At 38.4% G+C, this 576,353-nt stretch overlaps 7 protein-coding genes, 1 long non-coding RNA gene and 1 other non-coding gene across 10 annotated transcripts; 1 reads left to right on the plus strand and 8 right to left on the minus strand.

Annotated features, from left to right (window-relative positions):
* Positions 1-12,833: 12,833 nt before the first annotated feature.
* Positions 12,834-70,661, minus strand: Tmprss11c (transmembrane protease, serine 11c). Its single transcript, NM_001030297.2, has 10 exons — positions 70,558-70,661; positions 63,386-63,501; positions 52,761-52,879; positions 41,258-41,325; positions 37,648-37,808; positions 24,318-24,356; positions 20,680-20,851; positions 18,974-19,233; positions 16,785-16,927; positions 12,834-13,266 (listed from the first exon to the last, which is right to left on the minus strand). Exons 1-10 carry the CDS (start codon positions 70,611-70,613, stop codon positions 13,105-13,107), a joined length of 1,296 nt encoding a protein of 431 aa, NP_001025468.1. The 5' UTR covers positions 70,614-70,661; the 3' UTR covers positions 12,834-13,104.
* On the minus strand, positions 18,208-18,314 carry Gm25473. The gene has a single exon (XR_003956135.1). It is a non-coding gene; the product is annotated as a U6 spliceosomal RNA (small nuclear RNA).
* A 13,545-nt stretch (positions 70,662-84,206) lies between the features above and the next one.
* Tmprss11d (transmembrane protease, serine 11d) lies at positions 84,207-154,740 on the minus strand. The gene is made up of 10 exons (NM_145561.2): positions 154,698-154,740; positions 120,833-120,954; positions 120,134-120,252; positions 118,580-118,647; positions 112,424-112,578; positions 108,971-109,009; positions 107,761-107,938; positions 90,617-90,876; positions 87,620-87,762; positions 84,207-85,125 (listed from the first exon to the last, which is right to left on the minus strand). Exons 1-10 carry the CDS (start codon positions 154,703-154,705, stop codon positions 84,964-84,966), a joined length of 1,254 nt encoding a protein of 417 aa, NP_663536.1. The 5' UTR covers positions 154,706-154,740; the 3' UTR covers positions 84,207-84,963.
* Gm35367 lies at positions 125,396-178,158 on the plus strand. The gene is made up of 3 exons (XR_389319.1): positions 125,396-125,445; positions 152,793-152,944; positions 178,087-178,158. It is a non-coding gene; the product is annotated as a predicted gene, 35367 (long non-coding RNA).
* Positions 178,159-191,762: 13,604 nt separating this feature from the next.
* Tmprss11a (transmembrane protease, serine 11a) lies at positions 191,763-250,528 on the minus strand. Of its 2 annotated transcripts, none has more exons than XM_006534840.2 (9): positions 250,360-250,528; positions 227,116-227,237; positions 225,462-225,538; positions 213,196-213,263; positions 209,911-210,071; positions 203,847-204,018; positions 201,355-201,614; positions 195,830-195,972; positions 191,763-193,276 (listed from the first exon to the last, which is right to left on the minus strand). In XM_006534840.2, the coding sequence occupies exons 1-9, from the start codon at positions 250,371-250,373 to the stop codon at positions 193,115-193,117; spliced, it is 1,179 nt and encodes a 392-aa protein (XP_006534903.1). In that variant the 5' UTR covers positions 250,374-250,528; the 3' UTR covers positions 191,763-193,114. The 2 variants fall into 2 exon arrangements, with proteins under 2 accessions (XP_006534903.1, NP_001028405.1); NM_001033233.2 differs by lacking the exon at positions 250,360-250,528 and adding an exon at positions 250,204-250,343.
* A 16,701-nt stretch (positions 250,529-267,229) lies between these two features.
* Positions 267,230-299,953, minus strand: Tmprss11g (transmembrane protease, serine 11g). The gene is made up of 10 exons (NM_177162.4): positions 299,850-299,953; positions 280,901-281,022; positions 279,811-279,929; positions 278,607-278,674; positions 277,859-278,019; positions 274,161-274,199; positions 273,472-273,643; positions 272,071-272,330; positions 270,536-270,678; positions 267,230-268,913 (listed from the first exon to the last, which is right to left on the minus strand). The coding sequence occupies exons 1-10, from the start codon at positions 299,855-299,857 to the stop codon at positions 268,752-268,754; spliced, it is 1,254 nt and encodes a 417-aa protein (NP_796136.2). The 5' UTR covers positions 299,858-299,953; the 3' UTR covers positions 267,230-268,751.
* A 2,625-nt stretch (positions 299,954-302,578) lies between these two features.
* On the minus strand, positions 302,579-413,777 carry Tmprss11f (transmembrane protease, serine 11f). The gene is made up of 11 exons (NM_178730.3): positions 413,677-413,777; positions 372,763-372,843; positions 338,245-338,399; positions 326,132-326,250; positions 321,048-321,115; positions 319,343-319,506; positions 316,554-316,592; positions 314,988-315,189; positions 311,244-311,503; positions 309,513-309,655; positions 302,579-305,523 (listed from the first exon to the last, which is right to left on the minus strand). Exons 2-11 carry the CDS (start codon positions 372,771-372,773, stop codon positions 305,365-305,367), a joined length of 1,320 nt encoding a protein of 439 aa, NP_848845.1. The 5' UTR covers positions 372,774-372,843; positions 413,677-413,777; the 3' UTR covers positions 302,579-305,364.
* Positions 413,778-440,874: 27,097 nt separating this feature from the next.
* Tmprss11b (transmembrane protease, serine 11B) lies at positions 440,875-457,651 on the minus strand. The gene is made up of 10 exons (NM_177024.4): positions 457,622-457,651; positions 453,148-453,263; positions 448,838-448,956; positions 448,677-448,744; positions 446,317-446,477; positions 445,629-445,667; positions 444,741-444,915; positions 443,527-443,786; positions 442,896-443,038; positions 440,875-441,979 (listed from the first exon to the last, which is right to left on the minus strand). The coding sequence occupies exons 1-10, from the start codon at positions 457,627-457,629 to the stop codon at positions 441,818-441,820; spliced, it is 1,251 nt and encodes a 416-aa protein (NP_795998.2). The 5' UTR covers positions 457,630-457,651; the 3' UTR covers positions 440,875-441,817.
* A 28,887-nt stretch (positions 457,652-486,538) lies between these two features.
* Tmprss11e (transmembrane protease, serine 11e) lies at positions 486,539-527,160 on the minus strand. Its single transcript, NM_172880.2, has 10 exons — positions 527,104-527,160; positions 508,626-508,750; positions 505,454-505,575; positions 502,723-502,790; positions 501,076-501,239; positions 498,588-498,626; positions 496,851-497,031; positions 495,072-495,331; positions 490,696-490,838; positions 486,539-488,787 (listed from the first exon to the last, which is right to left on the minus strand). Exons 1-10 carry the CDS (start codon positions 527,109-527,111, stop codon positions 488,626-488,628), a joined length of 1,272 nt encoding a protein of 423 aa, NP_766468.1. The 5' UTR covers positions 527,112-527,160; the 3' UTR covers positions 486,539-488,625.
* Between the last annotated feature and the right edge of the window lie 49,193 nt (positions 527,161-576,353).

Raw genomic sequence — 576,353 nt, forward strand, 5'->3', positions numbered from 1 at the left:
TTGACCTAGAGAAGGAATTTGCTATGAAAAAGGGACTTTTCATTCAGGACATTAGAATGCATCCCTTTCACAAGTGGATGCTTTGTGGAGTCAATGGCAGTTGTACAGAACTCAATCCTTTGATCTTTATCCAGGGAGGAGCAGTTGGAAAGGCTTCTTTTACTGGCATCTCAAGAACTGCTCAGTATTGGGGAATGCATGCTGGCTCCCTGGACTCTTATGGATATACTAATACCAGTGTAGAGATCACTGGGTTCAATAAAACTTTGGTAAACCAGATTAATTATCCACCTACCCCAGTCTGTGTTTACCCCCCTTTCTTGTTTATCCTTTCAAATGATTCATTTGAAGGCTGTTCTAATGATTCTTGTTGGATTTCTCAATGTTGGAATGTAACAAAGGACACGCGCGCCATGGTGGCCCGGATCCCACGTTGGATCCCTGTTCTGGTGGAAACACCCTCCACCTTATTCCTGTTTAGACAAAAAAGAGATTTTGGCATTACTGCCGTCGTGATCATAGCGATTTTAGCCAGTGCTGCTGCTGCTACAGCTGCAGGGTACGCTATGGCTAATACGGTTCAAGCAGGCACAAAATTAAATCAGCTTTCAGTCGATCTGGCTGATGCCATCAATGTTCAAACTTCTGCTAGCATGCAGTTGAAGGGAGGGCTGATGATTTTGAATCAGCGCCTCGATCTGGTTGAGGAACAAATAAGTGCTCTATACCAGTTGGCCCAGTTGGGCTGTGAAAGAAAATTGGGTGCTCTGTGCATTACCAGTGTCCAATATGAAAATTTTACTCATGCAGCTAATCTGTCTAGACAGCTCTCCTTGTATCTTGCAGGAAATTGGTCCGAGGGGTTCGATGAGACTCTTGAGGCCCTGAGGGCGGCAGTTTTAAGGATCAACTCGACGAGAGTGGACCTGTCATTGACATAGGGCCTCTCCTCCTGGATTTCATCTGCATTTTCTTATTTTAAGGAATGGGTGGGGGTAGTTTTATTTGCTGCTGCCATCTGCTGTGGACTTGTGTTCATGCTCTGGTTGGTTTGTAAGCTCAGAACCCAACAAAACCGTGATAAGGTCGTTATTACTCAGGCACTTGCAGCCATTGAACAAGGGGCTTCCCCTGAAATTTGGCTATCCATACTTAAGACTTAAATGGCACTTGAGTTCTCTGCTATTGCGTCCCATGGATTTGTGGATCCATTGCACTGGGATGAGAGATACTCAACGCTCATTGATCAGCACTTGCACTTCGCTGAGTTTTACTAATTCATTTTTTGGCTGGCTGCCGCAGGCTCTCTGGTCCCCTGTGCCTGCATAGGAAAGAGTCTCTAGAGTAGATGGGCAGAGATTAGGATGTAGTGACATACAGCCAAACACACAAGAAAGGTGTTTAATCTGAATGTAATGTTCCAGTCGAGCATCAGACTTTTATAATACAGAATAAATTGCAGAACAAGGCACATTGAATTTTTCCAGGTGCAAAGGGAGTGACTTCAAAAGGAACCAGATAAATGTATAACACTAGAGATTAGCACAGATGCAAGGGGAGTGACTACAAAGGGAATTTGTAGGGACCAGATAAATGTTTACATTAGAGATTAGCACTTTCTGCCAGGCAAGAGTTTTACACTTAGAGTTAATTGTCTCAGGGTAGTTAACTCTTGACATGCCTCAAGAATAATGTAGTGTCACTGACCCCAAAATTCTCTAGGCCTCGTTAATTCTTATCTATATCTGAAGACTATCCATTTTCAGTATAGTATACAAATTTGCTCTTGGCATGGAATGTAGTCTGTAATATGAATTTCTATCTCAGTGAGAATATTAGACTCTATTTTCAGACACTGAATTAATGGCTAGTGCTTTATTAGCTACTGAATGGGTTAAGCTCCTTGCTGCTATCTGGAATCTAAGAACACTGGGAAAAGGCTTTAGCTATGTTAGAATACAATCTTAAAAGGCATTTACTATAAGGTGATGCTTAATAGAGTGCACGTGAATCTATACACTAGACTAATGTGGGAATGGAAAAATTAATTTTATGGTTTATATAGATTAGGGAGAAAATGCCAGGCCCCCGGGAAGGGAGTTTCCTTGAAACTCTTTGCTTCATGAACCAGCTTCCCCGCTTTCGCTTTGTCAAGCTGACTCCACCGGAGTGCCTTGACAGCTGGCCTCTTTTATAGAGTTCGCCCTAGGTCATTTGGCAGTTACTGTCACACAGTACTGCGGTATCCAGAGACGAGCAACTTTCCTCATGTACAGACCAACCTAAGACATGAGACCCTGTGGCGATAGAGTTACCCTCTGACAGGAAAGGCTGTGACATTGGAGGAATGACCTAAGACAGGAGCCACAGCAGATGGACATGACTGCAGAGGCCTAGTCCAGCCTCAAATTTTAATAAAATAAAAGGGGGGAGATGTGGAGAGCCGTGCCGTGAGCAATCACCATTATAAGATGGCCCTGGCTTCCACTGCGCCTAACTAGTAAACAAGCCTTATTCGCAAGTGCAAGAGTGAATTCAAGCCCATCTTGGGGTGTAGTAATGGGGTGATGGGCGAGCAACTAATCAGGTGCTGTCACGCCACATCAGGTGCTGAAATGTCACGCTGTGGGCTATATAAGCAGCGCCATTTTCTGGGTTTGGGGTCTTCCTTATGTTGAAGCAATAAAAGCTTTGCCGTAGAAGGATCCAGTTGTCCGAGTGAATTCTTGCCGGCGAGATACTAGCTCAGGCGAGAGACTGTCACTTTTGTTTTGATCTTAGCCATTCTGACAGGTGTAGGATGGAATCTTAGAGTAGTTTTGATTTGCATTTCCCTGATGGCTAAGGATGTTGAACATTTCTTTAACTGTTTTTCAGTCATTTGGGATTTCTATATTGAGAATTCTCTATTTAGATCTATTTTAAAATTGTATTATTTTGTTTGTTGATGTCTAGGTCCTTGAATCCTTTGTATATTTTGTTTACTAGCCTTATCAGAGGTGAACTTGGTGAACATTTTTTCCCATTCTGTAGGTTGCCATTTTGTCCTATTGCCTTTGTCCCAGTGTCCTTTGCCTTACAGAAGCTGTTCAGTTTCATGAGGTTCCATTTATTAATTATTGATAAAGAAGCCAGAAATACACAATGGAAAAAGAAAGTGTCTATAACAAATGTTGCTGGTCTAATTGGATGCCTGTATGTAGAAAAATGGAAATAGATCCATATATATATTTTTTACCCTGAACAAATATCAAATTCAAGTGGATCAAAGACCTCAATATAAAACTAGACACAGTCAACCTGATAGAAAAGAAAGCAGGTAACAGTCTTTTATGCATCGGCACAGGATATAACTTCTTAAAAGTAGAGACTCTCTTAAAGAGTGAAAATCTTTTTCATCAGACACTACCCCCAGAATGCCAGCAGAAATCTAGGCAGCTGTAGCAATAAACACTCTCTTCTAATGGCAGATCTGTCTTGGTCCTTTATCTTCCTTTTTGTATGACCTTGCTGAACTCAATTGGCTGATTTTTCTTTTAATTTAAATGGGACTTCTAAAGGAAGGATTGGTGATGGCTTGGAAATGATCCAGGGTAGCAAGCCATAGACTTTATATACTTCCTCAAAGGAGAAAGAAAGAAGAGAAGAAATCAGGTCTTTCAAAGGATAGATGAAAAGTATTTGGTTGAAACAATTTCCATAGATGCAACATAACACTAGATAAAAGGAATGGTGTTATGACAATTATGAAATAAGAAAAAGAAAAAAAAATCTATTCAACTTTAATTAGAAAAATGTGGAGAATGAATGCTGCCCATTAAAAGGAAGCACTTACACAAAAATACATGAAGAAAAGAAATCTCTTGTATTCTGTTGGTGATGCTTGCATCTATAATTTCTGATCTCTCTCCTAGGTTTTCTATTTCCAGGGTTATCTCCCTTTGTGATGCTTTTATTGTTCTGTTTCCACTTTTGGATGGTTTTGTTCAATTCCTTCATCTTTTTGCTTGTGTTTTCCTGCAATACTTTAAGGGATTTTTGTGTTTCCTCTTTAAGGGCCTTTTAGCTGTTTACCTGTGACTCCTGTATTTCTTTAAGAGAGTTATTTATGTCCTTCTTAAAGTCCTCTATCATCATCATGAGAAGTGATTTTAGATCTGAATCTTGGTTTTCTGGTGTGTTGTGGTATCCAGGGCTTGCTGTGGTGGGAGAACTGGGTTCCGATGATGCCAAGTAGCCTTGGTTTCTGTTGCTTATGTTATTGCCCTTGCCTCTCACCATTTGTTTTTCTCTAGTGTTAGCTGGTCTTTCTGTCTCTGACTGTGGCTTGTCCCTCCTGCAAGTTTGTGTGTCAGTACTCAGAGACCAGTTCTTTCTTGGAGGAATTTAGATTTGGAGAGCTATGCCATAGGGTCAGCTCCGGGTGCAGGCAGAAACTGGAAGGATCCTGTCTCTGGCTCTACCTTGGTTCCGGTGTCCAGATGGCTCTGGGCAGGTCCATCTTAGGCCAGGAATTTGATTAGAAGTGTTGGTTTTACCTGTGCTCACAGGTGTGTCAGCACTCCTGAGAGACCAGCTCTCTCCAGGTGGTATTTGTGTATTGAGCACTATGGCACAGGATCTGCCTATAATTTAAATTTTAGTCTTGTACTGATAAACACATGTTGACACATTTAAGAGTTTCTATCTTACAGAAAGGACTGAAGGAGCTGAAGGGGTTTGCAACCCTTAGGAAGAACAACAATATCAACCAGCCAGACCCTTCAGAGCTCTCAGGGACTAAACCATCAACCAAAGAGTACACATGGAGGGACCCATGGCTCCAACTGCATATGTAGCAGAGGATGGCCTTATCTGGCATCAATGGGAGGAGAGACTCTTAGTTCTCTGAAGGCTCAATGCTCCAGTGTAGGGAAATGCCAGGGGGTTGTGGTAGGTGTGGGTGGGTAAGAACCCTCATAGGAATAGGAAGAGGGGGATGAGATGGGTGTTTCTGGGGGGAGGGATCAGGAAAGGGGATAACATTTGAAATGAAAATAAATAACTATCCAATAAAAAAGAAATATATCTTTATTGTAAAATCTTTAGAATTAGAAGTTTCAAAGCTAGATGTCTGAGAACTGTATTATTTAACAATTTATGATAAATAACATATAAATGAGAATTTGGAAAATAAGTGGGGTTATTGGGCACACATAAATTGATATGCTATTATAACATCCTCTATAATAAACTCTAGCTTCATTCTCATTCCATTGTCTTATTTTAGTTTTTGAAGTATCTCTATAAAATACATTTATAAGAGTGGTTCATTTTGTCCTAAAATTCCATGTTACTCCTTTCATAAGTATTTATGAAAAAAATCCACTATTTCCTGCTTTAAATCCTGCTCTATGTCTTATAATTATGGGTTTTTAAGATTTAATTTTTTCCTTCATAAACTTTCTAAGGATTTATAAGTTTTTATTGAAATACAGTGTTATGACCATTCTTTTAGTGGGTCAAACTCTTGTAAATAAATATTCTATTTAACAAATACCAATATCAGAATTATAGTCAGGGACTGTTCTAAGGGCTTCATTACTTGCATTGAATACAAGTGGATAACTTTGGAGGTAGATATTATTATTACCCCAATTCTGCAGTGGGGAAATGGAATCACACACAGAGTTGTAAGGTGACTTGCCCTAAATCACACAGATATCTGGTGGCAGAAATGGTTTGGATTTAGACAGAAAGCCCATGAATGGACCTGACTTTTTTCCTCATAAAGCATAAAAATTTATTTCAGAATCAATGACAACTGACATTCCTTGATGGTATATTTTTATTTGGCAGGAGTTAAGTAATATTTAGAACATAAAAAAAAAAACCCCATAGTTCAGCAAGAAGGACATTTTAGCTGGGCTTTGGCTATTTTGTGGATTCTTTCTTCTTCCATCCTTTTCACCACTATTCTTCCACCTTTCTTACCCCCTAACACTAGATAGAGGAAAAAGGATAGAAAGGAAATGAGGCAACATTAGACTACTTCTTGATGATTAGGGGCATTGAGTTCCTTGGGGCAAGTTTGATTTTTGCCTTCAGGATATTTCTTCTTTGGTATGACTGCTTAATAAATCCCACCTGACAGCAATCAAGAACAACCAACCAACTATCAACAACCTACACTGCCCCTTGGGGCCCTAGGATTTATATACCCTCTGAGAAGTCCCCAACATTCCAAATGTTATACAAATGCAGAAACTATTTGTGGATAGCAAAATCACACCCCTGCTGAGATTGAGACAAATTATAGTCAGATGCTGTGGAGAATCTTAAAGCAGTCCTATATCCCACCCCTGGGATTCAAACAAAAACATATTCTTATGTTATTTCTGTTTTTTTTTTAAAGAAACAAACATGCCAGAATTGTCACTATAGGGAATACTGGTAAACACCTTTAATCCCAGTATTCTGGAGGCAGAGGCAGGTGGATCTCAATGAATTTGTGATCATCCTAACCTACATATTAAGTTCTAGGACAGCCACAGCTACATAGTGAGAGCTTATCTCAAAAAACATTAAAATAAGTAAACGAAATAAAAAACTCCAGAGTTGAACCCCAGAGACATTACCATTATTTAGCAAGGTATTTGAAGTCAATGACCTATAGAATTTTTAAATTATTTTTATTCTATTTGAATGTGTAATGTGAAATCATGAGGAGGATGGCTCAGTAGGTAAAGGTACTTGTCACCAGAAATGATGATCTTAGACCACTGTGATCCCTATAACCCACGTGATAGAAGAAAAGAACTGACTCTTGTGGAGTTGTTCTCTATAGCATGCCATGACTTACCTACAAAACCCACAAATTAATAAGTAGATGTAAACCATATTTCAGGGTGTCCAGACAGACCTTTAACTTTTACCAGCTAAAAGGCTAAGAATGTCATTAAATAGCATCTAAGACCTATAGTAGATCTATCTATACTTCCCCCACTTGGTTGTAATCTGCCTACCTCATGGATACACTGGAAACTTCACAAAACAAATACCATTTGGAAGATAGTATTTTGAGAAACCTAAGTTTTTGTTCCAAAGTTATCATTTTTTACATCCACCTAAGAAAGGGCTGAGGAAGAAACTGGACAAGGCTGGCTGAACATGAAGCAGAGTTTACCCTCATCCCATGTGGAGACTTGCAGAATAAAGGAACTACAGCTGCCCTAGACCATTAGGAAAGGAGGCTATGTGGTGGAGAAAGGTATACTTTCTTGGGTTTATCTGAGTGGTGGCTTACATAAACTCTGAATTTCTGCAGAGAAGGTAGATGTGTGCACATGGCAACTGACACTCAGCAGATGATGGAGCAGTAGTGTAATGACCATGATCAGTGTAATTGTTCAAAGATCATTCTTGGAAATCGATGTTTGACAGTACCAACATTCTTCTAATGGAATTTAAGTGTCATTTTCATAATCAAAGGGAGTTTAGATCAGGCAGTTTGGTTTTCCAGGGCAAGTCCTGAGCCTTCCTGAATCTCATTGATTTCTGTAAAAATTCAGGACATATTCTTTAATTTCTCTTTCAACTTCATAGTAATTTTTTAATTGTTCCCTTTTATTTCGCATGTTTTAGACACAATAAAATGGTATTTTTATTCAATAAAGTCCTAAGACCTATAACTTGCAAATTTTATTCATTAATTTATGCTTTTATTTATTTAAATATTTTAAAAAATATTTAGATTACAAGAATACAGAATAATACAAACGACCCAAAATTTCAAATTTTTTAAAGGGAAAGTAATAAAGCTGTGCTCTATAAACCATAGTTCCTAGCAGATGTGAAAAACATTCTACAAGGCTGAAGAGAGCTGGGAGCCAAATGTATCTTGAGTTATCTTCTGGTCTTCTAAAGAGCCCACGATTGCCCACCTCTATGCTTTCCTTAGCTAAATTCTTTTGGAATGCACAAATACCCCCTTAGCTTCCACCGACCCAAAGGCTAAGTAAGAGTATCAGGCAGCATCTGAACCCTATAGTTGGGACTCCTTCCCTTCCCCCTCTATCTTGCTGCAACCAACTAACTGCTCTATATGCTAATATAAATTTCAAATATGCCTTCATTTGTGGCCTTCTTTGTTGTATTTGTATAAAAACTCAGTGAAACTGTTACTGTATTGAACATAGTATCTGGGATAACTTCAGCCTTCATTCACTAACAGCACAAGAATTAGCTGTGACTAATTTTTTATTTTTGAATTAACAGTTGTGTTTATTTCACTGACACTATTCCTCTAACATTTCAAATTGAAAAGTTAAGGTAGCCTGATTGTTTCTTAAACAAAGAGAATTCATTAAATAGCAAGTAAGTACAAAGGCTTGAGAGAAATGGGTTTTTAAAAATAATCTTGTGCTGTTTACTTAATGAAACATTTTCTGTTTGGGAAGCCTTTTCTACTTAAACTATGGTGTGTTCTGAGGGACGGTAAACTTATTATACCCGAATGATTCTGAGTGGGTCTAAGCATACTTTCCAGTATAAATAAAGGGTAAACAACCTGAAAAACAGCAAGATAGGGGGAGAGAAATGAGAGCAATCAGAGATCAAAGTAGAGTTGTTAGTGAAGACAGCTGGTTGTGACAAAACTGTTCTCATTAGACATTGGCGGATCTGAGGAGGGCATCTGTAAGCCATAGCTTGCCACAATTAATCACCAAGGCAGTGACATAGAATGGCATTCACACAGTGAGTGTACCCAAGAGGTGGCAGCCATAAATGCATCAGGCTTTAAAAGGGAATGGAGAATCAAGCAGAAAAGTGACCCTTCAGCTCATTCAAAGTTTGCTTATTACCTCACTAGCCAAGAGGGATTGGTGTAGTGTACTTCAACATGCAGAACTTGTAGTGCCGTCTGTGAGGTAGTGAGGTCTAGGAGAGCTCGCACAAGTGCTGCCAACTCAGCATGCCAAGGGAAGCAGTGGACAAGATCTGAACAGCAAGGCTCTCGATGGAGACTTGAAATCATTATAGAGTCTCTCCAGAGTATGAAGGTGACTCATAGCTAAACTATGTATGCCTTGAGGAGACTTAAGATATTCATGTAATGTGGTGCAATAAATTGTTTGTAGAACTGCATGTAGCAGATAGAGCAGCACCAGAAAGCACACACTGGAAAATAGCCTGGAGAAGAGACTGTTGTATGTGCCATAAAATCGGAGCTCTTGTTTCTAGCTGCATATGTATCAAAAGATGGCCTAGTCGGCCATCACTGCAAAGAGAGGCCCATTGGACTTGCAAACTTTATATGCCCCAGTACAGGGGAACACCAGGGCCAAAAAGGGGGAGTGGGTGGGTAGGGGAGTGGGGGTGGGTGGATATGGGGGACTTTTGGTATAGCATTAGAAATGTAAATGAGCTAAATACCTATTAAAAATGGAAAAAAAAATCCCGACTTTGTACAGTGGTACTATTTTAACTGTAACGCTATTGTCTTTGCTCAGCCCACTTTCTCCCTTGGAACTACATACTTTTCTAATTAACTTCCCTTACTTCTACTACTACTGTCTACATGTTTAGGTCCAATTCCTTGTCCTAGTAAAAGAACATGGAATCTTTCCAGTGGGCACCACCAAACCCCCATACCTCCTGACAGCACTCATTTATGTAATAAATGTAGTAATTACTTATATTCAGGGTAGCGAGGTTCCTGTTGTTTAAAAAATTCTTTTAACTATTTAATCAATAATGATTGTGTATATTCAAAATGTAAAAATGAGTTGATGTATGTATGTTTGTCAATCTTCAGCCCACAGCAACCGCCCTTCTATTTTTAGGCAATGAAAAACGTTCTACGTGTAATAGATGATTCAGTATTTGTTTTACTGGTTTATTTCCTGTAGCATAATGTGCTATAGATTAATTCTCTTTTGTTTTCATATTTTAAAAATTATTTCACGAGTATGGTTGTTTTACCTGTCTATACCTGTGCACCATGAGTATGCCTAGTACTATTGTTGGACCCATGATTGTTTTATTTGTGATTTCTTTGGAAACTTGCATACTATTTTTCATAGTGGCTTTATAAGTTTAAATTATTTTTTAAAAAGATTTTTATTTTTATTTTATATACGTGAGTACACTGTAACTGTCTTCAGACACACGAGAAGAGAGCATCAGATCCCATTACAGATGGTTGCGAGCCACTATATTGTTGCTGGGAATTGAACTCAGGACCTTGGGAAGAGCAGTCAGTGCTCTTAACCGCTCAGCCATCTCTTCAGCTCCAAGTTTAGATTCTTATTAACAGTCCTCTTCCTTTCACTTGTCCTAACAAGCATGAGGTGATAGTGCTGCAGTTTAATGAACCTTTCTCTGATGATGATTGAAGTTGAGACCCTGTTTGTAGACGTGTTGGCCATTTCTATATCTTCTCTGGGGGAAAAATGTTTAAGACATTCACGCATTTTTAAAATCAGTTTGTTGGTTCTTGTTTCTTCTGGTGTGGAGCAGCTTGTTTTCTTGTGTATTTGGGGTGTTTGTCAGATATAAGGTTTACAGCATGCTTTCTCTCAACTTCTAGGATGCGTTTTCGTTTTGTTGACTGATGTGCAGAAACTTTTTAGTTTATGTAGTTTTAATGTTTATTTTATTATTCCATGTTGTATGAGATTTTGGTCTCATACTCATAAAAATCATTGCCAAACTTGTGTCAAGGAGTTTTTGTCTTATCCCTGTATGGAAATTCAGAGGTTTTACAGTTTCAGATAGCATGTATAATTCTTTACAGTAGAGCTAGCTTTTGTGAAAATTCCACCTTAATTTCTTTACATGTGTTCAAATCATGGGACCTTGAGAGATATTTTTTTTTATAGGAGAAATACCTATATCTGATGGAAAACCCAGTAATTATGACCTTGGTGCCCAGATGGAGAGAAACCATTATTACTGTTTTTACTTAAATTGAAGAAAGGGATTTTATTATTATACAGTGTATCAACCTGTAGATGGGGTCATTTAATCATCTTTATTTGAATGTATCTGACAATATATGTCTTCACATGAAAGCATTTTCTGAATCAAAATAAAAGTATTTTATACTTTTCTAATGGAGGCAGTCCATATTCAGCATATATAAAGAAATTAAGTGAAGGAGAGTATTGGTGGTTTAAGTCATTAGTGTGTATTAATTTTTTTCTAATAGAACAAAATACATATGGCACATAGAATCTGTAATTTAAAAGTTAATATCAATAAACACAATACAGTCTTTATTATATTATACGACTGAATACTATTCTAACTATTCAGAACATAGCAGATTTTACATGAGGTAATAAATAACTCTTTAATTTTTTGAATCTACCCCTATTTAATTTGAGGGGTTGTCAACCAAAGCCCCACTTCTTCCATGGCCAGAGTCATGTCTGGCCCATGTTAGGTCAGTCTTAACCAATGTGCACGTACTTTTATTTTGTTTATATCTATTTTCTAAAATACAAATAATAAAAATATTAATTCTTAGGGATATATAACAAGATGAGTTGAATGTTATAAAAGCATCCATATAATGCACCTAACAATTAATCCATAATGTTTCTGATAAATTCTACATTTTAGAACATGATGCGAGAGGCCTAGTCTGGTTAAACTACCAGAAAATAATATTTTCTTTACCTAGTTATGTTTGTTAATTTATTTTAGGCCCATTGGTCTTGCAAACTTTATATGCCTCAGTACAGGGGAACGCCAGGGCCAAGAAGTGGGAGTGGGTGGGGGGAGGGCATGGGGGGACTTTTGGGATAGCATTGGAAATGTAAATGAAGAAAATACCTAATTAAAAAAAGAAATATTTAGGCCCTAACAATATCCTGTATCATAACAATCTGTTAAAATTGTAAGCTCTGAAATAGAGCTGTATGATTTGGATCTCAGTCAATTAGAGGCTCTTTGATCTTCAGAAGACTGCTGGCCTTCTCTATACTTTAGTAAGCTCATCTACAAAATTGAAATACCAGGGAGACCATTTTCTTGGAGTTGTCCATTGATTTTAATTATGTATATTGCCTACCATGAATAAGAACCTGTAAATATTAGCGAATGTTATTAATGTTTGTCATGATGGTTATGGAGGTAGCTGTATATTGTTAGTGATGAAGCAGAGAAATATGAAGTCCTATAGAGACAGTGATGAACTTTAGTCTGAGAAAGCAGTTGGATTAGATAAGGTTTTGGAGCAATGTCAACTGAGCAGCAGAATTGACATCACTGTGCAGTTTCAGACACCTGTACCCTCCACTAGAATGTTTTTGTATGGGCGAAGTCAGAGTGACATGAGAACAATTTTTCATATTGTTTATCTAGTTGCTAATTTGTAATATTGAGACATTTTAAGAGTTGGAATACAAACAATGTGGCTTTATTTGCATTATGAATTAAAGCTACCTATTAAAAAAAAAAACCTAATACGCCCATGGATAATGCTACTGTTGCAAGAGAACCACCTTCTGACTTCAGTTTCACAGTCAAGAGAGAAAGGAAAGTCAGTAAACACTGTGGTCTATTAATACATCTGTGGATTATTATTTTGATTTCTATCACTTAAGACGAGGAAAAATTGGAAGAATTAGGTTTGACACAGAGACCAGAAAGAAAATAGATAAATATTTCTCCAGTAACTCTTATGGGCAGTGTTACTATAATGTTCTGGACTCTGTCCTCAAACACATTGATTCTGGAGAATCCATGAACTGGTCGGTAGAAGAGGGCTTATACAATTTGAATCATGTATAACTAATGCTCATGTGATATATTACCCAAATATCTGCCTCACCAAGGTAGCAGAGAGTATTTTATTAATAAACCAAACCATATTCACTTTAATAATTATACTTATCCTCAAAATGGTAAAGGAGAAAATTATATATTTTGGTTCATAATCTCACTAAAGATATGCCAAACTTTAATAAACATCTTAAATCTAAAGTTTCATGCTGTTAAATTTTATATTTAAATGTGTAGAAGAGGAGAAATATCTAAGAAAATGTGGTTTTGGGATTACAAACATATTTAACAGATATGCAACCACTGAGCTTGAATCTACAAAGAACAACCACACTAGAGACCAGTTTTGGATGTGATCCAGTCTCGATAGTATGTCACCCGAGTGTAGACACCAGGCTTGTTTGGAAGTGCACATTCATCGCCCCAGCTTACAATACCAGCGAGGAACCAGATGCCCTTAGAATCTTCACTAACCAATGGTCCACCAGAATCACCCTGGAGACAAAAAAATATATAGTTAATAATATATGTTAACAACAAAAATTATATCTGTTTTTCTTTTGTTGAAATGGCAGGGGAGACCAACAAAACAAAACAAAACAAAACAAACTAAAACAAAACAAAACACTGGATATTTCAGTACTTGAAATGATGCTAGCCTAACGTATTTTATCTGTCCCATTATTATATGCTAAAATCCAGTATGTCAGTATACTTCTCTGACTAATGCAATGTAATAATGGAAAATTAGTTTGAAAAGTTTCAACTTATTTATTAACTAGTTATTGAAGGTATTTCTTCTTATGCAAACACCACCATATTGAGGAACAGTCTTTCCTATATTACTGTTATGCTGAGGGAAAAATGAAGGTGTCTATTTACCCTCCACTAAATTGGACATAGTTCTCCATTTTTGAGCAAATGTTATTCCCTATATTAAGGAAAGTAACTTTTTATGTCACATTTTTGCTTTCTTCTATGAGAATACTAAGATTCGACTTTCATCACATTTCAAGTAGATGATACGTTGTTAAGTAATTGCGCTATACATTAGATCCCCCAAATTAGAATCTTCTTAAAGCAAAAATTTACAACCTGTTCTGAATAGTATCCATCCCTTTCTTCCCAACTTCGCCCTTTAATAAGTGTTATTATTACTACTGTTGTTTTAAAGACATATTCTTACTTCTATATATGTTTATGTATGCCAGAGACTCTGGAGGCCAGAAGGGAGCTTGGATCCCCCAACACTGTAGTTAGAGGCAGGTGTGAGCCACCTTATGCTGGTGCTGGGAATGAAACTTAGTTAGGTCTTCTGCAAGAGCAGTGTATGCTCTTAAATGCTCAGCCATCTCTCCAGCCTCAGCAGACATCATTCTATTCTGTATTAGTGAGCCGATCTTTAAAGTCTCCATGAGATCATGCAGTATTTGACTTTGACTTTCTGTGTAGGCCTTTTCATTTTCTGTTTGTTTTTAGAAGCACTATACTATTTTTCCATCATGATTGCACCATTTTCTGTCCCTATCACTAGCATATAATTTCCTTTATATCTTTGTAGACAATTTTTAAATTTTTATTATAATCATCTTAATTAAAGTCTTAAAGTGATATCTCATTGTATTTTCAATTTTCCTCTCCTGTGATCATTGATTTTGAACAATTGCATATGCCAGCAAGATTTTGCTGAAAGGACCCTGATATAGCTGTCTCCTGTGAGGCTATGCCAGTGCCTGGCAAATACAGAAGTGGATGCTCACAGTCATCTATTGGATGGAACACAGGGCCCCCAATGGAGGAGCTAGAGAAAGTACTAAAGGAGCTGAAGGGAACTGCAACCCTATAGGTGGAACAACAATATGAACTAACCAGTACCCCCAGAGCTCGTGTCTCTAGCTGCATATGTAGCAGAAGATGGCCTAATTGGCCATCAGTGGGAAGAGAGGCCCCTTGGTATTGCAAACTTTATATGCCCCAGTACAGGGGAATTCCAGGGCCAAGAAGTGGGAGTGGGTGGGGAGGGGAGCAGGGTGGGGGGAGCGTACAGGGAACTTTCGGGATAGCATTTGAAATGTATATAAAGAAAATATTTAATAAAAACACTTTTCATGTAAAAATGTATTTCTGGATTTTTATGTACATGCATGTGTGTGTGCACATTTGTATGCATGTGATGATCACAAATTCATGTCATGTGTCTTCCTTCATCACTCTTCAACTTATTTTGTGTGTGTGTGTGTGTGTGTGTGTGTGTGTGTGTGTGTGTGACAGGTTTTCTCATTGAACCTGGAGGTCACTAATCCAATTAACTGTCTAACTATAGATCCTCCTTCCTCTGTCTCCCAAATGCTATGATTATTTATATAGATTACTATGTTCCCAATGGAAGAAGGAGAATACAATCTCAGGTCTTCATGCTTGCATGGCAAGCATAATGCTACTGAACTATTTCTTTAGACCTCATTTGTATTTTTTCTTTTGAAAAAAAAAAAAGTCTATTTAGGCAATTTTCCCATTTAAAAATCAGAACATGGTGCTTTTGGTATTAATTTACATTTTACAATTGCTTTTTGTATGAATTACAGAAAATTCCTAAGAGTTGGCTTGAATGAGAGACTTGTTTTGATATTTACAGAATGTACAGAATGGATCAACAGAACAAGGAAATTTAAAAATATGAATGTTAACATTAATAGGTAGTACAAATTGTTGTGAAGATGGGAGGAGACAGTGAAGAATACAGGAAAAAGATTAGTTTTAAATAGTAGAAGAAACTTGCTGAAACCAAGTGAACATGGGTACAAATAGAAATGGAGTAAGAAGAAAGGAAATTAAAGAGTTTTTCATTCAATTTCTTCAATTTTCTAGTTATTAAAAAAACTATAATTTTCTAAGGAAGACTAAGACATAGTGCAATATGTAATAAAAGCATGTGGCGAAGATTTGACATAGCACAGTAAAAGATACACTCAACTATTATTAAATTCCTTAGGTTTACAAGAAGGAAGTATTTCATCTAGTGCTTAGTAGCTGGGAGAATTGATAGATGACTCTGTGATTAAAGATTATTAAAACAGGTGTGAAGAAGTAAAAGATGAAGTCACTGGGGTGCAGTAAACACAGTTGCTGAAGTGCAGATCTTAGGCAGTGGCAGGTTAGGAGACACAGGTCTAGTTAATCAATTAAGTACAGTGGGGCGTTTAAACTCTTAATGATGTTCAAGAATAAGTTTAATTTAGTATGAAAAATAGAATGATGAAAGCCTACATTTCATAGAGGACAATTGTGTGTTATAAATATTTATTTGCATGCTTTCTTGTTCTTAGAGTACAGGAATTCATTTACTAATCTCAATATTGCTATATATCTTCCTGGGTTTAGCATTGGTTGTGCCTGCCTAGACTATTACTAGACAATCCAAGATGATTGCTCATTAATAGCATAGGAATATTAGCAACACATTGATAAGGAAAAGTCTCTGGGTTTAGAGTTCAATGAATGGGCACAAGATCAAAATTCCCCGATTTGTCATTTAAGGTAAATGAGTTACCTTGACTCTTTGCCTAAACTACTCATCAGAGGTGTGTTTCAAACTAAATATGCCACAAAGGTTACCATAACTAAAGTAAATGAATATTGCAATGACCTTGAAATCATGCCTCTTATGTGGGATTTCACATAGACGTTAAATAAATAAAATAATTAGGATGGTGGAGCCAGGTTGTGAAATCTCTATGATGGATTTAGTGTTAATGTAAGTAGAAGGTTTCTTGGAGACAGACAAGTCAAACTGAAGCCACCAGCGATGTGGTTCATCTATTCAGTGCTCATTGAGTCTCTCCCTAGTTCCACACATGGTTTCATTAACAGGACTGCTGATATTGAATCAGCACTTTATTGATATCAATATATATTTTAATTAGATGAATTTAATATTGAGAAAAATCGTATTGCCATTAGAAATCTAAAGCCACCAAGAAAAAAAAATCATGTAAGTGACTGTGGAGAATTACCTGGCAGGCATCAACACGTCCCTTCAGGAACCCAGCACACATCATTCCAGGTGTGATCATGCCACCATATGCCTTTCCACTATTACAGGTCTTATTGTCTATAATCTTCACTTTTCCTTTCTGGAGAATATTAGGACTGTCTCCTGAAGAAAGAAAGAATATTATTTAATTTAAAAAGAGAACTTAAAAATCATACACACACACACACACACACACACACACATATACTGTGTGAGAAAGTGTGTGTGTGCACATGCATGCATATGCATGGATGTGAAGGTCAGAGGTCACTACTTGAGTGTCAGTGTTTTGTTTCTAGTATGTGTGTGGGTTCTACGTATCAAACACAGGTCCTGAGGCTTGGAGGCAAGCATCTTGACCTGCTCAGCCATCTTGCAAGCCCTCCAGATTGTGTTAATTCTTTTGAAACTCAATATTATTGTCTCTGAAACTCGATAAAGTTTCTGTTTAAAATTGTTTTTTAATTTTAAAACTGTTTTTTTTCAGGCAATAGAAAACATTTTAGATAACGTGAGAACTATTTACAAACAAACGATTTCTAGAAACAATCATGCCCAGAATTAGTTTGCATGTCGTATGTGATAGGATAATTTTTAAAAAATTTTTTTTATTAGGTATTTTCCTCATTTACATTTCCAATGCTATCCCAAAGGTCCTCCATACCCACCCCCCAATCCCCTACCCACCCACTCCCCCTTTTTGGCCCTGGCGTTCCCCTGTACTGGGGCATTTAAAGTTGGCAAGTCCAATGGGCCTCTCTTTGCAGTGATGGCCGACTAGGCCATCTTTTGATGTATATGCAGCTAGAGACAAGAGCTCCGGGGTACTGATTAGTTCATATTGTTGTTCCACCTATAGGGTTGCAGTTCCCTTTAGCTCCTTGGGTAATATCTCTAGCTCCTGCATTGGGGGCCCTGTGATCCATCCAATAGCTGACTGTGAGCATCCACTTCTGTATTTGCTAGGCCCCGGCATAGTTTCACAAGAGAGAGCTATATCTGGGTCCTTTCAGCAAAATTTTGCTAGTGTGTGCAATGGTGTCAGCGTTTAGAAGCTGATTATGGGATGGATCCCTGCATATGGCAATCACTAGATGGTCCATCTTTTTGTCACAGCTCCAAATTTTGTCTCTGTAACTCCTTCCATCGGTGTTTTGTTCCCATTTCTAGGAAGGGGTAAAGTGTCCGCACTTTGGTCTTCCTTCTTCTTGAATTTCATGCGTTTAGCAAGTTGTATCTTATATCTTGGGTATCCTAAGTTTCTGGGCTAATATCCACTTATCAGTGAGTACATATTGTGCGAGTTCCTTTGTGATTGGGTTACCTCACTCAGGATGATGCCCTCCAGGTCCATCCATTTGCCTAGGAATTTCATAAATTCATTTTTTAAATAGCTGAGTAGTAAAAATATGGAACACTTCACGAATTTGCGTGTCATCCTTGTGCAGGGGCCATGCTAATCTTCTCTGTATCGTTCCAATTTTAGTATATATGCTGCCGAAGCAAGCACGGATAATTTTTTAAAAACTGTTTTAGAGTTTTACATTTGCTATGCATGTTTTAGAAAATAAAATAAAAATTTCACATGTCAGAAGCATACATTTCATAGTCATTTATAAAGTTTTATAGCTAAGCTTACAATTGTGATTATAGATCTTAAAATCCTTTAGCTTCATTTTACTGCTTTCAAAATGTGTTTTGGACGTATTTAGATCCAAACTCTCTCCAGGATTGAGGTCACGGACTGTGTTTGATAAGTGGGCTTTGCTCAAATATTGCCTCTTTGATGAAAGATAAGTATTTATTGAGTGAATGAATGACACAGAGAAAATTATGAATCCAAATGAAAAAAAAAACAAAAACATAACAAAAACCAAACCAAACCAAACCAAACCAAACCAAACCAAACCAAACCAAACCAAACCAAACCAAAACCTAAAAACCCTCCGAGAGACACCATTACCAGGGCAATTGGCCAACACCTCTATGAAATTATAGTTTCTAAATAAATGATACTCAGCACAATAGTCAGTTCATTGCACACACATTACACCAATTTAAATGAACTAGAGGAAGTATCTTTTTTTCAGATTTAGTTGTAATTCTTAATGTGTTTCTTTTTAATTCCTAAAGCTGGAGTCCTGTAATGAAAAGATGTCAGGAACTTACCATCCGATTTTAACGTTCCCCACCCAGTGACCACTACATCTGAGTTGGGTGGGAACTTCTGAGTAGCTTCTGGTAGACAAGCCCTTCGGATGTTGCTTTCATACAATACTGGCGAAGACAGACGCACAACAGCTATGTCATTATCATGTGCAGGGTAACTGTAGTTCTCGTGGATTATAATATTCTTGACAGCTCGTGGTGCTTGTGGTTTACTTAGAAGAAACCCAAAGCTAACTTTCCAGTCTTTGGGGTTTGCAGCCCTAAAGGAAATAGATTTATTATTTAAACTCCTGTATGTTAGAGCTAAAGAAACTAGTCTTAACCTTTTAAAAACTAATTATGTAATTTGAATTTCTATAGTACTGTTATTTTGTTTTGTTTTGTTTTGTGTTTTGAGAAGGTATCATGGTACATTTCTGGCTGGTTTGAACCTATGTAGACTAGGCTGTCCTGAAACTGAAAGAGATCCATCTGCCCCTGCCTCTTGACTTTATGTTGTGATTAAGGGTGTATACCACTATGGAAAGCTTTTTCCCCTCTCATAAAAGTTATATATAAATGAAGAAATAAAAACAATGTTTGTACACATTTTGAGTAACTCTATAAAATATGCCTAAAAGGATAATCAATAGCTAGGCATGTGAGTGTAATGCCTGAGGAATGGAGGCATGAGAATGGTGATTTTTGAGGCTACTCTGGGCTACATAGTAAATCTAAGGAGCTATGTGTAGTGAGACTTCCACTTAAAGACAATTAAAAAGAAAAGACAATTCATAGAAAGTTCATTTTATTTATTGGCTCAAATAGAAAATACTGAGGGAGATTTAAAAGATAAAGAACAACGATGATATGACTTAATAAAAACTAAGCAGAGATGTGAACCCAAAGAATTTATGGAAATTATATCATTTAAATCTCATCTTTTAGCCATTGTAAACAACAAATAAAGTACTAGTGTCTTTCAGTTTTGTTATTCAGTATTTTGTATACTATGTTCTGAGAAGTAGTCTGAGAAATTGTTGGAACATTTCCAAGCTTTCTACTGAATGCTTGTAATATGCAAGGACGGTTTTCAGTAGAGCTGACCAAGTTAGAGATGAAATTTTGTCTGGCACAGTGGAAGAGTGCTGGCCTGGCATGCACTAGACCCCGGATTCAATCCCTAGTACTGAGAACAGAGAAGAGGATGGTAAGGTTGGACAATTACTCTTTTAAACAGCCATCATTTCATATGGGTGTGGTAGATGACACCTGTCATTACAACATTTAGTAAGCAGAGGCAGGAGGATTGCAAGTTTGTGGGCAGTTCAAGCTACATGGAAAGCTTGAGGCCACTCTGTCACTGAAACCATTTTGCCAACTCACCTTTACCAATGTTTTGTAGATACTGTAGTTGTTAACATTGAGATATTATTGGTGGCTAAGGGTGGAGGCTCTTCCTTGTGTTCTACAGTGCACAGGCCAGCTTTCCATAACAAACAATTATGCCTAGTTCAAAATGTCAATATTTCAACTTTTGACAAAGTTTTGTTGAATGACTACTATACTTACTATTTTAGTGATAAATGAGAGAGCAGTTCTGAGGTTATACCTCACCTGAGTAATGAACAGTTGGGGACATAGCTACGTGAACACACTAAATAGGGAGGGGTTATTAGATGTTTAGTACTTGAGTGCCCTTGAGACCTTCCCAGGTCTTAGCTCACCGTATGAAACAGTGAGCAGCAGTGATAAGCCAGTAGTTACTGATCAGAGTAGCTCCACATCGGTGGACACTGTTCTGTTGAAGGCTGGCTTGCCAGGGCCATTCTCCTTCCTCAGCATCCTGGCCTCCTGCTACTTTGTGACCTCTATGAATAATTGTGCGTCGTCCACAACCTGTTCAAAGAAGAATCCATTAGTGTTGAATTTGCTTATTCATGTGTGTTGCCATACTAAATAAATGACCCCAAACATATGTCCTTATTAACTAGTAGCTGAGAAAAACCTCACTGTCAGGGAGAACTTAGAATAGATTTACTGCTGACATGATTTCCTGAAGATATACTCCAAATACGTTGCCATCTTAGTCTCCTGTGCCTAACAGTCATGACATGAACTCTGTGTCCGTCTTGCCTTACCTGATGTGTGAGATAGGTAGAATTATAGGTTTGCTTTTAGAAGGGAACAACCTTACTAAATTGTACAAGGAAGTATGTGGCTTGTAAGTTCAGTGGTGGCTAGATAGCAATGAATGCTATGAAAACATTCGTATTAAAATATGGATGAATATGAGGGTATGGCACAGGGTGAATAAACATCCCGATACACAGTGCCCTGACAGAGGAAATGACTGGAAGTGGCCAGAACTTCCAAAGTCACATACTTCTGGGAAGTAGACCTGTGCATTGTCTTCGGTTTAGAAACCGAGAAGCAGCCGGACTCTGATGCCTTCAAAGCGAATTTGTAGTAATAAGACATGTTTGTTATTCATCAGACTGATTCTGGTTCCTTTGACTATCTTAAATTTATACCAACCGAAGAGATGGATTTGCCTTAAGGTTTGCCATCTTTTCTATGGATTACCATTTCATTGGTAAATACCTTTAAAGATTAGAAATTACATTTTTTTCCTAAAAATATTTAGAACTCACCATAGAAAACATATTACATAAAAGGAACTCAATAAATATCTGTACAAGTGAAGCCTGAAAAAGTGAAATAAAAATACTTATTTTACTATTTCATCTGGAGAATGAAAAATGTGTAAAAATTCAAGACAGTAGATTAAGACAGCAGCTAGTATTTGGCAATGGTAGAAACACTTTTGATTATCATATATGGAGAATGGCTTGGGGGAATGCTTATGGATATCCAGTGTATAAAGGCCAGGATATTTCTAATTACCCTTTATGAACTCAAGAGCCACTGCAACAAAGGCTTTGCTGGCCTCTGTGTCAACAGAGTTAAGGGTAAAACACCTTAGACAACAGAGTTGACTTGTATCAAGAATAAGAATATTTGAACTAATTAGAGATGCTAGCTGGCCAATTGCTTCACACTTGGTATGTGATTATAGTGGCTGTACATACTTTGAGATCTCCCTTCCTGAAGGCAGCAAGGTATGAGGAACAGAGGGGAATCATGCATACTTTTAAAGCTCCTTACTGAGCTTCCAAAGCCTTTTGGTTTGCACACTGCTTTTAACACTTCTTACTTTAGAGTCGCATCTCTAACCTCAGGTTAAGGTATCTTCCTTGAGTCACTCCTGGCTGCTCTGTCTAATGAGTACTCTCGCGATGACTCATGGGATGTCACTCCCTTCTCTTTTTTCATTCTACTCCCTCATTGTTGACTCTACAGAGGATCAAGCAGTTAATCCAAAACCAAGGGGGATAATGGTTCCGCCCTATCTTCCTTTCTTTTTGGGCGACTCCTAAAGGAAGCTGGCTTTTACTCAATTTCCTTGTGAGGAATATAAAAACGAAGATCCTTCTCTGTGGGATAGGTGTCTCCGGGAGGAGCCGGTGATTTCACTGTTTCTGACCTTACTCATAGTGTCTCTCTATCCATCACCTTCCATCTGAAGCTCCCATTTACTCGTGGCTGCTGTGCGTGAAGCTATCGCTCTACAGCCTTACCTTGTTATTATTACCTCTGCTCAAGTTCTCCATGGCACCTTGTAGCTTTATGGTATCAGAAGAGAGCAGATGGAAAATTTCAAGGATTTAAAGAGCACAATGAAAGTTGCTGGCTGATGTTTTGAGATATAACGGAACCCACAGAGCCTTTACTGCCCTCCCACCGTTCCACTTCTACTGTATTGTAATACACTTCAATGAGTCACACCCTGATTATCTATTCTTTAAATTTATTTGTTTATTTTTTCTGCACGCCCTTTGCTTTTTATTAGAAATGTAAGCGGAACCTTAGATAGGGCGAGTCAAATCCTGATACGAAAGGGTTTTAGTGTTTCACTTGGGGAGTAGTTATCTTTATTAGCACTGCTCATATGCCTCTCCTGACGTCTATGAGCTTGATAACCTTCCCAAATTGTGTAATTTTCAATTTACAGATACTGAAGGCTTCATTGGAATAGTTTCTTTGAATGCTTTATTAAGTTGCTTGTGAGTTGTTTAATCAAAAATCTATGAGAGAGAATACCTGAGTAGCGGTGTGTTTAAATGTATCCCAGTTCCTCCTAAATGACTGAGCAGGGACTCCGGGATGGTGAGAGCACTCTGGGTCAGTGTTGTCTATGGGATGACCGCTCTAATCCAGCGACCCCAGTTCTAAATCCAGACAAATATAATGCTTTCCTTGACATTTTGCTCAGAGTTCCAGATACCTCAGGGGTTGTATTTCCTAAGACCCGTAATGGGATGAAGGAGGGTGAAAAAAATGCCATGCTTAGCAAGGAAGTCATGGTTCACAAATAAAGCATATAGCTTTCTGCACATGAAGTTAGTTGCTAGGGTCAGAGAGCTCCAGAGAGAGTTCCTGGGCCTGGGATCTTTTTTTTTTTTTTTTTTTTTTTTTTTGAGACAGGGTTTCTCTGTATAGCCCTAGCTTTCCTGGAACTCACTCCGTAGACCAGGCTGGCCTCGAACTCAGAAATCCACCTGCCTCTGCCTCCCGAGTGCTGGGATTAAAGGCATGCACCGCCATGCCGGGTGGGCCTGGGATTCTTACGTGTAGACAGAAAATACAAATGACATACATTGAGTGCTTTCAGGACATACACTCTGGATTACTTATCTATTTCTATCACCTTATTCTATCTTCACACTAATTTGGAAGTAAGGCTTTGGAAAGTTAAGGAACTTATGCTAATTCTTCCCTTTAGAATTTGGCAGATCCGAAATTCAAAATGCACATGTGCTGATTCTAAGTTCTTAATTACCACTGTTTGTCCCCAGGTCCCCTCTGCCACCATGGCATGTGATAACGCTCTGCATTTTAAATCTACGATATCAGTCAGTTTAAGGATAACTACCAACCAGGTAGCATACGCCAGCTGATATGAGGCCCCCAACACATATACTGAGTCTGGGTTCATGCACCTAACCCTCAAGAGACTGGAGGCCCCAGGGAGTTTAGAGGCCTGGTGGGGTGAGAGGTGTGGGGGTTGTCACATCCTGGTGGAGACAGGGGGCGGGGAGGAGGTATGGGATATGGAACAGTTAGAAGGTGGACTGGGAGGGGGTGGACTGGAAAAAATGGCTAAAGAATTAAAAAAAAAAGAGATAACTATGGTAACACACACATTTCTAAAATAAGACTTCTTATTACAACACAACTGCAAGTTTTCTTGGCATTCTAAGACTGAAGAATTGAAAGAAAATAACGTTATTGATAAACTTACATGTATTGAGAAGATCTTCTGCTATTGGCATTGCAATGTCTAAAAGTCAAGAAAATAAAATTATTTACATTTATAAACACATTTTATTTTTAAAATGAATTGTACTTATGTTGTTTTGGCAATAACTTGTAAACATTTTATCTATTTTGATTGCCAGTTTTGTTTGTGAACTAATATATAAAAAAATAAAATATTTATACTTACTTCTAAAACACTAAAGTTCCTCATAATTTGCAAAACAATTTTACTTTTGAAATGCTCTAAAATATAGGAGAAGTGGTAATCTTCCATCAGATCCTAGAAGACACCCTAACAATAATCCTATGAACTAAGATGTTACCTTTACTGCACTTTTAAAATTGAAATGAATGTTTTGGTTAACATATGAAGACATTGGTTTCCTTGTGATATTTTCAGATACATATAACACGTACAGTTAAACTTTGTTCTTGTTCTCTCTCAATGTTCTATTCTGCCTCTCCTCATCTGGCTTTCCCTTTTTCTTCCCAACATAGGCCACGTTTCTGCTTTCTTGACATGTACTCCATTATTCTCCTTTGTTCCTATTCCCTCAACCCTTTAGAGCTCCTCCTTTTTTATAAATTTGCCACACAACACACACACACACACACACACACACACACACACACACACACACACACACACACACACACACTTTCCATCAAGGCTCCACAAATGAGAGAAGATGTATTTGTGTCTTTGCGTTTGGCTTGTTTCTCTTAACTTAATACTCGATATTGTGGCTATTTTCCTGCCGCTGTTACAATGTCATTCTTCTTCACAGAGGAACAAAATCCCCCTTTATGTAGGCATCACATTTTCTTTAGTCATCTGTTGATGAATATTTAGGCTGGTCAATATCTTGGCTTTTGTGGGCAACACTGTAATACATATGGATGTGCCAACTTAGGGCCATTTAGATGTGTGTCCATGTGTGGAACATCTGGGTCAGGTAGTAGTTTTGGTTTAGTATTAGCATTTTGTGTGTGTGTGTGAGTGTATGTGTGTGTGTGTATGTTAAGTGAATTTTTACTATACTATAAAATTTACATTCTTTGTGTGCTATGGCTCAATTGTTTGTTGTCCCATTGCCCATTTAGTTTGGATCAAAAGGGTTTAACTTGGCAATAAGACATAGTTTAAAATTTTCTTCTCATTCCTGGATAGATTTGGAAAAGAATCATTTATAACAGATAGTTTTGCTATGCAGCCCATTTGTGAACAGAATCTCAAATTTTCTCAATTGATGTGGGAAAAGAGGAGAGGGAGAAAATAAATGAGTCACATGTCAAATCTCATATGTAGAAAACTGTCACTTCATTAGCCAGTTTTACTTAAAGAGTTCAAAAAGGCATTATCAACTGTACGATAAGGTAAACACTATAAATGTCTATGCTGATTCATTTGATGTTCTTGATTTCTACAAATCCAGGAAGAAGTGTCCAAACTCCATGTCCATTACACTTGCCATTTTACAGTTGGTTGCACAATAAATCAGAAAGACAAAAGAATCCTTTACCAGATGCTGACCTGTCTAAATGAAAGGCAAAGGCACTTAGCAGTCAGCTGGGCTAGAGAAGAAAGGGGCCACGCCTACGTGAGGAGATGTCTTACTGCTATTTTCCAGAGGTTGTTTTGTGTTTGACATGGTATATATAGTTTAGTTTTGAATTTTTGATGCTTGGCAACTTATAAAATCATATTGAAATTTTTAGAAAGAAACTTAAATGGACTGGACAATTATTGTCATAATCTTAATTGATAGTTCTAAAACTCCATGGTATTTGTGTGTTTTCTTTTCTTGAGGTTTTCTTTATTATTGTGTTCCTTGCCAAAGAAAACAAATGTATTAGATATGTAGTTTGCTTTTTAAAGGTGGTGCTGTTCCATAGCTTAACAGAGAATAGTTACTATAACTTCCATGTGTGGATGGCCAGCTACAATGAATTGAGAAACGACTTAAGCCAGTTTCTTTTCAGACTGAGTCACAGTGGTGGCTGTCTGCATTTCCTACCTTTTAAGTCTTCTGACTCACACTCAGAGGTTGGAAGTTTTGTGGCTTGACCTCCCAACCACAACTTCAGCATGGTAACCTAAGAGACTCTGTTTACTGTGGACTGCATTGAGGAAGTCATAAAAAACAATAGTTCTGTCTCTGCCAAGGAAGATGTGGATCAAAGGATGGTAAGAGTCCTGGGAGTGGTGGCTCACAGCTGTAATTCCAGTACTCCATGGCTAAGGGATGAGTGAAGCTGAGGCCAGACCAGTTTATAGGACAGGAAAACTAAAAACTCAGACAGCCCAGCAAACAGGCATTGGTCTTCTCCAAGGGCTTAAGTTATCAAAGTACAGACATGGATTTATCCTCAGTGAATCAAACATTCATAATTAACTTAAAATTAATGTCTAGCTCTGTCCAGTTTCCTGTGTTTGGCTTTATGGCTGACCTGTAGATGATTGAATGCACCACCAAACGTTAAGCAAAAGGGGAGGATTTGAATGGCTGACAAAATATTCTTTTGGGAAGGAGTTGAGGAATTTATTTTAAGGCCAGAGATATATAGGTATGATATGGTTGGAGGTTGAATATTAGATTTGAAACATATTCTCTAATTAATATTGTAGAACATCCTTCTCTAGTGTTCATGGTTGGAAAGCATGAGAAGCAAGTTTGGATGGACTGGAGGATTCCTGTCCTGGGCTTGGTGGTGCCTCCTTTTTAAAATCTAACACTGAGTTGACAGAGGGGCTGGATTTCTGTGAGTTTGAGGTTAGCCTGGTACATGAAGCAAGTTCCAGGCCAGCCAAGATTACAGTGTCCTGGATGGTGGTGGCACACACCTTTAATCCCAGCACTTGGGAGGCAGAGGGAGGCAGATTTCTGAGTTCGAGGCCAGCCTGGTCTACAAAGTGAGTTCCAGGACAGCCAGGGCTATACAAAGAAACCCTGTCTCGAAAAAACAAAAACAAACAAAAATTACATAGTGAGATTATGTCTCAAGGAAGAACAAGGAGGAGGGGGACAGAGAGGGAAAGGGAGGAGGAGGGGAGAGGAGGAAGAGGAGGAAGATGAGGAGGAGGAGGAGGAGGAGGAGGAGGAGGAGGAGGAGGAAGAGCTCTCACTTTATACCCTTATACTCTTTAACCCTAGCTTGTGCATTAGTGAATGAGTTCCAAGCCAAGAGAACGACATAGAAAGATCTATCTCAATAAAGCAAGCAAGCAAGCAAGCAAGCAAGCAAGCAAGCAAGCAAGCAAGCAAGCAAACAAACAATAGCTAGATAAAGATTTATAAAAGGAAGACTCCTCTACAATCTGATTTCTAGCAAACTTCTTTCCTTGGGAGAAAAAAATCTGAAGCAAATTGTAAAATTCTAAGAACAAGGAATAACTTTACTTTTTTACAGTAGTAGCAGGCTCATTCATAACATTAATTATATAGATTTATAATTATAGAATAATATATATTAATTATATATATTAATTATATAGACTTTAATGATATTTATGTAAATTTGTTACTCTACATGAATCCACATTCTAAATAAGCTGAGTAATTCTAACTTTTAGATTCATTTCTTGGGTTTTCTACGTAGAAGCATTCAGCCATACTCTCTTAGGGACATTTAAAAATGTCCAACTGTCCAATTTCTGAAAACTGTGAAACTGTAAGTGAATATGGACGTGTTAAGCCAGATTGTATTTTGAGATGCAAAAGTTATGTCCTTATCCATACTATTTTAGTGCACACACAGTTGTAATGTGAGCGGGCGGCACTAAAAGGAGCAGAGTATGGCGCTGGGTGGCGCTTGAGCAGAAACAGAACGCGCGGCTCACCCCACACTTGGGTCAGCTGACCGTATACCTAGCCTCGATAATTGCTTTCCTTTGTTTCCAGTTTGACTGAAAATTGCCCTGTAGTTACTCATGATGTGTCATTTGCCATTCCTCAGACTGATGTAGGTTAGTTTTTTAGAGTACATACCTTGCCTGCTGACAGTTGATGATGAGGATATAAAAGTCAATATTAGGTAAATCACGAGTTGTTTTCACAGATGATAGGTTTCATGTATGGGTGTCGCATGTAAGGTCAGAGGATAACTTGTATATTATTTTATTACTATATCATATCATTATGCAATATTCTATAAATATTTCCATAATAATTTTGTGCACATTTTAGTGTAGTTTATCTTATGTACCCTACTGATCACAACCACCTTTAAATAGTGACTATCTGATTAATATTTACAATGGGCAGTATTTAGGACATAATTATTTAGTTTTAAGTATCTCAAACTCTAAACTGAAAACTACATTAAAAAGTATACAAAGAAATATCGTTTCTAAATAATTTTTTTATGGCTGGAAGCCACATGTTAACAAACATAGTTAGCTACATCTTTTGGGAAATTTTATTACATTTTCTATGTTGTGAACTCAGAAATTTGGGAAAAAGAATGTCTGTAGGAGTTAAAAAACTATTATGCTGAAGTTTCTATAATTAGTGAATAGTCTGACATACTTTCATTTACAGGTTGGTTGCTTTTCTAATTTTTGTATATAAGCCACTGTAAAATATTGAAAAGAAATGGAGTGAACATAAAAAGAACTTAGGGAAGAACATAAAGAAAACAGATATTACAGTAAGAACTCTTGTCGACACTGAAGGATGAAAACAGAAATAACAAAGAAAATGCAAGGACTCAGAACTCCAAATACTTGAGGAATTTAGTGACAATGCTAATGCCACATTTCCCCAAGGCCTTGAGACCACCACATACCCACCCTATGTTATTGGTTATTTCTAGGGATGTAAGGAAGTCTTTGGTAAATTTGAGAGTTTTACAAAAAAAAAATTTTAAGAAGTAATGTATTTTATTTAAAACATAAATTATTAACTACCCTGAGAATTGTCTAACAATTCTTACCATCCACAAAATGCATATGGTTAAGGTGTTATACTTGACATGTTTTAAGATTTGATAAAAATGGATTTGTTAAAGCTGAAAACTGGTTCTTAGCTAAAAAAAAACCACATTTTGATAATCACATTTTCTTTCAAATGTCTTTAAAGATTTATCAAAAAGAAGAAGAAGGAGGAGGAGGAGGAGGAGGAGGAGGAGGAGGAGGAGGAGGAGGAGGAGAAGGAGAAGGAGAAGAAGAAGAAGAAGAAGAAGAAGAAGAAGAAGAAGAAGAAGAAGAAGAAGAAGAAGAAGAAGAAGAAGAAGAAGAAGAAGAAGAAAAGATGGAGTTTGTTCAGTCATTCACACAATGACTCAGTGAAGCAATTCCTTGTCTCAGGATCGAGGCTCATGAGAATATGTGTTCTCCTAAGTCAATCTATGCTCCACTTTTAGCCAGATGCTCATGGGTGCTAGGGCACGCCTTGGGCTTGTCTGTAAAAGCCTTGGCCATGAATCACAGTCGGCATCTATGTCTGTGGAGTTTATTGCTTCCATTTTTTTTTCTTTTTCTTCCACATGATTTGAAACTTTGCTTTAAGCAATTATAATTTAGGGTAAGTACTTAGCATGTTTCATCCCTAAACAATTCAGTGGTTTTTTTTGTGTGGGAACTGATTGTTATTATTTAAAAGCAAATAAGAATCATAGCCTTAAATGGCCCATTAAAGTTGTGAACATTATAAAGTACTTCAATTTTATAAGGCATCTCATTTAAAGTGCTTGCTTTAGTATATGAAGCTTGAAGCTTTTAGCTTTTTTTCTTTTACACAGTATCTTTAGGTTCCCCCCCCCCCAGCTTGAAGAGACTGCCATTGCCTTTGTCTCTGAAGTTTTGCAAATGGATCTAGTCTATTATTGGACTGTTGTCTTGCTCAGGGATTACCTTGCAAATGAACTGTCATCTTATACAGTGCTTCAGAGCTTACATCTGTGACAGGCAAACTCATTTTCTAGTGAGACAACTTGTTTAGTATATGAAATATCACTTGCATTTCTCTTTGATGTTAAAAATTTGAATTACAAAAATATTAAATATTAAGTGCATGTTCTGTTTATCTAATGATATCAGGTAAACAGCCATAAAATACTAAAGAGAAAATTGTAGCAAGATGTGCTGATGGAAAGCTGTATCCTTAGCAAGTCCCAAGCCACCTTGAACTTTTTTTTTGGAGCTGTCTCAAAAGCTATAGAATGAGGTAAGAAGATGTATAGGTAGTCTTAACTATTGGCTTAATCATACTTAATTGAACATGGTATTAAACATTATTGAGCTAATATTTGGGGTTTGGGAATGAATATCAGCTTTCATTTCATTAAAATAAATATAATTAGATTAAGAATTTGCCAGAAGTTATTATTATTGTTGTTATTATCATTAATTTATTTATTTGAGACAGGGTTTCTATATGTAGCCCTGGCTATTTTGGAACTCACTTTATTGAGACCAGGCTGTTTGCAAACGTAGAGATCTGCCTGCCTCTGTCTCCTGAGTGCTGGGGTTAAAGGGATGTACCACAAAACCCTCCTAAAAAATAATTTTTAAGGGAATAAATATTTATTGAGTAGGGGAGAAATATATAATTTTTCATATTTATCTTAAATAGTCAATGTCAGGTGATTTAATGATTTTTACCTTGCAACGACATAGTAATATAATAATAAAAGGGTTATATGAAATATGTTTTTCCTGCAGTAAGTATATTTATTAAGCACAGACATATTTCTGGACACGTTGTTTGATTTGGTATTTATATTTTTACATGAGATATGATCTTTATGCATGAGTTACTTCATCCCTAAGGCTTGTAAAATCACTTTAAAAGGGCTTACTGCCATGCTTTGAATCCATCCATCCATGAAACACACCACACACACACACACACACACACACACACACACACACACACACGACAGAGTAACATTTTTATGAAGTAATTATCTAGCATGTTTTGTTAAGTGAGAATGCAGCAAGAACCACCAATGGACCCGACCTCAACCAGACACCAAAAATGACTGCACTTTGACCCTAGATTCTATCCTCTAGAACATTGCATCCTACACCGATAGCCCTGAAACGTTTGATACAGAAAAGGACTGATCATCTGCTGATGATTTGCCTTCTCCTGATTGTCGAATGACATAAAAATGAAACTCCTATAGACAATTATTAGAAGTGATAAGAAAAGGTAGTAGTTATTTATAGTGTCAATCCACTCCAAGGTGACCCCAGGTGCCAGCTGTGGCAAGTGATGGATGTATTTGCTGCTGCTTACTAGATTTCTTGGGAGAGATGTCCCTTTCCTACTCTTTCTCCATTCATGTGGTTAAGCGGCCATGTGACCTGAGCTGTACAGTGTTCTCCACTACCCTCTTCACATATTTTTGGTGATCAAGCAGGGGAAATAAGTGCTTCTCATTGTATTTGTTTTCTGGCTTATTAAATAGCACCTAGTTCTTCTTTCATTATAATTATCTTCTGGAGAAGTTTGTGAGTCAAGAGGAGCTGAACAGTTTCCTGAGAATGGAGCTAAGAAATGAAAAGATCCTGGGCATATATCTAGAAGATGCTCCAACTGGTAAGAAAGACACATGCTCCACTATGTTCATAGCAGCCTTATTTATAATAGCCAGAAGCTGGAAAGAACCCAGATGCCCCTCAACAGAAGAATGGATACAGAAAATGTGGTACATTTACACAATAGAGTACTACTCAGCTATTAAAAAGAATGAAATTATGAAATTCCTAGGCAAATGTATGGACCTGGAGGGCATCATCCTGAGTGAGGTAACCCAATCACAAAAGAACTCACATGATATGTACTCACTGATAAGTGGATATTAGCCCAGAAACTTAGAATACCCAAGATATAAGATACAATTTGTGAAACACATGAGGCTCAAGAAGAATGAAGACCAAAGTGTGGACACTTTGCCCCTTCTTGGAATTGGGAACAAAACACCCATGGAGGGAGTTACAGAGACAAAGTTTGGAGCTGAGACGAAAGGATGGACCATCTAGAGACTGCCATATCCGGGGATCCATCCCATAATCAGCCTCCAAACACTGACACCATTGCATACACAAGCAAGATTTTGCTGAAAGGACCCTGATATAGCTGTCTCTTGTGAGACTATGCCAGGGTCTAGCAAACACCGAAGTGGATGCTCACAGTCAGCTATTGGATGGATCACAGGACCCCCAATGGAGGAGCTAGAGAAAGTACCCAAGGAGCTAAAGGGATCTGCAACCCTATAGGTGGAACAACAATATGAACTAACCAGTACCCCCTGGAGCTCATGTCTCTAGCTGTATATGTATCAGTGGAAAGAGAGGCTCATTGGTCATGCAAACTTTATATGCCTCAGTACAGGGGAACGCCAGGGCCCAAGAAGTGGGAATGGGTGGGTAGGGGAGTGGTGGGGGAGGGTATGGGGGACTTTTGGGATAGCATTGGAAATGTAAATGAGGAAAATACCTAATAAAAAAAATGAAAAAAAAAATGAAAAGATAGTTCTCTGTAACCTGCTTAGAGCTCCTGACTACCTCTTCCAGAGGCAATCTGCATGCCAGTCCTTATAGCTGTGTGAGCCAATGACATAAATTCGTGTTAAATTTATCATCTTCTTATTCATGCCAAGCACTGGGCTGTGATAGATTCTCATTGTAATTTGAGGCAAATAACTTTCTTTACATGTAGTACACTGGAGTTCCAGAGTCAATGGAGCGGAGAAATTATGATTGACCTAACTCTGGATATTTAGCAAATCCTGAAATGTCAAAGATGTTTCTTTTATTAGTATTATCAATTTATTCTGATTAACCAACAAAGAACATGATGTCCACAGTGGGGATTCCCCATTAGGGTGTCACACTGTATTTGAGGAAATCTTAGGTAAGCACCACTTTGGATGTGGTGGTTCCCACTGTTGTCTCTGTTTTCTTGACCTGTTATAATAAATTATCTCAGATGGTATGACAATATAATTTACTCTCTCTCAATTATGAAGCCTACAGTCTGAAGTCAAGATGGCATCAGAATTATTATGTTCTTGAATGCTCTTTGAGGAATGCCTCCTTATTTCTTTCAGGCTCCTGGTGGCTCTAAGGACTCCTTGTTGTTCCTCAGTGTGAGTGGTTGCAAACCCAGTCTTTCCCCACATGGTTGATATGCATTTGTGCTTTCAGATTGACCTATTAGGACACTGTTCACAGAAGTGGAGCCACCCTAATCCAGTGTGATATCAGTTTTAATTTAGCTAGTTTAATCTGCAAAGACCCTGTTGTTACCTGAGGTCTTCAATGGATGCCTAAAACTTTGTTTTGTTTTGTTTTGTTTTGTTTTACTAAGTCTTAGAATCAAAAAATGGTAGGTAAAGAGAGAGTATGAAGAGATAAACAAATGAACAGGAAAAAGAATGAAGATCTATTCCAGGTGAGAGGCTGCTCCGTCATCAGGGAGTTGTGACAAGGTGATGTTCTTCCCCCAGTGCAGACTCCATGTCCAGGACTGTACTGGGCACAGAGTCCTTGTGCTCACAGATAAGCACTGAGGGAACCAGGAGTGTTAAACACCCATTGCTGTTTCTTGAAAAGAGAGATGTTTAACCTGCTTTTTACCCAGAAGACTGGATGTGGATATGGTTAATAGTCTGGTGAACTTGGCGTTATCTGTATGGCCACAGGGTCCCCCAGACTCTTACAGACAGAACCAAAGGTAGTTAATAGCCTAGTGACCCTTGAACTATCTGTATATTGGAGACCACACCAGATACTCCTTCAAGCCCTTAAGATGACACATGTACTCTATCTATAGATCCCACCTTCAATGAAAGAAGTGACATGTACTTTAAAAAGGGTTTTGATATAATATCTTTTGATATTTTGATAAAATAGATTTATCACACAGAATTGTGTTATACCAGGAAACTCCCCCCCCCCCCAATTATTCTGTAGTTAAATGTACCTAAAATATACTACCTTGTGTCAGGCTATTGAAGTGTGAACCAACATGAACTACTGTGCCCTGTTGAGCCAGATTTCCTCCTGGCCTGCTGTGGCTCATTACTCTGACAGCCCTGGTGTTTGCAGATCTGAGGGTGATCTGAAGAATGTATCATCATAAACAGAAGCCTTTGAGCCACATGTTTCTGTCAAAAGTAACATATTGTGTGCTTTAGAAGGAACTTATGAGAGGAAACAGATATCTGAGAATGGAGAAGGAAAAATACCATTTCTGTTTCTGTCAGAAGCAGCCATCCTCTTTATTCTGGAGTAATTAGTTGAACTTTGACATCCAGAGTTGTGATTCAAGGACCCAAACCCAAAAGTACCAAATTAAAAAGAATAATAATCTGTCTGTCTGTCTGTCTATCTATCTTCTAATCTTTTGACTTCAGTTTTTATTATATTTATTGATTGTATATGTATGCTACATTGGGCATCTGGTGTTAAAAGACAACTTGTGAGAATCACTTCTTCCTTCCATTATGATTCCAGGGAGTAATCCCAGATTATCAGACTTGTTATCAAATGCCTCTACTTGCCGAGCCATCTCACCAATCCCTGATTGATATTTTTTCCTGTTTTTTGTTTTCCTTCCTTCCTTCCTTCCTTCCTTCCTTCTTTCTTTCTTTCTTTCTTTCTTTCTTTCTTTCTTTCTTTCTTTCTTTCTTTCTTTCTTTCTTTCTTTCTTTCTTTCATGACAAGTTCACAAAAGGGATCTCAGTTGAGAAGATTTTCTATCAGATTGTTTGTCGGAAAGTCGGTTGGGCATTTTCTTGAGTAACTATTGATGTGGGAGAACCCAGTTTACTATGGACAGTGCCATCCCTGGTCTGGTGGTCCTGGGTTGCATAAAAAGCACACTGAACAAACCATGGGAAGCAAGCCAGTAAGCAAAATTTCTTCATGGCTTTTGCTTCAGATTTCTGTCTTGAGTTCTTGCCTTGAACTTATGATGGAGTGATAGAGTAGGACCTGAGAGTTAGTTGTAAGAGGAAAAACAAATTGCTTGGTTCCCAAGTCTCTTTTGGTAACAGTATTTTATTACAACAATAAAAACAATAGAAAATAGTTAAACAACTTAGTTGTCTAAGACAACTTTCAAATCTATAAAACATATGTATCAAGTGTTTTGTTTTCTCTGGGTAAAACCTCAGAAATTAATAATTTGTGTTAAATATCAGTAACTAATAATAATTGTGTTAAACATTTAAGTTATTTATAATGTATAAATGTATCAGTTTTCCGAAATCTTCACAACTCTAAAAAGTAATCTTTAAAATTCGTATCCTCATTTCTATTATGACTTGGTCAGACTGAGGCACTGAAATGTTAAGTAAATGTTCCAGAGTCATACAGCTAATATACAGAGAACTGAAAATCCAAATACTAAGCTATCTAGTAGCAGAATCTGTGATCTCAAGCACTGTTTTTTTTAAGTTAGGTATTTTCTTCATTTACATTTCCAATGCTATCCCAAAAGTCCCCCATGCCCTACCCCCCACTCCCCTACCACCCACTCCCACTTCTTGGCCCTGGCCCTGTACCGTGGCATATAAGGTTTGCAAGACCAATGGGCCTCTCTTTCCACTGATGGCCAACTAGGCCATCTTCTGATACATATGCAGCTAGAGTCAAGAGCTCCAGGGTACTGGTTAGTTCATAGTGCATATCCCTTTAGCTCCTTGGATATTTTCTCTGGTTAGTTCCACTGGTTAGTTCATATTGCAGATCCCTTTAGCTCCTTGGATATTTTCTTAGCTCCTCCATTGGGGGCCCTGTGATCCATCCAATAGCTGACTGTGAGCATCCACTTCTGTGTTTGTCAAGTACTGTTTTATGTTGCTTCTTTTTCTAGTCACATCATAGGATACTGATGCTATAACCAGCCATTCATTTAATTAACAGCTCTGGCCAGTGGCACTCTAAGCCTGTCTTAAAAACATTGGCATTTTTCTGTATGTAAAGCAGCATGTATGAAAATGTATTTTATAGCCTTGACATATTTGTTGTAAGTTACTGAGCTAACTAGGTATCATCAGAATGCCATGGTATTTAAGAAAGTGCTTAAACAGCAACTTGGCTGCCAAATACATTTCACTGATCCCTATGGCACAGACCTACTTACGTGTTGACAAAAAAAAAAAAAAAAGTTCATCTTGGCGAGAGCTGTCATGAATATAAGCCCGGTATTAGCTTGTTCCATTGTGGTTTTGGGGAATGGCTTTGTCAGCTGCTAGGTTTGGTACTACATGGGTGAATACTCACTCAGTTTTATGAGATACCTAACTTCTGATGAAGGACAAAGAGGGCGGGGCAGTGAGTTGCCAAAACTTAAAACAATACCAGAGTGTAGTCTGAAATTAATTTCCTTCATTTAACTGCCCCTGACGAGAGTGTAGCTTAACATTACAACACAAGTACTGGAAAAATCAGTTGTCTGGAAGAGAACACCAGGATGTATATTTATTTCTCTGAGATCATATGTAATATTTTAAAATTTGGAAGGATGCTAGGAATGTAATATTTATTTTATACTTGAGTTTATGTAGTTAGAGATGAGTTTCTAAAAATATACCTTTGAATGGTATTTCCTCTCCCAGTTGGAAGGCTGCTTTCTTCCTGCTGTTTTGAGGTCACTTTGTATAGAATGAGCTAAGTGAGGAGGAAATGTATGAGAAGGGAAATCTCACGATTTCAGAGAAGTCTCAATTCAGCAGGGACGGCGTCTTATCCAGAAGAAACTTTTTTGATGTTTTGTTATTCAGTGAAAATGAATGCTTGTCCTAGGACTCCTAACCCCAACCACTTCCTCTAGAAGTGACTACACTTTCTCACCTTTTTTTTGATACAATATGGTTTCGATTCTGTCCCCAAATTTTTCTACATTATTCTTATAATAGGAATCATAGTAGGGACTGACAGCCTGAGGGATGACTGTACTTTTATTACACTCCACGTTATTTGTGAGAATAACGTGGAGTGTATTAGGGAGCAAGAATCAGATTATATGCAACCATGTGAGACAAGTTCTATTAAATGTATGATAAGAAAGGAGTTTGGTTTTTTTAAATGTTCCAGGATTTAAAAAAAAAATCCCGCCAGTCTAGATTGTTGAGACTACCACAACAGAAAGGCTCATGACCACAGAGTAAACTATGTTTTAGGTGGCTATGTTTTGAAAAAAAAAAAGTTATTTGAGATTCTGATTACTATCATGGGACACAAAACTAGCTTTCTGTTTATGTGGTACAATATTTAAAGGAAGAAGTTCTGCTTCACATGAATAACAAAATGGCATGAAATGATGAAAGTCATCGCATACCATATATATTCTTACCTGAAAATTTAAATGAGGAAGAGTCTATAAGTAATCCAGTTTGGCCTTTGAGTTTCTGATACAAAGTGGTTTCAACGCTTTCCCAGTATTTTTCTACATTATTTCTATAACAGGCTTTAAACTTCAGCACAGCATGTATCACCACCTTCCCTTTGGCTTTGCTGTAAAACACAAGTAGACAAGTAGATGTTCATTTCATGACTGAACCTGGATCACACTTAATGACTGGAGTGGGGAGTTTGTAGAGAGACAGAGTGTGGGACAAGACAGTCGAACCGTTCTATGGTTTGCTCATCATCTGGTCCCTCCAAAGGGAAGGGAAATAACATTATATAGATGTAATGAAACAATTCATTTTCAGTTTTAGATCCAGGGAAATTGAGTTTGGATTTTATACCTAATATTGGCCACTGTGATTATATAGCAAGTTGCTTTCATGCTCTGTTCCTGGTTTTCATCCCCCAAACTGAATGCTAATCTTATTTATTGTTTTCTTTAACCATTACAGATTGGGAGCTTCTTACTAATGGATATAGAAGAATTTTAAACACCACAGTGGCAAATGAAAATTATTCATTAGTATAAATGTATTTATGATTATGGATCTAGTACGGCTTCTGCAGGGAGACTAATAAAAAATTAAAACAGAAAAACAAGTGAATATGAATCGTTTTTTGTTTTATGTTTGTTTTTGCTTTAAATGGAATTGCAGTTTGCAATGGTGAGTCGTTGTCTATTCACTTGTTGGCTATCAGGACTGAGGTTACAGAGCATGAACTCATTTATCTGTCATTCCGACTTGAAGATGCACATGGATAAGCTAAACATTTTACAAGGGAGCAACTATAACTGACTATAGTGAAAGTCCATTGCTACTGCTCTCTACTTCTGTGTCTATCTGTATTTATAAATCTGAAAATTAACAACCGAGAGCTCTATGCAATGTAGGAAGATCCTAATAACCTCCTCTTTAAAACCTCCAAAACATGTGCAAACAAGGATGGAAACCATGCTTAAGATCCAGGATTCCCTCAGTGACTATAAAACTTATTTCCATTATTTTTTCTATGATATCTTAAGTAAATACGATTTCTGTTACTCTTTATTGGAGAGTCAATTTTAATTTGTCATAGGCATGATTAATTCTAATCTAAACTTAAATCTTAAATATATCCAGGGTGACTGCCAATTGTACTTATTTTGAATATATTCAGAGAGATAAAAGGAAAATTTAAGTTTATGGACATTTATATAGTTACATGCAGAGAAACAGGTAACAATGAATCTTTTTCTGTTTTCTGTTTGTTGTTGCTTTAAATGGAATTGCATAAACACACAGAGCTACATATAATATAGCTTTAAAATGCTAGTTAATTTGTCAGGCATTAAGGTTTAGGGACTTTTTGCTGGAATGGTGTGATTGTTCTCACGGGTGTATGGAATTACATTTCAAGAATCGTTTCTCCCTCCATGAATGATTAACTAATTCACTTTGAGTTCTGTGGATATTTTCCTGAGACCCTCTTGTCTTTAAGAACTCATCAGATCTAATTAATACTAAAGAACCTTTTGAAACAAGAAGTTTGGTTTTATGCCTCTATATTTATCTAACGTTGAGTTAGGATTTTCACAGGACAGCAAAGGTACACTCTTGTGCCTTCATGGGTGTGAATTTATTTTACTTCCCACATAACATCTTTGTATTTTAATAGTTAGTGATATGATATTTAAGTAGCATGGGACACAATGACACATATAACCTACAAAAGGAGAGATAGTCTATTTGGTAAACTTACTAAGAAAATAATTTACTCAATAATGTTATTTCTAAGACACAGCTAGGTAAAAGGCCTCTCACTTTTGCTCAAGTTCGTTTCTAACCCATCAAAGCTTTGCTCCCATCTGGGGTCCATCACTATATAAAATTTGTGTTTGTTTTTTGTCTACATGAGAGTATTATGTTAGGATTTAGAAACTAAGTCTCTCCTGTATCTAGATTATCAATTGGATATACTTATACCATCAGAGACACTAACTGATGATTAAATTGTCCAATTGGTTTCTCGGCTAGTAATGAGAGCCTGACTTGTATTTTATTCTTACTGAAACTCCTTAATGCCCAGTGGAGCTCGCAACGTTTCCTTGAAATGATAAATAATCAATTCACATTTAAAACTAAACTCTATTAGCTCCATTCTAAGCTTATCGATAGAATACTCTGGACGTTGTTTCTGAAGTTTAAAAGTCTTGTCAGGTAGAGACAAATGGATTTTGTGCAGATAGGTGGCAAATAGTTTTTGAAGAGTTGATGTTAATTTGGATCTGTTTCTTGGTGGTGAAAATTTTATTTAAGCAGAGTGGGTAACACTCTTCTTTCTGTGAACCTTGTCTCAGAGGTGGGACTCCTAGAGACACAACTCCCACAGTTTCAAATATGTGGACTTGTGTTTGAGTTTCCTTCCGTTCATACCGATTTCCTCCCGATTCTTTATAAATACATGTGTCTTTATCTTGTCAGTGGATAAAGTTGTGCATCCACTCCTGTAGGCTTCCTAATTATGAGAGAGGGAATCGATATACACTGTACATATAGTGAGTGAATGTTAGGGGTGGTTGCAAATGCCTAACGAGTCAGTTCCTAGTCTCTGCATTTATTACTTATCCATTTATTTATCTATATGGCTTTAATGAGAGAAGGTTTCAATATGAGACAGCCGTCTCTAGCTTGGAATTGTGACCCCTCCTTTCCTCAGTGTATTAGTCATGAAGTTACATGCTTTGCCACAACAGCTTTTGTCTATTGTCAACCCAGGGTGGACCCAGGGTGGTATGTGAATGTGATTTTTAAACAACATCCCTAAATCGATTGTTACATGAAATAGCCCTCTTTTGATATTGAATCAAGTTTTTAACTCTGTTTAGAATCCTCCAAAACAATTTTCCCAAATTAATCTAGACATTTTGCTCATGATGTCTTATTCATTTAAAAATGAAAATTATTTATTGTGTGTGTGTTGGCATGCATGTTATTCAGAGTGTATTAGAATGGAACTCGAGTCATCAGGCTGTGCCCAGTGCTTCTATGTTACATGTTATCTCAGTGACCCTCTTTTATTCATGTTAAAAGTTTTAAGCATACTCTAAACTTTAATTTACTTTGTAATTTTCTATAAGTTGGAATTCATCATTATGGTTTAGTCAATTTATAATTTTTACTGTTTTTAGATTTATTTTATTTTACACGTTAAGTGTTTTGCTTGCATGTATGTGTGTCTACTACATGCATGCAGTACCCACTGAGGTCAGAAGGGGTGATAGATCCCATGGAACTGGAGTTTTTGATGGTAGTGAGCCATCATGTGAGTGCTGGGAACTGAACTTGAGTCCTCTGCAGGAGCAATTCTCCAGCCATCTCCAGCCCTGTAATCATTTTCTAACAAACAATAAAACATTTCCTTTACATATATGGAGCACGGGGGTGGGGCGGAGTGAGGGTCTCTCTACACTAAATTCAATTTTATTTCAAACATAAAGTTTCACAACTCAGAAATACAATTTTCTGAACAACAATAGAGAGGTGAAAGTCAGTTTCTAATGCCTTTGTGCATACCTTACTTGCACAGTGTGAGCTTTGACGTACTGTTTTCTCAGTTTTGATTCATGAAATGTTTCATTCATCTATTAAAAAGAAAATGGGTTAATGACATGATTTCAGCTTTTAAAAGAAAGATTCTATCACTTAAAAAAACTTGAAATACATCTAAAAATAAACAACAGTACAATAAACTGTTTATAATCCAGTTTGGTCTCATATGCCCAAATACGTTTAGTTGTACTTATTTATAAAAGCTGAAATTAAATTATTCCTAAATTTCATATAATATGCAATGTCCATGTCTTCCCTAATCATTGAAGATCAGCAGGGTAAACTTTAAAATTCATTTTGAAGTGGTAAATTCAGATGACCAGTAGATATTACTTTTCTTTCAATTGCAAATTTTATTAAAAAATAAATGCAATAAAAGTAAATAATAATGTGCATGGAAATGTTTCTAAGTGTGTGTACCTGTATGTGTGTGTGTGTGTGTGTGTGTGTGTGTGTGTGTGTGTGTGTGTGTGAATGCATGTGTATATGTGTGCTATGGCAGATCTGTAATGCCTACATGGTGATCTATTTTTTTCCTTTGCAAGTATATATTGTTGATAGGCTTAAAGGGAGATAGCAGGGCGTAGATATTATGAAAAGGGAACGTGGAAATGGGTGGTACACTTGAACTGGGGAAAGGAGATGGAGGGTAATATCGAAAGAGAGGGAGGAGAATAAATAACAGCAACAATGCTTGAAAAAGCTACAGGGAAACAGTAGTTACTAAGCCTACCTAAGTTTTATATATATTTATATTGAAGTTACATTCAAATGGGATGCTAATTAAGCCCCACCTCCCAAAAGCTCTAGACCATCTAATACATGTGCAGTCCTATGCATGTGAAACCTTTTTTTTGAGTTGTTAGTAAGGAGGTTCCAAGAGACTTTCTAAACAATATACCCTATTGTTACTGCCATTGGATGCCTCTCAGAATTTGAGGGTAAGAGCCTATGGCTAGTCATTTTGGACACAGGACTTGGAAGAATCAAATTAGAACTGAGTGCCTGGCAAATACAGAAGTGGATGCTCACAGCCATCTATTGGATGGAACACAGGGCCCCCCAATGGATGAGGTAGAGAAAGTACCCAAGGAGCTGAAGGGGTCTGCAACCCTATAGGTAGAACAACAATATGAACTAACCAGTACTCCCAGAGCTTGTGTCTCTAGCTGCATATGTAGCAGAAGATGACCTAGTCGGCCATCATTGGGAAGGGAGGCCCCTTGATCTTGCAAACTTTATATGCCCTAGTACAGGGGAACACCAGGGCCAAGAAGTGGAGTGGGTGGAGGGCTGGGGGAGGGTATAGGGGAATTTCAGGATACTATTTGAAATGTAAATGAAGAACATATCAATTAAAAATTGAAGAAAAAAAAAAGAACTGACCTGGGAGCCTGCAATTTAGCTCTCATAGTATCTGAAGCTGCTATACAGGCTGCTAAGGGAGAAAAGCAATCTCTCTCTGCCTAGCTATAAAGCCCAGGTATAAAGACCAGTGATACAACGTGCGGCAGTTATAACTTGGGAGTGGGTAGCCAACAGTTGTCCAGCTAGACTGTTCAGTATGAAAAAATTCATGCCTGCTACTGTAAACCTAGCTAACTACAAGTGACTAGAGATATCATAGACTCTAGAGGAGAAACTACTATTCCCATATTCCTGAAGTAATATAATTTCTGGCTGTATTCTAAAGACTTATCAGTATATCAACAGGTAAGTGCAGCTCCTACCCTTCATAAAAGAAGCTTCCTTTTGCAGCAGATGGAGACTATTCTAGAGATCTCAACTGGCCAACTTGCAGAGAATGAATAACAGTGGGTGTGTGAATGTGTGTGCCCAAACCGCAGTTGAAACATCTACCCTGGAAATCCTAGTGTTAGGGGAAAAATCACAGGAGAGGGCATGGAAAAGTTTAAGAGCCAGAGGACCAGGATGACTCTTACAAGATAGTATCTTTTAGAATTAATAGGGAAGCTGTACTTGAGAAATCTCAACAATATGGTTGCCTAAAGAAGATCTGCATAATGACCATGCACTTCAACATCCAATCTTGGATAGGGAGATATTTTTATGAAGTCCCTCTCTTAGATGAAAACCTATAGCCAATCAATGACTTCTGAGAGAGGGAAAACCAATTTTCTCCATGGATAAAACACTTGGTAGGTTATGTGACCCCAAGTGGTCAGTTCTAAACATATGAGCAAATGCAGAACACTAAATAGACTTAGTAGTGTGTGTGTGTGTACATGTGTGTACATGTGTGTATATGTGTATGTGTGTGTATGCATATGTGTGTGATTATGTAAAACAAAGCTAAAGAAGAGGTCTTGAATTTGTCAGAGTGTGGAAGAGCACAGGAAGTTAGGAGAGGGAGTGGAGGGGGTCAAAATTATATAAGTACAGTTTTCCTATATGGAATTCTCAAAAAATAAAATTTAAAAGAACTCAAGGCTATACAAAAAAGCATCAAAAGAAATTTTATGAAAGAATCACTTTCTCAATCACTTCTCTTTCTGTATTTCCAATGTAATGGGTGACTTCCTTCAATCACACTTCAACATCACTCGGCAAGATTTACATCCATGATAGCTTGCATGTTGGCAGATAGAGTTCTTCTAAACATCATAACGTTGACATTGACAGGAGGTGTAATTTATGTTTTATTCTCCTGCTACCAACCAATTGATATATGACAATGGGGTTGTCAATCAGTGTATTATCTTATGAAGTAAACGGTAAACAAAACAGTCATTTTTTTAAGTGAGTCAATGGAGGAGACAGATGATTATTAGCATGCCAAGAAATAAATATTTAAGTATGGTGGTTTGGAGTAGTTTGATATGAAAAATGCAAAATAATGAAATGGAATGATTGAAGCCTCAGCTAAGGACTTTTTGAAGAAGGAATATATGAATGAGACCTGGAAGATAGGGAGTCAAAAATAAAGAGAACTGTATAGTTTTTTTTTTTTTATGTAAAAGGAATAACAATTACCAGGTAAGAACAGACTGGTGTATTTGAGGGATTTGTGACTCAGGAGAAATCATATAAGTTGTATTTGCCCAAACACGTGGGGATACAATTTCAGAGGGCCTTATAGACCCAGTTAGTTCAGCCAGGTGTGGGTGGCACATGTCTTTAATCTAAGCATTTTGGGAGGCAGGGGCAGCTGTGTTGAGTTGGACTGTGGGCATATGATGGCTTTGATCAAGTTGGTTCATCAGAGAAGACCTAGTCCACAGTGGGAGGCATTATTCTCTAGGAACAGAAATCCTGAGATGTGTAGGAGTGGGGACATAAAGTTAGCAAGGCCAACAAGTGGCATGCAAGCAGTCATTTCTTTATGCTCTTGAGTGCATATGCCAGGTTAATGGCTGCTTCCAGTTTCTGTCACTGTGACTTTCCACAATGATAGATTGAAACCTGGGACTGCAAATGAAAATGAACCCTTTCTTCCTCAAATTGCTCTTGCTTATGGCTAATTGTCACAGGAAAACTTAAACCCCATGAAATATAAATAATATTAATGCCATGTGTGTTGTGTTCTTGATAAATTTGGAATGATCCCAGTTCCATTATGGCTAGAATCTTAATTCAGAATGGCTTACATTTAGTGTACCAGATAAATATTGTGTTTTAAGATAGACCTAGTTAAAAAAAAGATAGACCTAGTAATATCTGAGTTTAAAATTCTTGGAGTTTAAACCTTATTCTGCTACATTTTGAAGGATGGGAACTGAATGAATGCTAATGGAATTTTTACTTAATTTGTAACAATTGTTAACTTATATTAAATGGAACAGATCTATTATCATTTATTTTATTATTAGTGTTTAAAAATGACATGACTTAAATTTTATGAATCTATACAGAATCTGTTACTAGGTAGGCTGTGTCAAAAAGAGGCATATCTCTAAAGGGGCATTATGCTCCTGGTGTGATCTGGATAGCTTCAGAAAATGTTATTTGATGAGTGTCCTGGTTGTATAACTATCTAATATGTGGATATTGCATTAAATGGTTTAATGTATAAGGTTGGCTGATTGCTTTATATGAATGTTTTGACCACCTATAAATCCTTAGCATTTATGTGGAATAATATTGTATTTTATTAAACACATTGGATTATTTACCTAGTCATATTAACTTATTTTTTTTTAGATATTTTCTTTATTTACATCTCAAATGTAATCTCCTCTCCTGGTTTCCTCTCTGAAAATCCCCTATCCCCTCCCCCCTCGCCTTACTCCCCAATGCACCACCTCCTGCTTCCTGGTCCTGGCACTCCCGTATACTGGGGCATAGAAGCTTCACAGGACCAAGGTCCTCTCCTCCCATTGATGACTGACTAAGCAACCTCTGCTACATATGCAGCTAGAGACACGAGTCCCACCATGTATTTTCTTTGATTGGTGGTTTAGTCCCAGGGAGCTCTGGGGATACTGGTTAGTTCATATTGCTGTTCCTCCTGTCAGGCTGCAAACCTCTTCAGCTCCTTGGGTACTTTCTCTAGCTCCTCCATTGGGGAACCTGTGCTCTGTCTAATGGATGACTGTGAGCTTCCACTTCTGTATTTGCCAGGCACTGGCAGAGACTCTCAGGAGAGAGCTATATCAGGCTCTTGCCAGCAAAACCTTGTTGGCATCTGCAATAGTGTCTGGGTTTGGTGGTTGTTTATGGGATGGATTACTAGGTGGGACAGTCTCTGGCTGGTCATTCCTTCAGTCTCTGCTCTGAACTTTGTCTCTGTAACTCCTTCCATGGATATTTTGTTTCCCCTTCTAAGAAGGATCAAAGTATCCACACTTTGTTCTTCCTTCTTCTTGAGTTTCATGTATTTTGCAAATTGTATCTTGGATATTCTGACCTTCTGGGCTAATATCCACTTGTCAGTGAGTGCATATCATGTGTGTTCTTTTGTGATTGTATTGCCTCACTCAAGATGATATTCTCCACATCCATCCATTTGTCTAAGAATATCATAAATTCATTGTTTTTAATAGGTACATAGAACTCCATTGTGTAAATGTACCACATTTTCTGTATCAATTCCTCTGTTGAGGGACATCTGGGTTCTTTCTAGCTTCTGGCTATTATAAATAAGGCTGCTATGAACATAGTGGAGCATGTGTCCTTATTACAAGTTGGAGCATTTTCTGGGTATATGCCCTGGAGTGGTATTGCTGGGTCTTCTGGTAGTACTATGTCCAATTTTCTGAGGAATCGCCAAACTGATTTCCAGAGTGGTTGTACCAGCTTGCAATCCCACCAGCAATGGAAGAGTGTTCTTTCTCCACATCCTCACCAACATGTGCTGTTTTTGATCTTAGCCATTCTGACTGGAGTGGGTTGAATCTCAGGGTTCTTTTGCTTTGTTTCCCTGATGATTAAGGATGTTGAACATTTTTTTAGATGCTTCTCAGCCATTTGGTATTGCTCAGTTGAGAATTCTTTGTCTAGCTCTGCACCCTATTTTTAATAGGGGTATTTGTTTTTTTGGAGTCCAACTTCTTGAGTTTTTTTTTTTTTATATATTGGATATTAGTCCCCTATCAGATTTAGGATTGGTAAAGATCTTTCCCCAATCTATTGGCTGCCATTTTTGTCTTATTGACATTGTCCTTTGCCTTATAGAAGCTTTGGAATTTTATGAGGTCCCATTTGTTGATTCTTGATCTTACAGCATAAGCCATTGGCATTCTGTTCAGGAATATTTCCTCTGTGTCCATATCTTTGAGGCTTTCCCCCATTTTCTCCTCTATATGTTTCAGTGTCTCTTGATTCACTTAGGCTTGAGATTTGTACAAGGAGATAAGAGTAGATCAATTTGCATTGTTCTGCATGCTAACTGCCAGCTGAGTCAGCACCATTTGTTGAAAAATGCTGTCTTCTTTTCACTGGATGGTTTTAGCTCCTTTGTCAAAAATCAAGTGACTATAGCTGTGTGGGTTCATTTCTGGGTCTTCAATTCCATTTCATTGATCTACCTGTCTGTCGTTGTACCAGTACCATGCAGTTTTTATCATAATTTCTCTGCAGTATAGCTTGAGGTCGGGGATGGTGATTCCACCAGACGTTCTTTTATTGTTGAGAATAGTTTTTGCTATCCTAGGTTTTTTGTTATTCCAGATGAATTTGCAAATTGTTTTTTCTAACTCTGTGAAGAATTGAGTTGGAATTTTGATGGGGACTGCATTGAATCTGTAGACTGCTTTCAGCAAGATGGTCATTTTTACTATATTAATCCTGCCAATCCATGAGCATGGGAGATCTTTCCATCTTCTGAGATCTTCTTCTAATTGCTTTCTTCAGAGACTTGACGTTCTCATCATATAGATCTTTCACTTGCTTAGTTAGAGTTACACCAAGGTATTTTATATTATTTGTAACTATTGTGAAGGGTGTTGTTTCCCTAATTTCTTTCTCAGCCTGTTTATCCTTTGTGTAGAGAAAGGCCACTGATTTGTTTGAGTTAATTTTATATCCAGATACTTCACTGAAGTTGTTTATCAGATTTAGGAGTTCTCTGGTGGAATTTTTGGGGTCTCTTATGTATACTACCATATCATCTGCAAATAGTGATATTTTGACTTCTTCCTTTCCAATTTATATCCCTTTAAGCTCCTTTTGTTGTCTAATTGCTCTGGCTAGGACTTCAAGTACTATATGGATTAGTTAAGGAGAAAGTGGGTAACCTTGTCCAGTCCCTGATTTTAGTGAGATTGCTTCAAGTTTCTCTCCATTTAGTTTGATGTTGGCTACTGGTTTGCTGTATATTGCTTTTATTATGTTTGGGTCTGGGCCTTGAATTCCTGATCTTTCCAAGACTTTTATCATGAATGGGTGTTGGATTTTGTCAAATGTTTTCTCAGCATCTAACGAGATGATCATGTGGTTTTTGTCTTTGAGTTTGTTTATATAGTGGATTACGTTGATGGATTTCCGTATATTAAACCATACCTGCATCCCTGGAATGAAGCCTACTCGATCATGATGGATGATAATTTTGATGTGTTTTTGGATTCGGTTAGTGAGATTTTATTGAGTATTTTTGCATCGATATTCATAAGAGAAATTTGTCTGAAGTTCTCTTTCTTTGTTGGGTCTTTTTGTGGTTTAGGTATCAGAGTAATTGTGCCTTCATAGATCGAATTGGGTAGAGTACCTTCTGTTTCTATTTTGGGGAATAGTTTAAGGATAATTGGAATTAGGTCTTCTTTGCAGGTCTGATAGAATTCTACACTAAACCCATCTGGTCCTGGGCTTATTTTTAGTTGTGAGACTATTAATGACTGTCTCTATTTCCTTAGGATATACTGTTTAGATCGTTAATCTGATCCTGATTAAACTTTGGTAAGGGATGTCTGTCTAGAAAATTGTCCATTTCTTCCATGTATCCATTTTTGTTGAGTAGAGGCTTTTGTAGAAGGATCTGATGATTTTTTGGATTTCCTCAGATTCTGTTGTTATGTCTCCCTTTTCATTTCTGATTTTGTTAATTAGGACACTGTGCCCTCTAGTTCGTCTGGCTAATGGTTTATCTATCTTGTTGATTTCCTCAAGGAACCAGCTCCTGGTTTGGTTGATTCTTTGTATAGTTCTTTTTGTTTCCACTTGGTTGATTTCAGCCCTGAGTTTGATTATTTCCTGCTGTCTACTCCTTTTGGGTGAATTTGCTTCCTTTTATTCTAGAGCTTTTAGGTGTGTTGTCAAGTTGCTAGTGTATGCTCTCTTCAGTTTCTTTTTGGAGGCACTCAGAACTATGAGTCTTCCTCTTAGGATTGGTTTTATTGTGCCCCGTAAGTTTGTGTATGTTGTGGCTTCATTTTCATTAAACTCTAAAAAGTCTTTAATTCCTTTCTTTATTTCTTCCTTGACCAAGTTATCATTGAGTGGTAGAGTGTTGTTCAGCTTCCAAGTGTATGTTAGCATTCTATTATTTATGTTGTTATTGAAGATCAGCCTTAATCCGTAGTGATCTGATAGGATGCATGGGACAATTTCAATATTTTTGTATGTATTGAGGCCTGTTTTTTGACCAATTATATAGTCAATTTTGGAGAAGGTATCATGAGGTGCTGAGAAGAAGGTATATCCTTTTGTTTTAGGATTAAATGTTCTATAGATATTTGTTAAGTCCATTTGTTTCATAACTTCTGTCAGTTTCACTGTGTCTCTGTTTAGCTTCTGTTTCCAGGATCTGTCCATTGATGAGAGTGGGGTGTTGAAGTCTCCCACTATTATTATGTGCAGTGCAATGTGTGCTTTGAACTTTACTAGTTTATTTAATGAATGTGGCTGCCCTTACATTTGGAGCATAGATGTTCAGTATTAAGAGTTCATCTTGGTAAATTTTACCTTTGATGAGTATGCACCTCTGTCGTGTATGTGGCCTCAGCTCTCCTGAGCAGACCCACTTTAGAGAGATACTGGAGAGAAAATGGCATTCTCACCTGAGTTCTGGAGTCAGAGCACTCTCATATTTATGTCTTACAATTTGGAGTGTACTCAAAATTTTTTAGTATTTTGGTGGTCTCTAAATAGAGGACTCCCCCGCCCCCCAATCACAAAGCTTGAATTTGGACAATTTAATCTCATATTGTCTCATTTTCTTTATATAATATAGGAGCATTCTGAGGATTAAATATTGATAAATATGTACTTATACTGAAAACTAATAAACCTAATTATATTACTAAGATATTGTACCATTGTTAGTTGTTCTTAGAACTTTTTTTCACTTAGATATCAAACTTGGATATCATACCTGCTGAAGAGCTTAAAATAGCAGGAAGGCTCAGAGACTTCTGGAACTATCATTTAGAAAATTATATAAAATATGAACTGTGAGAATGTTTTGTATCAAGACCTTCCCTCCATAGTTTATACCATAGCAACATATTCTCTTGAATATATATATATGCATATGTACATATATAAAAACTTACATAATACACACATATATACACATACATATGTTATGTGTTACATGTTAGTTGTCATATGCCATACATGTATACATACATCATATGTCATATAATATATATTATAGCATACATTATATATTATATATAAACTTGTATATTATATATCTTTATAATGAATCATTGAAAGGATTACATTGTGGCAATCAGAATAAGAGATTCTATAGGAATTATTGTAGTGAGTGCCAGATCTTTCTAATGAGTACTCCATATAGTACATGTTATTATCAGAGTGTTGTGGTTATGAATTTTGTTTACATGGTATTTACTGTAATGTGTGAAACATTATTATATTCAGTGAAAACAGAAAGAAAGGCAATTATAAAGGCGTTGTACAACATATATTTTTCATAGGTTGTTTTCAAACAGATGTGGTGAAAGCCAGGAATGGAGTTCTTGAAGCCTGAAGGAAGAGGTCATGATTGCTGCTTAATAGGCAAGGGTGATAAGAGCAAGTTCTTTCAATTGTTCTGGAACACTGGTTCTCAACCTTTAGGCCATGACCCCTTGGAGGCATCAAATAATCCTTTCACAAAGGTTGCATATCAGATATCCTGCATATCGGATATTTACATTGGGATTCATAACAATAGTAAAATTACAGTTATGAAGTAGCAACAAAAATAGTTTTATGATTAGGGGTCTCTACAACATGAAGAACTCTATTAAAGACCCATAGCATTAGGAAGCTTGAGAGCTACGGTTCTGGAGTGCAGGGGCTAATTGATTTGAAGGAATTGGTCTGAATTTAGAGCTTGTCTTAGGATAAATTTTTAGAAACTCTATATTGGCATGGATGCTGTAATAGTAAGCATGACTTAAGGCCCACTCAACAAGATGAAACATATACCTTGCTCCATGGTTAGACCAAGAACCTCTGACTATACAGACCATAAATCCCAGGAGAGGACCTTCTACCATTGTATTACTAAGTGGATATAATATTAAACCAAGTCTCAATGACTCGTCATTGTACCCATAGATTAAGACTATCTGTTTTAAAAGACTAGCAAAATAATAGGGCTTTGGGTTATATCACAGTTATCTTTTGTAATGTCTGCATTACCTTATTATGTTGGCATTTGTGATCTAATGCCAATGTAAAGAAGCCGAGGTGAAGAGAAATTACAGAGCTAGAGTCATAGAGCTAGTAAAAAAGTAATTTTGGTATTGGCTAAGGGATTTGAGTTGATTTCTCCTTTTTGTGTTATTTTTATTAGTAGTATCCAGTGTATAAAATGATTATCTTTATTATATTTTCATATAGACATTTATATATATTTTCTTATTTTGCTCTATTCTCCATTCTTCTTTTTATTTATTTTTTGATTTTTTTGAGACAAGGTTTCTCTGTGTAGCCGTGGCTGTCCTGGAACTCACTCTGTAAACCAGGCTGGCCTCCAACTCAGAAATCTGCCTGCCTCTGCCTCTCAAATGCTGGGATTAAAGGTGTGAGCCACCACTGTCTGGCTTTTCATTCTTTTTCTTTTCCTCTTCCTACCCATCCACCGGTACCCTGCCTTTTTCCAAACAGATTCATTGTTTTTTAATGTCCTATGGTATATACTTAAACTGTAGGTTCCGCATGCGAATGAAAAGGAGCAGTATTTGTCTCTCTGAGCGTAGAATATTTCATTGAAGACTTTTCCTCATCCACTGTACTATATTGCTTTGTTTCCATTTTGTCACAAAACTAAAGGCTCAGTCTTTTGCCTCCATTTTCCAATTTTTTTCCATGATAATCAAAACACACCAGGACTTTCAGAGACTCTAACTTATTAAAACCTTGTATGCCATGGGATGCTTTGGAAGGACTATAAGTTTTCATCAGAGGAGTGAGCCCTCCAATGTCCTAGCAGGAGATTCTAGGAGAAATGGCAGATGAATGATGCTATCCGGCAGAGGAATGACATCATCGCTGCCCCTGACACTATCATTATAGCTAATTGAATTACTTGAGTTAGTTATAGTAGTTTTTGTGGTAACAGAAGTTTCTGGCTAGGCGCACTTGGTCTCTTTGTTGAACCTTTAACCCGGTGACTATGACAATGAAGCTGATTCTTAAGCTAGTGTTTTATAGCCTTTCCTCAACAATGAGGGCTTGCAAAGTGAACTTTATTTTGGTCACACACTCTTTCAGACTGGCAAGGTTTCTTCCTCAAGAGACTAGTTAATTTTCACATGAGAGGAAGCATGGGCTTTAGTTGTGTATCTTAGTGATCAAATATATGGTATTCATGTAATTGATGAATTCATTAGAAATATCAATGCTTTTACATGTCATTTTTTAAGCATTTCTTAAAATGTGTCCCTTTGCATATTTCCCTGTTCACACTTTTAGAAGACTGTCTGAGATGGCTGAGATGTATAATCTAGGGCTAAGGTACTGGTTAGGAACTGTTTTGAACTTGGAAGGTGATTACTAGAGTCTTAACACTTTTAGAAATGCACAGAAAAAAAACCCCATTCTACTTTCTACTTACCAAAGACACTATCCTTTTATTTAGGTCCATGTATTCCTGAGAATATGGCTTTGCAAATTTGCTGTCATAGTCAATGTTGTTAACCTTAAAGCTGACATGGTAGTAGAAAGAGTCTTTTCCTGAGGAGAGAAAAGGAACATAGTTTTCCCATTGTACACACCCACTTCATTGAGAAGTCACATGCTCATAAAATGTTGGGTTTCGTAATATCTACAAGTCTTGATGTCCAGCGATTGTGGAAAATGCTCAGGTAGAGGAATGTTAAATTATAACCTTTCACCAAAAATATATTCAAGGTTTTTTAATGTAAAATTTTAATGTGCCACTTTTCAAGTTTGGGCAAAATGTTATGAAACAAAATTACATTAAAATATAGTAATTATCTTGGTCTTTATGATTGTTATACATTACATTTTGAAAAAAGTCAGCCAAATCATAGGATTTCTTACTCACAGAATATGTAAGTAATTAAAATGCACAATGGAGAAAATGAGGGGAGACATGTCTTGAAAACCCTGCACACTAAGTAAACTGAACAAAGAAATGAAGTGTGTGATGTTAGACAAGCAATGGAATGAGATAGGCTGGGAGCAAGGCTGGCCAGAACCACTCATAGTCTTCTAACAGAAAAATGAAAACCCCCTCTTCTTAAATATCGAGTTTTATTTGTGTGCCTCCAGTCTGTGTATTAAAGGGAAGAGACTAGAAGGGGTGGGGGGAGAGGGAGAAAGGGAGCTAGAAATAGTGGTAAAATAAACAGTGAAAGAAGTAAAAATATTTGGTAGTGTTTTGAGAATTTTTTTCATGTCAGTGTTTGCAATTAATCATTTGGTATAGCCTGCCATGCCTTTCACAGTAACTGGAGAGATAAAAAGTAAAATAAAATCATACTTTGTATGTGGTGCGTGTGTGTGTGTGTGTGTGTGTGTGTGTGTGTGTGTGTGTGTACATGTGTGGAGGCCATGGGCTGATGTTGGATCTGCCTGTTTCTGCTCTCTAGCATGAGGAATAGCTTTTTATGTGGGTCTTCGTGGGGATTGTGACTCAAGTCTCCATGCTTATACAGCTAGCATTTTATCCACTAAGCCCTCTCCATAACTCACTGTTTTGGTTTTAGATTAAGCTAATAAAGATGACAAATTAATCAATCAATTAGTCAGTCAGTCAGTCAGTCAGTCAGTCAGTCAGTCAACCCAGATGTTTTTGTAGCCTGTCTTGGGAATGAAAGTCAGACCACAGTTTGGGAGGATAATTTGATAATGTTGCCAAAACCTTGCAATCTATTTTCAGAACTCATTCTGATCCCTCCTTTCAGTTCTATTCTCCATATAATGAGTTCCACAGAAATATCCACATAAAAATACTATTTGAAACAACGTTAAAAAAGTAGACAATCCTAAGAGCAAAAAAAAATTAACAAAATAAGCTGCTTATACATAAATAAGTAAAATTTGTAATAGAATATTATGTCATCACTACAATCATGCTTGAGAAAATATTTGATTAATAAAGTTTTCATGAAAATAAATGAAAAGAGTTAAAAAGGAAGTGGGCTAGGATATTACATTATTTGTTTGTGTGAGTGTTTTGCCTGCATGGTCTGTGCACCAAGTGTATTTCTATTGCCCATAGAGATCAAAGAGGACATTGGATCTGCTGGAACTGGAGTTATGGAGGGTTGGTAGATACCATATGGGTGCTGGGAATTTAGCCCAGGTCTTCTGTAAGAATAAGAGCTTTCTACCACTGAATTATCTCTCCACCACAGTTTCTATTTTTTTAAATGTTTGTCCTTAGAGTTTATTTATGTCAACAAATCTTACATAACTAGAAAAATAATTTGAAGAAAATTTTAGTACTTTCTTTTATTTTACACATATGAGTACACTGTTACTGTCTTCAGACATATCAGAAGAGGGCATTGGATCCCATTACAGATGGTTGTGAGACACCATGTGGTTGCTGGGAATTGAACTCAGGACCTCTGGAAGAGCACTCAGTGTTTTTAACCGCTGAGCCATCTCTCCAGTCCCCCCCCCCCGACCCCCATGTGTGTCTGTGTGCGTGTGCGTGTGCGTGTGCGTGTGTGTGTGTGTGTGTGTGACTGTGGCAGTGCATGCATGGAACACATGTGAAGATCAGAGGCAACCTGAGGGAGGCACTCATCTCTGTCTACCATGTAAGTTTTGGGAATTGAACTTAGCAACTCAGCTTGGCTGCAAGTGTTCTCACCCACGGATCATCTTGCTGGTTCAGAAAATTAATATTAAGGGAACAACTTTCTCTGTAATTACTTATCTTAGGTACTGATTTTCTAATATTTTTGACAGTTGTGTTTAAATTTTATATATACTATTTCCTTGACATAGGCCTTTTTTTCCAGAATAATTCTAAAGAATTGTATTTTGCCATTTTATATTGGTTTGCACAAATACCACATTACTTATCTTTAGAAATATCAAGTATTTTTTATCCTTGTGAAGCTAGGCACTACAGAATAAAGCCTTTTGTAGCTCCTTATTTTATTAGATCACTGAGTACTGACTCAAAAAGAATAGAAGTAAATTGAATGTTTTCATTTGCCTTTATAGGTACAAGCAGAGTGTCATAGTAAAAGGTTAGCCACAGTCTCTCACATATAATACAGACAATGTGAAGAAAAAGTCAGGGCATTAGATCTGTTTTAGGTGTTATTTTTACTCATAAAAGAAGAATTAATACAATTAATCAAGGTCATATGATTATTGAGGATCAAAGCTTAAGGAAAACTAAAAACCTCAACAATTCTCTTCTTTACATTGAAAAATTATATGAGATGACCTATAATTATTTTTAAAGAAGTAGATATTTAGTCTGATTTCTTAGATAAGTGTCATAAAGAAAATACTGTTTTCATTTTTAATTTGCATTGATCCTTTTATTTTGTCTTTGGACTTTTGTCCCAGCCCATTTATATTTGGGCTTATAATTAATCCACAAACAATATACATGCCCAGTTTTATGCATAGTTTAACAGTGAATGTCATGCATGTGACCTATTCTGGCTGATTTAGTCTTAGAAGTAGAGCTATCTTGAATGTCCTAAGCTTGGGCCTCAGCTTCTGCTGTCTCCTTTCATAGTTGCTGCTTCCAACTGTGTTCTCTTAAACGGGCTCTTGGAGAGCTTACAGTGCCCTTTACAGAATGTATTGTGACACTTGACTTTGAAGAGATTCTCTGTGAAGAAAAACGCACCTATTTCTAGTTTTGGCTCTTGGAGGCAGAACAAACTGATGACGCAAATGAAAGGGCAGTTGAGAAGGCCCCACTTGTCTGTGCTCTTACATTTTTACATTTATTTATTATTCCTCGGAACTAAAGTAGCTATTTGTAGAGGGGTGTAAAGGGTTAAGAGCTTCTACTTATGATTAGTATAAAACTTTGGGAATATCTTGAAATAGAAGTGATGAAAAGATTAGCAAGGAAGTTTAACTTTCTCTAAGAATCAACTATGTGCCATTTGTTGACATTCTTCTCTTCCTCAGGGTAATACAATCTTATTTGTGCCTGAGCAGATGCTAATCTAGAAAATGTTTATACCCATGTTAAATCTAAGAATGATCCTGTTGCCTTTGCATTCTGAAAAATACTTCTGGAACATTTGAGCTGTTCTCTTATTGAGTACAGCTACTTTCCTGGTCTTCCTACTGGATGGCTGGAATTTGTACATGATGACCACAACTAGTCCAGGTGCCTTAGACATTGAGATGACATTGTCAAATCAGGGCACATACGGCCAAGCAACATGACTAAAGGAACTTGGGTTTCTGGTACCTTGAAATGATATGGTGAAATTGGTCACCATCTATGAACCTTTAAATGTCTTAATCTTATGCCTGTCTGTTTTCCTCAAGGTGAGCTATTCTCAATCTTGGCTGCCCACCAGAGCCACATGGAGAAATTTGGACAGTACAGATTCTACTACCAATAACATCTTTGAGTGTAGGCTTTGTGTACAAACTTTTTTTTTTGTATTTAAAAAGCTACAGAAATAGAACTTAATTTAATTTTAATTGACATAATTGTAAATACTTTTAGGCTATCAGGCACATCTATTTTGCATAGTATTCAAATCAGAGTAACACTAATTTCCTCAGACATCATTTTTATGATAAGAATATTCACAGTCCCTTTAGTATAGTTTTTAAAAATGGACCTTATAATGGATTTTTTTGTGATGTGTACAGCAGTCAATTTAGAAATTCACAATTGGTGAAATTATAGAGAATATGTGTCTGTGTAATGCTCAGATACAAATGGTGTGTATATAATTATACCCTCTACCACAAAGTCTCAGAAACCATTGTGGAAGGGGGGCTGGAAAGATTGTAAGTGCCAGAGCTTAGCGAGGCCTGGAATGAAGCAGTGATTTCTGTGTATGAGAAACACCAGTACTTATGAACTCATGGCAGCTGTGGGTGCTGGAATAAAATCAAACCAGCCAACACTCCAGCATGGAAGAGTTCATGAGCCCCCACTCCAACCTCATGCAGGGGGAAGAGTCAATTTTCTTTAAGAGAATGTCTTCTGATAGGTCGACTATGCTTTAGTACAGCTGTTCTCAATCTGTGGATTGGGACCCCTTTGGGTGGGTCACATATAGATATTTACATTAAGATTCATAACAGTATCAAATTACAGTTATGAAGCAGGAACAAATAAATTTATGGTTGAAGGTCACCAGAACTTGAGGAGCCATGTTACAGGATTCCAGCATTAGGAAGGTGGAGAACCACCGATCTAGTGGATAGCTCCATACCCATGAGTATATGGGTAGCACACATTGGAAACAGTGGGCTATTAAGAAAAATAAGGGCATAAAGTTAGGAAGGGTTTGGGGATGGGTGGCGGATTTAGGAGGAGTTAGGAGGAAGCTTAGAGGTAAATATGATCAAAATATATTGTACACATGAGAGAAAGTCTAAGAAAAGTAATACAACGTTATATTTAAAAAATGCACTGCGTTATCAAAAATTTGTGGTCATCCTACTGTGCAATAAAACTTTGGATTTATTTCTCCTCTAGAACTATAATTTAGGACTTGATGCAATAATATTTTTTCCTCTTTTCATTTTTGTTTCTTTCTTCTATCTTTCTTCCTCCTTTCCCCCCACAAGTCACTGGGAATTGAAGACTCATGTACCCTAAGCTCGTGTTCTGATACTGAACTGCATCCCCAGCCCATTTAATAATACTCAAAAATAACCTAAGTGATTCTGGGTTGGTTAAACTTTATGGGTTTGAAATAGGAATTTTTAAAGACAATTTTCAGGACCAAATCTGGCTTGGTTTTGGATATTCGATAAACATATAATAGCTTTTGCATTTAGGTTGGAAAAAATAATAATGGTATTTGGTGATATGTGAAAGTTACATGAAATTCAAAGTTTAGATCACCAAATACTATTTGAAAACATCACAGTGGTTCACTTACTATGTAAAGCACCTAGATTAGTAGATTCTTTTTTTTTTTTTAATTTTTTTTTTGGTTTTTCGAGACAGGGTTTCTCTGTGTAGCCCTGGCTGTCCTGGAACTCACTTTGTAGACCAGGCTGGCCTCGAACTCAGAAATCCGCTTGCATCTGCCTCCCAAGTGCTGGGATTAAAGGCATACGCCACCATGCCTGGCTAGTAGATTCTTTTTGTTCATAAGTAGTCACTCAGTGAATGAATGCTAAATAAGTTTGTGGATGCTTTTTTTCATATACCCTTATTTTTGTTGCATTCTTTTATTAAGATAACTATTTACCTTCCTGAGACAGTTAACTAAAATTTGGGTTGGAGATATGTCTCAGTAGGTGAGAGGTTCCAGTTTCAGTTACTATTACCCACATGGTGACTCCAGGTCCCTCTACTCACTCTAGTAGGCACTGAAGATATGTGGCACCCATATACACATGTAGGCAAAACACTCATTCATATATATATATATATATATATATATATATATATATATATCAGAAGGTGAACTAACTAGAAAGCATCTGATTACCATTTAGAGTACCATAAAGTGGAGAGAAGAAGGTATCCATGAGGGAGAGCTGCTCTGTGCTTTGGTTTGCTTAGCTATTTTTTGGCTAATTACTGACTCCAATGAAGAAATAATTGTTGCAAAATATGGCTCACTATTTCTGGGTCTGGAGTCTACGATAGTGAACTACAAAATACTACAGAGACATTCAAAAAGAAATAGGTTAGAATCTTTGATTTGTGCTTTCTGGCATTGCTGGAATAGTCTTGATGATAATCACTTTTCATTGACAAATTTACCTCTATTCTGCTTGTATTTATTCCTTCTCCAGCATCTAGGCTTGAGACTCATCTTGAACCATAGATCTAAGTGCTCTGCAGATGGCCTCTTGATTAGTTCTTGAAATGATGGAAATTATTTTCTGGGAAGGCTCTATTTGCTCCCTAGAAAACACATTGTTTATCCCCATTGACTCTGGATGTTTATGGGGATTTCCTCTTTTGTAATGCTGCTGAAACATCATAAACCCATTATTTGTGTGTGTGTGTTCTGCCTTTTATTTTTTATTTTTTCCATTATTTGTTTTAGATTTATTTTACTTCTTTGTATTTGCCTGTGTGTCTGTGTGATTGCATGGCACCTGTAAGTGGGTGCTTCAAAAAGACAGAAGAGGAAGCGGGAACCCCTGGAGCTGGAGTTACAGGAATTTGTGAGTTGCCTGATAAATGGTTGTTCTGAGAAATGGACTGGGTCCTCTGGAAGATCCGCAGCTTCTCTTAACCACTGAACCATGTCACCAGCTTAGGTACTCATTACTTCTATTTTAGAAACTCCATGGGGGAGTTAGACTTCAGTCCACTATGTTCCTTAATCTATGAGGGTCTTTTCAGGGCAATGTTGATCTGTTTTATGAGGTCTGTTTCTCGGCTTGATGAGAAGGAGAAATATCAATTCATCAAGCATTAAGTTGGTGATAATAATGTGAGAAATAAATGTATATGCATTTCCAAATATAATCTCCTTAAATATTCTCCTCTTACCTTCAGTTTCTGGCACCTACTCTTGATGGATGACTAAGTTTAGAATCTTTAAAGTGAATACTTATTTATAGATATTTTTGTCATATGTTATGACAATAATTCATGATTTAGCAGTGGTAAAACTGCCATTGCAATCTGTCTAATAAGTATAAATGGAAAATAAATTTAAAGTGGTTGCAAAGCCTCTACTTCCTGTCAAGTGCCTCATTAGATCATGCTGCACAGCTCTCTCTGTTTCTGTCTGTGATGGTGGTGTTTTCCTTTCATAAACTGAAATGGATATTGGATGAGTTAGCCAGACTCTTATAATTGTAATCTCTTTTCTGGAAATTACTATCATGTTTTCAAATAGTAGTTCCCAATCTGTGAGTCATGAATTATGTAAAAATAGAAGCCTAGTGGCCTCATGAGATGATTCCAGGGGATAATATTTATATGCATGGCAGCTATTGTTCTTATAGATTTATGTAACTATGATTCTTACCCATGTATGGATTCTTTATTTGCAAGTGCAAGAATTTAAAAATATTCCTGACTGTTGAAACCCTTGGTCAATTCTGGTCTTCAAATGTAATTGACAAAGCTGATCAGGTCTAGATTAGGCTTCTGCTTTCAGGAAAGGGGTTTCTGTGAGCCTTGATTCTGACTTCAGATTTTGTGGCTTCTAGGAGAGCAATAATCATAGTTACCAATACACAGGGGAGCATTTGTATTACATTTTTTATAAAAGTAAAATAGAAACCAGAAAGTTGGGATCTTTTGCCACTGTTCTAAAAATAATTTGTTCTGACAAATGGCGAGATCCATGAGGGAGCAGGCACAGCAATAGAAAGCACATTGCATCCTAGTCTATGAAAGCATATACCTTCTCACAAACATCTCACCCCCTGTACTTTAGCTTTGGTGAAACAAAAGATTTATCATGAAAACCACCAGGGCATAATATTTTTACTTGAGTACAAAACAAATATTACTATATTTGCCATTACTTTTGGTTTTTCTACATTTTAACTAACTATCTTATATATTGCCTATACGAATATAGAAAAATATTTTTTATAAAAATATCCTCATGTACAAAGATAGATAGTGTACGTTCTCCCTTATATGTGGGTGCTATAAGATTGATTATATAAAATGAGAGACTAGAACAGTGGTCACTAGGAAGTGCTGAGAAAGGAAGAATGAAGAGGTCAGATGACAAGAGCCTTAGTACAGTAGATGGAAGAATAAGTTTAGTGTAAGATGGCTGTATTTTATGATTATATATTTTACAAGTTAAGAAAGAATTTAGATGAATTTAAAAGAAAAAATTTCAAGGTTAAACTCAAAGTAATGACATAATTTAAGGGCTGAGCATGGTAATCCCCTTGATCATTAAATATTATGTACATATATCCAATTATCACCCCGTACTCATTATATATATATATATATATATATATATATATATATATGTGTGTGTGTGTGTGTGTGTGTGTGTGTGTGTGTGTGTGTGTTTGTGTGTGTGTGTGTGTGTGTGTGTGTATAGACAATACAATGTTCTTAATGATGAAAAGAATGTTACTGTGCTTAAAATGATCAGAAAAAAAAAACACAGAAAACTTGACAAGGTGCTCTACTTTAAAGAAAAAATAAATTCAATGACTTCATTTATTTTATTTTATGGATGAGCTATATAGAATATTTGTAGACATATTTTCCACCATTGTTCAATATTGGAGGAAAATCTAGATTTAAGGAGAAATTTTATGGGTGGAAAATATTGTTTTAAAGAAACACAGGGCATATACCCAGAAGATGCTCCAACATGTACTAAGGACACATGCTCCACTATGTTCATAGCAGCCTTATTTATAATATCCAGAAGCTGGAAAGAACCCAGCTGTCCCTCAACAGAAGAATGCATACAGAAAATGTGGTACATTTACACAACGGAGTACTACTCAGCTATTAAAAACAACGAATTTAGGAAATTCTTAGGCAAATGGATGTAACTAGAAAGAATCATCCTGAGTGAAGGTAACCTAATCACAAAAGAACACACATGCTATGCACTCATTGACAAGTGGATATTCGTCCAGAACCTCGGAATACCCAAGATACAATTCACAGAACACATGAAGCTCAAGAAGAAGGAAGACCAAAGTGTGGATACTTCTGTCCTCCTTAGAAGGGGGAAAGCTACCCATGGGAGAAGTTACAGAGACAAAGTACGGAGCAGAGACTGAAGGAAAGACCATCCAGAGACTGCCCCACCTGAGATCCATCCCATATACAGTCACCAAATGCAGACACTATTATGGATGCCTACAAGTGCTTGCCGACAGGAGTTTGATATAGCTGTCTCCTGAGGGGCTCTACCAGTGCCTGACAAATACAGAGGTGGATGCTCTCAGGCAACCACTGGACTGAGCACAGGGTCCCCAATGGAGGAACTAGAGAAAGGACCCAAGGAGCTGAAGGGGTTTGTAGCACCACAGGAGGAACAACAATATGAACTAAACAGTATTCCTGGAGCTCCCAGGGACTAAACCGCCAACCAAAGTGTACACATGGAGGGACCCATGGCTCCAGCTGCATATGTAGCAGAGGATGGCCTTGTTAGTCATCAATGGGAGGAGAAGCCCTCGATCCTGTGAAGGCTTTATGCCCCAGTATAGCAGAATGTCAGGGCCAGGAAGCAGGAGTGGGTGGGTTTGTGAACAGTGGGTGGAGGGAGGAGATAGGGGATTTTAGGAGGGGAAAACAGGAAAGGGTCTAACATTTGAAATGTTTAAATAAAGAAAATATCTAATAAAACAAACAAAGAAGAAGATGGAGGAGGAAGAAGAGGAGGAGAAGAAGATGAGAAAGAAGAAGAAGAAGAAGAAGAAGAAGAAGAAGAAGAAGAAGAAGAAGAAGAAGAAGAGAAGAAAAGAAGAAGAAGAAGAAGAAGAAGAAGAAGAAGAAGAAGAAGAAGAAGAAGAAGAAAAGAAGAAGAAAAGAAGGAGGAGGAGGAGGAGGAGGAGGAGGAGGAGGACACAGTCTTTGCAGTAAGAAATATTATTTCTGTAGTAAGAAATCTTAAGTCCTTAGCCTTTATATTTATTTGCTAATTCGTTCTTTATCTCCTTATAGACCCACTAAGTTGCAACAAATAGGGACTATGTCTACTTTCTTCATCAATATTTCTTCAATCTGAAAATCTTTCCAAAGACAAAACAAAACAAAACAGAACAAAACAAAAGAAAACAAAGAACACCAGTTCTCTAGTTTTAAATGCACTGGGCTAAAAGTCACGTGAGGTCAAAGTCTGAGGACAAACTTTTGCGATGAACATTTACTATTTTAATTGTAATAGTATTTCCATTAAAAGTGCTATGATAACATGTAAAAACTCACAAAAATATGTAAGAAGTGCAATTTTTATGTATTAGTTATCTTTCAATAAAGTTTTAAATGTTAGTGTAGTAAATGTTAACGATCATAGGGTATAAAAGCATAACAAACAAATAAAAAGACACCTGTCTCCCTTCCTTCCTCAGATTTCTCAATGCGGCGTCAGCAAACTCATGTTTCTGAAGGAAACTTACCACAGGCGGCAAAATAGGCAATGAGTCCAATCAGTACTGCCGCAAGCACCGCCGTTAAGATGCCCAGGGTAATCTTGCCACACCTTGTGAGTTTTATCTTTGTTTTGCACTCTGTTCTGAGGAAACGGACAGGAAGGGAATCAGTAAGAGCTCAATTCAGGCCTGTTGGAAACACATACGAATTTAATATTAAGTGCAAAAGTGTGCTATTTACATTAATAATGCATTCAGTAGACTGAAGAGTTTCGAAACAGTGGAGTTTGTGCATACATTATTGGGGCTGCTTACTTCTCAGCACCTATGATTGATAACGGTAATACTAAATCAATATTCATTATTTCTTCAAAAAATATTTGTAATTTTTTTGTTTTTACTGTGCCAGGCACTGCTGTAGGAACAGTCATGCCTGTTCCTATGATGCTTACAAACTATGGAGTAGAGATAGACTGGAATAAATAAATAGATAAATAAAAATTTAAAAATGTAATCTGTAATTGTCTACAGGTGCTATAGAAAAAGAAAGATCAGAAATAAGGGTGCTGGTATTAGCTGCAGGTGTGAAAAACTGCTATTAAGTCAGCCGTCAGGGGCAAGACCCAGGAAGGTAAAATGTGAGAACAGCGAGCAGAGCTAAGGGAAATTCCAGACAAAGAGAATGTCTCAAGGAAGGCCCGGGGTAAGCATAGTGTGGCAAAAAGGACAGCGTGTCTGGAGCTGCAGTGAGGGGAGAAGTGTGAATGTAACCCCGAGAGGCGGAAAGGCCGGGATTTTCAGAGCCTCGTGATGATGATTTTGGTTTTCCTCTGAGCAAAATGGCAGCACTGAGCAGGCTTTTGTGATGACTTGGCTCAATGTCTTAATGGAATGCTTTTGCATGTTGTGAAGAATAAACTGTAGAGGACAAGGAGAAAGAGAGGGTCAAGACAGAAAATATTACTGCGACTGAAACAGAAGATGGCGTTGGCTGAGACCAGAGTATTAAAGGTGCAAGAAAGAGTCTCAACTTTGTATAGGTTTTAGGGATAAAGCTGACAGAGATATCCTGATGAAAAGATAGATTCTAAGAGATGTTGAGGATGATTTCTAGGTGTTTAGCCGGAACACTTAAAATCCGGCGTTGCCATCACATGAGATTAAAAGGCTTCTCTGCAGCAGTATGGTTGTTAGGGATGTTGAGCAGGTATTCACGAGGCAATGTGGGTTAGATATACAAGCGTAGAATGTGGAATAGAAATATGGGTGCGTCTTATTATCTTGTCATTTGTGAGAATGTACAGTAGTGAATCAGTGGATGACAATACCAAGGAAGTAGAGAAACACACCAAGGTAGGATCACCGGTGCAGATGTTTGCCAGAATGTTAGCGAGAAAGAGGACTTGGCAGAAAATAGATACCAGAGGAAATAACAAGGATAGGAGAGGCAGTTAGAGTAGGTCTTAGAGGCCAATGGAGGCTAATCAAGGATGAGGAACAAGGAAAGCTGTGCCAGAAGATAACTCCGATGATATCAAGAATAAGGATGGTAGTCACGGATGGGTGTCCTAAAGCTGATCTCGACAGAAAGCTCTAGGAATAGTAGGGTTAGAGAGTTAAAAGGAGAGCAGAGTTAGTGTGAATAGAAGCAGAACCACTGGCTTTTCATTCCAAAAGTTTGCTGAAAAGAGGCACAAAGAAAAGGCCCTGTACCCTGGGAAGGAAGTAGAAAATGACTTAAAAAAAAAAACCAACCAAACTTGAATACATATTAAAAAAACACTAGTTGAATAGATGGCCACATTCCTATTTCATAACCGTAAGAACTTTTAACATTTTACAATAATACTTACTTCATGTTTTAATGTAGCTTTTCAATGGTTACCATGAAATCATGATGTCACCCTAGGTGATTTACAGGCTATATAAAAATTTAGAGTACTCTTTTTTAAATCTGTGATCATTCCTATACCTAGTGAAGCTATTAATTTTTTAAATATCCATTTATATCAAGTTCACATTTAAGCTTGTCTTTAAAGTGTCTTTTACATATTCGGTTTGAGCTGAGCTGTCTTGTATGAGGCTATGCCAGTGCCTGGCAGACACAGAAGTGGATGCTCACAGTCATTTATAGGAACGGACACAGGGCCCCCAATGGAGGAGCTAGAGAAAGCACCCAAGGAGCTGAAGGGGTCTGCAACCCTATAGGTGAAACAACAATATGAACTAACCAGTACCCCCCAGAGCTCGTGTCTCTAGCTGCATATGTAGCAGAAGATGGCCTAGTCAGCCATCACTGGGAAGAGAGGCCCCTTGGTATTGCAAACTTTATATGCCTCAGTATAGGGGAACACCAGGGCCAAGAAGTGGGAGTGGGTGGGTAGGGGAGCAGGGCTGGGGGAGGGTATAGGGAACTTTTGGGATAGCATTTGAAATGCATATAAAGAAAATATCTAGTAAAAAATAAATTAGAAAAAAGAAACTAAAATTCCTATGTTGCATTTGGTTGTTGTATGTCTCGACGTTGTGAACCTGGAATAGTTTTCAAATTCTGCTTTTTTTTTTTCCTTTATGACATTTCTCTGCTGTAGTTTCTGACCAAGTTATTTTTTACACAGTATACTCTTTCTAGATTATGTTTCTGTTATTTTTAAAATGTTTCACATTAATGTTTCATTTTGAAGCAATTACAGACTTTAATGCAACTAAAAGAAATAATATTATTTCTTTGAACCCTTTAAACCATTTTCCTTGATGGTAATTTATACTGTAATATCACAACCTGGACATTGACAGGCATAGAGTCATGATGTTGAGCATTTCTATTATCAGAGGCCCTGCATGCTTAACTACTTAATCTACTTTTCTCCTCTTCCCCACCTTTAACCCCTGACAATCACCGATTTGATTTCCCTTCTTGTGTGTTTGTATTGCAAGGACATTATAGAATAAAATCAAACAATATATAATGTTTGGAGGTCTCCTTTTCACTCAACTATTGAATTTGTTATTATTCACAAATCATGGGCATTAAGTACATCTTGGAAACAATACAGGGGCAGCATAGGAGAGTATACAAATTTTTAATCAATTTGTTTCAAAATCTGTGTGAATGTGTGTGTATGGTGGCGTGCAAATACCTATGGGTGTGTACAGAGGTCAGAGTTCTATGCCATGTGCTTTTCTCTCTCTCCCCACCTTTGTAATAAGCAAATCTAGAATTATTTTGAATGACATGCAAGTTAAAAAATTTCCTAACTTAGTGAGAGCCCTTGTTCCCTGTGGTAGGATCCCACAGTTATGCACATGTGTAATGTTTCTCTGCAAAACTCAGCAAGCCATTCAGTTCAAAATCACAGCCTCAGAAAACAACTGTCTCTGCAGTCAGTTCCACATTAGTTTTTGAGTCGTTCGCCCAACCTGGAGCTTCTGATCCAGTCAAATACTCATGATCTGCCTGTCTTTACCTCTTCCACAGTGATTATTGGCACTGTGACCCCAAGAATGGCTTTTAAGTGTACTGGGGCTCTCAACTCAAGTCCACATGTTTGCCCAGCAAAAACTTCACTTATTGAACCCTCTTTAAAAACTTTTATATTTCAAAAGTTTTTTTTAACTTTCAAAACTTTTATAAACTTTAAAGCTATTATAAAAACCTGTCTCATTATTTATAAACTGGGAAGCTATTTTATTTTAGTATATTTATATTTTAGCACTGGGAAATGCTATTTCATTTCGATATACACAAATGTGGAATGTCTAAAGACAAAAGTGTCTTTAGAAATAATTAAATGAAGAACTTATTGTCACCCATATTTGTTAACCACTTTATCTTTTTCCCCAGAAATGTAATGTGGAAAAACTGTACAAAATTAACACGTTCTGTGTGCTCTGTGTCGCTACCAACTTGCAGGACCGCCACAACAAGTTCCATAGACTAGACAGAGTCAGGGCAGAATGTTGTGTTCTTGTTTATGGAGGTTGGAAACCTGAAAATAAGATTCTGGCAGGTTCACATCTGCCAAGACCATGCTCCCTGACATGTAGGTGATGGGTCTTCTCCTGTGACGTCACACTATTCTTTTGTTCTCCTATCTTGACTCTTTCCTCTGTAAGCACTTACATACTGTGGTAGAGTCTATCCAATAACCTTGGTAAAATCACACCGTTTTAATTTTCCCTATATGCATTCATGTTCTGAGATATCAGGGGTTGCAATATTAATATATGGATGGGAGGGCACTGTTCAATCCATTACATATATTTTTACATTTTATATATGTACTTGCTTTATGAGTTACTATTAGTACATGTATAAATATCAGCATTTTATTTTATTATATTAATGGAAACTCATATTTTGTTTTATATGCCATATTATATACTTTATATTCTATACTTTACTTAGTTTATATATTCTACCCATATACATGTTACATAATTACATGCTTAATTGGATATTTCTAACATTAAGTAAGAACCATTAATATATCTTTGAGTAACTGTACTAAATACTGGTCACTTTGAATCACCTATATTAGTGCCTGTATTATTTTGATTTTTGTTAAGAAAATCAGATATCTGTTAGGAAGTTGACTTTTTAGTTACTTGGCATCAAGTCCCTGAGATGATAGGGTTTTTGCCCTAAATAAGCAGTGTCAGCTGAGGTTCTAATGTGGATGATATTTCTATGTCTTCTCAGAAATTTCATTTTACTTCGTATAAAATTATCATTATTAAAAAGTACATTGTCCAAGTTGTTTGCACATAGAAATTGGTGTCTCTCATTGTTTCCATTTGGTGCCTATGAGCTTTTTTTTTTTTTTTCCATTTTTTATTTGGTATTTAACTCATTTACATTTCCAATGCTATACCAAAAGTCCCCCATATCCACCCACCCCCACTCCCCTACCCACCCACTCCCCCTTTTTGGCCCTGGTGTTCCCCTGTACTGGGGCATATAAAGTTTGCAAGTCCAATGGGGCCTATGAGCTTTTGAGGTTGGGATAAAAAAAAGGAATTACTCCAGATGTGTCCAGTCCCCTTTCTCTCCGGGTTAGCCTTGAAATCCAGGTTCAAGAGATTTCTTTTGATTTAGATAGAAAATATATTTTCCCCAGTCTTATCAGCTCATATACTTACTTTAGAGTGGTATTTCTGATTTGGGGGGAATTGTCTGAATGATATGGTTAGTCCTGGGAATGTAATCCTAAACATGAATTTGTACCCTCAGACATGTCCCCCCACGTTTTAGCAGTAAAAGCACGGATATTTAACTTGTCCTCATGCAGCTTGCCACAGAGTAAGTCTCAATGAAATTGTTCTAAATGAAAAAATTGATGTGGCAAACAGTTGGTGTCTATTTTTCAACTGTTCTTAACTGCATTCTTTATAATAGAGCCATATCAAATTCTGCTTCTATAAATAAAAAGCCAGACACTTAACAGTTTCATAATAATTTCATAGTTTATAGATATTTAGAAAGCATTTGCTGTTTTAAGAATTCTGATTTCCTACAAAGCTATGTAAAAGCGATTCTTGGGTACAAACGTTTGTCTGGTTGGGAATCATCGTTGACTTCAAGCTTCCCTAATGGAACTTCCTGGAGGCTGGAAGAGGGGCTCCCTCTGGCTAGCTTCATATACATAGGTGAGACTGAGGACTAGGGCTTTGCTCACATCCCAGAAATCCTTCCCACTCCCAAAGGCCTTACTGGTTTCACTATGGAGCAGCACATTTTAAATTCAAGTGGAAAGTCCCACATTGTTACTATTTCTCTCTAGAACATTCTTATAAACAACATCAGGCTTATTACTAGATTATTACTAGATGGAATGTTGTTTGTAAAACAAACTGCATAACTTTAAACAGAAGCCATGTCTTGGTAAGCAGTTGAGATAAAGAACAAAATAACCTTGGTTTGATTTTAGCATCAATGCTACTTTCCCACGTGTTTTTACTAACAGTGCATATTAGTGTATCATTCATGTGTAATAATGATAAGATTAGTGAGGCAAAGGATTATTGACAAAGGCTGTGCAATGATTTCCAACTGTGGCCTGGTTCTAAAATTATTAATTCCTTGATATAAACTAAAGTCTGTCTTCATATTATTGCTCAGATAATATTTATGGAGTATAAGAAGGTGATCCACTTAATCTGAAGGAGGCAGAACACACTACTTAGGACCTGAGATTTTATAAGTTTTGTTAAGCAAACGAAATGATGAACAGTAACTTAATTTTATGGAAAATATTTTAGTATTTCTTTTCTAGCAGTAAAAAAAAGCTAAATACTAATGCGAATAGAAAGCGTGACATTATTAAGTTATAACATCCCCACATACTGGTTATCCAGAATCTATATCTTATCTAGACTTGTGTCAATTTAAAAAAATAGTTCCCAATTATTTTATCAATATTTGCATTTTGTGATAGTGCTGGAAAAACTATTGTGTGTAAACACTTGTTTTAGTGTTAAATTGATTAGCTTAAAAATTAAAATGTAATGTAAAATTTCTGGTCCACCTGCCTTCTGAATCAGAGGTCAGTACATTTTTGACTTCCAAGGCTAATTACTAGCCAATGCGTCATTGCTAATGTCAGGAATTTAAATGTTCTTGTTGGTTTTGTCTTTGCTTCCCAACTGATTGTTCAATTATGTCGCTGGAAATATCAAGTCGTGAAGCACTGTAGTGTTCCAATAATTCAAACAAACAAATGAACAAACAAGACTTTAGCTTTGCCTTACCACTTCTGAGAGGGAGAAAAGCACAGTAAATAAAAACAGCAAACACAGCTACGTCTCCAGCGTGCCACACCATTAGAAACACAGGCATATACACCTATTTAGTGTCCTTTCTGTATTCATGGTGGAATCATCTTTTAAAGATACCTGAGTTCCAAATCTTCAAGCTTCAACAACTACGCAAGAACACCTTGTTGTTTGTAACTGAAAAGTTTCCCAGGGAATTTAGAGTGAACTCCAATGGCGAAAACGCTTCCATTGTAACCATTTCCCCTCTTGTTTTAAATTTGTATTGGTCCTATTTCCATAGGAGATGAAAGAAACTGCTCATTTTTAAGAACCTTAAAAATCCTGTTAAGACGATAACTATGCTAGTCCTTTGAGCAGGACCCTTGCTGAGACATGGCAAAACCTCCTGCCCCCTCCCCTCCTGCTCCCTCCCTTTCACACACCTGTTCTGCAAGGCTGTCCATTGCTCTTCGCTCCTCCGAGGCTGTCCCCTTGCCATCTTGCCCTTGAGTGCTGGGTGGCACAGTCATCCTCCACCTATTTAGCTTACAAGAATCTATGGCTTTTATGTGTTTTATGATAATGGCCTAATGATAATACTTAGCACTTACACAACTTTTCATCTTCAAAGTGCTTTCCAAACATTTATTAATTAATTTTTAAAACATTAGTAAACTGGGAGCTGTGTGTATGCCAATCCATAAATAATAAATAGTCATATCAGCCCATTTGGGGGGGCGTGCAAAATTTAAAATTAAGTTGTAAGGAGCGTGGGTTTGCATGTCCTGAACTGAAGACAGTTGTCTCTTTCCACTTCTTGTCTTGCTTAGACTTCACTTCTTAAAACATGTGGCGCTTTCTCTTTGGTTCCCCTGTGAACAGCCAGTGGCTCTTGAAGCCCTAACCTTCCATTAGTATCTGAATGTTTTCCAACCCATAACTCTCTTGCAACCATGTATCATCCTTCCATGAAGTCCCTCCTGAAATTTTTACTGCCGCTTTAATTCTAGTGCTCTTTAAAGAATGTTTGATACTCTGAAATCTACAGGGTGTTGAGTTTTAATTAAAAGATATATGACTTTAGCTAGCAATTTTCCACATTTTGGACAGCTTTCTGGCTTTTCGTGGCCAATTTTGATATTGGTGTTGAGGCAAGATAGGACACATCTTAATGTTCAACTATGTTTAAAAAACTGAATTTGCTAGAGACCAGGGACCCAGTAAGGGTGTAAGGAAGGTTCTAGTTTATATGCTGCAGGAGAAAGGGTTTACTTGTTTAATAGTCTTTTCTGTTTCTTTCTTTGTTACTATTTCATATAGTGAGGCAGAGTTTCACTACATAGCCCAGGCAAGCTCTGAACTTGCAATCCTTCCAAATGCAGGGATTACAGGTGTGTTCCACTCACAGCAGGCAATGGTTGTTTTAAAAGAGGCTCTGCCTCATGATGCATGTGCTCCTCTCCTCCTCAAAACATGTTTAGGTAATGATAATCAGAGATATCATGATAAAACTATGGAAATAATAATTATACATTAATAATAATGATGATGGTGGTGATGATGAAGTATGTGTTCCATTTGCTGATAGGACCTTGATCAGAGATCTATCAACATCATCAAAACATTTATACCTTAATTGTGCTTAATTCATCATCACAAACACTACATCTGTGTATATGCTTAAAAGAATCAGTGAATTCTTGCCATTTTCAATTGTCTCTCCAAATCATATATTTATCTCTTGAGGTTTCTTATCATTTGAAGCTCTTGAACTCTATTAATCTCCTAGAACTTTACTGTACAACAAATGTATGAATTGGGGTACATTAGATAGAGCTCGGGGTACAGTAGGTAGGGATTGGGATACATTAGGTAGCGACTGGTGCACATTAGACCAGGCGCAATGGAGATCAAAGATGTTCATCATGTGGGCACTACTGAGAGCAATGCTATTGATTACATTTACTAATTCACGCGTTTGTTTGTATGTGTATATGTATGGGTGAGAGTGCATGTGTCCCATGAACATTTGGAGGTTAAAGGAAAGCTTGCAATTTTCTTCTTCCACCATTTAGGTACTACGAATAGGTCAAGTCATCAAGCTTGGTGGCAAATGTTTTTGCCTGCCGGGCCATCTAGCTGGCCTAAGAGCATGACAATTATTGTATAAAGAAAATTGGATTTAGTGATTATTAGATTGGAAACGCAGCTTAGGAAATAAGAATTGGATTTATATGTGAACCCTTCAGTTAACACCAACAATTAACTTTATGAGAGGTGAGTGCACAAGGCTGGAGTCTCAAAACCTGACTTCAGACCCTACCTTCTTCACTCTGTGATCTTAGACGTGTTATTTGGCTTTTCTGAACCTCAGGTGATTCCTCTTCAAGATATAGTATTAATAACAACACTTGTCTCAGATTTATTACATGGGAGGTCTGTTTCATAAGTATCTTTTATAATTATCATTGTTATTATTTTTATTAGGTCGGCTGATACTTTCAATGATTAGATTTTTATCCACCAGGAAACATAATTATTTGTGAAAGAAATTTACTTACTCATTCCAAGGGATTTTTTCCCCTCACATGGTTTATGCTTTATTCCATGACATAGGGCATATTACATATTAATTCCTGGTTTCTCTGGGGAGAAGTAGTGGATAATTGCTGGTGACCTCATAAAGTCATTCAAAGAGTTAGAGTGTCAGAAATAGGAATATAGTATGTATGTATGTGAATATAATTGAAAAGATACGAGTCCACAATTGACTATGCAAAGACAAATATTTATTCTCTTGAACCATAGATGTTGAAATATTTTACCATAAGTTTACTGGAAGCTTTTATTTATCCTTTTGAGAACTATCTGTTACAAATATTTTCCTTTTCTTTCTCTTCATTTCTTTCCTATTCAAGACAGGGTTTCTCTGTAAGGACCTGGCTGCTTTAGAACTTACTTTTAGAACAGGATGAAGTCAATCTCAGAGATCCTCCTGCCTCTGCCTCTGCCTCCTAAGTGCTGGGATTAAAGGCAAATGCCACCATGCATGCCTCATGTAAATATTTTTTTTTCTTTTTTTAATTGGGTATTTATTTTATTTACATTTCCAATGCTATCCCAAAAGTCCCCCACCCGATCCCCCACTGACTCCCCCACCCACCCAGTCCCACTTCTTGGCCCTGGCATTCCCCTGTACTGAGGCATATAAAGTTTGCATGACCAATGGGCCTCTCTTTCCACTGATGGCTGACTAGGCCATCTTCTGATTCATATGCAGCTAGAGACACGAGCTCCGGGGGGGTACTGGTTAGTTCATATTGTTGTTCCACCTATAGGATTGCAGATCCCTTCAGCTCCTTGGGTACTTTCTCTAGCTCCTCCATTGGGGGCCCTGTGATCCATCCAATAGCTGACTGTGAGCATCCACTTCTGTGTTTGCCCCGGCATAGTCTCACAAGATGCAGCCATATCTGGGTCCTTTTAGCAAAATCTTGCTAGTGTATGCAATGGTGTCAGCATTTGGAAGCTGATTATGGGATGGATCCCGGATATGGCAGTCTCTAGAAGGTCCATCCTTTCATTTCAGCTCCAAACTTTGTCTCTGTAACTCCTTCCATGGATGTTTTGTTCCCAATTCTAAGAAGGGGCAAAGTGTCCATACTTTGGTCTTCGTTCTTCTTGAGTTTTATGCATTTAGCAAATTGTATCTTATATCTTGGGTATTCTAAGTTTCTGGGCTAATATCCACTTATCAGTCAGTACATATTGTGTGAGTTCTTTTGTGATTGAGTTACCTCACTGAGGATGATGCCCTTCAGGTCCATCCATTTGCCTAGGAATTTCATAAATTCATTCTTTATAAGAGCTGCGTAGTACTCCATTGTGTAAATGCACCATATTTTCTGTATCCATTCCTCTGTTGAGGGGCATCTGGGTTCTTTCCAGCTTCTGGCTATTATAAATAAGGCTGCTATGAACATAGTGGAGCATGTGTCCTTCTTACCGGTTGGAACATCTTCTGGATATATGCCCAGGAGAGGTATTGCGGGATCTTCCTGTAGTACTATGTCCAATTTTCTGAGGAACTGCCAGACTGATTTCCAGAGTGGTTGTACAAGTTTGCAATCCCACCAACAATGGAGGAGTGTTCCTTTTTCCCCACATCCTCACCAGTATCTGCTGTCACCTGAATTTTTTATCTTAGCCATTCTGACTGGTGTGAGATGGAATCTCAGGGTTGTTTTGATTTGCATTTCCCTGATGACTAAGGATGTTGAACATTTTTTCAGGTGCTTCTCAGCCATTCAGTATTCCTCAGGTGAGAATTCTTTGTTTAGCTCTGAGCCCCATTTTTTAATGGGATTATTTGATTTTCTGGAGTCCAGCTTCTTGAGTTATTTATATATATATTGGATATTAGTCCCCTATTTGATTTAGGATAGGTAAAGATCCTTTCCCAATCTGTTGGTGGCCTTTTTGTCTTATTGACAGTGTCTTTTGCCTTGCCGAAGCTTTGCAATTTTATGAGGTCCCATTTGTCGATTCTCGATTTTGCAGCACAAGCCATTGCTGTTCTATTCAGGAATTTTCCCCCTGTACCCATATCTCAAGGGTTTTCCTTACTTTCTCCTCTATGTTTCAGTGTCTCTGGTTTTATGTGGAATTCCTTAATCTACTTAGATTTGACCTTAGTACAAGGAGATAGGAATGGATCAATTCATATTCTTCTACATAATAACCGCCAGTTGTGCCAGCACCATTTGTTGAAAATGCTGTCTTTTTTCCACTGGATGGTTTTTGACAAGGGAGCAAATTTTTTTTCTTAATTTTTGAAGCAATTGTGAATAGAACCTTTCCTTTGATGTCTGTCTTGACATATCCATTGACACACTGATTTTTATATGTTGATTATATATCTTTCTGCTTTACTTGAACTGTTTAATTAAGTGTAAGTGCTTTCTGACACAGTATTTTAAGTATAGTGTTATGCAATTAGTGTTCTTCTCCCTTTTCTGTTTGTATCTCATTTATTTCTTCTGCTTGTATTGCCTGTATTTGTAGGAAGCCACATATGCCATTACAAGGTGGCGCTGGCTACTGCTGGCCACCACACATAAGTTTGGGTAAACAACCAATGTGTACATATGCAGTGAAGTGTTTCACCAAGTCACTGCCTGTCCCGGGCATGATAATGAGGCTTTGCAAGGTACTGAGAGAGAATAACCAATCAGATGAGAGACATGCAAATGAGGTATGATGATGAGGCTCAGTGAGGTACTGAGAGAGAATAACCAATCAGATGAGGAACATGCAAATGAGGTAGAATGCATAACCAATCCGGGTGTGAGACACGCCTCTCCTAGGCCTATATAAGCAGCACCAGTTTTGGGCTCGGGGTCTACACAGTAAATGCTCTGCAGAAGGATCCTGTTGTGGTGTCTGCTTTGCTGGCGAGTCAGGTGCTCACATGTATTATATCAGGATAATCTTTCTTTTAATTTTTTTCTTTTTTTATTGCATACTTTATTTATTTACATTTCAAATTTTATCCCTTTTCCTGGTTTCCATTCCACAAATCTATATTCCATCTCCCTTTCTCCTGATTCTATGAGGGTGTTCCCCACCCACCCACACCCTCCTCCTTCACCACCCTGGCATTCCCCTACACTAGGGCACCGAGCCTTCACAGGGCCAAGGGCCTCCCCTCCCATTGATGCCACATAAGGCCATCCTTAGCTACATATGCATCTGGAGCTATTGGTCCCTCCATGTGTGCTCTTTGGTTGGTGGTTTAGTCTCTCAGAGCTCTGGGGGGGGGGGTTGTCTGGTTGACTGATATTGTTGTTCTTCCTGTGAGGCTGCAAACCCCTTCAGCTTATCAGAATAATCTTAACTTCATAGAATGAGCTTAATATCCTTCTCTTTCTCTCCCCCGTATCTCTCATTATTAATAGTTGAGAAGCATTGGTGTTATTTTTCCTTTAATTATCTGGTAATATTTACAATTAATTCATCTCTGGTAGTGGGCTTTTTCTTTGTTGGAAGCCATGACAAAATTCTGTCCATGCTGTATCTATGAAAGTGGTTTATATTTGTAGATTTAAGTTTGGTAGGTCCCCTGTGTGTAAGAGTGTAACTATTTCTTCTAGTCTTCCCAGCATCCTCGAGTATGTTTTCTTTAATGACCTCATATCTTTGGCAGTTGTATTAATATTTCCTTTTTAATTTTATTCATTTATTAGTTTGCTTGTTTATTTGTCATCTCACTATGTAGCTCTTGCTGTCCCACACTCTGTAGGCCCGACTGGCCTTGAACTTGTAGAGACCCCCACTGCCTCTGCCTCCTGAGTACTGGAATTAAAATTGTGCACCACCTCACCCAACCACGTTTGACTTTTATTAATTAGGTTTGTTTTCCTTTTTAATAATTTGACTGAGGATTTAATCAATCTTTGTTACTTTTTTCAAAGAATTGGCTCTTTTCTTCATTTATCCTATTGGATTCTTTTTAGTTTGTATTTCATTATTTCACCCCATTTTACAGTATTTCTTTGTATCCATTTTTACCCATTGTTCTTCTTTTTCTGAGATGACAAAGACCGTCATTGAGTTTATTCAATTTCTTTGTGATTTTAGCATATAAAGTCATGAAATTTTCTTTTAAAACTGCCTTTATGTATATAATAGGCCCTGATAAATTATATATTTTAATCTAGAAAAAATACCACCCCAGATTTATTCAGTGACATACTAACCATTCAAGAAAGCACTGTTCAAGGATAAGGAAATAGCACAGTGGATAAAGTGCTTGTCCAGCAAGAGTTCAGATTGCCAACACCTACCTAAAACATGGCAGAAATGGCAGCTGCCTGTAATTCCAGTACTAGTAAGGCAGAGTTAAGGACCCCTCCCCCCCCAAGAGAGTTATACCAGCTAGATTGGCAAGCTCCAAGTTCAGCAAGAGACTCTGTCTCAATAAATAATGTGAAGAGTGATTGGAAACAACTCCCACTGTTAATTCTGGACACTCACACAAACAAGTGTGAACATGCACACCTTCACACACATATGTCCCCACACGTGCAAATAAACTCCCATGCAACACTATACAAACACACACACACACACACACACACACACACACACACACTTTAATAATAGCTTATTGTTCAAGCTCTACATAATTGTATAGCTTCTGAGTTTTCTCTCACAACTGATTTATTTTTTCTCTTTTTTTAATTAATCGTTTATTTTATTTTTTTACATTTCCAATGTTGCCTCCTCCTGGTTCCCCCCTACCAGAGTTTTACCCCTCTCCTTCACGTCCGAGATGGTGCTCCCCACTGGGCCTCCTCCCCTCCATGGGGCATCAAATCTCTACAGAATTAGGCACATCCTCCCCCACTGAGGCCAGACAAGGCAGTCCTCTGCTGCATATGTGTCAGAGGCCTTGGACCAGCCTGTGAATGCTAGTTGGTTGATGGCTTAAGCCTTGGGGAATCCCAGAGGTCCATATTAGTTGACACTGTTAGTCTTCCTATGGGTTTGCCAGCCCCTTCTGCTCCTTCAGTCCTTCCCCTAACTCTTCCATAGGGGTTGATGACCTCAGTCCAGGGCTTGATTGTAGGTATCTGCATCTGTCTCAGTCAGCTGCTGGTAGAGCCTCTCAGAGGACAGTCATGCGACCTGAAAATCCAGATGTACTGCTCCTGGACATTTACACAAAGCACTCTTCACAATATCACAAGGACACATGCTCTACTATGTCCATAGCAGCCCTAATTGTGATAGATAGAAACCAGAAACAACACAGATGCCCCTCAACCGAAGAATGGAACCACAGGAAATGTGATTCATATACACGATGGAACAGTATTCAGCTATTAAAAAACAAGGACATCATGCTTTTTTGCAGGCAATTGGATGGAACTCAAAAATGTCATCCTGAGTGAGGTAACCCACACCCAAAATGATATGCATGTTATATACTCACTGATAAATGGATATTAACCTAAAAGTACAGAACACCCATGATACACCCCACAGACCCTACGTAGTTGAACAAGAAGGAAGGTCATGATTGGTTTCTATTTTTCTACTATCATTCGATAAGTTACAGCAAATTATTTTGGTAAAACCTTATGCCCTAAATGTAATATATTTTAGAAAAAATTCCAGAAGTAGATAAGAAGAATGTGTATTCTACAACTGTTGTATGGAATATGCTATAGATTCCTCAAAATATATTTGAATATGATACAATGTAACTCTGCAGTTTCTTCTTGGACATTTTGTCTAGTTGATTGGTAAATGAATGTCAGTGGGCACTGAAGTTACTTGCACATATTTATCCTTTGTGTTTCTTTTATGACATTAGGTCCCAACATTCAGTGCATAAGGTGTTCCAATTGCTGTGTGCTATTGATGGACTCTTACTTTTTATTAATATATAGTGACCTTTTTTAATATCTTCTAATTTTGACTTGATAACTATCTTGTCAGATATTATGTCTGCTCCTACCTTTCCATGTTTAGTCTCTGTGTGTCTTTGCTAGTGAGATTGATTCCTTTTTTTGTTTTTCAATTAGGTATTTTCTTCATTTATGTTTCCAATGCTATCCCAAAAGTCCCCCATACCCCCCCCCCCCACTCCCATACCCACCCACTCCCACTTCTTGGCCCTGGGGTTCCCCTGTACTGAGGCATATAAAGTTTGCAAGACCAATGGGCCTGTCTTTCCACTGATGGCCGACTAGACCATCTTCTGATACATATGCAGCTAGAGACACGAGCTCCGGGGTACTGGTTAGTTCATATTGTTGTTCCACCTATAGGGTTGCAGATCCCTTTAGCTCCTTGGGTTCTTTCTCTAGCTCCTCCATTGGGAGCCCTGTGATCCATCCATTAGCTGACTGTGAGCATCCACTTTTGTGTTTGCTAGGCCCCGGCATAGTCTCACAAGAGACAGCTACATCTGGGTCCTTTCGATAAAATCTTGCTATTGTATGCAATGGTGTCATCGTTTGGATGCTGATTATGGGGTGGATCCCTGGATATGGCAGTCTCTACATGGTCCATCCTTTCATCTAAGCTCCAAACTTTGTCTCTGTAACTCCTTCCATGGATGTTTTGTTCCCAATTCTAAGAAGGGGCAAAGTGTCCACACTTTGGTCTTCGTTCTTCTTGAGTTTCATGTGTTTTGCAAATTGTATCTTATATCTTGGGTATTCTAAGTCTCTGGGCCAATATCCTCTTATCAGTGAGTACATATCATGTGAGTTCTTTTGTGATTGGGTTACCTCACTCAGGATGATGCCCTCCAGGTCCATACATTTGCCTAGGAATTTCATAATTTCATTCTTTTTAATAGCTGAGTAGTACTCCATTGTGTAAATGTGCCACATTTTCTGTATCCATTCCTCTGTTGAGGGGCATCTGGGTTCTTTCCAGTTTCTGGCTATTATTAATTTCTTAAAGGTCACAAGCTTTTCGGTCTTGAGTTTTAATCCAGACAAACAGTTAATATTTTGTAATTGGAACTCTAGACCATTTGTATTTAGTTAAGCCATTTATACATAGAGAAATTTGGTGATTGCTATAATTTTGTTAATATTTTCCTATTTGGTTTAGATAGTGTTTGTTATTTTATTTCTCTCTATTCATACTGTGGTTTTGCTGGTTGGCTAAGTTGTATGTGATTGAATCTTTCCTATCCTTCTTAATTATTATTTTCATGAAATCCACTCTTTCCTGTCTTCTCATGACTGACTCTTTCTTTATCCTCTGTAGGTTCCTTTAAGAAACTTCCAGCAAGGCTGAGTAAGACCACAAATTGCTCTAGTTTGTCCTTATCTATAAACATCTTTATCTTTCCATTTATTTTAAATATTAGCTTTATTGGATACAATAACTTTGATTGTTTAGTTCTTTCAAGTCATCAAACTTCAAATATGTCATATTAAAGTTGTTCTGTTTTTAAACATTTCAAGTATAAATTATATGATTGGAAGAAGAGAAGTTTATAGTTATAGAAGGTAAACTGTAAAAGTTTCCTTTAATTTTTTTAATTACTTCTTCAATTTTCCTCATATTTTGTATTATCACTTAATCCAATTATTTTTAACTTTACTTTTATTAAAAATATGTTTTTCATAAATATATTCTAAATGATTTTACCTCCCCTACTCCTCCCAGATCCTCCCTACCTCCTGTTCCAATCTGGATCCATGTACTTTCTGTCTCTTATTAGAATGCAAACAGGAATCTAAGGAATAATAATAAAATAAAATAAAATGAAGTGCAATAAGATAAAACCAAAGCAAACCAATTGGAATAGGACTAAAATACCAAACACGAAAAAGGGTCAAAGAAAAAGCATAAGAAATGCACAGAAACACATAAACACACACACTGAACACACAGGAATCACATAAAAGTACAAAACCAGAAGCCATAATATTGTGTGTGTGTGTGTCTGTGTGTGTGTGTGTGTGTGTGTGTGTGTGTGTGTGTGTGTGTGTGTGGTCTGTCTGTCTGTCTGTCTGCCTGCCTGCCTGCCTGTCTGTCTGTCTGTCTGTCTGTCTGTCTGTCTGTCTATGGACCTGTAAGGTTAAAAAAGAAAAAAGAAACATCACATTTTAACATTATGAGACAGAGAACCTACAAAGATGCCATTGGGTTCCTTTTATGGTGTCTGTCTACTGTTGGGCGTGGGGCCTACCTACCCTTAAGAGTGTTTTGCTTCCCAAGTAGACCCTAGAAGAGACTGACGTTTTCATTTGCAAATGGCTATCAATTGGACATAGCTTTCAGATCTAGAACCCTCCCTGGTGCAGACCGTTGCAGGCCCTGTGCCTGCTGCCATAGTCTCTCTGAGTTCATGTGTTTGCCATACTTTATTGTGTGTATAAAGGCCTTGACTCCCTTGTTTCTTCTGTTTACTCTGGCTCTTCCATTCTTCCTGCTTCCTGCTCTACAGAATCCTCTGAGCCCTGCAGGTAAGGATTTGATGGAGACATTCCTTTTAGGGCCGAAGGTCTCCCACTCTGCATAATTGTGTGAGCGTGGGTCTCTGTCTTTGTTCCTATCTGCTGCAGGAGGAAGCTTCTCTGATGATGACCGAGTAAGGAGTATAACAGAATGTCACTAGGAGTCATTTTATTGCTATGTTCCCTTAGTAGAACAATAGCATTTGATCCCCCCACCCTCGAATCACTATCTGTGCTTCTATTGTCAGTTTCTTAGCTATCCAAGCAGTGTCGGGAATGTGTTCCATCCTAGTCAGACACTGGTTAGTTACTCCCACAGCTTTGTACCACTTAATTATAATTCAGATTGGTTTGATTCCATAGAATGTTTGTTTTTGTTAAACATATAATTGTATAAATGCTCCCAGTACTTAGCAATCTTTTTTTTTTCTTGCAGAGATATTCCTAAAACTATTTTCTTATTTTTTGTAGCCTTTTAGATTGGGATAAATTCTTGGAAATGACCTGATTTTAAATCTAACTCTTTCCAGAAATAGTTTTCTCCATATTTCTTGATGTGATCATCCAGCTTTCGCTGTGTAATCTTTCGTGAAAATGGACTTCATCCATAAGAGGGCTGCTTTCGCTGAAGTGAATCCCCAGAAGTAAGATAGGTTTTTTTTCTTTAGAAGATTAGTCAAAATAATTGTCTAGCAATGGAACAGATTTAGTGTGTGCTGTGTGCATGCCTGTGTATCTCTGTGTGTGTGTGTGTGTGTGTGTGTGTGTGTGTGTGCGCGCGCGCGTGCCTGTGTGTCTGTGTGTAATGACCCTGTGTATGTGTGAGTATACATGCAAATATGTTTGCATCCATGTGGAGGCTTGAGTGCCGTTTCTTCAGAGGTGACCATATTGGTGGCTTGGGGACAGGATCTCTCACTGGGACCCAGGGCTCATCAATTCAGTTAGGCTGCTTGACAAGTGAGAGGCAGGGAGCCACCTGCGCTTGCCTCTTCAGTGCTAGCATTACAGGCACATACACAGTATTCAGTTTGTTGTTGTTGTTTTTTTTTAAATATGGGTTCTTAGGATTGAACTCAGGACTCCATACAGATAGAGCAAACACTTTATCCATTGGTCTGTCTCTCCAGCTCAGAATTTATTTTTTATTTTTTTATTAAATGTAAATGTAAAACTGTAGAAATAAAAATCTATTCAGGGTTCTGAATCATTTTATCTTTAGAAAACGAGGAAAATAGAAGTGAATAGTGAAGGTTAGATCTGGTTCAAGATGTTACCCCATTCCCCCTCCCTAGAGCAGGGGATGATTGTCATGGTTTGTGGCATATTGATGCTCTTGACAATTTATTTTTCATTTTATTATAGAATAGTTATATTTTCTGCTGGTTCTGAGGTATTCCCAATTATTTTGTTATTTTTTTAAAGTAAATGTGCTATTTTTTGTTTTACTAATTATATTACATCGCACAACACGTACATCATCACTGTTGCCTGAACACGTACATCACTGTTGCCTGACTGCCTTAAGAGCAACACTTATTTGCCTTTATTTCATTCATGCCTCAGAGAGACCACAGAAGACAGAGGTAGGACTCAATCCACTTATTAAATGAACAAACTAAACTATGAAATGGAAGTTTAAACTAAGTTTAATTTATAGACAATTGTTAACTCTAAGCTTTCTTAGATTATTTATCTTTTCGTTACTCCTATTGCCTATTTTAACCCTAGTTTGAATATAAAAAACTTACTTCTCCATTGTTAAAATTGGCTAATGTGTATGACTGTATATGGTGCATTTGATTTTTCTTAGCATTAATAATTTTGTGACTCAGTTATGATCCTAAGAAATTTCTTTATGAACTCAGCATGAATTTTTAAGATCTGCAAGAATTTATGCATTACCATGTCTCTGTAAAGTTCAGACTTAGTTTCATGAAGTCACTTAAGTCTCTGTAAGGTGTAATATATCGGTAACTAAAAGATAGAAAAAGGGAGGGAGGAAGGGGGGGAGGAGAGCATGTTCCTTTGGTTTAAAAAAAAAATCTCTTTATAAGATGAATATATTTTGCAACGCAACATCTTAATATTTTAAGGATTTTGCTTTGTTCTCTGTAAAGTAAGTCTTACCTTTGAAGTAGGTTCTAACATAGGAATAAACACAAGCATGTCTGTTATGTGACAGCTTATGTGCACTCACATACAGGTAACATGTACACTCATGCACAAACACCCTCCCCTTGAGGCTTTTCTCTGAATAACCAGTTTAATGCTGTCTTCACAGGATGTACCAAGGGCGTGACAAGCTGGACGCTACCTCAGTTACAGAGCTTGATTATAGGTGGCGGGACGTACCCAGCCTTTAGAGTGAGTCTGGCTACACGTTCTCTTATTAGACAACCAATTAAAATGTTTCAGATCATCCTTCAGCAATCACAACTTCCATAAATAATTAGGCAGGAAAGATTATAAAAGAGTTTATTTGAAAGAAAATGTGCCCAAGATAGATTTGTGTATATTTCTTTCCAAGAGTGAGTTACATTTTCAAACCTTTCTCTGTCAAAGGAATTTGATTTTAATTTTGCTTCATGAAGAGCAAAAGGATTTCATTGTGATGTCTTTAACTTCCCTTATCTCTAAGTATAAGGCGATAACTTTTAGAGAGAAGCTGTGACACACAGGTGCCCATGCACATCCAAGCTTTAGCTACAGTGGGTGCCAATAAAAACTTGGACCATTTGTGATCAAGTCATATACATTGTTGTCACATTAGATTGTTTTTTCTTTTTTCTTTTGGTTTTAGGAGACAGGGTTTCTCTGTATAGCTCTGGCTGTCCTGGAACTCACTCTGTAGACCAGGTTGGCCTCAAACTCAGAAATCCGCCTGCCTCTGCCTCCTGAGTGCTGGGGTTAAAGGTGTGTGCCACCATGCCTGGCTTCACATTAGATTTTAGTTGATTCTATCTAATTTGTATTTTTTTGGTGATTGTTTATGTGTGTGTCAGAGAAAGACAGAGAGATAGAGAGACACAAAGATACACAGAGAGAATGTGTGTGTATGTGTATGTGAGAGAGACACACAGAGACACACAAGGAGATACAGAGAGAATATGAATCTGAGACCCTTCTGTCTCCAGATTTATTGATATTAATCTGTTTAATTTTTGTCTTTGCAAACAAACTCTTTACTTCTTCTTCATCATTAACTTTTAATTTGTTACTTAAATTTTGCTATTGTGCGTCGTGTTACTCTAAAAAATAATGCCAACAGTAGGAAGTTGGTAGTAGGGATTTCTTTCCCACAAATCTTGTGGTTGCAAACATAGCTGAAGAGGCTGTGTTGATTCATCACCTCAGCTTCTTCATGAAGGAGATATGTCTTTTCTATGTAGATAAAATATTTAAAATGAAAATTCACCATTAAAACTATATGTAAGTCTGTTTCTTAGTTTCACTTGAAAACAAATGTTAAATACTTGGGATGGCTTCAGTTCTAACACTATTTGTTCTGTGGCCTCACATATTTAACGTTAGGACTACCTGACATTATTTTCTGTAAATTATTGACTTAACTTACCTGACTTCTCACTACTACACCTGACCACCCATGTAATAAATGTCTTCCTGTTACTAGCCTAACATAATTCTTACTTAGCCATGTTCATGTTTTTTTTTTCCTCAAGAAAGTAAAAATCTGTACCGACAAAGAAATACTAAACAGTTAAACCATATTTATGTAATGGGACGTTCAGAAGGGGCATTTCCAGTCTCCTTTGCAGTTGAAATGTGAAGCCATGGCATCCGAGTCAGTCACACTTGGATACAGAGACCTCATGGCACGTTTTTTCCTCGGTTGCACTAGATTCCCGTCTGCTGTCTGATCCAGTTGCGGTAGGCTGTCACTCGAGTATACACGCCTGGCTTATTTGGGAGGCCACACTGATATCCCCAGCTCACAATGCCCACAACAAACCAAAGCCGCCTTGAGTCTTCTTGTACTAGCGGGCCACCTGAATCACCCTGAAGAGAACAAAACAAATGATGTACTTAAATGCAAAAGCAACCTTAAAATCGTGCATTTCTATGGCAGTCGAGGAAGTCCAAGCTAATGCAAAAAAAAAACCAAAACCAAAAACAAAAACAAAAAACAAAAAACTGAAATCCTTCAAGTATACAAGTAAGGTTGAGACTAAAATGCTCGTGAGTGAGTCTTCCTTCAGTTAGTTCCTTGTTGCTTCTTAGTCTTCTCAGGCCTCCTCTCTCGGAAGGCTTCTGTGACTTCTTTCCTTTGAGCATCTGGCTTCGGGCCCAATTGATCTCCTCCTGTGATCGCATGTGCTGTGGCATCTATATCGCTGCTTCTAAAAAGTCGTGCTTATTCCCCTTGGACAGATCTCCTTGTGTTAGCACTCCCTGTACTAATTTTGATACTTGGCCAGTGTCTGTGTTAGCAGCCCTGTAGTAAATTCCATGAGGGATGGAAACATCCTTGTTCCAAACACTGCCCGAAACCTCGGTTTCTAGCATCTAGAAGAGGCTAAGGAAATTGCTTTTGAATGAAGGAATCTCTAGATATGTCACTTACCAACCTTTCTTTACCACCTGGTATGAGACCTGATGCACAGTAAACCACCCACCTCTATTCTTTTTGTGAATAACTGAAAAGAAATTTTTACGACAGTAAGCAGAGCCTTTCTTATGAGTTATTTACCAGCCAATAGCAATAACTAACTGCCTAGAAACATTTATACATGTAATCGTTCAATTAAGGAGGTACCTTTAGAGTATACTGTACTATGTGTTAATTCTGTGAATTCCGGAGCTAGATAGCCTGAGTGCGAGTCCTCTACCTATCAGGTATGTGAACTCCAGGAAACTCTCTAACAAATCTGTGCTGAAATACTTTTATTAATAAATGGCATTTAAAAATGTGTTTAAGTGAACTTAACACACAAAGCACTTTGGACAGAGTTTGGTGTATAGTCAGTACTAATAAAAGCCAGCTATTATTACCAAATGTGTGTATAGAAAAGTTAGCCATTCATCTGATGGCTCATAGTAGTTAGGTTTTCCATACCTATTTAATTAATGGTGTAGATGGAGAGAGGTCAGCACAAGAATCACCAACTCGCTTGGCAACTGCTGCATGGGGCGGCTGGTGCCTCATTCCTTTGGATGAGACATGCACAGTGCATAAAATCCTCACTGTGTCATTGTTATGTTTTATGCTATTTTTTTTTTTTTTACTATAGTGGCAAAGCTTTCTGTATTGTATCTTATCCAATATGGACCAGCAAATGGTAATTCTGAGGGCCACAACGTAGGGTTAGTTTCTCTGCCTAGTGTCTGATCTTTGAACCTGCAATCTATTTTTTTCTCAACCTGATGAGTCAGGGAATATCTGGTTGTATTGTCACACAGAATGTTACCCAGACGTGAGAGTAGATACATCTTCGAAAGAATGTATGAAATTGATCTTGTAAACATTTATGTAAAATATTATTCACTTATTATATCTTTTTTTGAGGCATAAGTTCTCCTTAAGTTCCTCCTTCCCACTTCTTCCCCCCTCCCTTGACCCTCCTCCATCTCTTTTCTCTCTTTTTCTTTTCTACTTATTATATAATTTAGGATATCTTGGAATTCAATTAATTAAGATATTGTATACATATTTTTTGTTGTTTTTTGTTTTTTCAAGACAGGGTTTCTCTGTGTAGTCCTAGCTGTCCTGGAACTCACTCTGTAGACCAGGCTGGCCTCGAACTCAAAAATTCACCTGCCTCTGCCTCCCAAGTGCTGGGATTAAAGGAGTGTGCTACCACACTTGGCAGTATTTTCTATCTTTAAAGTACTTTAAAAAATGGATTTTTTTTTTTTTAGTGGTTGTATGCTATATATTTTTTAACTGGGCTAAGGATGAGTATTTACAAATAAAACAATATAAATTAAAACATAATTATGTTTTGAACTTTAAATGACTGTTTTCATTGTGAGTTTATTATTATACATGTATAAGATAGGAAATGATTTTATAATTTATGGGTATGATATTGAATATTAAAATCAAGCTAGCTAAGGCTTCTACTGCTTTAAACACTTAATTTTGTTCCTTGTGAAAAGAACATCAAAATTTACTCTCTAGAAATTTTTTTTCCTTTTTTTTTTTTGGTTTTTTTCAAGACAGGGTTTCTCTGTACAGTCCTGGCTGTCCTGGAACTCACTCTGTAGACCAGGCTGGCCTAGAAATTTTGAAACATACAATACTTTATTATTAATTGTACCTACCATGTTACATTATATTGGTTTGACTATCCTATAGCAATTAACAATTGGTATTTTTGTGCTAAATAAAACTTAAAACAGAATTTTATCTCTTAAATTAAGGGCATACATTTTTTCTTTTTGAGGAGCAGAGTTGTATGTTGTAAATGTTGTTATCTTTTCTTCTGTCACAGGGTGATGTGTTTAACAATGCTTATAAACTTCTCAATGGTGACATAGATAATGTTGTTACCTGGCATGCATCCACGGCCCCTGAACGCATTCCAGCACACAGCATTCCTGGCAAGACACTTCCACTGTAACCAGCTGGCGTATTGCATTCCTCTGAACTTATTATTCTGACCTCTCCTTGCCGTAGATTTGTGACTGCGTTGCCTATTTAGTATAAAAAAACAGAAAGAAACCAGACCTCAGAAATTATGAGTCAATGACTCTATGCCAAATTTGAGAATGAACATGAATATCCTAAACATTATCTATTTTGAAAAATGTCACCAGAAGATGCATGTAAGAATAAGTCTGAGCATGACGTTGTAGGAGAGAAGGGATAGCTCCTTTAGGGAGATGAGATTTTCTTTTCTTTTTGAGTTTGTGATATATTTTCCTTTATTCTCTTAGAGTTAATAAATTATTGGATGTGGTGACACATGACTGTAATCCCAATATGTAGGAGGTAAATATAGAATCATGAGGAGGTCAAGGTCAGCCTAAGTTATATAGTAAATTTGAGGCCAACCTGGGCTACCAATGAGAATCTGTCTCAAAAAAAAAAAAAAAAAAAAACACCGGGGCCTAGCAAACACAGAAGTGGATGCTCACAGTCAGCTATTGGATGGATCACAGGGCCCCCAATGGAGGAGCTAGAGAAAGTAACCAAGGAGCTGGGGGTGGGGGTGGGGATCTGCAATCCTATAGGTGGAACAACAATATGAACTAACCAGTACCCCCTGGAGCTCGTGTCTCTAGCTGCATATGTATCAGAAGATGGCCTAGTCGGCCATCAGTGGAAAGAAGACCCATTGGTCTTGCAAACTTGATATGCCTCAGTACAGGGGAACGCCAGGGCCAAGAAGTGGGAGTGGGTGGGTGGGGGAGCGGGTGGGGGACTTTTGGGATAGCATTGGAAATGTAAATGAAATAAATACCTAATAAAAAAATGAAAGTTGAAAAACAAACAAACAAACAAAAAACCCAAATAAACAAACAAAAAAATCTAACCCAACAACAACAATTTTAACTTATGTTAAAATCGACTTACCCTATTTAAATTGTTCATATATGGATTTTGGATTAGAAAACTACATAGCAGTGAACGTTTTGGAACAAAAGAGAAATCAGTCTGAGTTTTTTTAATTGTTGTTCCACCTATAGGGTTGCAGATCCCTTTAGCTCCTTGAGTACTTTCTCTAGTTCCTCCATTGGAGGTCCTGTGTTCCATCCAATAGCTGACTGTGAGCATCCACTTCTGTGTTTGCTAGGCCCCGGCATAATCTCTCAAGAGACAGCTATATCAGGGTCCTTTCAGCAAAATCTTGCTAGTGTGTGTAATGGTGTCAGCGTTTTGAAGCTGATTATGGGATGGATCCCCGCATTTGGCAGTCTCTAGATGGTCTATCCTTTCATCTCAGCTCCAAACTGTGTCTCTGTAACTCTTTCGATGGGTGTTTTGTTCCCAATTCTAAGAAGGGGCAAAGTGTCCACACTTTGGTCTTCGTTCTTCTTCAGTTTCATGTGTTTAGCAAATTGTATCTTATATTTTGGGCATTCTAAGTTTCTGGGCTAATATCCACTTATCAGTGAGTACATATTGTGTGAGTTCTTTTGTGATTGGGTTACCTCACTCAGGATGATTCTTCTCAGTCTGATTTTAAAGTTAAAGAATGAATCTATGCTATCAGTGCTCCCCGAGAACAGCACTGTCACACTTTTCCATGATTGGTATGAGCTTGACCTATTATTTCAAGTTACTTGGTTCAAAGGAACAGAATGAAATATTTTCGGAGACAATTAAGACTTTTTTTTTAATGTCTTACCATGGTTGCAATAGTCCAAGGGGACTGCTAATGTTTCTTTTCCATTTTCCACTTAATAGAGTGATTTTTTTTTCTTGACCATAATTCTTCCTTTAAATTGTGTTTATTTTAATTCCAATTTTATTTATCCAATGAATGAACATGATCAACTTATATCTATACATGGAGTACTTGCTGTGACTGCAGGATTCATTTTATACCAGAATAACTTAAAGGCCATACCTTAAGGGTTATTAAAACTCCAGGTCATAATCTTAAGTCTCCTTTTCTTCACAGAAAGTATAGACTTTCTGTATTAATAAGGGACTGATTGAAGGGGTTCTAGCCAGCCTAAGTGCCAACACACATGGCTCTGGCAGGCTTTGCCCTCTCTACAGTCTCTCCCCCACCCCCTGCCCTTGCTAAAAACCATTAGATTATATTCCTAAACCACCAAGGTACATTTTCTTATTCAGAAACTTCCTCTGAGTTGACCAAGCAACTTCACCTGAGGGTGACCAAGGTTCGCTATCAAAGTATTGGAGCCCAACAATCAAAGACTCCCTTTTGCCCAATCAAAATTAACCAACGAATCCCAAGATGTGGTTTTCTCCTTTTACCTTTATGAACTGCCATTTGCCTACAGGACACTTCTGTCTCCTCTCTATCTAGAGGCAGTTCTTTGTCCCTCTGCTCCCTTTACCTTGTACTTTTCCCCCCTCACGTGTTCCCTCCCCCTTCTTTCTTTTCCTTTATCTCCTCCTCTTTGTTCCTCTGGGACAGATAAATCTCCTTTGTGCTTGAGCTTGAGTTCCAGGTCTCAACACTTTCTTCATTCCTTCCTTCCACATTTCCCTGTTATGATATTAGAATTCTCTATGGTTTCTAAGGGTTGCTGGTTGTACATTGCTGAGGCAGCGGTTGTAGCTAGAGCAGGTCTGACTAGGACGTAGATGGTTCTGTACAAGAGGCTATCCTCAGGCTGTTTCCTCATCTGAGAACTGACAAGGCTGGACTTAGTGGTATAAGCCTGTATCCTCATTATTTAAAATGGATTATTAATCTGAGGCCATTCTGGTCTACACAGTGGATTCCAAGCTAGTCGGGATTAAAATGAGATCCTATGTTAACAAAACAAAACAAAATAAATACATTTACGTAGAAACAAATAACAGAGGATCTGTTGTTAAACTGTTTCATTTCCCAGAACTACTTACCTCCATATGTGAGAGATCCCCATCCTGTAACATATGCGACAGAACCAGGGATGATATTTTGGGTTGCTGCTGGGAGACATACCCTATGGATATTTCTGGAAAAGGCGACAGATCTGTCAAGTTGTACAACTGCGATGTCATTGTCACGAGTTACGGAGCTGTACCCGTCGTGGGCTAAAATAGCCCTTACTCTCACTCTCAGCCTAGGGCTCATTGTAGAAACCCCAAAGGTGGCTGTCCAATATTGAGGATTAGGATAGCTAGAAGCAACATAAAATAAAGCAAAAGGATGAAAACATGCTATTAAATAGGGAATTCAACATCACTTCACATGGGTTATATTTGAATAATATCAATTCTTTGAGAATTTAATATACTTTAATATACTGTGTTTTGTATTTACCACCAACATCCCATGAATGTTTGCCTGAACTGTAATCATACAATTGTATTGAATTCTTTACTAGCAGTCTAGCAATTTTATTCTAAATATACAGGAAAAAAGATTTAAAAAAACACATCTTCAAATAATAACTTGCTTGACCTTTTTTTCTTTCCCAGTGAGTGTATTCTAACATGTTAATGATAACTAGTAAAGGGGAATGTTATTGTTTCTTCTCCTTCCTTGATATTCCTGTCCATGTAACAAAGGATTCTGAAATAATTATCTTTTCTATTTTAACTTGTTTGCTTTGATTGTTGTTGTTTTGAGAAGAAAGATCTATTCAAATAGTAGTGAGGTTGAAGGCTATCTTTCTTGTTAATACATGAATATGTACTAAATTTGATGTATGTTTATATATGTAAATGCATATTTTATATAGTGTGTATGTGCATGCAAATATAGACATATTTATAGAGAGATAATTTTCTAACATAAAAATGTAGGAAATTAGTATTGTAACTTGGGACTATAGAGTGTTTTAGGAACACCCTAAACAGACACATGCAAGGTAAAAAGTAGATAAGTTTTAGTAAATCAAAATTAAGTATACAATCTGGGTCCTTTCAATAAAATCTTGCTAGGGATCCACCCCATAATCAGCATCCAAACGCTGACACCATTGCATACCCTAGCAAGATTTTATCGAAAGGACCCAGATGTAGCTGTCTCTTGTGAGATTATGCCGGGGCCTAGCAAACACAGAAGTGGATGCTCACAGTCAGCTAATGGATGGATCACAGGGCTCCCAATGGAGGAGCTAGAGAAAGAACCTAAGGAGCTAAAGGGATCTGCAACCCTATAGGTGGAACAACATTATGAACTAACCAGTACCCCGGAGCTCTTGACTCTAGTCGGCCATCACTGGAAAGAGAGGCCCATTGGACATGCAAACTTTGTATGCCCCAGTACAGGGTAACACCAGGGCCAAAAAGGGGGAGTGGGTGGGTAGGGGAGTGGGGGTGTGTGGGTATGGGGGACTTTTGGTATAGCATTGGAAATGTAAATGAGCTAAATACCTAATAAAAAATGGGAAAAAAATTAAAAAAAATTAAGTATAATACATACAAGTTTATCTGGTAAATTTGAAACCACAAGAAAGTATTGATAATGCTTAATATTTGAATTTTGAGATAGTCTCACATAGCCCAGTTTTGCTTAGAACTTGTTAGACAGCTGAGGGTTATCTTGAACTCCAGATCCTTTTGTCTCTGCATTCCAACTGCATACCGCCTTGATTCCCAGGTAATGCCTACAAGCTTTGAAGCCTTACTGTAATGTCTACACAAATAGTAATCAGAGTGGGAAGCCATTGTAGAATGGCATGGAATATTAATAGAAAATTCATGGAAAGTGAGGCCTACACACTTCCTAAATATAAGAGATGTTCAAACACACTGGCTAACAAGTAATAGAAATTATAGCAATGAACACCTCATATATATTAATAAGAATGACAAAAATTAAGCATAAGCCCATTACCAAATGACAGTTAGGAGGAAGTTGGCTCTCTTGCATTACTAATCCAACTAAACATTTAGAAAACTTTATACTATATTTATCAAGTTGCATATCTACTTCTGAGTACATATCAAAAAAAGTCTAAAGATTTATGGAAAAATAGTATTCCTTTGCATGTATGTGCTTGTGTATGTTGGGGCATGTGTTCTTTTTGACAGTGGGAAATTACTGCAACCTAGTAAAATGAAATAAATATGATGGCTGTGTATAATGGACTCCTGTGCAGAAGCAGTTTAAACAGATGGGAATTCCCATGATTAGGTGAAAACCATAAAGAACAATACAAAACATATACTTACTGCTGTCATCATAAATTAAAAGCATTTATACCTAAAATAACTCTATAGTTTTAATAGGTATGTGAATATTTAGAACTATATTTCAAATATATTATGACCAGTAGGGCTATTTAGTAGAACTGTGGCAGTTGGAAGTAGGATCCAAGACAGGGAGAGGCCCGAGCAGCCTTCTATCCCAGGGGAACTTTCATTCTCCCACCACCTCTCCACCCATCAGACCTGTGGATCCTAAGCCATATAGGTTAGCTTCCCTTCCTGCACCTACCTTTCCCACTCACTGAGTCCTGTGTGACACCTCAAGCTGTCCTGAGCAATCTGCTATCCCAGGGGAACTTTAATTCTCCCCTCACCTCTCTGCTTGCCTTCATCAGTCATGGGGATCCTGAACCATACAGAGATGCTGCTCCAAACCACACAAAGCATACCCATCATGGGCCTACTGCGCCAGGACTATGGAGGGTAACCTTCCACCAATACCTAGTATAATAGAAACATCCAGGGACCAAAGCCACCCAGATAGCTAATGGCCTTTTAAAAAACACAATCAACAAAAGTCAGGGCAAAATGACACCTTCAGAACACAGCTGCCCTACTAGAGCAAGCTCTAGATATCCTAACATAACTGAAGCACAAGATGACCCTAAGAGTCCAATCTTATAAAAATGATAGAGGCATTTTAAAAGGAAATGATAGAAGCAATTAAAACACACACACACACACACACACAGAGAGAGAGAGAGAGAGAGAGAGAGAGAGAGAGAGAGAGAGAGAGACAGGGAGAGACAGGGAGAGAGACAGGGAGAGAGAGAGAGAGAGAGAGAGAGAGAGAGAGAGAGAGAGAGAGAGAGAGAGAACGAGAAGAACCCTGGAGATGGAAAATCAAGGGAGGAGAACAGGAACAACAGATGCAAGCATCACCAACAGAATACAGGAGATGGAGGAGAGAATTCTAAGCATATAAGTTACAAAAGAAGAAATTAATTAATTAATTAATTAATTAATCTATTTATTTTGGAGACAGGGTTTCTCTGTGTAGCCCTGGCTGTCCTGGAACTCAGTCTGTAGACCAGGCTGGCCTCGAACTCAGAAATCTGCCTGCCTCTGCCTCCCAAGTGCTGGGATTAAAGGCGTGCGCCACCACCGCCCGGCTCAGAAGAAATTTATACATCAGGCAAAGAAAATGTTAAATCTAAAATTTACCTCACAAAAAAACACTCAGGGAATCTGAAGAACCATGAAAAGACCTAATCTCAGAATAATAGGAATAGAAAAAGGTAGAGATTCCCAGCTCTAAAAACCAGAAAATATTTTCAACATAATCATAGAAGAAAACGTCCCTAATCTAAAGAAAGAGATGCCAGCCATCTTGGGTCCCAGGTCCCTCAGAGACCAGCCTGCACAGGTCAGCTCAAGGACTGCGAAGGGTGAGTGAGCAGACTGCAGAAGCGACACAGCTTCTGGGACAGGCCCTGTTTCCAGCTCCAGACATCTGGGCACCTTCCCAACCAGAGGAGAGGTGTCCTCCAGGGAGGGCTCTGCTGGAGCAGGTAAGGGGCCATCTTGGGTCCCGGATCTCTCAGAGTCTAATCTGCCCAGGTGAGAGTGTGGACAACAGAAGCAACACAGCTTCTGGGACAGGCAGAAACAACCCAGCTACTGGGACAGACCTGTTTTGGGCTCCAGACATCCGGGCACCTTCAGCGCCAGAGGACAGGTGTCTGCCCAGGAGGGCTCTGACCTCCAGAGCAGGTGAGAGAGCCATCTTGTGTCCCATGTCTCTTGGAGACCAGTCTGTGCAGGTGCGCGTGCAGACTGCAGAGGCAACACATCTTTTGGGACAGGCCCTTTCATCTTCAGCAAAGAGGCAGGTCTGAATGCCATATATTTGTGCACCTTCCATGCAAGAGGAGAGCATGCTTGCAGAGAGTACTCTGACAACTGAGACTCAGGAGAGAGCTAGACGCCCAGGTCTGCTGACAGAGGCTAACAGAATCAGAGGAGGAACAAGCTCCAACCAGAGACAAGTATAACAACTAACTCCAGAGATTACCAGATGGCGAAAGGCAAACATAAGAATCTTACTAACAGAAACCAAGACCACTCACCATCATCAGAACACAGCATTCCCACCTCAGCCAGCCCTGGATACCCCAACACACCCGAAAAGCAAGACACGGATTTAAAATCATATCTCATGATGCTGGTAGAGGACATCAAGAAGGGCTTTAATAACTCACTTAAAGAAATATAGGCGAACATTGCTAAAGAGGTAGAAGTCCTTAAAGAATTACAGGAAAACACAACCAAACAGGTGATGGAATTGAAGAAACCATCCAAGACCTAAAGAGGGAAGTAGAAACAATAAAGAAAACCCAAAGTGAGACAATGCTGGAGATAGAAAACCTAGGAGAGAAATCTGGAACCATAGATGTGAGCATCAGCAACGGAATACAAGAGATGGAAGAGAGAATCTCAGGTGCAGAAGATTCCATAGAGAACATGGGCACAACAATCAAAGAAAATGCAAAATGCGAAAAGATCCTAACTCAAAACATCCAGGAAATCCAGGACACAATGAGAAGACCAAATCTATGGATAATAGGAGTAGATGAGAATAAAGATTTTCAACTTAAAGGGCCAGCAAATATCTTCAACAAAATTATAGAAGAAAACTTCCCAAACCTAAAGAAAGATGCCCATGAACATACAAGAAGCCTACAGAACTCCAAATATACTGGACCAGAAAAGAAATTCCTCCTGACACATAATAATCAGAACAACAAATGCACTAAATATAGAATATTAAAAGCAGTAAGGGAAAAGGGTCAAGTAACATATAGAGGCAGGCCTATTAGAATTATAGCAGATTTCTCACCAGAGACTATGAAAGCCAGAAGATTCTGGAAAGATGTTATGCAGACCCTAAGAGAACACAAATGCCAGCCCAGGCTACTGTTCCTGGCAAAACTCTCAATTATCATAGATGGAGAAACAAAAGTATTCCATGACAAAACCAAATTCACACGAAAAATATCTTTCCACGAATCCAGCCCTTCAAAGGATAATAAAGGGAAAACACCAACACAAGGACAGAAACTACACCCTAGAAAAAGCAAGAAAGTAATCCTTCAAAAAAAAATCTAAAAGAAGACAGCTGCAAGAACAGAATCCCAATTTTAACAACAAAAATAACAGGAAGCAAAAATTAGTTTTCTTTAATATCTCAACATCAATGGACTCAATTCTCCAATAAAAAGACATAGACTAATAGACTGGCTACAAAAACAGGACCCAACATTTTGTTGCTTACAGGAAACCCACCTCAGGGAAAAGGACAGACACTACCTCAGAGTGAAAGGCTGGAAAACAATTTTCCAAGCAAATGGTCTGAAGAAAAAGCTGGAGTAGCCATTCTAATATCGAATAAAATTGACTTCCTACCCAACGTTATCAAAAAGACAAGGAGGAGCACTTCATACTCATCAAAGGTAAAAACCTACCAAGATGAACTCTCAATTCTGAATATCTGTGCTCCAAATACAAGGGCAGCCATATTCATTAAAGACACTTTAGTAAAGCTCAAAGCACACATTGCACCTCACACAATAATAGTGGGAGACTTCAATACCCCACTCTCACCAATGGACAGATCTTGGAAATTGAAACTAAACAGAGATACATGGACACTAACACAAGTTATGAAACAAATGTATTTAATAGATATCTACAGAAATTTTATCCTAAAAGAAAAGGATATACCTTCTTCTGAGCGCCACATGGTACCTCCTCCAAAATTGACCATATAATTGGTCAAAAAACAGGCCTCAACAGATACAAAAATATTGAAATTATCCCATACATCCTATCTGATCACCACGGACTAAGGCTGATCTTCAATAATAACATAAATAATAGAAAGCCAACATTCATGTGGAAACTGAACAACACTCTACTCAATGATTCCTTGGTCAAGGAAGGAATAAAGAAAGAAATTAAAGACTTTTTAGAGTTTAATGAAAATGAAGCCACAACGTACCCAAACCTTTGGGACACAATGAAAGCATTTCTAAGAGGGAAACTCATAGCTCTGAGTGCCTCCAAGAAGAAACGGGAGAGAGCACATACTAGCAGCTTGACAACACATCTAAAAGCTCTAGAAAAAAAGGAAGCAAATTCACCCAAGAGGAGTAGACGGCAGGAAATAATCAAACTCAGGGGTGAAATCAACTAAGTGGAAACAAGAAGAACTATTCAAAGAATTAACCAAACGAGGAGTTGGTTCTTTGAGAAAATCAACAAGATAGATAAACCCTTAGCTAGACTCACTAGAGGGCACAGAGACAAAATCCTAATTAACAAAATCAGAACTGAAAAGGGAGACATAACAACAGATCCTGAAGAAATCCAAAACACCATCAGATCCTTCTACAAAAGGCTATACTCAACAAAACTAGAAAACCTGGATGAAATGGACAACTTCCTAGACAGATACCAGGTACCAAAGTTAAATCACGATCAGATTAATGATCTAAACAGTCCCATTTCCCCTAAAGAAATAGAAGCAGTCATCAATAGTCTCCCAACCAAAAAAAGCTCAGGACCAGATGGGTTTAGTGCAGAGTTCTATTATACCTTTAAAGAAGACCTAATTCCAACTCTTCTCAAACTATTCCACAAAACAGAAACAGAAGGTACTCTACCCAACTCATTCTATGAAGACACAATTACTCTGATTCCTAAACCACAAAGATCCAACAAAGAAAAGATACTTCAGACCAATTTCCCTTATGAATATCGATGCAAAAATACTCAGTAAAATCCTCACAAACTGAATCCAAGAACACATCAAAATGATCATCCATCATGACCAAGTAGACTTCATCCCACGAATGCAGGGATGGTTTAATATATGGAAATCCATCAATGTAATCCACTATAGAAACAAACTCAAAGACAAAAACCACATGATCATCTCCTTAGACTCGGAGAAAGCATTTGACAAAATCCAACACCCCTTCATGATAAAAGTTTTGGAAAGATCAGGAATTCAAGGCCCATACCCAAACATAATAAAAGCAATATACAGCGAAAATAAAACTAAATGGAGAGAAACTCGAAGCAATCCCACTAAAATCAGGGACTAGACAAGGCTTCCCACTTTCTCCCTACCTATTCAATATAGTATTTGAAATTCTAGCCAGAGCAATTAGACAACAAAAGGAGATCAAGGGGATACAAATTGAAAAGGATGAAGTCAAAATGTCACTATTTGCAGACAATATGATAGTGTATATAAGTGACCCCAAAAATTCCACTAGAGAACTCCTAAACTTGATAAACATCTTCAGTGCAGTAGCTAGATATAAAATTAACTTAAACAAACCAATGGCCTTTCTCTACACAAAGGATAAATGGACCGAGAAAGAAATTAGGGAACCAACACCCTTCACAATAGTCACAATTAATATAAAATACCTTGGTGTGACTCTATCTAAGGAAGTGAAAGATCTGTATGATAAGAACTTAAAGTCTCTGAAGAAAGAAATTGAAGAAGATCTCAGAAGATGGATAGATCTCCCATGCTCATGGATTGGCAGGATTAACATAGTAAAAATGGCTATTCTGCAATCTACAGATTCAATGCAATCCCCATCAAAATTCCAACTAATTCTTCACTGAGATAGAAAGGGCAATTTGCAAATTCATCTGGAATAATAAAAAACCTAGGATAGCAAAACTATTCTCAACAATAAAAGAACCTCTGGTGAAATCACCATGCCTGACATTAAGCTGTACTACAGAGCAATTGTGATAAAAACTGCATGGTACTGGTACAGTGACAGACAGGTAGATTAATGGAATAGAATTGAAGACCCAGAAATGAATCCACACACCTATGATCACTTGATCTTTGACAAGGGAGCTAAAATCATCCAGTGGAAAAGACAGCATTTTCAACAAATGGTGCTGGCACAACTGGCGGTTATCATGTAGAAGAATTCAAATTGATCCATTCTTATGTCCTTGTACAAAGCTCAAGTCTAAGTGGATCAAAGACCTCCACATAAAACCAGAGACAGTGAAATTAATAGAGGAGAAAGTGGGGAGAAGCCTTGAAGATATGGGCACAGGGGAAAAATTCCTAAACAGAACAGCAATTGCTTGTGCTGTACGATCAAGAATTGACAAATGGGACCTCATAAAATTGCAAAGCTTCTGTAAAGGCAAAAGACATTGTCAATAAGACAAAAAAGCCACCAACAGATTGGGAAAGGATTTTTAACAATCCTAAATCTGATAAAGGACTAATATCCAATATATACACAGAGCTTAAGGAGCTGGAATCCACAAATTCAAATAACCCCATTTAAAAATGGGGTACAAGCCAGGCATGGTGATGCATGCCTTTAATCCCAGAACTCAGGAGGAAGAGGCAGGTGGATTTCTGAGTTCGAGGCCAGCCTAGTCTACAAAAAGAGTTCCATGACAGCCTGAGCTATACAGAGAAACCCTGTCTCGAAAAAAAAAAAAAAAAACAAAAACAAAAAAATAAAATAAAAATAAAAATGGGGTACAGAGCTAAACAAAATATTCTCAACTGAGGAATACTGAATGGCTGAGAAGCACCTGAAAAAAATGTTAATCATTAATTATCAGGGAAATGCAAATCAAAACAACCTTGGGATTCTATGTCACACCAGTCAGAATGGCTAAGATCAAAAATTCAGGTGACAGCAGATGCTGGTGTCTTAATAGCGTTCTCACGCCCGGCCAGGAAGAACACAACAGACCAGAATCTTCTGCGGCAAAACTTTATTGCTTACATCTTCAGGAGCTAGGAGCGCAAACCCCAAACCCCAAAAACGAAAGCCCCTTCAATTTACATCTTTAGGAGCCAGAGCTCCGGCGCGCCAAAGCGCAGAGCGCACTCTATTGTTTACATCTTTAGGCAGCGAGAGAGCGCAGGGCGCGCAGACCCAGAGAGATGCCAGCGAGAGAGAATGGCGGAAACCCCGTCCCCTTTAAGGAGGAGTTATTCTTCGCTTAGGACGCATCACTCCCTGATTGGCTGCAGCCCATGGCCGAGCTGACGTTCACGGGAAAGGCAGAGTACAAGTAGTCGTAAAATACCCTTGGCACATGCGCAGATTATTTGTTTACCACTTAGAACACAGGATGTCAGCGCCATCTTGTGACGGCGAATGTGGGGGCGGCTCCCAACACTGGTGAATATGTGGAGAAGAGGAATACTCCTCCATTGCTGGTGGGATTACAAGCTTGTACAACCACTCTGGAAGTCAGTCTGGAGGTTCCTCAGAAAATTGGACATAATACTACTAGAAGATCCAGCAATACCTCTCCTGGGCATATACCCAGAAGATGTTCCAAATGGTAATAAGAACACATGTTGCACTATGTTCATAGGAGTCTTATTTATAATAGCCAGAAGCTGAAAAGATCCCAGATGTCCCTCAACAGAAGAATGGATATAGAAAATGTGGTACATTTACACAATGGAGTACTACTCAGCTATTAAAAACAATGAATTTATGAAATTCTTGGACAAATGGATGTATCTGGAGGATATCATCCTTAGTGAGGTAACCCAATCACAAAAGAAGTAATTAGATATGCACTTACTGGTAACTGGATATTAGCCCAGAAACATAGAATACCCAAGATACAATTTGGAAAATAGAAGAAAATCAAGAAGAGGGAAGAACAATGGGTGGATACTTCATTCCTCCTTAGAATCGGGAACAAAATACCCATGAAAGGAGTTACAGAGACAAAGTTTGGAGCTAAGATGAAAGGATGGACTATCCAGAGATTACCCCACCTGGGGATCCATCCCATAATCAGCCACCAAACCCAGACACTATTGCATATGCCAGCAAGATTTTGCTGAAGGGACCCTGGTATAGCTGTCTCATATGAGGTTATGCCAGTGCCTGGCAAATACATGAGTGGATGCTCACAGTCATCTATAGGATGGAACACAGGGCCCCCAATGGAGAACCTAGAGAAAGCACCCAAGGAGCTGAAGGTGTTTGCAATCCTATAGGTGGAACAACAATATGAACTAACCAGTACCCCCAGAGCTCATGTCTCAACTGCATATGTAGCAGAAGATGGCCCAGTCAGCCATCACTGGGAAGAGAGGCCCCTTGGTATTGCAAACTTTATATGCCCCAGTACAGGGGAATGCCAAGAAGTGGGAGTGGGTGGGTAGGGGAGCAGGGCAGGAGGAGGGTATAGGGAATTTGGGATAGCATTTGAAATGTATATAAAGAAAATATCTAATAAAAAATAAAAAAAAGAAAGAGATGCCTACATACAAGACGCCTATAGAACACCAATAAGATTGGATCAGAAAAGAAAATCTTCCTGTCACATAATAATCAAAACACAAAATCTACAGAGCAAAGAAAGAATGTTGAAAGTGGCAAGGGAAAAAGGCCAGGTAACATACAAAGGCAGACCTATCAGAATTACCTTCAACCTTTCAACAGACCTCTAAAAGATAGAAGGGCCTGGGCAGATATCTTCCCACCTCTAAAAAAACCCACAGATGCCAACCTAGACTACTATACCCAGCAAAACTCTCAAACACTATTGATGGAGAAAACAAAATATTTCAAGATAAATCCAAATAATAGCTATTCACAAATCCAGCCATACAGAAAATAATAGAAGGAAAATGTCAACCAAAGGAAGATAAGCACACCCAAGAAAACCCTGAAAATAATTAAGTCCATACAAACAAAAACAAGGGAAACACACGGGTGTGTGCATGCACATGTACACACACACACACACACACACACACACACACACACATCACCAACATCAAAATAATAGGAATTAATGATCACTGTCATTAATATCTCTCAATATTACTGGACTCAGTTCCCCAATAAGAAGACACAGGCTAACATAATGAACGCAAAACCAGGATCTATCATTCTGCTACACACTAGAAACACTGCATCTATGGTGATTGAGAGTTTTTATGGGTATAGTAGTCTAGATTGGCATCTGTGGGTTTCCTTTTCCTTTTCCCTTTCCCTTCCCCTTCCTCTTCCTCCCTCTCTCCTCTCCCCCCCCTCTCCCTTGTTTTCTCTCTCTCTCTCCCTCTCTCTCTTTCTCTTCTTTTTTTTCTTTTTTAGCAGTTGCAAGATAATCTGCCCAGGCCATTCTAGCTTTTAGAATCTCTGTTGAGGAGTTGGGTGTAATTCTGATAGGCCTGATTTTGTTATGTTACCTGGTAATAAAGGTAAACATTAACTCAGAGAAAAGTGTTGAAAAAAAGTTTTTTTTTCAAGAAAATTTACCCAAGAAGCAAGCTGGAGTAGCCATTCTAGTATTTAATAAAATAGGTATTCAACCAAAATTAATAAAAAAAAAAAGAGAGAGGGAGACAGGGAATGACACTTCATACTCATCTAATGAAAAAAACTTCCAAGATGAATTCTCAATTCTGAGAATCTATGCCTTAAACACAAGGGCACTCACACTTGTAAAATAAGCATTGCTAAAGTTTAAATTGCACATCGAACCACATACATTATTAATGGGAGACTTCAATAGCCCACTGTCACCAACTGACAGATCATCCAGGAAAAAACTAAGCAGAGAAATAACAAAACTAACAGACATTATGAGGCAATTTCCTAAACAGAACACTAATGTCTCAGGATCTAAGATCAATGATTGATAAATGGGACCTCATGAAACTGAAATTTTCTATGAGGCAAAGAGTACTATCAAGTGGACAAAACAGAAACCTACAAATTAGAAAAGAATCTTCACTAATCCTACCTTTGACAGAGGGGTAATAATCCAAAATTTATAAAGTACTCAAGAAGTTAGGCATCAACAATCCAAATAACCCAATTAAAAAAGGGTACAGAGCTAAACAGGGAATTCTCAACAGAGGAATCTCTAATGGAGAAGAAGCACTTTAAAAAATGTTCAAAGTCCTTAGTCATCAGGGAAATGCAAATCAAAACAACTCTGAGGTTCTAACTTGCATTGGTCAGAATTGTTATGATCAAAAACTCAAGCGCTAGCACACGCTGGCAAGGATGTGGAGCAAGGGCAACACTCCTCCATTGCTGGTGGAAGTGTAAACTTGTACAACCACTTTGGAAATCCATTTGCGATTTTCTCAGAAACTTCAGAAGAGTTCTACCTCAAGACCCAGTTATACCACTCCTGGGCATATATCTAAAAGGTGCTCCTCTGTCCTACAAAGATACTTGCTCAACTATGTTCATAGCAACTTTATTTCTTATAGCCAGAGATTAGAAACAACCTAGATACCCTTCAGCTGAAGAATGGATAAAGAAAATGTGGTGCATCTACACAATAACATACTGTTAATCTATTAAAAACAAAGACATCATGAATTTGCAGGCAAATGGATCAAATTTGAGAACATCATTCTGAGTGAGGTAATCCAGTCCCCAAAGGACGTGCATCATATGTATTCACTTATAAGTGGATATTAGCCACAAAATCGGGATATTCACTCCACAAACCCAAAGAAGCTCAACAAGAAGAAAGGCACAATCTAGGATGTTTAAAAATCACTTAGAAGGGGAATAGAAAGGTCATGGGAGGCAGATGGAGGGAGGGAGCTGGGTGGAGGAGGGGATGGGGAACAGAATGGTGGTGGTTCTAGATCATGTATGAAAATGATGTGACAGGGAGATGGCCAGATGACCATCAGAAAGAATAGAAATCTGCAACTGAAGGGGATGGAAAGGTTGGGACATCTCCAGGACATGACAAAGACTTGGGATAGGAGAAGAACCCAAGAATCAATGGGGGTGATCTTATCTGTGACTCACAGTATTGGAGATATGGAACCTGGAGGGGCTATCTCCTGTAGTCAGACAGGAACCCCAGTCAAGCAATGGGAACACCAACCTACCCACAAAAATATTGACCCAAAATTTATCCTGACTAAAAGAAATGAAGGGATGGGTGATGGAACAGAGACTGAGGAAATGCCCAACCAGTAACAAGTCCAACTTGAGACCCATCCCATGGGCAAGCACCAACCTCTAACACTATTAATGATACTCTGTTATGCTTGCAGACAGGAGTCTAGCATGGTTGTCCTCTAAGAGGATCCATCCACAGCTGACTCACACAGATGTAGACACTCATAGCCACACAGTGGATGGAGCTTGGAGACTCTTATGGAAGAAGAGTCTTGGAGATTCTTATATAAGAACATGGGGAAGGATTATGAACCTTGAAGGTTTGGAGCTCCACAGGAAAATCAACTAACCTGGATGCTTGGGACTCTCAGATTCTAAGCCACCATCCTCAGAACATACGTGGACTGGACCTGAGACTTTCAGCACATATGTAGTAGAAGTGTAGCTTGGTCTTCATGTGGGTCTGTAGGTGGGATATACTCTTCTAGCTTGATGTGCCAGGGTGGGAGAATACCCAGGGGCAGGGGGAGGGTTGAATCACCTTCTTATAGGAGAAGGGTAAAGGATGAGGGGAAGATTGTGGGAGGAAGTAAACGTTCGGGGGCAGTGAGTAGGATGTAAAATGAATAAGTAGAAATTAATTAATTAATTAAAAAAGTTTTCTGACAGTGGAATTATTACAAAAAAATAAAAATGTCATGTATAAGAAGTTCCTCATTACATGTGAATGAACCCAGTTATAAACTGTAGATCAAAGCTAAAATGAATACAAGCAATTAGATGTAAATCTTATCTCTGCCATACATTAGCATCATTATAATTATTCCAAGCCCTATAGGGATGTGTACAAACATGCTATCCCTCCTTTATGTATACAATGTGATTGACTACAAAGGACTAATGAAACAGAGGCATGTCAAGCATGATGTTTGGAACCAAGTAGGCTGTCACTATAATTGTAACTCTCTCCATAGCTCAACAAGCAGAGGCTGTCTAATTCATATAAGGAACACCTTTGGCATTAAAGCCTAAATAATTATGATCTCTATACTTTTGGCATTCAATCCACCACTCAGAGACAAGTGAACTATCAGCAAAACACAAAGATTACTGGGAAAAGTAAGAAATTAGCATAAAGGCTCCATCGTGATGACAATAGAATACTCTTCAGTAGAGCTTCATTGCTTCGGTGTACCTGGATGTAAGGTTGGCTAGTCCCCTACAAGTTTCTGCTCATGGTTGTCAGTGATGATCAGGCCATTACTGAGGGTATCAGTACATGGTTCAAAATGTTCTCAGCTCTAGTAGTGAGTAGTCTTGTGGTGGCAAAATTAAAAGATGTTTCCTGCATTTCTTTGGTGATCGTTGGTGATACTTGGGACTGTATCTTTTAAGATAGTGTTTTCCTGTCCTCAGCTTTGATAACTAGGTTCTACTACCATGCATATCTAATCTTGTTTCTAGTGCATCCTTAATTATGTTCAATGCCTGCTTAGTCCAGGTATTTACACATTTGGTTTCCAGTAGTGCCAGTCTTAATGTTTGGCATTTCAAATGACACTGATGATTGAAATGATCTTATGAATTTTGCTCCCTGTGTTACTTGAAATGCAGCAGCAACCATGCCTGATTAAACCAGAATCTCATGATTTTAGGAGGATGCCTCAATAAATTCAAATAAATCTCAAATTTGTTCAGCAACATTGAATTATAAAACAGCAGCAGAAAATTATAGAGAACAATGTATGGTTTCCTAGAACCTTTGTTCAGAGACTGCAGACCAGTTGTTTTCATGCTTAGTCTGCCTTTGGATAGTAAAAGGTTTAGTGACAGCTTTCTCAGAGCTTGATAGCATTTCTTCAGAACTGTGAATGTCTCAAAGAAACCCAGTATGAACAAATGGGGAATTGGAAAAGATGCCATTTCAGGGAAAAAAAACAAACAAACCAGCAGTTAGAGAAGTTTTATAGACAGGAAAATGTACAAAGACCCAGATGAGAAAAAATGCCATGGGTGTGAGGCGCAGGCTTCACACTTCGGGAAATGAATTTGGGTTTATTTGACTGAGGATCTATTTCAATATATACTAATGATGCTGTTTTCTACTAGTTGAAAAAGATTGAGGAGAAAGTAGGTATGGTTAGGGGCCCACTGGAATTTACTTTTTTGAGTAATTTTTTTGATTACTGTTTCCTTCCAAATTTTAAAAATTTATTTATTTAATCACTTTACATCCCAATAGCATCACTCCCTCTCCACCCAGTCCCCTCTCACACAAATCCTTGCTCTATTTTCCCCTCCCTTCTCCTCTGAGAAGGGGATGCACCCCGAGGATATCACCCCACCCTGGCATATCAAGTAACTGTAGGACTAGGCACATTCTCTCCCACTGAGGCCAGACTAGGCGGGCCCGTTAAGGGAATTGCAACCCTATAGGTGGAACAACAATATGAACTAACCAGTACCCGGGAGCTCTTGTCTTTAGCTGCATATGTATCAAAAGATGGCCTAGTCGGTCATCACTGCAAAGAGAGGCCCATTGGACTTGCAAACTTTATATGCCCCAGTACAGGGGAACACCAGGGCCAAAAAGGGGCAGTGGGTGGGTAGGGGATTGGGGGTGGGTGGGTATGGGGGATCTTTGGGATAGCATTGAAAATGTAAACGAGGAAAATACCTAATTAAAAAAATGGGAAGATAGATATGCAAAGGCAATAATATCAAGATGGATTATATAAATAAATAAATCAACCAGGAAAAAAAAAGACTAGAATAATTGGGATAAACCTTTTATCATTATCAATTGGCTCTGAAATTATTGTATCGAAATCTTGTTAATTGTGATTTTTATTGATACATAAATCTGATTGGTTAAAAAAAAAAGAGTAGTTGTCCCAAAATTTTTAAGCATTGGACATCCAGTGCCAACATATGCCTGAGTCTAGAAGGATTTCATCATGTTGAACTAAAAAATCCTTCTCTTAGGAGCAGTGTGACTTTCACCGAGTACCAACAAAGTAAGTTTGCACAGGTTCCCTCTACCAGTCCCTTAATCCTAGTGGAAGTAGTAGCCTGTAGTCACCCTTAGTGCCTAATTGTAAATGATCTAATATAAGCATTCTGAAGGTGTTTGTATTTGGTACTTCTATGATATATAATATTGTGTTCAATATAGGTGTTAAATCAATTTTGGAAAATTAAATGAGTAGGATTTTGTAGTCTCTAAGCTATCAGTCTACTAATTAGCGTCTGTGATATAATGTAAAAAACTTTATTAATAAAAAATTAAAGTAAAAATTTATTCTGTTTATTTAATTTGGCATGTATGAGTGTTTTGCCTGAATGTATGTATGTACGTATGTACACTGCCTACATGTCTGATGCCTGCAAGAGGTCAGAAAAGGTTATTGGATGCTCTGGAAATGAGAGCCAGCATATGGATGCTGAAAACTGAACCTGAATTCTCTGAACAAGCAACTAGTACTCTTAACAATTAATCATCTCTCCAGCCTAGATAACAACATTTTAAACATTTTTTTTTGCATTACTGTAATCTGTCCTGCCTGTAACACTACCACTTATATAATAGTGTTGCTCCTAATTTGGGAACAGAAGTTGTGTAAATTCCACAGACTTTTATAACAAGTGTTTAAATTAAGTACTCTAGTGTATGATCCTTTATTTTTTCCTTTGGTATGATGGAGAACTGTGATTTGAAACAGAGAAATACCAGCAAACCATTAAGCTAAAGGAGAAAAGACAATTAATTATGTTTCCATGAATAAAAACAGAAAAGACTCAGAAACATGTCCCATTGAATTGTTCTGGTGTCAATATCCAATTATATTTAGTCATAAGTGTTGTGGGTGGAGTCATCAAGTATCTTTCCTTCTTAATTATTCCCAGATGAAAGAGTACCTGTTGCCTCACCTTTTGAAGCAATGAGCTGCTGTCAGGACCCACATGTTACTGATCAGGGCACCTCCACAGTGGTGGACATTATTGAGCTGTAGACTGACTTGCCAGGGCCAGTCACCGGGCTCAGCTTGCATGCCTCCAATGATTCTCTCTTCTGACAGTGTTATAAGGTCTGGACGTGCTCCACATTCTAGCAACAACAACATCATCATCATCAACAACAACATAAAGGTATTAACATGCTGGCAAGCTGGTGCCAGTTTCCATTTAGAAAATCCCTGTGGAGATTCTCTATCATAAAACTGTATTTAAATATCTTAAGAAACCTACAAACGTTTTCATGTCAGAGGTGAAATTGGTTAAGGTGGGTTCGTTTGCTCAGTTCTTCTCAACCCAAAATCTTATAATAGTTTTTCTAATGCTTAGTTTAATATTTATCAGTAATACTGGAGGTATATATCACAAATAGTAATTTCTATTGCTATTGGCAATAGGCTGCTAACCCTAAGCACTAGCGTTCTTACAAATTTCCCAATATAAGATGTTTAACTAGACTACCATTAAAAACACGCATGGCTGTGGGTTCCTTTCTTGCCTTCTTCAAATAAGTTCCTTAGTAATTATTTTATTACAATTTTATTCAAAATAATTATAGATTAAACACAGAACTGAATTGAAAAATATCGTGGAGTGGAGTCTCACTAAAAAACCTCTTAAGCATCTAAAATAAATCAGAAATCCAAGTACCTGGAACTAACTTCTAAGTACATCCGGCTGGTCTGAGAAGTAAAGTTCACATCTCTAGCGATTCTATGCCTGCCCTCCTAGCCTGATAATATATCTGGGGTGACCTTGGCACAGAATGACTTTCCCTTCAGGTTATAGGCCTCCAACTGACAAGACATATCTATAATTTATTACCTTATGATTAACCCAAACCCACAACAAAGCAAGCCATTTTGGTGGTTTTCAAAAGCTACATGAATTTTGTCATCAAATGTAATTTACACGTTTTCAGAAACATTGCTTTAGAACCCCAGGAGCAAAGCTTCCCACAACAGCCAAGAAAACTGGCAGGAGCTTGATGTTGAGTGCCAAGTGGACTGCCCTTCACTACACTTCCATTCTTTTTTTTTTCTAGAAGGAGGAAGAACTGCTTAAACATTGATCCATCAACTAGTGAATAATTTAATAAATATTTACAAAAATTTTAAAAACTTACCTTGAGTCAAAACATTTTCTGTATCCTGGTCAGTGAGTGCTATCATTAAGAAAGAAAAGGTGAGAACAAAATCAACAAAACAGAAGCTGAAAATCATTTCACCTGGCTCTCAGGAAGCTCAGCGCTGAGACGACCAGAGGTGTGGTCACTGGGAGGGTTTCCTGAAATTCAGATTCCCAGGCTCCACCTCAAGATTTTAGAAATAACCTCTGAGTCACGTGCCCTAGAAATCTCTCTTTACAACTTCATCCCAGTGTGGTGTTGTACTCAAACTGATGGAGGCTTGTGCTTACATGCTTCATGAAATACTTAGCACACTTCTCTGCTCCAAAAGTCACTTATTTCTCTTGGCAAAAGAAGGTTTAAGCAGTCATTAGGGTACAGTGTGATATGTGATAGAAAAAGCTAATTGTTCATTTTTCAAATTCATCTGTGAGTAGACATTGGTATATGTGTTTATTACTTTAGTATTGCTATATATTGCATTGTTTCTTCAATAAGGAACAAAAACAAAGGGTCTTTTAACACATCATTTACAGATGGATGTTAACCAAAATATTCAAATGAAAAGTTACATGGAGAAAAGGCTAACAATACCAAGAGGGTGATTCATGCCATCATGAAGGATATGCACTATTTAAAACTCTAAGGAATGGTTCTTGAAGACAAAAAGGGAAAGGACACTCTAGGTTGAAAGTAAAATAACATTTGTGTTCCCGGATGTCAGATGTGTGTTATGAAATAGTCAGTAGCAGGACTATTGGGAGTGCCTGAAAAGCCAACATCAGCACCACTTAGTGACAGTCTATGTAATCCTACATCCCGATCTGCATTCACAACAGCGTTCTAAGGCAGGTCTAATAGTCCCCTCAACCTTCGAATGAACATACTTTATCAAAAACATGATACTTATATTTCCTCCTTAGTGAGAATACCATATCTATAGGCAATTAGGAATGGGTGAAAAATCTTCCTTCTCTCATTCTCATTCCTTCGAATGACTTCATCCACTTTGCTGCTCCCTACTCTGGTCGTTTGACATTTGTACAGTTATAATACCTTCAAACTAACTTCCACATTGTTATTTTATAGGACCAATACTTTTAAAAACCATGTCAGATTACATTCTGTTAGACTTAAAATTTTTATTGGGCACTCTTCCGATTTTCAATAAAATGCAACCAAACTTCCTAAGACAGGTTTTCACGGTCTCTAAAACTGGTTATGCAAAATCATTTCCAGCTAGAGTTTCGTAAGGTTTGTGCGCTTCATTTGCTTTTGTCAGCATCAGTAGGGCCAAGTTACCCTGTTGGAAGCAGGAAAAATAAATAAGCAAAACCAACCGATCGCTTTTCTTCCTTCTTTGAACAAGAAACACTTGAGTTGATTCTGGACCCTAATGGAAGCAGCAAAGTTACCTATAAGATATCCATCAGCTTCTTGTTCCATAGTTCTTTCAAAGCATTGTGATTATTGGAGAACTTGCTTTTTCCACATTTCTCTCTTTCTCAGGCCAAGTTCCGTCTATCCATGTCTTAGGATGTGCAGATCTTTTTCATGTCTCCCAGTCCATCTGTTTTCCAGTCTCTTTCATTCTGGATCCCTATAGCAGTCACTATCTTTACACTGGGTAGGCTTGATCTAATGAATCCTTTCTCTTGACTCCCTTTTTTTTTCTTTCATGTTTTGAAGAATAACCCAGGGCCTTATACATGCTAAAGAAGTGCACTCAACTGGCTCTGTATATCTACTCCTGATTGTCAAGTCCATTATCTTACACTTAGAATTTTTCCTTCTTTCCTTCTTTCCTTCCTTCTTTCCTTCCTTCCTTCCTTCTTTCTTTCTTTCTTTCTTTCTTTCTTTCTTTCTTTCTTTCTTTCTTTCTTTCTTTCTTTCTTTCTTTCTTTCTTTCTTCCCTTCCTTCCTTCCTTCCTTCCTTCCTTCCTTCCTTCCTTCCTTCCTTCCTTCCTTCCTTCCTTCCTTCCTCCCTTCCTTCTTGGAGGTAGAAACTGCTGTTGATTTTCAAAATTTCTCTGCACACTGCCAAATAAATAGCCAATACCCAAGAAGTTCTTTGGAAGCAACCCTTAAAGTGTAGGAGAAGAGGTGACGTTTTGTTACTTATACCTGGTTTATGGGTGATTAAAGTCAGAAACAGGGAAACCGTTGAAGCAGTGTTTAGGGCAGTAGTTCTCAACCGTCCTAATGCTGTGACCCTTTTTCTACTTTTTTGAGTCATAACGTAATTATCTGTGTTCTCTGATGATCTTAGGCGACTCCTGTGAAAGGAGCATTGGCATTCTACAGGGATCTCTGCCCACAGGCTGAGACGTCTGGTCTAGGAGTAGTTTACTGAGTTAAACATTAACTCTTTAGTTGGAAGGGGAGAAGAGAGTTCAAGAAAGGAAATAGAGGCATTCAGAGAACTTTGAAAATGGATCTTTGTTGGTCTAATGCAGTGATTATTTATCATTAAGTAAGCCTCTAACACTTTAACAAGTAGTACTGTTGTAATCGGTATATACTAGACCAGGGATGGAGCTATGAAAACCCTTCTGATCTTGAGCTCAATGTAAAGTCATGACTTCTGAAAGTAAGCACTGCAAGCAGAACCAAAGAGGTGTCTGTTATTACATAGTTCCTTTATTTCAGGCATGTAACAATTATTTATTGATTATCACATATCAGATTCCGGGTGATAGGAAAATCGTGTCAACAAAACTGATCTGTTAATTACCATTGCTGTTATGGAAAACAGTCTGGAGATTTTTAAGAAAGAAAGACTAAAATTATGGCTACCATATGATCCAGCTATCTTCTGCCAAGTAAATATCTAAAGGAATCAAAATCAGTTGTCAAAGTGATACCTGCACGTTTTTCATAATAAGTTTTATAGAATTAAAATACTAAAGAGGCTTTTTCACATTTTCCTTAAGCAGATTGGAGACATCAGTGAGGAATTATGATTCTCACTTTTGTGAAGATCAAGTGAAGCCTTAAATTCTTTTTGATTCCAACCTCTGAAGGAGGTTGTTCACAGCTACTGGAACAGCCTTAAAGAACTACCTAATCAATTTCAGAAAGAAAATAATCGAGCTTTCTTTGTCGTGTCCTCTCATTCTATACAAGACTCAAAACAGAATAGAAAAGACATGTTAGAACAGGTTAAAATATATTTCCCTGGTGTGCACACTAAGAAGCAGATCTCTTCCCACATTGAAATTACTACATCTAAGAAGAAAGTCATATCTTTAAAACAATTATAACTAGCAAAAAGTAAAAAAGAGTTCTTGCATGTTCTATATTAGAGAGCTATCTATTATATTTAGAAGTGTAATGCACTTTTGAAAGTTCAATTACAAAGAATGAGGTATCATTTTATTAATATGTGAATTTGAATGAGTGAAGTTGAAAGATGTATTAAAATAAAAAGGCATAAAGCATGGTACTTACATGTTATCTCATTCGAAGGGGCTATTTCCAAGTTTCCAGAGCTGCTGAGTCTTCGTAGCACAGATTGAATTCTGGTTTTCATTACCTTTCTGTTGTTACGTTTACTAGATCGAAATTTCATGACAACATCCGCAACCACACCAGTCCCTTCTTTTCTGAGGTCGTAAGAAACAGATCCTTTGGGTAATTTTGTACTGTTTATATACTCTTCTTGATTAAACTATTTTAAAGGAATCCATCAGAGAACATATTTGCATAATAGTGCACACACAATGGTATATCACAATGCTATCTTTCAAATTTGCTTTTAATGAAACTCACTGCAATCACCATACAGTACATATAGCTGGGTTTGAAGTCAGAAAGCTGCCACCAGGTGACTTTTTGTAAACTGTTTAAGTTTCTTAATACAGTGTGTCCAAAATTTTTAGTGTTTTAAATGTTTTTTCATGAAGATTATATGCATAAATTAATGTAGGACTTTTGGAAAGAATGCACAGAAAAACACTAAAGTACACTATAACTAATATTAGCCTCAAACTGAGAAAATACTTACTGTCTTAAACAAACTTAAAAACTGATGAAGCTCCAAATTTGTGTGAGTTAGAGCATCAAGTTAATTTTTTATTACATAGACCCATTCATCCGACCATGAAAAGAACTTCGTAGTCACATATTAATTATTTATTTATTTCTTGTTTGACCACTGAAACACATTCCTCACAAAGAACTTGATATCAAAATCTAGATAAATTCTACTTTATTTCATGTCGATAATTTTAGTTATGTAATGGACGCCCAAAATGCATGGAAAACACTAAAGTGCACTATGACTAATACTAGCCTACTTTTTTTGATGCTGACACTGTACTAAACAGAAGTACCCTGTTCTTGGATAAACAGAAGCCTAAATCCAACCTTCCTCAGGAATTTTGTAAGGTAGGTTTGTGCTTACCAGGAAAACCACTACCTCCTTTATCTACCCCAAAGGTCAACTATCTTGGGCCATCTACTTCTCAGTTAATCCAAACAACTTATATTAGCTCAAAGATTCCCATTCCACTGACTACCAAATAAAATTGGATTGCTTTCCTGACAAGTTCCTGTACTTTGTCTCCCAGACACATTTGACAGTTTGATCTTATCCCCCCATACCTTTCCTTCTAACCACAGAGTGGTCCAGTTTGGTGGTTTCATTGTGTCCTTGGTTACAAATAATTAACATTATGAGCCAACTCCTCCATTTGGTGTAGGCTTGTGTGCTGTCTGGCATGATATCAACTTGACCCAAGCTATAGTCACCTAAGAGGAGGGAATCTTGATTAAGAAAATACCTCCATAAGATGAGGCTTTAGGCAAACCTGTAGAATATTTTCTTAATGAGTGATTAATGGTAGAGGGCCCAACCTATTGTAGGTCATGCCATCTTGGCTGGGGGTCTGGGACTCTATAAGAAGGCAGATGGAGCAAGCAATGAAAGACAAGTCAGTATGCAGTATCTTTCCATGTCCTCTGTATCAGCTCCTGTTTCCAGGTTCCTGCCTGTTTGAGTTCCTGTCCTGTTCAATGTTGAGCAGTGATGTGGAAGCACAAGCCAGATCAACTCTTTCCTTCCCAGGCAGCTTTTGACTATTGTGTTTCTAGGACAGTTTCTCTTCTCTTCTCTTCTCTTCTCTTCTCTTCTCTTCTCTTCTCTTCTCTTCTCTTCTCTTCTCTTCTCTTCTCTTCTCTTCTCTTCTCTTCTCTTCTCTCCTCTCCTCTCCTCTCCTCTCCTCTCCTCTCCTCTCCTCTCCTCTCCTCTCCTCTCCTCTCCTCTCCTTTTCTTTTCTTTTCTTTTTGCTTTGCTCCTTCCTTCCTTCCTTCCTTCCTTCCTTCCTTCCTTCCTTCCTTCCTTCCTTCCTTTTGAAAAAGTCCAATAGGACTTTTGTCTTGATGTTTCTCATACGCTTCTTGGTTTCCTCCTTCCAACTCAACTGCCAGTTCAAATGGTAGACGTACAATCTGTCCCAGGAACTAATTTAGTACTTTTACGAACATCTACAAAACATTTTATGGTGCCTGGTACTACTCTAAGTTTAATTAATTAGCAATGGTGAAATTTCACTGTGGTCACTCTCACAGTTAGGCAATTTAAATGGCGCATCAGACACTGAACAATTAAAACTTACATGATGTTAAATCTAAGCAATTTTGAAATATTGTACAAATATTAGATAAATGGTACAAATTCTATTTCAGATTCAAAACTGAGCTTGCATGATAGTGAGGAAAAATTCTAGTGGTAAAAAAACAATCTATTAAGTTATATATGCTAGCATGTTCAGTAGACTTCCACTTAACAAATATATAACAACCGGAGGTGAGGTCTTTGATGGGTACAAAATAGGAGTTAGCATTGATATTTCAAACAAGTGAACACCAGTGTAAACATGAATTAAGGAGGAAAAAACCCTACTCATAATAAAGAAAAGTTTATCTCTTTCCAAGGCTCAATTATGAATGGGATAAAAAGATTTTTTCCATATAATTTGAGCCTGGCTTTATGATATTTGCATTTGTGTTGATACTAGCAATTTATTCTCAGAATCTTTAAGGTATTCTCAAGATAAAACAAAAAGGAAAAAGAAAGAACCCCTTGAAAGGCTCTGCATAGTATATTGGAAGTGATTAATATACAAGAAGAAATTGTAAATATAAGAAAGTATAAAATTTGATTCCCATTAAAAAAAAAAAAACAGAAAAGCAGGGTGTTGTGGTTCATGCCTGTAATCACAATACTCTGAAGGGTGAGGCAGGAGAATTGAATTAGCTTGAGGCCATCCTGGGCTTTAATGTAAGACCTTATCTCAACAAAGCAAAGAAAGAACAAACAGACTAACAAAAGACTAGGTAAAGCTTTGTGAATAGAAAACATTCTCACTGAAGTAATAACTTTACTACTCATTTACGAAGTATATCGAAGTATATATATATCTATCTCCGGTGAAAGGTTTGTTATTTTCAAAGTTCATCTTTTTTTTTTTTTTTTTTTTTTTTTGGTTTTTTGAGACAGGGTTTCTCTGTATAGCCCTGGCTGTCCTGGAACTCACTTTGTAGACCAGGCTGGCCTCGAACTCAGAAATCCGCCTGCCTCTGCCTCCTGAGTGCTGGGATTAAAGTCGTGTGCCACCACGCCCGGCTCAAAGTTCATCTTTATTGTTTCCTCATTTCTGCTCAAATATCATTTCATCATAGAAGGCTTCTTAATCTCATACGATCTTCAGCCCCGTATTGGTTCTTTACCTCTGTGAAACATTTCATCTGACCCACGACTGTGGTTTTTGTTGTTCCTTATCATCTAACCTCCCTCCTGGGAATACATTCCCCACCAAAACTGAAACCCAGTTTTGTCCTTTGTGTCTATACTTAGAATGGAATTGAGTGTCTGACACATGGTGAGCATGTCTGAAACAGTCATTTAATTGATGAGAACTGTGAGTAAAAGAAGCAATAGTGTTGGCGGTGAGTGGGGTACAATTGAGATTTAAACCACAATGCTAGGTTTTGATTTCTTGAAAAAAAGGCAATAAAATGTTGAATTTGATGAATAGGAATGGTTGATGTAGGCATTGAATGACTATTTTATGTACTTTACTAAAATATTGTAGGGGAAGTAGCAGTGAAGGTCCATCTGAGATTTTAAACACAAGTAAGAAATGGCTAAGTGAGGTGCATTCGGCATTTGCTTATTACCTATGTTCCGATGGCTTAACATTTTGGGACATTTCATTCTTGGAGAACACCACTCTTAAGGGTAGCAAAATTTGTGATGGTAAAAAACCATTTAGCATGGTTTTCAAATAAAAACACACCATCCAGAGTCCTTACCTCCAAGTAACTTCTGTCTTTGGCACTTAAACTTGAAACTGCTATTTACCACCTTAATAATCCTGCACTAGGTACAAGGCAACTGGGGTAGAGTCCTTTACCTTTAGCCTTAAATGCTCTGGAATTCTTAAAATTAGGAAGAAAAATTTAATTACATTTTGATATACATGTTCTTAATAAATATGTCTGTATAAGATATACATCTACTATGTTTGTGTGTATAACTTGTGTATGTTTGTATCAGGACCCATTTATAGATATGTACCTATAAATCTATTGCATTTTAACAGTCTCTTATTTAAAATGCAAATATTTCTATTTATGTGCTTATTTATATAATAAACTACTAAACATGAATATTTATAAGTAAATAAATGTAAACATAATACATTAAACTTCTCATATATAATAATGTTAAATTATTGACACTAGAATTGTTTTAATTAAGAGAATAGTATGTTTGGATTTTTCCTTCAAACAATGTTTGTGTTTGAGATATTCAGTGAAGAAGGATGCATTTGGAGACTGTTACAGTCTAATATTGAAAAGGATGGTTGCATTACATTAAAAGTTATAGAGTTGCCGGGCAGTGGTGGCGCACACCTTTAATCCTAGCACTCTGAAGGCAGAGGCAGGTGGATTTCTGAGTCTGAGGCCAGCCTTGTCAACAGAGTAAGTTCCAGGACAGCCGGGGCTACACAGAGAAACCCTGTCTCAGAAAAAAAAAAGTTATGGAGTTGAGAGATATTTCAGTAGTCAAAGTTGAAGACTAGGCAACTGGGTATGTGGACCTGAGAGAGAGTCAAGATTTGAAGAAGACTCCCAGATTTCTTTCATAAGCAACTGGTTGATGGTGATGTCAACACTGAGACAGACAGTGCTCTTTGGATGAATGCACTTGGTTGAGATGATAAGACAGGTACAGCTCTATGTATATTAATGCTGTCTAAAAATATCATTACATGTGTTCATATCTGTGGATGAAAAAATACAGTTGTATCATGTCTGAGATACAAGTTCATGACTAATCAACAGATAATCAACAGAGGACCCGAAGTCAGTGAAAGGAGTGACTGAACTGTGATACGTGGCTCACAGTGTACACTCATGTTTAACATGTGAGGAACACACTAGAGATATCAAAGGAAAAAGAGAAGATATCTATGTAGATAGCAGGAAAGTCATGCCTATCTAAGAGCCAGAGGATGATATTTCAGCAACAATCCAACAGTGCTAAATGGTGCTCAGAGGTCCAAGAGTAGAAGTAAAATGTTTTCCCTGGATTTCATGATTTGGAAGCTGTTGATGAAATTGGCAAGAACACCTCATAATTTGGAGTGTGGCCAGATGTTAGACAACAGTGGATTAGTGGCAAGTGAGAAGTTAACGAAAGGAAAAGAAAGGCTTTTTCCATCTATTCCTCCAATGTTGGCTTAAAACTCTGAGGGTTAACAGCTAGTATAAACACAAGGCACCCAAAGGAATGCACATTGAGCAGGTAGAAATGTATCCTGTACTCTTCCCATAGTTTCTTCCCATCCTCTAATTCCTCAATAAAACTCAATTTAATCATCTATTTGCCTCTTTTTTGTGACGTTAACAATGCTTGAGAATAAATTCATAATATCTTTGCATATTAATAAAATTCACATTGTCATTTGAAGAATTGAGCAACATGAGCACTGAAGACAATTCTGGAACTACTGCTCAGTGTGACTGTTCTCATTGGAAAAGCCTGTTTTATCACACCACATGGATAACACATAGTAACCAAGGCATGAGTAGCAGATTCCCACAAAGCCTGCATCCAGCCACTCCTGTTATTAGTCCATGACAGACTTGTCATGGAGTTTGCTACATTATCTTCCTTTTATTATGACATTCTTGGAAGCCAAAAACTTACTTTTAGTGTTGGCACGTTGTACTGATCTTGGATGAATACATCCCAAGTATTGTGCAATTTAAGGAGACACTGTTTATACAGATTGCACTATGATATCTAGTGGATTTACACAGTAATATGGCTCCATTACTGTCCCCTCCATTATCAGCTTTTCCCATACCCTGTCTTCTTTCTCCCATTAAGAATGAAGTGATATGGTTATTTATATCAATATCAGAATAAATACAGCATCTTACTTTGTCTTTTAAGCTGCTTCATTTTCCCATTATTTTCATAGTATTAGAACAATTACATGAACATGTCACTTAACAGCCACAGTGCAAACAGAAATCAAATATTCTAAATTGCATCTTTGTACATATAGTTTTTGGTAAGGTATCACTTACCTTAGTTTGACAACATGTGTCCTGATAAACTCACTTTTTAGACTTGATCCTCGAAATTCATCAGTAATCTGTAGAAAGAGAATGGGAAAATAATCCCATGGTAATTGTAGGCTCTTCTTTCCATTTTAATGTCTGCGACATGGCGGCTTATATGATGAAAAGTAGAAATCTATCAGGTGAGGTCAGCTTCGTTTTGCCACAGATAGCATAGGACCAATATAGGCAGATGGTGTAAACTTCGGATGCAGTTTCTATTTTGTATGTATTAAGCACAGATGATCTGGAGAGGGCATGCCTTTAGTATTCACGATATATGATCTAGTAGCTATGAGTTAGGTAGTTGGGAATCACACTCAAGTCACCAGGGAAATTCTATCGTACAACTTCTGATATGTGTATGGTACACAGTGACTGTGTTTTAAATGAATGAAATCAAAATCAGGGTAAAGTTAATTAGAATGATTAGTGATGAAATATCTGAAGGGGTGGAAGAAGCAATATACTTCATTAGAGTTCCCCTGCAGTGCAGGGTCAGGTACACTGTGTTTTTAAATAGAGAATAGATTGCTTTCACTTATAACATGAGGCTGTGCCCTTGTGTATGTCAACACGAGAATATAGCAATGAGGAATTAGGCACATGTTGAAAATTATATTATTCTAGGATTTGAAGCCAGTTTTTTTCAGAACTATGTTTATTAGATGCTTCGGTTATAACTGCTCAAGTTATCAGACTATTCAAATGAATTCATTTTTATATTCATTTGCTTTTACAACCTGTTTTATTGATATTTTTATCAATTGGGAAATATCAAGTAAACAATGAAGAAGAAAGGATTTTGTGTTTTCCTCATGATTGACAGTTCTAACAATCTTTTCATATCATAGAATACTCTAGAATCCTCACCAGTCATATTCATGATTTTAAAGAACTAATATGAATTATATGTCATTTAAGTAAATTCCAACAAATTAAAATATAAGTGGTCATCATTATACATAACATTTTAGTAGGTCATTTAAAAGCACTACAGATAGAATTAAAGTATAATTCTCACATTTTTGCATTTTAAACAAAAACATTAGTTGACATTAGTTGACAGCTGCACTGCTTTCTGTTATCTGTGAGGTTAGTAATAGAGATGCTGTTTTGCAGTCTTCTTTACTGTCTATTATCATATTGTCCTACATTCTTAAAATTCAAAGATTCAGAAACCTCAATGTTCAAGGAAGAAAGGAAATGAGGCATGTGGGCACAGATCTATCTTCTCTAACACTGGTCTGCATGTGCACTGCACATGTGTGCATGCATGAATGCGTGTATGTGTGTGCATGCATGAATGTGTGTATGTGTGTGCATGCACATATCATTTCTCTTTTCTGAAGAGGAAACATAGAGGAGATGTAGTTGGGCAAGAGGAGAGGTGAGGTCGAGGTTGGGAGGGGTAGAAGGAGGGAAATTGTTATCCAGATGTATAAGAGAAGAATCTCATTTGTTTTCAACAAAAGGACAAAAAATCCAATAAAAACATTAAAGAGACAAGTATTAACATACCATAGCCTCAATTCTTTCACTCAAGGTTCTGTATTCGTGTGTAGCTGGTGAGTTTAAAGCCTCAGTGTATTCAACGTTTAGGATTTGAAAGCTGCTATGATAAAAGTAAGCTTTCTTGTCTGGAGAGGAAAGGAAAACATGATTACTCTAATGTTACAACAGAGATTAATTTTTATTTTGTACAGTATCATGAGAAGTTATACAATTAAAATAGTATTCCTTAAAAGAAAGAGAAATATACATATAATGCAGTTATTTTCTTTTGGGTTCTCAAAAGATTGACAAAGCTAAGATTGTTAAGATGAAAGAAATCAAACTAGTATATTGGTACCTCCAAAGTTGTACAGAAATATTATAATTTTTATTAGCAGTACATCTAAATAATCTTGATTTATTCATTCAGTAATCATTAATAGATATTTATAATAGATTATTGTTCATAAATTAGTAAGAAAGAATTTATTAATAAATTAAATAGTTTTTGTATATTAAAACGTCAAAGCACCACCCTCCCTCCAAAACAACCAAGCAAAACCTTAAAATGGTCATTGAAAAGATATATATGTATATATGACCATCTATTTAGAGAAGAATTCTAAATAATATTAACTCATGTTCAGAAACAGATATAGACAGAAGAGGAAGACTAGATTTTTAACCTGAGAGCATATTTAACTATTTAACCTGAAAAGTACTTACCAAAAGCTAAAAAGTGAATAAGTAGACCTGCCATCATGGCCAGGAGCCCTACCGTTATTATGACAACGAAAGCTACTGCAAAGGGAGTGAAGAATCTTGACGGTGATAGCATTGGTCTTGGCCTGAAACAAGAATAAAACAAAGGAGCATCACTCAGTTCACTTGGAAATGAATACTTTCCATGCCTGTGACTGTGTTTGAATCTCATAGCTTGTCCGTGGATTTGATTACAGAAGCATATTCCTAGAAATTAACCTGAACCAACCCCCACCAGGATGTTCTTCCTATTTTTTTTTTTTTTGTTTCAGACTTTTTCCATAGAACTTATGGCTTTTAAAATTAGTTTGGTAGAATTATAAGATCATAAGAATTACTTTATATTTTCCTACCAGTTTGTGTAATTTTGGGTTTTTGTCTGAGCTTTTGAGAAAGGGTTTTACTATATACCTCTGGCTGGCCTGGAATTGTCTGTGTAGACAAAACTGGCCTGAACTCATGGGAATCCACCTGTTACTGTTTCCTCAAAACTCGTATTAAGCATATGCAGCACAATACCCATTCCAGGATGGGATACTCTTAAGAGTGACCACAAAAGCTTCTGCCATACCGCAAGGCCTTCCAAGACCCCAAATTTGGCTCTCTCACAGCAACCCATCTTAACTAGGGGCCATTACCAAGGGTATGGTGAGGAGAGACCACCCTGAATGTATGAAAGAAGAGAAAGAAGCTAGAAGAGGATTATAACAATAACTTCCCTCAAGATGTTATTTTGTATTGATACAGATGATAGTATTGGGTCACAAAAGTACCAAGAGCTGCAGTGGTTTTAAACTTTCCTAATGTATGACATGTTTCTCATGTGTGGTGACCCAACCATTATTTTCATTGCTACTCCATACCTGCTATTTTGCTATTCTTATGAAAAGTAATTTAAACATCAGATATGCAAGATATCTGAAATGCAACCCATGTGTAAAGGTTCAGCCTATATAGGGGTTGGACCCCACAGGTTGGGAGAACCCCTGGATTAGAGCTTTTCCAATAACAGATGATGCATGTGACTTATTTTTTTATGACTTCATTAAGTGCAGTGTAGGCCAAACAATTTGTATTAATATACAATATTATATTACAGTGGGCATAGCATTTAGAACAATCTAATTCACTGTGTCCTTTCCACCAGGACAGACACAGCAGTGGCCATTCCCATGGGGAGGTTACCAGGGCAGCTCCTTGTTTGGGTCATCATATTACCATTTACCTGAAGAAATGGGCATAGCAGTGCCTACCTCACAAGGCTCTTGGAAGGTGAAATGGGGTTGTGTGAATGAGGTTAAAGTGACAAAATTGTTTCTAGTTAAGCAGGCTGATCTGTTAATTCTTTTAGAATAGATACCGTTCATGCTGGTGTTTTTGACAACACTCTAGAAGGTCAGGCATACTTAGGGGTTTTGTAAATATTTATGGTATTTATAAATATCTTTTGCACATGCAAACTCCTGGCTATGTTCCATATTTTGAAACCTAACAGAACTAGGAGTCAGATACATTTAGCAAGATTTTAATCTGACTTTCATTATTTTCTATTTGCTTTTGGACATTCTGAGGGGAGAAAGGACTAAGGTGATCATTGGTTCCTTAACTTTAAGTTTCATTACAGGGTTGCTTGAATTATGTCCTGCTAACAGATTCATAAATGGAGCCCTTCCACCTGTTGCAATAGATTCTTTATACATTACGTGCTGTGGATGGGACCAGCGACGATTTAGATGAAAGTTGGAGATTTGCTACCTTGCGTTTTTACTGGCTAGGTACACTATACATTAAAAATATGGTGCTGATCAAACATATCTTTTAATAAAAGTGCATTTAAATATGTGTACTAGGAAGGGCATTACCCAAGAATAAATTTAAAAAAAAGATAAAAGACATAACCTTACCTTTCTAATCTCTTGTATTTTATCTGTTTGTTTTTGAGTTTTGTTTTTTCTTTTTTTTCTTTTTTCTTTTTTGTTTTTACTGTACTGGTGAAAACTGGTGCTCTTAGTCCAACTATGAAAGAAAACTGGAATTTTGATATTCCCTATCTCTTTGAGTATCAGTGAATTCATTTGTCATCTCCAGGATTGTTGTGCCAGGTATATCCTACCACAGGCCACAGTATCTAAGCTTTGTGAGCGCAGGAAATATTAGTTCCTACTGGTAGGAAGATATAGAGTTGGGAACCAGGGTAAAACCCGGTTTCCAGTGCACCAGTCTTTTGCAGAATAACTATGGACAGACTGTATTTCTATAACAAAATTTAGTGTGGAATAACAGGGAGCAAGTTAAAGGCCAACAAAGCCTGAATGTTAAAAACCAAAGGTTACGTATAGCAGAGAACCATTAGGAACCATTCATTGATATGTGTGTGTGTGTGTGTGTGTGTGTGTGTGTGTGTGTGTGTGTGTGTGTGAATAGTGTTAGGTTTACTTTAGACCTCTGGGCTATCTAATCTAGTCTCTGGTTCATGGTTACATGAGCAGTATTTAAAGTCGGTCCCTTATCATGTAGTGGACCTTAGATAAAATCATTTGTTGGCTTCTCCCACACTTTTTGTTCCACTATCGCCTTAGCATATTTTGCATGAAGGACAGACTGTAGGTCAAATCTTTGTGACTAGGTTGGTACCCATACCAACATGTATGTGTGTGTGTGTGTGTGTGTGTAAAGCAGCTGTCCATTTAGTATTTTGATGGGATTTCTGAATGTGAGAACAAGTGAGTCTCTTTCCCTTGTCCCTGCACTCGTGCTCTTTTCATCCCATTGCATTGCTGTATCCAACTTTCACATGATGGTTTTTGCTTCATCTTATTATTATTATTTTTTTGATGTTGTTGTCATGTTTGGTTGTTCTTTTCTAATGAGAGTTAGAAAGGGAGTGGATCCTGAGGAGAGGGGAGGTGAGGAGGTCCTGAGAGTGGAGTAGAGGTAGAGAAAACTATAAACAGGATATATTGTATGAGAAGAAAATAGAAGCTGAAAATGACCCAGATGTCCCCCATCAGAAGAATGGATACAGAAAATGTATACACAATGGAATACTACTCAGCTACTAAGAATGAGGACATCATGAATTTTTCAGGTAAATGGATGGAACTAGAAAATATCATCCTGAGTGAGGCAACTCAGACCCAAAAAGGACTTGCATGGTATGTACTCACTAATAAGTGGATATTAGCCAAAAAAGCACAGAATATCTAGGATAAATTTCACAGAACTCAAAAAGGTTAACAAACTGAAGATCCCAAGTGAGGATGTCTCAGTCCCACTTGGGAAGGAGGAGAAAGCAATCACAGAAGATGGGAGGGAGGGAGGGACCTGGGTGGGAAAGGGGACAGGGAGCAGAAGAGGGGAACATGATCAGGTATTGGGTGGAGGGAACAGGACTCAAGTCCTGAGGGCCAGCAGAAAGAATGGAAACAGGCAACTTCGGGAGGTAGGAGATGGGGGAACCCTCTAGGTACCAGAGACCTGGGAGGTGAGAGACTCTCAGGACTCAAAAGGACTTTAGATGAAATGCCCTACAGTGGGGAGAGGGAACTTGTAGAGCCCATCTCCAGTAGAAAGACAGGGCATCAAGTGAGGGATGGGGTTGCCATCCCACAGTCAAAACTCTGACCCATAATTTTTCCTGTCTGAAAGAACTGCAGGGATGCAAATGTAGAGGAACCTGAGGAAAAGAAGGACCAGTGACAGGCCCAAAATGGGATCCAGCTCAAGGGTAGGCTCTGAGGCCTGACACTATTACTGAGGCTATGGAGTGCTCACCAAAAGGGGCCTATCATGACTGCCCTCCAAAAGATCCAACAAGCAGCTGAAAGAGTCAGATGCAGATATTTGCACCCAACCAATGGACAGAAGCAGCTAATTTCTGTGGTTGAATTAGATAAAAGCTGGAAGAAGCTGAGGAGGAGGGTGACCCTGTAGGAGGACCAGCAGTCTCAGTTAACCTGGATCCCCGAGATCTCTCAGACACTGGACCACCGACCAGGCAGCATACACCAGCTGATATGAGGCCCCCAACACATGCACAACAGAGGACTGCTGGGTTTGGATTCAGTCAGAGAAGATGCACCTAACCCTCACAAGACTGGAGGGCCCAGTGAGTGGGGAGGTCTGGTGGTATGTGGGGTGGTGTGTGGGGGTGGGGACATCCTTTTGTAGATGCGGGGAGGAGATATGGGATGTGGAACAGGCAGAGGGTAGACCTGGAGGGGGATAAAATCTGGACTGTAAAAAAAGATTTAATAAAAAATTTTTAAAAAAAGAAGAAAAAAGAATAAAGTAAAATTACAAAAAAGGAAAATAAAATAAAACAAAAAACAAGTCGGACTCAGCTTTGGTTTGGATGAGTCTTGTCTCCCATGAGAATGACTTTGAGCCAACTTTGCCTTTAGTTTCCTGAAAACATCTTAAAACTGGGAGACTGGGAAGCACCATGAGACGTATGACTCAAGAAACAAAGGGTGTGGAGCCTAAATGACCTTAATCTCTCAAGCGATGATTACATAAGAATTGATTGTTCCACCCAGTAGAAAGAGCTGAGGAAGTCTCTGCCCTGTAACTCACAGGTAAATCTCTGCACGCTGCTGATTATAAAGCTCATTGTAATTCTAGTTGAATTGTAAACCTTGTAAATATATAGAAAGTTTGTTTGCAAACATTTGTTTGATTTTTTACATGTGATGTAGTTGAAGTCTGTAAGAAAAATAGTTTACTATTTTCAGATTCAGATTCTTGACCAGCAAGACTTTCAGTACTTTCATTAAAACAAAAACAAGTTATTTGTTGTAAATATGGTTACCTAGCCTCTCTCTTCACTCTCCAGCAGCCTTTTTTTTACAGCCTTATTGTTAAAGCCTCCATCAGACACAACACATGTGGGCTGCTGACTCTCAGCAACTGTCTCATGAACTCTCTAACAGAGTCCATTCTGATTAAAGTGAAAGTGAAGCTGGAAAGTAAATCCGTTTTGATCAGGAATGACAGAGCTGGAAATGGAAAGCAGGGCGGTTTCAGTGAAAGAACACACACTTCTTCAGGTGTATGTCCTAAATTACAACACATTTCAGAGGGCAGAAGAGTACTGGGTTCATTGTCTCTCTTGATCTTGCTTTGGGAAAAATGAGATTAATCAAATCTATTGATTGTCTTCTCAAATGTCTAAACTTTTGTCTTATGTGTAGTATGTATGCATGTTATTACACAGGAAGTATATGATACAGGAATTGATTTAATTTGAATTTGAAAATATCTTAGTATATTTAGATGGGAATATTAACTTCTGACATTGGTACATAGACATGCCTGATATTTAGCTATAGATGAATAGAAATTTGATAATAAATTTATATTATCTACAGTAGCTGAAGACCTTAGTGGCAGGGTACTTATTAGCTCAGATACACATAATGTTGTGAATACTGAACTTTTTGAGAATTTTCTGTCCATTTTAAAAGTCAGTTATGATATTAACAATGGTTTGAGTCATAGTTCGTTTCTGACATGTTCTAGTCTTTTCACATGATCTCATTCATGTTATAGTTTTAGCAAGCAACCAGTAGAACATTCATTACATATCGCCTTGGCCTATAGCTCTCTGAGTATTCTGAACCGTTGCTTACAGTTGTTCACTGAATAGCTTATAGATGTTCCACAAACACCTAAACCAACAGCTTATAGTCCCTGTCCCCAGCACATACAATTTCTCATGTTGATGAACATTACATACATTAGGCACTGAGGAGTTAGCTTCCCTCAAGGATATGTCTCAAATACAAGACAAATATAAGAGATAGCCAGTCAACTACTCTTCTACTACATAAGTTGTTTTTTTATTTGTATATCTCTATCTTAATTCTGATTTGACAATTGCTTCATTAATGATACTTTAAATACCTTTTAGCTGGTCTTCTTGATTTTATAACTAATCAGCTTAATTCAACTTGAATAACTCAATTCAAATGATTTGGTGAAAGTTTGTAATGTTCTAGTGATTGTGTTAACTGCTAGGGGCCCAGTAAATAAAGCCAAATGAATGCTATTGTTTTCTTAAAATTCTTATATCGAAATCTTAACCTCCAAGCTGATGTGGCATCATGTGATAATTGATGGCGGTGAGTAGGTTATGAGGAGAGTAAACTCATTGATGTCCTGATACAGGAGACTACATGGATTTCTCATGTGTATCTTAAGGCTATGGTGAAAAAGTGGGTATCCATAACTAAGAATGCAGGCCAACAGACACAAATACTGCAATCTGTGCAGACCTCCCAGCCTCCAGACGGTGAGAAATAAAATTCCGTCATTTCTAAGTTTCCTATTATATGTCTCACTTTTAAATCAGCCTTCGTGGAAGATGATCCAGCCTTGGTGATGGGGCCAAGAGTGGCAGATATGATGAAGATAAATAGGCAAAAACAAAGGATAAAGTAAAGAGGTGGGAAATGGATCTGTATGAGGCACTGAAAAGTTAGAGAAGCCAGAAAAGGCCTAACAAAAGTGGCATTTGAATAAACATGAAAAAAGTTGTAAAGTAGACATAAAGGCAAGAGAATAGTGATCTAGGCAGAGAGAATGGGAGGCCATGAACCAGGGTACCCCTTGGTGTATTTGAGAAACAGCCTGGAGGGAGGATTAGTGAGTCTAATGACCATGTGGGTTGGGAGGCTGAAGGAAGGGGGAAGACAGTGTAAGGAAATAGATTCAAGGACACTGGCAGGGAAAGTCATGGCAGAGACAGTAATTTGGGGCAGGGCATGCAAAGGTCCTCATTTGAGCGAGGCAAGTATTTGAGGTTTGGGGCACAGGAAGAGCATCAGATTCTTTGTTTTAGTAGGCTCTTCTTGTTGCTGTTATAGGAGTGGTAGGTCTGAGATGGAGTGGGAGAGAATGTAGGAGGTTATCCAGCATTCAAGGTAAAAGACAATGGTGTCTTAGATAAGATGGTGAGTGGCCAGGGACTGATCATTCTGGGCATCTCTTAAATTTTGAGTGTAGAGAATTTGGGGATGACTTCTTTTGAAAGGTCAAGTTTAAGTTGCATATAGAATTTTTATTAATTTCCAATCAACTCCTGAAAATACTTCTTTTTTTCCCCAATTTTTTATTAGATATTTTCTTCATTTACATTTCAAATGCTATCCTGAAAGTCCCCTATACCCTCCCCCTATCCTGCTCCCCTACCCACCCATTCCCACTTCTTGGCCCTGGTGTTTCCCTGTACTGGGGCATATAAAGTTTGCAAGACCAAGGGGCCTCTCTTCCCAATGATGGCCAACTAGGCCATCTTCTGCTACATATGTAGCTAGAGACACGAGCTCTGGGGATACTGGTTAGTTCATATTGTTGTTCCACCTATAGGGTTGCAGACCCCTTCAGCTCCTTAGGTACTTTCTCTAGCTCCTCCATTGGGGGCTCTGTGTTCCATCCAATATATGACTGTGAGTATCCACTTCTGTATTTGCCTGACACCGGCATAGTCTCACAAGAGACAGCTATATCAGGATGCTTTCAGCAAAATCTTGCTGGCATATGCACAGAAAATACTTCTAGGGATTTTTTTTTAAACAGAAAAATCTCTCTTTCCCTTCCCTTGTATAGAATCTACTTTTCTTTTGCATTTGAACTTTTCCTGTGACATTTATGATACATGGTGATCACCCTGTCCATTTCATCTTCTGTGCTGTCCTGACTTGCCCGAGTCGCTTTAGCCAGGCTCAGTATCTGTGCATGACCTTGAAAAATGTTTGTGGTTTAGTTGCTTGGCTAAGTTATCTTATCCTTAAGATATTTCATGCATCACTCTTCCTCAGTGGGTAGTTTTTTTCTCCTCCACTGCTCCCTGATTTCATAAGGCTTGCTACATGTTTTGTTTTTGTTTTCCCCCTACTCTTTTTTACAAGTTCATATGTTAAACAAGGGGATTGCTACACACTTCCACTTACAGGTTACTCTCTTGGGAAAGGCATCACTGAATCTTCTTTCTTACTCTTTGTATTTTTACCAGTAGAAGACTATGGAATTTACACTGGCATTATTAATGGGAGAAAAATCAACAAATGACTCTACAAAGAAAATTTTCAATGTAATTTTACAATAGTTTGTAGTAGTTTGGAGGCACTTTAAAAAATTAAAGTACACATTGTGCATCCTAGTTTTGAATGCCAATGTATACAAATATAAATCAGAGGACAATCTCTACCAGCTAGTAAATGCTTGCCATGTGCATGTGCTGTCCCAGGCTTTCCTACCTCATCTCGCTTAATCCTCATAAAAATACGTGCTGTATGGACGAGGAAACAGCAGCTGAGGGATTAAGTGGCTGAGCCAGTAAGTGACAGAGCTGTCATCTGAATCCAGGTTTGGCAAGTTCAGTCTGCCAAGATCTACATCAGATGGGAGGAGAATGTCTGCTAATTATATGTTTGGTTAACACTCATCAAACTTGTTACCTCTATTGTTGACATTAAAAAAAATGGAAAATCCAAACATAACTCACAGGTCTTCTCTTATAGAATATGCAGATAATGTATGTTTCTATTATATGTTGGAGTTTTGAAGAACTATGTTCAAATGAAGGCATTTTAGTTCAGTCTTTACTCCAGGCAGATTGTAGCCACAAGGCAGGCATGGGAACTATTTATTTATTGTATGTTAAGGAATGCTTTGTTTAATCAAAGTCTCATTTGGAAGCCCCATACTTTAAAACAGATCAAAATGGAAAATCATTTTTTTTTGTCTTTTGTGAAAATTGGGGTCTCCCAATTGCTGCTTGAATAGTTGAACTCTTTCATTTGTTTTTTTGTTCATTTTGTTGTTGTTGTTTTGTTTCCCTTGATAAACTTAAGTACACATGGAATACCTCATAAAAAGAAAGAAGACAGCATTCCTTGGCATTGTGTAACCTGATGGCAGCCAGCCCTGGAGTCATGGCTTGTGGAATGTCTTTGCTTCATAGAGAGTTCTCAGTTCATATGGAAGACAAGACTTCTATACTTGAATGAAAAATCTGTATCACTCTGCTAAAAATCTCTTATTTTCTTTGAAAGGTTTGGATTCTCATTTCTTCTGATCTTGAATTGCATTTACATACATTTCTTTTTCTTAGTGATGTCAACCACTCTATACAACTTAAAAATATAAAGAAGTGGGAGATCCTACGTGTTTTCACGAGAACCAGAAAAATACAACTCTTTTAAAGGGGTGCCCTTTAGGTTTTACGTGGCTCCTCTCAGAGGCAGACAGCTTAGCAGAGAGTGCTGGCTTTACTTTAGACCCAAGTCTTCTGCTGGAATGCTACACAACTTGCACACTGTTCTGCACAGCTACAGATAGCAAAGCAGAAACAAAGCGTCCTTCAGACTGCTGCTTGGAGGATTAACATTCTCATACAGATGCAATGCAAGCAGAAGACTACCATGTAGTGTTTGTGTGCATGCCCACTTGTGTGTGTGTGTGTGTGTGTGTGTGTGTGTGTGTGTGTGAAGAAATGCAGGAGAGTGTTAAGACAGGGGAGCAGAGCAAATGATAGTTCATGAATACCTGTTGCCAGTGAGCCTTGCCGTGCAAGTTCTATTGCTTCCTGGGCTGGTTATTTTGGCTTTGTGGAGTTCAGTTTGTGATCACAATAGACAAGTTGCTTTATTTCTGGGAGGGAAAATGGGTGTCTTTCATTTGATATACAGGCTATATTTTCTAGGTGGTTCTGTTTTTTAAATTAATTATTCTCATATTTTGGAAGTCCTTTGACATGCTTCTTCATACTATAATGTCACTACTATTTTCATTATATAATTGAAATGTGTTCCAAGGTGCTTCACAACATTAAGAAAATATTTTCACTATATCTATTTTAAAAAGTGTGTGTGTGTATAACTGATGTATATATATGTAGGTGCATGGACCTATGAACATACACATGGATGCTAGAGGAGTTCTTCAGGTGTTTCCCTCTATCAATTGAGTCTATCATTGAACTTGAAGCTCACCATTTTTACTAGGCTTGCCAGTAAACTCCTGGGATCCACTTGTCTCTGCTCCCTCCAGCATTGAGGCTACAGGCCCTTGCATTTATGCTTGACTTTAAATGGGTATTAGCAATTTGAACCCAGGTTCTCTTGTTTTCACAGCAAGCTCTTTCCTACAGAGCTTTCTCCTTAGCTCTGCATTCTATATTTCAAAGGATATACCTTTGTCTTGTAGAATAATTATTAAATATGACAATATTGTAGACTATGTTCATCACAGAGAGTCTAGGCTGAGAAGTTCTTGGGACAGGAAGTATTTTTTATGCCTTCTTGTCTTAGAGGTAGGGCTTAAGCTTTGAAAAATAGTTTGAGTAGCCAAATTCAGCTACAATAAAATATAGACGCTGGTATATACATTTCTAGATGAAAGTAGTCAGTAATATGCACAAACACTTCTCAGTTCTAGTAGTATGTATGTAAAAAACTTAAGCAGTCATGAATTGACATTTAAAAACACAACAACATGATCTTATTTTATACACAGGACTAGAAATTTAGTGATGCATGATCCAGAGTAAGTGAAACTTTACTGTGTCTTACAAATAGAAATGAAGAAGCTATGAATTTTGGTCTCAACTTTTTACTAGCAAATGCTAACTCTCAATATAATAACTTATAGCAATGAATGAAAATAAACTAAATGTTCATGCTCAGTGCTCAGGTATGTGGCTATTTAAACAGTGGATTGAAGAACCACACCTACTTTATTAAGCCATCAGTCAGTAAGGGATTAATTAGCTCATGCACGTAGGGCAAGGTATAATGAGCCTGCAATCAAAGGTTTAATTTTTGGATAGATTTTTTTCCCCTACTAGTTCTTAGCTATAGGCTGGACAGTTATTCTTATTTGCTTTTTCAAATAGGTGTTAACTTTTGTAGTAACTCCTTTTCTCTGCTACAAAAAGAGAGGGAAAGAAAAAGAAAAAGAAAAGGAAAGGAATGTGGAATTGAATGAGATGGGCTGGGAACAAAGCTACATCACCTATGGTCCACAGTGATCTCTCCACTGATGATGTCATGCCGGACACATATTTTCTTGCTTTATTTTGCATATTTTAATACATTCTATTTTTTTAAAAAATGAAATTGCTGATGCAATTCTGTTTATCAGACATGTAGGAAAACTCTAGGTATTGGTTTGAAAATCTTTTTCCTTCTTAATTCTTAGTTTCCTAGACAGTCACTATCCAAAACTATGGCACAACCCTATCCACTGGAAATGGTGGAAGTCACAAAGCCAGCACAGCTGCATTGGAGTTTCAGCAAAGCTGAGCTGAATGCCACTATCGCTGTTATTCTGTGTCTCACTTTTAGATTTTGGTCTCTGTGTGTTGCATTCTTGGGGGCTTTCTGAATTATGATTCATTTTATGTGTATTCCTAAGAAAATTATGCCTGAGTCTTTTTAGGAAAGTCATAAATTAGTATTCCTTCTGCATTCAGGGAAATAATTTTATCTAACCCTATTTGGAAGACTTTTTTTTTTTATATCTTGAAGATTGTGATGAGACTAGAAATTACTAGATGAGCCATGACTCCAAAAATCTTCTCGAGGTATCCTCTACCCCTAAGCAAACAGTATAATTGGTACCTGACAGAGAAAATTGACAAACTCTGACTGGTCAGGAGTATTTGTAACAGATTCAAGACTTATTTTTACAATATGCTTAGAGATTTCTGAAAATGTAGTTTAAAGATAGGGGATTGTACAGGGTATACTTCTGGAGGAGTAGAACTCAGTAAATAAGATAGATGGACTGAAATAAGCTTTTCCTACTTTGTAATGTAGATGCTGAAAGGCTAGAAAAAGGAGTTAGGTATTAGTGCTTGCTGTTCTTAAGACTAGTTCAGATATTTGCTGCTTGTCTGGAGTGCTTTAAAACATTAAATAGTGCCCGTCTAAAAGCAGGCTGTCATACAATAAATGTGTTTGCTATGGTGGAGACATTCTTTAGACTCTTTGAATTGGAGTTAGAGGGCTAAAAATAAAAATAAAATCTGTTTTGTTTTGTTTTTTGTGTTTTCAAGACAGGGTTTCTCTGTGTAGCCCTGGCTGTCCTGGAACTCACTCTGTAGACTAAACTGGCTTCGAACTCAGAAATTTGCCTGCCTCTGTCTCCCGAGTGCTGGGATTAAAGGTGTGCGCCACCATGCCTGGCCTTTTTTTTTTTTTTTTTTTTTTTTTTGTATTTTCTTATTGTAGCTGAACTTGTAATACCAGGCATGTGATGAAAAATCAAACACATGTCCAGAGACAAACTTATGTAACCTATACTTCTTGGATGATCATCAATCTGTCGTTGTTCATGAAACCTGTTTAAATAAAGAAGCAACCTGATGGCTAGTCAGTCAGAGCTTCAACATTCTCCTGACTACCATACCTGAATATCTGATCAGTCCTCCGTCACTGACTCCTTATCTCCTTCCAGGGACACATTATCTGTCTGTCTGTCTGTCTGTCTATATCTATCTATCTATCTATCTATCTATCTATCTATCTACCTATCATCTATCTATCTATCATCTATCTATCTATCTATCTATCTAACATCTATCTATCTATCTATCTATCTATCTATCTATCTATCTATCTATCTGTCTATCTATCATCTATCTACCTATCACCTACCTATCTATCATCTATCTATCTATCTATCTATCTATCTATCTATCTATCTATCTATCTATCTGACTATAAATGCTGTGGCTTTTGCCTCACATAGCAAATGGTTCAGCTGGGAGGATGTTGTGAACGACTGAAGAATAATGATGGATGCAGCTTCATGAGAATGGCCCACTTGCCTCCAGTCCACGTGCGGCATCATATTTTATGGCAGAGCTGCTCTTATATTTATTCATATTGAAGGCATCTAAAGACTACTTGACATTTCTGTGAGGAGTCTGTTAATGACTTTAGGTTATGTTTTTCTTACAGCTATGTTGCAAAATATATTTGTTTTTCTAAGAAGGCTATCTTTGATGGTACTATAGAGCTGCACAAATGGTAGGTCCTGTGTCCATAAGTAAGACGGTGAAGCCTATTCTGCATGCATATGGACACTGTCAACAGGAACACTCCTGGAACTTTATGATGTTGGTATCTCATGTACATTAAGTAGAAGTCATATTTTTGCATGCGTATATGAGTGTGATATGTGTACATGTGTGTTTGTGTCCACATGTGTTTGAGTGAGAATGAGTTGGGGTATGTCCATGTGCATATGTTTGGGAAGTCAAATGACTTTGTGTGAGTTTCTGCATCATTGTATATCTGACATACAGAATCAGGGTCTTTCAAGGAATCTGACACTTTGACATCCCTGCTAGTCTGGCTAGTCATATTGTCTTGAGTATCCTCTGTCTCTGACTCCTATGGAGAAATTACAGTCAGTTCCTGTGCCAGTCAGGCTTTTACTTGGGCACTGGGAATCAGATGTCTGAAGGCGACAGTGGCAAATATTAAGCACTGAGCTACCTCACAGCTCCTGTTATTATAAGTTCTTAAGGGGATGGGAGCAATGACCTCATTGTCTCTATTGCTAAAGAACTTGTTCTCCTGTTCTGAAAGTGCTGACTCGGGCTGTCTAGTAGTGTAACTGATTAGTTAGCTGGATCGAGCAAAGCATATGCTCTAGAGGGCGCTATTGTACAATGTTAGAATTCTGTTCCTGAATTCTAAACCATTTAGGCATTGAAAAACACATAAAGCTCACGGAGTTTAAAAGCAAGAAATAACGACGTGGTTGAAGATTTGTTCCTTGCCTCTTTCCAAAGATAGCCCAAATTATATGTATATATTATATATATATAATATACATATATATTATATATATAATATACATATATATATGTATACACATATATACATATATATAATAAAATATAATAAACAATATACAATAGTAAATAATATATATTTTTCTATCTGGATTTAGTGGTAAGCTTGTTATTTGCTTCTTTTTATTTTCAAAGAGAAGTTCTTTCACCTTTATTTTCCAGGTATTTGAAAATTATGATATTCATGATTGTATTGCTATTTAGTTATCAAAATGCCACTTTTAAAATGAACATTTTTGTTGAGTATAACCGTTTGTATTAGGATCTGATGAAGGTTTTGATTTCTTCATGTTCTGTTATGTCTCCATTTTCACACGGGAAAAATTCCTGAACAGAACAGTAATGGCTTGTGCTGTAAGATCGAGAATTGACAAATGGGACCTTATAAAATTGCAAAGCTTCTGTAAAGCATAAGACACTGTCAATAAGACAAAAAAGCCACCAACAGATTAGGGAAAGATATTTACCAATCCTAAATCAGATAGAGGACTAATATACAATATATATAAGGAACTCAAGAAGATGGACTCCAGAAAATCAAATAACCATATTGAAAAATGGAGTAGGAAGCTAAACAAAGAATTCTCACCTGAGGAATACTGAAGGGCTGAAAAGCACCAGAAAAAAATGTTCAACATCCTTAATCACCAGGGAAATGCAAATCAAAACAACCTTGAGATTCCACCTCACACCAGTCAGAATGGCTAAGATCAAAAATTAAGGTGACAGCAGATGCTGGCAAGGATGTGGAGAGAGAGGGACACTCCTCCATTGTTGGTGAAATTGCAAGCTGGTACAACCACTCTGGAAATAAGTCTGGCAGTTCCTCAGAAAATTGGACATAGTACTACCGGAGGATCCAGCAATACCTCTCCTGGGCATATATCCAGAAGATGTTCCAACTTGTAATAAGGACACATACTCCATTATGTTCATAGCAGCCTTACTTATAATAGCCAGAAGCTGGAAAGAACCCAGATGTCCCTCAACAGAGGAATGGATACAGAAAATGTGGTACATTTACACAATGGAGTACTACTCAGCAATTAAAAACAATGAATTCATGAAATTCCTAGGCAAATGGATGGATCTGGAGGATATCATCCTGAGTGAGGTAACCCAATCACAAAAGAACTCACATGATATGCACTCACTGATAAGCAGATATTAGCCCAGAAACCTAGACTATCCAAGATACAATTTATAAAACATATGAAACTCAAGAAGAAGGAAGACCAAAATGTGGATACTTTGTTCCTTCTTAAAATGGGGAACAAAATACAGGTGGAAGGAGTTACATAGACAAAGTTTGGAGCGGAGACAGAAGAAAGGACCATCCAGAGACTGCCCCACCCGGGGATTCATCTCATATACAACCACCAAACACAGACACTATTGTATATGCCAGCAAGATTTTGCTGACAGGAACTTGATATAGCTATCTCTTGTGAGGCTATGCCAGTGCCTGTCAAATACAGAAGTAGATGCTCACAATCATCTATTGGATGGAACATAGGGCCCCTAAAGAAGGAGCTAGAGAAAGTTACCAAGGAGCTAAAGGGGTCAGCAACCCTATAGGAGGGTCAACAATATGAACTAACCAGTACCCCACAGTACTGTGTCTCTGTCTCTAGTTGCATATGTAGCAGAGGATGGCCTAGTTGGCCATCAATGGGAGGAGAGGCCCTTGGTCTTGTGAAGATTATATGCCACACTACAGGGGAATGCCAGGGCCAGGAAGAGGGAGTGGGTGGGTTGGGGAGCAAGGCAGGGGGAGGCTATGGGGGACTTTCAGCATAACATTTGAAAAGTAAATGAAGAAAATATCTAATTAAAAAAAAAAAAGAAAGTGAACATATTGAGTACTTTGATGTTTTTTGGGACAAAATTGCTCTAATCTGATTTTGATGGGAGTTGCATATAACAAATTGCACTAAAAACTATTGAATCCCACACTTTAAATTTTAATAATTGTTGACATTTTAATCTTAAAATTGTCAAGGTTTCTGCAAGCAATGGACAATGTAGGTGGGCTTAAATTTCAGGAATGGAAAAATGACTTGGAATCTCATTCAGTTCAGCACTCAATGCAGTTGGCAGGCAACAGATCTAAGAGAGAATATTAAATGGGGTGGGGGTATTGTTGATGGTAAGCAATTTGTTACACATAATAACAAAAGCATCCGAGATTTGGAACGATTATTATGTGTTTACAAAATAAAAAGCTCTTAGCTCTAGAATAATGTTCCTCTCACGCACTTGCATTTTCTTTTACTGGGTGGAAAACAGTTCATTAGAGATTGCTCTTAACCCAGTGAGCCCTCCAAAGGTGTAATGTGCATTTGCATCACCTGGCACACGTCAGAGCCGAGAAAAGCTGAGTGATTGAAAGCCTCACACTTACATTCAGGCTGCTGAAACCAAGAAAGCTACTGTCTTGTGAATGCTTCTCAGCTCTATTTCTTCTTTCCCGTGCCTGAACTTGTGAGACATGATTGTTTTTCCAACTTACCTGAGCACAGAAACATTTATATCTCAAGTGTTTAGCATTTTAAAAATGCACAGTGTTCTTGGAGCTCAGGAAACTGCTACTTTGAATACTTATTGACTTGTCCAAAGCAGGAGAGAAAACACCGCTTAAAGGATATGTTTATTCATATTTAAATACACAAGAAAACTTTTGGAGATGTGCCTGTTTCCATATTGAAAACTTTAGAAACTATGTTAAAGCTTTTTGTTTGTTTGTTTGTTTTGTTTTGGAGACAGGGTTTCTCTGTATAGCCTTGACTGTCCTGGAACTCACTCTGTAGACCAGACTGGCCTTGAACTCAGAAATCTGCCCCCCAAGTGCTGGGATTAAAGGCATGTGCCACCACTGCCCAGAGTTAAAGCTTTATAAAACAGTCATTTCCTAAGACTCTTCTTAAAATTTAATGTGCATGTGAATTTCCTGCTAAAATGCATATTTTAAATTGGTGATTCTGGGTACAAGACTTCATTTCCAAAGATCTAAATTATGTATAACTATTATACTATCTTACAGCAGGAGCTTTAGAAACAATTAGACTACAGAAGTTCAAAGATAAAATGAAAAGCTCTTATTGACACATGCTAGGTCTCTGTTTCTTAAAGTCATCTATTAGGCAAGTTTCTTCACTAACTGTTGAAACCCTTAGCTTATTGTACCATTAAAATATACTAACCCTAGTATGAAGCTAAGTATAATTCGATTTTTATAGAAAAAGAATGGAAGAAGAACTATGGGTGTCTATGTTCAGGACATAGTGATGAGATATGTATTGTTTTCCTTGTTACTGCCTCTACAAAATTTGTTCCAAAGTGATGAGGAATTGGTACTCTCCAAATATTCTCTTGAATACAGGGGGTGGTAATATTGATGGAAATGTATGCATTCTCCAATGATTAATTGCATTGTTAAATATAGACCTAAATATGAAAACGTTCTTGACAATTATCAAGAGGATAACCTTGTTAAATTTGAAAAGAAGGATATATGCAAGGCACATGAAATTCACTTAAAACGTTTGGGGTCGGGAACGGGGTGATTGGAAATGAAATGCTAAGGGTGATGGAGAGGAGGAATGCAGAAGAATACATCATGAAACATACAAATTATAGTTATGAAAAAATCATGGATAAGGAATTTGAAGGACAAAGATACTTCAAAATATATTGAGTAAAACGAGTCAAGATAGATGGTACAAACATTCTTTCAGAAGAGCTGACAAATGGTTACAACATATGACTTACTGAGGAGAACTGGGATTGTGCCCTGTTTGTATTCCTCACGGTTAGTTTTGTTTAATTACTCTATCTAGTAAATGACAATTGTTCTCATGGACAAAGTGAAAAGGAAGCTTTTAGCGAATCATGGGCCCCGCCTAAGATTAGTTATTTCAAATGCTTTTAAGTAGTATTTACTTTCATCGATGTGTTTTTCAAACATCAATCTTGTATGGTTTTCAGAATCAGAACAAAGAACTGGGCTGCTCTGCATCATTTTCCTGGGATGCTTCAGCTTATAACAAAGTGAGCAGAAGTGCGTGGTCTATGAAACAAAAGTTCTGCAGCCCTTTTAAAAGGTGTCATTTCTCAGAGCTTTGGAGATACACAGCATATTATGTTCTTATGACCTGGGAGCAGTTTTCATGGAGGGCTTGGGGGAGTGCTATGATCAGTACCTTATTCTAGACTCCATTTTTCTTCTTTGTCATTGAAACAAAGAATCGATGAGGTTTCTGGTGACTGCCACACTTCTTTCTCCAGTCGTCCTTGACATTGAAAGACCTCCTCAGTTCCATGACCTTTCCATCAAGGAGATGCTCCACCCTCTCCTAAGGCTCCCCAACTTTGTCAGCACTGGATTCATGACAGTAGTATATAGTAGGAGTCGGGAAGAAGAATCTGCTACATCATACTCTATTCAAAAATGCCACAATGATGACGTTGCATTGTGGTTAACTGAGGAGAACAGGTGTGTCTGCTCACATGTCAGTTACTTGTCTGTCCATCTCATCAATTGTCTTGCATTGGACTGTAAGCTCAGTGAGGGACAGAGAGAGGAAGATGCCACAGTATACTCAAGCATCTAGACTGAACCTATCCCAGCTGATTTCTCATCCAGTGTTTATCTATTCTGTGAACCTGGGAAGTCATTTAACTCTTAATTCCCTCATCTGCCAATTAGAGGCAACAGGGCTTAACTTCCAGTTGTATTAGGATAAATGAGTTTAAATTTTGTTAAAACAACTACGATAGATGATGTTTGGTTCTTGGTAGGCCCTGTACTAGGGCTTGGTATATTAAAACAAAAACAACAAAAACAAAATGAATGCAGGCACTGATTGATTTGTTTCATACCATCCTACCCAAGTCTGTACAGGCTGTGATGGAGGTAAAGCCTTGTCTAGTCTGAGTTTTGCCACACTTTCTAACACTGAGTAGAAAGCCAGACATCAAAGGGATTCTTTTTTTTCTTGAACAATGTATCATGTAGTCACTTGTTTCAGGTTTTATATAAAACTGCATATGAAACACTATACAAAGCCTCATATCTTTAAATTATTACACAAGTAATATAGAAGATACAGTTGTGACAACTGTTGGTTTGAAATCACACAGTCCTATTTGACTACTAGAAAGTGGCAAAACCTCTCTGAACTTTAGTTTCTATGTGCAAAAAAAATGAGAATACATACTTAGAAGTTGTGAAGATTAAATGAAGTACTGTTATTAAATTATATTTTTTCTTCTATATAAATCCTATTTTTAGTTGGAAATATACTTTTAACATGCAATAAAACTGATAAATCATTTAAAATATTTAACTGACAAAAAGTTAAAATTCATGTGAGTAGCAGAGTAGTAATTTTAGATTTATTTATTTATTATATGTACAGCATTCTGCCTGTATGTATCTCTGCAGGCCAGAAGAGGGCACCAATCTCATTACAGATGGTTGTTAGCCACCATGCGGTTGCTGGGAATTGAACTCAGGACCTCTATAAGAGCAGGCGGTGCTCTTAACTTCTGAACCATCTCTCCAGCCCTGAAGGGTACTTTTTTATAACAACATGCTGGAAGATTGGTAGCAGTTTGTAGAATAGCAGAATATTAGCAACTGCAAGCAATTTCAAAAGCCTCTCCTTCCCTTTTCTCATGCAGATGAATAAAATGATATGTAGACAGACAGACACAGTACTACAAAGGCCAACATTTAGGCTTCTTGATGTTTTGCCCAAGAATTTTCTTGGAAGCTTTACTTTCTTGTAATCCACTGTGTGATGGGTGCTACATATATGTAGTGTTTATTAATGGACACTGGAAGCATCCATAACTACTGAATGCATACATTGTTCTGCTAGCCATTGGAGGCATGATAGCAGGTGGCTGAAGTGTTGCCCTTGTTTTTAAACCCTCATTTCTATCTGAGATAAGGTCTAGGTGTCACCTCTTCTAGGTATTTCATAGTCATAGAAACATTCACTTTCATTAAAGCATTGCCTTTTGTTGGTAGTAAATAGAGCAAATGTGCAGCATAATACATATGTAGTATTCAGTACAAACAATAAAAGTTTAATTCCAGAGTTGTGATTCTGGCTGATGGACGTCTGTATTGTTGTATTATATGGCTCGTTTGGACAGCCTTAATAACTGGACACTGAGAGGCCCATTCTGTGGTTGACTTCTCCATTAGAGTCAGTAAGAAATGTGATTGGTACTCTGCTGCCTGGCCTAGACTGAGAGCCAAACGCTCCCAAAGCTGTCCTTTTCTAAAACAGCCTTGTCTTTCTCTTTCCGTCCCTTTTTCAAACTCCTAAATGCCTTTTGCTAGTTGCTTTGTCTTTAATTGCTTAGTGTTGTTTCATGCTCTGTTTATTTTCTCTCCATTTCCTCTAGCTGACCTAATTCAGACAGTTTTCATTACCATTCCTGCCAATCATGTGCATAAGAAGAGAAGGAGCTTGGGAACTGCAAATTTTCATATTTACCATCCACACAATTTCCAACAATCTGGCTGTGCTGTTCAAAAATCTACATTTAGGAATCTTATAGCCAAGAATAACCAAAGTTCATATTTTAAGTAACATTGATCTATGCATAATTTTTTTGGTTGTAATATCCAACTGCAACCTTCATGTATCTCTACTTGACATTTAGCATTCATGTTTCTGAAATGAAGTGTTAATTTTATATTTTCTAACTCTCACAACCTTCTCTTGTTCCCCTCCAATGAATAGATATTTCCTCAAATTTTCTGTCTTATTGAATGATTCCAATATCAAGCAAGTTTCTCATGTTACTCTAGCAGAAAATGCTCCTGTTCATGGTCTTTAGTTGCTTTACAGTTCTTTTTAGGATATCATGTAAACTCTCTAATTGCCTTTAAAAGAGTGTGCAATCTGTTCTGTATGTTCCTAAGATTCTGCTTATAAATAGGTCTTCAAGGAAGCTTCCCAGGAACAGGTAGATTGGTATGTTTTTCACGACAATGGACATTTCAGTGTCTTCTTACTAGCAAAAGTGAAATGGAAAATTCTTAGTCACTAAATATGGTTGGCTTTTTAGCCAGTAAAGTTTGGATTTTCAGTTAATATTGCCTGATATTGCTGAAATTTCCACAAAGAAAATGCTTCACAGTTGCTTGCATCCATCCTAATTAACCAAAGCCCCTCAAGTTTTTGCTTGTGGCATTACTATAATTAGAATTGGACAGTCATTTACTTATTTAGTTTTTTAGTGGGTGTTCTTCCAATAAATAAGAAAATAACAGGTCTCTGCTCTTTTCATTCTAATTCTGTACACCTTGTATCTAACAGTTTCTAATAAGAAAAGCAGACTTGTGCTCAACTGATGAGTATATAACATGTAAGATAAGCAATAATAAGACAAATACTACAAAGGCAATATTAAACAATACAGTTTTGCCATAGGATCTTAAAGCTCATTTTCAACGAAGAGAACATTTTTGCTTCTCACAGAATGATTATGGTCTCCATGGACTACTGACTGCCTTCTGGGCCACCAGCTTACACAGTATTACACAGTGACCTCCAGAATAGACAGTGTCGAGCCGGGTGTGGTGGCACACGCCTTTAATCCCAGCACTCGGGAGGCAGAGGCAGTCGGATTTCTGAGTTTGAGGCCATCCTGGTCTACAAAGTGAGTTCCAGGACAGCCAGGGCTATTCAGAGAAACCCTGTCTCGAAAAACCAAAACCAAAACCAAAACCAAAACCAAAACCAAAACCAAAACCAAAACCAAAACCAAAACCAAAACCAAAACCAAACAAACAAATAAAAAGAATAAACAGTGTCACACAGAAAATAGAGCTAGAGAGAACTAATCCTCCACTCGAAACTTAGGGGAAAGGAAAACGAGAACCATCTTTTTTAACAAGCTGGGAAATAAAAGAGGATGAGTGTGGTCAGGGAGAAACCAAGAATGTAGAGAATTGAAAGCATACTGGAGACCATATATGGTAGAGAGAATGAACAACCACGGAGTGCTTATAAGTAAGACAAGCAAGGAGACCTACATAAGATTTTGCAGTGTGGATGATCACTAAGAGCTAAACAAGAATTGTTTCAGAGGTGTTTTAATGAGAAACCATTTCCACTTAGATAAAATTATTGGCAAACATAAGCATGCACACCATGTGTCATAGAAAACTAACATATGTAGGAATATACCCTAAAGGGACTCTGTGTATTTGTAACACTGAATCTGCTTTGGAGCACTCTGTGTTTGTATGTCAGCTGTAGGACACCCTTAGAATGTAATCCTGATAACTAGGATCATAGATACACTAGTACATACTTCACAGTGCAATTTTGATCACATCTTATGCATTTGTGGATATAGAAGTTATGTTTTAAATGATATGCCCCAAAGGTAAAAAGCTATGAAGACAATGAAGGGCATTAAGATATCACCCATAGACAATGGTTGCACTAGAGAAGGTGAAGAGAGGGAAGATGGAGCACATGATATGTTTGTGCAGGTGCCTACAAGGGCATGGATATTAGTGATATCATTTCTTTTAAGAAATTATTAATTATCCATAAATTCATTTTTAAATGTCCACAGCTTTGAGAAGCCATCACTTCGCTTACTAAAATTATTATTTTGAATCTTTTTACTTTTAAAAGCATTCAATATAGGCAATTTATTTGTAAATCTAACAGCAGACATTGCAGAAGCTACATCTTTTCAAGATTCCATGCCACTCTTCTTGGTTTGTTTGTAAGCAGTGCCTGGTATAGTTGCTATTATATAGCATTTTCTGAGTTATTATTTGATTTGTTTCTGAATTATTCATGTAAGCTGCTATATAGTAAGCCTGTGTTATAAATATTATGTTGTATTTATCTTTGAATGAATGCTAAAGACTTTCAAATAAAGACTTTGAAAATAGCTTGTTTTGACTTTGGAGTACTCAGCCCTAAATGTCTTTATTCATCCCCTCTCTTGAGGCTCAGGGATCTATGCAGAAGAGGAAGCCAAAAGATTGTCAGAGGCAGAGATGATGGAGGACTCCAAAAGACAGTGTCTTCCAGACACAACTGCGCTGATGCCCATGACCTCACAGAGACTGTGAGAGCATGCACAGGGCCTTTACAATTCATATCTGACAAACCTGAGCACTGAGAAAGGGAGTGGATAAAAACATCGGACTCTTAACCAAGAAGCTATTTGCAATTGATGCACCCTGGGAAAATAAACATCAGTTTCTTCCAATGAAATGTCTCTCATTCTATCAACCACATTTCAAAGAAGGCCCCATGTGCAGGAGCAGCTGGCCAACACAAAATAGACTCCATGATACTTTTGTGTGTGTGCTCTTTGCTTTGTATCTATATTTTTGTCTGTCTTGTTTTTGACATTTGTTATTTGTTTTGTAGGGGCTTTTAAGAGAGAGGAAGAGAGAGAGGGAGAGAGAGCTAAAAAACAAGAAGTCGAGTGGGTAACAGGGTGAAAGAATATGATCAAAATTTATGTTAAAGACTTTTATTTTTTTTTTTTCCCATTTTTTATTAGGTATTTAGCTCATTTACATTTCCAATGCTATACCAAAAGTCCCCCTTACCCACCCACCCCCACTCCCCTACCCACCCACTCCCCCCCTTTGGCCCTGGCGTTCCCCTGTACCGGGGCACACAAAGTCTGCGTGTCCAATGGGCCTCTCTTTCCAGTGATGGCCGACTAGGCCATCTTTTGATACATATGCAGCTAGAGTCAAGAGCTCAGGGGTACTGGTTAGTTCATAATGTTGTTCCACCTATAGGGTTGAAGATCCCTTTAGCTCCTTGGGTACTTTCTCTAGCTCCTCCATTGGGAGCCCTGTGATCCATCCATTAGCTGACTGTGAGCATCCACTTCTGTGTTTGCTAGGCCCCAGCATAGTCAAACAAGAGACAGCTACATCTGGGTCCTTTCGATAAAATCTTGCTAGTATATGCAATGGTGTCAGCGTTTGGATGCTGATTATGGGGTGGATCCCTGGATATGGCAGTCTCTACATGGTCCATCCTTTCATCTCAGCTCCAAACTTTGTTTCTGTAACTCCTTCCATGGGTGTTTTGTTCCCACTTCTAAGGAGGGGCATAGTGTCCACACTTCAGTCTTCATTTTTCTTAAGTTTCATGTGTTTAGGAAATTGTATCTTATATCGTGGGTATCCTAGGTTTTGGGCTAGTATCCACTTATCAGTGAGTACATATTGTGTGAGTTTCTTTGTGATTGTGTTACCTCACTCAGGATGATGCTCTCCAGGTCCATCCATTTGGCTAGGAATTTCATAAATTCATTCTTTTTAATAGCTGAGTAGTACTCCATTGTGTAGATGTACCACATTTTCTGTATCCATTCCTCTGTTGAGGGGCATCTGGGTTCTTTCCAGTTTCTGGCTATTATAAATAAGGCTGCTATGAACATAGTGGAGCATGTGTCCTTCTTACCAGTTGGGGCTTCTTCTGGATATATGCCCAGGAGAGGTATTGCTGGATCCTCCGGTAGTACTATGTCCAATTTTCTGAGGAACCGCCAGACTGATTTCCAGAGTGGTTGTACAAGCCTGCAATCCCACCAACAATGGAGGAGTGTTCCTCTTTCTCCACATCCTCGCCAGCATCTGCTGTCACCTGAATTTTTGATCTTAGCCATTCTCACTGGTGTGAGGTGGAATCTCAGGGTTGTTTTGATTTGCATTTCCCTGATGATTAAGGATGTTGAACATTTTTTCAGGTGCTTCTCTGCCATTCGGTATTCCTCAGGTGAGAATTCTTTGTTCAGTTCTGAGCCCCATTTTTTAAGGGGGTTATTTGATTTTCTGAGGTCCACCTTCTTGAGTTCTTTATATATGTTGGATATTAGTCCCCTATCTGATTTAGGATAGGTAAAGATCCTTTCCCAGTCTGTTGGTGGTCTTTTTGTCTTATAGACAGTGTCTTTTGCCTTGCAGAAACTTTGGAGTTTCATTAGGTCCCATTTGTCAATTCTCGATCTTACAGCACAAGCCATTGCTGTTCTGTTCAGGAATTTTTCCCCTGTGCCCATATCTTCAAGGCTTTTCCCCACTTTCTCCTCTATAAGTTTCAGTGTCTCTGGTTTTATGTGAAGTTCCTTGATCCACTTAGATTTGACCTTAGTACAAGGAGATAAGTATGGATCGATTCGCATTCTTCTACATGATAACAACCAGTTGTGCCAGCACCAATTGTTGAAAATGCTGTCTTTCTTCCACTGGATGGTTTTGGCTCCCTTGTCGAAGATCAAGTGACCATAGGTGTGTGGGTTCATTTCTGGGTCTTCAATTCTATTCCATTGGTCCACTTGTCTGTCTCTATACCAGTACCATGCAGTTTTTATCACAATTGCTCTGTAGTAAAGCTTTAGGTCAGGCATGGTGATTCCACCAGAGGTTCTTTTATCCTTGAGAAGAGTTTTTGCTATCCTCGGTTTTTTGTTATTCCAGATGAATTTGCAAATTGCTCCTTCTAATTCGTTGAAGAATTGAGTTGGAATTTTAATGGGGATTGCATTGAATCTGTAGATTGCTTTTGGCAAGATAGCCATTTTTACAATGTTGGTCCTGCCAATCCATGAGCATGGGAGATCTTTCCATCTTCTGAGATCTTCTTTAATTTCTTTCTTCAGAGACTTGAAGCTTTTATCATACAGATCTTTCACTTCCTTAGTTAGAGTCACGCCGAGATATTTTATATTATTTGTGGCTATTGAGAAGGGTGTTGTTTCCCTAATTTCTTTCTCAGCCTGTTTATTCTTTGTGTAGAGAAAGGCCATTGACTTGTTTGAGTTAATTTTATATCCAGCTACTTCACCGAAGCTGTTTATCAGGTTTAGGAGTTCTCTGTTGGAATTTTTAGGGTCACTTATATATACTATCATATCATCTGCAAAAAGTGATATTTTGACTTCCTCTTTTCCAATTTGTATCCCCTTGATCTCCTTTTGTTGTCGAATTGCTCTGGCTAATACTTCAAGTACTATGTTGAAAAGGTAGGGAGAAAGTGGGCAGCCTTGTCTAGTCCCTGATTTTAGTGGGATTGCTTCCAGCTTCTCTCCATTTACTTTGATGTTGGCTACTGGTTTGCTGTAGATTGCTTTTATCATGTTTAGGTATTGGCCTTGAATTCCTGATCTTTCCAGAACTTTTATCATGAATGGGTGTTGGATCTTGTCAAATGCTTTTTCTGCATCTAACGAGATGATCATGTGGTTTTTGTCTTTGAGTTTGTTTATATAATGGATTACATTGATGGATTTTCGTATATTAAACCATCCCTGCATCCCTGGAATAAAACCTACTTGGTCAGGATGGATGATTGCTTTAATGTGTTCTTGGATTCGGTTAGCGAGAATTTTATTAAGGATTTTTGCATCGATGTTCATAAGAGAAATTGGTCTGAAGTTCTCTATCTTTGTTGGATCTTTCTGTGGTTTAGGTATCAGAGTAATAGTGGCTTCATAAAATGAGTTGGGTAGAATACCTTCTACTTCTATCTTGTGAAAAAGTTTGTGCAGAACTGGAGTTAGATCTTCTTTGAAGGTCTGATAGAACTCTGCACTAAACCCGTCTGGTCCTGGGCTTTTTTTGGCTGGGAGAGTATTAATAACTGCTTCTATTTCTTTAGGGGATATGGGACTGTTTAGAAGGTCAACTTGATCCTGATTCAACTTTGGTACCTGGTATCTGTCCAGAAATTTGTCCATTTCGTCCAGGTTTTCCAGTTTTGTTGAGTATAGCCTTTTGTAGAAGGATCTGATGGTGTTTTGGATTTCTTCAGGATCTGTTGTTATGTCTCCCTTTTCAGTTCTGATTTTGTTAATTAGGATTTTGTCCCTGTGCCCTTTAGTGAGTGTAGCTAAGGGTTTATCTATCTTGTTGATTTTCTCAAAGAACCAACTCCTCGTTTGGTTAATTCTTTGAATAGTTCTTCTTGTTTCCACTTGGTTGATTTCACCCCTGAGTTTGATTATTTCCTGCCGTCTACTCCTCTTGGGTGAATTTGCTTCCTTTTTTTCTAGAGCTTTTAGATGTGTTGTCAAGCTGCTAGTATGTGCTCTCTCCCGTTTTTTCTTGAAGGCACTCATAGCTATGAGTTTCCCTCTTAGAAATGCTTTCATTGTGTCCCAAAGGTTTGGGTACGTTGTGGCTTCATTTTCATTAAACTCTAAAAAGTCTTTAATTTCTTTCTTTATTCCTTCCTTGACCAAGGTATCATTGAGAAGAGTGTTGTTCAGTTTCCATGTGAATGTTGGCTTTCTGTTATTTATTTTGTTATTGAAGATCAGCCTTAGTGCATGGTGATCTGATAGGATACATGGGACAATTTCAATATTTTTGAATCTGTTGAGGCCTGATTTGTGACCTATTATGTGGTCAATTTTGGAGAAGGTACCATGAGGTGCTGAGAAGAAGGTATATCCTTTTGTTTTAGGATAAAATGTTCTGTAGATATCTGTCAGATCCATTTGTTTCATCACTTCTGTTAGTTTCAGTGTGTCCCTGTTTAGTTTCTGTTTCCATGATCTGTCCATTGGTGAAAGTGGTGTGTTGAAGTCTCCCACTATTATTGTGTGAGGCGCAATGTGTGCTTTGAGCTTTACTAAAGTTTCTTTAGTGAATGTGGCTGCTCTTGTATTTGGAGCATAGATATTCAGAATTGAGAGTTCCTCTTGGAGGATTTTACCTTTGATGAGAATGAAGTGTCCCTCCTTGTCTTTTTTGATGACTTTGGGTTGGAAGTCAATCTTATCAGATATTAGGATGGCTACTCCTGCTTGTTTCTTCATACCATTTGCTTGGAAAATTGTTTTCCAGCCTTTCATTCTGAGGTAGTGTCTATCTTTTTCTCTGAGATGAGTTTCCTGTAAGCAGCAAAATGTTGGGTCTTGTTTGTGTAGCCAGTTTGTTAGTCTATGTCTTTTTATTGGCGAGTTGAGACCATTGATGTTAAGAGATATTAAGGAAAAGTAATTGTTGCTTCCTGTTATTTTAGTTGTTAAAGGTGGCATTCTGTTCTTGTGGCTGTCTTCTTTTAGGTTTGTTGAGGGATTACCTTCTTGTTTTTTCTAGGGCGTTGTTCCCGTTCTTGTATTGGTTTTTTTCTGTTATTATCCTTTGAAGGGCTGGATTCGTGGAGAGATAATGCGTGAATTTGGTTTTGTCGTGGAATACTTTGGTTTCTCCCTCTATGATAATTGAGAGTTTGGCTGGGTATAGTAGCCTGGGCTGCAGTTTGTGTTCTCTTAGTGTCTGTATAACATCTGTCCAGGCTCTTCTGGCTTTCATAGTCTCTGGTGAAAAATCTGGTGTAATTCTGATAGGCTTTCCTTTATATGTTACTTGACCTTTTTCCCTTACTGCTTTTAGTATTCTATCTTTATTTAGTGCATTTGATGTTCTGATTATTATGTGTCGGGAGGAATTTCTTTTCTGGTCCAGTCTATTTGGAGTTCTGTAGGCTTCTTGTATGTTCATATGCATCTCATTCTTTAGATTTGGGAAGTTTTCTTCAATAATTTTGTTGAAGATGTTTGCTGGACCTTTGAGTTGAAAATCTTCATTCTCATCCACTCCTATTATCCGTACGTTTGGTCTTCTTATTGTGTCCTGGATTTCCTGGATATTTTGAGTTAGGATCTTTTTGCATTTTCCATTTTCTTTGATTGTTGTGCCGATGTTCTCTATGGAATCTTCTGCACCTGAGATTCTCTCTTCCATCTCTTGTATTCTGTTGCTGATGCTCAAATCTATGGTTCCAGATTTCTTTCCTAGGGTTTCTATCTCTAGTGTTGCCTCGCTTTGAGTTTTCTTTATTGTGTCTACTTCCCTTTTTAGGTCTAGTATGGTTTTGTTCATTTCCATCACCTGTTTGTATGTTTTTTCCTCTTTTTCTGTAAGGACTTCTACCTGTTTGATTGTGTTTTCCTGTTTTTCTTTAAGGACTTGTAACTCTTTAGCAGTGTTCTCCTGTATTTCTTTAAGTGATTTATTAAAGTCCTTCTTGATGTCCTCTACCATCATCATGAGATATGCTTTTAAATCTAGGTCTAGGTTCTCAGGTGTGTTGGGGTTCCCTGGACTGGGCGAAGTGGGTGTGCTGGGTTCTGGTGATGGTGAGTGGTCTTGGTTCCTGTTAGTAAGATTCCTCAGTTTACCTTTCGCCATCTGGTAATCTCTGGAGTTAGTAGTTATAGTTGACTCTGTTTAGAGATTGTTCTTCTGGTGATTCTGTTACCGTCTATCAGCAGACCTGGGAGACAGATTCTCTCCTCTGAGTTTCAGTGCTCAGAGCACTCTCTGCTGGCAAGCTCTCTTACAGGGAAGGTGCGCAGATATCTTGTATTTGGACCTCCTCCTGGCCGAAGAAGAAGGCCCAAAACAGGACCTTTCTCAGACAGTGTGTTGCTTTGGCAGTTCCCAGGTGGTACAGACTCTCACCTAAGCAGACTAAATTCCTAAGTTCCTTGGAGTCCCGGGACCAAGATGGCGACCGCTGCTGCTGTGGCTTAGGTCGCCTCCCCAGCCGGGCGGGCACCTGTCCTCCGGTCCGGAAGGTGGCCGGCTGTCCCCGGCCCACACAGGGTGCTGCCTCAGCGCCTCTGTGCTTCTGCCTGTTCCAGAAGCTGTCAGGTTCTCTGGCGCACCCTCTCACCTGTTCAGACTAAATTCCTAAGTTCCTTGGAGTCCCGGGACCAAGATGGCGACCGCTGCTGCTGTGGCTTAGGTCGCCTCCCCAGCCGGGCGGGCACCTGTCCTCCGGTCCGGACGGTGGCTGGCTGTCCCTGGCCCACACAGGGTGCTGCCTCAGCGCCTCTGTGCTTCCGCCTGTTCCAGAAGCTGTCAGGTTCTCTGGCGCACCCTCTCACCTGTTCAGACTAATTTCCTAAGTTCGGCGGGTCCCGGACCAAGATGGCGACCGCTGCTGCTGTGGCTTAGGTCGCCTCCCCAGCCGGGCGGGCACCTGTCCTCTGGTCCGGAAGGTGGCCGGCTGTCCCCGGCCCACACAGGGTGCTGCCTCAGCCCCTCTGTGCTTCTGCCTGTTCCAGAAGCTGTCAGGTTCTCTGGCGCACCCTCTCACCTGTTCAGACTAATTTCCTAAGTTCGGCGGGTCCCGGACCAAGATCTGTTAAAGACTTTTAAATGAGGAATTTCAAAAGAAGAGTAGCTCATTTGTGCTTGATTATCATTCACTTATTTTTAATAGATATATAAAGAAAAGAAAAAATTGTTTATAGGGTGATGCATGGTATTTTGATACTTGTATGTATTATGTAATGTTTAAATCAGCATATGTGTGTCTATGTGTCCTAAAATATTTATCATTTTCTTATGATTAAAAAGTTCAAGTGTTTTTTATACATATGGTATACTATTAGTAAATTATCATCTGTGATCATCTTTGATTGGAATTTATGTATGTTATATTTCATCATAATGCCTATCATAATAAAAATTGAAAATGAAAAGGATGGGAGATAGATGCAGCTATAAAGATTTTAGAAAAATCCTGTTACTATGGAGGAGAGATATTAAAACAGGAACTGGGACGGATCCCCGGGTATGGCAGTCTCTAGATGGTCCATCCTTTCGTCTCCGCTCCAAACTTTGTCTCTGTAACTCCTTCCATGGGTGTTTTGTTCCCAGTTCTAAGAAGGGGCACAGTGTCGACACTTTGGTCTTCATTCTTCTTGAGTTTCATGTGTTTTGAAAATTGTATCTTATATCTTGGATATTCTAAGTTTCTGGGCTAATATCCACTTATCAGTGAGTACATATCATGTGAGTTCTTTTGTGATTGGGTTACCTCACTCAGGATGATGCCCTCCAGGTCCATCCATTTGACTAGGAATTTCATAAATTCATTCTTTTTAATAGCTGAGTAGTACTCCATTGTGTAAATGCACCACATTTTCTGTATCCATTCCTCTGTTGAGGGGCATCTGGGTTCTTTCCAGCTTCTGGCTATTATAAATAAGGCTGCTATGAAAATAATCAGCCTCCAAACACTGACACCATTGCACACACTAGCAAGATTTTGCTGAAAGGACCCTGATATAGCTGTCTCTTGTGAGGCTATGCCGGGGCCTAGCAAACACAGAAGTGGATGCTCACAGTCAGCTATTGGATGGATCACAGGGCCCCCAATGGAGGAGCTAGAGAAAGTATCCAAGGAGCTGGGGGGGATCTGCAACTCTATAGGTGGAACAACAATATGAACTAACCAGTACCCCTCAGAGCTCGTGTCTCTAGCTGCATATGTATCAGAAAATGGCCTAGTCGGCCATCAGTGGAAAGAGAGGCCCATTGGTCTTGCAAACTTTATATTCCTCAGTACAGTGGAACGCCAGGGCCAAGAAGTGGGAGTGGGTGGGTGGGGGAGTGGGGGGGCATGGGGGACCTTTGGGATAGCATTGGAAATGTAAATGAAGAAAAAACCTAATTAAAAGAAAAACAGGAACTGTTGGAGGAAGGGTTTTTTTAAGTGAAGATAATTCTACATGTCCTAATATAGATGATAATGTTTCAGCAAGAGGAAGCATGTGTTATGTTAATGTTAAGGTTGGGCAGACTTACTTTAGAGGCATCAACAGGAGACTTCATAGTTTACAGAAAAGTTTAAGTTTCCGGAAAAAAATGAAATTTTAAAGAAATCCTTTTTGAGTGATTTCTAGTGGTCAAATTGAAAATAGATATGAACTGATTTGCTATAAAATATCTAACCTTGGATGACAAACAGGAGCTGACCTTTCTTTGTTTCATCATGACATCATCACTTCTCCATCCCATCCCAACATTAGATGGTCTCCATGACCACAGAGACATATTGGTGCTTACCTATCTAGTTTTCATAAAGAAATATACCCGCTGCCCAATGATTCACAAATTTAAACATGGATTTTTGCAAGCTGAAACAATTCAGAGACCAAAATGCAGTCAAGAAGGTGTAAAACACATTTGGATACAGACAAACTCATTTTTCAACTTAGCTCATGTTCTTTCAGGCTTGTATTACAGGCCCTTATTCTGATCGACTTTGGCATGTCTCCGTATTCAGCTAATTGCATCATGAACAGTGACAAAAGAGAAGAGAAAGGAAACGTGGTTTGTTATGAAGGGAGGAGCTCTGCCAGGACCTGTCTGTTCCTGGATTGAGGTATGCTCGTGCACCTTAAGTCTTTCTTTAAACTGTTCTGAATCCTGACTTGAAAATCATCAACCTGCTTTCTAAATCTCAGCTTCACCTTGCAATTTTTATGAAATCTGATGGATAGGAATACTCTAGATGGGACCTAAGAAATTCTAGAATATCACAGAACTTAAATGAATAACAATTATTTCCCAACATAAGAGCCTAAGTTCTAGGGCCTGATTTGGGATTTCTGTCCTGAAAGACAGGAACACAGATAAAGAAAGGATCACAGCATGTATGCAACCTTCAGGAAAGAGCAACTTGAATGAAATACGAGAGTGCAAAGCATATAGAAGAGCAATCAAATACCCCAAGAAAGCTCACTGTCAAACATAAAGGCTTCAGAGATATTGAAAGATGCATCTAAAATTATGTTAAAAACTGCCTAGAATTACCTTTAAAAAGTATATTATAGAAATGTTTTCCCTTTTTCCTACCCGACCTGATGCCTGACCTCTCAAAACATGTGGAAGAACTGGGAAACTGGCATTTAATAAAAGAACTCCCTGTGTCATTTGAATACTTTCCCCAATTCCACATGCTGAAGGGTTTAAGATTTATTCCGATTGATGGAGTGCACTGTCTCCCATTCAAGCTTCTGCAAATTTCAGAACTGCATCAAATTTGCATAATTATGGATTATAGATAGTTCATGCTAATGAACAAAGAGAAAACAATTACAGTAGAAACAGCTTCTTTAAGAGGTAAAATGTGGGCAAATGTAGAGACTGTGGAACCAAGTTTCCAAGAGAAATGTGAAATAATTTATTTTTATGTTATTGTTGGAAATGTAAACTGTCATCTATTTTCCACTATTTCATTAACTTATAAGCATACTCATAGATATAATCTTGCATGGGTTTTTATTATTCAATATGGTTTAATTTTTGTTTCTTCTGATTTTAATGAGATTAAAGAAAAACTCAACTGTACTTAAACCTACACAGTGTTGCTTTTATTGATCCTTCTTTTAGCACAGCCTGCCAGTTATGGTGATATATTTTTTTCTATGCTAATTGAAACTCAATATGTACAATATATATGCATCTGTAATGATTTTCATTATGTTAGCTAAGCTTGTACTGCCTGAAGGCAGGTTAGGAGACAACTTGTTTTTTTATGTAAATATTTATGAAAAATAATTGACCATCAGTCAAACTGAAAATTGGAGAGATGGCAGTTTTCTTAAATATTGGTGATACTAAGTAAAAATAGAAATATCATTATTGCATAAAGTATAGACAAATACTGCCTTTAACTTCTTAGGAAGGGCTTTAGGATTTATGTCATATTTAGTAGCCAGTGCTGATACTGTTAGGAGTCAAAATATCTAAATTTCAAAATGTTCTAAAGCAACAGAGGAAGTGTTTTACTGATTATATATTTTAAAAGTTCACACTTGAGTTTCTGTAAACTGAGATATAACAAATAAAAACCCTTCCTTTTTTTAAAGATGAGTTCATAACACTAAATCATCTCCTCAGCTTTGATTTAAACAAATTCCCCTCCCCCCTGCCCCAAAGGCAGAGAATCAGCTAACCATGCTATCTAAACACCAGGCACATTACTTAAACAATCTCCAAAAGCTTCACTCAAGTTTTCAAAGAAGTGAATGTAATTGTTTCATACAGCCCAAATTTCTTAGACATCTTTGCATCTCACAAGCTTTAAGACACAGTAAAACTTATAAAGCTACAGAGGCAAAAGCAGGTCTTACCTATACATTTTACTCTTGAATAATGAAGAGGTCCTTGTTTCTGTGTGTCCAGCTGCTTTGAGATTCCCTCTCAACTGAATCACTCTTTCGTGCTCTGTGTACCTGAAGCCAAAGGAGGAAATCCCATGTAATTAGAACCCAACTTGTAAAACAAGTCTGAAAGAATCAACTTGAGCCAATAGTGTGACTTGTGGTCCAGAATAAAAGATGGGGAAACCTTACAAACCTTACAAACCAGAAACAATCCCATTTATTCTGGTAAGTAGTGAATAAACATGACTCTAGGTGGCAGGTGTTTTTTTTTCCTCACAACCCCGTGACCACATATCTCAGTGTCGTTTTTATTCAGAAGGATGTGGCACTTCTGCTTATTATCATAAACTTCATTCTTCACTACAGAAAACCAAGAACTAAAAGAAAATACTTCCCATGCACTGACAGACACTCTCTCTGAATATGATTTTTCTCTGTCATAAAAGGAGAGAGAGAGAGAGAGAGAGAGAGAGAGAGAGAGAGAGAGAGAGAGAGAGAGAGAGAGAGAGAGAGAACTTGAGTAGGCAGGACACATTGTTATGGGACAAGCAAGCATGAAATTCGAAATTAAAACACACCTACTCTTATTCCAAATATTGTCTCCTGAAAAAGCATCTTAACTCAGGTATCCAGAAGATAAGCAAAGAAAAGGAGAGTATGGATGTGTGGAGCATTGGGGCAAAGATGAAAGATTAGGAGGAGTGTTTCTAGGCAAGAGCAGAATCTGAGAAGATACACAGGCAAGAGTAGTATGGCAATGAGAAAGGGCATTCCTGTCTCATGTGTTGGCAAGGAGGATAGGTGACGTTGGATGGCTGTGCTGGGAATGCTCCCTAGGAAATAATGAAAGCTGAAGAATTGAAATGGAATACAATCAGATTGGGTACTAAAACTTGAATTCCACTACTTGAATTTTCACTAACTGATTGTGTACCTTGAGGTGGGGAGCTAGTTGGGGTGTATTAGTCAGTGGTAGGGCACTTACTTCACATGTATGAGGTCCTGGGTTCAGTACAGAAAAGAAAAGAAAAGAAAAGAAAAGAAAAGAAAAGAAAAGAAGAAAAAAAGAAAAGAAAAGAAAAGAAAAGAGAAGAGGAAAGGAAAGAAAACAAAGCAACAAAACAAAACTTATTCCTTCATGAGTTTCTGTGTGCCCCAGAGAAGTAAAAAGCTGAAGAGGTTCTTAGAGAAGGCTTTTGACTTGATCTAATGCATCATTGATAGGCAATGGCTAATGAATTTACCATAGGAATTCAATTAAAACAAGTGATCAGTCACTCACACATTTTAAAATAGAACGGCAATCTAGACAACATTGATAGAACTAAGTGGTAATCCCCCTTTACACATTATAAACGCATCTTTAGACATTCTCTCTCATGCCTGATTCTATATTTAGTATTTTCAATGAGAGGAGTGAAATACATTTTCAAAATTACACATTTTACCTGAATTTTTGTTTTTTAGTTTTTTTATTTACTAACTTCAAGTTATTCATTTATAGATCACTCTCTTCAGTGCATTTGAATAGTATCCTGGTACAAAAATTTATATTGTATTATAATACTCAATGTTATTCCATGAAAATGTTCTGATTTCTAAGTCTTATACCTAGTAGCTTATATTTCTCAATATAATTTCAAACTCAAAAAATTAAAGAACCTACATTTAACATTTATTAACAATTTAATGTTTATATCATAGAAGACAAATCACATTATCATGAATAGATTCATCATTAAGTACAGAAACTGCTTTTTTAATGTGGAATGTTTTAAATCATTTAGATTTTTTTCTATTTCAGCTGATTTTTTGTTAACTCCATAAACATAGTATTTCTATTTCATGCTCTTACTGAATTGGGACTTAAAATACATCGAGAAGTCATATTGGATCAAATAAGTGCAAAAGCTGTCCTTGAACTAACAATTATCCTCTCACCTCCACTTCTCAAGTACCAAGATTATAGGTGTATATTAAGATACACAGGAAGTCTTAATATTTAATGACTTTACCTTTTAAACTTATTTTAATATTTTTCTATATTTGAAATGCTGCCTTCTGTTTCATTTACAACAATTTCTCTTAAAAGGTAGCCCTTTCTCCTACATCTTATGATTCCTGTATACTCATTTCTATGGATTCATCAAGACTATTTTTACCGAACAGGTGCTTAATTGAGACAGACTGTTTAAATGTTCAACATCTTACTCTCCTTCCATACATCTACTGCTAACCGGTTACACAATGTCACAACAGAACTTGAAAATGAGTCAAGGGAGTGTCATGGGGAAAACTGTACTCAGTCTGAAAGCGACTTCCTGGATGCTTACAATGGGCTCAACACAGAAAGGGAGGTGGGGCTGAAATTACGTCTGGCTGGTGAGACCAAGTAATTGTTCATAATAGGAGCTAGTTTTAAAGGTGTTGACTCTTAATCTTCAGATCCACAGGGAGTGGCAGGAAAAACCTTGACTGATTCTATTCTTAATCAAAAAGAACTGGGAATGTAGAATTGTATTATACACAAAACATAAGAATTAACTCTCCATTAGGCTTGGTTTTTCGTTCTGCTGTTGTATGATTTTCAAGGCAACCTGCCAGGGTGACTGACACAGCCTTCAAGGAGATAGCAGAGATCAGTTAGCTTGCAGAAGATGGACTCATGTAAGAGATATTGACATTGGGGGTTTTTGTCTTTTGAGGGTGAGAGAGATTATGACTAAAATAGTATCTTTAAGTTGGTCACTCTTAAGCGCTGGAATATTTATTGTTTAATACCTATTGTGTCTTGGCTTAGATGGAAAGATGATTCACTCGGTGGTGCTCATCAAAACATTGTGAGTAAAAATCAAAAGAGAACCGGGCAACAACCTGAAGCCGATGATCTAAAGGGTGTGACCAGTAGTGTTTTCTTTGTTTTTGGAGTTTGTTTATTCATCTGGTTCAGGGAAACACAGTCATATGGGTGTTCATGAATTTGTCATAACCTCCTTTACAAAGTTTACTATAATGATGGAAAATAATTATAAAGGAAAAGCAAACAAACAGACAAAGGGGGGGGGAAACAGAAAATAAAGGTAATACAACTTCCACACCCAAGGCTCAACAATCGTTGCAAAAGGGGCAGAAAGACGTAAAGGCTAGGGGATCAGAAAGTTGGCTGTGAGACTGTTTCTCCTAGAAATGTCAGTTATTCTTATAAATTCTCACCAACAAGGCTGCCTATATATGAGCTAAGCAATGATGGTGTTTTGTGTGTGTGTGTGTGTGTGAAAAACAACAATGAATGAAAAAAAGGACATAAATTTGAAAGTGAGCAAAGAAGTATACATGGAAAGGTTTGGAGGGACAAAAAGAAAGGAAAAAATGATGTAATTATTATATCAAAAATTGGAAACAATTAAAAAATAAAAGTAGTGTATGTGCCAACCTAAAAAAGCTATAAAATTACATTTAATTACAAACGTGTATTCATTTTTCATATTAGGTTAAAATTGGGTAATAATTATATTTTAAAATGTAAACAAATTTAATTTTATGGATTGTAATTGTAACTCGTAAGCAGTTAGAAATAAGATGGGTAATAAAACCTCATTTCAGGGTTTTGTCAATTGAGAAGAGGAAATATCTTTTTTTGGAAAGAGTCTCTTAAATAAAAGCTTTGATCTTTTATTTACTATCCAACAAGGCTTTGAAAAATTATTTCCCCCTCTAGAGATTATTATTTTACTTTTCTTACATGTAAAAATGGAGTTACATACTATTCTCAAGGAGTTATGAAAATTAAATTCAATCAAATCAAATAAACTAACAAGCATAAGGCACCAGGCACTTGAATCTGTTGTAGTGTAGCCATTCTTTCAATAGGAATACTCAAGGCAGTGTGTGTTATTTAGGGGCCATGGGAACTGGAGAGCAGAAGACTCTTACAGCTTGCAAATGGCCTTCTTTACACTTGTACATTATTTTGATTGAAACCATTCTTTTCCTTAAAGCATCCATACAAGATTGGCTAAAAAATAAATCACATTCATTATAGCCTGGGGTAGCTTTCATGCTGGCACTCAACTGTTTTCTTGCATGTCCTCATGATACTTTTAATTAGGTCTTTACAATAAGTTCTGAAAGAAGCATTTTTTTTTTCTGATTGACATTTTTTTCTTTCTTAAAATTCATGTTATTTTTCTCCTATAAAATTAGTGATGGTTAATTCTGAGTGAACTTGATGAAACTTAAAATAACCTAGTAGACAAATCTCTGGGTGTGTCTATGATGGTGTTTAACTGAAGTGGGAAGACTTACCAGGAGTACCATTCCATGCACTGGGATCCCTGAGCAAATAAAGACGTGTGTAAGTGGAGAACCAGCGTTTACCTCTCTCTGCTTCCTGCCTCCTGATGAAGCTTACCTTCTAACAGACTATTGACAACACAGTGAGAGCCACTCTCACTACCATGCCCCCCAATACAATGATGGACCATATCCTTAAACTGTGAACTAAAATAACCCCTTCTTTAAATTCACTTTGTCTAGAATCTGACTGCAGCAGTGAAAAAAAAAAGTAAGTGTGGTAGTCTTGATCATAATCCTGATCATATATCTTTAGGCCTTTGAAACAGGTTTGTAGTGGGATGATAGAAGTTAGAGCTGTGCACTAGAGAAGCTCTAGACTGTCCTGAGAACAAAAATAATTGGACCATTCTAAGGGAGCTTGGAAGACCAGAATGCCAAGACAAATATGGAAAATGGGGACCCAACTCATGACTTTCCAGAAGAGATTGAGAATTCTATCAAGAACTGGGCTGGGTATCATTTATGTTATATTCTAGCAAAGAGTCTAAGAGGGCAGCAAATAGGGCAGCAAGTTAAGAAAAATGTACAGTTTGGTGAGGAAAGGTCCATTAACAAATTAAAAGGTGCAGACAAGGGAGGCACTGAGAAGAGCACTGCAGTTGTAAAAATAGATCAGCACGATTAAAGAGCATCCTCCTACTCTGTGCTGAGACAACAGGGGAGGTTCCCAAACGTAAGAGTCCACATAAAGGCTCCAACCTATGGAAACACAAACTTATTTAGAAGAAAGATCCATTCCATAATCAGCCTCCAAACGCTGACACCATTGCACACACTAGCAAGATTTTCCTGAAAGGACCCTGATATAGCTGTCTCTTGTGAGGCTATGCTGGGGTCTAGCAAACACAGAAGTGATGCTCACAGTCAGCTATTGGATGGATCACAGGGCCCCCAATGGAGGAGCTAGAGAAAGTACCCAAGGAGCTAAAGGGATCTGCAACCCTATAGGTGGAACAACAATATGAACTAACCAGTACCCCTCAGAGCTCGAGTCTCTAGGTGCATATGTATCAGAAGATGGACTAGTCAGCCATCAGTTGAAAGAGAGGCCCATTGATCTTGCAAACTTTATATGCTTCAGTACAGGGGAACGCCAAGGCCAAGAAGTGGGAGTGGGTGGGTAGGGGAGTGGTGGGGGGAGGGCATGGGGGAACTTTTGGAATAGCATTGGAAATGTAAATGAAGAAAATACCTAATTAAAATATATTAAAAAAAGAAAGAAAGTCAAGGAAAACAAAAAAAAAACTCTGAAGAAGAAGAAGAAGAAGAAGAAGAAGAAGAAGAAGAAGAAGAAGAAGAAGAAGAAGAAGAAGAAGAAGAAGAAGAAGAAGAAGGGTGTCTGAACTGAAAATCCTACTGACGATAGAGAAATTTCCTGCTTAAAAACAACCATCCCAGACCTGTTTTCTAAATTTCAGCTGCTAAGGTACACCAATGTCATTATGGCTGCAACAGATGAAGGGTAGACTACATCTTGAATAGGCAGAGGAACTTGGTAACATTATTCATATAGTTCTAGCTTCGTTGCCATTCAGAGTGGAAGAGTTCTGGGGTCGGGCAGGTTTACACGAAGGTTATAGGCAATGAATAGTCGGGTCAGGTTCCCTGCAAGAAGGTCCAGAAAGAAGACTGCAAAGCTCTGAGATTAAAGGCAGACCTGCACTGAAGACTTTAGATGCTGGGGATGCCAGTCTCTGTGACATCAACCTAGGAAAGTCACAAACATAGACTTGAACTGGCCCAAGAGAGAGGCCTCATATAATACAAGTAGAAGAACTGGAAGGTTCGTTACCCAAGACTGTTGGAGATCAATGATGCAATTAATAGCCCCAGATGTGGGGCAGAGAACCACAAAACATGTTGGTTTTCCTGCTGGTTTCTGGACTTCATTTGGTCTGATCTTTCCGAGCTACTCGTCCACTCCTTTCTTTTTGAAATTGGGATGTTTATCCAGTGCCATTGGACATTAGAAGTATATAACATACCTTTTATTTGATAGAGGCTTACAATTAAGAGATTATCTGAGACTCTGCACTTAACATGGTTCAACTATTTGTCACTGTTAAAAAAGAGTTTGTAGAAGCCCAGCCCACCATGCCGACTGCCTATAAAGCTCTACGCGGCCCACAATGGCCAACTAATGGCTTTCCCAAGCTCACCCCACCTTGCTTCCTGTCCAGAAGGCTTTAGCCAGATTTTGGGGGCTCTGGTAAGAGATTTCTCTGCCTCAGGGATCTCCCGTGGCAACCCCATTTTGCAGAACATTAGAGAAACTCAAACTAGCCCAAGAAAACCTTGTAAGAGTTCCCCCTGAAACCCTGAGGAATTCCCCAAGCCCACCTACACTGACTACCGCAAAATCTCCAGTTGACCTAAGAGACCTTAGCCAGAGTCCCCATCCACAGGCCCACTTGGAAATACCCTAAGCCACATATCAAAGCTACACATAAAATATACAAACATCAATCTAATCTGACAGGCTCAGGTCACATCACAAAAACATCACAAATACAATATCAATATAGAACATGCTGTCTCCCCAACACCAACAACAATAAATAATAAAAATAATAAATAAATAAATAAATAAAAATAAAAAATAAATAAAATAAATAAATAAAGAACAACTTACAATAAACGCAAAACACGAAATTCAAAACAACATTTACAAACTTGCTCAAAGAGTTTAAGAGTTGAAAGAGGACATAAATAATCACCTGAGCAAACTTAAGGAAAACAGAAAAAATCTGATAGAAGCCCAAGAAAACACAGAGAAATGAAGTAAGGGGACAATTCAGAATATGAAAGTATAATCTAATAATGCAATAGAAATACTGGAGAAAGAAACAACTGAAATGAAACTAGAAATGAATATTTCAACAAGCCAGATAAAACTCTTGGATACCCTCTCTAACAGAATGAATCATGTTGAAGACAGAATATTAAGATTTTAAGACAAAGCAGAAAAATTGGACTATTCAATCAAAGAAAATGATTAATTTTAAAAGTCCACATGAAAGCCGGGCGTGGTGGCGCACGCCTTTAATCTCAGCACTCAGGAGGCAGAGGCAGGCAAATTTCTGAGTTTGAGGCCAGCCTGGTCTACAAAGTGAGTTCCAGGACAGCCAGTGCTATACAGAGAAACCCTGTCTCAAAAAAAAAAAAAAAAACCAAACAAACGAACAAAAAAGTCCACATGAACAAAAGATGTAAGATTTTGGGGCAACCATGATAAGACCTCAGCTATGAGTCATGAGCATAAAAAATGGAAAAAATTCCAGATAAAAGGCATAATCTAATTAATAGAATAAAAAAACAGATAAAGACATAACAAGAACAATAAAACTATATGGCAATATCTTTGATGAATGTAAATGTAAGAATTCTCTACAAAATGCTTGCAAAATCTCATCTCTGAACACAGCATGCCACAATAACAACCTACTAAGGAAACTGTGTCCAATGGCCCAACAATAGTAGGTCCATAATGGGGGTAACTAATTGATTCCTGGTTAGATTTGAGGCCTATTCCACAGAAGAAAAATTAAGGCTTGGTAATATAAACATAGTCCAAAGCTCATAGGTGGGAAGTCAGTGGTTGATCTAGTGAGGAATCTACTGTTTTGCTTAATGCTAATGCTGTCGAATCTTCTAAATATGCTTGTGACTACAGCCATAGATCAGTGTTGCTTTCAACTCCATGGTTAGAGAAACTATATATTATCCTGTTTCTAGTGAGCATGTAAACATTTATAACTAGTGTACATGCTGAGAATGCATGTTTTTGAGAGCTCAACCATAAGTACTTTTTCAGTATCATTCCTTACACCAAATATTCGGATAACATTACAGAAGAAGTAGAAAGACTATAAGAGCCAGAGGATGTAGGGTAGCACTGTGAAGTGCTGTCTTCCAGTTATGATGTAAACACTGGACTCATGAACTTACAGTAGATATAATTTCTTCTTCTTCTTCTTCTTCTTCTTCTTCTTCTTCTTCTTCTTCTTCTTCTTCTTCTTCTTCTTCTTCTTCTTCTTCTTCTTCTTCTTCTTCCTCTTCTTCATTTAGGTATTTTCTTTATTTACATTTCAAAATTTCAAATGATATCCCCTTTCCTGGTTTCCCCCCTGAAGACCCCCTGTTCTCCCCCCCTCACCCTGCTCACCAACCTACCCACTCTGCTTCCTGGCCCTGGCATTCCCCTGAACTGGGGCATAGAACCTTCACAGGACCAAGGACCTCTCCTCCCATTGATGACTGAATAGGCCATCCTCTGCTACATATGCAGCGATAGCCATGTGTCCAACCATGTGTTTTCTTTGGTTGATGGTTTAGCCCCAGGAAGATCTTGAGGTACTGGTTAGTTCATATTGTTGTTCCTTCTATGGGACTGCAAACCCCTTCAGGTCCATGGGTCCTTTCTCTAGCTTCTTCATTTGAAACCCTGTACTCTGTCCAATGGATGGCTGTGAGCATCCACTTCTGTATTGTCCAGGAACTGGCAGAGCTTCTCAGAAGACAGCTATATCAGTCTCCTGTCAGCACGCTCTTGTTGGCATCCACAATAGTGTCTGAGTTTGGTGGTTGTATATGGGATGGATCCCCAGGTGGGGCAGTCTCTGGATAGTCATTCCTTCAGTCTCTGCTTCAAACTTTGTCTCTGTAACTCTTTCCATGGATATTTTATTCCCCCTTTTAATGTATCCACATTTTGGTCTTCCTTCTTCTTGAGTTTCATGTGTTTTGCAAATTGTATCTTGGGTATTCTAAGTTTTGGGGCTAATATCCACATATCACTCAGTGCATATCATGTGTGTTCTTTTGTGATTGGGTTACCTCACTCAGGATGATATTCTCCAGATCCATCCATTTGTCTAGGAATTTCATGAATTCATTGTTTTTAATAGCTGCATAGTACTCCATTGTGTAAATGTACCACATTTTCTGTATCCATGCCTCTGTTGAGGGACATCTGGGTTCTTTCCAGCTTCTGGCTATTATAAATAAGGCTGCTATGAACATAGTGGAGCATGTGTCCTTATTACAATTTGGAGCATCTTCTGAGTATATGCCCAGGAGTGGTACTACTGGATCTTCCAGTAGTACTATGTCCAATTTTCTGAGGAACTGCCAGACTGATTTCCAGAGTTGTTGTACCTGCTTACATTCCCACCAGCAATGGAGAATTGTTCCTCTTTCCACATCCTCTCCACCATTTGCTGTCACCTGAATTTTTGAGCTTTGCCATTCTGACTAGAATCTCAGGGTTGTTTTAATTTGCATTTCCCTGATGATTAAGGACATTGAACATTTTTTAGGTGCTTCTCAGCCATTCGGTATTTCTCAGTTGAGAATTCTTTATTTGACTCTGTACCCCATTTTTAAATAGGGTTATTTGGTTTTCTGGAGTCCAACTTCTTGAGTTCTTTGTATATATTGGATATTATCCCCTATATGATTTAGAATTGGTAAAGATCTTTTTTTCAATCTGTTGGTTGCCTTTTTGTCTTACTGACAGTGTATTCTTCTTTTAGAAGCTTTGCAATTTTATGAGGTCCCATTTGTCAATTTTTGATCTTCCAGCACAAGCCATTGCTGTTCTGTTCAGGAATTTCCCCCCTGTGCCCATATCTTCGAGGCTCTTCCCCACTTTCTCCTCTATAAGTTTCAGTGTCTCTGGTTTTATGTGGAGAGGGAAGTTTCTTTTTATAATTTTGTTAAAGATTTTTACTGGCCCTTTAAGTTAGGAATCTTCCTTCTCATCTATACCTATTATCCTTAGGTTTGGTCTTCTCATTGTGTTCTGGATTTCCTGGATATTTTGAGTTAGGATCTTTTTACATTTTGCATTTTCTTTGGTTGTTGTGTCTATGTTTTCTATGGAATCTTCTGCATCTCAGATTCTCTCTTCTATCAGTTGTATTCTGTTGGTGATGCTTGCATCTATGGCTCCTGATTTTTTTCCTGGGTTTTCTATCTCCTGAATTGTTCCCCGTTGTGATTTCTTTTTTGTTTCTACTTCCTTTTTAGATCTTGGATAGTTTTGTTCTATTCCTTCTTCTGTTTGGTTGTGTTTTCCTGTAATTTTTTAAGGCATTTTGTGTGTGTGTGTGTGTGTGTGTGTGTGTGTTTCCTCTTTAAGAGCTTCTACCTGTTTACCTGTGTTTCTCCTGTGTTTCTTTAAGGGAGTTATGTATGTTTTTTAAAATCCTGTACCAGCATCACGAGATATGATTTTAAATCCGAATATTACTTTTCTGGTGTTTTGGAGTATCCTGGACTTTCTGTGGTGGGAGTACTGGGTTCTGATGATGCCAAGTAGTTTTGGTTTCTGTTGGTAAGTTTCTTGCATTTGCCTTTCACCATCTGGTAATCTCTGGTGTTAGATGTTAGCCTGTGTCAGCACTCCTGGGAGACTAGCTCTCTCCTGGCAAGACCAGTGCACAGAGGGCTGCAGAACAGCCCCACCTCCTGGATACAGACGTAGGCCCATAGGACCCTCTCCCAACTGCTCTGCTGCTTCTGAGGCCTGTGAGCTCCTGAGTGGCCCCACCTTAGAGAGTCACAGGAGGGATGTAATTGTCTTCAAGACCCACATGATCAAACCAAATGGAATTTCAGCATAGATTGGGGGCGAATGACTCTTGCTGCTCCATGTATATCTGTGGAGCTATTAGCATTTTATTGATGCTGCTGGAAATGGGAGAGCCATATTTTTTTTTTTCTGTAAGCATGAACACTGGTAGGTAGCTTTAGTGGATGGTCCATAAAAAAGATGACATGAAGTTTGGAGACACATATGTTAGGGGCTTAAAAACATTTGGAGGATAGTAGGAGTAGATACAATGTAAATATATTGTACAAATATATGCCATATTCAAACAATAAATTAAAATATTGTTAAAAATACTTGAAAATATGAAAATATCAAAAACTATCATTCACTATGATCAAATTGACTTTATCTCATGACATGACTGGTTCAGTATACTCAAATTCATATATGAAACACATCATATGAATGAATTTAAAGACAGAAACATGATTATCTCAATAGATACAGAAAACACCTTTGACAAAATCCAATATTCTTTCATGATAAAGTCCTGAAGACAATAGGTTTGGAAGGAACACATTTTTTAATGTAATAAAAGAAATATATAACAAATGTAGTCTATGTCATCTCCTATGAAGAAAAACATGAGAAAATATTGTAAAAATTACCAACAAGACAGGGCTCCTCATTTGTCTCCACACCTACTCAACAAATTGCTTGAAATTTTTGCTAAAGTAATAAAAATAGAAAAAAATTAAAAGATTTACAATTAGGAAATGTAAAAGCTGTGTTGGTACTTCTTCTCAGTCCCATGCTCCCAGAAATAAAACATAGACTCAAATATATTTACAATACAAATATAGGTAGAATTTTCTCTGACTAGGTTATATCTTCTTATAACCTATTTATTCTAACTTATATTCTGTGACATGTCCAATTACTTGTTCTTAGATACCATGTGTTTGACTTGTTACATCTTTCTAGGCAAATCTCCTGTGCTTGACTATATCCCAGAATATTCTTTCTGCCTCCCGGGTGTCCCACCTTCTATTCTACCATTTCCTATAGCCCATTGTTGATTGTTATTATTATTATTTTTATTTTATGAATTTACATTTCAAATGTTGTTCCTTGTCCTGGTCCCCATCCCAGGGTTCTTTCCTCATCCCCTCACCTCTTTGCTTCTGAGAGGGGCCCCTCTCCCTCATAATTCCCCCTTTCAGCAAGCATCAAGTTTTTACAGGGCTAGGCACAACCTCTCCCACCGAGACCAGACAAGACAGTCTTCTGCTACATATGTGTCAGGGGCCCCAGACCAGCCCATGAATGCTCTTTGGTTGGTGGCTTAGTTTCTGGGAGCTCCCAGGAGTCCACATTAGTTGACATTGTTGGTCTTTTATGCTGTTGCCATTCCCTTCAGTTCCTTCAATCCTTCCCCTAACACTTCCATAGGGGTCCATGACCTCAGTCCAATGCTTGGCTGTATCTGCAACTGTCTCAGTCATCTGTTGGTAGCCACTCAGAGGACAGCCATGTTAGGCTTCTGTCTGCAAACATGACATAGCATCAGCAATAGTTTCAAGGTTTGGTGTCCATCCATTGGATGGATCTTAAGCTGGGCTGGTTACTTGACAGTCTTTCCTTCAGTTTTTGCTCCATTTTTATCCTTGCATTTCTTTTAGACAGGAACAATTTGGGGTCAAAAAATTTGAAGGTGGGTTAGTGTCCCCATCCCTTCACTGGGGACTACTGGAGAAGCAGTCATAGTTTTTTTTTTAATTGACAGGTGATAAACTTATACAACGCACAAGATATGACACCCCCTAGAAAACACTAAGATCTGATTAGTTATTTTAGCAATGTGGCAGGATACAAAATCAAGACTCGGAAATCAATAGCCTTTTATATAGCAATGACAGCCACATTGAAAAAGAAGTCCAGGAAATAATCCCATTGACACTAGTAAAATGTGTTAAACATCTACAAATCTCTTAAATTGGTTGAATTAATACTGTGATAAGTGACTGTCAGGTCAAACACAATGTACAGATTAAACACAATCTCTGATAAAATTCCCAGGAAACTATTTCCAGACATTGAAGAAATAATCTTTAAAATTCATATAGAGGTATAATAACCTTGGATAGCCTATACAATCCTGAGCAGAAAGAATAATTCTAGAAGCATTATCATACCCAATCTCAAGTTGAGCATATATCTAACAGACTCTATATCCTGCTTCAGAGTCACCTTTCATGTTTATTGCTACCCTATCACAATAGCTAGAAAATGAAATCAGCCTAACTGTTCATCAACTAATAACCATAAGATAATATACATATACACAGTGTAACCTTATTCAGTTGTAAAGTAGAATGAAATTATGACACTTGTAGATGAAAGGATGCACCTGGGAGAAAACAAGAAGCAGTCACATTTTTCTTCATATATGGATCCTAGTTTTGATTCTATAATTTTGTATGTTTCTCTAATTTTGTATATTCAACCAGGAGTATATGTTAAAGCCCATTGGGAGTTCTTTGTATATATTGGATATTAGCCCTCTATAGGATGTAGGGTTGGCAAAGATCTTTTCCCAGTCTGTTGGTTGCCATTTTGTCCTATTGACAGTGTCCTTTGCCTTACAGAAGCTTTGCAATTTGATGAGGTTCCATTTGTCAATTCTTGGTCTTCCAGCACGAGCTATTGCTATTCTGTTCAGGAAAATTTCCCCTGTGCCCATATCTTTGAGGTTCTTCACTTACTTTCTTCTCTATAAGTTTCAGTGTCTCTGGTTTTATGTGGAGTTCCTTGACCCACTTAGACTTGAGCTTTGTCTAAGAAGATAAGAATGGATGGATTCACATTCTTCCATATGCTGACCTCCAGTTGCAGCAGCACCATTTTTTGAAAATGCTGTCTTTTTTCACTGGATGGTTTTAGCTCTTTTGTCAAAGATCAAATGACCATAGGTGTATGGGTTCATTTCTGGGTCTTCAATTCTATTCCATTGATCTACCTGTCTGTCACTGTACCAGCACCATGCAATTTTTAATCACAATTGCTGTGTAGTACAACTTGAGGTTAGGGATGGTGATTTTACCAGAAGCTTTTTTATTGTTGAGAATAGTTTCGTTATCCTGGGTTTTTGTTATTTCAGATGAATTTGCAAATTGCCCTTTCTAATTCGTTGAAGAATTGAATTGCAATTTTTATGGGGATTGCATTGAATAAATATGCAGATTGCTTTTGGCAAGATGGTCATTTTTACTATATTAATTCTGCCAATCCATGAGTATGGGAGATCTTTCCATTTTCTGAGGTCTTCTTTGATTTCTTTCTTCAGAGACTTGAAGTTCTTGTTATATAGATCTTTCACTTGCTTGGTTAAAATCACACCAAGATATGTAATGTTATTTGTAACTATTGTGAAGGGTGTCATTTCCCTACTTTCTTTTTCAGCTTGTTTATCCTTTGAGTATAAGAAGGCTAATCATTTGTTTGAGTTAATTTTATATCCAGATACTTTGCAGAAGTAAGTTGTTTATCAGGTTTAGGAGTTCTCTGGCGGAATTTTTGGAGTCACTTAAGTATACTATCGTATCATCTGCAAATAGTGATATTTTAACTTCTTCTTTTCCAATTTGCATCCCTTTGACCTCCTTTTGTTTTCTAATTGCTCTGGCTAGAACTTCAAGTACTATATTGAATAGGTAGGGAGAGAGTGGACAGCCTTTTTCTAGTCCTTGATTTTAGTGGTATTGCTTTACGTTTCTCTTCATTTAGTTTGATGTTGCCTACTGGTTTGCTGTTTATTGCTTTTGCTGTGTTTAGGTATGGGGAGGAGTTATAGAAAGAACTGAAGGAGCTGAAGGGGTTTGCAACCCCATTGGAGGAACAACAATATCAACCAACCAGATTCCCAAGAGATCCCAGGGACTAAACCACCAATCAAAGAATAGACATGGAGGGACCCATGTCTCCAGCTGCATATATAGCAGAGGATGGCCTTGACAGGCATCAATGGGCAGAGAGGACCTTGGTCCTATAAAGGCTGGATGCCTCAGTGTAAGGGAATGCCAGGATAGAGATGCAGGAGTGGGTGGGTGGTTGAGGAAATACCCTCATAGAAGCAGGGGGAAGGGGTATGTGATAGAGGGTTTTTGGAGAGGAAACCAAGAAAGGGGATAACATTTGAAATGCAAATAAATAAAATACCTAATTAAAAAAATTTTAAAAGCCCATTGGGAGGTTACTTTAGGTAGGGGAGAACAGTAGAATGTAGGGACTGTGAAAATATATGCAAGGAGAATCCTAGAAATGAAAAGTTTAAGTAAGATTGATTGACTTGGAAGGGTGGCAAGATCAAAGGGGGTGAGGGGAGTAGTCAACTAAATCAAAAGTCATAGGAAAGCCTAATAACTTATAACCCAATTAAAAGTATATAATTTAATAAAAATTCAAAAGATACTCTAACTCTGCAAATCTATGTAATAACATGCCTAGAAATGATTCAAACGAGAACCCCAATACCACGTATGGAATATCTTCTTATGAGTTGTTGACTAATGAAATAATAAAGGTTCCTACCATGCATCTTGATTGATGTTGTTATATTTCTATAGACTTAATAAAACAACTGATGGAACAACATATAGAAGGACTTATTTGGACTTATTATTGTGGAACCAATAACGGTTCCAGAGAGATAAGAGTTAGTCACCATCACAGTGAGGGAAGCATGACATCAGGAGGCCATGGCAGCTGGAGAAGTAACCTAAGAACTCCTTGAACCACAGACATGAAGCAGAGAGAGCAACTGAAATTGGTTGGAGCCTTTAAACTCTCAAAGCTCACCTTCAGTGGCCGGCTTCTCCAAACAAGTATACACTTACTAAACTTCCCCAAAGACCTCTACCAACTGGGAATCACATAGTGCCAGATGGTATTATTTAGCCTGATGTGTGAAAAAAGGACATCATGAATCTTACCCAGCTGTGGACCATATGAGCTATAAATACCAACTTGGTAAGGGAGGTCTGCACAGTTATGCAATGGTAGCATGATTGTTTTCAGAGTAATCAACTATTCTTTGATTTTTTTTTTCAGGACTCCTCCACAGGAGGGAATCTATTTGTAATTCTGTAAATCCAGTAAAATAAAAAAAAAGCAAAAGGCACAAAAAAGAAAAAAAAAAGCATGGCAGGGGTTATCACCAGTCTACACAGGAAACCTAATACTGTTTTTAAACAAAGAGATATAACATAGAAAGCATAAAATATATATATTTATACTCAAGGGCAAATGCTACTCTCCGCTTTAATCAGAGAAGCTCCTCTTTCCAATGAATGTAGAAACTTAAGACTACTTAAGGTGTTGATAAGTAACAGTTGCCTGCTCAGCTGTAAACAACATGTTTATATAATACCTTGTAAGGCTCAGGGACATTGCAGAAGAGGGACTAAAAGAATGTACAATTCAAAATATGGGGAAATGGGATGCATTTTCAATGCAAGATGAAAAAAAAATAGCCCAACAGCAACAACAACAACAACAGCAAACTACAATCGCAAGATTACTAGCTGTGGTTGTCTGTACAGGGTCTACCCAAGAATGGAGCTGACAATAGGCAGGGATTGATAGGGAAGGAACACTGAAAGTCACATACCTCAATGATTAACAAGCGATGTTGTATGTTGTCTGGGATTTGGAGTGTTCTTGTTTTTAGTTGATGACACCGCCAGACTCCAATGACTAACTCCACATGAAGGCTATACAGGCAGCCTTGGTTGAATTCAGGACCCAGAACAAAACAAAACAACGGCAACAACAAAAACCCCATGAGTTATGGAAAGTGATTTTTGTGTATGATAGGGATGAGAGGAAGATAAAAGAGGGTGAGAGATGAGAGCCTCTAGAATGTATTATATATATGTATGGGATTGTTAAAGAATAATTTTAATTAATTTTTGTCTGATTACACAAACATGAAGAGTTGTGGACCTTGAATGCAATATTATGATTTCAAAGTGAAGAGTTTGGACATCAAGTTGACATGAGCTAATAGTAAGCTGGGGACAACTACCACATTATAATGAAAAATTGAATGCAGGAAATAGATTATTCCTTGGTTAGACTGTTGGGAAGCCTTCATTGCATGTGTTGGGTGATCAGGAAAAGCTGAATGCTGGCACAAAGCTGGACAGAGAGTCTAAATGCAATGACTTTAATGACCAACTGGGATAGTTCTGTCTCCCAAGGTTAGGACACTGGTTGGAAGACCAAGAACTCAACATTTGGAATGGGCTCATTTGACTCAGTGTCTTTGGAGGTCTATAGCCTGCAGACTTGTTCTGAGTCTTCTGGCCTTGGACTCTTCACTGAGTGAGGACTCCAAAAAGACACTGCAGAGTCATTTCTTTTTTTCTACAAATGACAATAAGTAACTTTTCCAGGAGTTATGTGCATCTCTTCTGGCTGTCAAGTCTATTATCAAAGTTCAGTCACAGCATAAGCAGCTTGTTATGTTGTGGGAGTGTCTACTAGGATCCCAGAAATAATGATGGCCCATACTGAACATCGTTGGAATGTCAGCATTACTATTGGACTTAGTGGAGGCAAGGGATTAAGAGGCTCAAAATAATGAACATGGAGGAATGAGTTTTTTATGTGAAGCCAAAAGACTCATCAGAAAATTATGTTTCATGAGAAGTTACAGAGAAGTAACTCCTCCAGTCAACTAGAAAGATGCTGAAGAGAGGGACATTAGGGAGGAGTCAGCTGACACTACTTTTCTTGGGACTGTCTAAATTACAGAAGGGAAAGTGTAGCATCCAGAATCCCCTTCAACACTGGGAAAACTGTGGTAATCTGTTACCTTAGGCCAGAATCCCTAAGTGTTACCATGATGGGTAGACAAATAAATGACAAAACCCTTGTGGGAAAGACAGAGGCTCACTTACAAACATTAATCTATTACTGCTTCCTCCAAAATGACCAATGCACCATCTAGAGAGGAAAATACTAGGCAGCTCTATTTCTAAGGAGACCAACTGGTCAGTAAGCTGCAACTTGACTACACTGAGGACTTTTCACACTGAAAGGAGGGGTGAGATTTTACTTTCACATATAGACATGTATTCCAGGTATAGGTTTGCCTTAGAATGCCCAGAAGGCCCTTAATAACATGGCTACATGGGGGTTGGGGTGGAGAGTAATTGTAAACACTCTAATTTGGTAAATCACTTATATCCAACTGTAGCCTCCTTTACCCTGATGCTTTCTAAGTATTCATTGAGATAGTTATCAAATAATTTGTATTATACTGCTCTTTTGGAAAGTGTTTGCCAATATCATCAGCCGCTTCTTAGTACTCTTTTCTTTTTTAAAAAAAAAATTTATTAGATATTTTCTTCATTTACATTTCAAATGCTATCCCAAAAGTCCTTTATACCCTCCCCCCACCCTGCTCCCCTACCCACCCACTTCCACTTCTTGGCCCTGGCGTTCCCCTGTACTGCAGCATATAAAGTTTGCAAGACCTAGGGGCCTCTCTTCCCAGTGATGGCTGACTAGGCCATCTTCTGCTACATATGCAACTAGAGACATGAGCTCTGGGGGTACTGATTAGTTCATAATGTTGTTCCACATATAGGGTTGCAGACCCCTTCAGCTCCATGGGTACTTTCTCTAGCTCCTCCATTGGGGGCCCTGTGTTCCATCCAATAGATGACTGTGAGCATCCACTTCTGTATTTTCCAGGCACTGGCATAGCCTCACAAGACACAGCTATATCAGGGTCTTTTCAGTATAATCTTGCTGGCATATGCAATAGTGTCTGTGTTTGGTGGCTAATTATGGGATGGATCCCCCAGTGGGGCAGTCTCTGGATGGTCCATCCTTTCGTCTTAGCTCCAAACTTTGTCTCTGTAACTCCTTCTGTGCGTATTTTGTTCCCTATTCTAAGGAGGAATGAAGTATCCACGCGTTGGTCTTCCTTCTTCTTGATTTTCTTGTGTTTTGCAAATTGTATCTTGGGTATTCTAGGTTTCTGGGCTAATAATCACTTATCAGTGGAAATTCATAAACTCTTGGACATAATTATTAAACAGTTTTAAGGAAGTTTTAGGGTGGGACCTGGTTGATCATACACATATAATGTCAGTACTCATGAGTTGGTTGAGAGTTTGAAGTCAGTCTGGACTACATGATAAGACCTTGTCTCAAAGAAACAGCAACACAAACACACAACAAACAAACAAACAAACAAACAAAACTCCCATAAAACCAAAAAAGAGAAATAATTAGATAAAAGATTCTGACATTATCAATGACATGTTCTAGAGTACAGATTATATAAAAATTAAAGAAATTGAATTATAATATTAAAGTCAATACCTTATCATATACTGACTCAAATTTATGGTAATATCTTTAATGTAATTTGTTTTGAAAAACAATTATCACCGTGTATATACCATATGTCTTTAATGTGTGTGTGATGTGCATGCAGGCACACATGTGAAAGTCAGAAAAAAAATCTGTGGATGTCAGTCCTTACTGTCCACTTTGTTTGATACAAGGGCTCTTGTTTCCCACTATGTCTATCAGATAGCTACCCTGAGGGCTTCCAGGGACTCTCCTGCCTTTGCTGCCCATCTTACTGTCAGAGCATTAGCATTATAGAAACATGCTCTAGTGTCTTGTTTAATGTGGGTTCTGGAGCTCTAGCTCAGGTCCTCATGCTTGCCTTAAGAATGCTTTACAAGAGAGCCATCTCTTCAGCTCTCAGTGTTATATTTTAAGGGCCAGAGAACTCATGCAATTAATTCCCAGGGTAAGTAATACTCTTAACACCTTATGAGGGATGGCCATGTCCTATTTAGAAAAACACAACCAGGTCTCAGTCAAAGAAAGAGGAATTAGAGAAGTATTAGTGGTGCAAGAAACTAGGACAGAATGCTATTTTTTGAATAGTTTAAAGGCAACAAACTATGAATTTTAAAAATAAGACTGATAAATTATTGTAAATAGGATGTAGCAGACTTCCAGCCAAGGGAATGAACTCTCTCTAAAAAACTTGTTGAGGTCTATTAGCTCTGGGGATGGATATGCACTTAAAAATTACATATATATATATAATCTAGCCTACAAACTAGTGGGTGTCTATAACTCTTCTTTATAAATCCTTAGATTTGCCTAACCAACAACCTATCCTTTCTTCTGATCTCATTGCCCTTTTTCTTGTTTAAACCTTTAACTTTCAGAAATTTCCAAACCCTAAAAATGATTAAAAGATGGTAGATATTAATATTTTAAAATCTATTTTAGAGTTGGTGAAATTAGCACTAATCCCATTGACTTGAATTATATCCTTAGGGCCATATACTGGAATGAGAGAACCAACTCTCACAAGTTGTTCTTTGAATTTCATGTGTTTGCTATGGTACATTTATGTATTTGTTCACACAATAGATAAATATATAAACCTTTGAAAAAGTAATAAGGGATGGAGAGATGGCTTAGAACATGAGACCAGTGGCTATTCTTCCAAAGGACTTGGGCTCAGTTCCCAGAATCCATATATACAACTCTATAACTCTACTTCCAGGACATGCAATGCTCTCTTCTGGCCATCATGGGCACTAGGCATGCCAAACATGCAGGCCAAACACCTATATGCATAAAACATAAAAATTAAGAGCGTGTTTGCATAAATTTTGTTATGACAGATCTTCAATTTAGGGCTTTATTTGCAAATGCCACTTTCATTTCTATTATGGCATGGTATGTTCAACTTGATCCATAGTTGCATAAACCTTTCATTGAGTTGGAGTTTCCCTGCTTTGACCCTGGGGAATTTCAAAGCTAATTTCATGTATTTGAGGTGCCCTGCATGCTAAAACAAATCATCTCAACAAGATCTCTCAAATCTGATGAAAAAAAATCTAGGTCTTCATATTGTCTTTCAGATCAATTCAGAAAATTCAAGATTATTTAAATTATATATAAATACTTAATGACCTTAATTATATCTGCAAATACCTCTTCACATATGCAACATGCGTATAAGCATGATGCCAGTGATGGAATGACAGTGAGGATGTAAACGGATGTCTGACTACCACACTAATTTTTTAAAAGGAAAACAAAGCCACAGTTGGTAGACAGATGTATAATTTCAGATTTGGTCATAATGGAAGTATTTGAGAAAGTGGATGTTGACTAAATATCTGAAGGATCTGAAAGAAAAGCAGTGGATACCTAGAAAGATTGTTATAGTTGTAAGGAGCAAAGAGCCTAAACTCACACAAGCACTAATGCACTCAAAGATCAGCAAGCAGTCAGACATACTAGAACGTAATGTACATAGGGGTAGGGAGAAAGTATGAGGAAGAGAGACGACAGAAACCAGATAACTTGGATTTATGATGAACAAGACATCACCCGGGCTTCTCGGAAGAATAATGACACATCAGTATTGCACTGAGCACAGTAGTTCCAAAGCAGGTGAGGGCAGAAACAAGACAAACAAGGAGAATAATAATAATCCTCATCTCCCACATCCTCATCCGGCTCAGGAGTAGATCCTTTTAGCTCTATCTATAGAAAGGAACCACAGTCTCACAAACATAAAAATCACTGCTGCTGCTCTGCCTCAAGCCAGGGAGCAGTACTTGACATAGTAGGACAGAAAATAATGAAGAAAGGTACAAATTTTTGGTAGAAACTTAAAATGTATCTATTAATTTTAAATAACTTTCACATTTTTCTAGATTTTTTGAACAGTTTGCATTATATTACAACAGATTGTACCAATCATCTACCTGAAATAAGGTTTTAATGAAAAATTAAAATTCATAGAGACTGTATAAGTTTGTGCTCTCCAGAGTAACAGAAGTAATTTAATGTATACACAGACACAGACACAGACACATACAGATACACACAGACACACACATATGCACAGACACACAGACACACACACACACACACATACACACACACACACACACACAGAGAGAGAGAGAGAGAGAGAGAGAGAGAGAGAGAGAGAGAGAGAGAGAGAGATTATAAGGATTTTACTATTGTAGTTATGGAGAATGATAAACTCCAGGCTGGAGACAAAGGAAGAACCAACATTATATTCATCCAAGGACTATTGTTTGGCAGAATTTCTTCTTTCTTGAGTTGGGGTCACATCTGCCTTTGGTTCTGACTGGCTGGCCCTTCAACTGGTTGGATGAGGGCTCCATCATGTTATGAAAGAGTCCACAGATTTCAACGTGTCTATGGTTTTGGTGTGTCCCCAGAACCTACATGTTGGCCAATTAATTAATTCATAGGTTAATGGTATTTAGGGATAGGGCCTATAGGAGACAATAAAGATAAGATGATGTCATCAAGGTAGAGCCCTCTCAATGGCATTAATAGCTGTGTTAACAAAGGAAGACCTGAACTAGCATCCTTGTCTTCCCATCTCATGTGCTTTGACATGTTACAAAGATTCATGAGACCTTCAGTAGATATATGTGCCATGGTTTAATTTCTACACCTCCACCATTTTAAGTAAAATTTAAAGAGACATCCTTAATAAATGACCCAGTATAATGTATTCTGTTTTATCAATCCAAAACAGTTAAAGACAGATGGGAATCTTATTCAAACATACCCACAGAGAAACATGTGGGATAATGTTTGAACCTAGTATCTGAGCATTTTGAGCCAGACAAGCTGACACTGAAAGTTAATCAGCACAAACTGGTTATGGTATGACACTCCTGTAATCCCATCACTATATTGGAGATTACTCTGGGCTACAGAGTCAGATCCTAATTTAAAAAGAGGAAAGAAAGAAAATTAGTGATCATAAAGTTCAAACAGACCCACACCACAAACCTAGCATATTGTAGAGCTAGGCTGCAAGCCATTCTGCATATCTTCACATCATTTACCTAGACATGATACTATCTGAGTCCAGGAGATGTGTGCTTTGGTTAGTATATCTTGTACATATGTTTTAAAAAAATACTATTTGAGCACATACTAGATAATCAAATTGGTTTCATATGAGCATCTGTGATCATGGTTTGCACTAGTGCCTTACTGTTTTACGAAACTGAGAAATGTGTTCGCTAGAGACACTTAAGCAGCAATTGAAGTCAAGGAAAAACCATAAAATTATGGCAACTCACTCACATAAAATTAGCAACTCCCTACTTGCTGTTGGAGGGTTTGTACTTGAGTTGTTCTTTACTAATGGACTCATCTCTATTTTTCCAAGAATTTTTAATTGATAGCTGTCTGGGATGAAGGAACAGTTTATGCTCTTCGAACACAAAGAAACTATTCACCTTACTCTGAAATCCAGTTAACAGGGTTTTTTTTTTCATTGTTTTGAAATAGAATTTTAATGTCTGTTTTTTGTTTCTTTTTTTTTTTCAGAGGCACTTAAATGAGAAATGAATAAAGAACATCAGATGGGTGGTATAATCTGAAGTTGATTAAAGCTCTAAGGTAACCAATAGAATGCAATGTAGGGCCAGCCTGTTCTCTAAGCAAGGGTGACTACAAGACAAAATTCCCCGTTTACCCATAGTGCAACATACCTTTCAAGTTTGTGAGTATTACTCTGAGGATACCATGCCATGAGTCATGGTCTAGACTTCCACCTGGAATACATCCTGTTCCTTCACTGTCTTTACTCAGAGCTGATGGTCAAAATAGTCAGAGAACTCCATAATCCTAGAAGCCAAGAGCATTGAGACTGGCTAGGAGCTTCCTTAAACTTCTTTCAAGACAATTTTGAAGTTATGCAGCCCCAGTCTTCAATTAATACATATGATTACTCTTAAGGATAGATAGAGAGTTCCTAGTGGAGTCAGGGACTGACAGAGTCTGTAGAGATGATTCTGGAAGGCCTTGAATTTAGAGGTGGTCTACTTTATGAAGAGAGTGACTATATAACTCAGCGGGTGACAACGTTCTTTATTTCTTATCCTATGATGTTACTTTTTCAGTTCCTGGAAATAATGCAAAGTATTTGGCCAATTGTGAGGATAAATCTAATGACTTTGCATGGCATATTATGTCATCTATTCTAATACTTGAAGACAAAAGGCAAATTAGATGATCTGAGGAACTGCTCTATCCCATCCCCAAATTCCTGAAGTCTAGTTTCTTCTCTGAATATATTGATTAATATAACACTAGTCTGCTTTTATGAAATTCAGTCTCTGTATTGGTCCATTATCCATACCCACCACAGAATTTAAGCTGTTTAATACATATTATTCAATTATTTGAGAATAATATGCTTTTGGTTTCTGCTGTCTGCATGTTAATTAATTTTTTTCTGACTTTCACATTTACGATTATAGCCAAAAAGCCCTTTAGATTATAGATGAACTAATTTTGTTATACTTACTTCCAATACTTTTCATTTAAAACTCTATGATCTTCCTCTCTTTATTTTCATAGGACCCAAGGACCTCTGATGCATGACAAGGCCATCCTTTGCTACATATGCATCTGGAGCCATGTGTACTCTTTTGTTGATGGCTTAGATCCTGAGAGTTCTGGGGGTGTGTGGTCCTGGTTGGTTGATATTGTTTTTCTTCCTATGGGGCTGCAAACCCTTTTAACTCCTTCAGTCATTTCTCTAACTCCTCTATTTGGGACCCCGCGCTCAGTCCAATAGTTGGCTGAAAGCATCCACCTCTGTAATTGTAAGGCTCTGGCAGGGCCTCTCAGGAGACAGCCATATCGGGCTTCTTTCAGCATGTGCTTCTTGGCACCCATAGGTCCACTTTATTTTCTGTCATAACTCTAAGCCATTCCTAAAAATAATAGACATTAAAAGATAAACATTTCAAGGGGAAATATATATATATATATTCAGCTGAAAGCCAACAGGTTCAAGAAGAGTGTGACATTTGAAACTGAGTTATCCAAGTTTATGGCAAATCAGGCAGCTTTTAGTGGAGTAACACTACTGGCCACAGTTAGCATAACTAACAAAACTATCTCAATTTTATTAACTAAAAGACTCAGGTATGTTATGTTTGGTACATTTCTTCACCATGGAGCATTATGACACTGACATCTGCCCCAACATCTCCCTTCAGCCTGTACACTACTAAGTAGACAAAAATAGTAGCTGGGAAATTCTTCATAGTTCAGATTTCTGTCTCTACTAAGCATTGCTTAGATTTGGAGATAGAAGTAAGAGTCTTAGTGAGTTATGCACAAACATCAGCTTAGAAAGAAAAGATCAATGTTGATGATGAGTAGTGAAGAACACATTAATAATTACTAGCACATCAAAGGAATTCATCCAACAGACCACTGGAATCTAACACTGGCCAGAGATTATCAGATATTGTATCCTACACAGTAGACTACCCAAAGGTTAACATACCACGTAGCCTGAACCTGTTGACTCTATAGAGCCTACATCTTCCTCAAATTGTGCACACATGGAAGCATATAGAGGTAATCCCAGGACATGGGGATATAAGGCCAGATGATGGTGAGTTTGAGAACAGCCTGGGATATATAGCAAGATAATGCCTCACAAGATATGGATGAAAAATAATTTTCAAGAGCTACAAAGTTACTAGTAGACTATAAAAACAGTTTTGATGTTTTAGAAAGCTTGGTATTTTTTCTAACACATAACTCATCAACCATTGTCTTTAACATTCACCCACATGACCCCCAAATTATATTCATACAAAAATTTGCACACAGACATTGACAGCAGTGATTAATTTTCAAAACATAGAAGCAGTAAAGACATCCTTCAGAAAGTAGATAAACTGGCACATCCAGACAAGCCTTTGAGAACAAAAGAGCATTGCTAAATAAGAGACACTTATGAAAAGCTATGTAATATTTGAGCTTAACTCCATCACTTTATGGAGATGTAAATTAGGAAGACATTAAAAAGTTGATGGTTCCAAGGGGTCAGGCATAGAAGGTGAATGAATAAAGAGTTGGACCAAGGAAATTTTAGGGAAGTGAAGTATGTTCTGTGGAAATGCCGAATATATATATATATAAAGTTCTTATAGAACCCAAGACTACCAGCCCAAGGATGGCATCACCCACAGTGGGCCTTTCCACCTTTGATCACTAAGTGAGAAAATGCCTCACAGCTTGATCTCATGGAGGCATTTCCTGAAGGGAGGCTTCTTTCTCTGTGATAACTCCAGCTTGTGTCAAGTTGACACTCAAGACCAGCCAGTACACTACTTCAGTGAATAGGGTGAAGAGCAGTCAAGGAAGATGCCCTATAACAACCTTGGGCCTCTCCATGTACATGCACATATGAGCACATGCACACACATGCACTCACACACATAAGAACAATCATATACACATTCACGAATACAATGAACACACTAAAAAGCAAGCTTAATACTAATTCTTAATCACTCATATAAATAAAAAGGCAGTCTTAAATGGATAACTAAAATTTATGAATATAACCCAGACACTTTGCATATGCCAGCAAGATTTTGCTGAAAGGATATAGCTGTCTCAAGTGAGGCTATGCCGGGGCCTAGCAAATACAGAAGTGGATGCTCACAGTCATCTATAGGATGGAATACAGGGCCCCCAGTGGAGGAGCTAGAGAAAGTACCCAAAGAGCTGAAGGGGTCTGCAACCCTAATATGAACTAACCAGTACCTCCCAGAGCTCGTGTCTCTAGCTGCATATGTAGCAGAAGATGGCCTAGTTGGCTATCATTGGGAAGAGAGGCCCCTTGGACTTGCAAATTTTATATGCCCCAGTACAGGGGAATGCCAGGGCCAAGAAGTGGGAGTGGGTGGGCAGGGGAGCAGGGCCGGGGGGATAACATTTGAAATGTAAATAAAGAAAATATCTAATAAAAATAAATAAATATATAGATAGATAGATAGATAGATAGATAGATAGATAAAGTGAATTGTAAAATAACAACAACAACAAAAAATCCCTGTTATATGTAATTTATATCCCCTTGCTTTGATGAGCTCTAAAGACATAGATATTGCATAGAATTATCAGTTTTATTTCTATGGTTGCTATTAGGAAATGCCAACAGGAAAAGGCTTCAGAGGAAATCATGTATATTGAACATGGCTTCCTGCAAGTGCCAAACTGTGAAACATTTGAGACACAGAGCAAGAAGAGAGAATACTGATAGATTCAGAAAAGAGATAAAAGGGATTGTAAAGATCTGCAGAATGAACATGTGCTTGCTGACCTAATTTCTAGATCTATGTATCTAGAAATCTCACATATGTTCCTGTATGGAGCTATGGATAAAGATTTTGAAATAACAAGTGCTCAGAAATGGTGTTGTCCTACATGAGGGGATGCCTGTATTTCCTGCTCTTGGCATAGGTTAAGAGCAGGGGGTGTTTAAGGAACATTCAAAATATGTAAAATAGGACCATTTCAGTTCAAAAATTTAGTAAAAGAAATAATAGAGAGAGGAGCTAGGTAACACAAGAAATAGGTTTCTTGACTTACTTAGCCTTTCTTTAAATTTTTCTTTCACTAAACAATTATCTAAAACATATTGAGTATAGATTAAGTACTGTGTGAGACAAAAATAAATAAATAAAGCAATTCCTAAGACTTAAGGAATATGAAATACTTTAAGAGCTAATACACTATCAAAAGATGGCCTAGTCAGCCATCACTGGAAAGAGAGGCCCATTAGACCTGCAAACTTTATATGCCCCAGTACAGGGGAACGCCAGGGCCAAAAAGGGGGAGTGGGTGGGTAGGGGAGTGGGGGTGGGTGGGTATGGGGGACTTTTGGTATAGCATTGGAAATGTAAATGAGCTAAATACCTAATTAAAAATGGAAAAAAAAAGAAATATAAGACAAGGCAAAAAAAAAAAAGAGCTAATACACTTACATAAAAACTACAATGGAGAGCTAAGGGTTAGAAATAATTTGGAGAAAGAGAAAAATTACTACAAGAAATTTGTATAGTGATCAATTTTGCCTGAGACAGTAAGAGGAACATTATATGCAAAGATAAAATTTAATCTTAGATTGGTGTGCTTGCTCCTCCCCAACATCCCACATTCTCCCTATCTCCCAGGAGATCTGCTGTAACCAGGGACATAGATGAGGCCCTCACCTGAATAACCACTCCAACTGGGGCCCCAACAGAGCCCAGTATATATGAGACCTGTACCCCACCATGTGACCTCAATCTCCTTTCTAGTCTGTACCACTGCCTGGTCAGATCAGTGTGTCTGCTCCCCTCTCATATACCAAAGCCTGCCTATCTCCTAGGAAGTCTCCATAACCAGGTCACAGGAGGACTGCCCTAACCAGGGACACAGGAGGATAGCTTTAACCAAGAACAGAGGAGACCTCCTCTAATAAGGGACATAGCAGGCCCCCCTAACCATAATCAACACGGCCTGCCTCCCATGAGGCCTGCTCTAAACCAGGTCACAGAGCTCTATTTGCCTCCAAGGAGGCAGGCTCCAGACAAAGATACCCAGGCCAATTAGCAGAGACAACCAGTTGATGAGAAGCAAGTGCAGGATCATAAGCAATAGAAGTCAAAGTATTTTGGCATAGTCAGAACCATCACACACCTGAAAAGCATAATGTTGACCTAATATCTCATCTCATGAAGATAATATAGGCCTTTAAGGAGGATATAAATATCTCACTTAAAGAAATACACGAAAATACAAACAAATAGGTAGAAGTCCTTACAGAGGAAACAAATCCCTTAAAGTGATACATGAAAACACAATCAAACAGATGAACGAATTGAACAAAGCAGTCCAAGACCTACAAGTGGTAGTAGAAACAATAAATAAATAGAGACAACCCTGAAGATGGAAAACCAAGGAAAGAGATCAGGAACTACAGATGCAAGTATCAGCAATAGAATAAAGAAATAAAAGAGAGAATCTCAGGTGTAGAAGATACCACAGAAGATATTTAAACAATGATAAAAGAAAAAACAAAGTGTAAAACTATCCTAACCCCAAACATTCAGGAAATTCAGAATGATATGAAAAGACCAAACATAAGAGTAATAGGAATAGAAGAGAGCAAAGGTTCCCAGCCCAAAGGGCCAGAAAACATCTTCAACAGAATCATAGAAAGAAACTTCCCTAACCTGAAGAAATATATGGCCATAAATGTACTAAAAGTCTACAGAACACCAAATAGATTGGACCAGAAAAGGAAAATTTTCCATCACATAATAATCAAAACACAAAATTCACAGAACAAAAAAAATATTAAAAGCAGTAAGGGGAAAAGGCCAAGTAACATATAAAGGCAGACCTATCAGAATTACACCAGACTTTTCACCAGAGACTATGAAAGCAAGAAGATCCTGTAAAGATGTCCAGGATGTCTGTTAAAGAACACAAATGCCAGCCCAGGATATTATTCCCAACAAAACTCTCAATAATCATAGATGGAGAAACCAAGATATTCTGTGACAAAACCAAATTTAAACAATATCTATCTACCAATCCAGCCCTACAGAGGATACTAGAAGGAAAACTAGAATATGAAGAGGGTATCTACACCCAAGAAAACAGAAGAAATTAATCATCTCACAACAAAACCAAATGAAGAGAAACATACACACACACACACACACACACACACACACACACACACACACACCACCTCCAACAACAAAAATAACTGTAACAAACAGTCACTAGTCCTTAATGTCTCTCAACGTCAATGGACCCAATTCTCTAGTAAAAAGACATAGGCCAACACACTGGATACATAAACAGGACCCAGCATTTTGATGCATACAAGAAGCACACCTCAATGACAACGAAAGACACTACCTCAGAGTAAAAGGCTAGAAAAAGTTTTCCAAGCAAATGGTTTGAGAAACAAGCTGGTGTAGCCATTCTAATATCCAATAAAATGGACTTTCAACCAAGAGTTGTTAAAAAAGATGGGGAAGGACACTTCAAACTCATCAAAGGAAAAATACACCAAGATGAACACTCAATTCAGAACATCTATGCCCCAAATGTAAGGGCACCCACAGTTGTGAAAGTAATGTTGCTAAGGCTCAAAACAAATATTGATCCTCACACAATAATAGTGGGAGACTTCAAGGCACCACTTTTATCAACTGACAGGAACAGAAACTAAATAGAGACATGGTAAAACTAATAGAAGTTATGTACCAAATGGGTTTAGCAGATGTATACAGAACATTTCACCCTAAAACAAAAGAATATACCTTCTTCTCACCACCTCATTTTGCCTTCTCCAAAACTGACTATATAATCTCACACAAAACTAGCCTCAACAATCCAATACATCCTCTCAGATCACCATGGATTAAGGCTAGACATTAATAACAACAGAACCACAGAAAGCCCACATACTCATGGAAATTGAACAACTCTCTACTCCATGATAACTTGGTCAGGGAACAAATAAAGAAAAAAATTAAAGGCTTTCTAGAATTCAATGAAAATGAATACCCAAACTTATTGGTCACAATGAAAGCTGTGCTAAAAGGAAAATTCATAGCACTAAGTGCCCTCCCAAGGAAATTGGAGAGATCCTACACTAGCAACTTAACTAGCACATCTGAAAGCTCTAGAACAGAAAGAAGCAAACACACACTAGAGTAGTAGAGGGTAGGAAATAATCAAACTCAGGGCTGAAAGCAACCAGTTAGAAACAAAGAGAATGATACAAAGAATGCACAAAAAAATGCTGTTTTTTTTTAAATCAACAAGATAAGTAAACCCTTAGCAAGATAACTAAAGGACACAGAGACAGTGTACAAATTAACAAAATCAGAAATGAAAACAGAGATATAACAACAGAAACTGAGGATATTCAAAAGATCATCAGATCCTACAACAAAAGGCTACACTCAACAAAACTGGAAAATCTAGATGAAAGGGAAGTTTTTCTAGACAAATTTCAGGTTCCAAAGTTAACAAACATAGGGAAAACTATCTAAACAGTCCCATAAGCTATAAAAAATAGAATTCATTAAAAACCTCTCAACTGCAGGGCATGGTGGTGCACGCCTTTAATCTGAGCACTCGGGAGGCAAAGGCAGGCAGATTTCTGAGTTCGAGGCCAGCCTGGTCTACAAAGTGAGTTCCAGGACAGCCAGGGCTATACAGAGAAACCCTGTCTTGAAAAACCAAAAACAAACAAACAAACAAACAAACAAACAAAAAACAAACAAAAAACTCTCTACCAAAATAAAATGCCCAGATGCCCAGGGCCAGACTCTTTTAGTGCAAAAGTGTACCAGACCTTCAAAGAATAGCTAACACCCATACTTCTCAAACTATTCCACAAAATAGAAACAGAAGGAACACTACCTAATTCATTATATGAAACTACAGTTACTATGATTCCTATCCCACACAAAGACCCAACAAAGAAAGAGAACTTCAGATTAATTTCAATTATGAATATCGACGCAAAATACACAGTAAAATTCTTGCAAACCAACTTCAAGAGGACATCAAAACCATCATTCACCATGATCAAATAGGTTTCATCCCAAGGATGCAAGGTTGGTTTAATATACTAAACTCCAACAACATAATACACTATATAAACAAACTCAAAAAGAAAATCACATGGTCATCTTATCAGATGCTGAAGAAGCATTTGACAATATCCAAAACCCTGTCATGTTAAAAGTCTTGGAGAGATCAGGAATTCAAGGCTCATAACTAAACATAATTAAAAAAAATACAGCAAATAAACAGCCAATATCAAACTAAATGAAGAGAAACTTGAGGCAATCCCACTAAAATCAGGGACTAGACAAGTCTGCCCACTCTCTCCCTATCTATTCAATATAGTACTCGAAGTCCTAGCTAGAGCAATTAGACAACAAAAGGATGTCAAAGGACGCAAATTGGAAAGGAAGAAGTCAAAATATCACTATTTGCAGATGATATAATAGTATATTTAAGTGACCCCCACATTTCCACCAGAGAACTCCTAAACCTGATAAACAACTTCAGCAAAGTGGCTAGATATAAAATTAACTAAAACAAATGAGAAGCATTCCTTTATACAAACTATAAGCAAGTCTGAGAAAGAAAGTAGGGAAACAACACCCTTCATAACAGTCACAAATTCAAATTAATATAAAATATCTTAGTGTAACTCTAATCAAACACGTGAAAGATCTGTATGACAAGAACTTCAAGTTTCTGAAGAAAAATCGAAGAAAAGTTCAGAAGATGGAAAGATCTCCCAAGGCCATGGGTCAGAAGGATTATCACAGTATAAATGGCCATCCAACCAAAAGCAATCTACAGATTCAGTGAACTCCCCATCAAAATTCCAACACAATGCTTCACAGACATGGAAAGAACAATTCTCAAGTTCATAAGGGAAAAGAAAAAAACCCAGGATAGAAAAAACAATTCTTAACAATAAAAGAACTTCTGGGGAATCACCATCCCTGACCTCAAGCTGTACCACAGAGCAGTAGTGATAAAACAACAACAACAACAAAACTCCACGATATTTGTTTTTACCAAACGAATAGATCAATAGAATAGAATTGAAGACTTAAACCCACACACTTATGGACCCATGATCTTTGACAAAGAAACCAAAAGCATATAGTGAAAAACGGAAGCATCTTCCACAAATGTTGCTGGTCTAACTGTCGATCTGGATGTAGAGGAATGCAAATTGATCCATATTTATCTTGTACAAAGCTCAAGTCCAAGTGGAGCAAGAACCTCCACATAAAGCCAGATAAACTGGATCTAATAGAAGAGAAAGTGGGAAATAGCCTCGTATGCATGGAAACCTGGGAAAATTTCCTGAACAAAACACCAATGGCTCAGGTTCTAAGATCAACAATTGACAAATGAGACCTCATAAAAATGAAAAGCTTCTATAAGGCAAAGAACACTGTCAATCGGACAAAATGGCAACCTACAGATTTGGAAAGATCTTCACTAACTCTATATGTGTTTGAAGGCTAATATACAAAATATAAAAAGAACTCAAGTAGTTAAATTCCAAAAAATTAAATAATCCAATTTAAGATTGGGGTACAGAGCTAAACACAGAATTCTCAACAGAGGAATCTCAAATGGCTGAGAAGCACTTAAAGAAATGTTAATCATCAGGGAAATGCAAATCAAAACGACCCTGAAATTCTACATTACACAATCAGAATGGCTAAGATTAAAAAAACAAAACAAAACAAAAAAAAACCCTCAAGGGCCACTACATGCTGGTAAGGATGTGGAGAAAGAGGAACACTCCTCCATTGCTGGTGGGATTGCAAGCTGGTACAACTACTCTGGAAATCAGTCTAGCAGTTCCTCAGAATTTTGGAAATAGATCTACCTGAAGACCTAGCTATACCACTCCTGGGAATAAACCCAAAAGATGCTCCACTGATACCACAAAGACTCATAGCAGTCTTATAGGTGATAGTCAGAAGCTGGAAACAACCCAAATATTCCTCAACTGAAGAATGACTACAGAAAATGTGGTTCATTTACACAATGGAATACTTTTCAGCTACCAAGAACAAAGACATTATGAATTTTGCAGGTAAATGGATGGAAGTAGAAAATATCATCTAGAGTGAGTTAACCCAGACCCAGAATGACATACACGGTATAAGTGGATATTAACCAAAAACCCATGATACAACTCACAGATTGTAGGACGGTTAACCAGAGAAGGAATTCCTAAGCATGGATATCTGAAACTCACTTAAAAGGGGAACAAAACAATTATGGGAGGCAGAGGGAGGAAGGAACCTGGTGGGAGATGGGAGGGGAAAAGGAGGGACAGGATTAGGTATGTCGAGAGAAAGGAGGGATACACAGAGGGCCAGAAGTGTTGTATACCAGCCCGCGGCCTACTTGAACTGGGTACACCTGGGAGGCAGGCTGGGGCTGAAAGAGACTAGACTGCGAGAGAAATTAATGGAGACCAAGACACGATTCTGTTCAAGGCCCGCCAGTTTACTGAGTGTGCTTATAAGGGGGAAGGCCCATCCCCCACCAATCCTTTCTTGGAGCCAGTCAGTAGGAGAGGATGTTCCTCTGGAATATCTCCTTGGCCTCTCAGCAGGTAGCAGTGTCTTGGAGGTGCAGTGGCCTCTGGTGGAACAATAGAGCCATCTAGGCAGGAAGGCTCCACCCTAGGTAATCTCTTCAGTGGCAGCAAGGTCAAGGTCTGGATCAGCCTGTTTCAGGCTGGGAGAGGTTACACAGAAGAATGACTAATGTGAATCTTTGAGTAGTAGGGAGCAGGAGAAACCTCTAGAAAGTCCCAGAGTCCTGGGATGTGAGAGGCTACCTGGACTCAATGGGTAAGACATTAGCCCAACAATGAGGAGATTTAACAGGAAGAGATCACCTCCAGTAGACAGGCACTATCCCTAGTTAAGGCAGGGGCCTGTTCACCCATCTTCAAAAATTTTAACCCAGAACTGTTCCTATCTAAAATAAATGGAGAGGCAAAAATGGAGTAGAGACTGAAGGAAAGGCCATCCAGATTGGCCCAACTTGGGATCCATCCCGTGCACACATACCAATTCCTGACACTATTACTGAGACCATATTGTATATGCAGACAGGAGTCCTCTGAGAGGCTCTATCAACAACTGACTGGGACAAAGGCAGATACTTACAGCCAACCGTTAGATCGAGATTGGGGACCAATATGGAAGAGATATGGGGAAGGACTGAAGGAGCTGAAGGGGACTGCAGCAGTGTCAACTAACCTGGACCCCTCAGAGCTCCCAGAGACTAAGCCAAAAACCTAGGAGCATACATGAGCTGGTTCATGGCCCTGGGCACATGTATAGCAGAGAACTGCATTGGATGGCCCCAGTGGGAGGGGATGAGTTTAATCCTATGGAAACTTGATACCCCAGAGAAGAGGTAGGGGTGGGTGGGCAGGAGGGTGAACACCCTCTCAGAGGTGGAGTGAAGGAAGCAGGAGGATGGGGTAAAGAATTTGGGGAGGGGGACCAGGAAGGGAGGCAACTTTTGGAATGTAAATAAAATAATTTAATTAAAAAATATATGCTTTTGAAAAAAATCTTAGTTTTCTATAGTAAACAAAGCAGTGTGATCAAAAAGGAAGCTGATCTCAGAAAGGAAGAACGGTGGGACAAAAGAGGATGTGTTCATGAGGGTCAGAGTCCCAGAGCAGTAGCAAAAGACAAACTCTGCTGATTGGCACGGGGCTGATTTTCAGGCAAAAGTCATATCAATGCTATTTTGATGGAAGGGAACCAAATTATGGAATCACACAACTTGGTGAAAACTCACTAAGTGAGTATCACAAGGAGATCTGAAGGCTGGGAGGCCAGCAGTGTGAAAGTGGGTGGACATGGGTAATAGCAGTGACTAGTTGAATCATCTTCTGAAGGACATTACTTACTAGATTACAGTCAACTTGGTACTAGATGTTTCATAAAATCAATAAAACGACTCCATTACAGCTAGCAGGGGTGAGTGTTGCTTTATGAACCTTCAGTCTAAGTTATTACTTAGGTATTTCACTGTATGTATGTATGTATGTATGTATGTATGTATGTATGTATGTATGTATGTGATTATGACAATAAAATATTGTTTCTTCCTGTGTATTATAATCAAGCTAAATGAATTGGCAGAAATCCTGCCCTCATGATCTCTCTCCACACAGTGAGCTCAGAGTATACCTTTCTGCCTGAAATGTGCTGTATGGCACCAAGGGAGGATTTTAATGATATTTTTATTCTTTGCAAGTTTTGCACATTTCTATAATGTGTAGTTATCATACCCACCCACAACTATCTTCCTTCACCTCCCCCTACCTGCTTTTCTCCTCAGCTTCACATCCTCTGGGGATTTAACTTAAAGTCTCCCACTTGAAAGAGATAGAAACTCTCCAAGCTAACTTGGATGAGCCTGAATCAGAAGCAGCTACTGACAAGTATTGTTCGTTCATCCATCCATTGCTGCTTGACAACTGTACTGTACATTTTGAATACTCAATGTCACTTCTTTGAGTTTCTGATATTTCTAAAAGTGATCAACTGCCTTCAAAATAGCAATTCTTCTGGGACACAATTTCATCCCTTGGAGGATATTTGCTAATGTGTAGAGCTACTTTTGGTTATCAAAATTTGTGGGAAAGGGGTGCTACAGACATGTAAGAAGACTTGCTGAATCCTCTGAACTGGTTAGCTCCTTACAATCAAGACTAGTTCCAGACAAAGCTTCAATAACACCAGGGCTAAGAAACCTTGTTTTCTAAAGAATTACCCTAACTAGTTATCTAAAGAGTGTGATTATTTTGTTGGATTTTTTTATTTTCTGAGATAAAGTCTCCCACAACCCAGTCTGGCTTCCAGTTTCCTGAGTAGCTGAGAATGACCTAGAATTTTTTTATGAGAATTTTTAAAAAATCTTTTTTATTGGGTATTTTCTTTATTTACATCTCAAATGTTATCCCCTTTCCTGGTCCCCCCCTCCCGAAACCCCCTATTCCATACCCCTCACCTGCTTCTATGAAGCGTTCTTGCACGCACCCACCCACTCCTGCCTCCCCACCCTAGAAATCCCCTACATCAAGCCTTCACAGGACCAAGGGCCTCTCCTCCCATTGATGCCCGACAAGGCCATCCCCTGCTACATATCCAGGTGGAGCCATGGGTCCCCTCATGTGTACTCTTTGGGTGGTGGTTTAGTCCATGGGAGCTTTGGTTGTTTGATATTTTGTTCTTTCTATGAGGTTGCAAACCCCTTCAGCTCCTTCAGTCCTTGCCCCAACTTCTCCATTGGGGTCCCTGTGCTTAGTCTGATGGTTGACTGCAGGCATCTGCATCTGTATTTGTCAGGCTCTGGCAGAGCCTCCCAGGAGACAGCTATATAAGGCTCCTGTCAGCAAGCACTTGTCGGCATCCACAATAGTGTCTGGGTTTGGTGTCTGTATATAGGATGGATCCCCAGGTGGGGCAGTCTCTGAATGGCCTTTCCTTTAGTCTCTGCTCTACACATTGTCTCCATATTTGCTCCCGTGAGTATTTTGTTCCACTTCATCAGTTGAAAGACTTTCTGAACACAGACTCAGAGAGACTGTATATGCTCTGATCACCAACTTTATTAGATTTAAAACATTATTTGTTCCCATACAACCATGAATGAAATGCTGCAGCAGACAGTTTGGAGCGCATTATTTACAACTCTAAGACCACTTTCTGAATCTTAGCATTAGAAACACAATCATAGTTAACCACTGTAATGCAGAAAATTTATGTGAGAATTTATTACATATATGAAGAAAGAACCTTGCTTTGAAGTGAGTAGTGGTAGTAAGAGTTTCCTAGTTTGAAAACTGATCCAATAGCACTTAGTGAGAAATGTCCTAGGTACACCGATTCAATAAATACAGCAGCCATAAACAAACTTTGCAAGGAAAGAGGGCATGTGAATTTGACAACTAAGGATGCAAATTGCATATAACTTTGTTAAGCTGTTTTATATACCTTAACTTGAAAATTTAGACATCTCACAGGCAAGAAATTATCCAATAAAGCCTTCTTTAGGTCTATTGTGGGCAACAATGTTTCACTTTCCTGATGCCTTCATGAGTCTGTTTGTTTTTACTTCCTGGACATAAATTCCCTGTAGTTTTCCATTATTTGACCTTAAGATAATGCTGGACAAAAATCTCCCCCTGGCGACCAAAATATGTAAGTGCGCATTCAAAATATCTTGTACACCTATCCTGGAACAGCTCAGTCATCATCCCTGTCAATTTTTCAGGATAAAAATTATATATTGATCAAGTACCATTAATCAGTATTTCTCTTATGTATCTCTATGCCATCGGGATGGTGATATGAGTGTTGTATACATGGTAGTGTTTCTAAAAATCATAAAAAAAAAAACAGAAAAAATTCCCAGCAAAGTTTAAACTAACTTCACTTTATTTTGCCACCAAATTTTGATATAATCGTCCCTTCTAAATTCCCTGATATGCATTTAGAAGTAACAAACTTATTTCCTGTGGTGGAAAAAACTGGAAAATCTAGAAGAAATGTAAAGAAGACAAAAAGATGTGTATGAACTCTAGATAAATCAAAGGGACTTGTATGAGCACCTTGACGTCTCTGAAGATTCAAAGCGTTTTTTACTTGAAGGGTACCCAGAAAAAACACATTCTAAAACTCTCCCAGGCCATCTGTAAAACCACATAATGCATCCCATGCACCCTTGCTTTAAAGAGATGAAGGATCTTTACTGCATTTTTCAATGATAAATCAGCCTACACCTTCACAAATATGCGATTCTGAAATAAATCATGTGTTTCACATTGCTAGGTCCAGCCATTTAATCTCATTTCATTGTGCCAATGCCACCAAATGGATGTCTGAATTCTTACATGCATATAACCGACACGCTACGGTTTTCTTTAACATCTATCTGTAGCGAGTTAGAGACCCGTTTTCGAAGCAATCCAGTGTCGGTAATAAGTCACTTGTGTGTACACCCCAGGCTTGTTCTTTTGACCACAGTTGTCTCCCCAGCTCACAATTCCAATGAGATACCAGGTATCTTTGTTGTCTCTTATAACCAATGGTCCCCCAGAATCACCCTGAAAATAAACGAGAAAAACAACTGGCTAAACAGTTTATCATTTACAAAAGTTTGATGAATCACTTATTTATTCTAAGCATGTGTATAGATTACCAACACTAAATAAGAAAGTAATGCCCAATACATACAAGCATTAGACCAGTACAGTAGAAAATGCTCAAACATAGCAATATGAGACAAAAAAAAATCTCCAAATTACAATTGAGGTCATTTTGTGTTGTCCATCTACTGCTGGACATGAGATGAGATCTGACCTGAAGTGTGGTTTGTATACCAATGAAACTCTGTTGAGGCAAGTAGTTTTTCCTTTGGGATCTGTTGTCAAATGGAGATAGCTTCTCTCACCTAGTATGTTATGTAGTGATCTGAATATCACCTTAAGAACCACGTCCAACCCTGCCCTCCCCAGTGTGCCTGGTAGTGATTACAACTGGAATCTTTATTAGATCAAACTCTTAGCTGAGCTCCAACCAGAAACAAAATTGCAAATCTGCACTAAGTTGTGAGCATTTACTTTTTGGCAGGCGGGATTTCTCATCAACAGTTCTGATGCTTTTTGGTTTGTGCTTGGATCTTGTTTACTGAGATGTTTGGTGGAGAAATCCTCACTTTTACTCGTTCTCTTTCTCCTTCTTCTTCCCCTCCTCTATGTTAGGGGACATTTATTGAATTCTAGATAAGCATTTGGTGATATAAGGAAACCAAGTTGATGTTTGTGTGTTGTGGATTGTCCTTGTGCTGTTTGTATTTCGGTGCTAATTCTGCTTCCTTAAAAGGGGCTGCCACGACTAAGAGTGGTTCACATAGTCAGGTGATTCCATGTGAACCTTCCCCATTTTAACTCGGAAATAAGGACAGCAAGAAGCCAATCCTTAGGCAGAGAATAAGGCTGGATTTCTGGGTCCCAGGAGGAAGAGGAAAAGGAAGAGGAAGAGAAAGAGAGAGAGAGAGAGAGAGAGAGAGAGAGAGAGAGAGAGAGAGAGAGAGAGAGAGAGAGAGAGAGAGAAGGCTGTGGAGCAAATAGGAAATAACAGACTTGTAATTCCCAGGGACTGATAGTTTGTAGCTGTCTGGTGTTTTCCATCCCCTGTGACTAAGGTGAGCAGGAGAAAGGGCATAGCTGCAGAACAGCCATTAGAGGTTTATCGAAGCTAGCGGGGGTGGGGGGTGGGGGTGGGGGGCTGAGTGAGACAGCTGGCACTGGGCAGGGAACAAACTGAGACCAGATTGGCTTGGGAAATCTAGCCATCGGTGCTGGGTGAGACTGCCGTTGCCTTCACTGGGCAAAGAGAAAGTGTGCATTTTAAAATTATATGCTACATGGATGCTTGTAATTGTGTATTATCAGATGCTCTGAAGCCCTGATCATGTACCCGGGTTACCATGCCTGTTCTCCAGCACTTGAGCCACTTTTTTTCAGCGACTTTTTCTATGAGTAGGGGCTTTCTTATACTTCGTTGAGTCCAATTCCAGTGAGTCCTCTGGTCCACAAATCTTTCCACGGGTCTCTGAATTATCATCCCCCGTCTGCTCCAAGCCTTCTGGTGAGCTTCCGCTCACTTCTTCCCATCTCTTCCTTAAATTATAGCGGTCTCCTTCCACACTCTTGGCAACAGAGGTTAGCTATGGATTAGATCCCACTCTGGCCTGACCTGTGTGTTACAAACTTTTGTTCTTTTTCTTTCCTCCCCCACCCTAACACTTGTTCATTCTGTGTCATTTGTGGATTTGTGGGCAGGGCCTTTTGTCACCCCATGCTACCAAAAGTCTCATCATTTCACCGAGTAGATTTACCTCTTTGATATTTACAAGGGTTTCATCTCAAAAGAATTCTTGCATGTGGAAAGAAACAGACTCAGATCTTCATCAGAAAACACACACAACACACAGATTCTGGAAGACTGGGAGAGATGTCATGAAGAACAACAGTAGGATACTGACGGGTATACCTAATCAAGCTTTGCACCCCATTAAATAGCCCTCTCACCTGCCATTCTGCTTCTGCTTTTTTGGGGTTACCGACTACAAATTACAGTAACTGGTCATGTTATAAATGTAGACGTCTTCACAGTTGTAAGTATTCTCTCTTTCTTTTTCTGTAACTGCATAATAAGTGCTACTTATTTTTTAGGTCTCATTAAAGTATCATTTCTCTGATGTTTGTTCCAAAAAAAAAAAAAAACAAACATTTTCTTGAAGGGGAGACTACTTCTTTTCTATTATATTCTAGAGCTTCCGCAGTTCACTGTACATGATTGCTGCCTTTGTAATTTGTGAGCCTGTTGTGTAAGGCAACATTACAAGACTTATCCTAAGAGCTTCTGGACTAAGACATTTACATTTTGTGTTTGATAAGGTCAAAGAAGCCTTTGCTTGTTTCAGGTTGTTCAATAAGAAAACACTTAAGAGTCCTTAGGTGCTATGATACTAACACATTTGGAAATGTCAGCGTGTCTGTTTCCCACGTGACTGTAAAGAACATAGAGTATTTCCTGGGGTAGGCAGAAAGATTTTGACTTAGTGACTTTGAATTATTTTCTCTCCAACCTACCCTGCAGGCATCGTAATTTCCTTCCAGAAATCCAGCACAGAACATCCCACGTTTTATTTCATTGCCATACACGTGTCGCTTCTTGCAGATGTCATTGCTTATGATTTGTACTCTGGCTTCACGGAGCTCATTTTGGGATTCCCCTTAATGGGAAAAAAAAGAGACAAAAACAAAGCATTCTCAGACTTTTCAATAAGTCTTAGATGGATTGAGGAGAGGAGATTCTTTGCTAATCTTCTTCATTCAAAAGTTGTTTACATAGAGTAAGGCTAGCATGAGCAGTCCTAGAAAAAAAAATCAACTAAAATATAGCACGTGCCATTAATACCCATAAAAACAGAGTCGTGTATCTCTAAAAGTTTGATACCAGTTTGTTCTACAGACAGGATTACACAGTGAGACCCTGTTTCAGCAAACAAACAAAAAAACAAACAAACAAACAAATGGATTGTACCATTCATTTTAATAAATAACTAGGATTGCCAATTGTTTTCTGGAAAACCTTTGAATCTTTACTTTAAGAAATAACTTATTTTTTTATTAATTTTGATTTATGTGTATTGAAGTTTTGCATTCCTGTATGCTTGTACACCATATCCTTGCAGTGTCTGTGGAGGTTAAAGGACTGGATTCCTTGGAACTGGAGTTACATATGATTGGGAGCTGCCGTGTGAGTACTGGGAACAGAACCTAGGTCCTTTGGAAGGACCTGGGTGCTATTAGCGGTGCTACTTATCAGTGCTATTAACTGCTGAGCCCTTCAAACTAGTCTTTATTTTTAAAGACAGCATTCTGTTTTTTTTTTTTTAATGAGTGTTGTGTTTATTGATTTCAGATTGTTTCTAAAAATTTACATGCTTAGTTGGTATTGTTTCTTGGCTTGATAAAATACCTCTTAAATAATGTTCACTCAGTCCTGTACATTTACAAAGATCTTATCTGTATATGATTCTGTTGTGTGAAAAATGGCTTTGTCTCAGAAAAATGTAGGGATCTAGCCTAAGCTAGGTCCTTATGACAGGCAGAAGCAGAGGAAACTAAGAACACCACAAACGTTCTGGAATTCTTTTTCTCAGCTATGGACTAGATAGGAAATCATGATACTCTGATTGGCAGAACTCCAGCAGGGCCTCAAGATTCGTGTGTTATCTCTTTTTCTCCAAGCATGGATGGGATGGACTAGGTGAAAGTGATGAAAATAATTTTTATAATTAAATTTAAATTATAGGTGTCAAAGTGTTGAGATTTTTTTTTCTTTTTTTGGTTTTTAGAGACAGGGTTTCTCAGTATAGCCCTGGCTGTCCTGGAACTCACTTTGTAGACCTGTCTGGCCTTGAATTCAGAAATCTGCCTGCTTCTGCCTCCTGAGTGCTGAGATTAAAGGTGTGCGCCATTATATAAAATAATATCTTCAAACAGATTGACTTTGGCATAATCAAACTGGAGATTTTCCAAGGCAGACCTGGTCCAATCAGGTGAGGTTTATAATTTCTCCATGTTTGCTCGCACATGTTTGCTGAGGAGGCAAGCTCTATAGCTGCAAGAAACAGAATGTAAGCACCCAGTCTGGAAGGAAATCTTGAGCTACACATGAGGCTAGGCTCAAACTACTGTTCTGAGAGACTCAGAAAAGAAGATCCAATAACCTGAACTTCTGACCTGTTGTAGAAATTATTAAATCCCAAACTGGGGTTTATACTTTAAATACTTTGGGTATTTAAGTTACTGGATGAGAACACACACACACACACACACACACACACATAAAACCTTTATATTTATAATAAAGATCTTTATATTTATAATAAGCCTTAAACAGCACAATGGTTAGGTGAATACCTACCTTCCATGTTATTAGAATCTACTTTTCTATTGATAACCCTAAGCTGATCATCCCTGATCTCAAGCCCAGGAAAATTAAACCCTGCCTATGTCTTTTCTGCCCAGCTATTGGCTGTCAACATCTTTATTTACCAATCAGAAATAACTTGGGGACAGGGTCTCAAGGGCTAGTGCAGACTCCAGGTCCTGCATTTGCATTACAATAAACAGTAAAAAGCAAAACCTCAACAATTTCTCCTTTTACTCCAATGAAAGGCTCTTTTCTCTCAGATATAAAATCTGTAAATTATAAGGTATGACATATTTTTATTATAACTAGTCTATTATATTTGGCAATTTAGATAGAATATCTTATTATCTATTTTAACTTACTGAGTTTACAATTCTATATCTAAATCATGTTTGATTTTAACTTGTATTATCATCTGAAAACCATCCTTCTAAATTTAGAACATCTTCAATGCTAAACAACTTAAGTGTAATTGTGAGACTATAACTATTTAGTCTTCAACTCTGTCAGAGATTTGAGAAGGGATTAAATATTATTTGAGTATTCAGGAAGCACAAAGACATAACTTCCAAAACTATACAAATGACAGAGATAGGCAACTGCCTGAACAGTCCCCAACATTTCTTATGATGTTGGAACATCTCTCTTTGGCCTTCTGGCCCAGAATATCTGATAGACTGTAAGTGAAGTAGTAATTATGAAGGACTAGTTACTCTGTCTTGACAGAACTTAGTAGTGGACTATCCTGTATCCGTTTGTCCTTTTGGATCGCATTCTGCAAAAAAAAAAAAAAAATTAGGGCATTTCTCTCACAGTGCCTAGCTTGCTATACTTAAATCAAGTCTATATGGAGGTATGGATGCTCAATATTGTCTTTGAAGTAGAATGGGGTTACTTTCAGGAGCAGACATGTCTTTTAATCAAAAGATTTTTTAAATAATAAAATAATATTAAATGCCATATTCTGTGGACCTCTGATGGGTTTGAAGACTTTATCTATACACAGCATAACTGAACTGTCAGATTTTGATTATTTTTAGCTATTTACCATTTGAATAACCTTGAGAATATTTTTTATTGGATATTTTAATGTGTAGCCCAGGCTGGCCTCAAACTCATGATCCTCCTGCCTCTGCCTCCTTCAGTAAATCTTACTAGTGTGCACCACCATAACCGGTGAAAATATTTTATTATAAGTAACTACATTAGAATCTAATATGACCATAAGTCTAGCTATGTGACTATTAACTTGTATTTTTTAACTATTTTAAATAGTTTGTAATAGCAGCTATTAAAAGACTGGGCCAAAGCCTTGTATTCCTAAATGAGTTGCATAGGAACAAGCCTATCTAAGTGTAAACAAAAATTAAATTTAAAATTTGTATCAATATACAAAGATTTCTACCAAAACCTTAAACTTGTATCAATATACAAATTCTGTACCAATGTAAGCAAATATAACTTCAATTCTACATCAAAACATAAAGATTTCCACCAATATAAAATTGTGGCAATAAACTGCTTTGTCTATATATAATTATAGATAGTCTGACTATTATCAATTTTAAAAATTCCAATTCTACTTCTGGGAAGGGTTAGTGAATATGACAATTGATATTTTCTAGGTGATTGATAAACTAATTACTTTTATAGCAAACTTCTTGGCAAAATATAATAAAATTAAAACAACATAGCTCCAAAATTTATACCTCCAAGTCCTAAATAGCTCCCATCTACTTTGCGGTCACTTATTGGCATTTCTTTTTTATTTTTTCCAAGCTTTTAGAATGTTATTGAAGTATTATCAATTTTCATTTCCTAGTAATAGAGATAAATAATAAGAGGTGGCTATATTTATATAATTATATAGATTTTGAAAAGTGCAGTAAAATACTCCCTGTGCTTTTAAAAGTAAACAGCCCTGGGTAAGAACAATCTGTCTACTCTTTTTTTTTTTAATTTATTTTTTTAATTAGGTATTTTCTTCATTTACATTTCCAACGCTATCCCAAAAGTCCCCCAGGCGCTTCCCCCACTCCCCTACCCACTCACTCCCTCTTCTTGACCCTGGCATTCCCCCATACTGAGGCATATAAAGTTTGCAAGACCAAGGGGCCTCTCTTCCCAATGACAGCGGACATTTCTTTAAAGAGTATTAATTTATATAGAACTTCGTGTCTATCTGCCCATTTCCTCTACTTTATCATCTTTATTATTTCTTTCCTTCTGCTTGTTTTAGATTATCTTTCTCATCTTTATTAGTTTATTAAAGTTGACAGTTAGTTTATATATTTGAGATCTTTTTAATGTAAAGAAATACAGTTTGCATATAGTATTTTTAATTTGATTCTAGGTGCTTTCAGAGATTTTTTTTTCCCCTAAAACTTTCATTTATGGATGTGTTCTTTAAGTTCTAATCATTTGGACATTTTCCTGTTATATTTTGCTATTGTTTTCAAATTTGAGTTCATATTGTCTTAGAACATACAGGGTATGCTCTCAATTATTTCCTATTTACTGATGGTGACTTGACATACATGGGTATGGACTTTCTCGGAGAGTAAGCCATAAGTTCTTGTAGTAAGGTTTGGCCTCCTATTTCAAGGGAGACTGTTTTGTAAATGTCTAATCTTATTCCTACCCACAATGTACTCTGTCAGGTATGTGTCTGCTCCAACCTCAAACTATTGCCAGAAGAGGATGCTCTTATACTAAGAAGTATTTATGATGTTCCTTTCATAATTGTGTTGCAGAAAGAACCCATTAAAGTGCAGACATGGTATGAAATCAGCCTTGCTATCCTGCTGGAACCAAGAAACAATGGATAATATTTTCTGCAATCAGGGCTATGACCATGAAGAAAGCAATGCATGTTCAGCATGCCTAAGATGGAACTGAGCTGCAGAGAATGTCTGAAGTGAATCTAGAGTTTACGAAGCCTGTTCCTGGTGATAATTGTCTAAGTGTTTTCCTAGTTCCTTGGTGGAGCTTGAGATGAGAGTCTTCTTTCTTGAAGTTCCTTGGGTATACATAAGGCAGGCTGCTTTGATTGGATTTTTCCATTTTCAGAAGCCCATTTTGCATTTTATCAAGATGATAGCTAAACTCTCTAGCAGTTTTTATTTATATATCCAAGGCAAATTGTAGAATCCAGAGTGTGTCTGAGAATGGCTGAAAGCAACAGTCCTTATAGGTTAGTAATAAAGTCGGATTGTTTTTTAGAGGGGAAGAAGGTTTTGATGATTTATCTCTACATTGGTTTTATTCTTAGCCACCATTAAACTAGCTGCATAGGCATAAACATATTTAGTGGTCAGTTAATCCTGTACTCCTGTATGGCAGTGAGCTACTTCTACCACGGAGTGGAGCTAGAGTTCCAGCCTGTGAAGCTAACCTGGGGAGGTGGGGGTGAGGGACTTGGAGGTACAAAGACAGTTTTCCAGGGTTCAGCAACATCATTTAAACTCTTCATTTTACTTATATTTAAATTTCTCACGGAGACTCCTGAATTACAAGGGCTAAATCTGCACTGTTTCTTTTTTTGTGTCGGATTTCTGTCACTTGTAAAACAAGAGCACTAACTAACCAAAAACTGCGGAGAAAGGGAGGGCAAGAAAATACATGTGATCTGTTAAAGAGCTAAGAGGTCTGCTTGCTGCTCTGAGGTACCCACCGCCATAGTAAAGTGCTCCGAATCCTGTGATGTAGACAGTTGAATTTGGTGGGAAAGATGCAGAGGGTTCTGGCAAACAAATTCGGCGCACTTCATCCGAAAAGGTGACTCTGGGAGAAAACTGCACTAGAGCAATGTCATGGTCTCTTGCTGGGGGACGATACCTTTCATGCATAATAATTCTTCTGACGTCTCTTTTCATTAAGGGAGGATTTATTGTTGTTCCAAAACTAAGAGTCCATTGGCGAGGGTTTGAATTGCTAGGAAAGATTAGTAGCATACATGAGATGTACAGTATCCATTAACTACACCATTTAGATGATTTAACAACATGCATTTAGGTTAATACAGTAGAACATACCACCCTGACAATAGCTGGTTGCAATTATAGTCTCATTAGCTATTTAAATATGCCTGTTGCTCGTGACTTAAATATAAGAACATATACCGATAGCCAATTGCCGTTAAATTTAATATTTAATTATTGAGTTTTAGAACTGTACATATAATTTTATTTGCTTGTTCCCTCTGCAAATACTTATTAATCATGCATATGAAGGAAGTGAACAAAATGTAAATTTTCAGTTCAATGAGTATTTTAGGTGAAAAGAAAAATTATAGACATATGTTAAAATGTTGACAAATAATATGAGTTCTAAAGATTATAAATAAAATAAGATAGGACAATGGGTAAGGTACTAGTGGTGTAAGAATATGGAAGGCATTTTTTAAATTTTATTTTAGAACAGCAGATTTAGGGTAAGACATGGCTGATGGGGAATCTTGAGCTATGAGATGATGAGGGAGGCAAGTCTCCAGGTGGGCTTTGGGCCAGTTTACAACACCAATGGAATAACAGTGGAAGATGATGCTGGAAAGGAGGTAGGTGGGGACCAGAGTGTCTTATGGGGAGAGAGAAAATGGTTAGGCTATATTTAAGGGATAGTGGAATACTTTGATGTTTTAAAAGTGGAAGTTACATAGTCTCACTTAGGTATGATAACTTTTGATGCTAGAACATCCCTCTGAGATATTAATCTTTAATGTAGTCAGTTCTCATGTTTATTCAATACTAGATTGAAGCAATATGGTAGTTTTTATTTTTAATGATATGTCGTTAAATAATACATCGAATAAATGATAACATGGTATTTTCTGTTTTTTTGTTTTACATGTCTGTACTTTGAGTTTATTCAATACTAGATTGAAGCAATATGGTAGTTTTTTATTTTTAATGATATGTCATTAAATAATACATTGAATAAATAATAACGTGGTATTTTCTGTTGTTTGTTTTACACATCTGTACTTTTGAGTACTTCTAGATTCACGTCTCAGTGAAAGAACTTCCCCATCAGGCCTTACATGGAGGGAGGGGTCTAAGAATTATATAAAATAAATTTTAGAGTGTTTAATCAAGTGCCTGTAGCACCACAGAGCTTAATAATTGTGCTGGTTGCTGCTATAAAGCCACTGTTAACTCTCCATTGCCTCTGCTTGATCCCTCTGCAGATGGAGGCTTGCTCCACCCAGGAATCCCTTTGTTCATCTTGGCATCCCTTTCATCTATGAGTGGCTCTGCCTGCTGGCAAGTTCTTTCTTGACTCTGAGTCTCCTCCAGAAATCCGACAGGACTTCAGATCAGTTAATACAATTCTATTATCTGTTTTACAGATTTCTCAGAATAAGATTGCATCACATAGGACAATGTTTCTCCAGTATTAATGTACACACAAATGATTTGGGGGCTCTTATTAAAATGCAGCTCCTGAGTCTGTAGCTCTGGGACAGGGTTTAACCATTTTCATATCTCATCTATTCCTTAGTGATGTGAGAGCTGCTGCTCTGTGAACTGCTCTTTGAGTGGCAAGGCAGATGGTGGTGCCTGCCCCTTTGTCATCTGAGACTTTGTAACAATATTCCATCTTGTTAAGCTCTCTTTAAGTACTCCACCCAATTCAGAATTTACTCTCCCATGTAAGATCTGGCCAGCTTAGGTCTCACACGCTGTATATTCCAGCTTTGATTTCTAAAGATGTAATGCAAATCACAATCAAACTTCGGCCACCAATGTGTTTAAATTTGACCTGAGCAGTTCTGCATCAATGATCACCCAGTCCCTGCCCTCCTTGAAGACTTTATCTTCAGTTTATTACTTACCACATGAGACTGACCAAGTGCTTAATAAAACAGGCACTAATGTTAAGTGGAGAGCATTACTTAACAAAGGGCTAGATTTATCAGTATATTGTGTTAGAATGACTTCTGCTATTGTTGCAATTTCTTTAGTTAAACTCTGAAGACTTAATTAATGGATTCTGGGATGATGTTCAGTACTCCTTTATTCCCACTAAACTTTCCAAATAAGAATGCAAGTACAACATGGCTTTAGAAAGCATCAGGAATATTTTCTTATTTTACTTGATTGTTACTAGAATGTGGAAATACAGTTTTAAGGAAAACTGGGGGCTGACTTAAGTTCAATAACTTACGTTCTAAAACAGTGTGCTGCAGTGACGACCCACATGTTACCAATCAACGTGCCCCCACACTGATGGATGTTGCTTCGCTGAAGGGAAACTTGCCACGGCCAGGCACCCTTAGCTGCAGGGTTTCCAGACACTATTCTGTTGGCAATTAATGGGATAGCTCGCTTGCCACAATCTGAAAGAGATGAAACCATTTATAAGAAACAGCTTTCTAGCTTTTGATACAGAGGATCCCACAGAATGCTACAATGCAGACCTGGCACCTCTCATTTTTTAGGCCTGACTGTTCTTCATTCTTTGTGTTTCCTTATGCATTGATACTTTGTCTAGTCCAACCTTTGTCTGTGTGGATATATGTTGTTTGTGAAGCTTTAATGCACTATAATGCACTAACAGTATTAGCCCCATGGACTCACAGTTGGTAGTTATACAGTCATCATAATGACCAGGAATTTCCAGAGGCCACTAACTATGGATCTAGACAGTTCAGCAAACAGACAAGCTAGGACACTGGGTTTCTAAAATACATTGTATATAAGAGGCAACATCTAATTAGCTGGGTAATTTCTTACTCATTGTGTTTGATGAAAATAGTGGATGAATAAAACCCACAAAATAGTTTCCGTTAATGCAGAACTGTGGTTTTCCAAGAGTGCAGAGTAAATCCTCTTGGATTCCATTGCCGGTTGAGAAGAGAAAATAATTACACGGGCCCCTGGGCCTCACAATTTGTCTCAACTAAAACATGCCTGCTTTTGTCTCTTTTGTTTACTTAAGATTACATATAAGCTTGTTTTTCTCAAAGAGTTTTGGATGAAAAAACTTTAAGAAGCTCCAACATAGATTGTGTTTAAAGTACTTCTCAGATGTGCTCCTAACTAATTAGATGATGTGGATTAAGAAAATATTTTAGGTGGACACAGTCAGTGGTACATGCCTGTGTCTCAGGAAAATCACAAGGTAGACCATTTCTCAAAAGATAAGCAAAAATGTCAAAGGTAACTATCATGTATCAATATTGTAAGAGATCATCTTAAGGTTAAATTCTGCTCATTTCCAACACAGTCAGAAATCTGACAAAGGAAATGAACTTTAGGTATATATGAAATAACATGTTGGAAACAACGAATATTTACAGTTTGTACTTATAAGTGAGTAACACTTGGGAAATATGATGGTGGGAAGTTGCATAAAAACTGGTGATATTTTAGTTAAAGGGACTCACAGAACAAAATAGTGACAAACTAGAGGGCCATGTTCCTCAGAAATAGTCTCTGCCACTATTTCTCTTTGAGGAAAGCAATAATTTGTCATTCTGCTAACTTTTTTATAAATCCTATATGAGTTATAGGAGTTGCTGGTGACAATGATCTCTATGAAGCAGAAACTTAAGAAAATAATGAGTGCCATATCATCTTTGAAGGCACCCACTAGTCAGAGTGAAGATGCAATTGCTCAAGTTTTCCGTGTTTAGCCTATGGAAGAAACACAATTTTCTAGCTCAAGTAGTTTGTAAGGTTCTTGAATAAACCACAGAGGGGGAGAGAGAGAGAGAGAGAGAGAGAGAGAGAGAGAGAGAGAGAGAGAGAGAGAGAGAGATTGAGACTGAAGACACTAAAAGACTGCTCTCCACTGAGTGCTTCCTCCCTTGTCCTCTGGAAGAAAGTTGCTTGTCTTTATCCCCCTTAGGTTTCGGAGGGAAAGTGACTATTTGTCAACTACCCCTTTTATTCTGAGAAAAGATGCTCTTTTTGTCTTCATAATAATGGCAGAATTAATGATTCATTGGAAAGGGTACGAAGGAAATGTTAATTCCAAAACTTTCTTATCTGTGACTTTTCTTTACCTTTACAGAACCTAGACCATGCAGCAACGCAGTATATCAGCAGTCTGTTCAACAGAAGGGTGGCATATCCTGAATTTGTAACTCCCCTGGTGCCCACCGATCTGATATGCTTCTGTAACAACTTCCTCAATAAGTTGGGTGCTTGCTCCCACCAAAAAGATGATATCTGTTGGAAAGAGCCTGTGGTGGTTTGAATGAGAATGGCACCCTGTGGTCTTGTGTATTTAAATGACTGGTCTTCATTGGTGGAACTGTTTGGGAAGAATTAAGAGGTTGTGGCCTTGGTGGAAGAGGTATACCGCTGAGGACAGGCTTTGAGGGTTCAAAACATGCACCATTCCCAGCTCTCTCTCTCTCTCTCTCTCTCTCTCTCTCTCTCTCTCTCTCTCTCTCTCTCTCTCTCTCTGACTCATAGTTGCCATTTCAGGATGTGAGCTGTTAGCCACTGCTTCTGTATCATGGCTGCCTGCCTGCTGCTATGCTCTCTACCATGAAGGTTATGGATTCATCTTCTGAAACCACAAGCTCTGATCAGCTCTCTTCTTCTAAGAGTTGCCATGACTACAATGCTTTGTAACAACAATTGGCAAGTAACTAAGACAGAGGCTCTGATTCTTTTGCTTTGGTTAAATTTCTGAACACCTCTTTTTTTTTTCCCTTCCACTAACAGCTTATCATTAAATCATTGGTGTTTTTGAGTAGCGATCAAGATACAAGGCTCATGGCCATGCATTAGAATTTTTTTGATTAGATCTTCATTGATTTAGTACCAGGGAAATACAAATTGCCCATTTCCAGGAATGACTTTGGGACAAGCACTACAGCAGCATCATTGGAAATAGTATTTCTGCCTTTCCTGTTTTTACTGTTGACAGACTCTTGCTTCATTGCCCTGGCTGACCTGAAACTCACTATTTATACTGGGTTGGCTTTAAAATTAGGGAAATTCTCCTGCCTCTGCCTCTTGAGTGTTGGAATTAAAGGCATCAACCTCCATGCTTGGCTTTGTAATTGGATTTTTAAGAACAAAATTGTTAGGGAGAATGTTGCATTAAAAGGTTGTCTGTCAGTTCCTAGATGATTAATTCCAATTTTTATAAAATAATTTTTTCTTTCCAAGTATAGGCATGAAAAATATTTTACATATAGTGACCATCTCTGACACATTTTTGGAGGCAAGAAAATTTAGCAGCATTAGTGGTTTTACAAACTACAGCCCTTGTGATGGGAAATGGGGCACATTGTCTCTGACACACACGGTGAGCTGTTTCGTAACAGTGGTGACCTAAGAAGTTGATTGTACATTTGATTTCCCAACATTGTATCTAGTTACAGATCCACTCTACACACTTAGGTATTGAAATAAAATAGATTATGGTGAAAGTATGGAAGAACTAAAGTTATGTCTAAATTTAACTTAGGTTCTGTCATTTTCTAATTTTTTTGAATAGCTCTTAAATAAAATGTTTTCTGAGAACATAGTTTTATTTGTTTTATTTTTTGAGAATTTTGTACAATGTGTTTTGATCATATTTACCTCTCCCCTTCCTCCCTCCCAGATTCACATCCCCTTCTTATCCATCAAACTTTATCTCTTATTTACTTCTGTCCTTCACCTTCACATTCATCCATTTTTGTTGCTGATATATTGTTGGATGTGTGGCCTTCTACAGTAATGTGGCCAACTTACCAGGAGCAATACTCTGAAAGAAAAGTGACTCTCTTTCCCAGCAGTTACCAGTTTGCTCTTACCTGTCAAAGCAGCCTTAACAGAGAAAGGGAGAGTGCTCAGTCAGAAAACTGTTTAGCATCCACACAAGAAAACCCTAGTTTGGAGCTCTAACAATCATGTAAAAATCTGGATATGGAAATTTTAGCACTGAGGAGGTGAAAACAGTAGGGTCCATTTAATTCACTACCAAGCCAGTTTAGGCAAAACCACTGTACTTTAAATTTAGCAGGAGACTCTGTCTCAAACAAAACAAAGCAAAAACAAGGTGGAAAGAGATAGAAAGACATCTCACCGACACAGACACAGACACAGACACAGACACAGACACAGACACAGACACAGACACAGACACAGACACAGACACAGACACAGACACACACACAGACACAGACACAGACACAGACACAGACACAGACACAGACACAGACACAGACACAGACACAGACACACACACAGACACAGACACAGACACAGACACAGACACAGACACAGACACAGACACAGACACAGACACAGACACAGACACACACACAGACACAGACACAGACACAGACACAGACACAGACACAGACACACACACAGACACACACACACAGACACAGACACAGACACAGACACACACAGACACACAGACACACAGTCACACACACAGACACAGACACACATACAGATACACACACAAACACACACACACACACACACACACACACACACACACACACACACACACACACATTTGCTCCCTAAGGACTGTCCATATGAGCTCTGTAGTCTATGGTCCTTTTCTAACTGCTCTTAAACACTGTCCATTTGGAAATTCTGAAGCCTTTATAGTTCTTGCTCTTTCTTCTACTAGTCAATTTCCAATGGGCATGCAATTTACCAGTCTGAAGCAATAGTTTTCTGGTGCTCTATTGTGTTTTCTGATTTTCTATATATTTTCCTCATACTTTTGTGTTGTCAAGAAGAACAAACATTGTCATTGCACTTTTATAGGTTTTTGTTTTAAAAGACACACACACAGGGGTGGACGATTACTCATACACTGCAGTAATGAAGAGACTTTAGAACTAGGTAGCTCAAATCAGGTTCTCTACAGGAACTTCCTCTTCTTACATATAGTGCAATCATTAAAGTACATGAATCATACAAGCTGAGCCCATATGGAACGTGAAGGCCTGGTAGCCAAGGCCCAGGTCAAGCTTTATCTCTGGATAGTGCAGGCCTTAGAGTTCCTGAAAATTTAACTCATTATTGGAAATTACAGACAGCCTGTCATGTAGCTCATCAGAATAGACATTATTTCACAACTGCAACACTTCAGATGGATCATAATTTTGGCAGGCTCCTTCCTTCCAGTTGGGAGGGGTCTGTAGATGTCTGCTCGTAGTAACTGGTTTCATGTCATATGAGCAAGCACCTGGTGATCCATTTACCTTGGTTGCTAATTTCCTAATGAGGTTTCCTCTTCAAAAGTCAGCTTGACCCTTACAAGGGCAGGGCATCGTGTTTGATTTCTAATACAAAGCACTTGCTCTTACTGTCATAGATCTGGTGTCCAGTGAGTTTATGAGATAATCTGTACCTGTCTGCTGGAGGTAGATGTTGTGATTGCACACAGTCTGCAGGGCAATTAGAGGTCTGGCTACATGGGCTCCTCAGATCTCAAATATGCTGATACAAGGATGAATTTCCAGGAGACAAAGGTTGTAGTGGTCCAACATTTGTTTTAGCTCGAAATCCCCTTTTCATTATGCCCATCAATAAATTAGATGCCTAGATTTGAATCTTGGCTCCTTTTAATTATTATTTTTCTTAAAAATGTTATAGCAATGCAATAGAATGTCCACACTTCATTAAGATATATAAATTAAATTCATTACTGTATGTAAAATGTACAAATGGACCTTGATAGAGATGGACTTTGTACGATTAGAGAGGTGATATTAGAAGATAAACAGAGAAGAGAAAAATGGAATAATATAAATATATAATTACAGTGACTTGTTTCCCACTGGTTCACAAGGCATTATTTTTCAGATGGCTCCAGCAGCTCTAAATGCAGGTTACCTCTTTTTTTAAATACTATAGGAAGAAGAATAGAAACTTTCCAATACATCAAGTACAGAAACTACTTAGGTTTTTAAAGGCTACAGATGATTTTGTGTCTTTAGAAGGTCCAACCCAGAAATCAAGATTGCTTAATTTCACTTGCTTAATCATGGAGGAAGCGGCTGGGTTGGGTTAACCCTGTTTGCAGTAAAGATGCTTTTATTAAGAGATGAGCACCAATCAGTTACTTCCAGGAAAACCAACTTGATGACTAATGTCAGACATGCTTTCGTCAGAAAATAATCAAAATTTCAAATGCCTCATCTTTAGGTTGATTTTTTTTCCATGCGGTTTCTTACTGTTCTTTGGAATGGGAATGACAAGTGAGTTTACGAGTACATGAAGAATTTCTATCATGTGGGAATCAGCCTACTTACCTTTAACTTGAACCAGTGAGACATCAGCTGGCAAAGCTCTTGCGTTCCTTGTCTTCTGATCTAAGATGCTATGGTGCGTCTTTTTCCCTACGGTTCTTCGCCCTGTAGCGGGAGGCTGGAACACCATGACAATGTCTGCTTTTGTATCATCCTCTTCTGGTCTGGGAAACACAAGAGCAGGGTTCACATTCTAAGGGTGCGTGGGTATTGTCTCGTGGTCTTCCCTGTGATTTCCAGATCTGCCTCAGGTGCTGAGCAAGTCAAGCGCCAGGCAATATGCTCACATCCTTACTTCCTTGCTCCTCCACGTGCTACTCTCTGACTTAAGTACATTTCCCAGGTTTCCTCCTCAAGCCTTTTTTTAAAAAATATTTATTTATTTATTTATTTATTTATTTATTTATTTATTTATTTATTTTAATATTTTGAGTGCACCTACTAACTTGAAGACAGGTTACTGTATTTTTTTTTTAAATTTCATAAAAAGGTTTAGTCCTCTCACGATTTTGCAATCAGTGTAGTTCTCATCCCTCAGATGTTGAAAATGCAGAGAATAATTAGCCAGCTGCGAGGTGCCAGTTCTAAAATGGGAAACAAGCCTTATACCCAAATCTCTGGGAATATCAAGGAAGGGGGTATGGAAGATTGTAAGGGCCAGAGAACCAGAAGGTCAGCTGCAAAACACTCATCTGGTCATGACAGATGTTATACTCAAGAACTCCCATCAGCTATGGCTACTGCATAAGATCTGTACACGACCATACCAGCCAACAGTAGGGAAAGGGTCCTTCCATAAGACCTGTGTTACAATTGTGGAGCTCCAGGCAGCCAACAGCTGCTGAGGGGGGAAGAGTCATTTTTCCTTGGGGATGAGTTTCTTTGTAGGTTGCCTACATGCCAGAGGTCAGCCCTACGTGTATGTATGGGTAATGCTATATGGGTGATGTTAACTGAACTTAGTACTTAGTAGGGTGTGTGTGTGTGTGTGTGTGTGTGTGTGTGTGTGTGTGTTGTATCCATATATACACATACATGTAATAGTAGGAACAGCGAACACAAATGTGAAGGGAAAATGTTGAGGGCACACAGGAGGAATTTGTAGGATATGATAAAATGCAGAGTACTCAGAGTAGCCTCTGAGGGCTGAAAGAATCTCATGTTCTCTTGGGGAATGAATCAGGTACCCGGTATATGAATCACCTCTACAGCATCGGTGAGAAATGGTTCTCTGATCCCAGGGAAATCATTAAGGTGTGGAAATTTTGCTTTCCTATTGAGACTGTTCCTTGTTTGGCTCTATTTTAAAAATTATGTAGAACTTCAAGTGTCCACCCTTTAATTTTCTGTTAGACAAAGCTTATAGCAATCAACTTCAATTCATTTTAGCAGTGATTTCTTCTTCCATAGACTATTTGAAGGCAGCAGTGTGTGGCCTCTGGCGCCCCCATATGATTACACCTGCTTCCTTCAAGCCCCATCACCTGTGCAAGTGAACTTTCACAGGGACTCACAGTATGGATAGGAAACCATGAAAGATATTCTTTTTTGGAGATGGGGAGGAGAGGGGGAAAACTAAGGTTTTGTTTGGAACTCTCAGGGTGTGTATCTTTATGTGCAACTAACCTGACTTAGATGTTCAAACACAAATGCTAGAAATTTTCTTTTGAGTACTATCTTGTCTTTATATTTATAATACAGCAAAATATACCTATGTGGTTCATTAAAGGTGTTTATAAAGTTGAAAATGATACCTAATGATCTTTCATTCTCCCTATTTCTATACCACAAAACAACTGTTCTAAAAAAATTATAAGTCTAGACTATTTTAATCTTTTGGCTAAAAATTAAGGAAATGATATCGATTCTGAGATGTGATGTGTTACATTCTATTTTGGCTCTAGAATAGGGAAGTATAACTAACTAAAATTTAATGTTAAATTGGGAAATGGGGACCCAAATATATTCCCATCTTAAATAAGAGAAGTTAAGACACTTTACTGAGTTTAAGGTCCACAACAATCGCGTAATCAAAACTGGCTACCAATAAGGAGTTTCTTAGACCCTGGAGATATATCACTACAATGCTACAAAACTTAGAATTCAAAGGCAAAGGGTATACAATGAAGAAGGCTCCAGCATTTATATGCTTTTTACATCCTAAGTTATCCGACCATACTATAACTACATGCAGGAACTGGAGAGATGGCTCAGTCGTTAAGAGCACTTCCTGCTCTTGCAGAAGACCAGAGTTCAGTTTCCCGCACCCACATGGCAGTTCACAGATTCTCGTTGCTCTCTTCTGGCCTCCAAGGGCATAGGACAGGAGTGATGAACATATAGACATGCAGACAAAACACTAATTAGCATAAAATAAAAATAAATTTTTAAATATTCCTCATGGAAGTCATGACTTACCACATGTACAAAAACTCTAATGAACCTTCCACAGTGCGATCTACTGGTAAGAAAAATGGTTGCCACCCTTCCCTTCCAATAAATCCAGCTAAGTGTTCTAGTTGTTTTCATCAAGCTTTTTTTTTTTTTTTTTTAGTGTATGTTTGTTGTACAAAGTTGTGAGTTTCATAATTACATCTTTGTTTGAGTATCTTTTTTCTCTTTGAAATGATTCATTACAAACACTTGGGTTTGTGCCTGTCTGTTCTGCTGTGTGATTGTCTTTCTTTTTCTTTTTCTTTTTTTAAAATAACAAAGTTGAAACCTCTGAGTAATTTCAGCGACTGATATGAGTCTTTCCTCCCCTCCCCACCCAAGCAAAAGGGAGCATCTATTACAACACGATCATCTTTTGGTTGGGGCACGTTGCCTGCCACTAGGGCTTGGTTACGGGTAAAACTTATGATTCCATTTTGTAGTAAACTTTGCCTTCTTGGTGTTTTTGTAACGCCATATCTGTCAGAAGTATAGGAGTTGGTGCATGCAGAGACATGGCCTGGATTTACCCAGGGCTGTGGATTAAGGTGGATTCAGGGCGGCACAGCCAGTGGGTAGGGCTTGAGTGCTCACTCTCTATCAGTTGTAACTGTCTCTTGGGATAACATCGGCATATCGCTACTCTCATCTCCACATCTTAGCTTCTTAATTTTCATATCTTTGAAGTATGAACATGGGTTCAGCCCTGTACCTTGGCTATTGTAGATATATATATGTATATTTTCTGAAGAGTCCTGGTAAAAGGTCTAGAGACACAAGCTATGTGAGGGGGCCTGTGTCCTTTCCCTTTGTTTCTGGAGGCTCACAACCACACCCTTGCCCAAATATACATACGTTAGTCCGACTACGTGGTTTTTGATGTAGCGATTGTTCAAGGCTGAATCTATAAATATTTCATCTACCTGTCATTATTTAAAAAAAGAAAGGCAATGTGTTAGTAGGATATTTTATAATAAAGCTATTAAGGGTAAACAAATAGAATTTTCACAGTAACAATATGATTAAAGTTAGTGATATTTTGCACTAATTCAATTATTTACTCCTCTAAAAAAAAGCCTAGAAAACAATATAGCTCTTACCCACAAGGTATATGTGAATGGCACTTAAAAATGGGTGTTTTTTTAATTGAGTCTTTTAGTGTACTTTACCAGAGCTGTATTTTATTTTTAAATTAACATCAGATAAATTCGTATTATTTCCAACTATTTGCTATATATTAAAGAATCTCATTGCAAAATATCCGAAGGAAAAGGGAGAAAAATGAATTTGGAGTTTCCCATAAGTGTACAGCTTTTACATTTTTACATTTTTTTAAAAAATGGTTCTGAAATATACACAAAAACAATTTGAATGATTTCACCCTGATTCCACACTCTTTCTCATTTTGATCTATGAAAAGAGTTTTTTTTCTTCTGAATTTCTAAATTTAAAAAACAAAATAACTTCTCAGTTTGTAGTAACCTAGGGGTTGTAAATTTCAGAATAATTCTGTAAAAAAAAAACACATAAGCAAAATAATTCATGTTTAAGGGAAATGGTATACAGACTTTTTCACACAGAAGTACATAATAAAAATATAAAACTGCATTGCCATTCATTTATAGTGTATTTAGTATATAATCACTTGCTCTGTAGATCTTTAGATATGACATATACAGGGGGTTGGGTATTAGGGAGAAACAGATTTTTAAATTCATTGCAGACTCTAAGGCTAACCAGAAATGTGTAAGACAATGTTGAAATATCAAGTAAAAGTTATGGAGCTCATTATATACCACCAAGAAAGAAGAAGCATATAAGTTTTGACAGATAAGTATGCAGTTTCAAACTTGCTACATCAAGATGCTGTAGTCTGTCCCAGGTGTGTTTGACCTCAGTACGCTCTAACAACCACTTGGTGGCGATAGTGTCATCTGAATGTAGGTACCCTTGATCTTGAGGAGAAACCAGATGAACTAAATGTGGAAGGGGCAGGGGAGAGGGAGAGAGAGAGAGAGAGAGAGAGAGAGAGAAAGAAAAGGAGGAGGAGGGGGAAGAGGAGGAGGAAGAGGAAGAGGAGATGGGGAGAAAACCAAAGCCCTAAATCCTAAAGGCAAGGGCAGGAAATGCAAGTTTTATTTTTAAAAGAGCAAGATATATAAATGGAGGAAAAATGTTTTATGACTAGTGGATCAAATTATGACTTCTTTACTGTTCTGAAAATTTTATAGATGCTTCATTAGGAGCCAGGACTTTCATTAGTTTAACCCTTACAGTTACTCCATGAAATAAGAGTCATTTGATTCATCGTACATACTCTATCAGTACTATGACATCCCAAATTCTGGGATACCTTTTCTTTTCCAGCAAAGATATGAATGAGTTTGCTAAAAATTCATTGTCATTAAACACCATCTAGTAGAGTCAATGACTTAAAATCCTACCTGTCACTTTAGGGCATTTGTAGCTTTGTAATTAGGAGCTGAGTGTCCTGATATTGAACAAAAGACCCTTTAGGTACTTAGTTTCTGCTTAGTGACTTTGGAATGTGGCAAATTGAATTGAGATTAAGTATTAAGAGGGCAACTGGAGGTTAGTTAGTTGGGTGTTTGATGAAAAAGGTAGGGAGAGGTTGACAATTCAAACAGATACGCCCAGCCATTCAGCTCATTTCCAATCATTCCTGAAGTCACTGTTAGCACATGTCAAGGGCATTTTCTGTAAGATCCTTCCTAATTGACTTATTCTTTGACAGTAATCTATGTTTTCACAGGAGGGTATTTCTAGGTCGAGATTGCAAAACTCACATAGCTCTTCTACTGAGGATTTCATAAAAGCTCCTATTTCCAACATGACCTTAGTTGACCTCCTGTGAACTAAAGGAACTAAAATTGTGCCATTAAAAAAAAATAGATTCTGTTGTTTTATCCTAAGTATGAGAATGTACCATGGAAAACATGATGGAATATACAGTCTTAAAAATAATCACTCATTTCAATTGTAGAGATATGTCCATGTGCCTGCCCACCCATATATGCTCTGCCTGTGTGGAGTGCCAGGGTACCAAATATCCTAGAGATAGAATCTCAGACAGTTGGGAGCCATCAGATGTGGGTGCTGGGAACTGAACACACATTGTCTGGAAGAGCAGTTAATTTTCCTAACCTCTCAGCCAATTCTCCAGCATGACATAATTTAAAAAAAATACCTTGAGTTTTTAGTAAAGCTTACTTGAAGTTACTGTTGCTTCAGGAATGGAGTCAGTAAAATAGGGCATTGGATGTCATTGCATTTAATCCTTGTCAACATCAGCAGACAGTAAATGGCTTCCCAGTCTCTTGCCAGCCTGTCTGTTCAGCCCTCTTTATACCAACACCAGAAGTGGCCTCCATTGTCCTGTGTACTTGACCTTGGACCTATTGGGTCCTTCTACTTTCTGTTAGTCTCTCTTCTCTGAATCCCAGTTATCCTTAGAGATCTCTCCTTAAATCCTCTGGGGTTTAGTTGATCCTTCCTTCTCACTTGGATCTCACTTTCTACTGTCTTGATTTTTCTTATCCAATTTACATGTTTGTATATTTATTAATATAAGCATATTATTCCTTTTATCGATGGTAAATAATTATGTGCAAACATGGTGATTTTGTTTTCCTAGTCTGTAATATTTGTAATGGTAGATATATTGCTTCTTGTTGTAGAATAAATAAATAAAAGAGAGAAATTTTATATCAGAAAGCCTCATGTTTTATATCAGAGAGCCTCATGTTCGATGGTAGCTTTAAATATATCCTTTACATAGACTGAGATCAATGCTTCTATACAAAAAAGCAAAACCGCATGTGGACTCGCTGAAGGAATTCTTTTCATCTTCTCATGGTGTTTCCCAGTAGTTTGTCTCCTTGTGGCAAGTTGCTCTATCCCAAGTCTCCATGTGGTAAATGTTGGACTTAGTATCGCTACTGTCTGCTAACTGTGCTCTAAGTCCAAACTCTTTTGCATGCAAGCACATTTGCTTGTCCCGTCAACAGTCAGAGGTGAATACTATTATCACCTACCTTACTTGGATGAGGAAGTGACTTGCCCTAATTGACACAGCATTGAGTCACAGAATCAGGATCAGGCCTAGGCTGGCAAGCCTCTTGGGTTGATGATGTCTTTACAGTGCTGAACTAAGGCTGAGCACCCAGGGTCCCTCATCACAATGGCCAATGACCTGTGCCTACACGAGCCAGAAACTGCAAAACTCTGACAAAAATAGATAGCAGATCCTAGTACCTTGTACTCTGATACAGTTATAATATTATTTTATTGATTGGAAATTCTAGACACTGCATGTAATGTGCATCTGAAGGCCAGAAGTCAATGTTAGGCATCTTCCTCCAACATCCTTCACCTTTTTATTTTTATTTTTATTTTTTGGCATGGATCCTCACTGAGCCTGGAGCTCACTGATTGGCTAGACTGCCTAGGCAGTGAGATCCAGGGAATCTCCTGTATCTGTCACTCTTGTGCTGCAGGGATAAAAGCTTTGTAAGTGGGTGGTAGGGATCTGAACACAGATTCTCATGCTTACATGGCAAACACTTTAGTGACTGAGCCATGTCCCCCAAATGTGTGTGTGCGGGGGATTAAAAATTGAGCTCTAAATCTTTCCTTCAGGGTTGGGTGGAGTTGGCCTGTCTGAGCATCAGGCAGTGTTTATAGCATTTCCGGGCTCAATGAAGTGAGATAAGTTCTACCTCTCCTGGCTTTGAACACAGAGCTACGTCTACTGGAGAGGGGAGTTGGATCCAGGGTCATCTGAGGTCTGAATATGTGGGTGGAGTGACATGGAAGTGTGGCTTTCTGATTACGTTAAATCAAAAGGGAATGAGATCACTAAACAGGGTGTGATATTTCATAACGTTGTCAGTTTCTTGCACTATTCTTTTTCAATGTCTCTTTGTACAATGCCTGAAGGAAATGCACATCTGTGACTAATCACACATTGCTGGATTTACTGTGCTAGGTAATCATATCCCAACTTGATTAATATCCCTGAGATGGGAGAGGCAAAATACATATGTCTATATTAAAAGGTTACAATAAACTATTATCAAAGATAAAGTGCTAACTTTCAGTGCGCCTCAAAAATTATGATCTACAAGTTATAGCAAATGGGCATCCATTTAAAAATAGTACTAAAGATATTTAAAAGGAGGGATTCCAAAGCAAGGGAGAGAACATCACCATGTAGAAAGCTCATGTCCTTTCCAGGCTTATCTCTTAAATCTCTAATTTGGGGAGATACAGAAAGACAGACAGACACACAGACACAGATTTTATTCAGCCTCTTTTTCACATCTAATATGTCACTGTATTTCCAATAATGGATTAATAATCATATATTATAAGTTATCCAGGGGAGTGAAGACTGTGCCATGCATCTATATTTATCATGATCAAGATGTCTTGTATCGCTGCCCTTCTCAGAAACTTTTCCTCAAAGGGCACACTCATACACAACTTTTGTACAACTATAGATCATTTACACTAAGCATGCATTATGGCCATCAACATTCTTTCTTCATTATACTTGCTTCTATTACTGTTTTCCTCACCAAACACTGATGCCAGGAAAAGATGAGAATACCTTTACATATAAATGATACCAGTATATTAGTTAAGAAAATATATTTCTTATATAAATTAAAAAAAACTAAATGAAAGAATTGTAGGTTTTAATCATTCCATCTTTGACTTTAGCTGAGCCTCTCCATACCAGGAGAACAATTCACTAGAAAAGGACCACCTTTGGAGTTTCCTACATGGCTTTAGGTTTTTCCTCCATCAGTTAGTAGCTGCAGACTTTAAATTCTAAGGCTTAGTTTTCTCACTTGGGGAAGATAATGACATCACTATTATGCAGGTAGATATTAGAGATGAAATATACAATTCTTATTCTTTGGCAGGGTTCACATGAAACAGGTCTATAGTGATCCACACCATTCCTAGTCAGCTATGCCTACCTCAGCTCCAGAAGGAATGCAAGCCTGAGTCCTCAGCAGGGCTCACACACTTTCCATTCCCACATGCTCAGCCCCGGAGCACGAAATGTCTTCTGTTTTCTGCTGGTTTTCAATTATCATTATTGAGACAGGCGCTCACTATGCAGCTCAGGCTTGCCTCAGGCTTGTGATTTCTGAATTGGACTACTATTTTGTTCTGTCTTTGATCTTTCCTCTCATTTACATTTTCTTCACGCTTCCGAATTCAATGTCTTCTTTCAAGACATATATCTACAGCTCAAATCCAAGCAATGGACATCTCTTGTGTCTCTGTCCTCGTATGAATTCAAACATCGGATTTTCTTGAAAAAGTGTTGCTAGGTTGATGTTCTTCACCGTCTTGTCCCAGCTGCTGTTTTTGCTCAGTTACACTTCTGCTGTGGTGTTCATCAAAGGTAAATCCTAAACTCTGACTTCTAATTGGAGTTGTTCCTAAAATAACTCTTTAAAAAATTACTACCTGCAAAATTTATGATGTCTTTGTTTTTAATAGCTGAGTAGGATGAAGACAGATGCAGAGATCCACAGGCAAACGTCAGGCAGAGCTCGCGTGGGCTTGTGGAAGAGTTAGGAATAGAAATGAACAAGGCAGAAGGATTAAGAACACCACAAGAAGACCTAGAGTCAACAAACCTGGGCCACCAACCAGAGATCATGTTGGAGCTGGATCCAGATCTCCTACACATTTGTGGCAAATGTACAACGTGGTTTTCAATGTGGGTACCCTACCAAGTGGAGGGCGGGGGTAGGGGATGGCTTGGTCTCTGATCACCTTCCCCCTACCTAGACTGCCTATTTGGGCTTCAGTGAGAAATGACGTGCCTAGTCCTGCTGTGACCAGATGTCTCAGGATGGGATGAATCCTAAGGGGAGAGGGCACTAGGTAGAATAATTTATAAGTATGAGACTGGGAGGAGAGGAGGGAGTGGGGACTGTGACCAGGATGTAAACTGAATTAAAAAACAAAACAAAACAAAATCTGCAACTCTAGACACACACACACACAAAAAAAACCAAGGATATTTTGAGGGTAGTTGTGGGCCCCGTTTCTGGTGTTTCTGAGCATAAACAAGGCAAAATGAAGAACTTCTTTGGCATGGGAGTAGGCTCGCAGGAAACAGGGAAAGTGAAGTAAACTCAAACTGTTGCCATGGTTTGCAATCTCATGGGAACAGAATAACTGACAGAGAATAATGTGTTGGAAACAAAATGGTCCTGGAAATTTGAGCAATGACACATAGGAAAAACAATTGCATAGATGAATCTTCCAGACGACCCCTGTCCTGGGGACAGATGTTCATTAAGGATGGGAGTCTCAAATCCATAATGCCTGCTCTCATAGCCTCATTGTGTCATCTACCCAGATAATCAAAATGTGTGTTCTTGAGCACATTAGGGTTTTTGTACCTTTGTGTTCCCACCTGTAAGAATCAGATTGTAATTTATCTCCACAAAGGGGTTGTCACTGAGGATTAAGTAGAGTAAATGTATAAAATGCTCAAGATGTTATTTCATTATACACACACACACACACACACACACACACACACACACACAATATCCAGATAGAAATTCATTATCCTATCCATTGTGTGATTTTTATTTTTCTTTACAGTAGTGTAAAAACTGGAGAGTCAGTAGAAACTGTCCTTTGAACACTGAATTTTAATCTTTTCTTGGATTAGCAGTGTGGGGACATGCTCTCCCACTGCTGGCAACAATACTCAGCAACAGATGGGTTTTAGTAATTGTTTTTGCATATGAATACCTAGAATATAACTTGAGCCATCTATCAGTTTATTATAAAACAGGCTTTGTGTGAGATTATTTTATCCAACTCTAGGCTAATGTATTTGTCCTGGGTGTCTTTAGGGTAGCCCAGGCTAAGCTATAACATTTGGTAAGATAGTGCACCACATGACGTTTTGCCTTTTTATATTTTTACCTTCTTTGGGGCTCATTGCAGTAACAAGATAATAACTTAAAGCATATCTTTCCTAGTGCCAGGAAACCAGTCTTCTCTAAAGGATATAAAGGCATGTCTACATCCCTCACAATATTTCTTAGAACTGGGAGTTTTAGCAATATTGGGTCATGAACTCAATTTACGTTTACATCTCCATTGAAATGGATAAAGCTAAAACTATGAGGCAGAACAGGATCTGCAGCCGTCTCTCTTGGCCATCCAATTAGTAGCCACATAGGAAAGAGAAGAAGCTGGTTTTACTCATTAGGATTTAGCAACTATTAAGAGGAGTGGCTCAGGATGAGGCTTGAACCCATCCAGGAAGTCCTCTAAAGGGAGCTCTGTAGGGGAAGGGGAAAGCACCCAGTGATTTAAGCTAGTGAGAGACTACAAAGCTTCTCCTGACCACAGGGATCCTCCTTCATCTGCTTTACCTTTGAGATTCTCCTACATGTTCTGCAGTCTATACACAGTTTAATCCTTAATTATATCCTACCCGGCCTCCCTACTCCATGTGCGTTACTCACATCTCCCCCAAGAGATTGCAGCAACTTGAAAAGACAGATCATATTTCCTTTTCTGAAAGATCTATGTGCCAAGAAAAACAATACACTTAATGCTCATATTAAGAAAAGCTTAGACTGATGCCTGTATGTGGGATATGTTTTTCTAGCTGGACTGCTGTATCTGGCCTCACTGGGAGAGGACATGCCTAGTGGTCCCCACCCACTAAGAAGAGAGGGGAAAGGAAGGATGGTGAGAGGGGTGACTGGGAAGGGGGCAGTGAGCTGGATGTAAAGTGAATAAGTAAAAAAGCAAAATAAAGTTTAAAAAACTTAAAAAACAAACAAGAAAAGCCTAGATTGCTTAATTAGCTGTTTTTGAAAACTAGTTTATTAGATGGTGCTAAAAACTGGTTCTTTGTTAATGGCACAGTTTAGAGTATTCACTAGATGAATTTAGGAGCTAATATAAAACATAAAATCCTAAAATTAGTAGAAGAAACTATGGTAAAGCGTTTTTGACTGACCAGGAGGAAAGGACTATCAAAGAACTTTCAAAATCAGTTACAATGCTCAGAAAATTGGTATGATTGCACAGATTTCCATTTCATAATCAATACAAATAGAAGGTGGAGGTTAAGTGTGGTGTCTACAACAAATGCAAGTTTGGTATCTAGAAATTATATGTAATGCCTGAAAAATGTAAGCAAACAAAAATAAAAAACATAGGCAAAGAATATATACAAAGAATTTGTAGAAGGAAACGCCCCCAAAGCAATGAGGTACTCAGTAATAATTTTAAAAGTACACTTTAAAATAAGGTAATACTTCTACTTTATGCCTAATAGGTTGGCAAATAATACCAAGTAAAGAAAAATAACCCAAAATTATATGATTTGAGCTAGATACTTGTGTATTCCTGTTGTAGGTTGAATGCCAAATGTATTCAACATGTTCGTGTTTTGAAAGCTTCTGTCTAGTTGAGTTGTAGCAAACTTTATCAAAGCACTCAACATTATCAAAATGTAAAGGTATCATTATTTATTATTTTTTCCATAAATGAGACCAAATACCTGACAGACACAACTTGAGGGATGAAATATTATTTTATCTCTGCCCATAGTTTGATAAAGTTCTTTAACAGGGGAAGGATATGGACTCTTTAGCAAGTGAGGCCTAGCTAGCCAAAGTAGGCCACTAGTGACAGGCAGCTGAAGGCTATACAGGATCCCTGGTTTCTAGGGAATTTGTTTTCTCCTTTCTGATTGGCTGTGCCACAGCTATATGCTCACTGCTTTTTCCCAGCTGTGGTGCTGTTTGAGAAGGCTGTGGAACCTTTAGAAAATGAGGCCTGGCAAAGGGACTCAGGCAACCTCAAGCTTACTCCCAGGCCCTGGTTGTACTGCTGTCTGTTTCCTTCCCTACCAAGATTCGAATGTGATCTGTGTCACACATTGCCCCAGCATGGTGTTCTGCCAAGTGCATGGGGCCAATCGACTATGAACCTAGATAAAATAAATATTTCTTCCCTCAAGCTATGTCTGTCAGGTTTTTGGTCTCATCTATGGAATACTTACAAATAATTATCCCTTTCCATTTTGAAGATAGCTCTCTATGACCAAGAAGAAGGTCTTCACCAGATACCAACTCTGCTAAGAACTTGGTATGAAACTTCTGAACTTCCAGAGCTATTTGAAATAAAAGTGTATTGTTTAAGTTACCCTGTCTATGGTATTTTTGGTTATAAAAACAAGGATAGAATAAGACACCCCATTTTGGGAAAGCTGTGCAGGCACACAAATCAATATGTACTGCAGACCAGAGAACGCACTGATTCAGCCACTCTCAAGAACTGTCGTTAACCAGCCAGTGAAAGTATGCAAAGTGAACCAGCAGTTCTGCTTCCATAAATACTAGGATGTATCAATAACAGGAAAAGGAGGGGTGTGATTAGGGCATTTCTTACAATGACTAGCAGAAACAAGGGTAAGAAACGGCAGATCCAAACTATTTTGAGGAAGTTACAATGAATTCCATACACGATCAGTGGAATGGATAGGTCTTTCAAAAGGATTTGCATAAAAACAGAATGGAGCAGATATGGTCTGTAACACAAGAGGAAAGTCTGAAGTATGCTCACATAAAACAAAATGTCGTTTTTCAAGAAAGATTTCAACAAAACAAACAAAAATTCTCATAAAACAGAATGGTGATCTGAAGGGGAAGGGATATGTATGTGTTTTATGATGATAAAGGACATTCACTATGGAGCAGATCATGTAGTTCCATACCTTGGTTGGTTAAAGTACCTGTCACATAAATATGTAGTGCCACCCAGTGAAGGCCTGGAATATGCCCCTGAGAATATTATGTCTGTTTATTTAAGTCAATTATTTAAGTCAATGTCTGTCCCTGGGGCACTTACATGCCTAGAAACTCACACATAACTGACTCTTGAAAATCTACTTCAAACTCAGTTTCTGTTACACATGTATGTCCAAATTTTGTTTATTTCTTTTATTTTTTTAAATAATAAAAGATAATAAGAATGAGATACAACAAAAAGCTAACACATCAACATTGGACAAAACAACCAAATAGAAGAAAAAGAACCTAAGAGAAGTTGTAAGAATCAGAGACCCAATCATTTTCATGCTCAATAATCCCATAAAAATACTAAGCTGGAAGTGGTGCTATAGAAGCAGAAGACTTGCTGCAGACTCGTGCAGGCCCTGGGTATGATGCTCGGCCTTTGTGAGTTCTTACGTTGCTTATTTATTTTCATACCTATTGCAATCCTACCTATATAGCTCAGTAAAGCTAAGGTTTATTAATTTTTATGTATTCAAAAAATAACAACAAAATTGGATGTAGACTAAGTAAAAGAAGTTCAATATTCTCAATAACTGATAATACTTTTATCTCTGAAAGAATTAATTTTTCAAGCAATACACACACATATATAATATATGTGATATATAATATATTATATATATGATATAATGTGTGTGTGTGTGAAAGTATTTCTTCTTCTTCTTCTGTGTAGCCTTAACTCTGTAGACCAGGCTGGCGTCAAACTCACAGATTCACCTGCCTCTGCCTCTAGAGTGATGAGACTAAAGTTGTGCACCACTACCATCCAGTTATGTATCAGAAAGTCACTTGAGGTAAAACTAATTGGGTGATACACACACACACACACACACACACACACACACACACACACACACACAAACACATATACACACACACAGACACACAGACACACACACACCTCATTCTGGGAATTCTCAAGAATATACTGCAAATGCCATTGCCCAGTATACTCTGGATGCAAAAGCATAGGAGGACACAAATCAATCTATAAACACAAACTTTATGTTGGGACATGAAAATGCAAGATAAAAAAACTGTAAAACTTAATGACAATTGAGACTATGCATTAGAAACATGATTTATAACATTCCTGCAAGCATGTTGTAGTTGCACATGTTACATGTAGGAATATGGTGACATGGAAAACATGACAATGGATTTGATAATGGAAATATTTTAAGGAGAAAAGTCTTGATTAAAATATGAAGTATTGGGCCTGGAGAGATGGCTCAGTGGTTCAGAGCACTGGTTGTTTTTCAGGAGGTCCTGAGTTTATTCCCCAGCATCTACATGGTGGCTCACAGTCATCTATAATGATATCTGGTACCCTCTTCTGACATGCAGGTGTACATTCAGATAGAACATTCATATATGAAATAAATGAATCTTTAACATATGAAGAATAATCATTATTTACTTCCTTTTAAATGACTTAACCTTTTGTGCTTCCTTTAGACAAGTTAAACTGAGCAGTTCTTGAGTGAGGATTCATGGACATTCAGAACATTACTCTATAAAACCAAGAAGACGTTTTTCTTTTGGAAGGGGCTCTGGACTTTTTAGCTTTAACAAGTTTGTTAACACTAACTATAAATATCATGAAGTAAATCTTGGCTTCTTCTCTTTACTAACACATTACAAGGCAAAACTGATATCTTTGTTGTCTTTTCATAGCTATTTTAAAAAAGATTTTATTTATTTATTTTATATATGTGATGAGTACATTGTAACTGTCTTCAGACACTCCAGAAGAGGGCATCAGATCTCATTACAGATGGTTGTGAGCCACCATATGGTTGCTGGGAATTGAACTCAGGACCTCTGGAAGAGCAGTCAGGGATCTTATCCTCTGAGCCATCTCTCCAGCCCCTTTCATAGCTATTTTTAAAACTGTGAAAGGTGGTTTTATAAGAAACATGTTGCAACCATCAAAGAGTTCTAATGAAACTAGAGTTTTCTGTTAGGAAAACCTCTTAGAGAAATTAGAGATAATCTTTCATCATTTAAGGAGAGATTCAAGTCAAAGCCCCAATTTATTAGACAGTCACATTCCCTCATTCCAACTCTACCTATACCATGAAATAGAAGATAAACTGATCTAAGGTGAGGGGCTAGAGAGCTACAAGTGGATGCTAATGTGGGTGGTATGAAAATTATGGTTTTGAAAATAAAATAAATGAACCACAAAATTCTGGTAGTATTCTGTAAGATAAATTGTGTCTGACTTACCAAATTTTCATTCGTCTCTTGTAAGTCCTTCAGTTGATTTGAGCTCTTTTGTCCTGAGTTGCTATTGACTTGAATATCTGAAATTGTAAAGGTTCCCTTATAATATTCCATTTTCTGGCCTATGATGATAATGAACAGTAGAAAATGCATAAGCTATGCAAAGACTTCTGGATACAAGACATAACTATAATGAGCCAGAAGTGAAGCTGTAAATTTATCATCAAATCTCTTTCTAGTTGAACTTAATAAAAATATAGTAGCATATTAACATAGTTTTATGTTAATAATAGTAGCTGATATTTGTTGAATCTTTACTATGTGCAGAGCCTCACATGCATCTTTTCATCACAACTCCAGATTCTTGAGGTTGGCATGAGTTCCATTTTATAAAGGAGAGAAGTAAGACACAATAAAATCAACTACCTTGACGCGTGTTATACAACCAACAGGCGGTTTTTACAGAAGTTTCAATTTTACAGTGAGGCTCCAGAGTTTGGGTATTCATTGCTATGTTTCCTTGTGTGTGTTGAGGTATAGACAAACCAGGAGTAGAGGTAAGTGAGTATTCTTGCATACTCTTACTTGTGGAGAAAGACCCAAGTACAATGAAGGAAATCATCAAGAAAAAGGCTGTCAGTGACTGCAAGTGAAAACAGTTTGTAACTGTGGTATCAGTGAGCTGTCTGGCTATCAGCGATGAAAAGAAAAGCAAGCAGAGCCTGTTGCCAACAGTTAAAGGTCCTTTTGTATAACTAATGTGGATCTTTTGTCATTGGTATAAGCTGCTGTTGGGGTTTCAGTATGAGTCTCAGAATGTGCTAGAAAGTCATTTCATTTTCATCTCATAAAACAAGCTTTTCCCAGTTGCTAAGTCTTTATAGATGATCTAGGTGTGTGTTTAGGGCTACCGACCTCTGGATCTGAATGAGTACATGGGCCACGTGTTGCATATTCTTGAGAAGATTAAGGCCTTCTCTCTTGATTTTTGTATTCTTTGTGTGCATGTTGTTTATATTAAAGAAGGCACATTTTGTTAAAACACTATTTCCTTTATTACCTTGGAAACTGACTCAGCCTCTTGTTGCTCCCAATTCGGGTTTAAGGCTCTTGTAAGTTGCAGGTAAAAGAATTTATTCTAACAATAGAAGGAGGTGATCCACCTTTTGGATTGTAAACATACAGAAGTGTCTAAAGGTCTTTATCTGCTTTCTGCCAGCATTTATATTAAATGATCAATTAATGAGAAAAGTGACATAATATGAAACAATACACGTGACTACCTTGAGCTTCTCATTTATATAGCACACATACATCACTTGAGTGTTACATTTTAGAGATTTGTCAAAAAACGTAAATGGTTTATACTTAGCAAAGAATGATATCGTGCAGAGAGAGCATCATTTGTGTTAATGTAAATATATTAGATAATAAAAACAAAACCTTTAAATACTGTTTTAGGAGAACATTTTTCTAAGAGTACGAGATAATATTAAGTCATAACTTATATGTAATTTTAAATTTCTTTATTTTATTAGATATGTGTTTCTGTCAGGGGAGACACATAAAATATTCTGAGTGGGGACAGTCCCAGGTAAAAGTGTGACTCATTTACACTGTGCTATGTGCAAAGGTGAGAGTCATAACTGTCCCTTACCGAACACGAGGAAGAGAGCCAGAAGTCCAATGGTCACTACCACCATCATCAGGGAGAGAGCAGAGAGAAGGGTAACCATCCATTGCTTCAGATCTCTGTTGTGGGTGCCATATCCTGCCACTCTGCATAAAGGAACACCATGGTTATGCTTTCATGGGTGTAGTTACAGGTTTGCTAGTTGTGCTTGGATAAATCCACATTGCTATATGCATCCTTTAATACCAGGAGGACATTATTTTGATTTTGATTAAAGTCATTTTGGTCCTGTGAGGAGATACTGAAAAGAGTAGACCTGGGAATTGCATTCTTGCCCATGGTTTCTGCTTCCAGAGACATTCCAGGGATGCAGGGATGGTGTAATATATGGAAATCCATCAATGTAATCCATTATATAAACAAACTCAAAGACAAAAACCACATGATCATCTCCTTAGACGCGGAGAAAGCATTTGACAAAATCCAACACTCATTTATGCTAAAAGTCTTGGAAAGATCAGGAATTCAAGGCCCATACATAAACATGATAAAAACAATCTACAGCAAATGAGTAGCCAACATCAAAGTAAATGGTGAGAAGCTGGAAGCAATCCTGCCAAAATCAAGGACTAGACAAGGCTGCCCACTTTCTCCCTACTTATTCAACATTGTACTTGAAGTCCTAGCCAGAGCAATTCGACAACAAAAGGAGATCAAGGGGATACAAATTGGAAAGGAAGAAGTCAAAATATCAATTTTTGCAGATGATATGATAGCATATATAAGTGACCCTAAAAATTCCACCAGAGAACTCCTAAACCTGATAAACAGCTTCAATGAATTAGCTGGATATAAAATTAACTCAAACAAGTCAATGGCCTTTCTCTACACAAAGAATAAACAGGCTGAGAAAGAAATTAGGGAAATAACACCCTTCTCAATAGTCACAAATAATATAAAATACCTTGGCATGACTCTAACTAAGGAATTGAAAGATCTGTATGATAAGAACTTCAAGTCTCTGAAGAAAGAAATTAAAGAAGATCTCAGAAGACAGAAAGATCTCCCATGCTCATGGATTGGCAGGATCAATATTATAAAGATAGCTATCTTGCCAAAAGCTATCTACAGATTCAATGCAATCCCCATCAAAATGCCAACTCAAATTTTCAATGAATTAGAAATGGCAATCTGCAAATTCATCTGGAATAACAAAAAACTTAAGATAGCAAAAACTCTTCTCAAGGATAAAAGAACCTCTGGTGGAATCACCATGCCTGACCTAAAGCTGTACTACAGAGCAATTGTGATAAAAACTGCATGTTACTGGTATAGTGACAGACAAGTAGACCAATGGAATAGAATTGAAGACCCAGAAATGAACCCACACACCTATGGTCACTTGATCTTTGACAAGGGTGCTAAAACCATCCATTGGAAAAAAGACAGCATTTTCAACAAATGGTGCTGGCACAACTGGCGGTTATCATGTAGAAGAATGAGAATTGATCCATTCCTATCTCCTTGAACTAAGGTCAAATCTAAGTGGATCAAGGAACTCCACATAAAACCAGAGACACTGAAACTTATAGAGGAGAAAGTAGGGAAAAGCCTCGAAGATATGGGTACAGGGGAAAAATTCCTGAATAGAACAGCAATGGCTTGTGCTGTAAGAACGAGAATCGATAAATGGGACCTCATAAAATTGAAAAGCTTCTGTAAGGCAAAAGTGCCATCAATAAGACAAAAAGGCCACCAACAGATTGGCAAAGGATCTTTACCTATCCTAAATCAGATAGGGGACTAATATCCAATATATATAAAGAACTCAAGAAGATGGACTCCAGAAAATCAAATAACCCCATTAAAAATGGGGCTCAGAGCTAAACAAAGAATTCTCACCTGAGGAATACCGAATGGCTGAGAAGCACCTGAAAAAATGTTCAGCATCCTTAATCATTAGAGAAATGCAAATCAAAACAACCCTGAGATTCCACCTCACACCAGTTAGAATGGCTAAGATTAAAAATTCAGGTGACAGCAGATGCTGGCAAGGATGTAGAGAAAGAGGAACACTCTTCCATTGTTGGTGGGATTGCAAACTTGTACAACCACTCTGGAAATCAGTCTGGCAGTTTCTCAGAAAATTGGACGTAGTAGTACCGGAGGATCCCGCAATACCTCTCCTGGGCATATATCCAGAAGATGTTCCAACTGGTAAGAAAGACACATGCTTCACTATGTTCATAGAAGTCTTGTTTATAATAGCCAGAAGCTGGAAAGAACCCAGATGCCCCTCAACAGAGGAATGGATACAAAAAATTTGTTACATTTACACAATGGAGTACTACTCAGCTATTAAAAAGAATGAATTTATGAAATTCCTAGGGAAATGGATGGACCTGGAGGGCATCATCCTGAGTGAGGTAACCCAATCACAAAAGAACTTACATGGTATGTACTCCCTGATAAGTGGATATTAGCCCAGTAAGTTAGAATACCCAAGATATAATACACAATTTGTAAAACACATGAAACTGAAGAAGAAGGAAGACCAAAGTGTGGACACTTTGCCCCTTAGAATTGGGAACAAAAAAACCATGGAAGGAGTTACAGAGAGAAAGTTTGGAGCTGAGATGAAAGGATCAACTATCTAGAGACTGCCATATCCAGGCATCCATCCCATAATCAGCCTCCAAATGCTGACACCATTGCATACACTAATAAGATTTTGCTGAAAGGACCCTGATATAGCTCTCTCTTGTGAGGCTATTCTTGGGCCTATCGAACACAGAAGTGGATGCTCACAGTCAGCTATTGGATGGAACACAGGGCCCCCAATGGAGGAGCACGAGAAAGTACTCAAAGAGCTAAAGGGATCTGCAACCCTATAGGTGGAACCTCAATATGACATGGAGCTTGTGTCTCTAGCTGCAATGTATCAGAAGATGACCTAGTCGGCCCTCAGTGGAAAGAGAGGCCCATTGGTCTTGCAAACTTTATATGACTAAGTACAGGGGAATGTCAGGGCCCAGAAGTGGGAGTGTGTATGTGTGGGAGAGTATGGGGGAGGGCATGGGTGACTTTTGGGATAGCATTGGAAATGTAAATGAAGAAAATACCTAATAAAAAAAGGAAAAAAAATGTACCTTAATTTATAACATATGTTCTTTCATGAAATCATTGCTATGAATGGGTTATTTTCAATATCACAAGCTCATCATTCTCTCTCCTAAAATTAAGAATGCTCATTCTTCTAATGGCCCGTCTACCTTCAAATTGCTTTTTGACTTCATAGAATTTATAGTTGTTTTACACCAGCCAGGATACAATCTCATTTTATACAGGTCAATGCAGAGTACTTGGTAATTATGGCTTATAAGTCTCTTTTTCTAAAAAACAACCACACTTTCTTTGAAGTTTGAATGTCATTGAGATGTTGAGAAAATCAAACTAACAGTTTTTAGATAGTTTCACCCTCTGTTCTTGTCTTATGCTTCTTTGTGGTACCAACCAACTTGCTTTTCTAATTTCCTTTTAACTGGAATTTACATCTAAAACCTTAATTAGGTTTTGGTTCAATTCATTAACAGAAATACTTTATATGTGCTAATGTGTGCTTCATATTTCATTAAACTGTGGGTGGAGAAAATTGTCACAGTTTTGGATTAAAAAACAAACAAACAAACCTGCTTTTCTTCTACTAACTTTTTGTGAACAATTGTGTTCACTGTGTTGTATCAAGTGGTTGTATGAGAGCTCACCACACAGAATCGACTGGAAGTCCTCGTGGGGTGCTGTGGTTTAGGGCATCTTTTCCCACTAAAAGCTGATGGTACAGAATAAATTTATAAACGTATAAGCTACAAGTATGCTAAATCAATATTGCATACAAATTACAAGATATCTCCAGAGAGGTCGCCAGCCCCTGTAACTTTAATGGTCCACTTCAAAAATTTCCCTATTTCACTATTATGTGACTTATTTACTTGTTTTTTTAGTTTGTCATTTCATCTTTATATATTGATAACAATATTTCCTCAGGAGCAAGAGTCATTCTTCATATTTCCTCCACAGCATTTATTGAAATGTTTTGTTCTAAGTCAACATTCAGTGTATAGTGGTTATTTAATTTTGGGGGATATAAAGCCATTTTGATAAGTTAATGGCAAGGTTAAAAAAACATACAATAGTTTGAGCCTAGATAGTAAATTAAAGGACAGATTTCAGATGGGCATGCCACAGTACATGTGGAAAAGCCCATAAAACTTCAAGACTACACAACAAATTTCAGGCAACTGAGGAAATCTGGAGACACAGAGATGGATCTTCCTAGGGAAGAACTTGTCAATGGCTGTCCAGTGCCAAATGATCAGCTCCAAAACATATGTACAAGTAACAGTACACGGTCTGAGCAGGTTATAGTTAGGAATAGGCATGAATACACATATACATATACTCATGCATCCTTGCATGCAATAACCACAAATGAAATAAGAGGTCATAGATTTGATGGAGTGGAAGACTTAGGAGGGAGAAAATGGAAGGGAGTAATGTTGTAATTATACAAATTTTAAAAGAATACATTTGGCAGCAGTGGTCGCCATCTTGGTTCCGGGACTCAGCAGAACTTAGGAAATTAGTCTGAACAGGTTAGAGGGTGCGCCAGAGAACCGGACAGCTTCTGGGACGGGCAGAAGCACAGAGCCGCTGAGGCAGCACCCTTGGCGGGCCGCAGACAGCCAGCCACCGTCCAGACCAGAGGACAGGTGTCCGCCTGGCTCGGGAGGCGGCCTCAGCCTCAGGAGCAGCAGTCACCATCTTGGTTCCAAGACTCCCTGGAACTTAGGAATTTAGTCTGCACAGGTGAGAGTCTGCACCACAGAAGCTGACAGCTTCTGGGAACTGCCAAAGCAACACAGCTTCTGAGAGAGGCCCTGTTTTGGGCCTTCTTCTTCGACCAGGAGGAGGTCCAAAAACAAGATATCTGCGCACCTTCCCTGTAAGAGAGCTTGCCAGCAGAGAGTGCTCTGAGCACTGAAACTCAGAGGAGAGAATCTGTCTCCCAGGTCTGCTGAGAGACGGTAACAGAATCACCAGAAGAACAATCTCTAAACAGAGTCAACTATAACTACTAACTCCAGAGATTACCAGATGGCGAAAGGTAAACATAGGAATCCTACTAACAGGAACCAAGACCACTCACCATCATCAGAACCCAGCACTCCCACTTCGCCCAGTCCAGGGCACCCCAACACACCCGAAAACTTAGACCTAGATTTAAAAGCATATCTCATAATGATGGTAGAGGACATCAAGAAGGACTTTAATAAATCACTTAAAGAAATACAGGAGAACACTGCTAAAGAGTTACAAGTCCTTAAAGAAAAACAGGAAAACACAATCAAACAGGTAGAAGTCCTTACAGAAAAAGAGGAAAAAACATACAAACAGGTGATGGAAATGAACAAAACCATACTAGACCTAAAAAGGGAAGTAGACACAATAAAGAAAACTCAAAGTGAGGCAACACTGGAGATAGAAACCCTAGGAAAGAAATCTGGAACCATAGATTTGAGCATCAGCAACAGAATACAAGAGATGGAAGAGAGAATCTCAGGTGCAGAAGACTCCATAGAGAACATCGGCACAACAATCAAAGAAAATGGAAAATGCAAAAAGATCCTAACTCAAAATATCCAGGAAATCCAGGACACAATGAGAAGACCAAACCTACGGATAATAGGAGTGGATGAGAATGAAGATTTTCAACTCAAAGGACCAGCAAACAAAATTATTCAACAAAATTATTGAAGAAAACTTCCCAAATATAAAGAAAGAGATACCTATGAACATACAAGAAGCCTACAGAACTCCAAATAGACTGGACCAGAAAAGAAATTCCTCCCGACACATAATAATCAGAACAACAAATGCACTAAATAAAGATAGAATACTAAAAGCGGTAAGGGAAAAAGGTCAAGTAACATACAAAGGCAAGCCTATCAGAATTACACCAGATTTTTCACCAGAGACTATGAAAGCCAGAAGAGCCTGGACAGATGTTATACAGACACTAAGAGAACACAAATTCCAGCCCAGGCTACTATACCCAGCCAAACTCTCAATTACCATAGATGGAGAAACCAAAGTATTCCACGACAAAACCAAATTCACACATTATCTCTCCACGAATCCAGCCCTTCAAAGGTTAATAACAGAAAAAAACCAATACAAGAACGGGAACAATGCCCTAGAAAAAACAAGAAGGTAATCCCTCAACAAACCTAAAAGAAGACAGCCACAAGAGCAGAATGCCAACTTTAACAACGAAAATAACAGGAAGCAACAATTACTTTTCCTTAATATCTCTTAACATCAATGGTCTCAACTCCCCAATAAAAAGACATAGACTAACAAACTGGCTACACAAACATGACCCATCATTTTGCTGTTTACAGGAGACACATCTCAGAGAAAAAGATAGACACTACCTCAGAATAAAAGGCTGGAAAACAATTTTCCAAGCAAATGGTATGAAGAAACAAGCTGGAGTAGCCATCCTAATATCTGATAAGATTGACTTCCAACCCAAAGTCATCAAAAAAGACAAGGAGGGGCACTTTGTTCTCATCAAAGGTAAAATCCTCCAAGAGGAACTCTCAATTCTGAATATCTATGCTCCAAATACAAGGGCAGCCACATTCATTAAAGAAACTTTAGTAAAGCTCAAAGCACACATTGCACCTCACACAATAATAGTGGGAGACTTCAACACACCACTTTCACCAATGGACAGATCATGGAAACAGAAACTAAACAGGGACACACTGAAACTAACAGAAGTGATGAAACAAATGGATCTGACAGATATCTACAGAACATTTTATCCTAAAACAAAAGGATATACCTTCTTCTCAGCACCTCATGGTACCTCCTCCAAAATTGACCACATAATAGGTCACAAAAGAGGCCTCAACAGATTCAAAAATATTGAAATTGTCCCATGTATCCTATCAGATCACCATGCACTAAGGCTGATCTTCAATAACAAAAAAAATAACAGAAAGCCAACACTCACGTGGAAACTGAAGAACACTCTTCTCAATGATACCTTGGTCAAGGAAGGAATAAAGAAAGAAATTAAAGACTTTTTAGAGTTTAATGAAAATGAAGCCACAACGTACCCAAACCTTTGGGACACAATGAAAGCATTTCTAAGATGGAAACTCATAGCTCTGAGTGCCTCCAAGAAGAAACGGGAGAGAGCACATACTAGCAGCTTGACAACACATCTAAAAGCTCTAGAAAAAAAGGAAGCAAATTCACCCAAGAGGAGTAGACGGCAGGAAATAATCAAACTCAGGGGTGAAATCAACCAAGTGGAAACAAGAAGAACTATTCAAAGAATTAACCAAACGAGGAGTTGGTTCTTTGAGAAAATCAACAAGATAGATAAACCCTTAGCTAGACTCACTAGAGGGCACAAGGACAAAATCCTAATTAACAAAATCAGAACTGAAAAGGGAGACATAACAACAGATCCTGAAGAAATCCAAAACACCATCAGATCCTTCTACAAAAGGCTATACTCAACAAAACTGGAAAACCTGGACGAAATGAACAAATTTCTGGACAGATACCAGGTACCAAAGTTGAATCAGGATCAAGTTGACCTTCTAAACAGTCCCATATCCCCTAAAGAAATAGAAGCAGTTATAAATATTCTCCCAGCCAAAAAAAGCCCAGGACCAGACGGGTTTAGTGCAGAGTTCTATCAGACCTTCAAAGAAGATCTAATTCCAGTTCTGCACAAACTTTTTCACAAGATAGAAGAAGAAAGTACTCTACCCAACTCATTTTATGAAGCCACTATTACTCTGATACCTAAACCACAGAAAGATCCAACAAAGATAGAGAACTTCAGACCAATTTCTCTTATGAATATCGATGCAAAAATCCTCAATAAAATTCTCGCTAACCGAATCCAAGAACACATTAAAGCAATCATCCATCCTGACCAAGTAGGTTTTATTCCAGGGATGCAGGGATGGTTTAATATACAAAAATCCATCAATGTAATCCACTATATAAACCAACTCAAAGACAAAAACCACATGATCATCTCGTTAGATGCAGAAAAAGCATTTGACAAGATCCAACACCCATTCATGATAAAAGTTCTGGAAAGATCAGGAATTCAAGGCCCATACCTAAACATGATAAAAGCAATCTACAGCAAACCAGTAGCCAACATCAAAGTAAATGGAGAGAAGCTGGAAGCAATCCCACTAAAATCAGGGACTAGACAAGGCTGCCCACTTTCTCCCTACCTTTTCAAAATAGTACTTGAAGTATTAGCCAGAGCAATTCGACAACAAAAGGAGATCAAGGGGATACAAATTGGAAAGGAGGAAGTCAAAATATCACTTTTTGCAGATGATATGATAGTATATATAAGTGACCCTAAAAATTCCACCAGAGAATTCCTAAACCTGATAAACAGCTTCGGTGAAGTAGCTGGATATAAAATTAACTCAAACAAGTCAATGGCCTTTCTCTACACAAAGAATAAACAGGCTGAGAAAGAAATTAGGGAAACAACACCCTTCTCAATAGTCACAAATAATATAAAATATCTCGGAGTGACTCTAACTAAGGAAGTGAAAGATCTGTATGATAAAAGCTTCAAGTCTCTGAAGAAAGAAATTAAAGAAGATCTCAGAAGATGGAAAGATCTCCCATGCTCATGGATTGGTAGGATCAACATTGTAAAAATGGCTATCTTGCCAAAAGCAATCTACAGATTCAATGCAATCCCCATCAAAATTCCAACTCAATTCTTCAACGAATTAGAAGGAGCAATTTGCAAATTCATCTGGAATAACAAAAAACCTAGGATAGCAAAAACTCTTCTCAAGGATAAAAGAACCTCTGGTGGAATCACCATGCCTGACCTAAAGCTTTACTACAGAGCAATTGTGGTAAAAACTGCATGTTACTGGTATAGAGACAGACAAGTAGACCAATGGAATAGAATTGAAGACCCAGAAATGAACCCACACACCTATGGTCACTTGATCTTCGACAAGGGAGCTAAAACCATCCAGTGGAAGAAAGACAGCATTTTCAACAATTGGTGCTGGCACATCTGGTTGTTATCATGTAGAAGAATGCGAATTGATCCATACTTATCTCCTTGTACTAAGGTCAAATCTAAATGGATCAAAGAACTTCACATAAAACCAGAGACACTGAAACTTATAGAGGAGAAAGTGGGGAAAAGCCTTGAAGATATGGGCACAGGGGAAAAATTCCTGAACAGAACAGCAATGGCTTGTGCTGTAAGATCGAGAATTGACAAATGGGACCTAATGAAACTCCAAAGTTTCTGCAAGGCAAAAGACACCGTCAATAAGACAAAAAGACCACCAACAGATTGGGAAAGGATCTTTACCTATCCTAAATCAGATAGGGGACTAATATCCAACATATATAAAGAACTCAAGAAGGTGGACTTCAGAAAATCAAATAACCCCATTAAAAAATGGGGCTCAGAACTGAACAAAGAATTCTCACCTGAGGAATACCGAATGGCAGAGAAGCACCTGAAAAAATGTTCAACATCCTTAATCATCAGGGAAATGCAAATCAAAACAACCCTGAGATTCCACCTCATACCAGTCAGAATGTCTAAGATAAAAAATTCAGGTGACAGCAGATGCTGGCAAGGATGTGGAGAAAGAGGAACACTCCTCCATTGTTGGTGGGATTGCAGGCTTGTATAACCACTCTGGAAATCCGTCTGGCGGTTCCTCAGAAAATTGGACATAGTACTTCCGGAGGATCCAGCAATACCTTTCCTGGGCATATATCCAGAAGATGCCCCAACTGGTAAGAAGGACACATGCTCCACTATGTTCATAGCAGCCTTATTTATAATAGCCAGAATCTGGAAAGAACCCAGATGCCCCTCAACAGAGGAATGGATACAGAAAATGTGGTACATCTACACAATGGAGTACTACTCAGCTATTAAAAGAATGAATTTATGAAATTCCTAGGGAAATGGATTGACCTGGAGGGCATCATCCTGAGTGAGGTAACACATTCACAAAGGAACTCACACAATATGTACTCACTGATAAGTGGATATTAGCCCAAAACCTAGGACACCCAAGATATAAGATACAATTTCCTAAACACATGAAACTCAAGAAAAATGAAGACTGAAGTGTGGACACTATACCTCTCCTTAGAAGTGGGAACAAAACACCCTTGGAAGGAGTTACAGAGACAAAGTTTGGAGCTGAGATGAAAGGATGGACCATGTAGAGACTGCCTTATCCAGGGATCCACCCCATAATCAGCATCCAAACGCTGAAAACATTGCATACACTAGCAAGATTTTATCAAAAGGACCCAGATGTAGCTGTCTCTTGTGAGACTATGCCGGGGCCTAGCAAACACAGAAGTGGATGCTCACAGTCAGCTAATGGATGGATCACAGGGCTCCCAATGGAGGAGCTAGAGAAAGTACCCAAGGAGCTAAAGGGATCTGCAACCCTATAGGTGGATCAACATTATGAACTAACCAGTACCCCGGAGCTCTTGACTCTAGCTGCATATGTATCAAAGGATGGCCTAGTCGGCCATCACCGGAATGAGAGGCCCATTGGACACACAAACTTTATGTGCCCCAGAACAGGGGAACGCCAGGGCCAAAAAGGGGGAGTGGGCGGGTAGGGGAGTGGGGGTGGGTGGGTATGGGGGACTTTTGGTATAGCATTGGAAATGTAAATGAGCTAAATACCTAATAAAAATGGAAAGAAAAAAAAAGAATACATTTATCCAATAAACCTGAGAGAAATGAATTTTTATGTGTAGAGAATATAGACTTCATGGGCAATGGTTCATTTAAAAAAACAAAAACACAAAAACAAGAGTTGGCAGAAGTGCTGCATGTTCTCTGACTGATGCAACCTAACAATCCAGTTATACCAAACTGATGCTCTGAAGAAAACAAACAGAGGAAGACAACTGTGGAAAAATCACGCGCCTGCTGCACAGGTGTTTACAGATGGCAGCACAGCCTCACAAATGGAAAAAGACTGGTTCAGCTTCAGTGTATGCTGCTAAAGTGCCCTATGGGTTGCATCTTCAAATCCCACAGAGAAGCTGTGAGCTTCTGGGGAAAGTGGACAATGACAACCTAGAGTTTAAAGTGTTGCATTTTAGGGGAGGATGGAGACAGCTGTGTGGTTAACTAAGAACTCACAACAGAGGAATCTTGAATGGCTGAGAAGCACCTAAAGAAATGTTCAAAGCCCTTAGTGATCAGAGAAATACAAATCAAAAAGACCTTAATTATCAACCTTACACCAGTCAGAATGGCTAAGATCAAAACCTCAGGTGACAACACATGTTGATGAGGAAGTGGAGAAAGAGGAACACTCCTCCATTGCTGGTGGGATTGCAAACTGGTACAACTACTCTGAAAATCAATATGGAGGTTCTTCAGAAAATTAGAAATAGATCTACCTGAAGACCCAGCTATACCACTCTTGGGAATATACCCAAAAGATGCCCCACCATGCCGAAGGGGCATGTGTTCCACTATGTTTATAGCAGCCTTATTTGTGATAGCCAGAAGCTGGAAACAACCTAGATGTCCCATGACAGAAGAATAGATATAGAAAATGTGGTTCATTTACACAATGAAATATGACTCAGCTATTAAGAAGGAGGACATACTGAGCTTTGCAGGCAAATGGATGGAACTAGAAAATATCATCCTGAGCGAGGTAACACAGACCCAAAAGGACATGCATGGTATGTACTCACTAATAAGTGGATATTAGCAAAAATAAAAGTACATAGTACCCAAGATACAGTCTACAGAACTCAAAAAGGTCATCAAGCTGACGTGCCCAAGTGAGGATGTCTCAGTCCCACCTGAGGGGGAGAAGAAAGCAACCACAAGAGGGGAAGGAGGGACCTGGGAGGGAAAAAGGATAGGGAGGAGGGGAACCTGTTCTGGTATTGGGTGAGGGAAAAAGGACTGAGGCCCCGAGAGTCAGCAGAAAGAAGGTTAAACAGGCAACCTCAGGAAATAGGAGGTTGGGGGCCCTCTAGAATGTACAGAGACTTGGGAGGTGAGAGACTCTCAGGACTCAAAGGGAGGGACTTTAGATGAAATGCTCTACAGTGGGGAGAGGGAACTTGTAGAGCCCACCTCCAGCAGCAAGACAGGACATCAAATGAGAAAGAGGGGGTGGAGGAGAAGAGGAGGTATGGAATGTGGAACAGTCGAAGGTTGTACTGGGAGGGGAATAAAATCTGGAGTGAAGAAAAGAAAAGAAAAGGAAAGGAAAGGAAAGGAAAGGAAAGGAAAGGAAAGGAAAGGAAAGGAAAGGAAAGGAAAGGAAAGGAAAGGAAAGGAAAGGAAAGGAAAATAACAAGGAAATAAATAATAATAATAATAATAATAATAATAATAATAATAATAATAATAATAATAATGAGTGATTCTGCTCTTGCGAAAGACCAAAGTTTAGCACCCAACAGCCATGTGGGCCACATCACAACTGCCTGTAACTTCAGCTGTATAGTGATCCAATACCTCTGGGCTCCTCACCTTCAACCATCCACCCACAGACCCATAAAACAAAAACAAAATGTGTATGTTTTAGAGAACCTTTGGGGACTACACTCCCCATACAGCTTTGAGTAACACAAGCTGCAAAGCCTTAAGTAGCTTCTGCTACTTAATTCTACATGAATAAACACTTCATTTAAGACCAACTTTTCTTTGTTTCTTTTTAAATCAATTTTGTCTCTCATTGCATCCTGGCCACAGTTCCCTTCCCTCCTCTTCTCCCAGTCCCTTCCTCTGATACACATCTCATCACTTCCTATTCGTTTTTCTGTTTCCCTTTAGAAAAGAGCAGACATCCAAGGGATGTCAAACAAACATGGCATATCAAGTGGCAATAATATTGGGCACCTCCCAATATATTATATCATATATATAATTATGATATATGATGTGTTGTTTAAGGCTGGATGAGACCTGGTTTTATGGATATAATCATGCAATGTAAAAAGGAGAAAAACCCCACTCCATTACCTTCCTATTCTGCTTAAGATCACTTAGATTAGAAAAACAAATAAGCAAACAAACAAATAAAACCAAAATAAAAAAAGGCCCATGCAGTACAGCTGTTTGGAATATAGCCTGTTTGTAAAATGAAGCATCATTTTGTTAGACATTGTTTCCCTCACCAGCTTTGCGACTGCTGGCAAAGAAAACACAGGTGCATCCACCTGCTGTCTCCGAGTAACTAATTACTACAAAATTTCAGGTCAAAGCAATATCCAGTGCTATATATGACTATATGACTCTGCTGGCTTCTTTCTCTCTCTCTCTCTCTCTGTATATACACACACACATATATATAGACTCTGTGTGTGTGTGTATATATATATATATATGTATGTATATATATATACATATACATATAGTGTGTGTGTGTGTGTGTGTGTGTGTGTGTGTGTGTGTGTGTGTACTATGATGTGTTTTGGGTTGTCATTTTTATTCTTATTTTTGAAATTCCCTATCCTCCCTCCAAACCCTCCTGTATACCATTTCCCACTTTCCTTTAAATTTCTTCTTTCAATAATTATTATTGCAAGCATATATGTGAAAGTATATAGATATATTCCTAAACATAAGAAGTTCAGTCAGTATAGTGTTATACTATGTATGTTTTCAGGGCTGACTACCTAGTGATCGATCATAATCTCATGACCGAGATTGATATTCTTTTTTTTTTTGAGTGATAAGGATGTTTATTCTTTTCCATGATATTTTTTTATTTTTAAATATTTTTTATTATTACGTATTTTCCTCAGTTACATTTAGAATGCTATCCCAAAAGTCCCTCATACCCTCCCCCCCACTTCCCTACCCACCCATTCCCATTTTTTGGCCCTGGCATTACCCTGTACTGGGGCATATAAAGTTTGCAAGTCCAATGGGCCTCTCTTTCCAGTGATGGCCGACTAGGCCATGAGATGGAGATTCTGGTTGGGACTGCTTTCATAATCTGTGGTTTGTGACCCACTTCCAAGTTCACTAGAGTATTAAAGATCAAGTTTTTGAGGCCGAACTGAGATCAATATAAAGCTTAGTCTTTTCTTACTATATTTATACCATCTGGTTAGAACTCCAAGGATAACAACCCATTTTTTAAAAATGAATTTTCTGGGGACTTTATTATATCTGTAAAACCCCCTCACAGCATCTAGATAGGCATTTGATTCAGTAATTAAAGAAGCACTATGTAGAGTAGAGGGTAGGGATGTTGGGGATCATTTAGGGATTTGACCCCACTACAACTAAAAATATTATGACTTTAGTGAGAAGGAATACGTGCACCCAGAGAAAGCATGTGAGCACTAAACTTTAAGACTGATAGTAGAGTACTTACCATTCTGTGAGAAGAGAGTTCTACGATGGGCTTGGAACAAAGCGAAAAGCAGGGTATGTTTTATTCCAGCAGTGTTTTTGAACACACAAAGTGAACGCTTAGAAATTAAAACAAGAGCTGAAGCTAATCCCTGCTCATGTCATAATTGGCACTTTGCATTCTTTGGGGGAACAAGCTAGTACAAATGATCCTTATTCTGAAACTCCCAGCCTATAATCTCCATGAAGCCCAGTTTATCACATCCATTACCTTCATTAGTCATTTTTGAGAAGGGTGTGTTTGTGGCTTGTGCTCTTTTTTGAGATGCTGTCAAAGAAAAATGGTATTAACTCAACAATGAGACTTTGCCTCTAAATCTTGCAGGTTGAAAAAACACACAGCAAGTTAGAGGATGCAGTTCCTGAGTATCTTCATATGTGTGTCAGAGATGACTAAGGCAAAAAAAAGTGCCAAGCCTCCTGTCCCATGGGGATCTTCTTTCTGAAGGAAGACCTTCCCTACCCTGACAGGCAGCCTGCAGCCTGTCTAGTTGCCCCACCTTCAACTTTATGTCCTTTTTCATTTTGTCTATAGACTCTAGAGCTTTCTTTCTTTTGGGTTATTTTTCTGCTCTCCCTAAAACTGTGCATGCTATTGGTGTAAGAATGTGTTTTATGGTTATTTTTGCTATGATGAAACACCATGACCAAAAGCAAGTTGGGGAAAAAGAGGTTTATTCGGTGTATACTTTCACAGCATAGTCATCAGTGAAGGAAGCCAGGTCAGGAACTCAAACAAGGCAGAACCTGGAGACAAGAGCTAATACAGAGGCTCTGGAGTGGTGTTGCTTACTGGCTTGCTCCTCATGGCTTGCTCAGCCTGCTTATTTATAGAATGTCCTTGTAGATAACCAGCCCAGGAGCAGAGCTGCCCAAGTGGACTAAGTCTTCCCCCATAAATCCCTAATTAAGAAAATACCCCTCAAGCAGTCTGATCTTATGAAGTCATTTTCTGATTGAGGCTCCCTCCTCTCAGCTTATTCTAACTTGTGTCAAGTTGACATGAAGCTATACGGAACAATTGACTCCTTGTCAAGTTGACACAAAGACATCACTGTTAAGCCACAGTCTTTCCTTTCTTGGTCATTCTCAAGATCACCAACTATTAAAAGCCTCACAACATAAAACATTTTACAAGCTTAAAAAGCCCCACAGCCTTACAAATTCAAAAACAAAACAAAACAAAACAAAAACAAAAACAAAAAAAAACCAAATTCAGTCCCCACTGCTGCCCCTCTTTTTAACATTTGGAAGCTCTTTGTAATGCAAAAGTTGTAGCTGTGGATAGGCTGAGGGTTTGAGTGCATGTGCAATAATGACCTGTCTCAGAAACAGCATCTTTTTGATTTTAGAGGGTAGACCAGTTGGGAAGAGGTTTTTTATGTAATTTGAGACAGTTTACAGAAAGAGACACACTGTTTCTTTATACATAGATGCTTGCTTGGGATGGGATGGAGTAAAGGTCTGACATTATACAGTTTGGCTACTACTGATGATTTAGTCATTCTTTTAGAACACCACGCACAAACCAATTATTTACTGAAACTATATGATGTTCCATTAAGTTCTGAGTATTAAAAAAATCACACACATATATATATACACACATATACATCATATATATCTCTATATATCTCTATCTCTATATCTCTATCTCTATCTCTATCTCTATCTCTATCTCTATCTCTATCTCTATCTCTATATCTATATCTATATCTATATCTATATCTATATCTATATCTATATCTATATCTATTACTTCAAGAAAGAAGCACCTGGGCAGAGTCACTGTTTGAACAATGCAAAACCAAACTCCAATAGTGTAAATAAGTCAATGTTCAATATTTGAGATTCATTTATAATCTTTTGGTTTCTCCAGGCAGCTGGGGTCCTGTCTCTAGCTCCACCTTCCGCAACACACACAGCTTGCCTTCTAAGCTCAGAAAGTTTCCACCCTATTACTGCTGCTGTTTTTCATGATTATCCCATGGTAATGTCATCTACAAAATAACAGTTTCTTCACTGCAACTAGGCTGCACTTTCACCAATAGCTTTTCCTAGGCTCTCTTCATGCCTCAACTTCTCTGTACGATTCCTTCAATCCTGGATCTTCAACAGCTACAGAGGCTAAACATTTATCAATGACTTCTTAGCTTCTTGCCAAAATTCAGCTGCTTCCCATGATCCCATCATGCCTTCAAAACCAATTCCATGTGGGTAACTCTAACACTACCAACTTTGGCTTCAAACTTGAGGTACAACCTCAAACAACTCTGAGACACAGCTTCTTTGTGCTGACTCTCAAGAAATACTTCCCAGAAGATTTTTACCTCAGTGATGCTGCTTCCTTCCTAATGAGCTGATTCTTCAGTCCCATCTAACCAGTATCCATTTTACCAGCAAAGCAAAGGTTTTACTTTAGTGGTTCTGGTCTATTGTTAATCACAGCCAACTCTTCAGCTCTAGATGACCAGAAGCATAGATTCTTCACACAAAAGGGGCAGTGAGTCTTGACTTCCTTCTGAAACTTCACAAGTCCAGCCTTCATTGTCTGCACTGCCTTCAACAGTCATAGTCACCAAGCTCCTACAGAATAGCCCACTGAGCTCTCAACACTCACAACTTTTCTAGCCAAAAGTTCCAGATTCCTTCCACAATCCTCTAGAAAATAGCATCATCAGGTCTGTTACAGCAGCACGCTACTACTCTAGCACCAATTTCTGTACTAGTTAAGGTTACTCTTGCTGTGATAAAATACAATGACTAAAATCAACCTGAGGAGGAAATGGTTTATTTGGATTATACTTCTACATCATAGTCCATCAACAAAAGTAATCAGGGCAGGCACTCAAACAGCACAGGAGCCTGGAGGCAGGAGTTGATGCAGTGACCATGAAGGAATGCTGTGCGCTGGTTTGCTCATCAACCACTAATAAATAAAATGTCCTAGAGTATTGCCGATAGCCTGATCTTAGGGAGACATTTTCTCAGTTGAGGTTCCATCCTTTCTGTTGACTTTAGCTTGTCTTAGTTGACACCAAACTAGCCAGCACAAAGTATATACATGTGATTGCCATACATCTGTCCATTTATAAAAATATTGGTGATGTTAATACAAATATTCATACAACCATTGTTTGAACTTCAGTAAACACTATCTGGTGCTTACTGATTGCTGTCCAACTTCCCATGCCGTAAGTCTTACTAGTTTAAGTAAATAAGGGTGACGGACTTATTTTAAGGAGTAGAGAGAGGACTCGGTGGTTTAGAATGTTTACTGCGTACACAGTGGAGCCAGGTTCAGCTCTGACACCCACATGGTGGTTCAGCCTGTCATGCTAAAGCTAGGGAAGTGAACTCCCTCATCTGACTTCCATCGGTCTCACTCCCCATTTCTTTGCCTGGAAACCTTCAATGGAAAAGAATCCTACAGAACCCAAATCTCTTCCTTGGAGCATTTCCTACAAGAAGTCCTCAGCCAATTGCTACATGAAAAGGGCAAGGAACATTTTGTGATGACTTTGATAGGTAACTGTCAACTGGTCAACCCTTACATAATTTTTTAAGAATCACCACTTGATATAGAAAATTTAAAAGCATGAGCTATTATTTGGAAAGTGTACTTTATTGGGTTAGCTGATTGCGTTGTGTGAACTATAGTCATTCTTGTAACTAGGATTACTCACAGTAGATTTGTGAGTATTTCACCCTGAGAAACAATTTACCCAGTTCTTATATCTTAAGTATGCAGTTAGGACCTGACATTTTAGAAACACATATTCTTGGTTATAATTGATGGTGTACAGTTATGTCTATGAATGGATTAGGCTGTAATGTTTCAGTACATGTATTCAGTGAATAGTGAACAAATCAAGGTTGCTGTATATCTATAATCAGGCAGGTTTTATTTTTTTTTTGTTAGAAATATTCAGAATCTTCCCCAATAGCTATTTTTGAAATAGTCATTTAATTATTACCCTTAATTATCTTACTAGCTATAGAATATTAGATGCTATTCCTTCTTCTCATTTGTGTAATGGTATCCACTAGGTGTTATCCAAAGAGTCTGCCTTTGACTTCTATAACTCAGAAAATTTCTCCTTGAAGGACAAATTGTTCTTTAAGAGATTGGTTTTATATTTACAAGAAAAGCTTCCCATTGTATAAATGTATGATTTGTGGAATTTAAGCAACATGGAAGTAGAGGCTTTCTTGAAATGAAGTAGAGGCTGTTTTATTGGTCAAAAGCTTTATCAGTCTTTGTTGTGCTTATGTCTTAATTTTGAGTTTGATTTTCCACATTTACCTTTTCTATTGTCCTTAAATGTGTATGTACTTTCCCAAAGTGACAATTCCCTTTTGCCTCAACTTCAGAGAGCCTTTTGTGAACATGTCAGTAGCGATTTGAAGAAATGGGAGGCTAAGAGGAAGCATACAAAGGAAATGTAATGGTCACACTTTTCTATTCTACCTATTACCTTCTGATTTTAATTCTTGCGTGTGTGTGTGTGTGTGTGTGTGTGTGTGTGTGTGTGTGTGTGTACACGAGCATGTGTGCAATCGAGTGTGTGTATGTCTGTGTGTGCGCTCATTCACATGCACAAAAGCCAGAGGAGGAAGTTGGGTGTCCTCAAACTCATTACAAATTCATTCACTTATCTTTCATTGAACCTTAAGATAGATAGGCAGCAAGTCCCAGGCATACTCCTGTCTCCACTGCACCTTCCTAGGCTCAGTAACAGGAGGGCATACCTACACTTAGTTTATCCCACGAGTTCTGAGGAATTTTACTTAGATCTTCATACTTGTGAAGCAAGTGTTCTTACATATCCATGGCTCATAATTTAATTCTTGATAGCATATGTGGACGTATATCTTCTCTCAAAGAGCAAGAACGTGAAGGTTGTGAATAAGTCATGCATAGCACTGAGACATTTCTTAAGCATGTTCCCAAAAAGTAAGAAGAGGAGAGGTTTCTCAGATCAAATATATTTGGCAAGACACAAAAAATTTTTCTAGGTAATGTTGAATGGAACCTTCCTTTCTGAACATTTGGTGATTTCAAATGAAAAGTAAATCAGGGAGCATGCCACCCCCCAATTTTCTATATACCCTTGTCACTAGCAGACTCATTGTGTGACACACCATTTAGGTCTTAAACAGTGGTAGCTAACGAATTCATGGAATGAAAAATTCCGTAACTACTCTTCACCAGCATCTCTTCCTATTTCTTAGATCCTGTTTCTCAGAAGGGGCATAAGACATGCCTGTGGTGGTGTTCTCACCAGTGTAAGACCTCATTGCTAAAGAGTTGTCAGGAGAGCTGACAGCACAGGAAACCAAGGAAACCGTGTGTGTGTGTGTGTGTGTGTGTGTGTGTGTGTGTGTTTCTCTCTCATTCATATCCCAGAGCTGGTGATGGTGAGGGCAAGGCAAAAAGGAGAAAACTATTTAAAATGTCATTGGGAGTTGAGAAAAAAGAACGTTTTTTATGGGAAAGGACAATGAAGTTCAGGTTGTGCCAATTCAGAGAACTAAGAAGGACCCCCCATCTGCAGAAGAAACCTCAGCTCCTCATCTATTTACCCTGAACCTGGGGATGCAAATTGGAAATCAAAACCTGACTTAAGGGGGCTCAACTGTGAGAAGCTTGACAAAGTTGGATGAGAGTGTGAGTGGAAGGCTGCAGAGAACACTGGGCCACCATTGATGTTCTCCATGCCTGTGGAGGGGGAAGTCCCTGACGTTATACCACTGCTCGATCTTCATCCCATCTGGCCTCAGAGGTGGGACTTACTCCCAGTTATCCAAAGCACAGTGGAAACACACATCCTCTGATGCCTGCTGACCTTAATTAGTGACATTAGTTTCCAGTTCTGCCTTTTAGATCTCCGCCCTTTTCAGCAAAATAGTATTTTCTACCTCTACCCTGAAGCACCAAAACATGACTTCTGATTGTCCTAGCTTTAGCTTCAAAATCTTTATTAAATATTGTCGAGCTTAGTGTTTGAATCAGTGATGGAACCACATGCAGCTTAAAATTAATGCAGAATGATTGAACAGGCAACTGACTGGCAATGGTATACATCATTTTTAAAAATTAACCCGACTGAAGGAAAGGTCATCCAGAGACTGTCCCACCTGGGAATGCATCCCATATACAGTCACTAAACCCAGACAGTCTTGTGGATGCTAAGAAGTGCTTGCTAACAGGAGCCTGACATAGCTGTCTCCGGAGAGGCTCTGCCAGAACCTGACAAGTACAGAGACGGATGCTCACAGCTAACCAATGTAATGAGCACAGGGTCCCCAATAGAGGAGTTAGAGAAAGGACTGAAGGAGCTGAAGGGGTTTGTAACCCCATAGGAAGAACAACAATACCAACCAACTAGACCCTCCCCAAGAGCTCCCAGAGACTAAGCCACCAACCAAGGAGTACACATGGAGGGATCTATGGCTCCAGCTGCATATGTAGGAGAGGATGACCTTGGACTAGTAAGGATTAGATGAGTTAACAAAGGTGTAGAGGGCATGTAATAAGCATGCAACTTTTCTGGGAAAATAGAAAATATAATATTTCATTGATAATTTACCAGTTAGTAATTTTTAACTCTGAAGATGGTTTTAGGATATGTCGTGTTTAGGATAGACTTAACAAATGATCAAGGTAACTAAAACAATTATCCAAAAAAAAAAATTAAAATCTAAACTACAAATATTCGTAATGGACTTATTGAGAACTACCTTTTCCTCTAAAGGTAATAGGTCAGAGATGAATTTAGTTTTTGCTTATTATTAAGCTAGAGGAAGAGAGGGTTGTATAGGCTTCTGAGAACTTGATCCCAATTTCAGATGAAGAACGCACTTGGCATTATATCCTATCTTTTGAAATGGTGTAAATGTGGCTATTTTGGGGGGAGAAATCTAAACAGAGAGTTCTGTAATTTGCAATTTGTTCCACCAAAGCCAGCCCAAGGACAGAGATGAAATTGTAGACTCTATGGAGGAGACATCCAGGTTCATTATAGCACAAACAACAGGCATAGGAATCGAATGTGACATTTCCTAGTCTTTCCAGTGTGTTTCTTGTTCATGAAGAAATAGGAATTAAAACAGTATGCAGAACTGTGGCGTGCACTTTAGGGTGATCGGAGATTTGGCATAGGCTAGCACAGCAATTAGTAGGCATCCTCCTGTCCTTAATCCTTATGCCTGCCTCTTAGCAGAATTTGTTGCAAATCTTCCATTTTGGGTTACTGTTCCTAAATTTGACTCAAAGCAGCTACTGCTACCTAATGTTTCTTACCATGTCTATTCTTTGTTAATGAATGTGTCGCTAATGTCTAAAATAGCAACAATTGAACATTAATATTACTCCAATAATTTACTTCCCTTAAACTGTAAAAATTCATAGGTGCATAATTGTTCACTAGAAAAGAAAGCTTTTAGTGCCTATACTTACAAGACTTAACAATTTTAATAGAAAAAATGGAAAATGTAAGATTTTGCTTTATAATCTTACTGTCTATAAGCATTGGGTATAGATTTTCTAATTCAATGACTTTTTTAAAAAAAGTTAAACAACACAAAGTGTTCATATTGTTTGCTTTCTCATTTTTCAGTAAATACCTGTGAGGTTTTGGCTATGTGTGAAGTACTGCTGACCCTTCAAGGAGTGTCAGAGACCATGGTTACTATACAATTTCTTTCTAAAGCACTGATCGAAATATTACTATTAAATATAAGGATTCTGAGGGGGACAAGTTTTTCCAGGAAAGCTCACTGACTTGGCAGTCTGTCTAATATCAAAATCTCACATCTGAAGTTCTCAGGCTGGAGCCTTCTATCTAGAGAGATGAAAGTTAATAAAGTAAATACGCTAATTCAACAACAAAACTATATACTGTATAGTTTAGGACTATTCCAAGAAATTCTGTCATCCAATGGCCCTGAGAGCCTGGAGAATTCTCCTAACTTCTGTGTCTTTGGATTTGTTTACTAGGATAGTCCTTGATACCTGGTCTACTGAATTCACAAGGCTTGTCTAGGCTCTTAAATGAAATAACATATGTAAAAATACCTCAGAAAGATCATAAATATTAACAAAAATTAAATATTATCACCTTAAATATATATAAAACCAACTTTTCCTTCTTTGAATGTGGCAAATCATATTTAAAATTTTATATTTTTGTTTCCTTACTATTTAAAAGGAGTCTTAGAAAGTTAGCATACTATCACCAGTCTTGATCTCCTGGTTAGCTCAGTTTCTTCCAAGGAAATGTGGGGTTCTCTACAGTGGAACAGATGTCTCTGAAACTCATGACTTCCTGATTTTCCTCACTCCACAAGAACCAACACACAATAAGAAGGAAAAGCTGAGGGAACAATGTTAGGTTGGAGCAATGAGGATTGCTTTCACACAAATGACCATTTTCCTCTTAGATCTGAATCAAGCAGGACAAAGTGGTATTAACTTTTCCACTGCAGTCCCAATTATCCACTATTGAACTTGGAAACATGAGATAATGCTGATTCCGAGTTGAATAAAAACACTGATTTTAAACAGAGATTATACTTACTCCATCCCACTGTGAAAATTCCAGAAACCCTTCAATCTTAAATCCAGTTTGAATTCCTTAAAGATTCCTCACCAGCTATCCTCTGGTGTGGAGAGTCTACCCTCAAAGACAGACACTTCAAAGGAGCAGGACCCAAAGAAACAAAACTGAACTTACCGATGCAGATACATCACGAATGGGAGGAAGGGATCCTGCAGGTGTCATCCACTGAACTTGACGTTCCAATCAGCTCTATGACATCCCTACATGTCTTAGAGATCTACTCCTGGAAGAAATACGGAAACAAATGACAAGTAGTTGAAATGAAACAAGTTTGACAAGTTTGAACACAGAAGACTCAGCCCATATGGCAGCCTAGAGAAAGCAGCCAGAGCAAACATACTCCCAACATAAAAGAAATAGTTTGTGCTTTCTCCTTTCTCTCTCTTTCTTTTCCTTCCTTCCTTCCTTCCTTCCTTCCTTCCTTCCTTCCTTCCTTCCTTCCTTCCTTCCTCCCTCCCTCCCTCCCTCCCTCCCTCCCTCCCTCCCTCCCTCCCTCCCTCCCTCCCTCCCTCCCTCCTTTCTTTCTTTCTTTCTTTCTGTCTCTTTCTCTCTCTCTCTTCTCTCTTTTGTATCGACTACTTTTGTTAAAGAAGAAAGTGGTTCCAGGTAAGGTAACTTACTGTAAGTGGTTACACTAAATCAGAAATTTATTAGGAATGTGCAAGGATTAAGGCTCTAAAGCAGATTGTTTGTAGGCATGTGAACAGCTTAGAAATAACAATATAAAAGTGCTCAGCAAGAAATAATCGTGCAATTCTGGTTGAAAAGCATTTTTATCTTCAAGTTTCAGGATATAGTGAACCTATCAGTGTATAGTGCTAATTTATCATAAAGATAAAGTATTATAATAATCAATACACTAATCATTGATTTTAAGTGCCTACTATTAAAATACAGGCAAATAAATGCATTTCAAATGAGACTTTAAGAATGACCTAATGTAATAAGCAGTAACATGTGCATTTGGCATTTATCAGACTGGAAAAAACCTAAAATGAATAAACAGATTCTTTCACCTAGTCAAACTGCACATGCTTGCATGCTGTTTGGTCACATTAACATCTTAGGTATAAGAATGGGGCCTTCATTTCTTTCCCTTTGTACTCTTTCGGTGAAAGGTAACTTTTGACAAACTTGAGTTTCTGTGATTCATCATCAGCCGCCTTCTAGAGCAGATAGGCAGAATTTACAGTAGGCTCCATGATTTCATGCACTCACTCTGTCCCCTCTGCCTAGTCACCCTCCCTCCTGGGTGGCAACTGCACACCCCTCTTTCGTATTTCTCTGCCAATCACTCCTTCATTCTTTCTATGCCCCCTCTTTACTAACTCCTACGTCACGGTGACCACCTTAGCAAATTACTACAAATATGGCAAGTTAGCAATAAAGTCAGGTGTGATGATACATGCCTGTAAAGTCACAACCACTTAACTACTTAAAATACAGACTAAAAGATTGAGAACAGAAATGCCTTCAATATTAAAAATTAAAAGATATTCATTCACCATTATCAAGACCGTACATCCCAAATCAAGGTGTCAATGAGGCTGTGGTCTCTAGAAGTCTCATTACTTGTTTTTGTTTTTATTGAGGAACTAATTGTTGAATTAATGACTACATAAATGCAAGACTATTGCTCTACCAATGAGCTATATAACAATCTTGCTTTACTCTAAAAAAAAAATTAACACAAGGTCTTGTTAAAGTACCCAGGCTACTCTTGAATTTTTACTGTAGCCGAGACAAGCCCTCGAGTTATCACTGATCTGCTTTAGATTCGCAGGTGACTGGAACTGCAGATTTGTAGCATCAGTCCTAACCTCTGCTTGTATCTTCTAGCACTGAAGAGAGTGAGCATCCCTTGTCTTGTGTGTCGTGGCTCCAGCCTCTGCCTACATCTACTACTCTCTCCTCTGCCTCTCCTTTTCTTTTGCTTTTAGTTTTATATGTTATTGGAAAATACATATATGTAAAACATAAAACATACTATAAACTGTCAGCACATATTCTCTGAAATATGCAGATTCACATCTAAGATATCTTGCAACCATTACAACTGTCTGCCTCCTGAGTTTTTTTCTTCTTCCCAAACTGGCACTCGGGATGCACTCAGCAATAAATCCCCATTCCTTTACAACTCCAACACTCAGAAACTACAATTTCTCAATTATACAGCCTCTATAGCACTGTATAATTATTAATTTAAATTAATTAGTACTAATTAATCAACCAGTCAAGTAATTATAAATAGTGTAATCTGACTATTCATCTTGCCTCATTGAGGTGGAGTCGTGTGTGCCTCACCATAATTGAATGATTTCATTTAACATAAAATTTCCAAGGTACATCTATGTTATAATAGAGGGTATGTATTCTTTGCTTATGGTTTGTCTATCTGTTCATCTCTTAGTCTGTAGGCCTATGTCTATCTTTTTCGGTTGTAAATGATTCTGGTGTGAACATGAGTATAGAAATTACTCTTTGAGTGCCGCTTTTAATTATTTTGGACATACACCCAGAAATGTAGTGGCCAGAGTGTACGATAATTTGTGTTTCATTTTTGAGGAGCCAACTCGTCTGCTTCCATGCATAGATGCTTTAAATCTTGATGTAATGCAACTTTCATGTTTGTTCTTTGGTTATCGATCACTTTGGTAAGAAGTTCAAAAAAAAATCTGCTGCCAAATCAAATGTCAAGAAGTTTTTGTATGATGGTTTCTCTCAAAATCCTTCATGTATCCTTTAACTCTTGCCTTAGGCCTTTGATCCCACTGGAGTTAATATTTGTATGTGACATAAGTTAAATGGTACAATTATGTTAATAATTATGTTAATTTGCATGTGGAATCTAGATTTTACAATTAATGCTATTTGTAGAAAATATTAGATCCTTTATGCATTGATGGCTTCTATTCCCATTCACTAGTTTATGTGTCTACTGTCTTTCTTCTAGGACTGGACTCTTTAGATCAGTCTTGTTATAAAGCTTTGGCTGTCTTGAAACTAACTATGTAGGACAGGCTGGACTCAGACTTGCAGTGGTACACCTGCTTCTGTCTTTAAAACATTAAGAATAAATGCTTGTATCACTATACCTGGCTTGCACTCAGGGACCTAGCATGACCTCACTCCAGAAGATCCAACAAGCAGCTTAAAGAGTCAGAGGCAGATATTTTCACCCAACCAATGGACAGAAGCAACTGACCCCTGTTGCTCAGTTAGGGAAAGGCTGAAAGAAGCTGAGGAGGAGGACCAGCAGTCTCAATTAATCTGGACCCCCAAGAGCTCTCAAACACTGGACCACCAAGCAGACTGCATACACTAGCTGAAATGAGGCTCCCAACACACATACAGCAGAGGACTTCCCGGTCTGGGTCCAGTCAGAGAAGATGCACTCAATCCTCAAGAGACTGGAGGCCTCAGGGAGTTTAGAGGTCAGGTGGGGTGGGGGATGGGGGCATCCACGTGGAGACAGGGGTGTGGGGAGGAGGTGTGGGATGTGGAGCAGTCAAAGGGTGGATGGGGAATAAAATATGGAGTGTAAAAATTAATTAATTAATTAAAAAATATATATATAATTTTTAAGTCTTCTCTCTCTCTCTCTCTCTCTCTCTCTCTCTCTTTCTCTCTCTCTCTCTCTCTCTCTCTCTCTCTCTCTCTCTCTCTGTGTGTGTGTGTGTGTGTATGTGTGTGTGTGTCTGTATCTGTGTGTGTGAACACAATGCCTGCTGAGATCAGAAGGGAACATGAGACCCCTCAGAACTGAAGTTCCAGAAGGCTGTGAGCTATTTCATGGTGCTCAGGTTGTGACTCAGCTTCTCTGCAAGAGTTGTGCAGGTTCATCCCTGCTGAGCCATCTCTATGGTTCCAGCCCTACACCCTTGATTAGATTTGCATCAGGTTTCAAAATTCAGAGGTATAAATCTTCATCTTTGCATCATAAACACATTTGGGATAGTCTAGATTCCTTGAAATTCTATATGAATTTTGGTATAAATTCTATTTCTGCCCAAAAGTCATTAAGGTGATTAAAAGTCACTGACTAGTAATCCCTATGTCCATTTTTTCCTGAGGAATTGTTTCTATTAATCTTTGTTTTCCCTGTGAACACACCATACTTCTTATATTTTTCTCATTGAAGAATAGACATAAAATATTATGCTGTGGAAACTCTAGAAATCAGATTACTCCCCTTCCACGTTGGTTATCATAATTTTCTGATGTTTGTCTTGTATGTTCTCTAACGTCTTCTGGTTTTTATTTGTTTGTGTTTTGCTATTTTTTTTATTTACTTTTTAGTTTCTTGGTTTTGTTTATCAGTGATTTCTTTATGTTCACAGAAAGACAAGACAAAAGAAGAAACAAAGTATTCTCCCAGATCTTTTAAAATTGGCTCTGGGAAGAGGCATGCATTCAACACAGCCTACCACTTACAACTCTTTCTCAGACTCCACTTGTCCTACTAACTGTCACATGTCCTACTAACTGTCATAATGCTAAGTGTTTCAAAATGTCTCTTATTTTTATTTAAGAATCTATACCCTTTCTTTTTTCCTATTAATATTAATGTGGGTAACACATTCTAAAAGTCCTCTTGGGATGATAAATTACAGTTGTTAGCAATTCTCTAATGGGGATGATTGCATGTTTGAGTCACTGCTCTAAAAGTTTTATTCTAAAGCTAAATCTATTGATCACACTAAAGCAGTTTGAACTGAAGCAGGCAGGGTGTACTGCAATCCCACTTACTCAGCATTCTGGAATCTTCTGAGAGATGATGACTGTGAAGTCTTGTGTCCTTGAAACTTCAGGAGAAGCTTGCTTTCCTTGTTCCCTGAAAACACTAGGATATGGCCTAATAATGATGTAAAAATAATATCTGCCTAGCACTCTTCTGTTTCCACGTTTCATTAACTAGAACAAGATGGGAATTCTTGTTAATGCATTAGGGTTTCCAGTTAGTGTAAGTAGTAGCACTTGCTACAAACACTTTTGTTATGAATACGAAAGAAAAGATTACTGTGCAAAACCTTTGTTTTAATTGCAGCAACACTGAGAGATGAGATCTGGTTGTTTACTTTGTAGAGTTCAAAGGTAATCCTTTTGCAAGGTAATCCCTTTGGGCTTAATCTAACAACCTTGGGATGTTTGTCCAAGACGAAAAAAAAAGTTTTCTCCTCCCTGGAACAAGTAAAGACAGAGGCAGCTCATTGTTACGGTGAAGGAAATGCACGGAGAGAGAGTTTGAACCTTAACACATGATATGGAATAGTACCGATTCTCTGGCCACGCGATAAGCAGCATCTGTTATACCAGCGTCCATGAAAGTTCGCCATCCTTCCCTACATTACTCTGCTTGTCTGCTGAGTGCTATGCAATACTCCACTCTGGCTTCAGTCAGATTTCTCTAAAGAGTAAGTCGCTGACTATCTCATCAGCAAGGGCCTTGGGAAACTGCCTGGTGCTTCTGGGTATAGGGTCAACTTTTGTGGATGATTAGTGTCAACTTCACAGAATCTATAATCAACTGCCATCAATGCCTCTGGGTATGTCTGGAGGATATTATCTTCATTGTATTAATTGATGTGGGAAGTTCTTCCCACTCTGGCTGCTGGCAGTTCTTGGCTGGGATCCTAGACCATGTTACTAGAGGAGGGAACCCAGAATCAGCATGCATTTGCTGCCTTCAGCTGGCGATTATGGATGCAGTATGACCAGCAGCTTCATGCTCCCATTGATTTCACTTCCCTGTCATGTCCATTGTACCTTGAACTGTGAGCTATAATGAGTGCAGCCAACAAGTTGTACATACATGAATACACACATGTGTGTGCTTATGTGTTTGTGTGCATATATAAATACATACATACATATATATATATATGTATGCATGCATGTATATGTACATATATATGTATATATGTGTATACACACACACACACACACACACACACACACAAATCCGTATACGGAATTTGGAGTGAGGACAGCTCTAAGGGGCCGTTATCGTAGGATCCTTGAAGACAGGAATGGTGAGAGAGACATGGAGAGTGGAGGCTTGGCTCATGAGGTTTCAGAGGGGAACAAGAATGCTAGCTGGAGTTCATCCATTCATATGGTATGTTGGCCGATAATCTGGTTTCATTGTGCTGATGTCCTGAAAAGTTAAATAAGGTTGAATTTGAAGATAATGGATTATTATTTCATTATTATTATTATTATTATTATTATTATTATTATTATTATTATTTCTATTACTGACAGAAGAGCTCTGAAGACAGGATTGTGTTTGGCCTGGTGTGATGGGGCACTGTCCTTGTTCAAGCGATCATCCTTAGGGGAAGAAAAATAGCCCATGCTACATTAGGACAATAGAATGTCTTGGTGACAAAACCCCACCCATTGAAGGCTTCACCTTGTGAACAGACAAATTCATTTAAATAAGGAAAGCTTATTTTTGTTACATGTGTATTTTTATGTAAGTTTATAAAGGAAGCTTTCCTTTGGCTGTGTTCAAGACCATAACAATGACCAGGCAAGCAAGATGTACTCAGGGGCAGGACAGAGACAGTTTTATCTTAGAGGTAGCCAATAACTGTCTCATTGGAAGTTCTACCCGTTCAGTCGGAAGGGGATTCAAGTTAGGTACTGTAAACTTAGCCAATTACTTTTGGTTGGAGGGGTCATAGTCATTTAGTCCCTAAGTTGATATAATTTCATGTTGTATTATAAATATTTCTTCTTACAGTCACCAATAAGTGTAGCTCTCCTCACCTCCATCACTTAGGGTTTCAATTACTGTGATAAAACATGACCAAAAGTAACTTAGGGAATAAAGGGTTTAATTTCACCTTATAACATATAAATCTATCCCTGAGGGAAGCCAAGGCAGGAACTCAAGGCAGGAAAAGGACATAGTCCATCACAGTAGGATCACTGTCTACTGGCTTCCTTCCCATGGCTTGTTGAGCCTGCTTTCTTACAGTACTTAGGACCATCATCCAAGGTGTGGTACTACTCAGTGACTTGGGCCTTCCTTTGTGAAATCAAGAAAATGCACCACAGGCCAATCTAGTAGGGGAATTGTCTTAATTGAGGTTCTCTATTTCAAAATGTCTGGCTTGTGTCAAGATGACATAAAACTAGCCAGGACAGGCCTTACCAGAGAGGCTTGTTTCTGTAGCAGACAGAAGCTGCTACCAAGGTTCACAACTGGTTATAATGCAGACACCGAGTGACTGAAGGATGACCATATTACAACCAGGTGCTGTATATGCACCAATAAAAGCCCAGAAATGGAGAGTCATGGAAATATTCTAAGAGCCAGAGGGCAAGAGTGCCTGCTAAAAGTTAGATGACTTCTAACTATAATAGGGAAGCTTCCCCCAGTGAATTTGCAATCACGTGGTTGTTTATACAAGGCATAATGACCATAAACTTGACATGCCAATATAAAAGGGGGACGTGTCACAAGATCCAACCCATAGATGAACTATAAGCAATTCATGGATGTCAGGGAAGGATAAAAAAAGTGTTCTTCAGGAACGGGACAACTGATAGGTTATTCAATCTGAGTCCCAGCTGGTAAGCCCTGAACACATGTATATATGAAAAATGGTAGACAGACTCACTAAGTTCTGCATGTGTGTGCGTGTAACAATAATAATTGTAGAAGAAGCCATGAGTTTGAGATCAAGTTTGAGGGGAGGGGAAATGGGAAGGGAAAAGGACGAGTGGAGAAGATGTAAATAAAGAACTTATGAACAGAATTCTCAAAAGATATATATTAAAAGAGAATAAAGCCTAAAAATAAGAGGTTCTCTTTTTTTTCAAAAGCCAATGTCTAGGAACCTGTTTCCATAGCATCAGTGTACAGATATTGATATGGCAATTTCTCTGGAGTGTAGCAATGCCATTCCTGTGGTACTGGCTTTGTCGATATGATGAAAGATCATGAGGGTAAGGAAATCCTCATGAGGTCAGGCCATGTGTGGTAGGGTTGAACTTCCAGGAAAAAAGCCATTAAATACAACTGTGAATTTGAATCCGGGTTACACGGAGACTCCAGGATACTGGAAGTGCCAGTACCATATAGCATATACCAAGAACTATAGCAATAGAATGGAGACAACCTAGGTGAGAGTCTATGAGTACAAAAGGCAGCTGTCTTAGTTAGGGTTACTCTTACTATGATGAAACATTATGACCAAACGCAAGTTCGGGAAGAAAGGGTTTATTTGATTTATACTTCTAATCATTGTTCATCATTGAAAGAAGTCAGGACAGGAACTCAAGCAGGGCTGGAACCTGGAAGAAGGACCTATATAGAGGCCATGGAGCAGTGCTGCTTCCTGGCTTGCTTCCCATGGCTTGCCCAGCCTGCTTTCTTATAAATTGTAGGACCACCAGCCCAGGGATGGCACCATTGATAGGGCTCTGCCCTATCAATCATTAGTCAAGAAGATACTTTATAGACAAATCTTATGGAGGCATTTTCTCAATTGAGGTTCCCTCCTTTCTGGTGACTCTAGCTGTGTCTAGTTGACATAAAACCAGCCAGCACAGCAGCAGAGCTGGGAGGAAGGATGCCAAGCCTTTTAGAGCCCAGCTGATTACAGTACCATCCCTAGGTGGATGCAGAGCTTCAGTATTTCATGTTTGCTGTGCAGAGTCTGCTTTTCCTTTTGTGTCATTATATCTTGCTCTGCCCTTCTTCTCCTACCTTAAAACAGGAATGGTTACATTGTATCAGTATATCTTGGGAGTCCGTAAATGTTTATGTTTTTATAAAAAGGGTCATAGTTAAGAGTCTTTGGAGTTTTAGAGGGTGGAAATTGTTAAAGACTATTGGAATTTTTTATGTTGGATGGAATTCCTTTTCCATTTTCAAGTTTCTATAATAGGTTATAAATTAAAAGTGATGTGTTTTAGTTTCAAGTTGACATTTATGGAGTGGTTATGGCTAATATTACCAACTCAACAGAATCTAGAAATATCTGGGATGTGGGCTTCTGGGTGCATATGTGAGCCATCATCTTTGTAATATTTCCTGAGTTGGAAAGACATCGGGTTGTGGAACTCATTCCATGAATGGAATCTGCAACTTTGTAAATAGACAGAGGGAAAAAGGATAGAACCCTGTATCTACAGCTCACTGATTAATCTCTGTTCCCAGCTCCTGCTGCATGTATTTCTCTGCTATGCTGGACTGCCTTGAATTGTGAACTAAAATAGCCTTTCTTCCCTTAAGATACTTTGTCAGAGCATTTCATCAGAGCAACAAAAGAGAAACTGAGACACCTTTGCAAGTTACAATGATCCAGGCAGATGAAGACTGGGAGCCAAGAGTGCCTGTTGGAAAGATGGAAAAATAATAGGTTCATCTCAAATTCCTTTGCTGTGCTGCATGGGGATGGAAACATGTTTGTGGAATATATAGTCCATCTAATAAGAATTGAGGATAGAAGTAGTTAACAGAGACTGAGGAAAGAGATGGGAAGGATATAGTAAAATGCACATCTATGAATACAATGATACATTTTGGCAGGCATAATTTCTTGTTGTCAATGACAGTAAATACAGGTAACAATAGAGTAGTTAGACAATAGAAGATTTTGAATGTGCTCATCATAGATAAATGATGAAAATGTAAGGTGATGGCACAATTGTTGCTGTGATCAATTGTTATGCAATAAATGTATTGGATCTAGACATCTCATTATACCTACTAAATATGTACAAATATGTGTTGATTAAAATTTAATATTTTTTTTAAAAAACCTAACAAATCAGTTAAATTCCATGTTTAAGAGTTGTTTATCAAAACTCAGATCACAGCTAAGCAGAAGCCTGATGATCGAATAGCTTGCAGAAATTTGATGTGTAGTCAGAGCAAACATCTGCTGTGCTTGGGTCCGAGTCCTGGGAAGGGAGTGGTGAAAGCTAAGGAGCCTGAAACCTAAGACAGCACAACTGCATGATCTATCTCAGTGGTTTGCTCTGTTGAGTCTCAGAATCCTCAAGATTTATAGTTGTATAACTGTCCCTAAGCAAGAGCTGGCATTTTAATCCTTCTGACAATCCCCTTCCCTCAAGTCTGATACACTTCTCAACTGACAATAACCTAGGTCAGTAACTTAGCTATCACGTACTTTGATGATGAAAAGGAGTAAGTAGGTATTAAAAGGACTGTAATAGTCAATTAATATTTCTACTCTTGACAGTGGTTTTGGGACTGTTTGCTTGAGAGAGTAGATAACTGTATAAACAAGAATTTGCTAACTAGAGGGACAGTAATTTTCAAGACATGGAATCTGACATTTGCAGTGGTTTGAATGAGAAATGCCACCACCACCAGACTCATGTTTTTAAGCAAGTAGTTCCTCGAAGGTGGCACTATTCTGGCAGGTTATAGTGCCTGGAGAAAATGCAGTGTTGCTGATGGAAGTAGATCTCTGGGGATTGGTCTTAAGATATTATAGCCCCACTTCCTGCTCTTCTCCCCCCCCCCACTCTCCCAACTCCTCTCAGCGTGATGATGAGATTTGACCTCTCTACATGTGGTTTCTGCTATGCTTTCTTTGTCAGGAATTCTGTATTCTTGGTACCATAGATGAAAATAGAGCTTTTATCCTCCAGTCACTCTATGTCATGGACTTTTTATCACAGAACAGAATGGTGACTAAGTAATACAAGCAACACAGCAGCAAGAGTAACTACTGAGCCATCGATCCAGCCTCTGAGGCTCTTAGAAGGGCCTTGGTATTTCTGTGTCTGTCTTTCTTACCTTTGAAAAATTTAAACTTCGTTTACATATTTTATCTTTTCCTCCCTACAGAGCTCATCATTTAAAAGTCCCAGTTCATTAATATAATCATTAGTTGCAACTGTGTGGCTACCAATCACCAATCATAGTTTCTTGTTTCTATTCTGGTCATGGTCTAATAATTCCCGTCTTGCTGTCAGCCTCATCCTCATTCTTGATCAAGGTGAGCAAGGTGACATATTTCCTCATCTATTTAATTATTGATATCTTGTTTTTTAAACTTTTTTTTCATTTTAATTAGATATTTTCTTCATTTACATTTCAAATGTTATCCCCCTTCCTAGTTTCCCCTCAGAAAATTCCCTATCTTCTCCCTACTACCCCTACTCCCCAACCCACCCACCCCGACTTTCTGGTCCAGGCATTTTCTTATACTAGGGCATAGAACTTTCACAGAACCAAGGGCCTCTCTTCCCATTGATGACCAACTAGGACATCCTCTGCTACATATGCATCTAGAGCCACAAGTCCCTCAATGTGTGTTTTCTTTGATTGGTGGTTTAGTTCCAGGGAGTTCTGGGGTTGCTGGTTACTTCATATTGTTGTTCCTCCTAGGGATCTGAAAACCCCTTCAGCTCCTTGGGTACTTTCTCTAGCTCCTTCATTGGGGACCATGTGCTCTGTCTAATGGATGACTGTGGGCATCAACTACTGTGCTAGTCAGGCACTGACAGAGCCTTTCAGGAGACAGCTATATCAGGCTTCTGTCAGCAAGCTCTTGTTTGCATCTGCAATAGTGTCTGGGTTTTGTGGTTGTTTATGGGATGGATCCCCAGGTGGGGCAGTCTCTGGCTAGTCATTCCTTCAGTCTCTGCTCCAAACCTTGTCTCTGTAACTCCTTCCATGGGTATTTTGTTCCCCCTTCTAAGAAAGATCAAAGTATCCATACTTTGCTTTTCCTTTTTCTTGAGTTTCATGTGTTTTACAGATTGTATCTTGGGTATTCTGAGCTTCTGGGCTAAAATCCACTTATCAGTGAGTGCATATCATGTGTGTTGTTTTGTGATTGGGTTACCTCACTTATGATAATATCCTCCAAATTCATCCATTTGCCTAGGAATTTCATGAATTCATTGGTTTTAATAGCTGAGTAGTACTCCATTGTGTAAATGTACCACATTTTCTGTATCCATTCCTCTGTTGAGGGGCATCTGGGTTCTTTCCTGCTTCTGGTTATTATAAATAAGGCTGCTATGAACATAGTGGAGCATGTGTCCTTATTACAAGTTGGAGCATCTTCTGGGTATATGCCCAGGAATGGTATTGCTGGATCTTCTGGTAGTACTTTGTCCAGTTTTCTGAGGAACAACCAAACTGATTTCCAGAGTGATTGTACCAGCTTGCAATTCCACCAACAATGGAGGAGTGTCCCTCTTTCTCCACATCCTCGCCAGCATCTGCTGTCACCTGAGTTTTTGATCTTAGTCATTCTGAGTGGTGTGAGGTGGAATCTCAGGGTTGTTTTGATTTGCATTTCTCTAATGTTTAAGGATGTTGAACATTTTTTTAGGCGCTTCTCAGCCATTTGGTATTCCTCTGTTGAGAATTCTTTGTTTAGCTCTGTACCCCATTTTTTATTTGGTTTTTATGGAGTCTAAGTTCTTGAATTCTTTGTATATTTTGTATATTAGCCCTCTATCAGATATAGGATTGGCAAAGATCTTTTCCTCATCTGTTGGTTGCCTTTTTGTCTTATTGACAACATCCTTTGCCTTACAGAAGATGTGCAATTTTATGAGGTTTCATTTGTTAATTCTTGATCTTACGGCACAAGCCATTGGTGTTCCGTTCAGGTATTTCCCCCCCTCCTCCCCCCCCCGTACCTATATGTTTGAGATTTTCCCCCACTTTCTCCTCTATAAGTTCCCGTGTCTCTGGTTTTATGTGGAGTTCTTTGATCCACTTAGACTTGGGCTTTGTACAAAGAGGTAAGAATGGATCAATTCACATTCTTCTACATGCTAACTGCCAGTTGTGCCAGCACCATTTGTTGAAAATGCTGTCTTCTTTCCACTGGATGGTTTTAGCTCCCTTTGTCAAAGATCAAGTGACCATAGGTATGTGGGTTCATTTCTGAGTCTTCAATTCTATTCCATTTATCTACCTGTCTGTCGCTGTACCAGTAACCATGCAGTTTTTATCACAATTGCTCTGTACTACAGCTTGGGGTCAAGCATGGTGATTCCACCAGAGGTTCTTTTATTGTTGAGAATAGTTTTTCCTATCCTAGGTTTTTTGTTATTTCAGATGAATTTGCAAATGGCCTTTTCTAACTCGGTGAAGAATTGAATTGGAATTCTTATGGGGATTGCATTGAATCTGTAGATTGGTTTAGGCAAGATAGCCATTTTTTTTTTTTTTTTTTTTTTTTTACATTCTTGAACTTCTGAGACTCTGCTATCCCATCTAGTATTCTCATGAGAAAGTTCAAAGTGTTTATTTTGGAATATGGCTTCACATTTCCCAATAGGAGTCAGCTATTGTATCTGGCTGGCACTGAGGAAAAGCCAAGCCTGCCCATTACCTGTGCCAAGGTGAGTTTTACCAAACAGGTTTCGGATGAATTCCAGGGTTGAGATTTTACAGGTTCACAGTGACTATTACAACTCACTCCCATTTGCTGACTGTCTAGCACAAACTAGCTCTCCCAGTGGGAATCACACTGATAAATTCTCAAGAGTGAACCAGTCCCAGGGCTGGAAAGATGGCTTAGCAGTTCAAGTGATTCCCACAAAGACAAGAAGACCAGAGTTTAGATTTGAACAGTATATAAATGCCATGACCTCTGGGTTTGATTGAGATGTCCTGTATAATTGTAAAATTATTTCACTTAAAAAATAAATAGCAAATGTAGAAGCAAACATTTTATGTTTGTTATTTAATAGGATAATGTACATAAAAAACTTTAAATTTCAATTTGCTTACGAGAAAATAAGAGAAAGAATGTTAGATTTTCTTCTACAGGGAAAGCTTACATAGGTTTTTATCATGAAGTTCTAATAGAATGTATTTTGTAAAATAACATGAGCCAGAAGATGGCACTATAGCTGCATATTTGGTCTATGTGTGTATTATTCATTAGTCTTCTATTTCCCCATTTCCTAGATTTAACAATAATAAAATCATAGTAACAGATTGGCTGATCCAGTTCTTGTCTTATTTGGGTTAGCTGCTTGCTTAGGTAGCATTTCTATCACCTTAACGTCTCTCTATTAATTATTATTCTTTTGTTTGACTGCCATAAATACCTCTTCCTGGGCTAAGAAATAGTCTGTTAATTTAACATATACATTAATATGTAATAAGTATATATAAATATTAAATATATCATTATATGTTGTATGTGTTACATATTATATATTATGTGTTATATGCTATATATTATGTATTAATTACAAATTATATACCATTATACTATATATTAATATGTGTTGTATGTTAATATATTAAATATACTATTAATTGCCAATATGTTTTTATATTTTTCTATGGCAGATCAAAAACTCCATTTCTGAGGTTTCAACTTCAGTCTTGCATGTGATACTGGGCAAGGCTGCTACATCTCAAAAAGTTCTCTTTCTTCTGGAACAAATGGCTACCAGAAAAAGAATTGAAACATGGCCATACCAGCCAACACAAATTCCCCCAAGAGACCTACTGCTTTAAATGCCAGTTATCAAGATACCATCAACTCTTTCCATGGTTTTCAGAGTAGAGACTGGTTTTGAACACAGCTGTCCTTACAACATCTGGAATGCCTGATACAACATATGGTGATCACTGACGCAAGCATGTAGCTCTCACTCAGAGTGAACAAGATATAGTATATTCTGAACAAAATATGAGTGGCTATGACCTGGGAATACAAATTCAAGTTTCGAAGAAAGCTATGTTCCAGTGTGGTAGCAGGTTTGTTAAACTTTTATAGTTACAAAACAAAAAAAAAAGGTACAAATGAAGGCCCTTAAATTATTTTTGATGGGCTGTTAGGTAGCTAGTTATAACAAAACATGGAAGACCCTGCTGTAGACCTCAGATGCTATCTGATGACATTCTTAGCATTTGGGTCTAGGGAATCTAACATTAGCACATTCTAAAGGAATTTACCTTATAGACCTAAGGATGCTAGTTCATACACACAATCAGGCAATGAATGGCTCCTAAGGTGACTAAAGATAAACCCAGAAAATTGGTCTTTGGACCTGCAACATTCCAACTCTCCTAACTCACTAGACTTGTAGAATCTTTAACAAAGCTCTGACATTCTTATTTATGGGAGCATCCATATATAGGTTCAAGGAATTTGTTAGATGAAGGATTAAGTGATCATGTAGGTGCTTCCTAGGAGTAGATGTTAGCTGTATCTGTTAGACTTTTCTGTGATGACAAACATGTTCTGTACTTATGTGGCCAGAATGGTAGCCATCGGTCACATGTGGCTAGTTTTCTTTTTTCTTTCTTATTGTATGATTAGTCCAAACAAGGAAATAAAACTTAAATTTTAAAAGTTATCTTAAATTTGAATAGTGTCTACCATATTGCACAAAATATCCTTTATACCTTCATGATGCTTTGTAAATTTTACTACTCTGCAGTGTCATTTGTGGACAGACTGAGTCATTCTGCCTCAGCTGAATCCGTAAGTATCATTTAAGTTATATGTATGTATTTGATCCATAACCACACTTGCAGAAGCTACTCATGACTTAGGAACCTGAAAGTAATTCTGCTATATCTGTATCAGTACCTCTCTGACTTCTATCTGTCTGTCTGTCTGCAGATTGTTTGCAAATGGATATTGGCCCAATTTCCTCAAAACAAGTTTGGTTTCTAAGAGATCTGCATTTGACTAGAATTCTGTAGATGTGCTATGGTCATAGACACTACTAGAATTTAAATGCATTGGCATTATTAAAAGTAAGATAATGAAAATGTTTTCAAATGCTGTTGAGGAGAAACAGGATCCAGAGACAGGCAAGAAGTTCAGAGACATTCCCTGCCTCAGTTGTTGGGAGACCCACATGATGACCAAGTTGCACTTCTGCTACATATGTGCAGAGGGCCTCGGTCCAGCTCAAGGGTTGGTGGTTCAGTCTCAGGGAGCCCCCAAGGATCCAGGTTAGTTGACTCTGTTGGTCTTCTCGTGTTGTCCCTGTTCTGTCCAGGTCTCTCAATCTTTGCCCCAAATCTGCAAGACTCCCCAGGCTCCATCTAGTATTTGACTGATGGTACCTCATGTGTTTCAGTCAGCTGCTATGTGGAGCCTCTCAGAAGACAGTTATGGTAGACTCCTGTCTGCAACCATAACATAGTATCATTAATAATGTCAGGGATTGGTTATTCCCCTTGGGATGGGACTCAAGCTGAGTGAGTCATTGGTCATCCATTTAAAGTACAGGATACCAATGTTCACAGACGTAAAAGAAACTAAATAACAAAGAGGGCCCAAGAGAGGATGTTTGAATCTCATTCAGAAAAGAAAAGAACATAGTCACTAGAGGTGTATGGAGGGAAGGAACTGGATGGGAAAGGGGATGGGAAGAGTAAGGGGGCCGGGAGAGAGGGATCAGTTCTAGGGAGAGGGCAGGGAGAGTGAGTCAAACTGGAGAAGGCGGGGTGGGCATCTCTGGCACTAGCTGGACATTTGGGATAGAGGAGACTCCAGAGGGTCAATGGGTATGAATCTAGCTAAGTCCTAGCAATGGGGGATATAGTCTGAAGTGCCACCTACTGTAGCCAAGCAGGACTCCAAGGGGAGAGATAAGGACACCATACTATACACAAAACCTTGGACCTGAAATTTTTCTTGCCTACAAGAAGTGCAGGGACAAGAACGGAGGAGAGTGAATGAACTTTTGCAATGAACTTTTCACTAAGGACCTCATTGTGGTTGTTCTCAACTGAAGGTGGTCTTACTCCTCTGGAAACATGTTGCAACATCTGGAGTCAAGTTTGATTGTTAGCACTTGGCTGAAGAGTGTGTGTGTGTTTGTGTGTGTGTGTGTGGGGGGACCTGCATCCTACAAGCAGCTCCTGGGTAGAAGTAAGGGATGTTGCCAAGTGCTTCTGAGGATCTCCTTTCCTTTCCAAACAGAGGAGCTTCTGTGACCAAGTCCAGCAACTTGCGCATTGAGCAATCACTCCCAGTGACAGTTCAAAGAGAACAAATTTGGTTTATTATCATAAATGTGTTTCAATATGTACAGTGTAAGACTTTTACTTAATGCAAAACTAAAATAAAAAAGACAGCAGATAACTCATCAATGATAAAAAGGAGGACAAAGATTAGGATGTACAGAGTAAGTCTGAGTTTGGTTTGATACTATTCTATATTCACATGAGATACTATAAAATGTGCACTAAATACATATGAAAATGACAATTTTATCATTCAGGCTACGATATTCTAAAGATGTTTCCAGATTATTTGAATGACTTATATAAATATTCTTTTGCAGATATACCTGCCCCAGTACATGGGAACGCCAGGGTCAAGAAGTGGGAGTGGGTGGGTAGGGGAGCAGGGCAGGAGGAGGGTATGGGGGACTTTAAGGATAGCATTTGAAATGTAAACGAAGAAAATATCTAATTAAAAAAATGAAAAGAAAAAAACATACCTGCTATTTAACGGTAAATTCAAATATTGAACAACAATATCTTTACTGATATCTTGTTTCAAGAATTTTATGAATGTCTACTGATAATTTTGCTTCACATGTCTGATGTTTATATTCTCTTAGAATTCATTTACACTGACTCCCCATCCTATAGCTACTTAATTATTCTAAACCTGGTTGAAAATAAAGCTGTTTAAATAAAAAGAATTAAGGTAAAATAACATACAATTGAAAATAAATTTATACAACTGTTGAAACATCCCCCATCTTGGAGATTGAGCTGAAAGCAACCCTTTTAGATTCTTGCTCATTTACATTTCATTAATAAAAGGGACAAGAAAAAGCACTTTTAATTTTGAAGTATGGAAAAGTATTTGTACAAAGAAATATCTATGAATCATCTCATGTTATTAAAAAACACATGATAGGTGAACAGCTTCAAAATACACATCAGCTAAATTGTCTAAAGAAAATAAGATATGTACAAATATAAATACAAAGTTTCAGAGAAAGGTTAAATGCATATCTGAAGATGAAAAAGAATGGACTTGCTCATCGCCATCTCCTAAGTCCTAGCCTCAGATCCAGTGTTTCCTTCATTATTATGTCACCATTGACTTAGACTAGCTAATGTGGCCTGTCCATTCAGCAGACCAACAAACTGCTAGTGAGGATTTTGATGAAGGCAAAAACTGTGAAGGAATCAGAGAAGGAAGTCATCTCTTGAGAAAAGCAGAGGGTGGCTGGACAGTTAGTATTTATTTGACTTCCAGATGAGTATAAGTTAAAAAAAAAATGAGGTAGGAGAACAGAGGTGAGCAGGGAGGTAATCAGACACTTTGCAGAATGGTAGATCTTTGTGAAGCTGATGGCATCTATTTTGTTCATAGTCAATGGAACCCTTCCAATGATGTAAAAGGAAGTCTGTCCCCTTCTGAAGGTCACTGCGACATACTCATTTGCATCTTGAGCTAAATGGCAATGCACATGGTGATGAACATGGAATAAGGTTTGCCAGAGGCCATGTGTGACACTCCAGGGTGGATAAAGGGGTGGCTGTGGCATTAGATGCTAGTTTTAGATTTAATCCAGTCCCGATAATGAGTCACTCTGGTGTAAATTCCGGGCTTGTTTTCTTTTCCACAGTCTATTCCCCAACTAACAATTCCAAGAAGATACCACTTATTTCTATTATCTGAAATAACCAGAGGCCCTCCAGAATCACCCTAGAAAAGAGTACAAACATGTTGTCAATTAAAAAAAAAAACAAAACGGTGTCAGAAATAAGAGCTCACTGGCTCCTGACTGTCTGATAAATTCACACCTGGAACTAACATGTTAACTCCATTAGCTAGGAATGATGCTTTGCTTTAAATTAGATTCTCACCTTGTTCCACGTTTACTAATCAGTAGAAGAGTATTCTGGGATGTTCTATCAAATGTGTAGCACCTTTTACTGAAAGATTAAGGTGGATTTCCCAGCAAACATACTTAAAGAACCTACATCATGAGGGCTTCTCAGTGATCTTTAACCTAAGAATTCAATGGAAGATTTAAAATTTGTCTCTAAGTGATGACTCTATTCTTTCCAAAACCAAACCCTGAGATAGTTTACCACAGTCTCTTAGAATGAGGAAAATGATAGTTTGGAAGAGGCATAGACTTCTGAAGCCACTCAAAGGTCTTTCCTTTCCACCATTCTTCCTCTTCTTCTTAGTCTCTTCCAGCATCTGGTGAACATCGCCATACACTGAAGATGGTCCTCCTTAGCCCCCTTCCCTCAGGCCTCCATTATAACTGAGATCCTCACACTCCTACTGTACAAATGGTGAAAGGCAGTAAGGGAGTCTGAGTCAATGGGTCACGAAGGTCAGCTCCTGTGTAGATCATGCTTATTCTCTAAGTCTTGTGATTCCATATGCTGGATACATGCCTAGCTTCTCCTTCTCAGAGAGAGAGAATGGAAGAATACCTTGTATTCTTGAGTGTCTAGCTAAATCCTGAATTTTTTCTTTTGTTTCAGTAACTTGTGACCTAATGAAATTGTCAAGTCACTGCAATTTTTTTTAATGTTAGTTTCCCTCAGTAATGTGTATGGTAAACTTTGGTTAATGAAAAGCTGAATAAGTAAGAGAATGAGTGTTTATTACCATCACACGATAGCCAATGTCAGATCAATGGTGACTGCATTGTTTACAACAAATGCCGATATTAATTTCTCAGGGAATTGTTTTGTTCTTGTGCCCACCCACAAATGCAATAGGTCACATCTTTAAATTCTTATTTATTTTCAGTCCTTCAAATAACTGTATGTTAGAACTGATACTGTGCTCAAACGGTTAATGCTTAAAATTAATAAGTATGAACAAAATGCTATTGGTGTAATTTGAAAACTGATCTGTAATGTACTACATTCATAGGAATGAGTGAAGATTATTATTTTTCTCAATAATGTAGATTTCTAAATAATAATTGGAAAAAGCTAGTTAAGGTCAAATATCAGTATATCTTGCCCCATTGTGGCTTGAAACTAGTATGAATGAGATATTCAAAGTTCAGTTATGGCTGAGCCTTTATTCTGTGACTTCATACTTGTCTTTTACTAGTTATATGAAATTCTGGTCTCCACTAAGAGTCCTGTTTTTCAATGACAACCTTGCTGAGACAGTTCTGTTCAATATGGTGTTTCATGAGGTGTTCGTTATATGGCTTGTTCTTCAATCCCTTCTCATAGCTCCTCTTTCCTACCCACGTTAATTTCAAGGAACTGTGTTAAATGACATTACACTGTGATTAATGGTTGCATCCTTAACAAGAGAGTTATTTTTGTGAATTATAATATACTTACTTCACAGGCATCTAGTTTTCCTGTCAAGAATCCAGCACATATCATTCCTGAGGATATAGCACCACCGTATACATTAACTTGATTACATACATCATTACTTATGATCTCTATTTCAACCTCTTGCAGAGAATTGGGAAAGGGACCTAGAGAAGGAAACAATAAATAGATGAGTAGTTTAAACATGAGATCTGAGCTTAAACATTGACCTTAAAGTTGCAGAGTTTGGGACTGGATGATGGTATTCAGGATGAGTTAAACTTTGGGGTGACATCTACGTGTAGATACCATATTTGGTACATATATTACTATCATCTACTCGATCCCTGCAAAAACACTACCAAAGATATAGATATGAGTATTTTGAATTTTTAGTTGAGGAAACTGATTTCATCTAGTTAAGAATCTTGCCATGACACCATTGTGGGTGCCAACAAGAGGTTGCTGACAGGAGCCTGATATAGCTGTCTCCTGAGAGGCTTTGTCAGTGCCTGACGAATAGAGAAGGGGATGCTCACAGCCATACATTGGATAGAGCACAGGGTCTCCAATGAAGGAGTTAGAGAAAGCACCCAAGGAACTGAAGGGGTTTGCAGCCCCATAGGAGGAACAACAATATGAAGTAACCAGCAACCCCAGAACTCCCTGGAACTAAACCACCAACCAAAGAAAACACATGGTGGGACTCATGGCTCTAGTTGCATATGTAGCAGAGGATGGCCTAGTCTGCCATCAATGGGAGGAGAGGACCTTGGTCCTGTGAAGGTTCTATACCCCATTATAGGGGAATGGCAGGGCCAGGAAGCAGGAGTGGGTGAGTTAGGGAGCCGGGGAGGGGAGGAGAGGAGATATGGGATTTTCAGAGGGGAAACTAGGAAAGGGGATAACATTTAAAATGTAAATAAAGAAAATATCTAATAAAAAAGGGAAAAAAAGAGTCTTGCTATGATCACATAGCTAAATAGTCACATAAACACAAGGTATTTCTCACCACCGGGAATCTACCCAGAATAGTGCTTCACTTTACAGAGAACACAGATGTTTCAAAATTAGAAATCATTTAGAAAGAGGAGCATTAGCAAGCATCAAACTTCATTGTATGGGATCCTGCTGCTTTATGGAAAGAATGTTTACAATGAAAACAGTGTGTTTTGCTGTTCAAAGTGAACATCAATACAAATAGGAAGATAAAGTCCCTTCATATTTTCATGACTAACTACATTGATTGATGGGGCCTGAAAGATGGTGAAAGAATATGGTCTGATAAGGTTTGAAAAGAATGTCCCAAAGAGTACAAAAATACAAACTAGTCTATAAAACAAAAAATATAAGTACAACATCTTATATAATCACTATATCAAATGTAAGTGTCTGAATATTACTTACAGCTGAACTTTTTATAGGTTCTTTTTTAAATTTTGCCGTGACTGACATTGGATTATCTTGATCTATACTTTCTAGTTTTGTGTTGGACATTTGCATGCAAGAGCAACATGGGTTTACACTGTTGGCATCCTTGTTTTCCTTGAGAAACTCACCATTTGCTTTCAGTGCTCCCCATCCGGTGACAAACACTTTACTCTTTGGCAAGACTTGAAAAGTCGCATCAGGGAGACAGACTCTGTGCAAATTTTCAGAAAACAGCACGGGGCTGGAGAGCTTGACCACAGCTATGTCATCGTCGTGCTTGTGGGAGGCGTAGTTCTCGTGAACAATGATGGACTCCACCTTCCGTGTTGTCAGTGGACTGCTAAGGGTCCGTCCAAAACTTACTGTCCACAGTTTGGGGTTTTTGTAACTGATCAAAAAGTAAAAGGAGCACTGTAGGTTCATTTCTGGTCTATAGTTGCCCAAGATTCTGTGTGGGCAATTTTTTAAGGTCATACTTGAACTGCCTTTAACAGCATCTTGTTTTTAGGCTTTCCCATACTAACGATTTGTTTTCTAGCTGATTAAAAATATTCCATTTCAAAGTAGGCTTAGTTCTGCTCTTCGAGGACGAATATGCAGTTTTAAAGGAAGCAACGTATTACTTCTATTTTATTATTGAAAACAATGTATTATTTGATGAAAATAGAAATACTAGCTATAATTATCTCATATATTTCTTCAGATATTCATATATACCCATATATGCCATATATATTCATATATACTATGCACAGTTCTGTACTTTTATTCACAGGTTCAAAAAAAGGAAGACAGAAAAAACACAAGACACAGAGACAAAGGAAAAGAAAAGATAAATTTGTAGTCATATTTTATGTTTTTCTAATGATTCTTCTCCACTGAGCATTTTACTCAGAATATTTCCCCATTTTATTTTAGTATCACTAGGGTCATCATATCCACATCTTTCTCCTCCAACAGTGCTATACATTGAATTTTTGACAATCATACAGAGAATAAAAACAACTAGAATATCAGATTTGACTTATAGATTGGGATATAATTATGGCACTAAAAGAAAACTTCAACATATTTTAGGAAAAGTGGTGTGCATACTTGATTTTTCAGTGTTGACTTGTTTCTGATTAAAATTGAGATTACTGCAAAAGATATTTTCAGTCAGAGTTGAAAGCAATCTATTCTTTGCACTGTTCTTCAGGAACTGATGATCTTTTCTACTCCTGTCAACAAGGGGCTGAGATGGTCATGGAAAGAGTGAAGAGGAGGAAAGAATGATTGGATGTGAGAGGCAGTGATGCTGGAGAGCCCGAGGGTGTATCCTGAGGACTCACTGGGGACCCCAAGGGTGTATCCTAAGAACTCACTGGGGACCCTGAGGGTGTGTCCTGAGGACTCACTAGGGACCCCGAGGGTGTGTTCTTAGGATTTGCTGGGAACCTCAAGGGCATATCCTGAGGATTCACTGGAGACCCTGAGGGTGTTTCCTGAGGGCTCACTGGGGACCTTGAGGGTGTATCCGGAGGACTCACTTGTCAAAGCAGTGAGCTGAGGTCACGAGCCACTGGGATCCAATGAGAGAAGCACCGCAGAGGTGGATGCCTTCCACCTGCAGGCTGCTTTGCCAAGGCCAAGAAGCTTTGTCTGCAGGTTTGCCATCAGCGATTCTTGCTATGGGTGGGTACTCCATCCCCGAGCCGCAGTCTGTCAGACAGAAGAAAATATAGATTCATATATACTATGCACAGTTATGTATTTTTATTCACAGGTTCAAAATTCCAACTCAATCTCCAGTGAGTTAGAAAGGGCAATTTGCAAATTCTTCTGGAATAACAAAAAATCTAGGATACCAAAAACTATCCTCAACAATAGAAGAACCTCTGGTGGAATCACCATGCCAGACCTCAAGCTTTACTGCAGAGCAATTGTGATAAAAACTGCATGGTTACTGGTACAATAACAGACAGGTAGATAAATGGAATAGAATTGAAGACCCAGAAATGAACCCACACACCTATGGTTACTTGATCTTTGACAAGGGGAGCTAAAACCATTCAGTGGAAAAAAAGACAGTATTTTCAACAAATGGTGCTGGCAAAACTGGCGGTTATCATGTAGAAGAATGCAAACTGATCCATTCTTATCTCCTTGTACAAAGCTCAAGTCTAAGTGAGTTTGATTTTTTGATTTAATAACACATCAGTGACATTCATGAACTTACCGCTGTTTAAAATGTGTTCTGCTTGTGCTGCGTTCATTTCTGGAGAAACAATAAAATCAAGGTCAGTGCTCAATAGCATAACTGTTATCACTTAAAATACAATGCCTACATGACATGGCATTCTCAGACTGGGAAAAACTATACAAATTAGGAAGCTCAATACAGAAACAATAGCATAAGCAAGGGACATCGAGTTGGAACCACCATTAAAAAGTTAATTATAGAAAATCTTTAGGATTAGATTCTGTCAATAATCAACCTTCCTTATGGTTTTTCTTAGCACAGTTTTGCCAAGAGGAAATCATCTGCCTTGTGTCTCATTAGTATTAAGTTTTCTATAGATAAACCAGACAATATTTTATCTTTTGTCCTTACACCTACAATAAATTGTCCATATCTGGTTTATAACCTTTAGTTATCAAATAATAGGTTTTACAGCTAGCCTTAAAAGAATGTCTTCCCTGATCATAAATTCATTTCAAAACCTGCTTTCTATCCAAGTGCAATTGGCTCCTGACACATGAAGGTTTACAGAGCTCTAATTGCATCTTTCCTATAAAAGTCTCAATAGTTACTGGTATAAATTTAAGAATTTTATAGAATCGTTATTAGGAATTAGGAAATCATCTATTTATCTACATAGCATTATTACCAGAGACTACATCTTCCTTGATCTGCAGAAAATCTGCCCAATACGGTGGGCTAATTGCCAAGGATCATTATGCTATTTAATAATAACAGGAAAGACATATAACAAGAATCAGTTCTGAGATGAACTCTCTAAAAGCCTTGCAATTTTAGTTTAGCTATTGTAGCCATGCCAAATGATGGGCCACCTGCAGAAAGCCATCTGTTATGTTTTTGTCTCTCTTAAATGGCTTCAGACAGGGCATGATTGAATAGATGTGCTCTTCTTGCCTGATAAAAATATTGTACTGCTTCAGTTCTGGACCAAGTTTTGCAGACTCTCTTCTTTTCCTCTATAAATGCAATGAGCTGCACTCTACAGTGTACTTTTGGATTCTGAATCTGTGGGTTCAACTAACTTCCATTCAGAAATATATGTAAACATCAAACCTAATACCATGTATTTTCCCATCATATTCCCTAAACAATATTGTATACCACATACTTACGTATAATATATTCTATATTAAGTATTACAAGTATTCTGCAGTTTATTTACAGTTCACGAAAGGGATTGGGGAAATTGGTCAGTAGATTACCTACTATTCCCAAGGTCTTAGGTTTGACTACAAATACACAATATCCCCCACCCCACCCCACCTACACACACACATACACAAAATGCATGAGGACATCTGCATACATTGTATGGCAATACTGTGGCATTTTATATAATAGACCTAATACTAACATTATTTATTATGGTAACAGAACTCTGGAAGCTATAGAGAAAACGACAAAATAGTGAATGACTTCGGAATTTGAAGAAGGATTATGCTTCGTAATCTTTCTTTTCATAGAGAAGGGACCAGAAAGTTCTGTCAGTACATAACCCTCAACAGGTTTAAAACAAATCCCAAGAAAAGTCTGTTTTGCTTTTATATAAAGTACCAGGGAGTAGGAAGGACAATCAAGATCTATCCAGATGTCTAGTGTAAAAATCAAAGCCTGGAAGTCCTTTTCTCAGAAGCAGTGACAGTAGGAAACCCCTGACCATCCCAGTTCCCATGTTGTGACCTTAGAACTGGTGGAGAAACTAAAGCAACCATGGATATATCTGTAGACACCTGTGTCTACTCGGTGGACTAAGGAAATCCAGGTTCACAGACAGAGATCTACCATACAGGCAGTCCAGAGAGGCACATTCTACAACTGTGATTAGCAGGAGGGCACCAAACTCTGACACTATTACTGAAGCTATGTTGTGCTTGAAGACAGGATCCTAGCATGGCTGTCCTCTGAGAGGTCCTACCAGCAGCTGACTGACTCAGATGGAGATACTTACAGCCAACCATTAGACTGAGGTTAGGGACCTCATGTGGAAGAGTTAGGGGAAGGACTGAAGGAGCTGAAGGGAATGGCAACCCCATAGTAAAACCAAAAGTCTCAATTAACCTGGACCCCTGGGAGCTCTCAGAGACTAAGCCACCAACAAAAGAACATATACTGGCTGGTCTGAAGCCTCAGGCACAAATGTAGCAGAGGACTGCCTTGTCTGCCCTCAGTGCACCGAGTCCTCTAGATACTTGTTGCTTCAGGGAAGGGAGATGTTTGGTGTGGGGTCCAAGGAAAGGGGGGATCACCTACTCAGAGGTAAAGGGAGGGGAAATGGGGTGAAAATGTGGAAGGGGAGACTATGAGGGGACGATGTCTGGAATGAAAATAAATAAAATAATCAATATAAAAAACAGAATGGCATTGCAAGGATCTAAAAGACTGAACTGCCTTTGAATAACAAAAGTAGATAATAAATCTAGATTCCTAGCTTAAATAGGTTGACTGTGTGCTAAAAACAAACAAACAAAAAAAATAGGATCAAGATTCTCCTAGAAAATAGTGTTTAGAATACTCAAGCTTTCCTACAAAATAAAACAAAACAAAATAGGATATGTACAGTTTGAATGAGGACACAACCAACCAGTGCTATTCTGGAAAGATCTATAACGCTAGCAATAGCTGATGTAGATTTTGAAGAGCTGCCACAGTAAAAGACAAGTTCTCTTGTCATAAAGGAAAAATAGAAACTACCACAACACAGTAGAAATATATTTTAAAAAACATCACTGAAAATGATAGGAATGAGCAAACAAATAGTGGAGCTGTTAGAATAGTAATAGCAGTGGAAGCAGACTGGCTACTGATGTCCCTAGTGTGGATGGATGGTGGGAACCACATCAGTGAACTTGAGGACAAGAGTAGAAGCATTCAGCTTGAAGAACAGAGTAAAACAATCCGAAGGAGCAAAGCCTCTGGTATGTATAAGATAACATACAGAACACTGGTACTTGTGAAATTTTAGAAGTGAGGAAAATAATTATGGGCCTAAAAAAGAGCATCTAAACAGAATGGTTGAAAATTCCTCATATTTATTAAAGACAGGGGTTCAAATTTGTGTAGGTTCAAACTGTATAGGCTCAAGTAAAATGAGAAAACTCCAAATGGGATAAAATTTAAAATCCTATCATAACAGAATCTTAAAGAAAATAAATATTAAAGAGAACAGAATGCATCTCAAATTGACTTTTAAGACCCCTTTTGTATCTTGCCCACTTTCAAGGGACAGAGTTCGCTTACAGAGCTAAAGATTTCCCCCATTCCCTACCCAGTGCTGAGCTCTGTGTTCACTGACAGTATTGGGGAGAGCAGGCGCATTTCCTGTATCCAAGGAAGCATAGACTGTTGTAAAAGGAACGATCATTCGTGGAGATTAGGCTGTTTTAAATACCACACTCATTGTTACTTAATTGAAATGATGTTGGTAAGGCTTGATTTAATAAGGGAAAATATTTTCATATTTGGGTAATCAGACAGTTATTATGATTGTTTTCATACCAACCAAGGGAAGTTAATCTTTGGTGTGAATTGAGTGACAATTTGTGCATTACCTAGTGACTCCGGAGACCTAGAATAAAAATAGTTTTGTTTTATAATGAAACCAAAAAGAGCTTTCTCCATAGACAGAAGGTTGTTAAAAAGTGTTAACTATTGAGAGAAGAAAAAAGTGGTCTTGCCTCTAAGATAAGGTAGTGAAGCGTCTCTCTTCAAGATGCTCTGGGAGGACTGCAACTTCTCCTGCAAAATGTTATCAGCTTGCCGTTTCAAAGTACCCGCATTCTTACGGGGAATCTGAAATTTAATCAGTACATCTGCCTTTACCCCATCGTTACTGGGCCTGGAAAAGAAAGGCACCAAAGGAGAGCAATGGCCCATATTACTAATAATACCATATTATTAGTTCTTATCTATTACTTGCATCCTTAAGAAAATAAAACACATATTTCATAGTTTATTGTCATGAGCTTCCCATTTATATGTCACACAGATGTTAACTCCTAGATTACTCTCTGATTATAAAACTTGATCATAATCATGTGGAGAATGGAAAATTATAAACCCAACAGTGTAGTTACATCATATATATGTATATGATATATTTATATATAGAGAGATTCTTGTGTTTTAAATATTCCTAGCAGATATTTACTGTAAAACGAGCAAAATCAACAGAAGTAATTAGGATTGATGAAATCATCAATCAAAATGCAGAAGTTTTTAAGAGAATGTGTAGAATATAATTCAAGATCATTCAAGAAACCCTCTCACTATAGTCTGTGTAGGAGTGATTGCAATGTGAGAATACAGTGGTAGCTCTCCTCTGACATATGCAAGGTCTTTTGATCCTGGCTGCAGAGAAAACAGGTGAAGAATACTTAGTACAAATTGGCCTTTTCCCCATGTGAGTTATTTAATTGTGGTTACCGAAAGTTGACAACTTGAGATTTGACATAATGATGCTTTAAACTGGACCTTTGAAATATCACATCTATCTGAAAAAGAAAGAGAATGTTGATAAATATTGATTTTATATATTTCAAAATGCTTACATCAAACCCACCTCAAGTGATACAAAATACAAAAAAAAACCCTTAATGTTTATAGTCATCTCAAAGAAGCGCATTTGAACATAATCTTGTTATATAATCATTTCTATAATTGGAAAAACTTCTCATGTGTTTAAAAGTGACTAGCACAGAGTTGAACTAAGGCATGCACTTCAAAAGCGGAAGCTGGAGGACCAATGAGTGTCTGTGTACGGTTGCCACAAGTGGACACATTATCCACTCAGCAACCAACATTTTATGCTAACCTTGACCAAGCTGAGTCTGAGCAGCCAGTGCACAGATCTCAGTAGGACAACCAAAGAGTGAAAGGGCATGTGTGAGACTAGGGCTGTTTCTCATCTCACTTATTTATAAAATTCTCCTCAATGAAATGTCATGTGATGACATATTCAACAGATTGTTGAGAGAAATGTCAGGAGATAAAAAAAAATGGCCACATGGTTCTTTCTAACTCATTGACAAGGATTTTTTTGTGTAAAACATTTTATTTTTACATGTATCATTTATATAATAAGTCTAATATATATGGACTTAAAATATTTAGAAAATCCACTTAAGCATTACAGTCACTTCAAGTTATTATCTAAAGAATGTATTATGCTTTTGTTATATGTGCATCCTTGTACACATAGAAGCACTTATTGTCATTTACATAGTATATAATAAGTAGTCTGTATTATTGATTGTTGAACCTCATGAGAAATATACAATGTCCAATTTAGCTACTGGTCTTCATATTTGCTTTTAGGAAAATGTTTACTCTAGTCACAAATAATACTGTTAAATTAGTCAAGAAAGTCTGTATCAGGAATTGAGTCTGACTTGCATGGTATTATTTACAAAATAACAATTTTCTTTAACTGTTTTGTTTTGCTTTGCATGCCTGTGTACTGCATATGTGTATTCACATGTTTAGAAGAGCATGTATATATGTGGATACTTGTACATGTGTTTATGAATTTGGTTAAGGCCAGAAGTTGATATCAAGCATCTGCCTCTACTTCTTGCCACCTATAAACTTCCAGGGTAGCAAGGATGCTAGTAGCAAGGCATAGATTTACCTCATTGCTGATTTTTTGTTTCAGGCCAGTCCGAAATTTCGACTGCTCTTTGGACAAATCTGAGCTATAATTAATACTGGGAATCCAGAAGGAGGCCTGGTAGTAATGAGTCTTCTCATCTGAAAGGAGAAAACAGATGGATAACTTCCACTAACCCCTTTGAACCAAAGAAATTGAAGATACATGATTGTATCTCTGATAACTTCTACGTTGGACACTTGGTCATCCATATAATAGTACTGAATGCCATGGATGCTCTAACAGGTGGAATGAGGAGGAGCTGACTATAGCTAATCACCCAGAGGTTAATATTGCTTTTACAGAGTGGGTTAGTTCTCACGGGATCCTGTTAATTCTTATGGAAGTCAGACTCTTCCTGGTACTTTGTGCCATCTTGCCATGTGATCTCTTTTCAGGCACTACTCACTTCCTATGTGCTCCCCTCTTGTGATTATCTTCCACATTGTGATAGAGCCTCTTGCAGACACCAAAACCAGCCTGTCTCACTGTCAGACACCTGAAGACTCTTTTATTAATAAAGTATACAGTTTTCTAAAGCATTTTATTATAGCAACAGTAAAGAAACTGATAGTCAAATATTGGTACACTCCAGAAAATTAAATTTCCAATAGCTGTAGCCAGTCTCTTCCCATCCAGTCATTTTAAGATCGCCTCTCTTCATAACCTCCAGGGTTGTATGCTGTATCCTGACACAATTACTATCCATTTTAGGGGGTAATTCATAGTAAGTGACAACTCATACATTTAAACTATTAAGTAATGGTACAATAAGTTGACAGCAAAGTTAAAATTTCTGCTACAATTTAGTTTTGCTGTTAGAGTATATATCATTGCACCATATATTATATCTTGAGAGCTTCTTGTGCTATTCAAAGGGTGGTATTACATGAACAGCATCAGGCTTGAATAGTAGGAATAAATTTTGGCATTGAGATTATTATTTCCAAAATTTATTCAAAAGAAAAATCTCATTTTGCAATTGGAGAAAGGGGCTAAGATCTTAAAATATATGTAATATATATAGGCAGTCTTCAAATTTCTCAAGTAATATAATAAAGTGGGGCCTCACCATACACCAAAAAGTAAACAAGGAGACCAATGAGCACTGCCAAAGCCAGCAAAAGAGCCACGGTAATGAGGGCGACCGTCCATGGTTTCCAGACACGTTTTCTTCTAACCAGTATTCCTGGCCTTTTGAGAGAAAAGGGCATATTAAAAGCAAGTAGGCCCTATGACAAATATTTTTTGATATTCAAATTATTTCTCCCCAGAGTTCTTTATTAGCTTATATCATATCTGGTAGCATTTGAATATATCTTTTGAAATATTTGAAAAAAATATTACAAAAATCAAACTGACTTTTTAACTTTAAAGGGTCATCATGATGCAAAGGTTACTGAAGTAAATAATTTCTGGTTCACAGTGAGAGGTATTCTGGATTTTTCACTCCTTCGTTTTATTTGGTAAATGATCTAATGTCACAAATGTGACCAGATGGGCTTCAGGTCACAATGAACCTCTCAACACAATGCCATCTGGGTCACTGTTCCAATGCAATGAATTATAGCAGTTAATAGATTACCAGTTAAAGGACGGGGCCACCCACCAATCTCAAAAATATTAACACAGAATTGTTCCTATATAAAGGAAATGCAGGGGCAAAGAGTGGAGCAGAGACTGAAGGAAAAGCCATCCAGAGACTGCCCCACCTAGGGATCCACATCCCACATGCAGACACCAAACCCAGACACTATTGCTGATGCCAAGAAGTGCTTGCTGACAGGAGCTTGATATGGCTCTTCCCTGAGAGGCTCTGCCAGAGCCTGACCAATCCAGATGCAGATGCTCACAGCCAACCATTGGCCTGAGCATGGGGATCCCAATGGAGGAGTTATGGGAAACAATGAAGGAGCTGAAGGGGTTTGCAACCCCATAGGAAGAACAACAAAATCAACTAAGCAGACCCCCTCTCTCCTCTAGCTCCCAGGGACTAAACCATCAACCAAAGAGTGCACATAGAGGGACTCATAGCTCCAGCTGCATATGTAGCAGAGGATATGATGCCTTATCTGGCATCAGTGGGTGGGAAGGCCCTTGGTCCTGTGGAGAGTCCATGCTCCAGTATAGGGGAAAGCTAGGGTGGTAAGAGGGGAGTGGTTGGGTGGGTGGAGGAGATCTCTCATAGAACGGGGTGGGGGTGGGATAGGGAGTTTGTGGAGGGGAAACTAGGAAGGGGATAACATTTGAAATGTAAACAAATAAAATAACCAATAAAAAATAGATCACCAGAGCCTCAAAGATAGATATTAAGGATAGAAATAGAACTCAAAGGAGATGCCTCTGTAATACACAAAGAGAACCTAGAAGAAATCCACTTCCCATGTGTCTGCTGGAGTTGTTTTTTGTTTGTTGGTTTGCTTGTTTGGTTGGTTGGTTAGTTGGTAAGCTGGTTTTTTCTATACTTTTATACTTAAGGCAAGCTATTGTGTATAGATAGAACATGTAATTTGTACTGAATATAAGGAGCGTGAGATTAGGATGGACTCAGTCAAGTAGCAAAACATAAACTTATAATAAATAACAAGTTGTAAAATAAAAATCATCAATATAATGAATAAACATCTACTTTGAGAACTCAGAACTCTGGTCTGATGAGTATTACATACATTTATGACACTTAATCCTGTAGTTTTAAAAATAGATGATGTTACTAGGACAAAGTAAAATATAATTAAGGAAACAGAACATCCGTTTAAATAAAAAATATTACAATACTAGTATCAGTGGTTGGGAAATATGCAAATGTCTGAATATGGCTTGAAGTAACTGATTACTTGGGAAGCTCTTTGGAAACAGGATATTATGATAAAGTTTTTTCCATCTCAGTGTTGGGGTCTGCAGTGTAAAGAAAAAACCTGAGCAATGATAGAGTTGGGGAGAGATAACACTGACATGCATTTGTGGCATGATCAAATAGAGAAACTGTACAGGAATATAATTCTAAACGTTTACCACATTGGCGCTTGTTCTGTAGAAACTATCCTTGAACAATGGGAATTATTTTCCCTGGGATTGGTACCTGGTAGTGGAAATACAAAAGGTGGTGCTAGTTATCTACTGAATACAGGCAGCAATGATCTGAAGGAAACAGAGATACCTTTATAATACAAAAGAGAACCTAGAAGAGAATCCACTTATCATGTGTTGAATTCTAGGTGAACAACTACACCTGTTTGGAATTGACATGATTGGCAAGCCATGGTGTAAACCTGGCATTGACAAAATGTCAGGGATATGAACTCCAAACCTCGTGTTTGCCCAGAGAAAATTGGGTTTTGGTGTCTCAAACAAGAATGAGTTGTTTTCCTAGCCAGGCAAACTCACTCCAAAATATTTATCCCTTGACTTCCTGTAAAGAATATATGTCTCTTTTGTGACTGAGTTACCTCACTCAGGATGATATTTTTCTAGTTCCATCCATTTGCCTAAGAATTTCATGCATTCATTGTTTTTAATTGCTGAGTAGTACTCCATTGTGTAAATGTACATTTTCTGTATCAATTCCTCTGTTGAAGGACAGCTGGGTTCTTTCCAGCTTCTGGCTATTATAAATAAGGCTGCTATGAACATAGTGGAGCATGTGTCCTTGTTATATGTTGGAGAATCTTTTGGGTATATATGCTCAGTGTGGGGCCATGAAAGGTAGCCTATTTTAGTTGAATGAGGCTTGCCCCAGAGACCCAGTAGGAAACTCTACAAGGGACAGAACAGCGAATCATGTTCCCAGAGACAGTTGTCTGACACCACAGAGCCCCCAACTCCATAATTCTGTGACTATCAGTTATGCAGACAATGTCCCAAGCTTCTGGCATTCTGGCTAGACTCCACCCCCACAGTTACCTGACTATATAGCCAGGTATGCTCCTCCCCACAGCTACCTGGCAACAGCAAGATAGTTCAGCCCATTATAAAGGGGCTGCTTGGCCCCTCCTCTCTCTTTAAGCTCTCATCTTTCTTACTCTCATCTCTAGCCCTCCTTCTCTCTCTCCTTTCCCCCCTCTCTCCACATGGCTATGTCTGGCCTCTCTCCCTCTTTCTACCTTCTCTCTTTCTCTCTGCCCTTCTACAATAATGCTCTAAAACCACAGACTGTCTCTGCCCATTAAGGTCTGCTTGAATGATGGGATAGGCTTTCCCCTAAAGAGCCGTATCTAACCTCCCGTAGTGGATCAAGGACTCTCACCCACATGGGAACCACCCAGTGCCCCCTCTCTCCATGCCCTCTCCTCCCTTCAGATCCAGAGACGACTGAGCTGCTCCTGGGGGCCCCATTTTGTTCTCAGGTCTTCCAAGGTGTCCAGTGGGGTGCCCCAGACTAAAAACTTGTTATCTCTGGCCTTCAAGAGGCCCAGAGACCTTGGACTGCCCCTTGTTCACCCCCTGCCCAGCTGTGGTTCTGCGGCTTCCCACAGCCAGACACCCACCCGGGGCCACGTGGAAAGCATGTGGCAGTCCTCTCGTATTTGCCTGCCCAGAGCACCAGAATTCTGGCAGGATGCAGGTTTTTTCCCACTCCCTTTATTCTCCCATGCCTACTACCCAACAGCCCAGGAGTGGTATAGCTGGGTTCTCAGGTAATACTATGTTCAGTTTTCTGAAGAACCACCAGACTGATTTCCAGAGTGGTTGTACCAGCTTGCAATCCCATCAACAATGGAGGCGCATTCCTCTTTCTCCACATCCTCACCAGCATCTGCTGTCACCCAAGTTTTTGATCTTAGCCATTCTGAGAGGTGTGAGGTGGAATCTTAGGGATTTTTTTGACATGATATGCACTCACTGATAAGTGGGTATTAGCCCAAAAGCTAGGAATATCCAGGATACAATTCACAAACCACATGAAGCTCAAGAAGAAAGACCACATGTGGATGATGCTTTGGCCCTTCTTAGAAGGGGTAACAAAATAGCCATGGGAGCAAATATTGAGACAAAATGTAGAGCAGAGATTGAAAAAAAGACCATCCAGAGACTGCCCCACCTGGGGATCCTTCCCATATCCAGTCACCAAACCCAGACAGTATTGTGGATGCCAAGAAGTGCATGCTGACAGGAGCCTGATATAGCTGTCTCCTGAGAGGCTCTGCTAGAGCCTGACAAATACAAGGCAGATGCTCACAGTCAACCATTGAACTGAGCACAGGGTCCCTAATGGAGGAGTTAGAGAAAGGACTGAAAGAGCTGACAAGTGTTGTAAGCCCTTAGAAAGAACAATATCAACCAACCAGAACCCCCAGAGCTCACAGGGACTAAATCACCAATCTAGGAGTATATATGTCTCCAGCTGCATATGTAGCAGAGGATGACATTGTCGGGCATCAATGAGAGGATAGGTTCTTGGTCCTGTGAAGGCTCAATAGATGCTCCATTGTAGGGAAATTGAGGGTAGGGTGGCAGGAGTGGGTGGGTAAGTAGAGGAACACCCTCATAGAAGCAGGGAGAGGGAGGTGGGATAGGGGGTTTCTGGGAGGGGGAAACCGGGAAAGGGGATAACATTTGAAATATAAATAAAGAAAATATCAAGAAAATGAATATATGTCTCTTTATTTCAGTTTCATACTAAGCTTATTTTAATTTAATTCCAAGGGCTGTACTACACAAGTCAAAGCATGCCCTTCATAGCTACTTGTTAGATGCTGATGTACTAAGAATGTGACATAAATGGAGAGTCATAAATCACTAGCCACTCAAAAGTCAGAATTCTACAGGGAGTGAGTTTCTTCATCCTTGGCAGGATGAGACAGAAGAGTGAGCACTACCTTTACTATAGGTACAAATCACCTATTTGATTATCAAAAATCACTGTGTGACATTTCCTCTCTTCTTTTTGGCTTTCCTTCGTCCCATAATCCCTCCAGTTCAAAGCATCTGAATTTGGTCAGCCTATCCCAGTGAGATGACTAAACAAGTTCATTGTACTGCAAGAAGATTAATTTGGAGATACCACTGATGTTAAACACAAGGAAAACCACAAGTGACCTTTTCCTTGTGGTACTATGTCATCATGACCAGTCAGTGACAGAAGCTACCCCTCATCATGTCAGAGTGGAAAACCTTTCACAAAGATTCATAGTATTTGATCACTATCTTAATGCCCCCGCCCCATTTATTTAAACGGGAAGTATCTTGCTTTCTAGACAGTCTGATAGGTAGGTGTTCCTAAAACAAAGCCTCAGCAGATTTTTTTTAAAAAAGTATCCCTGTTATGTTAATATTCATCCTGCTTTTCAATGTTACAGTCCTTTATTAAAGTTCATCATCAGATGACTTTCCTCCAGATGTATCTCCTTGTGTCTATTCTTTCTCCTGGAGACTATCAAATGCTCAATTTCACAAAAATAGTGTCACTCAGTGAAGTAAGGGGTTTCATTCCTGCATAGTAGTGGCCATCAAATCTGAAAGAATCTAAATGAGGGGCTCAGCATTGTGGTGTCAAATGTAGGTTGCGCAGCTAGCACACTTGATTCTTAGGCAGGTTATCCCCCCAGCCGCCCTTTATGCAATATTTCAGTTTCTGTGTGTGGAGCTTTCTTCACCTGTAAAATGATTGTAATACTCCCTGTTGGGCTTATCACAAAGACCCACTGAGTGCTCACTGCAAACAAGAACTTGTAGAACCTGGCAAGGACCCTGTAGTTTGAGTTACGTTATTACTGCTCTTAACCAGGGCTTTTATTTTTTCAAAAGCAGGTGAGAAAGCATAATACACAGGAAATTTGCACACAGAAGGATTAAAATAAACACTTGGACAGACTGCTAGTAGTAAGGATGTGCTACTAAAGAAGGAAATAACGAAAATTAGTGAAGAAATTAATTAAGTCGAGATAAAAGAGCAATCCACAAATCAATCCACAGACCAAGTTGAGTCTTTGAAAACATTAATAAGATTAACAAACCGGAAGAGATAGAGGAAGAAAAGCCAAATTAAGAAAATTGGAGATGAAAAGGGTGATGTTACAGTAAACTCCAAAGAAATTTATATCATAAGACAATACTTATGAAAACATTAAAAAGATAAGAAACCTTAAAGAAGTATATGGATTTTCAAATTCATATGGCACACCAAAATTGAAGTCAGAAGATACAAACAACTTAAACACAGCCATTAAAAACACTGAAATTAAAGCTGTAATAAAAAATCTCAGCCAGGCAGTGGTGGCACACGCCTTTAATCCCAGCACTTGAGAGGCAGAGGCAGGTGAATTTCTGAGTTTGAGGCCAGCCTGGTCTACAGAATGAGTTCCAGGACAGCCAGGGCTACACAGAGAAACCCTGTCTTGGAAAAAACAAAGTCTCTCTACAAGGAAAGCTAAGCACTAGGGATTCATCCCTGAATTCTGTCAACCATTCATGTACATTCTACTATCAGAACTTTTCAATTCATTCCATAAAATGGAATAGGAAAAGTTACTACCAAGTAAACTCTATGAGGCCAATGTGACACTGGTACCAATACCACACACACACACACATACACACACACACACACACACGGGGGGGAGAGAGAGAGAGAGAGAGAGAGAGAGAGAGAGAGAGAGAGAGAGAGAGAGAGAGAGAGGAGAGAGAGGATTAGTTCTCTTAGTTCTCTTCAGGGATGAGGAGATGAGATCTAATCCTGAGGACCCAGTGCTAAACAAATCTACACAAACAACAGTAAATGGACTCTAAATGCTGTGTGTGTGTCTGTGTATATATGTGTGTATGCATGTATGTATGTGTGTATATATATGTATGGTTATGTGTGTGCCTGTTTTCCTCTCACTGTCTCTCTCTCTCTCTCTCTCTGTCTCTCTGTCTCTTTCTCTCTCTCTCTCTCTCTTTCTCTCTCTCTGTGTGTGTGTGTGTGTGTGTGTGTGAATTTGAAAGAGATTTGCAGTTTACAGTAACTATTGGTGGAGAAGAAGACATGCAAATGTGGTGTACACAGGTACAGAAACTCAGAAGGGGAAGATGTTTAAAGGCATTATGGTTATGTGCTATTCCAAACATCAGTGAGTTCCAAGGTAAAAAAGTGGATTTTTATAACATTTTACCTCTTTTGTCCAGTTCTGCACCTCTTACATAATACATAACAATGAACAGAAAACAAACATGTTTTTCCCATATTGTTCCTTCCTCCAGAGCTCACTGGCCTTGTGAGAAGAGGCTGTGCATGTAGTGGAAAGAGCCTGAACTGTTTCAGATAGTATTCACTGGCATTTGAATGTGACGTGGCCCTTCCCTCAGGTCTGGTGCCTGACTTTACTTGTCCATAAAACAGAAACGATTCCCACATAGTTCTTGTGAGACAGGATAGATAGGAAGTGCTCACTCAGTGTTAGCAGTTAGGAGGGTTGGTTACAGAAACAAAATTAAATGGCTTGAAACATAAACAGTTGATAACAGCTCCCCTCAAAGCAGCGGAGCCACCTCATGCTTGGCTTATCTTAGAGATTCCTGTCAATGAAAGAATCACTAGGCAGATAATTTCTCTACTCTCCCAATACTCACTCTTAACTTTTCGTGGCAAACACCTGCCAGAGGGTAAAAGTGTTGCATCAGCAAAATGTAAGGGCATTTGGGCTTGACTGTAAGCTATCTTAATTGTTTGCAACTGCTTCTCTCTGTGCCTGATACATTTACATGATGTATTCAGAGTTTCTTGCTAGTGGTTGTAGTCATAGGACCCTAGAAGAGGTAGAGTGTGGTCCTTTACTCAAGATTGCTCCACCTTTCTGAACCAGGTTTGCAAAAACAAAGAATGAGATGGAAGGGTGAAGCACAGTTCATGAAGACAATTAGAAGTTTTCATTATACAGAATTAAAGTTTAGAAGGACATTTAACATTTTCTGGAACTTGATTCATTCAGCATCTATGTGAAGGCAAATATGTCTATGTGCCTATTTCAACTAAAGCTCCAAATAGAATAGTAATAATTCAGAAGACTAAATTTCATTTCCTTTCTTTATTTACATTTTTTTCTTTATGATTCTAATGTCGAATCACCATACCAATGACCAAGGAGGCAAATTAGAAAAATAGAACTTGAGAATAAGTTTTTACAAGAAATAATTTGACTATCTTTACAATATCTGTTAGGTCTTGAAGAACCACAAAACGTATAAATGCAGTACATGACTATAGCTAAGAGAACCTGTGTTAGGTGATCATGCCATGACAACCAAGGCTGTGGTGTGGAGCTGCTCAGGAAACACTGTGAGAAATGCATACCTGGACTACAATGACAGTAGGGATACTTTCTATCAAAAACAGGCCCCTTGGATGCTCAAAAGCAGAATGACTAAATAAGCGAGCTAAGTAAGGATATTATTTCACTTACAAACAGAACACAACACACTATTCTATTGGATCTGTTCTCAAATAACTAACTAGGAATCCAATGTTAAAAAGCAGAGAGTGGAAATGGGGTGGAAGACTACAAGGAAGAATCTAGAACGATAGGAATCAACTATTCTTATTTCCATTTAACCAAGTTTGGCTGTCAATAGGGAGGAGGAACCAAGTCACCTAGGTATGTAGATTTGATGGAGTATTTTTTTCTTCTGTGGATGAGATAATTTAATCCTCAACTTTGAATATTAATTGTTGAAGCTATTCAATAGGTATCCTGTAGTTGAGAGGAATTTAAGTGTATTTGAATAATTAGATAATTAGGCTATAGATTATAGATAATTAGCTCACTCATATAAAAGTTTCATATTAGTAGAAAATGGTGATGTATTGACATTTTGATATAGTTTAAAATAGTAGATTGGGGGACGTAAAATTGTAGATGTATTCTTGAGAATGAATAATCCTTCTGGATTTGAAGGTTTTTGCTATGTGGAAGTTGAATGACCTGCTCTGATTGATCAATCACTTTATCTCTCTCAATTAGGGCAGTAGTTCTCAACCTTCCTGACTCTACCCTTTAATGCAGTTGCTTATGTTGCAGTGACTTGCATCCATAAATTATTTTGTTGCTATTTCACAACTGTAGTTTTTGCTACTGCTATGAATGATAATGTAAATATCTGATATGCAGGATGTCTGATGTGAGATGTTCAAGGAGGTCACAGCCCATAGGTTGAGAACTGTTGAATTAGTACAACATGAGAGCAGAGAATGAGAATCGGAAACTGATGGAAAACTGAAGAATCTGGCAGACTTATTGTGGATACAGACAAAAAGGAAGTATAGATGCCAGGATGTTTATAAGCTTGGATGATTATGGACATCCTCCACATTTGTAAGGAAGTCTGTGCAGAGTAAGGTTGCTGTTGTTTGCTTTAGAGTGTAGGCATGACGGATGGGAAAAGATGAGAGGCAAGAGAATTTAGAGTTGAAACTGAAATTAAGGAAATTTGAGTGGGGTCTAGAGAGATGGCTTAGTGGTTAAGAGAACCTGTTGCTCTTGCAAAAAAAAAACAGGATTTGGTTCCTAGGGCTCACATGACAGTTCACAAGCATCTGTAACTCCAGGTGCAGGGGTTCTGACACCCTTTGCTGGCTTCCATACCACTGCATGCATGAGGCAAGCATAGGTGAATTTGGGTAAAACACTCATACACTTAAAATAAAAATATTCATGAGTTTGCAATGACACAAGTTTGTAATCCTATAAGGTAAGCTAAGGTAGGAACTTGCCACAAGTTCAAGGCCTGTCTGTACTACAGATTGAGGGCTTGTGTTTAAGACCCAGAAATGAACCCACACACCTATGGTCACTTGATCTTCGACAAGGGTGCTAAAACCATCCAGTGGAAGAAAGACAGCATTTTCAACAAATGGTGCTGGCACAACTGGTTGTTATCATGTAGAAGAATGTGAATCTATCCATTCCTATCTCCTTGTACTAAGGTCAAATCTAAGTGGATCAAGGAACTTCACATAAAACCAGAGACACTGAAACTTATAGAGGAGAAAGTGGGGAAAAGCCTTGAAGATATGGGCACAGGGGAAAAATTCCTGAATAGAACAGCAATGGCTTGTGCTGTAAGATCGAGGATTGACAAATGGGATCTCATGAAACTGCAAAGCTTCTGCAAGGCAAAAGACACCATCAATAAGACAAAAAGGCCACCAACAGATTGGGAAAGGATCTTTACCTATCTTAAATCAGATAGTGGACTAATATCCAATATATATAAAGAACTCAGGAGGGTGGACTCCGTAAAATCAAATAACCCCATTAAAAAATGGGGCTCAGAGCTAAACAAATAATTCTCACCTGAGGAATACCGAATGGCTGAGAAGCACCTGAAAAAATGTTCAACATCCTTAATCATCAGATAAATGCAAATCAAAACAACCCTGAGATTCCATCTCACACCAGTCAGAATGTCTAAGATCAAAAATTCAGGTGACAGCAGATGCTGGCAAGGATGTGGAGAAAGAGGAACACTCCTCCATTGTTGGTGGGATTGCAAGCTTGTACAACCACTCTGGAAATCAGTCTGGTGGTTCCTCAGAAAATTGGACATAGTACTACCGGAGGATCCAGCAATACCTCTCCTGGGCATATATCCAGAAGATGTCCCAACCGGTAAGAAGGACACATGCTCCACTATGTTCATAGCAGCCTTATTTAAAGTAGCCAGAAGCTGGAAAGAACCCAGATGCCCCTCAACAGAGGAATGGATACAAAAAATGTGGTACATTTACACAATGGAGTACTACTCAGCTATTAAAAAGAATGAATTTATGAAATTCCTAGGGAAATGGTTGGACCTAGAGGGCATCATCCTGAGTGAGGTAACACAATCACAAAAGAACTCAAATGATATGTACTCACTGATAAGTGATAAGAAACTTAGTATAACAAGATATAAGATACAATTTGCAAAACACATGAAACTCAAGAAGAATGAAGACCAAAGTGTGGACACTTTGCCCCTTCTTAGAATTGGAAACAATCACCCATGGAAGGAGTTACAGAGACAAAGTTTGGAGCTGAGACAAAGGATGGGCCATCTAGAGACTGCCATATCCAGGGATCCATCCCATAATTAGCCTCCAAACGATGACACCATTGCATACACTAGCAAGCGTTTGCTGCAAGGACCCTGATATTGTCTCTTGTGAGACTAGGCCGGGGCCTAGCAAACACAGAAGAGGATGCTCACAGTCAGCTATTGGATGGATCACAGGGCCCACAATGGAGGAGCTAGAGAAAGTATCCAAGGAGCTAAAGAGATCTGTAACCCTGTAGGTGCAACATTATGAACTAACCAGTACCCCGGAGCTCTTGACTCTAGCTGCATATGTAACAAAAGATGACCTAGTCGGCCATCACTGCAAAGAGAGGCCCCTTGGTTTTGCAAACTTTATATGCCCCAGTACAGGGGAACGCCAGGGCCAAAAAATGGGAATGGGTGGGTAGGGAAGTGGGAGGGAGGGTGTGGGGGACTTTTGGGATAGCATTGGAAATGTAATTGAGGAAAATATGTAATAAAAAATATTAAAAAAAAATAAAAAAATAAGGAGGATGAGGAAGAGGAAGAGGAAAATGAATAAATGAATAAACAAAAAGTTTGAGTGGTCAGAGTGGCATATACCTTTAATCCCAGCACTGAGGTAGCAGAAGCAGGTGAGTTCACTGGTAGCTTGAGTCACAGACCAAAACTTATCTTTAAAAAAAAAAAGATCCTAAGGATTAGAAGAGATTAGAAGAGGAAGATCAGTGTATATCTATGTGAGAATTCAAATTTGCACGTAATTTGGTGTGGCAGATGAAACAAATAAAGGATTAAACATTAGAGCCAGGAGAGGCCCTAGGTCCTGTGAAGGTTCTATGCCCCAGTATAGGGGAATGACAGGACTGGGAACGGAAGTGGGTGGGTTGGGGAGAAGGTAGAGGGAGGAGGGAATAGGGGATTTTCAGAGGTGAAACTAGGAAAGAGGATAATGTTTGAAATGTAAGTGAAGAAATTATCTAATAAAACTTTTTAAAAAGAAAAGAAAATAGAAAATCTTAAAAAAAAAATTAGAGCCAGTTGCGGTGCATGCTTAAAATCATACCACTAAGGAGACAGAAGAAAGAAGACCTGCCTGGGCTAAATAGTGAGTTCTGGGCCAGTCTGGAACCTGAGATCGACCACCTTAGAAAAAGGCAAAAACAGTATAAGAACAGATGAATTAACAACAACAAAGAGCAGCTCTGACGCTCTGGTGCACCAGAACAAGACTATGAGAGTAATAGGGTTAGAAGTTCAGCCGTGTGATTCATCGTGAGTGACTCTCAGCCATGACAAATCCGGGGTGTTCACAGGAATGATCTTTGAGGAGAAAAATATGCCTGGGTGAGAAGATTAAGGAAATGGGTGGTGAGGATGTCAATTCTCCACTTCAAGGGATGTGTGCTCAAGTGAATGCAGGACTTAGGGAAGAAAAGGAAGTAAGCACAAGTCTGTAGATAACATGGATCAGAACTTCAGCCTGAAGTCCATAATGACAACTATGATGGAGAGAGGAAGGTCAATTGTGCAAAGGTGTAAGCCCCAGATGGCAGTTTTAGAAGGTCAGAAGAGTCATGGTGATGGGTGGCAATGGAAAAAAGACTAAACTCTTTCTCTTTTAAGTTTTACTATTTTACTTCAATTTTTTAAATTCACTTTACATGCCAATCACAGCCCCCTCCCTCCTCTCTTCCCAGTTTTACCCTTACAAATCCCTCCCTCAAAGACTAAATTCTTAGTTGTGGGATGTCTGGAGATTTGGAAGTCCTTATTTGAAGTCCATGGGTTCTATGTACTAAGAACTCGCTCAGCTATTCAGGAAACTATATGGAACTGAGTACAGAAATGTAGAGGAAGAGTATATAGCAGTTTGTTTATCGTGAGATGGCATTTCAGGAACAATAAAATGATGAGGAAATGCATGTATCTTTTGGAAATTATTTGAATGTGTGTAAAACTTAAGCAGAGATATACTTTCAAATTTATTTTTAATTATATTCTTATTGTTTGAGAATTTCATACTTGCATATAATGTGCTTGATCAAATCTAATCTTCGTTCCTTCCCCTCCAATTCCTCCACCTTCTCAACATCATGTGCTGGGCTTGTAAACTCAAGAATCCACTTGGTGTTGCCTGGATATTCATGGGTATAGGAGCATCTACTGGTACCTGGGTAGCCTCTTAGCAACTACATGCCCAAAGAAACATGACTCCCTCCTTCAGCCAATTATGAACGAATTCCTCAGATAAGAGTGGAACTTCATGAGCTCTTCCCTTGTCCATATGAGGATTCTGAGGACTTGCTCTTGTGTGTGTGTTGAGAATGCAGTCACAGCTGCTATGAGTTCACATGTTTAATGGCCCAGTCTCTGTAGCAGACATTCCCAACAGCGGCTCTTACAGTCTTTCTTCCCCATCTTCCTTGATGATTCCTGAGCTTCAGTGAGGGGGATGTGATATAGATGCCCCGTTTAGAGCTCTATTTATTATTATAGGTGCTAATGTTTATGGCACATAAAAGTACAATGCTGACTTCAAAGTGTATCACTGTGCTTTAGAAGAATGGATTTATACTAAAGATTGTGATGTTGTCCTGTAGAAATACAGAATGCTAGTGCAACTGTCAGTTCTCAGCTCTCGTCAGGTGAGCTGATCTTTACAGCGGATGACAGCTAACTTAGTGGCTCATGATTGTCACAATCACAAGTTGTGAAGTTCTCAGTACTACATAAGATATCTGTAGCACTCCCTTACCCCAGTGTTCAGGGAACATAAAGAAGGAGGGAGAAATATCCTAAGAGCCATAGAGGACAGCTACAGTACACTGTCTTCTTGACCTGATTGGGTCATCACAGTCATTATTTCACAAAAGCTGTTTTAACTGCACACGACATACATTAGCTAAAGCCAATCAATATCTCATCATGGATAAGGGAGGGGCTAATGAGGCCTTACTCTTATCTGAAGAATTATTGACAATTGATGGCAGCTGGGGACAAAAGGATTCAGTTTCTTCAGGGGTGTGGCCCCTAGTAGCTTGGGCATGATCCATTGGATGGCACTGTGCTGTATACATGTGGGCCACACTAATTGGACTCAGAGAGTGATAGAAAAACAAAAAGAGAAAATGAAGATGAGAGACGGATGTGGTGGAGAGTTTGGGATGAGGAAAGGAGAAGAATGAGAGATGTGTGTGATCAAAATACATTGTAGACATGTATGGAATTCTCAACTAATAAACTATTTTAACCTAACCATTAGTACATATATTTATATCTTAAGTGTTACTTAAATATAAGTTGAATCTCAAATGATGAATGGCCGAGCAGCACTTAAAGAAATGCTCATCGTCTTTAATCATCAGGGAAATGCAAATCAAAACGAACCTGAGATTCCACCATATACCACTCAGAATGGCTAAGATCGATAACTCAGGTGACAGCAGATGCTGCTGAGGATGCGGGGGGTGTGGGGGAAGGAACACTCCTCCATTGCTGGTGGGATTACAAGCTGGTACAACCACTCTGGAAATCAGTCTGGTGGTTGCTCAGAAAATTGGAAGTAGTTCTACCTGAGGACCCAGTTATACCACTCCTGGGCATATACCCAAAAGGTGTTCCAACATTTAACAAGGACACATGCTCCACTATGTTCATAGCAACCTTATTTATAATAGCCAGAATCTGGAAAGAACCCAGATGTTTCCCAACAGAAGAATGGATACAGAAAATGCGGTACATTTATACAATAAAGTACTACATAGCTATTAAAAACAATGAATTTATGAAATTCTTAGGCAAATGGATGGATCTGAAGGATATCATCCTGAGTGAGGTAACCCAATCACAAAAGAACACACATAGTATCTACTCACTGATAAGTGGATATTAGCCCAAAAGCTAGGAATACCCAAGGTGCAATTCACAAACCACATGAAGCTCAAGAAGAAGGGAGACCAAAGTGTGGATGATACTTCTGTTCTTCTTGGAAGAGGTAACAAAATAGTCATGGGAGTAAATACGGAGACAAAGTGTGGAGCAGAAACTGGAGCAGAGGCTATCCAGAGACTGCCCCACCTGAGGATCCATCCCATATACAATCACCAAACTCAGACACTATTGTGGATGCCAACAAGTGCATGCTGACAGGAGCCTGCTATATCTGTCTCCTAAGAGACTCTGCCAGTGCCTGACAAATACAGAGGCAGATGCTCACAGCTAACCATTGAACTGAGCACAGGGTCCCCAATGTAGTAGTTAGAGAAAGGACTGAAGGAACTGAAGGGGTTTGCAACCACATAGGACGAACAACAATATCAACCACCCGGATCCTCCAGAGCTCCCAGGGACTAAACCACCAACGAAGGAGTACACATGGAGGGACCCATGGCTCCAGCAACAGAGGTAGCAGAGGATGGCCTTGCCGGGCATCAATGAGAGGAGAGACTCTTGGTCATGTGGAGATTTAGTGCCCCAGCATAGAGGGGTGCTAGAGCGGTGAGGTAGGAGTGGGTGGGTGGGTCGGGAAGCACCTTCATAGAGGCAGGGGGAGGACATGGCACATTTGAGGAGGAGATACTGGGAAGGGGGACAACCTTTGAAATGTAATAAATAAAATAACCAAAATAAAATAGAAAAATATGAGTGTATGTTTGTGTGTGTGTGTGTGTGTGTTTGTGTGTATACATTGTGTAAATACATGTTTTAGAAAAGCTCAGATTTATGCATTTGAGAAGTACTAACTACCCTTACTCAGTTTGGGTACTATTGCTCTTTTGCTTCTATCCTAGTACTTTACTGGCAACCCTAAACTTCTTCTGCTCAAGGCTCTATCCCAGAAACAGGCACACTCTTCCTTTTATCAGATTTAATCCCCATGGCAATGTTAAAGCCGTTAGACTTCATATTCCCCATGCATATGTTTCCATTGGCAAACTAATTTTCTTTCTTTATTCTTTCCTTCCTTCCTTCCTTCCTTCCTTCCTTCCTTCCTTCCTTCCTTCCTTCCTTCCTTCTCCCCCAAACAGTGCCTCTTTCTTTTATTTTTTTTCAGTACTAGAGATTAAATTTCATATGCTAGGCAAGCACTTAGCCCCGTGCATTTAAAAAGGGTTTTCAGACCCTGTCTCACTGAGTTCTTTAGGCAAGGTTGCACTCTTTATTCTTCTACCTCATCCCCTAAGTTGGTAGGATTATAGGCCTGAGCCACTAGACCCAGTGACAAAGCTTTTTTCTTTGATTGCCTGTTATTATAAAAGGCATAACAGTACACACAGGAGAAACAGTCTACTGATAGGTGTTTCCACAATAAAGAAAGTTCTAGTATTTTTGTTGGGAGACAGAGAATTATAAAATCACTCAGAACCTTATTTTTAAAATGAGAAGATTTAGATTGTTTGTTTGTTTGTTTGTTTGGTTGGTTGGTTGGTTGGTTTTTATAGTGGGGCAGGGAGAGGGTCAAAGCATGCCAGAGCATGTATGTGGAGGCCAGAGCACAACTTCTAGAAGTCAGCTCCTTCTTCCATCATGGTTTCTGGGGATCAAAATCAACCTGAAGTTCTATTTTGTAGTTGTTTCTTTTGATGAGAAAGAAAAGATTTTAAATTAAATAAAAAACAAATACATTTGTACTTCTTTTTAGATCATAATAAGTATAGAGTGGCTACTAGAAAAAATATTTCTAGATTTAAAAAAGTCAGAAATGTAATGAAATCCATTTGAGTGAAGTTGAGAAGACCAGAAGTTGACAAGTGGTTGGCTAGAAATGTGTTGGTCTTAAATGAATTAGAAAAACATTTAAAGGACTCTACTAACACATTAAGAGATAAGCATTGTGGTTTATAACAGTATGTACAAAACACAAGGTGTATTTTCTTTACTTCACTCAAAAGCGCTGAAAAAAAAATTAAGAATGTTGTTGTGTTTTCCAAAGACATGATCAGTAAAAGAAATAGAGAGAGCTTCTTAGTACCTCATTTCCTTCCTTATGACACTTACCCCTCACCTCCCTTTGAGCCAAAAGCTAAGGAAAGCCAGACCCAATAATGCCAACCTGTTGTGGGCTTTTGGATCTAGAGTTGGAAATCTTGAAAATCTGTAAATGGAGGATTGCAGGAATGTGGAAGTTTAGATGATTTCCTGGTGGACTGCACACCAGGTACTTTCCCAGGGCTTTTATTGACTCTGTTTTTCTGGTTTCTTTCTTTTTTGTCACAGTCACTTGTCCCTTTACTACTCTAAGGGATTTCCTTTGCCTTTGACCAACTGTAATAAAGAGTTCATGTTTCACCCAAGCCTTAACAGAAATTTAAATTGTATGTCCCCAATGCTGCTAATACTTTCTGGCATATAACAGACCATAAATGAATGCCAGATAGTGAAAAGGAAAATCGATTGGTTTTACTTTACGTATTTATTTTTTATTTTTAATATGCATGTGTGTATGTGTGTGTATGTATGTACGGTGTATGTAGATGAGAAAAGATGGCATCACTGTCTTTCACATTCAACCTCAGTCTTGGGAGGCAGTGTCTTCATCTGAACCCAGACCTCATGTTTTTGGTGCAGAGCAAGATGCATAAAGCCTTGTATTCCTGCTGTCACTGCTGGTGTAACAGGTAGAGGTGGACCAGACCCACACATTATGTGGGCTCTAGGATCTGTACACTGGTTCTAATGTACACATAGCAAGTACATGAGGTATATCTCTGACTTGAAACTGAATTATGTTATAAGTGTGCCACTGACAACTTTTATATGTGTTTGAAATCATTCAAATACAAATAAGACCATTTATCGTAATATTTACTATTTCCACAAATACAACTAATTTCATTTTGTTTATTCTGGTTTATTTTTTAAATAAACTAAACCTTAATTTGTAGCTGTAAGTTGATCAGGTGGAGAGAGAACTCATCTTAATAACTACAAAGAATTAATTTTGTTAGAAGTTTCCTGGTCTAGAAAACTACTTAAATTTAGTTGAATTTCACATAACAATATCCATTTTTTTTACTGTCAAAAAAGACAGAGCAATTCTTATTAGACATTAGAAAAGACATTTGTAATTCCTTCATCCTGAATAACTTGTGATAATTTATCTCATAGCATAGATGAAGAATTAATATTTGATGATGGCAAGTATGTCAAAATGCAGAGAAGATCAGACAAAGGGTAAGAAATAAAATGTTTTCCATTTCCTTACTATGGATTTCTATATTTATATTAATAAAAAACTACTCACTTCTCATATATTTACATAAATTGTGCTTGTATGGTTTTTTGTTTTCTTATTTTTGAAAACCAAAACATTTGTCATTTTCTAATTGAGCAGCTTTTGCATTGTTTTTAATTTCAAAAGTTATTGTTGCATAGAATACAATAGGTGGCTAATTAATAACACTTTTTGGAAAAGTAAAAAGAAGATGTGGGAGGAATCTCTAGTGAGGGAGGATGGTAGGACCCAGGAGATGGAGAAGAGAAGGCAGTACAAAGATGTAGGAATAAAAACAAGGGTATTAAATGCTTTATTCATATTTTTGAGTTTCAGTCATGTTTATCAACTTCAGAATGGAGGCTAACGCATATGGTTTCCATATAACTTGAACATTTCCTTTCGAATGAATCAACTTAGTGCATCATTTAGAATGAACCCAGTAAATATCTTTTAAACTCTTAGGTGGAGTTACCTTCCTCATTCCATTCTAGTCCCTGAACTTACCAGTGCTTCTTGGGCTCTCTGTGTTACTGCAAGATGCTCATTGTTATCTAAATTCTCATATTAAACTATATTAAATATACTTCTCATATTCAACATTAAATGTGATTAAGTCCAACATTAAAAGTCTCAACTCCTAATTAAGTCATGAACATGACTTTCTGAAATAGACTTATTATTCTCACTATGTCTTCTCACCAACAGAAATAGAGAAAATTAGACACCCAACTTAGCATAATTTCTAACTCCTATGTAGAAACACAAATGTGAAATGAACCCTTCATAGGTGAAATAAAACCGAACTTACTGATACATCGCCGCCGTGGGGAAGGCGAGCTTCTCCACCTCCACGCTGCTCTGTGTGTGATCCCTGTCAAATGAGTAGCATCCTGGATATTCTTGCAGATGTGTGAGCTGGCTAAAGTTAAGAACTCTTAAAGATTTAAAAGAAACTTGTTTAACAAGTTGGAACCGGTAAATGTTAACCAAGAGTATGGTTTGAGGTACGGAAAGAATCACTTGATAAAGTCTTTGTTACAGGAAATAAGCATTTCCTGGTTCAGGCTAATTGAGAAACAATGTCAAGTTCCAAGGGTAAGCAACTCCCTTGACTCGTGGGGAAGCTTTCTGTTTGTCTTTCAAGAGACAGCCTTTCTCCATCTGAGTCAGTACACGTCTGGTCTCTGGCTCAGTCATTCATCTCTTCCCCAGGCACCTGAAACTAGGTTTTCAGGAAATATTTGATGCTCTTGACAAGATTTCCTTAGGGCATATGCGTTCATTATGTCTTGTCCAGGATTCTCTTGTTTATTCTAAAGAGAGATAGCTTGAAGAAGGGAAAAACAAAAACAAAAACGAAACACCTGAGATTTAGTTTGAGAGTCATTGTAAGGGTCTCAGGAAGTGACCTTGATTCTTCAACCCCTCTACCTCCGGTCTGGTAATTTTTAGCTATATCGCCATCCACTTTCTTCGGTACTGCTGGGTTTTCATCTCTCTGACACCAGTCTTTCTCTTTCCAGGGACTCTTCTTCCCTTCTTTTCTACATGTGAAACTTATCTCTTCCTTTTTCCTTGCTTACAGTTCACTTGCTTACAATTAACTCATTAACCAGAGTTAGTTTGCATGTTTTCAGATTTCTATGCTCCCTTCTGCTAATGAAGCTCAGGGGTTTCAAACTGTGATCCATTTCAATGGTTATGCAGCCCCCATGTGAGCACCAATTATTGACCCCTTCTTTTCAGCAAATGGTATTCAACACTCCTACTTATTTTTCATTCATTCTTCATTTTTAAAAATCAATCTTCAGTTGTTTGAGTGAGAATGTCCTCTGCAGGCTCATATATTTGAATTCTTGGTCCCCTAGTTGGTGGAATTATTTGTATAGGATTAGGAGATGTGGCCCTTTGGTGGATGTGTATCATGTAGTATTGAGGTTTCAAAAGCTCCATTCCAATTCTCTCTCTCTCTCTCTCTCTCTCTCTCTCTCTCTCTCTCTCTCTCTCTGCTCTCTCTCCCGTCTTGTCTCAATATGTAAGCTCTGAAACACTGCTCCAGCACCATGCCTGTCTGCCTGCTTCCATGCTCTCTGCCATAATGGTCATGGACTAGCCCTCTGACACTATAAACAAACCACCAATAAATTCTTCCTTTTATAAGTTTCATTAGCCATGGTGTCTCTTTACAACAGTAGAAGGATAACTAAGACACACATAAACACAACCACACACATAAACATACACACACCACACATGTATATGTATAAATGGTGTAGAGACACAATGTGGAACACTGTGTGAATTTAGCTTATCTCACATTTGTTGTCGCAAGAAAAAACAGTGATTTAAAATGACTACTTAAGGCTACAATGCCCTCAGCTGTCATACTTGCTTGACTCAGAATATACCAGTGGAAGTAAGACTGGGCTGGACTCTATTTCTCCACCAACCAGAGCTCACTATAAACAAGTAGATACCTAGTCTTAATATCACAGCATTCACCAAGCAGCTTCACAAGTTATAATCCTATCAATTTCAATCATTTGTTAAAAGTTTATCTTCATTTCTGTGACTGCTTGAAGGTGCATACCTCTTCTTGCTATCAAATAATTTATAAGAAGTTTATTTAGTTCAGTCCTACATAGAAGGGGGAACAAAATAATCAAGGGAAGTAGAGGGTGGGAGGGATTTGGGAGAAAGAGAAGAGGGATAGGTGGAAAAGGGGGGAAGAATCAGGTGTGGAAGGAGATGGAGGAGATGTACAGAAGGTCAGGAAATTAGACAGAGGTGTGTAACAATGGGGGATGGGGAACTGGGGTTAGCAACCAAAAAGTCCCAGAAGCCAGGAAAGCAAGAGCCTCCCAGGACCCCATGGGGATAACATTGGCTGAAATATTCCGCAAAGGGGAGGGAGAACCTGTCAAGACAAGAGGTTAGGCATGGCCCCCTGGTTGAAGGATGGGTCCATCCACACATCTCCAAAATTTTAACCAAGGATTGCTCTTGTCTAAAGGACATACAGGGACAATGATTGGAGCAAATACTGAAGGGAAGGCCATCCAGAGACTGCCCCACCTGGGGATCCATCCCACATGCAGACACCAAACTCAGACGCTACTGTTGATGCCAAGAAGTGCTTGCTGACAGGAGCCTGATATAACCGTCTCCTGAGAGGCTCTGTCAGATCCTGACCAATACAGACATGGATGCTCACAGTCAAAAATCGGACTGAGCATGGGGATCCCAATGGAGGAGTTAGGGGAAGGACTGAAGGAGCTGAAGGGACCTTATCTGGCATCAATGGGAGGAGTGGCCCTTGGTTCTGTGAAGGCTTGATGTAGAGGAATACTAGTGTTGAGATGTGGATGTAGGTACGGGGGGGGGGGGCGCGGGGGTTGGAGGAGCACACTCATAGAAGCAGGGTAAGGGAGGATGGGATGGGGGATTGCAGAGGGGAAACCAGGAAAGGGGAGAACATTTGAAATGTAAATAAATAAAATATCCAATTAAAATAAGATAAAATAAAAAATTTTAACTGTATTTAGTTGAAAGGATAGATATATTTTATTGCTCTTATTGTTGGTGAATTATAAAGATGTCAGAGTCATGGTTTATTACTACCAAAAGTTTTGGCTTAGTCTTTCTCCACCAAAAAATAAATAAATAAATAACCTTTAGTCAGAACCCAAGGTTTCAAGAGATTCTGTTTTGTAGGGATTATTACATTTTCTATACATCTAATTGATTTTTTGGTTCTTTTAAGCCTATATCCGGCTTTTGATTAAAAGAGTACTAAAATTACTATAGTGTCAATACAGAGGAGGCAAGATCATTTTCTTGTGTGTTGTTAACCATTTTTATGTTTGCCAAATGTACAAAGCAATAAAACCACAACATTGCAGAGCAAAATGCCTCAATCTTCATAATCTAAATGCATTTTCTGTATCATCTATATTGGTATCTATTAACAATAATGTACTCTGCATTTTTTGAGATCTTTAAATGTTCTTCAACTTTTCAACTTTATTATTTACAAGAATCCTCACAGGAATGCTATGAGGTAGACAGCTTAGTAACCCATATATCAGGTGGAAAACATGGAGTACAGTATTACTTGACTTCTATGACATTCGATCAATAAGTCAAATACCAAACATGAACTAAGACATACAAACACTGTTATAAAAAATACACTTTTCTTTTTCTTTTAGGATTCATATGACTTTTTATATTTATTTTTCTTATTCCTGTTAAATTATCATCTAATTCAATCTAACTAAGCATGGAAGATTTAAATCAGAATACAGAGTTTCATGAATACTTAAAAAAAGTTATCACAGTTTGATGAACTATAAATAAAATTAGACACAAGCATGTATCTATTGTTAGAGACTTACAAAGGAAAGAATAAGGGTCCTTTTGGTAGACAGATTTGCTTTCCCATATCTACCAAAAGCAGTCATTTATTTAAATTAAAAGAAAAAAAATCCAACATCAGTCATGCCCAGCTTTAATTTTTTAAGTGACCAGACATGACCTCTGTGTGCTCGTAGTTCATTGAGATGCAACGTAGAGCACCTCAGAGACTTTGAAAAGGTTATATTAATCTCGGTTACAAATGCTACATATAAAACCAATTACATGTAAACTCAAAAGAAAACAAAACTTTTAGCCATTCAACGATGGCTATGCCACAGTTTTTGTCTGCTAAGTCAAAGTAACTTGCAAACCTCACAGCTGAGGGCAGAGGGTGAATACTGACACTCGGCTATAGTTTAGTTCCAAGCATGGCGGCCATCATCCTGTAGACACAGATCATCTACAGTAGACACAGATCAAAATTAAATCCAGGAAACATAAAAGTGATTTTGAAAACCTGAATACTCCATCTGCTTTTCAACAATGTAATTTAAGGTCCTTTGAAATTATTTGCATCTTTGGAATAAGTAGGACATTTAAAAATACAATGTGCTTTTAAAGTCCAAGGAACATTAATATTAATATTGATAGTAGCTTATTCATCCTAAGAACTTACTGTGTGCGGATGCTATTGCAAATACTTTACATGTATTAATACATGTAACCCTCAAAAAAAAAAAAAACAACCACAGTGAGGTAGTATTTTAATTCACACCATCCAGATGAAAGAGCTAACTAACAGAGAGATATTGGGTCATTTGCATAAAAGCATATACTTTGCATATGGCAGAGACAAAACTCGTGAGCCACTGGCCTTGCTCAGACAATATGGGCTCACTAACACTATGCCCACCACCAGGCTTTGCTGGGACACTCACTATTACTTAGTACTTAGTATATAGTAAGCACTGTACTAAGTGTTTTCAGTAAGGCCCTTCCCGCCTGACATTTTGATAGACATATAACTTGGCAATGAGCTGGTAACGTATGATAGCAAGAGCTACCATTTGCTTATGTCTAAACATTTCTAAATAAATATTTGGAAAACACGTTCCATCAAAAGTTGTGAGTGCCGTGTCACTAACTATATTTCAGATTATTCTGCTTTCATCAGCTTCCTTTAATTCTTCCTATACTAGTGGAAAAATACTTGTAATAATTTTATTTTTCTCTTTGATGGGCTAAATATGATTTATATGTGGATGGCAAGACACTGCTAAGGAGTAAGCCAGAAATGATTCTTATCAACTCAATATGCTTCCTAAGGCTACTGTTTTAGGACATTATATAGTATAATGGCAAGTTCATATGCATTTAAATAATGACAGTTCCTGTGGTTGAGAATAAAGCTCTGCTCGGTCAGCTGCAAATGCAGGTTAGAGTTCAAGTTTTACTGCAGGTTACACACTCCTTCATTGTAGCAGTTGAATGTCCAGTTATGAGTTCTAAAATGCTTGTGTCTTGAATCCTTAAGGAAGATGCTAGCTGACATTTGTAAGATGAGTCCTGGAGCTCTATGCATTATATGAGGTAAGATCATAGCAGCTTGGCAGCTCTTTATATCCTGAGGGAAGCTATTTATGTTTGTCACATTAAGGAGTCACCTTTACGAGTGAGATGCTGGTGCTGCCTGTCATTTGCTAAGTTTTCTTCCTTCTTGGTAAAGTTTATGCACAAAAAGTCACCTCATGTTATTAAATTGGTCTCCATCTGAAGAGTCCTTCACATCTGGCAGAAGCACTCATTTACCCCCAATGACTCTAAGTAACAATGCGCATAATGTACTATCTGCAGGCATCCTGTTCCATGGGCTGTGACTGTAGCTCACAACTCTCTAAGTAATACTGTACAATCTGCAGGTATCCTGCTTCGTGGGCTATGGCCATCACTCACAACAGTATACTTTAGAGGCCAGTCTTGGAGGCTATCCAGTCTCGATACTTAGTCACTCTTGTGTAGACTCCAGGCTTGTTTGGAAGAGCACAAGATTGTCCCCAACTTACTATGCCCACAATGTACCAGATGTCCCGATTGTCATAAACCAAAGGTCCACCAGAATCACCCTGGAATAGAAAAAACTCCAATCAATATCATAATAATCATCTCTTTCCCACAGACTTTATCCTCCAAAAGAAGAAAAAGAAGAAACACAAGAAAAGAAATTATTGTTAAATGGACAGTCTGTTAATAGACTGTATGTCTTTCTATTGAGTTGAACCTCAAAGTACGTTTTCTTTTTCAGTAGAAAGACCAATCATCATTCATGTGGAATGATTATATTATTTCTGGCTTATCATCCTACTTTTATTTGTTTGGTTAGACATGTTCTACATATATTTTATGATTTGTGAACAGTATTTTCACATAAAATGTTACATATGAGACTATCATGTATCATAGTAAAGAGAAAATTTCAAATATTGCTTCTGAAGACCACTGATCTGACTACACTCCATTGCCCAGATCTTGGTCTCTTTTTCTTATACTCATCTACTTCTAATTTATATGTTCTTACTGAATTATAAATGTTCCTTTAGAGCTGGAGAGATGGCTCAGCGGGTAAGAGCACTGACTGCTCTTCCGAAGGACTTGAGTTCAAATCCCAGCAACCTGTACAGCTATAGTGTACTCATATATATAAAATAAATAAATCTTTAAAAAAATAAATGTTCCTTTATCTCTTTCATGTAAAGAGGACGATTAAATAGACAGATGCTGTTATAGAAGGTAAAAATATGTTCTCAGATGTTAAAATGCCCAAGTTTTAGGCCCAGTTCTGTCAATCACGTGCAAGGTTTTATAAAATATTTTAACTTTTTTTTGCATCTTTTACTTTTTTCTTCCATTTACTCATGTTGCAAAATGATATATGATGGGGGAATGGAGAAGGAGACAAGGGAGAAGGGGAGGAAGAGGGAGAGGAAGTCAAGGGAGAGTGAAACAGAGAGGCCAGGGAGAGACAAGGGAGAGGGAGACAAAGGAGAGGGAAACAAGGAGGAGGGTGACAGACAGACAGACAGACAGACAGACAGACAGACAGACAGATGTGCAGGTGTCTGTAGAGTTCAGCAGAAGACACTGGATTCCCTGGAGCTGAAGTTACTGAGTGCGGGCAGCCTAAGATGGGTGCTGGGATCCAAACTCAGGTGTTCTAGAAGAGCCTAGGAACTTTTAATCAGTAAGCCATTTCTAACCTCTCCCATATAGTCTTACAACTATGGATTTAGTTCTGATTACATGCCCAACACATTCTGGCAGTTACTGGGGATAGAATGATGATCCAAAAATGAAAGCTTCATTATGCTAACAGTGCTTGGGGTATAGATTAAATAGGCTAGTATTTAAGTAAGCTCCCCAAAGAGACAAACAATAACTATGGTAACTGGCAGAGAAACATACAATATGAATATGTATGATTTTTCAGGGTGGATTTTTCCCTATACATTTCTGGGAAATATAATTATGTCGATATGAGAAAGTAGAGATGTTGACTGTGTATCAGAAAGTAGTAATGTAAGGTACCTTGGACAGGGGGAACATTTTTGCTAAGGCTCTGAGGTATGTAGGAATCTATCCTATGCAAGGATGAAAAAGATAGTATTGGAGGTGTAAGGAAAATAACAAGGGGAGTTCAGTGATATGTGTGGTGGCTGGTGAATAGGGCCAGGAGTTACTATGAAACATTGTGCACTTTGTTTAGAAAGCTTGGCTTTGTATTTTTAAGAACAAAATGTGGTCACTGAAATATGTTAATGATGCATTTGATAAACTAGAGCAGCATCCTATAAATATTGCTGAATTTATCTGACAAATGCACTAAAGGAGTACTAAAGTGAAAACGAGGTGGCCAGTGAGGAGTGTTAAGAGGAAAGAGAGAGTGGTGGTGCAATGGAGAACTGGTGAGAGAGAAGTTATCACAAAGGTAAAAAATAAATCCATCAGATTCAATTAGCAATTTGACATGGGGTATGCAGAGAAAAATGGATGGAAATAATTCAGAATCAGAAGAAGACCATGCCTTAAGAAAGGGAGAAATAAGCATTATTAAATGCTGTTCTTAAGTTGTTGGGTTTTTTTGTTTGTTTGTTTGTTTGGTTTGGTTTGGTTTTTTAAGAACTGTCAAAGATGACTGTTAGAATTTAGCATTGATGTGACTCATGAGTCAATAGCAAGAACTCTTTGGAGAAAATAACAGAGAAGACCCAATACTGCTTGTTGAAAGCACTGGAAGAACATGAGGAATAGAGAAAACAGACATAGATGTTCTTTCCAAATATCACATAAAGCCACAAAGTAGGGTTCTAGCAAACAGCATCTGGGTCAAAATATTTTTGCCCAAGACATGTAACAACAATAATAAAACAGAACCAGTTGTGAGGTAAATGTTAACTATAAGAGACACAGAGCTAGGGTGAACCTCCCTCTAATGATCAGTGAAAGCAGAAACTTGAGTGGAGAAGGAGGGTTGAATCATAGAGAATAGGTGATTTACAGAGGCCTCCCTGGAACCAGAGTGACTTGGAATTATAGGTCAATCAATGAGAAAAAAAATTTGTACAAATTCACAAAAATAGGATAAAAAGACATTAATAAAATACTTTTGTTTTGAGACAAACAAAAATTGAAACAGAATTCCAAAACCTTATAGGGTACATGGAAAATAGAAGCTTAGGGAAACTTACTTATTGCATGGCTAGATCAGAATAAAGAACAAAGATCTTAATTAAATATAACATTATTCTGTGAAAAGGGATAAAACTGAACAAATCAAGGTCAAACTTGGCAAGCAGAAGAAAATAAAGTAAAGAACATAAATATATAAAATATATAATAGATAAACAACAAAAAAGGAGCACTCTATTCATGATAGATAGAAAACAGAGGCAGACTAAATGTCCTACTCAATAATGAATAATAAAAATGTGCTACAATGGGATTCTACTAGGCAATAAAGTAACAGAAAATCATGAATGCCTCTGATAAATAGATGGAAAATGTTCTGAGTGAAATAACCTGACCTGTCTTATTTGTGGATTTTAGCTATGAATCTTTAGATCCGAGGATATAACCTGGAGTGACCACAGAAGTCAGGAGAATACAAATGGAACATGGAGGGTAGGGGATCTAGCTCTGAAGAATCTCTTATGAAGGAGGAAATGTGGAAATGAGGAGGGATACCTAATTGTAGGGTGGGAAAGAATAATACAGAGGGAGAGACAGAACAGAGAGATAAATAACTCTGAAGGTGTTTGAAAGGTCACAGAAAATATATTATTTTATAATATAATATTTTGTAAGCTCTCTTAAACACCATACACACACATGCATACACATATGCATACGCATGCATGCACACACACACATATATGCACATGCATGTACATGCATTTATAACACACACACCACACACCACACCACACACACACACACACACACACACACACACACACACACACACAGTGGACTTTACTACATAGGGTGAAATGTTCCTTCAAGCACCATACACTAACCAAACTCTCAATGCCTGGCAAAAGAAACCTGCCTTCTAATTCTGGGTAAAGGGGCTCCAAGAAAATTAAGTCATTCAGAGGAGCAGTTCTTCCAGAAAAGAATGAAGTCAAGCATGGTTGTGCACTCTTATAGCCCCAGCACTTGGGTAGTGTAGAAACGAAGATCAAGAGTTCAAGGTCATCCTCAGCTACATAGCAAGTTAGAGACTGACCTGGACACCTGCTATAGGAGACGCTGTCTCAATCTCCCACTCCCTTCCACAAAGGAAAAAAAATAGAAGAAGGAAAAAGTAATGAAGCATAAAGTAACTGTGTGGACCAAAAGAGGGGACCTTTGACTTTCATTTTCTAGTATGGAAAATGGGGAAATGATAGTGTTGCATGTATCTACTGCAGTGAATGAAATGCTACACACTAACAGTGCTTTACTTTGAGTTAATGCACACCAAACACTCAATACAATTGCCCCATGAGCACATGCCAAGCTCAGAAGTATATAATGAAACTTCCTTTAGAAGGTTTGGTTTTGACTTGCAACTTACCTTACATGCATCTATTTTTCCTTCCATGAATCCAGCGCACAGCATCCCTGGAGTTATCAAGCCATCGTATACATCCTTTCTGTTGCACACATCAGAACCTATGGTTTCCACCCTGGCCTGCCGGAGTTTATTTTGTGTAGGCCCTATTATATACACATGGATTATAATTGTAATATATTATTCATAATATATTATATACACATGAAACTACATAAAAATATTATCTGTATACAAAACTTCTTACAGGAACACATTCTGCAGTTTTCACTGGATGCTCAGAAAGACCGATCACACTAGTATAATCCAAACTGCGAATAAATACAACTGTTTTTTCCAGATAATATAAAGCAGAAAGCAGGACACAACACAGAGAAGTATTCTCCCTGCTGCCGTTTGTACTGCATCATTTAAAGAGTTTTGTAACATGGAAAATCAAATGGACGAGAGATTTGTATCAGCCATCTGATGGCAGAAGAGAGATGGGGATTGGAAGTGGAGGGTCCTGCATGGTTGAGTACAGACAGAAAACAGTTTAGGGTTTGGGTCAAGCAATGGTGGAATAAATATGAGTGAGTAGTGAAAATGAAAACAAATGAAAATTATAAAAACACACCCTGCCAAGCCTGAGTTTATGTATAGGATATGTGAGAAAATTTCACATATCAGAATTGTACTTTCAAAGTTAGGCTGCATGTTTCAGCATGTGGCATGCCTTCTGTTTTCTTCAGTGGACTGTTTCCAGGGGGGTGGGGATCCAGACAGGACTGTTCTCTGTGTAGCCCTAGCTATTTTGAAACTTGATCTGTAGACCAGGCTGCCTCAAGCTCAGAGATCTGTCTGCTGCTACCTCCCAAGTGCTGAGATGAAAGGTCCGCACCCACCCCCATGCTTTTAGCAGATTCTTCATTGAATGCTAAATGCGTTAGCTGAATGTTAACTATCCAATTAATCTCTCTGTGTGTAGCAAATTAGTAATTAAAATTCTTAAGTTTCTATTTTCAATTCATATAGTTTTTAGACTTGATATCTTTAGATATTTCTAAAGAGAAGATAGAGGGAAAATAAAGAAAAGCCATCATCAAGAGTGGTATTTAAAATATAAGGTGACTAAAAGTATTTACTTCAAGGAAGTATACAGTTTGTTTTTAGCTAGTTCTTTATTATATTCTCTAACTTATTCTCTTCTTTTCTTCTTTCCTGGTCTCTGTTGTTTCTCACCACTGTTTCAATTGTGAACTCCGAAACAAGGCTTTCTATCTTTTACTTCTCAAGCAACAGCTCTCCATTCCACCAAGGGCTACAACCCTATGAACTTTGCCGCCATCAGCAGCACCACCACCACCTCCACCTCCACCACCACCATCATCATCATCATCTGTGTGTACCTGTGTGTAGCTTATGTGTATCTGTTTGTATGTGTGCACATATGAATATGGGTACAAGTGCATGTTTATGGTACATGCATGTGGAGAATAGGAGTTAACGGTCAGTATTTTCTTCAAATAACTCTCAGCTAATTTTGAGATGGTGTTTGAGTTAGGGTGTCTCACTGAATATGGACTTCATATATTACAGTTATGAACCATTATACTCAGCTTTCACATGGACATGGACTAGGACCCATTACTCATATCTTTTTGTTTAATACTTTGCAAACTGAGTCCCAGGCCCTGCACCATGATTTTTATGAAAATACTTTTGTATTTTGAAAAGCATGTTGAAACTACTCACCATCATCTACAATAGACCCAAATCCTGTGACAAAAACACTTGTTTTCGGTGGCAATTTCATAGATGAATCTGGGAGGCAGACTCTCTGAACCACATTTGAAAACTCGACGCGGGTGGTTAGCTGAGCTAGAGCAATGTCGTTTTCATTGGTATCTCTGTGGTACTCTTCATGGATGATAATCTTCCCAACACTTCGTTTGACTAAAGGTGGTGTTATAGTTGTACCAAAGGTGACAATCCATTTAGTTGGGTCTCTGTTTCTGCAGAAAATTAAAGGATAAGCTTTGTGATGGTTCACATTACCTTCTAAAGAAGAAGAAAGGAGGAGGAGGAGGACGCGGAGGAAGAAGAGGAAGAAGGAGGAGGAGGAGAAGGAGAAGGAGAAGGGGAAGGGGAAGAAGAAGAAGAAGAAGAAGAAGAAGAAGAAGAAGAAGAAGAAGAAGAAGAAGAAGAAGAAGAAGAAGAAGAAGAAGAAGAAGAAGAAGAAGAAGAAAGTAAAAATTATACACCTGCCCAATTTTGGGCCTTGTTAGTTCTTTGAGTTCTTGTTCTTCCATTTCAATGAATTGTGCAAAAAGAAAAAATAATATTTTGCTTTCTTTTAGGAAATCAACATATTTCCTTTGCAAAGGTAAGTTCCCTTTGCATCAAAACACCCATTCTGATCTGATGACTTACTTGTTGGCTCTTGTTTACTGTGATCTTTGAGGCTAAGTGGAATGTGCCTACTGTGCAGTTCCTCACATGGAGAGTTGTTTCTACACCCATGCCCACACCCCTTCCTGACATTCAAGGGCTAAGCTGCCCTTACTGGAAGCCCTTCGCTACAGTCTGCTCAGTTCCCCTATTACCAACTCTTCCTTCACATAGATAATTTTCTTTCCCACGGTTATGTCACAAATTTCATACAGCCCAATTGTCTCTTGTCTGCTATAGTTCTCCAAAGACCTTTCAATCCCTTTAGAATTATTCACACCATGAATGATTAGACGGATACAGAAACCAGAAATTGTCTGAGTGACAAGAAATTACATAGCAGGAAATCACAGAGGAGAGGTTAAAAGATGAATTTCCTCATTTATAAGTGATCACCACATTGATGAATGATCAACACTTTTAAAAGATCTTTTTATTTGCCTGTGTGTGACTATGTGTACATGAATACAGGTTTCAGCATAGGCAAGATGCATCTGAGTAGCTGAAGCTGAGGTTACAGGCAGTTGTTCAACATTTAATATGTTGCCGGGAATGGAACCCAGGTCCTCCTCAAGAGTAGAATCATACAGCCATCTCTCCAACCCACGAGCTTTACATTCTATATTACTTGCTTGAAGTCAGGACTTTCTCTCTCTCTCTCTGTCTGTCTCTCTCTCTCTCTTTCTTCCTTCCTTCCTTCCTTTCTTTTTCTTCCTTCCTTCTTTTCTTTCTTTCTCTTTTTCTTCCTTTCCTTTCCTGTCTGTCTGTCTTTTTCAAAAGTATTTTTCTGAGCCAGGCACTTAGGGGCAGAGGCAGGTCGATTTCTGAGTTCAAGGCCAGCCTGGTCTACAAAGTGAGTTTCAGGACAGCCAGGGCTATACAGAGAAACCCTGTCTCGAACTCCCCCCCCAAAAAAAGTATTTTTCTACCTTTTGAGGTTATAATATATTTACATCACCCCCCCCGAATCATCAACTTTTAAGAATAGTAAAAAGTCATCAATTTTCAAGTATTATTCAAAGTACACAGGACTTTCCAGGGATAACCAGGCACATCCTGGTCTTCCTACAGGAGGAGGAAAAAAGTTCTTTGTTACCTGTTAATTCATTAATTAAATAATAATTTTATTTATTTATGGAAATTTTGTTCATATAGACACACTAGGACTGTATCCTTTCATTTGATACATAGGCATCCACTACTAGAATTCTAGGAGAGGTAATGATTAACATGACTCCAGGAGTTAAGAATTTCACTATTTGAGATGAAAAATAGAGTGTCCATCCCTTTGTGTACCATCAGAGACACACAATAGGCCCAAACTCCCTGCTCTGTGAATAAGAACACTAAGAGATCCTCCAGTCTCGCTACATCTTGTCTCCCTACATCTTATTAAAAACTTTACCTGAAATACTTTTTATTGAATACATTTACTACTATTTAGAGAATAGTATTTCAAGGATACAATTATATGACATTATATCATGCTCAAAATATAATCTCTTCTTAAATTATCATCACCTTACACAGCTCTTTGGATTACTTTTATCATTATCAAACATGCTATATTTGCCATATTTTAAAAAGTATTCCTTTGAAATCATAGCTTTCATCAACTACCAAATTTCTTTTGCCATATTTCATTTATATATTCCATAAAAGTATTTTTTAAAGGTCCTGCACTTCTACATTCTATTACCCTTTGAATATATTTCCATCCTTATCATTGTATAAAGAAATATGTTGCTAAGACTAATATCATTATCAGCTTCAATGTTCAGGCCCTATGTAGATCTCTGTCCTTCCCCAGAAATTACACTCGACTCACTAAAGTAAGTATTTATACTCATTACTAATATTAAGCTGGCATTCTAGTTGTAATTTTTACTTTATACAAAGCTCAATTGTAAATTAAAGTGGATTAAAGCTCTCACAAAAATAGAAATACTAATACTGGAAAACTATAATCATATGAATATGTCAGAAAATCTTAACAAGCAAATGGGTCTTGTGTTTGTCATGATGACATGGTATTAGTAGCTTTGGGTTTGTAGATATGCAATAATGAGTCTCTTCTTCAGTCTCATTACATCTTGACTATGTAGATGTCTTGGAATCATTCTCTTGCTGCCCTTAGAAGAATGAGGGGGTTTTTTAGCCTCCAAGAAGCACCTTGAAGAGTAAAGCTACTTTAGGAGAACACGTAGGCAGTGTCACTGTGTAAGCAAGTAGCCTTTATTTAGAGACCCTCCTGTCTTGTGAGATTCTCCCTATGCTGATGGTGATCTGCAAGGGAGAAAAGATTATGTGCTTCAATCACCAGGTTTTCTAGAGAGACTGTGTATGTCAAAGTTTTGAGAGCAACAACCGTAAGATCAAGCTGAGAGTTCAATTGTGCTAAACAGGATCAGAATTCCATGCTATGAGGACAGAGTGACAAGTATGTCTCTGCTACCCTCTATACACCTTCTGAGTCATGCACACCCATGGGGTTTCCTGGATAATGTAATGAGAAGGGAGTGCATCAAAACAGATTTCTAAGCCTTTTTTTTTTTTTTTTTTTTTTTGTCATCAAATTACATTGGGTCTTGACTGTAGCCACAGAGGTTATTGGTGGGGGAACAGAACCAAGATGGCTAACTTTTCTCCTTCTGTCTGCCCAACCTTGGAGAGGCACACAAATTGCTTACATCCAAGCTAATGGGTATCAGAGAGGGATGTGGTGTTAGGAGATTCCACATCTAAGCCAAGAGTACTTTACTTTTCAGCCTAACTCTGAATATAGGTCTTAATTTGTCCTTCATGTAACCAGAAGAAACTATTTATTATCTTTGATTTATTTTTAATTTATAGTAGTCTTCATAATGAATAAACTGTAATGTTATAGGAAAGATAACACTAGAATCACAAGGATACAATCAAGAGCACAGTCTCTTCTAGTATGTAGAAGGCACAGTAGGGGCACATCAGAGGACAAGCTGGTGAGACTGAGATCAATGGCAAGAGAGGATTAGAAAACAAATGCTCCCCAGAACCCTGTGAACTTACTTCCAGAAGCAATGAGCTGCTGTGAGCAGCCATGTGTTGCTGATGAGTGTGGCTCCACACTGATGGCCAGCCCCAATGAGCTGGAGGCTAGCCTGCCATGGCCACTCTCCTTCCATAGCTGTTTCCCTCCCTTGGACAATGCGTTCAGTAGAAGAGGATGCTGGTAATGGGATGTTTGAAGATGACATTCTTATCCCACATCCTGGCAAAGAAACACACAGTTTAAAGAAAATTCTTTACCTCAGTAACTTTTTAACCTGTCCTTAGTACACAGTCTCTGGATACACACACACACACACACACACACACACATATGGATTGGGTTGATTGCCCTGAGATTCAAAAGCAATATTTATCTTTTTGCTTAGGAATTTAGTTCAGAACGCAATTTCCGGATCTCTGCCTAAATCCTATACAGCCTGGCATCTTGGCACATTTTAGTAATCCCAGCATTTGAGCTGCCTATACAGGAATTTTGTCAGTCTGAAGCCAGCCAGGGCTGTAAAATAAGTCTCTTACAAAGAAACAGTGTAGCTAGATAATATGAGCAAAACATAATAAATGACCTTAGAAGACAAGCAAAATGAAAACTGTTTTAGTTGTATGAATAATAGATTTGGAAGCTGAAAAGTGAAGTCAGCTAGACAGACCAAGTATTCTACCAAGGGAAGGTGGCCCTGGGTTTTTAATGTCAAATGAGGATGAGAAGCTTAACATCCTTTGAGGAAGATAGATGGGATTGGGGCAAGCTCACAGGTCAGAAACTAACAAAAACTCAGATAATCTTAAATTTTGCAAGTCTAACTCAAAAAACAAACTGACCAATCTGGTGTGCCTCATAACTCTAAGGTATAGTTAGACTAGGGAAAATATTCTGCATAGTAGCTTGTGTTCCAAATATGAAATATCTTTGTGGTAATCTGCCAATGGCAGCATGTGAAGATCAGAAAAGGATTTTTGTTTTACTGTTGACCATTCTGTTAACTCTGAATATAGGTCTTAATTTGTCCTTCATGTAACAAGAAGAAACTATTTATTATCATTGATTTATTTTTAATTTAAATAATATTTTTTCATTTTATAAAATTTAAGAGTACTTTAGAAAAATTATTATTCCCTGATATCAAATTTTCTATTGACCAAACTTCAAACCAACCTTTGAAAAGACTTGCATATGTTCTCACAATATTGATAATAGGCACATATTTGCCTACAGAAACACAAAATATATTCAGGTGTGAAGCAGGAAGTAAACCTCAAAAGCTTAAAAGGATAAAACCTTAAAAGTAACAAGAAAAACTTCAACTTGGACCTCTCTTGAAGTATTAAAGATACTTTTAAGAATATATTAGCTAGGATACTATGCAGCATATATAAGCTGTAAAGAATAAAATCATATTGATAGAAATCTAATATGTTAAGTATAAAAAATAAGAAAGTAAAAATTAAGTATTTGATTTATAAAAGTATAAGAAGAAAGAGAAAATGTTGGTGATCTGTAGTAGTTATTTATAAATATCATCCATTCTGTTTATTATGAAATACACAAATGATTTTGGAACTTACGGCTATTGAGAAGATTTCTCATCTTTTTGCTGTCAATGGCTGTAATAAAGGAATAGAAGTTAGTTGACATGAAAACACAGTTCCTTTTCTGAGCTATTTTGCTCACATGTTCATAAACAACATTGCTAATTATTTAAAGTACTCATAATTCAGGATGAAGTTTTATATTCAAGTAAAATATAACAACCCTCTGACTTGATTATTGGCTCAAATAATGGAATTTCATTTGAAAATGAACTCAGAGAATTTCATTTTATGGTTTTCTATTATAAAAAAATAAAAAGATTATGAATGAAGGAGCAAGTGGAAATGTCCTAGTGGTTTTCTTTAGGGGGCTATAGCCAACGTCTAAGAACTTCCAAAGTCCAACTTCCATAAAAACTGTTGTCATTCAGTGTACTTTGTCCTTATTCCCGGTGCTCATTGGTGGGAAAGACCCTCAGTGCCCACTTTTAAGATCCTAGTCTAACAAGAATTAGGGAATCTGCCCATGTACCTTGCTGACTTCTCCCTGAGACCCTCTCTCACATTGAAGTGCCCACATTGAAATCTATGCAAAGAGGCTGTCCATTCTCAACTCTTATCCCATAGCTAGGCACTGTAGAATAAGAAAGGTAGCTGGAAACAAGGTAGGGATAAGAGTGTCAAGGAGACCTAGTCTGGTCATTCTTCATCCCTTTAAGTCGCATTTTTTTCTTCCCCAGGCAGGACTCTCTCAAAGGAAGGTCTTATGCTTAGAAGGGTTAAAATATTCCTTTATGACCTGCTCTTGCACAGAAAGGTAGATGGGGACCAGATTCCCAGTACTTGCTTTGGGAAAGAGGAATTCTACTTGCTATGACTTGCCTTGGAGCAGAAGAGAGAAAAGCAGGTGAGAGAGATGCAGAAAGAACTGATTTTGAGAGCCCTTGTGGTTTACTTCAGCTCAAAGTACTCTCCATGCCAAACTTCATACTTTGAAGTATTCTGTTCTGGTGTAAAAGTCCAAATAGAAATGTGAGTCCCAATCCCTACTAGAGATTTCCCAGAGACTTTTTTAAATGAATGATGAAAACATTAACATAAGAAAATATATGCAAATGGATATATGCTATCAAGCATTAGCTTAGATACTTATGCATATCAAAATAAGTATATACTCATTTTGATGAAAATTGCCTATATGGCAAAAATGTCATTGCATATAACCAAGGACAAAAATTACTTTTCAAAACTGTAAGAAATTCTATTATAGATTTAATAATGCAGTAAATTTTGATGGTTGATATTTTACTTTAAGTATGTGATCATTAAGATTTGCTCTGAGACTTCTCTTTGCATAATGAGAAGAATGTCCTATTTTCTTTTGTACCATAATGTAATCAAAGTAATATATAGTAGATAACATGATCATTATCTCTATGTAACATGTGGAAAATTCAATGTAAAAGAAGTACATGAAATATCTTCAAAACCCTTCCCTCTTTAACATGATATCAAGAGTAACTAAACTTCAATATTCATGAAATAAAGCCATATAGCTGGAATGCCTGCTGTCCTGAGATATAGACAACAGACTGAGGAACAGAAATAAAGGGGAAAGAGACAGGGCCTATCCATGCATCTTAAAATATTATCTGAAACAGTATTTTATTGGAAGAAGTATTTTACTTCCTAATTGATTTGTCAGAGAACACTAGAAACCCTCTTGACTTGGATTCTAACTAGCTCTAAGGTGCTTTTCCTTTTAATGTCATAAGCTATTTTAATTTAATTTTCTTCTACTCTGGGGAAAAACAAGTCATATTTTTCTCTCAGAAGTAACAGGGAAATATTTTGAAGTAATAACTAAGAGGATCTCTTTACAGGTCATGTCTCTTATTTCAGACTCATTCTTCATACACATGATTGTTTATTTGGTGCAAAAAGTAACTGTTTGGGCTACAGACATAGTGGTTCAGTGGCCAAGAACACTTATTGTTCTTGCAGATAACCAGGGGTCAGTTCTCAGCATCCACACCCACCTGTAATTTTATCCCCAAGAAATCAAATATTCTCTTTAATCCTCCACTGGCATCTGCACACATGTGTGCACAGCCTTGTATAGTCACACACACTCACAAAAATGGGGAAAATCTTATATAAACAAAAACATTATCATCATTATTATCATCATCAATAACAACAACAACCTCTGAAAATTAACTCACAAAAGATTCTGAGGTTCATAATATTTCTGTTTTATTCTGGCTCCTATTTTTGCTGATTTATGTCTCAGGGTCTTGCTTAATGTCAACCTCACCACCTGTAATATGTTAAAAATAATGCCTACCATTTGGTATATTTTAAAATGTATAGTATGATATGGTAAAAAAAATATTGAAACTTCAGCATAAAGTATGGAAATATTCTAATTCTAAATTTTACCTGATAGTGAATTTTTATTGTAGTTTACTTTCAAGTTGGTCAATTTCTGTGTGTGTGTGTGTGTGTGTGTGTGTGTGTGTATACACGTGCATGTACCATGTCCATACAAGAGCCCAAGGATGTCAAAAGAGGTGTTGGCTACATTGGAACTTGAGTTACAGATAATTGTGTGCTGTCATATGGAAGCTGGAAACTGTACCTGAGTCCTTCACAGTAGCAGTAAGTGTTCTTAACTACTCAACCAGCTCTCCAAGCTTACTTACAGACTTACAAGTGGTAAATTTCTAAATTGGAAGTTACATAAACCAGATTTTTATGACAAGCACAGGGGACTGCAGTCAAAGGGAATTAGAAAAATAACAAACAGCTCCCAAAAGACTTACGTGTGAGGCTGAATGATGGCATACTAATAGTCAAAGGCAACTGTTTGATCTTCAGACTTTGATAAAAAGTCCTTTCAATTCTTTTCTTGATTCGCTCGGCACTATCAGTAGATGGGTATCGAAACATGAGCACTATAAGAATGTTCACTCCTTGTTCATCTGGACTGGAGCAAAAGAGAAAATTAATTCCATCTCTGTGGTCTCCGTGAGTTTTGAGAAACATTGTGGATGATTTTGTGAGGTGCTCATTAAATCAGACTTCATGCTTACTTAAAGAATATACTTTTTAAGGAATTTTGAACAAAGTTGTTAGTGGATGTCATTACTCCCCAGTGAAGTGTGGCAGAGACCACGTGGTTCACTGCATCCATTGTCCTTTGCTTCCTGAGCACATAACTATACTGTGTTTCTAGTTTTGATGTTTACCGAAACTCTCATGAATTCTGGCCAAAGGCATGTGGGCAGAAATGATGTCCCTTATTATGAAGGTCTTGTGCCTCTCTTGTCTCAGGCAGAAATAGAAGATCCTGTAGCAATGCAACACTGTAATGCCCACCAGCACCCACTCTTTTGCTCCTCCTTTTGACCCTTTGAGCTGAACTATGGAAATGCAATAAATATTATATTAAAACACTGAAACTTTGGTAGTTGGTATTCATGTAATAAATAATCTTTAGAGGAAGTAGTTTATAAAGATATATAATGTGATCGATGATTCAAATATATAAATTTATATCATGTGTTAAGGCTGAAAAGACTCTAGTAGATTTGGAAAGTGAATTTAGTTAGAAAGTCAAAGAAAGAACGAAGAAAAAAAAGCAGAAAAAGAATAATTATTATTAAGCAGTTAAGTAGCCATATATATCCTATCTATCATACACCTGACTATTTTCTGTCATCTATCTATCTATCTATCTACCTACCTATCTATCTATCTATCTATCTATCTATCTATCTATCTATCTATCTATCTATCTATCTATGCATCTATCTCAGTATGGAATCTAGGCCTTTTAAACATTATATCAAAACATACAGGAGCAAATGAGATGGCTTAGGAAGTAGAGGTGCTTTCTGCCAAGCTTAGTGACCTGAGCTTGATCCCTGGAATCCACATGGTGGAAATAGAGAACTGGCTCCACACAAACATGATGACATGCTCGTGATGACTGATGTACATGTCCAAACATGCACAGAATAAATAATTGTACAAAAAGATAAGGCTTAGGCTCTGATGGCAACTCCATGTTTAATTTCTGTATATCACACTCCACCGAAGTGTTCAAACAAAAGAGCATTTTAAATAACAACGATGATGTGCTCACATTAAAGAAAAACACTGCACAGGAAATGGCTATAAACTTAAAGAGAGGAAGATGAAAAGATCATTCTGCTCTGTTGTGCTCCTTTTTTAAGAGAGGGGGTTTGGTGTTTCATTTCATTTCATTTCATTTCATTTCCCCTCCTTCCTCTATAAATTCTCTAACTTCCTCTATAAATTCACCTAACTGCTGAGACTCTGTGGTAAAGTACTTTCTATCTTGTCATTATGACTAAGATATTAAAACAGTTAAATTGCATAATTCTTGTTGCTTTAGTTTTATGGAAACTCTTTGCTACAGTGATTCTCAGGGTGAACATCTGTGTTAATGAAATGTGGCACATTAACGCTACTGGCTTGAAATTACAGATCAGGTCTACATACCTTATCTTGATAACATGGGACTTGATAAATCTACCCACTCCAGAAGAACGTCGGAATATCCTGGACATCTAATACAAAAAAATTAAAAAACGTTAGTCCTAAGAGACATGTTATTCCTTACGTATCAAGAGATTTTTGGTGAAGACCAGGTTTTTACATGATTTTCACATGGTGCATACTGGCTTTCCACTGTGTGAAGAATAAACCTGTGTTTGAATTCTTGTAGGGCTGAACAACTTTTCCAAAATGACCAAATTTACTGCTCCTTTGTAAAATGGGTGACTGTGATATCTTCCTCACAGAGTTGATCTGGGCTTGGAAGGGTGGATCAGTGGCTGAGAACACTCTCACTGAAATCATAAGAATAAGGATATGGATTCCAGTACTCCAGAGATAACCCAAGCTTTCATTCCAGTTCTGACGGAGAGAGGTACAGAGACAGGAAGATTATCTGAGCTTGCTTGCTGCTTTAAGCTAGCATTCCAGGTTCAAAGAGCAAAACGATGTCATTTTATGTGATGCCATCCTCTAGCCCTGTGTGTTCACAGACAGGTGTCTACATGCACTCACATAGACCCATACATATGCATACAAAAATATAGATTTTTTAAAAGTAAGTATATATATATATATATATATGCATATATATATATATATATATATATATATATAATGTATTTGATGCTGAGCAAACTACTTACAAAATAATTTTAATCATAATTTTCAAATGAATTAATGTATGTGATATTTTTAAGACATCATCACTCAGTTCAAAAAAAAAAAAAAAGAGCCTGTCAGCCTGTTTGCTACGTCCTACATCCTATATATATAATGTATTTGATGCTGAGCAAACTACTTACAAAATAATTTTAATCATAATTTTCAAATGAATTAATGTATGTGATATTTTTAAGACATCATCACTCAGTTCAAAAAAAAAAAAAAAGAGCCTGTCAGCCTGTTTGCTACATCCTACATCCTCATGGGTTCTAGTTCACTACTGATGCCCAGTTTGTTAACTTTGCTTACTGTATCACTTGGCCGTCTGAATGACGATAACACCATGTCTTGGAAATCTGACACCTCATTGTGAGTCATCTCTCTGAGACATGCAGGGCTAAGCATCTAATACTGGTAATCTGTTTCACCACACTTCATAGCATGAGGATGACATTCCTCAATCTTCCCAGCCTGAACCTGTGGAGGATTTGAGACGTTCAGGGAACTTATTTCCTAAAGAGCCCTGATTGCCTAAAAGGAGTCATGCTGAAACTTACCATGGAAGAGTATTTGAAAAGTCAGAAAATACAGGTCAGTGATTAATGAAGTAAAGTCTACTTATAAGCTTATTCTTACAGCACCCCACCCCAAATTACTATACTGTCTGGGAACAAGGAACTCTGTGTTCCTGCTTTGTATGTTTACTTCCTCTTCTTGATTCTACCAATCTAATACAACACTTAGAAGATTCTATCTTCTAAATATCTAACCTATTTTCCTTGTTTTGACCTAGTCATCTCCTAATTAATCCATTAGTCATGGACTAATGTCATCTCTCTGGAACTCTGTGTTATACGAACCTTCAGGTTCCACAGTGCTCCCCTCACAATGAAAGCAGAGTTGATATCTATAAATAGAAATCTGTGTGTTTTACACTCTTGCTTCTAGCCAGTATCTCCCTTAGAGTAAGCACTTTGATCTTCCTCATTCGTTGGACCCATCTTCACTCTGCCGTCACTTGAAAGCCATCTCTGCCTGTCTTTGATTTTATCATAGAAAATATGATCATGCAGACCTAGTTCATAAGTTGACTGCCATGAAGTATCTACCAATAAATGAATGCAAAAAAACCCTGTATTGTGGTATAAATGAACAATGGATTTTGTCCAATAAATGAATGAAAAAAAACCCTATATTGTGGTATAAATGCACAGGAAGAATCCAGCTATGTTTTCAGGAAGATATACGGAGCTAGAAAGAGTCATGTAAGAAAAATAAGCTAGACTCAGAAAGACAAATATTGTATTCTTTTTCATATGTGAATTGGAGATTTTACATATAAATATACAAATAAATAGTAGTGCAAGCATCTGGGGAAAGCAAGGATATAAGGTAGGAGGCAAGAGCAGGATAAAAAGGAAGATACTGGACGTGAATGTGGTCAAGGTGCATGATAAGTGCGAATGCAAATGTATTTCTAAACCCAATCACTGTGTACACACATATATCCCAACAATTTTTTAATTTAAAAGGGACTGGACAAATAGTTCAGACACTAAAGGCTACACTCGCAACCAAAACACCAAAAATGTTTGCAAAGTTTGTATGGAATTACCCAAGATACAATTCAAACAGTTAGTATAAACTCAACGATAGTAATAAGTTTATGAGAAGAAAATTCAAAATAAAACAAGAATAGCCATTTATTTTTATAGAAAAATAAACTATTTTCTTGGAAGCCATTGTTGTCATTTTTCTGAAGAAATTGAATTCTCATTGATATTCTTCCATCGGGAAGTCAATAATGTGACATTTGGTCCAAATTATTAATTCTATCCTTAAGTTTCTATGGTACAATACTAATAATAACTTTGCTAGTGATTATTCCACTTAAAATGTAGTATCTAAATGGATTATAAAATTATTCATTCACCTTAAAATAAGATCATAATTGCCTTTCTTAGCTTTAACTTTAACGCCAAAAAGCAAAACATGCTTGCAGCAGTGCTACTCTAAGTAGGCTGGTGGATGCTCAGTTTCTCTTGGGGCAAGACTGTGTTTTTAATCTTTTCTCCTCTAGCAAGAAACTGCATGGAAACTAAGTTCTCAAGATCAACTACAAGCTGGAGAATTCTCTTTGAAATCTACCTATGAAACTAAGACAAGTAGAACAGGTACCTTTCTATTATAAGGGTGGTGATGGAACAGTAGAGAGAGAATACATGATGGAATTGTCCACACTGGGAAATCTTCCTGCTGACCCTAAGGAATTAATTGTCTTCCTCTGGTATCCAAAATCCTGATTATTCAAATCACACAAATAGCAGCTACACACTGACATAGGCATGTGCACCCATGCAGAACTTAAAAATAAAGTACCTAGGATTCAAAATTTTAAAGCATTTATTTATTTATTTATTTATTTATTTATTTATTTATTTATTTATTATTTTAAAAGCCAAGGCATCTAGTTAGTTCTGAGGACCTTGGGGATTCGAAGTGAAGGGTGGATATGATGAAGATATATTGTGCACGTATATAAAATTACTTCTAAAGGAATAAACTAATAATTAGTAATATCTTTAAAGAAACAATTTCAATTGTTACTGAAATACATAAAAGTCATAAATGCATTAGTTATTTCTGCACAGGCTTGTACATTTGCATCAACTTAAATCAAATCCCAATACAAAAAGTGTGTGTGCATATGTGTGTGTGTGTGTGTGTGTGTGTGTGTGTGTGTGTGTGTGTGTGTGTGTGTGGTGTGTGCGTGTTGGACACATACAAGCAAAATTCAAGATTAGTCAAGATAAAGCTGAAGAAGATTATAATCCTAGATGTATTAGAAGTAGTAGATGTACCTTCTGAAAAATATATCTGAATCCAGAAATCTGTGAATATGATTTAACTAAGCTATAGATCTTAAAATGAGGGAAAAGAAGATGGACTGCTTTGAGAGATGTTGAATCTCATAGTTTTTTTGTTTTTTTTTTAAGTATCCTCAAAATGAAAAATTATACACACATAAAGACTATGTGAAGATGAAGATTAGAGATTTGATTATTTGTAAGCAACAGGTTAAGGGATGTATGGGGTAGCCAGAAGCTAAAATAGATGGGAAGGCATCGCTTGCCTTAGCCTTCCCAGACACGACTGTTCCTTTTCCTTTTCCTTTTCCTTTTTTCCCCTTTCCTTTCCTTTCCTTTCCTTTCCTTTCCTTTCCTTTCCTTTCCTTTCCTTTCCTTTCCTTTCCTTTCCTTTCCTTTCCTTTTTCCTTTCCCCTTTCCTTTCCCTTTTCCTCTCCTTTCCCTTTTCCTCTCCTTTCCCCTTTCCTCTCCTTTCCCCTTTCCTCTCCTTTCCTTTTTCCTCTCCTTTCCTTTTTCCTCTCCTTTCCCTTTTCCTCTCCTCTCCTCTCCTCTCCTCTCCTCTCCTCTCCTCTCCTCTCCTCTCCTCTCCTCTCCTCTCCTCCCCTCCCCTCCCCTCCCCTTCCCCTTCCTTCCTCCCCCCTCCCTCCCTCCCTCCCTTCCTTCCTAATTTCTTTCTTTCTTTCTTTCTTTCTTTCTTTCTTTCTTTCCCTTTCTTTCTTCCTTTTGACTTTTAAAACCATTAAAGAAAAATTCTATTGCTTTAAACGCCCTAGTTTTGTGGTAATTTTTATGGCAGTCCTAAAAATCAAATGTAACAAGGACCAACACTCGCTGTTTACTTATATAATAAATAGTACAGCAGATGCTACTAACAGAGTGAACAATAGTTGCCCAACAGAAGAGACCACACACACCTCAGGTAATGTGTTCAAACTTGAATTGAGGTGGGGCTGGCCTGACAGACAAACATGGGAGGGACCACTGTCCATAGCAGTGCTAAGAACACTGCCTTCTATATTAGGGAGGAAATGAATTTAACTCCTAAACTCAAACAGACATGTGAGTCTGTTCCACATACCATAAAGTTTAAATGCAAAGGGCAAAAGCAGGGTTTTAACAGTCAGCGATATAGAACTGAAAGTGACTTCTCATGCAAGCATAAAAGGTACTGATGAGAAAACACTACTATCCATAACATTTAAAGTTTAGATCACCTGGCCTTATGATTATCATATAATAATAATTAAAAGCAAGGAATAAGTGGAAAAAGATCATTTTCTAGGCCTTTTACCAATATAGGTTTATTAATAAATGGGCAAAATCATTAATGAACATTAATGAAAAATAAATACATGCAGCACATAACTATTGTAAAAGTTAGTGAACAGGGAATTAAATCTTCAATGAGATATAGACTGCCAGCATAGCAAATTTGAATAGTCAAATTGCTACATGGTTGTGAAATAGTTGGAAATCAGCATTTCCTATTGAGCTTACCATTCTCTCGATCTGATGACTTCTTTCTATAAACTCCCTTGATGACCTGATTCCATAATTTTCTCTGTATTTGATGCTTGTGACTTGAAAAGAGGCGAGGTAATAAAATGACTTGTCATCTGAAAAGCAAGCATGAAAGATCAAGGTTACTAGGTTCTTTGCTCCAATCCCGGATAAGTCTGCTTCTACCTAGAACAAAAGTTACTGCACAACTAAACAAGAAGTCCATTTTGTAATTCCATTATTGCAGTCAGCCAAAGAGAAAATTCATTTCCCAAAGAGCAGTGACTGACACTCTTCTTGTAAATGCACATCATAACTTTCTTACAGTTAGACTTGCAACATTTAATGAAAAGTCAATATCAAACGAAACTACAAAAGTCATATGTTTTATCCCCCCTGAGACTACTAAAATAAGTTCATCACACACTTGGTTTACATGACATAATTGCCCAAGTTTTAAAAAATGTATCTTCTTCATAAATCCTACTACGTCAGTGATCGAGTTTATGCACATGTCATTGAGAGCAAAATCTACAACCTTCATATGAGTATTGCTTCCTCTTCTACCATTTTCCTCACATATATTTTCTATGTATAAATCAACCCTGTCTAGAGCTGTCTTTGAGAAAAATTTGGCAATATCACTTGCCCAACTGAAGCTTGTCCATTTTCCCATTTCTATTGGAAGTGGGCCCAACCCTTTTACTTTGACATACCATATTCTTTCTTTCATGGAACCTGCCTACCTGCTTGTTCTCCCCCTCTCCCCCTCTCCCCCTCTCCTCTCTCCTTTCTCCTCTCTCCTTTCTCCTTTCTCCTCTCTCTGTTAATTTTTCTCTCATATATTTCATCCTGGCTGAACTTTCCTCTTCCTCTTCCTCTTCCTGTCTCAAGCCACTTCCCTTCACTCCTCCTCGTTTTCCTTCAGAAAAGGACAGGCCTCCCAGAGATATCAACCAAACATGGAATATCAAAGTACAGTAAGACTAGACACCTCCTTCGTATAAAGATGGACATAGGGGAAAAAGAAAAGAAAGAGGAAAGGGGTCCTAAAAGCTGGTAAAGTGTCATGGACAGCCTTTATTTTCTTTTCTATGTACTTAGGAATTTGTGTTGAAATGATAACAGAGCAAAACTATTTGTGTTTTTCTATATTTCGTATAAAAAAGAAAGTCCAGAATGCAACTGGTAATGGACATTTATTTACAAAAGGTATTTAAAAATCAGAAAAAATAAAGAAAAGAAGGAAGGAAGGAAGGAATGAAGGAAGGAAGGAAGGAAGGAAGGAAGGAAGGAAGGAAGGAAGGAAGGAAGACAAATAATTCAATATGAAAATGAGATAACCCAAGTGAAGATGCTTCAATCCCATGTGGGAAGGAGAAGCAAGCAATCACAGGAGGCATACAGAGGGAGGGACCAGGGTGGGAGAGTGGAAGGGGAGGGAAACATGATCAGGTGTGGGATTGGGGGAGGGGAGAGGAACAGAAGAGAAGCCCTGAGAACCAGCAGAATGAATAGAAATATGCAACCTTGGGGGTGGGAAGTTGGGGGATCCTCTAGAAAGTACCAGAGACCTAAGAGTCTCAGAGACTCAAAGGAAGGGACCTTAGATAAAATGCCCAAGAATGGAAAGAGGGAACTTGTAGAATCTACCTCCAATAGAAAGACAGGGCATCAAGTGGAGGGATGGGGTTGCCATCCCACAGTCACAACTCTGACCCAAAATTGTTTCTGTCTGGAAGAACTTCAAGAACAAAAATTGAGAAGAGCCTGAGGAAAAGGAGGTCCAGTGATAGGTCCAAATTGGGATCTAGCTCACAAGGAGGTCCCAAGGCCTGACACTATTACTGATGCTATGATGTGCTTACAGACAGGAGCCTAGCACGGCTGCCCTCCAAGAGGCCCAAAAAGTAGCTGAGACAGATGCAGATATACCCAACCAATGGACCGAAGTCGGGGGCTGCTGTGGTTGAATTAGGGGGAGGCTGGAAGAAGCTGAGGAGGAGGGCAACCCCATAGGAAAACCAGCAGTCTCAACTAACCCTGGACCCCTTTGATCTCTCAGACACTGGGTCACCAACCAGGAATCATACAGGAGCTGGTCTGAGGCCCCTCAACATGTACACAGCAGAAGACTGCCTGGTCTGGCCTCAGTGGGAGAAGATGCACCTAACTCTGGAGATACTTGAGGCCTTAGGTGTCAGGGCACTCTGGTGGAGTCAGCTTGTGAGGCAGAAATGCCAAAAAGCTGCTCATGAGAAATAAATTTCTAGGACTCTCCTCCTGGATGTCTGGCAAAAGCCAACTCTCCAGTTTGGATCGGTTTGTCAGGCGAAAAGCCTGGAAGCTGTTTCACGAGGATAAGAGTTCCATGGAAATTTTCCTCCCAGAGTTATGGCATTTCTTTCCCTAACCCATAATATTCAAATTTCCACCACATTAGTCTAGTGTATAGATTCACGTGCACTCTATTAAGCATTACCTTATAGTAAATGCCTTTTAAGATTGTATTCTAACATAGCTAAAGCCTTTTCCCAGTGTTCTTAGATTCCAGATAGCAGCAAGGAGTTTAACCTATTCAGTAACTAATTAAGCTCTACCATAAAACAATAAAGCACTTGCCATTAACTCAGCTGTCTGCAGATAGAGACTAAAATTCTCACTGAGATAGAAATTCTTATTACAGACTACATTCCATGCCAAGAGCAAATTAGTATACTATACTGAAAATGGACAGTCTCCAGATATAGATAAGAATTAATGAGGCCTAGAGAATTTTGGGGTCAGTGACACTACATTAGTCTTGAGGCGTATCAAGAGTTAACTACCCTGAGGCTATTAACTCTAAGTGTAAAACTCTTGCCTGGCAGAAAGTGCTAATCTCTAATGTAAACATTTATCTGGTCCCTACAAATTCCCTTTGTAGTCACTCCCTTTGCATCTGTGCTATCTCTAGTGTTTAACATTTATCTGGTTCCTTTTGAAGTCACTCCTTTTGCACCTGGAAAAATTCAATGTGCCTTATTCTGTTATGATTTGCAATTTACTCTGTATTATAAAAGTCTGAGGCTCGACTAGAAAATTACATTCAGATTAAACACCTCTCTTGTGTGTTTGGCTGTCTGTCACTACATCCTAATCTTGCCCATCTACTCTAGAGACTCTTTCCTACGCAGGCACAGGGGCCCAGAGGGTCTGCGGCACCTAGGGAGTGGGGAGGCCTGGTGAAAGTGGGGTGGGGTGGGGTGGTTGGTGGGTGGGTGGGGACATTTTCTTGGAGACAGGGGGGAGGAAGAATGTGATGAGGAACTGTGGACGGGAGTACTGGGAGGGGGGAAATGACTAGACTGTAAAAAAAAGTGATAGATAAAAAAGAAAGAAAGAGAGACAGCCGGCCACCTTCCTGGTGAGAGCAGGGGGGTCTGCCCGGCCTGAGAGGTTTGTGGCACAGGCGCCGGCGGGAGCCTTCTTGGCTCCGGGACTCCGCGGAGGGCAGGCTGCACGGGTGACCGTGTGGAATACAGAGTGCCAGCCATTTCTGGGACGGGCGAGAGTCGCAGAGCTTCTGGGTGGCGCCATCTTCAGCTCCAGACGGCCGGCCTCCTTCCGGACAAGAGCCACAGAGCTTCTGAGGCGGCGACATCTTCGACTCCAGACAACTGGCCACCTTCCTGGCCAAAGCAACACAGCTTCTGGGAAAGATCCTGTTTTGGGCCTTCACCTTCAGCCAGGAGGAGGTCCAAACACCAGATAACTGTACACCTTCCCTGAAAGAGGAGAGCTTGCCTACAGAGACTGCTCTGACCACTGAAACTCAGAGAAGAGAGCTTGTCTCCCACGCCTGCTGATAGAGGGTAACAAAATCAACAGAGGAACAATCTCTTAACAAAGACAACTATAACAACTAACTCCAGAGATTGCCAGATGGCGAAAGGTAAACGTAAGAATCCTACTAACAGAAGCCAGGACCACTCACCATCATCAGAACCCAGAACGCCCACTTCGCCCAATCCAGGACACCCTAACACACCTGAAAAGGTAGACCTGGATTTAAAAGCATATCTCATGATGATGGTAGAGGACATAAAGAAGGAATTCAATAACTCACTTAAAGAAATACAGGAGAACACTGCTAAAGAGTTACAAGTCCTTAAAGAAAAACAGGAAAACACTGCTAAAGAGTTACAAGTCCTTAAAGAAAAACAGGAAAACACAACCAAACAGGTAGAAGTCCTTATAGAAAAACAGGAAAACACATCCAAACAGGTGATGGAAATGAACAAAACCATACTAGACCTAAAAAGGGAAGTAGACACAATAAAGAAAACCCAAAGTGAGGCGACGCTGGAGATAGAAACCCTAGGAAAGAAATCTGGAACCATAGATGCCAGCATTAGCAACAGAATACAAGAGATGGAAGAGAGAATCTCAGGTGCAGAAGACTCCATAGAGAACATCGGCACAACAATCAAAGAAAATGGAAAATGCAAAAAGATCCTAACTCAAAACATCCAGGAAATCCAGGACACAATGAGAAGACCAAACCTACGGATAATAGGAGTGGATGAGAATGAAGATTTTCAACTCAAAGGACCAGCAAACATCTTCAACAAAATTATTGAAGAAAACTTCCCAAATCTAAAGAAAGAGATGCCCATGAACATACAAGAAGCCTACAGAACTCCAAATAGACTGGACCAGAAAAGAAATTCCTCCCGACACATAATAATCAGAACACCAAATGCACTAAATAAAGATAGAATACTAAAAGCAGTAAGGGAAAAAGGTCAAGTAACATATAAAGGCAAGCCTATCAGAATTACACCAGATTTTTCACCAGAGACTATGAAAGCCAGAAGAGCCTGGACAGATGTTATACAGACACTAAGAGAACACAAATGCCAGCCCAGGCTACTATACCCAGCCAAACTCTCAATTACCATAGATGGAGAAACCAAAGTATTCCACGACAAAACTAAATTCACCCATTATCTCTCCACAAATCCAGCCCTTCAAAGGATAATAACAGAAAAAAAAACCAATACAAGGACGGGAACCACGCCCTAGAAAAAACAAGAAGATAATCCCTCAACAAACCTAAAAGAAGACAGCCACAAGAACAGAATGCCAACTTTAACAACAAAAATAAGAGGAAGCAACAATTACCTTTCCTTAATATCTCTTAATATCAATGGACTCAATTCCCCAATAAAAAGACATAGACTAACAGACTGGCTACACAAACAGGACCCAACATTCTGCTGCTTACAGGAAACCCATCTCAGGGAAAAAGACAGACACTACCTCAGAGTGAAAGGCTGGAAAACAATTTTCCAAGCAAATGGTCTGAAGAAACAGGCTGGAGTAGCCATTCTAATATCGGATAAAATCGACTTCCAACCCAAAGTTATCAAAAAAGACAAGGAGGGACACTTCATACTCATCAAAGGTAAAATCTTCCAAGAGGAACTCTCAATTCTGAATATCTACGCTCCAAATGCAAGGGCAGCCACACTCATTAAAGACACTTTAGTAAAGCTCAAAGCACACATTGCACCTCACACAATAATAGTGGGAGACCTCAACACACCACTTTCATCAATGGACAGATCGTGGAAACAGAAACTAAACAGGGACACAGTGAAACTAACAGAAGTTATGAAACAAATGGACCTGACAGATATCTACAGAATATTTAATCCTAAAACAAAAGGATATACCTTCTTCTCAGCACCTCACGGGACCTTCTCCAAAATTGACCATATAATTGGTCACAAAATAGGCCTCAACAGATACAAAAATATTGAAATTGTCCCATGTATCCTATCAGACCACCATGGCCTAAGACTGATCTTCAATAACAACATTAAGAATGGAAAGCCAACATTCACGTGGAAACTGAACAACACTCTTCTCAATGATACCTTGGTCAAGGAAGGAATAAAGAAAGAAATTAAAGACTTTTTAGAGTTTAATGAAAATGAAGCCACAACGTACCCAAACCTTTGGGACACAATGAAAGCATTTCTAAGAGGGAAACTCATAGCTCTGAGTACCTCCAAGATGAAACGGGAGAGAGCACATACTAGCAGCTTGACAACACATCTAAAAGCTCTAGAAAAAAAGGAAGCAAATTCACCCAAGAGGAGTAGACGGCAGGAAATAATCAAACTCAGGGGTGAAATTAACCAAGTGGAAACAAGAAGAACTATTCAAAGAATTAACCAAACGAGGAGTTGGTTCTTTGAGAAAATCAACAAGATAGATAAGCCCTTAGCTAGACACACTAGAGGGCAAAGGGACAAAATCCTAATCAACAAAATCAGAAATGAAAAGGGAGACATAACAACAGATCCTGAAGAAATCCAAAACACCATCAGATCCTTCTACAAAAGCTTATACTCAACAAAACTGGAAAACCTGGACGAAATGGACAAATTTCTGGACAGATACCAGGTACCAAAGTTGAATCAGGATCAAGTTGACCTTCTAAACAGTCCCATATCCCCTAAAGAAATAGAAGCAGTTATTAATAGTCTCCCAGCCAAAAAAAGCCCAGGACCAGATGGGTTTAGTGCAGAGTTCTATCAGACCTTCAAAGAAGATCTAATTCCAGTTCTGCACAAACTATTTCACAAGATAGAAGAAGAAGGTACTCTACCCAACTCATTTTATGAAGCCACTATTACTCTGATACCTAAACCACAGAAAGATCCAACAAAGATAGAGAACTTCAGACCAATTTCTCTTATGAATATCGATGCAAAAATCCTTAATAAAATTCTCGCTAACCGAATCCAAGAACACATTAAAGAAATCATCCATCCTGACCAAGTAGGTTTTATTCCAGGGATGCAGGGATGGTTTAATATACGAAAATCCATCAATGTAATCCATTATATAAACAAACTCAAAGACAAAAACCACATGATCATCTCGTTAAATGCAGAAAAAGCATTTGACAAGATCCAACACCCATTCATGATAAAAGTTTTGGAAAGATCAGGAATTCAAGGCCCATACCTAAACATAATAAAAGCAATCTACAGCAAACCAGTAGCCAACTTCAAAGTAAATGGAGAGAAGCTGGAAGCAATCCCACTAAAATCAGGGACTAGACAAGGTTGCCCACTTTCTCCCTACCTTTTCAACATAGTACTTGAAGTATTAGCCAGAGCAATTCGACAACAAAAGGAGATCAAGGGGATACAAATTGGAAAAGAGGAAGTCAAAATATCACTTTTTGCAGATGATATGATAGTATATATAAGTGACCCTAAAAATTCCACCAGAGAACTCCTAAACCTGATAAACAGCTTTGGTGAAGTAGCTGGATATAAAATTAACTCAAACAAGTCAATGGCCTTTCTCTACACAAAGAATAAACAGGCTGAGAAAGAAATTAGGGAAACAACACCCTTCTCAATAGTCACAAATAATATAAAATATCTCGGCGTGACTCTAACTAAGGAAGTAAAAGATCTGTATGATAAAAACTTCAAGTCTCTGAAGAAAGAAATTAAAGAAGATCTCAGAAGATGGAAAGATCTCCCATGCTCATGGATTGGCAGGATCAACATTGTAAAAATGGCTATCTTGCCAAAAGCAATCTACAGATTCAATTTAATCCCCATCAAAATTCCAACTCAATTCTTCAATGAATTAGAAAGAGCAATCTGCAAATTCATCTGGAATAACAAAAAACCTAGGATAGCAAAAACTCTTCTCAAGGATAAAAGAACCTCTGGTGGAATCACCATGCCTGACCTAAAGCTTTACTACAGGGCAATTGTGATAAAAACTGCATGGTACTGGTATAGAGACAGACAAGTAGACCAATGGAATAGAATTGAAGACCCAGAAATGAACCCACACACCTATGGTCACTTGATCTTCGACAAGGGAGCTAAAACCATCCAGTGGAAGAAAGACAGCATTTTCAACAATTGGTGCTGGCACAACTGGTTGTTATCATGTAGAAGAATGCGAATCGATCCATACTTATCTCCTTGTACTAAGGTCAAATCTAAGTGGATCAAGGAACTTCACATAAAACCAGAGACACTGAAACTTATAGAGGAGAAAGTGGGGAAAAGCCTTGAAGATATGGGTACAGGGGAAAAATTCCTGAACAGAACAGCAATGGCTTGCTCTGTAAGATCGAGAATTGACAAATGGGACCTAATGAAACTCCAAAGTTTCTGCAAGGCAAAAGACACCGTCAATAAGACAAAAAGACCACCAACAGATTGGGAAAGGATCTTTACCTATCCTAAATCAGATAGGGGACTAATATCCAACATATATAAAGAACTCAAGAAGGTGGACTTCAGAAAATCAAATAACCCCATTAAAAAATGGGGCTCAGAACTGAACAAAGAATTCTCACCTGAGGAATACCGAATGGCAGAGAAGCACCTGAAAAAATGCTCAACATCCTTAATCATCAGGGAAATGCAAATCAAAACAACCCTGAGATTCCACCTCACACCAGTCAGAATGGCTAAGATCAAAAATTCAGGTGACAGCAGATGCTGGCGTGGATGTGGAGAAAGAGGAACACTCCTCCATTGTTGGTGGGATTGCAGGCTTGTACAACCACTATGGAAATCAGTCTGGCGGTTCCTCAGAAAACTGGATATAGTACTACCGGAGGATCCAGCAATACCTCTCCTGGGCATATATCCAGAAGATGCCCCAACTGGTAAGAAGGACACATGCTCCACTATGTTCATAGCAGCCTTATTTATAATAGCCAGAAGCTGGAAGGAACCCAGATGCCCCTCAACAGAGGAATGGATACAGAAAATGTGGTACATCTACACAATGGAGTACTACTCAGCTATTAAAAAGAATGAATTTATGAAATTCCTAGCCAAATGGATGGACCTGGAGGGCATCATCCTGAGTGAGGTAACACATTCACAAAGGAACTCACACAATATGTACTCACTGATAAGTGGATATTAGCCCAAAACCTAAGATTCCCAAGATATAAGATACAATTTCCTAAACACATGAAACTCAAGAAAAATGAAGACTGAAGTGTGAACACTATGCCCCTCCTTAGAAGTGGGAACAAAACACCCTTGGAAGGAGTTACAGAGACAAAGTTTGGAGCTGAGATAAAAGGATGGACCATGTAGACACTAGCATATCCGGGGATCCATCCCATAATCAGCTTCCAAATGCTGACACCATTGCATACACTAGCAAGATTATGCTGAAAGGACCCTGATATAGCTGTCTTTTGTCAGAGTATGCCTGGGCCTAGCAAACATAGAAATGGATGCTCACAGTCGACTATTGGATGGATCACATGGCCCCCAATGAAGGAGCTAGAGAAAGTACCAAAGAAGCTAAAGGGATCTGCAACCCTATAGGTGGAACAACATTATGAACTAACCAGTACCCCGGAGCTCTTGACTCTAGCTGCATATGCATCAAAAGATGGCCTAGTCGGCCATCACTGGAAAGAGAGGCCCATTGGACACGCAAACTTTATATGCCCCAGTACAGGGGAACGCCAGGGCCATAAAAGGGGAGTGGGTGGGTAGGGGAGAGGGGGTGGGTGGCTATGGGGGACTTTTGGTATAGCATTGCAAATGTAAATGAGCGAAATACCTAATAAAAAATGGAACAAAAAAAAGAAAAAGGATCTTGAAAAAAAAAAAGAAAGAAAGAAAGATATAAAAATAAATTAAAAAGAAAGAAAATAAGAAAAAATTTTGAACAGACACTTTAATAATAGGAAACACAAATGTCCTATCGATTCATGGATTGGTCCTCAACAGTTCTCAACATCATTACTGCTCATGCAAATGCAATTGAAATTAAAATGGCAATGTAGATGCTACCTGAACCAAATTAACTATTATAAAAGGCATGGAAATGCTAATGTTGATGATAATTTGTGGCAATTATAATTAACATGAAGAAGAAATAAAGATAAACAGCCAACTTAAAAGAAGACTCTCCCTAGCCCTGGGTTTATACAGATAGAGAATTTTACATCTTCATGTTGCCTAGGCAAACCCTTGTACAGTTCACATGTATACTAAAATATATGTATAAAGGACATAGCGACTGATAGTCTTTTAGCATCTATAAATTTCATTAAAATACAAATACAGGAAAAGCAAGTAAATTGTGGTAAATATAAGACAATACAAGTTTATTTTTATACAGTTCTGGAAGTCTCATGTCAGTTGGTAGGTTTAAAGTCTCCATGTAGTGGAGTTTGGTCCTTCTGGAAAAATCTGTGCCTTGTCATTTCCTAGAGTGATCTCATCTCTTGGCTCCTGTCACCTGACACATTCTCCCATTCTTTTTCAGTGCCTTCCCTCCCTCAACCTTTTCCTCCTGTCTCTTAGAGAGATCCCTGCAACTAGGGGCCATACAGAAAATCCATACTAATATCCCCATCTCAACATTAATGATAGCCGGCGTGTCTCTTCTGCTGTGTAACATTCACAAATTCTGAAGATTTGGGTGTGGACCTTTTTGGATGAATATCTTTCCCAACCATTATGATAGTTCATTTAAAATACTTCTAGATATTATTTTTATTCTTCCTTCCCTGTTTCTTCCTTGAATATCTATAGCATTAGGGGTGTATAGGTTCTTTTGTATTTACTTGATATCTTTAAGATACAGTCTCATTGTACAGCACATGCTGACTGAGAATTTGCTGTGTGTTCCAGGTTGGCCTGTGACTCTTCTGAACCAGCCTTCCAGATTCTAAAACTACAGGTATAGGAAAGTATTTTAAACATAATCATACTTTATTAACTTTTAGCCCACAATGCCGACAAGAAAGATAAAATTATGGAAGGTGATCGTATTTGGGTTTGTCAAATAAGTACTATTAACAAGACAATAGCTAGGAATTTTGGATATTTTCATTTTTTAAACAATTTTTTTATTAGAGTTTTTCTTCATTTACATTTCAAATGTTATCCCGAAATATCCCTATACCCTCTCCTTGCCCTGCTCCCCAACCCACCTACTCCCACTTCCTGGCCCTGGCGATCCCCTGTACTGGAGCATATAATCTTTGAAAGACCAAGAGCCTCTCCTCCCAATGATGACCTACTAGGCCATCTTCTGCTACATATGCAGCTAGAGACACGAGCTCAGGGGGTACTGGTTAGTTCATATTGTTGTTCCCCCCTTTTTTTTCTTTATACATTGTTCAGTTGTGGTGTTATTGTTATGACTGGTGGAAGTCCTTAAAACTTTTAAACAAAATTACATTTATTTATGCTTACAAAGATGCAAAGACAAAAGACAGTGGACATAGTTGTGACACTAACCATTTTTGCATACAGATAGGAATTAGTCCTGAGGTTTATGTTCTTGCCAGTCATGAAATAATTTGACTTTCCTTCATATAAAATGCTGGCTTTGACTTTTTAAAAGTGTTTTGGGGTAACATTTTTTTATATTACAAGCTTTACCCTTCTCTTCCTTCTCATTCCTTCCTTCTGCTCTCTTTTCCATTGTTCTAATCTACCTCTCTCCTGTACCCCACCACCACCACTCTGTGTCTCTCTATGTCTCTGTCTCTGTCTCTTTAGTTCTTTGTGGCACTGGGGATTTGAATCTGCATCCTAACACCTGCTAGGCAATTGCTCTTGTACTGAGCAACAAACACTCTCAACATCCTTTGTTTCTTAAGCTTTGAGGCAGGCTGTCTGCTTGATCAGGCTGACCTTGGTCTTACTCTGTAACCCAGAAGGTCCTTGAATTTGTTGCTTTCCTGATTTGGTCTTCTGAATAGCTGGGATACTAGCTAGCTCCACTGAGTTAGCTATCAGAAGCTTCTTAGAGGTGATTCATTAATATATTGATTGTGAGAAGGGCAAGCAAGCTCGTAACTTGATTTTATATATATATATCTTCTCTGTGTGTCATTTACATTTGCCTACCAGTGTAGTGCCAATTTAAAATTTTATTATGAAGAAACGTGTAATATAAGCTTTCTGTTCTGAGCACACTGTACTTTTACAACGCTAAAATATTATATTTGCCATTTAATGTCATCAAAATGTTAAATTTCGAAGCAACAGAGTGCACTTATACAATAGAAACATGACCTGGATACTTACCTTCAACAACAAAATGAGTGACGATGCCAATTGTGATTCCTACGATTGCGACAATTGCCAATGTGAACAGAGCTAGTCGTATAGGGTCCCAAAATTGTTGTTGTCTTCTTTGATATTCGATTCGTGGGTATGCTGTTTGTGAAAATTCAACTGGTCTGTGATGACAGAACAAAACATAACAATTCAGAAATTTGCTCATGTGTGTTTCTAATGTTGGTTCCTTCGTGAAATAATTTGTATTGCTAAGAACACTGGGTTACTTGACTCTCAACGAAAGCACTGTGTAGATTGAATTCCTCCCCACCTCCAAACCACAAGCACAGTCGACATTTTAGTAAAGCTCTATCGATGTGATCATTTCTTGGCTCTGATTTTGCTAGTGAAATATAAAGGCTAAATTTAAAAACTGATACTTCATAAATAATATTTTACATAATTTAAACAAGGGAGATTTTAAGCACAAGTTTGCATAGTTACATAAGTTGCAATCAGTTAAACAACAAAAGACTTTAATAAGACTTAAAAAAACAATCTTAAGAAATTCTTAACGATTTGTTTTTTAAAGTAGCCATACAGGCTCAGTGGTTAACAGCATTGGCTGCTCTTCCAGAAGGCCTAGATTTGATTTCCAGCACCTACCATGGTGACTCACAAGTAACTCTAACTCCAGTTCCAGGGTACCAAATGCCCTTTCCTGGACTCTGCAGGTTCTGTATGCATGTGGTGCACAGATATGCATGCAAGCAAAAACACTCACATGCATAAATCAAATCAAATCAAATAAATTGAAAACATTTTCTAAAGTAACAACATCACTTATAAGATATGATCGGTGATCTTTGTATTTTGTTGGTATTCCCAGCCAAACCTCACAGCTTGAGAGTTGTACTTGGTGACACTTGTTACTCCGGGTCCCTGTGACTGGTCCCACTGACTTGTCCAAGGTTCCCTACGCACTACATCTAGGAACTGCACATCATTTGGACCATCTTTTATCCAACACAGAAGTTGTTATTTACTTAATTTCTGAGTCCTCAAATAGCATTCTGTGCTATGATTTTTGTAATTTTTATGAAAACCCGCCATTTTGTTTGAAAGATATGAATTGAAAATGTTCACTCATATGAAGCAATTCTTTTTCTTTTGCATTAGCTGTTTAGTTTTTCCATTTATTTTAATTGATTAATGGAACTATTCAGGATAATAAGATTAATAATAAAATGAGATCAAAATCATGATATCAGACCCTTTTATAAATATTACTAAATACTTTACATACATTGCTTTGTTTATGCTAACCTCAACTTAGAACACACCTCATCACTATTAGTAATCTTAGTATCAATAACAATAGTAGTGATAATGGTAGTAATTACTATTTCATTAGCAGTTTTAACTTACAGATTTACCATCTAGATTTGATCAAAAAACATTGTGTGCACAAATGAAATACTCAAACAATAAAAATGTAGCTTATAAAGTAATTCTTAAGTTATTACCTATGACATTAAAGTGCTTCATAGACCATAATATTTACCTTAAGGTTTTGATATGTACTCTGCCTAGAGGATACTTGTACTTTAGCAGAGGAGAAAGACACAGAAACAAGTTGGTTTAGCGTAATTTAAAAAGTTTATATAAGAAGCAATTAAACCTTGGAGAGATATAACAAGAGATCTTTATTATGAAGTCTGAATTATGTTTTTTGAGTGTTTTTTTTATGCTTTTTTGAGGCAGGCACTCACTACATAGCCGGACTAACTTGGAACTTGCTATGTAGGCAAGGCTGCCTTCAACCTATAAATTTTCCAATCTACAAATTGATGCCTGACAATTCCTCGAGAGTTCTGGGATTAAGAAGATGTGCTGCTGTGCCCAATTTAGGCTACAATTTTGAAGAATGAAAGTTTACTAGTATGGTGATTTGAATATGTTTGGCTCTGGAAGTAATACTATTAGGAAGTGTGGCCTTTTTGGAATAGGTGTGGCCTTGCTGGAGTAGGTGTGGCCTTGTTGCAAGAAGTGTGTCACTGTGGGGCTTGGAGACCCTCCCCCTAGCTGCCTGGAAATCAGTCTTTTCCTGTCTGCCTTCACAACAAGATGTAGAACTCTCAGCCCCTCCAGTGCCATGCCTGTCTGCCTGCCTGCCTGCCTGCTGGCTATCATGCTTCCAGCCATGATGATAATAGACTGAACCTCAGAACCTGTAAGCCAGCCCCAATTAACTGCTATCTTTTTTAAGAGTTGCCTTGGTGATAGTGTCTCCTTTTTACAGCAATGGAAACTCTAAGACAGCTAGATATAGAAAGAGAGACAGAGAGACAGAGAAGGAGACAGAGAGAGACAGAGAGAGAATGTGAAAAAGAGAAACTAAAAGAGTGAGTTGTGAGAAGCCACTCTGTACTAATAATTAGTATCAGAATTAAAAATATAGATAAAGTTGGAATTTTGTGCTAAAGAACATACGTACTACAAAGTATATGCAGACAGGAAGCCTTTTCCAATACTATAGTACTAAAGAAGGAGACAGTAGAATAAGTTGCTGTAAACTTATGAATATTTATAATCCTAAAGAGGGGTGGAAATTTCCCTTCAGGAGCTGGGCATCCAGAATTTTAATCAGGTCGTGAATAAAGGGTAAATCGCACAGGTATGAGTAGGAATGGGGATTAGGTAAGACATGGTATGTCAGGAGAGAGGTCACGTTGAAGATCCAAGAGCAAGATGCTGTATGCCAGGATTGAGGTTGCGGCGTGGGATGGAAAGAAAAACATAAATCCAGTTGTAATCCTTGAGCCTCACTGAGTGATTGACAGGGTGTGGGACAAAGAAATGATTGGCAGGTCACTTGTGTGGCTGTCCAGACAAATTCTTGTCCTTCTAGGAAAGAGGAGGACAATTAAAGGAAAAGAAAGTGCTTCCAATTAGGTATCAATGAAGCTACTACAGGGCTGAGGCTGAGACAGCTGGAAACAACACACACCTTTATTTTTCTTGTGTCACCAATGCCTATTTATATGGTTGCAATGGAAGCAACTGTTACAGTTGAAGCTGCACCTCCCAAAAGGAAAAGTCCCGTGTTCCCATGAGCACTGCTTTCCTTCTCACCCACGCTAAACTTATTTCCAAAGTCCATGACAGTAAGTATTCTTGCTTATTTATGTTGTATATTACCTACGGTTGTCATTCATTTGTATTCTTAGTCCCCCTCTCTTCGTGCTCTCTTGATTTCATTCCTACAGCCTGACCCTTTCAAAAATCATGAATGAGAATCAAGTTTTATCAAATCCAGTGTGATGATAGGTAAGCATTATATCATAAGATGCACCATGGAAATGCAAATCAAAACAACCCTGAGATTCCACCTCACACCAGTCAGAATGGCTAAGATCAAAAATTCAGGTGACAGCAGATGCTGGCGTAGATGTGGAGAAAGAGGAACACTCCTCCATTGTTGGTGGGATTGCAGGCTTGTACAACCACTCTGGAAATCAGTCTGGCGGTTCCTCAGAAAATTGGACATAGTACTACCGGAGGATCCAGCAATACCTCTCCTGGGCATATATCCAGAAGATGCCCCAACTGGTAAGAAGGACACATGCTCCACTATGTTCATAGCAGCCTTATTTATAATAGCCAGAAGCTGGAAAGAACCCAGATGCCCCTCAACAGAGGAATGGATACAGAAAATGTGGTACATCTACACAATGGAGTACTACTCAGCTATTAAAAAGAATGAATTTATGAAATTCCTAGCCAAATGGATGGACCTGGAGGGCATCATCCTGTGTGAGGTAACACATTCACAAAGGAACTCACACAATATGTACTCACTGATAAGTAGATATTAGCCCCAAACCTAGGATTCCCAAGATATAAGATACAATTTCCTAAACACATGAAACTCAAGAAAAATGAAGACTGAAGTGTGGACACTATGCCCCTCCTTAGAAGTGGGAACAAAACACCCTTGGAAGGAGTTACAGAGACAAAGTTTGGAGCTGAGATGAAAGGATGGACCATGTAGAGACTGCCATATCCAGGGATCCACCCCATAATCAGCATCCAAATGCTGACACCATTGCATACACTAGCAAGATTTTATCGAAAGGACCCAGATGTAGCTGTCTCTTGTGAGACTATGCCGGGGCCTAGCAAACACAGAAGTGGATGCTCACAGTCAGCTAATGGATGGATCACAGGGCTCCCAATGGAGGAGCTAGAGAAAGTACCCAAGGAGCGAAAGGGATCTGCAACCCTATAGGTGGAACAACATTATGAACTAACCAGTACCCCGGAGCTCTTGACTCTAGCTTCATATGTATCAAAAGATGGCCTAGTTGGCCATCACTGGAAAGAGAGGCCCATTGGACATGCAAACTTTATATGCCCCAGTACAGGGGAACTCCAGGGCCAAAAAGGGGGAGTGGGTGGGTAGGGGAGTGGGGGTGGATGGGTATGGGGGACTTTTGGTATAGCATTGGAAATGTAAATGAACTAAATACCTAATAAAAAATGGAAAAGGAAAAAAAATGCACCATGATGAAAAGGAGTCTTCTTCTCCTCCTTCTTCTCCTCCTTCAACAACTTCTTCTTCTTTCTTCTTCTTCTTCTTCTTCTTCTTCTTCTTCTTCTTCTTCTTCTTCTTCTTCTTCTTCTTCTTCTTCTTCTTCTTCTTCTTCTTCTTCTTCTTCTTCTCTTCCTCCTCCTCCTCCCCCCACCCTCCCTCTCCCCCTTTTTCTCCTCCTTCTTCCTCTTCTTTTATCACAGAAATATTTAATTTTGAAAACAAGGTTCATCTAGCTTTGATTACTTATTTTCACTAAGATAAGACTCAAATGATAATTTCTGTCCCATGAGACTTGAAGTTTTACCTCAGATGTTTGTGCTGTGAAGTACAACCTGCAATACCAGCAGGCAGATACAATCCAATCAGTTAGGAAGTAATGTTCATCGTCTTATGGTTTTGATATGAATTTCTTCCTCATGTGGTCCATGTGCTGAACACTTAGTCCCAGATGTTGTTGTTGAGAGATAAATGAACCAGGAGAATGCTAAGTTATCAGTGGGATAAAGTTTTAATGAATAATTCATTAGGGAATGAGGCTGGTCAGAGGAAGTATATCACCGGGGGTGGGGGAATGTATTTACTTGAAGGGTCTATCCTGTCCCTGCTGTCCCTGGTCATTTTCTGTCTGGTATATACATATATATGTTTTGCCATGCCATTCAGCCACAGTCCCCCTGATCACCACATTCTAAGAACAAGAGACCAAGTCTACTATGGATAGACACCTCTGAAACCATGAGATAATAGAAACGTTTCTTCCAGTGAGTTATTTATTCCATGTTTTAGCATAGCAACAACAACAAAGAAAACCAGCAGCAGCAACAACAACAACAACAAAACCCTAGAATATTCCAAGTAAGGAACACATTCATAAAAATCCAGCAAAGTACTCAGAAGCCTATAAATTACTGTGTTGGGTAAGATGCTATAAAGTATTTAAGGTGGCCATAATAGAAAATCTTATTCAACACATTCATAAGTATGCAATATACTTTGTTAATTTGTCTACCTTATTTTATTTTTAATTTATTGTTTGATGTCTTATTACAAGTTCTCGTTGCACCATCCAGACTGTCCTACAACCCAAACTAGCCTCAAACTTGTGAAAACTGTCCTGTCTTAGGCTCCCAAGTTCTATTACAGACATGAGCTACCATTCCTGTCAACTGGGTAAGATATATTTATTGGTTTGTACTCCTTGTAGGTAGTCAAAGACTAGGCTATTTGGTCTCATGACTCTTACTTTTTTTCAGGTCTTTCTGTGTTCTCCATATTAATCCCCTGTCAGATGTGCAGCAAGCAAATGTTTTATTTCATGTGTTATGTGCATTTTATGCATATGATTAGTTCAAATTTTGATAAAGATCATTTTATTTTGATGTTATTTAAATACCTAGGGCCCTTAAGTATTCCCATTAGTTCTCTAGACTTGAGCATGAAATTCACACATATGAGTTCAATGCAAATAGAAACACCTTATGATTTTGATAGTACTGGGTGTTACCCTTGCTTTAAGGAAAATAATTAAGAGTGTTTGTTCTCTATCTTTCTTAGGGGACATATTGTTTGGTTTTCTTTTATTTCCTTTATATTGTAGTTAAATGGAGGCAAGAACTAGGAAGTATATAAATTGATAGAGAAGGAAACATTCCAGTATTTGAACCATATACTGGGCGTTGAATGGAAAAGAGTATCTTCCCGATTGACCTTTTTGTTAGTTACTTTTTAAAGTATTTTACATTTTAATTAAAACCTTATTCCAATAAAATTATATCACTTTCCCCCTAACCTTTCCTTCTTCCAGCTCTTCCCAGCTGTCTTCCCTCCAACCCTTCTTATGCTCTCAAATCGATAACCTCTTTTAATTTGGTTATCATTTTGCATATACATATGTATACACACAAATATATAAAAATTTTACAAAATAGGGTCAAGTAGGAACACTGAGTTCATTTCTTCTTTGTTGTGACCATTTCCCTAGTTAATTTAGACATTTTTCAATGTTTTGTTCTGTTTATGATTTCATCTTTTAATGCAATTCTTCAGATGACCTGAGAGGCATAGGAAAGACTACCGTATTTTATTTAATGTAATCTATATGTTGGTATAATGATTTTCAGAGTTGATCATTCAGGATAATTTTATTTTAAGCTTTTGTTAATTATTGGTTTGGATTTGACAAATAAATAACATACATTCTCATTCTAGCTTAGCTGACTCTATTGCTCAGTCTCTCTACAAATCTAAAATAAAATCTTGATTGCAGTGAAGGTAATAAGTATAGACTACTTAAAGCTAAAAAAAGGCTTCTTAGTTTATAAACTTAGAGGGATTTTTATTCTGGCTTTATCTGTTCACACTATAATTTGGCAAGTAAGAAGGCAGCTTTATGACTCTTAAGATGTGGTGTAAGACATCTACTATGTTCTAAAGTCCTTATCATTATTGATTCTATGTAATAAAACACAGATGTAACCTGTTAGGAATATACATAGAAATAAAACATGAACAGCTGTTGTAGTAAAGTTCATAAAGAAACAGTGTTTAAAAGAGCAGAAAACTTAGTACTAGAAACCCAGCCTTCAAATCTTCATTTGAACATGGATTGGTTCTGTCCTCTCTATACCTCAGAGTGGTTCTCTAAGAATCCCTTATCTACATAATTGGGGTGGTTTTATATCCCCTAACTCTCAAGGTTGTTGTGAGGATTAAAGTACTTAATAATTTCAAAATTGATTTTCCTTTCGTTTTACTGTTTGAACATTTCATACATGGGCAAAATGAGTTTTAACCAAATTCTTTCCCCATTTTTTCTTCCATTTCCTGCCTTATTTTCCCACCACTGTTATCTTCTTCCCAACTTCATCTGTTCTACATTTTAATCCAATAGAGTCTACTTAGTGTTGTCTGTATGTAGATGAATTTGGGTTCATGTACTGGAGCCTTTCAGGGGCCACGCTCCTAAAGAAAATTTACTCTCCAGTCCTAGCAGTTGCCAGGTGTCCATAACTCCTCAAATAGGGGTGGACTTCCTAACCATCCCTACCATGCTATGATGTCACATATCTCTTGTGCCTACTGCCACACCTGCTGTGTTCATATATACAACTGTGTTTTCACATCTAGAAAATATTGTTTTGTTGTAGTAGTCTACCAGCTCCAGGTCTTGAGATCCTTCTATCCCCTCTTCCACAGTGATCCCTGGTCCTAGAAAGCAGAGATTGAGATGTAGATGATCTGTTTAGGAATGATCACTGAGTAGTCTCTTGGTTTTTGTGCTTTTAGAACTTGGAGTTATTCATCACCAAAAAGAAGTTTCCCTGATGATGGATGAGAGATGCACTTGTCTATATATACATTGATCAGTCACTAGAAGGCAGTTTAGTTTATGTTCATTTAGCAGGAAAATAGTAGTATAGTCTCCCTGAGGGCCTATGACTTTTTTAGCCATAGATTTTTGTCCTTTATAACTGTGCCAGGCATGTATTCAACCTTGTGGATCATGCCTTAAATGAAATCAGAAAGTGGATGGTTACTCTCATCCGTTTGTGCAACTGTTGCTCCAGAAGGCATATCTTGTCTGGCCAAACACTAACATAACTCACAGGCTTCACAGCTGGGTAAGATCAACTTTTACTTTTCTCCTTCCAGCATAATGGAAACCTGCCAATAAAGATGTAGCTCCTAGGTCAGTACCAGATTTATTTCTCCAAGTTCTATGACTCAAGTATGTGATATCTTCATCAATGGGATCTTACTATCAAGTTCTAGAAAGTAACCAAGAGCAATGACAAGAGTCTGTAGTATTTGAGGACACCTAGTAACCTACTGATCAACAATTGCAAAAGAGATAACTAATTTCTGACCCTGGCTTTTTTATCTGATCCCTTATTGTGTCTAAGAGAAATATTGGCCTACTTTTATAAGGTACCTTTAAATTCTATTCAGTGCATATTGTTTGTATGTCTACAGAAGTTGGTTCTCATACTACTTTTTCAAAGGACTTTATGTTAGCTCTCCTTCCCTATTCTCCTTCCTTTATGCTATCCTCCTACCCTGACCTAACTTAGTCCTTCTTGCTCAATTTTTTTCCTATCCCTCTTTATACTTCTATCTGTCCTTCCTTGAAAGATATTTTAAAACAGTTATATGAACAAGACATGACAGCGACCAGAAGCTTTCTTCAGAAAAAGAACAGTATGCCACAGCATGTTATCTAGAACTGATGTAAGCCATGACATAAATATGACTGCCTTTTATATAAATGAATAACAGTAAACAAAAATAAAAGAATGTATATATCCTAGATAAGAGTCACTATCATTGTGAATGAAGACTAGTTTCCAAGGCTGAACTTGTACACATAAAAGAAAATAAACAACTTTTTTTCCAGGAAAATGTTTGAAGGAGAACTCTTCTGTGGGCTCAGAATGTCATGAAGACAGCCAGCAACACAGAGACACAGCATTCTGAAGCGACTTTCTGGCTTGCCATGTGGCCATACCATCAGCTCAGAGCCAAGATGAATTCACTGCTGCAAGGCAAAAGAAAATGGAACATCCTTAGTGGCTCCTTTCTAAATCCATACAGGAGACTCTCAGAGTTCTCATAAGCCTTTAGCCCAGTTTAGGAAGTTACACAATACACTCTTCCAGAAAATACACCATGTTCTGTCCACCAATTCTATGGGACTCAAAGTACCACACAGAGTGGCACAAGGTTGCAAAAGTAGTCACCAATAGAAAATAAACTTCCCTAGAGACAAGTAGTAGTTGTATCCCTCTAACTATGAAACTCCACACTCCTTCCTTCACACACTCACAAAGTAGAAAGCTCAAACTCAGCTTGGCCCAGGAGTAAAGCCTTGGTGCTGATCTCCAACCATGAGCAGTTACCCTGAATTCAAAGAATGAATAGTTAAGCACAATAAGATGTCCTCAAGATCAAGGAAACTGACATGTCCACTTACAGGAAAGACCCGAGGATGAGTCATCCCTAACCCTCTGACTCCACCAACATTGGCCTCATTATATCCAATGTGCTATATTCTGGTACTCACCAGAACCAAGCCAAAGGACCTTGGCCAGTAAATACCCATATCAGATTAAAGAAAATGTCTTGACATTGAAAGTTCTCCACATATTTGAAATAAGTGACGAACTGCACAGATATCAATAAACGCTTTCAAAGAAACACAGCAGTATTCTAGTAATAGTCTCCAATATTAAACAAATTTATCAAGTGCTGAAAAGAGAAATACAGCAAGAAACAAGAGCCTACCGATGAACAACTCATTATAATAACAGTAAAATAATGATCTGAATGAGTTCAATATATGTATGTATATTTTGATGCACAATATGTTATACAAATACATTATATATAAAAATCAAACTAAAAACATACCATGAAAACAGAAAATTCTATAGATGAGATAAAATACAATTTGACAATGCCAACAGAACATTAGATAGGCTAGATGAAGTTAAAGAGTTTCTGGAAACTGAAAATATATTTAAAGAGTACTAGCCATTGAGGGAAATATGGCCCCTAATATAGTCTACCAATGACAAGCCATCCAGTTTTGTCAATCACACTGTATGAAGCAGCAAAGGTGAAGGAGAGAAATGGGTATGTAAAAGAATTGCTTTGCATGGTCTCATCTGAGATAGTTGCATTCGAACTGTTGTAAGAATTGTAAGAATCTTGGCTTTCTTTTTTATGTTTGGAAACATCAAATAAAAATGGAAACAATAAAAAAGTTTCTGGATTATATATAGGTCTTTTGCAATAATAATGAGACAAGGAAGCAGATCCGCAACATATAAAATGATGCAGCATTTAGGTTGTAGTAATGCTGGTATTTTCACAGTGAGATTTAAAAAAATAAATGTGTTAAGCCTAGACATTTAAAAGACAAGAAATAGAAACTAGAAGATTTCTAAGCTTGTCCTCAGCTTGGTCAGAAAGCAAGTGAGGAGACACTCTTGGTTGCCTTCGGTGACATGAAGAACTGATGGACTCATGGGGAGCTTAGGGAATGTCAAGTATATGTTTGTCATCAAAGTAAGCTTCTATCAGCTAGAAATACCTGGTTTAGAAGACAGTAAAGAAGAGGAAAACTGAAGGCTATGAAAAGAAGGTGTATAGCACCTTGCTTTAGTATTAGAGTATGGGATAGCTTTGCATGTGCAGGTGATTGTTATCCTATTATATTTAATTACACTGGAGAAGAAAATCATAAGATATTTCAATAATTTGATCATATTAATTTCACAATTTTTCAGAAAATTATTTTTAAATCTCTAGAACCACTTAGATCCAGTATTTAGTCCTTGGTAGGTGACATCAAGATCATCGTGAGCATATCAGAGAATTCAGAAACAAGTCCCCCAATGCTGAAAAGCCACAAAGAACAACCTCTCCTCTTCCAGAACCTCCATTTGCAAATGTATTCAGTAACTTCAATTACTTTAAATATAAAAAACATTTAGGTAGTTTCCCTCATTTTTCAAAATCTGTCAAGCTCTTCAAAATATTTTATTTTCTGGATTAGTATTTGAGCTAATTAGAATTATCATATCTTTTGACCTCAAGAAGACTCAGATGTCCCCTCAAAAAAGATTGAAGACAGAACACATTTAATGTTCCATACAGGATCTAACAAACAAACAACAACAATGAACAAGATATCCCTAAAGATGAAATAGTTGTACTTATATATTGGTAATAACTAACAGCTACCTTATTGCTCAACAGAAGGGAAAACATTCCTAGTATTATTTAACTATCTAATCACTCATGGGTACTGAGGTCATGGATCTTAGGCAAACACCTACTACTGCCACTTTGTAGACTAAAATAATGCTAAATTTCATTCTAGATACTGATCCTTATACCCAAAAGATAAGTGTAGCTCTTACCCTGCATCAAGAAGCTTCCTTATACAGAAGACAGAAATCACTATAGATAGCCTCAGCTGGTCAAAATGCAGATAACAACTCACTTTACATTGTCAAACCCAAGCTAATCCATCTAGGTTCAAGAAACACTCAAGAGAGGGAGCAAAGATTGTAAAAACATTGAATCAGGAAGTATGCTGCAATATTGTATCTCCTAGGAATAACAGGGAATTCACACCTATGAAATATCTATTAGTATGACTGCCTAAACAAAATCTAAACAATATCAACATCAATTGACATGCCAGTGTGGATGGGGAAAATCTCACAGGGATCAAACCCTACACGAAGAGACACAGGCAATTCATGATGGTAAGAGAGAGAGAACTATTCTGGAGATGAACCACCTAACTATTCAATAATAAGGGCTCAGTGCTAAAAATATATACTCAAATCATAATATACGGACTCGGGTTGCTGTGTGTGCGTGTGTGCGTGCGTGCGTGCGTGTGTGTGTGTGACAATAATAATTAAGAATATAAGACAATTTGAAGAGGAGTTGTACAGGAGACATGAAAAACTTAGGGGAGTAGAGGAAGGGTGATGTGGGGGCCAAGAAGGAGAGAGACAGAGGAAGTGCTGCGTGAATGTGTGAGTGAACCTGTGCTGTTGACCTGAGCACAGCCAGGTCACCCATCCAATTCCTCAGCCCTGTGCAGGGCAAAGCTTCCCTGGGTGAGGATAAGAGGCATAACCTAGCCTTCCTCTGTTCAAGTTTGAGTGTATGCAAATGAATGTTGACAATGTGTGCAACATGATCAGCTGCAGCTTCCTTCTCTTAGATGGCTGGAGTCTGAAATTGTGCCCCTGCCTCCTTGTTCAGCTGTAAACAATACACCTTCTTTTCCAATTCACATGTATGAAATAAACTGACTGAGCTTCCAGGTTGCTATTATTCATGGAGACTATCCATCATGGCCTAGACAGATCCCAGCTTTTCTATACTTATGTTTGTGTGTTGTGCAGGCTGGTTTTATGTGTCAACTTGACACAAGCTGTGTTGGGAGCTATTAAGACAACTCTATTGTCTTGATCTCCCAATTGGGCCTCTCCCCCCGAGAAGAAAAGGGGGTCAAAAGCGGGCCACCAACGCACCGTTCTGAGAACAACCACAGAATGTTCCAGCCCTAAGTCAGCGCCAGATGTCCTGACCACAAGATGTACCCTGATACCACCAAGTTCCTGCTTCCCCGTGTAGTAGCCAAAACAAAAATTTCCGCTGCCCCATTCCTCCTGCTGAGAAGTACTTCCCCTTTTGCTTGTGCATTTAAGCCTTGAGCCTTGCTGAATACAGTGAAACCTTGATGCTATCCAGACTGTTTACGTGTCGTTACTCGCACTTGGTTTCCGTCTCTCCCTCGCCCCATTTGGTTCTTAGGAGAAGGTCCCCTCGAGACACTCAAATAACTGGACCTGCTGGACAGGTCAAGTGGTGCCCAACGTGGGGCATGAGGTACGACCACCCTCCGGACAACGGATTCAAGAAGTACTGCGCAGACAGTGAGACAGTTCCCTGCCACTTCGCTCGAGTGTCGTGGACATCGAGAGGTAAACCTGGGCATTCAGTTGTTGTCTCATTAACCATGGGGAAGGTTCTGTCCAAAGAGGCAGTTTTTATTAAAGAGATGAAGGGGTCTCTTTAGGAGAGAGGGATTAGAGTTAAGAAAAAGGATTTAAATTTTTTTGTTTTGTTTTGTGGGCAAAAAATGTCCATGGCTGATACTGAGTGGTCCTGAAATACACCCTGTAACCTGGAATAAAGTAGGCAAAGAAATCAATAGTTTAATAAAACAAGGAGATGTCCCTGAGTCATTTTGTAGCTATTGGGGAATCGTCAGAGATCTCCTTAAACAGGCAGAAGAGGGTGGAGAAGGCACCCGCCTCTTAGCCCTTACTGAAGATTTTTTAGAAAACTCCCATTCGCAGTCCCGTAAGAGTGAAACCAAACCGTGGATACCCTTGCCCTCGAGGCAGCCACCAGCTAGGCCACGTGGCCATTCTGCAGTGACTCTTGCCCTGCCAATGATGCGCCTGCATGGCGGCGGCCTCCCCTACTCCACCGGTGCCCTGCTCTCCAGGGCTGGGCCCACAGAGGAGCCGCAGCCAGACCTTTGAGGACACCTCGAAAGTGGCAGCAAGCATGGTGTGGCGGGAAGAATGGTGGCCACCTGAAGGCCAAGGGTGGGCCTTCGGGGCTTCTGCTGCCTGAGGCGGCCAGTCTGAGCAAGAACACTCTGCCATCGCTGGCACGGGACAGGAGGCCCGCCCGTGGCTGAGCACGCAGACCTCGATGAACCAAGGCCTCAATGGGCCTGGACGAAGGTGAGTGAGGGGCCCCCTCTTCCACTGATTTACTGTGGTCTATATTGAATGCTTCTGCTTTAGCTTTGCTGAATAAGACACAAAGAGATAATGCGTCAGAATTTGAAGATTGTTGGATGTGCTTTTCTGCTTCCCCGCCCTTTTATGAGGGCATAGCCTTATTTGGAAATTTTATCCTGCTTTCAGATGCCAACCAGCTCCCCTTCAAGTCAGTTCAGCTTACCTTGACAGAACTCTCTGGGATTGGAAGTTGTGTGTTGGGCCCAGGAATGCTTCTGCCGCGGCCCTTGCTAGAGATTTGCAATAACGTGTTTAGAGTAAATAAAAATGGGTTTTCTTATCTTCTTGCCCCAAATGATACCTTTTTGGCATGTTCCATGGGCCTTACACGGTACATTATTATACAAGATTTTATAAACAATAGAGATTATTGTGTCTTGGTTCAGCTTTTTCCAAATTTTAGTATTCATGAGTCAGATGACTTATTAAAGTTTTGGGACTGAGGTGCCTCCTTGCCATCCCCCCATAAAAGTGAGCCTATCTCGGCGGTGACCCTTGCGGTCCTTCTTGGCCTGGGTGCTGCTGGGACTGGGACCGGAATTGCAGCCTATGTGTTGTCTCAACAGAATGTGTGCAATTACCATCTGCTCAATGAGGCTATTAGCCAAGATATAGAGAATATAAAAAGGGGCCTAGATGATCTTACTGATTTTTTGGTCTCCCTTTCAGAAGTTGCCCTTCAAAATAGAAGGGGATTAGATTTGCTCTTTCTACAACAAGGAGGCTTATGCACTGCACTTAAGGAAGAATGCTGTGTATATGTTGATAAAACTGGATTAGTTAAAGATAGCATTGCCAAGGTTACTGCCAGTTTATAAAAAAGCAAAAGAGAGAGAGAACAACAAGAGTCATGGTACCAAAATTGGTTTTCAACTTTCCCCTGGCTTTCGACCTTGTTGCCCTCCCTTTTGGGGCCCCTATTGGGACTCCTATTATTGATTTTCTTCGGTCCTTGGGCATTTCAGAAATTGACCAGATTTGTTAAATTTCAAATTGATTCATCTCTTTCAAGCGCATCTGTTTCAGTTCATTACCATCGGCTGGATGTTGTCGATAACAAGCAGGTTACTGCAGAAGAGTCAGACGTGGATACCGCTTCATCACCCTCGTCTCGGGGAGAGAGACTCAATTTCCATAAAATGCTTAAGTAAGATCATTCCCCTCCCCCTAAATTCGGCCATCAGTCTCATGCCACGAATCATTTATAGATTGCCGTAGTCTGTGCTTCCAACATGGCAATATACATTCTCGCCACATTAGAAACTAAACAGTCATCCCAGGCTAGACGCATTGAAAAATTGGAACTTGAAGAGGTAGCCCATGAGAGTTGTAGGCTAAACACTGCACAGAGATTAGTCTGGAAGCTGTTAGACAGTCTCTGAGAGGCATGTCTGATTGCATGAGGGTTGAGTGCCCTAGGGTCCTTCCCCCAGGAAAAATGGCATGGGAGCAGGTCAGGGTTACTCTGGGTAAAAAATCTGTGGGCCTAAGAGTCAATCCTGTACATGGCCCCTAACATTTCACACTGGGGATCAGACCTCTACCTCTACCCACGGAGCTTGCTTCGTTCCTAAATCCCTTGGCTAACCCAGGTTATACCCAACAGACTGGGACCATTAATTCAAGCCCCATAGATGACTTGTCCTTGTGTCCTTTGTGGTTTTAGAGAATCACCGGGTGAGCAAACAGACGTTTAGGCAGGCGGTCATTAAAAATGTGGCTACAAATTTATTATACAATATGCCTTTATAAAAATATTAAAACGGGGGAGATGTTGGGAGCTATTAAGACAACTCTATTGTCTTGATCTCCCAATTGGGCCTCTCCCCCCGAGAAGAAAAAGGGGTCAAAAGCGGGCCACCAACGCACCATTCCGAGAACAACCACAGAATGTTCCAGCCCTAAGTCAGTGCCAGATGTCCTGACCACAAGATGTACCCTGATACCATCAAGTTCCTGCTTCCCCGTGTAGTTGCCAAAAGAAAAATTTCTGCTGCCCCATCCCTCCTGCTGAGAAGTACTTCCTCCTTTGCTTGTGCATTTCTGCTGCCCCATCCCTCCTGCTGAGAAGTACTTCCTCCTTTGCTTGTGCATTTCTGCTGCCCCATTCCTCCTGCTGAGAAGTGCTTCCCCTTTTGCTTGTGCATTTAAGCTTTGAGCCATGCTGTATACAGTGAGACCTTGATGCTACTCAGACTGTTTACGTGTCGTTTCTCGCACTTGGTTTCTGTCTCTCCCTTGCCCCATTTGGTTCTTAGGAGAAGGTCCCCTCGAGGCCCTCAAATAACTGGACTTGCTGGACGGGTCAAAGCTGGAGATATCACAGAGAAAGGAGCTTCAGTTGAGGAAATGCCTCCATGAGATCCAGCTGTAAAGCATGTTCTCAATTAGTGATCAAGGTGGGCAGGTGAAGGGCCCATTGTGACTGATGCCATCCCTGGCCTGTTGTCCTGGGTTCTATAAGAGAGCAAGCTGAGCAAGCCAGGAGAAACAAGCCAGTAAGTAACATCCCTCCATGGCCTCTGCATCAGCTCCTGCTTCCTGACCTGATTGAGTTCCAATCCTGACTTCCTTTGGTAATGAACAGCAATGTGAAGTGTAAGCTGAATAAACCCTTTCCTCCCCAACTTGCTTCTTGGTCAAGATGTTTTGTCCAGGAATAGAAACCCTGACTAAGACATGTGTCCTTTCCTTTCTTCCTTCCCCTGTGGATCGAGTCAGGTTTTCAGGGACACGCTATGTAAGATGTAGCAGGAAAAGTAATGTAACTATATTTTAATTTTTTTTAAAGTCAATATGTCTTCCTGCTTGAGGTGGGCTCTTCAAGTTCCCTCTCCCCACCATAGAGCATTTCATCTAAGGTCCTTCTCTCCCTTTGAGTCCTGACAGTCTCTCACGTCCCAGGTCTCTGGTACATTCTGGCGGGTCCCCCTACCTCCTAATTTCCAAGGTTGCCTCTTTCCATTCTTTTAGTGGGCCTTCAGGGCTTCAGTCCTTTTCCCCCTGCCCCAATATTTGATCATGCTCCCCTATTCCACTCCCTGTCCCCTTTCCTACCCAGGACCCTCCCTCCCTCCTTCTGTGATTCCTTTCAAGTGAGGGATGGGGTTGCCATCCCACAGTAAAAACTATGCCCCATAATTGTTCCTGTATGAAAGAACTGCAGGGACAAAAATGGAGAAGAGCCTGAGGAAAAGGAGGTCCAGCAACAGGCCCAAAGTGGGATCCAGATCAAGGAGAGGTCCCAAGGCCTGACACTACTACTGAGGCTATGTAGTGCTCACAAAAAGGGGCCTATCATGTCTGCCCTCTCAAAGACCCAAAAATCAGATGAAAGAGACAGATGCAGATATTCACACCCAACCAATGGACAGAAGCTGGTGGTGACCCCTGTGGTTAAATTAGGGAAAAACTGGAAGAAGCTGAGAAGGAGGGCAACCCTGTAGGAGGATCAACAGTCTCAATTAACCTGGACTCCTGAGATCTCTTAGACACTGAACCACCAACCAGGCAGCATACATCAGCTGATGTGAGGCCCCCAAAGCATATACAGCAGAGGACTGCTGGGTCTGCATTCAGTCAGAGAAGATGCACATAACCTCAAGAGATTGGAAGCTGCAGGGATTGTCTAGTGGTTTGGGGGTGCTGGGGACACCCTCTTGGAGATGGGTGAGGGGGTGGGGGAAGAGGTATGTGGAACAGTCAGAGGCATATGAAGTGTCCTTCTTCATTGTGCTTGATAAGGTTTTTTTTTGGCTTGTTTGTTTATCTATTTATTTATTTGTTGATTTATTTGTTGATTTATTTATTTTTATGTATGTATGTATGTATGTATGTATCTATCTATCTATCTATCTATCTATCTATCTATCTATCTACCTACCTATCATTTGTCTGTCTGTTTGTCTGTCTGTCTGCCTACCTATCATCATGTTCCACTGGCAGTATTTTCTTAGAGACATATAAAATGGATTGAATCTTTTAGTTACATCCCATTTGTTCAAGAAGTGTTTGCCAACTCCTTATTGTAGGCACAAATCATTCACTAATAAACTAAAGTCTTTGTCAAATAAGCTAAAATAATCTGTTGGGTTTCTTTACACTTTTTCTACTATTCAGTCAGAAGGTAATATCTCCCCTTAGAGACATACTGGTGAAGCATTTTCCACATATCTTTCATAAGTTCATAAATGGAGATAATAATTATAGAGGAGCTGATTTTCAATTAGAAAGCCACGGGTCTCTAAGATTGTTAAAACTTCTGTTCTTTTTCATTTGGAATTAGGTTTGACTTTACTTTAAAATGAATCAAGTGACTGCTATGCACAGTTCATTTTTTAATAAAAGTGTCAAAAACATGAACTGGAAAAGAAATGGCCCAGGAAAAATTGCATATCCACCTGCAGAAGGATGAAATTAGAGAGCAGACCTATGTCCTAAAACAAACAAAAAAGATCAATTCAAGATGGATCAAAGTCCCTATTATAAAACCAGATATGCTGGAACTGGCAAAGGAAAACAGAGAAAGAATACTTTGGGACTTAGTAATCTTCTGTATAGAACCTCTAAACACATATATGAAACGGTGAAGAAATGACAAACAGCATTACATGAAATGCAAAGCTGTACAGACAAAGAAACCACCAAAGTATGAGAAGATAGCCTGTTGAATAATAGAAAACTGTCTGCCAATTGTACTTCAGACAAAGCATTAAGAATCTAGAATATATAAAGAAAAGGTTTAAAAACTACAAATTATGATCAATAAATGGGTTGAAGGCATGCACGGAATAGTCCTAAAATAGAAATAAAGGAAAAGAAAAAAGAAAAGAAGGAAGAAAAAAAAAGAAAGATTTTATTAAAATGTTCAACATCTCCAGCCATCACAGTCAAAACAAAATTAAAGTGATTTGGGGATGTTGTTTCACCTTATCCAAGATTGCCCACCATGAAGAAAATTAAACCAACACATGCTGGGAAGAACATAATGAAAAGAATTACCTTTAACAACTGTAGGTGGGAGTGTGAACTAGTGTGGCCACTCTAGAAATTTGTGTGGAAACTTCTCTGAAGTCTAAAGTTGGTACCACTGGAGGTCCCACCAAGATCTGGGGTGACACCCAAGAACCCTGAAGGACCCCTTGGAGGTACGTTTGTTTGTGTGAGTCTTGTATGTTGTCTGTTGTCTAAGTGTCTAAGTGTGGCACCGCTGAATTTGTGTCTTGGTTTTTCAGTTCTGAGATTGTGGGTTTGAGTCCCACCTGTGTTACCAGTTCTGGTATTCTGTATTCTGGCAGCTGCCACTGTGGACTGTAAGGACCCTAGTGGCTGTGGGAGGACGACGGTCTATGGCCCCACAGGCTGCACCCCTGGAAGACGTTCCAAGGGAGACCCTGGAGGGAGTGCCCAGGATAAGGAACAGTCAGGAGGACCTGGCTGTTGCCTGGCAGAGTGAAAGAGAAAGAGTGTTCTCTCTGCCAGAGTGGGAGTGGACGTGGAATCCCACCCTGTCAGAAGGAAGTCGAGGTGGAATCCAGCCCCGTCAGGAAATAGCATTTGGCTGGTTGTATAAGTCCAGATGCAGTGTGTTAGATATACTGGTGTCTTTTTTTTCTCTGTTGCTATCTTGTTTTTGTTTGTGGTTTTTGTCATGTGACACAGACACTGTACATCGAGGTAAAGTAGAATCCCTCCCTGCCTGTCTGTCTGTATGTCTGTGTGTCTGTCTGTCTTGTTCATTTGTGTGTCCTCCATTGGACCATCTTCTGATTCTGTTTTGTTTTTGGTTTGTCTGGTTTCAAGTCTGGTTTTGGTCCCAAGGAGTTGACTGATTATCTTGGTTTGGTTTTAGGCTGGTCTCAGGTTCCAGGGGGCCTTCCCATGGAGAGAGGTCCATGAGTTGGTCGTAGTGACAGTGAGCTTCTCTAGATATTGCGTACCCTGTATTGGTCTTGCTTGTGTTTGTCATTTCTGTAGTACTGTGATTCTATGGTGGTTGCATGAAAATGGTTTCTATGTGTGTCTTGTGTGTCTCTTTGTGTTCGGGCTTGGACTAATGACTGACAACTGTTTTTGAGTTATGCCCTATGAAATAAGCCTAAGAATCCTGTCAGATCCCTATGCTGACCACTTCCTTTCAGATCCTCAGCTGCCCTGCCTTCAACTCCAACTCCAGAGAGCAGCCAGTGGGTCAGAATGGTCCCGCCCGCCCATGGACCTGGAGCCTAGAGAGAAATGAGCTCGAGAAACCCGGAGCAAGAGAGGAGTGGTCCCTGAGAAGTCAGTGGCCTTAGATGTTGTGGCTGCTAAAAGAAGAAGAAGAAGAAGAAGAAGAAGAAGAAGAAGAAGAAGAAGAAGAAGAAGAAGAAGAGGAGGAGGAGGAGGAGGAGGAGGAGGAGGAGGAGGAGGAGGAGGAGGAGGAGGAGGAGGAGGAGGAGGAGGAGGAGGAGGAGGAGGCTGTGAGAGTGGCCGGCCAAGAGCGCCACAGGTTTCCTGGTTGCTTCTCATTCCCCTGTCCCCTGCATCCTGTCTCTTGTTAACAGAAAAAAAGTGCTTTCATTTTGAGATATCAGTGGTCTGGTGCAGCCAGCTGTGAGAGCTGCACTCCCTTCTCTGCCCCATATGTTTTCTCTTCTCAGGCACTGCCCTGAGCTGCTGGCATTGAGTCTGTTCCAAGCTCCAGTGAGGGAGGCATCCGCCCACTTGGGGCTTCTGTCCAGGGTAAGGAGCACCTGCGAGTCTAACTGCCAGGCTCTGATGAGGGTCTCCTCTCTGTGGGACTAGAAAGTGCCCCAACAATCTGACCGAGGTAATAAGAAGTTACAGAAGTTAAGAGAAGGACAGGGTAAGTCGGTAAGAAAGTTAGCGTAAGTCAATAAGAAAGTGCAGAGGAGAAAAAACAAGGAAAAGTGAAAATGAAAATGAAGGAGATTAGAGAGGTCTGAGATGAGAGAGATACTCTGAATAAAAAATATTAAAAAGAGGAACCAGTAAAATGAGGCTGACAAAGACAGAGACCAGAGTCAGAATCAGAGATGTGCTGTGAGACAGAAAAATAAACCAGGGTAGAGGCAATCTATGAGAAAAGATAAGTGACAGAATATAGATGTGATAATTAGATAACATCCAAAGGAAGCAAAGACAAGGAGGAGGAACAATATATATATATATATATATATATATATATATATATATAGAGAGAGAGAGAGAGAGAGAGAGAGAGAGAGAGAGACAGAGAGAGAACATTATATGAGATCTCCATTACAGTTAGGAAACAGGAGCAAAGAGAGGTAAATGACAAAGACTAGAACCTAGCAAAGTGACACATGCTAATAATGCTAGCACTTAGAAATGATCTGTAAGAAATAAGAATCCAGAAAATTAAAAAAAGATAAGAGAAATAAAATGCTGGCCACAAAAGTCAGGGAAACTAGAAAACTTAGTACCTGGCAACAAAAGAAAGTTTTTGGCTAAAGATCAATGTGTTTACTGTTAAAAAAAAAAAGAGCACTGGGTGAGAGACTGCCCTAGCAAAAAGAAGAGGAGCCCCCTCATGACCAAACCCTTTACCTGTTCATGGCTAAAAGTAAAGAGATAGCAAAAGGAGTGCTAACACAAAAGCTGAGTCCTTAGAAGAGACTGGTGGCCTACCTGTTGAAGCAACTAGAAAAGAGACTGTATTTCTTATTCCCCCACCAACTGGTGCAAAACAAGCTAGAAAAGTTCCTGGACACTGCGGGCTTTTGCAGATTGTGGATTCCAGGTTTTGCTAAATTAAAGAGATAAACAGCCCTTCATATAGAAAAATAAAGAACAACCTTGGATGGCCTTAGATGCTATTAAGACTTCCCTAATGTTGTTCCCAGCTTTGGGACTCCTAGATGTGACTGAGAACAATGGTATTGCCAAAGAGGTTCTTACTCAGAAATTGAGATCCTGGAAAAGACCTGTGACATACTTGTAAAAAATTAGACCTGGTGACTGCAACATGGCCTGCTTTTCTGCACATAGTGGCTTCTGGTCAAGGATGCAGATAAATTGACTCTAAGACAAAACTTGGCACATGCCCTAAAAAGTATGGTTCAGCCCCCCTGACCGATGGCTGACTAATGCTCTGGAAAACATTATCCAACCGTTCCCCTGACCGATGGACACATTATCAGAGCTTTTTGTTGACTGAATGAGTGACCTTCGTTCCCCCTGCTAACCTGCCGAGACTTCACCTACTCATCACTGTTCTGACATTCTGGCAGAAGAAACTGATACTTGAAATGATCTGAAGGATCAGATCAGCCTTGGCCTGAGAGTTTGAGCTGGTACACGGATGGCAGTAGCCTCACGGTTGAAGGTAAGCGGAAGGCGGGGACAGCAGTGCAGTGGTAGACAGAAAGCAAGATGTCTGCCCAGAAAGCTGAACTTGTGGCTTTGATACAAGCTCTATAAATGACAAAAGAGAAGTCTACACTGACAGCAGGTATGCTTTTGCCACTGTATGGAGCAATATACAGACAAAGAGAGCTGTTGACATCTGCAGAGAAAGACCTAAGATGCTGTGGCTAAAAGAAATCAGATGGCAGATCTAACCGCCAAACAGGAATCCCAAAGAGCAATGATCCTGACAGTCTGAAGACTATGAGGTTATAGAGAAATTAAGACTGGTGGAAAAAAAAAAAACCTGTATAAAATAGTAAAAACTGAAGGAAGAAAACTAGTCCTCCCATGGGAAGACAGGCCTGACATCTACTGGGAAATAGACTTTACTGAGAAAAATATGTGTATGAATACCTTCTGGTTTTTGTGAACATCCTCAAGATAGATAGAAGCTTTTCCCTGTAAAAGTGAGACTGCTCAGATGGTCATCAAGAAGATTATTAAAGAAAATTTTTCCAAGGTTCGGAGTGCCAAAAGCAATAGTGTCAAATAATGGCCCTGCCTTTGTTGCCCAGGTAAGTCAGGGTGTGGCCAAGTATTTAGAGGTCAAATAAAAATTGCATTTTGTGTACAGACCTCAGAGCTCAGGACAGATAGAAAAAATAAATAGAACTCTAAACAGACCTTGACAAAATTAATCATAGAGACTGGCACAGACTTGGTGCTCCTTCCCCTTGCCCTATTTAAAACTAGAAATACTCCCTCTTGATTCAGTTTTACTCTTTTTAAGATCCTTTATGGGGCTCCCATGCCCATCACTGTCTTAAATGATGTGTTTAAACCTATGTTGTTATAATAATGATCTGTATGCTAAGCTAAAAGGCTTGCAGGTAGTGCAAAAAGAAGTCTGGTCACAACTGGCTACAGTGAACAAGCCGGGTACCTCAAAGACATCTCACCAGTTCCAGCCAGAGATCTGATCTACGTGCACCTACATTATTCCCAGACCTTCAAGCCTTGCTAAAAGGGTCCCTGCCTAGTTTTGTTTACTAATCCTTCTTATTCTGTTTTTGTGCCCATGTTAAAGATAGAGTAAATGCAGTATTCTCCACATAGATATATAGACTTCTAAAATTCTAAGATTAGAATTACTTAGTAGAAGAAGAGGGGAATGAAAGAAAATGAGATTTTGTATCTTGTGACTCATGTAAAAGAGTTGTCTATGAGCCCCAGGCCTGGGGCCGAGAACAAAGCAGAACAGACAGGGCTGTTGTTAAGACATTCCTAAGAACGGCTTGATTGTACAAGCAGGGTTATCTTGTCTGGGTCAACACCACCTGGCCGGAACCTCCCCTCTGTCTACTGCCCCTTGACGCTGGGTAAAGTCATACATCAACTGGTTGCTATGTGAACAAGATAAGCCCCCAGCCCACAGGAACAAAGTCCTGATGCCCTTTTGCTAACATGTAATCTTTCTGTTAGTGTTTAAATAAGCCAATAGTGTGTCACTATGCTGAATTCCACACCCCTAAGCCCCTTACCCCATAAAAACCCCTAGCTTTCGAGCCTCGTGTCCGACATCCGTTATCTCCTGTGTGGGATGCATGTCCGGAGCTCTGTCATTAAACGTCCTCATGTAATTACATCAAAAGATGGTCTTTCATGATTTTTGGGGTGCATGCCAAATCGGGAATTGGGTGGGGGGTTCCCCACTAGGTTTAACACCACAGTATGAGCCATACACACTACTCCCGGGCACTCAAAGGAGACAGCATCCTACTACAGAGAAACTTGCACATTCCCATTTATGGGAATTTCACAGTATCAAGGAGCTAGGGTCAGCCTAAAGGTCCATCAACAGACAAATGGATAATGAAAATAGGGTGCATAAAGACAGTGGAGTTTTGTTCGGCTGTAAGAAAGAGTGAAATTATAAAATTTGCAGGTCAACGGAGAGAATTAGAAAGCATTGAGTAAACTAACTCAGCTTCTCTGGCATTAGCCTCTAGGTGTAACATTGACCTTGCAGTTAAACAGAGAAAAGAAATGAGCATTGGGGAGGGAAGCTGGGAGAGCATAGGTGAGGGGAAGAAGAAATTGGAAGTACCAAAGGAGGCAAATGCCTCGCACTCTGGTCGAGTCAGCTTGACAGGCTGTGAAGCCTAAAAGCCACTCACGAGGCAGAGAGTTTCAAGAAAGCTCACATCCTGGAGTTTTGGCGTTCTCATTTAACCATATACTCATACTCTATTCCCGTGTTAGTCTGGTGTATGGATCTACGAGCTCTCTTTTAATATTTTATTATAAATGCCTTTTAAGATTAAATTCTGTTATAGTGTTTCAAGCCTGCAAGCTTGAAATCTGAGCTTGAACTCCGGCAAGAATGCAGAAAGGAAGTTACCTATTCAGTTACTAATTAAGCATTACAATAGACAGAGCCAGTGGCTCAGCTGGTCTGCAGAAAGAGCCAGGGAATCTCACTAAGATAAAAATCTTCAGTACAGGCTACATTGCATATTAAAAGCAAGTTGGTATATTCTCCTGACAAATGGAGATTCTCCAGATACTTAAAGTTACATTCATATAAGAATTTAGCAAGGCCTAGGAAATTAGGGGCTTGTGATATTGCATTATTCATGAGGCCTGCCAAGAGCAGAAACCCCTGGTGCTAGCCTTCACAAGGTTCAAAGGTATAACACTAGAGTGTGAAATCCTTGCCTGTCACTAAGCTGATCCTAGGCAGGACTGCTTTATCTTTACTGTAAACATTTACCTGGTTCCTGTAAATCCTTTTGAAGTCATTCCTTTGTTTTGTACCTGGTAACTTCAATGTACCTTGCCTGCTGTGACTTCTGACTCTTGTATTTTCTGTACTATAAAAAGTTTGATGCTCGACCTGACAAATACATGCAGATTCTACACAACCTCTACTGTGTGCATCTGTCTGTCATTTCATCCAACGCTTTGCCCACCTGGGACTAGAGACCCGTTTCACGCAGACAAAGGGGCCTAGAGGGTCTGCGACAGACAGTGAGAAGAGGAGGGAGGCAGGGAGTAGAGGATATTAAGCAAAATGAAGCATGGATAGAAAGCCTGTTTGGAAACCTATTCCTTTACAAACTATTTTTTTAATTAATACAATAATCTCTCTCAAAACAGAGCCAAAGATGTATATCAAATAGATGTGTTTGTTGGTTTGACTCAGCATTACAAATAAAAGAAGGAGAAAATTGCCAAGGATTTAAGAACAGATGAGAAGATACCTTGGGCGGTCTATTTAAATACAGTGTAATCATCTGTGACAATTTTACATAACTCTTTATAATCATTCTTACACAACATTCTCATTAGGCTTATTTCTGTTTATTTCTAAGTGTTATAAGGAAACAGCACAGTTAATGTGAACCTTGTAAACGAAATGATTCAGGTAAAAAAAAATCCCATCAAGACGAGGATTTAAATATGTAACTATCCTTAGCATTAAAAAGATGTAAAGGCCCAAATGTAAATTAATTGCAATACAGCCTTCTATGTGCAGCATAAATATTTATGCATTAATCAGGTGTACTAACAACAGCAACCCTGAGGGGAAATTCCTCCAGTGTCTTACACTTGTCCTAACATATTTGTATTCAAGCTGGAGCACAGATAAGCCTTACGGATTCTGCTTGGGCACAATCCTTTCTACTCCTTGCCAAAAGAAATCCTCCATTTCTGGGCATGCCCATGAGTAAGACTATCTCTGCATTCGTATCTCTTTTGCCTGAGTTAACTGAGGTGAATGACGCTCCTTAACACATATACGTACAAACATGTTGTGATACACATGGAGATTGCCAAGTTACTGTAGCAGATAAAATGCATGTTATTCATTTCGAAGGCAATTTCGAACACTGTAAAGAAGAAGTGAACCTCAGCAAAATCCATAGGAACTTCTTCCTTAGGGCAACACAACATTGCAGTTTATTAAATCATGCTGGATTCTCATGAAAGTTCAACTTAAAAACAAACAAAAAAAAAAACAGGTTCTGCTAATCTTGCTGAGGCTTATTTTTTCTTTTTGGATAATTAAAGGGTTTTTTTTTTTCTTTTTTATATTCTATTTGTTCCACATACCATACCTCCTCCCTGTCCCTCTGTATCCACGAGGATGTTTTTATCTCCCACCCCCCATCCCACCAGACTGCTAAACTCCCTGGGTCCCTGGGGCCTCCAGTCTCTTGAGGGTTAGGTGCATATTCTCTGAATGAGCCCAGACCTGGCAGTCCTCTACTGTGTGTGTGTTGGGGGCCTCATATCAGCTGGTGTATGCTGTCTGTTTCGTGGTCCAGTGTTTGAGAGATCTCAGGGGTCCAGGTTAATTGAGCCTGCTGGTCCTCCTACAGGATCTCCCTCCTTCTCAGATTCTTTCAGCCTTTCCTAATTCAACCTCAGGGCTCAGCAGCTTCTCTCCATTGGTTGGGTGCAAATATCTACATCTGACTCTTTCAGCTGCTTATTAGGGCTTTCCGAGGGCAGTCATGATAGGTCTCTTTTTATGAGCACTATGTAGCCTCAGTAATAGTGTCAGGCTTTGGGGGCCTGGCCTTGAGCTGGATCCTACTTTGGGCCCCTGCTTCTTCCTTCCCTTGTTGCCTCTCTTCTTTCTGGTATAGCATTGAGTCTCAAATACCAGTAAGCTAAATAACATCCTAAGTACCAAAATTACACATAGAGGGACGATATAATTTTATGTGTGTTATTATGTTTTATTGCTTACTTATACATACGATCACAGCATAAAATATTTTAGAGTTCAAATTTCCTTGTCTCCCAATAACTCTTACTTCAGTAATTATTATTTATCAACTATTAGAATGCTTACGTCTGGGGAGTTGCAATGCAAAACATTTCCTTTTCCCCCTATTTTTCTGATTTGCTTTTGAGATAAGATCTTACTGTGTAGCTGGGGCTGACCTAGGACTTGTGCATACATGTATGAAATTGTCAAAGAACAAAATTAGCAAACAACTACCCCCTAAATCAATCTCTCTTTCTCTCTCTCTCTCTCTCTCTCTCTCTCTCTCTCTCTCTCTCTCTCTCTCTCTCTCTCTCACACACACACACACACACACACACACACACACTATAATTAAGATGAAAATTGATATAAGAGATGGAGGTCGCTCTTGTATTTCTGTAACAGGGAAACCTTATCTCATGTTTAGGATCACTGATGGCTTCTCTAAGGACAAATAAAACGAGTCATCCTGAAGATCATCTCACTTACAAGAGCCAGAAAAAGCAGAGGCAGAAGGGCCAGCCTGTGCCAAAGAAACAGCTCGGGAGTTCACAAATTGAACCGCTAATATGCATGAAGCTAGCTGGAGAGGAATACACAAAATAATTCCAAAAGAGTTTCGTGTGTGAGCATTAAGCATAATCTTCTTAATATGTGAAATAACAAACATATACAGTTAACCAAAGACTAATAATGTGCACGTATTTAATTGTGTCACATTTCTATATTTTTAAAAATCTAATAAATGTCAAAACTGCTAGAAAAATTCAGTACAGGAAGAGACACTAAACAAAGATGGCATGGATGAAGGAAGCAGTCTGTGGGGATGGGTGCACAAGCACCTTACACATCATTGCTTTTATTTTTTCTATGTGCTTTTTATAGTCTGTTAACCCAGGACTACTTACTGCTTTATTTCTCATGTATGTATGGGATTAACTTGTGAATCACAGAGTCTAATCTGCTTTTTAAATATGTGAAAGGCCTTTGAGTAGCAAGCACTTAGAAAATCTTACTGACTTGAAGCAGTTCAGCTCTGAATATGAATCATGGTGAATTTGGGTCCATCGTATTTCGAGGGTCATATTGGAGGGGGGCAGTAAACATTTCACCTGATTTCCACCTGAAGTACAATTCCTAGTGGGAAAGTCCCACTGTTTTCTGTCACTCGAGTAGTACAGCAAAATGTAAGAGCAGTGATCCTGATTTGATTCTGGGAAGCTGTTGTAGTTCTATTATTATTAATTATTATTATTACTGCAGTTCTTAATTACTGTGTGTCAGACATGGAGTTAGGATCACCTTGTCTCTGGGAAATGCTAGCAACCATGGAAACTCGCATGATAAAGAACTACCTAAGAATGCTAAACTACAGCCAAGTGCATATCTAATCCCCTGTCTCCTTCACATATGATATACGTAGATGACTGGATCTGTACCTCTGAGGTCAATTTTTTTATGTGTGTGTGTGTTTCAATTTTATGAATTAAAATTGATATCTTAGTAAATTATCTTTTTTTAAAAGTTCATAATTAGGTCAAAAATAATCATTCAGACATAAGATCCAAGAAATAATTTATGAAAAACCAAATACTATTCATTGCCTTATAAGTTAAAATAGGAAATTATCTCCAGAGGCAAAATAATTAAACTTGCTATTTATAAAGACTGTCATTCATACTGTATCACCAAATTATATTTTAACATATATTTTGGTATGCTGTCCATAAAACCATGAATATTTTATTTCATATTCAAAGATTAGTTACATAAAGTGCTATTGGTTGCAGTGACCTTAAAGTTGAAATAAATACTGGCTCTGCTCCATTTTTCTATGTTCATCTATAATAGATTCTAAATGGAATGTATTGTTGTTACCTAGTCTCTGGCAAAATAAGTAAACACACACACTTATGCTTGCAGGCACACACGGGCATGCACACACATACACATGCAAGCACACACACTCATATGCACACCTTTAAAATGCAATTATTTTCCATGAACAGTGATGTTCTGCATGGCTGTATTTTTGCATAAAAGATTTGTATTTTATTTGTATTTTGCAATCTGGTAGAGGGAGGAGCTGTGATTAAGATGTAAGTGCCCTAGATAAAGGAGATCCGCAGTGTTCTCCTTCACAACTCGCATCATCTACATATTTAATAAACAAAATTAACATGTCCCAGAATTTCTCTGCCACATTACTGAAGGGTCACGTGTGAGAGATAATGAGTAGGTTAGACAGCTACATGCAGAGTTTGCCATTCCTGTAATTTCCCTTTAAAAATATGCCTTATTATTAAGTAATTAAAAAGTCATGCAGCTCAAACTAAATTTTATAATTTGTTTTTTTAAAAATGGGTTTTGCATTTCTGAGTAGGTATTAAGAAGTTCACTGATGCTCAATTGACATGATGGAATTACCTAATCTATACAGGTTTTAGAAAATTATGCCATGTAACTCTGGAATAGCAGTAAGATAGCTGAATTTTGGCTTCTGGGATTTTAAAGTTAAAGATTTACAAACTGTGTTTCTGCTTAAGGGTTAAAAATCAGATTTTAATCCTGTGAGAATATCTGAACTTCTTATTATTGGTTGTCTATGCAGATAGATCCTACTTGTATTTGCATAGATAAATCAACTGTCATTTGCTTCCATATTCCTTTTGAAAATCTATTAATTAACTTATGCTTGGCTATAAATAAGAGCTACAGAAAAGTATGATAAAAATACATTATTCATAGCTACAGGAATATTAATTAATAGTAGCATTCAACATTCATTAAGAGTAACATGAGCGTTTAAAACTAACTTCCCTGTATTTTTCCCAATGCAGTAAACAGTTAAACATTACAAATGCAACATTAATTTTTTCAACATTACCATGTGAATCAATGAAAATACAATTCTAATGACTTGACTCCATTCTAATTAGTGTTTATGTAGATTATTCTAAAGAACAGGCAACACACACATAACTCAAGCAGATAATCCAGTTCTTGGCACCAAGAACAATTTAAAACATGCCTTGTTTAGTTCACTAAATCACTTAGAAGAGACTCATGATCATAGTACATCTTCTTATTAATTTAGCTAAACAGGCATTTCAGTGCCTCCTGAATTCTTGATTCAGTTAAGAACTTCTTTTTTATGTTACTGTGATGTAGGATGATGGTTAAGTTTGAACTGAGATGTGCAAATACCTAGCTGAATTTGTTCATGTTAATAAGAGCTGACTTCTCCATGTTCCTGAATGATAAGTTGCAACTCTGTAAATCATCCAAATTTCTAACTAGTAGCTCTGTGAAAGGCAAGAGAAACAAATTCCCCACCTCAAAAAGACCTTGCCTCAGCATCCATTATTTTGTAAGCACATTAGAGAGCAGTGGATAAGCCATTTTATATACAATGTCACATGCAACTTAATCATCTTTTAATAGCTTCTATCAACAAGAAAAAAGGGATGGAGGCAAATGGGTTAAAATAAGGTCCAATTAATGGCTTGCTGATTTTTGAAAGAGTAGGAAATACTGAGTGGCATCTTGCTGCTATGATAGGGCCAAGGAGTGAGAAATACTAGCAGTTTCCAGCAAATGTATGTTGTCTCCAAAACAATGACTGATGGAAGGCAAGAAATTAGCTCTGTGCCCTATCCCAGAGCACACCTTTCCTGAGTTTACAGGAAATATTTCTGTGAGTTCTCTTGAAGATGCTTATTTCATCTAATTCCCCACAGACTCAACTGTAATGGCCCATTTTAAATGTATTTTTAGAATGTGATATGGCATATGAGCTGTGAAAATAACAACTGGTTATTCCTTTACCTATAAAGCATATAATTTATGAAAATAAAATTAATCATTCTTTTACTTGGGCGAATAGTGGCAAAGAACATGAAAGCAAATGAAAACTGTACAAATGCACAGCCCAGAGCACATAGCTACCCGGGAGTACAATGACACGGAAGGGACAATGACAGTGGAGGGAGATGGACAAGAAGGTCACAGCCAGTAGGGCGGGATGTGCCGCACTGATATAATAGAGAGCTACATGGAGTTTCGAGGCGGCATCTGTGCTGATGCATCAGTCCTCAGCACTCTGTTCAGATTTGTGTGTGTGACTGAAACATGTTCGGTGCGAAAGATGGGAGCCAGATATATGACCTGATTCTTAATCTATTTTTTAAAAACATTCATCGGGATAAAAGTGCTTCCTCCTCCTCCTTGTCCTTCACCTCTCCCTCTTCTCCTTCTCCTCCTCTACCTCCTCCTCGAAACTTCGCCTCCTCTTTGCCCTTTCTCCCCCCCCTCACTTCCTCTTCTTTTTCTTTCCCTTGTTTTAGTCTGAATTGCTTTTCTAATGGTTTGGTATTGGTGTAAGCTCTAAATTCTATACCTGTTTATTTGCTTTATTGTTAAGAGAAGGAAAGAAGAGAGAGAGAAGAGTGGAGGAAAAGAAAGGAAAACGGACCAGTCGAGAGCAAGTACAAGTATCCACTAATGATGGTCTGAGATGAGGCGATAAGAGCCAAGGCAGTTCGTTGCTACCTTGTAGATCAAAGGACTTACTGGTTTTCCGTCTCCTTACAGTTCCTACATATATCTTGCACTGTCTTTACAGGTTTTTTTTTCCTATTTTCAGACATCATTTCTTGCCAAAATGATTTATCTTATCTCATTTGTTGGAAAGCATCTTGAAAACTGTTTTACATACCAGTGTCTAGGCCAACATTTTAAATTAGCAGATAGCATTGAAACACTGATTGATGGTTCCCTTCTAAAACTGGGTATTCTGAATGTTGCATTAATAAATCAAGACCAGGAAAATACTTAGTAAATTGGAACTGTATGAAATTGCTAATGATTCTAACCTACAAAGGGGGTAATGGCTTTAATTTTCTTACAATTTAATTGTAAATTATATTGTATATTTTCTAAGTTGTATTCTACATCACATTTTATTTTACTATATAAAAGCTACCTAAAATGTGGGCTGCTTCCTTACTTACTCCTAAGTCATCAACTCCCTCAAAGTCACTTGTTTTCATGTTTTGAGAAATAATAAGCATTTAGTTATAACACTGAAACTTTGTAAGAATACAAAGAGCCTACATTTTAAACATTAGTAGTGATAGGGAGTTTGCAATCAAGATTTCATAATACACACAGCTGAAACAATATAATGTACAGAGTCCAAAATAACAAGTACAACTGTCCATGTTGTGATCTGGAATTGATTTTGAATTTTTATCTTAATTTTTTTCAAATGTGAAGAGATCAGGATGTATCATAATAAATAAGTCTTAAAGTAACTAAGTTTCAAATATATGAAAACTTTCTAGTTATTTCTAAACTTATTTATAGTACAATGACCTTAGGAGAACCAGCCCCAAACAGTTCCATAACAAATACCACTTTTAAGGGTCACTGCAAGTGGCTGCTGTAAGCAATAGATCTTGGCCCAGTTCCTGTTTCTATGTTCTACTTAATAGATCTCTTATTCTATCGGGAAATTTTTGTTCTCTGTGTTAATTAGCTCTTATCTCTTTGACGTCATAGGATTTAATTATTCAAATGAATTTAGGATTATTTGACTTGTTGACTTAGAAAAACTTTTGACCAAGACTCACAGAAAGAAAAAAAGTTGTTTTGCATCTAAGCCCCAAACATCTGGAACTCCCCCTCAATGAAAATCTTACTACTTAAAGTTCAAACTCTATGAAATAGTACCTCGTTATTTAAACAAGTTAATAATGACAAAATCAAACCAACAATAAACCAGTAATGCAAAAATAGCTTTATATTTATTCTTAAAGACTATCTCAAGTTCTACAAATGGCCAGGCCGTCTCATCCCATTTATTTTCCTTCTTCCTAATATTTATGTAAAAATAGGTCATTTTGAGATGTGAAGAACTTTCCCAGATAGAAGAGTGGAAAGCTGTCTCTAAAATACATATAAATAAATATTCCCTTTTTCCTCTTCATCACCATGTCACCTGGGGCCTTTTCTGAAAGCTGTGGCTTTCTTGCTCTGTACTATCTGCCCTAGGGCAAGACATTTTTTATAATAAATTTAGTGAATCCACCAGCTCACCTCATACTGTCTTCATGAACAGTTTTGGATAGCATAACTGTGTTAAAAAAAAAAAACAAAACAAAACAACTCTTGTCTAGAAGTCAATACTCAGAACTATGCACTCTGAATCCAATCTGAGGAAGCTTCAGTATAACAAAGCATAGTCAAAGGTTTAGAGTGGACAGGAGAGTATAATTAAAGTATAACAAAGATGTTGAGGGTAGAAGAGAGACCACAATAAAAAGTTCAGAGTAGGAAAGTGACCAGAGATGATGTCAAAAGTTGGGACGAGAAGAGAAAGGCATGCCACTGAATTCTGAGATGAAAGTGGATGAAGACTTCAAGTTCTTTGATGTGTCCTCTAAAATTGAAATTATTGACATACATTCATTGCTGTATGTTTTGTTTTGCTCAATAATAAATATACTTTTTATACTTAGAAGTATGACTAGTGTAGTGGGTTATATTATTAGAAGAGGATCTGTCTGGATCAGCCTTATTGTGAAGTAGACCATCATCCTCAGGTTCATGCTGCTGTTGGTAAGAAAGTTGGAGAATGTAGAAAGAACTTATCTAAGAATATGACAATCCATATGCGTAAAGTATTATATTTCACTGAAGATAGACATAAAACTAAAAAAAAATCAAGGCTCACAAAATCCAAATTCTGTCTAACACACTATCTATCAGTGGAAACATAGGAAAATAATATAGCATCTTTTTGAAAGACAAAATATAGTTTGGACTATACAGGAGTTTGAGAAAAATCATTGACCATATATCAGTTATTCATTTTAGTCTAAAACAGTAGCATGAATACGACAACATAGATTTCTTCATACCAGGTTAAAAACTAATCATTTATTTTCAAGTTCAAGTTTTGTTAACTCAATAATAACCTATTACATCGGAGTATTTCAATTTGATATATACAATAATTCATATGATATACAATAATCTAATTGCTGTCATCCTTTTACTTGGAATGAAACAAATTAAGAAAAGAATTTTCTCTCTAATTTGCATTTTGCAGTCAATAACATGTTTCAATAAAAAACATGTTGACTGTAGTAAGAAGTCAGATAAACTCTGTTAACTACTTTACAAAGCACAAAGCATTTTCTAAATGTTAATGTAGAATGTTGCTAGTATATTGCTACATAGAGTTTCTTTTTAGAAAGGAAGTATCACATTTGTCACTTTTGTTCCATTCAAAAACTAATAAGACAAGATTTCAACAAAAAATATAACACATCAAAAAAAATCTCATATAGTTAAAATAACTTCTATGAGTCAGAAAATGTGTAGCCTGCTCCAGAAGATGGAAATATCTGTCTCCATTGTCAACTCACTGAGAAAAACTGAGTACTTACGCGTACATCATGGACCCAGGACTAGGAAGGTTTCTATCCAGTCACCATCTGATCTCTATCAGCCAGGTCAGGGCTGGGAGGCTGGAAAATAATGACAGTCACTGAGGACAAGAAAGGAAACAAGTCCAGCAGGTTTACTGAGTGAGGTTTGCTGTCTTCATATAGCCAGATAGAAGCATGGTCTATTTGGTCCCAGCCATTGCCACACAATGAAGTAATGAATGTCAATACCTACACAGAGAAGCTCCAAGCCATAGGGTGATCAGTGTGCATAGCTGGTGATGATTCAGAAGTCACACTTTTCCAGTTGGGGAGGTATGATCAGAATTGGGGTGAGGCCAGCCTCGGGTTTCTTTTTTTAAGCAAAACAAAACACTAGTATATACTGTTGCCACTTCTTGCTAAATTGTTAGAAATTTTCCATCACTTCCCTTTGAGGGAAACATGAGGTGTGGGGGAGAAGAGTGGCCCTGAGGTATGGAGGATAGCACCTGTGCCTGTCTCCTTGGTAGTGTGACCATGGACAGTCCAATTAGCTTATCGCTGCTGATGTTCCCCACAAGCAATATAATAAAATTAATTTCATCTAATTGTGGCCATTTTAGTTCTAAAGATAGAAATAAATTTCACTAAAGATATGTTTATACTCCAATGGAAAAACAGAAAAGTAAAACAAACAACATTTAACTTTTCTCACCATCAGAAAAATCTTAATAGATTTTAGTGTCATAAATCACCCAATATTTAGAAATAGTACTCATATAATTACATAATTATATAAACATATGAATCTAAATATGTGACTTTCTCATAAAATTACATTAAGTTACAGCATAGATATTACAATTATAAGGTCTACCTTTAAAGATTCAAAACCAAATCAGACCTACTAGTGCTGGTCTGTAACCACAGTTGTTCAGAAGCCCGATGCAAAAGGATAAGTTCAAGACCTAGAACGTCATTGAGTAAATTCATAGACTAGGCTACGTAACTTAGCAAAATCCCTATCCAGGATAGAAAATGAAAAAAGCACTGAGAATATCACTCAGTATCAGAGTGCTTGTCCGTTGTGTTCAAGGTCCTAGTTTAATCACTAGTGCCACAAAAAAATAGGTAGATAGATACATAGATACATAGATAGATAAAGAGAGAAGGAGAGAGAGATATGGGTAGATGGATGGATAGATGATAGATATAGATAGATAGATAGATAGATAGATAGATAGATAGATAGATAGATAGGGATATAGCTATATCATAGATAAATAGATGATAGATAGATAGATAGATATAGATATAGATATAGATATGTATATGGATATGGATATGGATATGGATATGGATATGGATATAGCTATATCATAGATAAAAAGATGATAGATAGATAGATAGATAGATAGATAGATATGGATATAGCTATATCATAGATGAATAGATGATTGATAGATAGATAGATAGACATAGATATAGATATAGATATAGATGGATATGGATATAGCTATATCATAGATAAATAGATGATAGATAGATAGATAGATAGATAGATAGATAGATAGATATGGATAGATATAGATAGATGATAGATAAATAGGTGATAGATAACTAGATAGATTAGATAGATAGATAGATAGATAGATAGATAGATAGATAGATAGATAGACAGACAAAAAGGTAAGTAAATGAGTCTAATAGCCAGGAAACATTAAAGAGAAAAACTTATGTGTGATCACACTCATGCACACACACATGAAAAGTGGAGACAGACTAAAAGAAAAGAAGTTGTGATTACTTTTCTACATTGCTTATATAGAATGCCTTCATATAATGCAGAACATATATGTTAACATTTTCAACATAATCTTCTGCTAAGGCATTTAACAAATTTGAAAATTGAACATATTTTCTTTTTATAATTATTAATACCATGAGAAAAGATAATAATATAATTCCCAAAAGAAATAATATTCTGAGGTCACAAAACAGGCCTCAACAGATTCGAAAATATTGAAATTGTCCCATGTATCCTATCAGATCACCATGCACTAAGGCTGATCTTCAATAACAAAATAAATAATAGAAAACCAACATTCACGTGGAAACTGAACAACACTCTTCTCAATGATACCTTGGTCAAGGAAGGAATAAAGAAAGAAATTAAAGACTTTTTAGAGTTTAATGAAAATGAAGCCACAACGTACCCAAACCTTTGGGACACAATGAAAGCATTTCTAAGAGGGAAACTCATAGCTCTGAGTGCCTTCAAGAAGAAAGGGGAGAGAGCACATACTATCAGATTGACAACACATCTAAAAGCTCTAGAACAAAAGGAAGCAAATTCACCCAAGAGGAGTAGACGGCAGGAAATAATGAAACTCAGGGGTGAAATCAACCAAGTGGAAACAAGAAGAACTATTCAAAGAATTAACCAAACGAGGAGTTGGTTCTTTGAGAAAATCAACAAGATAGATAAACCCTTAGCTAGACTCACTAGAGGGCACAGGGACAAAATCCTAATTAACAAAATCAGAACTGAAAAGGGAGACATAACAACAGATCCTGAAGAAATCCAAAACACCATCAGATCCTTCTACAAAAGGCTATACTCAACAAAACTGGAAAACCTGGACGAAATGGACAAATTTCTGGACAGATACCAGGTACCAAAGTTGAATCAGGATCAAGTTGACCTTCTAAACAGTCCCATATCCCCTAAAGAAATAGAAGCAAGCCACAGCAGCAGCGGTCGCCATCTTGGTCCGGGACCCGCCGAACTTAGGAAATTAGTCTGAACAGGTGAGAGGGTGCGCCAGAGAACCTGACAGCCTCTGGAACAGGCAGAAGCACAGAGGGGCTGAGGCAGCACCCTGTGTGGGCCGGGGACAGCCGGCCACCTTCCGGACCGGAGGACAGGTGCCCGCCCGGCTGGGGAGGCGGCCTAAGCCACAGCAGCAGCGGTCGCCATCTTGGTCCGGGACCTGCCGAACTTAGGAAATTAGTCTGAACAAGTGAGAGGGTGCGCCAGAGAACCTGACAGCTTCTGGAACAGGCGGAAGCACAGAGGCGCTGAGGCAGCACCCTTTGTGGGCCGGGGACAGCCGGCCACCGTCCGAACCGAAGGACAGGTGCCCGCCCGGCTGGGGAGGCGGCCTAAGCCACAGCAGCAGCGGTCGCCATCTTGGTCCGAGACCCGCCGAACTTAGGAAATTAGTCTGAACAGGTGAGAGGGTGCGCCAGAGAACCTGACAGCTTCTGGAACAGGCGGAAGCACAGAGGCGCTGAGGCAGCACCCTTTGTGGGCCGGGGACAGCCAGCCACCGTCCGGACCGGAGGACAGGTGCCCGCCCGGCTGGGGAGGCGGCCTAAGCCACAGCAGCAGCGGTCGCCATCTTGGTCCCGGGACTCCAAGGAACTTAGGAATTTAGTCTGCTTAGGTGAGAGTCTGTACCACCTGGGAACTGCCAAAGCAACACAGTGTCTGAGAAAGGTCCTGTTTTGGGCCTTCTTCTTCGGCCAGGAGGAGGTCCAAATACAAGATATCTGCGCACCTTCCCTGTAAGAGAGCTTGCCAGCAGAGAGTGCTCTGAGCACTGAAACTCAGAGGAGAGAATCTGTCTCCCAGGTCTGCTGATAGACGGTAACAGAATCACCAGAAGAACAATCTCTAAACAGAGTCAACTATAACTACTAACTCCAGAGATTACCAGATGGCGAAAGGTAAACGGAGGAATCTTACTAACAGGAACCAAGACCACTCACCATCACCAGAACCCAGCACACCCACTTCGCCCAGTCCAGGGAACCCCAACACACCTGAGAACCTAGACCTAGATTTAAAAGCATATCTCATGATGATGGTAGAGGACATCAAGAAGGACTTTAATAAATCACTTAAAGAAATACAGGAGAACACTGCTAAAGAGTTACAAGTCCTTAAAGAAAAACAGGAAAACACAATCAAACAGGTAGAAGTCCTTACAGAAAAAGAGGAAAAAACATACAAACAGGTGATGGAAATGAACAAAACCATACTAGACCTAAAAAGGGAAGTAGACACAATAAAGAAAACTCAAAGCGAGGCAACACTAGAGATAGAAACCCTAGGAAAGAAATCTGGAACCATAGATTTGAGCATCAGCAACAGAATACAAGAGATGGAAGAGAGAATCTCAGGTGCAGAAGATTCCATAGAGAACATCGGCACAACAATCAAAGAAAATGGAAAATGCAAAAAGATCCTAACTCAAAATATCCAGGAAATCCAGGACACAATAAGAAGACCAAACGTACGGATAATAGGAGTGGATGAGAATGAAGATTTTCAACTCAAAGGTCCAGCAAACATCTTCAACAAAATTATTGAAGAAAACTTCCCAAATCTAAAGAATGAGATGCATATGAACATACAAGAAGCCTACAGAACTCCAAATAGACTGGACCAGAAAAGAAATTCCTCCCGACACATAATAATCAGAACATCAAATGCACTAAATAAAGATAGAATACTAAAAGCAGTAAGGGAAAAAGGTCAAGTAACATATAAAGGCAAGCCTATCAGAATTACACCAGATTTTTCACCAGAGACTATGAAAGCCAGAAGAGCCTGGACAGATGTTATACAGACACTAAGAGAACACAAACTGCAGCCCAGGCTACTATACCCAGCCAAACTCTCAATTATCATAGAGGGAGAAACCAAAGTATTCCACGACAAAACCAAATTCACGCATTATCTCTCCACGAATCCAGCCCTTCAAAGGATAATAACAGAAAAAAACCAATACAAGAACGGGAACAACGCCCTAGAAAAAACAAGAAGGTAATCCCTCAACAAACCTAAAAGAAGACAGCCACAAGAACAGAATGCCACCTTTAACAACTAAAATAACAGGAAGCAACAATTACTTTTCCTTAATATCTCTTAACATCAATGGTCTCAACTCCCCAATAAAAAGACATAGACTAACAAACTGGCTACACAAACAAGACCCAACATTTTGCTGCTTACAGGAAACTCATCTCAGAGAAAAAGATAGACACTACCTCAGAATGAAAGGCTGGAAAACAATTTTCCAAGCAAATGGTATGAAGAAACAAGCAGGAGTAGCCATCCTAATATCTGATAAGATTGACTTCCAACCCAAAGTCATCAAAAAAGACAAGGAGGGACACTTCATTCTCATCAAAGGTAAAATCCTCCAAGAGGAACTCTCAATTCTGAATATCTATGCTCCAAATACAAGAGCAGCCACATTCACTAAAGAAACTTTAGTAAAGCTCAAAGCACACATTGCGCCTCACACAATAATAGTGGGAGACTTCAACACACCACTTTCACCAATGGACAGATCATGGAAATAGAAACTAAACAGGGACACACTGAAACTAACAGAAGTGATGAAACAAATGGATCTGACAGATATCTACAGAACATTTTATCCTAAAACAAAAGGATATACCTTCTTCTCAGCACCTCATGGTACCTTCTCCAAAATTGACCACATAATAGGTCACAAATCAGGCCTCAACAGATTCAAAAATATTGAAATTGTCCCATGTATCCTATCAGATCACCATGCACTAAGGCTGATCTTCAATAACAAAATAAATAACAGAAAGCCAACATTCACATGGAAACTGAACAACACTCTTCTCAATGATACCTTGGTCAAGGAAGGAATAAAGAAAGAAATTAAAGACTTTTTAGAGTTTAATGAAAATGAAGCCACAACGTACCCAAACCTTTGGGACACAATGAAAGCATTTCTAAGAGGGAAACTCATAGCTATGAGTGCCTTCAAGAAAAAACGGGAGAGAGCACATACTAGCAGCTTGACAACACATCTAAAAGCTCTAGAAAAAAAGGAAGCAAATTCACCCAAGAGGAGTAGACGGCAGGAAATAATCAAACTCAGGGGTGAAATCAACCAAGTGGAAACAAGAAGAACTATTCAAAGAATTAACCAAACGAGGAGTTGGTTCTTTGAGAAAATCAACAAGATAGATAAACCCTTAGCTAGACTCACTAAAGGGCACAGGGACAAAATCCTAATTAACAAAATCAGAAATGAAAAGGGAGACATAACAACAGATCCTGAAGAAATCCAAAACACTATCAGATCCTTCTACAAAAGGCTATACTCAACAAAACTGGAAAACCTGGACGAAATGGACAAATTTCTGGACAGATACCAGGTACCAAAGTTGAATCAGGATCAAGTTGACCTTCTAAACAGTCCCATATCCCCTAAAGAAATAGAAGCAGTTATTAATAGTCTCCCAGCCAAAAAAAGCCCAGGACCAGACGGGTTTAGTGCAGAGTTCTATCAGACCTTCAAAGAAGATCTAACTCCAGTTCTGCACAAACTTTTTCACAAGATAGAAGTAGAAGGTATTCTACCCAACTCATTTTATGAAGCCACTATTACTCTGATACCTAAACCACAGAAAGATCCAACAAAGATAGAGAACTTCAGACCAATTTCTCTTATGAACATCGATGCAAAAATTCTTAATAAAATTCTCGCTAACCGAATCCAAGAACACATTAAAGCAATCATCCATCCTGACCAAGTAGGTTTTATTCCAGGGATGCAGGGATGGTTTAATATACGAAAATCCATCAATGTAATCCATTATATAAACAAACTCAAAGACAAAAACCACATGATCATCTCGTTAGATGCAGAAAAAGCATTTGACAAGATCCAACACCCATTCATGATAAAAGTTCTGGAAAGATCAGGAATTCAAGGCCAATACCTAAACATGATAAAAGCAATCTACAGCAAACCAGTAGCCAACATCAAAGTAAATGGAGAGAAGCTGGAAGCAATCCCACTAAAATCAGGGACTAGACAAGGCTGCCCACTTTCTCCCTACCTTTTCAACATAGTACTTGAAGTATTAGCCAGAGCAATTCGACAACAAAAGGAGATCAAGGGGATACAAATTGGAAAAGAGGAAGTCAAAATATCACTTTTTGCAGATGATATGATAGTATATATAAGTGACCCTAAAAATTCCAACAGAGAACTCCTAAACCTGATAAACAGCTTCGGTGAAGTAGCTGGATATAAAATTAACTCAAACAAGTCAATGGCCTTTCTCTACACAAAGAATAAACAGGCTGAGAAAGAAATTAGGGAAACAACACCCTTCTCAATAGCCACAAATAATATAAAATATCTCGGCGTGACTCTAACGAAGGAAGTGAAAGATCTGTATGATAAAAACTTCAAGTCCCTGAAGAAAGAAATTAAAGAAGATCTCAGAAGATGGAAAGATCTCCCATGCTCATGGATTGGCAGGACCAACATTGTAAAAATGGCTATCTTGCCAAAAGCAATCTACAGATTCAATGCAATCCCCATTAAAATTCCAACTCAATTCTTCAACGAACTAGAAGGAGCAATTTGCAAATTCATCTGGAATAACAAAAAACCGAGGATAGCAAAAACTCTTCTCAAGGATAAAAGAACCTCTGGTGGAATCACCATGCCTGACCTAAAGCTTTACTACAGAGCAATTGTGATAAAAACTGCATGGTACTGGTATAGAGACAGACAAGTGGACCAATGGAATAGAATTGAAGACCCAGAAATGAACCCACACACCTATGGTCACTTGATCTTTGACAAGGGAGCCAAAACCATCCAGTGGAAGAAAGACAGCATTTTCAACAATTGGTGCTGGCACAACTGGTTGTTATCATGTAGAAGAATGCGAATCGATCCATACTTATCTCCTTGTACTAAGGTCAAATCTAAGTGGATCAAGGAACTTCACATAAAACCAGAGACACTGAAACTTATAGAGGAGAAAGTGGGGAAAAGCCTTGAAGATATGGGCACAGGGGAAAAATTCCTGAACAGAACAGCAATGGCTTGTGCTGTAAGATCGAGAATTGACAAATGGGACCTAATGAAACTCCAAAGTTTCTGCAAGGCAAAAGACACTGTCTATAAGACAAAAAGACCACCAACAGACTGGGAAAGGATCTTTACCTATCCTAAATCAGATAGGGGACTAATATCCAACATATATAAAGAACTCAAGAAGGTGGACCTCAGAAAATCAAATAACCCCCTTAAAAAATGGGGCTCAGAACTGAACAAAGAATTCTCACCTGAGGAATACCGAATGGCAGAGAAGCACCTGAAAAAATGTTCAACATCCTTAATCATCAGGGAAATGCAAATCAAAACAACCCTGAGATTCCACCTCACACCAGTCAGAATGGCTAAGATCAAAAATTCAGGTGACAGCAGATGCTGGCGAGGATGTGGAGAAAGAGGAACACTCCTCCATTGTTGGTGGGATTGCAGGCTTGTACAACCACTCTGGAAATCAGTCTGGCGGTTCCTCAGAAAATTGGACATAGTACTACCGGAGGATCCAGCAATACCTCTCCTGGGCATATATCCAGAAGAAGCCCCAACTGGTAAGAAGGACACATGCTCCACTATGTTCATAGCAGCCTTATTTATAATAGCCAGAAACTGGAAAGAACCCAGATGCCCCTCAACAGAGGAATGGATACAGAAAATGTGGTACATCTACACAATGGAGTACTACTCAGCTATTAAAAAGAATGAATTTATGAAATTCCTAGCCAAATGGATGGACCTGGAGAGCATCATCCTGAGTGAGGTAACACAATCACAAAGGAACTCACACAATATGTACTCACTGATAAGTGGATACTAGCCCAAAACCTAGGATACCCACGATATAAGATACAATTTCCTAAACACATGAAACTCAAGAAAAATGAAGACTGAAGTGTGGACACTATGCCCCTCCTTAGAAGTGGGAACAAAACACCCATGGAAGGAGTTACAGAAACAAAGTATGGAGCTGAGATGAAAGGATGGACCATGTAGAGACTGCCATATCCAGGGATCCACCCCATAATCAGCTTCCAAATGCTGACACCATTGCATACACTAGCAAGATTTTACTGAAAGGACCCAGATGTAGCTGTCTCTTGTGAGACTATGCCGGGGCCTAGCAAACACAGAAGTGGATGCTCACAGTCAGCTAATGGATGGATCACAGGGCTCCCAATGGAGGAGCTAGAGAAAGTACCCAAAGAGCTAAAGGGATCTTCAACCCTATAGGTGGAACAACATTATGAACTAACCAGTACCCCTGAGCTCTTGACTCTAGCTGCATATGTATCAAAAGATGGCCTAGTCGGCCATCACTGGAAAGAGAGGCCCATTGGACACGCAGACTTTGTGTGCCCCGGTACAGGGGAACGCCAGGGCCAAAGGGGGGGAGTGGGTGGGTAGGGGAGTGGGGGTGGGTGGGTAAGGGGGTCTTTTGGTATAGCATTGGAAATGTAAATGAGCTAAATACCTAATAAAAAATGGAAAAAAAAAAAAAAAGAAATAGAAGCAGTTATAAATAGTCTCCCAGCCAAAAAAAAGCCCAGGACCAGACGGGTTTAGTGCAGAGTTCTATCAGACCTTCAAAGAAGATCTAATTCTAGTTCTGCACAAACTTTTTCACAAGATAGAAGTAGAAGGTACTCTACCCAACTCATTTTATGAAGCCACTATTACTCTGATACCTAAACCACAGAAAGATCCAACAAAGATAGAGAACTTCAGACCAATTTCTCTTATGAATATCGATGCAAAAATCCTCAATAAAATTCTCGCTAACCGAATCCAAGAACACATTAAGGCAATCATCCATCCAAGTAGGTTTTATTCCAGGGATGCAGGGATGGTTAAATATACGAAAATCTATCAATGTAATCCATTATATAAACAAACTCAAAGACAAAAACCACATGATCATCTCGTTAGATGCAGAAAAAGCATTTGACAAGATCCAACACCCATTCATGATAAAAGTTCTGGAAAGATCAGGAATTCAAGGCCCATACCTAAACATGATAAAAGCAATCTACAGCAAACCAGTAGCCAACATCAAAGTAAATGGAGAGAAGCTGGAAGCAATCCCACTAAAATCAGGGACTACACAAGGCTGCCCACTTTCTCCCTACCTTTTCAACATAGTACTTGAAGTATTAGCCAGAGCAATTCGACAACAAAAGGAGATCAAGGGGATACAAATTGGAAAAGAGGAAGGCAAAATATCACTATTTGCAGATGATATGGTAGTATATATAAGTGACCCCAAAAATTCCACCAGAGAACTCCTAAACCTGATAAACAGCTTCGGTGAAGTAGCTGGATATAAAATAAACTCAAACAAGTCAATGGCCTTTCTCTATACAAAGAATAAACAGGCTGAGAAAAAAATTAGGGAAACAACACCCTTCTCAATAGTCACAAATAATATAAAATATCTCGGAGTGACTCTAACTAAGGAAGTGAAAGATCTGTATGATAAAAACTTCAAGTCTCTGAAGAAAGAAATTAAAGAAGATCTCAGAAGATGGAAGGATCTCCCATGCTCATGGATTGGCAGGATCAACATTGTAAAGATGGCTATCTTGCCAAAAGCAATTTACAGATTCAATGCAATCCCCATCAAAATTCCAACTCAATTCTTCAACGAATTAGAAGGAGCAATTTGCAAATTCATCTGGAATAACAAAAAACCTAGGATAGCAAAAACTCTTCTCAAGGATAAAAGAACCTCTGGTGGAATCACCATGCCTGACCTAAAGCTTTACTACAGAGCAATTGTGATAAAAACTGCATGGTACTGGTATAGAGACAGACAAGCAGACCAATGGAATAGAATTGAAGACCCAGAAATGAACCCACACACCTATGGTCACTTGATCTTCGACAAGGGAGCTAAAACCATCCAGTGGAAGAAAGACAGCATCTTCAACAATTGGTGTTGGCACAACTGGTTGTTATCATGTAGAAGAATGCGAATCGATCCATACTTATCTCCTTGTACTAAGGTCAAATCTAAGTGGATCAAGGAACTTCACTTAAAACCAGAGACACTGAAACTTATAGAGGAGAAAGTGGGGAAAAGCCTTGAAGATATGGGCACAGGGGAAAAATTCCTGAACAGAACAGCAATGGCTTGTGCTGTAAGATCGAGAATTGACAAATGGGACCTAATGAAACTCCAAAGTTTCTGCAAGGCAAAAGACACCGTCAATAAGACAAAGAGACCACCAACAGATTGGGAAAGGATCTTTACCTATCCTAAATCAGATAGGGGACTAATATCCAACATATATAAAGAACTCAAGAAGGTGGACTTCAGAAAATCAAATAACCCCATTAAAAAATGGGGCTCAGAACTGAACAAAGAATTCTCACCTGAGGAATACCAAATGGCAGAGAAGCACCCGCAAAAATGTTCAACATCCTTAATCATCAGGGAAATGCAAATCAAAACAACCCTGAGATTCCACCTCACACCAGTGAGAATGGCTAAGATCAAAAATTCAGGTGACAGCAGATGCTGGCGTGGATGTGGAGAAAGAGGAACACTCCTCCATTGTCGGTGGGATTGCAGGCTTGTACAACCACTCTGGAAATCAGTCTGGCGGTTCCTCAGAAAATTGGACATAGTACTACCGGAGGATCCAGCAATACCTCTCCTGGGCATATATCCAGAAGATGCCCCAACTGGTAAGAAGGACACATGCTCCACTATGTTCATAGCAGCCCTATTTATAATAGCCAGAAGCTGGAAAGAACCCAGATGCCCCTCAACAGAGGAATGGATACAGAAAATGTGGTATATCTACACAATGGAGTACTAATCAGCTATTAAAAAGAATGAATTTATGAAATTCCTAGCCAAATGGATGGACCTGGAGGGCATCATCCTGAGTGAGGTAACACATTCACAAAGGAACTCACACAATATGTACTCACTGATAAGTGGATATTAGCCCAAAACCTAGTATACCCAAGATATAAGACACAATTTCCTAAACACATGAAACTCAAGAAAAATGAAGACTGAAGTGTGGACACTATGCCCCTCCTTAGAAGTGGGAACAAAACACCCTTGGAAGGAGTTACAGAGACAAAGTTTGGAGCTGAGATGAAAGGATGGACCATGTAGAGACTGCCATATCTAGGGATCCACCCCATAATCAGCATCCAAACGCTGACACCATTGCATACACTAGCAAGATTTTATCGAAAGGACCCAGATGTAGCTGTCTCTTGTGAGACTATGCCGGGGCCTAGCAAACACAGAAGTGGATGCCCACAGTCAGCTAATGGATGGATCACAGGGCTCCCAATGGAGGAGCTAGAGAAAGTAGCCAAGGAGCTAAAGGGATCTGCAACCCTATAGGTGGAACAACATTATGAACTAACCAGTACCCCGGAGCTCTTGACTCTAGCTGCATATGTATCAAAAGATGGCCTAGTCGGCCATCACTGCAAAGAGAGGCCCATTGGACACGCAAATTTTATATGCCCCAGTACAGGGGAACGCCAGGGCCAAAAAGGGGGAGTGGGTGGGTAGGGGAGTGGGGGTGGGCGGGTATGGGGGACTTTTGGTATAGCATTGGAAATGTAAATGAGCTAAATACCTAATTAAAAAAAAAAAGGCAAAGAAATTGCCCAAAAATTTGTCAGGCATTCCAGCAGTAAATAGGCACCAGATGAAACTTCTCTGGTTACTTACTGGTTACATAACATACCAGGAAAAAACTTCCCTTACGTTCAAATCAATTTATTTTCTTTTTAATGGTTAGATGGATGGATGGATAGATAGATAGATAGATAGATAGATAGATAGATAGATAGATAGATAGATAGATAGATAGAGTTATGAATGTGCGTGTCAATGCTTCATGTTGACTGTATCCAAATCTGAGCAAGGCATAGATTTCAAAGCATTAGTGCTCAAGTCTGTATTTCTGACAATACTTATTGTGAAGCGTCTGTCCCTCAGCCCAGTTTGTGAGTTGTGCGTGCTCTGTTCAAAGGCAAGAGAGCCAGCAATTCTAATGTGCTGCTTTGGCCCGATCATATGGAATTGATAGGAAACCTGGAGACCTTAGGGTATTGATTATTGTTTAACATTTTTCTCACTATATGTTTTCATTTCTCAGCTTAATTGTATGCAGTACTTTAAAATAAAGTGAAATTCACAGGATTAAACAAAAAAAAGAAATAATATTCTGAGTAATTTATAAAACTTGCTAGTCATGTTAACTAGAGTGAACACTATAAAGTCTAATACAAAGGTGATGGAAATTTTTGCTAATTTGAAACAACCTTTTCATTTGCCATAATATAGATAGTGCTAGTAATAACTTGAAATTTAAATTGTGTAAATATTACTTTAAACTAGTTTTAGCAAGGGTGAGATGGCTCACTGGATAAAATTATTAGATGCCAAGCCTGACCACTTAAATTTGATTCCTGAAACCCACAGTGAAGGAGAGAAGTGACTCTTGTGATTTTTGCTTTGATTGCCTCTTGTGTGCAATATGTACATACTCCTCATCACACCTTCCACAAACACACACACACACACACACACACACACACATACACACACACACACACACGCACACACACACACACACAAGCAAAGAAAGTACATTTGCTTATTTTAATACATTAAAATGTTTATTAGTAACTTAATATTTTCATAATCACAATTTTCTAAAATTCACACAAACTTTCTCAGACTATTATATTGCTAAATAATAATGCAACAGAATTAACTGTTAGCTTAGTGGGAGGAGATCAGGTTCCGTGTTTTTAGAAAAGGCATGTTGTAGAAGAGATTCTAAGCAGTGTTTTTAGTATCTGTTTAAGATGCTGCAGTATCTTCAGGCTGTTTCTCCTAATTAACAAAACCAGAATCCTCATACTGAATCAGGGCGTAGGAGGTGGGTGGGCTTCAGAGGTGTAAGGTTCCATTTCCAAAGTTTTTGACTACATACTAAAAACCTCTTGTAGTTTTGATGCAGAAAAAAAAATAATTCACTCAATGTGTGGTTTAAACATTTTAAAATGTTTAACACTTTTAAACATGTTAAAGGTTGCAATAGAAGAGTTCAAATTTTATATGCATGTATATGTGTGTTGGTGCAGGTATACATAGAAGTGTGCATACAAGCATGTGTGTGCATATGTGTGGGTATATGAAAAAGAGACAGACAGACAGACAGATAGACAGACAAACCAACAGTGGAGCCCAGAGGACAAGGTCTGGCTGTCGTTTCTTTTGCATTATATACATTGTTTTTTTAAAGATGAGTTCTCTCCTGAAGGAATGGCTGACCAGTGATCTGCCCAATTTTGGGATCTATCCTTCATGGGCAGGCACCAAACCCTTACGCTATTACTGATGCTATGTTTGGCTTACAGACAGGAGCCTATCATGGCTGTTCTCTGAGAGGCTCTAGCAGCAACTTACTAAGATCGATACAGATACTTACAGCCAAGCATTGGACTGAAGTTGGGGACCACTATAGAAGAGTTTGAGGAAGGATTAAAGGAACTGAAGGGGATGGCAATCCAATAGGAAGTCCAACAGTATCAACTAATCTGGACCCTTCAGAGTTCCCAGAGACTAAGCCACTAGCCCAGGAGCATACACAAGCTTGTCCAAGGCTCCCAGTAGATATGTAGCAGAGGACTGAGTTGTCTGGCCTCAGTGGGAGATCTTGTGCCCTAATCCTGTAGAGACTTGATGCCCCAGGGAAGAGGTATGAAGAGGGGAGAGTACCCTCTCAAAGTCTAAGGGGATCAGGGATGGAGGAAGAACTCTGGGAGGGGGACCAGGAGGAGGAGCAACATCTGGGATGTAAATAAATAAAATAATTAATTAATAATAAAAGGTGAGATCTCTCATTTGCCTGCAAGTCACCAAGTAGGTTAGGATCGGTGGCCAGCAAGCTTCAAGGATCAGCCTGCCTTTGTCTCCCAGACTAGGAAAATGTCTTCATGTGATTTGCTTCATGTGATTATTGGGGGAAATCAAACAGGCCTATGAATTTGTCAGCCAAGAACTTTACTGACTGAACCATCTCCTAAGGTCAGAAATGTAATTTTTAATGGATTTTATTTATGTGTATGAATGTTTGGTCTGCGTGTATGTATCTATCACATGTATAAAAATAAGAAAGGCGTGTGTAATTTCCTCAGCCTAGAGTTAGAGATGGTTGTAAGCACCATGTGACTGCTGGGAACTACCCTTGTTTCCTCTGAAAAACTGACAAGTGCTTTTGGCCACCGATCCACCTCTCCAGCTTCAAGGAATCTAATTTTTGAAAGCTCATGAACTGAAATTCAAGTCTTTAAACTGTTCCATTTTTCTAGGATATTCTTTCAAATTACCTAAACTTTGGTTTTAAAGATTCTATTATTCACTCACACATGTATATATACAAACTGCTTTTCATAAATATATTAAGCTAATTCACTTTCATTTTCTGAGGTAAAGTTTTTACCAATTTGGAGCAGCAGTATGCTAGAATCTTGCATGGGAATCCTGGGTAGAGCCCGTGGCGATGTCAGGATCTACTTGTACGAATTTAAAACTTTTCCTTCTGTTCTCATGTTCTCTTTTTGTCCAAGGAGATATGATGCTTATTTTCTTGTTTTGTTGCTTTAGCCAAAATTTCAAAGTCTTGAATGTAGTGGTGATTCTGAGTTGCTCTCCAGTTAGCACAATGTTGGCTGTATGTTTGTTGTATATAGCCTTTTTTACATCAGCTACGTTCCTTCCACTTCTCGTCTCTTCTGAAAATTTTGTCAAAGACTTTTTTGCTGCATCTGTTCAGGTAGTTATATAATTTCTATCATGGATCTATTTGTGTTGTATATTACATTTATGTATTGTTTTTGTTGAACAATTCCTTTATCTCTGGAATAAAAACATCTTCACCACGGTGAATGATCTTTTAAATGTATTCTTGAATTGAGGCAAATATTTTTACATATATGCTTCAGGAGATTAGTCTGTAATTTTCTTCTCTCTCTGTTTCTCTCTTTGTGTGTGTGTGTGTGTGTGTGTGTGTGTGTGTGTGTGTGTGTGTGTGTGTGTTTTGGAGTGTATGTGTGTATGCGTTTGTGTATCTGTGTGTGTGTTCATCTGATTTGGGCATGAGGGCAAAAGAGAATGAAGACATATTATCACCTTTCCCATTTTATATAATGGTCTCAGGACTTCTGTTTAGAATTTCACTGGTATTTAGTCCAATGTCTCCCTCTTCCCTCTAATTTTATTAATTTCTGGCTTCTCTCTCTCTTTCTTTTGACTAATTTAGCTAAAATGAATACAAGTTTGTATTTCATTGATTTTGTTGGATATTTGTTTGCTTTTCTTTCATTAAATTTGACCCTGATCTTAACCCACTAATCTCAGTTAATTAGTATTAATTTATTTTAATCCTTTGTAATCCAGATAAATGTAGGAACATGACAGGTGTGAAAGAAATGGTAATTATTCCAAAGGGAATAGAACACATTCAACAGCATTGAAAATCTGTTCCCATTATTTGAAACTTATTTATTTTCATTCTTTTAATTATATTATGGGAATATAATCCATGTACTGATAGCTAAACTCTGAAAAATAGTAGTATCTATTATAATAGAGTAGTTGTGAACCTCAAGTCCAATTTCTAAAGATCCTGCCTTTATACCCTCAGGATCTTGACAGGTGAGAAACAGATTATCTTCTCTCATGAGGCTTTCACTCTAGTTCTCAAAAGGGGAAATGGTCTGATAGAAAAAAAAAGAGCTTAGTAACATCTGTTAGGTTTGATTTATATGGCTGCTGAATGTGTGTTTTGTGGGTTATTAGAGGAATAGTCTGTGTCTACAGATTTGATTTACAGTTTTCATATTCAAAAGGGAAAAGGTCTTAAATCTCATATCCAGCTTGTTAGACAGTTACAATGCTGCCAGGTAGGACTGGAAACAAAGCTAAGAAAAATTCTTAATGCCATGAATCCTTTACAAAATACGATAATCCCTGAATAGAACAGCAATGGCTTGTGCTGTAAGATCGAGAATTGATAAATGGGACCTCATAAAATTGCAAAGCTTCTGCAAGGCAAAAGACACCGTCAATAAGACAAAGAGACCACCAACAGATTGGGAAAGGATCTTTACCTATCCCAAATCAGATAGGGGACTAATATCCAATATATATAAAGAACTCAAGAAGGTGGGCTCCAGAAAATCGAATAACCCCATTAAAAAATGGGGCTCAGAGCTGAACAAAGAATTCTCACCTGAGGAATACTGAATGGCAGAGAAGCACCTGAAAAAAATGTTCAACATCCTTAATAATCAGGGAAATGTGAATCAAAACAACCCTGAGATTCCACCTCACACCAGTCAGAATGGCTAAGATGAAAAATTCAGGTGACAGCAGATGCTGGCGAGGATGTGGAGAAAGAGGAATACTCCTCCATTGTTGGTGGGATTGCAAGCTTGTACAACCACTCTGGAAATCAGTTGGGCAGTTCCTCAGAAAATTGGATATAGTACTACTGGAGGATCCCGCAATAGCTCTCCTCAGCATATATCCAGAAGATGTCCCAACCGGTAAGAAGGACACATGCTCCACTATGTTCATAGCAGCATTATTTAAAATAGCCAGAAGCTGGAAAGAACCCAGATGCCCCTCAACCGAGGAATGGATACAAAAAATGTGGTACATTTACACAATGGAGTACTACTCAGCTTTTAAAAAGAATGAATGGCATGGACCTGGAGGGCATCATCCTGAGGTAACCCAATCAATCACAAAGGAACTCGCACAATGTGTACTCACTGATAAGTGGATATTAGCCCAGAAACTTAGGATACAGAAGATATAAGATACAATTTGCTAAACGCATGAAACTGAAGAAGAACGAAGACCAAAGTGTGGACACTTTGCCCCTTCCTAGAAATGGGAACAAAATACCCATGGAAGGAGTTACAGAGACAAAATTTGGAGCTGTGACGAAAGGATGGACCATCTAGTGATTGCCATATCCAGGGATCCATCCCATAATCAGCTTCCAAACGCTGACACCATTGCATACACTAGCAAGATTTTGCTGTAAGGACTCAGATATACCTGTCTCTTGTGAGACTATGTTGGGGCCTAGCAAACACAGAAGTGGATGCTCACAGTCAGCTATTGGATGGGTCACACGGCCCCCAATGGAGGAGCTAGAGAAAGTACCCAAGGAGCTAAAGGGAACTGCAACCCTATATGTGGAACAACAATATGAACTAACCAGTACCCCGGAGCTCTTGTCTCTATCTGCATATGTATCAAAAGATGGCCTAGTCAGCCATCACTGGAAAGAGAGGCCCTTTGGACTTGAAAACTTTATATGTCCCAGTACAGGGGATTGCCAGGGCCAAAAAGGGGGAGTGGGTGGGTAGGGGATAGGGGGGGTGGGTATGGGGGACTTTTGGGATAGCATTGGAAATGTAAACGAGGAAAATACCTAATTTTAAAAAAAGAAAAAATACAATAATCATGTATTCTCTCAGAATGGAGTGATGGCATCAGAATTTAATGCTGCAATTTAAGATGGAAAGTGGTCATATGCCACAGAGTGAGGCATGATGAGGTTCCCTGGTCTCCAGCAAAGTGTGTGGGTGGTTTTCCATCATAAGAAAGAGGAGATGCCCTGGTTCATTAGAATTGAAAATGAACAAGAAATTATTCATATGCACATATATATGTATCAAATATTACTGAAAATAGAGTCAATGAATTTGAAAAAAAAGCAAATTTAGTTATATATAAGGGTTTAGAAGAAGTAAAGGAAAAGGTCAAATGATGTAGCTGTATTATAATCTCAAAATATTTAAAAATAATTAAAAATCAAAAAGAGAAACAACTAAACCTCATAGTATGGGTCTTTTTGTTTAGGGTCTTTTCTGTTATGGGTCTTTCAGTTTATAAAACCCTGTGAAATGATGAAGATCACATGATGTGGGAGGATGATGCTCCTCCGTACTGCTTTCCTCCATGAATTGAGAGCTCTATATATGGACTTCTTTTATTTTCCAAGTAATATAAATATTCTTCCTTAAGATCTAGTTACCTTCCTGAACTGTAGGAAACATCCCTATTTTCTTACTTCTAAAATAATTTTTTATTTGTATGTGTTGTGTGCAGATGGGGGTTGATATGTAGGAGGAGGGAGGGTGCACTCTCACCTAGGTGCATATGTGGAAGTCCAAAGACAAATTCAGAGAGCCAGGTCTCTCCTTCTACCATGACTTCTGGGAATAGATGTCTTGTGTTCTCACTAGTTTGTGGTTGCAAGCTTAGAATCTATATAAATGCATGTTTAAATTGGAGTACAGATTGAAATTGGTAAACTAAGAAAAGTCAATGAGGTAAGATTCCAAGGGAATGAACATTAGTGGTATCAGGAGGAGAGAGAAATAACAGAATGGGAAGGGTTAAATGGGCAAGAGAAGAAGGCAGACTATAAGTAGAGTATGTGGAAAAATAACTAACACTGAAGACAATGAAATGCCATCTAGAAACCTACTACTGTAAAAGCTTGTGAAATTATATACATACACATACGTACAAGGAGTTTAAATGCAGTCACCCTATAATGAGGAGACAGTGTCTCTCCAAGATACCATAAACTACCAAACAAAAATCCAGGTGGCAAGTATGAGTTATATGTCTTTTCACTGGTTTCTGGGATTCTACAGACCCCACAAACATTAAAACCAATTGCTGGTCTTGGTTACCCTCTAAAACTTGATAGCACTGTATTATTGCCAATGGTGCCACATACCTGAGTTACAGAACATGGAGAAATCAAACTCATATGTTGAGAGAAGCTTCATTCCCTAGTTGCTAGCTCTTAGAGCACATAAAGATTCTATACACCAGAAGTAGAGGACACATACAGTGGAACAGCATTTGCAAGACATGGTATGACCATTGCATACATGAACTTACAGGAGTTATATATGTGACTTCATACATAAGCTCTATTCATAAGCTAAAAAAAATGCCAGCATAGATGGCAGAGGGGCTTATATGGTCCCACCTCTAACTGAGGACCCATTGGCAATTGATGGCTGCTAGGGGAAGAACAGTCAGTTTTGTTCAAGGATGTATTTTTAAGAGGATACCCATAACTCTGGATAGTCTCAGGTCCATGCAAATGCAAACATAATTAAGTTGTCTCAGTGGGCTTTTAAAAAATGAATTTGGGAGGGAAAAGTCATGGGGGGGCAGCTAGAAGGCAGATGGATTTTATATATATATATGAAATTTTCAAACTGCTAAGAAGAATAAAAAGAGGTAACTATTTAAAAAGAAAACACTTAAGAATACAGAAATGTGCAAAATAACAATCCACTCTAATCTCTTTTCTGGAAAAAGGACAGAAAGAAGCACAATCAGGAAATGTGAGTGTACTAGAGTTAGTTGCATTCCTAAACAGTGACAGTAACATCTGAAGTCTTAACTCTTCTGTAGTGAGGATTGGACCTCAGGATTCAGATACGTTAAGCAGGTTTACTACCACTGAGCTACATCCTCAGCCTGCATCATTTTTACATTCTTACATTTTTACAGGCTTCCAAAGTTGCCCAGGCTGATCTGTAATTCACTCTGAAGCTTAAGTAGCCCTTGAACTTGAGAATCTCCCATCTAACCCTCTTGAATAACTGACACTATAGGCTACACCACAAGGCTTGCTCTCTGAATCTTATTTTCTAGAAAGACAGATTTGGATAAGTGAATAGGTAAATAATTAGGTAGGTAGGTGGGTAGGTAGATGATAGATAGATAGATAGATAGATAGATAGATAGATAGATAGATGATAGATAGATAGATAGATAATGATAGATAGATAGATAGATAGATTAGAAGATAGATAGATAGATAGATAGATAGATAGATAGATAGATAGATAGATAGATAGATAGATAGATAATGATAGATAGATAGATAGATAGATAGATAGATAGATAGATAGATAGATGAGTCTTTCTTGGAGTTGTTTTGTTTTGTCAACTTGATACAAGCTAGTCATTTGGGAAGAGATAATTTCAATTAAGATTGGCATGTAAACAAATCTGTATGGTATTTTCTTGACTGATGATTGATAGAGGAAGGTTCATCTCACTGAAGGTGGTGCTAGCCCTGGGAGGTTGGTCCTGGATGGGACAAGAAATCAGTCTTAGTGAGCCATGGCGAGCAAACCAGTAAGAGTGTTCCACCATGGTGTCTGTTTCGGTTCCTGACTTCATGATCTTGCCCTGAATTTTTTGTCCTGACTTTCTTTCATGATTGACTACAAGTGTAAGCTGAAATAAACCCTGTCCTCCTCAAATTGATTTTGGTTATGGTGTTTATCACAATTACAGATACCAAACTAAAGCACATAGATGACAGACAGACATGCAAGCAGACAGACAGACTCATAATAGTAGAAAGACAGTAGATAGATGGAAGAATGATCATTTCAGGACTTGAATTGGGATTGGGACCTATTAATATGTTTATCAGTTAGATATATTGACAGCATGATTTTTATTTATGGCATATCCAATTTTTTTCTAAGCAAAATTCACTTTCATAGGACTCATCATAGATACATTGAAAGCAAACCAATCAAGATCTATTGATACAGAAATATAAGTTGATTAGATTATGTTACCTTACACATGGGTCCATCCCATAAATACAGTAAACCTCAGTGGAAAATTTCATAGGCAAGGCTAGTCCAAAATATATGGAAAAATCACTTCTGCGTTTCAGAAGTCTTGATGGAACATGGTTCCTCACATTATATTTTACTTTGTCTTATCTTTCTTTTTCTTTCATTTTGTTTTTATTTTGCACACTGTACTACTATGTGAGCAAAAACTAAGATGATTCTAGTGATTTATACTCTAGAAAGAGAAAAGAGAGATGTGGAAAGTGGAGATGAGGATGAGGAGAGTGAAAGAGATGGATGGAGTGACAAAGAGAGAAGAAGAAAAGAGAAGCAGAAGAAGGAGACCCAGGGAGAAGACAGGGAAATGACAAGGCAGTGAAGTGTGAAGAAAATGGAGGAAAGAGAAGAGAGATAGCCATCCAGCTCACACAGAAATATTATGCTGACCATATTGCTCAGGTTTACATGGTTTTTAGTGAAAATATATAACCTATATTTTGTATAAATAAATGTATATCATTCCATGCACATAGTTCTTATATGGTTCCATGTTTCTCTTTTTAAAAAACTATTAGATAGTTATATTAGGAGAGTTCTTATTTAAATATATATACTCATTCAAAATAATCAAACAACTTGCTTGTCTTTGAACTTTCTTAAATCAAGAATATTTCTAAGTATTGTACTAAACTTTCGTTTGTTGATGCACTTAATCGTTAAACTCCCTGCTATATGTCAAGTAGCAAGCTAACTAGAGAGAAAGGTAGAGCAAGTAGAGCATTCATGTCTGTCTGAAACAACCTTACAGTTGATAAAGGAAGGGCAACATCAGGGGGATAATCGTAGCAGGTCTGTGATAGCAGCTAGGTATTTAGTACAAGGTGTTATCACAGCATACACTAAGCCTTACCAAGACAATAGGATTCAGAGAAGAAGAAAAAAAAAAGATCCGCACTTCCAGTCCAGCCAGCACAGTGGTAGATAGGGCACAGAGTAGGCTGACACCCCCACCCCCAGCTACCCACAAGACCCGCCACAGGATCTTAAGACCTCTGGCGAGTGGAACACAGCTTCTGCTACAATCCAATTGTGCCGGACCTGAGACTGCATTAATTAGGGAAGCAGAAAACCCAGCCTGATCAGGGGCACAAGTCCCTTCTGGTCCGGCCAGCACTGGGGTAGCTAGGGCACGGAGTTGGCTGACACCCACCAGCTACCCACAAGACACTCCATGGGATCTTAAGACCTCTGGTGAGTGGAACACAGCTGCTGCTCCAATCCAATTGCGCCGGACCTGAGACTGCATTAATTAGGGAAGCAGAAAACCCGGCCTGATCAAGGGGCACAAGTCCCTTCTGGTCCACACCAGCTCAGGGGTACCTTGGGCGTGGAGTCTGCAGACACCCATAAGGTATAAACAGGAACCTCCATGGGATCTTAAGACCTCTGTGAGTGGATCACAACTTCTGCCAGGAGGCAGGCTCGAACACCAGATATCTGGGCACCTTCCCTGCAAGAGGAGAGCCTACCTGCAGAGAGTACTCTGAGCACTGAAACTCAGGAGAGAGCTAGTCTCCCAGGTCTGCTAATAGAGGCTATCATAAACACCTGAGGAACAAGAAATAACCAGAGACAACTACAACAACTAACTCCAGAGATTACCAGATGGTGAAAGGCAAACGTAAGAATCTTACTAATAGAAACCACTCACCATCATCAGAACACAGCACTCCCACCCCACCCAGTCCTGGGCACCCCAACACACCCGAAAAACTAGCCTCGGATTTAAAAGCATATCTCATGATGATGGTAGAAGACATCAAGAAGGACTTTAATAATTCACTTAAAGAAATACAGGAGAACACTGCTAAACAGGTAGAAGACCTTAAAGAGGAAGCACAAAAATCCCTTAAAATATTGCAAGAAAACTCGACCAAACAGGTGATGGAATTGAATAAAACCATCCAAGACATAAAAAGGGAAGTAGACACAATAAAGAAAACCCAAAGTGAGGCAACGCTGGAGATAGAAACCCTAGGAAAGAAATCTGGAACTATAGATGCAAGCATCAGCAACAGAATACAAGAGATGGAAGAGAGAATCTCAGGTGCAGAAGATTCCATAGAGAACATCGGCACAACAATCAAAGAAAATACAAAATGCAAAAAGATCCTAACTCAAAACATCCAGGAAATCCAGGACACAATGAGAAGACCAAACCTACAGATAATAGGAGTAGGTGAGAATGAAGATTTTCAGCTCAAAGGGCCAGCAAATATCTTCAACAAAATTATAGAAGAAAACTTCCCAAACCTAAAGAAAGAGATGCCCATGAACATACAAGAAGCCTACAGAACTGCAAATAGACTGGACCAGAAAAGAAATTCCTCCCGACACATAATAATCAGAACAACAAATGCACTAAATAAAGATACAATATTAAAAGCAGTAAGGGAAAAACGTCAAGTAACATATAAATGCAGGCCTATCAGAATTACACCAGACTTTTCACCAGAGACTATGAAAGCCAGAAGATCCTGGACAGACGTTATACAGACCCTAAGAAAACACAAATTCCAGCACAGGCTACTATACCCAGCCAAACTCTCAATTACCATAGATGAGGAAACCAAAGTTTTCCACGACAAAACCAAATTCACACATTATCTTTCCACGAATCCAGCCTTTCAAAGGATAATAACAGAAAAACAAAACAAAACAAAACAAAAACAATACAAGGATGGAAACCATACCCTAAAAAGCAAGAAAGTAATCCCTCAACAAACCAAAAAGAAGATAGCCACAAAAACAGAATGCCAACTCTAAAAACAAAAATAATAGGAAGCAACAATTACTTTTCCTTAATATCTCTCAATACCAATGGACTCAAATCCCCAATAAAAAGACATAGACTGGCTACACAAATGACCCAACATTTTGCTGCTTACAGGAAACCCATCTCAGAGAAAAAGACAGACACTACCTCAGAATGAAAGGCTGGAAAACAATTTTCCAAGGAATATGGTCTGAAGAAACAAGCTGGAGTAGCCATTCTATTATCGAATAAAATCCATTTCCAACCCAAAGTTATCAAAAAAGACGAGGAGGGACACTTCATACTCATCAAAGGTAAAATCCTCCAAGAGGAACTCTCAATTCTGAATATCTATGCTCCAAATTCAAGGGCAGCCACATGCATTAAAGAAACTTTAGTAAAGCTCAAAGCACATATTGAACCTCACACAATAATAGTGGGAGACTTCAACACACCACTTTCATCAATGGACAGATCGTGGAAACAGAAACTAAACAGGGACACAGTAAAACTAACAGAAGTGATGAAACAAATGGACTTAGCAGATATCTACAGAACATTTTATCCGAAAACAAAAAGATATACCTTCTTCTCAGCACCTCATGGTACCTTCTCCAAAATTGACCATATAATTGGTCACAAAACAGGCCTCAACAGATACAAAAATATTGAAATCGTCCCATGCATCCTATCAGACCACCATGGACTAAGGCTGATCTTCAATAACAACATAAATAATGGAAAGCCAACATTCACGTGGAAAATGAACAACACTCTTCTCAATGATACCTTGGTCAAGGAAGGAATAAAAAAAGAAATTAAAGACATTTTAGAGTTTAATGAAAATGAAGCCACAGCATACCCAAACTTATGGGACACTATAAAAGCATTTCTAAGAGGGAAACTCATAGCTCTGAGTGTCTCCAAAAAGAAACTAGAGAGAGCACACACTAGCAGCTTGACAACAAACCTAAAAACTCTAGAAAAAAAGGAAGCAAATCCACCCAAGAGGAGTAGACAGCAGGAAATAATCAAACTCAGGGGCAAAATCAACCAAGTGGAAACGTTAAGAACTATTCAAAAAATCAACCAAACAAGGAGCTGGTTCTTTGAGAAAATCAAAAGAGATAATCCCTTAGCCAGACTCACTAGAGGGCACAGGGACAGCATCCTAATTAACAAAATCAGAAATGAAAAGGGAAACATAACAACAAACCCTGAAGAAATCAAAAAAACCATCAGATCCTTCTACAAAAGGCTATACTCAACAAAACTGGAAAACCTGGAGGAAATGGACAAATTTCCAGACAGATACCAGGTACCAAAGTTAAACCAGGATCAAGTTAATGATCTAAACAGTCCCATATCCCCTAAAGAAATAGAAGCAGTCATTAATTGTCTCCCAACCAAAAAAAGCCCAGGACCAGATGGGTTTAGTGCAGAGTTCTATCAGACATTCAAAGAAGATCTAATTACAGTTCTGCACAAACTATTCCACAAAATAGAAGTAGAAAGTACTCTAACCAACTCATTCTATGAAGCCACAATTACTCTGATACCTAAACCATAGAAGGCTCCAAAAAGGTAGAGAACTTCAGACCAAATTCCCTTATGAATATCGATGCAAAAATACTCAATAAAATTCTTGCTAACCGCATCCAAGAACACATCAAAACAATCATCCATCCTGACCAAGGAGGTTTTATTCCAGGGATGCAGGGATGGTTTAATTAATGAAAATCGGTCAATGTAATCCATTATATAAACAAACTCAAACACAAAAACCACATGATCATCTCGTTAGATGCTGAGAAAGCATTTGACAAAATCCAACCCCCATTAATGATAAAAATCTTGGAAAGATCAGGAATTCAAAGCCCATACCTAAACATGATAAAAGCAATCTACAGCAAACCAGTAGCCAACATCAAAGTAAATGGTGAGAAGCTGGAAGCAATCCCACTAAAATCAGGGACTAGACAAGGCTGCCCACTTTCTCCCTACCTATTCAACATAGTACTTGAAATCCCTGCCAGAGCAATTCAACAACAAAAGGAGAACAAGGGGATACAAATGGGAAAAGAAGAAGTCAAAATATCACTTTTTGCAGATGATCTAATAGTATATATAAGTGACCCTAAAAATTCCACCAGAGAACTCCTAAACCAGGTAAACAGCTTTGGTGAAGTAGCTGGATGTAAAGTTAACTCAAACAAGTCAATGGCCTTTCTCCACACAAAGAATAAACAGGCTGAGAAAGAAATTAGGGAAATAACACTCTTCTCAATAGTCAGAAATATTATAAAATGCCTTGGCGTGACTCTCACTAAGGAAGTGAAAGATCTGTATGATAAGAACTTCAAGTCTCTGAAGAAAGAAATTAAAGAAGATCTCAGAAGATGGAAATGGATTTCTCATGGATTGGCAAGATCAATATTATAAAGATGGCTATCTTGCCAAAAGCAATGTACATATTCAATGCAATCCCCATCAAAATTCCAACTCAATTCTTCAACAAATTAGAAGGAACAATCTACAAATTCATCTGGAATAACAAAAAAAACCTAGGATAGCAAAAACTCTTCTCAAGGATAAAAGTACCTCTGGTGGAATCACCCTGCCTGACCTAAAGCTTTACTACAGAGCAATTGTGATAAAAACTGCATGGTACTGGTATAGTGACAGACAAGTAGACCAACGGAATAGAATTGAAGACCCAGAAATGAACCCACACACCTATGGTCACTTGATCTTCGACAAGGGAGCTAAAACCATCCAGTGGAAAAAATACAGCTTTTTCAACAAATGGTGCTGGCACAACTGGCGGTTATCATGTAGAAGAATGCAAATTGATCCATTCCTATCTCCTTGTACTAAGGTCAAATCTAAATGGATCAAGGAGCTCCACATAAAACCAGAGACACTGAAACTTATAGAGGAGAAAGTGGGGGAAAGCCTCGAAGGTATTGGCACAGGGGAAAAATTCCTGAATAGAACAGCAATGGCTTGTGCTGTAAGATCGAGAATTGACAAATGGGACCTAATGAAACTGCAAAACTTCTGCAAGGCAAAAGACACCGTCAATAAGACAAAAAAGCCACCAACAGATTGGGAAAGGATCTTTACCTATCCTAAATCAGGTAGAGGACTAATATCCAATATATATAAAGAACTCAAGAAGGTGGACTCCAGAAAATCAAATAACCCCATTAAAAAATGGGGCTCAGAGCCAAACAAAGAATTCTCACTTGAAGAATATCAAATGGCTGAGAAACACCCGAAAAAATGTTCAGCATCCTTAATCATCAGGGAAATGCAAATCAAAACAACCCTGAGATTCCATCTCACACCAGTCAAATGGTTAAGATAAAAAATTCAGGGGAAAGCCGATGCTGGCAAGGATGTGGAGAAAGAGGAACACTCCTCCACTGTTGGTGGGATTGCAAGCTTGTACAACCACTCTGGAAATCAGTCTGGCAGTTTCTCAGGAAAATGGACATGATACTACAGGAGGATCCCGCAATACCTCTCCTGGGCATATATCCAGAAGATGTCCCAACCGGTAAGAAGGACACATGCTCCACTATGTTCATAGCAGTCTTATTTAAAATAGCCAGAAGCTGAAAAGAACCCAGATGCCCCTTAACCCAGGAATGGATACAAAAATTGTGGTACATTTACACAATGGAGTACTACTCAGCTATTAAAAAGAATGAATTTATGAAATTCCTAGGCAAATGGTTGGACCTGGAGGGCATTATCCTGAGTGAGGTAACCCAATCACAAAGGAACTCAAATGATATGTACTCACTGATAACTGGATATTAGCCTAGAAACTTAGAATAACCAAGATATAAGTTCCAATTTGCAAAACACATGAAACTCAAGAAGAATGAAGACCAAAGTGTGGACACTTTGCCCCTTCTTAGAATTCGGAACAAAACACCCATGGAAGGAGTTACAGAGACAAAGTTTGGAGCTGAGACAAAAGGATAGACCATCTAGAGACTGCCATATCCAGGGATCCATCCCATAATCAGCCTCCAAACCCTGACACCATTGCATACACTAGCAAGATTGTGCTGATAGGACCCTGATATAGCTGTCTCTAGTGAGACTATGCAGGGGCCTAGCAAACACAGAAGTGGATGCTCACAGTCAGCTATTGGATGGATCACAGGGCCCCCAATGGAGGAGCTAGAGAAAATACCCAAGGAGCTAAAGGGATCTGCAACCCTATAGTGGGAACAACATTATGAACTAACCAGTACCCTGGAGCTCTTGACTCTAGCTGCATATGTATCAAAAGATGGCCTAGTCGGCCATCACTGGAAAGAGAGGCTCATTGGACTTGCAAACTTTATATGTCCCAGTACAGGGGAACACCAGGGCCAAAAAGTGGGAGTGGGTGGGTACGGGGGGTGGGTGGAAGGGCAGGGGGGACTTTTGGGATAGCATTGGAAATGTAAATGAGGAAAATACCTAATTAAAAAGAAAGACCTAATATATATATGAATGTGTGTGTGTTTGTATACATATATATGTATGTGTATATATATTTATAGAGATGATCATATATATAGTTTCATTATTTTTTTAAATTAGCTTAGTTAGTCCTTTTCTTTTAGTATGCCAAATAAGAATATTTTCATCTAAAAACCCCATATTACAGAGATGCAAATAAAATTCTTCAGAAACTTATCTCATTTTTATAGAATATTTAATTCGTATATTGCTATAATTCATCAGGTTTAATCCCAAAAAGGGGCATGGCAGAAAACTTCAAGGAATTTTTAACCTAATGCTTTATTCTTTATGTTACACAGAGACACATGAACTCGTGTTGGGTTCTAAAAGCAGAATTCCACTTCAATTCCTGTTTTGCAGCCTAAAATCACCCATTTCTCCCCATTTACTCTCTCAGTTCATGTTTATTTAATGTCCATTTAGACAGTATAGGACTTTAGGCTCAAGATTTCTAATAACCCATAAAAATTACGATAAAATTTAATCTGATTCAAAGTTTAACTATCTGACAAAAAATAAGTTGATTTTGCTTTATACCCTCAGATAATATGGGGAACTTTTGTGTTACTATAAGAGATTAATGTTTATATTAATTTTGAAAAATTTAAACCAGACAGAGAAGACATTTAAATAGTATCTTTTATAAGATTTTCAGGTGAAAAAATATTTTTATCCTTTTAAATCTGAGGTTATATTTACATTATTTCTCTCATCCCTTTCTTTCCTTCAAGCCCTTCCATGTACATACTAATATGAGTGAGAGATTCTGGCTCAGGGAATAAGGTGGTGGAGGATAAAGCAGGACTCTGACCTCCTCCTATATTCATAGGTATTCACACAGCACATGTGCACACACCCCTAAGAAGTACTTTATTTCAAATGCAGTGATAACACCTATTTTACACATATAATGAAGTACTTTACAGACGTAAAGCACAGTTAAATGTGATGGCTTATCCAACTCTTTTGCTTTTATATCATCTGCATTCTTCTATCCCTCTTCCCTTAAAATACTTCTTCCCCCTCAATATCTATGCTCTCTTTCTAGTTGCCTGAAATCTACAGCAGTGTAAATTAAGCACACACATCTAAAGACTGGACACTAAGATCTTCATGGATGTTGCCCTGGGTTAACTCACCTTTGTGATGTTTTCTAGCATCGCTCATTTATTATAAACTTTCCTTTTCAACTGAGCAATGTTGGAGGGAATTTAAGTTGTAAGAAGGATGGGAGGGTAGAGCAGACATAAGGGAAAACTAACACAAACAATTTGAAAAAGATTTATCACAACCTATCATTTTTATAAGTGTCATATGTAATTTCATATATCCATATAAAATGTTTTAATTGTAATTACCCTACACAAAGGATTATGCTCAACCCAAAAGCCATAGTTTACCCAATAAAGAGATGAATGCCAGATATAGAAAGCCTTCCCTAAGCTGTTGGTTGGAGATCTACTAAAGATCTACCCAAACAATGTACATTATTGTCACTGTTCCTGGTTGTCTACCAGAACTTGATGGTAGTGTTCTTTTGCTAGACAAAATACATTTTAGAGACAAGACAGGAGAAAATCAAAATGGTAAGGGCCAGGAAGCTTGCTCCATGTTGACTATCTTTCATTACACTAGGGGGTGCTATGCCAGTCTCGGGTAAGGGTAGAAGTTATCATCAGTCTTACCCAGCTTTGAACTACAATAATGGCTGATATAGTAAGCAAAACATGACCCTGGTGAAATAGTGGCATCTCTGTTAAGATGGCAAGCAAACATTTTCTGAATGGATCTAAAACCAACTCCACAGAAGCAAACATTAGCATGGCACTGCAAATATAGCCAAGAAACCATGATGAAGAAGTTCTTGGATCCTAGGAGTGAAGCTACTACAATCATTCTGTCAAACGGGCACAGTATCAAATTACCCTCTAAATCCATATCTTTCTACCTGTAAATTAGTGTAGCTCTCAAACCTCACTAGTGAACTGGCATTATGTGCTGGGTTATAGTCAGTGTAAAATTACACAAGTTATAAAGTACAGAGAATAAGTAATTCTGAGTATTCATGTCGTCATCAATAACACTGCCCTTATGAAGGCCCAGAGAGTTCTGTGGAAAGAAAGACTGTAAGAGCCAGAGGCTGGGGAAAAGCACAATGAACAATGCCTTTTAGATATGTCAAGACTGTTGTACTTGTAAACTCACAATGGCAGAGGTTGTTTGAATTAGACCTGCAAAATATTGAGTCCATCAATTTCATATCACAAGGTGTAAGGATTCAGAGTCTATAGCCCTAATTGATGAAATATTTGTAGATAAGGGCTTCTTGGAAGAGAGTCTGTTTTTTTTTTTAAAGAGGGTGTCCCCTAGTAGACTGACAGTTTAGATGGTTTAATTTTTTTTTAAAAAAGAGCATGAAGTTTGGGTGGAGATAAGTAGGGGTACATTTAGGAAGAGTTGGGTATAGATATAGGGGTGAAAATGATCAAATCATATTGTATAAAATATTCAGAGAATTGATTAAAATTTTTAAGAACTATGGTGACCTAAAGAAACTTTCTGATCAATCATACTACTCTCAGATGACATTAACATATCAATATTATGCATGATACATTAACTTACATGAATTAACTTGATGACATATTAGCATAAGTGTGTTTATTAGAATTTTGCAAATGTTTATTTCTCACCTTTTTGTAAACTGCATTTTGTATTGATTTAAAGCTATATTGAAGTATATTAATAAAATAGCATATGATTATAATTTAAAGTCAACATGTAGAAATTTGGAGCCCATACCAAAAATTATTTTCCTGATAATACATAGCAAATTCATTTGGGGATAGTGATTTATTTTATTTTTAAATTAACATTCTTCTACACTGCTGCCCTTTCTACTTATAACACAATTTTATAATATAAAGGAGCTTGATTCTTTCAACATATTCCAAAAGTTAGTCCTCAGGCAACACACTAAGGAGACTATCATAGTATTAATTGTGATAACATGCCTTTTCATTTCTTAGAAATAGGTGCTCAGAAGATGGAAAAATCTCCCATGCTCATGGATTGGCAGGATCAATATAGTAAAAATGACTATCTTGCCAAAAGCAATCTACAGATTCAATGCAATCCCCATCAAAATTCCAACTCAATTCTTCAATGAATTAGAACGAACAATCTGCAAATTCATCTGGAATAACAAAAAAAACTAGGATAGCAAAAACTCTTCTCAAGGATAAAAGAACCTCTGGGGGAATCACCATGCCTGACCTAAAGCTTTACTACAGAGCAATTGTGATAAAAAAAAAAAACAACAACAACAACAAAAACAAACAAACAAACAAAAAAACTGCATGGTACTGGTACAGAGACAGACAGGTAGACCAATGGAATAGAATTGAAGGCCCAGAAATGAACCCACACACCTATGGTCACTTGATCTTTGACAAAGCTAAAACCATCTACTGGGAAGAAAGACAGCATTTTCAACAGATGGTGCTGGCAAAACTGGTAGTTATCACGTAGAAGAATGTGAACTGATCCATTCTCATCTCCTGTACAAAGCTCAAGTCTAAGTGGATCAAAGTACTCCACATAAAACCAGAGACACTGAAAGTTATAGAGGAGAAAGTGGAGAAAAGTCTCGAAGATATGGGCACTGGGGAAAAATTCCTAAACAGAACAGCAATGGCTTGCTCTGTAAGACTGGGAATAGACAAATGGGACCTCATAAAATTGCAAAGCTTCTGTAAGGCAAAAGACTCAATAAGACAAAAAGGCCACAAACAGATTGGGAAAGGATCTTTACCAAACCTAAATCAGATAGGGGACTAATATCCAATATATATAAAGAACTCAAGAAGATGGACTCCAGAAAAATCAAATAACCCTATTAAAACCCCTATGGGGTACAGAGCTAAACAAAGAATTCTTAACTGAGGAATACTGAAGGGCTAAGAAGCACCTGAGAAAATGTTCAACATCCTTAATCATCAGGGAAATGCAAATCAAAACAACCTTGAGATTCCACCTCACACCAGTCAGAATGGCCAAGATCAAAAATTCAGGGGACAGCAGATGCTGGCGAGGATGTGGAGAAAGAAGGACACTCCTCCACTGCTGGTGGGATTGCAAGCTGGTACAACCACTCTGGAAATCAGTCTGGCTGTTCCTCAGAAACGTTGACATAGTACTACCAGAAGATCCAGCAATACCTCTCCTGGGCATATACCGAGAAGATGTTCCAACTTGTAATCAGGACACATACTCCACTATGTTCACAGCAGCCTTTTTTATAATAGCCAGAAGCTAGAAAGAACCCAGATGCCCCTCAACAGAGGAATGGCAACACAAAAAAAAAAAAAAAGAAAGAAAGAAAGAAAGAAAGAAAGAAAGAAAGAAAGAAAAGAAAAGAAAAGAAAAGAAAAGAAAAGAAAAGAAAAGAAAAGAAAAGAAAAGAAAAGAAAAGAAAAGAAAAGAAAAGAAAAGTGGAACTTTTACACATTGGAGTACTACTCAGCAATTAAAAAGAATGAATTCATGAAATTCTTAGGCAAATGGATGCATCTGGAGGATATCATCCTGAGTAAAGTAACCCAATCACAAAAGAACACACATGGTATGCCCTCACTGATAAGCATATATTAGCCCAGAAACTTAGAATATCCAAGATACAATTTGCAAAATACATGAAACTCAAGAAGAAGGAAGACCAAAGTGTGGATACTTTGCTCCTTCGTAGAATGGGGAACAAAAGACCCATGGAAGGAGTTACAGAGACAAAGTTTAGAGCTGAGATGGGAGGAAAGACCATCCAGAGACTGCCCCACCAGGGAATCCATCTCATATACAACCACCAAACCCAGACACTATTGCATATGCCAGAAAGATTTTGCTGACAGGACCCTGACATAGCTCTCTTTTATGAGGCTATGCCAATGCCTGGCAAATACAGAAGTGGATGCTTCCAGTCATCTATTGGGTGGAACACAGGGCCCACAATGAAGGAGCTAGAGAAAGTACCCAAGGAGCTAAAGGGTCTGCAACCCTATAGAAGGAACAATAATATGAACTAACCAGTATCCGCCCCCCCCCCCCAGAGCTGTGTCTCTAGCTGCATATGTAGCAGAGGTTGGCCTAGTCAGCCATCAACGGGAGGAGAGGCATTTGGTCTTGCAAAGATCATATGCCCCAGTACAGGGGAATGCCAGAGCCAGGAAGCAGGAGTGAGTGGTTTGGGGAGCAGGGCACGGGGGAGGGTATAGGGGGCTTTGGGGATAGCATTTGAAATGTAAATGAAGAAAATATCTTATAAAAATGCCTTATTAAAAAAAGAGAAAGAAATATGTTGCTGTTACACTTGACAGACTTTCCCTGCCTTTTTTCCACAGGCAGGAATTGATTTGGAGATCTTCACTAATCATATTTCTCTGAAATATACTCTAAAAGTTCCTCTAAGAAGCAAATGCAGACTGGTAACAGTGGTGTGCGTTTGTTTCTCATACATTAGTTATTTGATCTTTTAGACAAATGAAGGTATAAACCTTATTCTTAATATAAACAACATAATCATAACCATTCCCCAAGAAACAAATGGATAGCTGATTTCAACCTGGAATTCTTCCTCCCAGCTACTTTTGTGTGTTCTACTTTGAAAATGAAGAAACATTCCTGTCCACAATTGATACCATGTAATCACTTAAAATTTGTAGTTGGCAAACAGCTTTAATGCATTTTGATACAATCCTTTCATGTCTCAGAGATTGAGAATTCACTAACTCTCCTGAAATCCTTGACTTTGCTTCACATCTTCAAGCCCTCAAGATAGAGATCTCTGCTTTAGGGGCTCTGGTAATTTCTTTTCCAAGCAATTTTTCATTCATTACTGAATACATTCTCAGGACTTTGTAGAATATTCTTCTATTCAGGTAATTCCAAAATTTATATATCTACTCACCTGTGATTATAGTCTTGTAGACACCCACAAATAAGTCTTTGTTTCATTATCTTGCCAGAGTCTTGTTCAACTACATTTTAAATAAATTTTAATCCTCTATTATATACCTGACACTGTGCCTGGCATTGTACAAAGGTGAACATGTTAAATGTGTTGTTATGTGGCTGTTAGAGAATATAGTCTTGGCTCTTTCTGCTTTTCTATCTTAGTCACTATGCTTAGTTTCAATTGACTGCTTTCAAAATTCATACAGCATGCTTGATTCACAGTTTAATTTCACTCTTTGCATGCAGCCAAAACATTTCATAATCATTTTCCATAGTGTTGTTTTGTGCATGTAGTCTCTTTCCAGACTAGTTTATAGTTTTAGAGAAGATTTCTGGCACAACTTTATGACTATTGTTCTTTTCTCTTATCAATACAATCCATCCTAATTTAAAAATCAGTTACCCATCATTTGGCATAGAATTACAGCTTTCATTAATGACATGACCTAAAGGAAATCTTTTTCCCTTATATTTTTTCTGTCAAGTATTTTGTCACAACAATAATCCAATCAATACATGCCTGAATACAATTCAAAATCCTCTAAGAAGCAAAGTCTTCCTAAGGCATTTTCCAAGATACATCTATCATGAACTTTCAAGTTTTACTACACTTTGTCATGCTTAATGCATGTAATCATATTTTAACACTGTAATTCTCTTCTTCTATTATCAGTCTCCATCTGGTTGAGGTGTCCTCTCTATTATTTTGACTCATTTAAATATGTCTCTGTAATAAACCCAACTTAATTACCACTTTTTACTTATATCTTCAACAGCTTAGGTAGCAGTTTAAGTTGTTGGTTGCATACATACACTTTCATTCAAATCCTTGTTCTGCCAACAATGTATTTACGTCCCTTAAAACACTTGCTCTTCCTGTGCCTTAGTTTTTCACCCATATAAGAATGATGAAAATGTCATTTGTCCTTAGAATAATTAGAGTAACAAATTAAATGATGAATGTAAACTATTTGGAATATAAGACACAATAACTCAATAATCATTGCTGCTTCAAGAATTATTTAGCAATGGTAATAAATTCATCCACAACTCTAGTCCTCTCTTCTGGTAGACTGTTCTATTATTTATAAAAATGACAGAGAATGTGGACCTTAATGACATTCAGATTTTGGTCACTGATATCATCTTATGGTGTTCTGGGTCTGTCTCTTAAACATCATTTCAACCCTCAAAGAACAGAACCTGGAGATTTTACTTTTTGCCTTTCATCTCATATAAATTTTAAGCCCAGAGCAGGAAGTCCTTTAACAGTAAGTGGCTGAGTTATTACTATTCTGCTTCCCAGTGTAGTTCATATTTACCCTATGTGTAAGGTCTAGAGGTGTCTGTCCCTTCACTTTTTACTCTGATCTAGAAAATAAAAACATAACATTCTATAAATTAAATTAAATTGCTATCTCTCCAGAAATTTTTCAGTATTTATTTTTCTTTACTAGGGAATCCAGGAATCAGGTGATAAATTAGACTTAAGGCAGGATAGTCCTGTCTTTTAAAGACATGCATTGTTTTATCACTAGCCTACTGAGGTTTCTGTAGTGACTTATCTAAATATTCAGACTTGATCAAAGAAATCAGCTCTGGTATGAAATACCACGGGATATCTATTGCTGCTATAAAGCACTGGCACGTAAAAATTAGTACCATGTGGGATAGAAGCAACCTGTTCTACATACGGGAAATGGGGGCTTATACAACTTTTAAAGAACTGAAAAATTAAGGAAAAAATTAAAGTCGGCATGGTAATTTTCACTATGCACAGCAGTGCTAAGCAACATCATCGAAAAACACTCCTCCCTGTGGAAGCCACCTCCACTTACACCCACAAGCGTGCTACCTCCCACATCACTGCTTTGAAAACTATCCTTATAGAAAGTGGGTCTTTTCTGGTTCCTAACGGATTCTAAAATTTCTTAGAACAACTTTAAAGCAAAGAAACAAATAATTCGTATCACCTTTTTTTGTGTGTGTATATGTGCATACACATGTGTAAGGAAGTTGAGGACAGCTAGTAGGAGTCACTTCTCTCCTCACATTATATGGGGTCCAGGGATTAAACACAAATCATCAGGCTTGGTAGCAAATGAGCAGTCTTATTTTATATTAATAGTTTGCAACACTGGTTATGAAAAATATTGCTCTGATGTGGTGTTTAATCACAGAAAGATTTGTAGGATGAACTAGGTGGTTGCTGTAGGCTGTTGTCAACACGTTTTAATTCAAATCAGAAATCAACTAGATTCCTGGGTGAGGGCAGAAACTGAGGGCATTGATTTATGTGCTTTGATACAGAAGACATGGGCGACATGAGTAATAGATTGCAGAAGCTAATAGGCAGCTTGAGGAGTAGACATCACCCAGTGATACCCATCTTTGTCCTTCTGCGTTTTCTTTCTCCAAGTCTGACCCTGTTCTGAATACCATCTCTCAAGTTCTCCTTGACTCTTACTCTATCTACAGTGCATTGACTGCTCTCATCACTTCTGACCACTTTCATTGTCAATTCCAAACACACAGAACTATGAAGCTAATTTGTCTCTACCCTTTTTTTAAACCATGTGTTTTGTTTCTTTCGTCTCCAGTAAGTATAGTAATTCCCGGTTATTTCTCTCACCGTCTATGCATAACTCAGGGTGCCTGTCACCCGAGGTGTTACTCTGTGCTCATAGCTCACGAATGAAACCAGCAATGACACAACTTCTGCAGGTCAGGATTTCCTCTTGAAATCTATAGTTACATGCCCAATTAACAGCAAGATGAGAGGTTTCAACTGAATGACACATCTGCAGTATTACAAATTATTCTCTCTTATCTAGACTTTATCTCAGGATAGATACCTGTTGTAGACATGGGCAGTCATTATCATTTCCAGAATGTTATTATAAGCAAGTAAAGGTTTGTCACCTAACCTTAGGTAATGGTTTGAAGATGAGTTCCTGGTCTTGGTTCTGCATAATCATACAAATAGTTCATGTCAAGTGAGATGAACCTAAACTTATTTCTATAGGGACTGCAGGGGATGACCATAGCTAGATAGATGTACATCTTCTTAATAGCTAGTGTTACTTGAGACTTTAAGTTTTAATAATTAGTGTGTCTTAATGATGGTAAGGTGCTATGGCAAGACAGCATAAAAAGACATTCAGTGACTAAAGAACTGATGAAAAATGCTATTTTCAGGAGATGGACATTTAATTATGATAAAACTGACATGCTGGTTAAACATTTCAAAATGACTTAATAAAACATAGAAACATACCAAATTTAATTATTTTACAAGTAGTTCCTTTTTTATTTAAAAAAATGTTACAAAGAGGGTATATTAATGCAAGCTTAAATACTATTTTATATGTGAAAGGGGCAATATATAATCATTTAAACAATATAGTACCTTAATGTAAACGTTCATATTAGCTTCAAGATTGGAAAGAAGGTGAGTAGTGTGAAAAGAGTAAAAAGAAAAATGTATGGAAAATAGTCTAAGAAATGATAAACTTAAAAATAGTCAGAATGTTCTCAGATCAAAGTATTCAGCTACTTTTTGTTTGTAATTCCTCAGAATCACTAGATAAGATAGCAATATTACCTAAATAAACTTTGCAAATACATGGGTATGTAATATATATGGTGAGAGATACATAAAGAAGAGCATTCCTCTATGTAATTGAGGAAAATACGTAATAATAAAAAGTATTTTAAAAAAGAAGAGATTATACATTATACATATATATCATGTACATGTATGTATACATATACACATACATATACATGTGCATATAGGTATATTTACTCACATATATAGAAATAGATGTTCATGTATATATTGGATGTTCATATATATATATGCATATATATATATTTATTTATTTATCAATGAGGAGAGTAAAATCATGGAAATCTAAACTAAGCTTCCAAACTTGACTTTCAACAACATACTTGCCAATCTCTAATTTACAGCTTAAAACCATTGATTTAGTGAAATAAAACCCTCCTGGCATGCTGAAGAAGTAGGCAAAACTTTCAATGATTGCTTTTCAGGTTTGTGTAGTTGATATAAATAGTCCTCCAGTATTTGTCCTCAAGGTTAAAGACTGTACATAGAAGTGTGTGTGTGTGTGCAACAATAGTGTATAAATAGGGAAAAGACAGCGGAGAGTGCTTTTACTGAGGAAACTCAGCACAGTCCTGAATTAGCAGCATGAAATGTGCTGTGTTTCCTTTCTGTCTCTGGATCTCTTATTCCATCTTTGTCATGAGGAAATTCAGATGACATCATTCCTGATATTCTTTTCTATTCTAAAAATAATTATATTTCCATGACAAAATGATCTTTAAAAGGTTGTCATAAGGGTCAAAATAATTCTGCTCCCTAAGAGTATATATTATTACAGATTTTCAACCCAACTTTGGAAATTACTAAAATGTGAAGTGCCTCCGGTTGGCACATCAGCATTCATTACAGTTAAAATGCACTGCTGGTACACGGCATTACAGCCTTTGAACCCTCTGGCCTGCATAGTCATCACATGCATCATCAGGATGCTGAATACCAGATGTGTTGAGTCACTGGGTGAAAAAGAACAGCAGCACTTCTGTGGGCTTGTATATATTTTGATTCTAGCTGTAGGAATGATATATCAACACCCTATCATTACATGGTTCTTTTATGCCTGACTTTTCTTTAGTAAAATATTAAGCCTAATTTTTTTTCACATGATTTGATGTTAAGACATGTTTATACTATTGAAATTCATTGAATTATTTGCTATATTAGGAATCAACAACATTTACTACATTAGGAATTTAAACAAGAAAGTTACAGTACCAATTAATTTGTTCAAGGTCATGCTACAAAATAACTTAAAGTATCTCTTTCATTTTTTAAAATTAAGTTTTCCCAAAACTAATGGATTTCATTTTCAAACTAATAGGGCATGCTTCAGTTCTCCCTAAACTTTGAAAGGTATTCATTTCTTAACAGTTATTAATAGAATAAATTGTGGTGCCTTATTGTGTTATACTAAAACTCACTGGTTCTGCATACATGGTTGGTTCTTGTATTGTGCCTGATTTTATAATATTCACATAGGCATGCAAGCTGTTCTAAATAGTGACATATTTCATTATATAAAATCTATTATAACATCACAACCAAATTCATTCTGTAAAATTCTAAGTCGAGGAACAGTCAAGCTTACAAGCTTTAAATTTTCTTATTTTTACTTCAGAGTTCAAGTCTTATTGCTCATCAAAGTGAGAAACTCACTTACCTGACTTCTAACAAATTGTCTTATATAAATGTAAGTCTGAATATCTGCACCTCATCAATATTTTTTGCATACTCATTGTACTTTAGGATATTCTTTAGTATATCCCCACATGCTTCTCATTTTGTCACCCAGGCCATTCGTCAATATCTAAACCCATGGTCAATATTAATAAATTCAAACCTGTACTGCTTTGTGAGTAGCAGTCAGTCCTCCAGGAAGCTGGTTTTGATTTTTGTTTGTATATTTGTTTAATGTCCCTGTTCTGATTCTGACACAGTAAAATTGTTTTTATTAATTGCTGGTTTTGCAAATACAGTAAAAGTAGAGACTGGAATTTTTGTTTCTGTAAAATAGTTTCAACTTCAGCAACCCATGAAGAGTCTCAGGGCTCCTCAGAGGCATATGGGACAAGTTTGAGAAGCAGTGAATGAAACAGTTCATATACGATAATACAAATGTTTCCAGATATTTCTTAATTTACTGAAAGTAAATTTGTTAACAATAAATTAAAGCATAAAATTATTCATTAATATTTGAGCAGAAAAATTTTTCACCAACATTTTTAAACTAATCCTAAGAGTTTCTAAAATCACAGCCCTAAGAAACTAACACGAAGCGTAAGAGAGAAAACACAAGCGAATTTTAGCGCATGCACTAATCCCTGTACCATTTGCCATACCTTTTGGTTTATTACCTTGAAATTGTTCCTTCCTCACATAGCATGTGCTTCTTCAGTTTGCAGTTGTTGAAAATGACACTGGAATCTTTTTTCTGAGATCCAAAACAGACAAAGACATACACACACCCTTCTGTTCTTAGACTTAACCCTTTACCTCTGACTCAGCCATGGATTACGAGTCAATCAAAAGGGCTCTTGCCTGGAAGCCAAGTCACGTCATCTTTCCTTAGCCAATCATAAGTTCAGGCTACAATCAACTGCTGCTCAATTGAGACATTCATCTACCAGCCTGTAAGTACCACTGTCATTATTTATGGCTCTTTGCCAGATGGCTCCAGAATAGCAAATAACCCGTCAGGTTTTACAACTTTCAAAATATAGATAGGAAACACTGGACTCGTTTTATGTGTGCGTTATGTAATTTGTTCAGTCCCTAAGCTCATCAAAAGCAAAAACTGATCAAAGATGGAGTATCAATATTTCTGGAAATACTCCAAAACAGCGTCAGCAAGAAGTCTTCCTCAGAAGTAACACCTTGATTTGGCTACATTTTATTGTCTATCATTTTCTTTAATTGTAAGAATTAAATACATTTATACAATGAAAAATGATCAACCCCCCCCCCATCTTCCTTAATTCCCTTCATATCATCTCACTATGGCCCCTCCCTAACCACTTCTTATTTATTCTTTAACAACTCACTAAGTTCAATTAGTGCTGTCCATGCATGAATAGGAATGGAGCCATCCACTGGGCCATAGAAAATCTACCAACAGCCATACTTTTGCTTTTAGACATCTGTGTATAGCAATGAGCAATAAATTTCTTTGCTTTGTGAATAATTCAGTCCGTGACACAAAACAAACGACTATGGGAACCAACCATCTAAAAACCTGAGTGGTTATTTGCTTGACATAAATTAAAGTGTTAGATACATCTTCAGTATTTGATCCTGCATCTAATTCAAAGGGACAATGAACAAATATCCCAAGAGAAAAATTATAAGTAGACCTTGGCTTTAAAGTGTTGATAATTATCAATGAAGATAATCTTAAGCTATGGTCTACTATGTTATCACTGTAGCTTTTGTGGTGGTGATTTAACTAGTACTTGGCAGATGAAAGAGATGAGTCATGAAACACCTTAAAATTTTCATTATGACCCAACATTTCGAAGACCTTTCCTGATCCTCCACCTCTGTCCACCTAGGAAATCCTTCGAATTCTTTGAGTTTGTCGTTCATGTCTCTTCTTTGTCACATTTATTCTAATCCACTTCCTTTGTTTAAAATGTTATCTGTTCATGACTGTCAAATGATGTTTTCATTCCTGACATCTTCCTGAGCTCTAGGCTTGTACATAGAAATCTCACTCAACATTTTCACTTATGTTTCAAATTGCCCCTTAAACCTCCTGTCACTAATGTAATAAGTAATTGTCTTCTCTACCAATTTCACGACTACTTCTCCATCACCTTAGCCAGTCTCAGTAAGTTTCATTTTCCTTACCCATTGGTTGTGAGAAGAGTGTGGAGAATCCTTAGCCACTCCATAACAATTGTTCTTGGGTCTGAGAGAAGACAGCTTCAAATTCTGCCAAAAGAAGAACAGACTCTCTTCTCAGACTTCTAAGTTTTAAGAAACAACATGAATGTTTGTTGAGTCTGGCCTTGCCCTCCCCTGATTGTGTGTTTCCTTCCTTCCACCTCACACACAACTCACTCTAAAATGCATTAATTACTTGGTGCCGATAACAGTAGCTACCAATATGAGGCAGTCTAAAACAAGGCCTGTGTAGATGGGAAAAGGAAGGTATCTACACAGAAGAAAGATGGAAATAAACATGTGCATGCACATGTACAGTTCCATGTGTGTCTATATGTATTCATTTAATTCTGTTCACTAAGAGTGCTTAGGTCCCCAGCACCTTAGCAAGCAGCATTCAGATTAGGTGTTTGAAACATTACTTCTTACCAGAGTTCTTTACAGCTATGGCTTCTTCTAAGGCTACATCAGAAATTACAGTAGTGTCTGGGTTTGGTGACTGTATGTGGGATGGATCCCAGGTAGGTCTGTGTCTGGATGGCCTTTCCTTCAGTCTCTGCTCCATACTTTGTCTCTGTATCTCCTCCCATGGGTATTTTGTTCCCCCTTCTAAGAAGGACCAGAGTATCCGTACTTTGGTTTTCCTTCTCGAGCTTCATTTAGTCTATGAATTGTATCTTGGATATCCTGAACTTCTGGGCTAATACCCACTTATCAGTGAGTGCATACCATGTGTGTTCTTTTGTGATTGGGTTACCTCACTCAGGATGATACTTTCTAGTTCCATCCACTTGCCCAAGAATTTCATGAATTCATTATTTTTAATATCTGAGTAGTATTCCATTGTGCTGACAGGAGCCTGGTATAGCTGTCTCCTGGGAGGCTCCGACAGTACCTGACAAATACAGAAGTGGATGCTCTCATCCAGCCATTGGATTGAGCACAGTTTCCCCAATGGAGGAGCTAAAGAAAGGACCCAAGGAGTTGAAGGAGCTTGCAGCCCCATAGGAGGAACAACAATATCAACCAATCAGTACCCCCAGAGCTCCCAGGGTCTAAACCACCAACCAAAGAGTACACATGGAGGGACCCATGTCTCCAACTGCATATGTAGCAGAGGATGACCTTGTTGGACATCAATGGGAGGAGAGGCCCTTGGTCCTGGGATGGCTTGATGCCCCAGTGTAGGGGAATGCCAGGACAGGAAAGTGGGAGTTGATGGGTTGGTAAACTGGGAGAGGGGCGGGGATGGAATAGGTGCATTTCAGAGGGGAAACTACCTATCCCATTTATTTGCATTTGAAATGTAAATAGAGAAAATATCTAATAAAAAAGAAATTACAAGTTGAACTTAGGATGTTTTGTTCTTCTAAACAACTGATCTGGGTAGTGCCTTGGATCACAAATTCAGTTTCTCCTCAGAGTTTGTTTAGACTCAAGATTATTCTATTCAGAAACAGATGTATTTTCTTATGACCTTTTATTGATTACTTAGTACCTCTCTTCTCCAAGACAATACATTTGGACACGGTTAAATATTGTTTGAAATCAAGAGAAGCTTATTAGGAAAGGTCTTAGAGTCATAGATACATATGTAATCTTTCCACATCTCTGGTCTGGTCCTTGAATTTTTCAACACTAAAGTGTTATTTCTCCTATCTAGGTATGTATACCATGCTAGCACTCAGCTCAAAGGTCTAGTCTCAGTCATTTGTTTCTCATGAGAGTCCCTTCTTTCTTTACCCAGTTTAAGCCTAGGTTTCCACCAGTTCTTGATCCCTCTAAACACCCCATGTTTCTTCCCTGACTTAACACAGGAGCAGCTTTCCCCCCTGTATCTACATCACAGGGATCAGACTTCACACTTATCTACCATGCCATCTTTCCCTATTAGACATGCTCTGCTGTTCCCCACCACAGGCCTGTCAAAGCTGGGGGGTGTGGTGGGGGTGCTTTACCTAGATATACAGATATCATGGCTTGCCTTAGCTATCACATCTCCTGTGTTCTTGGGTTCATCTATTTCCGTGTTATTTTTCCCTTGTTTTCCTGGAGTTGCACCTCAAGAGAAAGTATGAAAAGGCACCTGACTTCCCTGTTTAATTTATGATTTTCTCTTTCTCCCCATACTTCACTGGAATGGGACGAATGCCTATGTCTTCCTCTTTCCAACACGTATTTCCCTTACTTCATCAGTAATTTCATTTGGTTTTGAAAAAGAAATGTTCTTTTGTAACTATGGAGATATTAATAGGCCAAGCCTTAAAAAATGACATTGTTCATAAATGTCTTCTTTTTTTCTGGCTTAGTAAAGGTTAGGTCTTAAACTTTCTTTGTTTCTTCAACTACAAGTTAATCTTATTTAGAATTTTTAAAGTTCTATCTTGAGAAGAGAGATGATTTGGCTCTTAAATGTTCTGGCTGGTTTTCTAGACAACCAGTGTTTTTTCCCAGTGCCATACTGAGTGGTTCACAACCACCTGTAACTTTATATCCAGGGAATCCAGAACTCTCTTCTGGCTTCTGTTGGCACTGTATGCACACACGTGCACAAGCACAAGTGTGCATGCAAACATGTGCACATATGCAGAGACACACATATACTTACACACACATATGCACACACATATACAAATGTTCACTAAAATATATGCACACACTCACACAGTCACAACCATATATACACTCACAAAAATAATAAATAGATCTTTAACATTTCTATTATTTCTCTTACAAATTTTTCTCTGAAAAGTCCTACCTAAATAAATGTACTTGGCATGATAAGAGGTTGTTGATACAAATACAAATTTAAAGAATACAAAAAAGAACGATGTATTAATGGTGTTTACAAAAATCATCTTATTACATATACCCCAGGATCTTTTATTTCTCATGACACTGTATATTTTGGCAATCTGAATTGAATTTCCTGGAAATTTTGGATTACTAGATATTCTAACCACTTGTGCTTTTTTTCCTTTTTTTTTTATTAACTTACTCTTTCTGTGACCTAAGATGGCACCTCCAACTGAACTATGTGAACCTAAGGATGTGTGTACAATTGTAGTTCATCATTTTACCTCATTATAATTCAGATATTTCTAATGAAGGTATTTATGGTAAATAGAATATCAATTAAAGATCTTATTCTATCACTCAATGGGTTTTTTTCCTTTTCTAGTTAATTATCCTTCATCATTCACTATTAAAAACAATTGTGCCTAATATCAAGTTTACAAAGCCATATACATAGTAAATGTATTTTTAAAATTCTAATATGAGATAAACAATGTAGTGTACAATCTTCAGTTAGTTACAAGCAAGAAAAATAAAATATTGGTGACACTTTTGAATTTTTCCAAAATTATGACCTTGAGTAACACAAAAAGATTCTTTAAGACCTTTACAACAGTTCTCTTGTGATGAAATTCTATATGACATACAGTCTTATTAGAATAGCTGAATGACATGTCATTGCTTCCTTCATGTCTCATTGATAAATTGGGTAGTTTACTATTTAAATTAACTGAGAGAGAGCTGAAAATCACAGATACATTTAAATAAGAAAATACTTTATTAGCACCTTAGATCTTACATTTTAAATTACAAGAGGATTTCCTGAAATAAAACTACCTATTTATTTGTGTCATATATTAGATGATATCAAAATTAATTCATTCAGAGCACTCAAAGTATTGTTATCCCCTTTTAGAATTAAAAAATAGGGAAGTTAATTAGCAAATTCAATACTACATAGATGATAAGCAATAAAACCAAGATTTTAAGTTAAAATGATTTTACCATTATGTCATTTTAGTTTCTAGCTTGGGGAGAAACGTTCTCCTCTTTAGTAGTTTTCTATAAGTCTGGTTCTCCATAATTTGAGCAAGGATTGTGGAGTATCAGAAACTGTCATTACTAACTTCTCCAAATCTACAAGCATAAAAGATGATTACATCTGAGGCAAAAAACTGAGGCTTCTCTAAATATGTGGCTTCTAGATAGAAAGCATTAACCTCTCAAAAGAGGTTATGTACTCAAAAAGAAAAGCAATTGATAAATAGAGTAACATTCCAAACAGCAATGATCTCGCCACCTTATAAAGGGGTAGAACTAAATAGTATGAACAGAAAAACTAAATTACAAGACACTGTCCCTGATATACAAATAGGCTGAGTCCCTACCTGTAAAGAAACCAACCAAAATTGCAAACAGAGAAGCAAAAAGAAAAAAAAAAAAAGAGGTGTTATCCCAAGGTAACTTGCACTCTGAAGAAAGAGAAGGTCTTCATGAGTGTCAATTGTCAGTATAATAGCCCATACCAGAGATTTTGCCCAAAAGCTGTCAGTGGTGTTTTAGCAAAGCTGAGGAAGGCTTGTGACTCCTGACTCATCTATTACCTGAGGAGGCAGCCCAGACCCAGGGGACAAGAAGAACAGGATTTGTCACTCTGATTCATACATATTTGCTTTACCCCCACAGTGTAGTGTTTTGGTTATGTTTTCTTATCTCTTAAAGCAATATTACAGACCACAAGAATGGAGGTGATGGGTCATTATGATGCTGGAAGGAAGGTATGATGGGTGAGAAGGAATTGTTCCTGCATGCATGGCTTTGTGTGTGTGTGGTTGACAGGACAAAATTTAGGAGAAGACACACCAAAGAAATGTTCGATTCTTTGAATATTTACTTGTATTCTGTGTAGAGGTGTTGAGTTGCTTGTGTCCACATTTATGTTTCATGTGACAGATTCATAAATGTAACTTCTCTTCAAATTGATGAAGGTACACACATGGCATACATATAATATTCTGTGTGTAAGAGAGAGACAGAAAGACAGACAGACAGACAGAGACAGAGAGACACACAGAGAGAGACAAAGAGAGCAAAAGAGACATACACACAGAGAGAGAATTGAAACACAGAATTTTTTTTCTCTCAAATCAGTTTTATTCTTAAGGCCATTTTAATTAATAATCCATCAAATCTTTCTTGAAACTTGACAAAATGGCTTTGAATTTTATTGGGAACAATCAAATAGGTTCAAATTTCTAGGGAAATAATTTAAAAGCAGAAGGTAAGAAGATATTTATCATTAGATTATATAATACTTTATAATTTAGTAAATTTAAAACTATAATTTAAGTAAAAAGGGATAAATCCAGAGTCATGAAGTTGACGAATTGTGTAAGAAAGTGATTCATGAGAAAGAATGGATACTCATGGAAAGCCATTTACATAAAAACATTTAAAATATGATAAACCTGACCATTTTTATTAGATATTTTCTTCATTTACATTTCAAATGCTATCCCAAAAGTCCCCTATACACTCCTCCTGCCCTGCTCTCCAACCCACCCACTCCTGCTTCCTGGCCCTGGCATTCCCCTGTACTGGGGCATATAATCTTTGCAAGATCAAGAGCCTCTCCTCCCATTGATGACCTACTAGGCCATCCTCTGCTACATATGCAACTAGAGACACAAGCTCTGGGGGTACTGGTTAGTTCATATTGTTCCTCCTATAGGGTTGCAGACCCCTTTAGTTCCTTGGGTACTTTTTCTAGCTTCTTCATTGGGGGCCCTGTGTTCCATCCAATAGATGACTGAAATACAGAATTTATATACAGCCTAAGATGTTGTGAAATTTACTATATATCCCAAGCTGGCCTCAAACTCATAATCTTCATAAATCAATATTCATTATACATAGAACAAGTTAGAAATAGGGGAGGGAATTTTGGGTAAATAATCTATTACCAACAGGGATAAGACTATTTATCAGATAAAATCTAAGTTTCCCAATTTGGTTTGAACTTCAGATACATTCATGTTAATACTAGTTCCATGAAATGTCTATCATACTCTGTCTCACTAAGTATGGTGTCTAAATTTAAAGCCAGCCACTTCTTTTTCAAGATATTTAGGGCAAGGTTAGGTAAATATTTTTTGTTTAATGGAATTCCAATTTACCTGAACGTTCCATAGTTTTACTTGAAAAATCTTAAGATTTTACTCCAGAGTGTGTGGTTTTCTATATTCATACGTCATCCATGTTGGTAGTATGGCTAGTGTGTGTTTGTCTTCATTCATATGTATGCACCTGCCTGTATGGATAGAAGGGAGAAGAGAGATGAAATTGGATGGACTGAAGACTGAACGGTAACAATAAGAACATTTATGTTCCTTATGTTTCCATAAATAAAATGCATTTTAATTCTATTAAAATAATGATATTATCATATAAATTATATGATAATTTAATTACACACACACACACACACACACACACACACACACATATATATATATATATATATATATTCTTCATATTGTAACTCAGTCCTATAATACCAACAGTTAGGAGGCTGAGGAAGGAAGATTTTGAGCAAAGTCAGCTTGAGATACATAGAAAGAAGCTGTCTCAATAAAAGGAAAAAATGTATAAAGAGGAAAACTTGAAACCCACGGTGACAAACTAGAGACGCTTACTGTTATAGTTTGCAAATTTATCTGACTTCTCTGCTACTTGTAGCCTGAAAATACAAAATAAATGAAAAATCTTAAAAATAATATTAATGTTGTGAGGAATCCACTGGAGAAGACCACTTGGAGATGGATTCTAGACAAAAGAAAATCTTTATTAGCTGCCCAGAGACTACACTGGGTGTTTGGAACCCAAGTCCAGTCCTGAGCCTTTTTCAGGATGGGGATTTAAGCACAAAAAACTACAACCTTGGTTGACACACCTCAGATAGAAAAGAAAAACAGTCAGTCAGAAGAACAACAAAAGCCAAAAAGCAAGGTTCTTATTTTTAGGGACTTTCCTGGAACTAATGACTTTGAGTGATTAAGTCTTCATTGTCATCTTGACAGATGGAGCCAGCTATGGGCAGAGTTCCAAGACCTGAATGATACTTCCATCATGGTATCAGTTGTGAGAGGGTCTGGGAATGTACTGGGACCTGAGGGGCTGTTACAGTTGAGCTAGCATTTCTTGAACTCTTAATTTGGCCATAAAATTCAAACACTTTATGCTGATGATTTCATTCAACTCTTGGTGAGAACCATCTAAGGTTCCTACACAGCAGATTCTGATGAAACGTTGCCAAGGTCAATCAGCAGTCAGTGGGTGGGTCTGATAAGGGAAGTGATTGTGATGTGATGCTGTCATCAATGCGTGCTCTGTATCAACCTTTTCTCAGCCAAGACAAGGGGTACATTGTGGAAGACAGTTCATAAAGAATGTAAGAGCTGCAGAATGGGACAAGACCTATGCTTTATCTTCTCGACATAACACATGCACAGCACTAACTGATCTCAATAGGCTTTTAAAAATAATATATTTTTTAAAAGAACATAAAGAATTTGGAAAGGAGACAGTGTGGTGGACCTGAGATGAGTTGGAGGAGATAGTAGGAGGATAATATGATCAAAATAATTTGTATTCACGTATGGAATTTGTGATGAGTAAATGATTTGGTTTATCCAGTGGTTTTTAAAGACTTATTCTTAATTACTTTAAAAACATGTTTATTTATTTAAGTTTTGTGCATTATATTTTCATATTTCCCTTCCCCCAACTCTTCCTCCTTATCTCCCTACCCAAAGCACCATGCACACAACTTCTCTCTCTCCACTCCTTCCCTCACCATCCCCCTTTTTCTTTCTCTCTCTCTCTTTCTGTTCTTGCTCACTCTCCTTGATCTAGGAGTAATTGGCCAGTGAAAAACAGACTTCATGGTTCTATGCCCCAATATAGGGGAATGCCAGGGCCAAGAAGCAGGAGTGGGTGGGTTGGTGAGCAGGGAGAAGAGGGGGGGGCATAGGGGATTTTCAGAGAGGAAACTAGGAAAGAGGATAGCATTTGAAATGTAAATGAAGAAAATATCTAATAAAGAAAAAGAAAAACAGACTTCATGGGGTTTTGTATGCTTTTTGCAAAAGTTTTTGGTTTGTTGTTGTTGTTGTTGTCTTGTTTTTCTTCCTGTTGTTGATGATGATGATGTTTGTCTTGTTTTGTTAGAGAGATTTTATTTAAAAAAAAAAAACTAAAGAAATAGTTTGAACTTGAATTGTCATATATCAGTATTAATTCACTTATTGAAACCAATATATTTAGTGTCTTCTTTCTATGCAAGAATTCCACTTAGGGTGCATTATAACCCCAAGTTAGCTCATTTTCTTAGCATTCTGTTAGCTGAAACAGTTTCTCATGCTTTGTTTTGTTTTGCTTTTTAATAACTTTTACATTTTTTGAGGAGTAAATACTGGTCAGGCATTTGGTAGATTGTTTCTCAAGATTCTCTGGTTCCTTTCCTCGGTATTGCTGAGCAACTGGTTTAACCTAATTTTTGTATATTATTTAGATTTTTAAGTGTGACTTTCCTCTCTATAGTATGTTCCTGATGCTGCTGCAGAGGATTGCCTGGTACCCACTACATTAGAGTAAACCATTAAACTTGAGTTTCAGATGCTCATGTCTTCATAGCAGGAGACCTGTTTTCTTGGTCCTCCACCTGGCTGGCCAGACAGCTCTCCTGAGTGGCTGCACCTGGGTCATCATGACATTTTCAAGCAAGACCTGAGCATGTTGTCTCACTCGTTGTGCTGCATCTCTCACATCCCATCTGAAGTTTTCCTGCTGACTTTGAGATAGGGTGGTGCCTTTGCTTGCCCGGCAGGGCTTGGGAGCTGCAGACACTGCATGGATAGGTGTCAAACCTTTCTGGCATTCTTCCACCCAAGAGCATACTCCATGCAGTGTGCCAGATACTCTTCTTGCTTGCTCTGCTGTTTTTGAGGTCTAGCATCCTCATAGCTGCTACAAGAACCTAGTGGCGAAACCTAAACTGTGTCACAGTTGGTGTATTGTGAGGTAAAATTTTTCTAATTGCAGCTGGAAGAAAATAAATGTATCTGCTTCTCTCTCCCTGCTCAGACTTTTCAAAAACAGTATCTCCTATAGAGCCTCCAAAGGAAACCTAAAATCTTGATGGGAAGGTCCAGTGAAAATGGTGATATACTCATGGATATGTTTCCCATCCTTTCTTTTTCTGCTCTTTCTGACTCAATATCAAGAATAACATAGCTAAGAAAATGAGAGCTTTGTTTTATTTTATTTCCTACTATGACATCTAGAAGAAAATAGCTGTAAACTGATAATTCATTAGCCTCGATGTCCATTTCTAAAGCCCAAATGATGTTCATCATATCAAAGCCAATTAGCAACAACTCTAAGCTACGGCATGTAAATATGTTTAGACTGATGTTCTGACAGCTAATTGTTGAAGGACAAGAGAGGAGCATAAAATGGAAACAGTATTCTGTGCTACAGGAGAGGAGAGCTTATGTCACCAGTGACAGATACCTTCTTGACTCTAAACTTCTGTGCATTGTACACAAGAGGTGGTATGCTGGGTGGATGGAATTACACATACAACATTCAAGTACTGAAAATATCTCATAAGATTTGTAAGAGACAGATGTAGCAATAGGACTGTATATTGACAAACAGGTTGTCTCATGCATATTACTGTACTGTGGATTCACTGCCAAGTATCTATAATAAATTAGCTAACATGCTATGCTTGAAGAACAGCAGCTAGATTTGAAGGGAAATAAAGAGCATGCTATGACCCCTGCTTCCACTCATTTCACAGAAAGAAAATGAAGTTGAACCAATCCTGTCAAATTGTTGGGAAATGGAAATTCAGACCCTGGAGGAAGTTCCAACTTTTGACTTACAGTTAGTGTAATCTAATTGATTTGTAGTTTTTAATAATAAAAAGAGGGAAACCTAACACACTAATGGTTAAAGAATATGACATAACTAGAAAAAATACAGATATCTGACTATATAACACTATAATTTGATATTTATGATACTATAAGATATATCATCAAATGTTAAGCATACCTTTAAGTGTCTAATTGCTTGATACACAATAATAGATCTTGTTTCTATTATACATTTACATATTCTCCGTCACTTTTTGTCTTGTGGGTCGTCTTGTATAATTTCAAAATGTATTGGTAGTGGTTGAATAAGCATCCAAACAACCACACACATTGCCTAATAATAATGAGGAATATGTCATGGGCTTAACTTACTTGAGGCTAGAGGAAGTTCCAAGTGATATCTTTATCATTTGAGCACTGAAATGAACAACTATAGTCATGTAGATGTCTATCAAAAGCAACAGTCTCTCACATGTCCAGCTGCAGCCCTTTAAAGCCAAAGTCTTTTTTACTCCCTCGCATGCATCTCACTGAACCAATTCTTCTGTAGCCTCTACTACTAAGAATCTCTCCATTTCAACAAATCAAGGGATCACTCTGAATCATCACTCTGAAGTCCATCTGTTTTGACTTGAATTATTCAGAGAAGATAAAAAATGCCTTCACATAAAACAAACGTTTGTTTGCCACAATTTGTACTTTTGAAACTAGTAGTTCAGCAAGTATTTATTAAATACCTCCATATCTGGTTATTTCTAGGTGCTGGAATAATAGTGATAGATTTGGAAAAACCATTGGCCTCGTGATAACTTATGTTCAGAGAGATGGGAGCGACCTAAATATATAATATACCGTCAGGTGTTTTGAGTGTTATGAGGCAAGGGCATGAGGAAGAAACAGAAACACTGGGAAGAAACAAATTCTCTAAGGCTATGAGAATGGGACCTGAAGAGTAACAATGACTAATGAAGTTAAAATATCTGTTAGGTGATTTACTCCTTTAAATAAATGCATTTTTATGAGGATCTTAACCTGGATTTATAGTCAGAAGTGGTGGGGAATACATCTTCAGTTTTGAGCATCCTTTATAGATAGAGCAAGGGTGGGTTAGAAGATTCTGATCGTAAGTGCACACCTCTCTTTCCTCCAACTACCTTCACAGCTGGAGCTAAGCTTTCAGATCAATCCCCTGCCCAGTTTATCCATCTTCTCTTTGCTGTCTCACTTTTGTGTTCCCAACTGTTATTCCTTTTGTCTGAAATAACAGCTTTGTCTAATTCTATACATACTCAAAATCTCTTGCTAATGATACCTCAATTCTATAATATCAGATCAGCTGATTTCCTTTGTAATTTATTATATGCTAGTCACATTTAATGTGCTTGTATGTGTTAGACATGTTTCAGATCACGTAACTATTATGATTCCATTCTCAGATGAGCACAATGGGACACTGGAGAGTTTAAGACACTTGCTTAAATTTATAAGATCTAGCACTTCCAGGAATAGAATCCCAGCATAGTTGTAGGGACTCCATACCTATGTTTTAAGCCATACTAAATAGTGATTCTAAGATCTACTTCATTCTTTCTTATTTTTATTTAGTGTTTAATTATCTAATGGTTTTTTTTTATTTTGCATGTATTGAAACTAACTAATTTTATTACTTTGTCTAGTCCAGAAAGATAAAATATGACTTTGGCCTACCTCTTTGAAAAATCTGAATTAAAGTGTCTGAAATAGTACTGAAAAGGGGGCAGGACAAGTTTGATAATGCACCTGCTATAATGTTCTGAAGAAGGAACATATCAATATTCAGAGTTGTCCCTGGTAATCTGGTAAGTTATAATACAAGCCTGGTTCAGGAAGCATTTCTAATAACATCATTTTTTTTTTTACAAAATGAAAACCAAACAAGCAAAACACTGCTGTATCCTTTCAGGTCAAACCAGTTTCTTGGAGACTGAGATTTGAAGTTCACCTTCAGTCTGTGGGGAGCTAAACAAATGATATAACAGAGTGGGAATTTGAATGATCAACCACCCACTTCTACCACAGAGGTGCCACCCTATAAACACAACCCACAGCCAAGAAGAGCCAGATATCCGCCAATTCCAACTGCCCTGGCTTGCATGAAGAGAGCCCAAACTGAAAAGAGGGTGGCTCTCAAATAAAACAGTGTGCCATCCGGTACTAAGCACTGTTCTGTTACCCAGACCACTACCCTCTTATACTGTACTGTGAGTAAACATCTCTCTTCCCTGGGATTTAGCTGAGTTCTTTCCTGGACTGCTGCCACTGGGTTCCAACAGAAGTTAGGACAAGTTAAATAGATATTAGAAAGAAATAGGTCTTAGGATCACCGAGACCCTAAGAAGAGCGTTGGCACTACTAAGCAGCAGCAGCACATGGGAGTGGGAGGACGACTGAAGGGCCAAGGGGCAGAAGACTCCTGGCATTCTTTTTTGTTTTGTTTTGTTTCGAGACAGGGTTCCTCTGTATAGCCCTGGCTGTCCTGGAACTCACTTTGTAGACCAGGCTGGCCTCGAACTCAGAAATCCGCCTGCCTCTGCCTCCCAAGTGCTGGGATTAAAGGCATACACCACCACACCACGCCCGCCTAAGACGCTTGGAATTCTTAAAGAGGCTCTCACAAGAGAGAAGAAAATGGGCTGCGCTGTAAAGAAGGCAGTGGCAATGTCTCATTAAACTGAAGAGGAAAGGCAGGATATCTTAACTCCTCTTCTGGTTATTGAGGTAAAATCAGGGATTGGAAATAGCGAAGCAGCTCTTTCAAAATGGCCAGCACAGTGTAGTAAAACAACAAATTCCTCAGGCTCCTGGGAGTCCCATAACACAGGAAGGCAAGAAAGAGTTTTAACAGAGAACATTGAGGTATAAGTGGTCATCTACGGCCTACCACCCTGAAGTCGCCCATCTTGTCTGAAGGATATGTGGACAGTGGTACTGTGCAAAGATGTAAGACCTCTGAACAATGTAGGTATGTGGATTTTATTAAATTTTAATTGTTTTTTTTTTATTTTTTTTAGTGTGTATGTTTGGATGCATGTGCACATGTGAGAACCAACTCTGTCCTCTGACCCTGATATGCACATTGTAATGTGGATGTACACACACACACACACACACACACACACACAATGTAATAACATTTTCTAGTAATTGAGTTTGTACTCAGAATTAGTTGTAGACGATGACAGAACAAAATTGGGGGAGCTTCTCTTGCAGGTCATGTTCTTTCTCTTCTAATTTTACATTTATACATGACATGGTCTGCTAATCCTATTTTTAAAAATCAGAAAAGGTCTTTTTGTAGAGGCTGAAAAACAGTAGAATTCTTAGGAGAAACACTGTACTCCTTTAGGGTTTTACTGTTCATTAACTGGTTTAATGTAAAAATATTGAATGGGAAAGGCTTTCTCACAGATCCCACTGGACCAAGCCTTCACATGTGTACACATTTTTTTTCTCCCAGAAATATTTTAATAAAAATTGGCCTTTTTCCAAGAAACACCCACTGCATGTTCATCAGTTAAACAGAATCGTAACAAAATAGAAAATTAACCTTATAGCTATGATTTCAAGAAAAAATGCAGACCGTAGAGCACATTAGCGAAGTCCAGTATTCAACCAAATTTTTCTTATGGCCCACCAGGAACCCTGACAGACAGCAGAGTAGGGCGTGGTGCACAGAGCCACTGAGGTCACCGGCCTCACAGAAGCACCTTCCTCAACAGCATCCCAGTCTGAGGTGTGATTTTAGGATAAGGCAGAACAATGTTAACACGACATGTACACGTGATGAAAAAAATTCTACAGTTCCCCCACATACTCTGAGTCTGACAACCAATCTAGAATCTTTATTACTTTTCTTCAAGCAATTGCCAGGACCGGAATCAAAGATAACTACTTCTCGGTTTTGCTTGGTTTTGTTATCAGATTTGGGTGGGGGATTGTTTTCTTGTGAAAAATGTTTGTCCTTTTTTTTCTTTCTTTCCTTTTTTTTTTTAACAAATACAAATAAAACATGAAAAAAAACTCTACCTCATTAAAAAAAAAAAAAGAATGTAACAGTTCAACAAAAGTCCTTAGCTGTGTTCTAGACATTGACAGGCTACATCACAGTTTAAAATCCAATGGTAAAAATGGAGGTTTAGAATTGTTTGGTCATCACATGCCAAAAGAACAAAGTTCTGGAACCACCTTTTATTCAGTTAGCCACATCAGCAGAGACCCAGTGCCAGTTGCCAAAAGGCAATTTTTCCACACCAGAAAGGAGTCGTGATTTGATTTATCCTGCTTCCAAAATGTTTATCAAATCCCTGATCTCCCAACAAATGAAATATCTGCTGTCAGTGAAACCGAGACACGCTCCTCTGGGGAATGGCCGTGAAAGTCCAGTCTGTGTATGCAGCGCGAGCAGGACTGCTGCCTGGAAGGAAGCGGCGACGTCCCTCGCGCGATGTGTGTATACAGTTTTGAAAATGTTTAAAATGTAAAGCTGAGCTCTTTCGGGGAAATTATCACAAAGAATTAGGTTTTGAAACAATTATGAGGGCTAGAGAGATTGTACAGTGGTTAGAACACTGACTGCTCTTCCAGAAAACCTAGTTCAGTTCCTGGTGGCTCATAACCATCTGTAACCCCAGGCACAGGGGATCTGATGATCCTTCTGACCTCGGTGGTCACTGGCACACATGTCGTATGCAGACACAGATGCAAGCAAAACTCCACACACATTTAATTAATTAGCTAGTGAGTTAACTAATTAATTTCAAGAAGAACAGAAGCTCAACGTTACTGACTTTTACTCTGATCTGCTACTTGGTGTGTCATGTAGCACAGAACATGGCATATCAAGGAGGGGAGTGGGGCTAAGGATGGGAATATCCTTCATAAAAGAAAAACTTCGGTTAAAATTGATGAGAATGTGTATAAAACATATTGGTTACCATCGTTATTAAAGGAAATAAAGGTCAGGGAGGTTTCACTTTGGGTGGCAGGTTCCTTCGGTGATTGCTCTTCTTTTCAGAGTTGCTAAGTACAGAAGTTTAACAGCTTAGATAAACTCAAGAGAACGAAGACCAAAGCGTGGACACTTTGCCCCTTCTTAGAATAGGAAACAAAACACCCATGGAAGGAGTTACAGAGACAAAATTTGGAGCTGTGACGAAAGGATGGACCATCTAGTGATTGCCATATGCAGGGATCCATCCCATAATCAGCTTCCAAACGCTGACACCATTGCATACACTAGCAAGATTTTATCGAAAGGACCCAGATATAGCTGTCTCTTGTGAGACTATGCCGGGGCCTAGCAAACACAGAAGTGGATGCTCACAGTCAGCTATTGGATGGACCACAGGGCCCCCAATGGAGGAACTAGAGAAAGCACCCAAGGAACTAAAGGGAACTGCAACCCTATAGGTGGAACAACAATACGAACTAAGCAGTACCCCGGAGCTCTTGTCTCTAGCTGCATATGTATCAAAAGATGGCCTAGTCGGCCATCACTGCAAAGAGAGGCCCATTGGACTTGCAAACTTTATATGCCCCAGTACAGGGGAACGCCAGGGCCAAAAAGGGGGAGTGGGTGGGTAGGGGAGTGGGGGTGGGTGGGTATGGGGGACTTTTGGTATAGCATTGGAAATGTAAATGAGCTAAATACCTAATAAAAAATGGAAAAAAAAAAAAAAACCAAAAAAAAACCTGAATCCTGATTCTTGGGTTTCAGCGCCCTCTGCTGTAGGAAATGATAAGACCTGTGTGTGTTCTACCAGTACAAGAAAAATGCAGAAGCCTGAAGCCTGGAGCCAGATTAATGATGAAACAAATGTGAGAATGTACTTGCAGAAAAATAATTCAAACTAGTACATTTACTTAAACGCCACTTAGTTTTAGAAAATGTAATTTAGTTTATAAACGTTCAATACCGATTTCAATGCATATTTGTGGAATATGCAAAAACTGCATTAAAATTTAAAGAGATGTTATTACAGCCTTTCAGTTCTTCGTTGCTATGGGATCAAAGAGTTTTTTTCCCAAGATTGTTAAAAAAAAAATTGAACGTGTTTCAAATTTGAGCCAGTTAGGTTGGATGAAATATGTTCAGCATCTGCAGGAAATGCTGCTGTTGCTAAGGATCCAAAGGCTTAGGAGAGCCTGCCAGTCACTCTCACACCATTGTACAACAGAGATTATTCGTTATAAAGTAACCATTCTCTTTATCAAAAATAACGACAGGCTGGAAAAATATAAAGGCATTACTAACATCAGAGTAAATTTCAAAATAAACCCCACAAAAAATAAACCATTTTTTCTCTTTCCTTCTAAGTCCGATTCACATTTTATGCTACACGGCCTAGCTGTAGAAGCGATTCATCTTGAAGTGTCATGTCTACCTAAGGAGCCATGCTCCTGTCAGTGTATTATTTCTTACCCTTTCTCTACTCACTTTAACAAAATGCTGAGCTTTAAATCATAGACACCTATCTGCACCACGGTGAAATCTCAGACTTCAGTTCTTCCTTCTAGAAATGCTCTGTGACTTTTGCGACTTGTCCTGGTTAATCTTCGGAGCTCTCGACTGTTCACTACGTGGATACATTTTGTTCTTTCCACACTTGAAATTAGTACCAGGGATTTTTCTAAGGAACGAGGCTAGGCCTGAAAACTGTGTCTTTTCAACTATCTATAATCCCTGTGGCATTTCTCAGTCCTATTTAATTTTTAAATGTTTTTCAGTTTTAACATTTAGTTCTCTATTAATATATAGGGCTTTTTAAATTTTTATTATGTAAATGCATTTTATACATCAAACATATTAATAATATTGAGTATTTTGAGGATCAAATAATATATAAAATTGTTCAACTTTTATTTTATCTTTCATACATTAAAAATATCATAAGTGAATATTTAATACTTTCCATAACTGAGGATCCTGTAGCTAATGTTGAATACTAAATTGTTTCAAATAATACAAAATATTCTTTGGGAATTAACCAGTGATAGAGCATGAAATATTAAAAATGAATCATTAATAAATATATTCAAAAGCTCCTTATATGATACCACCTGACACAGTGAAAGAATATTTAAGACGCATTATATATCTCAGTACATTGTCTAACAATCAGTTTACTTGAAAAAGATTATCCAAAGTCAAAATAATGGACTCCATGTTTTGGGGTGTGTGTGTGTGTGTGTGTGTGTGTATGTAAAAAAAAAAAAAGAAAAAAAAAGAAAAAGATTATCAGTGTTTCTAGGAGAGAAATTATTTTATCAGTAAGTATATTTAAATTTTTTCAAATTAGCTAAAACTATTCAAAGTTAAACATTAAGAAAATGCTAATTTCAAGCACAGTGAGAAAATTATCAGTAATATTTCTATGATGTTTGTAGAACATGATCATAATATTTTCAACTGTTGATATCCAACAAACAGAATAGTTATTTTAAGATATATTTCATTGTTATGCCTCCCTTTTCATTTCTGCTTTTATTAATTTGGATACTGTCTCTGTGCCCTCTGGTTAGCCTGGCTAAGGGTTTATCTATCTTGTTGATTTTCTCAAAGAACCAGATGCTGGTTTGGTTGATTCTTTGTGTCGTTCTTTTTGTTCCTGTTTGATTGATTTCAGTCCTGAGTTTGATTATTTGCTCTTGGGTGAATTTGCTTCTTTTTGTTCTAGAGCTTTCAGGTGTGCTGTCAAGCTGCTAGTGTAAGCTCTCTCTGGTTTCTTTTTGGAGGCACTTAGAGCTATGAGTTTTCTCCTACCTCATGGCCCTATAAGTTCTGGTATGATGTGTCTTCATCTTCATTAAATTCTAAAAGGCCTTTAATTTCTTTCTTTATTTCTTGCTTGACCAAGTTATCATTAAGTAGAGTGTTGTTCAGCTTCTATGTGTACGTGTGCTTTCCGTTGTTCTTGTTGGTATTTAAGTCCGTGGTGGTCAGATAAGCTGCATGAGATTATTTCAATCTTCTTGCATCGGTCGAGGCCTGTTTTGTGACCAATTATATGGTCAGTTTTGGAGAACGTACCATGAGGTGCTGAGAAGAATGTATATTCTTTTGCTTTAGAATAAAATGTTCTATAAATATCTGTTAGTTCCATTTGGCTCATAACTTCAGTTAGTTTTACTGTGTCTCTGTTTAGTTTCTGTTTCTATGATCTGTCCATTGCTGAGAGTGGGGTGTTGAAGTCTTTCACTATTATTGTGTGGGGTGAGATGTGTGTTTGGGTCTTAGTAAAGTTTCTTTTATGAATGTGGGTACCCTTTCATTTGGAGCATAGATATTCAGAACTGGGAGTTCATCTTGGTAGATTTTTCCTTTGACCACTATGAAGTGTCCTTCCTTATCTTTTTTTTATTACATATTTTCCTCAATTCCATTTCCAATGCTATCCCAAAAGTCCCCCATACCCTCACCCCCACTTCCCTACCCACCCATTCCCTTTTTTTTTTTTTTTTTTTTTTTTTTTTTTTTTTTTTTTTGGCCCCGGCATTCCCCTGTACTGGGGCATATAAAGTTTGCAAGTCCAATGGGCCTCTCTTTCCAGTGATGGCCGACTAGGCCATCTTTTGATACGTATGCAGCTAGAGTCGAGGGCTCCGAGGTACTGGTTAGTTCATAATGTTGTTCCACCTATAGGGTTGCAGATCCCTTTAGCTCCTTGGGTACTTTCTCTAGCTCCTCCATTGGGAGCCCTGTGATCCATCCAATAGCTGACTGTGAGCATCCACTTCTGTGTTTGCTTTCTGTGTTTTGTTCCCAATTCTAAGGAGGGACATGGTGTCCACACTTCAGTCTTCATTCTTCTTGAGTTTCATGTGTTTAGCAAATTGTATCTTATATCTTAGGTATCCTAAGTTTTGGGCTAATATCCACTTATCAGTGAGTACATATTGTGTGAGTTCCTTTGTGATTGTGTTACCTCACTCAGGATGATGCCCTCCAGGTCCATCCATTTGGCTAGGAATTTCATAAATTCATTCTTTTTAATAGCTGAGTAGTACTCCATTGTGTAAAGTTGATTTTATTTGATTTTAGAATGACTACTCCATCTTGTATTCTTGGGACCATTTACATGGGAAATTTTTTTCCAGCATTTTACTCTGAGGTAGTGTCTGTCTTTGTCACTGAGGTACGTTTCCTGTGTGCAGCAAAATGTTGGGTCCTGTTTATGTATCCAGTCTGTTAGTCTATGTCTTTTTATTGGAAAATTTAGTCCATTGATGTTAAGAGATATTAAGGAAAAGGGATTTTTACTCCCTGTTATTTTTGTTTTCAGAGATGGAATTATGTTTGTGTGGCTATCTTCTTTTGGGTTTGTTGAAAGATAATGTTCTTGCTTTTTCTAGGGTGTCTATTTGGAGTTCTGTAGGCATGTTGTATGTTCATGGGCATCTCTTTAGGCTAGGGAAGTTTTCTTCTATAATTTTGTTGAAGATATTTACTGGCCCTTTAAGTTGGGAATCTTCACTCTCCTCTATACCTATTATCCTCAGGCTTGATCTTCTCATTGTGTCCTGGATTTCCTGGATGTTTTGGGTTAGGAGCTTTTTGCATTTTTTTTTTTTTGACTGTTGTGTCAATGTTTTCTATGGTATCTTCTGCGCATGAGATTCTCTCTTCTATCTCTTGTATTCTGTTGGTGATGTTTGCATCTATGACTCCTGACATCTTTCCTGGATTTTCTAACTCCAGAGTTGTCTCCCTTTGTGATTTTTTTTATTGTTTCTGGTTCCATTTCTAGATCTTGGATCGCTTTTTCATTTCCTTCACCTGTTTGATTGTATTTTCCTGTAATTCTTTAAGAGATTTGTGTGTGTGTGTGTGTGTGTGTGTGTGTGTGTGTGTGTGTGTGTTTCGTCTTTAAGGGCTTCTAGCTGTTTACCTGTGTTCTCCTGTATTTCTTTAAGGGAGTTCTTTATGACCTTCTTAAAGTCGTCTATCACCATCATGAGAAGTGATTTTAGATCCAAATCTTGCTTTTCTGTTGTGATAGTATATCCAGGACTTGCTATAGTGAGAGAATTGAGTTCTGATGATGCCAAGTAACCTTGGTTTCTGTTGCTTATGTTCTTTCACTTGCCTCCCACCATCTGGTTATCTCTAGCACTGCCTACCCTCACTATATCTGACTGGAGCATGTCCTTCCTGTAATCCTGGTTGAGTCAGAACTCCTCAGAGTCCAGCTGTCTCTGTGACCTGTGATTATGGGATCCTATGATCCTGAGGCCCTGGGTGTGTCAGAGCTCCTGGGAGTCAAGCTGCCTCTGGGACCCTGAGATCCTGGTGTTACCAAGCCCCTGGGATTCTGGGATCCTGTGGTCCTGGGTGTGTTTGAGTACCTGGGAGTGAAGCTTCTTCTGGGTCCTGTGGGACTGGCTCTGGAGTTCACACCCAAGGTCTGCTCAGGGCACTGATTCAGACCAGAAGGGAATAAATAGGTTTTTTAAACAAAAACAAGCAAACAAACAAACGTTGTTTTAAAAAGCTCCTTGAGATTTTCAATGGTTTTAAATAAATGAAAACATTCTGAGAATGTATCACTTGAGAACAACAGTGTAACATTTACCTTTAATCATTAACTTAAACACAGCTATTCACATCATACCCACATTCAAGAACATAGAAATGAATGAATACATGCTAGCTTGCTTGCCTGTGCTCAGTCTGTCTATTCATTCTCACATAGTTAATGACCCACTGCCTAGGAAATGGTGCTACTCACAGTGGTCTGTCACCACACCAGCTAATTTAAGACAACCCTCCATAAACATGGGACACTTCTATATGGGCTCAGGTGAGAAAGAAACAATGTTCCTACAAATACAAACGTGTTTGGAGAAAGTGGTGTTGGTGTCATTTCCCAGTGTGGATTTCTTGATACTATTAAGAATTAACCAAAGCTATAAGGAATTTTTACTCTTAAAAAAAAAAATCAGAGATAGAGAGATGGAGCAGAGATTAAAGGAATGCCCAACCAATGACTGGCCCAAATTGAGACCCATCCCATGGGCAATAAACAATTCCTGACACTATTGATGATACTGTTATGTTTGCAGACAGGAACCTAGCATAGCTGTTCTCTGAAAACCTCCACCCAGCAACCAAGGGAAACAGATACAGTGACCCACAGCCAAATATTAGATGGACCTCAGGAGTCTTATGGAAGAGTTGGGGGAAGGACTTACTGATGAACCAAAGAGGACAGGAACTCTACAGGAAGACCAACAGAGTCAACTAGCCTGTACCCTTGGGGGGTCCCAGAGACTGGACCACTAACCAAAGAGTGAGCATGGGCTGGACCTCGATATGCACCCTCATCCCACCACTGTGCACATATATAGATTTGTAGCTTGGTCTTCATGCAAGTCTCCCAACAACTGAAGCAAGGGATATCCCTGAATCTGTTGGTTGCCTGTGGATCCCATTCCCCTAACTGAGCTGCCTTATCTGGCTTCAGTAGGCGAGGATGCACCTCGTCCTGAAGTGACTCAATGTACCTGGGAGGAGGTAGGATGATACCCTGGTGGGTCCTCCTTCTCAGAGGATGGGAAAAGGAAATAGGAGAGGACCTGTGTGAAGGAATTCTGGGAGGAGAGGGAAGCATAATATTAAAATGTAAAGTGAATACATAAATTTAAAAAATAGTTACAGAAAAAAAATCAACCAATCAAACAAATAATAAAATCATATCAAAACAAATGAACACACAAAAAAATATGAACTGCTCCAACTTCTTGTCAGAGCTGCTTCCTTATCAGATCTTCTGTGACTGGTGGGAGTGGGCAGGGTGGGCATTGTTTTGTACTTTGGAGGAAGGTTATTAACCACTTTGTGTTTAGATTCTTTATCTGTACAGGTAGGTCAATAACTTTCTTTATGGAAGGAAGAGACAGAGGATTCGTTGGGATAGAGTCTTTAGGATCAATTCTTGATAACACAGCAAGAACTTAACAGTTATTAAACACTATTGCTTAACTTACTATTATGATGTCAATAATCATGTGAAAATAATTGTGATGAAATAGATTAAATATCAAGATAACTAATTGGGATTTAGTATGCCAAAGCTACTTTAGGAGAATTGGTCTTTGAACAGTTGGAGAAATTGGAATTATGGGTGACATAAGAGAGCTAAAATTATCACTTAAAAGTAAATTTATAACCTGGGTATGGTGACATAAGCCCACAATCTCAGCACCAAAAAACAATCCCCCCAAACAAAAAAACAAAATAACAGAACAATCCTTAGTTCAAAGAGGTTAATTTATTAAACTTTATGACAAGTGTATTGTGTGGCTACACATCACATATACATATTCAAGATATTTGACAACATAGAAAAATGTTATAAAACCAATATTTAGGAAAAAAAGAAAAATGTTTAAAATGTTTTCTCCTATAGGACCAGGAATATACAAGCACAGTGGAAAACTATCTACTTAGCCAGTATTTTTAAGAAAAAAAAAATCTCTCTTCTGAAGCCAGTTTAAGTTGCTAAACCTTAAATAAAATTTTAAAATCTTATAAAGACTTAAGTCAATAGACAAAGATTTCAGAAAATGCTGATTAAAGATTTTATTTTCCAAGATTACTAGATTGAAGTCACTTGACTGTAGAGACTTGTGCCTCATATAAAAATGTGCTGGGCTCATTTCCAAGAACTGTGTCACCAGACAGCTAGGTTTTTACATTTTCCCTCAAAAAGCGTCATCCTACACACACAGTATGCCTATCTATCTTTCTTTCAATCGCTGATGCTGGCAACTCCCTCCCTAACCCCACTGTTGCTTCTTGAAACACCTTAGTCCCCGCCTCATCTCTCAACACCCACAAATGCCATTGTATATGGCTGTCTCTCTGTTGCTGACAAGCTCAGGGTATCACATTATTCCATCACCATCACCCCCCAGGCCTTTCTTTCAGACTCTCTCTAGTTTCTTATTTCCACCAGGATGGTAGGCACAGCAAATCATGGGAATCTCTTGAATTGGGGGGGGGGGGGGGGGGGAGAAGCCAGAATGCCTGGGATGTGGTGAGAATCTATAACCAGACTAATCCCAGGGAGAACAGTAGCCTTCCAAGGATCAGAGGCTCTGTGGAAGAGCCTGAAGCTGGCTTTGTTATCTGTATGTTCTGGGCTGTGAGGCTCTGACTTTCACCTCTGCAGCTTCTTGAAGAGTCACTTCTTAGATCAATTAAGAGAGCTAAAACTCCACCTATAGGGTTGCAGTTCCCTTTAGTTCCTTGGGTACTTTCTCTAGCTCCTCCATTGGGGGCCCTGTGATCCATCCAATAGCTGACTGTGAGCATCCACTTATGTGTTTGCTAGGCCCCGGCATAGTCTCACAAGAGACAGCTATATCTGGGTCCTTTCAGCAAAATCTTGCTAGTGTATGCAATGGTGTCAGCATTTGGAAGCTGGTTATGGGATGGATCCCTGGATATGGCAATCACTAAATGGTCCATCCTTTCATCACAGCTCCAAATTTTGTCTCTGTAACTCCTTCCATGAGTGTTTTGTTCCCAATTCTAAGAAGGGGCAAAGTGTCCACACTTTGGTCTTCGTTCATCTTGAGTTTCATGCATTTAGCAAATTGTATGTTATATCTTGGGTATCCTAAGTTTCTGGGTTAATATCCACTTATCAGTGAGTACATGAGCTCTTGTCTCTAGCTGCATATGTATCAAAAGATGGCCTAGTCGGCCATCACTGGAAAGAGAGGCCCTTTGGACTTGCAAACTTTATATGCCCCAGTACAGGAGAACGCCAGGGCCAAAAAGGGCGGGGGTGGGGGGGTAGGGGAGTGGGGGGGCGGGTATGGGGACTTTTGGGATAGCATTGGAAATGTAAATGAGGAAAATACCTAATAAAAAATTAAAAAACAAAAACAAAAAACTAGAACACATAAGTTTCTTTTTTGCCGGAAGTTCCTCTCTTCTTTACACTATCTAGATTTTTGATGGTATATTTGAAAGATGAAACCCTGGGAAGTGATTTCATAATGCAAGTTTATTACTTTCCTGGTGTAATAAACAAGGACAAATTGGAGATTCCATCTCACTGCTTGTTGTTTAAACTTCCAATGTGAATGACGCTTGCAAGGGCTGAGAGTAACATACAGTGTTTTCTGCACAGTTCTTCTCTATAGCAATCCTACTTTGTTACTGTTTGGATCTTCAGAGTACTTACAGCATGAAAAGATGAGTTAATTAGCTTTAAAATTGACAATGTACATAAAAAATCTTGCATTTTGCAATCATGCCAGATATTTAATAATGTAAATAGGTCTTCACTTATTGTACAACCTTTTAAAAAAATGATACAATCTTGTTTTAAAAACCTTTACATATTTTAGTAAATATATATTGTTTTAAGTGGTGGCTGTATAGTCTAAACTGTGCATTATCTACTTTGCCAGCTTTCAAAAGCCATTTCATGGGTGAATACCTTAAAATAGCATTTCCTCCCTTTTATATGCTGTTTTGTAATATTTTATAAATCTCTATAGTGTCAAAACTCTATATTACATCCCTCTTTGCATTTTCCTTTAGATAAATTAAAAATATGAAAAAATTTAAAAAAATTAAAAAAAGAGAGAGAGAGAGCTAAAACTCATCAGGAAGATGAGTAATCACATTAGGAAGCTCCTCGGGGAGGAGGACTCCAATATAGGCGAGTGTGCTCACTTTCTAGAGAATAGAAACACTGACCTCACCACCCCACACACCCATGAGAGGAAGGAAAAGCTAGCCTACTTAATGGTATGTCTATTAAATAAACATGCAATCAATCAAAATGTTACTGAATATAAAGTTCTTCCTTTACTTTAATTAGTATAAACCATACATTTTTATTGAGTTCAGATAAATTTTTTTAGAGGGCAAAAACAAAGAAAGGTCACTTATTGGTGTGCAAAAATACATTTATAGTATCATGTGACATTTAAATTTTACTTTGCATTTTCTCATTTTCTACTTTCCTCAAGTTAACTGAATGCATGTTTTTTCTTTATGTTTTTATTTTTTAATTAGATATTTTCTTTATTTACATTTAAAATGTTATCCCCTTTCCTAGTTTCCTCTCCAAAAACTCCCTACCCCTCTCACTCTTCCCCCTTCTCCTCAACCCACCCCCTCCCACTTCCTGGCCCTGGCAATCCCCTATACTGGGGCATAGAACCTTCACAAGACCAAAGGCCTCTCCTCCCATTGATGGCTGACTAGGCCATCTTCTGGTGGAATCACCATCCTGACCTAAAGCTGTACTACAGAACAATTGTGATAAAAACTGCATGGCACTGATACAGCGACAGACAGGTAGATCAATGGAATAGAATTGAAGACCCAGAAATTAACCCACACACTTATGATCACTTGATTTTTGACAAAGGAGCTAAAACCATCCTTTGGAAAAAAGACAGCATTTTCAACAAATGGTGTTGGCTCAACTGGTGGTTATCATGTAGAAGAATGCTAATTGATCCATTCTTATCTCCTGGTACAAAGCTCAAGTCCAAGTGGATCAAGGAACTCCACATAAAACCAAAGACATTGAAACTTATCAAGGGGAAAGTGGGGAAGAGCCTCAAAGATATGAGCACAGGGAAAAAAATCCTGAAGAGAAAAATGTTTTAAATATATTACATATAGAGAATTTCCACAGAAATCTGTATCTATGATGAAGAATTACTGTACTTATTCTCTATAACTTAAAACATATCTAAATTAATGGTGGTGAGAAACTCAGAATGACTGCAGACCTGGTGAATGCATCCATAACAAGAGGTTGTGATTCAATACCTGTTTTCAGAGTAGGTCAGGTCACAGTCACAACCTTCCACAAAGCTCTGACATGAAAATAGATCCCTCATGTTCCAACCCAACCTTGGGGAGGCACTACTGTCCCCTCATACAGCCTGGTAAATCACTACAGTCAACACCATGTTTCCACAGTTACAAAGTCTATATGATAAAACATAAGAACCTTAAGTACCGAAATAGCAGTAATGTAGACTGATAAGCCAGGGCACAAATAGCATTTTACCAGTATTTTGGTGGGAGTACTTTCTTGGCTAAGGGCTTCCTGAACTAAGAAACTCAAGGTCTCTAATTTTGTCTTGTTTAGTTTGATTAAAAGCTTACAAATATTCCCTTAGGGCAATAATTCTCTCAAAATAACCATTATATACATTTAAAAAGCATGTAAAGTATTGAGTGGGAATGGCTAAGGTTAAGAGGCCTGGATGTTCTTTCAATAGACTGGGGTTCAATTCCCAGCACCTATAGGGTGGCTCATATGGTCTGTAACTCCAGTCCAAGAGAATACAGCTCCCTCTTCTGACCCCTAGGCATTTATGTGGTACAGGAAAAAACGCCCATTCACCCCAAATAGTAATGTTTAAAACAAGCTGAGGGCTTGCTCAGTGATTAAGCATGAAAGCCTAAGGACTGCAAATGGAATCCCCGGGATACTCATAAATACCTGATGGGCTGATGGGCATACAAGCCTGTCTATACTTCCATCCTTAGAAGACAGAAATAGCCGGTTCTAACAGCAGCATGAGTTGTAAGACAGTATATTTCTGAGAGCTCTTGGTTTGACCATTACCCTGTCTCAGTGAAATTGTTGAGGATGATTCTTAACAACAGCTTATGCATCTACTTACAGGCACACTTACATATATAAGCACAAACACACATTTACCCACACACATGCAAAAACACACAGAGACACACACATATACAACGGGAAAGAATAAAGAATTGGATGTTCAGTGATATCGTACCAGGCGATATGATCTGCATTCATTATTAAAAGATGATTTTCTACTAGATACCAGTCTTGGAGGCAATCCAGTTACGGTAGGAAGTTACTCTCATATAGACCCCTGGCTTGTTGACTCTGCCACATTCATGCCCCCAGCTCACTATCCCAACAAGGTACCAAATATCTCGAGAATTGGGATGAACTAGTGGTCCTCCAGAGTCACCCTAAAAAAAAAACCAAAGAACATTTATCATTTTGACAGGTTCCTCTTGGACAGTTTAGCTACAGGAAAATATATTTCAGATGAAGTTGTGAATTATTGGTGCTCAATAGAGATTGAGGATCGAGGAGAGGTGTGTGGTTTAAAACCCTATACACCCCGAACCACCATTAGTACTGGTCAAATATATTCCCTGTTTCTCTTTTGTGAATATGAGAATTTGAAAGTATGATCTAAGAAGTTACATGCTAGTTATTGAGAAAGATTTTAGGGAATACATTGGAGTGTGCTTAAAATTTAGACTTTTGTAGCTGAGAAAAACTGCCTGAACTGTAGGCATGAGAGGGATAAGAAAATAAGAGTAATTTGGGGATGGCCTAAATATCTCCTAGACTTAACTTTTTCTGATCTACAGTTAAGAGGATACATTCTAATTCAGGACAACTCAGAATTTTGCACATTTCTACCACATACTAGCTCTGCTGTAATGTGTGTGTGTGTGTGTGTGTGTGTGTGTGTGTACATTACATAATATATTATAATATATTACATAATACATTATAATACATAATACATAATATATATATAATGTAATATAATCTTCCTCTGCCTCCATTTTCTTATTTATGAAATGAGAATAATAGTACTTTCATTATACAGTTCTCATGAGAGTTAAACAAATTAATACTTGTGAATGACCAAGGACAGAACTCAAGTCAGAGCAAATATATCATCAGTGTTAACTAAACACTTATAAACATGGGCTACCTATGGGCAATAATCACTTTAAACAGTTGTTGACAGGAATGCTAAAGCACACCTAAATGAAAAGCAGAATGGTCTCCTCAATTACGAACTTAACAAAAGGATAGCAGTTGTTTATACCCTCTGTGGTCCTTGTGAATGGTTTCCAGGCTTACCTGGCAAGCATCGATACTGCCTTCCAAGTAGCCAGCACAGAGCATTGTGTCCACTATCCTGCCTCCATAAGCTTCTTCTGAATTGCAAGTATTTGTGTCAATGATTTTAATGGATGCTTTCTGAAGTAACAGTGGGGATTTACCTAAAGGAGACCAACATGTCAGTAAAACAGCATCTGAGACCCTGATCAGAACGGACACTGACTCTAAGCTTCTATGCATATAAACCTTTATTAACGCTTGCCTTGTTTTAGGATAAACATATAAACCTTTATTAACTCTTGCCTTGTTTTAGGATAAACACACCTGTTTCTCTTGCCCCCAAACTAATGAAAACAATATTCAAAATCTTCATTAGAAACACCTTTCAAATGTTGCCAATTTTTCCCCTTCCTACATAATTGGTCCAGAAACTTTTGTATTAGTGTCTACAGGACAAAGAGTTTCTATACCTAAACTGGCATCCTTTGAATATTTCAAACCACAGCAGTTTGCAAGGTCCTGTGCAATGCTCCCTGAGAGATGGCCTGAAGGGACTGGACACCCAGAGCTGCCTTCCACACAGTACTCAGGTAATGGCATGTTCACATTGCCCTGAGTCTCTTACACTGAGCTTGGCCATTCAACTCACCATTGTAAGAAAATGATCCCCATCCTGTAACAACGACTCCTTCACCTGGTGGAAAAATCTGGGTGGATTCCGGAAGACAAACCCGATGCACATCATTATTGAATGAAACTTTTTCAGTGAGCTTTATAACTGCAACGTCATCATGATGTTCCCCCTTCACATAATCTTCATGAATAATAATCTCTTGAACAGAATGCTGCATGTAGGCTGGAGTTACTCTAGTGCCAAAGCTGACAGTTAAGTTTTTTGGATTATTTGTCCTGAGGGAACAAAAAACCCACATATTTTTATACTTATTTTTAGGTGACAGAAATACTACATTTTATAGTACATAGCAGCATCTATCACAAGCTTTTACGACATCAATATTTTCTTGCATTATAGCCCATTGCAACAGTATCTGATTTTTCATTTTTTTTCTGACTTATTTTGTATGTATAAGTGTTCTGCTCGCATGTATGTATGTCTATGCACCACATGTATATATTGAACATGAAGGTGAGATGGCTTTGTATCCCCTGTGACTGAAGTTGCAGACAACTGGGTGTGGCCATATGGGTGCTAGGAACCAAACCCAGTTCCTCCTCAAGTAATCTTAACTGCTGATCCATTTCTCCAACCCCATATAATTCGATTTTTAAATTCATTTTTAAAACATCTTGTTTGAGTCTCTTCAGTGTACACTAGATAGACTGATATAGTATATGCCTTTTAAAAGCTGAAATTTAATGCAAGTTGTGTATACAGACAGGTAATTATAAATTCTTTATGTCTGCCCATATATTTAATGAGACAAATAAATAGGGGGACATGAACCTCCATGCTTAAGAAAAAGGAAATTTCTACTACTTTTAGAGCAAACAGCATTTTAGACTGAGTCATATTCGCTTAGATGTTGCATAGGTGTGGGATAGGATGGAGGAAGAGAAGAGATTCAATGTAGAATTTGAACAACTGCAGGTGGTTTAGAGTCTGAAGTATACAGCGATGAGGAAATAAGACTCATGCAAGAAAAAAAAAGTATATCAAAAATGAATGGCATAAAAATCAATTAAAAAAAAAACTAATGGCTCTTCCTATTTTTAAGCGGTGAAGTAGAAAAGGTTGAGATAGGCTTATCAGTAGTTTGCTTTTCAAACCAGGACTTGTGAGGATGGAAGACAATTCGCCAGCTCCTCGGGATCCCCTGACCTTAAAGAACATGACGATCTTACCCTTGAAAGCAATGAGCTGCTGTGAGCAGAAATCTTTCGCCAATCAGAGATGCCCCACAGTAGTGTTTACCATTCACTCTGAGACTCGCTTGCCATGGCCACTCTCCTTTGTGAGCAGTGGAACCTCCCGTGATTCTGTCGTAGGTTGCAGACATTCTTGGTCTTCTCCCACAGCCTTCAGAAGTGGTCCGTTTGATTTCATCGAGAATAGAAAGATATATATATATATTCTGGTTGGTTATCTCTGATGCTGTCAGCATCCAGCACTAGATAGGAATAGAATCATCCACACAGGAAGTGCCAGCATCCCCAAGAGTCTCTCTCTCTCTCTCTCTCTCTCTCTCTCTCTCTCTCTCTCTCTGTGTGTGTGTGTGTGTGTGTGTGTGTGTGTGTGTGTTTCCCTCTCTCTTACACACACACACATACAAGAAGACCAACCTCTTCTTCTTAAAAAAAAAAAAAAGATTTATTTATTTCATGTATATGGGTACACTGCTGCTGTCTTCAGACACACCAGAAGAGGGCAAGTATTACACTTCTTTTATGTATGTATGTATGTATTTAATGTATATGACTACATTATTGCTCTTTTCAGACATATGAGAAGGGGGCATCCGATCCCATTACAGATGGTTGTGAGCCACCATGTGGTTCCTGGGAATCGAACTCAGGAACCCTGGAAGAGCAGTCAGTGCTCTTAACCACTGAGCTCTCTCTCCAGCCCAAATTTTGAACTTCTTTGTGCTTCTGTGCCATCATCTCTAAGACGTAATTCTAACCAAACCCCTCAGTGGAGCATCCTGAAGATTATTGCATGTAAAATTTATTGTTCCCTGCTGTAACGATCTTGACTGTTGTGGTTTTCACTGGAAAGTGATTTGAACTTACGGTTGTTGATAATCTTCTCAGCATCAACCTTACTGATTTCTGAAATAGAACCAAAAATCCACCGTTAATTTAAGCAGGGCAGTGGAGATACCATTTCCCACAGACCAGAAGTGATTGGGCATCCAGAACAAAGTATTATAGAAAGAAAAGAATTAGTTTATTGGGATTTTTTTCTGCTACATGTACATTTTAACATATTGTATTAATGTACCATCTTTATACTTGCACTTGAGAAATTACATTTTCATTATCTGGAGCTAATGTTTTCATTAACATCATCTAATGTCAAAAATCAGGACTATCTCCTCTTGAAAAAAGATTAAGTTCCATAAGTGAATCTGATTCATGTCAGTATATAAAAAGAACTACTAAAAAGTAACAAGGATTAAAAGTGCAAATCTAATGTTAATTTGCATACATCAATGAAATATAAACAAAACACACCATCACTTACAATGTTTGCTAAATGTATTAGTATCTAGTGTAGAAGAAGAAGCTGTCCCTTTTATTCTAAGCAACCACAAAATATAGCATTACTAGGAAAGGAATGAAAGAATGAATTTTCTCTGATCTATGATAACATTCATTTAAAATTATACTAAAGGTAGTCTTTATACTTGGTGTTTATGACATGTCCTAGGCACAAAATGATAAAGGAGCATTGTGCTCATCCAATCGGTGTGCTTACCCGTGAGCTTCAGAGACCCAGGATCTGTAGTCAGGGATTCTGGGTTGTTCTCCAGCATCTGACGTAAGATGCTTTCAATTCTCCTTCTTAGGTTTTCCTTGTTAGACCAGGGATCCTTAAACACCAGCCATATATGTGCTGTCACGCTGTTGTTATCAGGACTGGAGACAACATAAAGGTTTCAGACAGTGTTAAAACTTACATTTCTTTCTTTATTCTTTCTTATCTTGATTCTTTCCCCTCTCTATGTACAATAACATCACTCAGGATGAAGCTTCTAGTCTGCCGTATGCTTACATGTATGTGTCAACTGAAGATGCACAGCTCTCCTATGCATTTTGGAGTTATATATACCTGTCAGAAACAGAACTAGCCTAACGTACAAAGGAAAGATGATCACGGAAGAACTGAGTGTTATCTCTGCGTTCGACAATCATTTGCTGAGCAATTGCTGTAGCTGTGCAACTTTGCTGAATTTCACGGAGTGAAGACTAAGTGAAGGCTCAGCTGCTACCTTCTAGGAATTTTCAGACTTTTATGAGAGATAAGGTATGTGTGAAAAGAACTATGACAAATGAGGCAGAAAAAGTAAGACTTTTTTTTTACTAGAGGTATTTGGAGGAGTTACACATAATTTTTACTTAAAGTGTTAATGAAAATTTCATGTAAACATTAATATACAATGGACATTAAAGTACTTTTATTTATATTTCATCATCAAACTAAAATTTTCAAGCTAAGATTAAGAGAGCTATATCACATAATAGCCATTGGTAATGATATCAATTAGCATTTATTGGTTAGTGCTATGTTACAGATACTTTGTTGTTACATTTTTTATTGTATGTTTTATCATCTCTTCTTATCTATAGTAAAAGTTTTGTGATTTGGTTTTATCAACAATGTTATTAACTCAATATCTTAGAGATTACATAATGTTCAGGAGTATACCACTAACAAAGTAGGAATTTTACTCAGTAAAGATGATAGAGCCTATACTATACTCTGTATTCTTTACATTATATAGTGTTGTCCTATGCCTAGTTACTCAGTCTCTAGGAGACTGGACTTAGATGTAGAAAGGCTTTAATGCTAGCCAGTGCACAGCAACAGTGACAAAACATAAAACTGACCTGGAGATAATTTGACTATGATGTATAAGGCAGCCTTGTGTGGCTTGGGAAAAGAGTAACAAGTTAAAAGACTGAACAACGGACGTGTGGGTATTACTTATGATCCTTAGGGACAGTGTCTGAAAGTAGCCTCAATAATGTACCTATAAACTAATAATTCCTATAGCGTACTTAGTTCATGTGAATTTGGTGTGTGTAGCATTACATGCCACAGAGAAACACGCATGTCCTATGATCTCTTCTTCACTTTGTCTGGAATCTTGTTACTTTCAGACACCTGAATTCAATCTATGGGTTAAAAACAAAAACAAAAAAACAGAAATGCACACTGTGTTCAGTCACCTCAGAGAGGTACATGGGTCCTTCAACTTTAGTTTTCCATTTTGCCTAATAGTAAAACTAACCCAAGGTTAATGCTAATGGGAGCCTTAATCTATTCTGAGTTTGGCAATTCTAGGAGATACGTGAGTCCAGAAAAGGCAGAAGAAAGGTAGACATTGGTGGCATTGATAAAAGTAAAACAATGTTTGTCTTCATTTGAAATATGTTTATAAATCTGGGATACACGTGAAAAAGGAAATGTTTATGTGCAAATATTTTCATGTATATTATCTTCTGATTTTGCATGCAAGTCTATGACGAAGGCAAGAAAGCTGTTGTCACTGATATTTCATAACACAGAGAAAGACCAACTGGTCATGTGACTCTTTTAAGTCTCTATAACCATTAAATTATAAAATCTAGGCTCATGTTATACTGTCCCTATTCTGAGATTCCCTCTGCTATACTTTGCTACTTAATCTCATGTGCAGGGAACAGTTCTATTTTGTTTTAATGGTGCATGGAAGACTGGTACATGTGTGAACCTACTCTGTTTAGAACAGTTTCAAAAGACTTTCAACTGACTTTCAAGTAGAAAGACAGAAGAAACAGAATCTATATTTTTATACTCATTAATACAACTAACAGAAGATCATCAAATGTTTGACTTGGGAGCCAATGAATGGTTCCCTTAAACCTAATAACCACATAAGCACACGTTTTGTTTTGGTGTCATATTGAACAATTAGGCTGACATGTATGGTAGTGTGTCAGTGCTTAGTTATTTTTGGCAATGACTGTGACATATCAGAAGATTCTAGATTCATTCTCCCTGGAGCACTTGAAGAATAATACTATGTATGATGGCTTTATCTCTTTTACTGATGATTAATGATAGTTACTTACACCAATGTGATGACCTGAGAGTTGATATATTGTTTGTAAATGTTAGAATTCTGAAAGGCTTCAACCATCTGTTAAGAGAGAGAACATAGAGTTCAGCATCAAATGTAATATAATATATTTATACTTTAAACAGTTAACAAATACAAGAAAATCCAGCTTACTTTATTCTCAAGGATTTTACTGAGGTAGTTACTTTCTAGTGATGTCTCCCTTTCATAATTTCTGTCATATGGAATATCCAGCACTTTAAAACCACCTTGATAGTAGTAGATCTTGTTTTCTGTGAGATAAAAATAATAACATAGCATAATAACACAAAGCTCATTAGATATTGATCGCCCCTTATGATTAGTATTTCTGCAACAACTGAGTAAATCATCTTGGAGTTGTAGAAAATAGTTTTAAAACTAATAATAGAAAACACATACTCAGAGAGAGAAAGAGAGAGATTAAAAAGAAGAATAACATATTTTATCTTTGTATGTATGTATGTGCATATACATGATTTGTGTGTCTGATGTACAAGTGTGCGTGTATATTTGTGTGTGAGAGCTGGGATGTGCAAGTGCCACTGCACACGTGTGAAAGTCAGAGGACAACCTTAGGAATAAGTCCTTACCTTCTATATTACTTGAGACAAGGTCTCTTTTGTTTGCCTCAGTGTATGCCTGGATACTGGCCTGTAAGCTTCCAAGGGTTCTCTTATAACAAACAACCTCCCATCTTCCCACAGGAGTAACTATGATTAGAGGTGTGCACTACTGCATCTGGCTTTGCTTGGGTTCTGGAGTCTAACCCCATTCCTCAAATTGGGAGGTGTGATAGTTTGTATATGCTTGACTCAGGGAATGGTACTATTTGGAGGTGTGGCCTTGTTGAAGTCAGTGTGGCTTTGTTGGAGTAAGTGTGTCACTGTGGGCGAGGGCTTTGAGTCCCTAGTCCTAACTGCCTGGAAGTGAGTCTTCCACCAGCAGCCTTCAAATGAAGACTCTCAGAACTCTCTGCAACATCTCTGCTTGGATGCTGCCGTGCTCATGCCTTGACAATAATGGACTGAACCTCTGAACCTGTAAGTCAACCCCAATTAAATGTTGTCCTTATAGGAGTTGCCTTGGTATATAGCATCTGCCTAGAAAACCATCCATTTCATCTAGGTTTTCCAGTTTTGTTGAGTATAGGCTTTTATAGGAGGATCTGATGATTTTTTGAATTTCCTTTTTTTCTGTTGTTATGTCTCTCTTTTAATTTCTGATTTTCTTAATTTGGATGCTGCCTCTTGGCCCTTTATTTAGTTTGGCTAGGGGTTTATCTATCTTGTTGATTCTTTCAAAGAACCAGCTTTTGGTTTTGCTGAGTCTTTGTATTGTTTTCATTAAACTCCAGGAACAGGACAGCCAGGTCCATGTTCATTCAGAGATGATGCACCTAACCCTCAAAAAACTGGAGGCCCCAGGGAGTTTAGAGGTCAGGTGGGGTGGGGATGGGGACATCCACATGGAGACAGGTGGATGGGGAGGAGGTATGGGATGTGTAACAGTCGAAGGGTAGATGAAGGGAAAAAAAAATATGGGGTGTAAAAAAAAATAAAAAAAATAAAATAATAATACTATTATATAGAAAAAAAGAGTTCCCTTGGTTACAGTGTCTGATCACAGGACAGCCAGGTCCATGTTCATTCAGAGATGATGCACCTAACCCTCAAAAAACTGGAGGCCCCAGGGAGTTTAGAGGTCAGGTGGGGTGGGGATGGGGACATCCACATGGAGACAGGTGGATGGGGAGGAGGTATGGGATGTGTAACAGTCGAAGGGTAGATGAAGGGAAAAAAAATATGGGGTGTAAAAAAAAATAAAAAAAATAAAATAATAATACTATTATATAGAAAAAAAGAGTTCCCTTGGTTACAGTGTCTGATCACAGCAGTAAAAACCAAACTAAGTCAGGAAGCAAATTCCTTACCAACTGAGCAAATCTACTGAGCCTTAAGAATAGGATCTTGAATAAGAGAGAAAGAACTGAATACTATAATAACTTCTGCTTGAATAACCAGTTGCCAGACTATAGATTTTTAAAGTTATTATTCATTAAGTATTACTATTAGATGGATGATACTATAGAAAAATCTTAAGAAATATACTAATTTTCAAGAGAAATATAGTCTCACAGTAATTAGGTAACTAACCTAGTATTATAGTCTATTAAGATGGGCCAATGATAAAAACTCCATCATCTGAATGCAAGGCATACAGATAATACATTACATTCCTCAACTTTCACAGATACTAATCTTACACACACACACACAAACATATATATATATATATATATATATATATATATATATATATATATATATTCAAAAGGCATTTGCTGTTGTCAGAAGACAATCCCCAGTAAAAATGATAAAGATGAACAAAATAACTGACAACAAATGTCAGGCTGTAAGGAAAAAGGAATTCCCATCACTGCTGCTGAATGCAACTTGGTACAGTAATTCTGGAGATTAGTTTGGAAAATTCTCAAAAAGGAAATCTACCACATGATCCAGCTTGGGAACTCCATGGTATATGCCCAAAGGGGTCTATATCCTATTCAACAGACCCTTGCAAAGCCATGATCATCAACTGTATTCACAGTACCTAGGAAATGGAAACTACCTAAATGCCCTTCAACATATGAATGGATAATAACAATGTGGAACTGTGAACACTGGAATACTATTCACACTGTAAAGAAAAATGAGAGTGTGCGTCTTCAGGTAAATGAAAAGACTGAGGAAATATTATCCTGTGTGGGGTAACGCAGAAAGAACCAGGATGACACATGCCACACATTCTCTCTCATCTCATGTCCCTGGCTCCAAGTCTTTAGATGCTAGTATACAACACAGAGTAACCTTGGATACCAAATGAGTATATTGATGACCCCATCAAAGAAGATTCTCTTTTCAGAAAATAAAGACCATCACAGACAACCACATTGGATAAAATAAAGAGATCTAGAGATCACAGAAAACCAACTGGAATACATATATCTCTATCACAGCTCCTGCAATCACAGCTCAGAGATGGAAGTCTGCAGTCTTAGTAATGACTCCATACAAGACCTACACAGGCCTACCTGAAATGGGACCTTAGAGCTGAGAGAAGTAGACACATGCCCCTATTCCTAACCCAGCAGCTATCTCCATTTGATAACCACTTGCAATTGAAAATTAATTTTCTCCAAGGGAATTCCTCCAGAGAAACAAAACACTCTTAAGGGTAGGTCACATGCCCAGCAGTAAATGGCCAGCACAGAGTGAACTTCATAGAATCTTTGGAAGTTCCTTGACTCGTGATGTTAATTTGGGCCTTTTTTGAAACCCTAATGACCCTTTGCCATATACATTATGATTTTTGGCTTTATGTTTTTATGTGATTCCTGTGGGTGTAAATGTCTGTGTCTCTGCATCTATCAACACTTCTTGTGCTTTTTCTTTGGTCTTTTTTCGTTTGCTTATTTGTTTATACTGTACTATTTTTGATTTGTTTTTTCTTTGTTTTGTTTCATTATTATCCCTTGGATGTCAATTGTTTTCTAATGCAAACAGCATATACGGTATGGAAAATATCTATTTGCAATAAAAGGAAATAAAAAATTAAGTGGCTGCAAAGACAAGACTTGGAAGAATGGCAATGTCAATGGCCATATTAACACAAAGACATTTTCATGGGTCTCCAACCCTGGACAAGGACTATAGAGGACTATAGGCAGCAAACTGATGACACTTGGGAGGGGGAGGATTAGCCAATCTCAAGGATAAACCCCTTTATTGCTCATCCAATACACAGTGGAAACCATATACATACCACCAACAAAGACAGGCTTGGCAGGTTGTTATTTATATACTTCGGTGCACACACCTGTGTGTGTGTATGTAGGGGGGTGCAACAATAATAATCAATGAAAATGAGGCTATCATAAAAGTGGGAGGCATAGGGAGGGCTCGAGAGAAGCCAGCTGGAACAGGCCGGAGGGAGGAAGAAAATGGGGTAAAGTGACATGGTTTTATTTTAATAAAAAACAAAAAGTCCAACATTTTAAATCTATTTAGAGGATTTCTATATTGTCTTTCTTATTAATAACTAACTAGCTCAAATGTCAATATCCCTTGAATTCTCTTCTTCACATACAATAACTATAAAACTTTATTTACACAGTAACAAAATACTACACAGTAGAATAAGTTCTTTTGCTTGTCTATAAGGTATCTGCTCATTTATGTCTAAATTGATATTCATTCTTTTATTTGTGTGTAGAAGAAGTGCTTCTATAGTACAACATTTGCAAATGCTAGTGATACTTTCTTGCAGGATCAGGGGTCCCCAATAGTGGGAGATAATTCACATATTGCAATTGCTTCTTTACATCTCACAGAAATTTAAATAAACAGCACAACAAAGACAAATTAAGACAAATGCATACCAACCTACTGCCAGAAAGTGAACTAAGAGTCCAATAATTATCCCAAGGGCTGCCAGCACTCCAAGCACACAGAGGATGATTAGCCATGGTGGGATAGATTTGCGGGATGCTATGACTGGTCTGCAAATGGAGGAAATGAAAAATATATCATAAAACATATATTTCTTTGTATTGTGTTCCTCTTGCTGCCTATGAAAGCATCACAATTAGATACAGAAATATTAAAAGACAAAGAATGGGAGCAAGAGGTCAGCAAGATAGCTCAGAGGGTAAAAGTGTTTCCCTGCGGAGCCTCATGACTTGAGTTTTATCTCAGGAGTCCACGTGGTGGAAGGAGAAAGCTGAGTCTTTTGGGCTGTCTTCCAATATGCACTTATATAGCATGGTGCACACACACACAAACACACACAAATGAAATGTAAAAATTTTAAAGAAAATGGAGGAGAAAGGATAAAAAGTGATTTTCTTAAATGTTACTTTATGAATTTTTTTCTCTTTTTTCCCATCTCTACACTATAAAAGTATTTTTCCTGAATATGGTTGTTGCTGTTATATCTACTATGAGGAAGAACCATTTTTTCCCATTATCAATGGAAAGAAATAAGAGTTTGTGTCCATCAGGAAAGATGTCAGTCCAGACAGGAAGGGAGAAGAAGAGAAATACCTTAGAAAAATTCTATGGCTAAGATTGTCTAAACACTTTGAAATACGATTATGCACCAATATTATTACGTCCTAATGCACAATACATGTGAAAATGTCAAGTTTTATCCTGGAAGAGAGCAGTGTCTATCCATCTTATTAGCTTATTGTTGTGGTTTAAGTAAATCTTCTCTATAAAAGGCATGTAACAGGAGATCTACAAGTTAGGTGTGTATTATGTCTCAAGCAACCTATGTGGTTGAAAGCCTTGGACAGAGTTGAGATTAGAATCTGCAGGAATTTATCAGGAACAAAAAGTCATTCTTACCCTATTATACTCTTGCCTCTCTCTTGCCTCTTGCCCCCTTACTCCCAATTCCCTTCCCTCCTCTCTCCATGTGGCCATGGCCAGCCCCCATTTCTCTACTCTCTCCTTCTCTCTGCCTTTCTCTGCCTCTGCTACCCTCTTAACTCCCCTCCCCATGCCCTGAATAAACTCTATTCTATACTAAAAAAAAAGAAAGAAAAAAAGAAAGAAAAGAAAAGGAAAAAAAGAAAGAAAGGAAAAAAAAGTCTGGGCAGACAGTTTACGGAGAAGAAATAACATGTGGTGCTCAAATCATGACTGATGGCTGGCAGTTTAGTTTCTGAGCCACACTGAGTCATGAATCTGACCACATCAAATCACACAAGGTTCTGAGGACACACCAGTCTCTTCAAATCCACGTCATTGTTACACACTCTGTACTTTTGTCTGATACACTCACCTCATGTTCCCCCAGTGACCTGTCACTCAAACATCATCTTTCCATTCTGGCTCTTTCTCTTCATTAGCATCTTCTATCATGTCCAAACTTTCTATGGTCTCGCATTGAGATTTTTTTAAAATTTTTACATATAATTCCCTTTATCTCTCATCATTAGCATCCTGGAGCCTAGGGCTATTGTTTTTATACTTTGATCATAGTCCGGAACCTAGCATCACAGATATTTAGGAAACAGTAGATGAATGAAACCAGGCAGACCAAAAACCATTATCTTGTGAGAGAAAGCTAGCAAAAGGACACAGACCGATTAGGACTTGTATTTTTATCCTCTTAAATTACTCACAGGAGAGCTTATACTGCTTAGGAAGAAAAACACCAGCCGGCAGCATTCATGACCATAATTGAAAGAAGAGGAAAAATGACAGGTGGAGACATCCAGAGCTGAGACTATTTTATTATAATCCTTGGGAACAGAACAATAGGAACCTGGGTGGTGATATTGAGAAGGGGAAGAAAATGAACCATTTGAGAAAGTTTACAGACTACAGATATTTGCCAGAACTTGGGAACTATATTGATAAAGGGGAGGGATACATTTTATATGGGAATGCAAAATGAAGCCTACAGGAGATCACTTGAGGATAAAAAAAAAAAACAAAAACAAAAACGTTTTTGAAACCTGGAGTTTGAAGGATTTCCAGATTTCCAGTACATACAGATATGCCATGCTGGTGCTTAACTGAGGGGCCACAACTGTGGCTAAGAACTTAGCAAGCATCGCATGAAGGAAGAATAGAGACTGTAAAACTGGACCAGTGTGTGAGAGGGATTAAAAGGCTTCACCAAATTAGAATTTCTCTTTCTCTTTTCGGGGTAAAACATTTGTTTCCAGCCCTAGTGATTGAGTTGTCATAAGCTTTTGATGTGTTTCCTGAATTTTCCATTCTAAAATCTTGGTGGCCCTTTAACGTATACGTCTCTCTTTATTTTTTTTAATGTATTTATTCACTTTACATCCCAATATGAGACCCAATACCCCCTTCATACAAAGATCCTCCCCGACAAATCTCTGAGAAGAGGGATTTACACACATCCCCACACCCCACATCCTACACCCATGCCCACCTTGCTCCAGTTGTTGGGAGACCAGCAATCTTGTCTACTGAGTGACCACTTACCTCAGCTCCAGCAAAGTGTCTCTCACTGAAGGGTTCCTAGTCTCAATCCACACCCTTTGTTGGTTTGTCTTCCATGAACTTTTATAAATTATTATCTTTCTACTTCTCTCTTAATTGGGGATTCATGTCTATATCTCTACTTTCAACTAATTTTGTTTAGAGACTTTTCGTTCAGAAAAGTTTTTTGTACAATAGAGAGACATTTCAAATTTCTATCTCACTTTGTATAGTCTAATAAAAACACAAAGTATTTACTTTTATTAAACTTTTGCCAAACAAAAATTGTTAGTGTTCATTTAGGCTTTCGTTTGAAGAAAAGGAATTGAAACAGCTTGCTGCTTACTGATCTTTGAAGTTACTACAGGACACAGGGTTTTACATTTCACTCCCTACCCACCTTCCATCTAGATAATTTCATGTCACAGTCCAGATTTTTTTTCCTGAGTTTTAGTTTTCTTTTGCAAGAACCTAAAAACATCCCAAACTATAATCTATCATAGATGATTAAATAAATGCTAATGTTCACAAGGAAACTTCTCAAGCACAGGAGAAAAATCGTTCCCCTGTTAGCCAGTTCCTGATATCCCCCCATATATTCTTTAGGAAAATCTCATAAGAGATGCTTCAAGATGACGTTCACAAGACTGCAAACCGGATTTTCTTTCTAGTCTACAGCCTGTCCCTAGTGCTAAGGAAGCATTGAAAATGATAACATTGGGTTTTGCAATCCATCTGATGTTATTTTCACTCCGTGAAACCAGTCATCATTCAAGCACCTACATGCATCCAAAAGTTCATCAAAGCCTCCTGAAAGCCGCCAGTGCAATCAACCACATGTCCTAATCCTGCCTAGCTCAGGAACGGAATGGGCTCAGTGTCTTACTCTGAGAAGCTGATTCCAGAATCAGGGCTTGAGCCTTGCCTAGGCAACTCACATTTTTTGAAACTGTAGTTCAATCCTTTTACCTTTCTCTCAACCTAAGACCTCACGCAGGTGTAAACTAATAATGGAGAACGATAACAATGTGAAATGCTCCGCAGATATAATCTATCATGCACCAGAATATAGGTAATGACCATTTACAGAAATCAAACAAACAAAATTCCAGTCATACAGGACTTTTTAAACTTAAATTTGCCTGCCTAATGGATCTTTTAGTTTACATCAGAAATGTTGAAACTAGGAAAAATTAAGGTCATAAATAAAATAACATCTTTAATACACAACAAAATCACACAATAAACCTCTAAGTCAAGAAAGATGCTGTTAGTATGTTCTATCACAAATGAGTATATCCATTCTAGTAATACATTTAGAGTAATGCTGGCTATTTCCAATATAGATGTGTCTTGTGGGCTCTCATTGACCTAAATATATAAATGTAATAATATATATTTATAACAATATTTATGTAAGATATACATTTACATCTTTATAGATAACACCCATGGAGTAGTAATACTGTGCAATCCAAGACAATATTTTTAGTTTATGGTAGAAAGCCTGAACTTTTAAACAACTGCAGAGACCATTATCATTATCCTTCCTAAGCACCATTTCGTATTTAACTCACAAGGAAATAAAATGTCTCTGCTACTGCCTCTCTCTACTAGACAACAGTCACACGGTTGTCACATTTTTCACCCACTCAGTGTGAAGTTACACGCCCCTCTTTTGAAGCACCCCTCAAACTGGGGCTTAACACCTGAGATTGCAAACACAAATGTATCTTTGTGACAATATGTCTCCATACTGAAGTTCCAAAGGGCTGTGAAATCACTATACATTCACCACCTAGACACAGTTATTTTTGCCACAGTCCTTAAAATGAGACTCAAATGGAGGAGACTGTGAAATTCTATTTTGTCAGAAGGTTAGACAGGCACTTACCTGTACATAACGTGCTGATACACTGGTGGCTGATATTAATGCAGAGGGAACTTCTGAACTCCTTACGTGTTGATATTGGTTCTCGGGTAAATGTGCTAGCTACAAGGATATTTGAGATTTTAAGGGCTGGTACAATAGCAGAAAGACATTTAAAAAAAAAAAAACTTGTTTAACAGGTGTGGTAACAACTGAGGATCTGTAGCTTAGAGGAAATAACAAAGCTTGTCTTTGAATTTGAAATCTAGAATACAAACAATGGTATAACTTGGTCATCAGAAAGACCCACCCAAAACTACTGTCACACTAAAGTGAATCAGTGCTCTGACTCAGGAGCTATCCATCCTCTCAGCACAGAGACTCTCCCCGGAGAAACTAACACGTATCTGACAAGTTACTTAACTGTTAAGTTGTGTCTTTTAGGATAAACACACTTATGAGAGCCTAAGTCATTTGAAATGTGCTTAACTTAGAGTCCCATGGGAATCAGTGAAAGCTGTTATAGGGGTGAAATTACAGGTGAAAAGTAGGGTTTAGAAAAACAAAGTACTTTGCTTTGATGGTTCTTTGTACAGAAAATGGAATGAACTAACTAAGCAGCTGAGAGATCTTTTACCAAACAAAGACATATTAGGTTTTTGAGTGACACACTAAGTTCTTATAAAAACAGAGCTCAGGGAGCCATTTTTGTATTTGTAATACAACTACCTTGGTGCTTGTGACTATTTTTGATGTCTTGAAGAACACATTTCTATATGTTCTCATAAAGTTAGTATTTTACATACTTCCTGGGGTTTCATAGTGTTTCCAGAAATAGTGATATACCCTTATACACTAATGGGAAGGACCAACAAATATAGAGTAGTGAATGTATACATTAATAACAGATTTAACAGTGCTAGAAAGAAAATAAAGCCAGATAGTTGAGTAAAAAATGGAAAATGAGGTGGCTAGGGTGGCTAGCTATAGAGTAGTCAGATGAACCTAGAAGATCAAGCTTTGAGCAAAGACCAGAATAATGATGTAACTGCTGTGGTTTGCTGTACTATCACTTATATGGGACACTTTCATTTTTTAAAAAAATTAGTGCCTGAGACAATAACCTAAGTGATAATGTGCTTGTCATACAAGCATTAGAATCTGAGGTGGGGCCTTCAGAACACACATAAAATCCAGACACAGCAGCATGCTTGTGACCTAAACATTAGTAGGGTGGGAACAGGTGGGTCCCTTGAGTCTCTGGCCTGCCAGGTTAGCTGAAATGGCAACCTTCAGGTTCAGTGAGAGATTGTGTCTCAAGATATATTCCTCTACATCATCTACAACACAATCTCTCTTTATCCATATAATAGCATGATATAATGGAGAAGACATGATCTTTGCTTCAATGATAGTCTGAGTGACAACTAGCTGTTTGACATAAATCTTTTGACCTTGAGCATTCCCATAGGTAAAGATGTGTGGGCCAGCAGGACCATGCTTGGGAAACTATTATATCAACTAACAAGTGCTTGTCACAGTGCCCAGGATAATTGGTTTTTGTCTTGTTTTGGTTTTTTTGTTTTGTTTGTTTGTTTTTAGTTTTTCGGAGTAGGGTTTCTCTGTGTATCCTTGACTGTCTTGTAACTGGTTCTGAAGTCTCCAACTAGTGCTGTGCCTGCTTCTGCTTCTCTAGTGCTGTGATTAAAGATGTGTACCACCACCAATCTCCCAGCTTGCTTTGTCTGAACAGTGACAGCTTGATTTTACTTTGCCCATTTCTTAATCTGTCTTGAAAGGTGAGGGTTTTCCTGGTATCTTAATTTTATTTAGGATTCGTAATGCTCCTCAAATTTTCACATATCTTATTCCGTGAGCATTCATGCCTTGTGGCCCAACCTAGTTACATTCCTTTCTCCAAGACTCGCTTGCAAAGCCTTATCTTCTCAATAATCATATAAACGTATCAATGCTAGTTTTGCATTTAATTATCTGCTACTATATCAATTTCTATCTGTAATCGTCCTTTGGGTTGTCTTATCACTTAAATATAAGCTGCTTGAACTTGAGAGCAAGAACCATGTTATACATCTCTGTTGTTCAGATGCTGATCATATCACTTAGTGTTCAGTGGAGGTTAGTAAATAAGTTACGTGTTTCGGATATATGCTTAATATCCAAAATATATGGGTGACTCCTAAAACTGAATAAAATATATTAAATGTGCAATTTTAAGTCTATGTACACTATGCACAGAAATAGATATATGGTTCTGTATGTATAACTGTTCACAGAGAAAAGCAGAGGTAGTCAAACAACATAAAAATGAAATTTACTCTTTATAACAAGTATTTACAGAAACAAAAAATAAATAAAATGATATGTCACTACTAAAGCTAAAAATATTCATTCCTTAAAGATTTTTTTTTAAAGCTGGGGAGTTGGTTTAGTGATTAAGAGCACTGACTGTTCTTCCACAGGGTTCTGTTGCCAATATTCACATGGTGGTTCACAAACATCTGCAACTTAGGTTCCAAGGTTAGCCAACATCATCTTCTGGCCTCTGCAGGCACTGCATGCTTATGATATACTAGCATACATGGAGACACATAAAAAATGAAAATAAACAAATATTTTCAAGAAGAATAAGATTTTGGAGAGCCTGGCACTTGGGAGATAAAGGCAAAATCATCATGAGTTCAAAGTCACCCCTGACTACATGATGAGATTGAAACTAGCCAAGGCTACATGAGACCCAGTCTCAAACAACAAAAGCAAAAGTTTTAGTCACATAAAGACTCTGTAAAAATGTATAGAAATGCATCCTCACATCTGGATAACTAAAGTAAGAATTGAGACAGCATCTTCTCAGTGCAAATCTAAAATTTAAAATAATTTGTCCATAACCCAGTGACTGTCTATCCTAGCACATAGATTCAAACAGAAGGAGAAGAAGAAATTTGTTACAAAATCCCTAATAGTAACAAATGGAAACAAATTATTCAACAAGACATGGTCAAATTAATCATCTTATGGGGCTGGGGAAATGGATCAGTCATTGAGAGCATTGACTGCTCTTCCAGAGGGCTTGAATTCAATTCCCAGCAACCACATGGTGACTCACAACCATCAGTAATGGAATCTGATACCTTCTTCTGGTGTGTTTGAAGACAGCTACAGTGTACTCATATACATAAAATAAATTAATTTTTAAAACAATGAAAAAATTAATCACTTTACATCAGTACATGGAACATTATTCAATGGGAATGGAGTTATAGTTGGTCTTATGGTTTAATAATACATCCACCCTTCATTCTAAGGTTCCCCTCTTGTGCAACAGAAACTGGGGATCTAAAACCTACATCTCCCATAGTCCCTTTCAGTTAGGATTCTAGGTACAAATTAGCTTTCTTCTTTATTAGATGAAGCAACCAAGAGGCCTTCAAATGTAAAGGTGAGACTTCTGTGGTTCTCCAGCAACAGCCCATTAGCTTGTGATGCCTTCTGAAGCAATGTTCACAAATTCACTCCCCATTTTCCTGAGAAGCAGTTTGTGGACATGAGGAAGTTATAGCTGGTGGTATAGTTACCGGATCTTATCTGTTGACTTCCGCAAAAGCTTCCCATGGCACTCACTTCTGCTGTTCTGTGAGTCATCACTGGGGCTCAATCCAAAGCCTCCACCTCCAGCCTTTCAAAAAGTCTGGAGTTTTGTTATTTTCTTCAAAGTTCTTTCTACTGAACATGTTTTTCCTTATTTGAACAATCTGTCTGTCTGTCTGTCTGTCTATCTATCTATCTATCTATCTATCTATCTATCTATCTATCTATCTATCTATATTTTTCTCCCTGTCCATCTCTTTCTCCATCTGTCTCTCTGTCCCTGAATATTTCTCTCTCCCTGTCTTCTGTCTCTCTATCTCTGTTTCTCTCTCTCTCTCTCTCTCTCTCTCTCTCTCTCTCTCTCTCTTTGTGTGTGTGTGTGTGTGTGTGTGTGTGTGTGTGTGTGTGTGTGTGTGTGTGTGTGTGTGTGTGTGTAAACTGAGTGAATACATTGTGGTTTACTTCCTATGAGTTTGCCATCCACTTTGGCTGCTTCAACCCTTCCCCTAGCACTTCCATAGAGGTCCCCAACCTTGGTCCAATGGTTGGCTGTAAGTATCTGCATCTGTCTTAGTCAGCTATTGGTAGACCTCTCAGAAAACAGCCATGTTAGTCTGTAAGCACAACATGGCACCAGTAATAGTGTCAGGGTTTGGTGCTTGCCCATGGGATGGATCCCAAGTTGAACCAGTCACTGGTTGGCCTTTCTTTCAATCTATGTTCCAATTTTTTTCTCTGCATTTCATAGACAGGAACAATTTTGGGTTGAAGGTGGGTTGGTATCCCCATCTCACCACTGTGGGCCCTCTCTAACTACTGGAGGTGGTCTCTTCAGGTTCCATCTCCCCAATGTTGGAATTTTGGCTAAGGTCACCCTTATTGAATTCTGAGAGCTTTCCCCATCCCAGGCCTCTGGGACTTTCTAGAGGATTCCCCTTACTCCTACCCCTGGTAGCTGCATATTTCCATTTATTCTCCTGGCCCTCTAGGCTTCTCTTCTGTCTCGTCCATACTTGATCCTGCCCCTTTATTTCCCTTACTCCCTTCCTTCTCCCACCCTTGTCCCACACCCTCTGCCTCCATGATTATTTTGTTCCCCCTTCTAAGTGGGATTGAAGCATCCTCACTTGGGCATTCCTTCTTGTTTAACTTCTTACAGTCTGTGGGGTTTATCATGGGTATCCTGTACTTTTTGGTTAATATCCACTTATTAGCGAGTATATACTTTGCATATTCTTTTGGGACTAGATTACCTCACTCAGGATGATATTTTCTAGTTCCATCCATTTGCCTGCAAAATTTATGATGTCCTTGTTTTTAATAGCTGAATAGTAGTATTCCATTGTGTAAATAAACCATACTTTCTGTATCTATTCTTCAGTTGAGGGATATCTGGGTTGTTTCCAGTTTCTGGCTATTATAAATAAGGCTGCTATGAACATAGTGGAGCATGTGTCCTTGTGTTATGGTGGAGCATCTTTTGGATATATGCCCAGGAGAAGTATAACTGAGTATTAAGTTAGGATTATTTCCAATGTTCTGAGGAACCAACCACAAGATTGATTTTGAGAGTGGTTGTACAAGCTTGCAATCCCACCAACAATGGAGGAGTGTTCCTTTCTCCACATTCTCATTAGCATCTGCTGTCGCTTGAGTTTTTAATCTTAGCCATTCTGATTGGTGTAAGGTGGAATTTCAGCGTCATTTTGATTTGCATTTCCCCAATTACTAAGGATGTTGAACACTTCTTTAAGTGCTTCTAAGTATGGGGAATCTCTTGGAAGTCCCAGAGACATGGAATCGTGAAGACTCCCAGGACTCAATGTGGATAACCTCAGCCAAAATGCCCAACAGTAGGGATATGGAAACTAAAGATATGGAACCTCCAATAGTAAAATAGGACCCCCAGTGGAGGGATGGGGACACCAACCTACCTACAGATATCTCTGAACAGTCTAGAAGAGGTATCCTACATCTGTCATTGAGCTTTCTGTTTGGTATCTATGCCTTCTGAGATAAGAGTAATTCCCTGTGTACGGTATCTCCAACGTGTGTGTGTGTGTGTGTGTGTGTGTGTGTGTGTGTGTGTGTGTGTGTGTGTGTGTGTTGTGTGTTATGTATTTTATAACTTGTATAGTATAATATATTATAAAATAGATTTCCTTCTATTTTTAACATCCTTAAAGTTAGTTATGCCTCCCTATCTCAACCCTCTGCCCTACACTCCCACCCCTCCTCCCACTTAAGCCTCCTTTCCCATTATTCATCCTTCCTCGTTTACATCACCTGTGTCCTGTTTCACCCCTTTACCTTAAGTGCTTTCTTTTCCTCCTCACCACTGGCATCTTTCTGTCTCTTGAATTCCAGTTTTACACAAATTAAGCAAAAAATTCTAGAAATTTGATGCTATGATTCACCTAAGACTGAAACATAATATTTCTCTTTCTAGGTCTGATTTACCTCAGTCAGTACAATTTTTCCAGTACCATATACAATTCACAATTATGCAAGCTTCATAGTTTCACTTTCCTTCACAGATTAATAAAAAAAAAAAAACTCTCATATGTAGCTACCATGTTTTCTAGATCCAATCACCGAGTCGGTTTTCATGCCCTAGCTCTGGTGAATAGAGCATCAGGGAATATGGATGTGCATACATGTCCTTGTAATAGCGAATGCAGTTCTTTGGGTATATATCCAAAGGTGGTACAGTTAGGTAGAATGGAGAATCTGTTTCTTGTTTTCTATGGAAATGCCACACTGATTTTCACAGTGACTTTATCAATTTACATCCCCAGAAGCACACATGGTGGTTCTCTATTCCCTACATAATGCCAATGGTTTTTGTCTGTTTTCGTAATCTAAGTCAATCTGACTACCATAAGATGACATCTCAGAGTAGTTTATTTGGCATTTTCCTGAAGGATAAGAATAGTGAATATACTTTAAAATATTTCTTTTTTTCTTTTTTTTTTAAATATTTTTATTAGGTATTTTCCTCATTTACATTTCCAATGCTATCCCAAAAGTCCCCCATACCCTCCCCCCAACTCCCCTACCCACCCACTCCCACTTTTTGGCCCTGGCGTTCCCCTGTACTGGGGCATATAAAGTTTGCAAGTCCAATGGGCCTCTCTTTCCAGTGATGGCCGACTAGGCCATCTTTTGATACATATGCAGCTAGAGTCAAGAGCGCCGGAGTACTGGTAAGTTCATAATGTTGTTCCACCTAAAGGGTTGCAGATCCCTTTAGCTCCTTGGGTACTTTCTCTAGCTCCTCCATTGGGGGCCCTGTGTTCCATCCAATAGCTGACTGTGAGCATCCACTTATGTGTTTGCTAGGCCCCAGCCTAGTCTCACAAGAGACAGCTATATCTGGGTCCTTTCAGCAAAATCTTGTTAGTGTATGCAATGGTGTCAGCGTTTGGAAGCTGATTATGGGATGGATCCCCAGATATGGCAGTCTCTAGATGGTCCATCCTTTCGTCACAGCTCCAAACTTCATCTCTGTAACCCCTTCCATGGGTGTTTTGTTCCTAATTCTAAGAAGGGGCAAAGTGTCCACACTTTGGTCTTCATTCTTCTTGAGTTTCATGCGTTTAGCAAATTGTATCTTATATCTTGGGTATCCTAAGTTTCTGGGCTAATATCCACTTATCAGTGAGTACATATTGTGTGAGTTCCTTTGTGATTGGGTTACCTTACTCAGGATGATGCCCTCCAGGTCCATCCATTTGCCTAGGAATTTCATAAATTCATTCTTTTTAATAGCTGAGTAGTACTCCATTGTGTAAATGTACCACATTTTCTGTATCCATTCCTCTGTTGAGGGGCATCTGGGTTCTTCTTAACCATTGGTATTTCTTCTGACAATTCTCTCTTTCAGCCCCATATCCATGTTTTAAGTGGGTTGCCTGTTCAGGGTTAAGTGTGTCACTGTGTTCAGGGTTTTTTGTTGTTGTTGTTGTAGTTGTTGTTTGTTTTTCTTTTTGTTTTCTTGTTTTCTTTTGTTTCTAGTTCCTTGTTTATCCTACACACTAATCCTCCATCAGATGTGTTGCTACCATTTTCCCCCCAGGCAGCCTCTTCAGCAAACCGACAATTTCCTTTGTTTCACTGGAATGGGTCTGGACCCAATTTAATCATCAATTGAACAGAGACACTCTGCCGGACAAGTCAAGAAAATGAAAGCAAGAGGGATCCCTGCCCCTTCTGGATCTCTGCAAGTGGGTAGCCTGGTTACATTGCGATTTCCCTTGATTCCTCTCCTTGTCCTCTGGAGAGGAATTTTTCTATCCTCGTCTTCTAACCTGCCACAGAGCTGTGAACTGTAGGCGTGCTTTATGCTCTCACACAGATCACCTCTGGCAAAGTGTGTTAAAGACGGAATCACCTTTACCCAAGAAGCGTCCACTTCTCCAATGAATAACAAAGTTAGGGCTCTGCATCTGCTGTTTTCGTCTTTTGTTTATTTTGTACTGCAGCTCAAGCTAACAGAATTGAAATGCTTTCTTGATTCGATACATTAGCAAATGTATTGTTCTGCTTACTTACCTATAGTGAAGTGCACCGTCAGTGCAAAGAAGGCTGAAGGAACTCCAATGGACTCACAACCCCAGTAAGAAGCACGCACACTGGGCAGTCCTCCAGCCGGAGATCTGGTAAAGAGAACTCGTTATATCTCATGTTCACAGCAGTAGATTTTACATAAATCACAAGCCCCCGACTGTAAAGGAACAGCATAAAGGAGGACCACAAAGTGTTCTGAACTTTTAGGCTTTATTTAAAATATAAAAGAAATAGTTATTACCATCCTACACATAATAAATAGTTCTTCTCATTAGCATCCTCCAAAACAAAGTGATTTTATTTAAAAGTACATTGTATTGAAGGCTAGAGAGTTCACTCAGCAATTAAGAACCATTTCAGCTTTTGCAGGAGACGCAGATTTAGTTCCCAGAAACCACAGGATGTCTAAAAACCAGACTTAACTCCTAGAACTCTTGTTCCAGAGCATCTGCGGCCCTCTGCTGCCCTCTGCAGGCACCAGGCATCTGCACAGTAAACATGCAAATATGAAGGCAAAGCATTCGTACAGATATAATAAAAACAAGAGTGAATAAATCTTTAAAAAGAAAGTAAATGATTTGGTGCAGTAAGAAGGATGCAGACAAGCAGCGAGGGCCTAGAGACATGTTAAGTGCAGCTCTCCATGATCCTTGTTCACACATACATGCGTTCGGCCACTAGATTTAACCACAAAAACTGTTAAATGATGTTAAAGGAATATTAAAAAATGTTAAAGGAAAGCAGACATCTTCAGAGCGATCTTAGATTAGTAACAACATATACTCAAGTAGCTAAGGGAGATTCAGACTTGAAACCTCATATAAGAATCACTGGCTTACCAAACCCAATCATTAGGCAGATGCCAAGACACTGCTGACAGGAGCCTGATATAGCTGTCTCCTGCAAGGCTCTGCCAGTGCCTGGCAATGCTCACAGTCATCCATTGGATGGAGCACAAGGTCCCCAGTGAAGGAGCCAGAGAAATACCCAGGGAGTTGAAGGGGACAGAAGCCCCATAGGAGGAACATCAATATGAACTAACCAGTACCCCCAGAGCTCGTTGGAACTATACCACCAATCAAAGAAAACACATGGTGGAACTTGTGGCTCTAGCTATTTATGTAACAGAGGACGGCCTAGTCGCTCATCAATGGGAGGAGAGGCCCTTGGTCCTGTGAAGGCTCTATGACCCAGTATAGGGGAATGCCAGGACCAGGAATGGGAGTGGGTGGGTTGCAGAGCAGGAGGGAGGAGATAGGGGGTTTTCGGAGGGGAAGCTAGGAAAGGGGATAACATTTGAAATGTAAATATAGAGAGAACTGGACAGCTTCTGGGACGGGCGGAAGCACAGAGCCGCTGAGGCAGTACTCTTGGCGGGCCGCAGACAGCCGGCCACCGTCCGGACCAGAGGACAGGTGTCTGCCTGGCTCGGAGACGGCCTCAGCCTCAGCAGCAGCGGTCGCCATCTTGGTTCCAGGACTCCCTGGATCTTAGGATTTTAGTCTGCACAGGTGAGAGTCTGCACCACAGAAGCTGACAGCTTCTGGGAACTGCCAAAGCAACACAGCTTCTGAGAGAGGCCCTGTTTTGGGCCTTCTTCTTCGACCAGGAGGAGGTCCAAAAACAAGATATCTGCGCACCTTCCCTGTAAGAGAGCTTGCCAGCAGAGAGTGCTCTGAGCACTGAAACTCAGAGGAGAGAATCTGTCTCCCAGGTCTGCTGAGAGACGGTAACAGAATCACCAGAAGAACAATCTCTAAACAGAGTCAACTATAACTACTAACTCCAGAGATTACCAGATGGCGAAAGGTAAACGTAGGAATCCTACTAACAGGAACCAAGACCACTCACCATCATCAGAACCCAGCACTCCCACTTCGCCCAGTCCAGGGCACCCCAACACACCCGAAAACCTAGACCTAGATTTAAAAGCATATCTCATGATGATGGTAGAGGACATCAAGAAGGACTTTAATAAATCACTTAAAGAAATACAGGAGAACACTGCTAAAGAGTTAGAAGTCCTTAAAGAAAAACAGGAAAACACAATCAAACAGGTAGAAGTCCTTACAGAAAAAGAGGAAAAAACATACAAACAGGTGATGGAAATGAACAAAACCATACTAGACCTAAAAAGGGAAGTAGAAACAATAAAGAAAACTCAAAGTGAGGCAACACTGGAGATAGAAACCCTAGGAAAGAAATCTGGAACCATAGATTTGAGCATCAGCAACAGAATACAAGAGATGGAAGAGAGAATCTCAGGTGCAGAAGATTCCATAGAGAACATCGGCACAACAATCAAAGAAAATGGAAAATGCAAAAAGATCCTAACTCAAAATATCCAGGAAATCCAGGACACAATGAGAAGACCAAACCTACGGATAATAGGAGTGGATGAGAATGAAGATTTTCAACTCAAAGGACCAGCAAACATCTTCAACAAAATTATTGAAGAAAACTTCCCAAATATAAAGAAAGAGATACCTATGAACATACAAGAAGCCTACAGAACTCCAAATAGACTGGACCAGAAAAGAAATTCCTCCCGACACATAATAATCAGAACAACAAATGCACTAAATAAAGATAGAATACTAAAAGCGGTAAGGGAAAAAGATCAAGTAACATACAAAGGCAAGCCTATCAGAATTACACCAGATTTTTCACCAGAGACTATGAAAGCCAGAAGAGCCTGGACAGATGTTATACAGACACTAAGAGAACACAAATTACAGCCCAGGCTACTATACCCAGTCAAACTCTCAATTACCATAGATGGAGAAACCAAAGTATTCCACGACAAAACCAAATTCACACATTATCTCTCCACGAATCCAGCCCTTCAAAGGTTAATAACAGAAAAAAACCAATACAAGAACGGGAACAATGCCCTAGAAAAAACAAGAAGGTAATCCCTCAACAAACCTAAAAGAAGACAGCCACAAGAACAGAATGCTAACTTTAACAACAAAAATAACAGGAAGCAACAATTACTTTTCCTTAATATCTCTTAACATCAATGGTCTCAACTCCCCAATAAAAAGACATAGACTAAAAAACTGGCTACACAAACAAGACCCAACATTTTGCTGTTTACAGGAGACACATCTCAGAGAAAAAGATAGACACTACCTCAGAATAAAAGGCTGGAAAACAATTTTCCAAGCAAATGGTATGAAGAAACAAGCTGGAGTAGCCATCCTAATATCTGATAAGATTGACTTCCAACCCAAAGTCATCAAAAAAGACAAGGAGGGGCACTTTGTTCTCATCAAAGGTAAAATCCTCCAAGAGGAACTCTCAATTCTGAATATCTATGCGCCAAATACAAGGGCAGCCACATTCATTAAAGAAACTTTAGTAAAGCTCAAAGCACACATTGCACCTCACACAATAATAGTGGGAGACTTCAACACACCACTTTCACCAATGGACAGATCATGGAAACAGAAACTAAACAGGGACACACTGAAACTAACAGAAGTGATGAAACAAATGGATCTGACAGATATCTACAGAACATTTTATCCTAAAACAAAAGGATATACCTTCTTCTCAGCACCTCATGGTACCTTCTCCAAAATTGACCACATAATAGGTCACAAAACAGGCCTCAACAGATTCAAAAATATTGAAATTGTCCCATGTATCCTATCAGATCACCATGCACTAAGGCTGATCTTCAATAACAAAAAAAATAACAGAAAGCCAACACTCACGTGGAAACTGAACAACACTCTTCTCAATGATACCTTGGTCAAGGAAGGAATAAAGAAAGAAATTAAAGACTTTTTAGAGTTTAATGAAAATGAAGCCACAACGTACCCAAACCTTTGGGACACAATGAAAGCATTTCTAAGAGGGAAACTCATAGCTCTGAGTGCCTCCATGAAGAAACGGGAGAGGAGCACATACTAGCAGCTTGACAACACATCTAAAAGCTCTAGAAAAAAAGGAAGCAAATTCACCCAAGAGGAGTAGACGGCAGGAAATAATCAAACTCAGGGGTGAAATCAACCAAGTGGAAACAAGAAGAACTATTCAAAGAATTAACCAAACGAGGAGTTGGTTCTTTGAGAAAATCAACAAGATAGATAAACCCTTAGCTAGACTCACTAGAGGGCACAGAGACAAAATCCTAATTAACAAAATCAGAACTGAAAAGGGAGACATAACAACAGATCCTGAAGAAATCCAAAACACCATCAGATCCTTCTACAAAAGGCTATACTCAACAAAACTGGAAAACCTGGGCGAAATGGACAAATTTCTGGACAGATACCAGGTTCCAAAGTTGAATCAGGATCAAGTTGACCTTCTAAACAGTCCCATATCCCCTAAAGAAATAGAAGCAGTTATAAATAGTCTCCCAGCCAAAAAAAGCCCAGGACCAGACGGGTTTAGTGCAGAGTTCTATCAGACCTTCAAAGAAGATCTAATTCCAGTTCTGCACAAACATTTTCACAAGATAGAAGTAGAAAGTACTCTACCCAACTCATTTTATGAAGCCACTATTACTCTGATACCTAAACCACAGAAAGATCCAACAAAGATAGAGAACTTCAGACCAATTTCTCTTATGAATATCGATGCAAAAATCCTCAATAAAATTCTCGCTAACCGAATCCAAGAACACATTAAAGCAATCATCCATCCTGACCAAGTAGGTTTTATTCCAGGAATGCAGGGATGGTTTAATATACGAAAATCCATCAATGTAATCCACTATATAAACAAACTCAAAGACAAAAACCACATGATCATCTCGTTGGATGCAGAAAAAGCATTTGACAAGATCCAACACCCATTCATGATAAAAGTTCTGGAAAGATCAGGAATTCAAGGCCCATACCTAAACATGATAAAAGCAATCTACAGCAAACCAGTAGCCAACATCAAATTAAATGGAGAGAAGCTGGAAGCAATCCCACTAAAATCAGGGACTAGACAAGGCTGCCCACTTTCTTCCTACCTTTTCAACATAGTACTTGAAATATTAGCCAGAGCAATTCGACAACAAAAGGAGATCAAGGGGATACAAATTGGAAAGGAGGAAGTCAAAATATCACTTTTTGCAGATGATATGATAGTATATATAAGGGACCCTAAAAATTCCACCAGAGAACTCCTAAACCTGATAAACAGCTTCGGTGAAGTAGCTGGATATAAAATTAACTCAAACAAGTCAATGGCCTTTCTCTACACAAAGAATAAACAGGCTGAGAAAGAAATTAGGGAAACAACACCCTTCTCAATAGTCACAAATAATATAAAATATCTCGGCGTGACTCTAACTAAGGAAGTGAAAGATCTGTATGATAAAAACTTCAAGTCTCTGAAGAAAGAAATTAAAGAAGATCTCAGAAGATGGAAAGATCTCCCATGCTCATGGATTGGCAGGATCAATATTGTAAAAATGGCTATCTTGCCAAAAGCAATCTACAGATTCAATGCAATCCCCATCAAAATTCCAACTCAATTCTTCAACGAATTAGAAGGAGCAATTTGCAAATTCATCTGGAATAACAAAAAACCTAGGATAACAAAAACTCTTCTCAAGGATAAAAGAACCTCTGGTGGAATCACCATGCCTGACCTAAAGCTTTACTACAGAGCAATTGTGGTAAAAACTGCATGGTACTGGTATAGAGACAGACAAGTAGACCAATGGAATAGAATTGAAGACCCAGAAATGAACCCACACACCTATGGTCACTTGATCTTCGACAAGGGAGCTAAAACCATCCAGTGGAAGAAAGACAGCATTTTCAACAAATGGTGCTGGCACAACTGGTTGTTATCATGTAGAAGAATGCGAATCGATCCATACTTATCTCCTTGTACTAAGGTCAAATCTAAATGGATCAAAGAACTTCACATAAAACCAGAGACACTGAAACTTATAGAGGAGAAAGTGGGGAAAAGCCTTGAAGATATGGGCACAGGGGAAAAATTCCTGAACAGAACAGCAATGGCTTGTGCTGTAAGATCGAGAATTGACAAATGGGACCTAATGAAACTCCAAAGTTTCTGCAAGGCAAAAGACACCGTCAATAAGACAAAGAGACCACCAACAGATTGGGAAAGGATCTTTACCTATCCTAAATCAGATAGGGGACTAATATCCAACATATATAAAGAACTCAAGAAGGTGGACTTCAGAAAATCAAATAACCCCATTAAAAAATGGGGCTCAGAACTGAACAAAGAATTCTCACCTGAGGAATACCGAATGGCAGAGAAGCACCTGAAAAAATGTTCAACATCCTTAATCATCAGGAAAATGCATATCAAAACAACCCTGAGATTCCACCTCACACCAGTCAGAATGTCTAAGATCAAAAATTCAGGTGACAGCAGATGCTGGCGAGGATGTGGAGAAAGAGCAACACTCCTCCATTGTTGGTGGGATTGCAGGCTTGTACAACCACTCTGGAAATCCGTCTGGCGGTTCCTCAGAAAATTGGACATAGTACTACCGGAGGATCCAGCAATACCTCTCCTGGGCATATATCCAGAAGATGCCCCAACTGGTAAGAAGGACACATGCTCCACTATGTTCATAGCAGCCTTATTTATAATAGCCAGAAGCTGGAAAGAACCCAGATGCCCCTCAACAGAGGAATGGATACAGAAAATGTGGTACATCTACACAATGGAGTACTACTCAGCTATTAAAAAGAATGAATTTATGAAATTCCTAGCCAAATGGATGGACCTGGAGGGCATCATCCTGAGTGAGGTAACACATTCACAAAGGAACTCACACAATATGTACTCACTGATAAGTGGATATTAGCCCAAAACCTAGGATACCCAAGATATAAGATACAATTTCCTAAACACATGAAACTCAAGAAAAATGAAGACTGAAGTGTGGACACTATGCCCCTCCTTAGAAGTGGGAACAAAACTCCCTTGGAAGGAGTTACAGAGACAAAGTTTGGAGCTGAGATGAAAGGATGGACCATGTAGAGACTGCCTTATCCAGGGATCCACCCCATAATCAGCATCCAAACGCTGACACCATTGCATACACTAGCAAGATTTTATCGAAAGGACCCAGATGTAGCTGTCTCTTGTGAGACTATGCCGGGGCCTAGCAAACACAGAAGTGGATGCCCACAGTCAGCTAATGGATGGATCACAGGGCTCCCAATGGAGGAGCTAGAGAAAGTACCCAAGGAGCTAAAGGGATCTGCAACCCTATAGTTGGATCAACATTATGAACCAACCAGTACCCCGGAGCTCTTGACTCTAGCTGCATATGTATCAAAAGATGGCCTAGTCGGCCATCACTGGAAAGAGAGGCCCATTGGACACACAAACTTTATATGCCCCAGAACAGGGGAACGCCAGGGCCAAAAAGGGGGAGTGGGCGGGTAGGGGAGTGGGGGTGGGTGGGTATGGGGGACTTTTGGTATAGCATTGGAAATGTAAATGAGCTAAATACCTAATAAAAAATGGAAAGAAAAAAAAAAAGAAATGTAAATATAGAAAATATCTAACAAAAAAATAATCACTGGCCTAATTTGACAATGAATTAAATCTAAACTGTGAAAAATTCCCAGAGATAAGGATAGAACTTTCCCAGGTCAGATGTCAAAATTCTATAATAAAAATAATGATGGTCAACATTTAAGATATCCATTAAGGATAATTGTAGGTCCATTTTACTTGAAAATTGAAAGATTAAAAAAAAACATGAAAAATTGACACAATAATAAAAATTATCTGTTAAACCCTTTAGTTGACATTTTAAATATATTGAACTTCTACATAGAAATATGAACAAAGTGTGGAGTAGAGACTGAAGGAAAGACAGGCTGGGACTGAAAGAGACTAGACTTCGAGAGAAATAATGAAGCCAAGACAAATTTTCTCTGATCAAGGCCCGCGAGTTTACTAAGAGACTGTACTTAAAACGGGCAAGGCCCATTCCCCTCCACCACCCCCTATCCCCCACCCCACGCCCCCACCCCAGTCCATCCTTGGTGCTTTGTTGCCATGCTGTCAGCACTTGGTTGCCAGGCTCTTGCTTCTTCAGGAATGTCTCAGGAAGACTGCAGCATCTCAGAGAAGAGCAGGGCAGTTGACACTTCAAAAGGAGCCAGCCAGTTTGGAAAGCTGCACCACAGGTGGCCCCACCTCATTGGGGACAAGGTCTGCACAAGCCCACTTCAGGCTGGGAGAGGCTACAGAAGAGCCCAGTAGTTACTCCCAAGACTACAAGGGAAATAAGGACCACCATCCACAGAGACCAATGTAGCTGGAAGGATGGGTTTGTAAAAGACGATGCTGCTTCAGATTAGATGCTTGATGTTCCAAATCAACATGGCTTTTACTTGGGTCATACATGATTTATAACTTATGTACTAATACCTATTAATTTAGAGCAGAGAGGATTCAAATGTTTTAAAGAAGAAACCCTCCAATGTCCATTCTCTTAAACATTGAGAGACAGGGGGTTGGGGGCGGGAGACGAGAGGGAGAGAGAGAGATTTTGACTATTATTTTGACTCATGTTACTGAGACAAAGGAAAAAACGACATTTTAAAAATTACAAACATATTATAAAATATTAGATGTGTAATTTTATTATATTTTTGTAAATCATGAGTATATCACGGTTGTGGATATATAAAGATGTATGCATAATGAGATCAATTCTATTACATCGTTAACAGGTTTAATGAATGTAGGAGAAAGCACTGTCCTGTCAGCTTCATTAACCCTGCTGCTACGAAACTAGGATTGATGGTTTTCTTTGCTGTTTATTTTCCTGCCACTGGATGTTTTGAAAGTGTGGCAACAAATGTCAATTATCTACCTAATAAGAGATGATAATTATTTAGTATTTATTTCATGAAAATCAAGCCATCGGGAGAAAAAGAATCACAAAATATGACAGCTTATCATGACACTAGAACAGTTTAGACCTATATGTAGGTTTTCAAAGCTAAACTTAACCTAGCCTATATGAAGTTTGAATGTTATCTTTCAAATATTGCAAAGTATAATGCCATGTGGTTGCCTGTTTGATGGAAGATTTATAACACACACAACCTCTCTTCAAATTTAAAATGACTTCATCTATTTCTTCAGCCTGTGCTCTAGATCACTCTATATACACCTTTGAAACACAGCTGTAGCTGGGCATGCCTGGCAGATTAGCTATTCCCTGTGAAGATGTGGTTGTTTTTGTTCTCACTGCAATGAACTGTTAGGCAGGTATTGTTTTATTGGGTAAGAATGTCATTTGCTTTGCGTTTTCAGCATTACCTTACCCACGACTGTGAAACTCCACCTCATCTATTTCCTCCTCCTTCCTTGTACCCATCCCTTTTGATGACTTGTTAATCAGCATTTTCCAGGAACAACCTTATTTGTGAAATCCCTTCAAAGAAATTCCCTATTTCAGACACATCCAGTGCATGCTCTCACCTGGAGCTCGGCTGCTTACTCTCATCCTCAAAAGGAAAATGACGACTCAGGCCAGTGTTTTCCTTATAGGACTTCACTCCCTTAGTACTTTATAGCATGCGTTTTCTGATGACTGTAAAAAGGTTTACAGACTGAGTAAGGACTCATATTTGTTTTGGACCATCCAGCTCACACAGTGTGCAGCTTGGTAAATCTGGGGTGTGGTTATTAGTCTGAAGGACTCAAATGTCCAACAACCTCCGTGATGATGCTGGGATAGTGAAGTGGCTTCCTCAGAAGTAACTACTACTTTATAGAGAAAGAGAATGTTCTCTGAAAGCCGCTTTTGGACTCTCTGGAAAATCATAAAGAATTCATATTGCTGTCTATAGCTCATAGAAGACTGTTTTCCCTTCCTGTCAAAAACAACAAAGAAAACCCTCTGGTCATGATTTATGACTAGGTCAGCCTTTCCTTCAGTACCTGTGATGCATGTATTATTGAAGTTAACTGTTTTGATTAATCGCTAAATTTGATATTGTATAAACAAAAGCATTGGCAGGAAATCATTTACTATCTTTCCAAATTCATTTTTTCACTACATTTGTGTGAGACAGGGCCTCGTGTTTCATAAGCTAGCCTCAAACTACCTATGCACTCAAGGAAGAGCTTGAATTTCTAATCCTACTGCCTCTACCACCATGTGTTGGGATTAGAGATGTGCACTCCCACACGAGATTTGTGGGGTCTGGGGTTTAGACCATGGGGCTTTATGCTTGTCATGCAAACATTGTACAACTGAGCTACTTCTCTGGCCAGTTTGATTATGTTTTCAGAAAGAATTTATATTGCAGGGTGATTATTTCACAAAGATTTATTTTTAAATTTCAACAAGCTTAAATATTTTCATATATTTAAGTAAGCTTAAGATTCCCTCACTTTGAATCTACTTTAAGAGTTCTTCATTATTCTGAATGAGTCAGCCATTGATCTTACTCACCTGCAAAAAATTGCACTATTAGTATAGCGATACTCAAGAAATGATTTTGCACTCAAACTGCACAGCTCACAAAAATATAGTTTAAAATCTATAAGAAGTTGATTTACAAACTACCTGAATTAGTTGTCCCAGATCTCATTATATAGTCTTAGAGCAAAATTCCCTGAAGATAAACGTTTTTCTGTAGAGGACTTTTCGACACTGAAGGGATGACGGTTATAAATAAGGAGCTCAGCAGAGTCAGAAGCACAACAACTGACTGGGTTGGTGCCTTATACAACTCTCTGCCGGAACCCTGGAGCCCATAAGCTTACCGACAAATCTATGGAGTTTAAGAAACACCGGCCACCTGCCAGCACCTGACCTATGTTTTTATTAAAGATGATTTGCAATAATTCTCTCCTATTAATTGTTTAAAATAAAACATTTTTCTTTGCTGGTGTATGTGTGCATGGTGAATGTGTATGGTACGTGCATTTGAGTGTACAGGTGCTCACGCATGTACATGCAAGATGTTCGGTACCTTCCTCTGCTCCTCTCTGCCTTATTATCTTGAGACAAGGTCTCTTGCTGAATCAGAAGCTCACGATTTCAGCTATGCAGGAAGCTCCAGGATCTGCCTGGGTCTGTCTCCTAATTCTGGAGTTTCAGGAATGCACAGGCATGCCCAGGTCTTTACATAGGTTCTGGGGGTTGCAACTCAGATTCCCTGGCTTGTTGGGTAAGCATTGTTACCAACTGAGTCACCTTCCCACCCCTAAGAAAGATTTGTATAATGAACCACCAACCAAAGAGTACACATGGAGGGACCCACGGTATATGTAGCAGAAGATGACCTTGTCGGGCATCAATGGGAGGAAAGGCACTTGGTACTGTGAAGGCTTGATGCCCAAGTGTAGGAGAATGCCAGGATAGGGAGGCAGGAGTGGGTGGGTGGGTGGGTGGGAGAGTACCGTCATAGAAGCAGGGCGGGTATAGGAGGTTTCTAGAAGATAAACCAGGAAAGGGGATAATATGTGAAATATAAATAAATTTAAATATCCAATAAAAAATAAAATAAATTAAATTAAATTAAATGTGAAACTAGACCTGGTGGTACATGTTCGTAATTTCAGTACCTGACAAAACTGAGATAATGAGTCAGGAGTGAAATAAACTACATAGTAAAACACTGTCTCACAAAATCTGGAAACAAAATAAAATATTTTAATTGTTTGAAATTATAGTGTCATTATGGATGAGTAAGAGCAGAAACGTTATAGCTAACGCCATTAATGTTTCAACTCAACTATAAACTCATACATTCTCAGTAAATCAAGATCTTACTAAGTTATAATTCTTTTTGTTTTTATGATTTTACCATTTTACCATTTTTTACCATTTTACCATTGAGAATTTTCTCAGGAACATCAATGACCTTTAATACATCAAAATATAGTATGTTTCACCAAGGTGTTGTGTTACCTTTCCTTAATATCTCTTAATATCAATGGACTCAATTCCCCAATAAAAAGACATAGACTAACAGACTGGCTACACAAACAGGACCCAACATTCTGCTGCTTACAGGAAACCCATCTCAGGGAAAAAGACAGACACTACCTCAGAGTGAAAGGCTGGAAAACAATTTTCCAAGCAAAAGGTCTGAAGAAACAGGCTGGAGTAGCCATTCTAATATCGGATAAAATTGACTTCCAACCCAAAGTTATCAAAAAAGACAAGGAGGGACACTTCATACTCATCAAAGGTAAAATCCTCCAAAAGGAACTCTCAATTCTGAATATCTACGCACCAAATGCAAGGGCAGCCACATTCATTAGAGACACTTTAGTAAAGCTCAAAGCATACATTGCACCTCACACAATAATAGTGGGAGACTTCAACACACCACTTTCTTCAAAGGACAGATCGTGGAAACAGAAACTAAACAGGGACACAGTGAAACTAACAGAAGTTATGATACAAATGGACCTGACAGATATCTACAGAACATTTTATCCTAAAACAAAAGGATATACCTTCTTCTCAGCACCTCACGGGACCTTCTCCAAAATTGACCATATAATTGGTCACAAAACAGGCCTCAATAGATACAAAAATATTGAAATTGTCCCATGTATCCTATCAGACCACCATGGCCTAAGACTGATCTTCAATAACAACATAAATAATGGAAAGCCAACATTCACGTGGAAACTGAATAACACTCTTCTCAATGATACCTTGGTCAAGGAAGGAATAAAGAAAGAAATTAAAGACTTTTTAGAGTTTAATGAAAATGAAGCCACAACGTACCCAAACCTATGGGACACAATGAAAGCATTTCTAAGAGGGAAACTCATAGCTCTGAGTGCCTCCAAGAAGAAACGGGAGACAGCACATACTAGCAGCTTGACAACACATCTAAAAGCCCTAGAAAAAAAGGAAGCAAATTCACCCAAGAGGAGTAGACGGCAGGAAATAATCAAACTCAGGGGTGAAATCAACCAAGTGGAAACAAGAAGAACTATTCAAAGAATTAACCAAACGAGGAGTTGGTTCTTTGAGAAAATCAACAAGATAGATAAACCCTTAGCTAGACTCACTAAAGGGCACAGGGACAAAATCCTAATTAACAAAATCAGAAATGAAAAGGGAGACATAACAACAGATCCTGAAGAAATCCAAAATACCATCAGATCCTTCTACAAAAGGCTATACTCAACAAAACTGGAAAACCTGGACGAAATGGACAAATTTCTGGACAGATACCAGGTACCAAAGTTGAATCAGGATCAAGTTGATCATCTAAACAGTCCCATATCACCTAAAGAAAGAGAAGCAGTTATTAATAGTCTCCCAACCAAAAAAAGCCCAGGACCAGATGGGTTTAGTGCAGAGTTCTATCAGACCTTCAAAGAAGATCTAATTCCAGTTCTGCACAAACTATTTCACAAAATAGAAGTAGAAGGTACTCTACCCAACTCATTTTATGAAGCCACTATTACTCTGATACCTAAACCACAGAAAGACCCAACAAAGATAGAGAACTTCAGACCAACTTCCCTTATGAATATCGATGCAAAAATCCTCAATAAAATTCTCCCTAACCGAATCCAAGAACACATTAAAGCAATCATCCATCCTGACCAAGTAGGTTTTATTCCAGGAATGCAGGGATGGTTTAATATACGAAAATCCATCAATGTAATCCATTATATAAACAAACTCAAAGACAAAAACTACATGATCATCTCGTTAGATGCAGAAAAAGCATTTGACAAGATCCAACACCCATTCATGATAAAAGTTTTGGAAAGATCAGGAATTCAAGGCCCATACCTAAACATGATAAAAGCAATCTACAGCAAACCAGTAGCCAACATCAAAGTAAATGGAGAGAAGCTGGAAGCAATCCCACTAAAATCAGGGACTAGACAAGGCTGCCCACTTTCTCCCTACCTTTTCAACATAGTACTTGAAGTATTAGCCAGAGCAATTCGACAACAAAAGGAGATCGAGGGGATACAAATTGGAAAGGAGGAAGTCAAAATATCACTTTTTGCAGATGATATGATAGTATATATAAGTGACCCTAAAAATTCTACCAGAGAACTCCTAAACCTGATAAACAGCTTCGGTGAAGTAGCTGGATATAAAATAAACTCAAACAAGTCAATGGCCTTTCTCTACACAAAGAATAAACAGGCTGAGAAAGAAATTAGGGAAACAACACCCTTCTCAATAGTCACAAATAATATAAAATATCTCGGCGTGACTCTAACTAAGGAAGTGAAAGATCTGTATGATAAAAACTTCAAATCTCTGAAGAAAGAAATTAAGGAAGATCTCAGAAGATGGAAAGATCTCCCATGCTCATGGATTGGCAGGATCAACATTGTAAAAATGGCTATCTTGCCAAAAGCAATCTACAGATTCAATGCAATCCCCATCAAAATTCCAACTCAATTCTTCAAAGAATTGGAAGGAGCAATTTGCAAATTTGTCTGGAATAACAAAAAACCTAGGATAGCAAAAAGTCTTCTCAAGGATAAAAGAACTTCTGGCGGAATCACCATGCCAGACCTAAAGCTTTACTACAGAGCAATTGTGATAAAAACTGCATGGTACTGGTATAGAGACAGACAAGTAGACCAATGGAATAGAATTGAAGACCCAGAAATGAACCCACACACCTATGGTCACTTGATCTTCGACAAGGGAGCTAAAACCATCCAGTGGAAGAAAGACAGCATTTTCAACAATTGGTGCTGGCACAACTGGTTGTTATCGTGTAGAAGAATGCGAATCGATCCATACTTATCTCCTTGTACTAAGGTCAAATCTAAGTGGATCAAGGAACTTCACATAAAACCAGAGACACTGAAACTTATAGAGGAGAAAGTGGGGAAAAGCCTTGAAGATATGGGCACAGGGGAAAAATTCCTGAACAGAACAGCAATGGCTTGTGCTGTAAGATCGAGAATTGACAAATGGGACCTAATGAAACTCCAAAGTTTCTGCAAGGCAAAAGACACCGTCAATAAGACAAAGAGACCACCAACAGATTGGGAAAGGATCTTTACCTATCCTAAATCAGATAGGGGACTAATATCCAACATATATAAAGAACTCAAGAAGGTGGACTTCAGAAAATCAAATAACCCCATTTAAAAATGGGGCTCAGAACTGAACAAAGAATTCTCACCTGAGGAATACCGAATGGCAGAGAAGCACCTGAAAAAAATGTTCAACATCCTTAATCATCAGGGAAATGCAAATCAAAACAACCCTGAGATTCCACCTCACACCAGTCAGAATGTCTAAGATCAAAAATTCAGGTGACAGCAGATGCTGGCGAGGATGTGGAGAAAGAGGAACACTCCTCCATTGATGGTGGGAGTGCAGGCTTGTACAACCACTCTGGAAATCAGTCTGGTGGTTCCTCAGAAAATTGGACATAGTACTACCGGAGGATCCAGCAATACCTCTCCTGGGCATATATCCAGAAGATGCCCCAACTGGTAAGAAGGACACATGCTCCACTATGTTCATAGCAGCCTTATTTATAATAGCCAGAGCTGGAAAGAACCTAGATGCCCCTCAACAGAGGAATGGATACAGAAAATGTGGTACATCTACACAATGGAGTACTACTCAGCTATTAAAAAGAATGAATTTATGAAATTCCTAGCCAAATGGATGGACCTGGAGGGCATCATCCTGAGTGAGGTAACACATTCACAAAGAAACTCACACAATATGTATTCACTGATAAGTGGATATTAGCCCCAAACCTAGGATACCCAAGATATAAGATATAATTTGCTAAACACATGAAACTCAAGAAGAATGAAGACTGAAGTGTGGACACTATGCCCCTCCTTAGATTTGGTAACAAAACACCCATGGAAGGAGTTACAGAGACAAAGTTTGGAGCTGAGATGAAAGGATGGACCATGTAGAGACTGCCATATCCAGGGATCCACCCCATAATCAGCATCCAAACGCTGACACCATTGCATACACTAGCAAGATTTTATCGAAAGGACCCAGATGTAGCTGTCTCCTGTGAGCCTATGCCGGGGCCTAGCAAACACAGAAGTGGATGCTCACAGCTAATGGATGGATCACAGGGCTCCCAATGGAGGAGCTAGAGAAAGTAGCCAAGGAGCTAAAGGGATCTGCAACCCTATAGGTGGATCAACATTATGAACTAACCAGTACCCCGGAACTCTTGACTCTAGCTGTATATGTATCAAAAGATAGCCTAGTCGGCCATCACTGGAAAGAGAGGCCCATTGGACTTGCAAACTTTATATGCCCCAGTACAGGGGAACACCAGGGCCAAAAAGGGGGAGTGGGTGGGCAGGGGAGTGGGGGTGGGTGGATATGGGGGACTTTTGGTATAGCATTGGAAATGTAAATGAGCTAAATACCTAATAAAAAATGGAAAAAAAAAAAAACAAAATATAGTATGTTTCACCAAGGTGTTGTGACTCACATCTTCAATCTCAGCACTAGTGAGGCAGAAGCAGCTCTTATATACAAATATAAAAATTCAAATTTGACCTATTTTGTATTTATTCAAATAATAATCCTGATATTTTTCTACCTCTAGCTTTAACACTAATATGTGAATTGAAATGGCATTTAAATATGAAAATATTCTTGTATTTCTAGAATAGCCCCTACTTGATGGCAGTTTATAAAGGTTTTTTGTGACAGGGGTTCATGTGCAATTTTTGCTTAGCATTTTACATCTATTCATTAAGGAGAAAACAACATATTTCTTCTGTCTCGTTGTTACATTTTATAATCAAGGTTATTTTGTTCTCATAAAATAAATTGGGAAGTAGTTATATTATTGAAAGTAACTTGAGATTAAATATATATGTATATATAATTTTTATATATGTATGTTTTATATATGTATGTTTGATATAGATATAGATATAGATATAGATATAGATATAGATATAGATATAGATATAGATATAGATATAGATACACACACACACTCTTAGGGCAATAAATACATGTTCTTAAAGCAATAGAACCATAACTATAAAAAGGGCTACCTCCTCTTCAGACATCCATATTTGGGAATAAATGAACTCTAAATAATTCTTTATTTTATTACCCATTAAGATTAGGGAATTTGTATATAGATATAGACAATACTAATATTACCTTTAAGTAAAAGTAGTGATTTTTATTAAATATTTCCTTTGTTTACATTTCAAGTGTTATCCCCTATCCTGGTTTCCCTCCGAAAAACCCCTATCCCATCCCCACTTCCCCTGCTCACCAACCCACCTACTCCCATTTCCTGACCCTGGCATTCCCCTACGCTGGGCCTTCACAGGACCCAGGACCTCTCCTCCCATTGATGTACAACTAGGCCATCCTCTGCTACATATGCGGCTGGAGCTATGGGTTCCTCCATGTGAACTCTTTGGTTGCTGGTTTAGCCTCAGGGAGCTCGGGGGGGGGGGGGGAGGGGTACTAGTTAGTTCATATTGTTGTTCCTCCTGTGGGACTTTAAACCCCGTCAGCTCCTTGGATCCTTTCTCTAGCTCCTTCATTGGGGAGCCTGTGCTCAGTCCAATGGTTGGCTGAGAGCATCCACCTCTGTATTTGTCAGGCACTGTTGGAGCCTCTCAGGAGACAGCTATATCAGGGTCCTGTCAGCAAGCACTTCTGCTTATAGTCCATTAACTTTTTTAGGGTTGGTTGGTTTGTTTGTTGAGAAATCACAGGCAAGTGTTTTAAAGTATAAATTATTTAGCATGCATGATGTACATGCAAGTTTTCTTTGGATTTCCTCCAATTCCAGAAACAAGAGCTTTAATGGATGTGGTTCTCCAACCTTCTATAAACTAACAGTGTTGCTGATGAGGCAGGACTTCCATCTTGAGCAAAGCCCAACATTTCACTTCATGTCATTTTCTGCTTTAGCTCCATAACCACAGAAGTCTTGTCAGTCTGAAGAAAAAGCACTTACATCTTGGGTTTTTAAAAAGATTTATTTATTATATTTATATGAGTACACTACAGCTATCTTCAGACACACATTGGATCCCATTACAAATGGTTGAAAGCCACCATGTGGTTGCTGGGAATTGAATTCAGGACCGCTAGAAGAGCAGTCAGTGCTCTTAACTGCTAAGCCATCTCTCCTGCCCCATGTCTTGATACTTTTGTGCTTTGTTGAATCATCATTATTTAGTAGATTGAGTTGCAGTGTGTACGTATATTTGCTCCAAGAACAGTACTTCAAACTATCTCTCAATGTCAGTTTAACCATGAAGCTGCAGTGTCAGCTGGAATGAGAATTAATCAAATATTCGTTAGCAATTACAATTCCTTATACATGATCAGCCCCGTTTTCCCTTAGTTTTTATTCCCCAAAAAACTTTGTCATGGAATTTATACCTCAAAAATCCTTCAACCTTCCTACTGAATCTGCTGAAGAAATTTTAACTCACATTTTTATTATCGTAATACTCAAAACTGCATATGCCACATAAATAGTTATGAGCTCCTGAAATTAGGGTTTACACATTATACTAGTAGCCCATATATTCCAGTCTCTCAAAACAACACTTAGAAGCTGACCGTGTCCCTCTTAGAACATGAACAGAAAGCTCCTTCCCTCCACGTTTACATGTAATTTGGTTTCTACACTGCTTCATCTTTCATTTTGTTTTGTGGTTTAGCTTGGCTTCCATGCAACCATAGACTATGTCTTCTTTTGTTTTTGCATATATTATGTGTTTGTTTTCTTTTTCTTTGAGATCTGGTTTTGCTGTGGAGCCTGAGCTGGCCTGGAATTTGCTATCGTAGCCCAGAGTGGCCTTGATCTCTTTCCTTTTACCTTGAGGTCCCGAGGCTAGAATTATAGGTATAAATCACCTTGCCAGGCTCCAGAGAATTTTCTTTTTCTTCTTTGCTGGCAATTGAATTTAGTACCTCATGCATGCTAACCAAGTGTCCTACCATTGAACTGTATCTCCTTCTGATTTCTATTTACTGTTTTAAATACATTATAACTTATTTCTATAAAGCAAAGTTATAGAAGATAAAATTAGATGTCTTTTTTTGTTGTTGTTGTTGTTCTGGGTTTTTGGATTTGGGTTTTTCTTTTTTTTTTCTTTTTTCTTTTTTCTTTTTTTTTTCTTTTGTTGTGATTTGGGGGGATTGTTTGTTTTATTTGTTTGTTTGCTTGATTTTTTTTTTTTTTGACATAGGGTTTTTGTCTGTAGCCCTGGAAATCCTGGAACTCACGCTGTAGACCAGGCTGGCCTTGGACTTACAAAGATCCTCCTATCTCTGTCTTCCAAGCATATAGATTAACGGCATGTACCACCAGCATCCAGCACAAATATACTTATAATACTTCTCCACTACTGGGATAGGAGGTTTGCAGAGGGCAAACAGGGAAGGGGGACAACATTTGAAATGTAAACAAATAAAATAGCCTAAATAAATAAATAAATAAATGTAAATATAGCTATACAATCTTTTCTGATGAGATGCATTCTGAGAAAAAAAATCAACAGGATGTTTTATCAGCATAAATGAACAACATATCCTGTGTGCGAAACTAGACAAGAGAGGTCAGTTGCTCAAGGAAACATGTGGTGGTGATAATGATGATGATGATGAGGATGGTGATGACAGCATAACAAGACACAATGATTTACAGTAAACATTTTTAATGCAGAAGACGTACATCCTAAATTAACAATAAAAACTGCAATATATTAAACACATGAACTATTGCAATGGTCATTTATTATCATTATTAAGTGATAACTTACTTTACTTTCATACAACTGACAGTGTAGTAGGTCTGCACAGCAGTGTAGTCACACCAGTGCAACTACAAATACACTTCTAGTGCAGTGTTCTGCACCATCAAGATGGCTACAACAGCAGAAGGTTAAAGAAACTTCTTAGCACCATTCTAATCTTATGGGAGCACCATCCTATACATGGTGTGCCACTGAGGAAAATGTTGTTAAGTGACACATGACTGCATAATAAAGCTAAACTTTCCACATAATGAAATAAATAGAAGAGCCATTGAATAATATGTACTGAAAGAGTATTATGTGGAGTAAAGTCTATTGGTCGTATGGGATAAAAGATAGGGAAGAGAAATGTCTGTTCTGTATAATTAATACACATTGCTATCACCACTTCCTAACCTTCTCCAGTCTTGGTTCACACTGAAATCCTAAAGTACACTAAAGCTCACTTTACATTATTTTTCAAAACAAGTTCCTATTTTAACGATATGGCACTGTGATAACTACTTCATGTAACATTTGAAGAAGTGTTTGTTTTTTCTGTTTTGTTTTGTTTTATTTTGTTGTCTTGAGCAACAAAAGTTTGTTGTGACACAAACTTCTATTCTTTATGTATCTTATATAAGGAAACACTACATATATTTATCTAAGGAACATAGCACTATCATTAAATTTAAACCTCTAAAATTTATGTTCAGTTTAAATACTTAAAAGTTGGTTTGTAGAGAGAGATTCTCAAATCATCCAACATTAATTTATCTTAGTTTGGAACCCAAATTCCAGAAATCTGGAAGACACTAATAAGTGACCTATATTAACTTGAATTGACCCATAACTCTGTTTGTTTTCAAACATAAATTTTATTTTGTGTTTTTTGAGACCACGATACAGAATTTTGACTTCTGTTTTCACTGTATTTTGAAAACACAAATGGCCTTAAATCTCTTTCCTAGTAATTTCCCATAGCTGTAGCATGCCACCTAGAGGCTTTCGTGAGCAGTATACTATTGTAGTTTTTTTGTTTTTTGTTTTTTGTTTTTTTTTAATTATTTCTTTTCTTTCCTTCCTCCAAGCCTTCCCATTTGTCTCTTCTTGGTCTTTTTCAAATTTGTGGTCCCTTTTTAATTAATTGTTGTTACATAAGATACATATTTTTCTACATATACAAGTACGACCTGCTCAACCTGTATAATACTACTTACATGTTTATTTAAGGATGGACCATTCAGTATTGGATACCAATGGATATAGTTGGATACCACATGGTACATTCTTCTCTAAGGAGGTCTATTTCTCCCACTCTCTGTAAGTGTGTAATCTGTGTGTGGTCCTATGAAAAGGTGCCCATACAGGCCAAAGGTGTTGAATGTCCCAAGAGCTGAAGTTAACATCTGTTGAACACTGTCCAATATGAGTTCTGAGAACCAACTGTCTATCCTCTGAAAGAACTGTATGAATACCTAATCTCTGAGCATCTCTCCAGCCACATAAATCACTTTCTAACAAGTCTCTGAAAGTAATCTAATTTTAATAGTCTTATATACCTTTAAAGTTTCTAATTTCTCAATTTTCCCCAAAGAGTTTATTAAATAGAACAGTAATTCAGAATATTGAATATTGACAATTCATGTCAGTTTTTATACCTTATTTTAGACAAGTGTCAAATTATCAGTTGATATGTGAATATGATTTGAGTTCATAGAAGTCAATATTTTTCATGACAATCTTGGTTTTCAATATCCTATGGTACAACATGCTATATTATGTATTCTCTTTGAGTCTATATACAATGAGATGATTGCTGAATGCACTGGTGAAAACTTACCATTAACATGTCATAGACCACAGCATCCATCCTAAGTTCATTACATTCTGGATCATTTGGATATAGGATATCTAATGGATCAGCAATAATTTATCAAAGTAAGATCACAACGGAGGCCAGTATCACATTGTTTCTTTCTCTTCAGTACTGTGTTAAGTGGGCACCTATTCAGCACAGCATTAATGTAGCTTCCAGAATGCCTTCCCTATGTTGTCGACCCAGCAAGTAACATCTCAGCACAGATGAATGTACCATGCCCACTTCTCATGCACAGGCTGAAAGTTCTGGCAGAGGAAGCAAATCTGCCATCATTTCAAAGAAAAAGACCAAGTGCCAACTACAGTCACATGGCTTTTACTACACACCAATATCTGAACCTTATTCCAGTCAAGATCTGCAGTTTGGAAGAGGTTAAGGATAATCCCACCAGAGTCGTTAGTTTAGACTGAGTCTTTTTAAATTCCATTCAAGTATACAATTATTTTACCACATAGGGTGAGGTGATTATTTTGAAATAAACCTCTAATTTACCCTCAAACCTTGAGAGAATTTACAGTAAATTGATTAGTAACGTACACCACACCCTCCATTCCTTCATTAATTTTCATGTTATGAAGTCAAGCAAGTAGGTGATTTGTGTATTTCATCACTGGTTGTATATTGGCATCCTCTGCAAGACAATTGCAAATAAATAATATTTGCTTTGGTTTGTTCATGACAAGTACATTACAGAGAGTTATTATGTAGCTAAAGGAAACAGTAGCTCTTGTGTTGTTCTTGTTATTTAGGAAGAAAATTAAGTTATATGTTAGTTTCTCTGTCTCCTCAATTTCTCCAACATAAAATTTTGAGCAGTCTGTTGCTGCATCTGCTTGCTCAACTTTTATACTGAATATGATCATTCCCCCAGGTTTTATTTTAAGATATCACTAATGTAAGTTGTTTTCTTCTTATATTTTACTTTATTCCTTATCTTACATTTGAAAAGAAGAAGTTTACTCTAATGTGAGAGAAGCTGACGAGTGAAGGAAAGGGTTGTTTCACCTTGGATGTATGCATGAATACTTTAGATGGTTGAGCTGAAATTTGGGCGACAGAACACTTGTAGAAAATTAAATGGCAGAGTTCACCTGGCAGCAGCAACATGCTCCTGTAAGAGCAATGCTGGGAAGGAAATGTACACTTCAGATTGTTCAGTGTGGTGTTTCGGGCCCTCCTGGTTTGCAAGGCTTCTTTTCCATTTGTGTGTCTCCAAGAACCGTCAACAGATAAAACCATCCATTTCATCCCTCTGGGTCTTTCTGGTTTAGATACCAGTGTTGGAAGCAATCCAGTGTCGGAAGGCGGTCACTCTAGTGTAAACACCAGGCTTATTGGGTTGGCCACATTCATCTCCCCAGCTCACTACTCCAGCAAGGTACCATATATCTCTAACATCTGCAGTAACAAGTGGACCTCCCGAGTCACCCTAAGGAAAAAGAGAGAGGTTGCTAGTTTGTAACTCAGCTCAGGGAGGAAGAATTTGCTACTTAACCAAGGTAAACTATAATGAACATGGTGATTTTCTAGTATGGGGAGGGTGTTCAGCTACCTACAAAAGGCGTTCTGCTGCTGAGAGATCAGTGTAGGCCTCAGGTTTCCGTACATAGACTGAAGTCTTCGATTCACTGAAGAATGAACCAGTAATGTGGACTTAGCTGACACACCACCTCCTTAATATTATCTAAGCCACCAGAAAGTGGTGAGTAACCTATTACTGAGAACTAACACAGACAATGGCTTGACTCCTAAAAGTGTGTAGTGCCCTTCAGAGAACCGAGTTTGGTTCCTTATACCCAGGACAGCCTGCTCACAAATGCTCACGATGTTAAGGCCCCCAAAAGGGAGTCAATCTCAAACTCTATATCTGGGAAAATTACGTTTCAGAAATGATGGAAAAGTAATGGGTTTGTCAGACAAAAAAACAAAACAAACAACAAACAACAAACAACAAAACAACAACAACAACAACAATAACAAAACAAAGTAACCTTATCATCAACAGACCTACATTAAAAGTATGCTTACAGGAAAGTCCTGAAACAGAAAAGGAATCTTGTACATAAAGAGGCATGAAAACCTTTGAGTAAACAGAATTTTCTTCTCCACTTGAATGCTTATGTTATGCTTAGCAATGAAGGAAAACATTGCTTAATGTAGCTCTCCAAGGAGAAGAAAATGTAAATAATTGTATTTGCTAATATTTAATAAAAAAGAATTATAATGAGATTTAAAGGGCGGTATCTGTTCTACTCTATACTCCACTCCAGTGAATAAAAAGTTAATACCAGTGGACTGTGGTAAGGTCTATATCACATACATGTATCTATACCAAGTTAGAGGAATTGCTGATTTTTTTTCTACAAAGAAATAGTAGAGATTAGTAGCAGATACATCAAATGGAATTCTAAAACAAATAATTGTGTGATTTTACTTAACATTCTGAAATTCACAAGATTACAGAGATAGAGAAAAATAGCAATTGCCTGATATTAGAGACCAAAGGTGAAGCCAGTTTATTACCCAATGTAGATCTTCAGGGTGATGGAATAAACTCCATATTAACTGCAATGGCAATTCCATAAGTCTATCTGAATGTGGCAAAATACATATACCTAGATGCATATTTTTGGGCCACTGTCAACTCCCCGGGTTTTACGTAACTACATTTCCCTATAGTTTTATCATAACTATGTGAGTGTAACCATAGAAGAAAATTGGGTACAGAATACACTTGAGGGCTGTCAAGAAGGCTCAGTACATCAAAATCATTTGCCACCAAGCCTGGCTCCCTGCACTCAATCCCTGAAACAGGCATGCAAATGAAGAGAAACCGCTCCAGAAAGTTGACCTCTGGTTTCCACATGCATGACATGTTACATGCATGTCCACATACACACACAATAAAATAGCATGTAGCACAAGCTATTTAAAGAATCGAAGCAGAGGCTATCTCTGCCTCTGTTGCCTGCCATCGGATCCCTTTCCCTCAGCTGGACTGACTGGTCAGGCCTCAGTGGGAGAGGATGCGTTTAGTCCTGCAGCAACTTGATGTCTTGGGATGGGAGGGTACACAAGGGGAACTTCTCCTTCTCAGAGAAGGAGGGGAGAAGATAATGAGGGAGGGATTTGTGAGGGGGGACTGGAGGAGAGGAGGGAGGGGCTGAGACCAGGATCTAAAGTGAATAAAAAAATAAATTACAGGGAAAAAAAATAGAAACAAAAGATGACATGTGACTCATCTGTGAAATATATACAGCTTCCTGTGAATCCATAATGATTTTGAAATGAAAGGTGAACAAGTCGTTGTACAGAATGCTAATAGGCAAGCCCTTACCTGGCACGCATCTTTTTCTCCTTTTAAGAAGCCAGCGCACAACATCCTAGGAGTGATGGCTCCGTTGTAAGATTGAGGCTGATTGCAGGTCTGGGTATCTATGTAGTCCACCTGTACTTGCCGAAGGTTATTCTGGGTGAAACCTGGGAAAAAACAGTCATGTTTGTAGATACCTGTATTTTATAAGCCTTAAAAAGGAAAAAAAAGATAAGTGGCAGTGTGTGTGTGTGTGTGTGTGTGTGTGTGTGTGTGTGTGTGTGCTTGCATGTATTAAGAAAAAGCTGGGGGGTGTTTGTTTGTTTGTTTGTTTGTTTTTAGGGACAGGGTTTCTCTGTAGCTCTGTCTGTCCTTGAACTCATTCTGTAGACCAGGCTTATCTCAAACCCGCAGAGATCTGCCTTCCTATGTCTCCTAAACGCTGAGATTAAAGGCATAAGCCACCACTGCCCAAAGAGCAGTAATATTTGAATACTTTCTAACTAGTTTAAATAAACATTTTAATGCCTAATTAAAAAAAACTCAAGTTGTTTAAGCTCCACAAGATTATGTCTGGGAAAAGAACTGTTTGGTTACTTAATCTTCAATTTAGGTATATTATCAAACGCTAATTTCTCACATGGCTAATAAGAAATTATTAGTAGTAAGAAATTCAGTAGGTAAAGCCTAGTGTGTCATATCTGCACATGCCTGAAACCCCAGTTCTGGGGAGGCAGAGACTGGTGGATTCTGGAGGTCTGTTGGCCACCAGTCTAATTGAAACATCTAGCTCTAGGCTCAGTAAGATATCCTATCAAAACCAGGCGTGGTGGCGCACGCCTTTAATCCCAGCACTTGGGAGGCAGAGGCAGGTGGATTTCTGAGTTTGAGGCCAGCTCTGGTCACTCTGGTCTACAAAGTGAGTTCAAGGACAGCCAGGGCTACACAGAAAAATCCTGTCTCAAAAAACCAAAAATAAATAAATAAATAAATAAAATAAAAAGATATCCTACCAAAAAACAAAAATGTCAGCTTATGCTGGTGAGGATGTGGAGCAAGGTGCACCCTCCTCCATTGCTGATAGGAGTGTAAACTTCTACAAAAACTTTGAAAATCAATATGGCAGTTCTCAGAAAATTGAAATCAATATACCTCAAGACCCAGCTGTATCACTCTTGGGCATATACCCAAATGATGTTCCATCCTATCACAAGGACACTTGTTTAACTATGTTCATAGCAGCTTTATCCATGATATCCAGAAACTCAAAACAACCTAGATGTCCCTTAACCAAAGAATAGATAAAGAAAATCCTCACGTGGGAGGCAGAGGCAGGTGGATCTCTATAGTTTGAAGACACACTGGTCTACAGAGTGAGTTCCAGAACAGCCAAGGTTACTCAGAGAAACTCTGTCTCAAGAAGAAAAAAAGAGTTTCTCTGTATAGAAGTAGGAGTGGGGGGGGGGGGGGGAGCAGGGAGTGGGGGTTGGGTATGGGGGACTTTTGGGATAGCATTGGAAATGTAAATGAAGAAAATACCTAATTAAAAAAAAAAAAAAAGAAAACCCATGCTCTTTATTGGTTAGTCAGAAAACTTTGATCTGCCCAGGAACTATTTGATCAGTACGAGTCCATAAACGCCTGTGGAGAACAGAAAGGTAGTTTTTTTGACAGACATGAAGTGTGTAAAGGGTTTTGAAACATTTCCTGCTCAAATGAACCATGAGAAAGGTGAGTGATTATCTCACATAGTTAGATACACTCCTGAATATGCTCACATTTTCATTGTTCAAATATAATAGTGGTCATGCAGAATGACCCAGAGAAAGAGCAAATAAATGTTTTTACTGTTAAAAAGAAAAAAAGAGAGGGCAAGAGGAGGGCAGGGGAGGGCAGGGCAGGAAAGAGAAGAGAAGGGAAGGGAAGGGAAGGGAAGGGAAGGGAAGGGAAGGGAAGGGAAGGGAAGGGAAGGGAAGGGAAGGGAAAAGGAAAAAGGAAAGGAAAAAGAAAAAACCATGGTACATTTCAACAACAAAGTTGTTATTACTCAGCTATTAAAACAATGACATCATGAAATTTGCAAGCAAATGGATGGAACTAAATAATAATAATAATAATAATAATAATAATTTCATCCTGAGTAAGATAACCTAGACCCAGAAAGACAAACATGGTATATACTCACATATAAGTAGTTGTTAAGTGTTAACTAAAGGATAATCATTATATAATCCATAGACCTAGAGAGGCTAAGAACAAGAACTCAAGGGAGAGGCATAGATTTCCCTGGGAAGAGGGAACTGGGGGTAGATAGGGATAGGAACAGGAGGAATCAGGCACGAAGGAGGATGAATAGTAGAGGATAGTACTGGAATTGGGAGGCATTGGGATAGTGGTGATATTGAAACCTAGTGCAGTGAAAATTCCCTGGAATCTATTAGAGTGACTCTAGTGAATACTCCTAGTAATGAGGATATGGATCTTGAAATGGACATCTCTAACCAGGCAAGGCTTCCACCAGTGGGACTGGGACAATCAACCCAGCCACAAAACTTTCGGCCAATAGTCTGTCCTGCCTGCAAGATATGCAGGGATAATAGTGGTACAGAACTTGTGGGAGTGACCAACCAATGACTGGTCCAATGTGAGGCCCATGCCATGAAAGGAAACCCATGCCAGACACTGCATGAATAGCCATGAACTAGAGGCTAGACAGCCAAAGACCCATGGTAGAAACAAACCTAATTGAGAGAAAAGGAGTCAGTGAAATTATTCCTAATGATACCCTGCTACAATCATAGATCAGTGACTAGCCCAATTCTCATCTGATGAGAAAAGATGCAGAGACCCACAGCCAAACACTAGGTAGAAACCGGGGAACCCTGAGGAAGAGGACTAGGAAGTATTATAGAGGTGAAAGAGACTAAAGATACTACAAAAACATGGCCCACAGAGTAAACAAAGCAGGGCTTGTAGGGTCTCACAAAGACTGAAGCAACAATCATGGACCTTCTAAGGGTCTGAGCTAGGCCCTCTGCATATAAGTTGTAGTTGTATAATTTGGTATTCTCATGTGTGATGGTTTGTATATCCTTGGACCAGGGAGTGGCACCATCTGAAGGTGTGGCCTTGTTGAAATAGGTGTGACCTGTTTGGAATGGGTGTGTCACTGTGGGTGTGGGGTATAAGATCCTCACCCTAGTTGCCTGGAAGTCAGTCTTCCACTAGCAGCCTTTGGATGAAGACATGGAACTCTCAGCTCCTCCTGCGCCATGCCTGCCTGGATACTGCCATGCTCCCACCTTGATGATAATGGACTGAACCTCTGAACCTGTAAGCCAGCCCCAATTAAATGTTGTTTTTTTATAAGACTCGCCTTGGTCATGGTGTCTGTTCACAGCAGTAAAACCCTGACTAATACATCATGGGACTACTAAAATTCTAACTCCTTTTTCCCAAATATATTTGTTTTTATCCTTGGTCTCTGGGCTGTCTAGCCTTTGGATCCTGGCCATTCAGGCAATGTGAGGCCTAGGCTCCCTTTCATGGCATGGGTGTGAAGTTGGACCAGCCATTCCCTGGCCACTCCCACAAGTTCTATGCTGCTATTACCCCTTGTGGGAGCCCCCAACTCTTTTGCTTGCTCTTGGGACCCTTCTCCTCCTATAGGTTGCCTTATCCAGCCTTGATATGATGGTTTATACCTAGGTTTATTATAACTTGCTATGCCATGTTTGGTTGATACCCGTGAAGAGAAAGAGACGGGGAGTGGATCTGGGGTATGTAAGAGGTGGGAATGGGGGGACTGGAAGGAGTGGAGGGAGGGAAAACTGTGGTTTGAGTGTAATGTATGAGAGAAGAATAATTTAAAAAGACATCTTGTTTCTAAATAAATAAATCAATAAATAAGAAGGTGAAGAAGAATGAGTGAAACTATCTGTCATCACCCTCTGGCCTATACACACTCACATCACACCAAGTATATAAGAGTATGCATGCACATATGCACACACACTTCAGGTGTACACACTCATCTAAAATAAAAGAAAAAGAGATTCCGTGGCCAACAGGCATATCTGCTCCTTTGCATACCTTACAATACCATTACAGTAAGAGCAATAATGCAATAAATAGAGGCTGTGGCAAGAAAGAATGCATGTATCTTCTAAGTGACACAAAGCCTGCCTTAGCCTGAGTTCACATGAACAGCCAGCGTATTTTGTAAGCCACCATGTGGTTGCTGGGAATTAAACTCAGGATCTCTGGAAGAGCAGTTGGTGCACTTAACCGCTGAGCTATCTCTCCAGCCCAGCATATTTTGTTATAGCTCTCGGATCTTTAAATGCCTTGGAACTCCAAATTAGATCAACGGGACGTGATTTTTCTCTTCTGATGCTCACCATCATTTTTCAATGCTCCAAATCCTGTCACAAACATCCTCTGCCCCGGCTGAAACTCATGGTTTGCATCTGGGAGACAAACCTTATGCACTGCATTTGTGCAGGGGACCGGCTTAGACAGTTCTGCCAGTGCAATGTCATAGTCATGGGACGGGTATTTGTATTTTTCATGAACAATTATCCTCCGGATGCCTGTCGTCAGTTTTCGAGGTTGTAATGTTGCCCCAAAGGTAGCACTCCATCTGGATGGGTCCTTGTGTCTACCAAAAACAAATAAATAAGTAAAATACCAGTAATAATAAAGTATAGCTTACTTTGACATCAATGTAATACTTTATAAGGAATGATTTTTATCTGCAGGTAGCCGTATAAGAAATTTTATGTTATAGTTCATAGCAACAGAAAGTAAACTCTTTCCAGTCTAAGATCTGGGCTCTGGGTTCAAGCCAGACAGAAAAACCACAGGGTGTTCTTCCTAGATCAAATGTAAAACCATGCATCATGATGTCCACTGCAGATACAGAGGCCTTTACCATCAGTGGCTACAAGCAACATGTGCAAAGAAAAATCCTACAGTGATACAGCTGGAGCCATGGGTCCCACCATAGGTTTTCTTTGGTTGGTGGTTAAGTCCCAGGGAGCTCTCAGGGCACTGGTTGGTTCATATTGTTGTTCCTCCTATAGGGCTGCAAACCCCTTCAGCTCCTTGGGTACTTTCTCTAGGTCCTTCATTGGGGACCCTGTGCTCTGTCCAATGGATAGCTGAGAACATCCACTTCTATATTTGTCGGGCACTGGCAGAGCCTCTCAGGAGACAGCTATATCAGGCTCCTGTCAGCAAGCTCTTGTTGGCTTCCACAATTGTGTCTGGGTTTGGTGGTTGTATATGGGATGGATCCCCAGGTGGGGAAGTCTCTGGATGGTCATTCCTTTAGTCTCTGCTCCATTAATGGGAGAAGAGGCCTTGGTCCTGTGAAGGTTCAATGCTCCAGTGCTGGGAATGCCAGGGCCAGGAAGCAGGAGTGGGTGGGTGGTTGAGAAGGAGGAGGGGGAGGGGATAGAGGGGTTTTGGAGGGGAAACCAGGAAAGGAGATAACATTTGAAATGTAGATTAAAAAAAATCTAATAAAAAATGTAATAGTCCATTTTAATGCTTTAAAAAAGAAAAAAGAAAATCCTACAGTGAATGACATTGAATACATCCTACGTGCCCACATCCTCTTCCTACAAGGATGTGTATTTTTCAGAAGTCTACGAAGGTCAAAGATAACTTTAAAAAGATTTGCCACTGTGTATATGATAAATATTTTGGTGCCAGGTTAGAAACTCAACATTTCATTCTAAAATACATCAACTATTCAGTTGTAAAATTTGCTACTTTGAACTTGTTTCACACTTCCTTATCTTTCTTCTTGTAATATCCTCTCAGGGATCAAACCTACCATCTGCAGAACCTTGGGTTCTGATAAGGATACTCAGTGACTATCAGTTCCTCCTTTTGAAAACAAGCTCAAAATTCAAACAGGACTTAATGTTCCCATATTCTTTAGCGAGGTATCATAAATTTATCAATGAGTAATTACACCACAGCAGTGTACTCTGACAACATTTCAGAGACCATAAAACCTTTTTTTTTGAGATCCCCAGTATATTTTATGGTAAACATGTTATTTTCTATTTGTGACACCCTTTCTCAAAACTCGTCAACTATTTCATGAATATATAATGTAAAATCACACTCACTTTCCCTCGGCCCCATCCTCAAAGGTCAGGACTTACGTTCGAAAGCAGTGAGCAGCAGTCACAAGCCATGTGTTGTTGATCAAAGTTGCTCCACAGCGGTGGGACCCATCCCACCGCAGGCTGCTTTGCCATGGCCACTCTTCCTCTTCTACTGGTGTCCCTCCAACAATCCTCACACTAGTCTGTACTGTAGATTTGTTCCGTCGTGTCCCACAACCTGCCAAGTAGACAAGAGACAAATTAGCAATTGTTTAAGCATCCCAATTTTTTTTATTTTCTAACAGATCAAACATCTTCTCATGCTTTTATGATTCTGTAAATAATGTTTTATTTAGTCAATGTCTACTCAGGTTGTGGAATTGTCTTAGACCTCTCTATCCATTTCCCTGTTTTCATACTAAATTAATTATGACTTCTTTCATGCTTCCTTAAGGACAACACAAAGAAAGGCATTCCATCTGTGTTTGTCAGTTGTTTTGTTGCTATTCTCCCTCAGCATCACTTACAATTGAGTTTCTCCTCAGCTACTTAGAATCATAAACGTTTTTGTTATGAGTGTCTATCTTGTGCATCATAGAAACCTTTGTAGAGTTCCTCCTAATCAAGACAAGCTAGACTACAGTGATATTTCCTCATGCAATCATGATGAAAGGCTACAATGGGGGCGTGATACCTTCTGCAATAGCAAGGTCCTGGGATGAAGACTGCTGTGTTAGAATTATGCAGTCATGAGTTAGTCTCGAGCATCTAGTTATATCAGAGTACAAGCTGCTTTGGGCAGATCCAGGTTGTCCATTTTGCTTCCCTTTTGGCTAACACAAAACTAGTACATCCTAGATTGCTAATCATCATTGATGGCTAGAATATGTCATTTAGATAATGGGATTATATATTTAGTTCTAGGATAGTGATATTTATGAATTAATCAACATACTCAGCTTTTATCTTAATTACATTTATTTACTTCATGTGAATGTATTTATATCTACAAACTGATGTGTGAGTGTGTGTGTGTGTGTGTGTGTGTGCCCATGTGTGTGTGTGGGGGGGAGGTGTGTGAATGTGTGTGTGTGTGTGTGTGTGTGTGTGTGTGTGTGTGTGTGTGTGTATGTGTGAAGGGTAGAGCACAGCCTGCAGTAGTTGGTTCCCTGCTTCCTCTATGTGAGTCCCAGGGATTGAATTCAGATTGTCAGACTTAGCACCAAGTGCCTTTACCTGCTGAGCCATCTTACAATTTAAAAAATAAATATTCTGTTACCAATTCTGTAACTAGTAGATGTGTTCTTTAAATAACTATGATTGCTCAGCTATAAGAGAATGAACTACTAAGTCTAGAAATTTCTAGGTTTTTAAATTTTCACATTTAATTTTGTCAAATACACCACAAGTCCACAATTATCTGCAAATTCTATTGTAAACAAGCAATATCGAAGTGCTTTTATTTAGAGTAGATTGACATTTATTTTCTGTCTATGGCTAAAATAATAATAATAATAACACATGCAAAGAGTGGTTTTGCTTCTTCTTCAATAGTTGTCTAACTCACTCCCCTCCATTTTCGTGGTCTCAGGCACCTGTAGACCCAATCTGAAATTCTCCCAATCTTGCTGTTCCTTATTGGAACTCAGAGACAAAACAAAAGGCCATGAGATAGGCACAAATCATGCAAATTATTCTGTCACTGGAGAATCCACCCAAAGCACAGGTAAATGTTCTAGAGTGTTACCTTCCTGCAATCAGGTAACACAATCATAATGAATACATTCAACTTACAATGGTTGAAATAGTTGTCTGATTCTGTCTTGTTGATTTCTGAAATAAATACAAATGATGAATAAGACGGAGTGAGCAAAACAAAATTTCACTGTCTGTGCTTTTCGACCCCAGACAGCTGATAAATCTCTAGGACAGTATCCCTGGGTTATAAGGAAATAAATATAGCTAGGTTATTACAGACATGTATTTTTGTATCATTTCAAAGAGGAAAGGGGGAATGAACAATGAGCCTGGGGCTCTGGTGTGGACAAGAAGCACCCAGGTAACTTGTTTATAATGTAAATTACTGTTGCATTTCTCAATAACTTTGATTTAGAAGTTTTGTTGAAATCTAAGAATGTGAATATTTGTACTAGAAAATAGGATTCTGGAAGTCTGTACCCCCTCTTTAATAAATATCTAATTAAACTGCAATATTGATTCCCTGAATGCAACGGTAGTTTTACGAAGCATCACTTCAGAATATTTTAATATATTATATATATTTATACCATATATAATATATAACATAGTTATAATAATATAATATATAATATAATTATAATATAATATATTATATAATTATAAATATAATATATAATATATATAACATAGTTCTGCACATGTAGCACATTGTTCAACTCCATGATAACATTTAAAAATAATTACTCCCTGCTAATTTTTCTTTCTGCTAGGGATTTAGATTCATAGACTGCCTCCATATTCAGAGTCAACTCAATTGATCTTGGTGACACTCAGCAGTCAGGACCTAACTGTCTGCAAACATTTGCCCAAATAAGGGATAAAGAGTATGCTAAGCATTCATATTTCCTGACTTAATAGTTTTACAGTGGTCAGAAATATTCTCTTTGATCACATATGACAAGGCAAGTTTCTAAATGAAAAAAGTCATTTTAAAATATTAATTTTCCTTCTGCTGTTTATTAAGTTTGATATACTGGAAGTTTTATTATAGGCACTCCTTTTTTACCTTCTCCATCTGACCATTGTGGGGAAAATGGAAGACATGAGGAGGATTGATTATTGGGTCTTAGTAACTATTCAGCTACTTAACAGTCTGTTTTCTATTGACAGTCTGTTTCCTCAACTTGTTTCTAAAAATTCTGGTATTGTTTGTTCCCATACTGAGAATAGTTCCTCATTTGTTTCAATGCCATTCTGCTACTACCTTGATAATTTTAATTATTTTATCTTGCAATTTGTACTTTGAAAGTGAAGTCCAGTGTGATATTCGAACATGGTATGAACAGAGGAGGCATATGGAACTTGTGTCTATGATGTCTCATCATGCCACTTGCATGTATTAGCTATGATGATCTATGAAGTCAGAATCCTGGTAAATACACAACCTGGGGGAGTACAGCAAGACACAAACCAAATACAAGACAGATGTGTCAAACTCAGCACCAAGAATGGAGGGGACACTGGTAGTAAAGTAAGACATGTCTATGTTTGAATTAGAAATTTCCAGAACCTAGGAAGGAAGCAATGGCATTCTAATAAGCACAAATGTACAGGAAACCCTCTCGTAGATTTTTTTTTTTGCTCAATTTCTGGTGTGTATTAGGTAATTTTTAGCTGAAAATAATAATATTTAAAGAAAGATAGAAAAATATAGTCCATTTTCTACCCAGCCTTTCTTCTCATTAATAAGCCAAAGCTCTGAAAGAATGTGTCATATATAAAGGATTAATTTAAGGACATTCCCAAAGATGTCAAAAATCAATGATGCTCTAAAGTGGTTTAGTGTCTACATGTAACAGACATACATCTTCATACATGCTTTAAATCTATATAGATTACCTAAAAGGCCTGACAATACTAAGTCTATGCAGACCGTTATTGTTTCCCATTTTTAAAGAATAACTACAAGAAAAATGTGTGTATTCAGAAAGAATGTTTTTTCTACGCTTCTCCAACTCCATGGACATGGATCCTGTGGACCAGGAGGATGATTGTATTTGCATGAACTATAAAACAGCATTGTGTAATCCTTTGTGGTCCCAGAAAAAAAATAAGCAAACAAAAAGTATTTACTTCAACTTGTTCAATTACAGGAGTAAAAACACACAAAACTGAATATATGTGCATTACAGTTGTTCACTGGTAAGTGATCCTAAGAAAGCAGCTATGACAACACATATGTTAAAGCTTTTCTATGTCACACTCTCAGAACCCATGTTGGAAGTAACAAGCAGAAGAAAATTCAAAGCTACTTTTTCCATATACAACTAGATTCCATATCCAACATACAAGGTACAATAAAAACACTTCCCAGGAGAGAATGAAAGCCTGCATGAAAGAATTATGCTTAGAACACTTTCATGAATGAAAGTGGGTCATTAACACCAATTTAGTTTCAAAGCAATGACTTACAGATGTCAGGACCTCAGCAAATAAAGGGCAAGAGAATTTTCAACTGAATGCCTAGAGCGATTCTAGAATTACTCTATGTAAGAGAAATGAACAAGGCAACCCAACCTACTTTTAATTTTAACTGACTCAGGATCAACATTGGGGGGTCCCGTAGCATACTTCAGCTTTTCATGCAGAACATACTCAATAATTTTATGCACAGTTTCAGGATCCTCGGTAGAGCGAATTCGAAAAATCAGCAGCATGTGAGCCAACACTCCATCATCTTCTTTACTATTGTCCAAAAAAATATAAAGAAAGAAGGGAAGGAAAAAAAGAAGGGAGGAAATGAGGGAAAAGAGATAAAATTGAGGGAGAGAGGAAAATTTGAGTCGAATTATTATGCATGGCTCTCTTGGCTTTCCTTTTTGTATAATGCTATGTTTTTTCATCTTAATTAACTTAAATTCCAAACTTAGCAGACACTGTCGAGCACAGCTCCCTTTCCTTCCATCCAGCCAGACCCACTGTCTCGTCTCCTATGGTCTGCTAGCCATTCATGCTCGATGGTCATGCTTCCCCTAAGCTTGAGCACCTTCAAGGCAGAGCGTCGGGAAGGAAGGGTGGGTGGCCAGGCAGGTTGCTGAGGTACAGAAGTAGAGAAGCTGGGAAGCAACTCGGAGACACATAGCTGACACAACTTAGTTACTTTTCATTCTGAGGGGCTCGGGTGAAAGAGATGTGACTGGCAACTTCAGGTTTCCCAATGGGATGATTAGATTCTTGAGTTGGGGGATTCGCCATGCAACCTTTTGCCAGGTGTGCAAAAAAAAAGCAAATAGAGAAATTGGGAAAACCATTCAGACTGGGTGCTAAAACTTGGATTCCAATAATGCAAGAAGCCATGTAGATGATGTACTCCTTGAGAGAATGGACATTTGTAAAGTAGACAGAGATACAAAAAGGATTCCATCTCAAGTACAGAATTTTTCAGGAAAAAAAAAATCCATCCAAGCAATGCCTTGGAGATGTTATCTAAGTGACAGCCTGGGAAGTAATTCAGGGGTGTCATTTGAGTAATATAATAAACAGTTCTTACTCTGTTTTTGGAAAATATAAATAATGTGTGTTAGAATACATTATTTAAGATCCATATGTAGTGTTTTACTTAAAATGTTGTATTTTGCCAAATAATTACACACTTGTAATCTCTCTACTCAGAAGAAAAGGAAGATTGGAAGTTCAAGGCAAACCTGGACTATGCAACAAGGCTTTGACCCCAACACAAAACAACAGCAGAAATTTGTGTTCTGGCCTTGCCTATTAGTAATAATTGATAAGGGTTCTGAAACCCTCTTTGGTAATGGTTTGAAGCATAAAAAATGTAGGTTAGAAGAAAATAGGCTTAATTAACTAGAGTAGTGGGCAGGTAATGCAAGACATGAAGATGTAAGAATCTCATTGTGCAGGGTTCTACTTGCTATTATTATTATTATTACCCAATTTTGATGGTTTTCATAAACACACACATATACAAATCATAGCATCAGCAACAGTTATACCTCTGTTCTCAGCAGGCATCCTGCAAATGTTCACTTTCAAATAGGAGACTAAATAATGTTTGTTGAGCCCGTGGTTTTTATAGAACAGGTGAATAAAGACTTGTTGAACTGAATTATATCACATCATTAGTATTTTAAAATATGTTTATTACTGACCAGGTTAAGAATTTAAGCATTAAGTTAGATCCAGAATCAACATTTTAGTTTCAACATACCTGAACTTGATAATGTGAGCCTTGACAAGTTGTCCCCGTAGTGGAGATTTATGAAATGCATGTTTTACCTGTTTAAAGATATTTAAAGTACGTCAACAAGAACAGTTTTCTGAAATTCACTAAGTAATCCAGTAATCTAGACCAGTGGTTTTCAACCTTCCTAATGCTACGACCCTTTAACAGAGATCGTCATGTTGTGGTGACCCTCAACTATAAAATTATTTTCATTACTGTTTTATAACTGTAATTTTACTGTAATGAAATAATGTAATATCAGTGTTTTCTGATGGTACTGGGTGACCCCTGTAAAAGGGTCATTCAACCCCAAGGTTAAGAACCACTGCTCTATAGTCAGTTGAAATACAAAACAAAGTGAACGAGCAAACAAAATCCATTAAGCAACATTCACTATGTGCTGAAGCTGAGTGGTCCTTTACGGAATCCTCCCCAGGGTTGGGAGCTGAACTCCTTATTCATAATGACAGCCACATTGAGGCCAGTGTGGACCTAAGTGTTCTGTTCGGTAGGATATCAAAACCGAACACTGTTTCCTTAAAAGTCAATTCATCCTCTATCCCCAAGTTAAGAAGTTCTACAGCAGAAGAAAATGAAGCCTCTATTTTTAATGTTTCTGATCTCTGTCACTGTGATAAAATGTGTAAGCAAAACAACTTAAAGGAGGGGAAAAAAAAGTATTTGGACACATGGTTTTGGAGAAAGAATGAAGTAGTTCTTCTAAGTGACAGCCGGTCACAGGAATGAATGCATGGCAGTGTTGTATGAGACAGTTACCAGGTGTGCTCACATACTGAGTGGCCAGCTCAGTCCTGGGAACACCCTGAGAAAGTCCCATGAATTGGAGCTCTGAACAAGCAGGCTATGAAATTTCTCTAGTAAGATGACAGGTTTGGGGCAGATACTTCTTATTATAAATAACTGAAATGAATTGGAACTTTAAAATTCAGGTCTTGGGTAAGTAAAGATTTCAGGGTCTTCTTGTTTCCAGCGGGTGGACAGTCTCTAGACACAGTGAGCACACACTGGTGATTAGCAGGAACAGTGACCTTTTCCTGTCATGCTTATGCTTCCTTGACTCCTCATGCTGTCTGCCAGCACAGATGCCACACTGGCAATACGATAGATAGATAGATAGATGATAGATAGATAGATAGATAGATAGATAGATAGATAGATAGACAGACAGACAGACAGATAGATAGATATGTCCTAGCACTGGGATTCACTTGGGAGTTTTCACTTAAGGATTTCCTTGTATCAAGTAACTTCAAAATGATTATTTATTTATTTTGAAAGTACTAACGATCTTTATTCCTTTAGATTTAAATCAATTTGAATCTTAGAAAACTCATTTCCAAAACGTCACAAAAAAAATTGGGCGGGGGTTGGGGGGTGGGAAAGTGGCATGCTGACATTCCAAGCTCTGTTTCCTTTGCTTTCTTTACCTGAGTATGAACATTAGGGAAGAGTGTCTGATATTTCCCTTACAAGGACACATGCAACCAGGTTCTGATTTCCTCCTCAGTGAGCTAGCTACACAGTTTCTGTGAAAGTGTGTCATCAGTCCAAGGTTTAGACACGGTTTGTGCCCCTCCCCAGGGCTTCATACATTACAACTTAATCCCATTGGAATGTAGCAAGAGAGTGAAAAACCATAGTGTTTGAAGGAGGAGCATTCGGGAGGTGAGTCAGATTAGATATGGCTCTTAAGGCAGAGCCCATGATTGAATCCTGGTGGCTCTGAAGAAGAGTGAGAGAGCAGAAGGGACTGCACAATGCTCTCTGTCTCTGACTAGTGATGTGGTAAGCATCCTTCTGATGCCAAGAAGGGAAGGCCATCATTAGATGCAACCCTTTGACCCAACCCATCAAGCAAAATAAACCTTCTTTCATTAGGAAATAGACTATTGGAGTCTTTCACTATGGCAACAAAGCAGACCCACATAAATGAGTTCCATCTGTCCCTATTCAGAATATTGGAGCTAGAAGAATTTTGCAAATTATATTAATTTAATGCCTAAATTAACATACAAAAAAATTTGTCCAGAATGAGAAAAGTAATTTAGCACATGCTGACACATCACTGACTGACAGCTGGTGAGTAGAACTGGCTCTTCAGTTCTCTTTCCATCACTTCATACCATAAATTACCTCACTAGGCAAGAAACTTCTGACTTGTTGTCTAGGTAACGTGGTGATGACAATTCATCACCTTTGTCCTTTTGGCCTGTGGTACTAATTTTCTCATTTTGAACTATTCCATTCCTCCCTCAGAGGGACTACCATTGCCTTCCTATAGCCTTGTATACCTAAAATTGATAAAATAGATGTGTCTACAAGTAGGCATAGTGTTTATATATGGGTCTGAAGGGTTTTAATCACTTAATTCTTTTGCTCAGAGACTCTTCCATAGGTTGTATTTCTACGTGAAACCTATGTCTTTTATTTATCCCCTTCAGCCTCACATGCCCAGAGTTTCTGGACTGTGTTGGTCAATAATAAATACAAAAGTATGGAAAGGTGAGTAGCATTCATAAATGCCTAGATGTTACTTGGTTTGGCCTTGCAAATATACGTATTCTAGGTCAGGCATTGTGAGCTTTGTTTTAGATCCCTTTTGCATGAGTTTCTGTCAGTTTTTAAAGTTTATGCAGGGGTCAATTGAGAAACTAGAACCTCCCAGTGTCATCAACCTAGAGGCAAAGCTACTTACCATAGTTTCAATTCTCTGGCTCATTTCTGTGAAATTTTTAGAAGCCTCTCTTCCAAACTCAGAATATAGCTTGTCACTTGTGAATGACAACGTGCTGTAGTAATTGTAGGTTCTCCTGTGATCTACAAGGAAAGAGGCAAAACCCATCATAACCTTTATCAGATATGTACAGCATCATTATTAGCCCATTTGTTGACTACTAGAAACACTAAGACAATAAGGAACACTCCATTCCTGGTCATCTGCTCCATCATTCTGCTTCAGGCTCCAGAGCGATCTCCACATAAAGATAAATGCTCATCATACATTTTATAGAGTGTAAAAGCTGTAAGAAGTGCCCGGTGCTCTGGACTGCTGTGCAAATACCCCATGAGAGCTGTGAGCTAATTACTCACATGTTATCCACTCCCTGGTTAGCCCAAAGGATAGCCAGCCATGCCATGTGGATGAACACATCATTCAGAAGCTGCCCAGGGCTGAATTATTTTATATTAAAGAAGTAGACAACCCACCCCACCCCCATTCAATAAACTATTCATTAATTCTGGACTCCACTGTGAGAAAATTGAATTTTTGCCGGAGATGGAAAGGAATGAGGGTAGGAATTCAGAAAATAGAAATTTAGAGAGCTAGAATTGCCACCTGGAATAACCTTCCAAAGACAATAAGTATGTTCACTAAGCTCCTTTGTCACAGACCTTATTTTTGCCCACTGGGCTTAGGGGATGTCTTGTCTGCTTCTTATCCACTGTGCCCTGTTTCTGCTGCCAATTCACACAACCTGCTTTGTTGACCTACTGTAGAGTTAATGTAGTATAGTTTTCCCATTTTGCATACAAAAGAGTCAGAGACTTGTGTCTACCTTCAGTAATGCCTATTACATTTCTGTGATAGACATTGTGCCAATCCTTATAAATATAATAATAACCTAAGACCATTGAAAAATAGTTATTGTAAGAAAATGGACTATGCTTCACCCAGACTCAGGCTCTTTTTTCTTCTTCCAAGCTGATGTTGATGTAGCCAATAATTAATCACATATTAAGTAGTAATGTTATTCAGAAGAGGACAAGAGGTCCCTCTAGTCACTGAAGCATAGTTTTTTTTTTAATTATAGATTGCATCATTTGATCAGGCAAAGCATGATCAACTATCAGTACTTCACATGGATCAACCACAGAAACAATTTGTGTACTCAATATTGGACTTTTCTCTGTAAATAGGCCACAAGGTTTTCATAATATAAAGCTTCTGGTATTATATGCTAGCTCTTGTAATTTAACAAATATGAATATGGTAAAAATATGGATGACCATGAATTGTTGATAATTTTTTCACAGGCTTGTAATTCTACAACTTGCAGTGATGTTGTTCACTAACACACTCACAGCACAGAGAAGTGTAAAGAAAGCCCTGAAGGCACTTAACCGGAGTTAGACAAACAATTCTCAGCTGTCCTGGGCTTTGAAAAGAGAGGCTCAAAGCGATGTTTTTTCCAAATCTGGGCACATTCCTATTTACTCTGTAACACATCTGTTGAGTTTGGCATGTGAGTTCGTAACTGCCCATTGTTTTGTCTAATCTGTTGTTAGTTTCCACACCCAGACGGTAAGTCATACATACAAAATAGTAACGTACAAGAAGCCTTGTTTACTCAGGTGTGCTGTGTGGGTACTGGGAATTATGTGTTACAGTTTCTGAACTGATCACCCAAGCGGCATGACACTGGAACCAGATACTGGGAAATGTGACCCAGTATTCAGTGTACACAGGCATGAGACCCATAATCTTACAAAACCTGGCTTGGGAAAATGTAAAGGAGATAGAGGAAGAAGCATTTTTTTTTCTATCACAAAAAGGGATCAAGCCTCTAACATTTCTAGGGCTTTCTTATGAAATCAGACAGTCCTAAAAGTATGTCATTTGTTTTTTATCACTTAGTATTGAATAAAAATATATAATGCACCTGATATATGCCAAGAGTCTTCAAATTTTTTTGAAATATAAAAATGAGTAAGTCATAGCCTTCTACATGCATAGAGAAATAACAATGCTTACAACATAATGAGGCTCAGTATATTCAGAACCAATCTGTACTGTAATGTTATTTTAGCAACTCTTTTGTATTAAAACTATTTCAGAGAAATCTCTATTATCAAAATAAAGAAACCTCAATTTAAAAAAAAAACAAACCAGCATGTGTATAAACACCACCCAAAGATATTTTTTGAGCATTATTTTTCTTTAAACCACCCAAAAAAGATGTATCTATCTTGTTTTGAAAATTGACGTTGTACTTGGTAGATAGTAGAGGAAGATAATCAGATTACAGATCACTCTTCCTCTGTACACGAAAACACCTTCTTCAAATTCCCAATTAAATTAGATTCAAGTGATTCGCTTCTATGGTTTCAGGGCCTTCAATATCAAAACAAAATCTAGTCACACAGGGAAATATTAAACTAAGAGATCATAGTTGAGTCAACTAATTAAAACCCGAGGAACAGTATAGGGAAACTTCAGAAGGGTTGTTATATCTGTAGTCCCCTGGGCACCTGATTAATAACAGCAACTAGGAGTTCATCTGGCAGTGAGAAACCTCCTAACAACAGAGGGAGCCTCCTCAGAATGAACATCAGTATACCTTGACCTCTGTCATCACCAACATCCCAAGATGAGACTTTCAATGACATAGGCACTTATTTAGCAATACACCATTGTGAACACGTCTCCAACCTAGTACAGAGCGGAGCTCAGCCCTACAAGATATTTATTTTAATGTGTAGTTCATTTATTGGAATGCTAAGATTTAGATAAAGTTGACATTTTTTTAAATCAAGGTTATTATTGTATTCTAAGACCTCAGCTCAAGACATTGTATTCTAGCTAACCTGTCGTCTTCCCGTATTGAAGATTCCTTTGTCACTTCCCAGTTATTTTGAAAAGTAGCATTCTACTCCTATAGGAAACACTGTTACATCGAAGATGAAAGGAAGGATTCTCCTAGGTTTCTGAGGATTATTGAAATAAAAAGAGTAAGCATTGAAAGAGTTCTTAGCTAATGCAAATAAATCACAGTGATGAAGAAACAGCCCCGAGGCAAGCCAAAACAGGAAATTCCATGAGGAACAATTGGAACGGGTCACGTGACGCCAGAGTCGCTCATACTTACTGTATCTGACATAGTGAACAGTGAGCCCAATGCACACTGCCAAGACAATCAGGGATAAAAAAGAAATGATGCCGATAACCCAGGGCTCCACACACGTTCTCTTCCTGGCCCTCACCACACATGACCTGAGGAAGAAAGGAAAGGGGGTGGGTTATACGCAAGTGCATGCCTCCTCCGCACCCTAGGCAAGTTAGAAGCCTTCAGATGACAGCGTGCTGCCTGGCTTTCCAGCTGCTGACAGGAGTCCTACTTCTGACTGCCCAAGCTTGGGCAAGTAATTTGGTTCCTCTGTGCCTCTGTTTGTTTGTTTTCTTACAAAACCAAGATGATAGTAATGGTCCTTATATCGTTATTGGCCCTTATTTATTAGGACTAAACAAAAGTCCTATATGTAAAATAGTGACAACCGTACATGAGGCTTCTGTAAGAGCTAGCTGTCATGTGTCCAACAATCTGTGACTAAGCTCCAGAGTAGAACACCATAGAGCTATACATTGTTAAGTCTATTTCTAGACAATGGATTTTTAAGTGGCTTATGAAGTGTAGTAAAACCTCAACTGTGTACCACGCTGCAGATCAAATTCGACTTGCCTTCTAATTTTATGATTAAACTCCAAACCAGACCTTGAAAATGCACAGGTGGGATTATGGAAGACCTCGGAAGAACCCAGGTGTTTGCAGTAATATTTGCCTGTTAGCTTCAGTGACGGCAGGGGAGCCCTTTCTGTGTGACTTTTATCTTCCCCTCCAAACACAGTCCTAATCCCTGGTTGTAGACCAGACTCTGGCTTGGTTGTTAATGTTGCCAACCATTCAGATTACACATTCTAGTTAGTAAGCAAATTCAAACACTAGAAAAAAAAAGTCAGTGCTTGGTAAGGCTTTAGGTTTTTGTTTTGCTTTGTTTTGCTTTGCTTTGCTTTTTAACTAGCTGTTTCTCATGTCTATACATTGAATTGGGCTTCTTTCTTTCTAGCATGCTACTCATTCAATACATGAAAGAGGGAGAGAACATAATGTCCTTTCGAGGGAGTTCTGGGTACTGAATCCCTTTTAAGATGATTGTACAGTTGTACGTTCTGCCTTTTCATTACCGGCTCTGACTCAGGCTCAAACCATTCCAACGCTGACCTGGGGTTCTCCACCTTTCAATAAGGCACAGGACACCCAGCCTGTGTACAGCACCAGAGTGAGCCCAGGAAGCGTCTTGCAAACTGCAAAGCACCTTGCAATAAATACGTTTTGGTTTTTAACTTATGGAAATCAAGAGGACTTGTTGCCTGGTGATAGAAAATCACCAAGAAATATTTTCATACTGGTCCAGCAGTACAGTGGTTATCACATGTTTGCCTGGTCACTGAATCAGGAAAATCAGTGTCACCATCTCCACAGGATTCTGCCTGCCCCTTCTTCAGGTTATCGGATACAGTAGCTAGGCCCAAGGGATCCTGCTTGTTTCCCTCCCTTCTTCTGTAATCTTCCCACGGGATGGTAGCCATGGAAACTTCAGTGTCCTCTCTCTAACCTCCTTGATCTCCCTTGAGTCGGGCACCCAACACCTGTTCCTAGAACGCCAATTACTACAACACAAAAATATTTTTCCGGGAGGTGCTTATTTTTCCATGCACACTTGTGCACAGGGAGCTCCCCAGCCTGATACCTGCCCCTTCCGTATCTGAATGCTTGTTATTCATCTGCTGCAGAAGCCGGGAGATGCAGATAGTAGACGTAAGCAAGACTTTGTGGTTGACATGGGAAGGGAAGGTTTTTTTCAACAAAAGTCCGTGCATGCCAGATAAAAAAAATATCAATTTATGCTTACTAAAAGTAGCATAGAATTGTCAGGTGTATACTATGGGCTAAGATATGTAATGTGATAAGTTGTATTTTTTGACAGTGACTTTTAATCCGTATAAAAATCTACGCTAAGCACTCACTACGTCGTGAGGGCAAATCTGTTTGTATTAACACGAAAATAGTCAATTATCCATTGAATCAAAAACATAATTGTGAATATGAATGTGATATATTTTGCATTAGAAGGACTTAAATTTTTATATAGTGTGTGTATAATAAAAAGTATAGGAAGCACTGAATTACTAGCAATAAGAAGTGGAATCAGAAGTGAAAGGCACTTTCATTTGAATTCATGCATGGTTTGGTTTTATGGTAGATCCTTTAAACAATAGTCTTCTGAATTAAATGGAGAAGAGAGAAATAAAAAAGAGAAATGATGGCTTGTAAAGAATGGAAAAAAATTACCGAGGCAGATTAGATCTGGTATGTGTGCATGTATGTGCATGTGTGTGTATGTGTGTAGTCCATTTCACCACTGTGCCAAGACACCACACTGGCTTCCTTCCTGATCCTCACAATATAAAAGTGACTTGCTTTCCTTGGTGTTAAGAGGCAAGAGGGACATTATGGGACAAAGACAGAGAGAATCTAGTCAAAACAATTTAGATAAACATTTATGAGAGTGTGTTTCTGAGTGCTGCCTTCAGCTTCTTTATTATATAGTAATATCTCAATAGATGCTGAACTCTCTCATATTTTCTCTGCATGAAAAACAAGGATTACTATTCCCCACATCTAACCTGATGAGCTCTGTGAAGGTAAAAATGCTGCCAGTTTATTACATTGAATGCCCATGTTGAAAATGTATTAAAATATAAGTAGTACTCACCATCATTATTCTAATTACCAGTAGTAATATTAATGTCCACATTACTAAGATATTCAACATTTGAAACATTATCTCTTCCTTCCCCAATCTATAACATTGTTATTCATGCCAATTAACTCAGTTTCTTTATGCCCTTTATTAAGGTATAATTTATCAATTTTAGCTACCTTTTTTGCATTGTTTTTTTATGCCATTTAACTCAGTTTCTTTTCTCCCCTTTTCAAGCCATAATTCATCATTTCTTTAGTTACCTTTTTTTTCCTCAGAAAGTCATTCAGTACTAAACTGCTTTCAAGTGGACATGGTCAGAAAGTGTCCTCAAAAACATCAATAAAATGGAGGAACAAATTTGTTTCTCATATCAGTGGATGGTTGTGCACCTCATGCATAAGAATATTTACACAAACACTTCTTTACCACTCCAAACCTTAGCTGAATTCACCTAAACTTACTCTAAGACAGACTTTTCAATTGTAATCCCTTCGATAATTTCAAACTGTCGTCAAACTGCTCTCTCCTGTTTCTTCTTTCTTGGGGGAAATGTATAATTAGGGAGAGTGAATGAACTCGTAAGGTTCAGATATATTCGACTGGCCTTGAATTGCTGAAAGATGAGTGATGTGCCCGACATTGTGTTATCAATATCATTTCCTAATATGTCACTGTAGAACTGTTCTATAAAAAGAAAGGCAGTAACTACAAAATGTGAGGGAGAGTGTAAGGTGGAGCTACAAGCAAGCCGTGAAGCAGTGACTAAGGAAGGAGTGTGGACGGCTTCTAAGGAGGGCTTGTCAGAACAAGTCTCTGCATAGCTCAGTCAGCACTGTGTTCAGAACAACAGTGGCTCTCTGATTTCTTGTTCATTCCTCCTGATGCTAAGCAGTGCTGACATCGTCATTCCTTCCCCTTGGCAACTCAGTGAAGCCTAGCTGTTCTAACAAGCGTGTTCATGATGTCCAGAACTTGGATACTCCTAAGGAATTATCATCAACTTCTTCAGCCAGAATCTGGCAAGCTTTTGTTTAAAGGTTAAAATAATAGATCTGTTTCCTAGGCTGTGGGTTCTCCACTCCAGCCCCTCTGTTCGGTCACCGTATCTTAAACACAGCCATAGATGATATGGAATCAAATGAGCACAGCTGTGTCTTGTACATTTTCATTTCTAGAGACTGGTATTTAAATTACTTATTTTTTTAATTGTCAGAATATTTTTATGACCTCTTCTGATTTCTTTTCAATCACTTAAAAATGTGAAAAAAGTTCTTAGTTAAAATACCATATAAAATCAGGTAATAAACCAGATTTGGTCCCTAAAATATAGTTTTCAGTGGCTGATTAATGGATAGCCTACAAGTCAACCCTAATGATCTTTTCTGCCTCTAGTCTGGCAAATCTGTCTCCACTGCATGGCCAGTGGACTTGTTTTAGAAACTGTACTGGAAATCTCCCACCAGTGTTTGACTCACCGCCTGATAACAGTTTTCTCTTCTAGCTCCGTAGTCTCGGAAACACTTTCTGTTCTAGTAAAATGTCTTTTTATAAGTGCAATAGACAATAGCTTAGTGATTAAACCCTACGCTGCTCCCCGAGCAAGCTCTTCCAGTTGCCTCCCCCCCACCCATGTAGAGTATCTCGAGTCAATCACCCCATAAAATGTGTTTAGGAGATGATTTAAGGGCTGGGTAGATGACTCAGTGGTTAAGAGCACCAACTGCTTTTCCAGAGGTCCTGAGTTCAATTCCCAGCAACCACATGGTGGCTCTCAACATCAGTAATGGGATCTGATGACCTCTTCTGGTGTGTCTGAAGACAGCTCCAGTGTACTTATATAAATAAAATAAATAAATAAATCTTTAAAAAACAAAGATATGATTTAAAAAAAATGCTCTGCTCTGGTTTGCCTTTTCAACCTGAGAATGAATATTGACATCTTTTTGTTTTGATTTTATTTTTCTCTTTTTGGTTGTTGTGTTTGTCTGGTCGGTTTGTTGGTTGATTGGTTTTGTACCTTCCTGAAATAAGTGTGAGCCTTGTCTCTCTGTATGCATTTTAGCCCATATCCAAGAGCTGCTCATTCTTCAGGAGCTGAAGCAAAGCTGAGCACGCTAAGTTGCAAAAGGTGATTTTTCAGTACCACACTGGGGTGTTGGATATTTCTCAATGAATGTGGAACCCACCTTAGTTAGTTTCAGGAAATAACTTGGGATATTAAAGACAACAAAGGGTAAGTCAGATCTTGTTAAGAGTAGTTGCTACTTCAGAAGGCCCAACTTTCATAAAATACTTTATGTGGTGATCCAGATTTACGGGTAATGTTACTCATATTTAAAACATATGATGTTTCCAAGTATATATTCTTTCTGCTATAAAACTGTTACCAATGTCCACAAAGTGAAAAGGCAAATAAAAAGACATGTTTAAGGGCCATTGTACATTATAACATCAGAACAAAAAGGAAAGAAAGAAAGAAAGAGAGAGAGAGAGAGGGAGGGAGGGAGAGAGGGAGGGAGGGAGGAAGGAAGGAAGGAAGGGATATAGGAAGGAAGGAAGGAAGAAACCACAAGGTGTTAACATCCTAGGATCTATGGCAAAAGAAATTTCCTGAGTCAGTTCTTAAGACATAACAGAGGAAGGCACAGATATGTCTTAGGGGATAAAGTACTTCTGCCCAAGAATGAGGACAAAGTCAGATCTCCAACACCCACATGGCCAGGCATGGCAATAAATGCTGTAATCCCAGCACAAGGAGGCAGTGACTAGAGGATTCCAGGGACTCACTTGCCAACCAGTGTAGCCAGTTGGTGTTAGCTTCAAGTTCAGTGAGACACCCTGTCTCAAAAAATAAATAAATAAATAAATAAATAAATAAATAAAGGTAGATGGCAACAGAAGAAGACACCTGATGTAGAGCTCTGGTACCCACAGGCGTGCACACTCATGAGCATGCACACCTCCACAGGCATACACATTCGTGCACATGTTAATTTTTTAATTAAAAAACAGAAATAAAAAAAGCAAATTTGCTGTGGTAGTGAACACCTTTAATTCTAGAACTTAGGAAACAGAGGCAGGCCAATCTCCAAGTCCAAGGTTAGCCTGGTCTACAGAGCCAGTCCAAGAATTGTCAGGTTTGCACAGAGAAACTCTGCTTCAAAAAATAAAATAAATAAAAACAACAGTTAATCATTTCCTTGGTGATTACACCACCATGTTTGGCATTATGAGCTCAGCTAAGGGGATTGTGCCTCATTTCCCACCCACTGCCCATTGCCCACTCTGCACTTTATGTTGACAAAAACATGGATTGTTAGGACCTGTTGATTTTCACTCTTCCTTATATTTTTAAACTAAGGCAGAAACACAATAAAAAGTATATGTATGTGTAAGTAGTGTGCTGTCTACGTTTATATCAGCCTGACACAAACTAGAATTATCTGAAAGGAGAAAAGCTCATTTGAGAAAATGCCTCCAATAAGTACCAGCTGTAAGGCATTTTTTCCTAATTAGTGATTGATGGGGGAGGGCTCAGCCATTGTAGGTGATGCCACTCTTGGGCTGGTGCTCCTGGGTTCTGTAAGAAAATAGTCTGAGCACGCCATGAGGAGCAATCCAGTAAGCAATACCCTTCTGTGGCCTCTTGAATTCCTCCCCTCAGTGCTTTTCAGGATGAACTGTTGTAGGGAACTGTAAGTGAAATAAACCCTTCCCTCCCCAAGTTGCTTTGGGTCATGGTGTTTCATCACAGCAACAGTAACCCTAATGAAGATCGTTAGTATGCTTTCACTGTTACTTTTTTAATGCATTTTTATACTGCTTACATCTATAGATGTGTACCGCTTGCATGCCTAGTGCCTATGGAGACCAGATGAAGGTATCAAATCCTCTGGAATTAGAGTTACAGATGGTTATGAGCTATGGTGTGAGACTGGGAGCTGAACCTGAATCTTCTACAAGAGAAATGCTCTCTGTTGAATTGTCTTTCCAGCCATTATTGTTAATTTGTTAAGAAGAAATTTAAGCAAGTTACTCTTATAAAATTGCAAAAAAAAAAGCCATATTTCTATTTTATTCATTGATGTGCAAAACACATCTATAAAATCTCTAAAAGTATCACCTTAGCCTCTGTGAACTGAATTATGTGTCTAGTTCCTATAACAATAATTATAAATAATTCCCACAATGAAGTTGCAATTAAAACAAGAAAGTCATCTAGTTGCCAAACAACTATTTACATTTTATTTTTACAACATCAATGCAAATAAAGAAAAACTGTTTTTATTTCCAGCTCTGGATATTAATTTAGGGCTGATGGTGGGTAATTTCATCTATCAATGTTCTTATCATAAAGGTTTTTATGTCTCCTACATTGAACTGAACTGATTTAACATGACTTATAATGGTGTGTGTGTGTGTGTGTGTGTGTGTGTGTGTATACTATTGTTATTGCTACTAACTTACATTTGTGGATAAAAGAAGGCAGCAAATTGTATTTAAAAATATTGCCTGGTGTGGTAGTGTATGCCTTTAATTCCAGCACTCTGGAGGCAGAGGCAGGCAGATTTCTGAGTTCAAGGCCAGCCTCGTCTACAAAGTGAGTTCCCGGACAGCCAGGGCTACACAGAGAAACCCTGTCTCGAAAAACCAAAAATAAATTAATTAATTAATTAATTAATTAATTAATTTAAAAAATGAAAATGGTACTACACAGAGAAACCCTGTCTCGAAAAACCAAAAATAAATAAATAAATAAATAAATAAATAAATAAAATGGAAATGGCACTAAAGGTTTTTGCACAGAGTATGCAAATCCTTCAGTCATGCCACAACACAGGGAGGTTTCTAGAAGACAGCCTCCAAACAAAACTAAACAAAATATACAGCAGAGGGAGAAAAACAAGCCCTGATCTGGTATCTTCTCTTTGGCACCCATAGGAAAGAACAGAGTGGTTGTTTAGCAACACCATTATTAGGCCTCCATAAAATGCACAGCATGTAATATACTAAACTTCAGCCTCTATGATTAACGTCTAAGCAAAAATAGCTGCCTAACACTTACTACGTCCTCAATACTGGTGGTGTCGATCACAGTTCATTAAAAGGAATTTGATAGGAAGGGAACTCTATGAAATCAGTCAGATATAAAGCACTCCAATAAACTTTTAAAATATCTGACCAGATTTTAGAAGCACTATTGTATTGTAAAATAGCTAAAGATTATTGGAATGGTAGGGATAAAAGGCTTTTAAAATATCTCATTGTTTGATAAACCAGTAGGTTCTAAGTAGATATTTTAACAGAAATCCTGTATTTAACTATTAAATTAGTCAAACCCCATAGTTTAACCATTTCTGTATTAAATCTACCACAAAACTCAGGTGATTTTTTTTGCAGTAGTGCTGGCAAGACTGCACATGAAAGCATCAGACCCCATAAAAGTTTTATGTAAATGCTAGTAGTGTGTCTGCAGTGCAGACGGGATGTGATCTACATGACCCTACCGTCCATCTCTTTATAAACTTCCCAGCCAGATATGCTATGACTCAGGAGACCACAAATGACATACATGCTGACACTGTGCCCAACCTCTAGAAATTAATAATTATGGATAGATGGAATACCATAATTTTTACAAAAAGATGCCATTGAATGGTTAGGTCTAGATAGGATTACACTTATAGTTGATCTATTGTAAGCTTTAGTATCACTAATGTTTACTGTCCGCAAACTCTTCTGTTCAAGATAAAAAAAATAAAATGGCATGAAGAAACAATTTGGGAAAAAAAAAACCAATTTGCTATAGCAGGACAAACAAAGCACACCACTGAAGCCAGAGCTGGGGAACTGTACCTCTCAGACGGGGTGGGGCAGGAATTACCAGCCATGTCTACACTACTGTGTCATGGAGGGGTATACAGAAGGAGGGTTGAGGCAACTGAGTTGGAGACTTTTCTGCCACTTTGAGCACAGAGCTTCAGACAGTCAAACACTCTGTCATGTTAACTGTGATCCTCCCACATCCCCATTCAGACTTTGACCTTAATCCTGCTGTGAGAGTTTGCTCAACAGCAGGAACTGGCTGTGAACTTGAAGAGGAGTGACCTGTGTCTTAGTCTTACTTGGAACAGAAATCTGAGTGCAAACATCATAGAACTCCCAGTAGCCCGGCCTCCAGCAATATGATGTTATAGGCTCCTATTTTCTCAAGAATCAATGGGCATAAATGGAAATTTACCTTAGTGTCTTATAAGTATTAGCATTGAACTAATGTTCAATATCTCAGATAATCTAGAAATAATGTTTATATTATTATAATTAATGTTCAATGTACTAACCAGTTTTCATATTATTTTTCAAATGTGCTGTTTTTCTGTTGGTTACAGTTGCAGACAGTTTGACATGCAACAAGCCAAGAGACTTAAGACACTACAAGTAGTTTTTTTAATCAATAGTTTTACTTTTAGGAAATGCATATAGGAAGGAAGTTAAGAAATCTTTTACCCATCATTTTTGACACTTCTCAATGTTTTTAATCTACCATAAGTTGTGTTTTGTGTCAATTTAAAATAAAAGCCCCTGAAAATATTACATGTACCAGTTAAGTATCAAATCTATGAAAGCTTATGGTTCTTAAATACTTGTTTTCTAAGCTGGTTTTAAAATCTTTGGCCCTGATAAAGCTTAAAATTGGGATTTCCAGGTGGAACAGAAGCTAAGCCCTGTGGTTTCCTGAGAAGCAGAGAAACCCATCATCAAAGGACCCCTAAACAAGCTACAAGCTCCTGTGTATCCTGAACCCTTATTTGAATTACCTTAGCAACAGTGTGTAGTTAGAAAATGCATAGACCTCTTTTTATCATAATATGGTTGTTCAAAGGAAGTGACTTTACTCAACAAATTTCTTGCCACAAACAACAACCTGTAACATATGTGTGCTAACATTTAAACTTTAAGTGCATCATTACACACTTAACCATACTCAAAAGTTTTGGCATTTTAATATTAATACATTATTAACATTCTCAAATACTTATATAAGTAAGATATATTTTCTATGTAAATCAATAGCCTGAAACTACAATGAAGTGTTCTAATCAGAACCCCAGCGATTATAGTTACCAACATCCATGAGTTTAATTTATATCTATAAACTCATAGCTACCAAATCCACAGCTGCGACTCAGCTTCCCAACTTTAGAGCTGAGTATTCACCTGCTTCCTGTTTGTCCAGTGGCTCCATCCCTGTGCGTGAAGTTGAAACCCCTAAATGCCTATCTCAACTATTGTCCTTTTCCTTAATAAATGTTCCCTTAATAAATAGCTAGGAAACTTGAGAACCTGCAGGATAAAGGTGTTCTTCATTGATATAAGCCACCATTTGAGGTCAGGTCTGATTGCACAAGCCTATAATCCCAAATACTCAGAAGCTAACTTGAAAAACTTAATGAAACACTGTCTCAAACTTTCAAAAATAAAATTAAGGCTGGGAGATAGATAACACAGTGGTTGAAGTCTGGTTTAGACTGCTCAGGGCTTCTGGTGCTTTGAATAGGAACACTCCTCTGTCCCCCAGTGACTTGAGTGCTTAAATGCTGGGCCCAAAGGGAATGGCTCCATTAGAAGGTGTAGCCTTGTTGGAGGATGTGTGTCACTGTGGGAGGAAGCTTTGAGGTCTCCTATGCTCAAGCTATGCTCAGCATGGTATCGTCTCCTGCTGCCTGCAGATCAAGATATAGAACTCTCAGCTCCTCCTCCAGCATAGTGTCTGCCTGTACATTGTCATGCTTCCTGTCATGATGCTAATGGAGTAAACCTCTGAAACTGTAAGACAGCCCCAATTAAATGGTTTCCTTTATAAGAGTTGCTGGAGCCATGGTCTCTCTTCACGGCAATGAAACCCTAAGACAAGGCCCTAGATTCAATCTTCTGTCCCACAGAAAGAGAGTAAGGAAGAACAGAAAGAAATAGAGAGAGAGAAGGAAAACTTGCCATGTGAATAAGTAGATACCAATGGAGCCCACTGTGGTGTCTAGACTCCTGATTCGTATTTCATAACTAGAACACATATTAATTAATTAGAGATTAAATATTCTTTTTAGATCGTGACTTAGAACATATGTGCTCATTTGTGGTGAACAGCATGGGAAAAGGAGCCTAAGTACCTAATTACCAGCTACTCATCCCATAGCCGCTGGCCATCAGACCTGTTTTACACTAAACTAAATGACATCATCTACAGTTACTCTTACCCTGTCTTTGCTAGTTAAATCTCCCACTACTGATATACAGAACAGATTATCTGTGGTAATGTGATTACCATTCTATGCCATGTTTAGAAGGAAAGAACCTCAAGATAAATGGTTGGTAGGATTCTGGAAAATTCTATATCAGAAAAAGAGATGATAGCCTACTTTTATTTAATGTTTTCTAATAGCAATGTAATTTCTGAAATACAAATAATAAATTTAGTACAACGTTTCAAGACATGGACATCCCAATTAAGGATCTTCTTGTTACAGCCAATCATAATCAGAAGTGAGGATTTTGAATATTAATCTTCCTGGCTGTCTTCTACCCAGCCATGATGGAATGCTGGCTACAACTCCTGCCTGATAACCCCTCTCCTATAACTATGGCCCTTGGCTATCCTGCACAGCTTTTTCCTATAAACACGAGGCCAGCTGCTGACTCTAGAACATTTTACTGTCCTTTGGTTTTTTGTTTTGTTTTGGTTTTTGGTTTTGTTTTGGTTTTTAATTTATTTACAATCCAGCCACTGTCCCCTGTCCCAGTCCCCCCTCCACAGTTCCTCAATCCCAGTCCTCCTCCTCCATTTCCAAAAGGATGTTTGCCCACGACCAGGCCTCCCCACTCCCTGGAACCTCAAGGATTAGGTATATCTTCTCCCACTGAGGCCAGATCAGGCAGTCCTCGGCTATATTGTATCCAGGGCCCCACACCAGCTCATGTGTGCTGCCTGGTTGGTTGCTCAGTGTACAGTGCTTTGTTTTATGGCCCAGAATATGTTCTATCATGATAAATTTTCCGTATGCGTTTGAGAAGAATTTGTACTCTTGCCCTTATTGGGCAGAGTGTTTGGCACGGGTCAATCAGCCCAAATTGTTCTAGTGTCTTCAGGTTCTCTGTGTCCAACCTGAGTTTCTGACCACTCGTTCTGTCAGATACGATGAGGGAAGAGTTGTCATCTCCAGGAGTAACTGTGAATTTGCCAGTTTTGCCCGTCAGCACTACCTGCTTTATTTATGTGAACCTCTACTCTGTAACAGAGGTAAATACATTTTGGACTTTTATCATTTTGGCCGGCTTAGCCTTTTATCAACATTCGAAAGTCAACTTTATCTAAGGTTAATATACACACTTACACATATATTTTGATTAGTGTGGATGTGATATATACTTGTTTATAGTATGTTTAACTTTTCTATATTATCATACTTAGGATATATCATACTTTCTTCAACAAGAAAAACAGTCAGGTCTCTGTCCTGTTACTTAATCCTGTCTGAAAAATCTCTTTCAGTGTGCATTTATATTTAATTTTTTGAATGACATTCACTTGTTTGTGGGGAAGAGCATACATGTCACACCTTGTTAGTGGGAAAGGTATGCATGTATGCGTAGAGATCAGAGGACAACTCCCAAGAGTCAGTTCTCTTCTCCCTCTATGTTTGTCCAGAGGATCAAACTCAGGTCACCAGGATTGGCGCCATGCCTTTAGCCACTGAGCCAACCCTTCAGTCCAATCTTTCAGTATTTAGACCATATACATTCAGTATGATTATTGATGCATTCGGGCTATTTTGCTTTGAAAAAAAAACCTATAGTATCATACATTTTCCTTTAAACATTCATATGTATCTTAAAGACCTTGAGAAAATAATAATCTATTCTATATATTCAAAAACAATAATAATCTTCAGTTACAAGCTCTGTAACTTCAAGCTAATGATTTCCATTGTCTTACCTGGTGAGCTAAAACATGGGCTTTTGGTTTTGAACAGCCTGAGTTTGTCCCTTATAGTGGCCTTCATTAGCTAGATGGCACTGGGAAGTTGCTTGCCTCCCGAGGTCTATATGTCCTCACCAACAAATTGAACCAATGTCATAATCCAATTCATAAAATATCTTCAACAGCAAACATCGAGCATTTCTAGAGCTCCTGGAACCTTGTCAAACACACAGTATATACTCAATGATTGTTCCCTACTGTCATTATTTCCTTCATAACAAGAAACCAATTTGCTTTACAAATGGCCTCATGTGTGCATGAGGGGTTATGGAAGGAAGACAGAGGAACCTCCCAGACCCGGTCCTAATCTATCTTTTCTTGACATCCAAGACCCACTTTAGGCAAAGAACAATTAGATTTGAAAACAAACATTGTAGAAAAGCACTCATCTTGGGGTCAATATGGTGCTAAGTTCTGAGGATTCATGCAGCTACTTTCTGTTAGCCATGGTGAGGACAGATTAGTGTAAGTATTAGAACACCCTGAATTCTCAAAAACCAGTGCTCCGTCAGGTAGGAAGTGACCAAGTGATTAATGATGGCTTGACTGTAATTTCTTTTGAATGACTGTGTTAAAATGTCATAGCTGTATGTTAGTTTATTATTTTTGGAATTTTCTTGACTAGAAAAGTTGAGATGCAAAGGTAAATGTCCTTTAAAAAGACAAGGAAAATTAACTCATCTTCTCCAATGGAGTACTTAGGAGCCCAAGGTTGGTAACATGCTAGAGACAGAAGGGAGGATGAGAAAACATAACCGGGGCAAAAACATGCATGTTAAACCTTCAGTTCCACCAATCATGGAATCATAGATTTAGAAGACTCAGTCTCACATATCTGTATGTATTGCCACCTGATATTAAAATTAGCTGCTCACAGGGTTGCTATAAGGCAACAAAGGACAAAATATATGTGGAGATGAAATATCTACCACGGAGTGTTATTATTCCTCCTGCGCAGATTATTATTTAGCTAGGAAGAATAAGCACAAGAGAGCCACTGTACCACATGGCCATTACAGTTAATAACAACATATCATGTGCATGAAAAATACTGAGAGTACATTTTACCTGTCCTCATACCCAGAAAGAAAAGTCTACCTGAAATACTGTGCATGTTCGTTTGCTTAACTTAGCCATCCCATAATGTTTAAGCATTTCAAGTCAACATGTACATATTAAATGTATAATGTTAATTATTTAAAAGGTCATCTATTTTTATTTAAGTTCTATAAGTATTAATCATAACAACAGTTCCTGGGCCACGGAGTTAGCCCACACAAGTCTGTCTCTCCTTCTAAACTACGCAGAGAACACAGGTGCACTGGGAGGTCAGATTCTATCTCTAGCGCTGACTGACTCACCTATTCCTGTGGCCATATGCAAATTATCTATACCCGCAGAGCTGAGCTACCTTTGTAGAATGGAATTTGCATGCTTCCTGTTGCAGAGGCTAATTTTAAAGAACACTTCTTGAATAACTGAAGCAGTCTTTGAAAATATATAACTTTTTCTATCTCTTGGCACAGTAAAGACAATTGAACTAGTCGTAAGAGGGCACACATAGATGAAGAGAAAAGACCCTGTAAGGATGGGTCAGCATTGTGATTAAAACATGAGCTTTAGGGCCTTATATACCTGCCTGTATTCATTTTCAGTTCTGTCATCCATTGCCAATGGGAAAAAAAATTATGTCTCTGAGCATCCATTTCTCCATCTATAGAATGGGTACAAATTAGCCATACGTTGTTATAAAGTTTAAATATTAGTAATGTTTTACAGTGGAAGTTGCTACATAATATCATTCTCAAAGGATAGCAATTATTATTTTGTCCTAATCTGACACTGATTTAACTTTAGAAAAAGTGGGGAAAAAATCCCTCTGTGTTTACTTAAACAGCTTCAAAATGCACATATCATCTGACATCTTCAGATGAAATGTGGTGAATTAAATTTTAATGATGCTTCAGTGGGATTTTGGATTTCTCTGAAACTACTTAGCATCTTAGAATTACTATTTGAAAGCTCTGAGAACTCACCCTAGCATACAAGCCAGGTATATACTTGGAGAACAGTCAGGCTTGCAGTCTTAGCGTGATGTCTTAATGTATCTGCAGGCCACTCTCATTCTCAGCCTTTAATCCTTTCTGATCCCTAATCTACTGGTCTCAGACCTGTGAAACTATGCCAGAATCACCAGGAGCGTTCTTTCCATTTCTCACCCATTAGTTTCAATTAAGGAGCTCCAAAAAAGTATGCTGGAATAAATTGTATCTTGTTCTGTTTTCTTGAGCTGAGGTTTCAGTATATTGCCAAAGATTTCATGAACTTGCAAACCCAAGCAATCCTACAATCTCGGCTTCCTGAAGGCCAACACACCCAACATTTGGAACGAATGTAGTTCTTCTAAGCCCTAACACTGAGAGAGCCACAGACCATCCATGGAACACATTTTTCCACATAATACCTCAGGAGAGCTACTCCACAACTAGGGAGTGGTATAAAACTCAGTGCTGGTGTTTCCAGTTATTCTCTCTTTGCAATGAGCAATCTCAGTTTAGAGGAAAAGACAGTGGCAGTTAATTCTGACCAATTAATTCATTTGTAGAAAACAGTCATGAAATCAAAGTGCTGTGTTCTCGGGCCACTGATCACCTTTAAGACCGTGGAGAAATGGAAATTGGTCATTTTAGACATCAGTAAGGTCCTCAGTTAATTGTTTAAAGATGATTAGAAATGTAATCATTTAGGTTAGCACCTGTGATAGACATTCTGGTTTAGATAAAAGGACCTAGACTTCCAGACTCCAAGTACAGATGCTAGATCTCACATTGAGCCTGAATCATTTGCACCACATCATCTTATCTTTTAAAAAGAGTGATAACAACAATCACTTGGGAGAGACTTACTCAATGAAATACGTTTTACAAGATACACAATGTGAATCCACATCGGGCTGAATGCCAATGAAAACTTACTAAAGCCTTTTATATAATAAGTAGGACTGATCTTAGCTGAAAGGGAGGTGAGTGCATGCTAAACCCTGGGAGCACAGACATGTCGCAACTCTGAACCTATCTGTTGACAAAAAAACCTTCCAATGTCACTACTGACTAATATCAGGGTGTGGCATAGTTTTACAGTGGTGAAGTTTTTCCTATAAACATGCTTATTTTGAAAATAGAAATAAGAACTGTTTCCCTGTTTGACATGAACTACCCAAATATGTCTGTACTCGCCCTCAGTTTCCATACATTCTGAAATTACTGTTGCTTCCTTAATCATCGCTGGGATGCATAAATAAGTGTTCATCTCCCTGGAAGGGAAAGGTAGCCAGGGAGAGAGCACCGCCCATTACGATATAATTATATCAATTTAAATAATGCAAAGGTGACTTTGTTTTAATAACAGCTGTTCCATCTATGCTTTGTTTTTGCTCCAGTCTCACATGTTCTTTTCCTTTTTATGTCTACTGTGTTGTTTTGTTTGTTTGTTTGTTTTTCTTTCTCAGACGTAAGGGACTTAAAATTTCCTTTGGGTAGATGTTTAATGTTTGGCCAAATGTAGTTCAACCCCAAATGTATTAAGATTTATGGCATGGGGCTAAATAGCTATATTGTTAGTAAGTGCTAATTGATTCGAATCGGAGTTACATGAGCCACTCTTTGATAATTTCATAATTAAAGTTGTATTTTTTGTATGCAATTTCAATAATTTCATAATTAAAGTTGTATTTTTGTTTCGTTTGAAGATTACTCATTTCACTTTCAGCTATATAAAAAGTATATTAATTCCTATAAGTTTAATCCACTTACTTTTAATTCTCATTCTCATCAGTTATTGGTAAACATTTTTAAGAAAATGAAAATATTTAAAGAATACCTTCTCTTCCTCCCACACCTCTTCCTACAGCCTTACTCAGCTGGGTTTTTCTTTGATTCTCTTCTGTGTATGTGTATAAAATCTTTGCACTGGTCTCTTCACGCTCAAAGGATATATAACATAACTATTTAAAGAAAATTGCAGGGTAAAAGGGAAACACTTCACCCAGTCCAAATTATTTTCTTACCCTTACATTTCTTAAATAGTGATTCTCATTTAGATAGAACAGGAAGAAGGCTGTCAGAATTTGGCAAAAGATGAAGGTGGATATAAAGACAACTCTCCAACATCTTCTTCCATGCTTTCTTAATAATGAGCCAAAGCCTTCAAACAGTAAATTACCAACATATGTGTGTTCCTATTTCTTCCGAGCAATGTGTTAAAACACTTACCCAGCAAAGGTGTATGGTAAGCTGGATCCCTTTCCACCTCAGCCCATTCCCCTGATCTTTCATCCACTAGCTCCCCATTCCTACATAGTTTGCTGTCAGTCATACACTCTTCAGATCAGAAAGGTTTTAGTAGTAGCAGCAGTAGTAGTAGTAGTAGTAGTAGTAGTAGTAGTAGTAGTAGTAGTAGTATTGTTAGTTGGCTGGGGATTTTTGTTTGTTTACTTGTGAGGTAATCTCCATCCATTCTGAACTAGGACTTTAAAAAACTTAGCACATTTTCTGTTTGAAATTTAGAGATTAATTTTACAAAGACAAGTTTCTGTAACGTCTCCTTCATCACAGCTTCTCTACATGTTTAGAATCAAGTTCAGCATCAGTCAGATCTAACATAGACCAGAGTTGAGAAGCCAGGATGGCAAATGTGATAGAGACTTCTGTACTATTTTTTGTAGTTAGATTCTTAAAGTGAAAGAGAGGAAGAAGAGAAGATACAAAAAAAATCATGGATTATAAAGAAATGTTTGTAAAAGGCAGACATCACTATATTTGTAAGATCTGTAGCTCTTAGTGCCCACTTTGTGAGACTAGAGGAATACTCAACTTCTCCTAAAATACATGTAAAACTACCAGTGAGAAAATTGGGTGTTTTCTTTACATAGCGGTGGCGCAGATTCCACTGAAATTTCTATATTTTCTTCTCACAGTATAAATGAAAGATTCTTACGCATCAAAGTATAAATCAGAAGGGGTTTGCCAATGTATCTGAGAAAACAAATTTTAATATAAAACTAAAGAGGATCATTTTGATTCCATATTAGGAGATTAAAATGTTGTTACTATTTAGGTTCTAACATTGAAAGAAAGCAACAGAGAAGTTTAGTGTGGTCAGGTACATTGGTGCTTGATGTGTGTGTGTGTGTGTGTGTGTGTGTGTGTGTGTGTGTGTGATGCTGAGGATTGAAATCAGAATCTCTCACCAGCCAAGTGAATGCTTCACCCCTCAACTACTATACTTCCGCAGTTGGATTTATTTCTAAAATCTAATTATAACAATTTAGCTATTAAAAACAGTCATCTTAAATTGCTTCTTATGCTTCCAAAATATTTTATACTTTCTAATTTTAGACTACTCACTTTAGTAAGCAATTTTAACCCACATGATCACACATTTACATTTTTTACATATACTTTGTTAAATAAATGTATGTTTCTATAGGATCAATAAAGCCTAAATTAGGAAAAAAAACATTGTATTCTTCCCAAAACAAGCAAGTACATCACTGTCTCCTTTACATTTTGGAAAGCTCTTCTGAGCTCGAACAGACAGCAAGAGGCAAAACACTCCTATGAAAAGAACAAGAACCTGCTTGACAGAATGCCCTATAAAACCCCAAAAGTGATTCTCCATATTAAAAACAGTCAGATATAGATCCTTGAGTGCCTTAGACCACTATAGACCACAAGTTACTAGGCAGAAAGGAGACAGCAACTCACCGATACATTGCTGACCAGCAAGTTACGAGTCCAGTGGTGACTGGTCCGTGACTGAGTGTGTTCATCAGCTCACCTGTGGCTTTGTAGGCTAAAGTGAGGTGAAGAAAGAAGTCACTGATGATCCATAGAGAACCAGTCTGACAAGCCTTGGCGAGTGTAGAGACTGTTTTGTGTGACTAGTGTGACTGAGACACTTTTTATAGGAAGCAACAACAAGAATAATTTATAAGCACTTTCTAGGAGTAAGGACTCAAAAGCAATCATCTGGAGCTACTTTTAAAGTATTAACAGGATGAAATTTTTGGATGTTCAGGTATTTAAATCCATAAAAAAGCAAGACTAAGAGTTATGCCTCTCAGCCTCCTGGCTCTTCCAGTGAAGAAACTGTGGTTTAATTAAGTTAAATGAACCGCCCAACAAGGACTAACACCACTATATTTTTTTTAAACTAGGCTGACACATTTTCTACTCAGTCAAGCATATAAATGAAAGTTTCCCCCTGGAATTAACTATAAGCCTGTGTTGGAAAAGCATCAGAGATTGGAAAACCATTAACATCATAAAACTATGTGTCATTGTTGCTCTAAAAAAGTCAAGCCATTCACAAACACTAATCCCCAATTAAGTCAGTCTGTTTCTTTCATTTTATTAGAATACAGCATATCGCCTAACCCACCCTTTCGTTTATTTCAGAAATTTGTGAATGTGTTCTTGTGAATGGAGTGTAAAGATCTGTATGTTTGTTTGAGACATCGTCTGAAAGCTGCTTTCTTTAATCCCCACATAAAGCAGATTAGTTATTCACCTCTGTGCTCTCATGGTTTTATAACTCTATCATGCCATCCACTGTAGCAGAATTCCGCCCCCCCCCCATAATTTAAATGTGAATACAAGGAATTGTTGTCTATTGTCTCTCTACTCAGTTATAAAATTTTAACAGAAAGGAATCTGTTGTAGCACACTTAGACTCTGAAAACTATATATGGAAAGGAAAGAACGCTGCTTGACTGTACTGCATAACTACTTATCCCAGGGCTGTTAAACAAGGGCAGAAGTAGAGAGCCCTGATGAGGAGTGGGGTTGGAGTTCCTCAAGGAGTACTGTAAAGACCTCTAAGCTGGGCAGACTGTCCTTGCGTCTTCAGAAATGTACTCATTTTCAAATCCCTCCCATTTGGGTTCAGGGAACTCTGCAGAAGAGGAGGTAGGACAAGTGTAAGAGACAGCAGAAATGGAGGATACAGAGAAAAAAAAAAGGCCTTTTAACCATAGTACAACTAACGCACATATGCACTCACAGAGCTGGGCTCGACTAACAAAACCTCATGACTTCTGTTCTTTCCCCAAAACTACATTTCAAATTTAAATAAATTATTTATAAGTCTTAACTTATAAATAATGGTTTTGCATCCATGGCTACACATAAACATAGAAATAAAGATGGGGTAGATGAGTGAACATTCTTCAACTTTGTGTAAACACTATGAGAACAAAATCAAGCATTATTGGCAGGTAAACAGACTTAAATACATGTCTGTTCAAAGATATTGAAAGATAATCGCAATAAGTTTGCCCTGTATTCAGGTCACCCAAAAGCCACAACGTGGCCTGGGGAGATTGGTCAGTGGAACCTGAATTCTGATCTCTAACAACCACAATAAAAACTGAGTAGTGTCATATACATGTAACCCCAGCACTGTAGGGTGGGAGGGTGTAACAGAGACAGAAAGACCTCTGGTGCTTGGTAGCTGGCCAGTCTAGTAAATTGGTGAGTTCCAGGTTTATTGAAATACCCTGCCTGAAAAAAAATAAAGTGGAGAGCAACAGAGAAAGAAGATACTTGATGTTGAGCTTTGGCTTCTATAAGCAAACACCTTGCTCACACATACCAAAACCAGAACACTATAGCACATCAAATTGTGTGATATAGTTAACAGTTTAGTAGAACTTGAAAATGACAGGAAAAGGGGGGAAATTAAAATATTACAGTCTAAGGCTCCATTGAGTGGTAAATTCATGAATTTAGGCATTTTTATAGTTACTCTTAGAGTTATAGGATATAAAAGCTATGTTAATCATTTCAAATGTATCTCCAACAGAAACCAAAAAAAGTTACATAGAGCATAATTTTGTTTTTTCTTTTTTTTAAGATTTATTTATTTATCTATCTTATGTATGTGAATATACTATCACTCTCTTCAGACATATTAGAAGAGGACATCTGGTCCCATTAAAGATGGCTGTGAGCCAGCATGTGTTGCTGGGAATTTAACTTAGGACCTCTGGAAGAGCAGTCAGTGCTCTTAACTGCTAAGCCATCTCTCCATCCCAGAATTTTGTTTTTCATTCAAATACTTTTTTCTTTGTCATTTTACTGGGAAATCATTCTCCACTTACATTCTAAACCTTGGAATGCCGAAAATGTTGTGCGAGCATAACCTTTTACCCTGGGTGTGAATCAGTTATGATTGACACAATCTAGGCAACAGTGAAATCAGGACTCAAGAGACTATCTGTGCAGGTGAGTCTCCTGCAAGCCCATGGTAAACATATTGCATTACATAACAAGTAAAGTTACCAACTTGACCACAGGAATTTTTATCAGCCAACAAATCGTAACATTGTCCATCTATGCACTTAACAGTTTTACAGCAATGACCATCTGGTGCCACAAGCGTCAGAAGTATAGTGCCACTGTGGCTAGTCTGAGGTGATGTTTATCACTGCTTAAATACCCCCTCGCTCATACCAAGTTCTTTAATGCTAGATAATATGATTAAATTTTAATGATACCCGTGATACCTATGATTACCTATGACAATCTGATTAATTTCTGGAAGCTATTAAAATTATTCTGAAGTTATAGCACTCTAATAATAAAGCAATGTTTCCTGCTGGGCAGTTTATTGGGATGTATGTTACAGGTTGACCGATATTGTTAAACTAGTGAGTGAATGAGATATCTGGATAAGCAAAGATGTTGCCATTTGTGAATCTATTCCCTTCATTTTATGTATAAATGTATAGATGGTGTTAAAATTAAGAAATCAGACTAGGCGAAATCATCTAATAGGTAAAGGCACAGGCCACCAAGCCTGATGGTTTGAGTCTGCTCCTCAGGGATGAGACACTCATCTGAAATGAATGACATCTTAGTCAAATTGTCAGGAAATGGAGAAAAAAGTGGAAAATCAAATGTGCTCTAGATCTGGTTTAAGACATTTGCTTGATAGAGCTACAACTTTGGTTTTGAAGTCCTTGGAAACAAGAATAGCATGGAAAACAAAGTTACACAGTTTCATTATTGAGAGAATAATAATAATAATAAAAAGACACTAGAAGAAAAAAATCTGTCACTTAAGGTGATATAGGGATACTGGAACAAGTCCTGACTCTGAGCTATCCCTCCTCTCTCCACTACTTAACTTCTGTAATTTTGCTCTGTAGTTAGGAGACAAGAGTGGTGAATGTCTCACACATTCATTTGTGTGTGTGTATAGGTATATGACTTAAGTCTTTTTCCGGTTCAATCCAGATCTATCTATCACTAACAAATGCTGGCCCTGGGAGATCTTCCGGATGATACATGTGGTTTTCTACAGACAGTGTTTACCTTTACTCGAGTCATCAATCCACTGTGGTTTTGATGTCAGCCCCTGTACCCACTCATTGCCCATCTGGAGCATCCCGTTCTATAGCCACTGTCATGACTCTACTCTGCTCGTCTTACTCTCTAGAATTCATTTTCTGCTGATTTTCTTAGTATTCATTTTTATCACACCACTCATGTCTATGCTCAAAAAGCAACCACTCGAAAGAGTCCTGAACACTCACCAAAAATAGCCTTTTTTCAGTATCTACAGTGATTTGACTTACCTTCGTTTTTGTTTGTTTGTTTGTTTTCATTTTGGGATGATATGAGGGCTGGATGTATTAAACACAAACTATGCTCTTAGTTGTGAACATGTAGCTTTTCCTAGGCTTACATGGTTTGCCACAATATTCTCTTAACATTCTAGGCAGCAGCAGTGAGGCACAGCCTTGAGTCAGATAGGCAGTCGAGAAGACCAGTAACTTTCTCTCAACGGCATGGTGAATTACTAAGCTATGATGCCTGGTAGGTCAAGTGTTTCAGGTGCCTTTTCTCTCAGTACTTTCAACTTTCATTGGGTTTTTAGAGGTGTTAACATTGTCCTAAATAGAGAAACATTTATATCTCCCATTACTCTCCACCCTACAGCCTACTTTCTTTTCTAGAAAGTTATTAATATACATTATATATTAATAAGATTAATATATTTATATAATACATGCATAGTTATGTTTTTGTTTGTGTATAAATATAATCTTTTACATTTGTATTATATAATATGTATTATATTATATAGTATAAATATTATAGTATATATACTATATACTATAGTGTATATATGTAACATATAATATAATATGTATATATACACTATAACACATATAGATTACTTCATTGGGATGCAGTCACTTCAAACTAGAAATGGCATTTACTCTTCCTCAGGTCTGTACCCAGAATTTAGACCTTATATGAATGCTCTAAGAAAAGAAAGTACTTGTTTCATGGGCAAGGATATAGCTCAGTGATAAAATCTTTGCCTAAGCTGTACAATATTCCTTGTTATCACATCATTCATGTCTATTTGGTTCAGTCCTCAGCATCATACAATAAGAAAAGGATTTGTTGAATCTCTCTCTCTCTCTCTCTCTCTCTCTATATATATATATATATATATATATATATATATATATATATATATATATATATATATCTTGGCTAATATCCACTTATTAGTAAGTACATACCATACATGTCCTTTTGGGTCTGAGTTACCTCACTCAGGATATTTTCTAGTTCCATCCATTTGCCTGCAAAAGTCAGGTTGCCCTTGTTCTTAATACCTGAGTAGTACTCCATTGTGTAAATAAACCACATTTTCTGTATCCATTCTTCTGTCGTGGGACATCTAGATTGCTTCCAGCTTCTGGTTATCACAAATAAGACCACTATAAACAGAGTGGAACATATATGTGCCCCTGTGGCATGGTGGGGCATCCTTTGGGTATATTCCCAGGAGTGGTATATCTGGGTCTTCAGTTATATCTATTTCTAATTTTCTGAAGAACCTTCAGATTGATTTCCAGAGTGATTGTACCAGTTTGCAATCCTACCAGCAATGGAAGAATGTTCCTCTTTCTCCACATCCTCTCCAATATGTGTTGTCACCTGAGGTTTTGATCTTAGCCATCCTGATCGGTGTAAGGTGGAATCTCAGTGTCATTTTGATTTGCATTTCTCTGATCGCTAAGGACTTTGAACATTTCTTTAGGTGCTTCTCAGCCATTTGAGATTCCTCAGTTGTGAATTCTTGGTTTAGTTCTGAATGTTTCTTTGTATGCAGTCTATCCCTGGGGTGTTACAGGACTCTCTGTGTAACTGGATGGAAAGCCAGTACATTTCAGGAACGTGGACATAAGTAACACTTGTGGAGTATTTATCTTGTCTTGCCCTCTTTTTAGCACTTCCCATGAATTTGTTGGCCTAATCTTCACTACAGTATTGTACATTCTGTGTTATTAATTTTGTTGTTTCTTTGCTGAAAAAAGAACAGAGATAAGGGAGCTAAAGATATAGCTCAGCAGTTTAGAGCACTGACTGCTCTACCAGAGGTCCTGAGTTCAATCCCCAGCATCCACATGGTGGCTCACAACCATTTATAATGGGATATGATACCCTCTTCTGGTGAGACAGCAACAGTGTACTCACATGAAATAAATCTTAAACAACAATAGCAACAAGTCAGAGATAAGAGTTAAACTAGGTCATACAATGGCTTATGGACTAGTTATGATTATGGCCAAATTTTAGTTTGTAGCATATGCTATTAACAACTGTATTCTAATACAGCATGTATAACTTCCAAATCAATGGCTTTCCAGATTTTTATTTTATTTTATTTTATTTTATTTTATTTATTTATTTATTTATTTACTTTTGGTTTTTCGAGACAGGGTTTCTCTGTATAGCCCTGGCTGTCCTGGAACTCACTTTGTAGACCAGGCTGGCATTGAACTCAGAAATCTGCCTACTTCTGCCTCCCAAGTGCTGGGATTAAAGGCGTGCGCCACCACCACCCAGCTCTTTTTAATTTTTGATTGGTTATTTTATTTATATACATATCAAATGGTATCCCCCTTCCTGGTTGCCCCTCTGCAAACTCCCAATCCCACCTCCTCCCCCTGCATCTATGAGGGTGTTCCCACTCCCACCTCACTACCCTAGCATTCCCCTAAGGTAGGGCATCAAGCCTTCACAGGACCAAGGGCCTCTCCTCTCACTGATGCCAGATAAGGCCATCCTCTGGTACATATGCAACTGGAGCCATGAGTCCTTGGTCCAGGGTTTTTGTTTGTTTGTTTGGTTGGTTGGTTAGCTTTTCAAGACAGGGTTTCTCTGTATATCCCTGACTGTCCTGAAACTCACTCTATAGACCAGACTGGCCTGGAACTCAGAAACCTGCTTGTCTTTGTCTCCCAAATGCTGGGGTTAAAGGTGGGAGCCGCCTCTGCCTGCCCTGCCATCCAGCTTTAAAGTACTTTTAATTTAAAAAATAAGAACATCACTTTATGAGCCAAATTAAGATTTATTAAGTAAAAAAAAAAAAACCTGCAGGGTATATTTTTAAATTTTATTTGCCTAAAATTTACACAAAAAATCAGAGTGGAGAGATGTCTCAGTGGTTAAGAGCACTGACTGCTTTCCCAGAGGTCCTGAGTTCAATTCCCAACAACCACAATGGTGGCTCATAACCATCTGTAATGGGATCGAATGCCCTCTTCTGATGTGTCTGAAGATAGCCACAGTGTATTTATAAAATAAATAAATAAAACTAACAAATAAAATAAATAAATCTTTTTAAAAAGCTTACACAAAATCTTGTTACCTTTTAAAATATAATGATTTAGTACATGGTAGACTGAAAGTTATTTTTCTTATATTAATTCCTCCACCCCTAATCAACACCAGTGAACATGAGAAGGCTTCTGGGAGAGAAAGAATAATGTTTCTGTAAGCGGATGGGTCCTTGTACACTGACCATACTCCAACAGATGTGTCCACACCTGTATTGTAGCATAAATTGGAAGATGACGATGACAACGATGATGATTATGATGATGAGGGGATGTCGTTTTTATTTTCTTGTGTTGAATGTAGATTGGTTTGCATTTAATAGAGCCTGATTATGGTTTTCCTTCCCTCTACATCCGCCCAGTTCCTCGGCACCTCCCCTCCCATCTGGATCAAATTCTTTTCTGTCCCTCATTACAAAACAAAGATGCTTCAAAGGGATATTCATAAGATAAAACATATTATACTAAGATAAAGTAAGCACATTGGAATAGAACAAAATGAACAAACAGGAAAGAAAAGAGGTCAAGAAGGCACAAGAGATAGATGAAGACACAGAGATGGTCCTGGGTTCTAGAAGAACCTGGGTTCTGGATGAACATGGTTCTTAGCAAGCAGGCTAAGCAAGCCATGGGAAGCAAGCCAGTAAGCACCACTCCTTCACGGACTTTTTGACAGCTCCTGCTTCCAGGTTCCTGCCCTATTTGAGCTCCTGTCCTGACTTCCTTTAGTGATTAAACAGTGATATGGAAGCATAAGCCAAATAAACCCTTTCCTCCTCAAGCTGCTTTTGACAATGGTGTTTTATCACAGACATAGTAACCCTATCTACAGTAGAACATGTGCCCACTTCTTTCATCTCTGGGACCCCATCTGGTGCGTACCAGTGCAGACCTTGTGCACTCTGCCTCAGTTCTGTGAGTTCATATGTACGCCGATCCTGTAGAGTTTAGATGGCTCGGTTCCCTTGATAACCTCCATCCCTTTTTCTCTTACAGTCTTTGAGTCTTCTCTTCTGCAGGGTTCCCTTACCCCTGTAGGGAGGGATCTTATGGAGACATCCCATTTATGGCTAAGGGTTCTGAGATCTAAGGTCTCTCATTCTCTGCATATTTTCTGGCTATAGGTCTATGTATTTTTTCCTAACTACTGCAGGAGGAAGCATCTCTGATGATGGCTGAGCAGGGCACTGATCTATGAGTACAGGAGAATGTCACTGGGAGTCATTTTATTGATCTGTTCCTGTAGATGATCAATAGTACTTGTCTTCACCCTAGGTCCCTGGACTACCTAGTCTCAGGTGCTATTTACAAGGAAATGGATCGAACTAGAAAAAAAAATTAGCCTAACTGAGGTAACCTAGACCTAGGAAGAGAAGTATGATATATACTCATTTATATGTAGATATTAGTTGTTAAGTCAAGATAACCAAGCTATGATCTATAGAAGCTCAGATATTAGGTATGGAGTAAGCAATAATAGACAAATCTTGTTAGAAAAGGTAAATAGAATAGACAGTTATGGATGGATTGAGGGGGAGCTGAAACAAGAGGATCAAGTTGGGGCAGAGAGACAAGGGAGATAATACAAGGACAGACAGCTAAAATTTAAAGGGCAGTATGGAAACCTAATATAGTAGAAGCTTCCTAAAGTATATACATATATGAAGGTGATCTAAATAAAATAACACACACACACACACACACACACACACACACACACACAGAGGAGAGGAGACAGAGCCCCAACTGACCATCTCTTGTCACCAAACGAAGCTTCCAGTACTGGGTTTGGGTTACATCTGAGTGAAGTGTTGACCAAAGGGGTCCCACAGAAATCTTGGCAACAAGTGAGTCTGAAGAGAGTTACTGTGTATTCGTGTAAATAAAATAAATAGTTCTTTTTTTAAAAAAATTACCTCACAAATAAAATGTGTTACAAGAAAGGTACAACAGGATTGTTGATTATAAGTTCAAAGTAATCATTTTATCTGTATTTCATTCTATAATCTCATTATAAGTTTAAAGCAACAGTTTTGTGTGTTCATGGCCTTCCTTTATCATGGGGCACACCTGTTGCCTTATCCTTAGTCCTGACCTAGAATGAATGTTTTCTTTGATCATTAGTTTGTTCCAGACCTATTTTTCTTCCTAGTGCGATGTGTGTCCTTGTAACATATGAAAGCTCATTGAATTCCTTCTCATGAAGCATTCATTTACTTGTCTATGAGGAGGGGGAACATTCTATTCTTGACTCTAACTTTATTAGAGGATCGGCATACATCATCTTTCCTGCAAAACAATTTTAACTATCTCCTTAAACTTTTTAATCAATTATTTTAACTTCCTAGAATTATTTGAATCGAATCAGGAATTCTATAAAATTATTAATTCATCTAAACAGCATTAATGCATGAAAGTTCATCTTCCATGTTTTCTGCAGGAAATTTGCCAATAGAGTGGGCTAATACCCAGGAATTAATCATAACAGAGTATAGGCAGAAAGGGTCTTTCTTTGCCCAATCACATCATGTCCAAACAATGAGGAATAAAGCAATGGCAAGAGTGGAAAAGCATATCAGTAGCAAGAAGCAATCCTGGGATGAAGTTCCTGGGGTCCATGGCTCTTCATAGCACATCCATTGCATCCATGCACAACGGTGGGCCATCTCCAGGAAGCTCACTTGCTTGTCACAGCCTTTCCCGAATGGCTTCTACCAGGAACCCATACCCAACATTGCTTGGCTGATCAGGATATGTCTTTTTTTTTCCCCTGCATTTCTGAGGCATGAACCATTGGTCTTATGCTACTAAGCAAGTACTCTTCTACTGATTGATACCCTTATTCTGACACATACCAATTGACTAAAGGTTGATGTCTTATTAAGGAATCATTTTTTTAGCATTTTTAATGCCTGAAATGTACTTGAAGTTAGAAGGGAGAAACCTAGACTAGTGTCCAGGGTCTTTGTGATGAAATAACTTGAAATGTAGAGCTACACATCATAAACAGGAGTAGCTACCATATGGGAACATATGTAGACCTTTTTTTCATTTGACATCCCATTATTCTCCATTAGTCAGCCTGATTAGCTGTGCTTCCTCTATCACTACCTCAGAGGAGTTCCTCATGGTTAGGTGTGTCTCTTTCTGAATTATGCAATGAGTCCCCACCTCACATCTTACCTTTCAAGCCAAATGCTGTTGCCACCTCATTCTCCTATTGATAATCAGAGCAGGAATAAAAGCCCTTTTGAATACTGATGCCACAGTGGTCTCTTAATAATAGAGTAATCAAAACAGTCAATTAAATCAGAAAATAAATTGAAATTTAAGCCACTTAATTCATAACCATTTAATGTCCAATGTGTTTAAGTACTATACTGGGTTCTGAGGTTAAGAAGAAGAGTTCATTTTTTTATGCTGCAGGAAGGCAATAAGGATTTTCCACTTGCTTGCATAATCAAAAGGCTAAGACATGGACAGAAGTAGAGGCTGTCTCTATCTGACAGAACACTACAGCTCTATGAAGGGAATGTAGTTATTTTCTAATCCATAAATTCATGTTATCAGACTCTGTAGTGTAAGAAGCTCCCAACCTTAGCAATCGTTTTGTTTAAGGCAAATCATATTTTATAACTGAATAAGAGAAAATGTTTGGTTTTTTCTATGGACTGGGGACTTGTCACTCACTCCTTGTCCTGTACGGTGAGAGTACCATACTCATGAGAGAGTTCTATAAATCCACAAATGGGAATCCATTTTATGTTTCATATTCAATAGGACTTTACACAATTTAGTACTTATCAGTCAATTTTAGATTTTACACTGTCCTTTGTAACATTGTCTCCTTAAAGTCAGGGCTTCTGTCCTTTCTAGCCACAGTAATCCTAATGCTTTTCTAAGTCTCAAAACCATAGTCACCATACAGTAATGATTTCTTAAATGAATAATGTATTGACTCTTGGGGATTCTGGATCTTTACTAGTTACTTTTGTATTGCTATAATAAAACATCATGGCCAGGCAACTTATAGAAGGAAGAGTTTATTTGTGCTATGGTTACAGGAAAGCAAGGGTCTTTGGTGGCAGGAAGCCACAGCTATGGCAGCAGGAACAGTTGAGAACTCACATCTTAAACTACAAACAGGGAGGAGAAAGAGCCCATTTGAAATGGTGCCAGTCTTTAAATTCTCAAATCCCACCTCCAGTGACATCCTCCCTCCAATAAGATCACACCTCCTAAACCTCCCAAACAGAACCATCAACTTGGGATCAAGTATTCAAATGTCCAAGACTAAGGGGAGCAGATCTCATGCAAACCCTGCAGGGTCTGTGGTCCTCTAGCAAGGCACTGTACTAAGGTTGACTAGGTCAAGTGTCTATTGGGTGAGGAAAGTGAAAATCAATCTTGTAGTGAAACGTGCTATCAGATGATGTCCAGAGCAGAAAAGCAAGAGTACTGAATTCAGCCCAAAGCCCTCAAAGAAAGGGGGGTCTTCAAAACCAAAGAAGAAAGTCAAAGCCTTAGGTAGGGAGACATTTCTAGACTGTGCCTCTTAAACTGGGGACGCTGTGTTGACAGGAGTGTTTGGCCGGATACCTCAGAGGACAAGAGCTGCAAGCCTAACATGGATCATGTCTCAGTCGCATCAGATTTGATCAGTGGTAAGTGTATCTGAAACACTCTTTCTATTCACGTTTCAGGTAAGGCGAAAATTTACATATTTCAGATATAAAAATAACTACACCTCTTGCATTCAGGCCCATACAGTAAAGAACCGCCAGATCTGGTACTGTGGAGGGGCACCTAACCACTATTCAGGCCTAGAATAAAGATTTTAATGGTAGACACATTAAGGCACAGTCCCAGTATCAGTAGAGTTATATATCTCTTCATAATAGTGCTTTTTTTCTTCAGAAATATATCACTAGGCAGTTTTGTCATTGTGTAACTATTACAGTATGGGCATACATAAACCAAAGTCAGTCTCTCACTGTGGCCTCTTCAAGAAACTCAGAGATACTAAAAACACAGCATCTATGAGGCTATTACAGGCATGACAGAACAGAATATTTTATAGCAATAATTTTTAATAAATAAGAGTGACATATAAAAAATAGCAAAAATCCAGTCTATTTAAATTCAAAAACCAGTAATGTGTACTGTTCATGATTGTATGTGATCTTCTGGAACTACAATGGTTTTGCTAACTCAGACCTCACCTCAAACACATGAGTGACATGTTTCACTGATGTTACTTATAAAACTATGATGTCATACAAGCCACATGAGTTTGTCAGCTCCATTCTAGTCTCAAGATTATATATCTGGCCAGTCATTGCCCAGAAAATTGATGCACATCTATGCTTTTCATTAAATAATCATTACAAAGAAAATTATATTCATGTGCTCAAAATCATTTTATCCAAGTCAATGGTCTAACATTAATATAATGCTTTATTCTTTTTTTTTGTTTGTTTGGTTTTTTTTTGTTTTTTTTTTTTTTTTTGGTGTTTTCAAGACAGGGTTTCTCTGTGTAGTCCTGGCTGGCCTGGAACTCACTCTGTAGACCAAGCTGACCTCAAACTCAGAAATCCGCGTGCCTCTGCCTCTCAAGATCTGGGATTAAAGGTGTGCACCACCACGCCCAGCTAGTGCTTTATTCTTATGAGTTCACAGACTTATATACTGTCTAACCAGGGAAAAGGGTACCATAATTTAGTCCTAGAACAAATTTGACACAGGACACAGGATACTGCAAGAATTTCCTCCTCACTGATTCATGCCAAAAGATGTATTGGTCATAGGAAATTTGTCATGATTGTTTTCCTGACATATGTATGTGTCACTCCAAAAGCTAAGAAAGTAACAACTCACAAAGGAACAGGCACTCCGGCTATTAGAAGAAAAGGTGACTTTTTGAAAACTTGCATTGACAGGTCTTAACTTTAGTATGTGGTGTTAGTTACCTTTGACTGGCTCTCAAAGAAGTGTGGTTGCATTACCAGATTAAGGTTAACATTATCTATGGAAAATAAAGGATAATTCATTGACTGTAGCATTTCTGTTGTTAAGGATTCCCGATATGGTAAAGAAAATGTAAAAGAAATAGTTCAGCTGTGTTTTAAGTTATTTAAGGAGGCATCATATAAAATACCTTATTGTACCGAAAAGAACATGGTTGTACCATAACTACTAAAAATGAGTACTCTAAACTGCATTCTACTTGTATCGTTTTCTTACTGTTACCTTCTCTCTTTTTTTTCAGATCTTTTTATTTTATTTTATGTGTGTGAGTGTGTTGTGTGCATGTGTATATGGGAAACATGTGCATTCCTGATGCCATGTAGGGTTGGAAGAAAAGATCAGATTCCCAGGAACTACATTTAAGAGTGTTTTGAAGCTACCCTGTGGATACTGGGAACCGAACTTGGGTCCTGTACAAACACAAACATACTTAATTGCTGAGCCATCCCTCCAGTACCCATTATTACCTTTAATACTCCATCAGGGTACTAAAATGTGTCCTTTTAAGTTTCATAAGAAGACAAATCAGTTTTATGTTATGTTATTCCCTTTGTTATGGTGAGATAGTGCTACAGAATTGTGAAGGAGCCTAATCCAGATTTTCTTATGAAAACTAGCTAATAGTATAATCTTTTCTTCAACTAACACATACCTATCCAAAGACACATACACATTCCAAAAACACCCCCACTGATAATCATCCTTGCACGGCCAAAAGACACCCCTCTTCTCCAATGAGAAATTACATAAAATCATACACACACAGAGAGAGACTAGATTTTCACAATGTGAGGAGCTCAGTGGCCTTCAGCTCACCTATGGGATTCTTAAACCCCTTCAACACACATAAGTTACATGCTAATGTGAAGCTCCACCACACGGCAGTCTGATTACACGACCAGTTTCCATGTTCTTTTGATCGAGGTCTCAATGAGGATTGTAAGAAACAACAAAAGAGGAAATTTTCAAGGAGAAATCATGTGCAAAGTTACTTTTGCAAATGTGTGGATATAATAACTAAAAAAGAAAAAAAATGTGTGTCTAAAAGCCAAGGTTCCATAGTAACTGAGCTATTGCTCCCAGGCTAGAAATGACCAAGGAGGAAGTCTTTGGGCTGAAAATGAGCAATGACCCTCAGTTGAGGAACACAAGAAGCAGTTTTACCACTAGTCAGCCTTAAGATGAGCATCCTGCTATTGTTGACCTGTCTGTCTGGTGTACTATGGGGTCTTCTCATTGGCTGGTTGAAAGTCCTCCTTAGAATGGGGAACAAAATATCCATGGAAGGAGTTACAGAGACAAAGTTTGGAGCTGAGACAGGAGGAAAGACTATCCAGAGATTGCCCTACCCAGTGATCCATCCCATAATCAGTCACCAAACGCAGACACTACTGTATATGCCAGAAAGATTTTGCTGAAAGGACCCTGATATAGCTGTCTCTTGTGAGACTATGCCAGTTCCTGGCAAGTACAGAAGTGGATGCTCATAGTCATCTATTGGATGGAACACAGGGTCCCCAATGGAGGAGCTAGAGAAAGTACCCAAGGAGCTGAAAAGGTCTGCAATCCTACAGGAGGAACAACAATATGAACTAACCAGCACCCCCCCCCCAGCTCGTGTCTCTAGCTGCATATGTAGCAGAGGATCACCTAGTCGGCCATCAATGGGAGAAGAGGCCCTTGGTCTTGCAAAGATTATATGCCCCAGTACAGGGGAATGCCAGGGCCAGGAAGCTGGAATGGGTGGGTAGGGGAGCAGGGAGAAAGGGGAGTGTATAGAGGACTTTTGGGATAGCATTTGAAATGTAGATGAAGAAAATAGCTAATAAAGAATTGTTTGGGTTTTTTAGAAAGAAAGAAAGAAAGAAAGAAAGAAAGAAAGAAAGAAAGAAAGAAAGAAAGAAAGAAAGAAAGAAAGTCAGACAGCTTATGAATCCAGGAATGATGCTCATGCTTGTGAAACTCTAGGCAGGAGGAGGCTAGAGGGTAGAGAATAGATTCGGAAATGTAAATAGTGAGATTGCATAAGGAGAATAATTGCAATAAGATACTGCAATAAAGCATCTCATCAAAGGGGGCAGACATCTTTACTAGAAGTGGGCACTGTGTATAAAACGTTGCTGACTTAACTGTCTTGAAAGTAGTGAATCTGCAACTTGCTGAGTTGATCTGCACATTGAGCCATGCTCTCTGGAAATATTTCCTCTATTTTTTTTCAATGTTCAAAGCTGCTTGTGGATGGAGGTGAGGGTTGTTGGAGAGATTCTTTCTTGATAGCTGCATTACTTTTGCAAACCCAACTTGAATTTAGCAGTCTCTGTGTCCAGACCAGAGTTTCTCACTTTCCCCAAAATTCAGTTAATTTAAAAATTGCCGGCGGTGCGAAGCCAGCACTTGGGAGGCAGCGGCAGGCAAATTTCTGAGTTCGAGGCCAGCCTGGTCTACAGAGCTCCAGGACAGCCAGGGCTGCACAGAGAAACCCTGTCTCAAAAAATCCAAATAAATAAATAAATAAATAAATAAATAAATAAATAAATAAATAAATAATTGCCAAAGGACTAGCCTAGGCTTGGAGAGGGGTTCTGAGAGAAGGGGTGTCTGGGAGCAGCGAAACAGAATCAAATTGTGGGTCCAAGCTTATGCTCCGCTAGAGACAGCTTTCTCTGTGTTCTGCTTTTCTCTTTTATCTGCTTCTCTGAAGACCGCTAGATAATCTCTCTCTCTCTTTCTTCTTCTTCTTCTTCTTCTTCTTCTTCTTCTTCTTCTTCTTCTTCTTCTTCTTCTTCTTCTTCTTCTTCTTCTGTTGTGTTTGAGACAATTCTCCAAGCAGTTCCCTCCTGCTATTCTAATGCTATTCTAAAACATTCTCTGAATAGCTCTTCTCCTGCAGAACATAAACTCAGTCTTTTATTTTATATAACAATCCAATCATTTACTCCAGGTTCTCTTCTACAGTTAGAATCAACCTTAGGTGGCCCCAGCCCCTGAATTCTTAGGAGGTAGCAAGCACACATTTCCTTTTCACATTCAAAAAGAATTCAGAGATCTTCCTGTCTCTGTTAAGCACAGTTGACAAACTAGCTGGGTAGGACTGTCCTGAAATTACAATTTCTACCACACCTGGGCCTAACCTGCTCTGTCCCACGCTGACCTTGAACTAGGAATTTGCCTGCATTAGTATCTGCCGGTCTTTGTATCTTTCTGTCAAGCTGGCTCATAGTGTAGCTGCCTCTGTTCTTTTAGATTCATGAAGTTCCTCATAATTCATATTGCATCCTTATTTTTTGCATGGCTGAATATATTTTCAAACTCATGGTTTTAGATTTCGTTTCCACAGCCACAAGGGCTGTCCTGCAGTTCCCAGTGTTTGCCATTTTGCTGAGACATTAGCCACACCTTTGCACCCTGGACTCAAGCTGCCTCAGATTACCATGGAGCCATTAACATTAACAGAAAACATGAAAATATATACATTGTCATACAAGTGAGTCTTATGCCCATGGCAGCCATTGACAATCATGGAGACCCACAGGTGCTGGCCCTATCCCAGAGTCAGGAACTGTGTCATTCTGTCCCCACCTGGAAAAAAAAATCCTGCTGTCTTTAAGTTAAACTGAATTCAAGATTCTACTTACCATTACTAAAAATAAGAATATTATGGAATTCTTCCAGTTGAATCATTTGGCTTGTTAATAACAGTGGCTTGTAAGCCATCTCAATGTCATTCCCGGAAAGTTGGCCTTGCCTGTAACTCTCTGCTTAATGGTCTTTACACGCTGCTGGACGAAAAGAAATACCTAAACTTCTGAAGGTGAAAAATATCAGTGTTTTACTACAAGTTGCCCTCCTTGCTGAATTCCAGGGAATTTAGACACCTTGTAGGATATGGTATTTCTTTAATCTCACTGGTCTGAAAGTATTTCCTTAGTCCCACTAGTTGAGAAGTACTTCCTTGGTCTTGCTGGTCAGGAAGTGTTGTGTTTATAAAAGGATAAAGAGAAGGGAAATATGTTCTATGGAGGTGTGGTGAGATGTGGGAGAAGGGGTGCCTCTGCCGGCCTTATGGTGAGGCATCCCTTCCCCCTGAGGAACCAGCCACACAACGGTATAGTATAGAATAAAGTTTATTCAAGGCATGGGGTGGGGAGTTAAGAGGGTAGAAGAGGCAGAGAAAGGCAGAGAGAGTAGAGGAATAGAGGCTGGCCATGAACACATGGAGAGAGAGCATAAGGGAATGGGGAGAGAGAGTGAAAGGGGCAAGGAGACAGAGTGGGGTCAAGAAGGGAAGAGCAAAAGAACAAGGAGGGGCAAGCAGCCCCTTTTATAGTGGGTCAAGCCTACCTGGCTGTTGCCAGGCAACTGTGGGTTGGAGCTTAGACAGAATGCAAACAGGAAGTGCTTCCTTGGTCCACTTGGTTAGGAGCTGTGAGAGTTGCTCGAGTTGCTCGGAACAGTTAGCTTTCCTGACTTCTTTGACTGTCTCACTACAATGATGGGGATCCTGATTTTTTTTTTTCTAGACAGGGTTTCTCTGTACAGTCCTGACTGTCCTGGAACTCACTTTGTAGACCAGGCTAGCCTCGAACTCAGAAATCTGCCTGTCTCTGCCTCTCAAGTGCTGGGATTAAAGGCATGAGCCACCACCGCCCGGCCCAATATCTTCTCATTGGCTCATTAACCGCAATGCCTTTTCAAACTGTTGAGACTTAAATTGTCCTGATCTTATTAGAGATGTTAAAGCTGGTTATAGTGCTTTAATTAAAATTTATGTGCACATATTATTTTATACATGCACTTTATCGTGGCCAGATTGATACAGAAACTATTACATATCAATATTACATTTTTAAAGAATCATATGACTCATGAATTCTATTTCCAAAAGCCCAAATAAGTACCTAACACACTTGAATACCTTGATATTTTTTTATTATGGCCATAATTCTTTGGTCCTCATATGTGTCTTGGTTGGTTACCATGTGCTTGAGTCACTGTAGAAGCTCCACAAGCAAGAACCCTGCTCAAAAGAGCTTCTGCAATAAGTGGTTAGATATTGTGTGGGTTATTCCTATTTCTCAGTTGTGTGTTAAAGACTATTGATTTCCCATAAGTAGTTTTATGGGGGGTGAGGGGATTCTGCCACATTCTTACATTCTTTTCTGTTTAGTGTCCATGTAAACACAAAGGCATCAAAATTTATTAACAAGGTACAAGCTTAAACTGGGCAGGTTCTGAGACTGTTATAACCTTGGTAAGCTATTAATAACCAGACAAATTCTCCATTACTTGCTAATGAGTCTTGCTCTGTTTCATGTCTGGCCTCAATGTGAGTTTCTTTTGGCCACATACTCATGGTCCTTCCTCATGATCCATCCTGGCTCATGGCGACCTTGTTCTCCTACCTTCTTCTTCCTCCTCGTGGTCCCTACCTGAGTCTCAAGTTCCACCTCTCTCTCTCTCTCTCTCTCTCTCTCTCTCTCTCTCTCTCTCTCTCTCTCTCTCCCTGCCTCCCTCCCTCCCACCCTCCTGCCCAGTCACAGGCTCTAGCCTTTTATTGTTCAATCAGAGAGTATTGGGTGCATTCTTTACAGCATGCTGGTTAATACAATGTGCATATCCAGACTACAACCTGGCCTTGGGGCACAGAGCCCATCTGAGTACAGAGAGCACGAGACCAACCATGCCACTCCCAGCCAGAGGCTGAAGGATGTTCACTTACTTTCTTCCCACTCCAGTTTAGTTCTTTAGGTTCTGTACTTTATAAGTTCATTTAAAGTTTATTACTTATCTGTTGGAATTATGGCAGAGTTGCTGGCATGATGAATATGATTGTTTTAATACAGCTATTTGAAACACAGATAGATTGGTTTATTTTCTCTTAAAAATTTGGAACTTGTACCTCAAGGCTTGAATGAGTTAATCCCAACAGTAACCATCACAGGCTAAAATCCATCAGGACGAACCCTGAACATCCCAACACTCTCCAGCCTTTGCCTAAGCCTCTTGTCCTGTAGTGGTAAATTTAAGTAGTTTTAGGTCACCATTGTCTTCCTCCTGGCACGCACTCGTGCACACACACACCACATTTTCTTATACCAGATAAGACTTTTAATCCCTTCATGATTAGAGTCCTGAAAACACATGTCCTGATGTTCTCTAGAAGCCAACCTCATGAAAGTTGGAGTCCATAAAAGCCATCTTGATGGCTCACACTCCCAAGAGAAGTATTCAAAGGTGTGTTCCCTTAGTGGGACTACTTAGATAACACAGGGTCTAGCAATGACTGTAGTAAAGGTGAGAGACTCTACCTAAGATGTGTTAGAAGCAAAAGGCAAACAAAGGGGTGGGAAGTGTACAATCAAATGAACAGCGAGTACCTTTTCCCCATGAGTATTGGTATTTACAAAATGTGTTTGGTTTTCTCTTTTTGATGGGCAGAGGAGCTTTAACTTGGGTATGCCAATTTCAGTTAGAAATATACTGAATCTGGGAGCCTATTACTGTACTTTCCTGGTACAGAGACAGGCAGGAAGATCAAAGGAATAGAATTAAAGACCCAGAAATGAACCCACATACCTATGGTCACTTGACAAAGGAGCTAAAACCATCCAGTGGAAAAAAGACAGCATTTTCAACAAATAGTGATGGTTCAACTTGTGGTCAGCATGTAGAAGAATGCAAACCGATCCATTCTTATCTCCTTGTACAAAGCTCAAGTCCAAGTGGATCAAGTACCTCCACATAAAACTATATACACTAAAACTAATAGAAGAGAAAGTGGGGAAGACCTTGAACACATGTACACAGGGGGAAAGTTCCTGAACAGAACGCCAATGGCTTATGCTCTAAGATCAAGAATTGACAAATGGGACCTCATAAAATTGCAAAGCTTCTGTAAGGAAAAGGACACTGTTAATGGGAACAGCAATCAACAGGTTGAAAAAAGATCTTTACCAATCCTACATCTGATAGAGGGCTACTATCCAATATATACAAAGAACTCAAGAAACTAGACTCCAGACAATCAAATAACCCTATTAAAAAGTGAAGTACAGAGCTAAACAAAGAATTCTCAACTGAAGAAATTTGAATGGCTGAGAAGCACCTAAAGAAATGTTCAACATCCTTAGTCATCAGGGAAATGCAAACCAAAACAACCCTGAAATTCCACCTCACACCAGTCACAATGGCTAAGATAAAAAACTCAGATGACAGCAGATGCTGGCAAGGATGTGGAGAAAGAGGAACACTCCTCCATTGTTGGTGGAATTGCAAGCTGGCATAACCACTGTGGAAATCATTCTTGCAGTTCCTCAGAAAATTGGACATAAAATATTATGGACATGAGGACCCAGCTATACCATTCCTAGGCGTATAACCAAAAGATGCTGCAACATATAACAAGGACACAAGCTCTACTATGTTCATAGCAGCCTTGTTTATAACAGTCAGAGCTGGAAAGAACCCAGATATCCTTCAATAGAGGAATGGATACAGAAAAGGTAGTACATTTACAAAATGGAGTACTAATCAGCTATTAAAAACAATGAATTCATAAAATTCTTAGGCAACTGGATAGAACTAGAAAATATTATCCTAAGTGACATAACCCAATAACAAAAGAACACACATGGTATGCATTCACTGATAAGTGGATATTAGGTTAGAAGCTCACAATACCCAAGATACAATTCACAGACCACATGAAGCTCAAGAAGAAGGAAGACCAAAGTGTGAGTGCTTCAGTCCTTCTTGGAAGGAGTAACAAAATACTCATGGGAGAAAATATGGAGACAAAGTATGGAGCAGAGACTGAAGGAAAGGCCATGCAGAGAATGCCCCACCTGAGGATCCAGCCCATATACACCATTACTAAATGCAGACACTATTGTAGATGCCAAGAAGTGCAAGCTGTCAGGAGCCTGATATAGCTGTCTTATGAGAGGCTCTGCCAGAGCCTGACAGATACAGAGGCAGATGCTCACAGCCAACCATTGAACTGATTATGGGGTCCCCAATGAGGAGTTAAAGAAAGGACTGGAGGAGCTGAAGGGGTTTGCAGCCTGATCGGAAGAACAACAATACCAAACAACCAGAGCTCCCAGGGACTAAACCACCAACCAAGGAGTACACATGGAGGGACCCATGGCTCCAGCTGAAGAAAATGGCCTTATCAGACATTAGTGGAAGCAGAGGCCCATCATGCCATGAAGGCATGATGCCCCAGAGTAGGGAGGTGGGGGAGGGGGACAGACCCTCCTAGAAGCAGGAAGAGGGGTTATCAGATAGAGGGTTTCGGAGAGGGAAATCAGGAAAGGGGATAACATTTGAAATGTAAATAAATAAAATATTAAAGGGAAAAAAGATGTTCTTTCCTCGGATTTAACAATTATATTGTATGAGAATTTAAAAAACAGTTTCACTGATTTTTATTCAAAAGTTTTTCTTCAGGTTAGACATTTTCCTAGATAATATAGAAAAAAAATCTCAAAGTTACTCAACAGATACAGATATTTACTTAATACACTCAAGTAACATATCATTAAGAATATACTCTTTGGGCTGGCGAGATGGCTCAGCGGGTAAGAGCACTGACTGCTCTTCCGAAGGTCCTGAGTTCAAATCCCAGCAACCACATGGTGGCTCACAACCACCTGTAATGAGATCTGATGTCCTCTTCTGGTGCATCTGAAGACAGCTACAGTGTACCTATGTATAATAATAAATAAATCTTGAAAAGAAAAAAAAATTATATTCTTCACATGCATTTGCACATACACACTCAATTCATTCCCCCCAAAACACAGAGAAATCTTTTTTGAGATGCTTTTATTTTGGTTTTTTAATTAACATATGATAATGCTCATATTTGTGGCATAATAGGAGATGTTGCAATACATTTCACAGTGTCCAAATCAGGGCAAGCATAACTGTCCCCTTAAACACAAAGTGCACACACAAGCACCATAGGTTCAGCATAAGCTTATACCATGAGCACAATAAACCCCTTCACTGAGAGGATGGAGAAGCTGTAAGGCAGCAGTGTGGGTGCCTATGTGAGCCTTGAAGGATGATGGAAGGAGCAGACAGAATAAGGACTAAGGTGGATGCATAAGGAACAAATGTCAATACCAGGGGGAAATATAGTTAATTTCATGAAGTTTATTTCAAATGATTTCATGGATAACTATTTGACCACAATATTGTATATGTAGCACATACCTTATGAAAGAAAGATGTAGGGTAGTTTTCGTTGTCAAATCATATGTCCAACAATAAGGTCTGCGAGAAGCCAGTGTAGAAGGGAAATCCTTGGCGTTGTTAGTGAGAAGGGGTAGATTTGCTGCAGGAAAGTGAGAACAAGATTGACACGTGATTTTCCCTCCATAATACTTACAGTGAAATGTGGAAGCACAAAGTTGAGACACGCGCACGCGCACGCGCACGCGCACACACAATTTAATTACTTAGTTAAACTTACTGTTTAGTTGAACTTAAGAGAAACGGCTTTTTAAAAAAGAAATGAATATGGCCCCAGCGACGAAAAGAGAATGCCAATATTAACAAGTTTCCTAACTAGAGAAGCAACAGTTGTTCTTTACCCCCACAGGAGTAGATGAGAAGGAAGTCAGAATCCAAAATTTCTGTTGGCAATGCTCTGACTTGGGTGGAACGATCAAGAACAAAGATGCTCTGGGATGAAGGGGATAATCCAGAAGCAAAAAGGGACCTAAGGCAGCATGGTTAATAGCTCACCATAAAGGTAGGCACCAGGTGTCAAGATCTTTTGTTCCCCTCCCTCCTGCCATCCAGCACTGACCTGTGTCTCCACACAGAATGGCAGAGACATAGAGCCATGTCCCCATGGGCTGGAGACAATGAAAAAAAATAGTGATCACTCACTAGGAAAGGGGTTCGGGGGTGGGGTGGGGGAGTGAGCAGCAGTCATCAAGTTTTCTCACCAGGCCTAACATTCAAAGTAGGCAAGAGAGACTGCAAGGGAAGAAATATGTTAGGAGAATCTTCTAGAACATAAACATGTAAAAACTTGCAACAGACAGTGAATTTTACACAATGAAAAACAGACAGAACGTGGCAGAAAGGTCTGGGAGAAGCCAGTGTAGAAGGGAAATCCTTAGCATTGTTAGTGAGAAGGGGTAGATTTGCTGCAAGAAAGTGAGAACAAGATTGACACGTGATTTTCCTTCCATAATACTTACAGTGAAATGTGGAAGCACAAAGTTGAGACGCGCGTGCGCACACAACTTAATTACTTAGTTAAACTTACTGTTTAATTCCATAAGCAGTACAACTATGAGGTTAAAACTTTAATTTCAGGGATAGCATTGATGGAGAACTTGGCTGTCTTGATTTGAAGTTCTGCCTAAATCAAGTTTTACATTAGATACATAATTGCTTTTAGCTTTGTTTCAGATGATATGTGGCTGTTCTTATGCCTGGGCCTCCTGCCAATTGCCCCCTGGGACTAAATGTAATCATTATTTTCTCTGCGACTAAAGAGATTTTTTTGGAAGCTGCACTCAACTTGCTCTTTAGTTAATATGCTTACTTTTTAGTTCTCCCGAGAGCATCCTTCTTCCCCACCTGGAAGATCTCCTAGACCTTAATCTTAAATCTCTTTGTCTTTGTCTCTGTCTCTGGCCTCATTTCCAGCACCATGACCATTCTTTCACCAGCCTCACTTTTTTTTTTTTTCCCTGACCTGAGTCATGGCCTCTCCCAATCTGGCTCATTCAAACACCACTTAAATCTGGGTGAAGGACGATTTAAAGCTTTAGTAGCATACATAACTAAATAACTAAGTGTTCTTGTAGAGTTTGAGGCTGCAATATCTCATAGGAAGTCAGAGCAAATACAAGTCATCTGCACTTGGAATGAAATGCTAACACTGCAGTTTTCTCCTTATGTGGAACATGCCTAAATGTATTTCTACTTTAAAAAATAATAATAATACTTAATTTTTAGTTTTTTTCTCCAGGGTTAGCATTCAAAACAGATGACATAATACTCTTAAGGAACACAACAGCATAAGCTTGTTAATGAATATACATTTTTTTTCTCCTTTGTGAGAGGCCTACTGGTTGAGAATAATTTCATTTACTCACAAGAAATAATTTGAGAAATAAAAATCCACATTTTCAGCTGTGAATGTTAAAAAGTTGTTGACTGCATAAAATTATATCTTAATATGCCAATGTTGTTATAAGTGCCTACCTAAAATCAAATTACTAAATCCTAACTCAGTGTACAGGCCTCTCAATGTGTTTATTACACCATGCAATCACATAACCTATTTTGTGCAACTAAAGAATAGAACCAGAAAACTTGTCTGTCAACTTGGAATCATAAATATTGTCTGTTTAGTGAGATGAACTATAATTTTCAGATGATCCAGTACATTTTCTCTGGGTTGACAACTCTACTGGAAAAAAACAAAACAAAACAAAATATCAGTGTATGTTTTAATAACCATAAAATCATAGATATAATAATAATCATCATAAAATAATAATTTGAGGGCTGGTGAGATGGCTCAGTGGGTAAGAGCACTGACTGCTCTTCTGAAGGTCCTGAGTTCAAATCCCAGCAACCACATGGTGGCTCACAACCACCCGTAATAAGATCTGATGCCCTCTTCTGGTCTGTCTGAAGACAGCTACAATGTACTTATGTATAATAATAAATAAATCTTTGGGCCAGAGCGAGCAGGGACTGAGCAAGCAGAGTTGACCAGAGCAAGCATGGCCAACCGGAGTGAGCAGAAGTCCTAAAATTCAATTCCCAGCAATCATATGAAGGCTCACAACCATCTGTACAGCTACAGGGTACTCATATATAAAATAAATAAATAAAATAAATCTTTAAATAATAATTGGAATTATGCAATTCTAATATGCCTCCTCCATAGTAGATATCTACATGCTAAGCTACTAGAGACGGAGGTGACCTGATAGTACCATATTTCTTCCTGGTGAAACCAGTCATTGAGACTTTAGTTGCTTCTGCCTTATGTCTGGTCATTCACATTTCTTGCTGAATTGTACATTTTCCAAACTTGTTTTGCTTTTGAGCTAAATTATGATCTTCTCGTTTTGTTGATCTGGGACTCACTGTAATAACTTTGCAGACAGCGTACTTAGACAGACTATCCCTCTGTGATTATTTTCTTTTGTAATTAAGTGTTCTACCAAGTAAAGCAAGCTTTACAATTTTTTTAGTAAGAGTAGGTTCCAATGGAAGGTACATACAGTGTCATCTTTTTCTGCATACTCACAAAAGCACCAGTATGCAAGCATAGTCACCAACTACAGAGCCTCACATTGGGTTGCCATGTTTTGTTTATGAGGCTAGAAAGATGACATTGCAGTTAAGAGCACTTGATGTTCTTCTCACTGAGGACCAGTGTTCCAGCACCTACATGATGGCTCACAAAAATCCTAAATTCCTGTTGAGGGAATCTGGCACCCTCTTCTGGCCTCCCTGGGCACTAGGCATGCTTCTGCAGGCAAAACACTCATACACAGAAAAGAAAGAGCAGGCCATTGGTGGGAGCCTTTCATCTTAGCACTTGGGAGGCAGAGGCAGATGGATCTCTGAGTTCAAGGCTGGCCTGGACTACAGAGTGAGTTCCAGGACAGCCAGGGTCTACACAGAGAAATCTTGTCTTGTAAATAATAATAATATTAAGAAGAAGAAAATTTTACATAATTATCTATGTATTCATATATAATTATCATTTTAAATAATTATCATTTAAAAATAAAAAAATAAGATGTTCCTGCTTAGTAATATAAACTTAGTTGCAAGACAAACCTTTGTCAATCTACAGATATCATTTCTTTTTTCTTTTCTTTTTTAAAATTTTTTTTTATTTTGGTTTTTCGAGACAGGGTTTCTCTGTAGCCTTGGCTATCCTGGAACTGACTCTGTAGACCAGGCTAGCCTTGAACTCAGAAATTGGCTTGCCTCTGCCTCCCAAGTGCTGCGATTAAAGGCATGCACCACAACACCCAGCTCAGATATCATTTCTTAAATGTGGATTCAGCCTACTGTCTGCCTGAAAATTCTTAGGCTTTATCAGTTTTGGGAAGGTGGTTAGCATATATTAATTATACATAAAATGTTTCAGTATGATATACAAGCATGCATGGATAGAATCTATTTTGAGCAGAGTCATTCCTTTTTTAGTTTGTCTTGTCCTTCTCCACTCTCACTGACCTACTCCCTCTTTAAACATAACCCTCCTCGTATCTTCCCATCTTTCTATTTCGATTTTATTTTTTGATGATCCAATGAGTTTCATTCTGATTGCTCAGAGGAACATGGATCTCAGTTTGCTTTCAGGAGCATAGACACCCTAACGGTAGATACAAGATAGAAGAATGCATTTCTCTCTCTTCATCAACCATGAACTGAGAAAAAATTTTCACAGAGTGAGGAGTCCTCAGGAGCCCCATCCCCACCCCATGGCAGGGTGTTAATGGCCTCAGACTTACCCAGAGCTTATGTGTATGCGGCAGTCACAGGTGCTATTGACCAAGAGCACAACAGTCAGATTACACCTGGAAGTCAAGTTGGCATTTTACACCCTTTTTATTGCCCTCTTCCCCCTGACCTACTTCATTCTTATGAACACATTTACGTCCAGAAGGACAAAGTAGGAATTCCAGCCACATACGCACTAGCAACTTTCCCTTTGTCACATCCTGAAGACAAACTGAAAGAGTCCATACAAAAATACAACTTTCACCTCAAAAATGATAAAAGCTTATTCTGGTGACCACGGCCAAGACACAGAGATTTAGGTCATCCCAAACTCTACATTCCAACATAAAAACAGTTAAGTCATAAATCAAGACCCTTTTCAAATACATCGATGAGAACATCAGAGAGGTGAGTCAGAGAAGAATGGGGAAGCATGCTTTCGGCTTCAGAGGCCGTCGGATAACACGCTTGCCTTTTGGCTTGGCGGAGGTCCGGGTTCTACTCACCTAAATATATTTCAAAGGGAAATTGGTGCTCTGCGTTCCAAGTGACTCACTTAGTGGTCACAAGACTCCTAGGTCAGGTACAGAGGACGGCAATAAGTGGCCATTAAGAGGGTTAAAGATGGACCAAGATAACTTCATGCTGGATTTGTAACATTCTAAATTTGCCACAAAAACTTTGATCAGTTCATCATCCTTGCAGAAGTGCCCATTTGAAGGTGCAGCGTCTCTCTGGGAACTTTTGTTCACAAAAGGAAACTGTATTGGAGTGAATGTGGCACCATAGCGATCATAATATAACTTTCTTATCTACAGAAAATGTTTTTAAAGACTAACCTGGGTGAACCAATGACACCTTTGTGGACCATTTACCAACAATAGAGCAAATATGGGTTGTCCTCTAGTGAAAATATGATTTTTCATTCAAGTGTATTCTGGGTATGTATGCATATGTGCTGGCATCTGCTATATTGAAGTCTCCTGGGTGCCAAGGAAGAAATAAGAAATTCAGTTGAGTCATGAGTTCTAGGAGTAATAAGTTCTGGTAGCAGCTCCTAGCCAGTGGCCATAAATCAGCACCTTGTAGTTCCATGGTGGTTCATAGAAATATTTAGTTTGTTTATAGCAATACAAAAAAAAGAAAGAATAAAGAAAAAGAAAGAATAACTTACCAGTGTTGGAAAATAAAAATAAAATTTCTCTTCAGAGTTCTCTTCCAAGAGCCTGGTGGTGGTAGTGCATGCCTTTAATCCCAGCACTCAGGAGGAAGAGGCAGGCAGATCTCTTAGTTTGAGGCCAGCCTGATCTACAGAGTGAGTTATACAGAGAAACCCTGTCTTGCAAATAATATAATAATAATAATAATAATAATAATAATTAATAGTAAATAAGTTGCTCTGCTCAGTACTATAAACATATATGCAGAGGGCCTAGGTTAGTCCCATGCAGAATCTCTGGTTAGCTGTTCAGTTTCTGTAGGTCCCTAAGGGCCCAGGTTAGTTGACTCTGTAGGTTTCCTTGTGGTGTCCTCAACCTCTCTGGCTCCTATAATCCTTCATCCCGAATTCTGCCTAATGTTTGGCTGTGGGTCTCTGAATCTGTTTCTGTGTATGATTGATTTTTAAAATTCACTTTCTAGTTATGAAACATAACTATAAGCAACCTCAACAAATCAGTAATTTTGCATGCTCTACATAACAGTATATAGACACAATAAAAGTCAATAAAGCAAGTGAAAAAAGCAATGCCCTTCATAGGAATATATTGAGATAACCAAGTGCAAGTGGGGTTTGTGAATCCTTAACTTCAGAAGTGATTGCCAAGCTGCTCACCAACACAATTTGCTCATTTAAGCTCCCTTCCACAGTGATGAGAATTCCTGTATCCCTTCACGGCTCTCTCTCTCTCTCTCTCTCTCTCTCTCTCTCTCTCTCTCTTCCTTTTTAAAAGACTTATTTATTGTCATGTATATGAGTAATGTGAGCCACCCACCATGCAGTTGCTGGTCTTCTGAGACAATAGGAGGAAAGGGTGAAACCAAATGATGATTCAGTGAGAGAGCATAAGAATTACTGTAGCGAGGGATTATAAATCTAGTTTTAGAGCCAGTGAAATGGCTCAGTGGGGGTGGAAAATGCTTGTCACACAAGGCAGGTGAACAGAGTCATCAGGGTGGAAGAAAAGAACAGACTTCCACAAATTGTGCGATTGTCCTCTGATCTCTGAACATGTGCTATAGCCCAAGCACCCAGCACAATACTAAATAAATATATAAATATAAACAAATAAAAATATAGGTTGAATTTGAGGGGAGACAAATCTGTAGTACTGGTTCAACCCTGTACCGAAGGAATAGCTGCATCGGATGAGAATGTCTCTGCGTGAAGGTCTAAAAACCATGATGCAGTGGAATGGCAGTGCAGTGTAAAAGATGGCATTGTCCCAGTCTCTCATCTTTGCTTTATGTTTCCCATAATGAAGTATACCTCCACCTCTTTCGGATCTACTAGTCTCCTATACACTGAAAGATAAAGGCAATTTTTTTCTCTAATTAGTTAATTTTGATGTTGATACTTGTGAGCTACAAAGTTAAAAGAACCATATTGAATAGATGCATAAATGTTAATTAGTAAGCAGCAACTTCTATATGTCTCACAAATATGAGCAACAGCTCTAATCAAATATAAGCACTTACTGAAGTAAGAACTCCTTACGAAGTTCCTTAAATCAGTGATAGTATAAGGCATCAACAAATGAAATTGCCTACCTTCACTCCTTTCATGGCACCTGTAGGTAGCATCTGAAATTTGGAAATGTTCACTTTCATATCACCAATGTAGCATAATTAATTTCAGACACTGTATACAGAAGATATACAAATAGACCCCTTATCTTCATTAGGGTCTTACTTGGGAGTCAGGCTTTACCCTCTCCGGAGTCTGTGATTTATGATTTTAGGTCTATAATGAGATCAACAAGTTCCTTCATATCAGGCTATGCTCCTTATTATTTTCACAAGATTGATTAAAAGAACCGATTATTTAAAAGTCAGCATGGAACCCAGAACATTATAAGCTAGACATTTGTACATTAATTCATGTGACAAATATTTATTTCTGAAGTATTTTCTATTATAAGTGTCTGGCACTGTGCTTTGAGTTTTGATTCAATATAAATGACATAAATATCCTGAAATTTTTTATGCAAACGTGCATATATTAAGTGCTATTTACATTTCTACTGAGGGTTGAAAATATATATTCTACTTGACTAAGATTAGTGTGTGTTTTTTTTAAGGTAGATCTATATTCTTGGACTATCTTTGACATTATTTGAAACAAAGAAAAGGAAAAAGAAAAGATGTTTAAGAGAGATGAGAAGACAAAAAGGAAATGGAAGACTTTTTTTTTAATTGGTGAAATGATATTTCAAAATTATTCCTCTCTGGGTTGTGTACAACTTTCTGGAGGATTCCTTAGTCAAAAGCAGGAATATTTAACATGTCGGGGATTCTGACTTTCCAGAGATTCTAACACATCCTGGTCTTCCATGTCACAACTCCAGCCATTGTCTAAACTGTGTCCCCAGAAACTTAAATATGAAAATTAATCCCTGACTGTGGTGATTTGAATGAGAAATGTCCCCCATGGCCTCAGATATTTGAACACGTGGTAGTGCTATTCAGCCAGAAGGTGGAGCCTTGCTAGAGGAGTTTATAGCCTTGCCCTACTTGATGAAGATGAATGTGTTTCGAAAAGGTACTTATATACCTTTATAGCCTTGCCCTGCTGCCAATTTTCTCTGTGTGCTTTCTACTCCAGCTGCTGGCTGCCATTCCTCCCTCGTCACTATGGACTAAGCCTTCATAAGTCTAAGCCAAAATTCCTTTAATTGAACAAGATTTCTTCTCATTTTTATTTTCTAAAAAGCATAGAGTCTGCCTTTCTTTTAACTGTCAGTCATTTTCACTTTGTCTATGTTTCTTTCCTCTTCTCAAATATACCAAGTCAATATACATAATTTAGAGACTATAGAAAAAGAAAATGTGGGAACAATGGGAACATGACCATACCTCTCTGTTCATTGTCACAACAGTCTGCTTGGGTTCTCATAGAGGTTATATGGTTTAGTATATAGCTTTGAAAAGGCCATTAGCTTTGCCAAGTTAGCTGCTATCCCTGGAATATGGGATAGGAATTGCCTGCCTTAGGCCTGGGGATTATTATGAAGGCAAAATCAGATGAGGATAATAACAACAAAAACATAAGTGAGCCAGTATTGAGCCAGGATTGTTTCAATATACTACTAAGGGCACAGAATGACTGAGTATTGTTTAAATTAATGGCAGAATGTCCTTTCCTTATAAGTCGGCCATAGATAGAAACTAGAAAAGTAGTTAATTCTTGTCTGAGAAAAAAAGAAAAGAAAAGAAAAGAAAAGAAAAGAAAAGAAAAGAAGAAAAGGAAAAAAAAGAAAAGAAAAGAAAAGAAAAGAAAAGAAAAGAAAGGGAAAGGAGAGGAGAGGAGAGGAGAGGAGAGGAGAGGAGAGGAGAGGAGAGGAGAGGAGAGGAGAGGAGAGGAGAGGAGAGGAGAGAAGAGAAGAGAAGAGAAGAGAAGAGAAGAGAAGAGAAGAGAAGAGAAGAGAAGAGAAGAGAAGAGAAAAGAAGGCAACCCAAGTCTTTTTCAAGTGAAAATTCTCATGCCTATTATCTTCTTGGTCTAAATTGATTTGTTATTTCTTAACTATTAAAATAATTTAAGATACTTTCACATTGTCTTTGGGAAAGGATCAGCAGTAATAATTTTTATCTTGACTTTTTTTAAAAAGCACTACAGAAATATGCCTTAACAGACTGGTTGCCAAATGGCCCTGACACACCCACCTGTGGTTGTGCAAGCTTTCATTGAGCGTGACCCATACTAAGTGGCATGATGACACTAACAGTGGAAACCTTGGTGTGTTGACGTGTGGCTGTACCCAAGGCCAGGGTGGCACGTACGCAACTAGAGCATCGTGTGAGGAAGAGTGCTGCAGGAATCTCCACTTTTTATACCAAGCAAAAACAGGTTTCAGACTAGTCTCATATGTTTTGCACAGCAGAGACTTATAGCCAGAGTTACATCACAGCGTATTATGCATCAAAAATATGACTTGAAAGAACAAGTCATGATTTTTCCTCAGTTAGTTTATAATCAAAAGTTGTTCTTCAGTCGCTGCACGGACATCTAAATATGTGATAAAAGAAAACACCTGCCTTTGATGAAGCTTGTATGTACTCTTGCTAAAAGAAAGCATTGGGATATTTTAAGAAAAATCCTTCTTTAATTTTCTTAAAGTAACACAGGATAGAAAGTAAATATAAAATATTTACTTACCAAGGAGGAAAAAGTCTGTCATAGGTAGAAACTAGAAAAGTAGTTTAATCAGCAGAATTATTTATTGAAATACACTTCCTTTTGGCTTCCTGGTCTCAGTATTAACTATAGGTTTTCTTTTATGCTCTCCAGTGATTTTTTTCTTTGAATTTTTATTATGAGAAACGATGCATGAGAACTTTTCTCTAAAAGATTCTGTGCTGGTCAATATTCTGAAAGTTCACAAAATTTAGGATTACTTGAGATAAGATGCTGGGTGTGTCTGTGACCGAGGAAGTGTCTAGATTGGGTTCATTGAAGTAGAAAGACTCATTCAAACTGTGGGTGGCAACCCTATTGTCCCAATTTAAAAAAAAAAAAAAGCTAGACACCAGCACTCTTTGTTAACTGCTTTCTGATTGAGGATGTAATGTGACCAACACCTTGGGGCCCCTGGCAACATGATTTCCCATCATGGTTACCTGTACCTTGAATTGTGAGCTTTCCTCCCTTCATTCAGTTACTTTTGTCTAACATTTTGTTGCAACAACAGGAAAAATAACTAAGATTACAGAGAAGATTCATGATGGGTGGGAATTTACAGTAGAAGATAGTTCTTTGGTTAAGGTGTGAGATCACGTTTACGTCTCGAAGCCATGAGACCTTCTGTGGCTTGAATTTGTGCTGGATTCATACATGCTGTCACAGTCTCTGTGAGTTTCTATGTGTCAGTCCTGTGGAGTTTGTGTCACTGCTACAGAGACAATAGAATTGGACCTGGGAATATGCAGCTGATAAATGAGGCATTTATACTCTGCAGATTAATAAAGTTCACATGAGTAAAATTCATATGAATTCAAGCTGTATACAAAGACAAGCTGAGCATGAGAAAAACATGTGTTTCTAGAGAAACACACAAAGGACAGTTTATTTAGCTGACTATCAATAGCAAGCAGTAACAAGTAATCTGAAATAAAGCCACTCCTTTCTGCTGTGTCTGGAAAACACATGAAAACACATTCCAGGAACATTTCTGTGTTTTGAAGAAATCTAGTCACAAGACTTTTGTCGAGTTTTCTTGGAGGGTTTCCACAAGCACTTAGAATTCTCCTCACATGACTCCATTGCTGGGTTATATTTTGGCAACTCTGGAAGACAGTTTCCTTGATGTCTTCCACCCCCTCTGGCTCTTATAATCTTTCTACATCCTCTTCTGCATAGTTCTGGGCCCTGTGAGCTAAGGTTTAATGAAGACATCCCATTTAGTGTTCCCAAGTCTCTCACTCTCTGCAAGTTTTCCATTTGTGAGTTTCACAGTTGTGAGACTGTTACTGTCTGTCTACCCTCCACAAGCCTAATTTTGTATCTGTTTTCTTTTTGATAACCTACTAAGCCTAATATGTGAATTGCCCATATAGTCATGGGTGTGGGGTCATTCAGTGTTGCTTTGTCAACCTACCAATGGCTATACCCTTAAATAAAATTGGCTCTTCCTCCTCTAAAAATAATCCAATGTCCATACCCCCTTATCTAAGAGAAGGGGCTCATAGGCCCTTCCCCTACCATACTAAAATGTTGACTGGATTGCTCTTGTTCAGGTCTTATACAGGCAACCAGACCTTCTGTGAGTTTATGAGTGACAAAGTCCTGTCATGTCCAGAAGACATTGTTTCACGCTGGACATCTCCAGCCTCTGGCTCTTATGGTTTTTCTACCCCTTCTCCATGGTGATCCCAGAGCCTTGGAGCAGGGGCTCATATGTCCAATTTATGACTAATGATATTTATTCCCTGTGCTTTGATTAGTTTGAATATTTGCCTTAACTACCACCCAGAGCACAAAAGAAAAAATTTTTTCCTGATGAGATCTGAAAATTTCATCAATCTAAATTTCACAAATTTAGAGAAGAATTTGATACTATGCCCAGTTAACAAACCAATAGTGTTAGGGCCCCACTTGTGACAGGTCAGCTCTCCTACCATGGGTTGATTTACAGTATCTTCAGCTGTGAGGTGGGCTTTAAATCCAATCAGAAATGCTTAATTACACACTAATATTCTTGATGTTGGACTTCAGGGAATACTTTGCCCCTCCCCTCATTCCTGTAGATCATAGAGGTCACAGCTGGGGAAAACCGTTCATGACCTGCTCTCCTAGCTGCTTACACACTACCTCCAGTATTGTGGGAGAGTAGCAAGAAGGAAACTTCCTCATTCGTACCAACTTGGTTTCCCATGTGATGAAAGGTTGAAATGTCCTTAGCAATACAACTAAATTGTACATTCCCCTGTGGCTTTTTCAAACATCCTTAATGCTATTTATCCTTCTCCCCACCCCTGTCTCTGCCCGACTCTCCCTTCACTCTTCCTACTTAAACTTTCTTCCCCATTTATTTCTATTTTCTTATTCATATTACCTGTGCTCTACTTCATCCTTCCCCTTAAGACCTTTCTTCTCCATCCCCCACCAGTGGACCCTTTCTAGTTTCATATATTCTATAGAGACTATAAGATAAAAACATAAATAGAAAGACATCATGCTAAGATCAGATAATCTTAAGGCCATGAATAAGGCCGTGTCACATTTGTCTTTCTGGTTCTCAGTTACCTCAGTCAGTATAATGTTTTCCAGCTCCGCGTACCTGCAAATTTCATGATTTTATATTTCTTTATAGCTGAATGAAATTCCACTGTATATAGGTTCCATATTTTCTTTATCTATTCACTATCTGACAGACATCTAGGCTGTTTCCAAGTATAGCTGTTGTGACTAGAGCAGCTATGAACATGGGTGAGTGTGTGTCTCCGTTGCAGCAGAGTCCTTTTGGTATACACCCAAAAATGGTACGGCAGAGTCACATGGTAGATCTACTTCTATTTTTTTTAAATTCTAATTCTTGCATTTATTTATGCGTGAGTGTGTGCACATGTGCCATACGTTCAGATGCTAGAGGGCAGCTTGCAGGAGTCGATTCTCTCCTTCCATTATGTGGGAATCTGGCATTGATGTGGCAGCAAATGTATTAACCCACTAATCCATCTCACCAGACCCCAGTTCTAGCTTTGTATAAACGAATCTCCACACTGATTTATTTCTACAGTAGCTGTCCCAATTTCACTTCCATCAACAGTGTATGAGGGTTCCGAGTTCTCCACATCCTCACCAGCAACGGTACTTCTGCCATTTTGACTAGGATGAGAGGAAATCTCAAAGTAGTTTGAGTTTCCTGGGCGGCTAAGGATGCTGGGCACTCTTTTTTTTTTTTAATTGGGTATTTATTTCATTTACATTTCCAATGCTATCCCAAAAGTCCCCCACACGCTCCCCCACCCACCCACTCCCACTTCTTGGCCCTGGCATTCCCCTGTACTGAGGCATATAAAGTTTGCACGACCAATGGGCCTCTCTTTCCACTGATGGCCAAATAGGCCATCTTCTGATTCATATGCAGCTAGAGTCACGAGCTCCAGGATGGGAGTGGGGGGATGGGGGGTGGTATTGGTTAGTTCATATTGTTGTTCCACCTATAGGATTGCAGATCCCTTCAGCTCCTTGGGTACTTTCTCTAGCTCCTCCATTGGGGGCCCTGTGATCCATCCAATAGCTGACTGTGAGCATCCACTTCTGTGTTTGCTAGGCCCCGGCATAGTCTCACAAGAGAGAGCTATATCTGGGTCCTTTCGATGCTGGGCACTCTTATCTATTGGATTTCTTTATATGAGAACTCCCGCTCAGTCAGATGCCTCACTGTAATTGGGTTGTGTGTTAACTTGGAGTTTTGTGGTGTTTAGACCCTTGTATACACGAGACACTAATTCTCTGTCAGGTGTATAGCTGGCAAAGAATTTTCACTCTACAGGCTGTTTCTTTAATTGGTTAAAATTTCCTTCTTTTACAATAGAAACATTTGTTAATGTCATGAATTTTTACTTGTTGATTTTTGGTCCTATTTCCTGGCCACCCAAGGCTACCATAGTAAGGCTCTGTCCCAAAAAGGAGACTCTTCTGAGAGTTAAAAATAGCAGAAGATATAGTATCAAAATTATAGTAAATAAGATTAATCGTCCTTATTTGAATCTAATCCAGATGCCACTGTTCGTGCTCCAGATCAACCAGCTCCTATAGACTGATCATCCATCTTTATCTAATTTTCCTGATTATTTGAAATTTCTACAATAAATATTTACTGCTTTTAGTTTAGTTTTCCTCCAAACAAAATATGATTATATCATATACAAATGATTAATCTATTTCAATATTTCAAATATAATAAACATATGAAATACAATAAAAACATAATTTTTTACTTCCCATGAGACTATGGTAATGAAATTTTATTTTTATAGTGTAGTACTAAAAAGCACATGAACGTGAAATTTAAGATACTAACATACTAAAGTCTAAAAACACCACAAAAATGAATCGACAGATTCAAAATTGATCTTTCAACAGTGTGGAAAAATGTTCTGGGCAAGTTGCACACAAATTCACCACCATCAAATGACTTTCTGCCCTGTAGCATCCCATCCTCTGTCAGGTAAGAAAGACAGAGCTAAAAAGGTTTGGGCTAGAAAAAAAGGAAGTTCAGCTTTATCATCATAGCAATGCTATTCAATGACATGTTGGAAAATTAATTTGAGCTAGAAGTTAAGCCAGGTACAGTGACAGATGTTTAATCCCAACACTTGAAAGTCAGTTTATATACATTCAGGAAAAGCCTACCTTCAAATCTTGTTTAGGGAAACATTTTGCCAAAATAAAAAATTAACAGAGAAAAAAAATTTTTTTTCTGGTGACTGGATGAAAAAAAAAAAGAAATACAAAGAAAAGATTATGACAGGTCTGGGGTTTTGGTACCAGATGAATGAAAAGAAAAGAAAAAGAAAGAAAGAAAGAAAGAAAGAAAGAAAGAAAGAAAGAAAGAAAGAAAGAAAGAAAGAAAGAGAAAAATATGAGTGCTTCTAGGTCATGGTGGAGGAGAAAATTTATTGTAGACAAAAGGAAAAGCACAGTCGACATCAGGGACAGTTCAGAGTGGACATGACCCTTGAGCTCTGTAAGGAGAGAGGGAAGATGGAGGGGGAGAGAGCAGAACCAGGTGCTGCAGCCTGGAGGTGCAAAAGAGGAGAGGGTAACCAAAATGTCTGGATTATACAGGGAAGGGCAGCTGGGGGAAGGGCAGCCCAGCCCATGGACTGCAGAAGTTTAGGGTAGGGGGCAGAGTAATCCAGGTAGAAGGGCCCTACAAAGGTAGGGACTGAGGCATTCAGGGAAAACCTGGTGCCTGGGTTTGCTCTAATATGTCATGAAGTCACTCAGCCAGTTTATCCCTGCTTGAAACCTTGCACTGACTAATAATCAAACAAGGACTATGACTTTAGCTTTACTTTCAACTTTTTAAGCAAAAATGCCATGCTCTTCCCTTAACTTACTGTATTATGTTCTTCATGAAGAACTCCAAAGCAAAAGGCAAGCCTGCTCCAGGTGCCCCCAGGCAGTTTTCAGTGCAGAGCTGGGTCACCAAGGCTGTACTAAGGTAAAAGCCTGGATCAACGTGAAGGCAATTGGAGGGGGGGTTGGGAGGGCTGTCTCAAGCCATGAGGCCGCTCCTAGGACTCACATTTCTGTGCGTGTTACCACGCCCAGTGTCAATTTGACTCTTTTTTTCTGTGATCTAGCCAGGGCGTCACATCCTTTGTTAGTAAGTCAGTGAGTTTGATAAAGTCAAAGATAAATTCACTTTGTTTTGTTTCCTGATGTTTTAGATTTGTCCATGTTTCCAATCCACATCAATCAGCTCATAGCTGATTCATCGCAGGCGGAAGCGAGTTATTTACAGGTCTGTAACAATGTCTATGACAGGCAAGTGGCAGTTGCTAACTGATAGGTTATTTTTCTGCCGTTGGTAAAATGAGTCAATTTAAAACAGATTAGATTATATTAAAGGCTGGTTTGTGGGGAGAGTTCACTGGCCAGTCCCAAAGGACCAAGGCCAGAGAAGTCCACATGGGAAGAGGGGAGAGGAGAGAGGGGGAGAAAGGGGAGAGGGGAAGAAGAGGAAGAGGGAGAGTCGAAGGTGGGGACGGGAGAGGAGGAGGAGAAGAAGGGGGAGAGGAAGAAGGAGGTAGGAAGAGAGAGAGAGAGAGAGAGAGAGAGAGAGAGAGAGAGAGAGAGAGAGAGAGAGAGAGAATGAAAATGTCTGGATTATATAGGGAGTAACCTCCTGTGGAAGGGCAACCCAGCCCTGGGCTGGAAACAGGGTATGCCAGATAGGGACTGAGGGATGTTGGGAGAACCTAGAATCCAGGTCTGCTTTAGTATGTAAAATATGCACCCCCCGAGTCTCCTGTCCCAGATCTGAAACAAAACATTAATTTCACAAATAACAAATAAAAGCAAGCCTCCTTCTCCCTCAGTATTGACACTCAGAACAGAGTAATTTAGGGAAAGCCATGCAGGAAAAGCCACTGTTCCACACACTGTGGAATTAAGTCTAATTGCCAAACTTTCCAACCATGCTTTCACGCTGTCTCAAAATTACAACAAAAAGGCAATGTATAAATTAGTAATTGGCCACCCACATGGATTCTCTAGGAATTTGCTTGAACTAATCTCACTTACAGAAGCAGTGAGAATGCGCTGTGTGTGTGTGTGTGTGTGTGTGTGTGTGTGTGTGTGTGTGTGTGTGTGTGTTTATAATTGGGAATTTTAACTCAAAACTTTCCTATATAAAAAACATTCTGGCAATCAAAGTGGCAGGGTCAGGTTTTCACCTTCAAAGCACAGAAACAAATGGTGCAGTCACTAAAAAAAACCCAAAGCCAATAACTAGCATACCCATCATCTTACACATCATTTATTATTTCAGTGTGCTGAGAACATTCTGAATCCTCTGGACTAACCATGTGAAAATAGCCAGTAGGTTTTATTAGTTGCAGTCATCCTACTTTGTAACAACTCACTAAAACCTTCTGCTAACATTGCACAATGCAAACATGAATTAGAAGATTATACTGTACCCTGAAAATATGTGCAAGTATAAATTAAAACCAAAGTGGAAAAACGGGGGGGGGGGGGGGAGTGGTCTTTTGTAAAGCCGTAGGGCCAACTCTGAAAAAAAAAATCAAATTCCTCTTTAACTTTCTTTCATTTGTATTCTCTCTCTCTCTCTCTCTCTCTCTCTCTCTCTCTCTCTGTGTGTGTGTGTGTGTGTGTGTGTGTGTGTGTGTGTGTGTGTGTGTAGAGTCTGGTGGTTGACATTAGATGTCTTCCTCAATAGCTTCTCAACCTTGTTCTGAGACGGGCTCCTCTCATGGTATCTGGAGCTCACTGATTGAGCTATACTGTCCAGACATGGAGCCTAGGACCTATCTTTCTTCTGTCCTCTTTTATGTCCAAGTCCTGGACAAAGAAAAGAGGTGACCACTCTTTGAACAGGCAGTTAAGCCTCCCTCTTTACCTGAGGTGGACATTTTAGAAGTTGCTTGAGTTTTTCTAACCTTTTAGTTCAATTGCTAGTGTGATATGTGACTTACCCATTTCCTGGTAGCCTGGGGTTTCCATGGATCCGTAGCTGGCCTTACTTCATCAGGGAAGGACAGTTACTATGCTGGCAGTTATCACAGATGTAATGACAGTTCTAGATATGTAGACCTGTTATACTTCCAGAGTAAGAGAACTGACTAGAAACAAGATCCCTCTTCTGTTGTTCTTGCTATGATCTAGATATAACGTGGGCCCATACTTAGAAAATCCCTAGATGTCACAAAATTGTACTGCTACATAGTCATTTGCACCTTCACTTAACTGTTGTATCATAAGCAAGCACATAATCTTGCTTTTAGGCTAAACCCGTCCGTATTTAAGTCGAGGAACATTTCAGGGAGGAAAGTTTCCTTTATACTTGCTTGAAAAACCTGAAAGAAAACACTAACTATGAATTGGGGTTACACTAAGGGGTCTTTAGATCTTAGAGCTGTCCTGTTTCACTAATGATATACATGAATGAAACAAAGATGTTTTCTACCATATGAGAAAATCTATGAACAAATTGCTAAGAGTACTAGAGAGGGCTGGGGAGATGGCTCAGTGGCTAAGAGCACTGACTGAGCTTCCAGACGTCCTGAGTTCAATTCCCAGGAAACATACGGTGGCTCACAGCCATCTGTTTCATAGATCTGTTGCCCTTTTCTGGTGTGTCTGAGGACAGATACAGTGTACTTACATATAATAAATAAATACTTTTTTTAAAAAATTAAAAAAAAGAAAACTAGAGAAATAGGCAGAGGCTGATAGAGAGCTTGTGAGTTGTAGCAAGTTAGAAGATAGCTAGAACTACGTTTGTCTCAAAATCAAAAACAAACAAAACACTTAGCTTTAGTAAATAATGAGCTGCCTCCACTGCAGCACACACTGGAGGTAGAGGCAGGTAGATCTCTGTGAGTTCAAATCCAGCCTGGTAAGTTAGAGGACAGCCACTGCTATGTAGAGAGGCCTTGAGGAGAGAGAGGAGAAGGGAGCAGGGGAAGAGAAATAGGAAGGTTTAAGATTTAATCATAGCTCACTGGTGAGAATTAAAATGTTCAACTCACCAGCAAAAGAACTCAGTTTATTTGAATTTCATATATCTATATCATATATACATACATATATACGTACATACACACATATATACATATATACATATATACATATATACATATACATATACATATACATATACATATACATATACATATACATATATATATATATATATATATATATATGGACGGGTGGCTGTGTACTACCACTCATGTGAATGCCAGTGAGGAACTTGACCTTTCCTTCCACCATGTGTGTTCTGAGGATCCATCTCAGGGTCAGGCTTGGTGGCGAGTGTCTTCACAGCTGAGCCATCTTGCAGGCCTCCCAAAGTTTTTAAAGATATGCTCTCCCTTCTGAAAATCCTAACAACTCTATTACCCATAACTGACAGTATGGAAGCAAGGAGAGGTGAATAAAGCCTAACCTCAAAGTCATTTCTAGAGGAAAACCTTTCGATTGTTGTAAGAACTTGAAAGGTGTCACTGGAGAGTTTATGGAGAATCTAGTAAATTACAACAGTAAGTGTGTAAAATACTGAAACTCTAAAATTCAAATAATGGCTATTTTTTTCAATATAATCCACATTTTATCAGGTTTTAAGAATGATTGATTGATTTGAGACAGTCTGATTTTGTAACCCAAGCCAGCCTTGAATTTATAGTAATTCTGCAAGCTGAGTCTCCTCAGAGCTGGAATTGCAGGTAGGAACTGCTGTGTCGGGTTTACAACCCATTTTTGTTTTGCTGGCCTTGAGGGGCTGGTGAAAGTGGAAAGTCAAAACTCTACTTCTGTCTGAGGTCACTAAGAAGCTGAGTTCTGGTTCCTTTGTTATGTAGATTAATGTACTTTAGCCTTTGCTAGTTGCTTTTGATTGTGCTCTGCTTCTTGGACAGCCCACTGTGGTTCTGGGGTGCAGAGCTTCTTTTTAGGTTTCACAACTGCTGCTCTAAGCATTCCAAATAGTTTGTCATACATCCAGTAACCCACAAATATATATCTTTATTTCTGTTCAAGGAAGAGTCTGCCACTGTACCATACAGTGGATAGACTACCTGGATTATACACTGTGTCATATGTTTAAAAGTCACATTATATCAATGATACAGATCAGTGATACAGAGTACATACCCAAGTGTGTTCGTTTTGACACAGGGTTTCTCTGTGTAGCCCTGGCTGTCCTGGAACTCTCTATAGATCTGGCTAGCCTTCAACTCAGAGATCCAGCGGCCTCTGTCTTCTGAGTTCTAGGATTAAAGGCATGCATCACCATGTCTACAGACTGGCTAACATTTCAAGTTTTAACTGACTTATTTATTAATTTACTGATTTATAATTCATCAGGCTCTATTTATGCTGTAACTATTCTCTTCTCAAGGAGCCTGTATCTTTTAATGCAAAACAGTAGCTCAAACTCCTTAAAAATAATTTCCCACCTGTGTTTATAGTGTCCAATTTTCCTCAAAAGCAATTGTTTTGGGTGCTTTCTGTTAAGTCTCAAACCTGAAACAAATGGTTGAAGTCCCTATTTAACATATTTAAGTGGACCTGGCCATCAGGTTCTCCCAGCATTCCTCAGTCCCCCCAACCTGTTATGGTATCCTCTGGGCTTGCATAACTCACCTCTTACTCTGAACTTCTCCAATTCAGGAGCTGGGCTGCCCTTCTCTATATAATCTAGACATTTTGGTTACCTATCCTTTTCTTCTACCTTTTACTCTCCTGGTTTCTTGGTCTGACTGTCCCTCCCCACACATGGCTCAAGGTCACTCTGGACTCTACCAGGTGTCCCTCCCTCTGACTATGCTCTTGATTGTCTATGAATAGATAAGTTTATCTAAGAACCAGCCCTCTTCCTCGTACATAGGAGCAGTCGTGTCCTTCTGCTTCTCTTCTCTTCTCTTCTCTTCTCTTCTCTTCTCTTCTCTTCTCTTCTCTTCTCTCCTCTCCTCTCCTCTCCTCTCCTCTCCTCTCCTCTCCTCTCCTCTCCTCTCCTCTCCTCTCCTCTCTTCTCTTCTCTCTCTTCTCTTCTCTCCTTCCTCTTCCTTCCTTCCTTCCTTCCTTCCTTCCTTCCTTCCTTTCTTTCTCCTTCAAAATCAACCAAAATGACTCAAGTCTTTCACATCCTTCATGGTTTCTATTGTTCCATGTTTGGGAAGGAAAATGGGATGGTGGGTTAGATGGTTTTTGTTTTCCTCTTGGAATAATTAATTGAATAACCTCCTAGTATTCAGAATTGACTACAAAAGAAATGGGCAAGAGTCTTGCATGGCTCAGTAGGTGGAATCTCTTGTTTCTGTGTTTTGTTCTGTTTTTTTTTCTTCTTCTTTCTTCCTTCTTTTTCTCTTCCCCCTCCTCTGTCTATTACACAAAGCTAAAGGATCACAGCCTGTGGACACCTTTGTAAAATAGAGGATGCAATGAAGATTAAAGAAAGGTAAGGTCAGAGCTGTCTGGAAAGGAGGCCTGAAGCAAAGGAGACTAGGGTCCTGGAAAGAAGCAATGGCAGAGAGGCTGGAGGACCTGAATCTGCCCAGGATCATCAAGGAGGCACTTGCAGGTGGTGTCAACATCTCTGAGGAGGTCTAGAGTGATATCTCCCTTTGGCTTCATTATGTATGGAAGGGAAGCATAAGACTCTCAATGCTGGTGATTTGCTGTTGACCATAGAAGAGGTGGAATTCCAACGGTTTATTACAGCACTGAAAGAAGCTCTAACAGTCTTCTCTACCTTTCCTAATGCTTAGACCTTTTTATACAGTTCCTCCTGTTGTGGTGACCCAACCATAAAATTACTTTTGTTGCTACTTCATAACCATAAGTTTCCTAGTTATGACTCTTAATATAAGCATCTGGTATGCAGGATATCTGTTATGTGACTCCTGGGAAAGAGTCAACTCAACCCACAGGTTTGAAGGCAGGAGCAGAAAGGCAAGAAGGAAGCTTCTGAGCAAAAGAAGGACAAAAACAGGTTCAGAGAAGAAAGAGAAGAACAGGAAGGAGCACGATGAAGATGAATGAAGACAACTGGAGGAAGGGAACAGAAAGAAGAGGAGGAGGAGAAAGTAGACAACTTAATTGAGAATGGGCAGACTGTGGCATGGGGGAAGTGACCACCCACAGATATAGCACAGGTGCCTGAGATCAAAAATAACCTGACCAGAATGATCCAAACCATCTCTTTCCAGACTCAGAGTTTATAAGTAGAGAAGCCAGCTTTGCTTCATTTGAAGGTTATGATTCTTTATACAAGGGTCGGAAATTCACTGAAGGAAGACCCCATACTCAGATAGTATGCAAAAACAAAGATTGTTTATCCTATAGAAACAGATAAAGGCAGGAGTTCCTTCTTATAGGGAACTGGGTCACAGGTGATCAGTGGTCTACATTCCCATGTCATGAGCTTCTTTCTTTCTCTCTTTCTTTCTTTCTTTCTTTCTTTCTTTCTTTCTTTCTTTCTTTCTTTCTTGTTTGTTTGTTTGTTTTTTGACACAGGGTTTCTCTGTATAGCTCTGGCTGTCCTGAAACTCACTCTGTAGACCAGGCTGGCCTTGAACTCAGGAATCTGCCTGCCTCTGGACGAAATGGAGAAATATCTCAAAATGGGCCATCTGTGCTGGACAGCCCTATTTCATAACATGATTGAAAGCTCATAATTGGGCAGTGGTGTCGCATGCCTTTAATTCCAGCACTTGGGAGGAAGAGGCAGGTGGCCAGCCTGATCTGCAGAGTGAGTTCCAGGACAGCCAGGGCTATAGGAAATGACAAAGTAGCTGCAGGAGAATAATGAAATCTCTTCACTGGCTGGTAGCTTTACTTGTTTGGGTTTTCTTTTCCTACACTAATTAGTTTGTGATCTTTCCTTATTGTCTGCAGGGGTGGCTGCATGCCTGTGTCCTACACTCTAAAATTCTCAGTGTTGATGGGAATCTGTCAAAAAAAAAAATGCCCATCTCTTAAAAACAGGTGCGTTAACCTTAGAGGCAGCTCAGTATGATTTACTGCCACCTCCTGGAAGGTATAACAGACATCTCAAGCTCTCTCTTCCTGTAGTCCATCTCCCAGATTTGCAGCCCCTGCTTTTCATTCCCTGAACTCATGACAAATTGCAACCTTTATTTCCTCTAGGCATGGTTTTTCCCCTTTCCATTTCTCCCTTGCCTCTGCCTCGAGGTTGCACTTTCTCATCCTTTTACTTATTTACTTATTTCGCCTAACAGACTAGGAACTTCGATAACCTATGTAAGATTCCAAAGTGCAAGTTGCTCAGACTCCTTAGTCCAAATCTCTCATCTTTTAAAAAGAATTTTGAAAATACCTCAGAGCCTGAACGTAAACATCAGGGCGCTCAAGACTCTGCCACCACAGCCACCATGCTGTGGTTTCAAAACTATCTGTTGGTCTTTCCTTTCCCCTCATTTAGTGCTTCAAGCACTTTGTTTAGTTGAGCACTTGAGGTTGACGGGTAATGTAATATTTGGACACTGTTAACTCGTTGAGGGAATACAGTGGAGACTTTGTTGGAAGAGGCTGGAGACCGTTGAGAAGATTTTAATGCTTCATAAAAATAAAAATGAAGCATTAAATAAATCATTCATTCTGAGAAAGGATTGTTAACAGAAGATTTGGGACTCTGGAGAGATGGCTCAGCTCTGCTCTTCCAGAGGTCCTGAGTTCAATTCCCAGCAACCACATGGTGGCTCACAACCATCTGTAATGGGATGCCCTCTTCTGGTGTGTCTGAAGAGAGCAATCATGTACTCATATACATAACGTAAATAAATATCTATTAAAAAAAACAGATTTGAGGAGTCACCGTTGGGGTGTCTCATGATAGCATGTTACAAGTGAAATTGGAGTGCCCTCTTGGGTTTCTTGGTCTCATTAATAAAAGAACTTAAAAGCCAATTTAAAGAAAGCTGGAGGAAGTATAGGGGAACACCAGGGCCAAGAAGTGGGAGTGGGTGAGTAGGGGAGGGAGGGTGAGGGGGTATAGGGGACTTTTGGGATAGCATTTGAAATGTAAATGAAGGAAATATCTAATAAAAAATTGGAAAAAAAAAAAGCCCAAGTACTACTTAGAGCAAGCAGACTAGAGAGGGAGAAAAAAGCTGGAGAATGGATAACTTTAATAAGGTTTAAAAGAAGAATGGGAGTGTGGGTGTGGGGAGCCGCACTCACATTTGCCATTACAAGATGGCGCTGACAGCTGTGTTCTAAGTAGTAAATAATCTGCACATGTGCAGGGGCAGTTTTCCCGCCATGTGCTCTGCCTTTCTCGTGGTGACAACTGGGCCGATGGGCTGCAGCCAATCAGGGAGTGACACGTCCTAGGAGGAGGATAATTCTCCTTAAAAGGGACGGGGTTCTGGCACCCCCTCTCTTCATCTCTTCGTCTCTCTGCCTCTTCGTCTCTTTCTCTTCGTCTTTTCCTCTGCTCTCTTCCTCTGCTCTCTGACCCTCTCTCTGTGTCTCTCTGCGTCTCTCTCTCTTCCTCTCTGCCTCTCTCTGCCGCGCTCTTCCTCTCTTGCTCCTGAAGATGTAAGCAATAAAGCTTTGCCGCAGAAGATTCTGGCTTGTTGCGTCTTTCCTGGCCGGTCGCGAACACGCATAAGAGCGTGGGCATGCTGTAAATCTCAACTGATGCATGGGGAAGGGAGATGACCGTGTAGAAGAAAAAAAGCTATGCCTTTTAACATGGAGATTACAGGGAGGTTGCCACAGGGCAGTTAGGCAACCAGATAATAGAAGTGGAGAGAGAGAGAGAGAGAGAGAGAGAGAGAGAGAGAGAGAGAGAGAGAAAATGATGCCCAAACTGTTAGAAACCGTGTTAGAAACCATGCTGAGAAAAGAAGAGAAAAAAATATAAGGAAAAAGTGCTTTCTGATTAACTAGATAAAGCTTCCTGGATTCCCTTCAGCAAGCAACAGCGCACAGGATAGAGATGGGAGATTCTGAGAGCAAAGCCTATAGCGTCTCCTTAAAGGTGTAAGTGTTAAAACAAACAAACAAAAAAAAAAAAACCCCAAATAAACAAAAAACCAGGTGTAAGTGTTCATCTCTTCTGTTTGCCTTAGTTTAAGATGATTCTGACGTCCAGAAGCATGGTCTTCTTCACCTGGACATTGGCCACTCTGTGTTCTTTCTTCTCCTACCCTTTTGTGGGTTCTATTTTCTTCCACCCTTCTCCACCCCCTTTTCACCCTTTCTCCACCTTTTCAACCTCAACTAACATTTTCCTGTATAAAAGTTGCATGGTCACAGTGACTCTTCACAGCAATAGAGCCCCTAAGGCAGAAGTTGGTACTAGCATAGTGTGGTACTGCTGTGATACATCTGACTTGTGTTTCGGGGAGGATTGTGGAAGGACTTTGGAACTTTGGGTTAGTAATGTCATTGGATTCTGAGACCTCAGTGAGCTGTTCTTTAGGAGCTTGGAAGATAAGAACGTTGAGAGCAGTGCAGAAGACGGAGCCCTGACTTGGGAAGTTTGAAAGGGGAAATTAAAGACTCTGTCGGGGTCATTTGTTATTTTGAATTAAGATTTTGTTATTCTGGCCAGCTGGAGCTGAAGGGTCAGACATGATTAACAAGAGACCAGCACCATTGAAGTGAAACTTTGGATTACAGGGACAATTGGTGCTAGTTAGCTGAAGCTAAGAAATTTATGTTAAGAAGAGACCAGCAACACTGACGTGAAATCCTCTGGGAAATGTTTCCTGAGAGCACAAAGAAGCTGTGCTCCAGAAGCAGCCACCGTTGTACTTCCTGTTGACAGCCACACTTGGTCAGGAGTAAGAGTCACCCGGGTGGTATTGGTTTTGAAGACAGGAAGGGATGACGGAGAGCGGCTGAGGCTTGAGCAGCTGAGGCTCGGCACTGTGAGAAGCCAGGAGAGGCTATTGGTGAAGGTAAAGCCTCAGTGGCAGTTGAAGGCACAGGCGTCATGCAGAGAAACTGAGGTTTGGTAACATGAAGAGGACCTACCAGGAGCTATTGGTGAAAGTACAGCAAAAGATCCCAGCAGATTTGGAGATGCCGGTACCATAGGATGACCACTAAGAATAGCAGTGGCAGTGCAGTGAGCTAGAAGCTAGAAGACAAGCTGTGTACACTACAAACTGCAAATCTGGAGAACTGACAACCCTTTTTAGGAGTCCAGAACATCATACGTGGATCCCAGACATCGGACAACTGGAGTATGATTTTGCTTTAGAATGTGACCATACCCTGATTCCCCCCTCCTGAAGGAAGAAGGTATTTTACCGGCATCCACAGTTGAGTCTTTGCGTTTTAAGACTTTGTGTTTTCAGAGATTGGCTATTTTAAAAGGACTGACATTTCAGTGTGTTTGAATTTGTAAAGACTGTGGGACATTTAAAGCTATTTATGTTTTAATGTGAGATCTCAGCATGAATAAGAAAGGAAGGGTTGTGGCTTAATAGTGATGTGTTTGTGTGTCAAGTTGACAAGGAGTCAATTGTAATGGCTAGTTTTGTGTCAACTTGACACAAACTAGAGTAGCCAGGGAGGAAGGCGCCTCAGTTGAAGAAATGCCTCCATGAGATCCAGCTGTAAGCTATTTCCTCTGTTAGCGATTAATGGTTGGAGGATCCAGCTATGGTGGGTGGTACCGTTCCTGGGCTGATGCTCCTGGGTTCTATAAGAAGGCAGGTTGAGCAAGCCATGGGAAACAAGCCAGGAAGCATCATTTCTCTGTGGGCTCTGCATCAGCTCCAGCCTCCAGGATCCTGCCCTGTTTGCGTTCCTCTTGTGACTTCCATTAATGATGAACAGTGCTGTGGAAGTGTAAAACCCTTACCTGCTCGATTTGCTTTTTGATTATAGTGTTCCGTCCCAGCAAGAGAAACCCTAAGACACTCACCTTTTATGGCATGCATCCTCTTCCTAGGATTCACTTCACACCCCTAACACATAAAGTATGCCAGTATCTGGCAGTTAAGTATGAAGGTAACATTGAAGATACAAGTGTCTAGTTTAAGATTGAGTTTCTTTGCATATGTATTTACGCATATATATAATTTTATTTTTATTTTATTTTTTTCCTGAGACAGGGTTTTTCTGTGTTGCCCTGGCCATCCTGGTAATCACTTTAGCCACCAGGCTGGCTTCTAACGCACAGAGATCTGCCTGCCTTTGCCTCTGGAATGCTGGCATTAGAGGCATATGTCATCTTGCTGGATATAACTTTCATCTTTATAGGTGAATTTCTTCTCCTCTTCCTCCTCCTCCTCCAACTTCTTCTTTATCTCCTTCTTCTAAGCAGACCTTGAACATAGGCTGGCCTGAACTACATAACCCCTGGATGACTGTGGTGGCTGCTTTTATGACAAACTCTGTATCTCGAAAAACAAGCAAACAGTATGTATGCTTGTAAATTTTGGCTCTTTGGAGTATAAAGCCTCAAATGTATATAACTACTGAAGAAATTAATTAAAGCTGAGCTTCCCTGTAATTCTGATTTTTCTTTCTTCTTTCTTTACTTTGGCGTCGGGTGGTCATGCAGTACTGGGGATTGAACTGAGGGTCTCCTGCACGCTAGCCACGTGCTCTGCTCCAGGAACTACACCTCCAGGCTCCCTTTTATCCTGTAGTAATCAACCCTCATAAGGACACCCTTTGATGTCTTATCAAGTGAAAATTTTATTTCTGTTCTCTGAAAATATAAAGTTGACAAAGGAAAGACATTTCCAGAAGAGGAACAACAATAGTACTTACTATTCAGTAATTTAATAGGCAGATAAAAAAAATAAAAAGTTGGGGCAAGCATTCAAACACTTGAGTCTAAGGGGGCCTTTCCTATTCAAACCCACGAC

The sequence above is a fragment of the Mus musculus genome, chromosome 5, assembly GCF_000001635.26.
Source record: "Mus musculus strain C57BL/6J chromosome 5, GRCm38.p6 C57BL/6J".
NCBI lineage: Eukaryota > Metazoa > Chordata > Mammalia > Rodentia > Muridae > Mus > Mus musculus.

Bases quoted from the DNA above. Each gene is read 5' to 3' on its own strand.
- Tmprss11c (NM_001030297.2), bottom strand. From the start codon at position 70,613: ATGGCAAGGGGACAGCCTCGGAGGAGCGAAGAGCAATGGACAGCCTTG. The intron at 52,880-63,385 runs GTAAGTTTCCTT...TTCTCTCCTCAG, and splicing joins TGCCTATTTTGCCGCCTGTG to GAAAAGACTCTTTCTACTAC. The intron at 19,234-20,679 runs GTGAGCTAAGAC...TATTTCCTTTAG, and splicing joins GCTGCTCACTGTTTCATACG to GGCTGCAAACCCCAAAGACT.
- Tmprss11d (NM_145561.2), bottom strand. The intron at 120,253-120,832 runs GTAAGTACTTTT...TTTCCTCTCCAG, and splicing joins TATTCACTTTTTAGCTTTTG to ACAAGAAAGCTTACTTTTAT. The intron at 109,010-112,423 runs GTAAGTACCATG...TCTTAATGATAG, and splicing joins CCCTTCGAATGAGATAACAT to CACTCACTGACCAGGATACA.
- Tmprss11a (XM_006534840.2), bottom strand. The intron at 225,539-227,115 runs GTAAGGGACAGT...TTACAATTTCAG, and splicing joins GGCTCTCTTCCTCGTGTTCG to ATATTCAAGTCAATAGCAAC. The intron at 210,072-213,195 runs GTATGTATATTT...TGTGTTTCCCAG, and splicing joins AACCACGTAGTCGGACTAAC to ACCAGAAGAGGATGATACAA.
- Tmprss11g (NM_177162.4), bottom strand. The intron at 279,930-280,900 runs GTGAGGCCCCAC...TTCTCCTTTCAG, and splicing joins TGTTTACTTTTTGGTGTATG to ATGAGAAGACTCATTACTAC. The intron at 272,331-273,471 runs GTGAGTCCTCCG...CTTTTTGATCAG, and splicing joins TCAGCTCACTGCTTTGACAA to TTACAAAAACCCCAAACTGT.
- Tmprss11f (NM_178730.3), bottom strand. The intron at 315,190-316,553 runs GTAAGTTCCAAA...TTTCTTTGCCAG, and splicing joins GAGAAATCTTCTCAATAGCC to GATGTGGGATAAGAATGTCA. The intron at 311,504-314,987 runs GTAAGTTCACAG...AATTTTCTGCAG, and splicing joins GCAGCTCATTGCTTCTGGAA to AAACAGAGACCCAACTAAAT.
- Tmprss11b (NM_177024.4), bottom strand. The intron at 444,916-445,628 runs GTAAGTTCAAAT...CCACTTCTGAAG, and splicing joins TGAGAAGATTATCAACAACC to GCTGTGGGAGAAGACCAAGA. The intron at 441,980-442,895 runs GTAAGCCTGGAA...TTTTTTTTTTAG, and splicing joins GCAGTATCGATGCTTGCCAG to GGTGACTCTGGAGGACCACT.
- Tmprss11e (NM_172880.2), bottom strand. The intron at 505,576-508,625 runs GTAAGTATGAGC...CTTTCCTTGTAG, and splicing joins TGTTCACTATGTCAGATACA to ATCACAGGAGAACCTACAAT. The intron at 498,627-501,075 runs GTAGGTTGGGTT...TATTTATTTCAG, and splicing joins TGAGTCAGTTAAAATTAAAA to AAATCAACAAGACAGAATCA.